Below are 576,716 nucleotides of genomic sequence, written 5' to 3' on the forward strand. Positions count from 1 at the left end.
ACCTTTTACACACTCAGAGTGGTATCTCTTGAATGATATCCAAGACAACTTGGGTAAATTAAGAATCATCCAGTAGTGGGTTGTGGAGAGCGGAGAAGATGAGCAGATAAGGGTATATCGGGACACATCAGCAACTTCGGAAATACCTAGGGTTGACACAGGTTTTAACGACTTACCAAAGAGCAGTCTGGAATTTTAAGTTGGGACAATATCCCCTATTATGTTTTATTCTGTCAGAGGAATGTTCTTCTTTTGTAACCATGAAGGTCTTTGTTATGTTTATAAAAATTGAAAAATTTAATAAAAACATTTGGAAAAAAAAAAAAATGTACTTTATTCGTGGGACAACCCCTTTAAGTGCATAGAAGTAAATGAAGACCATTGTTATTGGGAGCCATTATTAGTTTACTGTCACTACGTATGATTGTGCACTAGATGGCACTGTGTAACTGTACAATTCTGTAACTCCGCAGTATCTTCACATCACACAGAGTAGGAAGCATTGTGATGTGCCGAACAAGAAATTCAGAAGTTGCTGAACTTTTCTTTATGTAATGGCTTTCACTGGTCTCAATTTAGGAGATGGATTTTGAAGCGAATATATCATCTATTTAAAGGGAACCTGCCACCAGATTTGGGGCCTATAAGCTGCGGCCACCACCAGTGAGCTCTTATATACACAATTCTAATATGGTGTATATAAGAGCATAGGCCGCTCTGTATAGCATAAAAAATACTTTTTTGATACTCATGTAGAAAGGCGGTCCTATGGGTGTCATTGCTCTCCAGTCCGGCGCCTCCTCTCTGCTGTGATCTCTCTCCTCCTTCTATATCCTGCCCCGTGTGGATGATGCAATCTACATCTTCTACACCAGCCGGCATTGCGATCCTGCGCAGGCACACTTTGATCTGCCTTGCTCAGGGCATGTGTGTTGATATGAGGATAAAATAATTTTTTTCACTGTTCAGTGAAAATTGACTTGGAATGCATATGCATATTGAATCCTTTTTTCCAAAACGATTTGATATGTTTACAAATGTGGACACTAGGAGCCCCTCGGATGGCCATGGGTTAAATTGGAGGAATTCATCAAGGATCTGCACCTGCTTACTTGAAGGACTTTCATTAATGGATATATAAAGGACTCGCATCACTAAGTAAAGCCACTTGACAAAGGCTACACCACAATAGCCGAAACGTGTCGCTGTACGTCATTATTCCAGAGGGTTATGGCTTGATATGCTCATATGTCTATATGACCATTTTTTAACTGGAACCAATCAATAATAAATTACCTGGAAATTTACTGACAGTGTATCTCTCCTCCTTGCGCTGGGCAGAACCTTTTTCTATTTGCAAGCCACAGGCAGCTGCGCCTGCAGCCCGAGCAGCAGAGGAAAGCATGGGCACACTTAACAGGGTGAGCTGAAGTTTTTTGTTTATAATCATGAGAGAAGTGTCGGTCGTCTATCACAGCCCCCAGAAAGTAATGAAGTACCACCCCTCCCCCAGTTAGGTACAAGGGGGCTATGCAGACAGCATTATTTGTAAGTATTATGTTACTTCCCTGCCTCTTTGAGACCTCCACAGCTGTTATTAAATTACTGGCCCCTCTGAAAACCATGCCCCATTCTACACAGTAAAGCTGGCAAGTCAGCTGCAGATAACAGAATATTTTTTGCCTAATACAGACAAAATAAAAATTGTTAACCCATGCACCCCCTGGCGGTTTTCCATTTTTCTTTTTTCTTATTCCTTTTTTCCTCTGCTTCTTCCAATAGCCATAACTTTTTATTTTTGTGTCCACATAGCCATATGAGGGCTTGTTTCATGAGGGATGACTTGTACTTTTGAAAGAGACCATTAATTTTACCATATAGGGAACTAGAAAACGGGGAAAAAAACAAGTGTGATGAAATTGCAAACAAAGTTCAATTCCACAATTGTTTTGTTTTTTTTAAACCATATTCACTATATAGTACAACTGACGTGGCCGTATGATGCTTCAGGTCAGCAATAGTACTTAGATACCAAAGATGTATAGTATTTCTTTTATTTAATTCAGAAGTAGGTTAAAACATTTTTTTAAAAAATGTAGCTTTTGGCACCATTTTCTGAGATCCGTAACGTTTTCAGTTTTCGGCATCCGGGGCTGTGTGATGCGACTAAGCTGACATTTTTACTAATAGCATTTTTGGGTAGATGCAGAGTTTTTACTTTTTTCCATTACGCTGTTTGGATTAATCTATTTTATATTTTGATAGATTGGACATTTCTGAATACAGCAATACCAAATATATCTACCGTATTTTTCGTTTTATAAGACGCACCCCAAATTTAGAGAAAACAAAAGTAAAAAAAAGACATTGGGTCAGTTTTATAATACAGTGGTGTCTTACCGGGGGGGGGGGGGGGAGGCAGCAGCAGTGGTCACAGGAGGCAGGGGCAGTGCTGGAGTAGGCGATGCTGCAGGTGGTGCAGAGGGTGGCCCAGATACTCACTGGGGCTGTGGCGCTGCTCTGTCCTGGAGCTGTGGGCTCTGCTCTTTGGTGAGGCACAGGGCTCTGCTCCATCCTGGGGCATTGGGCTCTGCGTGGAGGCTTCAAAGAAATGGAGGCCAGAATCGGTGCCTGCGCTAAAGAGAGCTTGAGCTGAGATCTCCATCTGCGCATGCGCAGACTCTGAGTGCCATTATTTGAACTACTCACCGCCAATGGCCACACAGATGCCCGCCGTTGCAGGCCGCACAGATGCCCGAGGCCACAGGTCGCACAGATGCCCTTCACCGGCCGCACAGAGCTCTGCCAGCCCCTGCACAGAGGAGCGCCCGCAGCACAGTGCACAGCATTGTCCCTACCTCCTCTGACCCTTCTCCACCACCCTCCGGTAAGCTACATTCGGATTTTAAGACGTACCCCTCCTTTTCCTCCCAACGTTTTGGGAGGAAAAGTGCGTCTTATAATCTGAAAAATATGGTAATTTGGGGGGTGATTTGAAATGTTTTATGTTTTTTTTTTTTAAAACAAATTTTCACACTTTGTATTAGTAGTCCCCTTGGGGGTCTTGAAGTTGCTTGTGCTGTACAGAGCAGTGCATCAGCATTGCTCTGTACAGAAGAAATTATGATTTCCTTTGACACTGACTCGCATCCGGCCTCCACAGGAAATACGTCTTGACAGTGATAGGGGACATCAGCTGACCCTTGGCTGTCAGGAGAACCCATGGGTGCCCTGCGATCACATTACCGGGCCACCAATGGGAGCTTGAAATGACACGCTCTCTGGCAGCGTGTGTTAAAGCGAATCTGTCACCACATTTGACCTACCTAAACTATTAATATGGACCTACAAGTTATAGACTGCTGAAAAATGTCATACTTGCCTACTTTTTATCAGATGCCTTGTTGTGGATAAATGTATCTTTTATCACTTTATGTAAATGAGCTTTCCTAGGCTATGGGGCAGATGCTGCCTGGAAGATAACTCCGCCTCCAGAGATTATTTTAAATAAAAGGGGTGTTTTTTCATTGGCTGTACAGCACTGCTTAGCCACACGGCGAGACACAGGAGGGTAGGAACACTATTTGACTCTTGCAACACTGAGTTTCCTAGAATAGTTTGTGGACTCCATATACAGAGTGCCTCAGGTGCCAGAACAGCAGAATTCCTCCTCGTGTCCCATTTTCTGGGATTTATCTACAGGTGTAGTGACAATTTTCACTCCATGGGTGTTTTCCAGAAACAATCAGTAATGGATATTGCTGGATGAAAATTGTAAATCTGCCATCGTACTGCCTAGTTCATTGTAGTGCCTGAAGACTGCGCCCAGTTTGTGCTTCTGGAGACACCCCCCACCATAAATTAAATGAGCTATTCTCACTATAGTAAGTGAGCACCTTGAACCTCCATGTGCTTTATGGAATTTTACAACGCTGAATCGTGAAAATGAAAAAAATTGATCTTTCCCACAAAAATGTTGCTTTAGCCCCCGATTTTTTTATTTTCACAAAGGTAGCAGGAGAAAATGTACTGCAAAATTGTTGTGCAATTTATCCTTATTATGCCGATACCCCATAAATGGTAGAAAACTACATTTTGGGCACACTGCCGAGCTCCAAAAGGAAGGAGTAATGTTTTAGAGTGCAGACTTTGATGGAATGGTCTGCGGGTGTCATGTTGATTTTTGAAAGGCCTTGATGTGCCTAATCAGTGGAAACCTGCCACAAGTGACCATATTTTGGAAACTAGATCCCTCAAAGAATTATTCTAGAGGTGAAGTGAGCACATTAAACCCACAGGTGCTTCACATAATTTGCTTTAGCCCCAACCTTTTTCATTTTCACAAGGGTTGCAGGAGAAAATGTACCCCCGCATTTCTTGTGTAATTTCTCCTGAGTATATAGATACCGCAGATGTGGTGGGAAACTACTGTTTGGGCACACTACTGAGCTCCAACAAATAGGAGTGACGTTTGGAACTCAGACTCTGATGGAATGGTCTGTGGGCATCATGTCGTATTTGGAGAGATCTTGATGGGCCTAAACATAAATAGTAGAAACCCCCCACAGATGACCCCAATATTGAAACTAATCTGGTGTTTCCCTGGTATGTAAATTTTACAATGTGTTGGCATATGTGAGTTGTATAGAGTACATCAGTTTGGCATACAGTAAGTAAATTGTTCAGAATATATCAGGCTGGCATATGTGAGTTGTGTAGAGTGTATTAGGTTGGCTTATGTAAGTTGTGTAGAGTGTCTATGTGAGTTGTGTAGAGTACTTCAGGTTGGCATATGTGAGTTGTGTAGAACTAAATTTAGTAGTCCATGGACATGTGATAGACTTTGAAGTATTCTTTTATACACAGGCTAGGTTGGTTGGGGCAAGTGTCACATTGACAAGTGGTGTCCTTTCTTATCCCTTTTCTGTAACACACTTCACACTTTTTTTGCGACCTTCATTTTTTGCTGTTTGAGGGACCTCACCTGAGAAATGTTGCCCTTTTTCAACACAAGCACCTTCAGTTCCAGAGGTACTGGGTCCCGCTCCTTCCTGACTTGCATATACTACAGCCTTGATCATTACCTCCTGCAGCTGAAGGAAGGCACCTGTTTGGCCTGCACATCGTAATAGCATGTAAGAATTATACATTGCCATCTGTACGTTGTGCACGGCCAGCTTCTTGTACCACACTTTTGTTTTACACATGGCACTGTAGAGCTGAAGGCCTTGATCAGAGAGCTCAACTCCCTCCATGTTTTTATTGTACCCCAGGGCACAGTCTGGTTTGCAGACCTATTCAGAGGTACCGCAAACAACAATTGGGGTTCTGTCATCATCATGTATTGTGGTCAAGAAAAGGACCCCCCTCTTGTCCTTATACTTGAACACAAGCATGTTGTCACTACATTGGGCTCTGCTCTTGCCCTTTCTGAGCAGCTGCCCAGTTAGCGACTTAGGGAGACCTTTCTAATTTCTGCTCACTGTACTGCAAGCTGCAGTAGCTTTGGCAGAGAGAGATTTGAAGAGACGGATGTGTGGCGTCCCTGAGGCTTCAGTCGCCACAGAGGTACTGCACCTTAGCCAGAGGTGTGGTATTCCATTCAGGGTAAGGAGGAGGTCATAACCAGTTCACGCAAAGCATATCACCCTCACTTAGTAACACCTCAGCAGACAAGGCAAGGGCGTGATTATACTCGAAGCCAGGCCGGGGAGTGGAGTCTTGCAAGTGGGGACAAATGCATTCAGTCAATGGTGGAGTGTGGAGAAATAAGGAAAGGAGGAGTGGAGGAGTGAAGACCTGATGCCTGGAGCTAGTGACGCTCGGCCCAGGCACTGACAGAAGGGGTCCTAGAGACCACGGGAAATAATATCTTCCGTGGCCTTGTTCCACATAATCTACAGGTGGAAGAACTTGGTCACAACACGGGGACTGGTCTCTAGGCTAGAGGAGAAGAACCTATGTACTCCACAGGCCAAAACAGCGCGTAAGGTGACTTCAAGCACCAAAGCCACATCCACACATGAATTCGCTGGAACGTGACCAAAAAGGACCAAGCGATAGACCATCACACCACCCAAAAGGGTCCACGGGCATTGACACAGGGTTCAGTGAGCGAGGGCGCAAGGCAGGAGGGCGAAGCAAGTGCAGACACGACCAAGGAAGGTACACTTAAGAAAGGTGCACCGGACGCAACCTCCAAACTACCCGACATAGGCTGAGGCACATCACAGTAAAACCCCAGCACTCCAAAGGCGGTCACTGGCATTTCGTGTTACCTTGGAATCTGCTACAGTGAGTAAAAACCTTGAGACTGCATCCCTGTGTCACTCCGTTATTCCCCTGCGCATCCAGCACACCAATCCCTGCCATCATAGACTACTACTCCCATCCGCCCTGGAGCCCAGCTCTACCTGTGGAGAGCTGTACTATCCAAGCTGCATCATCATCTGCCCCGGGGAGCCCCATCCCGCAGCGGCGGCACCTAACTTGCCGCATACCACAGGTGGCGTCACAAATAAACTGTCATCATCCCATTCCTATTTACTAAATGACACTGCTAGGGTCACGGAACCGGGCCTTGCGACTGCGGCCCCCCCAGGAGCAGAAACTGCTGCCCGGTAACGATTCACCCAAGGCCCTGGTGCGGGCGTGTCAGATGCTGGTAAAAAAGGTATCTACGTAGAGGTGATAACCCTTATCTTTCAGTGGGTGCACCAAGTCCTGCACAATTTTCCCACTCACTCCCAGGGAGGGTTATTCAGGGGGTTCAATTCAGGTGTACTTCCTTTCATAAACCTTAAATTTGTGTTTCCTGAGGTAATATCACATAGCTTCTATATTTTAATTCCGTACCTCTTAGGCCTTGTGCGCACTAGGCGTTTTTGCCGCGTTTTTAGCGGCGTTTTTTACCGCGTTTTTGTGCTGAAAACGCAGTGACATTGCTTCCCCAGCAATGTCAATGGGTTTTCATAAGTGCTGTCCGCACACAGCGTTTTTTTTTAGCTGCGTTTTTGTGGTGACCACAAAAACGCAGCATGTCAATTATTTCTGCGTTTTTCACTGCGTTTTTCACCCATTGAATTCAATGAGATGTTAAAAACGCAATGAAAAATGCATATAGCCGCGTTTCTATGACTAAAAACGCAGCTATAAACGCAAGGGGTGGGTACTACAGTGACGTGTACAGGAAGAGGATTCCTTCTGTTGGTAAACACAGAAGCGTGAATCCTCCCGGTACCGTCACCACTGCTTCCACCTCCCGTCCTGTGCATGTCAGCTCCGTGCGGCGCCATGCCTGGGCGGGAGGTGGAGGCAGCGGCGAAAATCAAAGTGAACAGTAGAAAAAAAAAAAAGTCATATACTCACCTGTCCGCAGGGTCCCGGTGCCATGCCCGCTCCCAGCTCCTCCCGGTCCCGCCGCTCTGGCTGTGTGCAGTCTCCCCGGGGCAGGACCTTGCTTGCAGGACCTGGCGGTGGATCACCTGATGCAGTCACCTGACGCATCAGCTGATCGCGGTGACGCGGGCGCCCGGCCGGCTATCAGCTGATCCTGCCGTCAGGGGACTTCATCAGCTGATTACCGGCAGCTCTTGCAGCGATCGGACGGGATCAGACTCCTGTCCAATCGATCGCTCCAGGAGCTGCCGGTAATCAGCACAGCACATAAGTGAGTATTATTTATTTTTTTTTTTTTTCTACTGATGCATCAGCTGATTGTATAATCGGCTTTTATACAATCAGCTGATGTGTGATGTGATTCACATCCTTGAACCTGACAGATCATCTGATCGGTATGCCTTCCAGCAAACCGATCAGATGATATTGGATCCTGATTGGACGGCGCGGGACCCTAACCCAGGATTACTGCGGAGGGGGGTTCTTTATTTCAATAAAGATGGAGTCACTAATTGTGTTGTGTTTTATTTCTAATAAAAATATTTTTCTGTGTGTTGTGGTTTTTTTTTATCTGTACTAGAAATTCATGGTGGCCATGTCTAATATTGGCGTGACACCATGAATTTCGGGCTTAGGGCCAGCTGATAATATACAGCTAGCCCTAACTCCATTATTACCCGGCTAGCCACCCGGCTTCAGGGCAGCTGGAAGAGTTGGATACAGCGCCAGAAGATGGCGCTTCTATGAAAGCGCCATTTTCTGAGGTGGCTGCGGGACTGCAATTCGCAGTGGGGGTGCCCAGAAAGCATGGGCACCCTGCACTGTGGATTCCAATCCCCAGCTGCCTAGTTGTACCCGGCTGGACTCAAAAATTAGGCGAAGCCCACGTCATTTTTTTTTTTTAATTATTTCATGAAATAATTAAAAAAAAGGGCTTCTCTATATTTTTGGTTCCCAGCCGGGTACAAATAGGCAGCTGGGGGTTGGGGGCAGCCCGTACCTGCCTGCTGTACCCGGCTAGCATACAAAAATATGGCGAAGCCCATGTCATTTTTTTTTTCTTTTTGGGCAAAAAACTGCATACAGTCCTGGAAGGAGGATGCTGAGCCTTGTAGTTCTGCAGCTTCTGTCTGCTCTCCTGCATACACTAGTGAATGGAGGATGCTGACACTTGTAGTTCTGCAGCTGCTGTCTGCTCTCCTGCATACACTAGTGAATGGAGGATGCTGAGACTTGAAGTTCTGCAGCTGCTGTCTGCTCTCCTGCATACACTAGTGAATGGAGGATGCTGAGACTTGTAGTTCTGCAGCTGCTGTCTGCTCTCCTGCATACACTAGTGAATGGAGGATGCTGAGACTTGTAGTTCTGCAGCTGCTGTCTGCTCTCCTGCATACACTAGTTCTGCAGCTGTCTGCTCTCCTGCATACAATGAACATTTTGAAGAAGGAAATGACATCAGACCTTTTTTTTTTTTTTTTTTTTTTCATCAACAATCTTTAATGGCATTGTGCACTGATTAAAAACGCAGTGAGCAAAAACGCAGCAAAAAACGCACCAAATCGCGGCAAAAACGCATGCGTTTTTGCCGCGTTTTTTTAGCCGCGGGTGCGTTTTTTAGACAAAAACGCACATAAAAACGCAGCGTGAAAAAAACGCCTAGTGCGCACATACCCTTACTGTGGAGGTATTGCCAGAATTTCAGCCTCTCCTTGAAGTGTATTAGGGACACATCCACACAGAATTCCCTTTGGAGAATGAAAACCTTAAAAAAAAGTTGATTTCCAGGAGGCCAGCAGTATTAAATTAGATTCATTATCGGACCACAAAATCAAGAATCCGTGGCTCATCATTTTTAGACGGTGAAGTCCATAGGGGGTCACTAGTAGTGGGCACGGGCTCATTTGCTGACCTGAGGCGTCTGTGTGGACATTCATTATCACTAGAGGAGGAGGAAAAGCAGTGAGATCACCTCCCTCACTATCAGCATCTGAGCCAAGGACAGCATATACCTCCTATGCTGAATATACAGTCATATGAAAAAGTTTGGGCACCCCTATTAATGTTAACCTTTTTTCTTTATAACAATTTGGGTTTTTGCAACAGCTATTTCAGTTTCATATATCTAATAACTGATGGACTGAGTAATATTTCTGGATTGAAATGAGGTTTATTGTACTAACAGAAAATGTGCAATCTACATTTAATCATCAAACCAAAATGACTAATAAATAGTAAAGAGGATCTACTCTACAGACCAGAAAAAAAACCTCTAAAACATCACATTTATTAATTCCATTAAAATAATTTGTCTCAATCTAAAACACTGGAGTCATATCCACTTGTTAAAGTCACTCAACAAAAAGTCGTGAAGTGTGAAAAAAATGTGAGGTCCTGAAATAGGGCAGTGGGCAAGGGGCGTGCACCACCAAAAGATTTGGTTATTTTATATATATATATATATATAAAGTATCAAAATAGCGGGATAGGGGGACCTAATATTCCCTGGTATTTATCCCTACCTAACAACAGAGGTTAATTTACACCTTAAATTGTTGGGTGCCCCCGTTCCTCGGTGGCTCGCCCTGTTTGTCCCTGTCACTATCTCTGACCTAATAACCACCACCAAGTGCAATGTGCTTGAGTGATTATGCCGTCATGTGTCATAGGTCATCATTTAAGGACCCTAACCTCATGTAAATATTAGGATTATCAATCCCCAATTCACCGGATAGCTATCTGGCTGTAATGATTGGAGAGATACATGAAGTGGGGGCCTTAACAAAAAGATATGATGTGCCTGAATGTCCCAGTACTTATCCTGCCAGGACTGGTCTTGATCCCGACGCGTTTCCCCCCAATGTATTGGGGTTCATCAGGGGATGTATATATTGCAAGATGTCTCTATTTAATTTAGGCCATCAATCTCCTCATCTTTCCATAGGTCCGTCAAATGGATGGATAATGCCTCCCTGTGGGGGTCCAGTTGTCCTGGATCACCCTGTCACATGCTGGATGTATAATCAGACCTCCTCCCTAGGTGGCAATACACCGTATGGGAGCCTCTGTAGAAGTGAGTGCCTGCAATGGCAACCTTTCACTTTGGCACCGGCTGCATAATAGTCTATAATATACTATTATGCAGTTGGTGCCATGTCGGTGATCATGTCCTGTAAGGTGCCACACTGTCCATAAAAGCAGGGCAGATCAAAGTGCATATGTGCAGGACTGCAATGGAGGGCTCTCTGTGAATGACGCAGAAAATGTCATGCACATGGGGCTGGGAAGGAGGATGGCAACTGCACAAGATGGAGAATATGCCGGACCGAGGGCAGCGACGCAGACCAGACTGGACCACCCCAGGTGAATATTATAAAGGTGTTTTTCACGTTATACAGCGCGGCCTGGGCTCTTATATACAGTATTCTAGAAGGCGGTATATAAGGGCTCACTGATGGTGGCCGCAGCTCATAAGGGAAAAACCTGATAACAGGTTCCCTTTAAGGTATGAAACCTTAGTCAAAGTTGGGTAAGCACATAAATCTCCAAGGGTGCACAAACCTTTGAAGCAGCCCATTTTCCTTTTTGTAATTTTTAAAATGTAAAAGATTAAAATATTATTATTTTTTGTCTATAATACAAAGGACAAGTGCCATCTTCAACTTGCTTAACTGTTCATAAAAACAGCAATTTTGACCAGGGGTGCCCAGACTTTTAGATGCCATTGTATATGTATTGTAAAGATTTGGGCTCACTTGGCTTCTTAACAGCTGTTCCCCTGTCTACCTAGTTAACAGTCCATACCACTTTGTCTTCTGCCTGCTCAGGTTAAAGGTTCAGCTCCTTCAGTATGAACACACCTTTGGAGGACTGCTCACCTCCCTACACAGACACATAATGAATCCAGAGACCTTCATTTTACCTTCTGGACCACACCCTAGGGTGGAGATATGTGAAAAGCCATCCCACCCAGCTCTTTAGCGGTTCACAAACCTGATTAACCCTTTCAACAGCTAACATGTTGGTCATGCTTCCAGATTCACATCACTGAGGGTGACAACCTCAATGAAACATCTCCCATCCAGGATTTTACAAGAGACCTATTTACAGTATATGCAGCACAGACCAAAAGTTTGGACACACCTTCTCATTCAAAGAGTTTTCTTTATTTTCAGGACTCTGAAAATTGTAGATTCACATTGATGGCATCAAAACTATGAATTAAAACATGTGGAATGAAATACTTAAAAAAGTGTGAAACAACTGAAAATATGTCTTATATTGTAGGTTCTTCAAAGTAGCCACCTTTTGCTTTGATTACTGCTTTGCACACTCTTGGCATTCTCTTGATGAGCTTCAAGAGGTAGTCACCGGAAATGGTTTTCCAACAGTCTTTAAGGATTTCCCAGAGATGCTTAGCACTTGTTTGCTTGTTTGCCTTCACTCGGTCCAGCTCATCCCAAACCATCTGGCTTGGGTTCAGGTCTGGTGACTGTGGAGGCCAGGTCATCTGGCATAGCACCCCATCACTCCCCTTCTTAGTCAAATAGCCCTTACACAGCCTGGAGGTGTGTTTGGGGTCATTGTCCTGTTGAAAAATAAATGATGGTCCATCTAAATGCAAACCGGATGGAATAGCACGCCGCTGCAAGACGCTGTGGTAGCCATGCTGGTTCTGTATGCCTTCAATTTTGAATAAATCCCCAACAGTGTCACCAGCAAAGCACCCCCACACCATCACACCTCCTCCTCCATGCTTCATGATGGAAACCAGGCATGTAGAGTCCATCCGTTCACCTTTTCTACCAAGACACGGTGATCGGATGCAAAGATCTCAAATTTGGACTCATCAGACTAAAGCACAGATTTCCACTGGCCTAATATCCATTCCTTGTGTTCTTTAGCCCACACAAGTCTTTTCTGCTTGTTGCCTGTCCTTAGCAGTGGTTTCCTAGCAGCTATTTTACCATGAAGGCCTGCTGCACAAAGTCTCCTCTTAACAGTTATTCTAGAGATGAGAAGGTGTGTCCAAACTTTTGGTCTGTACTGTATAATGTGAATCTAAATATCTCTTAAATAGAAATCTCCCCCTTAGTATGTGAATATTTATCAATGCTAAAAATATAATATGTATTCCCTACACAATGGTTCACTAGTTGCAGATGTACATTTGTTCCTGTTCTCCTTGTTCTCAAAAATACTAGTGGTGGTAATGTGACGCCCTGGCAAAACCAGGTAGTCATAAATAGTTCACATCCTCCTTGTTACCATCACAACCCACACTTAGCCATAACACACAGCCATAAAACCCTAGCCACCCCCTCATGACAACCAGGGCACACCAGTGGGCGGGAGCAGACGGATGAGAACGCCCACCTAGGGGTCTTGAGGAGTCAGGGGCGGGAACAAGCCAGTCAAGAAGATCAGCTTGGAGTAGTGAGGTTGTAGCCTCAGGGCAGTGAAGCTGACAGTTGAAGTGGAATCAGGGGTAGGGGCCCCTGGACTACCCGGTTAGGTGGCAGACGGTGAGCAGAGCCTCAGGCAATGGAGATCCGGTCGCGGGAGACCCAAAGTGGACCGGGGCAGGGTTGTAGCCCGCTGGTACCGACAGCGGGAATCCGGTCCGGAGGCCATGCACAGGCGGGTGCCTGGACCCTAGGGCGAGGAAGGTTGCAAGCCCCTCTCCAATTAACCAGCCGGGGACAAGGTTCCAGACATTGTCCCAATTTACTGCCCAGATAGAGCGAAACGGATGCCCAACGCGGGGGATAGGGTGTCCGGCAAGAACCCACTGAAATCCCAAGGGTCAGCTTTCGTGGGCCACAGCTCCCAACACAAATAAAACCAGGAGTGGACTTCTCCGTTCCATGCGAAGTTGTCCAAAAGAGAAGGAGACACAAAGTGCAGGAGGAAGGGATATCTGCTAATCAACCTGGGTGCGGGACCTGAATGCACCCTCCAAAGGCGGCGAGCCACTGGCAACCTGGTTTACTACTGGACTTGTGTGAAATTATTGAACTGTGAGTACAGCACTATCCCCTGGTCCGGTCCGGCGTGCCACCTCCAGCAGCCATCACTCCCGTGTTCGACCCTCGGGCCCCGGGACTACACCTCCCCTACCTGTGGAGGGGATCCCATCTTGCTGCCCCCTGTTCCATTAGCCCCGGGCGCCCCACCAGCAGGCAGCGGCGGTGCCAACATCCTTCACCGCAACCCACGGGTGGCGTCACAGACAACTCCCCTGTAAATATCCCTTTCTGACGGTCGTGAGGACAGGCGGCCGTGTGAGCCCGGGTCCGGTCACCACTCGAGCCGCAGCAGCGACCCCGGATCCGAGTAGGCGCCCGAGAGAAGCGGCAACGGCCCCCACCCACAACAGTAACCCTACAGAAAGGATCTTTTCTTATCAAATTAACAGCCCTTAAACAGTAAAAAAATATTTATACCCACAATGCACAGACAAGATGTCTTGTTTCTATTCTGCTCTGCCCCATGTGACATGAAAACCCCAGTTACGTCACCTACTGTATATATACAGTGTCTTGCGAAAGTATTCGGCCCCCTTGAATTTTTCAACCTTTTCCCACATTTCAGGCTTCAAGCATAAAAATAAAAAAATCTAATGTTATGGTGAAGAATCAACAAGTGGGACACAATTGTGAAGTTGAGCGAAATTTATTGCTTATTTTAAACTTTTGTAAGAAATAATAAACTGAAAATTGGGTCGTGCAATATTATTCGTCCCCTTTACTTTCAGTGCAGCAAACTCACTCCAAAAGTTCATTGAGGATCTCTGAATGATCCAATATTGTCCTATATGACTGATGATGACAAATATAAGCCACCTGTGTGTAATCTAGTCTCCGTATAAATGCACCTGCTCTGTGATAGCCTCAGTGTTCTGTTTAAAGCGCAGATAGCATCATGAAGACCAAGGAACACAACACGCGGGTCTGTGATACTGTTGTGGAGACATTTAAAGCCGGATTTGATAACAAAAAGATTTCCACAACTATAAGCATCCCAGGAAGCACTGTGCAAGTGATCATATTGAAATGGAAGGAGTATCATACCACTGCAAATCTACCAAGACCCGGCCGTCCCTCAAAAATTTAATCTCAAGCAAGAAGAAGACTGATCAGAGATGCAGCCAAGAAGCCCATGATCACTCTGGATGAACTGCAGAGATCTACAGCTGAGGTGGGAGAGTCTGTTCATAGGACAACAATCAGTCGTACACTGCACAAATCTGGCCTTTATGGAAGAGTGGCAAGGGGAAAGCCATTTCTCAAAGATATCCATAAAAAATGTTGTTTAAAGTTTGCCACAAGCCACCTGGGAGACACCCCAAACATGTGGAAGAAGGTGCTCTGGTCAGATTAAACCAAAATCGAACTATTTGGGCACAATGCCAAACGATGTGTTTGGTGTAAAAGCAACACAGCTCATCACCCTGAACACACCATCCCCACTGTCAAACATGGTGGTGACAGCATCATGGTATGGGCCTGCTTTTCTTCAGCTGGGACAGGTAAGATGGTTAAAATTGATGGGAAGATGGATGGAGCCAAATCCAGGACCATTCTTGAAGAAAACCTGTTGGAGTCTGCAAAAGACCTGCGACTGGGGCGGAGATTTGTCGACAATGATTCAAAACATAAAGCAAAATCTACAATTGAATGGGTCACAAATAAACATATCCAGGTGTTAGAATGGCCAAGTCACAGTCCAGACCTGAATCCAATCGAGAATCTGTGGAAAGAGCTGAAAACTGCTGTTCACAAACGCTCTCCATCCAACCTCACTCAGCTCCAGCTGTTTGCAAAGGAAGAATGGGCAAGAATTTCAGTCTCTCGATGTGCAAAACTGATAGAGATATACCCCAAGCGACTTGCAGCTCTAATCGCAGCAAAAGGTGGCGCTACAAAGTATTAACTTAAAGGGGCCGAATAATATTGCATGCCCCAATTTTCAGTTTATTACTTTTTATAAAAGTTTAAAATAAGTAATACATTTTGTTCACCTTCATAAATTGTGTCCCACTTGCTGTTGATTCTTCACCATATTAAAATTTTTATCTTTATGTTTGAAGCCTGCAATGTGGGAAAAGGTTGGAAAATTCAAGCGAGCCAAATACTTTTGCAAGGCAGTGTACTTTACACTGTGTGCAGAATTATTAGACAAGTTGTATTTTAGAGGATTTTTTTATTATTGATCAACAACTATGTTCTCAATCAACCCAAAAGACTCATAAATATCAAAGCTTACTATTTTTGGAAGTTGGAGTGTTTTTTTTTTTTAGATTTGGCTATCTTAGGAGGATATCTGTTTGTGCAGGTAAATATTACTGTGCAGAATTATTAGGCAACTTAATAAAAACCAAATATATTCCCATCTCACTTGTTTATTTTTATAAGTTAAACCAATATAACTGCACAAAATTTAGAAATAAACATTTCTAACATGCAAAAACAAACCCCCCAAAAATTAGTGACCAATATAGCCACCTTTCTTTAGGATGACACTCAGCAGCCTACCATCCATAGATTCTGTCAGTTGCTTGATCTGTTTACAATCAACATTGCGTGCAGCAGCCACCACAGCCTCCCAGACACTGTTCCGAGAGGTGTACTGTTTTCCCTCCCTGTAGAACTTACATTTTATGAGGTACCACAGGTTCTCTATGGAATTCAGATCAGGTGAACAAGGGGGCCATGTCATTATTTTTTCATCTCTTAGACCTTTACTGGCCAGCCACGCTGTGGAGAAGTTGGATGCATGTGATGGAGCATTGTCCTGCATGAAAATCATGTTTTTCTTGAACAATACAGACTTCTTCATGTACCACTGTTTGAAGAAGTTGTCTTCCAGAAACTGGCAGTAGGTCTGGGAGTTGAGCTTCACTCCATCCTCAACCTAAAAAGGTCCCACAAGTTCATCTTTGATGATCCCAGCCCATACCAGTACCCCACCTCCACCTTGCTGGCGTCTGAGTCGGAGTGGAGCTCTCTGCCCTTTACTGATCCAGCTTCTGGCCCATCCATCTGGCCCATCAAGAGTCACTCTCATTAAATCAGTCCATAAAATCTTTGAAAAATAAGTCTTAAGATATTTCTTGGTCCAGTCTTGACGTTTTATCTTATGTTTCTTGTTCAAAGGTGGTCATTTTTCAGCCTTCCTTACCTTGGCCATGTCCCTGAGTATGGCACACCTTGTGCTTTTTGATACTCCAGTAACATTGCAGCTCTGAAATATGGCCAAACTGCAAGATATCTCACAATTTTGGACTTTTCAGAGCCTGTCAAACTTCTCTTCTGACCCATTTTGACAAAGGAAAGGAAGATGCCTAATAATTAAGCACACGTTATATAGGGTGTTGATGTCATTACACCACACCCCTCCTCATTACAGAGATGCACATCACCTTATTTACTTAATTGGTAGTTGGTGCTCAAGCCTATACAGCTTGGAGTAGGACAACATGTATAAAACGTATCATGTGATCAAAATACTAATTTGCCTAATAATTCTGCACCCAGTGTATTAATGAAATTTCTTCATATAGATCCAGAGATATGAGCCTTTTAATTTAGTGACAATTTTTATATTCTATACCAAGGGGTTGTGGCTCATGAATTCTTAGAGGGCGTACTTTTGACTGCTCTGCATCACTATCTTGTGAGCACCGCCCCCATGGCAAAGACCACAAAAATAAATTGTCCCACTATTTAAAAAGCCCCATATCTCTGCAACTGTTTGGCAAATTTAAGAACCGACCATCATACTTAGGGTGTAATTCTGGTGTCCCTACACTGCTCCGCTTCTCCATTCTGGCAGGGATGTTGACGCGCTCCCTACCGCAGCCACACACGTGTTCCTGCTGTTCCAGCTCCCTGTTCCCAGGGCCTGCGCATTTGGCAGGTCTCCTGGCAATATGGTTAGGACATGAGAACATGCTCCCCGCTTCTTAAAGGGACAGAGCCCACACTTTTGAAGTGTCCCCAGATAACTGGCTATTTAAGGCACCTGTCACGGGTGTGTCTCAGTTAAAGGGAACCTGTCACCTAGAATATGCGTTCTGAGCTATCAGCAGACGCATGTGTGCCCTAATTACACCTTCCTACCCATCCTTGTGCCGGAAAATTGTATAATATGAAAGTAATAAAAAACGTTTTATTACCTTCATATTTCCTATGTAAATTAGAGAGCCGCTGGCCACATGGGCAGCGCCTTGTCCTATGGACGTCTGCATACTTTCTGTGATATCACGCCCCTGTGGGCGTGATACCATGAAGTCACATGAGCGACGTCCCCGTCGCTCATTCTATCCTGCGCGCATTGTGGCAGGCTTCTTTTCCGGGTGTTCACTCTCCGGCTTCAGAAGTGCACTGCGCATGCGCAGTGCGCGTCTGAAACTGACAAGGAGAACCCGGAAGAGAAGCCTGCGCAATGGTAAGTATAAACGCGCAGGATAGAATGAGTGACAGGGACGTTGCTCATGTGACATGTGTCCAGCGGCTCTCTAATTTACATAGGAAATATGAAGGTAATAAAATGTTTTTTATTACTTTCATATTATACAATTTTATAACACAGGGATGGGTAGAGAGGTGTAATTAGGGCACACATGCGTCTGCTGATAGGTCAGAATGCATATTCTGGGTGACAGATTCCCTTTAACAGACAACTCTGTGGTATCTGGCTACAGAAGGTCGATGCGTTTGGCTGCACAAACTGCTACTTGATATTCCATTCTATCTTCCTTGGTGTGAAGGGAGTTCTATGTATTTTCCCTATTAGGGATAACTCTTTCCCTTTTGGACCACGCGGATATCACGGTAAGTCATCTGCAAATCTTTTTCCCCACTCCCTCTGTCTCTATATACTTGCATTTCCCCTTGTTTTTTTGCCAGTGATAGAGTTTACGCCTATGCTGTCCAGATTGCAATGCATCAGCTAAGTATCTCTTTTTTTCAAATACAGTGGAACATTGCATTAAGAGTAACTTGGTTTGAGAGCGTTTTGCAAGACAAGCAAAGCTTTTTACAAATTTGTAACTTGTTTTAAGAGCAATACTTTGCAAAAAGAGCAAATCCTCACCGTGCACACTTCCAGTTCTGTCCATTCACCATGTTCTAACCGCTCTAGAGGTAACTGTCTGTCCATATGTACTGTATACAGTATTCCATTGTACAGTATATACTATATAGCATTTCTATCAATTTGCATTTGTGGATACAGTATTGTACCCTCTCCAGGCTAACCAGCACAGCACATTGTTTATACTGTACCTCTCGCACACCAACAATTCTATTGTAAGCTAAAGTGCAGTTTAATTTGCTTTATGTTTTCTTTGTCGCTCCATTGGGAGACCCAGACAATTGGGTGTATAGCTTCTGCCTCCGGAGGCCACACAAAGTACTACACTTTAAAAAGTGTAACCCCTCCCCTCTGCTATACACCCTCCCGTGCATCACGGGCTCATCAGTTTTTATGCTTTGTGTTGAAGGAGGCTGACACTCACACAATGCTCCACATTTTAGTCAGCAGCAGCTGCTGATTATATCGGATGGAAGAAAAGAGGGCCCTAACAGGGCCCCCGGCATGCTCCCTTCTCACCCCACTAAGTCGGCGGTGTTGTTAAGGTTGAGGTACCCATTGCGGGTACACAGGCCGGAGCCACATGCCGTTTTCCTTCCCCATCCCTTAGGGGCTCTGGGGAAGTGGGATCCTATCCGGTCATCCAGGCACTGGGACCGGCCTCCCTCCGCAGCCCCTGTGGGATTCTGCCGGACAGGAGACGGAGTATCATCAGGGACAGGGCCCTGCATCTACAGGTACTCTGTGTCCTCTTGGGGACGGTGCATAGAGCACCTTGACCCCAGACGCTGCAGCGACTGCGGTGATTGGTATGACGCCGGGACTACCGCGCCGACCGCGCCTGCCGGCCGCGGTTTTAACTTTAGTCCCCGGCTTTTGCGGCCTAGTGCCTTACACTCCCGCCCCTGCCAGTCAGGGGGAAGGGCGGGACGGTCGGTCTAACGCCGACAGTGAGAGCTGGAGCCCACTTGGCTGTCCTCCGCCCCCCTCACTAAGCACTCTACGGCACAGATCCCCGCACAGGTACTCAGTGTCCCCTTGGGGACGGTGCATGGAGCACCTTGGCCTCAGATTTGGCAGCGACTGCGGGGTTGGTACGGGACTACCGCGCCGACCGCGCCTGCCTGCCGGCCGCGGTGTTTAACTTTAGCCCCCGGCTTTTGCGGCCTAGTGCCTTAACTCCCGCCCCCGGACCTGCCAGTCAGGGGGAAGGGCGGGACGGTCGGGCTGACGCCGACAGTGAGGGCCGGAGCACACTTGGCTGTCCTCCGCCCCCCTCACTAATCACTCTACGAGATCCCCGCAAGGTACTCAGTGTCCCCTTGGGGACGGTGCATGGAGCACCTTGGCCTCAGACTTGGCAGCGCCTGCGGGGTTAGTACAGACTACCGCGCCGACCGTGCCTGCTGGCCGGCCGCGGTTTTTAACTCTAGCCCCCGGCTTTTGCGGCCTAGCGCCTTAAACTCCCACCCCCGGCTCTGCCAGTCAGGGGGAAGGGCGGGACGGCCAGTCTGAGGCCGACAGTGAGGGCTGGAGCACACTCGGCTGTCCTCCGCCCCCCTCACGTTTCACTCGGGGCACCAGATTCCCGCACTTTTCGGGTTACGCCCACGGCTCCCCCCTCCACTGTAAACGCCGACAGCCATGTTTTTAAGCAGCACACACTGCTTGAGCGGTCGGTACGCCAGGGGGCTTCTTCTCGGTGCTGGGCCCCCTAGAGTGCTGAACTGTATATATAGATATATAATGTTTGTATGCATTTTTCACAATTCGGCTGTACATATGTATCCCTCAGTGATCACTGTGAGCATTGCTCGGGCCATGTGGCACTCGCTCAGCCGGAGCCGGGGGCACTGGTTGAGCTCCGCCGGCGTCCCCTGTCCAGGCGGCAGGGACAGAGTTGCAGCTTTTGCTGAGAAACTCTCTGAGTCATTTTCACTATCCATGGCTCAGGCTATGGACAAATGGTCTGCTAAGATACTAGGAGCTTGCAGTCTAGACCGGCCCCTTACACAGGACCCAGGCACTGCGGGATCGCCCCCAGGCCTCTCTCGGTCTGCGACGAAGCGTGCTCCTGGGGTGGCCTCTAGTTATTATGTGGTGGACTCCGGCACGAACCGCAGTCCCAGACCGGCTAAGCGGCCTTGCTTAGAATCTTCTCCGACTTTATCAAGGGTCTCAGCTTGAGGACTCTATAGAGGATGAGGCGGAGGTCGCAACCCAGGACTCTGTCCGGACGTGGCTCTCAAGGCTTCAGAGATGCTGTCCAGAAGCACAGGGCTTTCCCGGACAAGCGTTTTTTTACTAAACGCCTTATAACACATGTTGTCCCTTCCCCTCTGACGTTGTTAAGGGTTGGACTCAGTGTCCCAAGGTGCCCCTCCAGTCTCTTGACTGGCGGCTAGATCAGTAGTAACAGTGGCTGACGGTTCAACACTCAAGAATGCCACGGACAGGCAGAGCTCCTAATGAGATCCATCTATGAAGCCATAGGCGCGTCTGTTGCCCCAGCCTTTGCAGCAGTGGGGGCACTCCAGGCTATCTCAGCTGCTCTGTCTGAGATTAATGCGGTCATACTCTGCTCCGCAATTAGCGTCCTGACGTCTCAGGCGTCGGTATTTTCATCCTCCGCCGTGCATGCTGTCCTGGACTCGGCTAGCCGTACAGCGGTAGCATCCGCCACTCCGGTGGCAGTCCGCAGGGCCATGTGGCTACGCGAAGGGAAGGCAGATTCTGCTTCCAAGAAGCTCTTGTCCGGTTTGCTTTTTTCTGACGACCGATTGTTTGGCTGAACAATCGGATGAAACGATTGAGCAGTCCAAGGGAAAGGACTCGTGCTTACCCAGCCCAAACCAAAGAGACCTCAGCACCCTCAGCTAGGTCCCAATCCTCATCGTCCAGCGGGCCACAGAAGAGCCAGAGAACCTCTTCTGCATGGCGGTCCAGGTCAGGGGAGCGGTCCCCACATGTCCAAGACCGATGGATGAGACATTCTGTCTTACGGTTACAGGATAGAGCTCAGTTCTCGTCCTCCGACTCGTTTCTTCAGAGCATCTCCGCCCCCCGAGCGAGCCGATGCACGTTTTCAGGTGGTGAACACTCTGACGGCAGGAGGAGTTGCGATCCCCGTTCCCCTTCAAGAACGTAGTCGCGGTTTTTACTCCAGCTTGTTCGTGGTACCAAGATAGGAGGGATCACTCCGCCCCGTTCCGGACTTCACACTGCTCAACAGACAGAGAACCTGACGGTTCCGGATGGAATCTCTCCGCTTTGTCATCGCCTCGATGGCCCAAGGAGACTTCCTAGCATCAATCGACATCAGGGATGCTTATCTCCATGTGCCGATTGCACCAGAGCATCAACGCTTCCTGCGTTTCGCCATCAGGTCGGGTCTTCACCAAAGTCATGGCAACAGTGGTGCCGGTCCTACACTCTCATGCCTCGGGATGGAGTTTCATACTCTCTCAGCGATAGTGAAGCTTCCGCTGCATAAACAGCGCTCACTACAGACAGGGGTGCACTCTCTCCTTCGGACCCAGTCACACCCCTTAAGGCGCCTCATACACTTCCTAAGGAAGATGGGGGCAGCAATGGAGGCAGTTCCCTTGCGCAGATTCGTCTGCGTCCGCTTCTATCGGACACCGCAAATGGGACAGGAGGTCGACGTCCCTAAACAAGAACGCCTCTATTTCCCTCGCAAATCTTTCCGGCCCCAGCCGGGGCTGGGGTCACGACGGACGCGAGTCTGTCAGGGTGGGGAGCGGTCTCCCTCCGCCACAGGACTCAGGGAACCTGGACTCCGACAGGGTCCTCCCTTCAGATCAATGTTCTGGAGATAAGGGCAGTGTCTCTAGCCCTAAAGGCGTTCCAGCGGTGGCTGGAAGGCAGGCAGATCCGAATTCAGTCGGACAACGCCACGGCGGTTGCGTACATCAACCACCAGGGCGGCACACGCAGTCGTCAAGCCTTCCCAGAAGTTCGGCAGACTCTGCTGTGGGCGGAAGCCACAGCCTCCACCATCTCCGCAGTTCACATCCCGGGCGTAGAAAACTGAGAAGCAGATTTTCTCAGTCGCCAGGGCATGGAAGCAGGGGAATGGTCTCTTCACCCGGACGTGTTTCTAGAGTTCTGTTGCCGCTGGGGAACACCGGACGTCGATCTAAAGGCGTCTCGGCACAACAACAAAGTCCCGGCATTCATGGCTCGGTCCAAGGATCACAGAGCTCTGGCGACAGACACGTTAGTTCAGGACTGGTCGCAGTTTCGACTTATGTATTTCCTCCTCTGGCTCTACTGCCCAGAGGGTTACGCAAGATCAGGTCAGACTGCCGCCGCACCATCCTCGTCGCTCCAGACTAGCCGAGGAGATCGTGGTACCCGGATCTGTGGCACCTCACGGTGGGTCAACCGTGGGCACTCCCAGACCGACCAGACTTGCTGTCTCAAGGGCCTTTTTTCCATCTGAATTCTGCGGCCCTCATCCTGATGGTGTGGCCATTGAGCCCTGGCCCCTAGCGTCATCAGGGTTATCTCAAGATGTCATCGCCACCATGAGACAGCCAAGGAAACCAACGTCCGCCGAGATTTAGCCCAGGACTTGGAGGATCTTCTTATCCTGGTGCTCTGATCAGGGTTTACTCCCTGGCCGTTTGCCTTGTCCACTTTTCCTTCTTTCTTTCACTTCAATCCGGAATGGACAAGGGCTTGTCTCGGCTCTCTCAAGGAACAAGTATCGGCGCTTTCCGTGTTTTTTTTTTCAAAACCGTCTAGCCAGGCTTCCGCAGGTCCGCACGTTCCTGCAGGGGGGTTGACCACATAGTCCCGTATTACGAACGTCCGTTCGCACCCTGGGATCTTAACAGTGTGCTGACGACTCTTCAGAAGCCATCTTTCGAGCCGATGCGGGAGGTCTCTCTATCTCGCCCTTCGCAGAAGGTGGCCTTCCTAGTGGCAGTCACATCACTCAGGAGAGTGTCTGAGCTAGCAGCGCTATCATACAGAGCCCACTTCCTGGTGTTTCACCAGGATAAGGGGTTCTGCGTCCGGTCCCGGACTTTCTCCCTAAGGTATCCCCGTTTCATCTCAAGCAGGATATCTTCTTATCCTCTTTGGGCCCTCATCCAGTTCACCAATGGGAAAAGGATTTGCATTTATTAGATCTGGTGAGAGCACTCCGGCTCTACATTTCTCGCACGGCGCCCCGGCGCCGGTCTGATGCGCTCTTTGTCCTTGTCGCGGGCCAGAGTAAGGGATTTCAGGTTTTCAAGTCAACCTTGGCTCGGTGGATCAAGGAACTGATTCTTGAAGCCTACCGTTCTTGTGGGCTTCCAATTCCTGCAGGGCTGTAAGCCCATTCTACCAGAGCCGTAGATGCTTCCTGGGCACTGCGACACCAGGCTACGGCTCAGCAGGTGTGTCAGGCGGCTACCTGGTCGAGTCTGCACACTTTCACGAGAAACTATCAGGTACATGCCTCTGCTTCGGCAGATGCCAGCCTAGGTAGGCGACTCCTTCAGGCGGCAGTTGCCCACCTATAAGAGGGGGCCGTTTTCGGCTCTTTTTATCGAGGTATTCTTTTACCCACCCAGGGATTGCTTTTGGACATCCCAATTGTCTGGGTCTCCCAATGGAGCGACAAAGAAGGGAATTTTGTTTACTTACCGTAAATTCCTTTTCTTCTAGCTCCTATTGGGAGACCCAGCACCCGCCCCTGTTCCCTTCGGGCTGTTGTTCTTTGTGTACACATGTTGTTCATGTTGAATTGTTCTTTTGGTTCATGGTTTCAGTTCTCCGAACATCCTTCGGATGAATTTACCTTAGACCAATTTATAAGTTTCCTCCTTCCTGCTTTGGCACCAAAACTGATGAGCCCGTGATGCACGGGAGGGTGTATAGCAGAGGGGAGGGGTTACACTTTTTAAAGTGTAGTGCTTTGTGTGGCCTCCGGAGGCAGAAGCTATACACCCAATTGTCTGGGTCTCCCAATAGGAGCTAGAAGAAAAGGAATTTACGGTAAGTAAACAAAATTCCCTTCTTTTACTGTACACTATTTTGTATTATTGTGCTTTAATTTTATGAATAGAATACAGTACATTATTTTGTATTACTGTAATAAGTTTGTATAAATGCAGTAAATATTTTTGGGTTGTGGAACGAGTTGTCTGCGTTTCAATTATTTCCTATGGGAAAATTTGCTTTGATATAAGAGTAACTTGGTTTAAGAGCACACTCCCGGAACAAATTGTGCTCGTAATCCAAGGCTCCACTGTATTCCTATAGCATTAATTCAATACCATAGTTGCCTTAATCATTGTTAGCATTTTGGAGTGCAGCTGTATATTTTGTAGTTATAATGCCTTTTCAGCTGGCACCTGTTGGATGTGTGGGGCAGTTTTTTTTATATAATTGTAGTGTGTTTCTGTCTGACTGGGCACTCTGCCTTATAACCTGTTTAATAGCTGGAGCCTTTCTGCCCAGACACGTAGGTTTTTATCCCAGATAGAGGCATTTCATGTTAGGGTCTTGATATATATATGACATTGCTTTGTCGTTGGTGACCGGGCTTACATGCATTGGTCAATACATAAGCTAAGTATCTCTTTTTTTTTCAAATATTCCTTATGCAGTAATGCAATGCCTTAGTTTCCTTTTTCATTATTAGCTTTTGGAGTGCAGATGTATGTTTTTTTTGTTGTTATAAGGTGTTTTCAGCTAGCACCTGTTCATATCTGTTGGATGTGCGGGTCAATCTTCTTGATATAAACACAGTGGCAAGGCTGTACTGGCCATCTGGCAATTGCATTGAAACAGACAGTCAGACAGAGGCAGACAGACAGGGAAAGACACAGGGAAAGAGACAGACAGGGAAAGAGACAGAGAGAGACAGACAGTCAAAGAGACAGAGGCAGACAGACACTGACAGAGAGACACAGACAGACAGAGAAAGAGACAGCCATACAGGGAAAGAGACAGACAGGGAAAGAGACAGACACGGAAAGAGACAGGGAGAGAGACAGACAGGGAGAGAGACAGACAGGAAGAGAGACAGACAGGGAGAGAGACAGACAGACAGGGAGAGAGTCAAAAACAGGGAAGGAGACAAAAACATGAAAAGAGACAGAGACAAGGAAAGAGACAGACCTGGAAAGAGACAGACCTGGAAAGAGACAGACCTGGAAAGAGAGACAGACACACAGAAACAGACAGAGACACACAGAGACAGATACAGATAGACAAACACATCAGACAGAGACAAACAGACAGAGAGACAGACAGACAGAGACAAACAGACAGACTAGGAGAGATGATAAGGCCATAATTTAGGTTGATGCAATCTAATCATGCATCCCTCTTAAACTGTCTGCAGTCCAAATTATGAGTCACTCGTGGTAGCATGCATAACCACTATCTTTCACACACACCAGAGAGACGTACTCGGATATGAATAGAAAGTAAGACTGACTTTAATACGGAAATTGTACGGATATATATAATCTTATTGGCTAGGTGCCAAGAATACGTAACACATCTCCTATTGGATAAAGTAGAACAGCTTATTCTGTGATATACAATTTACTGTAATGTGCTTGGTTCCTCATTTATATTAAGCAATGTCAGCATGATTCACTGGTCACAAGAATAGCCCAGACTGTCTGAGTTTTATGTCCAAATGCAGAACCAGGTGGGGGTACACAGTCTGAGTCTTATGCCAAGAGATATGTGTGGTACAGTTCAAACACTATCTTAAATCTTGTTCTTTATGGATATCTCCATGTAACTCTTATATACAATGATAATTCATAATCTTGTCCATAACAGTCCCCCCTTTGGAGATAGCCAAAAAGTCTTTCCTTACTTTTCCCGAGTCTATTGATCTGTCCTAATGCCGATGGTTACCTCACTCACATACGAGATAACCCATCCCTTGTGGATGAATCTCCCCACCCAACAGACTATGCATAGAAAGCCAGATCCTGACCGTATTCTCTAGACTGTCCTCATGGCTATGTTCCGCTGGCACACGTTATTCAGGAAGGGGGAACTTGGCAGTAGTCCTCTAATGGGCTAATATTTATCAGGGTTGGTTTCACTCAAAGTCTCATGCTCCTCAGTCCTCAGGCGGTAATGGTGAGACATCATCAAAGGTGGGATGCACAGTCGTCTTCTGGTCCACATGCTTAGATATCATCGTCCTGGCACAAAGTATCGGGTAGAAGAGAGAAGACAGCCATCTCCTGGTCTCAGGCAGGTCCGACATCTCTTTGTAGTGGAATGCATGGATCTTCGTCCGAAGAAAAAGAGTGAGAGGAGAGAGAGGAAGAGAGAGAGAGAAAGATTGAGAAAAGCGGAAGAGAGAGAAAGATTTGAGGAAAGAGAGGAAGAGAGAGAAAAAGAGACAGAAAAAAAAGAAAAGAAAAGAGAGAGAAATCTAGATCTGGTTGGATCTGGAGGAGAAAACTCAAAAACGTGTATTAGGCAAATGTTTAAACAAACAACAAGCTTAGTTGAAGTATCTGGGGGTACTTCTAAACAGGATTTCATAGGGTCTCAACCTAGTGGTCCCTGCTGGGGTGTGTCTGACACTGAACAATTCAAGGGGAAGACTCTCATGCCCTTGCCTTCTACACTGCCCCATCTTTCCCAACCTTCCCTCTATTCTGTGGCTGGAATGGGGTGTGTAGAGTCAGTTCTGTGTCTAAGGCCTGCCATATCTCTTTGGCTGGCAGTGAAAGCAGGTCACTAGCCACTTTCTATGGTCTCCGGGAGCCCACAGTTGCACCCTATCTCAGTCCTCTTCTTCTTCTTAGACTTGCTCTTGTAGGGTCAGGACAATGTTTTCTCAAGACTTTCCATCTTTCCTTTCTTCTTCACATCGGGGTCATTCAAAAAACACAGATTGACTGACTGTTTCTCTCGTAAGTGGTCTTGGGACTTCTTTGGATGTTCTGTCAGTGAGGGAACTTCTCACTGCTTCCCTTGACTCCTCCAATGTAGGCCTCAACCCTGCTCACCGCGACTCTGTCTGGCAATAGCAAAGCTTCCATCCGTTCTTCTATGGCCTCATGGCGACATACAGTTCCATTGGCAGTGATCAAGTCTCTTGTCCTCCACAGAGTAGATGCTGGCTGCCATCTTGCAGGCTTTAGCGAGAGCACATACATCTGCTTTTTCACAGACAGGCATGCGGGTAGCGACTGCTCTATCAGCACAGCGTCTTCTGCTACCAGCACCATACCCATGTGGAACCGTCTTCTTGATGCACATCTTGATCCATCCGCAAAGGTGTTAAGTCAGGGTCCAAAGGTGTATCCGTCACTGTATCGAATCCAGAGTTTCAGCTATGCCAGAGTCGACTACCTCTTCCACCAAGGTGTCAGAGGTGGGACACTCCCCCCTTGGAAGAGGGAGAAGTTCAGCAGGATTAAGGACCGCACACCGGGAGTTGGTGACTTTGTCAGGGAGCAGTGATGTCATACGGGCACTGATCTTCAACTGGTGCTTTAGGTAGGTGTTCAATCTGGCTGAGTAGTGTTCAAAGGACTGCTGTCTTACTCCATGGCAAACAGGTAGAATGACTTCTGGGCTGGAGATGATGTGATGATACTCTTCAGGTGACTGTGACTGTAACTCAGGTGACTGTGACTGTTGCACATCTGTATGTGGGGTGATCTTGTAAGCTGCTAGATTCATCTCCATACGTCTTGCCATTTGAAGGAGGGTGTCTTGGTCTTTACCAGCTGTAGTTGTTTGCATATGGGTTTGTAAGAAAGAGCAATGGGTGTAACTTGGGGTCAGGAGAACACTGAAATTCTAAAAAACTAAGATCCCCTAAAACCCCGGGGAAACAGAAAAGAGCACAAGAGGGTTTGGAAACTACCAGCAGCACCCCCTGACTACATCTACACAACTAGGAAAAAGCAGTGGAGCGTATCTACTCTACCTATCCTGTGCTGACCCTGTAACTGGGGGCCCTGCACTCTCCCTCATCCCGACGGTAGACCTGATGGTGGTCAGGGTCGGGCCTCCAGCGTATCCCTCTCTCCTGTCAGACCCTGCAAACTAAGACACAAAGGATTACTGGGTGCTGCCAACGAAAACCCTAATATATGTCAACTCCTGATGATCAATGTCCCCTTGGGACCACATGAACCTCCACCCTCTCTATCAGGGAACTCTTGTGCAAGCTACCAGGCAGGATAACATACAAGTGAAAATATCTCAAACCAGGCTAAGCATCAACTGCCATAGGAAGAAAAATATTCACTGTCCACCAGGACTAATAGTGAGCAGTCTATATGGTCTACACTGTATACTAGATACAGCAAAAACAAACATGCAAAAGTGAAGGGAAAAGGTTTCCACAGGACTATCAGCAATAACCTCTGCTAAGGTTCATTAGTGGGAACACAATGGGGAAAAACTGCATATATAACCAAAAATGGAGTGTGTGTGTTCCAGGTCCCTGTCTCCCCCCTCTGCAGTCCCTGCTATGTCAGCAATAAACAGAGCAGTGACTTTGGCTGCTGAAACAAAAATGGGGAACTGGGTGTCGGCTGGACTAAAATGGAAAAGGAAACTAACCAGGAGGAAAAGAAACTAACCAGGATTCCCTCAGTAACGGCGAGTGAAGAGGGAAGAGCCCAGCGCCGATTCCCCGTCCGCCCGGCGGGCGTCGGGAAATGTGGCGTATGGGAGACCGGACCACCCCGGCGTCACTCGGGGGCCCGAGTCCTTCTAATAGTGGCCCCAGCCCGCGGACGGTGGTAGGCCGGTAGCGGCCCCCGGCGCCGCGGGACCCGGTCTCCTCGGAGTCGGGTTGTTTGTGAATGCAGCCCAAAGCGGGTGGTAAACTCCATCTAAGGCTAAATACCGGCGCGAGACCGATAGCGGACAAGTACCGTGAGGGAAAGTTGAAAAGAACTTTGAAGAGAGAGTTCAAGAGACCTCAGATCAGACGTGGCGACCCGCTGAATTTAAGCATATTACTAAGCGGAGCTGGCGGGGCGCGGACAAAAATGGCGTCTAAAGATCAACTATGTAGTGTCTGAGTTAAAACGTCCACTAAAGATAATTACCGATAAGAAACAGCCGCTAAAAGAGGAAGTAGGTGTTGGCCAAAAATGGCGTCTGAAGAGTCCTGGGAGGGAGTGACATGTATTGTGACATCTACATTCAGGAGGTATTCAATCTGTCACCGGGAATATGGATAATATAGGGACCCCTGGGCTGACCCTGTAACTAGGGACCCTGTACTCGCCCTCATCTCGACGGTAGACCTGATGGTGGTCAGGGCCGAGCCTCCAGCGTATCCCTATCTCCTGTCAGACCCTGATAACTATCCCCATACCATACCCCACCCAGGGCTGAGTGACAGAAAGAAATCTACATTCAGAACAGAAAATAATGGGGTGGGCTTACATGGACACAGTGCTCCATAGACAGCACACAAGTCCACCCTATATATCAGCTTATGTTTCTTATTTTCACAGACAGGTAAAATACACATAGTGCAGTTGCTAGATTCAGAATTACTCATCAATTCTCATCTAATCTATCTAATCTCCCCCCTTTGGGAGAATTCTCCATTTCAACATACGTGTGTCATTTACAATTAAACTTCACAGAATTTCATTCACAGGACTGAAATAGAAACTAACACTTCCCTGTTTTTTGTTTTTTTTTTTCCTTTCAACTCTCCTACGGTGTTTCACACCAAAAACTGCGTACATTATACATAAAACATCTTCCAGTGTCACTTGGGTGATAAGGTACACGCACCCTCACTGTAAACCTGCAAACCTGGCTTCATTACTGGCCAGAAAGAATCCCCAGCTTTAATCTGGGTGAGCCTATACAAATCAGTTCTGGTGGTGGGGTGAATCATTGTTAAATCATTGTCATCTTCCTGACACCCCTCGGTGTCTTCTGCTGCTCCAGCAACAAATAGGCCATTCCTGCCACCTTCAAGAGCGACTTCATCATTTTTAACATACTTCCTTCCTTCTCGTTCGCTTACTAATTCTTCTGCCGTTAACTTGACAGGTGTGGACTGATTAGACCCCATGCTTCAAGGGTACACGACTTAAAACTAACACGTCAACCTGGATGTCTGATGCTCTACCGACTGAGCTAGCCACTTTCTCTCCTAGACCAGCGACTATACACATCCACAGAATACACAGAATTTCTACCTCAGTCCACAAACCACAACACAAACGGGTTGTCCTACCAGGAAGTAGTGTCACGCGGGTGATAGAAACTAAATTCACCCTCACTATCTCTTACTTCATGTACTAGTAACCTCTGTTCACACTATATACACCTTATTTGAACAAATCCGTCCAGAACATCAATACTCAATGATTAAGCCTAAAATCAAGGGTTTTCCCCAGTATATTCAATTCCTAGGTAAGAATACACTGACATCCACTAAAACAAGACCAATGAGTACAACTTCAACTCACTGCTTAGCAGGAACACCGTACCAGGTAACAGTCAGGGTCAGTCCCCCACTTTTGTAACTTCTACAACACTGCACCTGTACATAGAAAACCCTTCCAAATCTTCTATCCCCGAAGATCAGGTCCATCCAAGGCCTTATCAAACATCAACTATCGACCGGACTTGTCACACACCAGTGTATCTCACAGTATACATAACAGTATACATAAACAGCATACTTTTCCAAGTACTGCTTCAGAGTTTTTTGTTTTTTTTTCTTCACTCAAAGACAGCTCTCACTACATTACGTGACACTTCCTCTTTCTGGCAGCCATCAAGTACTCCACCTGCTGCAAATAGACAGACATCTCAACAGGTAGACACAGGTCGACACAATGACATAACAATAAGGACACTATATACACCATCCAGGTGGCTGATCTCACCTGCAGATATAACCATATATATCCATATATGCAGCGTATATAACAACTTCCTCATTTTCCCTTGCAGTTAAGTCAGAGAAAAATAAAACACAGAACTTCTGCTTTTCTCCTAGAGCAGACAAAAAAAACCTCAAACCACATTACATTTCATGTGATTTACAATTACATTACATAAATTACAGACAGCTTAAGGTGAACCTGACCACCTTGGTGTGAGATCTCTTAGGACGGCTTATCTCATGCGAGATGGCGGTCATTAGGTGTCTAGACTGGGACACCCCAACCCCCCCTTCGAAATGCAAGTACACGCAGGAGGTTTGCAAGGTGAGATTATACAAATGTTCTCACCTGCAGCTGGAGTTGCGCAATTCTCCACCTCTCGCGTAGTTGCCTTTCGACTGAAGGTGTCAGCACGGCCGTCCGCCATCCAGAGCTCCGTCCTAAGGTTCGTTGGGCGCCAAATGTCGACTACCTCTTCCACCAAGGTGTCAGAGGTGGGACACTCCCCCCTTGGAAGAGGGAGAAGTTCAGCAGGATTAAGGACCGCACACCGGGAGTTGGTGACTTTGTCAGGGAGCAGTGATGTCATACAGGCACTGATCTTCAACTGGTGCTTTAGGTAGGTGTAAAATCTGGCTGACTAGTGTTCAAAGGACTGCTGTCTTACTCCATGGCAAACAGGTAGAATGACTTCTGGGCTGGAGATGATGTGATGATACTCTTCAGGTGACTGTGACTGTAACTCAGGTGACTGTGACTGTTGCACATCTGTATGTGGGGTGATCTTGTAAGCTGCTAGATTCATCTCCATACGTCTTGCCATTTGAAGGAGGGTGTCTTGGTCTTTACCAGCTGTAGTTGTTTGCATATGGGCTCTCGGAGACCTGATACAAAGGACTATACCCAGGTTTGTAAGAAAGAGCAATGGGTGTAACTTGGGATCAGGAGAACACTGAAATTCTAAAAAACTAAGATCCCCTAAAACCCCGGGGAAACAGAAAAGAGCACAAGAGGGTTTGGAAACTACCAGCAGCACCCCCTGACTACATCTACACAACTAGGAAAAAGCAGTGGAGCGTATCTACTCTACCTCTCCTGTGCTGACCCTGTAACTGGGGGCCCTGCACTCTACCCACGACCCTGAGATTAAGAGTCTCATGCTCTACCGACTGAGCTAGCCGGGTAGAAGGACCATGGAAAAGTATGCTGTTTATGTATACTGTTATGTATACTGTGAGATACACTGGTGTGTGACAAGTCCGGTCGATAGTTGATGTTTGATAAGGCCTTGGATGGACCTGATCTTCTGGGATAGAAGATTTGGAAGGGTTTTCTATGTACAGGTGCAGTGTTGTAGAAGTTACAAAAGTGGGGGACTGACCCTGACTGTTACCTGGTACGGTGTTCCTGCTAAGCAGTGAGTTGAAGTTGTACTCATTGGTCTTGTTTTAGTGGATGTCAGTGTATTCTTACCTAGGAATTGAATATACTGGGGAAAACCCTTGATTTTAGGCTTAATCATTGAGTATTGATGTTCTGGACGGATTTGTTCAAATAAGGTGTATATAGTGTGAACAGAGGTTACTAGTACATGAAGTAAGAGATAGTGAGGGTGAATTTAGTTTCTATCACCCGCGTGACACTACTTCCTGGTAGGACAACCCGTTTGTGTTGTGGTTTGTGGACTGAGGTAGAAATTCTGTGTATTCTGTGGATGTGTATAGTCGCTGGTCTAGGAGAGAAAGTGGCTAGCTCAGTCGGTAGAGCATCAGACATCCAGGTTGACGTGTTAGTTTTAAGTCGTGTACCCTTGAAGCATGGGGTCTAATCAGTCCACACCTGTCAAGTTAACGGCAGAAGAATTAGTAAGCGAACGAGAAGGAAGGAAGTATGTTAAAAATGATGAAGTCGCTCTTGAAGGTGGCAGGAATCACTGCCAAGAAAGGGAGATTAGAGGAGCAGGAATGGAAAGATGTTTTGTTAAATAAGCTAGGGATCTTGAAAGATAAAGATCTCCTTATGGATGCTGAGGCATGGTATAGAACGTCAAAAGATGTTAAAAGATATTTCTATATTGCATATTGCACCAGATCAGAAAATGGCACCTCAGGAAGTGGCCAAGCCCATTAGGAAACAACGCCCCCCTCCTTATAAGTCGTCCCCAGAGGGTTGGACTTGTGTAGTTTGTCCCCCTGCCCACCAAACGCCCTCCCTAGCCTGCCCAGACGTCATTTCAGGTTGGGCCGCACCTAGTTCCCTTTTCCAGCCATCTTCAGTCCCAAGGCCACTGGCCTATTTGTTAAATCATTGTCATCTTCATTTGGCCCCACGTTGGGCGCCAAATGATAAGGCCATAATTTAGGTTGATGCAATCTAATCATGCATCCCTCTTAAACTGTCTGCAGTCCAAATTATGAGTCACTCGTGGTAGCATGCATAACCACTATCTTTCACACACACCAGAGAGACGTACTCGGATATGAATAGAAAGTAAGACTGACTTTAATACGGAAATTGTACGGATATATATAATCTTATTGGCTAGGTGCCAAGAATACGTAACACATCTCCTATTGGATAAAGTAGAACAGCTTATTCTGTGATATACAATTTACTGTAATGTGCTTGGTTCCTCATTTATATTAAGCAATGTCAGCATGATTCACTGGTCACAAGAATAGCCCAGACTGTCTGAGTTTTATGTCCAAATGCAGAACCAGGTGGGGGTACACAGTCTGAGTCTTATGCCAAGAGATATGTGTGGTACAGTTCAAACACTATCTTAAATCTTGTTCTTTATGGATATCTCCATGTAACTCTTATATACAATGATAATTCATAATCTTGTCCATAACAGAGAGACAGAGAGACAGTTACGGTACTATCCCGGTACTACAGCTAGTATTACTATACTAAGAGTATGGATCTATGTAGGGGCACATAATAGCAAAATTGATGAATAAAAAATGAAAATAATGAAGTGATTTATATATATATATATATATATATATATATATATATACAGGAGCGGGCTGGGCCGGGGGGCGAGGGGGCAATTGCCCCCCGTGCTGCTCTCCCAGGTATTGTAGAGGGCCGGCCGCTTGCTGCATAATGTCATTATAACACACATGGCCGCGCACAGTGAATTGCGCGCGGCCGTGTCTCCTGTACTGTGGCCGGGCACACTGACACTTCTACAGGTACATGACCGGTTGTATAGTTCAGGAGACCCGGCCGCTCGCAGTGCACAGTGCGCGGCCACGTGTGCTATAATGACGTCATGCAACACGCGCTGCCTCCATCCAGCCGAGGAGCATCAGACAAGGTTTGCAGCTACATCCCAGTGGCTAGAGCTGCCTCTGTAGTGGGCGTGACCGGCTTTGTCTGTGGGCGTGGCCATGTTTCCTCCCGTCCACTATAATCATGCAGGCTGCGCCCCCCCCCCTACCCTCCCTCCCCCCTGCGCCCCCCTGAACGCCCCATCTGGAGGTCTTACCTCAGACTCCGGCTTCTATTATAAAGAACTCCAGGACACCTGGAGTTTCTTTCTGTTTTCAGCTGTGTTGCTGAGGCCCCGCCCCTTATGATCACATGAGCATGACGTCACCACAGGTCCTTTAGCCTGTGGGATTTGATTTTACCATCAAAGAAGTCTGTGGCTGCACAGGAGAGAAGAAGAGAGAAGTGTCCCCCAATCATCAAAAGTAAAAAGCCCCCCAGTATCTGTCTGTGTATGAATTTTTGTATGTGAATGTTTTCAAATATGTATACACTTCTATGTGACTATATCTGTGTATGTGTCTGTGTTTATGTGTGTGTATAGACAGCTGTACGCAGGTGTGTATATGTATACGGCTGTACGCGGATGTGTGTGTGTGTGTGTATACGGCTGTATGCAGGGGTATGTCTGTGTGTGTGTGTATACGGCAGTACGCAGGTGTGTGTGTCTATGTGTATACGGCTGTATGCAGAGCTGTGTGTATGTGTATACCGCTGTACGCAGGTGTGTGTGTGTGTGTAGGTGTATACCGTGCCGGTGTATATGTCTATATATGTGTACACATCTCTGTACTGTATGTTTACAGTCCGTGTTTCTGGGGTTGGGTATGTGTGTAAGATGCCTGTATGTGAGGCTGCGTGCACACCACCAGCGCAAGACGCTGCCGACACTGATCGTGGGCACGCAGCACTAATGGCTTATTCACATATGTGTTAGGGAATGTCATTTGTATTTCCATGTTTATGAAAAGAAGTGAAATTAACCCCTGCACTGTGAGGTAGCTATGTCACCACCTTATGGCCTCCTTCACGTGTCTGTGTATGTGGTATGTGTTGTGTCCGTTTTTTTCACGGTTACAACGAGTACCCATTATAATCTATGGTGCTGCTCACATGTCCGTGTGTTTACATAGACTTACTTACAGCAAGATGGAATTGCAGCTGTATATTGCTCAGGCCAAAAGACTACTACTACTCCAGCAGGATACAGCTAAACCCCCACTAGGTGGAGGCAACACAGGTGCAGGTGGAGCCATTCACACTCACTTCCAAATATGGAGGAGGTGATGGCTGGATGGTAAAACTGCACACTGGTGGCTTGCATAGAGCACTGTTCACACTAGCAGACGCACAGTCACAAACCCGCAGCCTATTAGGTGACGCCCATACTATTAGATCAGGCGGGCTGCCAAGCCGTACCCCCACTGCGCGCTACGTAGGGACAGAAACTCTGATAGCAAGGCCTAACAAAAAGGGGCCTGGCTGTATCCTGTACAAAAAAGTTTTTGAGGTTTTTTGTTAGCGTTATGGCCATAAGACGTAAGCCTACAACCCTCGTCACGGGAACCTCATGCTTGTAGGTCCCTACACTATATATAATATAAAAAAAAGCAAAAAAGAAAATATCATTACTTACAGCAAGATGGAATTGCAGCTGTATATTGCTCAGGCCAGTGTGCAGTTTTACCATCCAGCCATCACCTCCTCCATATTTGGAAGTGAGTGTGAATGGCTCCACCTGCACCTGTGTTGCCTCCACCTAGTGGGGGTTTAGCTGTATCCTGCTGGAGTAGTAGTAGTCTTTTGGCCTGAGCAATATACAGCTGCAATTCCATCTTGCTGTAAGTAATGATATTTTCTTTTTTGCTTTTTTATAGTGTTTACATAGACCTTGTGTGATCCCTACGGAGACATCTGTTTTTTTCCGGCAGCGCAGATGACAAAGGCCAATAGAAGTCTATGGGGCCGTGAAAAACACACACAGCACACAGGTGGCATAAGTGTATAGTCCGTGTGCCAACCGTGTTCTGTACAAGTTTAACATTGAAAATATAGGATAAGCTTTGTAATTGCTGTATATGTAGTTAGCTGGGTTATGGTACTGTATCTATGTAGTTTTGCTCCTATATCAATATAGTAAGCTCAGTTATGGTACCATATTTAAGCAGTAAGCTTAGTTATTGTACTATGTCTATGCAGTAAATTTGTTGTCCTTGCTTGGTGTCCTGTTGCTATTTCTATGTAGTAGACTAAGTAAGTACAATTTTGTTCCTGTATGGGTACAGTAAGCTTGGTTCTGCTCCCATATCTCTGTAGTAGGCTCGGTTCTGCTCCTGTATCTCTGTAGTAAGCTTGGTTCTGCTCTCATATCTCTGTAGTAAGCTTGGTTCTGCTCCTGTATCTCTGTAGTAAGCTCGGTTCTGCTCTCATATCTCTGTAGTAAGCTTGGTATTGATTTTCTTATCTCTGTAGTAAGCTGGGTTCTGCTCCCTTATCTCTGTAGTAAGCTTGATTCTGCTCCCTTATCTCTGCCGTAAGCACGGTTCTGCTTCCTTATCTCTGTAGTACAGTAAGCTCGGTTCTGCTCCCATATCTCTATAGTAAGCTCAGTTCTGCTTTCATATCTCTGTAGTAAGCTCAGTTCTGCTCCCATATCTCTGTAGTAAGCTTGGTTCTGCTCTCATATCTCTGTAGTAAGGTCGGTTCTGTTCTGATATCTCTGTAGTAAGCTTGGTTCTACTCCCATACCTCTGTAGTAAGCTCAGTTCTGCTCCCATATCTCTGTAGTAAGCTTGGTTCTGCTCCCAAATCTCTGTAGTAAGCTTGGTTCTGCTCTCATATCTCTGTAGTAAGCTTGGTTCTGCACCCATATCTCTGTAGTAAGCTCAGTTCTGCTCCCATATCTCTGTAGTAAGCTCAGTTCTGCTCCCATATTTCTGTAGTAAGCTTGGTTCTGCTCTCATATCTCTGTAGTAAGCTCGGTTCTGCACCCATATCTCTGTAGTAAGCTCAGTTCTGCTCCCATATCTCTGTAGTAAGCTTGGTTCTGTTCTCATATCTCTGTAGTAAGCTCGGTTCTACTCCCATACCTCTGTAGTAAGCTCAGTTCTGCTCCCATATCTCTGTAATAAGCTTGGTTCTGCTCCCAAATTTCTGTAGTAAGCTTGGTTCTACTCTCATATCTCTGTAGTAAGCTCGGTTCTGCACCCATATCTCTGTAGTAAGCTCGGTTCTGCACCCATATCTCTGTAGTAAGCTCAGTTCTGCTCCCATATTTCTGTAGTAAGCTTGGTTCTACTCTCATATCTCTGTAGTAAGCTCGGTTCTGCACCCATATCTCTGTAGTAAGCTCAGTTCTGCTCCCATATCTCTGTAGTAAGCTTGGTTCTGTTCTCATATCTCTGTAGTAAGCTCGGTTCTGCTCCCAAATCTCTGTAGTAAGCTTGGTTCTGCTCTCATATCTCTGTAGTAAGGTCGGTTCTGTTCTGATATCTCTGTAGTAAGTTCGGTTCTGCTCCTATATCTCTGTAGTAAGCTCGGTTCTGCTCCCATATCTCTGTAGTAAGCTCAGTTCTGCTCCTATATCTTTGTAGTAAGGTCAGTTCTGCTGCCATATCTCTATAGTAAGCTCAGTTCTGCTCCTGTATCTCTGTAGTAAGCCCGGTTTTGTTCCCATATCTCTATAGTAAGCTCGGTTCTGTTCCCATATCGCTGTAATAAGCTCCTTGCAGTTCCCATATCTCTGTAGTCATCTTGGTTCTGTTGCAGTATCTATGTAAGCAGCAAGCGTGGTTCTGTTCCCATATATATGTACCAGCCTGTTCATAAAGTCTGTTACTGCTGCTTTAATGCAGTGGCCAGAGATAAACAGACCAAAGGTGGGCCGCCGCAACTTGAGGGCCACTGCCTTATGATTGCCCCCCAGGCTAAAATGTGCCAGCCAGCCCCTGTAATATATATATATATAGTGTGTGTGTGTGTGTGTGTGGTGCTGATATAAAGCAGACATGAGGTAAATGTTATTTATTAACCATTTTGTCTGATGTGGCTATGTGAATTAAAGAGATAATCATTCAAAGTTTGATTCTTTTTTTTTTTAGAAATTTTTGTCAAATTTCTGATTGTTTTATAAATAAGCACAAAACATATCAAGCTAAATTTACCATTATCATAGAATATAATGTGTCCCCCAAAAAAATCTAAAAAACCCCACTGGGATATGTTGAAACATTGTGTATTAATTGCCACAATACTGACAAATGCTAACAGTCAGCAGGTTTGAGCTTTTGGTTGCATGATTGAGAATCGCATTTTATGTGCCCCTTATGCTGGATAACAAGCACTGAGGGGATGGAGTGGTCCTGAGGGGGATGGTGGTGTACAGTCCTTGCATGTTCAGCATCAAGGGAGCTTTGCGCTGAATGCATCTAAACCCCTCTTCTCTGACTGATGGTCCTAGGAGTCTTTTGATTGAAAGCTCAAGCCATGCAGAGAGCCCTGACCATTTGTTATTACAATGCTGGGGCATTAAAAGGTGGATATCTGAACAGTGACCAACCAACCACCAACTGCATGACCAGGATCACAAGTTTATTTACCTCGTGTTCATATGATGCGATTGTGATGTGTGGGTGGGACTGCAACAAGTCCATTTATGGATGAGCTCCAAATGTTATAACATGTCATGAAGGTTTAATTTATGAATACAGGATCAATGAACATATTTCTTACATTGTTCGAAAAAGCCCCAATGAGATTTAATAAACGTACGGTCCTTAAAATTCACACTTTAATAGGGTAAAAGGTTTTTTGGCAATGTTAACCTCTGAATGTGGAAGTGAGTGGTGCCTGCTAAATCCTCTAAGGCCATGTGCGCACTAGAAAGTGACTTTTTCTCAAGGAAAATCCGGACCCTCTGAAAGAATCCCACACCTGCGGTAAAAAAATGCACCAAAACTGCAACGAAATCCGCATGCGATTTTGCCGCGGTTTGGTGCGGATTTCCCGCGGTTTTTCCCTGCAGATTTTTACCATTATCTATGGCAAAAACCGCAGGTACCTGCGGAAAAGAAGTGACATGCACATTAATTCCGCAGCAGAAAATCCGTAAGTAAATCCGCAGGTATAAAAAAACGCAGTGTACGTACAGAATTTTTTTATACCCATAGGTTTTGCTGGTGAATGACTGCAGAAATGTTAGACACATTTTCTGCAGAAAATCTGCGGCAAATCCGCGGTAAAATCGAAAGTAAATCCGCAGCGTGCGCACATAGCCTAAACGAGGTATTTCAAATGCTGTGCTTAAAAAAACAGGTAACTTTGCAATTTACCTTTTACTAAAAATACATTTTTAATTCTATACGTTATTGCTCATTGCCTACGTTACTGGCCGCCTCTGCATTGTATGGGAGTGACCGGTTTCCTGGGCATGTGATTGTGAGCTGGCCCGCTTCAGTAAGGCTACTTTCACACATCAGTTTTCTGCATTCAGGCACAATCCTTTTTTTTCCTGATCCAAAGGATCCGGCAAAAAAATGTAAAACCGTATCCACCGGATCCGGTTTTTAACGGATGTTATGCCGGATGCGTACAAAACCGGATCCGGTGGATACGGTTTGCATCCGTTTTTGCATCCGGTTTGTCCGTTTTTTTGAAAGATCAGCTTTTTTAATTAATTTGGTGCATGCGCAGTTTACAAAAACGGATCCGGTAGCCGCATCCATTTTTTACCGCATTGCGCCCGGCGTCCATAGGCTTTCATTGTAAAACACGCCGTATTGCGCCGGATCCGGCGCGATGCGGTTTTTTTTCCCGACAAAAAAACGTTGCAAGACACGTTGCCTCCGGCCGCTGCTTTGATTAATTTTGCCGCATCCGGAAAAAAACGGATGCAATGTAAAGCCATCAGGTATAATCCGGTAACAATGCAAATCTATGGAGATAAAACGGATGCGGTACCGGATCCGTTTAACCCGTTTTTTTCCGGATTGTACCTGATGGAAAAAAACTGATGTGTGAAAGTAGCCTAAACAGCTGACAAGCACATGCTGCTTCCCGTCTGAAGGTGAAGAGGCAAAGGCACCTCTGCACTCAGCAAGAGAACGAACACCGCTTGGACCAGTGTCTCGACCATGCTCTGAATTGTCACTCAGATAGGAGTCTCCACCTGGCAAGCAGCGAGCCGGGAGGCAGAGGAGCGGAGCACGCTGACTTAAGCTGGGTTTACACACTGCAACATCTCAAACGACATCGCTGTAACGTCACCGGTTTGGTGACGCAATAGCGATGTTGTTTGCGATGTTGCAGTGTGTGAATCCTATCAGCGACCCGGCCCCTGCTGTGAAGTTGTAATCGTTACAAATCGTTCAGGACCATTCCTAGGTCCTTTGTTTCCCGCTGTGCAGCATGAAGTTTCAGTGTGTGAAGCCTTTTCAGCGACTTTGTTAGCAACTTCCCTTTCAAAAGGCTGCTTATCAACGTCCCCAACAACCAGCTAGGTCGCTCTGCAGGTCCGGATCGCTGTTGAGTTGTCGGCCAGGTTTGCCTGTTTGAACGCTCACCAGAGACTTAGTAGAGACTTAGGGAGGTCGCTATTGCGTCACCAAACCGGTGACGTTACAGCGATGTCCTTTGCGATGTTGCAGTGTGTAAACCCAGCTTTACACACAGCAATACTTTACATGTCCCAAGGCTCTTGATAAGAGAACATACAGTTATACTGATTTGCTGAGAACGCAGAGACAATTTAGCATTCCACAAAATGAACACAAAGTAACTTTTTATTTTTAAAGTGATTGCACACATACACAGACAACAAATGCTGATACATACATCTCTACATTTGCAAATGACCGAATTCTAATTTACAAAAAGGTAATTTTAAAATCAACCATTTCTAGCGATTCCTATACAATCACAGGATAATGACACATCTAGTCCATCCCTGGTATCCAGATGAATAAATAAATACAAAATATATATTTTTTCCTTTTTTTTTGGTTCACAATAAGTTGATATGAAATATTGCATACATACAAAACACTGTACAGTACTTTTACATCTATCTCCGAAAAAGGACCAGCTATTTCGGTGTATGGAAAACAGAGACGAGACGAAGTTGTATCATAAAACACTGAGATTGTGTACCAGAAAATACCGTGTTACTGATCCTTGTGCACTGCGGGTTGTCTAGAAAGTCTACTAGCAAAGCCTGTTTGGGCAACTGAAGATGTCCACGTCAACCTTTACTACATCTATTGTGGAGAGTGACTAGGGCAATTTCAAGTGGTTTTAAAACTAGAAAGCAAAATTACCTAATAGTGCAAAGCAAAAACAGAAAATGCCATAGTCCCTTAATTATGAGCAAAATAGTGACTCTACAAAATGCCAAACGAATGGTATAATTCTTCAGGACAACACTGAGTAAACAACGATATACTAACAAAACATGACTATAATTAAACTGTTAGGAATGCTGCAATGCTGTCTGCTGATATGTTACTCATCTGATGGCCCCTCCATGTAAGACCCCTATACACAGAATAAAGCCGACTGAACTGCCTATATCAACAGGACTGGCTGATATGTACGGGGGCCTCCCAACCATCCTCAAACACATTGGGCCCAATTCCTTTACTCTGGGATGCCTGGCTGTGGATGACTCCCCTCTCTCCAAACAAAAGCCATGCTCATCACTTTATTTAGATTATACCTCAATGTAAACTGGTGTTTAAAATATTCCACCCAATAAGTATCATACCATCAAGCTGTCAATCACATAACTGAACCGGTATGGTTTCACCTTTGCACGGAGGTTAATTTAGTAATACTGTATGACTCAATTGTGCAAAAATGTTCTAATGCCACAGCAAGCAATCACCAAGTACAATGCGTATTGCACCGTCAAGCCATACAAGAAAAATACCATAGCCTTATAATATCAGAAATATTAAGGACATAACCTTTATACTGGAGCTTCTATAGGACACCTATCATAAGATCTAGTCATCGATAGAATCCACCGATTCCTTTTGTCAGTACCCTTCACTTGCTGGTATTATCCGATTGTCTATACACTCGCTCTAGGCTATTTCGCTTCTATATCTCTGGCTTATATTACGGTTATTTCCTTTACAAAGCTACATCTCCAAAGGCAAAATGTAAATGTTCAACTTAACAAGAAGCTTCAGAAGACTTGAAGAAGTCCTGTTGTCGATGCACGCTATAGAAATGAAGGATGAAATCCACCTGCGGTATGTTATACTAGAGGAAAGGGTCCACCTGTATCAACAGGACATACGGGGGCAGCTCAGCGTCAATATACTCTTGTGCCTTCTAAGTGAAAAAGCCTGCATTCACTAGACTGTCATTACACCTTGATGTAGAACGTTCTTTTGGCAGACAAGTGATGAAAGTAGAGAATTCAGGTGTTACAATTACAATATGGAGTATTCTGACAAATCTGTTTGATGCAAACAATCAATTTAAACCTGAAAAACTCTATAGACATTAAAAAAAATAATAATCTGTGAATGAATATGGTGCAACTGTGCCAACCGGGCAGCGTGGTGAGAAGACAACTGGGTTATATAGGAGAAAGAGTCACATGTGCTAGCGGCAAGTTCAGCCCAATGCTCGTAATGCACGGAGCACACAGGAGACTGGCATGGTGGCACGGGAAGCCCTGGGCACAAGATTTACAATACCCCGGTGTATAACACAAGCACACTCTGTGCAGGGTCATTGGGAGGAAAGTTGGGCATTGCTGATGTTCCAATGTCTGCAATCCTTCCCTGCCTGGAAATAACAGTGGTAAAACTTCATCCATTCAGCTTCATAATTTCATCTTTCTCTCCACTGGAAAAGGGACAACTTGGTAAATCTTTGCAGCCTCTGAGTTGGTGACCAGCTTGGTCCATATGGGTTGGAAATTTCCTTTATAGCCAACGAAAGCTAGCTTATCTGCAGACAACACAGGGAAAGATGGAAATGTCAGGAAACAAGGTTTAATTGAAACAAAAATATTTTTTTTCATGAACAGAAAGTCTGCGTTCCCATAAGGGGACTAGTAATTTGTCTGTTGCACTACATTGTGGGCCATTTGTGCCGATGTAAAACACCTGCAGTGTCCTGAAAGTATCATGATATATATCATATACTTATAGGAGCTCATTCATCAACATGACAGCATTTATTATTTACATTTTATTTAATTCTAGGGAGGACATTATTTCCAGCTCCCTTGGTAAACCATGACAATCCCTCCTGCTGTAAACAGAGGTAATCCAAGCATGGAGATTATCCACGGGAGACCTATAATCCCAGTGATCCCCTGTTATGTGCATTAGCTGTTGGTGCTATGAGACATTCGTATAAGCTATAGTCTATTGTAGGGCTGCAGGAAAGCCCCAGTGAATGTACATGTTTTCTACAGCAGCGAGTTGACTAATCACAATATATAAAGGACCTCACTAGGCAGAATGTATACACTGGGTTATGCCTAATGCAGGGACCTAGAGGTGGTGCCTGAAATATGGAGTCAAAGAAAACCAAAGAGACTAATCCTCCCCATAACCCCATCTATCAATTTTTCCTGCTTTGCTCCATTGATTCCATCTTTTAATATTTTATCCAGTGCTTCATTGTCACTGAAAAGTACAATGTATCAATAAATCGCTTCCTCGTCACACAGTATACAGCCAGATACTTCACTGGTGGTCACTCTTTGATGAGGACGTTTACCTTGGAGTCCATTTTATTTGGTCTTAAAAAGAACGCGATCGACCTCCGAAAACTGTTTACATAATTATGTTGCTTTCTGAAAAATAATGTCATCCACCCTTGTACTTTATGGTGGTACAAAAAGAAACCTTCACAGCGCTGTCACCTCTTCATAAGGAACGCAGCAGCCAAAGAGTATGCTTAAGGTATATACTTTTATGTACTTAAACGCTTAACAAAGGTAACGTGTCTCAAGGTGTAATGCCTCTTCATCAGACCAAATAAATCTGGTCTCATGACAAGACATTACAACCCAAAATGTTTTACCTTTGTAAATCCTATAAGTAACTAAACATATATAACTGAGGCCTTGGTTCCACTTGTGTTTTGCACAGAGTGCAATTGGATAAAACATTGGATTGCACTCGCACCAGTGCAAAGCTATGTGGCAGTGTCCATCTGTGATTGATTTCTCATGCCATAATAGCATGAGAAATAAATCTCAGCATGCTGCAATTGTCTGCGAGTCTCAGCTCATGCACCCCCATACAAGTCTATGGGAGCGTGCGAAAAAAATGGAATTGCACTTGCATATAATCCGACCGCAGTGCAATATATGCAGAGACAGGCCGGAGAGGAGATGGAAAGAAAGTGTTCCCTCCCTCTTCTCCGCAGCTGTGATCTGATCGCAAGATCAGATCACAGTCGCATGACCCTCGGCTGACGCTTGCAGCAGAGGGTCATTAGCATATCGCTTCCAATGCTCTTGCATCAGAAGCTCTACGCAAGTGGAACCAAGACCTTAAGCATACTCTTTGGCTGATGCATTCCTTATGAAGAGGTGGCAGCACTGTGAAGGTGTCTTCTCATACCACTCTGTTGTCTTCTTCTGGCGATCATCTGGAGGCCTCACCAGTCCGACCCATCTTCTCCCTGATTGGGTTATAGGCGCATGCTACTAAGAAAAGGAGCCTCTCCCTTTTAGGAACCCTCCGTTCTGCTACTTATCATTCTTTGTCTTTCTCATTTGTTGTTATGTGTTTGGACACTTTTACTTATGAAATCTGTTCATCCCTGACTGGAAAATCAGTGCTTTAAAGCAAAGCTTATATGTTCTGGGAAAGTAAAATAATTTCTCAAGCTTCTGCCTCCTGGCTCTATTTCTCACCCAGCTCCATCTTTCTCTGCTATGCAATTAAGCCAGTGAGCTGTCAATCAAGCAGAAGAAAGTGGAGCTGGGTAGGACTACGGCCAGGAAGGCAGAGGCTTGGGAAATGCTTTTACACTCCCAGAGCACATAAGCCTCATTTACTTATGAATCCAAACCACAATTTATTCATTCCGGAAGCAACAGATTTGGTCATTAAAGGTGTGGATGGCATTATCTTTTAGAGAGCAACATGACTATATAAACACTTTTGGGGGTGGATCGTGCTGACAGATTCCCTTTAAAACAGATCTATCACCTTCTTTGAAAATCAATGTCAGAAAGAAAATCCTTTCTGAACATCTACCTTCATCAGTGCTCACCTAACCTGATTGACAGATCCGCAGTGTCCCTCCTCTTACTAATCTCTGAGTATACAGTAAACTGCTACTGGATTGTACAGCCATTCTGACACTGATTTTCAAAGTAACTATATCAGACTCAGTAGGTCTAAGAGATATATTTCATAATTAATGTTTTTGTATTGTGAAATCTGCTGACAGTTTTTCTCTATGATGTATAAATACTTGACTGTGCCTCACCTTTTAGTTTTAGGCCTGCATCAGCTCCAAGTTTTCCCAGGACCTTGATCCATGGTCCTTTGTAGTAAAGTCTTCCTTTTGATACGATGACTACAATAGAGCTGTAATACAAAACTCATTGTTAGCTAACATCTTTCTAAACTGTATACAGGGGAAAACTATAGAGGTGCAGAGGACACAGCTGCTGTAGAGTCTAAGGGTGGGGAATGTTTGCTTGGTAATATACAGGGGTTGGTCAAAATAATGGAAACACCTGGAAACATCAACAAAAGTTAGTTTAATATGGTTTAGGTCCACCTTTTGCGGCGATTACAGCCTCAATTCTACAAGGTATGGATTCATACAAGGTGTGAATTGTTTCCAAAGGAATTTTAGCCCATTCTGCAGTTAAAACACCCTCCAGTTCTTTGAGCGATGATGGTGGCGGAAATCGACGTCTAACTTGAATCTCTAAAATCGACCATAAATGCTCAATAATGTTGGTGTGGGGATTGTGGGGGCCAGATGAGATGCTCAACTTCATTAGAATGTTCCTCGTGCCATGCTTTAACGATTCTAGCTGTATGAATTGGTGCATTATCATCCTGACAGATGGCGTTCCCCTCCAGGAACAATGCTTGAACCATGGGATGCACTTGGTCGCCCAAAATGCCTAAATAATCTCGGCTGTTAATTCTTCCATGAAGGGATATCATTGGCCCGGTGGATCTCCATGAAATAGCACCCCAGATCATCACAGAACCTCCGCCATGTTTTACGGTTGGGAGAAGGCAGTCTGGATGGAATGCTTCTTTCGTCTGTCTCCAAACGTACACTCAGCAAGAGGTCGGAAATAGGGTAAATGATGATTTATCTGAGAATATCACATGTTTTCACTGCTCAAAAGACCAATTCTGGAGGTTTCTACACCACTCTAAACGCTTGGACACATTTGTCATTGAGAGCAGTGGTTTTCTAATTGCAGCTCTTCCGTGGAATCCAAATTTGTGCAGCTCCCGACAAACAGTTTTCATGGAAACTGGGTTCTGTAGGTGTTCATTGAGCTCAGCAGTGATATTCGGAGCCGTGCTCTTGCTCTCTCACAATTCGCTTTAAAGTCTGACGGTCTCTCTCAGCCAACTTCGACTTTCAGCCGGACATGTGCTTTGCTGCGGATGTTTTCCTTTTCTTTCAAAGGCAGTCATTACTTTGGAGACAGTACCTCTTGACACGCCAAGCATTCGGGCACTTTCTGTTACACTAGCGCCTGCCATAAGAGCACCAACAATTTGGCCTCTTTGAAAATCCGAGAGGTCTGCCATTGGTATCAGGTTCTCATCAATGTTCTTAGTTTTCAGCAAAAGAAACAGTTAATTTACATACACATATCACATAACACAAATAATCAACTACAAAACATTAACATATATCACGGTTTGTATGTTTATAATATGATTGAAGATTATGATGCCAAAACATTAGGTGTTTCCATTATTTTGTCCAACTCCTGTAGGTGGATTGGCTCAAAATCAGACGTGTCTCTGTGATTTTCTTTGGGCCCCTCAGTCTGCAAAAAGACAGAGATATGTGAACAGTCCCAAAGACTATAATAAGTACAAGTACATCCGGGAAAACAGCAGATCACACTATGGGGCTTGCTCATAGATCAGTTTTTCTCGTTTTTCTCACACAGATATTGTACAATGAGAATCCTACTCACTTGTCTTTGATGTTGGTCACATAGTTATCAAACTGAGCTGGGATTCCTTGTAGTATGGATGTTTTGAAGCTAGCACTATCAACAATTTTTCCTTGACTTCCATCAATCACAACCACTTGTATCCCATCATCTGGCATGAAGAACTTTTTGTTATCCACCTATAATAAAGATTTTCATGACTTTCATATATAACATCAGTGCACGTTTTCCTGCTGATTGTCCCATTAGCACAATATGTATACATAGACTTCAATAGAGAAGTCTTCCACTCCCAGTCCAAGTCTATTGTGTAATGTACTAGAAAGGCTATCTACTTGTTTGATATGTTGTTGGAGGTTTCGGGTGTGTATGCATTATTATTGGTCTTCTCTGTAGGGACTTTTGTGCTTACTACAAACTGCTGCTTTCATTTCAGCGCTGTCACAACAGTGCAGATAGTAATAGAGCAATCATTCTGCACTTACACCACCCTGATAACGTAAAATAGTGCTCAAATGTAATTTATTACATATTAACAATAGAGAAAGACCAGCGACATATCATTGGTGCAACCTGTGCAGCTGCACAGTGGTCCAAGGCCAATTTCTACCTCCAAAGCAGGTGACATTGTGCATTTTAATGAGCTATTAGACTGAAAAGGGCCCATATACTGTTTTTGCACATGGGCCCTTTTCTGTCTGTGTTCGCCAGTGCTGGAGAAACATGTACAGGAGCTGTGTATTACTAAAGACCCTCATACATAATAGACTACTGTTGGTCAAACTTGCTGAAAACGACTAGTTAGGACAACAATCTAATTTTTATGAAGTCAGCAGCCAACTGATGGTCGGGGAGATGTTGATTGGGGATATCCAATTTTAAATGCCAATTGCATTGTTACCCAGGGATAAGTTGTTGACCAACATGTCAGCTGGTGGCGTTCTAAGAGAACACAGGAGGAATCGTTCGGCCAAAGAGTGGGAGAGTCAGCTGAGACTGCTACCAACAAAAGGATCGACCGAAGCATCTAATGTGTATGGTGGCTTTAAAAGGCTGACGCTAGGGAGATGACTGACTCTGCCAATGGTGGACACAGACAGAAGAGGTTCCCATGTGCAAGAGTAACATATGGAATGGTGGAGAGAGGTTGAACTTGATGAACATGGGTCTTTATTCAACCTTTTTAACTATATAACTCAATATGACCAGTCAGTCCAGTAGCTCATCATAATGCAAAATTCCATCTGCTTTGGAGGTAGAAATGGGCCCAATTACCTCTTGGGCCCCTGTACAGCTGCACAGAATGCACCAATGAGATGTCCGCCCCTTGACTCTGCTACATTTAGACTGTGGACTGTTTTAGGATATCGCTATGATTTATAACTTGACACCTAAGTATCCCAAACTTGAAACCTGAAACCCTTGTCATGGCATGTTGTCCCACACTATGAGCAGAGGGTTTTATCATTTTAATGTTTAACGCAGCGTAATTGGGTAAGATAGATTTTAGAGCAATGGTGCGGAAATTACTTACCTCAATGTATGCAAAGTCATCTTTCAGATGGTAATATCTGGTGTTGTAAGACTCCACTTTGATCTCTAACAAATGATCCTTTGTCTTCTCCTGGAAGATAAGTACATTATGTTAGTACAAAAAACTACCATTTTATAACATACAGAACAAGTGGTCCTCAGCTAAAAAAAAACAACAAAAAAAACCAATGATATTTTCTGACTTGTTTAAGAAATACATAATTAAAATCAGCAGCAAATGCTGTGAGACAAAACAAAGAACGAAAACAGAGCTCACTTCTTCCTGCCAGTTGCAAGGTGCAGAGTGCAGACACCTTGGATGTCCGCATGGTCTTGATTTACAAACCAGAAGCACAGAGGTGGCCTCAGGGGTAACATGCCCTACTATTGGCATCTTGGCTCTGCACCGAGAGGTGATGCCAGGAGAACATGTTCACCACGACCACTGACTACTGCTATCATGTGCTAACAGTTTGTCATCAAAGACCTGAAATCCCAACACAGTCTGTGTTGAATGAGCAGGGCCCAGAAGAGGCAAGTACAGTTTATTTTTTTTGTTTTACAGCATTTGTTACGGTTTTAATTTTTTTTATGGGATAACTTCTTTAATGGTATGGCAGTAGATCTTTTCTAAAAAAGATAAAATCTAGGATCTTTCTACTGTGATGTCACCAGTATGTTCCCAGTACTTTTATTTTTGGCATACGGTGTGTAAAATCTAAAGCAAATTAAGGCAATGTAACCATTTTAGAATTAATGCTCACATATTACACAGACCTGTAATACACCACCCATACAAATCTATGAATCCATATAGTACCTCCATTCTTTGAATTGCATAAAACTGAGGTTTTTTCACAGATGCAAGAATGAGTGAGAAAATAAATGTGACATGTTCTATGATGTGCTGTGATGTGTAGGCATAATAATGTGCTGTTCAACTAACCCATAGGGATCGTGTACTACCATTCAGTCTCCTTACACAGAGCATCTCCTTACGCATGAGCCTTGTATAGGGTTGTGTAAGATCAAATTAATAAGCAGTAAAACCAACTGGTCGATCAGAGTGGCATTAGATGGATTTTGGATAGGGTTTTGTAAGATGAGCACTTTATAACTCATTTCATATATTCTTAATTGCCTGAAGTTCGGCTGATCTACATTATGTTAACTATTTGTTTCAACAGATCTTTGGGATTGGGCTGGTGGAATAAGCAGAGTTAGATCCCATTACTGCTGGTTTGAATACACCAGTAGAACGCTATAATATATAATAATATTTATTCACTTATATAGCGCCATTAATTCCATAGCGCTTTACACACATCAGCATAACTGTCGATATGTTGATCGTTTGCATTCTATTTTCCCTTGAGAAAAAACTTTGACAGTGAGGGCAGTGAGGGAGTGGAACAGGCTACCACGGGAGGTGGTGAGCTCTCCATCAATGGAAATCTTCAAGCGGAAACTGGATAAACATATAGCTGGGATGATTTAGGAAAGCCTGCACTTGCAGGGGGTTGGACCCGATGGCCCTTGAGGTCCCTTCCAACTCTACCATTCTATGATTCTATGAAAAAGGGTGGTGAGTGACGCATTTCTGCAGAACACTTTTCCATAATGGTCTAAAAGGTGTAATACAGTGGACAGTGATTTTCTGAATTATTGTCCTCTTGGGTTTTGAGGACTGGTCCTATTAGATTACTGCAGATTGTTTTATGGCATTGTACGGATTGGAGCAGTACCGCAAAACCATTCTTGTTAACCACACACGATTGTGGTGATGTATCTTGAAAAAAAAAAAATCAGACCCTTTTTTCGAATCTCATAAACTTCTTCAACCCAGTATAAATTTGCTAATGCAATGTTCAAATGAACACATTGGAGGGAGCCATCCTGCTTATTGGCATCTCCTAACACTAAAGAGAACATTTCTGATAATAACATCTCACGGGAAAGATATTTACGCAATTCCCTAATATCCCACAGTTTACATTTCTACCAAACATGAGCATAGTTTATGTCATATATAATATATTACAACATTGGTTAGGAACTTTTTTTTCCCAGTACACAAAGTTTAACTTTTATGATTTTTGAAAATTCCCCTTCAGACAATATTATATCACCACAAAGCACAGAGCACATTAAGTAAAGATTGCACCCCGCCTGTCATAAAACATAACCATAGCGATTTACCACATCGTTCCCGTTCAGTTTCTTTGGCAGAGGCACGTCCACTATGGGTATTTGGGAATATTTTGGGTAGGCTGAAGCCTGGCAGTTACTGACACCGGAACCTTTGGGGATGTCAGCTTTGATTTTTATTCTCTCGCATCCTTTTACTGAACAAAATGCGAATTTGTCTTTTTCATTTTGAGCTTTTAGCATTAAAAACAGCAACCTGGAAGAAAGCAGTATACATGTAAAAATATGTCCATGGCTTTCTGTTGTGATTCGAGGCACAAAATTGTGAAAATGGATCATACATAGAATATTTGGTTAATTACAAATATACAAACAAAAAATTACATTTTACAAAATTTGGTTGTATTACAATATTGATGAAAGTGAACTTTGCTGTGATTATATTAGCAGGTAGGAGGCCCAACACATAATGAATACATCAAACACGTGGTATGTCCATGGTGGGTGACGTCAAAGCTGAAGTAGCCAGAAAACGGAGAAAAAATTTCAACTCATCCAATCCAGGATAGATAAAAAACTATTTTATTACAAAAACATGTTTAAAAAATATTCTATATTACTGTGACTAAACTTACTTATGCTATAAACGCGTTGGGTTCCTGACTTTTTTTTAAACATGTTTTTGTAAAAAAATTTTTTTTTTATCTATCCCGGATTGGTTGTGCCAAAATTTTTCCTCCGCTTTGGGATTATATTAGCATTTTCATCAAACATTTGGTTGGACCTTTCGGCAAAGTGTATACCAATCTAGTAGACTTGTAGGTAACTACAAAAATTAATGTACTGGATATAACTTTAAGAAGGACATTACATGACAATTTTCCTTGTAACTTTTTGTCAGATATAGATAAAAGAACAAAGATCACATACCCTGACTCCTCATCCCAATAATAGTAACCCCTGCCAGGGTATGCCTGGTGCACTTTGTCCATTTGGAACGTGCGCACAAAGGTTCCCGTCTTGAATGTTTGCTTTGCGAGCCGATTGTGAATGTCTGAGAGGATGGAAAATGTTGTCCCTTTAGGATAACAAAATCCTACTTGAATCCAGTCATTCCTAAAATAGGAGAATCATGTGTTACCACGAGTAATAAGAACCTAACATCAAATTTCCTAAAGAATCAAGTGGCCAAAAAAAATATTACGTTTCGAGATGGCTATTTTTTTCCTGGCTTGAAAGCTCGTTGCACGAAATTCAAGAAAAACACTTCAATTAACTCAAGGAAACCATTTTATAGTGTCGGGAATACAAATAATAACACCATAAAGAGCATTTCAGGTTAGATATTTTATCTTTCTAGTTTTGCCTTATGAATTGCATCCGAAATGTTAAACCATTCACCTCAGTAGTGATTAATACCCTGTTGGCAAAGGACTCTTATTTGGAGACTAATGTTCTCAGGAGGACACTAAACTGAGTAATATATTCATAATAATGCATGAGGGAAATGTTCATGCTACTTAAAACATGTCTTGTTATTCATGAACTTTGCGTGCCTTTCTTGTTACTTATGACAACTTTAAACAGATGTGGCAATACATGTTACTTCTCGGCTATTTTAGATGATGAAGTGCGAAAACCACTTCAGTTTAGTGAGAATAATGCACATACAGGCATGACCTACTTTTGGAAGTTAATAAGCCAAAGAGTCAGCTCCTCGGGGGCGGTCTTATCCCAGTGCACGGTGTAACCTTTCTGCAGAGTGATGACAGGCTGATACTGCTGATAATGATGGCCTTTTCCAAGTGCTCCTTCTAAGTGCAGTGGATGTTCGGGATACTCATCCTTAAAGATTATCATACTTGCATCAGCTGGTCGTCGGGCTTGGACATAAATCTACAAGGTTGGCGTCAAAAAGATTATATTTAGACAGCATTTTATGATATAATATCAAGCATACTAATAATGTCAAACATATTGGTACAGATTATATTCTTTAGTGTTAAAATGTCTGTACAGACAGCAAAGTACCTGTGCATAATTTCCACTGCAGATCGCCCCCTTCCAATCTGGAACATCTAAACAATCAGGATGTCTCAATAACCAGTTGTCTTCCTTCACCAAAAATGCTCCTGGATATTCTGACACCGAGCCATCTATATCATGAAAAACTGTGGTCTTATCTCCATCCATTTCCATTTGACTAAACCATGGTCCGGGCTCTCCAAAGAAAACACGGGAGGCAATCTGAAATAACAGTAAGAGTTTTATGTATTAATAGTCAAACAATAAAATGTTAAATGTGTGTATGACTTCGATGACAAGGAAGAAACCGCAACTGAACACATTTATTTCACTTTTAAATTACTCAAAAATCATTACTGGGTAACACAATAGTAATTCTATAGGATGGAGCTGAGGAGCAGGCTTTGACCAATCACATTCACAATTGGTTAGCACGGAACGTGACAGACCAATCAGTTGTCAGTATGTAGATGGTATTTAATTATGTGTTCTTGGAGGGTTGTACAATGGTGGAACCACAGGAAACCATCTAATTAATACAGAAGAACAACATTCAGGAGGATCAAAATATGAAGAAAATACAGTACATGTAGTGCAAATAATATAATCATAATAATAATAAGTTTATTTCTATAGCGCCAACATATTCCGCAGCGCTTTACAATTAAGAGGGGACATGTACAGACAATATGAGACAATACAAAATAACAAAATTAAGATACCAGGAGGAGTGTGGGCCCTGCTCGTAAGCTTACAGTCTATGAGGGAATAGGGGAGGCACAAAAGGTGAATGGGGGCGAGAAAAGCTGTCATATATGGTCCAGCCATCGATTTAATAGGGTATTCAAAAGCAGCTGCATGAACCCGTCGGTGAGAATTTATACAGGTACAGGGGACGAGAACTGAAAGTAAATTTTTTGAAGGGCAGAAAGGGACTAGATTAGGTCAGGGCAGTGAGGTGATAGACTAGTCTAAAGAAATGCGTTTGTAGGGCCCACTTAAAGGCGTGGATGTTGGGAATTAATCTGATTTCTCTTGGTAGTTTGTTCCAGAGCATAGGCGCAGCTCGTGAGAAATCTTGAAGACGGGAGTGGGAGGTTTGAATTGTTGAGGATGTCAGTCTTAAGTCATTAGCAGAACGGAGGGCACAGGTAGGGTGATGGACAGAGATGAGGGAGGAGATGTAGGCTGGTGCGGAACCGTGGAGAGCTTTGTAAGTGAGAGTGATAAGTTTATATTGGATTCTGTAACGGATGGGCAACCAGTGCAATGACTGGCACAGAGCAGAGGCATCAGTGAAGCGGTTGCAGAGGAAAATGATCCTGGCTGCGGCATTCAGAATGGATTGGAGAGGGGAGAGTTTAGTAACAGGGACACCAATTAGTAAAGAGTTACAATAATCCAGGCGAGAATGAATGAGAGCGACAGTAAGAGTTTTTGCAGAGTCAACAGTAAGAAAAGGTCGAATTCTTGAGATGTTTTTGAGGTGGAAGTGACAAGAACGAGCAAGTGAACGAATATGGGGAGTGAAGGAAAGATCGGAGTCGAATATAACCCCAAGACAGTGGGCGTGCTGCTGGGGCGTAATGGTAGAGCCACACAGAAATGGTAATATTGGATTTCAGAAGGTTAGGAGAGGGAGGAAACAGGAGAAGTTCAATTTTTGACAGGTTCAGTTTTAGATAGAGGGAGGACATGATGTTGGAGACAGCGGACAGACAATCGGTAGTATTTTGTAATAGTGCAGGGGTGATGTCAGGAGATGTGTACATCCCTAAATGAGAGGAGCAAAAACATGGACTTAGATCCTTTTGATGATAGATACCTCTAAAAGCACATCTGATTACTGATCTAGTCAGGCAAGTCATCATATTTTCAGGAAAATATTTCAACCTAGTATACTGGAAGTGATATATGTGGGAACCATGAATCATGCTAGCTGATCTACCCGATTGTATGGTGCCTCATAAACATGGATTAATAGAGATAACCAAATGACATCAGTGATTTGTACAGATATCAGAGCTGTATTATGTGCATGAGTCAGGCAGAAATGCTTGCTGGTATTTTATGTTGGGAACAATCCAGTATTATCCTTCATTACATACTGACTTCAGCAAATAACTGTAATGATGGATCTGTACAGGAGGCACACCGACACTGTCAATGCATTGAAAGCTCTTTTACACACAGTCTTGCCCTTACTATAGTTTACTATTTACACTGTATGTCATCTGTTTCTCACTGGTAGTTTAGTCATCTGTATTTTTCTTATTTTTGGCAATATTTATTCAACCAATCAGATAAGACACAACTATAGGGGGAGGGAGAGAGCAGTATTCTGAACCAATGATGATAAAGGGGTGTGTCTTCGACTACTCTAGACTCTCTCTATGCACAGCAAATGAGCTTTAGTCACAAATCACAACTCTAATAGCGCCAACTTAAAAGGCAACACAAAAAGGGAGATATCAAGAAAAATAAATAGCAGATAATCATCCACTATAGGTATATATTTCAGGTCATGGCTGGAAAGTCACTTTAAGGTTTACACGTATCTAGAATGTGGGGACTATTCCTAGTACCCTTTCAGTTTAAGACCTTGATGATGGTTTATTAAAGAGAACTTGTCACCATGAAAATGCAGTCCAATCTGCAGGCACCATGTTATAGAGCGAGGGGGTGGGGAGAGGGAATAGACTGATATATAGTTTTGTGAGAAAAGATACAGCATAACTTGTGTTTTCATCATTTAAATCTGCTTTTTCTGGGATTTTCAGTCCTACCAGTGACTGAAAGCCTTCCTTGTAGAAGTGTGCATATAAACGTTTAAATGATAACGACACAGTTTAATGTTTTCTCAAAAAAATGTATATCAATACGCTCTATAAAATGGTGCCTGCAGATTGGACTGCATTTTCATAGTGACAATTTCCCTTTAATGTGACAATATATGTAGAATTTAGACTGGAGTGCCTGAACTCACAAAAGCCTCCTTCATTGATTTTGCCTGTACAGCAATATTCCCATTAAGTTCCCATTGTGTGGGGAACCACAAGACAACCTTGTTAATTGAAATGTTGCTGTGTTGCAATGATTTATTTAGCAGATGTATTATGGATTGTTGGGATTGAAGGTCAGACACTCACTGATCCCCTTATTATAGCATATCCTATAGTGATATAACATTAAAGGCGTTGTTCACTATTATACTGATGACCTACCCTGCTTGTCTTACAAATGACATCCTCATCGATCAGCAGATATTGCCTCTGTCAGCAGCCGGCTGTAGACATAGTATGGACCAATGATAGCAAAGCTCCATACCTAATTATGGACCACTGCTGGTACTGCAGATCAGCTTCTATTGAAGAGAATAGGAGTTGATCCATAGTACCGAGCAGCAGCCACTAAACCAGGGGTCTCAAAATTGAGGCTCCAATGAGGCTGCTTTATGTAGCCTGCATGCACCATAGACCCCTTGTACAATTGCGGCCTTGACATTGCACGCACATTTATTTGAAATGTATTGCCATAAAATAGACCAGCTATCTGCACCACAATGCCAGCTGCTGGCCAATCAGAGGCCAGCAGCTGAGGTCGCCTTGCCGACGCATGGCAGTGATGTTATACGCTGCCGCACTGGCATGCTGACATCGGCTGCTGGCCTCTAATTGTCAAAGGGTTTATGGTGCTTGCGGGCTGCATGTGCAGAAATGAGGATGCCGAGGCAATGGAGAACAGGAGAGAAGAATCTTTTTTTTATGTGTATGTGAAGAATGGCAAATTAGGGGACATTGCTACATGAAACGAGTCAATACTACAACATGGGGACCAGGATGGCCACATTACTACAAGGGAACCAGGATGAGGCATTACTATACTATGTGGACAAGGATGAGGACATTACTACAAGGATTGGCACACTACTACAAGATGAGGATAAGGATGATAATACTACAGAATATTACTAAAGATATTACTACAAGGGAGCCAGGATGAGGATATTACAACAAGCAGGGGACCAGGATGGGGCTATTACTACAAAAAGAGGAAAAGGATGGAGCATTACTAGAAGATGAGGACCAGGATGGGCACATTACAACAAGGGGACCAGGAAGGGGCATTACTGCACTATGTAGAGAAGAATAAGGCACTAGGCCAAGAGAACCAGGATGGGGTATAACTACACTATGAGGGCAAGGATGGGGATATTACTACAAGAAGGGAACAAGAATGGGAGACATTACTACAAGATGAGGACCAGGATGGGAGATATTACTACAAGGGGACCAGGATGAGGATATTAAAACAAGAAGGGGATGAAAATGGAGCATTACAACAGGGTGGGGACAAGGATGGGAACATTACTACAACATGGGGACGAAGACGGCCACATTCTACAAGGGGATCAGGATGGAGCAATACTACAAGATAGGGGCCTAGATGAGGACACTGCTAAAAGATAGGGATAGACTCCCTTATTGTCTTTCAAAATTTACCCCGTTGTGGGAGGATCCAAATTTTATTCAAGGGTCTCAAAACAAATTATTTCAAGGATGGAAGCAGAGGGGGATACGAAGGTTGGGTGATTTACTGAAAACAGAGGAGGGGAGAGTTCTGAGCTGGGCGGAGGTATCGGAAAAATTTAACATGGAAAATCACCATTACCTACAATATTTACAAATAACAACACATTACACATCAGTGGTAAAAGAGGTCGGGAAGGCTGAGAAGAAGGGGAGTTTTGATGTATTGATTGGTCAGGGAGCGGGACATGAATCCCTTTCGATCATATACTAACGATTGAGAGATCAAGTACAGGGCCCCTGGAAAGAGCAAATATTTAAAACCTGGGAGACGGCTCTGGGCGATCCGGACATCTATGATAAAATTCTAAGGGGGTTGGAATCTGTTAAGAAAGTAATGATAAATGAACAATGGAGGGAGATGCAATTTAAGCTAGTACACAACGCAACATATGCCTTTAATATACCACATAGCAGCTCACCAGTGCATTTCTTGGACCATTGCCCTAAATGTGGACTCCATAAAGCAAAACTGTTTCACTGCATATGGGAATGCCCACGAGTGCGGGGGGTATGGGAGGAAGCGGTGCCGTACATATTGAGGATTTGGAAAGTAGTTATACCCGTCACCCCTCAAGCCTGTTTGTTTCACTGTATAGAAGCCCCTACAGAAACTGACAGAGCAAGTGCTCACATTCCAGGTGTAATACACGTAGTATTGCTTGTAGTCAAGAAATGCCTACTTAGGAATTGGCTGATAAGACAGACACCGAGAAATACAGAAATAGTTGATACCCTAAAAACAATAATGATGTACGACAAACTGGATTCGGAGAAACATAAGGAGAAGTCCACTAAAAGATTCTTCAAAAAGTGGAGAACATTTATTGAGCAAAGCTTCACACAAACGGAAATCACCCAGTTAATTAAAGCATTTGAACACACGTCTTGGTATTGTGTGGAAGACATTGCAGGGACATTGAAGATAGGGAGCATCCAAAGGACCAACTGAAGGGAACAAATAGGTTAGGTTGTTAAGTCAGAGTCAATTATTGTTAAGATAATTCTATGGAGATGAAATTGTTGTGACAATGAAAAAGAAAATGATGTAACAGAAGCATTGTACGATCCGGAGAAATTTTATGGAATGTAACAACATGTTCTCTTGTTGATGATATGTGCTTGCTGACATCAAATAAAATATGTTTAAAAAAAAAAAAGATAGGGATCATCACTAAAAGAAGGGGGCCAGGATGGGCACATTACTACAAGAAGACCAGAATGAGACATTACTACACTATCGAACAAAGATGGTGACATTTCTACAAGATGGGGACATTACTACAAGATGGGGACCTAAATTATGGTATCAGTAAACATGTAATTTTGTCCTGCAAAGAATGCAGCCCCCTAAATTATTTTTTTCTGTTTGTGACCCATATATCCAGTACTCACGTTTGTTGCCAGCAGTTTTGACAGTAATGTTGAGTTATTGAGTTTTTTTAGAGGACTGTTAGTTATGCAAGCTGTACACTGACTATGTTACACTGTATGAAAGTGTCATATCTTCAGTGTTGTCCCATGGAAAGATATAATAAAATATTTATGAAATTGTGATATACTGTACATCCAGCTGCCATTGGAGGTGATATCAGATAGTTGAAGTGATGCTAAATGCCAATGTCTTATCTCAAAGATAGATCAATAAGTTCAATAAATATGTATTGGACAAACCCTTTCATATAACTAATGTTTAGAAGTTGGAGCTTTGTAAATTTTGCATCTGATATCAGAACTATTATACTATATAGCTATAATGTAAGTTACATATTAAGAGTTACATAATAAAATGAATATGCGGGGGTGAAACACATCTGCACATGTTGGCTGATAAGTATCAAACAATCATTACGATAAATAGATTATACAGATACAGTAGAAGATGGAATTCAGTGGCAATGTCTATGACTTCTTGGCATGTCATCAGACAGACAACGCTTGTGTAATATCATTCAGACTTGGCCTGAGGATCTGGCTGCAATACTAGTCTCCCTATCTGATAATTACTTCTCTTCCACTGGAACGATCAGTCACAAATGTGACAGATTGCTTCATAAGTGAAAAATCTGAGCTGTAAGAAAATAACAGTAGGGCATAGGTTACAGTGACGTTTCTGACAACCATCGTCTGAGGCCTGGCGTTGGCAAAGAAAGGTTGACGGAAACATATGCCACCCAAAAATCATTTGTCCGTTCCTAGTCTAAATGCTGACATTCATTATTACATCTATAGGTGAATGGAGTAGGCTATAAAAAGACAATAGGAGTCTTTGAAGCTTTTCGGGAGCTGGGGACCTTGTGAAGAACATCTTCAAGGCCATCAGCTGAATATCGGATATTCATGCATCAGCATTTTTTAGAAGCACTCACCGGCACTTGCTCAAATGTAATTTTAGTCACATTGTTGTTTGGGCAGCTTTGCCAGGAATTATTTAGACGGAAGCCAATGGCACTGGTGTGGCGTCCATCCAAGGAGATATAGTTGCGAAAGGTACAATTTTCTACATTGACTGGTCCATCATAAATCTGTATGCCACGCACTGGAAAGTTCCTAAAATTAGATAAGTTTGCATGGACTGTTACAGTTTTGTACTACAGCTTATAAAATAAAGAAAAAAGTAAATATTTCAGCACATACACTCCTTTCGGTAGTGTCCTCCCATTGTGATCAAGTCCTCCAGGGCCCCACACATTGTTGTCTTCCATTTCTGTTCCCACATTGTTACTTTCTCCAACAAATATGCTGTTTTTCACTTCTTGCTTGGATCCATCATCATCTGGGAAGGTCCCTCCACTACGAAAAGAAATTGGCGTTAGAGAGGTGTTTGTAAGGGCTTCCATCTGTTATACACAGTTCAATCCTTTTAAAATGAAAGGTTCAGCGCCTTTTTAATGACCCTACTTTGTTTGCTCTTCTTGCTGATTTAATTGCCCTATATTGTATACACTTACAAGATCTCTGCTGTCAGTGAATGAAAATGTTCTTGTTTATATTAAGATACTGCACACGAGTCCTTATGTCCAGATAACTAAAGTTGGCCACACTGGAGGCAAGTACTGGCCAAATGTGTCATTGGCAAACATTATCTTTCCCGACTCCCACATACATAAGGGATTGGCTTGGTCAAGAGTCTATGCAGTTTCAACTGGAAGAGGAGAAAGCCACTGCCGTACAAAACTGGCAGTGGCTTACGTCCCCTGAAAGCAAAGGGACCTGACATCGAAATTCCAACTGCCCAATCATTCAATTCCTTGCCATCACCTTGTCCCCAAAACACATCAGATAGTTGCCTAGTACTGCCAAATTGGCCATCTTTAATCTAAAGTATATGGAGGCCTTTTAGTGTAACCCTCATTTTACATTTTTATTTCATACATCTATAGTACACATGAAAATAAGTAACTGTCATATTTCATCAGACAAATCTGCTTCTTTCTCTGCTAGAATTGATTGGTCATTATCAAAATTCTCAATTCTGAGGTGAAATCTATATTCAGTGAAGACTTTCCCATTACTGAGAGCGCAGCTGTTACTGATGAGATTCTATGTCGATAGAAGAGGGAAGAGCTAGAGGCAGAGGGAAGAGCTAGAGGCAGAGAGAGGAGCTAGAGACACAGAGAGTAGCTAGAGGCAGAGAGAGGAGCTAGAGGCAGAGGGAAGAGCTAGAGGCAGAGGGAAGAGCTAGAGGCAGAGGGAAGAGCTAGAGGCAGAGAGAGGAGCTAGAGACACAGAGAGTAGCTAGAGGCAGAGAGAGGAGCTAGAGGCAGAGGGAAGAGCTAGAGGCAGAGGGAAGAGCTAGAGGCAGAGGGAAGAGCTAGAGGCAGAGAGAGGAGCTAGAGACACAGAGAGTAGCTAGAGGCAGAGAGAGGAGCTAGAGGCAGAGGGAAGAGCTAGAGGCAGAGGGAAGAGCTAGAGGCAGAGGGAAGAGCTAGAGGCAGAGAGAGGAGCTAGAGGCAGAGGGAAGAGCTAGAGGCAGAGAGAGGAGCTAGAGACAGAGAGAGGAGCTAGAGGCAGAGAGAGGAGCTAGAAACAGAGAGAGGAGCTAGAGACAGAGAGAGGAGCTAGAGGCAGAGAGAGGAGCTAGAGGCAGAGAGAGGAGCTAGAGACAGAGAGAGGAGCTAGAGAAAGAGAGAGGAGCTAGAGACAGAGAGATGAGCTAGAGACAGAGAGAGGAGCTAGAGGCAGAGAGAGGAGCTAGAGGCAGAGAGAGGAGCTAGAGGCAGAGGGAAGAGCTAGAGGCAGAGGGAAGAGCTAGAGGCAGAGGGAAGAGCTAGAGGCAGAGAGAGGAGCTAGAGGCAGAGAGAGAAGCTAGAGGCAGAGAGAGGAGCTAGAGACAGAGAGAGGAGCTAGAGGCAGAGAGAGGAGCTAGAAGCAGAGAGAGGAGCTAGAGGCAGAGGCAGGAGCTAGAGGCAGAGGGAGGAGCTAGAGGCAGAGGGAGGAGCTAGAGGCAGAGGGAAGAGCTACAGACAGAGAGAGGAGCTAGAGGCAGAGCTCCACCTCTCCACCTATCTACATAGACTATCATCAGTCACAGCCGCCATCTCCTATCTCTGTAATGGGAAAGTCCTCACTGAATACAGATTTCACCTCAGAATTGAGAATTTTGATAAAGACTGATCAATTCTGGAGGGCAAAGTAGTAAGAATATCATAAAGTTGCTTATTTTAAAGTGTACTATTCATTTCTGAAATAAAAATTAAATGATGGTAAGGCAGCTTTCACATTTTGTTTTTACCTACGTTTACTGGTCCTGTAAGAGCTTCTGTCCAAACCCCCCAGAAAAATATGTATTGGACGCAAGCGCCAACGGGGCCATTGACTATAATGGTGCAGATGGAGTCACCGCGTGCTCTGTCTTGCATCATTTTCGGGCGTATACGCTTTCTGCAGGTGGACACCCAGAAGTAGTCTGATAGGTAAAAACGAAATATGTGAAAGCAGCCTTACGCTTTAAAGAGTTATTCCCATCTCCAAGATCCTATTCCAATATGTAGTAGGTGTAATAATAATAATAATATTAGCAAATACCTCCAATTAGAAATGTAGTATAGTTCTCCTGATTATCTATGTCTCTTACTTCATTTGCAGAGCATTGCAACTGAAGTATCAATGGTTAAGACCACTCATATAGTGACAGTTAGTTTGATAGTTGATGGTAATCGTAACCATGGACACCTAAGTTGCAATCCCCTGCACATGAGGTAGGAGACATGGCTATAATTAGGAGAACTATACTGTATCTCTAATTGGAGGTATTTGCTAATATTATTATGACACCTACTACATATTGGGATAGGATCTAGGAGACGGGAATACCCCTTTATGGCTACATTTACACTGTGTTTGTGGCCACTGTGATGTGTTTAAGCTCAGGAGATACGGTATATGCCCAACAGTGGCTACATTCTGGATGGATGAATATCCACCACAGGGACCGATATATTTTTTGCAGTGTCCCTCTCTATGAAAAGGTGCAGTCTGACATTCTTTCCGTACAGTAAAATAAATGTTCTGCAGATGCACATGGTCAGAGCGAGACTATAGGAACATACTTTTGGCCTCCATCTGGTAAGTGGGGACCTATGGGAATGTTCATGTGTGCTCCCTGAAAACCTCCCAGCTTATACTTTTGGCTGACGGCACGCACACAGTATCCACTATGCTTTAGGCCTCATTCACACCTCGGTACTTTGATGCCAAATCCAGGAGTGTCTCCAAAACACATTAGAGGTGTCAGTCTTTCAATGATGGTTTTTCTCTAAGTTCTACCTCTGGTTTTGGCATCCAAACACTGATGTAAAAATACTGAGGTGTGAATGAGGCCCAAGCATGACACAAGAAACAAGAATTGTGCCTCTGTGTCAAGTCTTCAACCAAGTATATAAGCGAGAAGGTTTTGATAACTGACAGCAAGCGGAGTTCTTGAAAATGATGAGAAATGGAAGCACCAAGGACAGTGAAGCATATATTAATAAATTTTATCTATAGAAAGTCTTGTCAAATAATAAAGTATAGCGAGTATACATGCCTGGCAAGAGTTAAACCAATTCCATTGTCAGAAAACCTGAAATAAAAAAGAAAAGAAAAAAGTGAATACATATGTAGAACCACAGCTGTAATCACGTGAATTACTGCCCATCAACTCCGGCATCTGCCTTTGCGTGTTGCTAAAATCCCATATTAGAACGGCAAAATGGATATATGATGTTTTCAGCTTATACTGTGTCATGTAAATCCTGAGATTGGGAGGATTAATGGGCAGGATCCTACCTCCTTCACTAACCGTATGTAATGGATGTTCTCTCTGAATAGTATCATCACAATTCTGAATAATGAAACACAAATCCTTCATCATCTCTATATGTGAATGCCAGAATTCTGGGAAGAAAATGACTGGGTGGGATAAGACGGATGTAGCTGAATTATGTGGATGTGAGATCTGCAAAACCTTCCAGAGGGAAAGGAAGCAGATCTGGTCAAATCACATAAAAAAAGTGCTGTAATCTGAGAAATCATTGATCAAAGACTTCCCTACAGTCTCCCCGTTCCCCGTCTATTAGCCAGAGGGTGCAAAGACTATGAAACGCGACGCTTGCCCTAATGGACGAGACAGAACCGAATATTATTTGCCGAGTGAGTTGTGTTTTGCATTTATTGGACTAATATTCAGTTACATAAACATTAATATGTAAAGAGGTTGTCTGCAACTTTTATAATGATGAGTTAGCCTATGGATAGGTCATTACCGAATACCGAGTACTATTCCAGTATTCATCATGACAAGAAAAATGCTCGGGTTCCCCATTGACTTGCATTAGGTTCGTTATTCTTGAAGAATACTGGAATAGTACTTTGTGATTTGTTACAAATAATCCGAACACGAATACTTACTATTCGCCCATTACTATATGGTACTATATATATATGGTACTATATAGTACAATCGGCTGGCGTCTGACACCCCACAGCCCCGCTGATCATCTGTTCTCGGTGATTGCGGTGGTAGCAGGCAGGCAGAAATGCACAGTTCCGGAGCTGCCAGCTGCCGCAATGGGCACTGAATACAGATGATCAGCGGGGTGTTGGGTGTCAGACGCCGGCGGATCGTATATTGATCCTTAGGATAGGTCATCATTGTAAAAGTAGTGGACGACCTTTAACTTTTATTATTTTATGGTTTATATATATATTTCACACTTTCAGAAGTCATTTATTCCCTTGGGGGACTTTTAGCAATCACTTTAAAACTTATTTTGCCAAAAGATACAACCTAATACAGACTCTGTGGCGCTCATGGGCCTCTTTGTTAAGCATCTGCTTCATAGTAACCCTTCAACAGCCCCATGATCATATTATAGTTCAACAGAGTGAACCCTCCCAGTTTATTATTGTCCCCTATATCGGGTCTAACAGCACAGAAAAACTGCTCAAGCCAAATACAGGAGACCGGAGCACCCTTGGTGCGGCCAATATTTATATGAACTTTCCCACCTTCTTGTCCATTCATCTTCGCCCTTCTCTGACTTTACAAAACTGGAGCTGTCAGTCAAAGAGGTGGATACAGATAGAGGTAAAACAAGTAGGTGGGAAGGTGCACTTATAGATTTGGTCACACCGAGGGCGCACCGAGCGCCTGTACTTGGTTTGATCAGTTATTCCTGATCCCTGTAAGTTTTCAGCAATGTATTACAGCCTGCTCCCACTGAGGATTATGTAGGTTTCTGAAAAAGTGGGTTTTCAGGTTAAAGGGTTTTTCGGGACAATTTGTTTTGCCTATATGCATGTATTTTAGAATGAAAATCATTTTGGAAATTGGGTACTAATAATAATTTTGCACCATTTGCTTTCTATAGAGTTTGTGTTGCACTGTCTATTGCTGGAGTCTGTCAGCCAGCCCACTAGGACTGTGTGATAGGAAATTTGTAACTCTTTCTTATCTGTCTTACTGAGCTCCTGTAGATTGTATGCTCCATAGATTGTAAGCTTGTGAGCAGGGCCCTAATTCCCACTGTATGTCACAGACCTGACTGGTGGTGTGGTGCCCGTATTGCGGTTTTCTGTTTCAACTCCCTATGTACCTGGTGTCTGCCTGTGCGCCATATTGAGCGTCCGGCCAGTGTTTCCAATATCTCTTATGTGATACTGGGAAAGGCGGTTTCCCTACTCCGGGTCGCTCTTTGATTGTTGGGAGGGGTTTGCTCTCCTGTTTTGCATTCTGGGTAATTGCTGGGCTTGCAGTATTGGTTGGGTCATCGTCAGTTGTATTACCTGGTTAGTATTAGTAAGGTCCTCCCTTCAACAAAGCTACTGCGAAACGTGCATCAGGGATGCACGGGGCCAGATCTCTGACACAGTGTTATTATGGGTAACTCATATGTTTTACTATGGTTTTGTTGGGATAGTAATTACCGCAGTTCTCTCGGCAGTGTGCTCTTGGGTGATTATTAATGGAGCCTGATTTACATATTTGTTCCCTTCCTGACTAATTTACATTTCTATGGTGGTGAATTTAATACATTGTCGGGTAGGATCAGTCATCCATTTTCACAGCCTTAAGGGTCTGTTGGTGACCTCTCTGAGCTCCTTGCCAGTGCGGCTTTAATTTCTCAAATTACATTCTACTGATACATTACCGCCCTCATTGCACTTAATCTGTGGTTTCAGAGAAACACCCCCCCATTTTTTTGTCCTCACCTTTCTCTCTATATAATTTTGTTTTGTAACTCTTATAATGTCTTTTATTGTTCTTGAAAGCAATTTTAATATACTATATTATTAAATAAAGAATATTTTTTTATTACATTGGCTTCTGGGAATTTTCCTGCCCTATCTTTTCATATATGTTAGTTGGGTTGGGTAACCCAGTAGTTGGGAATATGATCCCGCATTATTTCCATGCGATGAAAGAAATTTTCAACTTAGTGTCAGTAAGTGCCTGGCTCCTAGCTGTTTGGTGGATTGATCTTGGTACTGGACCCTGGATTGTTTTCTGATTCTGCTCTGCTTCATCCTCTGACCTTGAGTACCATCTGGCTCCTGACCTCTGACCTCTTCCTGACTATGTCTTTGCCTGTCCCCTTTGTGCTCTCCTGGTTAACGGACCTCGGCCTGACTTCTGACCCCGCTTTTGTCTTCTCCCTGTGTTGTTGCGTCCTCTCAGCTCTGACCTCGGCTTGTCTGACTTCCCCTCTGCTATTGAAGCACACTTGCTCACAGCGCCATCTAGTTGCTATTCTGCCCCTCACACATAGTGACTAGTTTCTCACTCTACTCCGTGAGTGACGTTACATTGTAGCTGTTGAACTATGTGTTACTTTGTTTTGTTTTTTTCTGTACATGCCCCTCTTAAGGCTGCTTTACACGCAGCGACATCACTAGCGATGTCGCTGGTGAAAGCACCCGACCCCGTCGGTTGTGTGTCACGGGCAAATCGCTGCCCGTGGCGCACAACATCACTAGGCCACGTCACACGGACTTATCTGCCTAGCGACGTCGCTGTGATCGGCGCACCGCCCCGTCGGTTGTGTGTCACGGGCAAATCGCTGCCCGTGGCGCACAACATCACTAGGCCACGTCACACGGACTTATCTGCCTAGCAACGTCGCTGTGATCGGCGCACCGCCTCCTTTCTAAGGGGGCGGTTCGTGCGGCGTCACAGAGACATCACATGGCAGCCGTCCAATAGAAGCAGAGGGGCGGAGAGCAGCCGAAGGTAAGACACGCCCACCTCGTTGCTGGAGGACGCAGGTATGGTGTTTTTCATCGTTCCTGGGGTGTCACACATAGTGATGTGTGCTGCCTCAGGAACAAAAAACAACCTGCGTCCTGCAACAGCAACGATATTTGGGATTTGAACAACGTGTCAACGATCAACGATAAGGTGAGTATTTTTGATTGTTAACGGTCGTTCGTGCGTTTCACACGCAACGACGTCGCTAACGAGGCCGGATGTGTGTCACGAATTCCGTGACACCAACAACATCTCGTTAGCGATGTCGTTGCATGTAAAGCCCCCTTTAATTGTAAAGTGCTGTGGAATACGTTGGCACTATAGAAATAAACTTTATTATTGTCCAGTCGGCTGATTAATGACCACATCACAGTTAAATATGCAGAGAAACAAAAGCCTGAAAAAACTAAATGGTGCAAAACGTTTCATGAAACCTAATTGCAAAACTGAATTTTAGCCCCAAAACGCATACATTTAATTAAAAAAAAAAGTAAATAACCCCTTTAAGGTTAGCGTGATAGGAGAAAGTTTGGGCAGGAACTGGACCCAGAAAAACAGAACTGCAAAAAAGGCAGCCGGACTCTGCCCATTCTTTACATTCACTTTTTACTTTCAACTATTTGGCACATCCAGAATTTCACGGTTACTGATTAATTGGTAGAGAATATTCTTCTCCTGGTATCCCACTCATTAAAGAACGCACCTACATGGGAAGCGCCAGCTGGTTTATGTATGTTTGATGGTGCAGATGAAAGTCATGTATTATGGATATTGGGTTAATAGGACAGTATAAAGTAATCTAATATTGGTCTCTACTTCTGGGTTATGTTGCATTCTTTATTTTATTAAAAATTCCATCTGCCAATGGTTATTCTAGCAGCTTATCTGAAATAACTCATACAATAAACAAGCGGCTTCACATAGCAGACTGTAAAAACGCTGAACTCACTGGCAGTCGTCCAGCCAAACGTCCCCTCCCCGCAGCCAAGCGCCATGGTCCTGGTTCTTGTAAGCAATAAAGTGCTGGATTATTGCAGGTACTCTTGGCTTGAAGGGATCAGCATCTTGATGCGGCCCATACCTGGATGAGAGTTAACAATACAAAAAACAGACTTCAGGGCCCGGGGATATTAACAACTGTATTTTAATAACGGACTTTACTGTTTTATTGCAAAGCAAGAATCCAGCCTGGGTCTTTGATTATTGGAATGATAGTGCGTAAGTATTGGATTACAGTGGGCTACCTTGTGGCCTTCCTGGTATTTCCTTCATTTCCATCAGGCATATATTTAGATAACAGATAAAAGAAATAAAGTAATAATAAATTGCCACTTTAGTTTATGTCCTATTATAATACAATCTATCACCAGGTTTTTCCTACCCAAATGAAAGCAGCATGACATATAGGCAGAGAACCTGATTCCAGCGGTGTCACTTACTGGGCTGCTTGCTGCTATTTTCATAAAATCACAGTTTTATCTGCAGCAGATCTATCAGTTCTCTGAATACTTAGCTTTGTTAAACCCCGAGCACCCCACTAATTGTCAGCTTCCTGCCTATGTACAGTGTACACAGAAAGCTGTCAATTAGTGGTGGAGTTGGAGTTATTCATGGCTCATTAATATGGAGGACTGCATGGCAGAAGGTTTACTAGTGTTCTCGTCACAGATGACAGACAGTTCTGTGGTGTCCAGCTATAGAAGGTCACAGTGTTTGGCTGGCAAGTTGCTCCCTGACCTATTATTTCTGCTTGGTTTTCATCCCTTTAGGACCCTGCAGATTTCCTCAGCCTGTCAGCTGCTATTCATCTGTACTTCCCTTGTGTCAATACATACTTACACTTCCTATTACTCGGTGCTGGTGATCCTTTATATGCTTTTATCAAGTCTTCAGATCTAGCAGTCAGTTTACATACATTTGGATAATCTTGGTGGTTGTTGCAGATTCTCGCCCTGAGTCAACTGGAGATAAGTTGTTTGTGGTTTTCCCTTGTTTGTTTTCCCTGTATGTTCTTTAGTGCCTAGTGGGGTTGATGAAGAGCTCATCCCATCTGTTCTCTACCAAGGGCCCAGATCAGGGTCAGCCTAGGGCCAGGTATCCACCTAGGTTCAGCGCCTATCTAGTGATAATCTCCTGATTATAAAACACTGATTTACATCAAACCTAGAGCATGCAGCTCAGTATGTAACACATCGCTAAAATCAGGGCATCTGTCTCATCATGCTGCTCTCAGATTAGAGGGCAAAAACCTGATGACAAATTCCTTTTAAAAGTATTTCACATGTTTTAGCTTTATTTAAAAAAAAACAACAAAAAATAAACCAAACAACCTGCAAAGTACCTCCGAACATAAAGCATGTGTGAATAAATGTAAGCTGCTATGACTGCATAATGTACAAACAAAGACATACAGAAGCACGATGTAAGCGCCAAGATGTATGCAATCACTGAACATATGAAATTTGGATTGCATTACTGCCATATAGAATATATTTATAAAAATGAAGGAATTGTAATGTGACATCATGCACAATGCACGCTTTCACGACTCGGCAGACTGAACTCATACAGAACCTGGATAATGCATAAATATTCAATACAGATATAAAGTTCCCTAAGTGTGTAAATTATTTTCTTAATTAACAATAAAAAATAAAAGAAACAAAAGTTAATTTTCCTTAAATCAAACATTAGTTTCCTGGCGTGGAACATGTATTGGAATATATGCACACATGTACTCACCGTGCGCCAACCAGGGTGAGGATCGGTCTCTTATCCTTGTCACTGGCTTCAGTTGTTTTGACACCATTGTCAATTATCATTCCAGCCTGGCCATACAAATGGGAGAGGTTAGAGGCGCTAATGATGTAGAGGGCTATTTACATATCATATAATTGGACTTTTACGATAATATTGCATTGTTATGTTTATTAAGAAGATCAGGGTGAACTATCAAGAGGTATGAGATATCCTCCTTTACAGCACATAAATCCTTTACTTCCCATCAGATGATAGAAGCAGCGGAAGGGTTAACTCCTTGAAATACATCAGACTCATAACTATGTCAGTTGTATATATTTGTGCCTATTGGACAAATGTTATATTTAAGTGTTTTTGCGTAGTGGGTCCTGTCCCTGTAATAAAGTATGTGGCCCTTACATATTCAGGTCATAAGTTCACTTTCAATTTTATTGCCTTGATATACAGAACTGCCAACAGTTATATTGAGTCACATAATACAGCACTCAATATATCACGGTATAAAAAAGTGTAATTGGATATCTAACTTGGCATGGGTCAATGACTTGTACAATGTTACGTTGTACTTAATTCTTTTAAAGGGAATGTGTCAGCCTCTTTTTGCTATCTCATCTGAGAGCAATATGATGTAGGCAATGGTTTTGAATCCAATGATGTATCACTTAGATTACTAGGTGCAACGGTTCTGACACAATCAAGCTTTGAGATTTAGCATACTGCAGACCTGAGAAAGTCCTGTCCTGCCCACACCAGGCTCTCTATAGAGATTGTACATTGACAATGAGGTGCCAATCACAGGTGGGAGGTGTGCCAGACTGCTGTTCACGAGACATTTTAGTCCAGCAATGATAATCACCAGGTGATAAAGTATTTAGTTTAAGTAAACAACACACAACCTGATGCGCAGTTGTTTTTTGTTCTTTTTTTTTACCCCTTTCAACATGCTGTGCTCAGATTACATAGGAAAAACCTGCTGACAGATTCCCTTGAAGTGAAATAAATTTTATCAAGATGGTGCATTGTGAGTCAAGCTAACCTTTGCTCCACCTGCCTTTAGTTTAAGTAAACAACAGCACACAGCTGGATAATAGAGGGAATAATAGAGGGATAGTTGATTTTTGTTTTTTTTTTTTTTCTTTTTTTACCCCTTACAACTTGTGCTCAGATTACATACCTGCTGACAGATTCCCTCAACGTGAAATAACCTTTATCAAGATGGTGCATTATGAGTCAAGATAACCTTTGCTCCATCTGTATATTTCCTCTGCTATATTAGACTCACCCTGTAGTTGGAGTGTGCACGATTGTTATGGAATTTTCCTAAGGGAGTGAGTTCGGATTTTCCCGGTGCATACAGCCCCTCTGAAGGCCCAGTAGGTACATGATGAAATATGAACCAAAATCCAGTTTCCTGGAAACAAATCAATGTTTTAGTGAAGCTGTATGAAATATATCATTATTACCTCTGTTATTTAACTAAATTATATTATTGTATTAAATCTATAATAAAACGTTACGAGTAAAGCAAGAAATCACCAGTTGGTATTTCTAGAGGACACTACTCACATGTATTGATATATTTTTAGCACCAGTGAGGATAAATTACTAAAACTTAGCTTTTATTTAAGCTCTTTAAAATTCAACAAAAACAGACAACTATAAAATACACTTAGGATCACCCTGCAGGTAGCCAAGGTGCATGTTACCATGCTGTAATGCACAACCCTTGGACAAATACCAATAGGGGGAGTACAGTTATGTGTAATACTGATATCAATTACTGTCACCTATGCGCATTATAAAGATATTAGACAGATGTTCCGTTATCTAAATGCCAAATTTGGAGATCTATCTCCTCAAAGACAGTAAGATATAAACAATTCCCTTATGCAGGGGTTAATTACACATACTAGAATATAAAACTTAGAAAGATCTCACCCATTTGGAGGATCTTCAAACGTTTGGTACGGCAGTCCGTCTTTTGGAGGGGTCACAAAGGGGCCTGTGGTCCAGGCTGGGTATAACTTGCCCTAAACCCCCTTGTCTCCCGTCCTTACAAGGACGGTCCACATCTGAACCTATGTCCTTGCAAAAAATAGTCCCACATGCCTCCCGCCTCCCGACGCGTTTCGTCACTTTCTGTGACTCCTCAGGGGTCCAAGCATGAAAGATCATGTAGTGGGTCAAAAGAGTGGTGTGTGACCTGCAGAGTCCAAACACCAAATGCTGCCAACCGCCAGCCCCCTCATTAGTCATCTATAAGTATATAGTTAAGGGCCCGCACAGCCAATCCTAACAACCTCCAATCAGGTGCAACTCATGAATAAACTCAGAACTCACCATTTGAATAATGATTGTCACCATGCCGCCGGCTTCCCACGTGTCCCGGGCATTATCATGTTGTCCAAACTCCATTATGCCCCGGCGTGTGCCGCACTTCCGGGTGGCGGTCACGGGAGGGAGGCCTGATCCGCATCACGTGGTGCATTCGTCACCACGTGGTCGGACATGTGATCTCGCGCGTTACCATGTCCTTCAGTGCGGACCTCCGATATCAGGCCCGCCCACAGACAGAGGCCAGTTCCGCATCACGTGGTGCACTCCGCACCACGTGATCAGACATGTGATAAGACACATCACAATGCCCTTCAGTGTGGTCCTCCGATATCGGGCACGCCCACAGAGCCCACAATCAATAATCACGCACAAAGTACATATCCCTTAGAGTAAGCCATTGGGTTATAGTGTTATTATTATACTCAGTTATGTAAATGTAGTTTTATATCAGGGAATCCCCCACATATGGAAGAGATGTCACGTGATGCAAACCACGTGATCCACCCTGCCATCGTATCAACAACGGAGGGATTACATGCTTCAAGACCACCCACTGTCCCTCCAAAGGGCCAAACATACCATATGGAGCGTAATGTATTGCACTGTGCATATTGAAAACAGTGCCGTGTATCAGCCAACAGTGGAAGGGGATACATATAATCGGCAGTAATACTGCACATGTGACCAAATAACATTATCTCTCAGGGGGGGGGGGGAGGGGGGGTGTTTCTGCAGGAAAAATACATATTCACGTGTTCAAGTAACTCATGGTTACAAAAAGAGTCCTACAGAAACATACAGCCCCATATTCTCCCTGATATATTTCCCATACCACACTAAATAATATGTCTAGACGTAATGATATCGATTAAGAATACTGACACAGCTCTTAAATTACAGCAGCAGATTTATTTCAGGGGATTACTTAAGAATTATTTCTTTACACCCATTCCCCCAGGGGAGTGTAAATAAATCATGAGTATAATAGGAGTTAGTGTATTTTAGCAAAAATAACAGGGTGGCAGAAAAAATTGTTGTCTATCGCCACACAGGGGGGGGGGGGGGGGGTATCAGCACACCCCGAAATTGTCCAGTAATATTTAGGCAGACTAAAAAATGGCACATGTTAGTGGATAGCAGTAAGGATAAATCACAGAGAGTATATGTCATATTGAGGATATGATGGATATGGGGCCAGATTAAATATAACAGCCATATTGTAGTTGTTCATTTAGACCCCTAGGTGAAACCGTATCCAACTTAAAGATCCACCTAGTTTCGCGCTGTAGGATCAAACGATCCCAATTTCCACCCCTGATTGGTGGTTCGATTTTATCGATGCCAATGAAGGAGATCACAGTTTTCCTTCCTCCATGTGTATTATTCACATGGCGCGCCAAGGGGGTCTCTCTCTTATGTTCCATGTCACCCAAATGATCCCCAATTCGTCGTCTAAACTCTCTGATAGTCTTCCCGACATACTCCACTCCGCATTCGCAGGTGGCTTTATAGATAATACCTCGAGAGCGACAGTTGATAAAGTGACGTATGTCAAATTGTTCATGGGTGACATTAGACTCAAATTTCTTTGAGGTTTTGATAAATGGACAAGCTACACATCCTCCACATCTGTAACAACCTTTTACATTCGATTTCAGCCATGTTTCCTGCTGAGGTGTTTGAAAATGGCTATGGACAAGTCTATCCTGGATAGACCGTCCTTTTTTGTACGTGACGTGTGGATATGTACCAATCTTATCCTCAAGATCCTTGTCCATCCGAAGGATGGACCAATGTTTGTCCAGGATATTTCTTACCTGGTTTGATCCATTAGTAAAGGTCGTAAAGGAAGAGCCCGGACTGCTGACCCGAAGGGGCTTAAGGGAGGGCTACATGACTAGGAGGGATGCCAGGCCATAGGGTTAATAAGGGGTTAATGGAGAAAGTCAGTTTGGGCGCGAAATTTGGGGGTGGTGCTAAGGGGCAGTTAGGATCAGGGGTCAGTGTGATTGGTCAGGGGGTGGTGGCTATAGGGGGTCGTATATAGGGCAGGTCAGAGGGGGGTGGGCCATTCCTACCTGGACGTGACTGGAATCGTTGTGGCTGGATCCCGAAGATGGAGGACTTCATGGCACAGATGAAGAGGATGGCGGAGCAGCGTGGACAGCGTTGGATGGACGAGCAGCTCCTGCGATGGTCCGGCGTCGGCGAGGAAGAGGGGACCCCCCTGCCTCCGAAGCGGCAGCGAAGAACTCGGCCCCCGGAGCGCCTCAGCCCGGAGATGACGCCGAGTAGCCGGCAGCGGAGACGGAGCCCGAGTGGATGTGCGGCGGTGGATCTGGGAGCCGGGACGTCGCGAGGCCCCGGCCGGAAGTCGGGCCGCGGGCGCCAAGGCAACGGGGCGGTGAGCGACACGGCCGGCCTCCCCTCCTCTTCCGGGTCGCGGCGCACGGCAGTGACGCGCGCGTCGCGGCCGCGTGACCCGGCGTGGTCACCTGACCCGGCGCGGTCACCTGACCCGGCGCGGTCACGGGGCCCGCTGCGCTCGCGTGACCCGGCGTCCCCCTGTGCTCCGGCGGCCTCACCTGACCGAGCGCGCTCACCTGACCCGCCGCGGTCACGTGGGGCGGCGCGGTCACGTGGGGCGGCGCGGTCACGTGGGGCGGCGCGGTCACGTGGGGCAGCGCGGTCACGTGGGGCGGCGATGTCACCTGACCGGGCGCTGTCACCTGACCGTGCGCGGTCATGTGACCCCGCGTACTCACCCGTCCCGCCGCGTCCTCGCGATCCGGCAGGCTCGCCTGACCCGGTGCGGTCACCTGACCCGCCGCGGTCACGTGGGCCGGCGCGGTCGCGTGGGTCGGCGGGGTCGCGTGGGTCGGCGGGGTCGTATGAGCCAGCGGGGTCATGGGGGCCAGCTGGGTTGCGTGGGCCAGCGGGATCGCGGGGCGCAGATGAGGCCACAGTGGCGGCGGCGGCAAGGCCTAGGAGCAGAGCGGGGCCCATGCAGGAGCATGGGGTCCCAGTGGCGGCGGGGGAGTCCGTACGGAGACGGCCCGGATCAGCGGGGCCCGGCCTGGGATCGCAGCGGAGGGACAACGATGGGACGGCGTCGGGATCAGCTGGAGCACGCGGGGATGCCGGACGGCATGCCCCAGGCGGCGTTTATGTGGCGGAGCCAGCGTCTGGATTGTCGCGGAGGATGGATGGTGCTGCGGGCGGACGGGGCCTAAGGTCGAGTCTGCCGGACGGCGGGCTCCCTGGGCCTGGGTCCAGTGAGGACGAGGAGGCAACCCTGGAGGAGGACGTCGCGGAGGACGGCAACGGGGACCAGATCGTGGAGGTCGGCGAGGCGGCTGGAGTGCGACGCGGAGAACATGTGACGGCTGTTTCGGGATCTTCTCGGAGTCAGCCTGGTAAGACCACGGTTTCTTCTATTTCTCGTGCACCTGGTTTGGCTATGGATGGTGTGTCTGGTGATACGGATGGCGTGCAGGGCGTGAATGTGGTTGGTGGTACGGGTGGTTTACTTGGTGGCCCGAGTGGCGGGCGGGTCGTGAATGTGGTGACGGGTGACGGCAGTGTGGCATCCGAGTTGTTGAGGTTGGTTAGGGGTTTGTTTGCCCCTGTGGGGGGCCCTAGCTTGGTGTGGCAGGGAGCGACGGGGCAGGAGGTTGCGACTCCTGCGGTTGGAGGGGTTGCTAGTGGCAATGCGGTTGGTGAGCCGGTGGTGGCGGCTCCCGCGGCCCCAGCTGCGGCTCCCGCTGCCGCAGCTGCGGCTGCAGTGGACATTGTTCGATTGGATGACAAGGCGAGAGGGGAAGTGTATGTTTGCTTTGATGGCCCGTTGGGGGCGCATCTGAAGCAGGAGACCAGGGAAAAAATATGGAAGGATGAATATGTTGAAATATTCTCATTGCTTCCGTTGGAAAAGTTTAATCTGGATCGGGTTAAACCGGATGAGAGCAAAAAGGACGAGGAGGAACGGCGGCGTTATCGCCTTATTCCCCGCACTTTTCAGAACTGGTTGCAGGCCTTTGTGATACTGGCCGGTGTGGTGGGGGAAAAGGCTCCGGATAACTGTACAGCGCTTTTCTGTTATCTGGATTCTATCTGTGAGGCGTATAGGACCTATGGGGGGACTGCTTGGCTAAGATATGACGAGCAGTTTCGCCAGAGGAAGGCGGTCAGACCCAGTTTACGGTGGGACCACAAAGAAATTAGTCTATGGATGCGGCTGATGGCTGCGCCGAAGTCGGCGTCACAGTCCTTTCCAGGGGGCACCGGCGGGGGATCATTTGGCACCTCGTCGGGGCCCAAAAAGGGCGTTTGCTGGCAGTTTAATGAGAAGGAATGCCGGTTTGGGTCTTCCTGCCGATTCAAGCACGAGTGTTCGGGCTGTGGTGGCGCCCACAGTCACCTTAAGTGCTTCCGGAAGGGAAAAGGAAAGGCCGCGGAGTCTTCGTCAAAAAGGGAGGACCCCGGTGAGGGTAGATCGGATGGCGCCGTTTCTAAGTAGATACCCGGACCGGGGATCGGCGGAATTGTTGAGTGACGGTTTTAGTTTTGGTTTCAAGATACCGTCAGTGGTTAAGACGGGAGAGATTCGTTTAAAAAATTTGCAGTCGACGCGCCTACATGGTGAGGTTGTTGCGGATAAGTTACGGAAGGAGGTGGAGCTAGGACGGATGGCGGGGCCTTTTGATGCCCCTCCATTGCCGGACTTGGTTGTGTCCCCGTTGGGGTTGGTCCCAAAAAAGGAACCTAACAAGTTCCGGCTCATCCACCATTTGTCCTATCCTACTGGCCGGTCGGTGAACGATGGTATTGATCCTGAGCTGGTTTCGGTTTCGTATGTCCGTTTTGATAAGGCTGTGGAATGGTTAAGGAAGTTGGGCTGTGGTTCGCTGTTGGCGAAAACGGATATAGAAGCGGCCTTCCGCCTGTTGCCGGTGCACCCGGACAGTTTTCACCTGTTGGGGGTGTTGGTGGGAGGACAAGTTTTATGTAGATTGTTGTTTGCCTATGGGCTGTTCAATTTCATGTTCTTATTTTGAGAAGTTTAGTTGTTTCTTGGAATGGGTAATTAAGGAGGAGGCGGGTCTAGATTCAGTGTTGCATTACTTGGACGACTTCTTGTGCATGGGGCCTGCGGGATCCTCGCAGTGTTCCCTTTTGCTTCGGACAGTGGAGCAGGTTGCTCGCCGGTTTGGCGTTCCGTTGGCGCCGGAGAAGACGGAGGGTCCGGTTACAGTTTTGAAATTCCTGGGTATCGAGCTGGATACGGTTGCCATGGAGTGCCGCTTGCCGGAGGACAAGCTGGTGGATTTGAGGCGTTGTGTTCAAGGGGCCATTGAGGCCAAGAAGATTCGTTTACGGGACTTGCAGTCCCTGTTGGGGAAGTTGAATTTTGCGTGTAGAATATTGCCGATGGGGAGAGTTTTTTCCCGTCGCTTGGCTCAAGCCACCACCGGTGTGTTGCACCCTTTGCATTTTGTGCGTTTGAAGGTGGAGCATAAGGCGGACCTGAGAGTGTGGTCCCGTTTTTTGCAGCTGTACAATGGACGGTCATTGTGGCTTCGTGAGGTGGTGTCAAATGAGGAGTTGGTGCTGTATACGGACGCGGCGGGATCCAGTGGATTTGGCGCATATTTTGGGGGGAGATGGTGTGTCGGCAGGTGGCCTGATTCGTGGCGGGTTTGCGGTCTGACTAGGAATTTGGCCCTGTTGGAACTTTTCCCTATTGTCGTGGCCTTAGAGGTTTGGGGACAGGATTTGAAAGACAGGAAGGTGCGTTTCATGTGTGACAACCTGGGGGTGGTTCAGTGTGTTAACAAGTTGACAGCTGATTCCCCCCCGGTAGTGGACCTCTTGCGTCACTTGGTGCTGAAATGTCTGGAGTTGAACTTGTGGGTCTGCGCTGTACATGTGCCGGGGGTGCTGAATTCTGTGGCTGATGCTTTATCTCGCTTCCAGTGGGACCGCTTTCGAATGCTGGCGCCGGACGCGGAGCAGCAGGAGACCGTATGGCCCGTCTGGTTGTGGGACCTGGTTTGCAGCCGGCCTGGGAATTGATCCGACATTCGGTGGCACCCAGTACGTGGCGCAGCTATAATTCAGCGTGGGACCGTTGGCTCGAGTTGGTTGATGAGGTGGGAGGTCATGTATCTGAAGGTGACAGAGTTTATTTAGTTTTGTTTATGTTGGGCAGGGCTAAGGAAGAAGGCCTTTCGTGGTCGGCCGTGGCGGGCAGGTTAGCGGGCATTTCCTTCTTTTTCAAGTTATTGGGCTGGAAGGACGTTACGAAGGATTTCTGGGTGCGCCAGGTGATGAAGGGTTACCGGAGGGCGGGGGCGCGCCGAGACCTTCGGCGCCCGGTATCTTTTGAGCTGTTGGGCAAGCTGTTGTCGGTGTTGCCTCGGGTGTGCTGTTCGGAGTATGAATGCCAGTTGTTCGGGACCGCTTTTGTTTTGGCCTTCTTTGGGGCGTTTAGAATTAGTGAACTGGTGAGCAGAAACACGAGGAGTCACGGAGGTTTGTTGCTGGAGGACGTGGAATGCGGTATGGATGTGGTGCGGTGTTGCTTGAGACGGTCAAAGACGGACCAGCTGGGTAGAGGTCGGATGGTGGAACTATGGGGTGTACCTGGTTTAGCGGAGTGCCCTGTCAGATGGCTGTCGGCGTTTTTAGAGGTGAGGGGAGCTCGCCCGGGGTCCCTTTTGTCCCACCAGGACGGGTCAGCCTTGTCGAGTTACCAATTTGTCTGCATCTTTCGGAGGTGCCTGCAGTGTTGCGGTCTCAACGAGGCTGAGTTCGCGTCGCACTCCTTTCGGATTGGGGCTGCGACTCAGGCGGCTCGTTGGGGTCTGGGCGCGCAGGCTCTCCGTAAGATTGGACGATGGGACTCGGCCAGGTTTCGATCTTACGTCCGGCCGAGCTTGTTGTGAGCTACGGGTGGGGAGGGGGGGGGGGGTCGGGGGCTGTATTGGTTTGGTAATCATTACCCATTTTCTTCCTTGTGCCCCCCTCCCCCTCTCCCCTGTTGTGTTGTCACCTTTTGTTTTGTAGGTTTCCCATTGTTGGTGTGGGTGCTCGGCCACTCATACGTGTATTGGGGGGCGTTCCGTGCGGGAATACGACCGGACGGCCGCCAGTTGGGGGTTCCCAGAGAAAAGGCTACTGTGCGATGGATCGGGGTCAGGGGCATGCTGTGGAGTGAGGTGTTGCCTACCTGGCGCCACCATTCGCAGCTGGACAGAGCACCGGACGTGGTAGTACTACACGCGGGTGGGAATGACCTGGGTCTCCGGGCTTCCAGGGACCTGATACAAGACATAAAATGTGACTGCCTGCGGCTCCTGTCTTCCCACCCGGGTCTAGTACTTGTCTGGTCGGATATGGTTGCGCGGCTGACATGGCGGCACGCCAGGTCGGTGGAGGCAGTAAACAGGGCGCGAAGTAAAGTGAATCGGGAGATTGGGCGGTTCATTTCCCGGGTTGGGGGTGTCTCTGTTCGGCACCCGGAGTTGGAAGCGGCGTCCGCCGACTTGTTGCGCCGGGACGGGGTCCATTTAAATTCGGTGGGAAATGATATTTGGGCCTTAGGGCTGATGGAGGGGCTTGAGAAGGCTTTGTTGGTGTGGGAGGACTCGCGCGCATAAGGGGTCATGCGAGCTCGCGGTGGCGGAAAGGAGGGGGGTGTCTGAAGGTGGGGGTTTGCACAGAGGAGAGGACGGAACCCAGTGCCGGAGCGGGTTACCTCTAGCGGTGCAATTGTTTGGTAAACGGGTCCTTGCTGGGTTGAGTCTCAGCGGGACGTAGTGGGGGCAACATCTGGCTTGGGCTCTCGAGTCGGTGTGTTGCGGCTGAGGGTCAGGAGACAGGCTGATGTTGCAAAGAGCATTTTGGTTAACCTTCAGGTACCCCCCCCTTCCTTTTCGGGTTCTTCAATGAAGAGTTGTATTGTTACATGGCTGATGTTTATGTTATGAATAAATGGGGCTGCTGTGGCCTTTATATTCCAACGTCACACAGTGTTTGTGTTTATTTTAGATAAGAACCCTAGGGGGTAGGGTGTTGTTGGGGAAGGTCACAGGCCTTCAGTCAGACATTCCGGAGTCAAGGAAGAGCCCGGACTGCTGACCCGAAGGGGCTTAAGGGAGGGCTACATGACTAGGAGGGATGCCAGGCCATAGGGTTAATAAGGGGTTAATGGAGAAAGTCAGTTTGGGCGCGAAATTTGGGGGTGGTGCTAAGGGGCAGTTAGGATCAGGGGTCAGTGTGATTGGTCAGGGGGTGGTGGCTATAGGGGGTCGTATATAGGGCAGGTCAGAGGGGGGTGGGCCATTCCTACCTGGACGTGACTGGAATCGTTCCCGCCCGCCCGCCCTAATTGTGGATTCGACATCGATGAAGAAAAGAAGGAAGATCGTATTTGTCGCAGCGGCGGAAAGGAGGGGGGTGTCTGAAGGTGGGGGTTTGCACAGAGGAGAGGACGGAACCCAGTGCCGGAGCGGGTTACCTCTAGCGGTGCAATTGTTTGGTAAACGGGTCCTTGCTGGGTTGAGTCTCAGCGGGACGTAGTGGGGGCAACATCTGGCTTGGGCTCTCGAGTCGGTGTGTTGCGGCTGAGGGTCAGGAGACAGGCTGATGTTGCAAAGAGCATTTTGGTTAACCTTCAGGTACCCCCCCCTTCCTTTTCGGGTTCTTCAATGAAGAGTTGTATTGTTACATGGCTGATGTTTATGTTATGAATAAATGGGGCTGCTGTGGCCTTTATATTCCAACGTCACACAGTGTTTGTGTTTATTTTAGATAAGAACCCTAGGGGGTAGGGTGTTGTTGGGGAAGGTCACAGGCCTTCAGTCAGACATTCCGGAGTCATGAATCTGGTTAGACCCTCATCCACCTTTGCAGGGGCTGGGACCAAGAGATCTGCTCTATTCATTTTTTTGGTGTCATTATAGGCCTTCTTTAAGACCCTGTCAGGGTAACCTCTTGCCAGGAACCTCCTTTTGAGGTCGTTAGCCTGATGTTTAAAGGCACCCTCATCCGAGCAATTTCTCCGCATTCTAAGATATTGCCCTTTAGGTATTCCCCTCTTAAGGGGAGCAGGGTGGTTACTTTCCCATCTTAGAATGGAGTTCGTAGATGTCGGTTTTCTATATGTGCTCGTTCTGAGGGTGCCCCCCTCCATTTTAGTGACCAGGACGTCCAAAAAGGGCAGGCTGATGTGATTTGCCTCATAGGTGAAATGTAATAAAACGTTACTGGACTTTCTGCTGTGATTTTTCAGCGGTATGGATTTAAACAAAGAATGGTTAGGATTATGGGAAACTTCAGGATTTTATGTCTTTTAGAGCTATGTAAACCTTTTATATCTGCTCAATGGTCATAAAATAGAGCTGTCCTGGCCAGAACATCAAGGTGGGAATTAGAGAGGCTAATGGAGCCTTTGATTTTTTAGCATGCTTCAGTAAACCACACTCAGCAGGAGCTTGTAGTGGATTCCAAATGTAAGGTAACATATAAACTATTCCAGATGGACCTATATATATTTATTTCGGACTTTGCTTCTGTTGTATGATTAAGCTACTTTAAGAGTCTTAGTGCTATACTTACTTCTGAGCCAGCTGCTGAGCAGTTGATGAGGTTGTTATTGGGATTGGCGATCCAGAAGGTGGAAACAGCGCTGAAAACACAAGACGTGGAAAATAAGTGTCCGGCTCACGACAGAAAACAGTTTTGGATTCTCATCACTGTCTATAGACTCAGGTTACTGTCTATAGACTCAGGTTACTGTTTTACCAAGTAGGACAAACACTAAAGGGTTCATATATTCTACAAGAATCTAGCCATGTAATTTATCATTATTTATAAGAATAAGAAGGCAGCAGGGCACCTCTTACACTAAATTAAGATGGATATAGTCATTGTTCTACCAAAATTAATCGGTCAAGTCCTAACTGCAGTCTACAGCTGGCGGCATGTAGAAAGGGCAACAGCCAAAGTATAAGGGCTAGGGCACACGGCAAGTAAAACGGCCCGGGTGGAATGTGATAAAAAAAAAAAAAATTATATATAGTATATATATATATATATATATATATATATATATATATATAAAATCGCATTCCACTTGGACTAATGTTACCCTATGGGGCCGTTCCCAGCCTTAATTGGACCGAGAAAACAGTCGCAGCATGCTGTGGGCTGTGGGTGGAATCCATCAATATTCACTCACACAAGTCTATGGGTGCGAGTGAAACATCACACTGCACTTGTATGATAATTGCATCAGCTGGCAATGGAACAGATAGGGAGATTAGTCCCTCCCTCTCCTCCGCAGCGCATGCCACCTCCTCCTCAGCAGTGATCCGATTGCAGTGGCAGGACACTCGGCTTACACTCGCAGCACATTGGGAGCCGAGGGTCATTAGCATATTGTATCTGATGCACTCGCATTGGATGCCATACACTCGTGTGGCTCCAGCCTAAAATACTAAAATCTAAATATAGTGTAATATAATCATATATAATGTATATATCAAGAGTAAGCAATCTCACCAGATTCTGCCTACTTACTTGCAGTCCTGCCTCGGTTTTGCTATATATCCAGGATAGGATCCTTCACTTATTGTCTTGCACATTTTATTATCTCTGTCAGAGGGCAGTAAAGTCCCAGCTTTGACCAGAAGACCTAGACAATGGTCAAACGTGTTGCGCTCCTCAGGGCCATCTTCGGTGAAAAAACAATGGCCAAGAGTGTCATAACCCACAATGTCTTTTACCTTAACGGAAAAAAAAGAGAATTATTGTAATACATTCAAGGCCATTGATGGAAATTATTACTAAACAAAGTAAAAGAGCCTAAAACTACAGGCACTTCAAGTCCTCTTTATGTAGCAAGAGTTCCTACCCTATAAGACAATGAGAATGCAACTGAAATTGACTCTAGTGCTTGTGAAGCTGATGGTGAATCAACTATCTGTCCAACATTGGCCTCTGATATATATATTAATAAATTGAACTCTTTCCCTTATTTATACTTTGCTCTGATCGATGCTTCGAAAGTACCTACCAGCAATCCATTGGTGCCGTGGACAGTTACACAACGAGAAAACGCATGATGGATGGAGATATCCTTCACATAAGTGGGAGGATAATAACCTCCCTTCTCATCCACATCACCCGCAGTGTGGAAGTGGATGGGGTAATGTCCCATTGATTGTTGTCCCATGTGTTTCAGTTCTATGCCTTCCAAGTGAACAGCTTTAAAGCCTTGGCTAATCTGAAATTGATAATACAAGTCATAATTTACAAATGTACAAATCTTCCAATATATTGTTAAATATTAAGAGTTTAATAAAGACATACCTTAATATGACCTCCGAAGGTATCAAAGTCAAAGAATTTACACACTATGTGGTTGTAACAGTTTTCTTCCATTTCTCCAAAAATTACAACATTCCTACTAAGAAGACCAACTTCTGCTCTCATATCAACCCCATCCATTTCTTCTCCGATATGGAGATACTTAGCTTGCCCTAAAGAAAAAAAATGGATTTCCATTAGTTAAGGGGAAAAAACAAAACATGAATTTCTTCTACTGAAATCTTCTCACCTCCGATTTGGCAAAAACATACTTGTAATTTAGCTAACAGAATCCCCTTGTAGATCCAACAATAACAGATGGTCTAATATTAACTTCTAGCTCGGCATTGAATTTAACAAATTCCATTATAATGTATCACTGTGCAAACAAGTAAGCTGAGGAGTTTGTTCCCTATAGAAGTAATTTCACCCTATGAATGTAAATGTTAATTTTTTTATTTTATTTTATTGTTTTTTTAGCCGAACACTGACTTTTAAAGAACCCCCCCCCAGAGTTTGGATTCAGAGTTCGGGCGCTTTACGTATGAACTTCACTTGTCCGAGCATCGCTGTCCTCGGGTACGCTCAGTGCTCGGCTCAATGCAAGTCACTTGCAGTGTTTGAATGGCTCACACTGAGAGTAACAAGAGTATTATCAGATGCAGTGTGTAACCCCCCCAATAATGTAAAAACTCGCCCACCTGGCCCTGGAAGTGATCTGCTTATGGCTGGCTGCATGTGTGAGGAGACCCGCACTGCTGATCAGTGACTTCCATTGTGGTTCGGGCCAAGTCCAAACCTGTGGAGGTACGGTTTGCCTGCACGCGCTTAACCAAACTTCCATAGGTTCACTCATCTCTAGTTATAAACCCTTCAAAGTCCAGTTTCACACATTTGACAATCATGGTCTGTGTGAGGACCACAATGTTTAGACCAGCCATGGGTCTCGTGACTAAGATTCTCCAACTTCATAGACTTGAATGCAGGTGGCAAGATCTTATCAGTAGACTGGTGGTAAATCAAAAAATTGGGGTCCATACATGAAGCATGAGCGTCGGATGTGCAATAGTGGCCTTACTGTTTTTTTGCCTGCACCTTGTTGCCCTGGCCTTAATAGGTAAATATTAGGAAGTAAGGATCAGTTAAACCAACACTGCCTCTTCTTTATTCTTTGGATGATTGTGGATCCCATAGGTCAGACCCTCATTGATCAAAAAGTGTTTGCATATTCTAAAAAATTGCCATCACTTTAATGGATGATAAAACGTCTTTAAACTTATCCTAAAAAATATTGAATTCTACTACCTACAACAAAAAAAAAGTTTTCTTTTTCCATAAACAGCGCCCCTCTAGGCATAGACAAATCCTTTAGACAAGAGTGCAGCTGCGAAAAGAAAACAGACCCTTTTTTGTAATCCAGAACAACACCAAAAACTGACTGCACCATATTTTTATCCAAAATGTAACTCTATGTTACATGATAACATTTCCATCTTTTATGGAGGAATCATGCTTTAGTAAGTGTGTTTAATTCTAAATATCACTCTGTAGTACTATAAGTTGATTATAAGAATAATAAATAGGCAATACATTGTATGATGACATTAATGGAAACAGTCACAGAAACCATTTATTTTGTCTGTTTCTAAAAGGAATTTTGGAAAATACGATACGAGATTCGTGAATATTTGAAATTATGAGGAATGTTGAAGGACGCGGCAGTCAAGTACATCAAGACATGTCTAGCCACTTCATTTCTCTACCTGCTTTGAAGCTGCCTATCACATATGGTCCCTGTTTTGCTCTCTCCTACTAAAATTCCATCGTAAAATTCCATTGTCCCCGAGAATTAGAGGATTACTAGACACAACATTCTTAGCCCGGTTGCGTGCAAGGCTTGAACCTTCTTCTTTGTCAAGTCTGGGGAGCACATAAATGCCTAGACTCTGCTTCATATACAGTGCACCTTTTATTACAAATAGTAAAATCTTCAATTGAACAGTGGTAAACCATTCAATGTGTAGGACAAAGAGCAGTACGAGGTAACTGCAGAAAAGCCTCCGTAAATATCCAGAATTCTATTAACTTATCAGCAGAAACATAGTGAATGACTCCTATTAACATCCTATAGATCTACTCTATGCTAGAGCTGCTCAAGGTATTATTTATCTAAACTATAGTTTAGACATGATTCTGGCCTTATTATACATTTCCATACGTATGATATGAAAAGTGTGCTCCTCAGGCATAGTTAGGGAAATTCCTCGAGATGCTGCGCCCAAATTATCTAATCAGCTTCTGATATTCTTGTCAAACGTCAGGAGGTAAAGGCTGCACGTATATAAATCATATAGACCATTTCTAGATTACTGGGTAGTGGCAGAACTATTCAGTGAGCCAAGAATGCTATATTTATTCAGCTCCTAATGCCAAAGTAACTAACATGTCTTTCAATCGGAGGCCTTATTTCAACAATTAGACACATCTGACACAGAAATGTTGAACCTAATTGAAATAAAGCATAATTCTCCTAAATGATATGCAGCACAGGTTACACGAAGCCTGAAATGAAAACTCCAGCGTAATACAATGGCAGTGTCATAGACGTGTTATTTTTATGTATAAGCAATAATGTGCAAATACCATTTATCTAAGTGAACAGTAGCACGAGGTGGTATTAAAGGAAAAGGGACTGACTCCAGACGCCCCAGCATGCTACATGAAACACCTGGTCCCGGCTGGGTATGTGGACTTCAGCCGTGTGGTCTGGGAACCCTTGCCGGGTGCATATTGCATCTGATCTAACTGGGCCAGTGCGTCCCAGTGCAACCCAGCCCAGAAATTACGGTGCACATGTCGCGGGCGGGGAGGAGGGTGTCAGCACACTACGCTCACCCCTTCTGCTCGGGTCCGGCGGCTGCTGCTCAGTGGTGGCTCGAGCGGTGGGCCGGATCCCGGGGGCTTCTCGAGCGGCACTCCTCGCCCGTGAGTGAAAGGGGTTTGTTGGGTGTGGGAAGTGTTTATTGTCCGTGACGCCACCCACGGTTGTGGTGATTTCACCACCGCTGCTCAGTACAGGGGTCCCGGGGATGGTGATGCGGAGCAGCCAGGTGTTGTGTTGCCCCTCCGTGGGTAGGGGTTGGTGATCCCGGGGCCCGGTGATGGTTTGGGAGGTGCAGGGCCTGGTGGGCGCAGGGACGCGGGGGCAGCGCTGTGCCTTGCGGCACTGTGGTACTCACTCAGCCTGAGACGTGGACACAGTTTTACGGTAAACCAAACGGCTGGATAGACGGTCCCTCGGACGGCTGCACTTGCTCTCCCGGTAGGTGACGGTGATGTCCCTCTTCCTTGCACCTTTGTGTACTTTTTGGTTGCGATGGGTCCCCACCGGTAACCCGCTCCCCGGCTTCAAGCTGGACCGGGGGAGCTCTACTCTTTGCCCGCAGGCGCTGGCCCTAAGAAACTGGTGCCTTGGCGGTGTCTCTCTTACACTGGCTGGGCTGTTGCCTTCAATCGGGACTTGGTTGTTGGGGGATCTACGTCCCCTTCACTGACGGATTCGGCAAATTATGGCGACTCCAAGCCTTGCCGGGGTCCGAGAGGCCCCTGCCCTGGTGCTGACTGTCCTTCGGAACACTGCTCCAGACCGCCGGGCACACAGCCTACGGGGTCCTTCCAGGAACTTCCAAACGGTCCCCCTCCAGACAGTCACCGCCGTTGCTGACCTTGCTGACCTGTCCTGCACACAGCTGGACCCTTCAGGCTTTCCTTCTTTCTTGTCACCTCACTTGCTTTCCTCCTTTACCACTTTTCTACTTTCACTACTTTCACTTAGCTGTTTACTTTAGCCCTGTCTGGGCTACTCCTCCACTCCTTCCACTTCCTCCTCCCTGACTAGACTGCCTGGTTTCTCCCGCCTCCAGAGCTGTGAACTCCTCGGTGGGCGGAGCCAACCGCCTGGCCCACCCCCTGGTGTGAATCATCAGCCTCTGGAGGAAGGCAACAAGGATTTTTGGTTAGCTGAGATGTTCCTACCTGGGATGTAGGGTGTGGTGGTGTGTGACCTGTGTCCCCTGGCTTGCCCAGGGCGACACACACATTGTGACAGTTGCCTTCCCAGCCTGCAGTCCCACGTCCAATCTCCTCAGGGCTCCCATAATGACCGGAGAACAGCCTTGCACATCCGGACATCTAATGGAACACCACTAGGTTGGCTGACTACGTCACTCGCCAGTAGAGGTTAAAGGCTGGTTAAACCTTGGCAGTTAATGGGCCTGGCCACTAGAGTCCTGCACTAGTAGGTTATCCAGTACTTCAAAGGTTAAAGGGCCTGGATGTAGGATTTCGTCCTCCAGGTCCTATGACATGAAGCATCTCAGTTCGAGGATCGGCCTCTAGTAACAACACTGTTCACACCCTGTATCTCGCTACTTCTTCTCATGTCTCCTTTGCTTTGTTGCCATAAACCACCCACTCTATGGGTATCTCTCTCACTAATAAATAGGTTATATATGAAAATGAAGTATTTATCCCTGAAAATTATTGCAATTACAAATTTTGTTATACAATTGTTTATATCCCTTGTGTGTATTGGAACACCACAAAAACAAAAATGAAAAAAAAGAAGAAAAAAAAAGCAAATTGGACATAATTTCCCACAAACTCCCAAAAATGGGCTGGACAAAATTGTTGGCACCTTTCCAAAACTGTGGGTAATCAACCTTCTTTCAAACATGTGATGGTCATTCAAACTCACCTATAGCAAGTAACAGGTGTGGGCAATATGAAAATCACACCTTAGAACCAGATAAAAAAGGGGAGAAGTTGACTCAATATTTGCATTGTATGTCTGTGTGTGCCTCTCTCTCTCTCTCTCTATATATATATATATATGTACTGTATTTATAGTGAGGGAGTGAAGAAGTCGTATCCAATTTCACTCCTCCGTTCTTTGCACTGTAGTGGAGAGCGACTCTGGCTGCAGTAACCTGTGGATTTGGCTCTGCTGTTTCACCAACCTGTGACTTACTGCTCTTGCTGAATCCATTGCCCACATTGAGTGCTTAAAACTCTGCCCTAAGTGGATACATTTACTATTACAGTTAATGTCTATTTACCAGTATATACTAAACATAATAAAATATAATAAATCATTATGTTACAAGAAAATGAAGAGAACAAACAGGAAAAATTATAGTTTTCCAGCATGCCTAATGCTACAATGGAGACAATGCCTATCATGCATTAATATATTCCATTACCCTCAGACAACTATGGACAGATGCCAGGGATCGCTGGGTCGGTGAAAGCCTGTATCAATCATAATATGCATACTTATTTACGATAACCATTGGATAGACAAGGAGCCCACTATAAAACATATATACCTGGAGCCAGCTGTGCGTATGTGTGATGTATACAAATGGAGACCAGATACAAAAAAGATCCATAGCATTGACGTCTGTTAATCTATCAATATCACATATGCTGGATAAGCAGAAAAGTGCCCAATGGTTTGGCATTTACTCAGGATAGTAAAAAATTAAAGCGTCTAATTAGTACACAGTAATTCAGAATCAAAGAACCAGCAGAGAATGTGAGAAACATGTTTGTGCGTCCTGGAAATGGACCAGAGATATAACTATCATATTCAATCGCCAAGACATAGCAGGTTAGGAGTCTTACAGTAGGCGTACAATAGTTGCACATGTATCAAATCATTTTTCCACTGTGCAAATGATGCCAGTGTAGACACAGATGTGTCTCCCTATACCTAGACATATGGTTCGACTATCACATTTCATCTAAAACAAACTCCGGTGAGAATTTACCATAGCTTTACATTCCCGTCATAGACAATATTACTCCAGGAGCAGTTTAAGATAAAATTCATTCTTTGTTTCCTTGCATGAAATGTGTTGTCTGTTAGTGAAGCTGAACAGAGCGACTGTCCCACTTGTATGCTTTTAATTTAATCATAATGCAGGTCATGCTAAGCTGTAATCACTCCGAAAAATGCCAAAAATGCACCGTGTGCCGTCTATATATAAACTCGCTTTGTAGACCTGGCTCAGCCCACAACGCTAGAGATATTCTGGAACATTTAATTCTAAAACAAAAAAACCCTCTTTTAAAGGTCTATTTAAAATAAAGGAATGCCTTTAATTTAGAGCCTGAAAAAACAAACGCCTATACTAACAATACCAGGAGCAGAGAGTTTCCATGATTATTTCTGCCAGGGTTAAACTGGTTTAGTAAGGGAAAAATAAGAAGTACAACAATAAAGAGTTTTATAATGAGAAATGGAGAGAATTCTGAAAAGTAATACAAGGTAAGAAAAATAAATGCGTGTATGTATAAAACAGAGGTTACCACAACTACATCACCAAATTATCCTTCAGAACTTAAGGTACCATCACACATAATGAGATCGCTAGCGAGATCGCTGCTGAGTCATGGTTTCTGTGATGCAGTAACGATCCCGTTAGCGATCTTGTTATGTGTGACACCTACCAGCGATCAGGACCCTGCTGTGAGATCTCTAGTCGTTGCCGAATGGTCCAGGACACATCGCTGTGTTTGACACTGTGTGACAGGGTCACAGTGACTGCTGAGATCGTTATACAGGTGGCTACTGCGTCCTGTATCGTTCCTGCATCGCTGGTAAGGTCTCACTGTGTGACATCTCACCTGCGACCTCCCAGCGACTTACCAGCGATCCCTATCAGGTCGCATCGTTTTCGGGATCGCTGGTAAGTCGTTGTGTGTGACTGGGCCTTAAGTAATCTGAAATAGTTTCAAAGAGTAAATAATTAAAATTGGGTTTATCCATTGGGATCTAGAAGGGTGGTCACTTTGTGATATATTGATTATGGCAGTAGAGACTAGAAGCTACTAAGGGGACATAGGAATAACTATTGCTTACACATGCTGATCCATGCAGGTGGGTTTGATCTATATGCATGTAAATATGTAAGCATGTATCCTACTGTACATCCATAGGAAAATACAGGCTATTTAAAAAATCAAACACGGCTGTTCCAGTTTGAGATGTTTAGTTACCGAACAACTGTTCATTCAACTGATGAATGACATTGTTCGCCAGCCCATATTTGTTTCGTCTATGGGGCCCTTCAGTCATGCTTTATACCACTTCAATTCTTAATGGATTCTATTTAATACATATGCCAAAAAAAGCTCCTAATACCCCCAAATGAGGCTTGTGATCTAACCTACTGTTGGAAAAGACGTTTCATTGTTACAAAAAAAAATATTTTCAGAGTCCTTCCTTTCCTCAACCCTGAATCTACTAAAATGCTAGTGCATGCCCTCATCATCTCCCGCCCTGGCTACTGCAACATCCTCCTCTGTGGTTTCCCTGCTAATATTCTTGCACCTCTCCAGCTCATTCTTTTTTTTTTATTTTTTTAAATTCTTTATTTATTAAAAAAAAACAAACAGTACAAAATCAGTTAAACTTGACCACATTATACATATCTATGGGGGCGATCAGATTCCATATACAGATACAGCTCCAAGTAATGTTCTTACCCCCTTAGCATGTAGGTTTGTGCATTTTGAAGTTATTAAAGGGGAAGATGAAATAGAGAGAAAGGAAATAAGAAAATGGAGAGCACACCGGCAGAGTAACTTCCTCCACAGCCCTCAAAGAGAGGCTAGAAGGTGAGAACGAGAAGAGGAATGAGGGTAGAGCAGAGAGGTGAGAAGAGGAAGAAAGAGAGCAAAGGAAAAAGGGAGAAGAAGAAAAGAGAAAGAAAAAAAAAAAGAGGGAAAGGGGGAAGGTGGGGGAGGGTAGCAGCCTGTGGGAGAAGGGAAGGGGGAGGGGAGCCAGTCCCTCCAGGGGTAGACATCCAACAAATGCCAAGATATCACTTCGAGTCATCCATCAACCGGTTGTATTCGCTAGAGAACCTGAAGTCCAACCAGGGGTCTCCAGTTCATTCTTAACACTGCTGCCCGATAAATGTACCTTTCCTCTCACTAATTTTCTCTGCTTCTCCCCTCTACAAATCCCTTCATTGGCTCACAATTCCCCAACATAATCAGTTCAAACTGCTAACACTGACTTACACAGCAGTATATAACCAGTCTCCTCTATATACTGTATATATCTGAACTAATCTCCAATATCTTCCCACAAGTAATCTCCAGTCCTCCCAAGAGCTTCCTCTATCCTCCGCACTCGTATGTTCCTCACCCAATTGCCTGCAAGACTTCTCCCAAGTATCCCCATCCTCTTAAATTCCGTGCCCCAACACATCTGATTATCCACCACATTCCAACCTGTACGGAAAAACCTGAAAATCCATCTCTTCAGGAAATCTTACAGCAAGCCATTACCCTGCTGCCGTTTCACCATTATCGTGTAGACCACAAGGGTCGCATCCTCTTTCCTCTGTATCAGTCTGTCAATGTTAGTTTTTTCATTGTAATTTGTATGTAAACCCCTTTTCCCATGTAAAGCACCAAGGAATCAATGATGCTCTAAAATAAATAACAATAAAAGTATAAAAGCTACTAGTCTGGTCTACAATGCTATGTTATACCTTCCTTTTGTGATAAGCTGGCATGATTGAAGCCAAAATAATCTTTTATACTCTGTTGGGTCAATAGCACTCTTTGGACACACTTAGCGCCCACATTAGGAGCTTGTCTTGATGTATATGCTAATTAATATTATTATTGTGATGTAAACAAGGAATTCCGTTTTGAAAGCATTTGGGGAATTTTGGTTTAAAAGTTGATAAAAATAACACTAAAAGGTTCATTTCACGGATACTTCATAAAAAAATGAAAAGCATATTGTTCTAAGTGGGCTAGGTTTCCAGGTCGGACCGCTCTCAAGCTACAGAATACAAGTTCATTATCTATTTCAAAAACATCCAGTTCTATCGAGCCCTTCCTTATCCACCCTCAATGTTATTCTAAGATAAATACTAAATCTAATCTTACACTGAAGTAACACTATATTATCTTAGGTTACATAAATAAAGCTGGCGGGAGGATTCTTTCAGGAATTTTTGCAAGGAGTCAGCAAGTGTCATGTTTATATAAAACAAAATGTTCTTGCCCCATAAGTGCAACATTGAGACTGTACATGGAGGAGTCATCTGCAATGTACATGTGGAACGTAAAGTATTTTATTTTTATCAAGACCTCTAGATTTGACATAGAATGCGCTGTTCACTTGTAATCCCAAATCCCAATATTTACATGATGTCCCTTTATATTATCAATGTATCAGTACACCATTTGTCATATCTGATGTTGGCTCAGAATTAAAAAAAATATGTATTTCTACCTCAAAGCATCTGTTGTTTATGTGTAAAGAAAATGAAAAGCTGTCCTGGTTCTAGATCCCTTCAAAACTACATACAGCATATCACAAAAGTGAGTACACCCCTCACATTTTTGTACATATGTTATGATATCTTTCACGATATCCCTGACGATGCCGGATGTGCGTCACTAACGACGTGACCCCGACGACATATCGCCAGATATATCATACCGTGTGACGCCCGCATTAGTCTGCTTACTAATTCAAACTGCAGATGCTCACCCAAAATGTCCTCAATGTATTGGAACTAAAGAAAATGTATTGCATAAAAAAGTACTATAGAATTTTTTTCAATGCCTTATTGGTTTATGGAATAATGTATCCAGTGTTTTGTAACATATTTTCATTGTTTATATACTCCTCAAACCCCTTCGCTCCTCACCAGTGAGTAGTCTCTTAATACCACTTCATTCCGGCTCTCATGTTAGAACAACATGTCTGTAGTAGTCGTCTATGTATTCTGTGCTCCTAAGTGTCCCATCATGGTGAAGTACATGGAGAAGAATTGCCAGAGCGGTCAGAGCTGCAATTAGCAGTAGATTAGATTTGTTTTTGGTAATCCAGGTCCTGACTCATGGCCTAAAGATTTTATAACCCACGCAGCCTTTTTAGAACATGATTACAAATATTATTCTTCAAAGTTTCTTATTACTAAGTGACAAGTGATTGAATATTTTATGGCGCGTGAAGATGGGTCAGAAGAGGTGCCAGAGTGTGTGCTCCGTGTGTGTAATACAGAACAGAGCCAGGCCACTCTAAATATAGTTTTTGTTATATTCTAACAGATTTTGTGCTGATGAATGAATAGAGGGGAAATATAGTTTACCAAAATGGTCTAATATTAACCCATTCCTGTAGCGAATTCTCACATTACGATCCATTTGAACTTGGTTAATGAATTTAGTGTCGCATTATCAAATATAAAAGCAATATCTTTATAACTCCCAAAATGCTTGCGCTTTAAAACATATCAGCTGAATCTATTGAATGGTGTGTGATAACTACAGTATAAAGAGCAGCAGTGACAATACAACCTGTGACATTTGTGGGGTCCCACTCCTCCTGACCATTGTTATCAGCAATCGAAGACTGGAAGAGGAAAGGTTACTAAAGATTTAAAACTAGCGCCACCTCGTCTTTATACCTTCATTTTGTTTTTAAAGAACTTGTCTCCAGGATCCCTGCAGACCGTCATACAGTATACAGAGAACATCTGCCAGACTGCATGAAAATGAGCACAAAGTGGTGCAGTTAGCTTCTGGAGACCATGCTTAGCACCAATGTGAGCCAGCGCACACCCCCTGCCCTGAGGAGGAGGATGGCAACCTTCATTATCTAAGAAAAGACTGATGGCACTTCCTAGCTCTCTAATGTGATCAGGAGCATACTGACATGAAACATAGTGACAAAAAAGAGACAGCTGCACTCTGTAGTGCTAAGATATGTGTAACAATGAATATGGGGATATAGACATGCATTACTGCTAGGGGAAATGTAAAAAATGAGATACTTAGCAGATACTAAGTATCTCATTTTTTACATGTTTCCCATAGCAGTATTGCAGCTCTATATCCCCATATTCATGGTTACACATATCGTATAGTACAGAGTGCAGCTGTCTCTTTTTTGTTACTAACCGTCATTATCCACATTGACATGCAAATAGTGCTAGCACGATATATAATAAGAAGACCAGTGCATGTTGTAATATGGTGGAAGGTATGTATCATGGAGGTGGTATAAACCTGGAGTTTGCTCTGGAACCTGTAGTGCTATGAAGCTGACTGGTTTTATGGATAGCTGGAGAGACGGGCAGGTCTGGCTATCCACACACCTGTGCCCATGGGTATGTCTCGTGTCAAAATGGAGACTGATTGTTTGACACATGGTCAGTGTGTGGAGACTGCTATGCCTCCAGGGAGCAACCTCTGAAAAGAGGGTTGCGTGTACTGACTGGGGTCAATGAGGAGAGAGGGACATACCTCCACTGGGATACTTCTGAAGAGAAGGATATCCGAACCGGTGTGTCTGTACCGAGAGTTACACGGACTCTAACTTTGTGTGTGTGCCATTAAGCTGGAAGGGGCCTTGTATTATGTGACCAGGGGTGTGGTTTATGTGGTATTTAATAAACCCACTGGAAAGCATTCCTGTGTACTACGTCAAACAGCCAGCAGAGTGAGTAACCCCATCACATTGTGAAGGAAAGAGTTAATTCCATGGCCCTGAAGAGGATAGAGCAAATTTATTCTATTCTGCAAGGCAAGCAATACAATTGCAAGGTTGTATGGATGCCATAAGGAAAAGGGGTGCACACTGGGTACTGAGCATGGTCCAGAGATGCCCATGGGCCCAAAAGTTGTTAATGAGCCGATTTAAATCGCAAAAACAATGTAGCACTGTTTTTAAATTGCAGACATCATCACTTTAGGGTCTTCACTCTGTCACCTATTCTTTGTTCTTCAGCTGTTCTTTTTTTCAACTATTTACTTTCACTCTCTCACTGTGATAACTTCAGACGATGGTCGTTCTCACCTCTCCTCTGCCATCACGTCTGACTCCTTGATTTCGGCTCAGTGCACATGATCTCAGACTTTCGGTCGTGCGCACTACCAGCATGCATACACCCGGCTTCATAGTGCGCATGACCAAAAGTCCAAAATCATGTGCACTGAGCCAAAATCAAGGAGTCAGACGCGATGGCAGCAGAGAGGTGAGCGCAAGCACCCTCTGATGCTACGCATTCATTAGCATGTTAGTACACCCACAGGGGTGTACTTACATGCTAAGGGGGCCAACTAGCCAGGGGAACTAATGCCCCTGTGACTAGTCCTTCCGCTCATTAGCATATGATATTTGATCTTTAAAAATACTTTTTCTAAAGATCTCTTTATCTATGGTACTGGATATAGGGACAGTTAGACAGGGATTAGCAATATGCACCCAGAACTGCTTGTGCTTCTGGGTGCATATTGCTCCTAACAGGTTCACTTTAATAATAATAATAATAATAATAATAATAATAATAATATATTAATTCTTTCTGTTAAACAGCTTTCTTGATGTCATGTCTTCTTCACGTGTCGGTTCCCTATGACCGCCCCTGAAAAGCACAAATAGCATAAACCAGATGTTTTACTCCGGCTAAATCTCTACACACGTCTCCCATTTCATCCTGGCATTGCATAGCTATTTGTTTGCAGTTCTCCGGCATTTAGAGTAAAGAATAGTACAATATATTCAACATCTGTCTCGCTGTGATTATAGAGCCGTTTCTGTCATTGAAAACATTTTTCAAAAAATCATGGGAGGATTAGTGCTAAAGATAGAACATGCAGCGATCATGATGAAGCCGATGAAGCCCTGACATGAAAAGCTTGTGTGCTGACATCTCTTGTTAGAGCCTGCCCGGACAGCACAGACCGGGGAGCAATAAACTATCTGCAATGGCCGCCACTGACGCCCAATGCTGTTTCTCACTTTTAAAATAAATACATTTGTAGAGTCAAAGCTCATTCACTATCTATAGGAATGGTAGGGTCTATTTGCATCTACACATTAATGAAAAAGAAATTCTACAAATAGTAATTAAAAAAATGTATGAAGCTCTCCTGTAGACTTATTATGAGTATTTCTGCAGTCATCCATTTATTACTCCGGCTACGTCCTCTACTAGTTATCCTATGGACAGAAGAGGGGAATGAAGCACTGTATACAAACACCAACTAAGTGTACGATCACAATGGCATATAATGGATGAGTGCAATATGAGGAAAAAAAAATTGCATTGCACTCGGACCAATGTTAGTCAATGAGGCAGAGCAGATGTGCGAGTTTTTCCTCAGCTCAAATGAGAATAATGAAAAAAAAAAATCGCAGCATGCTGTGATTGCATCTATCGGACACGACTCGTCATGCAAGTCAATGGGTGCGATTAAAAATAATATATATATATATATATATATATATACATATACATACCGTATTTTTCGGACTATAAGACGCACCTGACCATAAGACGCACCCTGATTTTAGAGGAGGAAAATGGGAAAATAAAATTTTAAGCAAAAAATGTGGTCATAACACACTTATGGGGCGAGGATCTGCTGCAGACACTTATGGGGTAATGTCCTGCTCATATACTCCCCATCCTGCTCATATACTCCCCATCCTGCTCACATACTCCCCATGCTGCTCATATACTCCCCATCCTGCTCACATACTCCCCATCCTGCTCACATACTCCCCATCCTGCTCACATACTCCCCATCCTGCTCACATACTCCCCAGGCTGCTCATATACTCCCCAGGCTGCTCATATACTCCCCATTGCTGCTCATATACTCCCCAGCCTGCTCATATACTCCCCAGGCTGCTTATATACTCCCCATTGCTGCATTGCTGCTCATATACTCCCCATTGCTGCTCATATACTCCCCAGGCATCCCCGTTCCCCTGCAGCATCGCAATCTCCTCCTGTCTGTCCCGTGTGGACACATGCGCACAGCGATGATGTCATCGCTGTGCGCGGCGCTAGTCTCCACGCAAGTCAGCTGACCGGAGAAGACAGGAGGAGATCGCGGTGCTGCAGGGGAACGGTGAGTAATGTGTACTGATTCACTGCCCCCCGCGCTGATGATCATGCACGGGGAGCAGTGAATACAGCCGCACATGATCACTCCAGGCTGTAGTTGCCAGGGGTGATCATGCGGGCCGGCTGTTTATCCCCCGCCCATCATCCCGCCCACCGGTCAGTGCCAGCTTCAGCGCTGAGAGATGATGGGCGGGATGATGGGTGTGCATATTAAATGAGCGGGTCCACGTGGTCACAGCAGGCTGCTACAGCCTGCTCGTGCCCCCGATGACCCGCTCCATCGCAGCACCCTCATTCCCCGCAGCCCTGTATTCAGACCATAAGACGCACCCCCCACTTTCCCCCAACATTTGGGGGAAAAAAAGTGCATCTTATAGTCCAAAAAATACGGTATGTATATATATATATATATATATAAATAATAATCAGACTGCACATGGACCATCCTAGTGGCATCCATTTTTTATGGCTACATTACCATTCTGTAGCATAGGACACTGTAAATGACTGTAGAATACAAGTTTATGAGAAAAAAAAACGCATTGCATACGGATGGCATATAGATACTGGGCGAGAAAGGAAACACACAGTCGCATGACAAACGATTCCACTCATCCAACTTTTCAGGAGTGGATTCTGACCAGATTTTTACAGGCCAGTGTGATAAAGCCACTAGAGTTAGATACATGGACGGTACATCCAGTTTAGCTGAGGGGATCCAGACAGATAACAGAAGCTGACTGTTTAGGTAGTGAAGGGTTACTTCTTCTTTCAGTTCCATTATAGTAATGGAAGGGGTATAGGTCTACCAGGAGGGATTAGTATCTACACCACCAGGACTTCGCTGTTGATGGGGTCTCAGGTAAAGATGCCTATATCCTGCCAGGTTCTTAATTCCCAAGTTTAAGCAGTCCACAAAGGAAATCAGGTAAGTGTAGTAATGTGACCGAAGAGCAGGTCCTACTACTGGTTCAGATCCACAGGCCCCTATATGATTTGCCAATTTGACAAGGATGTGACAGACGTATGAAGATTTGCTACATTGAGACCTACTAGGCCGGCCGTAATGCTACGTGGAATGTGTCATTAGAAAGGACCCATTTAATTCAGGTTTTTATGTTAAAAAGTAACTACGGCTTTATCTATTTTTAGAATTAACAGTAGAAGTGAAGATATAAACCTTTGTGATATATTTAAATTAGAGAATCTCGTTTCTTTCCACATTTATGTCACTTCTTGTCTCCTGCGCTGATCATTAACTCTAAAAAGCTATTGAAATCCATCTACAAATCATCAGTGAAGGATGAAATGACATCTGCTGCCTATAAAAGTCTATGGAGAGGGGAGATGCTGGAGGGGAACAAAAGCAGAGAGACACAAGGAGAAAAAGCAGGGGCTTGTAGTGCAGGGGAAGATAGCAGAAGGATTCCAGTCATATAATGACCAGAAATCGTATTATTCTTCATGTACACACATAATCGCTTATTCTGAAAAGATATCTGAAGACACATCATCACTTTGTTCACAACCGGACAACCCATTCTTAAATGCTAAAATGCCCCACATAAAATGAAAAAAACCTTGGCTGGCACTGCTCCTCACCTGACCGCTGCTGCCCATTATAGGCCACTGATCAGCTGCAGCCTTCACTATTCTGTCAGAGTGTGACATCCACATAATGTCATGTGACCGCCAGGAGGCACAGGATGAGCAGTGCCAGTCCAGAAGGGGAGTATGGAAGTTTTTGTTTTTAACTATTTTATATTACGTGCTTTAGCAACTACATTTGGTCTGTCCAGGGTTTTTCATTTTTTATTTTCATATCACCATCTATTTTTTTTTTTATCACAAATCTTGCAATTGTTACACTGCCTGTAAGGGGCACTTTGCATACTACGACATCGCAAGCCGATGCTGCGATGCCGTACACGATAGTCCCCGCCCCCGTCGCAGCTGCGATATCATGGTGATAGCTGCCGTAGCGAACATTATCGCTATGGCAGCTTCACATGCACTCACCTGCCCTGCGACGTCGCTCTGGCCGGCGAACCGCCTCCTTATTAAGGGGGCGGGTCGTGCGGCGTCATAGCGACGTCACACGGCAGGCAGCCAATAGAAGCGGAGGGGCGGAGTTGAGCGGGACGTAAACATCCCGCCCACCTCCTTCCTTCCGCATAGCCGGCGTGAGCCGCAGGACATAGGTAGGAGATGTTCCTCACTCCTGCGGCTTCACACACAGCGATGTGTGCTGCCGCAGGAACGAGGAACAACATCGTAACATCGGTATTTTCCAATTCATGGAAATGCCGGACCCTACACCGATGATACAATAACGACGCTTTTGCGCTCGTTAATCGTATCAAAAAGGATTTACACACTACGATATCGACTGCGATGCCGGATGTGCGTCACTTTCGATTTGACCCCACCGACATCGCAGCTGTGAAGTCGTAGTGTGCAAAGTGCCCCTTAGGCCTAATAGTAGATTCACTATGTGTCACCACAAGGACATCAACAGCAATAGACTAACGCAGACCCTTATGAATTAAATTGAAGGATTTTCTTCGCATGTTGTCAGGGCGGGGAGAACAAGTGATCTGTGTCATCACTGTGAATGGTGAGTTCTGTGTTATCCACTTAAATAGAGGGGTTACTCTTCATTGGAATCCTGTCTATGAAGATAATGAGACTACTAAAAACTAGAGCTGAGAGGACCCGTGGATGTTTGGATTCGCTGGATATGACCAGACTTTAGATAAAAGTTTGTATTGGGACTCAGACTTGATCTGAACTTGTTCTCGGCCCTCAAACCCTATATAAAAGTCAATGGGAACCCAAACCAATGGGCTCGATTCGAATAACGAGTATAATGGCAGTCAATGATTGGGCAGTTCAGCTCTCTGATCACATACAGCCAGCCATATACAGAGCAATTCTGGGGAAGACAGCGGGGTTTTTTTTGCACACTACATCCGTTAACGTTGATTTTACCCCAGTGTGAGCCATTCAGAGACTGCAAGTGTCTCGCACTTGGCCGAGCACTGAGTGTACCAGAGCACAGCGATGCTCAGTGTGCAGTACAAACCCCATCCTTTACAGGTCGGGTTCACTCCTCTCTAGTCATCTTTAGAGGGTAGAAAGCATGAATCTAGTATAAGGCCTAGTGGCCAGCTTAAAGGGGTTGCCTACTACTTTTACATTGATGGCCTATGATAGGTCATCAATGTCTGATTGGCCGGGGTCCAACATCCCGCACTCCCACTGGTTCCAGTGGTGGTAGTAGGCAGTCAGAAATGCTCAGTTCCGGCGCTGTTATGTCTTCTGGAAGTGGCTGCTGCTGGCTACTGCACATCAGTCTCCCAATCTAATCAATAGGAGGAGAATGTGCAGTACCCGGCCTTGGCCGCTATCAGAAGACAGAGCCACGCTGGAAGTAAACATTTCTGGATGCCTCCTGCCAGGACTGGGAACAGCTGATCGGCGGGAGTGTGGGTGTAGTGCCCCTGAAGCCACCAGGAGCTACCAGGTACTGCATCCTGTCAAAGATGCAGGGCCTACCCCCAGGGACCCAGAAGACTAGTGCTGGTAACAGCAAAACATTCATTTTAATCCCTGTTTTTTCCCATTCCCAAAGACTGGTGACAGGCTAGGGTTGGACCCAATGGATGGCCACCTAGGGGTGGAGCCGATCCAGTCCACTAGACGACAACCAGAGGGGAGGGATCAGACAGTCAGTAAGTGGAAGTGAGAGGAGACAGACGTAACCACACTGACAGGAGAGTGTAATGGTGACCTGAGGGCCCAGGTGTGTGGTTGCCAGAGGAGTACGTTGGAGTACTCCAAGAACCATAGCACTAACGGGGTACAGAATCCTAGGTCAGGCAAACGCTCCAGGCAAACCTGATAAAATCTGCACAGTGATGGGACCATCCAGGACCTCATTGACCATAAAGTTCGGGACACAATAGCAACAGGAGAATCGGGGAACAGGACCAGAGAAACCGACCCCACAGGGTTCAAGCTACCTGTTACACAGACTAAGACTGAACGAGAGGGGACCCCCAGACGCTCCAAGCCATGGGGATCCACCAGCCAGAGACAGGTGCAGGGGAAAGAAGCCACCAGATTACCACACCGGCACTGGGACTAAGGGGACCAGTGGTCAGGCCCAGCCTTCCTCGGGTTACCAGCCATAACAACACTGTGAGTAAAGAAACCAGTTACACTCCAATCCCTTGTGTGGCCTACCTTCTTTCCGCGCCCAACAACATCATCTATCCCCTGGGGCCTGTCCCTACTTGCGGAGGGCCCAACATTTAGGCTGCCACTAACACCAGCCCCAGTAGTGAGAACTGTGCAGCGTCGGCTCCACTTAAATAGCCGCAACCCGCAAGTGGCGTCACGACAAAAACTTTTATTTTATCTTCCCTGTAAATATTCCCCCTTTTAAAAGCGACCCCCAGGGTCACAGAACCGGGCAACGGCCACCCAGTGACATCTCCCCAACAATACACCGCCCGGGACCGACTACCCCATAGTCCTGGGGCGGCACACGGGGTGTTGAACCCCGGCCGATCAGACATTGGTGACCTATCCTATGGATAGGCCATCAATGTAAAAGTAGTGAACAACCTCTATAAAAGTTACAAGATTTCTGATCTATTTCTTTAATATAGATAGTGATAAAGAAAATTAAAAATAAATAAAAGATACACTTACTATACAAACTGATTTTAAACAATGTCATTTTTTGAAGAAACCATGCCTTTCATACCCACATGATCGGATTCTATAAAAGTTATGTATTCTACACAGAAATGGACTTTTTTGCATTTTGTCTAACACTTTGTGCTCTGGTTTTGTGGTGTATATGGAATTCTTCTGCAATGATGAGATCTGCCTCAGGAAAGAGGATGTTATGTGTATATGAAGTAATGGAGCACTGAACCATCTTGACATGTCGTCCCCAGCAGCTAGAGATCACACTTATCAGATAAGAGTGGACGGCAGATCACTGTCTGTATATGTGCCATAAATCAGACAAAATGAGCGTCAAATAGGAAAATACAGATGTTTAGAAAGGAGCAGGAAAAGCTTCGGCAATGATTCACAGCATAGTGAAATACAAGCTGCCCCTATACTAAAAAGCTTCTTTGTACCTGTCACAAATGTATACGTTTCCATCCCTTTAATGAAGGTAAAGGAAAACCAGAGGTAATGTATAAACATATTACTCCTTCATTAAGCCTGACCTGCCACTATGAATTAGCACTGCCTGATGTGAGAGTAAACTCCCTATACAGCATGGTGGCGTTTTGCTTACATTTTTTTTAGCTTTAGATAAATCACCCTTGAATCTGTGATTTCCTCTGACACTTTGTGCCCGGTACGTATACTGCCTCCACTGACTGTAAATGCTGCAGAACACGTTAATACAGATCTAAATAAACAGGTCTATTAAACTTCTTGTTCCACGTCCAAGTGTTTGCTAAATATTTAAACATTATCGATTTTGTTGGTTTATACAGATATGTGCGTATATAGAGAATCAGAGGAGCCGGCTCCATGACCTCTCATACACTTACAGTCCATGCCTCTCTGGCTGAACTCTGCCGTTCACTGCACCGCTTGCTTTTTATCCCCTCTCTATTACACTTTCCTGACCGCTTTTATTTTCTTTGAAAAATGGCCAACCTTTCCCTTGGCAAAGCAATCCAAGTCACATCGGTTGGATACAATTATCCCAATACAAGTTTCCACAAAGGCCATTACCCCCCTGCAGCCTAGATACAGAAGATATAGGTGACATATAAACGGGGAGGAATGTTCCACTACTTATCAGGTCTCCCCATCTTTCTACAGGAAACAATCAGAAAACACAATGAGGTTTTTTTAGATAGTGATAAACAACAACTTATCGGAATGAAAAAAAAAACCCACCATGGAGCGGTCAGACTGGGACCACCCGACTGATCTTAGAAATGGAAATAATTCATAGAGAGAGAGTGTTATCAAAATATGTGATAAGTATCAAGCATTATGAAAAGAAGGATTAGCCGAGGTCGATAGGCATTTCCCATTCTATTAACTGAAAGGGATTCAAAGAGTAACTAAATTATAAAAACACATGAACCTTCATAGCCATATTAGCAATACAATATTTGATACATTGGTCCTTGTGTCCAAAGCTGTCATACACATGTCATAAAGATCTGTTTAAAAGCTCATTTGGCAGACATCAATTATTCCAGACTAGCGATTAGCGAGCACTACCATGCTTGGGTGCTCGGTGCTCATCACAAGCAGTTGGATGCTCTAATGGGCACGACAACCCAAGTACCCAAGTATAAAGGAAGTCAATGGGGGAACTCAAGCATTTTCTTGGGAAATCTTCCAGAAAAAAAACTAGAGTTCCCCTTGACTTCCATTATACTCGGTACAAAAGTCAAGCCCATATAAGCATACAACTGCTTGTTACAAGTAACGAGCACCCGAGCATGGTAGTACTCACTCATCACCATTCCTGACTCCTCAATATATGCAAATGATAGTCTTGAATGAACATTCGTGTGTCTTCGGTGAGAAGAGAAGAGAAAGCTGCAGCCAGACAGCTCTTGTGGCAACTTATCTCCCAGAGAATGAAAGAGCTATCCCAAGGAGCATACAGGCCCCGGTAGGGCAGAGTTGTGGTGTACCCCAGTCTGCCCTACATTTGGCGCCACATCTGTAAAAAATATTAACCCAGATAGTCATGCCTCTCTCAAGCTGCTAGGTCCAGGATTACTTGGTGCTGGTGCAAGCGTTAAGTATTTAAAATGATGTAGAAAACATCCCTTTACTGCTATTATACAAATTATCTCTTCAGGGAGGAATTAGACAAACTCTTGTGCCAACTATTGGAAGTAGCAATCCTAAAAGTCAAAAGGGACCCTTTAACGAGCCTTGTCATGTGACTTAGGATTTATGCCAGATCAGAACCTCAATTTGAAGACAAGGTGTTTCGGGATTGCTGTCCCTCATCAGTGCAAACAATAGGTAGCACTAGAGTTTGTCTACTTTCTCACTGAAAAGACAATCTGCCTATTTCCCAGAGGAGCATTGCTAAAGTCTCCTCACTACTGGAATGCTGGATTCATGTGGAATGCTGGATTCATTCAAAGCCAGGGAAGGAGTCTTGCGAGGATAATTTGCATATTCCCAGTGCCTTCTGGGATAAGTGAAGAGTCACCGCGAGCTCAAGGAGAACCGGGTTTTGGCCGTTAGGAAGGAAGGAAGACTTCTGAAAGCCGCGCGCCTAGCGGCGTGCAAATTTTAGCCTGTCTTCTTCATTGTGAGCGTGAGTGAGCAAAGTGTGAGCAAAAGTAAGTGTGAGTAGAATTGTTTGTATTTAGTTGTTTAATTACTTAACATTTGTTTAGTGCTATCCCCATTAGAAAATGTGCTCCACTATTGCTAATGCGATCCAGTGTACATCTTGTCTCATGTATGCAGTCCTTGAAAAGCCGTTCGAGGGTGCATACTGTTGTTCGAGATGTGCGCAAGTTGCACGTTTGGAAGCCCAGATACTGGATCTAAATGAGCAGCTGGCAACTCTGAGATGCATTAGCAATATGGAAAGGAGTGTGCTGCTCACTGAGCAGCAGCTTGCTGGGTCAGATGTGGGGGAGGATTGTAGTAGGGAGCGGCAGGACGGTGAGGTAGGTAGCTGGGTGACAGTTAGAAAGGGGGGTAAAGGGAAAAGTGCTAGGAAGGCTAGTCCTGAACTGACACACCCCAATAGGTTTGCAAACTTGGCAGATGAGGGGGATGTCATTACAGGGGTAGCATTGCTGCAGCAAGGCATGACCTCTGAATGCCAGAGGAGTGTCTGCTCCAGTAAGGGGGGGAATAGGAGTGCAGGGCAGGCAAGACAGGTACTGGTAGTGGGGGACTCAATTATTAGGGGGACAGATAGGGCAATCTGTCACAAAGACAGGGATCGCCGAACAGTGTGTTGTCTTCCTGGCGCTCGAGTTCGGCACATCGCTGATCGGGTTGACAGATTACTGGGAGGGGCTGGGGAGGACCCAGCGGTCATTGTACACATTGGCACAAATGACAAAGTTAGAGGTAGGTGGAAGGTCCTTAAAGATGATTTCAGGGAATTAGGTTGTAAGCTTAAAGCATGGACCTCAAAGGTGGTATTTTCGGAAATACTACCTGTGCCACGAGCCACACCAGAGAGGCAAAGAGAGATCAGGGAGGTTAACAGGTGGCTCAGGAATTGGTGTAGGAAAGAGGGTTTTGGGTTCCTGGAGAATTGGGCCGACTTTTCAGTTGGCTACAGATTCTATGCTAGGGATGGGCTGCATCTTAATGGGGAGGGTGCAGCTCTGCTGGGGCAGAAAATGGCTAGAAGGTTGGAGGAGTGTTTAAACTAGGAATGGGGGGCGAGGGTGTTCACTTTATAGAAGGGGAATGTAGTGCAGATAGTGACCAGGGCACAAGTAATGAAATTGGGGGTGGTACGGGGGGAAGGGTTAGGACAGTCAATACAGTAAGCAGGAATATAGGTACAGAGTCATACGTAACGTGCATGTACACTAATGCCCGAAGCCTCACAAATAAGGTGGAGGAATTAGAATTAATATTGTTGGAAGAAAATTATGATATAGTGGGGATATCAGAGACATGGCTGGATGAGAGCTATGACTGGGCTGTTAATTTACAGGGTTATAGCCTATTCAGGAATGACCGTACAAATAAGCGAGGGGGAGGTGTGTGTCTATATGTAAAATCATCCTTAAAACCCATCCTGCGTGACAACATATGTGAGGGTACTGAGAATGTAGAGTCCCTATGGGTGGAGATAAGGGGGGGGAGAATGAATAATAAAATACTGATAGGGGTGTGTTATAAGACGCCGAATATTATGGAAGAGGTAGAGAATCTCCTCATAAAGCAAATTGATAAAGCAACGAGTCTCGGAGAGGTAATTATTATGGGGGACTTTAACTATCCTGATATAAATTGGGGAACAGAAACTTGCAGTTCCAGCAAAGGAAATAGATTTTTGATAACAATGAAAGATAATTACCTTTCACAAATGGTACAGGACCCCACAAGAGGGGGAGCACTACTAGACCTTGTACTAACCAATAGGCCAGACCGCATATCAAATATACAAGTTGGGGGTTACTTGGGGAATAGTGATCACAAAATAATAAGTTTTCATGTATTCTTTAGTAAGATGTCTAGTAGAGGGGCTACAAGGACACTAAACTTCAGGAAAGCAAATTTTAAAAGGTTGAGAGATGATCTTAGTGCAATAAACTGGGATGATGTACTAAGTAATAAAAGTACACAAAGCAAATGGGAGACTTTTATGAGCATCCTGAATAGGGCTTGTGCAGAAAATATACCCTATGGGAACAAACATGCTAGAAATAGGAGGAAACCCCTATGGCTAAATAGAGCTGTAAGGGAAGCAATAAAAGAAAAACAGAAAGCCTTAAAAGAATTAAAGAGGGTAGGTAGTGATGAGGCATTATATAATTATAGAAAATTAAATAAAATATGTAAAAAGCAAATTAAGTTAGCTAAGTTTGAGACAGAGAGACTCATTGCGAGAGAAAGTAAAAATAATCCTAAAATATTCTTTAACTACATAAACAGTAAAAATCTGAAAAGCGAAAGTGTTGGCCCCCTTAAAAATAGTCTTGGTGAAATGGTGGAAGGGGATGAGGGTAAAGCCAACCTGCTGAATGACTTTTTTTCTACGGTTTTTATACCAGAAAATGCCATGGCAGATGATATGACAAGTGATACCATAAATTCACCCTTGAATATTACCTGCTTAACCCAGCAGGAAGTGCGCCGCTGCCTCGAAATCACTAAGGTTGACAAATCTCCGGGCCCGGATGGCATACACCCCAGAGTACTACAGGAATTGAGTTCTGTGATAGATAGACCATTATTTTTAATCTTCTCAGATTCCTTAATAACAGGGTCAGTACCGCAGGATGTGGTGCCAATATTCAAAAAGGGGACAAAAACTGAGCCGGGAAATTATAGGCCGGTAAGTTTAACCTCTACGGTTGGTAAAATCCTTGAGGGTTTCTTGAGAGATGCTATACTGGAGTATCTCAAGAAAAATAACCTTATGACAGAGTATCAACATGGGTTTATGAGGGATCGATCCTGTCAAACTAATTTGATCAGCTTCTATGAAGAGGTAAGTTCAAGCCTGGACCAGGGAAATGCAGTGGATGTTGTGTATATGGACTTTTCAAAAGCTTTTGATACGGTGCCACACAAAAGGTTGGTACATAAAATGAGAATAATGGGGATAGGGGAAAATATGTGTAACTGGGTTAAAAACTGGCTCAGTGATAGGAAAAAAAGGGTGGTTATTAATGGTACGTACTCGGACTGGGTCTCAGTTCATAGTGGGGTACCACAGGGGTCAGTATTGGGCCCGCTTCTTTTCAACATATTTATAAATGACCTTGTTGGGGGCATGCGGAGTAGAATTTCAATATTTGCAGATGATACTAAACTCTGCAGGGTAATCAATACAGAGGAGGATAATTTTGTATTACAGGGAGATTTATGTAAATTGGAGGATTGGGCTGAGAAGTGGCAATTGAAGTTTAATGTAGATAAATGTAAGGTCATGCACTTGGGTAGAGGAAATAACATTTATGATTATGTACTTAATTGTAGAACACTGGGTAAAACAGACACAGAAAAAGACTTGGGTGTATGGGTGGATGGTAAACTTCACTTTAGTGGACAGTGTCAGGCAGCTGCTGCCAGGGCTAATAAAATAATGGGATGTATTAAAAGAGGTATAAGTGTTCATGAAAAAAATATAGTTCTACCTCTGTACAAGTCACTAGTGCGACCGCACTTAGAATACTGTGTACAATTCTGGTCACCGATATATAAGAAGGACATAGCTGAACTGGAGAGGGTGCAGAGAAGAGCGACCAAGATTATTAGAGGAATGGGTGGGCTGCAATACCAAGACAGGTTATTAAACTTGGGGTTATTTAGTTTGGAAAAACGAAGGCTTAGGGGGGATCTAATCACAATGTATAAATATATGAGGGGACAGTACAGAGACCTTTCCAAAGATCTTTTTACACCTAGGCCTGCGACTGGAACACGGGGGCATCCGCTACGTCTTGAGGAAAGAAGGTTTAATCATAATCACAGACGAGGATTCTTTACTGTACGAGCAGTGAGACTATGGAACTCTCTGCCGCATGATGTTGTAATGAGTGATTCACTACTAACATTTAAGCAGAGCCTGGGCGCCTTTCTTGAAAAATTTAATATTACCAGTTATGTATATTAGATTTTATGACAGGGTATTGATCCAGGGAACTAGTCTGATTGCCGGATGTGGAGTCAGGAAGGAAATTTTTTCCCCATTGGAACTTGTTTGCCACATTGGGGTTTTTTTGCCTTCCTCTGGATCAACATGTTAGGCTACGGGTTGAACTAGATGGACTTAGGCGGGCTTTGCACACTACGACATCGCAGCCCGATGCTGCGATGCAGAGTGCGATAGTGCCCGCCCCCGTCGCAGCAGCGATATGTGGTGATAGCTGGCGTAGCGAAAGTTATCGCTACGCCAGCTTCACACACACACTCACCTGCCGTGCGACGTCCCTGTGGCCGGCAACCCGCCTCCTTGTTAAGGGGGCGGGTCGTGCGGCGTCACTGCGACGTCACACGGCAGGCAGCCAATCAGAGCGGAGGGGCGGAGATGAGCAGGATGTAAACATCCTGCCCACCTCCTTCCTTCTGCATATCCTACGGAAGCCGCAGTGAGGCCGGTAGGAGACGTTCCTCGCTCCTGCAACTTCACACACAGCGATGTGTGATGCCGCAGGAGCGAGGAACAACATCGGACCGTCGCGTCAGCGTAATCATGGATTACGCCGACGCTGCACCGATGATACGATTACGACGCTTTTGCGCTCGTTAATCGTATCATCCAGCCTTTACACACTGCGATGTCGCATGCGATGCCGGAAGTGCGTCATTTTCAATTTGACCCCACCGACATCGCACCTGCGATGTCGCAGTGTGCAAAGTGCCCCTTAGAGTCTCCCTTCAACCTTAAAAACTATGATACTATGATACTATGATGTGTCAGTCTCCTCAAGGAGAATAGCTATCCCCTTAGACCCCTACTATTATTGTGGCATGTAGAGACATTCCTATGTTCTGACAATGAAGAGATACACAGACCTTGCTGGGCTGTAGTACAGTGGTGGTGATGATAAGTTGGTGTTTAAATGTAATTTTTTTAGAATCATGAATTGAAAAGCGAGTTATAGGTACAGGGCTGACAAATACTATTTACTGACTTCTTCACATATATATCTACCGTATGAGCAGGGATAAGAAGTCTTTAGAGTTCTCCATACCTTCCACTTTGACCTGATTGGGTGTGCAGGCTCTGCAGGGGAGTACTTTGAACTCTTCCGCTTGGTACATGCTATAGTCAGTACTGGTCACCACGATGATATCTCCAGCTTTCCAAGAACGGGCATTATCTGCCAGATGCAGAATGGTGCTGTTCACATTGGTGTCAACAGTCATCGTCAGCCTGGGCTTCACTGTAAAACATAGCATAGGATCATTTTTATTTTTTTTTGCTTCTACCAAGAATCATATTCTTTTTACTTCTTGACTTCATACAGAATTGAGCTAGGCATTCATGAGAACAGAGGGTCAAAGAAGTAATTTTTTTCTCCTTTATTGAAACCACATATTTTAATTTAAAGTCTTTTTTATGTTCTAGAGGATATAACTTGTGTATCAACATTATTTACTGCAATTGAAAGCAGCGGTTTCTAAATTTCAATGTCATTAATTAATTCTAAATTCTTCAGAAATTCAGTGGAGCCGACATATTACTTATTTTACTCACTATTGGAACTACATGTTGGAATATTTTTAACACATGGAGCTTACAATCTAATATAAAGCATGACAGAAAAGGTCACTAGATATATGAGAGAACATGAGATAAATCTGGGCACATGCCTTGTTGTTACATAAAAAAAATGGAACAGAATAGTCATCCTGAATATCCCACTGAATTCCATGTGGGATATTCTAACACCCGTAACAAATTAATTTTGAGAAGGAGAAGAACATAACTTTACTTCTAACATGTGGGAAGGATGATGCAGTTGACAATTGTGTATGAATGCCAATTTGAGTGAAAAATATTTTCCAAAATACATTAAGTTAACTCATTCTGTTTTTGGTTAATGTACCACATTTAATAAATATTTTTATTATATTTTTAAAGACGCTCATTCTTAAGGCCCCATTACATGCATCGATCTATCGGGAGATATGTCGTCGGGGTCACGGATTCCGTGATGCACATCCGGCATCATTTGCGACGTCGTTGCGTGTGACACCTACGGGCGACTCTGAACGATCGCAAATAGGATGAAAATCGTGGATCGTTGACACGTCGTTCATTTTTAAAAAATGTGTTCGTTTTAGGGAAGCAGCCGACATACTGATCCGTTTGACACCCTGCCAACATCGAACAACATTCAAACGACCGCCTGGGTCCAACAATATATCGTTGATCGCTGATGCGTCGAATTTGAGATCGTTACATGTGACAGCAAATAAACAACCAATAAACGATACCGGCAAATCGTAAATACGATCTGGGCCTGTCACGTCGCACATGCGATCACCCGATAAATCGACGCGTGTAAAGCGGCCTTAATTACATAAAGTTGGTCAATCCCACAGATTTCAGCAGGACAGGACCACCATCTACAGTAGAGTGTATGGAGGATTCCCAACAAAGATATTGGCGAAGAGAAGGATCTGGTAGATTGAATTTAAACACCCGCTCCTGTTCTCTCAGGAATAAGTCACTGCCAGAAATTTCTGGCAGCAGCTTATTCCACTCTTATTATAGAGAACATATGAGGCAAGCAATCATATAAATGGGGGAGTCAAAAAAGACAGATGTCAAGTCCAATACCACTTGACTGACAGATACCTTAGGGGTAGGAGTGCATTAATGCTTCTTCTGAAAACAATGGAGGCGCATTGTGATTAAGGTGTGCTGTTAAGATGACACATGAATATTCTTGACAAGAAGCATAATGGGATGAGGACGTCTCAGGTGCAGTTTGCAGTTGAGAGTATAAGAAAATGTAATTTCTTTTGTAGGTTTCTCACTTCGTGACAGTTACAAGAGAAAAGGTTTTGGTACCGTGTTAGCCAGTTGAAAAATTATTGATTGTTCTCAGTGAGAGAAATAGAATTATAATCTTGTTTTTTATACACAAACAGAGCAGAGGGATGGTATAATAAAAGGACATTTAAATAAAAAACACTGAGCTTAGAGAGTGAATCCTTAATTAGCTTTGATTAGTGGTGTGAAAGTTTTATTGTACCAATATCCATGTAGGATCAGAGGCCTGGTGCCCTATCTATTGAAGATTATAATTTTGTTTCTCTCACTTGGTGACAGGTGACATTGAAGAAGTGGAGAAATAGTTGTCTGCTAGATAAGTCTGTGACTCTTTAATTTTCCTTTGCTTTATGAACACTAAAAGGGAGGAGAAGATACCTTATTGTTATGCATCAGCCACCTGTCCACTAATGGGGAGTTTTCCCCTATACAGTGGAACCTTGGATTACGAGCATAATTGGTTTCGGGAGTGTGCTCTTAAACCAAGTTATATGAAGTCTTATATCAAAGCGAATTTTCCCATAAGAAATAACTGAAACGCAGATAATTCGTTCCACAACCCCAAAAATATTTACTGTATTTATACAACTTATTACAGTAATACAAAATAATGTACTGTATCCATATAAAATTATTACAGTACACTAATAGAAAATTCTAAAGTAAAAAACATAAAACAAATTAAACTGTACGTTAGCTTACAATGGAATTGTTGGTGTGTGGGAGGTGCATACGCTATAGAGAAAAAATTATGAAAAAATATGATAACCTTTGTTCTAGTACAATACACAAAAAACACACCCCAAATCTATTCTCCCCAAAATAAGAGCAGAACTAGGCCAAATGTGGGGTAGGAATACTGCACAGGCAATTAGATTACAGTACAAGCAATGTGCTGTACTGTTTAGCAGAAAGAAAGTACAATACTGTATCCACAAATGGAAATTGATAGACATGCTATATAGTATATACTGTACTGTACAATGGTATACTGTATACAGTATATGTACAGAAAGTCACCCGCAGAGCGGGTCAGAGCACGGTGAAAGGACAGAACCAGAAGTGTGAACGGTGAGTATTTGCTCTTATTGCAAAGCATTGCTCATAAACCAAGTTACAAATGTTTAAAAAGCTTTGCTTGTCTTGCAAAACACTCTCAAACCAAGTTACTCTTAATCCAAGGTTCCACTGTAAATTATATAATTGCATTGGCCAGTGCTGAAATTAACTATGGGAATGTGTAATGAAAAAATATATTTGTCTTTCTTCCATCAGACATTCCTATTGCTAATTAAAAGCAAATATTGGACCACTGGCATTCCAATATCAGTCAGAGGTCCTGGAAATGGTTCCACATTGTCATGATGTGGGAGGCGGGGGAATTATTTTGCCTATTATTCCTACATTTTATATATATATATATATATATATATATATATATATATATATATATATGACAGCTCTGCTCTTACGAAGAATTGGTTTGGGGGATAGTCCCAGTTGGCTTAAAAAAGGGCTGATGAGAACATACATGGAACATACTTTCTGCTGTGAAATACACAGCCCTGGTCTTTATAGAGGGGAATACTAAAACTAATCATCAAGGTCTGTGGGTTGCATGTACTTGCTGTACATGTGAGAGAGGTATAACTTCTGGAAATTTTTGAAAATTGTGACATATCAGGATGAACTTCGACAGTCATTCTTAAGATGCAAATTTAAGCAAGGAAATTACACTGGTTGCAGCTCAGTCCACCAGATAAAGCAGAATTCATAACCAAAATTAATTATGTTACTAAGTTTGTAATGGGATGAGTTATTATGATACATTAACATGGAGAACAAATTTGTAGGGATTAGATTCCCTGCAATTGACACATTAGGTCTGTCTTCCAGACCACTACAAATAAATTTACTTGGAAGTACTGGCCACTGCCAGGTACAGAACAGCTCCCTACTGCTGGAGCAGCACTACACAAAAGAATAGGCACTGTTCTGCTTTAGTTGGCAGCAGCCACTGCTAGCAAAGAATAACAGGTGATCAGTGGGAGTGCCGAGTGTGGGGTCCCAACCGATGCAATAGTGATGACCTATACAATGAATAGATCATCAGTTTTTTGGACCGGAAAACTCCTTGAGGGCTCATGCGCACGTTGCGTAATTACATGCATTTACGCTGCGTATTGCACTGCAGTGTAAATGTATGCGTCCTGCGTCCCCTGCACAATCTATGTAGATTGTGCATGATACGTGCGCACGTTGCTTTTATGAACGCAGAGATTCGGGTGCTAACATTTTGACCCAAATCCGTGAGTTCATAAAATGAGCATGTCAATTAATTTGTGCGCTTTGGATGCAGCTCCCGCTCTGTCTATGGTGGGGGCAGCAGCCAGAGCGCATGAAATCGGCTTTTTTACACAGAAAAACTGCATCATCCATTATGCAGTGTTTCTGCAGCGATTTGATGTGCACATGTGCTGTCAAATCGCTGCAGAATATTCAGCAGTTACGTGCGCATGAGTCCTAACAGCTGATCGCCGGGTGTGCTGGGTGTCAGATTCCGGCCGATCAGACATTGATGACCTATCCTAAGTATTGGCCATCAATGTAAAAGTAGTGGGCAACCTCTTTAAATGTTGCTATATTTTCTATCCATAGTGGGCATTACAGCATTTTTGTTCCGCTGCTGATCTTACTGTACAAGTTGTAATTAGCTTTCTGTGAATTGTAGCTGTTCCTGTCCCAGGAAGCTGACGTGCATGTTTGTTTCTACTCTATTGAAAATCTAATAAAAATCTGAAATGAAAAAATAAATTTTAAAAATAAGAACGAGTGATTTTTACTATTTGAATACGCACCTGGCTTTCCACAAAGGAAACGGACTTTATAGTCTGGGCACTGTGCATGGACCTGGTTGTTCTGGCGGCATTCAAACCTATAGTCTCGGCCACCCTTATAGAAGACCTGTGTTGGTATATCAGTCCCATCAAGTGTAGTGACCTGTAAGTGAAAGAACAAAGGTCACAGATGGCAACAATATCACATGTCGAGTATACAATTATACCAGAGCATGGGAGCAAAGTGTGAGCACATAAAGTTCTCATAAGAAGTTAACGTGACATACGTTGTGTTAGACAGGACCTAAAAACATTGATTTTATCAATATGACAGTAAACAGCTCAGTAAGTGACACATTGTTGAAATCAGGGTCTCTGTCTCTACATTATGCTGCTCTCAGATGGAGGAGCAAAAACCTGGTGACGGATTCCCTTTAACTGTTGCCAGTGACAAAACTACAGAATACATGGGGGAAAAGGGAGAAATATTGGTGTCTTCAGACTTGTGTCTACAGTATGTGCTGCAATGACAGCTACTAAAGCTGAATTCTAGGTACGAAGCATGACCCTAACACATTTCCACAGCTCCTTCCTTCTCCATGTACTCTGGGCCCCTCTTAAAGGTAGCATTATATGGTCTTCAGTGTTACAATGTGTGTGCAAACTGGTAAACTTTGTAACTCTGGAGCTAGAATGGCTGCACACAACACATTTCGCCCCAAATAAGTTCCCTTCATTTCTTCTCAGTAACCCCATTGAATACAAATATGCCCTTAAGGATATGTTCACACTTATTTTTATTTTTTAGGATGAAAAATACAGCTCATTTTTCAAGGGAAAGCCAGCTTGATGATATTTTCAGATCCAACGGGGCTTTTGACACATTTTGTCTTTCTATATGTTTTTTATGCAGCCTTTTGACTTGACAGCGCCAAGTTTGGAGCTGATTTCACCAGGAATCCGAATCAAAAAAGTAACATCACAATTTTTTAACCCACAAGAAGTTTTTTGTAAAATCTCCTTAGAAAAAAAAAATATACACATTGGTGTAGGAAGAGTATTTATAAAGCATTGAATATGTTTATTATGTGGCTCTTGAAGTGGATCCACTTAGGCGAATACATCTTAAAGGGAACCTGTCACCAGATTTGGCGACTATAAGCTGAGGCCACCACCAGTGGGTTCTTATATACAGCATTCTAGAATACTGTATATAAGAGCCCAGGCCGCTGTGTAGAACGTAAAAATGATTTTATGATACTTACCTAACGGTCGGTGCGGTGCAGATTGGTCGGATGGGTGTTCCCGTTCTCCGGTGTCGGCGCCTCCTCTTTCGGCCATCTTTCTCATGGGCGGATGTTTCACTCGTACCCGTAGACTTGAATGGGTGCGAGTGACATGACTCTCACAGACAATCACAGCATGCTACGATTTTTTCCTCAGTCTGATTAGGGCTAAGGAAAAACTCACAGATCTGAGCTACAGCATTGTCTTACATGGGGCCGAGTGCAATTTGAGATTTTCTCATTGTCTCACTGATAGAGTCATACGTCAGTGTGACTATCCTAAGGCTGGGGCTACAGGGCAATACTAAAATTGCTGCAACACTTGATGTTTGAGTCTCAGATGTTTCTAAATATGTAGGATTTTCTCTCTTTGGTCGCACAGGACACACTTGCCATAGACTTGTGGGCGACTTTGTTTGCAACCTGACTTTTGTTTACTGCAATATCACAGCTCTTAAGTCGTGCAACTTTTTTTTTTAATATTGCTGCTGTGTGACATATATTACCGTGTGGTGGCCATGGCCAGTATTAAGTTTTCTGATATAATTATCTTCATATACCAACAGTATGAGCAGATAAAATGTTAATCCCACCGTTCACCACTAGGTGTGCCCTGGCGCTGTATGTATTATACATGAACCTTGTTGCAGGAGTTCAGACGAGATCTTCTTGAGACCTACACAATGTATAAGCTGAGGTTTTCATTCACTCATAATGTGGCCTTTGTTTGATAATTTATGATATAAGTTGGTATTTTGCTCCCCTGCCAGTAATTGAAACAACATCACAAATCCTCGCCCTGTGAGGCCGTTTGATGACATTCCTCTTCATCCCCTACCTAGTGAGAAGTGAATGTGGCGCTTTCTGCTCCCTCCGCAGGGCTGTCTACATTGCTGGCCTCATTATACCTTTTGTATCAAACCCAGACATTGAAAATGAGCTTAGGATGCCGCCTGTGATCACAGAAAAGGACGTACTGCCGAGCGCAGCGTGTGGTGGTGTTTATGGCCAGAAATGAGACGTTAGTGCCCTTGGGTGTCAAACCTGCTGTATTGTTAACTACAGGACCACAGAGCAAAAGGAAACACATTACCAGGAATATACAAGATCGAAAGTAATGTACAAGTATATTTGTAATACATCTGATGGAGGTAGCTACAATTTGGTGCATGGATGAAAATAATAACTAACCTAAGAGTGTAAACCCATATTGAAATATTCAAGAAAATTGGGAAAATAGTAACTAGAATGCTTATTTTATTGCTGAAATCCATTAACTGGTTTAATGCCATGGTAGATAAAGGATACATTTTATTACTGAATGTATGCTTCACGTAACCATTTATGTAATAACTTAAAGGGGTATGCCCATCTCCAAGATCCTATCCCCATATGTAGTAGGTCTAATAATAAGAATATTAGCAAATACCTCCAATTAGAAATGTAGTATAGTTCTCCTGATATAGCCATGTTTCTTACTTCATGTGCAGGGCATTGTAGCTCAGGTATCCATGGTTATGTCCACTCATATAGTGACAGTTAGTTACCTAAGCTGCAATGCCCTGCACATGAGGGAGGGACATGGCTAGATCAGAAGTATACTACATTTCTAATTGGAGGTATTTGATATTATTACGCCTACTACATATTAGGATAGGATGTTGGAGATGGGAATAACCCTTTAAAACACTTCTTCTACAACCTCAGATATTGGCACTTCTATTGCCTTTACTTTCTGGAGAAGAAGGCTGCTTGCTATGGGCCAAATGGTGTAATTTCTAAGTCACAGCCCAAAATATTCCATGATAATATTACCTGGATATTAATGGGATGGGTGCAGAGTTTGCCTGGATGTGCAGCATGGAATTCGGACAGCTTTTCCCAGTCTCTGGCTCGAGTGCTTTCATATTTGTCAAACCACTGAGTCCACGCCACATCTGGAAAGTGAAAGAGTGAAACACAAATCACATGCGAGTAAGATAACTTGTGTAGGTATTATATCAGATAACGCAAGTGAAGCCATTACAGAATGTCACAGGATTTCCAGCAGGATGACAACACCGAATTATAGCCCAGTTACCAGCGGCATATAGAAAACAGCTGTATGTATCACCGGCATGATGAAACATATGTAAGAAGGTCTTCAAGAATGGACAATAAAATGCACATAACACTAAGCGGGCGAGTGTTCCACAGCAGAACAGTGCTGATTCTGGGATCTGGGATGTACCTTATTGACGTACAGTATATAATACTACTTTAGGGTATTCAGGTATTGCCGATATACTTAGGGAAGAGGTTAGCAACCATCGGTATTCCAATGGTTATGAAATTACAACTTCCACCATGCCATGACAACTACATGATTGCTTGTGGCTGTCAGGGAATGCTGAGAGCTGTAGTTGCACAATATCTGGAGTGCAGAAATTTCCTGATCTCTGACCTAAGACCTGGAAGAAGATTCTTCTCTCACACAGCAGGACATATCAGTGATGAGCGAGCATTAAAATGCTCGGATTTTCGAATCAAGCAGTTCAGACGCTTGGACGTGCTCGACTCGAATAACAAGCATAATAGAAGTCAATGGGAAACTCGAGAGTTTTTCTAAAACCCCCTAACAGGAGGGCTGGGGGCAAGATCTCTCTCTCCCCCGGACCAGCCCTCCAATTAGTGTCTTCCGGAAAAATGGGAGAGAGAATATGCCGGCCGGGAAATCGACTGTCTCGATTACCCTGTTACTTGATCGAGTATCGAGCAGTGCTAAGCATGCCCGCTCGCTCATCTCTGATAACGATCTCACACTAGATAGGATCTATATGTGATAATTGGGTTGTGGCCTCTCAGCTTCAGGCTAGATTGCCATACTTTTAGGCTGAAATCATACTTGCGAGTGTCTCTCGTGTGACTCGCGCTAGTCTCGCATCGCTTCACCCAGCACGGCCTGCTGCTCTAAGGACAGGAGCATCTCAGCTGCATAGAAATACATGGAGCCGACCTGCTTCTGTCCGGAGAATGTGCAGCCGTGGCGGGAGATGCAATGCGAGTCACTCAAGTGTAACTCCAGCCTTATGGCCAGGTTCAAGTCATGTTTGGGCCATACAGTTTTTTGTTTTTGTTTGAAGCTCATAAAGATTGGATTTGCACAGAACTCCTAATGGAGACATTCACTAAAATAAGGCATACTGGGTCACTTTCGATTCCATCTGGCCTCCGTTCTGGCAGTGTCCAACTTTTTAGGCAGGCACAAAAGTGTAGGCTACCACAATTATAGCTGGGCTAAAAGACAGACTGGTGGAACAGAGGTCAGACGGAGGGCCAAGTGACTTGGTCTGACTCATTTTAGTGAGTGGCTGTGTTGGGGGTTTAATCCAAATCTAATTTTTCAGATGGAAGCTCTAACAAAGACACAAACGTGGCAAAAACATAATGTGGGCATAGTCTCAGAGTAATTAACCTGCATATCATGCACAGTCCCAAAAAGGCAGGTAATAGTGAAAATAAAGATTGGGCATGTAGTAAGACTAGGGTCACACGTAGCGATGCAGGGGCGATCACGACTGACAACCTCCCTTATCAGGATCGCTGCTGCGTCGTTACATGGTCGCTGGTGAGCTGTCAAACAGGCAGATCTCACCAGCGACCAGTGACCAGCCCCCAGCCAGCAGCGACACGTGGAAGCGATGCTGCGCTTGGTAACTAAGGTAAATATCGGGTAACCAAGCAAAATGCTTCGCTGGTTACCCGATATTTACCTTGGTTACCAGCGCACACCGCTTAGCGCTGGCTCCCTGCACTCCTAGCCAGAGTACACATCGGGTTAATAAGCAAACCTTTGCTAATTTACCCGATGTGTACTCTGGCTACACGTGCAGGGAGCAGGGAGCAGGCGCTGACAGCCTGAGAGCGGCGGACGCTGGTAACCAAGGTAAATATCGGGTAACCAGCGAAGCACTTCGCTTGGTTACCCTATGTTTACCTTGGTTACATCTTACCGCAGGCTGTCAGAAGCCGTCTCCCTGCTCCCTGCTCGCTTCAGTTCGTCGCTCTTTCGCTGTCACACACAGCGATGTGTGCTTCACAGTGGGAGAGCAACGTCCAAAAAATGAAGCAGGACATTCAGCAACGACCGGTGACCTCACAGCAGGGGCCAGGTCGTTGCTGGATGTCACACACACCGACAGCGACGAGACGTCGCTGCTATGTCACAGAAAATGGTGACTTAGCAGCGACGTCGTTGTTGCCGTCGCTGTGTGTGACACCACCTTAAGCCTGCATCCACTATCTTTTGTTTTACCCAGGAGATTAGTTGATGCCAAAAGGTCTATGGTGTTGGCTTATCCCAATGTGTATAATTGGTCTAAGTCCCTCTTTTTACATAAGCTTTTATTGCCACAGCAATTTTTTTTTTTATATGTATATATTTTTTTAATTTAATATATTAAAAAATAGTAATGTTTATGTGACAAAATATCTTCAGCCTCTTTAATACAGAGGAAATTCCACCGTGAATGTATGAATTTGAGAACAGATTTATAAAGTGATGGTGAATATATATCTGCAAAAGTGTTTCATGTCAGTGGTCACAATCCATGCATCATTGGGTGACACGTAAGGTGTATTCTGTCACAAACTACAAGTTCCAGGATCAGTAACGTAGCATAATGAGATTAGATTATGTAAAGCCTTGTCTTAATCCAGATTAATGTTCAGTCTCTTATTCAGGAATATCAATTAGAAAAGGAATCCTGGCGCCAAAGAAAACACAAATTCTTTCCTCAATCAGAAATAGCAAGTGACATTTTCAGGTTGTGCAATAAATTGCTGCCATAATGAAATTAGGACAGTACGGGTGTTGTTGTCGCCGAGCTAAGGCCAAAATCTCAGTGAGCCAAGATCAGCAAATAGAGCAAGTGAGCTAAAAGGGAGGCCTGTGCCTGCCATCTAGAAGCTCATACATTTTTCATGTGCAGTCCTGTATGTAGGAGCTGCAGGACGGCCGGGCCTTTCTGCACATATCCAAAGGCTCCTAAATAAATGATCCGTGTGTTCCACAGCTCTAACCGCAACAGTAATGAGGCAATGGCGCACGAATAAGGGAAGTTTATGCGAAAATTGTGGTTTCAATGTGCAGCAAATAACTAGCAGCAGAAAAGTGTCAGATGATCATCAATGAGCCATTACATCTCGGCAGGAAAATCCTGTGATGTTTCCAAACAAACTGACACGTTGAAGATATCGTCACTTACCCTGGGCCCACTCGCTGGACAGAGAAACGTTAAAGTGTTCACCGTTTTCAGCCTGGAAAAGTTTATGCACGCGAGTCACGGCCGACCCTCTGCTTCCTGTCACACATATAAATAGCGGAGGAAGAGAGTTAAATAAACAGCAGCAGGTAACAGAGGAAATCATAGAGGTCTGCAGGGGAGGACAGGAAAAGCAAGTCTACAATGGGCACGCTCGCTCTGTCTTGTGTCATTATTTCTATTTATATAGAAACATCTTTGCACAAAAGGGAGAAGACAATAATAACATGAAGACAGTGGATACTGTAACCAGTGTGGTAGAGTCACTCTTTAGCTTGAGGAGATAGATGCAGGAACACCTCATGGGTCAAATTTCACCTGGTTTATTAACTTCAGTCCCAAGCCATTCACAGAAAGATAGAACTACTTCCTCCAACACAGGGAAATACAGAACACACCTGCCATGGTTCGCCACCACGTCCACATGGCTAGGGGGCAGAGCCTTCTCTCGGGCCTCACTTACGGACCCTGGATGCCTTAAAAGCTGAAATTTCCAGTGAACCAGTGCCGGCTATAAGCTTAGCACTACTTTTCCTGTGATTGCTGGTCCTGTGAGTGATTTCCTGATCTGTCTGTTCCTGTGCCCCCGTGCCATTGTCTGTGTTGTCTATGGTGAACAGCCATCCCACCCATCTCTTTAGCTGTCCACAACAAACCCGGCCCAGGTAATACAAATTAACCCTCTCAGCACCTAATATGCTGGAGTACTACATCCGGGTTCACATCACTGATTGCAGTAGTCGCAGCGACACATACCTCCCCTCGTGCACATCACCAGTGATCACATCACACCAGCTATTGGGTCACTATGGAAGTCTCCACCGTGAAGGAGACATTTTAACCCTATTGAAGACAAGTGTGGTCAAACGTAATAAACTAATCTGAGAATCCCACCCATTACTAATTACTGTCATTAGTTTCTGTTACCAACACAATTAGCAATGTTGCCTGATTTCCAGGAACTTTTCAAGTTTATTTATTTCAGTGTATTTTATACTTACCCATTTTAGATTTACTGACTGTACTAATAGATACTTTCTATACTGTGGTGAGTTTTTAACTTCTCACTTGTTTTATATCTGTTTTCTCCAATGAAGGAGGTCAGATTTCTTCTGCTTTATATTTGGTATGAGACGGCCAAGTGTCAATCAATCTCATGGCAGATAAAAGGCAGGAGAGGCTCAGACTTTTTACAACGCTCCTGAGGCCTAGACCACTGATCTCAGACAGAAGGAGCTGCAGCAGATGGAGGCCATTAGGTTTAGTGACTACATTAGAAATTCATGGTCACATAATATTAGGGATGGAAAGTCACTTTAAGAATGTTTTCCAGTCAAGAATTTTTTTTTTGTCTTTTAAACATCTCAGATTGGTCTACAAAATAATAAAGGCATTCTCACCTGACTGTTCCACCACCGCACCTATTTCTGCACTGACTAGTTTTCGATAGTCTGTATTTCCTCCTGCAGCAATGACCTCCATCAATCACTGCAGACAATTTTTCATTGATGGGGATATGTCAATTTAAGGGGTCTGACAACAAAGTTTTCCTCTATACAGCGTTGCTCCCTTCCTGCCTCCAGCTGTGCAGGGGACTGCAGGATGGACCTGATATAGCCGGCAGTGGTCACATGTCCATCTGTCAGGACGTCAATACTAGGGCAGGAGGTAGAGACCAGCAGGGGACCAAGCAGCTCCAAAATGGCAACAGCAGGGATCAGTGATGAGAGCATGCTTTTTTCATTGTTATACATCACTCTGTGCCCTTCAGACATATTTTTTCCTACCTGGACATCCCCTTTAAGCACTGTGTCCCCTTCAAGGTATTCCTATGCACAGTGGCACTGTACCTTATGAAGACGACTAAAGCAGAGTTGTGGCCCCTTCAATCTCATAAGCAGTGAGGATCCCAGCAGTCAATGATTACGCATCCTATTTTCTGTGATGAAAATCTCCATTTCCTTTGGAAAAAGCCCTATAGCAGTTGAATGAAGTATCAGGGTATGTGCTCAACCACTGCCCCATTCTTCAGTGTGGATGTATTGGGATTTTTGGACCCCCTATTCTAGTAAACAGTGGGGGTACCAGTGGTTAATCACCGAGTGATAATACACCTTAAAATAGCTTTCGTGACTCCCATAGAAGTGATTGAAGAGAACTATTCGGATCGAAAGCCACTACTCTATGAATACTGTGGATGTGGCAGCTTCAGGCCACCTAAGGAAAACGGCAAGGCTTCCATTATTAAAGATGCAACCTTCATCTTTCATCCATCTATCTGGTGTATATGACTTAAATGCTTCTGTAAGGAAAAGCTATTCTTTCCTATTTTTAAGAAAAGTGCAAACAATTGAGAAGTCATTGATGTCCACCACCAGGGCTGCCGCCTCACCACCACCCCACCTACTGTCTCCTCCCCATTATCCTATAGAATGTAAGCCTGCAAGGACAGGGCCCTCTCCCCTCTGTACCAGTCTGTCTACTGTAACTCGTATATGTATTTTGTATGTAACCCCTTCTCATGTTCAGCAAAATGGAATCAATGGTGCTCTATAAATACATATGGTAATATTATCCATGATACACGAGTCCAATTCATATTGCACTGCCTTATCTATAAAAGCTATGAGCCATTGTCGTTTATGTGTAAAACTGGGAATCTTTCAGGCCACTTAGTAAGTGTTCTGTACCTTTATATTCCACGTGGTCTTCCACAGAACTGGAGGGATCGCCTTTCACAGTGATAAAACTCCAGGGGTGTCTGAAATGAATAGTACATCCTGTATTTTAGAAGTAGCTACACGTCTCGTCACATACTGAGGCTTTGTACCGAGGACTGAGCAGGCTTCTGTGCCTCTCACATAGAACAGCTGCCTGTACACCATATAAAGTAACGTGCTACTATCTAATAATAATACAATGCAGACTCACAATTGTACAGATAAGGGTCTTACAATTTAAGCTAAAATATAAAAATTGATTGCCAAAATTTTTACCGGAAGCCCAGGTGCAAGAAGTGTCTGCTCCCCAATTTGGTCATCACTTTCTTAGCAGCATCATCCAAATGTCGTGATCCTTCGTCATTCACTGCCACTGATAATATTGTACCTTCTGGGACTGATTTAATGTAGTTGGCCATGCGGGTGCTCTCATCTTTAGATTTGTATGTATCAAACCTAAAAATAGTACAAAAAAGTTACGAAATTTGAAAGAAAAATTCTTTATTTTTAGAATGCCACCATAATACTATTTTTTCAAGTTGTGTAGAATTATTAATTCCCGTGTAACTGGAAAGTCAGGCAGGAATAAATAATTTCTGTTTTATTTTTCATGTACATATCCAAAAAATAAATAAAGGGTGCTTTACACGCTGCGACATCGCTAACGATATATCATCGAGATCACGGTGTTTGTGACGCACATCTGGCGTCGTTAGCGACATCGCAGCATGTTTCAGCTAGGAGCGACGATTAACGATTTTTGACGTTTTTGCAATCGTTGATCGTTGACACGTCGTTCCTTTACATAATATTGTTGGTGGTGCATGCCGCTGGTTGTTCGTCGTTCCTGAGGCACCACACATCGCTATGTGTGACACTGCAGGAACGACAAACATCTCCTTACCTGCGTCCACCGGCAATGAGGAAGGAAGGGGGTGGGAGGGATATTCCGCCCACTCATCTCCGCCCCTCCTCTGCTATTGGACGGCTGCCATGTGACGTCGCTGTGACGCCGCACAAACCGCCCCCTTAGGAAGGAGGTGGTTTGCTGGCCACAGCGACGTCGCAGGGAAGGTAAGTCCGTGTGACGGGTGTAAGTGATGTTGTGCGCCACGGGCAGCGATTTGCCCGTGACGCACAACCGATGGGGGTGGGTACACTCGCTAGCGATAACGATAGCGATATCGCAGCATTTAAAGTGCCCTTAGGATGAACTTTAGCATTACTCTGGCATAGCAGAGTTTTACAACTTCCCCATAAATCCTATTTGTGCCCAATGTTTTCTTTAACTGGAGTCATGAACATTGGCATTAGGCATTGGCATTGGCATTAGGTGAAACCAGAAAAGTCTATAGTATTTGGAATGTTATTCTGGGATGTTTTGTAGCTTATTAGATAAATTATTTTTTTGCTGTTGGAGAAATTTTAGCAATGAAGTCCCTACAGAGAAGATTCACCACCTTTCCAATAGCTTTCCTATGGATCTCACTGGGGTTCCGTGAAGTCCCAAGCTTTACAAATTTCAACAGTTGTACATATCTGCAATAATTAATGAAAATAATTGTCATACTTAAGAATAATCTCCTCCCCTTCCTTCTCAGAGACTGGAGTAAGATTTATAGTAACTAAAAGGAGACAGTTGCACACGGCAGTGCTAAGATATGTGGAACAATTAATATAGGAATATAGACATGCATTACTGCTATGAAAAAACATGTAAAAATTGAGATACTTACCACACAAAATTGGCCAGATTTTATGAGAGCCCAACAGCCAGTGGCAAGGCGATCTCATTTTTGTTGGGTCCCAATCAAACTAATGCCCCTCTTTGGGTTAAAAAAAGCTTACAATTTATGGGTGGACAGGAACCTGCAAATGTAGAATTAACTTAGGGATGATAGGGACCCAACAAAAATGAGGTCACCTTGGCTGTTGGGCTCACATAAAATCTGGCCAATTTTGGTGCTAAGTATCTCAATTTTTACATGTTTTTCATAGCAGTAATGCATGTCTATATTCCCATAAAAAAATTTTGTTTAAAAGAACAGAAAGTCCTCAGTGGTTGATACCTTTTAATGGCTAACTAAAAAGATGGTAATAATTGCAAGCTTTCGAGACTACTCAGGTCTCTTCATCAGGCATGGTATAACATAAAATCTGAAGAGTCACATATTTATACACAACAGGGTCGCTGTCCAGTTGTGCGCGTTTCTTCAGAAGTGTCTTTAGTTCCATAAAGATGCGGTACATTCTGGTATCCTCCATTTTTATACAAGTAAAATATATCTTTGTACCGTGTTAGCCAGTAGAGATAAAAAAAAAAACAAAAAAAAAAACACAACTGGACAGCGACATTTGAAACAAATTTTTTTTAATCTCTACTGGCTAACACGGTACAAAGATATATTTTACTTGTATATTCCCATATTCATTGTCCCACATATCTTAGAACTACAGAGTGCAACTGTCTCCTTTTTGTTACTATGTTTCATATTCAGTTTGCACCTGTTTCTATTAGAAAGATAGGATGTGCCATCAGTCTTTTTCTTAGATTATGGAGTAAGATTTATGGCATGACACACAAAGACATATGCTACTGGTTAGACCTTTCTGATTCATTAAGAGGCGTGTGCCTCTTAATGAATAAGGAGCCTTTGACTCCAACAAGCCCCCTTATGAAGACTGGCAAGAAATTTGTCGGTCTTGATAAATCAGGGCCATTGTCAAGAAATGTTTTTGTGTTTGCATCCAATACGTAGTTCCACAACATGAAATACTAAAGAAAAAAAACAACATAGAAATACCTATCTGCATGTGTCACATCTCCTGTTTTGGGGTCAATAGTGTGAACAATAATCCCGCGATGCCCCCAACTCTTCTGAAAGAAGTACCCTCCTTCACTCATGCCACCCGGGTGTAGAGTTTTGCCCAAGAAAGTCCAGGACATCTTCTTCTCTCCATGGATTTCAAGAGTTCCTCCATTACCCAAACCAATGCATTTATGACCAAAGTAATCATGGGGAATCTCCCCATCATCAGATCTGCAAGTAAGGAAAGAAAAAGACTTATACCTATTGACCATAGCAAACACTGTAATATATATATATATATATATATATATATATATATATATATATATATATATATATATTATACACATATTATACACATACACACATATACATTATATACACACACACATCAGTAGTAGCAAAAGGTACAATATGAACATAAAAAGAAAAAGGTTGAAACGCACTGCCCTTGCTAGTGTTTATTTTTTATATTAGTGCCGGATGTAGGGAAAGTAATGGAAATTGTACAAAACTTGACATGCTGAAATACACAATAAAGTGGTCACTGCCTCCAGTGTTATCAAACATTCATTAATTTCTGGACATTATCATATGAGTAATCTGATAAAGATGACATTGTGTTCCTTTTACAGTACTGACAAGCTATGTAAGTGCTGCAAATAGAACTACATATTTGATAAAAAATACTGTGTGTTCCAAACGCCATAACCGAATGCTCACCCATTTCAAGATGGTAAAGGTTAGGCCTCGATAAATGCATCCTGAAATTCAGCTTATCCCCCATCACAGTGTGTTCTGTGACTCACATTATAATGAGCTTTTCCTATAAATGAGTCTGCTTTTCTAACCTTTTCTTCAGTTGTTTCCCCCTTCTATTTAAATTTCCACATCCAAGCTAAAATCTTAATGCTGACCACAAATTTTAGCTTGCCTAGTTCTATGAAAGAAAATGTAGGTATCCAGAAATGACTTAATCTCCACAACAAAATAATCCACCGCTGCTGCCCAGTTTACCTTCCATAAAGGATGATGGTGAGATGTCCTTGGTAGGGACAATCCTCACTACCTATGTGGAGCTCTGCACCATTTTCAATCAGTATGTATCTTGTCCGGAGTACGATGGGATTATTGCTGGGTTTGATGACAAGCTTTCCTGTAAAAAAAAATAAAAAAATTAAAATACACAAATATACTTACAACAGGCACATATTTATCACAACCACAGTCCTGAATTCTAATATTATCAATTTATCTTGACTACTAGTAACTCATTACTCATCGGTCTTCCTGTCACCAAATTTTCCAATCTACAATCCATTCCAAATGCAGAAACCAAGCCAATTTTTCCATCTTACAGATACACCGATATGCTGTGCCAGCTACTGCACTGGTTTCCTCTCCACTTTAGAAATCAATTTACACATATCAATGTCGGCAAATTGCTGAACCTCCCTACATCTCCTTCAGTGTCTTCACCTATCAGCTTCCTGAGCTTTAAGTATTATTAACTATCTGAGATGAAATGTTTTTTTTGGGTTAAAGTTTTCCCACCCCGAATGGCCTGCTTTGGGTTAAATTAAAAGGGGTGTGTTACACCTCGTGGCTCTCCTGTGGCAAGGAATGAGACAGTCTCCTTGCCTGCCACGAGCGCTCCTGCTCCGCAGCGCCGAAGGTCTGCCAGACTGTGCAGAGTGCAGGAGAAATCTCCTCAGAGAGGCAGCACAAGGGTGACACCTAGTGGTACTCCTGTTGCAAGAAATGAGGCGGTCTCCCATTCCTTGCCTGCCACAGCTCCTCCTGCTCAGCAGCCTCGAAGGTCTGTGAGGTTGCGCAATGTGCAGAGATTTGCTGCTCAGGGAAGCAGTGAGACTCCCGTTATCTCTACACATTGTGAGACCGAGGATCCCGCCTCTATTTCCCAGAGGCAGGAGGGTGAGCATGTGCTATGCTTGGTGGATCCTGATTCGCCCACTGACGTCACACGGCTTGATGACAAGGCTGGTGACGTGGTGAATCCTGACTGGCCAGGCTGGGATGTCGTGGATCCTGATTGGGTCAAGTCCATCATCTCCGCCTCGCGCCCGCCCTTGGCTGGAGCTACACCTCCTTAAAAGCTCCTCCTGCCGTCATGGCGGCGCGCGACCGTCCTTCTATGTTTGGATGTCTGGCAGCGTGCTGCCACGCCACGCCACTGCTCAGGCATTATCTTCTTCTGTGGGCTTGGCCCTTGCTGCTTAGGCAGCACCTGGTTTGCAGGCCGTGTCCCTGCCTTGCTGCTCCGGCAGTAGCTCCTTCTACAGGCCGTGTTCCTGTCCCAGGTGAGCTCCTCGAGTCTCCACTGGACTCACCTGGTTATTGAAAGCACACGTGCGTGGGCACCTCTGTGCTACCCTCGTGCCATATTCTCGTGACTTCCACTGGCACACGTGCGTGGGCACCTCTGTGCTTCCCCGTGCAACAGGTACACCGAGCCGTGTGATCCCTGCCATACAACCCACACGGGTTAGGGCAGACCGGTGTACATAGATCGTCTGTGACATTCCAGACGATCGCTAGCAGCAACCCGCTCACTCTTCACCCACCATAGCAGCGGTCCCTTACACCGCACAGTGGACCTTGACCGGCGGAAGCTGTCCATTCCCCATCTTGGCACGCTTCCCCGGGTCCCCCTCGTAACATTGTGGCTCACCCATATTTTGCTATATATTGCCAATAGTGCATGTGAGAGGCGCTATTGCGGACCGCTGTTCCCCATCCACTGACTTCCAGGCTCCGTGACCTCGGGGATCCGGTGATGTCACGTCAAGTTCCTTAACTATTACCAACATAAGGTATTTGAGAGAAACATTGTTTCTCAACATAATTTCGACCTAGCAATTAATAAATATGGGTGAACCACTACTTTACTTTCTCCTTTTTTATTTGAGGATGTGGTACTGTATTAGTCAGAAAAATATTGTAACTACAGTACTTTTGCCCTAAAAATTAGAAAAGTATTCTAGGAATGATATCTTTACTGGCTAACCAGAAAAAATATATTATATTAAACATAATTTTTCTGCTTAGCCAATAAAGGTATCACTCCTAGAATACTTTTTTCATTTTAGGTGCATAAGAATTTACATGCTTTTTTATTCGAATCACAGATCAAAGTTACCTATACAAGTGAGTGTGTATGAAATCACAAACAGCACACACTGTACAATTCATGCGCTGTTAGAAATTGTAATTGGTAGGAGAAGCTTTGCAATTTTTCTTTTCTTGGAATATGAGAAAATCACTTATGAAATACTGATGGTAAAAACTTACACACAACTAAACACTGATTAAAATCTGCTCCAAAACACTGAGGAAAATTGGCTTTTTTAATCAGAGAAAATCAATGAATTCTGAATGAGACCTTAAAGAATCTGTCACCAAAATTGCACAACTGAAACTATTTATACGAGCACGTAACTCTTTCTCAGACGAGTTCAGTGACAACTTTACATGGCCAGTCCGCTCCTTCATTAGTGAGAAATCAGTGTTTGAACTGATATGCAAATGAGATTGTAGATCTGAATCCTTTGTCACTCCAGCTCTATTCCCCACATAGCGCCGCCTCCTTCTGCTTGACTTACAGCCACTACACTACGTGATTTCAGGCAATGCAATTAGTAAATCAGAATATGGCGGTGCTGGGTGGGGAATAGACAGTCATACATAGACATAGGAGTGACAGAAGGGTCACATGTAAAATAGTTCTTCAGCCTCAATTGCATATCAATTCAATACTAATTTCTCAGTAGCAGAGGATCTGACTGGTTATATAAAGGTATTTTTGGACTAATCTGTGAAAGATACATTGCATATAAGTAGTTTGGGGTGTGAAATTCTGCTGTGAAATTCCCTTTAAGGCCATATGCGCATGCTGCAAATTTGCCAGGGATTTGCTGCAGAAAATGTTTTTAACATTTGTGCAGTCATTCCCCAGCAAAACCTATGGGTATAAAAAAAATGCTGTGCGCAAACTGCAGGTCCCTGTGGTTTTGCCATTAATTATTGGTAAAAACCCGCAGGGACCAACCTGCGGAAAAACCGCAGCAAATCCACTGCAAAACTGCACCAAACCACAGCAAAACTGCATGCGGATTTCGTTGCGGTTTTGGTGCAGTTTTTTACCGCAGGTGCGGGATTCTTTCAGAGGGTCCAGTTTTTCATTGAGAAAAAGTCATTTTCTAGTGCACACATGCCTAGGTGTGCTCTAAAATCACATAAGATTACGGTAAGTAAATCTATTACATTTCCTATTCTGACTCATTTCTATTATTCCACAGAACCTGAGCTGTTTCTCAATACTAATTGGGAATTTTCATTCACATATACTGTAGAACAGTTAGTAGTACGAAAGTGTGACATCGATCAATTGTGCTGCTTTGGATTGTGACAATGGATTAGGTTGTGGCAATGTTTAGCATTTGGGTAAAAAAAAAATCTGGGCTGAATGGCTGGATGTCCTCGGATCATAGTAACATAGTAACATAGTTTGTAAGGTGGAAGGAAGACATTAAGTCTATCTAGTTCAGCCTATTTTTAGTGCAGCTGTTCTGCAGTGTTGAACCAGGGGAAGGTAAAACCCACAGAGTAGGAGCCAATTTTCTAAAAAGGGTCAATTATCTACCTGTAATATTATGTTATTCATAACCTTCTATACTGTTGCTTTTAAGAAAAGCATCCATTCTTCTCTTAAATTCATTCAGTGAGTTGGCCATCACCACTTCCTCAGGAAGAGAGTTCCAGAGCCTCACTGCTCTTACCGTGAAGAACCCTCTTCTATGCTGATGTAGAAATTTTCTTTCCTCCAATTGAAGAGAATGCCCCCTGGTTCTTGTCACAGTCCTTGGTACAAACAGATCATGGGAGAGATCTCTATATTGCCTTCAATATATCCTTCAACCCTAATAAAAGTTACATGTCTGCACACACACTGATCTCACCGTATGGGCTCACTCACATGAGCGTATAAATCGGACGAGTGACCCTAGCCTGTAAGTACAGTCTGACTATCCATTCAGTTTAGGCATGCTCTCACTATATCTGGAGTAATTATGGCCATTCAGAACACATTGCACAAGTGCCTGGACTAGAAGACCTAATGTGACAATACTAATTAGTAGAAAGGTTAAAGTAGAGTTCACACTTGCTGATCGTTGTCTATAACCTAACCCTTGGTGTACAGCTGAATCTGATTTGGTTTAGCTTTTAGGAAACCCAATTATTAATTCACCCACTGCCAAATATTGTGCTCCAGCTAATCAACAAGATGATTTGTTTAAATAAATAAATGAAAAAAGGCAATGTTTTCTGCTGAAATATATGCCTTTTGGGATGTGTTTCTCCATAGATCAGCAGAAATATCTGGCTTACCCCCGCTGGTGATATTTATAGAGTGTACAGTTACAGAAGACGTCAGAAGAAACTTTCTGCCCCCTTCAATGGTTACATGATTTTCTTCACTGTGTTCTGGGCTCCAGAGCTGTAATTCAGGGTCTTCGTGCGGACAAATTCCTTTTATGAAGAAAAAAAATTCAATCACATTTTTTTTTCATGTACTAACACATATACATTAAATCTGACACCGTGCCTCAGTCTATATACACGTGATCGTATGACTTTATAAGTAGGGAAAATAATTTATTTTCTTGTAAAAAGCATGTGAATCATCTCAATCATCAGCCAAAAATGACAACAAGGTTAACAATGTAACATCTGTCACATAACCAATGTAAATTAGAAGGAAGTGTTATCCAAAAGCTAAAAGATATTTATTTTGCAAAACATGTTTTATTTCAGATACAGTGAATTAATAATGTGTAAAATATACAGATATATAATATTAATAATATTAGAAGCCAAAGAAAATACAATTTTGTTTTTCTAGTTACCATTAATTATACCTTTTGGTTCTAAGAGAGAAAATCATGATAAACAGTTATGTAAATTATCACTATTACAAGAGGAATAAAGCTCGCTCTAAGCCACATATTGGAAGCAGTCGCCTTAGAAGTCAATGTTGACCTCATAACGAGTGTTGCCACGTGACTTAGGATTTTTAGCCATAGCAGTCTTTCTCAAATGGAAAAGATCCATATTGAAATGGCAGATATGCCTTCTTTCTCGATAATAAAGAATGTAAGTACTTGATAGGTCAGTAGGATTAACCCTCCTAAGCCGTCTATATAGGCATGGAGAGTTAGGCCGGTTTCAGACATCCGTGTTTCAGGTACTTGTGACATCCGTTTTTAACACGGATGCCACACGTACCCCATGTTATTCTATGCTGTACTCACACGTCCGGGTTTTCACACGGACCGCGTGACCCCTCGTGGCCCCGCACGCACACACGGAAACATGTCCAATTTTTCTCCGGCAGCACGGGTGTCACACAGATCGCACACTGATGTGATCCGTGTGACATCAGTGAGACACATACTGGAGAAAACACGGGTCTTTGAAATAAAAAGATTTTCTATATTCACCTGTATCCACCGCTGTTCTCTTCGGCTCAGCTGCCTCCCGCTCCTGACCCCCGCTCATTATATTCATTGAATATTCACTGCAGTGAGGAGCTGGAAGCCGGAGCATCGCGGAGACAGCGCTGGGTACAGCACCACCGGGGACAGCATCGCGGAGACAGGTGAGTATCCAGCAAGCAGTGTGTGTGTGCAGTGACGTCCAGGAGGTCATTGGAGTTCCCAATGAACTCTGATCAACTCGTGAAGTAACCGTGGTGATACCCGCCGTGGTGCGGATGTCGCGGGGGTGTCATCTGGAGGTCATCAGAGTTCATTGGGAAATCCGATGACCTCTTGGACGTCACTGCACACACAGTGCTTGCTGGATACTCACCTGTCACCGCTGTCCCCGATGCTCCGGCTTCCAGGTCCTCAGTGCAGTGAATAATCAATGAATATAATGAGCGGAAGTCAGAAGCAGGAGACAGCAGAGCTGAAGAAAACAGCGCTGGATACAAGGTGAATGTAGAAAATATTTTTATTTAAAAGCCCTGTGTTTTCTCTGATAAGTGTCACACGTATGCAAACACAGATGTCACACGTGTGACACACGTGTGACACATGTATGACACACATATGACCATAACCATGTGTGTGGCTTGTACCTGATTAAACACAGACTGACGTCTGAAATGTAATTTTTAATAAATGTAGATTTTTTTTGTTCCAGAATAAATGTGGATTGTTGTTCATGGAAAAATAAAATAAGACATCCCCTGAAAATGAAAATAAGCCCTTGCGCATCTATCAGAGCAAAAAAACAATATAAGACCCTGTCTTATTTTTATGAAAACATAGTACTTACCATTTTCTTTGATCTTTAACTCCCCTTATTGTGAGATACCATAGAGCAGGGTTCCACAACTCCAGTCCTCAAGGCCCACCAACAGTGCATGTTTTCAGGATTTCCTTAGCATTGCACTGCTGTTGGAACCAGCACCTGGGCAGGTAATTACATTAACACCTGTGCAATACTAAGGAAATCCCAAAAACCTGCACTGTTGGTGGGCCTTGAGGACTGGAGTTGGGGACCTCTGCCATAGAGTATAGTGGTCCTATATATAAATCATTACTATCATTCCAACATGTATTATTACTGTTGAGCACCAGACCTTTGTCTTAATTCTCACCAATGCATTCAATGATGGGAAATGTGGTCTGTAGATTTCAGAATATTCAGAATGTCCACTAAAGTCCAGACAGTTTGATATGCTCCCAATATTTCCCATATTTTGTGCAACACAGTCTAGTTCTAGTATATCTCACAATGGATTCAGCTACAAAGGAGTCACATTAGGCAATGACTGCAATTAGTTTACTTTGGCCAAAGGTTTACAGTCCATGTGCGCAGACATTACCAGACCCTTAACCTCACTGATGTGAATTTGTATTCGAGCTTATGCTGTAAAGCATTTTTCTGATTTTAGAGAACAGTTGCAAAATGTCTGTATTGTTCAATGGCCTAAAGGGAATGTGACCGAGTCCAACATAAATAGAAAGTGATGATGTTTAAACGCATCCAATAAAGATCTAACACCTAATACAACATGTTGGTCGCAATTCAATTTCCACAGCAGGAAAATCTAGCAATGCAACCATTTCCAAGTGTCACTTATTTTTGGTTATTTCCAAACCTTAATGCTAAGGTACAATTTCCAGTTAAATAAAACATAAAATATATACACATATTTATATAGAGTACTGTGCAAATGATTTAGGCAGGTATGGAAAATATGCTGCAAAGTAAGAATGCTTTCAAAATTGCAAGCATGAATGGTTTATTTTTTTTATCAATTAATAAAACATGCAAATAAATGAACAAAAGAGAAATCTAAATCAATTCAATATTTGGTGTGACCACTCTGTTTTCAAAACATCATCAAAGCATCAGTTCCGTTAGGCACACTTGCACACAGCTCTTGGAGGACGTCAACTTGGAGGTGGTTCCAAACACCTTGGAGAACTAACTACAGATCTTCTGTGGATCTTGGCTTGTGCAAATCCTTCTGTCTCTTCATGTAATCCAAGACAGACACGATGATTTTGAGATAAGGTGTCTATGTGGACCATATCATCACTTCTAGGACTCTTTGCTCTTCTTTACACTGAATATAGTACTTAATGGCATTGGCTCTATGTTTGGGGTCATTGTCTCCATGATGGTTTTGCATCTGCCTGAATTTCTCAGCACGGAAAACACCAAGAAATGGGCAACACTGAGGACCGTAGACACAGTGGTCGACCATGGACTCTTAGTGCAGCAGATGAGAGACTCATCATGCTTACTTCTCTTCAAAATTTAAAGAAGTCAAGCAGTGCCATCAGCTCAGAACTGGCGGCAAGCAGTGGGACCCAGTGGGACCCAATTACACAGTGGCGTAATTTACAGCTCAAGGGCCACAATGCAAAACCTCCAATGTGGCCACCAATTATTGAACGTTTTTAATAGAATTGGTCTTTTAAAATAAGCCAAAGGGACTTTTTGTGCCCCTTATGCACCATGGCCCATGTGAGATTGCAACCCCTGGAACTATTGTTTGAAGAAAACTGGTCAGAAGTGGTCCTCAATGAAGAACTGAGGCCAAAAATCATACTTTCTACATGCAAATGAGGTCAAGTGACATAACTATGCACAAAAACATGGAATTGGAGCACAAAACAAAATGTTAGCAGGTGCTCTATTTGAAATACTTGGCTGTAACAATGATACGATTGAGTCCTACCACTCACATGGAGGTGACCAAATCAGGAGCGATGTAATAACTAATCAGGTCCCTATTCAGAATAGAAGAAGCACTAATCTGACCCCGATTTGTCCTTGCCTGACCTCGCAGGTTGGCACCCTAAGAAAATGCATTGGTGCACCGACTCATTGATGACTCACCCTGAGTGACTTTAACTGCACCTTCAACTATAAACAAAGTGTAACACAAAACAATAAACATAAATGAAGTGAATACAGGCAGAGGGTGAGATACAGGGCTAAGGACGTATTAACACAGGGAAGACAGGGTAAGACGTAACAAACTCAAAAGACAAAAGAAACCACCCAAAACCCCCACGAAGAAAAAAAAAAAAGAATGTTGGGAAGAGGAACTCCAAAACAAACTACAGTTAAAAGCAATAGAGATTTTTCAGCAAAATAATCCTTAGCTGAAGAGCTGGACGTCAAACATCCATACATCTAGGAATATAGCCAGAAAAGTAGCCCTATCCAAGCTGTGATAGGACAGACCAAATAGGAAAGTGAGAAACACCTGACTAGCAGCAAAGCAAAGGAAGGAAAGTAAAAGTAAAAGAACCATCAGCAGTAGGACAAAGACCAACCAGGCTGTTGGTTAGCAGGGACGGAAACTGACCACCCAACAAGAAGTCACCAGATCGAGTCCCGAAACCAAGGCATGACAAACATAAGGCAGTTTGAATGCCAAATAGCTAGAGAGAGGTACAATGAGTGTCTGCAGGCAACACTGAAGCATGGTGGTGGTTTCTTGAAAGTGTGGGGCATTTCAACAAATAATGTTGGGGATTTAATCAGAAATAAAGGTCTTCAATGTTGAGAAATACAGGCAGATACTTGATATCTATCTCCATATCATAGCCATTATGCAATAACATCAGGATGGGAACCAACTGGCTCCAAATTATTCCGCAGCAAGACAATGACCTCAAACATACAGCCAAAGTCATTAAGAACTATCTTCAGTATAAAAAACACTGGAACTGTTGACATGACCCCGACAGAGCCCTGTTCTCAACATCATTGAGTCTCTCTGTGATTACATGGAGAATCAGAAGGAATTGCACAAGCCTACATCCACAGATCATCTGTGGTTAGTTCTAAAAAGCTATTTGGCACAACCACGCTTCCAAGTTCCTTTAAGAACTGTGTATAGTGTATGTAGAACAACTGCTGCTGTTTTGAAGGTAAAGGCAGCAAATATTGATTTTATTTAGATTTCTCTTTTGTTTACTCACTTTGCGGTATCCTTTATACACATTATATATATATATATATATATATATATATAAATATATATACAGTTAGGTCCAGAAATATTTGGACAGTGACACAATTTTCGCGAGTTGGGCTCTGCATGCCACCACATTGGACTTGAAATGAAACCTCTACAACAGAATTCAAGTGCAGATTGTAACGTTTAATTTGAAGGTTTGAACAAAAATATCTGATAGAAATTGTAGGAATTGTACACATTTCTTTACAAACACTCCACATTTTAGGAGGTCAAAAGTAATTGGACAAATAAACCAAACCCAAACAAAATATTTTTAATTTCAATATTTTGTTGCAAATCCTTTGGAGACAATCACTGCCTTAAGTCTGGAACCCATGGACATCAACAAACGCTGGGTTTCCTCCTTCTTAATGCTTTGCCAGGCCTTTACAGCCGCAGCCTTCAGGTCTTGCTTGTTTGTGGGTCTTTCCGTCTTAAGTCTGGATTTGAGCAAGTGAAATGCATGCTCAATTGGGTTATGATCTGGTGATTGACTTGGCCATTGCAGAATGTTCCACTTTTTTGCACTCATGAACTCCTGGGTAGCTTTGGCTGTATGCTTGGGGTCATTGTCAATCTGTACTATGAAGCGCCGTCCGATCAACTTTGCGGCATTTGGCTGAATCTGGGCTGAAAGTATATCCCGGTACACTTCAGAATTAATCCGGCTACTCTTGTCTGCTGTTATGTCATCAATAAACACAAGTGACCCAGTGCCATTGAAAGCCATGCATGCCCATGCCATCACGTTGCCTCCACCATGTTTTACAGAGGATGTGGTGTGCCTTGGATCATGTGCCATTCCCTTTCTTCTCCAAACTTTTTTCTTCCCATCATTCTGGTACAGGTTGATCTTTGTCTCGTCTGTCCATGGAATACTTTTCCAGAACTGAGCTGGCTTCATAAGGTGTTTTTCAGCAAATTTAACTCTGGCCTGTCTATTTTTGGAATTGATGAATGGTTTGCATCTAGATGTGAACCCTTTGTATTTACTTTCATGGAGTCTTCTCTTTACTGTTGACTTAGAGACAGATACACCTACTTCACTGAGAGTGTTCTGGACTTCAGTTGATGTTGTGAACGGGTTCTTCTCCACCAAAGAAAGTATGCGGCGATCATCCACCACTGTTGTCATCCGTGGACGCCCAGGCCTTTTTGAGTTCCCAAGCTCACCAGTCAATTCCTTTTTTCTCAGAATGTACCCGACTGTTGATTTTGCTACTCCAAGCATGTCTGCTATCTCTCTGATGGATTTTTTCTTTTTTTTCAGCCTCAGGATGTTCTGCTTCACCTCAATTGAGAGTTCCTTAGACCGCATGTTGTCTGGTCACAGCAACAGCTTCCAAATGCAAAACCACACACCTGTAATCAACCCCAGACCTTTTAACTACTTCATTGATTACAGGTTAACGAGGGAGACGCCTTCAGAGTTAATTGCAGCCCTTAGAGTCCCTTGTCCAATTACTTTTGGTCCCTTGAAAAAGAGGAGGCTATGCATTACAGAGCTATGATTCCTAAATCCTTTCTCCGATTTGGATGTGAAAACTCTCATATTGCAGCTGGGAGTGTGCACTTTCAGCCCATATTATATATAATTGTATTTCTGAACATGTTTTTGTAAACAGCTAAAATAACAAAACTTGTGTCACTGTCCAAATATTTCTGGACCTAACTGTATATATATATATATATACATACACATATATATATATATATATATATATATATATATATATACTGTATATATACACACACAATCGGACCGAGTGGAATGCGATAAAAAGTCACATTCCACTCGGACCAATATTAACCTATGTCCCAGCATCCATGAGCGATTATTTTCTCGGCCCCAACAGGACAATCGATTGTAATGCAAGGCTCTTTCTCTCGCACCCATTGAAGTCTATGGGGCGAGAGAAAGATTGCACTGCACTCGCGGTACATCGGTGAGGGCGAGAATGGCAATAGCCAGCAACAGAGGTGAGAGGGAGATAAATCCCTCCCTCTCCTCCTCCATGCCGGCCCGCCCCTCCTCAGTGCCGGCCCGCCCCTCCTCAGCGCCAGTGATTCCCCCCCAGCTGAGGTCCGATCGCATGATTGGACCTCAGTCGCAGTGACACTCGCATGATACTCGGCTCCTGCTGTGCTGTCAGCGTGAGCCGGCTGTCATGTGAGGAACGCATTAGTCCCCATGTGGCCCCGGCCTAACACTAATGGCCTATCCTTAGGATAGGGCATCAATGTTTGATCGGCTGGGGTTCAACACCCCACACCTCCACTGATCAGCTGTTCTTGCTGCCAGTTTAATTAATTCTGGAGTTGCTCCGTCAACCGATAGTGGCCATGGCTGGGTACTGCACATCCACCCCCTATTCAGATCAATATAAAGTGAATGTACAGTACCCAGCTGCAATCAGAAGCCTCAGCAGCTTCAGAACTGAGCATTTCCGGCAGCCTGCAGCCGCCGACACCGTCTATGGCTGATCAGCAGGGGTGCTGGGTGTCGGACCCCAGCAGATCAGACATTGATCACCTATCCTAAAGGGGGCTTTACACGGTAGCGATATCGCTAGCAATTTGTAGCGATAGCGAGCGTGTAAGTACCCGCCCCCCGTCGCGCATGCGATTGTTTGTGATTGCTGCCGTAGCGAACATTATCGCTGCGGCAGCGTCACACATACTTACCTGGTCGGCGCCGTCGCTGTGAATGCCGAACAATCCCTCCTTCAAGGGGGAGGGACGTTCGGCATCACAGCGACGTCACCGCAACGTTACTAAGCGGCCGGCCAATCAAAGCGGAGGGGCGGAGATGAGTAGGACGTAACATCCCGCCCACCTCTTCCTTCCGCATTGTGGCCGGCGGCAGGTAAGGAGACGTTCCTCGCTCCTGCGGTGTCACACACAGCGATGTGTGCTGCCGCAGGAGCGACGAACCACCTGGATAAACAACCCTTACCGATTTTTGAGTTTGGGACGACCTCTCCATGGTGAACGATTTTCACCATTTTTGAGGTCGTTTAAGGTCGCTGGTCAGTGTCACACGCTGCGATATCGTTAATGACGCCGGATGTGCGTCACTAACAACGTGACCCCGACAACAAAACATTAACGATATCGTAGCGTGTAAAGCCCCCTTAAGTATAGGCCATCAATGTTACAGTAGAGGCCAACCTCTTTAATGTTATGCAATGTTGTCATATTATTTTCTAATATTGAAAATATCAAGCTCATTCATTAATAAAATGCTAAAATAAACTAGCACAATAATCGTGAGACTATAGTAACTATAACAACTACGGTATATAACAATATTTAGAAATTATTTACTATAATAGCGCATCTTATCTTCAGGCTGTTGGACAGATGTGTTAAAAATGCAACATTTTTTTCATTTTATTCCTGCCTTGACATGTATCTTATTGAAAGTAACATCTTTGTAGGTTAACTTTTTTTTTGAGTATAGATCCTTCTGCCATGTAAAGTAATCTGAATTAGGGCAATGCACTGGTGCAGATTAATGCAGTGCAAACAGTTTCTGTGGGTCTATGTTAATAAAAAGTAGTATACATTATGGCGCTTCCATGAGAAGCAAGGCTTGTACAGGGGATACAGAATATTATATAGCATGCAATGAAGGCTTTTTTTTCATCATGGTTTACAAATCTTGACAAAACAACCCAAGAGTTATAATATGAAGGTATAGAATTCTATAAGTTAATTCTATAGATGCTTAATTATGGATCTGTAATTTAGCTATTTGAATGACTTTACTAACTCCAAAAGGATTTGTCCACTCCCTAAAATAAAAATAATAAAGTTTACTTAAAATCCATTATATTGTTATAAATTATATTATATAAATGTATTTATTTTAATAGTTTGTATTTAATACCAAGTATATTCACCTTACCAACCGGTGTCACCCCTTTTCCACTGCTTCCTGAGTCTATTGCCCGTTTCCATACAAGCTGTTCCAGCTACAGTGACACTGACCGCTGCAGCCAGTCACCGGTTTAAGTGGTGACAGATGCATCACCACTGTGGTCAGTGATTGGGATTAAAGGGAACCTATCAGCAGATTTGGGGCCTATAAGCTGCGGCCACCACCAGTGGGCTCTTATATACAGCATTCTAACATGCTGTATATAAGAGCCCAGGTCGCTGTTTAGAACTTAAAAATCCCTTTAATATACTCACCTAAACAATTGCTGCAGTGGAGTTGGGTTATATGGGGGTCTCTATTTTCCGACGCCTCATGTTTCAGCCATCTTCGTCCTCCTCCTGAAGCCTGTGGGCATGACACATCCTACGTCATACACTCTTGCCGGTCCCGCGCATGTGCACTACAATACTTTGATCTGCCCTGCTCAAGGCAGATCAAAGTACGCCTGCGCAGGACCTCAATGCCGGCGAGTGTGGATGACGTAGGACGCGTCATGCACCTTGGCTTCAGAAGAAGGATGACAAAGATGGCCAAAGAGGAGGCACCGGCACCAAAGAACGAAGACGCCCATATGACCCAACTTCTCCGCAGCAACTGTATAGGTAATTATAAAGTGATTTTTACGCTCTACACAGTGGCCTGGGCTCTTATATACAGTATGTTAGAATGCTGTATATAAGAGCCCACTGGTGGTGGCCGCAGCTTATAGGCCCCAAAACTGGTGACAGGTTCCCTCTAATAGTTTTTTTGGCTAAGTGAGGAATTCCAGAGATCAGTGGGAAGCTTGGGTAACTTTGGATTTAATGCGGTGGAGGATCACTAAAGTGAATATTTTTTTATTACTTTAGTGCATTTTGGATGGTTAAAAATATAACTTTGATGAGGACTTTAGCTAATGTAGACATAACACTCACTTTTTTATATGAATTCTAAAAGTATAAAGTTACCTGAAGCCCCTACAGCAAATACTGCTGCAAATAACAGCATAGGCAAAACTCTTCCAACAGTACCCGCAGTCATGGTGCTTGGAGTTGTCATTTCCTACAAAACAGAAAATAGTTGTTAATTGATGGGAAGACTTGTAAAGATGCTGTCAAGTGAATAGCGACCAGCTTTCAGATTACCTAATGCACTGGCTTGTGATAGTTTATAGCGTCCAAATTTCATAGACAGACAGCCCTGTATGTTGAACAACCAATGCTTATGTTTCATAATGTCCCCTTCATCAGATGACATCCACAGCCCTCTGCCAAGTACACTTAACCTCTAGCTTACACCCATCCTGACATGCTGAGCACAGAAGTCAAGACTCATCCAAAGTAATTAACATAGGATAACCCTAGATGTCTCTGAGCAAGAACTGTGCTCCTCACCTCTGGCTGCAGGTACAGACACACTGTTTCTGGTCACTGCCCAGGACGTATAGATTAGAACTAGAGATGAGCAGACCTCTCGAAGTTCGGGTTCACTGAGTTCAACCGTAATTTAGTTAAAAGTTCAGTTCATGACCCGGACTTCACCTCTGACCTTGAACCCCATATAAGTCAATAGGGACTAGAGTTGAGCAGACTTCTAATAATCCGGGTCCGGCGGATCCGTCGCGGGTTGGAAAAGAAGTCCGGATCCGATCCGGACCCATGTATGTGAATAGGGAGCGGATCCGGGAAGAGAGAGAGAGAAAAAAAATCCCGGATCGTGCAGCCGGATTACCGCGACCGGGTCGGACCCGGATCGGACGCTGAAACAGCGCGGATCCGGATTTTTACAGTTCGGATCCGCTCAACACTAATAGGGATCCAAACTTATGTGCTGTCAAATGGTCTCTCTCTTCTCTCCAGACTTCAAATAAACTTTGTTAGCATACGAACAGCACCGAACTCGGACTTTTTGTTAAAGTCTGTGTTCGAGTCTCGGACCCGGACACCCACTGTTCGGTATGAACCCCAAACTTTACAGCTCGGGTTCGCTCATCTCTAATTAGGATCAACACATATTGATGTGTTGGTCATTTTTATACTTAACCCCTCTAAAGTGTTTGCAAATAATTATTATGCTGCACATTATGTGGCACACATGTAAACTTGGGATTGCCTGGCTAATATGTATATCCCCTGCATGTATTATCTCTTCTGCAAACCAACAAAAGTTTACAAAAAACTGCATGAGCTTGAAAATAAAGCTCTCTATACACATTAGGTGGCAGCCATGTAAAGTTGAAGGGCTGTACAAAACACGGACTTTAAAAAAAAAAACAAAAAAGTGTCCGAGTTTAGAGTTCAGGTGCTGTTTGTATGCTAACCACTTGATCAAGCATTGCTGTGCTTGGGTGCGCTCGGTGCTCGGCCCAATGTGAGCAGCTTGCCGTCTCTGAATGGCTCTCACTGTGGGTACAAACAAAATTTTTGGATTCTGTGTTTCCAAAAAGAAAACACCCTGCCTTCCCTCCTCCGGAAATGCTCTGTTCATGCCTGGCTGTATGTGGGCGGAGACCCAAAATGCCACTCAGTGACTCAAATGAGGTTCAGGTCAAGTTCGGGTTCAGAACTGAACTTTATCTGAAGTCTAGTTGAATCCGCAGAACCCGAACTTCAACGGGTCCGCTCATCTCTAGCCAAAGAAAACAAACACCATGACGCTGATTCATCAAGAACAGCGATTTTCACACAGTTAGGCGTTCCTGATTAAGAAGAACACGTCTCTGAATGAATCAGGAATATCTGACAAGTGGCGCATGTCTTGCCACAAACCTTGCTCCAGTTGGAGATTTGTATTGTAAGGAACGCTGACGCTCGTCATGAATTTGGTGAGTAGGGGCTATCACGCCCGTTGTACCAAAGCTCTGCCCACTCTGACAGCTGTGCAAAAATGGCATCAAAATGCCATAAGTTGTAAAAGCCTCACTTCATATCAAAATTTTTCAATTTTACAAAGCTTTTTAAGACAAAATTATGGCATAAAAGCTTTAAAGAAATCAGGCCGGAAGTGTCATCCAAGTGTCCTTTTTTCACTGAGCAGAAGAAGCTTTGAAAAACTTCTAAAACTTTTTTTCATATGAGAAAAATGAATGATACAGATTGGAAAATCTGACACAGACCAAAAATAGATCTAGTACATGAGAAAAAAAACAGATCTGAAAGGGGGAGGTCTTACATCATATGAAGCACAGCACCTATACACAAGCCATGGTACGCGATACAACACTGAGTGGGCACACTTAGAATAATCATTCTCCATAACGTGTTCATTTATTTACTTGTACACGGTCAGCCCTATAGTATTCATCTAATTTAAAAAAAAAATCTAAAATAAAAAAAATGTATTGTCATAACTAAAATCCGCTACCTGCAGTCACCTCTATAGTACTCACAATCATTTTTTAGGCGGCCTCTTTCTGTGCGTGCTCCTCTAAGCTGGAAATCTGTTTGCTAAATTTACACTTTAAGGAATTTTCACTGTTCTGGTTTCCAATTCTACTTTGCTTTGGTCACATAATCCATTGCAGAAAAATATTTATGTAGACCAGTAATAATTTGCTCCATGGATTAAACCCAGCACTCAATCTTCCAGCGGTCCAATAGTAAGTAATGCCTTGATATCACAACGTGCATATCACCAGGTTAGCAAACAATAATGCCAGCTGGGTCAGGATATAGCTGGACGAGTCCTGCTAAAGCATTTACTAAGTCCATCTGTGTATTCCCTTATGGATAGGATGCTTTATGCAGCCCGCCTTGGAAAGACGCCTGGCAGCAACTCCTGGATATATATTCGGATTCCTGGCAAGACCAAGGCTGTCAAATGACTTCCAGCTGTAGAGTCGCAGCCTCATCAGCGCGGCTGCATACCAGCACAACGGAGCGGAGGATTTGCTCCTTATGAGATTCTGAGAGGGCAGCACAAGTATCAGGGTGTGTGTGAGACAGGTTACTACGGGTGAGTGGCCCAAACCTGAATTCACCATTGAACTTCATGAAAATTAGACAAATTAAAGATATTGTACTCTAAGTATATACTGGGAAGAAAGTCAAGTGGATCATCTCAAAAGGCCTCAGGAGATCTTCTAATGAATGTAAGGGAGTTGCTTAACTGACAGCGTTTTAGAAAGTGAAGCCCGTCATATATAAAAGATAATGCTTTAATTGGAAACACTTGACTATCAGACAGATTAAGTAAGAAAACGTTGCGATTCAGCGGCGCTGTCAATGGGCTCTAATGGATATCTCTCTAGATAGTTCACCTGCCCCTAGACACATCTGAATGTGACCTGTGTCATCATTTCACCTCACACAGTAGTATATGGAATCATTATGTAGATATTTCCACTAGGGTCAATGATAATAACATATGGCGTCTCTCACAGGGTTACTGTAATATCTCCATTAACAGCATTCCTCTACATGTAATTTAGCAAAAGTGCAGAACCTGCTATTCATCACTGAGCTGGGCCTCTGCCTATAGTAGGGGATAGAGTAAAGCAATACGTGTCCTCTAGAAAATGGAAACACGGCTCTAACATAGGTCAAAGCATTATATACATATCCTTATAGATATGCAACTCATTTAGGGCTTATTCTCATCTCATCTAAGGGCTCGTTCACACCTGTGTGTGTGTGTGTGCTATCCGAATAACATAAGACCTCACTGACCAATATAGCTCAATACGGCTTATCAACATGGGCACTAAGCATGTGTTAAAAAAAATATCACTGCATGCACTATATTCCATTCAAATCTATAGGTGCACAAAAAAAAAACAAAAACAGATCCTACACAGAACATCCATGTGGCATTCGATTTTTAAGGATACAGTTCAATTAAAGGGAAGCTGTCACCAGATTTTTGCCACCTAATCTGAAAGCAACATAATGTAGGGCCAGAGATCCTGATTCCAGCGATGTGTCACTTAGGCTGAGGCCACACAGGGATTAGTGCGAGTCCTCGCATGACACTTGGCTCACGCTTGCGTTACAGCAGGAACCGAGTGTCATGTGACTGTGGTCTGATCGTGCGACCAGACCACAGGAGGGGAGGGCCGGCGCTGAGGGGGGGAGGGAGGGATTTATCTCCCTCTCCCCTCCGTTGCCAGCTATTGCCATTCTCGCTGTGCACTCGCATTACACCGGTGTAATGCAAGTGCAATGTGATGTTTCTCTTGCCCCATAGACTTGTATGGGTGCGAAGTGAAACAGGATTGCATTCCACCCGCAACATGCTGCGACTGTTTTCTCAGTCCGATTAGGGCTGAGAAAATAATTGTTCATGGGAGCGACCTCATAGAGTAACATTGGTCCGAGTGAAATGCGATTTTTTTATTGCATTCTACTCATTCCATTTTTCTCAACATGTGTCCTAGGCCTTACTGGGCTGCTTAGTGTAGTTTTGATAAAATCACTAATTAATCAGCAGTAGATTATCATTAGAGGACTACCTGGCATGCTGCTAGGTAGTCCAGCATATTCATGAGCTCTGTATAACTGCTAGATCTGCAGCAGAGAAGACATTGATTTTATCAAAATGACAGCAAACAGCTCAGTAAGTGACACATCACTGGAATCCGGGTCTCTGTCTCTATATTATGCTGCTCTCAGATGGGGTAGCAAAAACCTGGTGACAGATTCCCTTTAACCTAGTAAATGGTGTTTGATCATGAACATTTTTGAATTTAGATCTATGGAAACTGATCACACATGGATAAAAAATGGACACAAAGAGGAAAATCATGGGCATTTTCCGGATGAAACTTGGACTAGTTTTTATGCTTTGTCCCTAAAATGAATGGCTGGGTTAGGAATAACTCCGTGTAGGTTACAGCCACCAGAGATGAGGCTACGAAAACAGCCAAATGCATCTTTATACGTATCTCCCATTGAAATGGATGGGAGTTACAGAAACAGTGAAGCACAGCAGGATGTGGTGTTTTTTCACAACTCAGCAATTATGCCAACATCAATGCTCACTTTACTGTACTGTTTTCTGTAACTCGCATTTATGTCTATAGGCGTTACAGAAATAGTGTAGCTGCGCTCTTCCGTTTTTGTGGCCCCAACTCTGGTTAGGATAAGCTAAGATGGAAATAACCCTTTAAATAGAAGCTTAAATTGATTTTAGGATGTCTTGACTATTATAAGAGGTATGAGACATACATAGCAGAGGGATGTACACAGGATAATAAGTTATATATATATTATATATAATATATTAAGACTAGTGCTGGGTGAATTGTAACTATTTGTGTTCGGATAATGTTAACCGAATACTGAGTACTAATTCAATATTCGTTAAGGCAGGAAAAATCCTCGGGTTCCCCATTGACTTGCATTAGGTTCGTTATTCATGATGAATATTGGAATAGTACTTTGCAAAATCAAACAAGATTTTAGGGTGTATAAAAAGAGAGATTAGATCTCATGATCCCAACGTATTGTTACCCCTCTATAAATCACTTGTAAGGCCACATCTGGAATATGGGATCCAGATTTGGGCTTTAAAAAGGACATTCAGAAGTTAGAGTCAGTTCAAAGGCGGCAACTAGACTATTACAAGGAATGGAAGGCCTCCCATATGATGAGCTGGAAAAGTTAGATATGTTTAGCTTAGAAAAAAGACGTCTCAGAGGAGATCTCATTTATATGTATAAATACATGTGTGGTCAATACCAAGGACTGGCAAAGACAATACTAAGGACCAGGGGGTATCCACTGCGAGTGAAAGAAAAGCGATTCCAACAGCTAAATAGGAAAGGGTTCTTCACAGTTAGAGCAGTCAGACTGTGGAATACACTACCACAAGAGGTAGTAATGGCAGATACTATAACAGGTTTTAAAAAAGGGCTGGATGATTTCCTCAGTGCACACAACATTGTTGGGTATAAATGTAGAATTCGTGGAAGAAGGTTGAACTAGATGGATCTAGGTCTTTTTTCAACCTAAGTAACTATGAATAATCCGAACACGAATAGTTACTATTCGCCCATCACTAATTAAGACATCACACAGCCGCTAAGTAAAGCTGGGTTCACACATAGCGACAGCGACAACGACGTCGCTGTTACGTCACCATTTTCTGTGACGTAACAGCGACTGTGTAAGTCGCTGTTATGATCGCTGCTTAGCTGTCAAACACAGCGACGCAGCAGCGATCATAACGTCGCTACATGTGCAGAGAGCAGGGAGCCGCGCTTAGCGCTGGCTCCTTGCTCTCCTAGGTACAGTACACATCGGGTTAATTAACCCGATGTATACTGCAGCTACATGTCACAGTGCAGAGAGCAGGGAGCCGCGCACACTGCTTAGCGCTGGCTCCTTGCTCTCCTTGCTACAGTATACATCGGGTTAATTACCTGATGTGTAGTGCAGCCACATGTGCACAGAGCAGTAGCCGGCGCTGGCAGCAAGGGCGTAGGCTGGTAACGAAGGTAAATATCGGGTAACCAGGGAAAGGTCTTCCCTTGGTTACCCGATGTTTACGCTGGTTACAGCTTACCGCAGCTGCCAGACGCCGGCTCCTGCTCCCTGCTCGCTTCATTTCGTCGCTCTCTCGCTGTCACACACAGCGATGTGTGTGTCACAGCGGGAGAGTGACGACCAAAAAATGAAGCTGGACATTCAGCAACGACCGGCGACCTCACAGCAGGGGCCAGCTCGTTGCTGGATGTCACACACAGCGACAGTGACGGGACGTCGCTGCAACGTCACAGAAAATGGTGACGTAGCAGCGACGTCGTTGTCGTTGTCGTTGTCGCTGTGTGTGACACCAGCTTAAGACCCAGTTTTCTTAAAAGCACTACATAAATTTACCCTTATGAAAATTAATGTGATTAGCTATCGCTCTACAATCTTCTGGTAACTGATGGAAACCAAGCAGAAATAAATGCATTGATCTATCTGAGATACATTGATCTATTTTATTCAATACATTTGCTAGTTCTAAAAAAACTATGTAAACAGCAACGTAATAGAAAAAAGCAAAAACTCCCTCTTAGTTACCGGCTCACTTTCCTATGTTGATGAATGGCCCACCTTGCACTCAGTGTCAGGCAGCGCGTGTGCTCAGCAATTATCACATTTCATTCTACCCTCACTCACAAAGACAACGATACAGGTGAAGCAACACTTCTGTAAAAGAAAACGCTGATGTATACGGGACGGAGCTGATCCATCCAGCGTGGGATCTTTGGAAAAGAAATGCATTAATCAAATCAGCAGAAAATCTGGAGCTGAAGTGTATTATGGCATCGACAAGGTCCAATAAAGAGCAGGAATTTAATAAAATAAACACGCTGGGTGATGTCTGTATATACTGAAAAGACAAGTGAGAAAACACAGTGCCATACGCTATATACAAATCACATACCTGTGCAGCGTTCTGTATTACATGGGTCTGCAGAAATGCCAGCCTAGGCCAACCGGGCACAGGTCATGCCGCCATCATGGGGAACTTACAGACTGGAAGTATACCGTGCTTTGTGTTCTAAGAAAGCCAAGATAACACCCATCTCTGACTGTCTACCGTTCTTGCCAGAGCCATCAGGTCTAATCACAGGACTGTGGTGGAAAGTATGTTGTTTAGCAGACAGCTCTTCTCTGCCTGTAATTACTGTCATAGCCTATGATTTGAGACAAACTCCTCCTGTGTCCTCCCTTATCCTCAGCGAGGATCCATAGGTGATGCTAGAATGCAAGCTGCCAATCTCAATATACCACATAGCCCATAAACACCTTGCCGTGTTCCAGTCTGTCATGGTGAGTGAATACCTCAAATATGTAGATTAACCACAGGATGAAACATGATATCAAACACATGCCATGCTGACTTGTTATTAGCATTTGGTAAAATCTGCAGAGACATGTACAGAACAGCTAAATAAGAACTAATCCCATAGAAGAATGCAAAAGGTGCTATCCAGCAAATACCTTCCACTAATATAACGCATAAAAACCTGATAACAGACAACATAGTGACCTACAGATTGTTACAGGTAGCTAGGAAGAACCAAATGTCACGTGGGGAGGCAGCCAGCGAGCCTTCTTAGCCGGAAGCAACCCAGCGTCTGCAAGCAAACTAGAAACAAAACATAGTGACTTTCAGCCCAATTGGGTTAAAGGCAAATTCTTAAGATTGGAAGTTATCCTCTAACCATTGGATAAGGGATAATTTCCCGATTGCTGGGGATCTGACCACTGCAACACCCAAGAATCCCCAGAACCAAGGCTCCGAGGAGCCCTGTGCAAAATGGAGCACAAGTCAATCATCAGTACTACGTGGGACACAAGCAATCGGGCAGTTATTCGCTAACCAATGGATAAAGGATAACTTCCCAATTGCTGGGAGTCAGACCACTGGAATACCCACCAGTCCCCACAACCGAGGTTCTGAGGAGCCCTGGAGCACAAGTCAATCATGAGTACTGCTCGGGACACAAGCAATTTGGCAGTTATCCCCTAACCAATGGATAAGGCATAAGTTCCCGATTGCTGGGGTTATGACCACTGGAATACCCACCAATCCCCAAAACTAAAGTTCTGAGGAGCACTGGAGCACAAGTTAATCAAGAGCACTGGACAGGACACCAGTGATCTGGCAGTTATCCCCTAAACATTGGATAAGGGATAACTTCCCAATTGCTGGGGGTCTTACCATTCAACCAGCCACCAACCCCCAGAAATAAGGCTCTGAGGAGCCCTGTGTAAATGAAGCACAAGTCAATCATGAGCACTGGTTGAAACACCAGTGATCTAGTAGTTATCCATTAACCATTGGATAAGGGATAACTGCCCGATTGCTGGGGGTCTGGCCACTGGAACACCCACCAATCTCCAGAACCAAGGCTCTAAAGAGCCCATCATGAACACTGGTCGGTACACCAGTGATCTCCCCTAACCATTGGATAATGGATAACGTTTCAATTTCTGGGGCTCTGACTACTTGGACACCCACCAATGCCCAGAAGCAAGGTTCTAAAGAGCCCTGTGTAAACAGAGCACAGGTCGATCATGAGCACTGGTCGGGACACTGGCGATCTGGAAGTTATCACCTAGATTCAGGGGTATAAATTGATCATTATGAAAATGTTTACACCTGCATAATTTTGTAGCTTATTATTATGTCTCATATTTTGTCCATTTAGGCTACATTAACAGATGCTGTTTTTGATAGTTTTCTATGCCAAAGCTAGGAGTGGATTCAACTAGAATTGAAAATGTAAAGAAAGGACTTATACTTCTCCTTTTCTCTGGATCCACTTCTTGCTTTAGAAAAAAAACTGCAACAAAAACACTGTGGGCCCGATCCATCTAGAAATCTGCACTAGGATTCTGCTGTAAAACTATGTGAAATCTGGGCAAACAGTTTGCTCAACTCAAAGTTGTGCAAAAATGTTGTAATTATTAGGGCTGACTCAGGCATCCAATTTTTGTGTGTGAGTACTGTTCGTGGTTTTCGCAGATAGCACTCATACATGTGATAGTCTGTGGGGCCATTCACATGTCCATGATTTTTTGATGACCGAGTTGTGCACGTAAAATTGCGAAGACAAACTTGATTTTGAACTAAAAGTCCGTGAAAAAAAATCGGACTGCACTTGGTTGATAGCCAAGGAGGTCCAATTTTTCACAGGCGGTCAGAAAGAAGAAGGTGAGGAAACTTTGTTTTTTTGTCTTCACGTACAAGAAAAACTGATGACACTCAAAGTCTTATCAAAGTGTGATAAAAAAAGAAAATTGGTTTGTTTTTCTCATACTTGAAAAAATAGTTTTAACAAAATCTGTCAAGTTGGTAAAGCTGGGGTGCGACAGGGGTGGTCAAGCCTGTGTGACAGATTAATCACAATTTACACAGCAAAAGTGCTGCAAATCACAACAGAAAGGCACAACAGTCCCTGGGATGTGTACAGTTCTGGCGGCGGTAGCACACAGCGGTGGAAAGATGCGCCAAATTTATTAAGAAAGTTCAGCACTTCCTTCATTCAGACTATCATGCAAATGACCAGTCTTAAGGAATTGGGCTCTGAGTATGGAACCTCTGAATGCCAACAAAACTAAGATCAGCCAACCTCTCTGATATCGGTAATATCGGCCGACAACCTAATGTGTATGGGGGGCTCTCAGCTCACCCCTGACAGATGATGTTAGGCGAGATAAGGATCGGCATTAGAATTTTAACAACCAACCCTTTTGTTATAGAGAAGATAAGCCACTTTCAGAGCTGTTTGAGGACCACTTTTTCGACTTTCCCCATTGAAAACACTAGAGCTTTGGTGAACTGAATGATCACTTGTATGGGGAATAGACATGAACGAGCGATCGGCTGTCATATCAGGCCAGCTTTAATGCAAAACAAAAAAAAAAAACATTAGATCTCTGCTGACCTTCCTCTACATTGCATTATAAAAATATGTAAAATGTATGAGCTGACATAGGCAGTATGCAAAGCATTTAGTAACCAAAAACATGTTTCATTACTAATTCCAAAGGTTTAGGTTTTTTCCCCAGTCAGCAAATGGCCTCTGTGGTTAAAGGGGTGGTTCACTACTCTGCATCAGTGGCCACATACCTGTAAAACGGATAGGGAAGGCTTTTTCTAAATAACTTGTTCAGACAATTCTGCCTCTGAGCGGCGCTATTATGGTCCGCTCATCCCTATAAAGTGACTTCCCCCCTGGGCTCCGTGACCTCTGAGATCCCTTGATGGCACATCAACTTCCAGTTGACCTGACATCACAGAGCCCGGCCCCAGTCTTCCTGAGTGACTGGGCTGTGGGTGGAGTTTCACAGCCCAGCGTCACAGCCCAGCATCGCTCCTGCTTGAAGGAGAGTGCGCGACATGCTGCGCTGTGATGAGCGGTGAAACTCCACCCACAGCCCAGTCACTCAGGGAAACTGGGGCTGGGTTTGGTGATGTTGGGTCAACTGGAATTGACATGCCATCACCGGATCTCAGAGGTCACGGAGCCCGGGGTCACTACATGGGGATGAGCGGTCTGCAATAGTGCCGCTCACATGCAGAATTAGCTGAACAAGGTATTTGTAAAAAGCCTTCCCTATCAGATTTACAGGGATGTGGCCACTATTGCAGAGTAGTGAACCACCCCTTTAACCATATAGCTAAGGGCACCAGTAGGTCATACAGAACTTAGACTAGAAAACGTGTATGAGGCTTATTGCCCCATTTCATTATAAGATATAGAAACCATGACCTATGTCTAGTAAAAGACATAAGGAGCAACCAGAACCTGTAGTAATGTAGAATACAGGAATAATGCAATCATTAGTACTTACAATAAGTTTAGTGTCCCAGATCTATCTTACCTGTCTTGACCACAGACACAACTTACCTTGTGCTCCTTCTCAACTTCAGACCTAATACATGATACAGGGTAACAAAAGCAAAGATCTCCTATCAAAACAAGCAGGTGCACAGAACTGTCATATATATATATATATATATATATATATATATATATATATATATATATATATATATATATATATATATATAGTTAGACAGAAGTTATTAAATAACTAGTGGCAGATTGACCCATTTACAAGCGGCAGGTGCAGGCTGTAGACTTGTCTCTAGATAAGACATCGGATCCAGCAATGAAAAATAAAATGAACTAAATAAGAAGAGATAACATTTATTTACTGGACAATATAAACACGTGGCAGTATAAAATGGAATCATGTCTCTTCTATGGATCGTCACATTTAGAATGGAGCTGTTAGAAGAACAGATATTGCTGATGAGGGAAGGGGCAGATGGAAAAATGAGGTCTGTAGAGATCACAGGGGATACGATGTGATGGGACCTCTTTTCATCAAGTTTTTGGAGCTGGGCATTTGTATTCAGTCAACATCAATGGCAAATAAAGTTGTATGGATGCCGCTTTTTTATCAGGACTGTTATTGATGATTTTGATCCAGGATGGGGTGAAAAGCCCCTTATATCCCACCATGGCAAAGCTACCTGAAAAACAGTACAAATACTGATCAGATTCCTGTATGTATGTATGTTTGCATTATATACCGTACATCTCTGCCATTCACCTTCAGTTAAAGGGAATCTGTCACCAGGTATTTACCACCTAATCTGACAGCAGCATAACGCAGGAACAAAGATCCTGATTCCAGCGATGTGTCACTTACAGGGCTGCTTACTATAGTTTTGATGAAATCACTGTTTAATCAGCAGTAGATTATCATTAGAGAACTACTTGGCGTGCTGCAGGTAGTCCAGCATATTCATGAGTTCTGTATAACTGCTAGATCTGCAGCAGAGAAAACATTGATTCTATCAATATGACAGCAAACAGCTCAGTAAGTGACACATCACTGGAATCATGGTCTCTGCCCCTACATTATGCTGCTCTCAGATGGGGGAGCAAAAACCTGGTGACAGATTCCCTTTAACTACATCTATTTCTGCCATCCTTTCTGTAATTTAACAATTTTCTACACTAAGGGGTACTTTGCACACTACATCGCAAGCTGATGGTAGCGATGCCGAGTGCGATAGTCCCGCCCCCGTCGCAGCTGCGATATCTTGTGATAGCTGCCGTAGCGAACATTATCGCTACGGCAACTTCACATGCACTTACCTGCCCTGCGACGTCGCTCTGGCCGGCGACCCACCTCCTTCCTAAGGGGGCGGGTCATGCGGCGTCACAGGGATGTCACACGGCAGGTGGCCAATAGAAGCAGGGGGGCGGAGATGAGCGGGAGGTAAACATCCCACCCACCTCCGTCCTTCCTCATTGCAGCCGGGACACAGGTAAGGAGATGTTCCTCGCTCCTGCGGCTTCACACACAGTGATATGTGCTGCCGCAGGAATGAGGAACAACATCGTAACATCGGTCCTTCCGAAATTATGGAAATGACCAACGCTACACCGATGATACGATTTCGACGCTTTTGTGCTCGTTAATGGTAGTAAAAATGATTCACATACTCCGATGTCGACAGCGACGCCGGATGTGCGTCACTTTCGATTTGACCTCACCGATATCACACCTGTGATGTCGTAGTGTGCAAAGTACCCCTTAATCTCACAAATTGTGCTCATAAAATATAAAATGTACAATAAAAAATTACATTGAGTTAAGGCTACTTTACACGCTGCAATATCGGTCCCGATATCGCTAGCGTGGGTACCCGCCCCCAGCTGTTGCGCGACACGGGCAAATCGCTGCCCGTGCCGCACAACATCGCCCAGACCCGTCAAATATACTTACCTGCCCGGCGACGTCGCTGTGACCGGCGAACCGTCTCTTTTCTAAAGGGCGGTCCGTGCGGCGTCACAGCGACGTCACTGAGCGGCCGCCCAATAGCAGCGGAGGGGCGGAGCTGAGCGGGACGTAACATCCCGTCCACCTCCTTCCTACCGCATAGCGGCCGGGAGGCAGGTAAGGAGAGGTTCCTCGTTCCTGTGGCGTCACACATAGCGATGTGTGCTGCCGCAGGAGCGATGAACTACATCGTTAATGCTGCAGTAACGATAATCGAGAATGGACCCCCATGTCACCGATGAGCGATTTTGCATGTTTTTGCAACGATGCAAAATCACTCATTGGTGTCACACACAGCAACAACGCTAATGCGGCCGGATGTGCGTCACAAAAAAATCCGTGACCCCAACGACTCCGCATTAGCGATGTCGCAGCGTGTAAAGCCCCCTTTACTGTGTTAGACAGAAAATCTATGCACTTTTATACCTCAAAAAGACCAATGTATTCTTGGAGGAAAACCAGAAAATCGATATTTAGAAGTTTTCGAAGCAGAGAGGTTAGAAGCCTGATGAAGGACTTCTGTGATCCAAAAGCTTGGAAATGTAACTTTTCTGGTTAGCCAATAAGGATATCACTCCTAGTATACTTTGGTCTTTTTGGGGGGCATAATAGTATTTAAATTGATAGAGTATGAACACACATTACATTTCATATAGTGGTACATGTGGTACCAGTCTGTTCTGGCCTAAGTTTCACAGAAAACTAGCTTTGGCCATAGTCTACATCCAATCAATCCCCTCATTCTTCCATGTAAGCCTAGCTCTTATGTACCATATTGTTATACTGTATGTACAACTTTTTTTTCTCTTTAAATCATAATATATTATGTTTTTATAAAGCTCTTATACCATATTATCATATATACAACCTTTTTCTCTTTTTCACAGTATATTACCTTTTTCATAAAGCACTATAGGTTTTGCAGATCCGAGTTTGGTAAAAACAAACATTTCAGAACCTGGTGGAGTTTCCACAATATCTTTAGAACAAATAAGAACCACAGATCTAGAACATAAAAATATATGGAAGATATGAGTCAGTGGTTTAGTGTATTCTGTGGGTGCCTAGGCTTCATCTGAGTACATACATACCGTTGCTTCATTGATACTTGTATGTAGCTAGAAATGGCTTTTGTTGTAATTGGGTCACTGATCATTTCAAAGTGTCTCTTGCTTACAACGGCTCCAGAACAGGCGTCCAACACCAAGAAGAAAAGGCCCCTCCTTTTAAACAAGAAAAGTTCCTCATCAACCTGAAAAATTATATACAGAGTGGAGAAATTAACTCTGAAGAATTCTTGAAGACAACTGGCTACTTGCCATAAATATTATTTTTAACTGTTCTCCTGAATAATAATTTATCATTATTTACGTTTTCATTTGTACACTTCTCTGTTACTGGTATATAAATTTATTCTTTTACCCAACTGAGCCCTGAAGAAGACTCCCATAGCGAAGAGTTCATGGCCACGCCCACTTGACTAAAAACTAGATTATGGCTGTGTCCGCACTTTCCGTTTCCACCTGCTTTTTAGGTCCGTTTTGAACTACAGCATTTTCATGCCAAAATGCATGCGTTTTGATTTTCTAGCAAAGTCTATGGAAAATGTGAATTTCTTGTCCGCACTTTGCGTTTCCAAACGCTGCGTTTAATTTGCATAATTTTGGGCAAAAAACATGCGTTCAAAGAAGCAGCATGACAATTGTTTTTGCCATTTTGGCTGCGTTCTACACCCATTGAAATCAATGAGTTGTAGTAAATCGCTGCCAAAATGTTAAGCAGTGCGTTTGCATTGCATTATTGTTGCGATCCACATGTTTTTATTTAACATAACAAAGTCAGGTCTTTCGTCTTTCTCTCTCTGTCGGTCGGCCTGTCGGTCTCTCTCTCTCTATGTCTCTATCTCTCTCTCTGTCCATGTCGGTCTATCCCTCTCACCCCCTCTCTCATACTCACCGATCCACGATCACCGGCGCGGCGCTGCACGGCGTTCACACTGTGGCGGCTTCTCTTTTGAAAATGCCGGCCACTCATTAATCCATTACATATTCCCTGCTTCCCCCGCCCACCGGCGCCTATGATTGGTTGCAGTCAGACATGCCCCAATGCTGAGTGACAGCTGTCTCACTGCAACCAATCACAGCCGCCGGTGGGCGTGGCTATATCAAGCAGTAAAAAAAATACATAAATGAAAAAAAACGACGTGCGCCCCCCCCCCCCATTTGATACCAGCCAGGGTAAAGCCACACGGCTGAAGGCTGGTATTCTCAGGATGGGGAGCTCCACGTTATGGGGAGCTCCCCAGCCTAACAATATCAGCCAGCAGCCGCCCGGAATTGCCGCATCCATTAGATGTGACAGTCCCGGGACTTTACTGGCTCATCCCGAATTTCCCTGGTGCAGTGGCAAACGGGGTAGTAAGGAGTTAATGGCAGCAGCCCATAGCTGTCACTAAGTCCTAGGTTAATCATGGCAGGTGTCTCCCCGAGATACCTTCCATGATGAACCTGTAAGTTAAAGTAAATAAACACACACATCCAAAAAATCCTTTATTTGAAATGAAAGACAAAAAAACACCCTCTTTCACCACTTTATTAATCCCTCAAAAAACACCTCCAGGTCCGACGTAATCCACGCAAGGTCCCACGACGCTTCCAGCTCTGCTACATCGGAAGCTGACAGGAGCGGCACTAGAACACCGCAGCTCCTGTGAGCTCCATACAGCAACTGAAATGAGTCGCGCGATCAGCTGTGCTGTCACTGAGGTTACTCGCTGACACCGCTCTCAGGTGGAGGACTGCAGCTGTGGCCGCAAGTAACCTGAGTGACGGCACAGCTGATCGCGTGGCTCACTACAGTCACTCAGGGGATTTGCGATCACAGGTGAGTCCTTCACGTGTGACCGCAAATCAAGCTGCGGCACACGCACAGAGCCGCGCGATCACAATGAAGTCGCGTGAAGTTCATCCAAGTTCATTCTGATCGCGTGGCACTGTCCCGAAGCCAGCCATGTCAGTGACAGTGCGGTCCCACTCGGCTCCGCTGTAAGTCTATGGGGATGCTGCAGAGCCGAGTAGGTGCGTACTGTGAAAAATGTGCGTTCTGGATGCTTTTCCCACTCTGTCTATTGCAGAGAAAGCATCCAGAATGCATGAATTCTGCAGGAATGTGCGCACGTTGCGTTCTGCCGAATGCGTCTCAGAACGCAGCTTTTTCGTCTGCATTCTGAGATGCACAGGCAGTGACTTACACGCTGCAGAATTGAGCTGCAAAGTGCGCACATAGCCTTACATAAAGATGAGAGGAGGAGTTAAGGAACACAGAAGTGTAGGGAAGAGTCAAGAGAACAGTGGTATTTAGTCTAAGAAAACAAAATATTCTTTATTGCTTATAATATTAAAGTAATGAAGAAAATATCCAAAATTAGGCCTGGCTTGAATTCCAACCACCTGATCCTTAGATCTCCCAAAATCATTGGGTTCTTCTATATGTATGGGGCCTTCAGGTTAAGGTTACAGCTGGAAAAAAAAATTGACAGCATCTTTGATGTGTTTCTTCTTTATATTTGATGTCCAATACAAAATTATATTATTGTACCATGTTAGGCAGAAAATTCGATTGAAATACTTTTATGCCCAAAAAGGACAAAAGTATTAGAATACATTTGGCACTGCATGTTATACTACATAACAACCTGTAGAGTGGATTTGTGTGATTGTGGCCATGGTGAGGGTGGACTTGTGGCATAAGAAAAGACGAAGCCCTTCAGAGAGGCTGGTGAACTTTACTTTTATATTTGTTATGACGTCTGGATGTTCGACTGCTGCATCTGTACTTTGTAAGTCTGGCATCTTTCTGTTTTAATAAGGATACATCTAAAAACTTTAATGCGTAAAAAAAGTTCTTCTCTCTGAAATGCATTATGTTTAACACAAATTTTCTCATAAAAATGGCCCCTATATTGCTGTGCATTGGAAAACAGTAAGTAGTTTGAGACGTCTCTTACAAATTGCTGCAGTCAAGCGATTTGCAAGCACTTCTGTTTTCGGTGCATGCTTGGATTTCTGAGCTACGCACTTGACTGCAGAGACTTGAAGACGTTCTAAAGCTTCTCATTGCATTTCTATGGACAGCGCTATCATAGAGATGTTTTAGTGAGATAGAAAGACTAGATGTAGCCCTAGCCCTGCTCCACTCACTTCTGCATTGAGAGCTGATTGATGCAAGTGACGTCTACTGACATCTGCATGGTCCACAGTTAAGGCCCATTTACACGCAACGACATCGCTAACGAGATGTCGTTGGGGTCACGGAATTTGTGACGCACATCCAGCGTCGACTCGTTAGCGACGACGTTGTGTGTGAAATGTATGAGCGACCACTAACAATCAAAAATACTCACCTAATCGTTGATCGTTGACACGTCGTTCATTTTCAAAATATCGTTACTCGTTCCTGAGGCAGCACGTGTGACACCACAGGAACGACGAACTACATCGTACCTGCGTCCTCCGGCAACAAGGTGGGCGTGTCTTTCATGCGACTGCTCTCCGCCCCTCCGCTTCTATTGGACACCTGCCGTGGGACGTCGCTGTGACACCGCACGAACCTCCCCCTTAGAAAAGAGGCTGTTCACCGGCCACAGCGACGTCGCTGGGAAGGTAAGTCCGTGTGACGGGTAATAGCGATATTGTGCGCCTTGGGCAGCGATTTGCCTGTGACGCAGAAACGACGGGTGCGATCGACAGCGACATCGATAGCGATGTCGCTGCGTGTAAACCAGCCTTTAGGCTATGTGCGCACATCCATGCTGAAAAATCTGCATTGATTTAGCAGTGCATGTGCACTTCAAATTGCTGCAGAAGCACTGCGTAATGGATGCAGTGTGTCTGCAGAATAGATGCCGATTTCATGCGCTTTGGATGCTGCCTCTCCCATAGACAGAGTGGGAGCAGCATCCAAAGCGCACAAAAGAAGTGACATGTTACTTTTTTGAGCGCAGCGATTTGGATCAAAATTTCACCATGCAAATCGCTGTGCTCTCAAATGCAACGTCCGGATGCATTATGCACAATCTTCAAATATTGTGCTGAGGACAAGGATGCATGCGTTTACGTTGCAGTGCTAGACACAGTGTAAACGCATGAAATTACGCAACGTGCGCACATAGCCTTATAGTGAATGGGCCAAGTCAGTCCTGGCAGGTAGCCATAGAGTTGACTTCACCTGCCCTGCTCAGCTTTTCATGCAATACGAAATGGAGCAGGATGAACCCCTTAACATTAGAGGAGTTGTCCACTACTTTTACATTGATGGCCTATTCTTAAAATAGGTCATCAATGTCTAATCGGCCGTGGTCCGACACCCCGCACCCCTGCCAATCAGCTGTTCTCAGTCCCGGTGGCAGCAGCTGGAAATGCTCAGTTCTGGAGCTGCTCCATCTTCTGATAGTGGCCACGGCTGGGTAATGCACATCCACTTTCCATTTAAATCAATATGAGGCGGATGTGTAGTACCCGGCCGCGACCACTATCAGAAGATGGAGCAGCTCCAGAACTGAGCATTTTCGTCTGTATGCTGCTGAAACTGGGACCGAGAACAGCTGATCGGCGGGTGTGCGAGGTCTCGGACCATGGCCGATCAGACATTAATGACCTATTCTAAAGGCTGCTTTATACGCAGCGACATCGTTAGCGATGTCGCTCGTGAAAACACCCGCCCCCGTCGTTTGTGCGTCATGGGCAAATTGCTGCCCGTGGCGCACAATATCACTAACACCTGTCCCACATACTTACCTTCCTAGCGACGTCGCTGTGGGCAGCGAACAACCTTTTTGTTAAGGAGGAGGTTCGTGCGCCGTCACAGCAACGTCACACAGCGTCCCGCCAATAGAAGCGGAGGGGCAGAGACCAGCCGCATTAACGACATGCCCACCTCGTTGCCAGAGGACGCAGGCAAGCTGTTGTTAGTCGTTCCCGGGGTGTCACTCGTAGCAATGTGTGCTGCCTCAGGAACAAAGAACAACCTATGTCCACAACGACCAACGAGATTTTGAAAATGAACGACGTGTCAACGATTAGGTGAGTATTTTTGATCGTTAACACTCGCTCGTAGCTGTTACACGCAACGACGTCGCTAACGACGCCGGATGTGTGTCACGAATTCCGTGACCCCAACGAAATCTCATTAGCAATGTCGTTGCTTGTAAACCGGCCTTAAGGATAGGCCAACAATGTAAAAATAGTGGACAACCCTTTTATTAGGGCTAAGTCTACTCATATCTGTACATGCATTTTATACATAATCTATTCCCATGAGACTGTAGCATAAACACAAATACCCCATGCAGCATTATCCTTATTACCTTGATGAAGGCAGTTTGCACTCTATTTAATACATCCTCCCGGCGGATGGACTGCACTTGTATCTTTGTGTATTTTATTGACAGACTGCTGGTGATGGCAACCTGTAAGAAGATTTATTAGACGGCGTTATAAACACTTAATCGAGAATTAGTAACAAAAATATAGTGAAAAACTGTAAAATATTTCAGGTCAGGGCTCACTGGGCAGTGGTTTTATTCTGCGTCTTGTGACTATTGTGACCTTCCTTCTATAATGTAATAGTTTCATATGAGAACTTCACCTGTTTACTGCGTATTCCAGCATTTTTTTTGCTCTGCCCAAGTATTTATATAATAAGGAATAGATACGAGCTGTAACTATCCTTTCATACTAACGTTCTGAATATTTGTGCTTGCCGCCAACTTGTCCTTAAAAAGCCTTGGATGACATATAGGCCATCAGCTGCCAATCCACGTCTTCTTCAAAGTCACATTCACCTAAAAACCGTACTTAACTAAAATAAATGCTACCCAAAGCCCAGTCATTACTGTAGTAGGATTACCAGGGAAGCGAGCCAAAGTAATGACCCTTTCATTCCTCCTTCTATTAAATATACATATTTAAGGCCCAATTCAACATCTGCAATTTTTTTAAATCACTTTTTTCCCCATCTCATTCTATTCGCTGATGATTATTGTGCCAAATACATCAGAATGGCGCATGCGGTTCATATATTTTGTGCAAAATAAAAAAAAAATCTTTATTTGTCTTTAACCTATTTTGAGACTTTTTAGTACAAAAAGTTGAATTTTCCACTAAATTCTCAGAAAAGTTGAGCCAACATTTTAAAGCTCCACTCCAGCGTTTTTGACTTGTTAATCCCATTGGTAGTGCTCATGTATGTGAGTATAATGAATGTAGTCACTTACTCACCGGTAGCCGTCTTAACCCGTGGAAATTCGGGCTCAGCAGATTCAACTGGACTCTAGATAAAAGTTCAGTTCTGGAGCCGGACTTGACCTGAACCAGATTGAAAGTCACTAATTGGGCAGTTCGGGTCTACACCGACATACAGCCCGCCATAAACAGATCACTTCTAGGGGAGGGCAGGGCTTTTTCATTTTTTAAATTTGGTTTGTACACACTAAATCTGATAATCTTGATGTTACCCCCAGTACGAGTCAATCAAACACTGCAAGTGGATCGCACTGGGCCGAGCACCAGGCGTTCCTGAGCACAGCAATGCTCGATCACGTGGTTTGTTTACGTAAAGCACCAGGACTCTGAACACTGATTTTTTTGTTAAGTCTATGTTCAGAATGAACCCCAAACTTTAAAGTTCAGATCCACTCTTCTCTTGTCTTCACTTGTTTTTCACCCCTGTTCCGGCAGCACGTGACTGCAGTTGTGATTGGCCAAATAACACAGTGGTTGCTGTGTGAAAGCGGAGGTCACGCTTTTAAATCTTCTCAATGCAAGTCTATGAGAATTCAGAAAGATGATTGTAGCCTCAGTCTATATCCCAAAGACCTTTATTGAGAAATATGAGTTCTGGAACATACAGCGATCCAGCAGCTTACAAAAGCCATTACATGGTACTGAAGCCGGGGGGCTGAGGACAGATGAAGATGCCGACCGGTGAGTAGTAAACTACATGCAATACACTTACATACGTGATTTCTAACAAAGATTGAAAAAAAGGCTGGTGTGGAATGGTCTTTGAAAAGTCATAAATGATGGATCAAGAAAAAACATTTCGGAACCCTAAATTTTGCGCACAATGGCAAACTAAAAAGAAAAATCAGACAAACACGTAAAAGGAGACTGTCCATTTGCACCTTTTTTTTTAAAGATGAATATGGCGCAAACAAAAAAACAACACGAAACACTAGAAACTTGACAAAAAAAGGAAGAAAATGCAATAATGAATAGGGCCATGATTTTTTTTCATTTTAACTTGATATTTTACACTTGACAGTTTTTTCTACCTGTGGGGCTCCACATTGCCTACAAGGCAAGGCTAGTCGTTGAGACACGTATAACTTGGTAAACTGGTCATTGCTGCCTCTGTCCGGGAATGGCTTGTTTGTGCACTCCGTGTAATCATCTGGATGGAAATGGGCAGTGATCTTAATTCTCTCACAGCCATGCTGAGAACAGTAACTATGCCCAATCCGAGCTTCATAGGCTTGAAGGTGAAGGAAGAGATATCTGAGGACAAAAAAAAGTTTGGACTTTAATAGATATAAAGTGCTGTATTATACACAAGTGGTGCGATTTTTCCACTGCGGAGTTCACATTGCATATTTGCCACACACCAGTAGTTTAGTCGGGTTTCTGTCTGAAGCCCTGAAAAGTGGAATTCAGATGTATCTGCAGTGGGGGCTATTGACTTTAATGAAGCAGGCAGAGTTACTTTGTGCTCTGTCTGACTTCTGGCTTTTTAAGGTGGGTACCAAAACTTAGGTGACTGCTTTCTTCCACAAACGGTGCCACTGTTAAATATGGACTATGTGAGTCTATTGCATGTCTTGGACATGCACAACACTTGGACGTTGGACAACAATGGCACTCTTTCCAGAAGACAACTGCAACAACGGAAAAAGACCAGGTGTTGGAGCAATCAGGGTATCACAATATGAGCAATATCTTGTTTGAAACGCATAGACCCTTGTCTACATATGTTTTTATCTGTCTGATCTTATGGAACAACCATAAAGTCAAGTTTTAATCTATCCATCGATTGTGGATGCTGGATTTTTCCTCGCTCCTCAAGCACTTTTTCTGAAAGAAAGCACTCGAGTTTCTTTTAAACTTTTTATAACCCCTGCAAATATTACAATTTTTTACAAAGTATCTAAACTATTTCTAGGTGTCATATTCATCTAAAGCCATTGAATCTCTGACTTACAGTATGATAGATTTATAGTATTAGATGACACAATGTAATCCATGAGGTTGGACCAACACCCATTTCCAGGAGTTTGTGGTGCCCTGTACAGCTTTTACACCTATTTGGGACCTGAAACCTAGTTCAGTAACTAGACAGCTCTGAAAGAAGAATTTAAGGACTGACATATGCCAGTCAATGGCCCCAACCTCACAGCCAGTCACCTAGGGACTCAACTGCTTTCAGATTTTGGAAACACTTCTGTTGGGTACCTCAGCTGGAAACTGGAAATCGTCAGCAACAATTGAAAGTTACAAACACCATCTACTGATCTGTCTCTATAGTGTTAGGTTATGGATCCTTCACCATGCTACATACAAACTCTCCATGTCTACTCATCCGGATGGGTGCCATGAAAGAAGGTATGATGCAGCAAAATAGATACAAAAATAGAAAAACGTCCAGCATTGCCAATCAAGAGGTAGGTATAAAATAAGCTTTAATAGAAAACTATATAAAAACAAAAATCGCGGAGGGTTTGGGTGCATTTACATGTTTCTGGTGTACAAAAGACACCCTTAGTCATAGGGAGTATGGAACTGATACAGTATAGAACTATAATGTGGCTCAAATCTTCCAGCATAAAGAAACTTGGTTCCAAGGTAATAGGCAGTAAATAAAGAACAGTTGTCACAATGTGCTTGGATCAGTAGACCTTTACCTCCTGCTCACACTGCACGGATGGGGACTAGAATCTAATCCTGAATCTAGTTACAAGGCATTTTATCACATCAGTACATGAAGACGTGCTGGACAAGCCTGGCAGGAGTTAAATATTTACCGCATGCATGTCTCTCTAAAGCGCGAAACATGAGCATTGTTAGTGAGACAAGTGCGCAGGCGGACACCCATTGTATTGACAGAATGGTGCAGGTGGACACTTAAACTGTACGGTGACCTTCATGTCCGGGAGAGTGTAGGGATACATGATAACATCTGCCTCCAGGGAGCTCATTTTGTGGATAACATGTTCTAGCACAGGATAGCATGCAGATAGGCAACTGGAAGCATTAAATAAAGGGTTGTACGGCTGTTTCAACTTACCCTCGACTTATAACGGGCAAACTGAGCAATGTAATAATGGTGATCATATGGATGTCAGTACCAAATACACCTAATGAACACCCCATGTACACAGAGACAGGATCAGAGCGCTCACCCAGACTCCTTACTGAAGTGATACAGTCGATTTGCTGACTTATTCAGGCCTTGATGGATAGAGGACGCCATGGAGTAATGGCGAACACTGTGCACTCGTCCTGTGTTACGCTCATAGATATCCGCTGTGACCTGGAATACTGCACTTTTAGGGTAGCACAGAGCAACCTGCAGCCAATCTCCTCTGCAAGAAACAAAGATGGAGGTCGGTTATTTAATGTCTTCCATGCACAGTGGTATAATCCATATCATAAAAGTATTTCACAAAGCTCAATCCCCTTGAGCCTGGGTTCTCACATGGCGGCTGTGCTGCAATTTTTGCCGTCATCCGAAATTGGAATTAAAACACTACTGCAGTGCTGCCTTGATTTTGGAAAAGTGCAGCAAAAAAAAATGCAATGCAATGTATGTTTATAGGTGAACCAAACCTAAACTTTCAGTTTCCAAATAATACATTATATAAAAGCAATGGTTAATTCTATTTTCATATTTGAAACCTGTTTTAATATTCATTTTTATTCTGAATAAGGGTCAACACAGGTAAATATCAAAATGTTGCATGTATTTTTATGATATTTGAAGAATAGCATTGTATGACAATATTGCTCCTTGCTTGAATCATCGTGTAATATATATTTCACAGAAGTGAAAATGCTCAGATATGTCATATATGCAGGATGTGCAATGCTAAGCCTTGTGTGCGCTATCAAGTGGGGGATATACTGTACTCCGCTAATGTGGAAAAGTTCTATCTGCAAGGCATCAAAATGATGACGAACACATATCTAGGTGACAGCTAAGTGGACCTGAGCACTCAACATTTAGGACATTTCCCAGAGAGAGCTTCTTGGGGCTATATTACTGCAGTAGTCTGAGCTCGGGAGCAATCCAGGATAACGATCAGCTCCATGCACAGCCAAGAAAATTCCAAAATCTGGAAGACATTCCATCGCTGAAAAAGATCCAGAGCTCGAGCGTTCGCCATTCTCTTGCTGGGTTTTAATTACAATTATGCAATTCTGTTGTTAAGAAAAGAATTAATAGATCAAAACTGAAAAGGATTATGTGCTAAACCCCATCCCTGGGGGGACGTCAGGACCGTAAACCTCCTCTCTGTCAGCCTGTCTGTAATCAACGATCCCCTTTTATTCTGTGACTAGCTCGTATCTTCAGTGTATACCTCCTGGATTTCCCACCTGGCTTTATCCGAAAAAAAATTCACAGGGGTTATTAATTAATTTTGTATCAGAAACTTCAGGTTTTAGTTGCTTTTTTTTCTTAGGAAATGAATTCTATCACTTTCTGGGAATGAAATAATTCTTCCAATACTAATTATGCTTGATTGGAAGCAGGACTGCAAGATAAACTCCGCTGACCGCCTCTGACATTCTTTTCTCAAGGCTCAAAGATTTATTATTTTGGGCAATCTGCTCCTTTTTAGGACATGATTTCTATCCCCCATAATACTGCACAGGACTCTCACTCCGGGTTCATGGGAGCAATGCATTCTGCCAAGACGTTGCCTATTTATAACTTTTGGTTATGTAAGATGGACAATTTCTAAAGTGAGGTATTTCCTTCTTAAGAGATCTCTTGATTAGTATTTCGATTCTGATTATCACATAAGGCCGGAGTTCCACTTGCGTATGACTCGTGAGAGTCTCGTATCAGTATCGCCTGGCACGGGACACGAGCACCTGTGCTGCGTGGAAATAAATGCAACCGTGCTGGGTGATACCTTGCACGAGTCATACGCAAGTGGAACCATACCCTAATGGAGGACATTTACCTGGAGAGACTGTGGAAAAGGCCAGGAGGTAAAGATTAAGATGCTCTTACTTTATCCTCCAAGGAGTTGGGCAGGTCTCGGAGGCAACCATCCGAACATAGATATACCTTTAAGACCTCATTTGTAAGTTCATGATTTTTCTTGTATGTAAAAACATGGACCATTGTACATCAATGTTCTGGATCTGAATTTCATCAGTGTTTGATCAGTGTAATTTGTTTACGATCACCATTTCATCAGTGAAATTCACATATGAAAAAATATGGCAAAACGTCTCCTATATTCTGCAATATTAATCACAGAGTGTACACGGATTGTGAACTGATGCTGTCCGTGATTTTCACAAGCTATTGACTTGTATGGGCAATTTAATTGGTGATTTGAATAAAAAACGGACATGTTGCCATGATTTTTATGCGGACCATTCAGTCCACAAAAAACACAGACATGTGTAGAGCCCCGTAAACTATAATAGGTACATGTTCTATTTGTCAAAAATACAGGTAAGACACATACATTACTCATGGACGTCTGAATAAGGTCTATCAGTGTACGCTTACAGATGTAGCAGCAGTCCACATGATGGTTGTGGCACATTATAGTGGGAGTGCAATGTGAATTTGTGGGTTAGGCTAAGCACACACGGGCATTATTGCGAGTGCATCGCATGACACTCGGCTCCCGCTCTGCTGTGGGTGTAAGCAGAGTGTCATTATACTGTGATGCAGTCCTGAAATCGGAGTACAGCTGCAGAGGAGAAGGAGGGACTAATCTCCCTATCTCCTCTATTATCAGCGGAAGCAATTATCGCACTGCATTCTGGTGTAATGTGAGTGCAGTGCGATGTTTCTCTTGCACCCATAGACTTGTATTGGTGTGAGTGAAAATTAATCGGATTCCACTCGCAGCATACTGTGATTGTTTTTTCGGTCCGATTAGGGGTGAGAAAAAAAATCGCTCATGGGAGTGGTATGCAATTTTTTTATCGCTCCGTTTTACTCGCCGTGTGTGCTCAGCCTTAGGCCACTCATTCAAAAAGAATGAGGACAGGCACACTACACAAAATGGATAGAATGCCATGGCACACCTTGCTAATAACACTGAAGCTGCTCCTACGTCTGTATGTAATGTGCGAGCTTCACTACTGGATTGGTCACCAGCCTTCCTTGTAGTTTGGATTCTGTCCTCAACATAACTGCACTTTCATGAAGGCCTTCAAGCGTAGGCCTCTTCTTTAAAGGGGTTGTCAACATTTGGCGTGAAAGTCTGCAGTCACGATATGTGACTTTAGACTTGTCAATCCTCACAGCGTGCAAGCCCCATGCTGTCAGAATTCTATGATGCCAGTAGCAACACCAGGCAGTCATGTGACCGCAAGTATTTGATATTCAGACTTCCAGCCTACCTATGGGGCTCAGAATCTAAAAGCCAATCAGTATGTTTTTGGAGAAACCAGAGTAACTGCAAGAAGCACACACAAACACCGTGAGAACATACAAACTCTTTGGAGATGTTGTCCTTGGTGGGATTTGAAACCAAGACAAAAGTTCTACCAGTGATAACCACTGAGCCACCATGCTGCTCACATGACTGCTTGCTCGTGGTGCCAACACTGGTGAATCCTAACTGTGTACACTGTGTGTACTGTGAAGATTCACAAGTCTGCAGTCGCATAGAGTCACTGCAGACTTTCATCCAAACCTGTACAACACTTTCAATGGCATGCATCCTTCCATGTTTTATTTTTAGTACATATTTATTCATCGCTGCCTAACTTGAATATATTTTTTTACTTTAAGTTCTCAGTCTTATGCAATTTGTGATCAGAAGTAACAATGGATGAGGAGCGTAAAAGGAATTCTTTGGGAACAAAATCATAGCTAGACGGGCTGATTTTTTGCCGTGCAGTTAGCACAGAACGTCTGCCAAACTCCGAGGTTCCAAAGCACAAATAAACAGCAATACTGATATTAACATAGCACTTGCCGACAGAAAATAAATCCCTTCCCTGACCACTGCCAGGGTGCTTACATACGTCCTGAGGTCCGCGTTCCTCAGCAGATCTGGGAAAACTAACGGGGGTACTTTCTATAAGTTCGGCCCCACGTATCTAGTCCCACATGAGCCTCTCTGATCGAGCTGCTGCTGCTGCTACCATGCGCTCCTGTTTAGGAACGAGTTTGTTTGGTGAAATGTGTTGGCAGCCGTAATGTTCATTTATAGGCCGAGCTCCAGTAGGGAGTTCTGGCAGTTATCAGCATTGACAGAGAACAAAGAGTCATCGCCTGGAAGCCAGTCAGACACACGGCCTCTCTGACAGGCTTGATTGAAATCCGCAGAAGGCATGTAATTATTTGTGAAGGCAAAACAGGGACATCTTATGTCTAAATCACCCTTGTCACGTGTCACTGGAGACAGGCGCATGCCGCCAGACACACATATGCTGTTCGGGAATCCAGCGAGACAGACACATCACACTGTGCATGTGGCACCAATAATTACTTACATACAAATTGAAAGATAACCCTATAATTTTAATGAACTCTTTTATACAGACAGTTCTCCAGGAATTAAGCACACAACTTCATATTAGCAAACCTTAATGGCATATACACTTCCTGCGTTTAGTATATTATTATGGGGTGTAAAGTACGATCTGGTAGGTGTCCCTGTGATTAGGTTAGGAATGCTCCACTCATATTCAGTCCTATCACCTAGGGCCAAGTGACGTCTCTCTAAACCTTTTCAATAATTAATATATCTTCTTGGTCAATAATAACATTAAATAACTATATACTTAAGGACAATTATATACCTGTTGAACCTTTGTGCAAATGCTCCCTCTGAAACCTCAAATCTTGAAATATGATGTACCAGAAACACATATGCAACATGAGAGATGAATACTTTCCATAGTCTCATAATGCTGAGACTGTGAGAACAAGACCAAGAGAGGGATAAAAGCTGTCTTTGAGCATGCAACAGCTGCAGGCTTATGCTGGGGGGAATTTCTGGAGCAGCCAGCAGATGGCACTATGTTAATTCTGAGAGTTTGATAATACTGCATTGTTGGTGTGATTGTTCTTCCCTATGTGCTCCAACTTAAGATGATGGTTACTGTATGTTATGTTGTTATTGTGATGAGTATGTTTTGCTGTTATTCTAATGTTATAGGGACCTTTAGATGTCATATATAAACTAAGTAAAATTATTAAAGAATTACAAATGTAAAACGAGAAGTTAAGCAGAACAGATATGAAACATTTTTGTACCTGTTGAAGTTGATCGGATACAATATGAGTTCTCTGGGTGACTGTCCTTCCCACCGGATGGTATAGGCTTGCTGCAGCATCACCACTGGTTGGTATTGCTGATATGGCGCGCCCTTATTAACACCCACTAGTCTTAATGGATGCGAAGGATAAGTAGCTCTGGCCACCAATATAGTCAGGTTTTCAGGTCGTCTGGCTTGGATATACAGCTGTAATGAAGAAGAGCAGAAAGGAATATATAACTTATAATAATTCAACTAAAGTAATCTGTCAGCAGGATTTCACCTGCCCCAAACTATTTTTATGTGTATTTAGTTCTTTCAAAGAAAAGTGAAGCAAGATCGCCTCTTTCGCCCATCTTTGTCATCCTTCTTCTGTAGCCGGGGTACATGACGTGTCCTACGTCATCCACACTCGCCAGCATTGAGGTCCGGCGCAGGCGCTCTTTGAGCAGGGCAGATCAAAGCATTGTAGTGCGCCTGCGTGGGACCGGCAAGTGTGTATGACGTAGGATACATGATGCACACAGGCTTCAGAAGGAGGACGAAGATGGCCGAAAGAGTAGGCGCCGACACCGGAGAATGAAGACACCCATCTGACTCAAATCCACCGCAACACGACCGTTAGGTAAGTATTATAAAGTGTTTGTTTACATTCTACACAGTGGCCTGGGCTCTTATATACAGCATGTTAGAATGCTGTATATAAGAACCCATTGGTGGTGGCCGCAGGTTATAAGCCGAAAAACTGGTGACAGGTTCCCTTTAAATAATAGCCTCTGTGTGACATCAGACATAGGAGCTATCAGTAAAACATGAGGAAGTGGCGCTGAGTGGGGAATAGAGCTGGAGTGACAGAGGCTTCAAATCTACTATTGTCCATGAGCATCATGTGCATATCAATGTAAATGCTGATTTTTGAGTAACAAAGAAATTGCCTGGCCATGTAAAGATATTGCTGAGTGTGTCTTTGAAAGAGCTACATGCACATATAAAAAGTCTGGGGTGTGAACACATTACAAGGTATTTGGACACATAGAGAAAAAGTGTAAAGTTCTTTCATTTTCAAGTTTGTGAAAACAGTGCAGGTTGTATTGGATATGAGCAATATTCATATAAATGAATAGAACTGAGTGAATCTGATGCAAACACTAATTCAGTTCCATGGACCACCCAACAAGAGGGATCCTGATATAGAGCACTGCAATAAACAGTACCATGCAAAGAATTCAGATCAAATACATTGAAAGCATCGTTCACAAATAGCAACTAGAAGTTAGCACATGATAAAAGGACAATGAGGGCTGTGGTGTCAGGAGATAGTAAAAGCATCAACTCCAACTCTGGCTTCCAAAAAAAATGAAATACTATTTTTTTATTATTATTATTATTATTATTATTATTATTATTATATAATGTACTATACCTTTTTGCATATTTACTTAACTAGAATTGAAAAAAAAGAAATGATCAAAATATATTTCAAGTTCTATTTGAAGCACCACTCCATTTTTTTTTATTATTGTACCACTGGAGTGGCGCTTTAAATCTAAGACCCCTGCCCCCTGTATTATACTCACCTTCCAATGGCTTCACCTTCAGTCTCCTGTGATTTGTGACTGGCAGCTATAGTGTTTCATGGAACAAACAGGATGTCCCAACTCAATACAACCTCTATGAGAGCCTTGTTCTGGCTCTCATAGACTTGTATTGGGAGCTTGTGATGTAACTTCTGACTTCTAGCCAGTCAGAGATTATGGGCAAGAGGTGGCGCCGCAGGACCGGAGTGGCGTAGGTAAAAGGTGAAGCCACTGAAAGGTGAGTATATGACAGCGCGATGACAGTTAAAGCATCACTCCACTGCTGGAAAAAAGAAAATTCTGTAATGGTTGTTTAAGTAACCAGAATGTTTTTATGGCCAGGATAAAAAGCATCTATAGTGGGGACATTAGCATTGTAATTGGATGAATCACGTTGTGTGTGAGCGTCACTTACTTAAGGTGGCTTTACACGCTACTATATCGCTAAAGCGATCTCGTTGGGGTCACGGAATTTGTGACGCACATCCGGCCGCTTTAGTGATCTCGTTGTGTGTGACACCTATGAGCGATTTTGAATCATCGCAAAAACGTTCAAAATCGCTCATCGGTGACATCACCCCCTATTCCCAATTATCGTTGCTGCTGCTTGGACGATGTAGTTCGTCGTTCTTTCGGCAGCACACATCGCTACGTGTGACACCGCAGGAACGAGGAACCTCTCCTTACCTGCGGCCGCCAGCAATGAGGAAGGAAGGAGGTGGGCGGCATGTTACGTCCCGCTCATCTCCGCCCCTCCTCTTCTATTGGGCGGCCGCTTAGTGACGTCTCTGTGACGCCGAATGAACCGCCCCCTTAGAAAGGAGGCAGTTTGCCGGTCACAGCGACGTCGCTAGGCAGGTAAGTAGTGTGACGGGTCCGCGCGATTTTGTGCACCACGGGCAACGATTTGCCTGTGTCGCACAAACGATGGGGGCGGGTACGCACGCTAGCGATATCGGTAACGATATCGCAGCGTGTAAAGCGGCCCTTAGGGAAGACTCGGTATCATGATGATTCATGGGAAGAAGGCATGGCAGCGGAGGTAGTATGATACTCTGGAACATGTATAGTTGGGAACCCTCGAGTCCTGACATTCATATGGATATTACTTTGACCTGTATTGATTTTTACATACCAAGTACCTCCTCCCCTCCATCCCTTGGAAGAGGCAATGGCGAAACGCATTGGGTGACTTAGCTAATCTGGCGATTCTTATGATATATATTTTATTGCTGGTATATTTGCCTCCTTTAAAAGCACTATGTACTTTTAAAGTTCGGTATGGGACCCGGATTTGACCTGAACCCCGATGGAAGTCAATAACTGGGTAGTTCAGATCTCCCCTACATGCAGCCAGCCATAAACAGATCACTTCCGGGGAAGGGATGGACGGGGGTTTTCCATTTTTTGTTTGTACACACTACATCTGATCACGCTGTTGTTACCCCCAATGCGAGGCGCTCAAACACTGCAAGCAGCTTGCGCTGGGCCAAGCACCGAGCGTACACAAGAACAACGATGCTCGTGCAAGTGGTTTGCATATGTAAAGCACCAAACTCCGAACCCGAACTATGTTTTTTTTTTTAAAAAAAAGTGTGTGTTCGGTATGAACGCCGAACTTCGGGTTCCCTCATCTCTAGTTCTAACATCTTGTTCCAGACACCACTGGACACAGAAGTCTTGTGGACTCCATGTCTTAAAGGTTCAGATGTGCTCCAGAATCATCAGGCGCCTAGACCATGCTAGGAAGATAGCTGTAATGTTATGGCTGGTGTATATTTAAAATATTCTTCCCTCCAAAAAAATAATCTGCGGCAAGTGTAACTATTATACTGCATATCACCTGTAATCATAGGACTTCACAACAGATATTGCTAAAGAAAATTTCAGGAAAGTAGAGAAACAACCACAGTGTGAGTTGTAGCTCGGCACCAGTGATTGTCAACCTATTATATAGAACTTCTCAGACTCCATACTTTACCTTTCATGTACCAGGTTCATATGGTTTTGTATCTGTATTCTATTGTGTTGGTAGCTATAAGTGTGAGTGCAGTCATTTTAGGCTGTGTGCACACGGTGAGTTTTTGATGTGATTCTTGGTGAAGTTTGGTACAGTTTGTGGCCCAAATCTGCTATCTCTATGCCAGCAAAGTCAATGAGATTTTTTTTACTTGCAGATTTGGTGCAGAAAATAATCTGCAGCATGTCAATTGTTAATATGTTTTTTCCTGTGTTTTTTTTAGCCTTTCCACCTATTGACGTCATTAAAAAAAAGCACCAAAATGCTTGCGGTTTTTGGTGCGTTTTTCTGCCAGAAGGTGCAGATTTCATGCAGAAAATTTCTGCATCATAGCCTTATGTCATGATATTTCTTACTACTGTGTTTGTGTTCACAGATATAATACAATGATAATTTATAGTTTTGTTCTTTCTTTCAGATAACACAGTTGTGCTAAGGAGGTGGATGAATGTAAGGAATTGGCCTACAAGCCAAATCACACATCAGTAATTTATTAAATGTAAAAAGATTTTTATCTATTTCACATTTTTAAAAAGTTTGACTTACTATGAAGATTTATGAAGAAACTAGACGTGATTTATCAATTAGCTTGATTTTTAGAAGAAAAGTACTGGCGTAAAATTGCAATACTGGTCTATTAATGTGACCAACAAATTGATTTTAGGTGAACATCACTACTGCATATCACCGAAATGTTCAGCCCCAAAATGATCCTAAATATCTATTCTGTAGGTTTAAATGCATGATACCATGGAGTATATGAGTGAAATGCTGTGATCTGTAAAGGGTTAATAAAGTGAAAAATTTAAAATAAATATGAACTTTGATAGATATATTTATATCCCATCTACAAAGTCATGGAAAGACCTGTCTAGAACATGGTAATTGCTCTGGGTGTGTGGGGCACGCTAGAGAAATGTCTAAGATCAAAACTGATGAAACAAAGGTACAAAACAAATGTGAGACGCTCAGGTATGGGAAAAATACATATTCTACACCCCGAAGAGGAATGCAACCTGTTGTTGTTGTCAAAGAAACTGAACAAAACTGATTTACAATGTACAGCAGAGAAAGACACGTATGTGTTTAATGTTCCATGACTCGGCTGCCCGGATTCCTCCCTCGCTGGCACCTGTACAGGCAACACTGCTAACACTTTCTTGGTAGGCTGAGGATTTTACTGTTACATGGCTGATAATCTGGATCTACAATCCTACTGTTCTTTAATTACCCCTATGACTCTTCAAACAGCAAACAATATACACATGTTAGCAAAATTTCCATTGCTGGGACTATCTTGTTTTGTTATCACCTATTTGCTATTTTTGACTGCAGTAGATATTTTACATAAGATCTATTGTGTTCACTATACCACATATATGCAGCAATTTCTAATTCTCCAAATAAGTTTGTACAAATATACAGTATATACTGTGTGTGTATATATATATATATATATATATATATATATATATATATATATATATATATATATACTGTATATATATATATTATTAATAATATAATAATTATTCATTTATATAACGCTATTAATTCCACAGCGCTTAACATACATTGGCAACACAATTCACAATACATTGGGGCTCACAATCTAAGGTCCCTATCAGTATGTTTTTGGAGTGTGGGAGGAAACCGGAGTACCCGGAGGAAACCCACGCAAACACGGGGACAACATACAAACTCCTTGCAGATGGTGTCCTTGGTGTGATTTGAACCCAGGACCCCAGCGCTGCAAGACTGCAGTGCTAACCACTGAGCCACGGTGCAGCCCATGGAATATCTCACATATTTCCTGTATCTGCCTAGCTACCATAGTTATTTAACTATTTATCTATCTAGTGAAAATCTTTCAAAAGCAAATGGTTTTGTATGGTTAATGTTGCCATTTTTAACTATCATTTTATTTCCAATAATCCCTTGTGTATTCCTGTTTTTTAATCCACCATACAGGCCCAAAAATATGTTTTTTTATTTGTTGCTGATTCTTAAAGTCTTTACCAAAGGGGCTTACAGGGTAACAATGCAGTAGAGGCAAAAGACACGCCCCTGAGGATCCAGTGAGCCACACCTCCTTAGTAGAGACCATGAAAATTAGCAAAAAATGGCCAGTTTTCACCTGTTGACATATTGTCTTTAATAGATGGGTTGCACTCCACGCCTCTGATATCTTTTACACTATTTTTAGTCTTGATTCTGTCAATTGCACAAATTAGGGTTTGGTCCTAACATTCCATTTTTCAATTACATAAATAAATATCTGTGTACATAATTAGGGTAAAGTAGCTCTTGGGAGAGGATCTGTATCATCCTCTGATAACTATTTTTGCATAATGTCTTATTGGCTATCCAGAGATATAACTGGTGTAACTCGGCTAGATTTCAATAAGATGCTTTTGTCCCTAATGTATGTAGTTAGCTTGTAGGAAATTACTATAGGTTAATGAGTGCTCTATTGAGATATATAAGAGGTGAGAAAAGATGACATGGACCTCTGATAAACAAAACAAGCTCCAGAGTTGGGAAGTCTTAAAAAAAATGTGTTTAAAGTGCATTTCCATGGTCTTTTGTGACTACACTGAATTCTGAAGCCTTCTAATTACTAAGTTTGGGCATTAATTTCCTATGGGACCCTCACACTCTGTAGTCAGATTGAATTGTGGTGTGGTTTTTAGAATCAAATCAAAAAGCGATATGATATGATTTAGGATATGCGAAAAGAAAGTGATATCACCAATAATAATGATAATTGACTAATTTTGTACTTATTATAATGTTATGTTGGGTTTCGGAGGCAAAAAAGAGAAGACAGTGATATTATTACAATATAATTTGACTACAGATGAGGATATTCAGGCATTATTTTGGTCTGTGAGGCCACAGTAGGAAAATTTGGAGAAGCCCTGACCTAACAAACGTTTGACAGGTTAACATCTGGAAATAATTTTAGCACTGAGATTTTACTATTTCCCTTAAAGTACACCTATAGTTTTTTGGTATAGATGAAATGTATGAATTCAGTAAGAACTAGTGGACACATGGGGCATATAGTCAACAATTTCTAGAGAACCAGTAGACCAAGTAATAATTTGGATCCCAACGACAGGGTCCATTCTACCATGTCTACTTCTCAAGGCATTAGTCTATTCTCCAATATAGATATTTCAGCAAGCCAACTCCTAGCATGAGAGAAAATGTTAATAATGGTAAAAGCAGTGACTTGCTGGCACTTAACTTGGCAGAGAAATGGTTTGGAAGTTTAATAAGACACGTGAGCCAGGCTTAACATAATTGCGGGAATGTGCAGAAGACATCTCAATAAGGCAATGTTTGATGGAATAGTTTTGGTTACATAAATAGCAATGATGAAAAAGTGCTGCACTAAGATGTGTTATTGGAACTATCTATACTGGGTGTTGTGGTGATGACAAACATGGATTCCCAGTAAATGAATTAAAGGGATATTCGGAACTTAGACATTTATGATGCACATTGACAGAATATGCCATAAATGTTTCATGGATGTGGATTCTACCTCTGGGACCCACAACTATTTGGAGAATGAAGACCCCCTGATATGTTTGGTTAAGTGCGTGCTGCCCTCTAGCAAAAATTTACATTGTACCAGTGCGGGTTGAATATATAACAGGGATTTATGTCCAAATTATAGAAGGAAGAGGGTCTCATTTCTCAATGAAGTGCAGTTCTGGAAAAAAGCCAAAGCAACCATTGAGACATTTTATATTCTGGAAAATCACAGATGTATCATAGGACTCAAGCCGTGAAGATACTGGAAAACATATTTCAAGATGATGGCTATAATTATCTAGTCTACACACAATCATAAATCTACTCTATTATTTATTATACTATGAATGTCCTCCACTATACACAATATTCCATTTCATGAAGGGTGGTATAGAGTTTAGAAATTACCCTTTATCATTTGGATAGATGATAACTTTCCGATTGCGGAGGGTAAGACGGCTGGGACACCCACTAATATTGAGAACTATGTGATGGTTGAATTATGTGCATTCTGCTTCATTTAGGCTATGTACGCATGTTGCGTACAGTCACTGCAGAAATTTCTGCAGCGATCTGAACAGCACACGTGCGCTTCAAATCGCTGCAGAAAATGTCCGTAGTGAAAAAAAAAAAAGCCGATTCCATGCGCTCTGCCTGCAGCTCCTGCCATAGACAGTGCAGGGGCTGCCGGCAAAGCGCACGGAAGAAGTGACATGTCACTTCTTAGAACGCGCGCTTCGGGCAGCAGCCGAAGCGCTGTGCTCTAAGACGCCACGTGCGCACGGCTCCTGCATAATCTTCATAGATTATGTAGGGGACGCAGGATGCATGCAGTTACGCTGCACTACAAAGCGCAGCGTAACAGCATGTAATTACGCAACGTGCGCACATAGCCTTACTCTTAATGAGACGGACGGAGATAGCCGAATGCTGCGCTCAGCTGGACTTCCTATAAGAATGAATGAAGCTGTAGTGCACATGATAGATCACTGCACCATTCACATGAGTTTTTTTCAGAGCCCACGTTTTCGAGACTGGTGTTATTACCCATGACTAGGTAATAACATCCAAACTTGCAAATATCCCTTTTAACCATTCTGGTATTAGTACAACACAGAATTGAAGTAATTTGCTCCCATCACCTGAAATTTCATCTGTATAGCAAATGAGGAAAATAAAAAGTACACAAAACTTATATAGTAAAAAGAAAAACTGACCAGTACCTTCTAAGAAAATAAAGCAAGCGTGAACAGGTGCAAGCTTCTAAGACTATAAAATACACAAACAAAAGAATACAGCAGCATCTGTATATGCTAAAATGTAAACACAAGTTACCTATTATGAATGAATACCTAATTTTGCATGGCATGAATTGGTCAATTTGTGCGCTAAAAGACTTTATTTTATAAGTATAATCTATATAACAGTAATGTAATCCAAATGTCATATATTCAGTGTTTGCATATATCTAAGGGTAAGTTCACATGTCCAGTAATCATCCAATAGAATGGATCCAGCAGCGATCCGTTGGCAAAAAAAGTTCTGCAAACACAAGTTTCTTGTCCGTTTTGAACAAAAAATTAATTTTGCCGGATACGTTTTTTTTTATCAAGGGAGTCTATGGAAAACAGATCTGTTACCAGATAGCTACTTAGGCTGCTTTCACACATCCGGCTTTTGCAATGCGGCACAATCCGGCACTTTGCAGGAAAACCGCAACCGTTTTTTTTTGCTGCCGGTTGCGTTTTTCCTGCATAGACTTTAATTAGTGCCGCATTGTGCCGCATGGGCTTGCGTTCCGTCCGGTTTTTGCCGCATGCGGCAGATTTAGCCGATGCGGCGGCCGGATGGAACGTTCCCTGGCACGTTTTTTGCTCCGGCAAAAAAAAACGCATTGCACCGCATCCGGCCGATACGGCGCTTTTCCCAATGCATCCCTATGGATGCCGGATGCGGCGCGATGCGGCAAAAAACGCATCCGGCCGCCGCATGCAGTTTTTGCCACTGCGCATGCTCAGTAGCATGCCGCAAGCGGCAAAAACCGGACGGGCCGCATTTAAAAAACGTATGCAAAGGATGCGGTGTTTTCACCGCATCCGTTGCATAGGTTGCACAGCCGTATTGAGCCGCACCGCTCAAACCGGATGTGTGAAAGCAGCCTTAGCCATCCATTTTTCTTGCATTGGTGAAGGATCGATTTTTTTGGTTCATGGATCTGTTTCAAATGGAAGATTGATAGCAATCAGTTAGCAGATCAGTTTTCCACTGACTCCCATCCCATGTTTAAAAAACGGATCCTGTAAAAAATCTATTCTTTTAAAATGGACAAGAAAGTTGTGTTTACCCAACTTTTTTACCACCAGATTGCTGCTGGATCCCTTCTAACGGATGATTACTAGACATGTGATCATAGTCATAGTGTATACAGAGTGCTGCTGCACTCTCTTGTTTGTGTATTGTACATTCACAGTAGCTTTCACATACCGTACTTGTTTTATGCTGTTAGGAAGTGTTGATCAGTTGTTTGTAGTATGCAGTTGGGAGGTGGTGGCTGCCCCCATATTTGGCTCACCCCTCCTCCCATCAGCCTCATCTATACAAGTCCATTTTTTGCGTACAAGTGCTATCCGAGGTTTAGTATCTGTGATAGTCTATAGGGCCATTCATACTGTATGTTCGTTCGAGATTTTCTGAGGACCTTAAGGTCTGCAGAAAATCGTGAAGACATGCCCAATTTTGATCCAAGTGTCAAATAAAACTTGGCAGTGAAAATCTATGGGTCAGTCAAAAATTTGGGCTGCACTAGGATGAGATCCGAGTGTGGCTTGATTTTAACAGACTGTCATAATAGGGAAGGCGGAAAAAAACTTTTTTATTTTTATTTCTCCATGTACGAGAAAAATGGATGACTCTTGGACCACACTTTGGTCAAACGTTTAGTCGTGATCAGAATAATTTTTCTTGTAAGTGTAAAAATCAGAAGTGTTAATGAGCCTCAATGCTGTATTTAATTAGTGCTGGATCCTACATGCCCGTTTTTGTTTGATAAAGGTTTTGGTTAGCATCTATCCAAGGAAAGGTCACGTTGTCGTAACTCGTGGGCACACATGAATTGGCCAATTTGTGCGCTAAGCACCTTCACTTTATAAGTATAGTCTATATAGTAGTAATACAGTCTACATGGCATACTGTATATTCAATGTTTGCAAGCATCTGAGATAGTGACTTCGCCATAAACAAAAGTTTTGGACCAACCTGTGCATATTTGCCGGTGCATATGACTCCATTCCATTGTGGCACTGTAAGGCATCCTGGATGACGCAGAAGATAATTATTGGCTCTCCCGATAAAAGTATCTGGATACCCGGTGACTGAGCCATCCAAATCATGAAAAATGGACACCTTGTCACCATCATAGTCATTAGATCCAAACCACTGCCCTGCGTGACCGAAAAACACTTTGCGTCCAACCTGAAAATAAAAGGGAATATGTTAAACAATAGCAGCGCCAGAACAGATCCTCCTATTATAGTGATTGATAATCTAGAGCAGGTTCCACTCCAACATCCAATAAAGCATTTACATCATGTGCCGTGGTTAATATGTGGATTAGGGGAAATATTTATCATCTGCTAAGATCATAGCGGTACATCTGCAGCAAATAAGTAGGGCAATTGCTCACATAGCATCCGTTGTGCAGATGTGGCATGATATGTATTCTGGAAGCTGGGGAAATACAATATCTAATTTGGATTGATGTACAAAGTAGCTGATATAGAAGACATTCTGTACATCAGATCCTTCTATCAGCATTATAGGCTCGGTACATGTCTTCAGTAGTTCTAGAAACCACCATACGCAGTCTTCCATCCATGACTAAATAAGGGCCATTCTATTTTTTCATTGTACATAGCATTGACACTTGTAAACACAGCTGCTGCCAGGAAAGTGAGAATCTATTACTGCATCTGGATTTACTTCTGAGCTGTCTGGTACAATCCAGCATATTCCAGTACATAAAGCAGAAAGAAAAACATGTGAACGGCTCTGGTACTTAGGTAACATCAGAAAGCTCAATGAAAGTTTGTGTACTTTGTCAAGCCAAACATGGAGGACATCCGAGATAGAAAATGGATAGGAAATCTCAACGGCTCTGCCGCATATCTGTCCGGATATCCTGCCGGTCTGATCCGTTTTAGGAACCGACAAGTGGAATAAATGACCTGTTCCTTCAGTTATGCAAACAGAAGCGGAGGAACCCTAAAGGGTTCTTTACACGCTGCGACATAGCTAGCGATCTCGTTAGCGATGTGACACGCCAGATCGCAGATAAGATTTGCCGAGATCGCACATAGGTAATTTTTTTTAGCGCCGGTCACACGTGCGATCTCGGCAAATCGTATGTGCGATCTGGCGTGTTACATCGCTAACTAGATCGCTAGCGATGTCGCAGCATGTAAAGCACCCTTAATTATTATGGGGTCTGCTTATGTCCCGCTTTTTAGAACAGAAGAGAAAGTTCTCCATGGAGACATTTTTCTGTATTCTAAAAAATTGAAGAAATGGGCCCTCTGCTTCTACTTACATAACTGAATTCACATTACTTGTTCCAGTTGTCCGGTAATGTAAAACGATGCATTTTTTCAGCGGGGCAAAACAAATGGAAAACTGCAGCAAAAACACAATGTGTGAACAAGCCCTTAGGCTGCATGTGTTTTCCTTTGTTACCGTTAGTGTAGCGTTCTAATACACAAACTTTCAGCATGCTGGTATATCAAGAGCGCAAACAGAGCTCCTGATTAGAGATGAGGGGACCCGTTTGAAGTTCGGGTTTCGTGGGTTCAGCCGGACTTTAGATAAAGTTACGTTCTGGACCTGGACTTGACCTGAACCCTAATGGAAGTCACTGATTCAGCAGTTCGGGTCTCCACCCACATGCAGCCAGCCATAAACAGAACACAGGGTTTTTTGGGGGCATACACACTACATCCAATAACGTTTTTACCCCCAGTGAGAGCCATCCAAGCGGCTAACACTGGACTGATCACTGTCCGTACCCGAGCACAGCGATGCTCAATCAAGTGGTCAGCATACGTAAAGCATCCGAACTCCCAACTTGAACACTGATTTTTTTGTAAATTCAGGATTCGGTACGAGCACTGAACTTTAGTGTTTGGGTGCACTCATCTTGATTCCTCATATCAGAAGAAATCACCCTTGGGAGCAGATGACAGACAGGACTCTCCTTCTAATGTTTCAGGCAGTCACCCAAAACTGCCGTCTGAGGAGAGATGCTTATCTCACCCCATGGCAGAAGCGGCCCCGGTGCCACCAAGATGTCTTTATAATCTAATTGCCTGAAACAGATAGTTTGCAGCCACCCTAAATCTGGGTCAGTGAGTCGTATAGTACTTGCTTGTTTAGAGGGGTTTTCCAGTGATCTAAAAAAATTGCCAAAGAGTAGGGAATGTTCTAACTCAATGAAACAACCAATACTTACCTGCTGAATCTGCTAACTTCAACGCCACTGCTCATTTGCTCCCCACTCGTCCTGCAGTGATGATGTCCCTTCAATCATTCATATAACCACTGCACCAATTATTGACTTTAGCGGTGATAATTTATGTATGGCACAGGACTGTGGGGCCAGAGATTGGCTGCAGCAGTCGAATAAATGATGGACATGATGCCATCACTGCAAGACCAGCAGGGCCTTCCATAGTAGCATTGGTGCTCAAGCAGCAGAGAATCTCTAACCTGTTTTGTAAATTTTTCCCATAACAAATATTTTGGATAATAGTGCAAAAATGTGCGCCAAAATATCAGGAATACATAAAGTCACTACAGGGGAGCGGGACTTGAGTATATTTGTCACAAGTTTTGTGACTCTTTGACAAGTTGCAAATGATGAAAACATCTAGAACCCCTAATTCCCTCCTACAATGGCAAACTAAAAAACAAACAAACACATATAAAGTAGATGTTAAAAAAATGCACAAATGGAAAGATGAATATGGCACAAAAAAGGCATCAAACATAAACTTAACAAAAAAGAGGCGTAAATGTAATGATGAATTGGGACCTGTATTTTTAATTTTCTGCTAAAAAAAGTGTAAATTGCCATGAAGGGATTTTTCCTTCCAATAGGACATTAATATTATATTGGTGAAGGTTCAACTCCCGACTCTGCCAACAAGTGCTGCGTGCCTAAAATGCCCATTTTGTTGTGGCATTATCTGATTCTGCAGGTTATGAATGGAACTGAGCGGTAGTGACCTGAAAAACCATATAAAGCCACTACAAAATGAACCGGCCTATGCCTGATGATCAATAAAGAGAATGGGGCACTTGCTGAAGCGGTGAAACCACCTAAATCAGCTGATCGTGGGGGTGCAGGAAGTTGGATTCCTATAGATATATTATTCTTGGTCTATCCTAAGCAGAGGCCATCAAGATCACAAAAAACAGTTGAAGACCGAAAAAAAAAGCAATTTTGGGCTTTGCGAAAAATTCATGAATTGCATTTGTCATTTTTAAGTATTTAAAAACATCAGTGAAAGATACACATAATATAAAGTGACTTAAAAAAGCGCAAATAATGAATCGCACCCAGTGATTTCTGATGACTATGTTTAAAGAGTTATTCTCCATTCCTAGATCCTATCCCCATATGTAGTAGGCGTAATAATAATAATAATAATACTAGAATACCTCCAATTAGAAATGTAGTATAGTTCTCCTGATATAACCATGTCTCTTACCTCATGTGCAGGGCATTGCAGCTTAGGTATCCATGGTTACGACCACTGACAGTTAGTTGCTTGTGGTCGTAACCATGGATACCTTTAAGCTGCAATGCCCTGCACATGATGTAAGAGACATGGCTATATCAGGACAACTATACAACATTTGGAATTGGAGGTATTCTAATATTATTATTATTACGCCTACTACATATTGGGATAGGATCTTGGAGATGAACATTTAATATCAATGAGGTGAATTTGGCTGCAATTTAAGATCAATATTAGATTTGATTTCATCTTGTAATAAGTTTCCTATCCACAGTACATATCACAGGCAAGGTGCAATCAATTGCAGGACTCTAGTGACACTGGCAAAGCTATTATGTTGTAAATGAGAATCAACTTAACTGCCTGTATCAGGATACCGCTCCGTTAATGCTCACAGAGGAAGCACGGAAACACTCAGGGATCACATTACACAATCCTTTCCTCAGGACTAAGCTTCCAAAATAAATCATCTTGTTTATGACACGTCCAAAATGGGAGAATGATTAGAAATAACAAGAAACAAGACAGATAAATCTCTCTATTTTAGGAATTGTACATTCTGTTCATTCTGATGAGCAAATGACACAGTCTGCAGGATTGGTACTGGCCCAAAGGCAGAAGATGGATCAATACATGTGTGCCACTAGAAATCATATGGAACGCATGGTAAGGTATGAGAAGTGAGGACATCACTAATCTGATACTCCAAAAATGACTCTCAAAGCTGTTTGCGGACCCTGTAACATATTTCCACACTGTAAAAGATTTTAAAGTGAAAAATATATTTTCAATGAAAATCTGCATGTTCTGATACTGTCAGATTATTTTTGCATTTTCTCTATAGTTTGACGAACACTGGAAATGATTAACTCAATTTTTAACATGAAGTGTATATACTATAGGGCAGAGTTGGATACATATTTACACTGATCCTTATCACCTAATTAGTAGGTAGCTTTAAAGGAAAATTCTTACCAAAATTGCTGTTAACTTCATTCAGGTTTGAAAGGAGTTAGGCTATGTGCACACGCTGCGTTTTTTTGACGCTGCGTTTTTGTGCGTTTTTGGCCGCTAAAAACGCACAAAAACGCACCTGCGTCGAAAAAACGCGGCAAAAAACGCACGCGTTTTGCCGCGATTTGGTGCGTTTTTTTGCTGCGTTTTGCTGCGTTTTTGCTCACTGCGTCCTTATGCGTTTTTTATCAGTGAACAAAAAAAAAAAAGGTCTGATGTCATTTCCTTCTTCAATGTGTTCTTCATTCTCCACTAGTGTATGCAGAAGAGCAGACAGCTGCAGAACTACAAGGCTCAGCATCCTCGATCCAATAGTGTATGCAGGACAGCAGACAGCAGCTGTCGAACTACAAGGCTCAGCATCCTCCATCCAATAGTGTATGCAGGAGAGCAGACAGCAGCTGTCGAACTACAAGGCTCAGCATCCTCCATCCAATAGTGTATGCAGGAGAGCAGACAGCAGCTGTCGAACTACAAGGCTCAGCATCCTCCTTCCAGGACTGTATGCAGGATTTCTTTGCCCCCCCCAAAAAAAAAAATGACGTGGGCTTCGCCATATTTTTGTATGCTAGCCGGGTACAGCAGGCAGGTACGGGCTGCCCCCAACCCCCAGCTGCCTATTTGTACCCGGCTGGGAACCAAAAATATAGGGAAGCCCTTTTTTTTAAAATTATTTCATGAATTTCATGACATAATTTTAAAAAAAAAATGACGTGAGCTTCGCCCCATTTTTGAGTCCAGCCGGGTACAACTAGGCAGCTGGGGATTGGAATCCACAGTGCAGGGTGCCCAAGCTTTCTGGGCACCCCCGCTGTGAATTGCAGTCCCGCAGCCACCCCAGAAAATGGCGCTTTCATAGAAGCGCCATCTTCTGGCGCTGTATCCAACTCTTCCGGCTGCCCTGATGCCGGGTGGCTAGCCAGGTAATAATGGAGTTAGGGCTAACTGTATATTATCAGCTAGCCCTAAGCCCGAAATTCATGGTGTCACGCCAATATTAGACATGGCCACCATGAATTTCTAGTAAAGATAAAAAAAAAACACAACACAGAAAAATATTTTTATTAGAAATAAAACACAACACAATTAGTGACTCCATCTTTATTGAAATAAAGAACCCCCCCTCCGCAGTAATCCTGGGTCAGGGTCCCGCGCTGTCCAATCCAGATCCAATATCATCTGATCGGTTTGCTGGAAGGCAAAGCGATCAGATGATCTGTCAGGATCAAGTGCCTGAATCCCATCACACATCAGCTGATTGCATAAACGCCGATTATACAATCAGCAGATGCATCAGTAGAAAAAAAAAAAAAATAATACTCACTTATGTGCTGAATTACCGGCAGCTCCCGGAGCGATGGGGCGGGAGTCTGATCCTGTCCGATCGCTGCAGCAGCTGCCGGTAATCAGGGATGAAGTCTCCTGACGCATCCGCTGATACCGGCCGGGCGCCCGCGTCAGCCCGAGACTCGATCAGCTGATGCGTCAGGTGACTGCATCAGGTGATCCATCGCCAGGTCCTGCAAGCAAGGTCCTGCCCCGGGGAGACTGCACACAGCCAGAGCGGGAGCGGCGATACCGTGACAGGAGCTGGGAGCGGGCATGGCACCGCGAGGCTGCACACAGGTGAGTATAACTTTTTTTTTTTTTATTCTACTGTTAACTTTTGTTTTCGCAGCCGCTTCCACCTCCTGCCTGTACATGGCGCCGCACGGCAGCATACATGCACAGGACGGGAGATGGACGCGGCGGTGACGGTACCGGGAGGATTCATGCTTCTGTCTATACTGACAGAAGGAATCCTCTTCCTGTACACGTCACTTTACTACCCACCTCCTGCGCTTATAGCTGCGTTTTTGGTCTTAGAAACGCACCAAAACGCAGCTATTTGCGTTTCTCATTGCGTCTTTCAACATCCCATTGAACTCAATGGATGAAAAGCGCAGTGAAAAACGCGGGAATAATTGACATGCTGCGTTTTTGTGGTCACCACAAAAACGCAGCTGAAAAAAAACGCTGTGTGGGGACAGCAAAAATGAAAACTCATAGACTTTGCTGGGGAAGCAAAGTCATGCAGTTTTGAGGCCAAAAACGCACCCGAAAAACGCGCAAAAACGCCGAGAAAAACGCACCGTGTGCACATAGCCTTAATGGGGTGGTTCACTACTTATTTTTCCAAGCCACATCGAAATAATGTTGGGAAACAAGGCTTCTCTCAAATACCCTGCGCTACAAACAGTGCCTGTGAGCGGCGCTATTGTGGTCCGCTCATCCACTTCTCATGACCCCCCCGGGCTACCTGACCTCTGATGTCCAGTGATGTCACATCAACTTCCAGTTGACCTGACATCACCGCGGCCGGCCCAAATCTTATCGCTTGCGGCGCTCTGCAGTGAAGGAGAGAGTAGGGAGATGATGCGCTGTGACGCTGGGCTGTGACGAGCGGTGAAACACCGCCCACAGACTAATCACTCAGGAAAACTGGGGCAGGCCACGGTGATGTCAGGTCAACTGGAAGTTGACTTGGCATCACTGAACTTCAGAAGTCACAGAGCCAGGGGGGGTCACGAGAATGGGATAAGTGGACAGACACTATTGGCAACACAAGGTATTTGAGAGAAGCCTTGCTCCTCAACATTATATCGATGTGGCCTGGAAAAGTAAGTAGTGAACAAGCTCTTTAAGTGCAATCTCCAACCCCCTATATGCTAAGATCTGGCAGCTCATCACTTGAGTCTTCTAATAGAAAAGTTGCTTATAGAGCTTCTCATACACTAAATAAAACCGTTATGCAGGATATGGAACAACTAGCATGATGACAATGTCCCAGATTTCCTGAGACTCTTAGGACAAATGGAGGTGAGGTTTATTTAAACCCTCAGTAGGATGGAGGCAATCCTCAGAGAGGCGGAGGTTCCTGGGAGGATTGTGTTAGGGGCAGCCCTTAAATGTCCTCAGAAATATTGGAAATTTTGAACAAGATGGTTTATGGCCACTGGGACCACCACAGTCCCTAAAACAAATGGGACACAGACCCACTGACTTCAACATCACAAATCAGCACTGGTGGACAACTGATCTACAGTGAATGAAAGCACACCCCATTCAAATGAAAGAGATCAGACAATCAATTCTGTGCAGAATTGATTGTAAAGTGAAGCTATGGCCTTTCTATTCCTAGGATTGGTGGATCCAACAGGCCAACTATTGCTAAGGATATAAGTATGGCATATAGGATATACGTCTGGTGGGAAAACAACTTACAAATGTCATAGACCACAGCTGTATGTATAGGGAAAACTCTCTCAGCTGGTTAGTGCATATGGTATTTCCTATCAGGAGTGATAACTGGTACATTATAACACTGCTTTGCAGTCCTATAAGATAGTGAGACCAAGAATGAAGAATGATAGTGAGCAGACAAGTAAATGTTTGGGGTAATGAGGAACTAGAAAGTTCCAGGTAAAGGCTAATCATTCACATGTAGACCCTATATGTATAATATATACTGACTGTTGGCAATGTATAAAAATGCAACATGTAGCTAAGTCTAAAGGGTACTTTACAAGCGATCGTACCCGTCACCGTCGGTTGTGCGACACGGGCAAATCGCTGCCAGTGGCACACAACCTCGTTAGTCCCCGTCACACGGACTTACTTGCCCCGCGACATCACTCTGGCCGGCGAACCGCCTCCTTTCAAAGGGGGCGGTTTGTGCGGCGTCACAGCGACATCACACGGCAGGCATCCAATAGTAGAGGAGGGGCGGAGATGAGCGGGACGTAACATTCAACCCACCTCCTTCCTTCCTCATTGCCAGTGGACGCAGGTAAGGAGATGTTCGTCGCTCCTGCGGTGTCACACACAGCGATGTGTGGTTCCGCAGGAACGGCAAACAACATCGCTAATAAGCAGACAACGATTTTTGGTTTCAGGATGACCTCTCCGCGGCAAAACGTTTTTGACCTCTTTTACGATCGTTTAAGGTCGCTCGTAGGTATCACACACTGCAATCTCGTTAATGAAGCCGGATGTGCGTCACAAACACCGTGACCCCGACGATAATTCACTAACGATATCGCAGCGTGTCAAGCCTCCTTAACACTGCTTATCAGATGTAATGCGCTGGTTATGGTACACAGGGCACCCCTGGCACACAACACAGGGCAGACTGAGTTAATTGACATTAAGTCTCCAACAGCTGCAAGCACATTACAATTCAAAGACAAGTGAAATCGCTAACATGCCTTCTCTTGAACATTTTGGCATGTGGCCCTGGAATACTAGGCATTTTGTGATTTCCATTTCCATATTAATTGCCACTTAATCCCTCTAATGAGAGATGTGTGTGGTGTCTACGTGGAGAACCTAATCCCAGTCAGCATCTTGCAACAGTACTCAGGTCATTTGGCTAAGGTGTAGAAATGTGGACATAGCTTCTTCCCCACATAGACATTAACTCTGTTTGAATAGGTTTCTTAAGATTAATGTTTGCATACAGTTTTATGGATCTTAACTCTATGATAGCCAGCTGAAGCATGTTTAACAAGACTCACTCCATGATGGCTGGCTCTCCAGATACATCTTCTCTGGCACCATTTGGTTAATCATCATTCACTTAATGTCTGTCTCCTACAAGACTCAGCGGGTTTGGCATTTTAGGGTGTAGTCCTGAACTGGTTCAAACAATACCTCTGTTTTATAATGGATAATGAAAAGCATATCAGCTCCACTGAGTACAGGCTTAGGAGAAAGGTCAGGGCAACCTGCAAGACACACAGCTACCAAATACATTTCTCCAAGAGTCGAGCTGCCAACACAAATAACCCTCAGACGGGATTCCAGCACAATCCTCAGATTCCTCCGCACTTATCTCTCTGCTTTCAGCCAGGTTCGGGCATAAACCGAGAGGCTTTACTGAAAACACTCAGCCCGCTTTATGGAGTGATGGCCGCATGTGTAACTCCTATAACAATGACATTTATATTCCAGACAGATCTTCCCTCAATGTTAGGCATACTTTACTCACACTTCTCTCCATCTTAACCTGAGAAATGTTATTCTGAGGTGTAATTTGCCAGGAATTCTTTAGAGAAAATCCGATTGCACTGGAAGGTCGTTCTGCAGTTGGGACAAACTTCTTGAATGTACATCTGAGAAGCCGGACTGGCCCGTCATATATCTGAAAGCCACGAATCGGAAATGTCCTAGGTGAATAATAACAGAAATGTGTATCATACATTGTTATCACATGTGCAATCCATCCTATCAAAAAGCAATATCTGTCTGATCCCTGTGCTAGGTATTCCTACTTACTGTATCATCTCAGCCTATAATGAGTCAGGATATAAATTGTGGTTTACGAATATAGAAAAGTAGTAGAAATATTCAAAAAACATTGTTAGAAGAAAAAGATGTTCCTGGCACAGCTTGCAACAATATCTTTCATGGAAGCTTGAAATTAGTTAAAGGGAACCTGTCAGGTCTCTTTTGCCCTCCAACCCAGCAGCAGTCACATGTGTATGCCAGTATTCCCTGCCTAACCAGCCCTGTATAATGCTATTTACTAAAATCAATGATTAAAAAGGCATTTATAAAGTGCGCTGTTCCTATGCTAATTAGGCCTTTGACTAGTTGAAGGGGAGCTGTTTCCCCAGACTAGTCGGCCTTCTTTCCGTGCTATCACACCCCTATGGGCGTGATATCATGATGTTCACCATGAGCCAGCGTCATCGTAGTACCTGGAAATCTTGCGCATACACGCGGCTGATTTCGGCAGCGTCAGTGCGCCTCAGACGCCAGCTGCACGCGTCCTGGCTTTAGAGAGGCGTACTGCACATGATTGGAAGAACAGCTTCTGCACTTCCAATCATGCACAGTGCGCTTCTCTGAAGCCAGGACATGTACAGCCACCGGTCGAGGCACACTGACACTGCCGTAATCAGCGTGCATGGGCAAGATTTCCAGGAGCTGTGATGACACCGGCTAGTGGAAATCATGTTATCACATCCACAGGGGCATGATAGCATGAAAAGAGGGCCGACTAGTCTGAGGAAACAACGCCCCTTCAACTAGTCAAGGCTCTAATTAGCATAGGAACAGCACACTTCATAAATGCTTTATTTAAACATTGATTTGAGCAAATATCATTATATAGGGATGGTTAGGCAGGGAATATTGGCATACACATGTGACTGCAGCTGGGTTGGAGGACTTAGGGGACCTGATAGGTTCACTTTAAACGGAATGTCAGAGAGTTTCAAAAAATAAGTACAGAAAATGTTATAAAATAAAGAGACAACTTTACCCATCTGACAAATCCCCTGCAGCTACAGTGTTTTGCTTTGGTGGTCCCTGATGGTCTCTGTGCATTTTCCTGGAGCAATGATGCACTGCACCTCATCACTGGGCTCAGCTGTGGTGCTGGCATGAATGGCATGTGGTGGCTGACACTGTCACATGGATGTACATAGTATCAAGCTCCAGGGAAAAAAAAGGTAAGTAGGGACTGAATGGAGCACTGGCTCTGGTCCTGCAGGTGATTTTAAAGCAATTGTCTCAAGTTGACAAATGGGTAAAATTGCAAAGTACCTGTAAAAACAAGCAGCTTTGCAACTTAAGGCTACTTTACACACTGCGATATCGGTCCCGATATCGCTAGTGTGGGTACCCGCCCCCATCTGTTGCGTGACACGGGCAAATCGCTGCCCGTGCCGCACAACATCGCCCAGACCCGTCACACATACTTACCCGCCCGGCGACGTCGCTGAGACTGGCGAAACGCCTCCTTTCTAAGGGGGCGGTCCGTGCGGCGTCACAGCGACGTCACTGAGCGGCCGCCCAATAGCAGCGGAGGGGCGGAGCTGAGCGGGACGTAACATCCCGCCCACCTCCTTCCTTCCGCATAGCGGCCGGGAGGCAGGTAAGGAGAGCTTCCTCGTTCCTGCGGCGTCACACTTAGCGATGTGTGCTGCCGCAGGAGCGACGAACTACATCGTTACTGCAGCAGTAACGATAATCGAGAATGAACCCCCATGTTACCGATGAGCGATTTTGCACGTTTTTGCAACGATGCAAAATCGCTCATCGGTGTCACACGCAACGGCATCGCTAATGCGGCCGGATGTGCGTCACCAATTCCGTGTCCTCAACGAGTTCGCATTAGCGATGTCGTAGCGTGTAAAGCCCCCTTTACTCTTTGTAAAAAAAAATCCTCCTTATTCTCAAAAACAGCTCATTGCCTAGGTTATCGGCCACCCTACAGTCCTAACCTGGCCGGTTATCTAGGTAAGGAGCATGCTATGTTTTACAAGTTACTGGCACCACTCTGAACCATCCGGATCACCCAATCCAGCCAACGTCAGCCCCCTGCAATTCTCCAATGCTGCAGACCTCACAGAGAGACCACAACGATCTTGAAAAATAAACTTTTTGATAACCCCTTTAAGATGCATAACCATAAATTATGACTTTAAATAGCATTAATACAGTACTTTATAGGCTTGATCAAATAGGGCTGAAGCTGGCAATGATTTCACAAAAGAATCATACTTGTTCCGTGGCAGTGACCTCTGTTCCCCCGATCCTCCGCGGCCCCAGTAGCTGTTCTGTCCACCTGATGAGCCCACATTGTCACTTTCCCCTACAAAAATGGAATCTCTTATCTCCAGACTTGACCCTTCATCGGTTGGGAATGTTCCATCACTGGAAATAAAAAATATATCCTCATGTTAATAAACTAAAAGTGCAACTAATGTATCCACTGATCTTATTCTCACCAAAAAATGTGTAACTTCTCCAAGAGATTACCCAGAACATGATGGCGCTATTTAAATAAAATTATTATTATTTATTAGTATAACCCTCTATAAAATAATTATAGATATTGAAATATCACTAATGTAATGCCGCGTCTTCTTCCCAAGTATTACATTTCTAGGAATGTAATTATGAGGTGTGAAAATGACTGGTTTATTGCCAGGTATTACCGAGAGGGAGAAGGCTTAGCTGCAGGAAAGCGCAGCCTAGTACAAGATGTGCATACATTTACTGTGATTCATGGCCCGGAGCGGCGCTCGCCAGCTGTATGGACAGGTCTTGGTAGCTGGAGCAGGAGAGGAGCTGCATCTCGCAGATGTATGAAGTGACAGAATGAGAGAGGAGTGGCGAACATGGAAGGAGCAAAGTGCTCATTTCCTTCTGAAAACACTTTAGTGTTTTCCAAGTTCTAGGTGGCAGAATTAGAGTAGAGAAATGAAAATAGGGCGTAAAAGTGATAATATAATAGGCCTCATACAAGTATGGGAGAAACCCTGAGCCACTTTCCCATGTCTGTTACATGCCCTACAATACACAGTATCTCATGGTAAATGGGTTATTACCTGGCTAGTGTAAGCCCAATTCCATTGTCTGAAAACCTAGAAGAGCAGAACGGTCATAACATTAGAGAAAGGAACTGTAATCACAGACATCACTATGTGTGGGCTGATCATCACAATAAGGGCTCATTCAGATGTCAGTGATTATTCTTGATCTTATCAGAGTTTAATCAGAGCTTGGTCAATGTCTTGCTTTCACCATCAGCGTTTGCTCACTTTTTCTCAGATAAAAAAAACAGCGATGCAGGTTTCTCACCCTTCTTGTATCGAAAAAGTGATATCCGATTTTCTCCGAGATTTTGAGTGGACCAATTGGTAGCAAAAATACACAGACATGTCAGCAGCCACATAGACAATAAGGCTAAGCACACACGGCGAGTAAAACGAAGTGAGTGGAATGCAATAAAAAATCGCAATCCACTTGGACCCATGTTACTCTATGGGGTCACTCCTAATAGGAACAAGAAAACAATCGCAGCGTGCTGCGGGTGGAATCCGATTCGTTTTCACTCGCATCCATACAAGTCTAAGGCTATGTGCCCACGGGACTCTGTATCTACGGATTTTTCTGCATCAAAATCCACAGCTTTCCCCCGGAATCCGCACCTTTTCATAGGTGCGGATTTTGTGCGGATTTGACGCGGATTTTGTTGCGGATTTTGCGATTTTTTTTTTTATTCAATTGAATAGGCAAAATCCGCACGAAAATCCGCAACAATAATTGACATGCTGCAGATTTTTCCGCACGAAAATCCGCACGATTTCCGCTGCGGAAAAATCCACAGCGTAGGCACAGCATTTCCCAAATGCCATAGAAATGGCTGGGGAGTAGCTGTGCTGAAGATTTCTGGAAAATCCGCGGCTTTTCCGCGAGAAATCCGCGGCAAAATCCGCGCATTTTCCGCAGCGTGGGCACATAGCCTAAGGGTGCAGGAGAAACATCGCACTGCACTCGGATGACACCAGAGTGTACTGCAATATATGCATCAGCTGATAATGGAGGAGATAGGGAGATTAGTCCCTCCCTCTCCTCCGCAGCTGTGCGGCAATCGCAGGATCGCATCACAGTATAGTGACACTCAGCTTACACTCGCAGCACAGTGGAAGACGACACATTCTATGCTCTCTCATCGGATGCTAAATGCCCGTGTGTCCTTAGCCTAATCACAAATGAGGTAAGTCAGGTGCTACCACTCAATGCGTAGGTGCTATTGAGGTACACAAATATAACGCAATATAATTGTAACCTCAGCACTCAGATATATTGACAAGAGATAATTTTGAAAATTTTGAAAATTTTTATTTTTGTTTTGATAAACTGCAAAAAGTGCAGATAAGGTATAGCAAACTCGACGTTTCGGCTATGTAAGCCTTTCTCGAGGTTTTGCCTAAAATGTGAAACACAAGTATCAGTATATACAAAATGTACAATATATACAAACAATGTACAATAATGTATACATTATGTGTGCACGTATGTGGAGAGGAAGGAGAAGAGACATGAATCACAGGCGACCCACCAAGCAGAGTAATTTCAGAGGTGCCACATTAGTGCAGTACAAAAGGTTCTGCATAAACATTGAAACATAATATATGTTAGTATAATCCAAAATCAAACCATAAAGGGATCACAGTGAAAAATGACAACATGAGTATGATTTAGGCTGTCAAGTCACAGAAGTATCAGGAGGGATCAGAGTAACATTGATTTGATGCCTGTCATTGAGAAGATTCTAAGGGGTACTTTGCACATTGCGACATCGCTACTGCGATATTGTCGGGGTCAAATCGAAAGTGACGCACATCCGGCGCCGGTAACAACATCGCAACATGTAAAGCCTAGGAGAGAAGATGAACGAGCGTGAAACAGTGAAAAATCGCTGATCTGTGTCACGTCGTTCATTTTCATAATGTCGATGCGTCCGCAGGTACGATGTTGTTTGTCGTTCCTGCAGCTCCACACATCGCTGTGTGTGAAGCCGCAGGACCGAGAAACATCTCCTTACCTGCGCCCGCCGTCCACCGGCAATGTGGAAGGAAGGAGGTGGGTGGGATGTTTACATCCCGCTCATCTCCACCCCTCCGCTTCTATTGGCCGCCTGCCGTGTGACGTCGCTGTGATGCCATACGACCCGCCCCCTTAGGAAGGAGGCGGGTCACCGGCCAGAGCAACATCGCAGGGCAGGTAAGTGCGTGTGAAGCCGCCGTAGCGATAATGTTCGCTACAGCAGCTATCACAAGATATCGCATCTGCGATGGGGGCGGGTACTATCGCGCTCGGCATCGCTATCATCGGCTAGCGATGTCGCAGCGTGCAAAGTACCCCTAACAGTATATTGGTCACAATGGATGTGACAAGCCTTCTGTTTATGCAGAACCTTTTGTACTGAACTAATGTGGCACCTCTGAAATTACTCTGCTTGGCGGTTCGCAGTTTATCAAAACAAAAATAAAAATTTTCAAAATTTTCAAAATGATCTCTTGTCCATATATCTGAGTGCTGAGGTTATTATTATGTTCCTGAGCCTAATAGTTATGAGTTCTATCTGTGAAAAACAAAGATATGAATGTAATACGTATGTGAAAAAATGACGTCTGAATGAGCCCTGAGAATTATACTTTGGCCATACGTCTCTAGTTCTGCCCCTAAACACTATTCCAGCTATGTATAGAGATAAAACTGCAGATGCATAGTAAGATGACAAAAGCTAATACAGAAGATGGAAAGAGGCTTCGGGGCAGACTGACTATCATCCCATATTACTTCAAAATAAAGTAAAATTAGTGACACAGCTTTACGCAAGTATATCTAATGCAACTGAACAATAATGCACCATGCGTGTGAAATATACATTATATAACTATTTTATTTCAGTTTTTGCAAGTGGTGTAATGTAACGCTCAGACCAAATGTGGTCTACATATTGTAGGGTAATAATGACCTAAGATCCTACATGCCTATGAGCACCTGGGAGATGTATAATGCTACTGTAGTAACAGGTGTTATATGCAGCAGTAACTGATTAAATGCGGAATTTGGAAATCCAGTGATCCGATTGACTGCTATACCTAAAGCTCCCATGTTCCCTTAAAATGTTAAGGTTTTCCTCATCATGGTAATATCTGATCACAAAAATACTAATAAATATCTTACCCAGAGTTCCGGAAAATGATGTCACCTCCCCTGGCCCATGCACCATGATCATTATTCTTGAAGGCTATGAGTCTGTCAATGAGAGCGGGCACCCGAGGCTTGGCTGGGTCTGAATCCTGGTGAGGACGGAAACTAAGAAATAAATGAAACCATGTAACTTGATATACGAGAGATGAGACAATTGATATGAAAAGATCAGTAGTATCTGAGAATGATATATAAAGAAATTTATCTAAGGCACCAGAGTTAGAAATATGATGTTTCGGCCATGATAAGGCCTTTATCATGCCCAGATATAAGAATAAGAATGTTGTATTCCTTATACCTTGGCATGACATATGCTGTATTGTGGCTAAAACACACTTGTCTTAGCCTTTGTATTTTGACCGATAAAGAATTGATCACGGGATTGCTCTGATGCCTTGGATATATGTCTTTATAGATTCATCAGCAACTAGGTGGGGAGTTGTCCCAAAGAAGCATTGAGCTAGTGGAGTTGTGTGTAGAGCGTCCATAAGAGTATCAGATTAAAGGGTAGTCACACAGCCGTATGACTTGTCCGAGGATTGCAGTTTTGGTGGCTCTCCAGACGCAAAAAGTGTGTTAGCGTGTATTTCTATGCAGCTATTGCGCTCAGGTCTGGAGAGCCATTAGTCAGTCCGAGAACTGCGATGCGATCTTTGGATGAGTCTTACTTCCCCTGATACATAGTTATGGTACATTAACACATAATTTTACTCTACTTATGCCAAACATAATGCAATACCCCTAACTAATTAACCAATATCCTTTAGGGAACAACATTGTCAAACACAATCTATCATGATTCTGAGTAGCACAGAGGCCAATGAGAATCAATACTCACCGAGCATTATCTACTGTTAGATATTCTCTAGGGTTTTCTGCACTGGCCACTGTTGTCTTCACACCTTTCCCAATAAATAAACCAGCCTAAAGAAAGAAAAAAATTCAGAACGTAAGTTAAATAACATTTATAAAGTAGCTACATGTCAGAGTATTCTACTGTAACTGTAGACTTACCTTAAAGTTGGAATGTACTCTGTTGTTGAGGAATATTCCCAAAGGAGTAAATTCTGAATGCCCTTCTGGATACAAGCCCTCCGAGAGACCAGACGGTACTCGATGAAATATAAACCATATACCGACATCCTATATAGAGGCCAAGAAATAATGATTCAGAATGGATATCAACATGAAGGACCATTGTTGGATAACTCTGAACCCTTCAAATGCTACAATAAAGTATCAGACTTCTACATGGAGTTGCCCCTACTCACCTGAGCTCCACCTGCGGCGTTCCCAATTAGATTGTTATTAGGGTTTGAAATCCAAAATGTACTGACAGCCCTAGAAATAGTAAGAAATATTACCAAATACGCCACACCGGTTGACCTTCATGCCGTGTAAAACTATTCTTTTCTTTAGATTATTAATACATGATAATTTGCATGTTTATAGAATATGTTACATGTAAATATTTAATTACTTTTATGCACACTAGTTAATTAATTACCTTAAATAAACTAATATGTAAGAGTATTGCATTTTCCAAAGCTTACATGCATTCTGCACTGGGCACGGGGATATAATCTCCATAGACATGATCACGCATTGCCAAACACATAGTCTCATTGCGATCTGTAGGCAGGATAGTGCCGGCCTTTGTGACCAATCCTAAATTATGGTAGAAGGTGTTCTTTTGCTCCACACCGTCTTCTAAGAAAAAGCAGTGGCCAAGTGTGTCATAGCCTATTGTATCTCTTATCTGGAAGGAGAGAAAAAATATAAAGTCTCATATTCTAAAACTAAAGAGAATGGTCAGAAACACAAATAGTATGGTCATACCAAGAGGCCATGGGTTCCATGAATGGCGACACATCTGGAGAAGCAGTGATGGATGGCCAGATTATCAACGTACGATGGAGGGTTGTATCCACCTTCTTCATCCACAGCTCCTGTCATATGAAAATGGACCGGGTAACTTCCTAATATCTGCTGCCCCATGTTGGTGATCTCCACTCCTGATAGGTGAACCGAAGCAAAGTGTCTTTGAATCTACAGAGAAGAAGAGACATAAATTAATATTTAATTAAAAAAAAAGTAAACATTGATGTCCCAGGTTGTCCTAATGTTTCCGGAGCTTTTATTATTTGGGATAAAATCTACATAGGAGTAGGTGGAAGACAGCAACTCTATCACTAAGAGAAGTAGTGGACCGGCTACAGCTCATCATGCTCTATGAGAAAATTGAGGCATTGAGACATGATGAGCTTGAACGATTTTGGGCAATCTGGGACCCGTGGTTACAGACCCATAACTCTGATGGTTTATCTTCTGTGGTTGCTCGCTCTGTTTAATATCATGTACCATGCGAGCAAGCAAACGTCCCTGTTAGAATCTAGACCCCAATGACTGCCGTATGTTGACTGAGTTATTGCACTTATTGGAACATTATGTTTGATCTCACTTTCCATAAGCTCTATACATCTTGGAGATGTACCTCCCGATTCCATCATCCCCTGATAACCCTTTTATGTTACCCCTATTTTTTTCCTAGTTTATCTGTATGCTGGGAGAATTAATTGCTAGCAACTCATGTGTTGGAATGGAGACTCCTGCGTGAGGACAAAATATGGACTTTCCCTGCGTGCTCTCTCCCTATCCTCTTTTACAACCTGTTTTTCTCAATAAAATCTGTTGAAACTAAAAAAAGTAACATCTAACAAATTATTTGCAAATTGCTTTTTGTAGAATGCATACCGATAATGGAAATGACAGGATTACAGTATTGAGACCATAAGAAAACAGTAATCCTGGTTCATAACAAGTTAACACATTTCATTTATGTTTAAGTGAAAATTTTGGAGCTTAAGGTAATAGAACCCATTGAAGTTTATGACTAGAGATGAGCGAACCAAACACAGACTTTACAAAAAAAAAAAACAGAGTTCGGGTACTTTACGTATGCAAAACACTTGCGCAAGTGTGCGCTCGGTGCTCGGGTACACTCGGTGCTCATCTCAGTGCGAGCCGCTTGCAGTGATTGATCAGCTCATACTGGGGGTCACAACAGCATAGTCGGTTGTAGTGTGTATTCCCCCCAAAAAATAGAAAAACTTTGCCCACCCTTCCCTGGAAGTGATCTGTTTATGGCTGGCTTTAATGTGGGCAGATACCCCAACTGCTCAATTAGTGACTTCCGTTGGGGTTCAGGTTAAGTCAGTGTCCCAAACCGAACTTTATCTAAAGTTGGGCTGCACACTCCGAACCGAACTTCCACAGATCTCATCAGACAGCTTCATATAATAACAGGTGATCTCTGGGCCTAACTATCTGTAATTAAAGTCTATATTAAAATTAAAAATAACTCGAAATTATTATTTTTTTATGCTCTGGACCCAGGATAACATTGAATAAGTGCAAAATTAGTCTTTTTATGCTGCTACAATAGAGATTGCTGCAGATGTAGAAAGAAATGTGGAGGATATGATCATTTCTATAAAAACGGTCTTTCTATTTGTTTCTGATCATCAACAATGGGGAGCATCACAGTTCAAAAAGCACCACAGTCTAACGAAGTGAGCAATATATTTTACCTTAATTTGGCCCCCAAAGGTGTCATAATTGAAAAACTGGCAATGGTTGTCACCATAACAAGAGGCTTCCATTTCCCCCTCGATACGAATATTCCTTGTGAGAAGTCCGACCTCTGCTCTCATATCAACGCCATCAACTACTTCTCCAATGTGTAGGTATAGGGGGACGCCTGGAGAATAGAATTTACAACTGTTTTAAAAATAAGCAGTCACTCCATATTACAGTGGTACCTCGGATTTCGTTGACGTTGGTTATGGTTGGTTTCGGTTTTCTTTGATTGTCTTCAGACGGATTATCAATGAAAACTGAGTTATCACTGTATTTTACTTTGATCCATATAACATAAAAGTGTTCTCCCAAAGAAAGGTAAAATAGCTTATTTAACAGAGCACACTAAATACACATATTTTGTTATATTTTATCAGTTATAGGGTTACAGGGATGATGACTGTATGGTTAGACCGATTGGGCAGCATTTCTTTACAGTGCAAAAAAAAATTAAATATGAAATGTGCTTTGCACGTAAGCACTTTGCCTTTTTAAGACAGCGGGAAATTATATATTGGATCTCAAAAACAATATTCCATTTTATATGCTCATTAGGAATCTCTTTGCTATAAATTATAATTTATATTTATATATATTAAATCCCTTATACTATTGATAGAATAGTAAATAAAAAATGTGTGCGATATTATTTATATGTGTTAAGCTAATAATACATCTTCACAGCAGGAGGAAAAGAGAGCTGGTCACAGTCTAACGTAAATGTCTCATGATTCCATCTAGTGGCCAATATAAGAACTGCAATATTTCCTAAATGATTATATAGGTATACTAATAATAAAATGTGTAAAATAAATACCAATATCTAAAACTGGGTATTAAAATATACAATTATTTATAATTTATATATGTACAATTATTTTATATATAGTATAATGAATATATGAATAAATATGGACAGAGGAAGAGAGGTAAAGGCTGCAATCATTTCTAATAACTGGGCACTACATGTAAACATATGAAAGGTAGATGTAATAAGATATGGAGCACACAGCAAACCATGAATCAATTGCCTTGATGAGAATAAATGGTGTTAGTTTGATTATAAGTGAATATTCCATCTCATAGTAATTCATTATATGATATGATTGTAAGGGAAAATTGCAGATGATTTTCTGATAAACATCAGGAAGTTACTGTCCTGTGAAATTTAGGATGATTAATGATTTTAAGCTGAGACTTTGCAAAGTATTTTCTTACCATCAATTTTAACCTGATTGCTTTTACATTCGGGGCAGTGAAGCAGATTGAATTCTTCAGCTTGATGCATTGAGTAATCAGTGCTGGCAATGACTATCCTGTTACCAGGCAACCAACTTGTGCTATCATCCGCCAATGTCAGGATGACGCCCCTGGACACCGCCACTCGGAACCCATTCCGCGGAACTCCTGATAGGTGAGAGCAGAAGTGTGAGAACATGGGACAACCAGATCACACCTCCCGAATATCACTCTACAAACTGGAAATGAGTGTTTAGTCTGACGTAGCCTACCGGATCGGCGTCTTTTCACTTTAGATTGTGCTGATAATAATATTTATCACTAGTATAAAGACAATTACACAGAATATATTTGTTTGAGAAAGTGCAACTATTGGAAATTTGGCAAACTTATGCTCCTATGTAATGTCAACATATTCTGCATTACGTTATTATGATATTTCTATTCTACCGGTACAAGCAAACCTTAAAAATGGTATAAATATTACAAGTTATATATGTGACACTATGTTGTTACCTTTTATCCATCCGCTGTAGGCCGTAACGGTAAAATGTACTCCCCCGTAAGTCTGAAACTCTCTTGTGGCAATCGCTAGTCCAGTGGTCCCATTGGTTTCATAGTGTTTTCTGTCCTCATTTACTTTTAATGGTCCTTCTCCTAATATACCAACCAGTGCCCATGGCTGTCTACAAAAACATACATAAAAATTTATCACATCACTATAAAACCCGAAAGAACGTTACATAATATTATAAAATAAGTTCATATTGTCTATAATGATAGCATAGTAGATGTCTCCCTTCGCTTCCATCAGCACCATATATTGTAAGAAGCCTTCATCTCTATGCCAAGCAGATGTTTTGATCATACAGCACCATGTATGCACTCCATATTGTATAAAATGGATAATTACATACTTGAACCTCCATAGGATTAGACTGTCAGAGTTGCAAATTATTATAAGCAAACAAGAACTGAAAACCAAGGAATTCCTTGCGTGTTTCAGATCTGCTCAACCTGTAACTCATCCAATGCTAAGTAAATATTTGGAGCAAAATACATTAGTGCGTAATTGTGTGATAAGGGAACGTGTGATGCAAGTGATGGCAGCGAGAATAGACCCTGTGCAGGTATTATTGTAGACGCGTCTCTACCCTGACTCCCTTCTCACATTCTTCACATTGCTGTCATTTTTGAGACGCAGAAATGAGGTCCAGGTAACTTGGTGTTAAGGAGTCTATCCCTGATATCTTATCAGCAGCCCAGGAGCTGTCCATGGTAGACGCCCGAGCTCCTGCATGCTCCACTGGAGAACCTCTACACCAGCTAGAAGGGTTTCCAGCAGACATATGGAAAATGCATCAGCTCTGGAAAACGCTTCATTACCAGAATCAATAAACATCTGTTCAGACATTATAATAAAGATTAAAAACAACAATTCAACCTAACGAATCATCCTGAAGTATCCCAACAATATAGCATCCTAGGAGACAGCACCCTGACTACTTATCTAGAGCTCGATAATATACTTATATACTTAGGCTGAATCTCTGTTCAGCCAAGGAATCCTTTCTTATATAGCTTTAGACTAGCGGTCAAAACAGCCTAACAAACCCAGCGGTATTCATAATGACATATTGTATTGATGCCACTTCTCCAGTGGCAATACTGGGGAAGTGATATACCAGCGATGTCATCTCAAATACACAGAGGGCCAAAGTTAAAAACTTGGATAAAAGTCGTGGGCTAACCTACTCGGGGGACCCATCTTGTGCTCCATACAGAATAATGGGCCCCATATAGTCCTCCATACAGAATAATGGGCTCCATATAGTCCTACATACAGATTAATGGGCCCAAAATACTCCTGCTTACAGAATAATATGCCCCACATAGCGCTGCATACAGAATAATGGGCCCACATAGTTCACCATACAGAATAATGGGCCCCATATAGTTCTCCATACAGAATAATGGGCCCCACATAGCTCTCCATACAGAATAATGTGCCCCACACAGCCCTCCATAAAGAATAATGGGCCTCATATGGCCCTTCATACAGAATAATGGGTCCTACATAACTTTCCATACAGAAGAATGTACTCCACAAAGCCCTCCATACAGAATAATATACTCCACATAGTCCTCCATAGAGAATAATGTACCTCCAATAGCCCCCCTTATAGAATAATGGGCCCCACATAGCCCCCTTATATAATAATGGGCCCCACATAGCTCACCATACAGAATAATGGGCCCCACATAGCCCTCCATACCAAGGAATGGGCGCTTGGCATGTAGGGCTAAATAAAATCAGCCTGTGGCCAGAGTTTGCCCTATGTGTGGTCTACTGAGACTGTGCTGATGCCTGGAATTACAGAGGTAAGTGAGGACACCCCTGATGTCACTCACCAGCAATCGTTCTGAATAATTATTTAACACATTGATCAATGATAATGGATTGAAGCAGAATAGCTGTCCAGTCAGGGGCTTAGGCAGTCACTATGAGGCAGACATTATATGTACATTTCTCATTCATTTCTAACAAAACAGACTAAAATGTATATATATGGTCTTAATGATGACCAACAATAGAAAATGCTTTTCCCCATATAGATGTCTTCTAGTAAAATGTTGCTCCAATGGCTCCACAGTTCATGTTCATTTTTATCTGAATTTCTCTGTTCTGTCACATCCACAAAATAGAAAGAATTTACATAATCAACCTATTGATTTCAATGGGATCCCGTCCAATCGGTGGGCTTTAAATTTCCAATTTTTATGGAGGGTAGAATGACCTAGACTTCTATACAATCATGAAATCTGACAGATTCAGTTGAAATCAAACTTATTAGGATCCATTATTCTTATTTTTTAACACTAGAACTACTGAGGTAGTCATTTTGACTACTTTGCGCCATGTATTTCTATATAGGTGTCACGAGTCCAGTAGTTCTAGTGTTAATCCATTCAGAACAAATCCACGATAAAGATAAAGTGTGATCCATGGGTGATCCGAGCCTAAAACGCCCAACTACAACCATTCTGGTATGTGTTTGGTCTGAAATCTATGAGAAAACAGGGCCCCGGTCAAACAAGCCCTATCCAAACTCATCATACTTCATTAACTGGAGTAATTGTACTGAAACTACAAATCCTAGCGTGCTGGAACTTGTAGTCCCACACATTTATATGTATAACCCATGCTGACAATTTACTACATAGTTGATAGACACATGAGGTGGCATGCATTTATTATAATGAGGTAACATAAGGTCATAGACGGTACCTGTAGCCCAGATGATAGATGTATCTGCTGCTCAGAACTTCTCTCAGATATCTTCTCACATCAGGACTCAAGCTCTTTGCTGCCGAGTCTCCGACTGCTGCGGCCACCACCTTACCAGGACTCTGCTTGGATAAGAAATCTTCCAGCCTCCTTCCTTCTTCCAGAAACATGTGGGTATCAAATCTCTCAGCAGCTTGAACATGACCAGTCTCTGGATCAATAATCCTTATATTGATACCCCGGCTTCCCCAGTGTTTTTCCCATTTGTATGATCCATAGGGGAGGCCACCAGGGTGCAGAGTTGCATCTAGCTGTGTCCATGATAAAGGTCTTCTTCCATGTAGTTCCAATATTCCGCCTTCATCTACACCAATAAACTTCTTCCCAAAGTCACCTATGTCATCCCCCTCGGTGGACTTTCCATACAGAGATATAGTTGCGCCAGAGCTATAGGGACACTGAGCTGACCCAATGTGTAGAGACCCACCATTTCTAATTAGGATATACTGGGTTCTAAGAGTTATTGGTATATGGTCATCAGCAAAGACTAAAGACCCTGAAACACAAAAATCAGTGCTATAAAACCTGAATACGCACAGATCTCAGAATATTGAGTCACATCATCTGGTATATGTTTAGTCCACTCTAATGCTGGATGTAACACCGCATTGTTCATTCTAATTAGATGTAAAACTTAAATTGACAGGAGATTAAAGATAGTGAAAAGGTATTTGGCAAAGTTCATCTCAAGCCTTGCCAACAATAGACAGTGAAGGAAAGTGTAATCCAGCAGAAATCAACTAGAAATGCCCCAGGTGCAAACAGTATTTCACACTGATGAATCCCTAAAGCTGAAGGTCATACTTTATGGTAAATTACCATGCCCAACAGGTTACAACCACATATTCTGGCAAACTGCCTATCTTCAATAGAGATTATTTACCTCCATCCTGAATTATCAGTGAGTGAAAGGTGGCTGAGGATTCAAGTCTCAGGGCCAGACCACGTCCTATCACAGCTGACCTTCGTCCATCATGGCCAGGGTGCCACGGGAGGAGATACGGCTTCTTACCAGGACACCTGTCTGCAACACATTTATCTATCATACTCAGAACACTAAAAAAAAACCCGCCACATTGCTGCTGACATGTAGGACAACATATGACAAAGGGGTTTAGGTGGAAGATTTGGAACACACACAGACAGTTTAGCTGTGAGATACAAGAGCTGAAAGCAGAGAAAGCAGCCAAGAAAGCAGCTCAGTCCACCCACCTGTTGCCTTCTGTTTTGGTCCCTTTTTATAGGGCTACTGGCCATCTCCAGGAAGATGAGACTTGGAATAAACGGAACAGTTAAGTGATGGGTGCAAATAACCAAAAAAGTGCTGAGGGGAAACCAAGTGACCAAGGAGAACAAGTCCTGCACCTGCCATGGAACATCTGCCACACTGTGCACTTGCTTGTTACTGGAGCCTTGAGCTCAGGAATGGAAATATCACAGATACAGCCCACCATGTCTGCAGTGCCAGGTGGATGCAGCCCACCATACCTGGAGACCAAGGTGGATACATCCCACCATACCTGGAGAACAAGGTGGATACATCCCACCATACCTGCAGAGCAAGGTGGATACAGCCCACCTTACCAACAGTGTCAGGTGGATACAGCCCACCTTACCAACAGTGTCAGGTGGATACAGCCCACCATACCTGGAGAACAAGGTGGATACATCCCACCATACCTGCAGAGCAAGGTGGATACAGCCCACCTTACCAACAGTGTCAGGTGGATACAGCCCACCATACATGCAGAACACAGTGGATACTGCCCACCATGCCCCCCACCTGCAGTGCCAGTAGTGTGCAGTCTCACCTGTCTGACCTCCCTTGTCTCTTAGAAGTTCCCAGGGATGATGAGAGTTGTAGTTGGAGCTCGGTGGTAGTTCTGGTCCTCGGCGCTGCTGTGTGCTGCTGTGGAGGGTAAACTCTTCTTATATATAGTGTGTGGTGCTGAGGGCTGTCCTCCCTCTGTCTCTTATGTTCCCACCTTTCCTCTATCTCCATCCCTCCTCTTATGTTTCTATCCCTCCGTTTCATGTCCCCCTTTCTCCCGCCCTCTGCCTCCTGAAGTCTGCTGTCTCCGGTAACCCTCCAGCAGTGAGGTCTGAGTGCGCACTCCTCCTCCTCCTCCTCCTCCCTGTCGGTGATGCCGGCACAGGCTGCACATACGGGGGGAGGTGAGGCTGCCGGCACTTGTTGCTGCACACAGCAGGCAGGCACCTGATGGATGCAGGATGATGGGCACCGCACTCCTGACCTGACATAGCGGCACTTTCCACCTTTCACAGCCAAACTCTTTCTGCAGATTACCACCTGGCCACAGAACTGCCACTTTCTGGCCATGACCAGCGCATTAACACTATAGAGAGTCCATAAAATGCCTGACTATGATTAGTGCACAGAAATACAGCTCCAGAGGCAAAACTGAAAGCAGAATTGACCAGATGTAGCAGAGCTGAGTACTGTGACCCTGCCTGCTGTAATAGAAGAATAAAGCTTATAGTCAGCACTGTAATATCCCAGCATGAATCAGCCCCGGATTCAGCAACATTGTATACCATAATGGCAGGAACAGCTATATGCTTATATGATAATTGTACAGGGTTCATGTACGTCTCCATAACTTTCTTCAATTGTATAGGATAGTGCAGAATAATATACATTTCAATGCAAAGGACCACCACAAAAATGTATAGTGTGCGGTATACGTTTTCTTTTATAATAGGACTCTATGGCGTTAGTTAATACCGTATATATGTTTGGAGATCTTTATCATATATACTGATATCAGCTCAGACACAATTGGCACAGAGTCCTAATGGGGTTCTGAGTCCTAATGCGGTCCTGAGTCCTAATGGGATCATGAGTCCTAATAGGGTCCTGAGTCCTAATAGGGTCCTGAGTCCTAATGCGGTCCTGAGTCCTAATGGGGTCCTGAGTCCTAATGGGGTCCTGAGTCCTAATGGGATCATGAGTCCTAATAAGGTCCTGAGTCCTAATGCGGTCCTGAGTCCTAATGGGGTCCTGAGTCCTAATGGGATCATGAGTCCTAATGGGGACCTGAGTCCTAATAGGGTCCTGAGTTCTAATGGGGTCCTGAGTCCTAATGTGGTCCTGAGTCCTAATGGGGTCCTGAGTCCTAATAGGGTCCTGAGTCCAAATAGGGTCCTGAGTCATAATGGGATCATGAGTCCTAATAGGGTCCTGAGTCCTAATAGGGTCCTGAGTCCTAATGGGGTCCTGGGTCCTAATGGGGTCCTGAGTCCTAATAGGGTCCTGAGTTCTAATTGGGTCTTGAGTCTTAATAGGGTCCTGAGCCCTAATAGGGTCCTGAGTCCTAATGGGGTCCTGAGTCTTAATGGGGTCCTGAGTCCTAATGGGGTCTGGGGTCCTAATAGGGTACTGAGTCCTAATAGGGTTCTGAGTTCTAATGGGGTCCTAATAGGGTCCTGAGTCCTAATGAGGTCCTGGGTCCAAATAGGGTCCTGAGTCCTAATAGGGTCCTTAGTCCTCATAGGGTCCTGAGTCCAGTAGGGTCCTTAGTCCTAATAGGGTCCTGAGTCCTAATGGGGTTGTCAGAGGGGCTCAGCTGTTGCAGAAGCTCCAGGGGCAGAGTGAGTCACACTCAGGCGACCCCACCTCTGCATTCTCTCCTGAATCCTACCACTTGGGATATTGTCTGTCATATAGATGCAAGTCCTAGAAATGGGACCAGCAGATCCAGGACATATCCAGGGCATGGGCTATGAATGGCCACAACTGTTGATTTGCAGAATTGGGATCCTGGGTTTTACTCCCACCACAGACATGTGTATGTTCTCCTGGGTACCTGGGTCACTGCCACGTGGTAACGGTATAGTGCTAGGGAATATAGATAGTGGGACAGTGATGACAATGTGTGTATTGTGCTGCGGAATATGATGACGATATTTAAGCATGATAAATAATAAATATGAATTGATCAGTCCTGGAGCCCTATAGAGGTCAGACCAGCTTCATGTGCACATATGTGAATAATTGAGACTCTCATTATAAATTGTGGCTTTTACACTCAGCGATCTTAGGGAGGATGTTACGATGCCAGTCATATTTATTACTATAGGAGATGCCAGTATGAGGCAATGCCACAGCTTCTTACATTCCTAACCCCTTAATAATCATTATTGTGTCATGGAGCTGTTTACTACACGCATGCTTTATTGTGAAAGCGTTACATAAACCTTAACGCAGGATGCTCTGCTGCCCACAGGCACAATTTCGGCAGAGGGGCTTTCAAAATAAACTAATGCAACATTGTAATAGAAGAATAAAGATTTATTGACAACACTGTAAATATTCCAGCATGAATCAGCACCGGATTTATCAACAGGCATTGGGACGGATGTATCTCAGAGACTACTGCAACTAATAAAACAACGTTTCCTAACAAATAAGGATTATCCCATGTACAAAAATAGTTCTCAAAACAGGAAATATGTCAGATCCAGCACCGATTGTGGGGGCGTCGTTGTCCTGATAGATTGCATTTAAAGGGGTATCCAATATGGCGAATCCCTATATGTATGCGTTGTTAGGAGTAGGGATATCTAATAGGGGGTCTTTTCCACGATCCTGAATAGACAAATGACTCAGACATACTCCAGCTGCCCGTGGATTACATGGATGGCCATTTATCCAATACTATCAATGCCCAATGCCTAGGTGGCCATAGTCTTCGGTTCAGATCAGTAAGTGCATTATAAAAGAGGTTGTCTCGAAAAAAATGGGGGGGGGGATTAGACCTAATATGGAACAAGTATACAATCTTGGCCCATTTTCTTTTGTCAGGTTGTTAAAATTTTCATTTTTCTATTTTTATAGCTGGGTGATGTAACCAATCTGGCCGTCATTAGAACTTCCATCCAGCTTTCTAAAGGGGGCTTTACATGCTGCGACATCGCTATTGATGTCGCTAGCGTTCGCACCCGCCCCCCGTCGTTTGTGCGGCACAGGCAAATCGCTGCCCATGGCGGACAAAATCGTTAGTACCCGTCACACGTACTTACCTTCCTAACTACGTTGCTGTGGCCGGCGAACAACCAATTTTCTAAGAGGGCGGTTCGTGCGGCATCACAGCGATGTCACATGGCAAGCGCGGAATAGAAGCGGAGGGGGAAAGAGCAGCCGCATAAAAGTCACACCCACCTTGTTGTCGGAGGACGCAGGTATGGTGTTGGTCGTCGTTCCTGGGGTGTCACACGTAGCGATGTGTGCTGCATCAGGAACCACAAACAACCTGCGTTCAGCACCAGCAACAATATTTGGGAAATGGACGACGTGTCAACGATCAACGATTTGGTGAGTATTTTGCATCGTTAGCGGTCGCTCGTATGTGTCACACGCAACGATGTCACTAACGAGGCCGGATGTGCGTCACAAATTCTGTGACCCCCCACAACATCTCGTTTGCAATGTCGTTGCATGTAAAGCGGCCTTTAGAGTCCTGAACATGAAATCTGCCTGTATATGGCTCTAGGTGGGAGCAGGAAAATGATCAACACAATTAAGAAAGCAGACTATGTTCTCACTTAGCCACGAGTAGAGATGAATGGACCAGTGGAAATTCGGTTCGGCGGGTGCAGCCGGACTATGGAAGAAGTTCAGTTCTGGACCTGCACTTGATCTCAACCCCAATGGGAGTCACTGATTGGGCAGTTTGTGTCCCCCCCACAAGCAGCCAGTCATAAACAGATCACTTCCAGGGGAGGGTGGACAGGGTTTTTCCATTTTTTTAGTGCACACTACATCCGATCACGCTGTTGTTACCCCCGGTGTGAGCAGTGCAAACACAGTAAGTGGTTCTCCCTGTGCTGAGCACTGAGTGTACCCGAGCACAGCGATGCCCGCGTGAGAGTCAGCATACGTAAAGCATTGAACTCTAAACTCTGCTTTTTTGTAAAGTCTGTGTTTGGTGCAAACACCAAACTTCGGGATCATTCATCTCTAGCCACAAGTTACTTGTAAAAGCCGCAGGTACATGCATCAGGAGGAATTTTCTTTTAAATAAAGTGTTAGTAGGTGACACAGGTTTGATGCTCATATCACAGTTTTACCTGCTAAACCCATGAACGTTCATAAAATTGGCCAATTGCTTTCGGTGGCAAAATTACAAGATAATTATTAAAAAATCAAGCAGGCAAATTAATATCTGAAAATCCTTCCCAATGTCTGTGGCCATAGTTTTGTCTGCATCAAGGCTGGAAACAGAGGAGCATCCAGTAGTGTCCACGTGCTAGTCCATTATGCCCGTCATTGGGGCAGCCTCTAAACAAAGGCAGGGGAGGCACCTGCACTGGACTCAGGATTGAGGGGGGTATTGGTTTTTTGTTATTGCTCCTCCATTTTCTTTTTAAACTCTCGGAAATCGCTTTTGAGTTGTATTAGATTTGGTGCCAAGTAGCCATCGGCTGCCCATCTTCCTTGTAAGCAACTACGGAAGAAACATATTATTACCTCCGTCCATGCGGATACCCGGCTGTTTATGTAATAGGCAGAGAACTATTGAAGCTCAAAATGCAGTTGCCGAAAATCTCTACTGGCAATTTCAGTAATTTGATGTTAATAATGTTCTCCTGAGAGGGAAAACTGCATCCTGCATTGCTGTAATGATAGGTATGTTTGTTATTATTACCTATCTTAGTAAGATGTAAAAATAATAAAATAGTAGCTAAATATATAGTGTATGAAGAGGGGGTCTTATCTCAAATAATAAGGTCCATATGTCGCATATAGGTATCAAAAAGGATGGTTCACTGACTGCATATTAGCCAGAGGAGAGGGCCGCTGCCAGAGGCAGACATACTGGTGATACAACCTGTGCACAGAGGGCCAAGGGGTAAGGGGGTCACTTCTACCTCTAAAACAGGTGAAATTGTGCATTATGATGAGATATTGGGCTACAAAAGGCCATATACTGTTTTTGCCCAGGGGCCCTCTTCTGTCTGTGTCCACCAGTGTTTGCTGCATGTGAACTAGGAGCCTTTACTCAACTTTCCCTCCGAAATAAGCTAAACACAAGGACCAGTTGCTTTATTGTGGATTCATATACACGTTTTCTGGTTTGAGTAGGGCCTGGGATTCACCGACCACTCGTGGGTCTCCTGAGTCCTGACCCAAATTTGACAGCCTTACAGGCCATGCTATAAACAAATAGCAATGGTCAATTCACAATGGACGGTATAATATATATATATATATATATATATATATATATATATATATATATATATATATATATATATATATATTTATATACACAAATATTTATATATGTAGTTAGGATTTGTAAAATGCAGTGGTGTGGATAAGTAGCTGTGACGCCATGTGATATACATTAAAGTGCAGTGTATATACAGCACACTCTTATCTTATATTACACTCATATAATCCAACATCGACCCTGATACATTTATTCCTCGGTCATAAGCACCAGTAACCATGGGACGTTCCTCAGATTAAGTGACACAACACATTTGACACAACCACATTGTTTTAAGTTCAGTCATAGTCTCTCGTTCTCTCTCCTATTGGGAAAGCAGCCGTGAAGCATTAGCCTCTGGCATATTGTGAACTTCATTTATTTGTCCTTGGATGCCCTCCTCTCTCTCTGTACATGGAGCTCTCAGTGAGTGGACAATGAACATAAGAGAATAAGTTCCATGATTTTGTGGATTTTCTCATGACTGCACATTCCCTGCATATCCTAAATGATAATACACTTGCAGGGGACAATGAGAAGACATACCAGAGGTATAAGGGCATGATCACATGTAGCAAATGCATTGTATGTCCTCAGCCGCAGAGGCGTAACTATGGTGGGTACAGGGGCTGCAATTGCATTTGCGTCCTGAAGTTTAGGGGGGGCACAAAAATTCCCTTTGGCTCATATGAAAAAAAACCACTACTATTAAAGATGTGATAGTTGGGGGCCCTGTTGGATATTTTACATTGAGGCTGAAGTTATACCACTCGACACAAGATAGGTGATAAATGCATCCTTGACGGGTGATGGGTGACCAACCGCTGGATCCCATAACAAGCACAAGAAACATGGGGTTCATACTTCCCTACAATGCCCCTAAAACACACACACACACACACACACACATATATATATATATATATATATATAGATATATATATATATATCTATATATATATATATATATATATATATCTATATATATAGATATATATGTACTGTATATATACTGTATATATTAAGGATGTTCTGCTGAACACATATTACACAATGTTACCAAAGGGGCTTTATTTTAAAGAAAGAATAGAATACAACATTTATTAGCACCACTGCAGGAATTTCTGCATTAATCAATAGACATTGTGACAAAATTACCACAGAAGTCTCTGGAACTGATAAACCAAAGTTTCTTAACTTACACAAAGGTATAATTTATCTATAGAAATGGAGAGGTGATAAATGTATGTTCACTGGGGGTCCTCCTGCTGGGACTCCCCACAAGAACAGGGTATCCACGTTTCCTTTTGTGAGTGGAGCAGTAGTAAGTTTGTGGGTGTGTTTGGGGTCATTGTCCTGCTGGAAGACCCATGACCTAGGATGCAAGTCCAGCTTATTGACACTGGGCACTACACTGTGACCCAAAATCCTTTGGTATCTTCACATTTCATGACGCCTCACATACAGTCAAGGAATCCAGTGCCAGAGGCAGAGAAACAACCCTAAAAACATCTTTGAGCCTCCACCATACTTGACTGTAGGTAATGTGTTCTTTTCTTTGTAGGCCTCATACCGGTTACGGGTAACAGTAGAATGATGTGCTTTATCAAAAAAACTCTACCTTGGTCTGATCTGTCCACAAAATCCTTTCCCAGAAGCATTTTGGCTTACTCAGTTACATTTTGACAAACTGCAGTCTAGCTTTTTTATATCTCAGTGTCAGCAGTGAGGTCCTCCTGGGTCTCCTGCTTTAACGTTTCACTTAATACAAATGTCAACTGATAGTTTATGTTGACACTGATGCACCCTAATCATGCAGAACAGCTTGAATGTCTTTGGAACTTGACTGGGGCTGTTAATCCACCATCAGGACTTTCCTGCATTGCAACCTTTCATCAACTTTTCTCTGTCATCCACGTCTAGGCAGATTAACTTCTTGATTATGTTGGGCATTGTGGACAAAGGAACATCAAACTCTTTGGAGATGGACTTGGAATCTTGAGATTGTTGATGTTTTTCAACAATTTATGTTCTCAAGTCCTCAGACAGTTCTCTTTTCCTCTTTTCTGTTCTCCATGTTTAGTGTGGCACACATAGATATATAATGCAAAGATTGAGTAAACCTCTCCCCTTTTTATCTGGTTTCAGGTATGATTTTCATATTACCTACACTTGTTATTTGCCAGAGTGAGTTTGAACGAGGATCACATGCTTGAAACAAAATTGTTAAAGGCTGCTTTACACACTGCGATATCGGTACCAATATCGCCAGCGTGCGTACCCTCCCCCATCGGTTGTGCGACACGGGCCAATCGCTGCCCGTGTCGCACAACATCGCCCGGACCCGTCACACGGACTTACCTTCCCTGCGACGTCGCTGTGACCGGCGAACCAGCTCCTTTCTAAGGGGGCGGTTTGTTCAGCGTCACAGCGACGTCACAGCAGCGTCACTGAACCGCTGCCCAATAGAAGCAGAGGGGCGGAGATGAGCGGGACGTAACATCCCGCCCACCTCCTTCCTTCCGCATTGTGGCCGGGACGCAGGTAAGGAGAGGTTCCTCGCTCCTGCGGTGGCACATGGAGCGATGTGTGCTGCTGCAGGAACGAGGAACAACTTCATTACTGCTGAAGTAACGATATTTGAGAATGGACCCCTATGTCACCGATGAGCGATTTTGCACGTTTTTGCGACGATGCAAAATCGCTCATAGGTGTCACACGCAACGGCATCGCTAAAGCGACCGGATGTGCGTCACCAATTCCGTGACCCCAACGAGATCACTTGAGCGATGTCGTAGCGCGTAAAGCCCGCTTAACTAACAATTTTTGAAAGGTGCCCACAATTTTGTCGTTCCCATTCTTGGGGTTTTATGTGAAATGATGTCCAATTTGACATTTTTTTCCCTCTGTTTTGTGTTGTTCCAATACACGCAAAGGAAACCAACATGTGTATAACAAAACATGTGTAATTGCAATAATTTTCTGGGAGAAATACATTCTGGAACAATTTCAAGGGTGCTAACAGATTTGGCCCTAACTGTAAATACTAATTAATGTTCGCTGTGTGGATTTTGGACCCCCTATTTTCAGAATCCGTAGCTATCATACATTTATCATCTATCCTGTGAATAGTGATAAAGGTTGTTTAAGGGGCAAATGTTTAAGACTCAGATTGCTAAGTTACCAACTGGAACTGAAAATCACTAAGCGACTCTCCCAGTAGGATTTGCTTTTGTCTAAAACCACAGATAACACTGTGGGAAGTAACACAGCTCATGGAAACATCAAACTCTTTGGCCAAGGTATAACATCCTGTCAAACTGTACCCAGTCATAACAAGCACGAGCAACTTCAAATGTCTGATCCCACAAGCAATGTAAAATACACAGTAGGCAAATTAGGCTATGCGGACCTCCAACATATTGAGTTTATGTCTGACCTAGCGGAAATAGGACATGGTAGTGAGAAATCATTTCTGTGGGATTGTAGGTTTGGATAATATGATTGGTGTGACGTTAACAGATTTCATCTGGCTGAATAATATTCACTTCAGTATCCACTTTAAGGAAACCTCATTGAAAAACCTTTTCCTTTCCAATATTCTTTATGCCTTTTTTGCATACGCAGGTTTTTTTCAGCATTTTTTTTATAACTGAAATTATATTACATTTTCAAGGCAGACAAAAAAAAAATAACATGGATATGCCCCACAAGCATGTGAGCGATAGCAAAAAACCATGTATCAGGATGCATATCCTATTATCCACCAACAGAAAGGAGACAAGGAATATAACAAGACAAACATTACAATACTAGACAAGGGGAAGAGGGGTAGGGAGTGGGAAGGTGAGGATATAAGGCATCCATAGAGACCATGCGAGACCACTATTGTTTATTGGCCCAGTAAGTATCCCAAAGCGACCAAACACTCTCAAAGTGATCTACCAAGTTGTTTGACAGAGCTTTTTCAGCATTTTTAAATGCTTGTGAAAAGCAGAGTGAGTGTCAAGCATTTTTTTATTTTTAGGGGACATTTTTTTTCCAAAAATGCCAGGAAAAAACTCAAATTTTGGAGACCAAATTTTAGAGTCCAAAACACCAAAATATAGTAAAAAAAAACCCTGTGGATTCTGGCTTATTGTTAGCTTTCTATTGACTTTGAAGTGATATTGGCCATAGCATTTTTAGCCAAAGAAATCAGTTAAAAACAATAAAAAAAAACGCGTCGTGGTGTGCCGCCCCCGTGCCAGCAGCCGGTGCTGCTCGGAACCGGAACTACGGTGCGGCTCGAGGGGTTCTCCGGACCCGGGGGTCGCACGGACACTAAGAATAAAAGGGGACATATTTATACGGAATTGGTTGTAAAATGTCTGTGACGCCACCCACGGTGTGTGGTAAGATGTAGCACCACTGCTGCCGTTGTGGGGCTCCTGGGGACGTTGGGCTGGCAGCTGGATGTTAACCTCTCCGTGGGTAGGGATGGATGTCCCGGCACCCAGTGTCTCTATGCTGAGGATAGTGAGTGCAGGGGCCGGCGCACCCAGCCAGGCCGGGGATGCTACTCACGGTTGAAAAAAGCACACAAGTCCTGTGGTAAACCAAGGTGATGGTGGTGGCTGCCGCAGACGGGTGTATCTGATCCCACACCCGGGTTGGTAGTCAAAGTCTCTCTCCTCTGCACTCAGAGTGTTGTAGGCAGGACTTCCCAATGTGAAACGCGGGAGTCTGCTCCCGGTCCCTTGGTTGGGAGCTGTGCCCGTCTGACGCTGACCCTTGGGATCTACAAGCCCCTGGCGGTTGCCCTATCCCTCTATGTGGGTGGTTGTCTACTTTTCGGGACTTAGGTTGGAACAGGACCTAAAATCCTGCCATCAATTGGTTAATTAGCTAGGCCGTCGGTGCCGGTCCTGGCTTCAGGATCCAAGTACCCCCTCTGTGCACACGGTTTCCGGGTCGGTTCTCTGGTGTCGGTACCGGTGGGCTCCAACCCTGTCCGGGTCCACCTCGGATCTCCGCAGCCGTCTTCCCGTCTCCTGCAGACTCTGGCTACCATCTGCCACCTAGCCAAGGTGTCAGGGCTCCGACCTTGGCACCTGTCAGCTTGCACCTCCACTCCAAACTTCAACTTAAACTGATCTGACTGTTTTCCCACCCCGGGCTCTCCAGACCCCTAGGTGGGCGTTCCCTATCCACCTGGTCCCGCCCACTGGTGTGTCTGTCCTTCCCTGAGGGGGGGTAACTAGGGTTTCAGGTCGGCTGATTTAACCCTTCATGGGATATTTGTTATGCGGGGGCCTACATGTACATCTACCTGGTTTTCCAGGGCACTACAGTTAGGTCCAGAAATATTTGGACAGTGACACAATTTTCGCGAGTTGGGCTCTGCATGCCACCACATTGGATTTGAAATGAAACCTCTACAACAGAATTCAAGTGCAGATTGTAACGTTTAATTTGAAGGTTTGATCAAAAATATCTGATAGAAATTGTAGGAATTGTACACATTTCTTTACAAACACTCCACATTTTAGGAGGTCAAAAGTAATTGGACAAATAAACCAAACCCAAACAAAATATTTTTATTTTCAATATTTTGTTGCGAATCCTTTGGAGGCAATCACTACCTTAAGTCTGGAACCCATGGACATCACCAAACGCTGGGTTTCCTCCTTCTTAATGCTTTGCCAGGCCTTTACAGCCGCAGCCTTCAGGTCTTGCTTGTTTGTGGGTCTTTCCGTCTTAAGTCTGGATTTGAGCAAGTGAAATGCATGCTCAATTGGGTTTAGATCTTGACTTGGCCATTGCAGAATGTTCCACTTTTTTGCACTCATGAACTCCTGGGTAGCTTTGGCTGTATGCTTGGGGTCATTGTCCATCTGTACTATGAAGCGCCGTCCGATCAACTTTGGGCAGTTGGCTGAATCTGGCCTGAAAGTATATCCCGGTACACTTCCGAATTCATCCGGCTACTCTTGTCTGCTGTTATGTCATCAATAAACACAAGTGACCCAGTGCCATTGAAAGCCATGCATGCCCATGCCATCACGTTGCCTCCACCATGTTTTACAGAGGATGTGGTGTGCCTTGGATCATGTGCCGTTCCCTTTCTTCTCCAAACTTTTTTCTTCCCATCATTCTGGTACAGGTTGATCTTTGTCTCATCTGTCCATAGAATACTTTTCCAGAACTGAGCTGGCTTCATGAGGTGTTTTTCAGAAAATTTAACTCTGGCCTGTCTATTTTTGGAATTGATGAATGGTTTGCATCTAGATGTGAACCCTTTGTATTTACTTTCATGGAGTCTTCTCTTTACTGTTGACTTAGAGACAGATACACCTACTTCACTGAGAGTGTTCTGGACTTCAGTTGATGTTGTGAATGGGTTCTTCTTCACCAAAGAAAGTATGCGGCGATCATCCACCACTGTTGTCATCCGTGGACGCCCAGGCCTTTTAGAGTTCCCAAGCTCACCAGTCAATTCCTTTTTTCTCAGAATGTACCCGACTGTTGATTTTGCTACTCCAAGCATGTCTGCTATCTCTCTGATGGATTTTTTCTTTTTTTTCCGCCTCAGGATGTTCTGCTTCACCTCAATTGAGAGTTCCTTAGACCGCATGTTGTCTGGTCACAGCAACAGCTTCCAAATGCAAATCCACACACCTGTAATCAACCCCAGACCTTTTAACTACTTCATTGATTACAGGTTAACGAGGGAGACGTCTTCAGAGTTAATTGCAGCCCTTAGAGTCCCTTGTCCAATTACTTTTGGTCCCTTTGAAAAGAGGAGGCTATGCATTACAGAGCTATGATTCCTAAACCCTTTCTCCGATTTGGATGTGAAAACTCTCATATTGCAGCTGGGAGTGTGCACTTTCAGCCCATATTATATATATAATTGTATTTCTGAACATGTTTTTGTAAACAGCTGAAATAACAAAACTTGTGTCACTGTCCAAATATTTCTGGACCTAACTGTATATTGGCATCTAATGTGGCATCATGAATTCAATGGCTGGTGTATGGTACAGTGTGTACACGGGGCGATAAGCTGCCAGCTGCTCCTCTTTCTTATCTCTATATCACAAATATGCAGCTTTCCTATTGTTCTATTCTTCTATCAAGCCCAGCTTGACTTATATTCACATATGATCATATTTACCAGCCTGCCTTAATAACTTTTCCCTGGAGATGATATAGGAAGCCTATTGCAGTGCTAAATCAAGTAATCTACTCCCAAGTACGTCTACATTTGCTTACATGTTGCATATCCATGGAGAACCCTCTATGTACATTCTGCATATGTGGACCTGTTCCCTGTCAATAAAGTCATGTCTACTAGACCCCAGTCGCTAAATCTGCTCTGAGACCTATAAACCCGATTTGTTTGCGTCAGGTAACCCATTAGGATATGCACAATTTTCCATAAAACCTTCTACAGAATCACTATGATCAATATTACAGCACTGATTGTTGCTGAATGGAGTACAATGTGGTTCTTTTGCACTGCCATGAATAACCAGACGTGATGAGTTCCAATAAATCTTCAGAATACTATACAGTTTATTTATCTACGCGTTTCAAGGCTTACTTACCTCTTCTTCAGGATAAACAATGGTTTTATCCTGATGAAGAGGCAAGTGAGTCCTGAAACGCATAGCTAAATAAACCATTTATTGATTTATTGGACTCATCACGTCTGGTTATTCACGACAGCGCAGAAGAACCACATAACACTCCATTCAGCATCTTTTCAGTGATTTTACCAGTGGGTCTGCACCAGTAGTGCCTCATACAACCACTTCAGGTGATGATCTTCACTTTTGTCACATCTATTAACCAGTTAAGACCCTATTGGGCTATCTTTCTGCCCAAGTCATCTCCAGCACTTATTGATGTGATATATTGTCAAAGTTATCTCATCTTTTCTCCAATTTGACAAAGTGTTTGGACAGTCAAACTATATTCCCAGTTAACGGCAATGAATATGTCTCACAAGTCTTCAGGGGATATGCAGTGTAGAGGTGACCATGCTATGATGAGAGACACATATTTGGCAGAATATAGCAGCTGGGCCTCTCTGGAGGGTTAGGATATTTCCTGTATGGTACCTCCCATAGCTGCATCTGTATCCGTGTGGATGCACAAGCAATGGGCAGTTATCAGTCTCTCAGCACCACTGCCCAATCAGTGGGTGTGATCCCAGAAACTTTCCGCTAGGTACAATGAGTTTGTCATATCTCCATTTCTGTAATATAAACCAGATACTGGCTTAACCTGTTCTTTGCCACATTCCACTTCTATCTGCCGTTTCCTGCACTTCTTTGAGCTGATGATAAGTGTACGGTCGAGATAACATACTCTTCAGTGAGAATGTATTATTTCACTGCAGGGACTTGCACAGTAATAGAAACAGTGTGCAGTGATTTATGAGTGATCCCTGACTCCACCACAGGGGGCAGCAAAGTATCTCCTTTACAATGACCAGAGCTAACCTCAGTGGTCATACATTGTGCATTGTGTAAGGCAGACCTGAGCATATGAAAATATCTGCAGAAGACAAACCCTCTGTGTGCATAATCCTGCTATCCAAACATCTCTTCTAAAGAAACCGAGAAAATAAATATCTACACAGTTGTAAAAGCTCAAGGTTATTTCTGGATCCTCTACTTTTTATGTGTGTAATATTTATTTACTTCATTGTTTGGTATTTATTTTCACACTACAGCACTGTAGGGATAAGGGACACATTGGGTTCTGATAACGATAAGGATAAAATACTGTGCTACTTATATGTACATGTGTCTTCAGAAGTGTGCCAATGCTTCATTCATTGTCTAATTGCTGGTACTGCTCTTTTACAGCTCTGCATCGTGGACCCCCATCGTCAGGATCAGTGGAGTTCCCAGCAGTCAAATCTCATCAATCAAAAAGTTATTAATGCAGTGAATATCCCTGGTTAAAATAAAGATTCCCCGGTGGCTTGGTATGTAAAAAACCAACAACAAGAAAGCTATATTCACCTCCCGGCACTCACCAGGATCCAGCACAGGTCGTCATGTGATGCCCCTGGACTATTCAGGTCGTCACAGGGTACTGCACAAACTGCCCTCCCCGTGCAGTATTAAAACCCCCATGGTTCTGGGAACCTAACCTGCAGTACGGCCTCCACCAGCATTCACAAATCCTAGATACACTTTGCACCACACCTGTCAGGCACACCAGTGGGCTGCTGAAGCAGGAATAGGGCCGCCCACCTAGGGATCAGACAGGGAGGTGGGAGTTGTCAAGTCAGTTCAGTGGTAGCCCTAGAGCTGTGAGGAGCTCTGAGGAAGCTGGGAGTTGGAGCTCCCAGGGGAGAAGGAAACTAGGTCACAGACGGTGGTGTGGACCTAGAGGAGTCGGACCCCTGGCCGCAGGGGATTGAGGCTAGGTGCAAGGGACCAAGGACATCAAGGAGGATGGTCAGCAGCCTGGTCCTATCACCGGTCCGGGACCTAAGGCACGATGGGTTACACGGACCCTAGGTCAGGCAGAAGCTTCAGGCAACCCGACAATTAACCTGCGGAGAACGGGGCCTTTATGGACTGTTCCCACCAGCTCAGAGATCGGGGGCAATAGCGCAACAAGGAGGATAGGGCTTTCCTAGCAAGGAGCCCACTGAAATCCCAAGCGTGAGCTCTTGAGAGCAGGCTCCTCCACTTAGCCACAGTGGGGAGCGAGGCCCGGACAGCTCCAAGCTACCGGGCCACAACGGACAATCTAAAACTTAGTGCCAGTAGGCAGGTTACGGAACACCGGCAGTACTATAGGAGACAGGACCCAGACGAGCTCCCCTTGAGAGGCAACGGCGTTCAGAGACTCGGTTTACCCTGTTGTCAGCGTCTGCTTCATTGCTGAGTAAGTACCCGACTGACCCCTGCACTGCGTCCCCGCATCAACCACCAGAGTCCCTGGGGCCTACCCCTACCCGTGGCGGGCAACGTCACCTAGCTGCCCCACTCCATCACCCCGGGTACTCCCAACGGCAGCGGCGGTCTTCCCAATTACTGCACACCACGGGTGGCGTCACGAACTATACCAAATCCCCTGTAAATACTCCCTTTCCATTTAAGTGTGGCCCCTAAGCCTCCGGGTCTGGAGACCCTTGAACCACGAACGATCACCACCCCCAGAGCCAAGCGATTCGATCCGCTGCAGGGGCGGCACAGTTACATGGTCTCAGTTTACACCAGCAGGAAGTTGTCCCCGTTCAAACCATCACTGAGACCAGTGATTGGCCACCGTGTTCAAGTAACGTTCGAGGAGCGTCATTGGTGACATCACTAATGATGTGCTGCGGAAGTCCACTGATTGCAGCAGTCAATCACAGGTCGCAGCGGTCCAGTGACAACTTCCTGCCAGAGAAAACTCAGACTATGTAACGGCCTGTACAGGATCCTGGTAATGAAGGGTAGGAAAACATTCCCCTCTGAAAAACTCCAGTAATTGGTCTTCTTACCCAAACAGTCACAGGCTATAAAAAGAAGATGCGTGCTACACACGGGTAGACATAAATGGTCCTGTCACTTTTCTGAGAAGTGTTGCTGACTTCAATTTTCAGACGAGTTAATTTTTACAAATGAAATGTAAAAATGTCCCAGGGTATGTTGCCATGATCAGTATTTGGTAAGTTTTTGACGGTGCCTGTTTTTGGTATGTCAAAAACGCAGCGTCTTAGGCTATGTGCACACAAAGGTAATATAATGCGTAGGCTCTGGCCTTCTTTGACCTTTACCTGTGCCTTAGCAGGTTAGAGCAAGGTGCGAGTGCGCAGAAGTGCAACAGAGGACACTGTGTGGATGACATACTATGCATCATCCACACGTCATCCAGACATGTGCGGGTATTACCGCAGTCTCACCACTGAAGCCCTCGCTAACCGGAGAGACATGAACTTGGACATATTTATATGTCCAAGGTCGTGAAGGGCTTATAGTTACTCACTACACTCCTAGCTGAATTCCTTAAGAGGTGTAGTTCAGTGTTCACCAACTCAAGTCCTCAAGGCCCACCAACAGTGCATATTTTCAGGATTGCTTTGGATTGCACAGGTGATAATTTAATTACCTGCGCAGATGATGATTCCAACAGCAGTGCAATGCTAAGGAAATCCTGAAAACATGCACTGTTGGTGGGCCTCAAGGACTGTAGTTGGGGAACCCTGGTGTAGTTTCCAGAATGGATTCACTTGTAGGGGGTTTCTGCTGCTTTTGGGGGATCTTCAAATGCAACATGACGTCTGGAAGAGCCCTGCCCTGTGCCCCCCAAACAGTATTTTCCATCACATATGGGGTATCCCTGTACTTAGGTGAAATTGCACAATAAATTCTATGGTGCACTTTCAATAAATTGTATGGACCACAGTTATGATCCAGTAACCGTGGAAGATTACAAAAACTCCCATTAGTGGAAAAACAGCAAGAACAACAAGAGTAGTTGTAACCTGGGCTGATCGCTATCCCCTATCTATCAGACCATACTGGAAGTAGCCATGGAGCGTTCCTAAATACCTAGATGCCTCATCACAGCCTAAGAAACTAGTTACGCCTCACAGATAGAAATGAGGAAATCTACCTTCCCTCAGGAAAGTCCCCAAAGAAGTAGACAGCCCCCAACATATAAAGATTACGGTGATGTAAGAAACCACGATACACAGATAGGAAAAATAGATTTAGCAAAAGCAAGGCCCAACTAACTAGATACAAAGGAAAGGAAAGGAAACTGATTGTGGTCAGTACAAAATCCCTGCATAAAGATACCAATCTCCTGATAATAAAAATGGCCCTGGAGGTCGAACGACCTCAGCCCCACTATATCACGTACTCTTGTAAATAATGGGAGAACAAAATACTAAAAAGAACACAAACATACAAAAGTGCAATAATCAAGTTAGACAGGGAGAAATTCCGTTTTCTTGCAGCATAGCTAGCAAAGGGGGAACCCCCATGCTCACCACACAAGAGAAACAAAACTTCACCTGCAAGAAAACAGATACAAAACAAAACCAAGAAAAAGAAACACCCTAAGGTGTAAACCAGGAAGCAAGGAAAAAACTAACAAAATTATCTGCAGAAGTCTTGCTCAGGGAAACAGGGATGGACAGAACTCCAAGCCAGGTTCAGAGACTGAGGAAAATACAATTATAACCGACACCAGCAAGGCAAAAAGTGCTCTCCTATATACACCAGGCTTGTCTGCAATAGGACTTCCTTAATTCCCAATTAACGCTGACACCTGTCTGAGTCACAGGCTCAGACTCAGCTCCACTACCATTTCTGGCCACCAGAGGGAGCTCCAAAACAGCACCCACAAAGACGACATTCACAACAGTCCACTTTCTCCTGTTACCCTTTTGAAAATGAAAATATTTGGATTAAAGCAACATTTTTGTGGTAAATATGTATTTTATTTTTATTTTTTTTTCACTTTTACAGCTCAAACAGCAGTTTTCCAACACATATGGAGTATCAGCATACTCAGGAGAAATTTCACAACAAATTATATGGTGCAATTTCTCCTGTTACCCTTGTGAAAATAAATTTAGAGCCAAAACAACATTTTTGTGGGGAAACATGTAAGTTTTTTATTTTCACATGTCAACATTATCAGATTCTGTGAAGCACCTGTGGGTTCAAGGTGCTCACAACAAATCTAGATAAATTCATTGAGGGGATTTGTTTCCAAAATGGGGTTACTAGTAAAGGGGTTTCCACTGTTTCAGCAAATCAGGGCTCTGCAAACACGACATGGCGTTCGCTAACTATTCCAGACAATTTTGCACTCCAAAATTCAAATAGCGCTTCTTCAATTCCGAGCCATGCCATGAACCCAAACAATAGTTTTCCACCACACATAGAGTATCCCTGTACTCAGGAGAAATTTGACAACAACTGGTATGATCTATTTTCCATTGCTACCATTGTAAAAAGTAAAAAAAAATTGGGGTTAAAACAACATTTTTGTGGTAAAAATGTATTTTTTTCATTTTCCCAAATTTGTAAAATTTTGTGAAGCACCAGGGGGTTCAATGTGCTCACCACACATCTAGATAAATTACTTGAGGGGTGTAGTTTCCTAAATGGCGTCACTTATGGGAGGTTTCCACTGTTAAGGCACACCAGGGGCTCTCCAAACGTGACAAGTTGTCCGCTAACGATTCCAATTTTAATTTCAAAGTCAAATGGCGCTCCTTCCCTTCCAAGCCCTGCTGTATGCCCAAACAGTAGTTTTCCACCACATATGGGGTATCCATGTACTCAGGAGAAATTGCACAATAAATTGTATGGTGCGTTTTCTCCTGTTACCCCTGTGAAAATGTAAAATTTGTGGCTAAATCAAGATTTTTGTGCGAAAAAGTAAAATTTTCATTTTTTTCTTTCACACTGCTTTAGTTTCTATAAAGCTCCTGAAGGGTTAATAAACTTCTTGTATGTGGTTTTGAGTACTTTGAGGGGTGCAGTTTTTAAAAGGGTCTCACTTTTGGGTATTTTCTGTCATATAGGCTCCTCACAGTCATTTCAAATGTGATGTGGACCCTTTAAAAATTGTTTTGTACATTTTGTTGGAAAAATGAGAAATTGCTGATAAACTTTGAACCCTACTAACTTACTAACAAAAAAAAGTTTAAAACATTTCACTGATGTAAAGATAACATGTGGTAAATGATATTAATTAAATATGTTGTGTGACATAACTCTCTAGTTTAAGGGTATAACAATAAAAAATGTGAAAATGGCAATAACAGACTCATAATATTTTTATTGTTCTGTTGTTAGAGCTGAGTGAGGCCTACTTTTGTGTGGTGAGTTGATATTTTTATTAATTGCACTTGTGTGTACATATTATGCTTTGATTGCTTATCATTTTTTTTAGGGAGGTGAAGTACGCAAAAAATTTAAGTTTTAACATTTAGATTTTTTTCTCTTTCTAGTGTTTACTATATGAGTTAATCAATTCCATATTTTCACAGCTCAGACTTTTAAGAACATGGGTTTAATACATTTTTCTTTATTTTTAAGGAAGAAAAATGAAAGTTATTTTATTTTTTTTTAATTTTTCACTTTATTTAATAGTCTCTTTAGGAGGCTTGAACATACAGTTGCTTGTACTACAGGCTATAAAACCATAGTTTTACAGTATACAGTGAAAATCTTGGTGTCCTTTGGAGCTCAGTCTATGGCCTCCTTCACACGTCCGTGAAAATGACGCATGTTTTTCACGGACGTGTCAAAGGTGCGTATTGTCCTCCGTGTGCCATTTTTATGGCACAGCGTGTGTTATCCGTGATAACACACGGAGAACCAAAACTTTTTGCTCACCTGTCCCTGGCGTTGCTGTCCGTGGTGCTGATCTTCGGTCTCAGGTCCTGGCGACTCCCCGCTGCTGCTTCCGGCCCGCAGTGGAGTGAATATGCGATGAGCATAATGAGCGGGGGTCGGAAGCAAGTGACAGCAGTGGCAGAGACAGCAGGGCTGGAGAGGGTGAGTATAGAATTTTTTTTTTTTTTTTTACAAACACGTGTGTTTTCTCCGGTGCGAGTCACACGGATCATATCCGTGCAGGCCGTGTGACACCCGTGATGCTGGAGAAAAGCGGCTATGTCTACGTGTGGAGCACACGGGCACATGTATGCTCCACACGTACGCACATGTGCGCAGACCCATTGATTTTAATGGGTCTACGTGTGCCCGTGTCTCCGGCACGTGAGGAAATGGACCAAACACATACTGGAGACACGGACGTGTGAAGGGGGCCTATGACTGAGCTTCACAGGGTCACCAGATGAAAGTAATGGTGGCTTTCAGCAGGCCCTTAGCTTTCATAGAAAATCATTTGTCCCCCATAATCACAGGGGGCCAATGACAGCTGATGCATGGGAGCATTTGTGCACATTCCCCTTAAATATCACTAACAGAGAATGATAGCAGCGTTTAAAAGGTTAAGAACTGCGGCCTGAACTCAGATCCGGCTGGGACTGTTAGAGACAGATGCCGGCTATGTAATATAGCCAGCATAACCTGCAGGGTTAGGAAGCTCAGCTCTTGGGACTATTCCACACGTGTAGATCCATTCCCAGTATGGTAATTCAGGTTCTGTTGCGGGAAGGGGCTAAAGCAGGGGTCAGGAACCTTTTTGGCTAAGAGAGCCGTAAACGCCACATATTTTGAAATATAATTCCGCGAGAGCCGTACAATATGTTTAAAGGGCCATTGACAGATCAATCGCTCCAATGTTCACTTAGTACAGCAAGGAATGCTCCTCCCTGCTGTATAAAGCCACAACTGGACTGAAACAATGGTAAATAGCAGTAAAAAAATCAAATAAATAACTTACATTGTGAACTTGCGATGCATGACATCAGTCCAGGCAAGGAGAGTGGGGGGGGTGGGTAGTGGTCGTGGCACGGGGGGGGGACAGGGGTTGTGTTTGGTGAAGGTAGCAGCAGCGGCGGGGGGAAGGGCGCTGGTACTCACACAGGCCGAACGGGTGACAGGGGGAAAGTGCAGCGCACAGCATAAGCTTTGAGCTGCACAAATATGGCACCGATCTCCTCTCTCTGTTGTGATCTGGATAGCCCAGGCGGCGCGTTCAGGTCACAGCAGGGAGCTTTCCTGTATTAAGTACAGGTCGCAGTCCGGGTACAGGGCGCTGCCATAAAGGAGTTGAGGTGAGTAACTATTGTTACAAACACCAAATCCAGCATGGCAGCCCCCAGTGTTTCAGTAACACTAGAATTAAATATAAACTAAATAAACAGTGAGTTTAATTTTGTATTAAAAATACTTGATTTCATAATCACTATTATTAATACAAAAATAAAAAATGCGACACCTTACCTTTAATCCTAATGCTCACCAGGGGGAGAGGCGCTGGTGGTGGTGGTGGAGCGGCTCAGGAAGGTCACAGGAGGAAGAGTGATGCTGCGAGCTCGGAGGAGGGGGTGCTGCTGCTCAGGAGGGTCAGCAATGCTGTGGCTCGGGGGTGTAGCCATGGGTGCATTTGAATCCCCCGGGTATGGCTTACCAGGGCGGTAGTGGTGGAGCAGAGTCACAGGATGCACTCGGGGGTGTTGCAGAGGCCGCCATTGATCTGTGGGCAGGGGGTCTGCGGAGGTGTCACAACACAGGGTGTCTCTGTGGCAAGTGCATTGAGCTGACTGCCGGCTCCATTGAATCACCCAGGTTTGACAAGATGGACGTCAAGAAAATGATCGCGGAGGTGGCGCGTGCGCAGATATGATTCCACGGCTATTTTCTTGAAGCTCATTGCATGAACCGTGGGTGATGCAATTGAGTCGGCAGTCAGCTCAATGCACCCACCGCCGAGACACCCTCGCAGCCCGCCTGCCCGCAGATTAATGCTGCCCACTGCGACACCGCCAAGCGCGTCCTGTGAGCCTGTCTCCTATGAGCCCGCTCGACCATCGCCACCTTCATAAGCCATATCTGTTTTGTAAGATACACCCCCATTTTACCGCCAGTTTTGAGGGAAAAAAGTGCATCTTAGAAAACGAAAAATATGGTAAATGAGAATCCTGAAGTATTGTAAACATGTTCAGGATCTTTTCCTTGCACTTTGTATTGTAGAAAAAAAACTGCAGCATGTCAATTCTTTCTGTGTTTTTGCTACGTTTTCCCCATTAAAAGTAATGAAAATAAAATGCAAGCAAAAATACATATAATGCATCAAATTGTGGCAAAAAGCCTTGGTTTTGCTGCAGCATTTCTCCTGGCAGTAGATGCAGACTTGGTGCAGAAATTTCTGCAAATCTCCATCTTGTGCACAGATTCCAGATTTGGAATCCAGATTTCAAACTGTTCCTGGCAGTTTGGCGAATCTTTACAAAGATATAATGCAAAAAGGGCCAGATGCAGTTTTCTGTATAGCTTACTGTTAACCCTGTCCAGCACATGGCTGCCTGCACATTACTAAATAAGCTAAGGGTCGACATCGGGGCACTGACCAGAGCTAGTGGGAGGGGGAGGCAGCAGAGGATGTTCTCACAGCAAGTCACAAACTTTGTGACTGTGTCGGCCACTGTCTGCCACTCAGACTGCACTGTCTGCAGCCTCCAGTCCTGACATATTCATCTCTGACCTGAGTCTGCATATCCTGCAACTGCCGACATGACATGCATCCACAATCACAGCAGTCACTGGCTCCACACACTGCAGAAGAGTAGATGACGAGCCAGGCAGTCAGCCCGAGGTCACAGGTAGGAAGTGGCTGGAGGGGGCGGAGCCCAGCGCTGCCGGCCACTTGTATAAGAGCTAGTACAGTATAGTTACAGCGCAGCGACTCTGTCACAGAGCGGAGCCGGCTGTTTATCTTCAGGGTGAGTGCACCGCGGCCTGATGGAGCGCGGTGCATGCATCCTTCCCATAGACAGGTAGGAGCCCTGTCTGCGAGCCAGATACGGCCATCAAAAGAGCCATATCTGGCTCGCGAGCCATAGGTTCCCGACCCCTGGGCTAAAGTCTCAATCTTTATATTAACCCCTTAAGGACGAAGACAGTTTTGTACTTAATGCCCAGGCCATTTTTTGTAATTTTGACCAGTGTCACTTTATAAGGTTATAACTCTGGAACGCTTCAATGGATCCCGGTGCTTCTGAGACTGTTTTTTCATGACATATTGGACTTCATGTTAGAGGTAAATTTAGGATGATATTTTTTTATTTTATTTGTGAAAAAATCTGAAATTTGAGAAAAAAATTTAAAATTTTGCAATTTTCAAACTTTTAATTTTTATGCCCATAAACCAGAGAGTTATGTCACACAAAATAGTTAATAAATAACATTTCCCACATGTCTACTTTAGATCAGCGCAATTTTTGAAACAAAATTTTTTGGGGTTAAGAAGTTAGAAGGGTTCAAAGTTCATCAGCAATTTCCCATTTTTTCAACAAAATTTACAAAACCATTTTTTTAGGGACCACATCACATTTGATGTGACTTTGAGAGGCCTGGGTGAAAGAAAATACCCAAAGTGACACCATTCTAAAAACTGCACCCCTCAAGGTACTCAATACCACATCCAAGAAGTTTATTAACCCTTCAGATGCTTCACAGGAACTAAAGTAATGTGGAATGAAAAAAAATAAAAATTAATATTTTACCTAAAAATGTTGCTTTAGCACTAATTTTCTTACTTTTTCAAGAGGTAACATCAAAAATTGGACCTCACACTTTGTTACCCACTTTCGTATGAGCGCGCCAATACCCGACATGTGGTCAGAAACCTTTGTTTGGGTAAATGGGAGGGCTTGGAACGAAAGGAGCAATATTTGAATTTTGGAAAGCAAAGTTGGCTGAAACAGATTGCGGGCACCATGTTGCATTTACAGATCCCCTAAGGTACGTAAACAGCAGGAACCCCCCTCAAGTGACCCCATTTTGGAAACTAGATCCCTTAGGCTTCTATCGAGGGGTATAGTGAACATTTTGGACCCACAGGTACTTCACAGATTTTGATAACGTTGCGTTGTCATATTGAAAATTGTCATTTTTTTCTCAAAAATGTTGCTTTAGCATCAATTTTCTCACTTTTTCAAGAGGTAATTCCAAAAATTTTACCCACATGTTTGTTACCCACTTTTGTATGAGCGCGGTGATACCTCACATGTGGTCTGAAGCCTTCGTTTGGACAAATGGGAGGGCTTGGAACGAAAGGAGCAATATTTGAATTTTGGAAAGGAAATTTGGCTGAAAAAGATTGCGGACACCATGTCGCATTTGGAGGACCCCTAAGATACGTAAACAGCAAAAAAACACCACAAGTGACCCCATATTGGAAACTAGGCCTCTCAAGGAATTTATCTAGATGTTTTGTGAGTACCCTGAACCCCCAGGTGCTTCACAGAAGTTTATAACGTTGAGCCATGAAAATAAAAAAATAAAATTTTACCACAAAATTGTTACTTCAGCCAGGTAGCTTTTTTCACAAGGGTAACAGGAAAAACATCACCATGAAATGTATTGTGCAATTTCTCCTGAGTTTGGTGATATCTTATATGTGGTGGAAATCAACTGTTTGGGCACACGGCAGGGCTCGGAAGGGAAGGAGTGCAATTTGACTGCAAAATTGGCTACAATCAATAGCGGACACCATGTTGCATTAGGAGAGCCCCAGAGGTGCCTAAGCAGTGGAGGTCCCCCACAAGTGACCCCATTCTGGAAAATAGACCCCTCAAGGAAATTATCTAGATGTTTGGTGAGTACCCTGAACCCCCAGGTGCTTCACAGAAGTTTATAATGTTGAGCTGTGAAAATAAAAAAATACATTTTTACCACAAAATTGTTACTTCAACCAGATAGCTTTTTTTTTTAACAAGAGTAAAAGGAAAAAAAGCAGCATAAAATGTATTGTGCAATTTCTCCTGAGTATGCTGATACCTTATGTGTGGTGGAAATCAACTGTTTGGGTGCACAGCAGGGCTCGGAAGGGAAAAAGTGCCATTTGACTGAACATTTGGCTGGAATAATTAGTGGACGCTATGTCGCATTTGGAAAGCCCATAAGGTGCCTAAACAGTAGAGGTCCCCCACAAGTGACCCCATTCTGGAAACAAGACACCTCAAGGCTTTTATCTAGGTGTATATTGAGCATTTTGAATCCACAAATACTTCACAGAATTTGATAAGCTTAGGTTGCCATATTGAAAATGTCATTTTTTTCACAAACATGTTTCTTTAGCATCACATTTCTCACTTTTTCAAGAGGCAACAACAAAACGTGGACCCCACAGGTTGTTATCCAATTTCTTGAGAGCAGAGGGATACCCCATATGTGGCCAAAAACCTCTGTTTGGATAAATGGGAAGGCTTGGAATGGAAGGAGCACCATTTGAATTTTGGAAAAGTTGAAATAAATTGCGCGCACCATGTCACATTAGCAGGGCCTCTTGGGTACCTATACATCAGAAACCCCCCACAAGTGACCCCATTTTGGAAACCGAACCCCACAAGGATTTTATTCATGAGTATAGTAAGCATTTTGAATCCACAGGTACTTCACAAAAATGTTGCTGTAGCAACAATATTCTCACTGTTAGGCTATGTGGACGTGATCCAGCGACACGGTGTCTAGTACACAGTTTCAGCCTCCTGCAGAGATATGAGTGTTGTCCATTGGAGAACGCAGCTGCCCATGCCCACGTTTGGGTTCAGGCTGCTGTGGACTTTAGCTCTATTCTACCTGCAGAGAACACTCTCGTCTCCGCAGCATAAGTTGACATGCTGAGGCTCGGGAAGCTGTGCCACAGGTCGGTTTATGCTGCGGAGAAAAGAAGCACAGTGGGCATGAGATTTCTAAAAATCCTTCCACTGTGCTTCTACTGCACAATGCAGCGCTATGGATCCAGGGAAAACACTCTGCGCCCAAAACGCTGCAAACCCTGATTGTGGGCACACAGCCTAAAATGCTACAGTGGATGAATGGATAAATGTCAAACATATATAACGTCCCACCCCCTGCATATTCTAAGCTAGTGCCCTTTAGTGCCTTTCATGTGGCACTAAAGGATGCCTAGCCTTGTATTTAGCCCAAAAAGAAAAAAAATAATTAAAATAAATGACGTGGGGTCCCCCTTATTTTTGATAGCCAGCTAGGGTAAAGCAGACAGCTATAGCCTTCAAACTACAGCTGACAGCTTCATCTTGTCTGGTGATCAATTTGGAGGGCTCCCCAAGCTGTTTTGTTTTTTTTTTAATTATTTATAAATAATTAAAAAAAAACAAACAAACATGGGGTCCCCCCAGATTAGATCACCAGCCAAGGTGAAGCTGACAGCTGGGGTCTGGTATTCTCAGGGTGGGAAGAACCATGGTTATTGGACTCTTCCCAGCCTAAAAATAGCAGGTCGCAGCCGCCCCAGAAGTGGCGCATCCATTAGATGTGCCAATCCTGGCGCTTCGTCCCAACTCATCCCGTTGCCCTGGTGCGGTGGCAAACGGGGTAATAAATGGGGTTGATACCAGTTGTGTAATGTCACCTGGCATCAAGCCCAGCAATTAGTGATGTCATGGCGTCTGTTTGATACCAGACATAACTAAGTGACAGTAATAAAAAAAATTTGACAACAAAAAAAAAAATTATTTGAAAAAACACTCCCCAAAATATTCCCTCTTTCACCAATTTATTGAAAAGAAAAAAAAAATCGAGTCCCTGTAATCCACTGTGAAAGTCCCGCGGTGATTCTGGACCTTCTAGAATATTGGGGGCACGTTCAGGGAACGTATCCCCCATTTTCTAGGAGTGCAGACCCTCCATTTGAGGAGAGTGGGTGCAAAGAATCTGCACCCACTCTCCCCGGGTCACAGCTGCAGAGTGCGAGCAGTGAGCCAGCGTCTCTGAAAGCAAAGCAGGAAGCGAAGCTGACAACCGCGCTCTGCACGTGTGACCGGCGTTCACTGTGAAGGAGGAGGGGGTCGCGGGGGATCAGAGCTGAGACAGGTACGGGGGACACCGGGGAACACTGGGGTGGGAATAGGGGGTGACCTGGCAGGGTCTGGGGAGTAGTTTTCTGTCGTATGTGTCATAGCACATGCAACAGAAACCAGAGGAAAAGGGTAAATGCGGCCGGCGCACTGCTGTGTGCGCCGGTGTGCGTGCGGCCATCTTGGATTTTCGGGAGGGGGGGGATCGGGGGGACACTTTGGCGACACTGGGGGACCGGAGGGGACGGGAGAGGAGATTTATCTCCCTTCTGACATGTTTGTTTATGCCAGATGGGAGATAAATCATTTTTTACCGGCGCTGCCATTTACTGTAACCTGATTATCGGTATACGGTGTATACCGGTCATCAGGTGAGCGGGGACCAGAAAAAACGGCCTGAATCATGATCTCCAGGGTCTCAGCTACCCCCGGCAGCTGAGACCCCGGAAATTTTCTAACTCTGGGGGGCGCTAGTCCCTTTTTCCGACCGCCGTTAAAAAGCGGCGGATCGGAAGGAGTAGCCTAATTTGTCGCCGTTAAAAGGGGTATCGGCGGTCGTTAAGGGGTTAAAGAAAACCGAGAAGAAGATTCTACCCAAACCACAAGCAGCATGAATCAGTGGAAAGGTTCATTATTACAAACAGATATGTTATGTGCAATCATGAAGTGATCTCTACTGGCGGCTCCCAATCCTGCCTTACTTGTTAACAAATTTCTCTCTATACACAAAGGCGGAAACCTGTCTGTCAAGCAAAGGTGGGGTGGGAGTAACCTGTGGGACCTACCCCCTTGATTAGTAGTTTAGGGAACATGAATCCTCTGATAGGTCCCCTTTAATGGATTGTTGCTATAAAGAGAATGATTCCTGACATGGGAATCTAAAAGAAAGCATGGCCCTCCACAGCATACAATCTATACAAAGAGGCCATTGTGCATGTAAACGGTGAGTGATCAGATTGTGCAATGGAAGCACTATACTGATGAAAGGTTTTTAATATAAAATATTCTACCTCTTCTCTGCCTGGTAACCAGAGCAATGAAGGCCTTGTCCTTAGCCAAGGGATACACAGAGAATAATAAAATAGCAGGCTCCTGTACAGATAGTTCACAGAAGCAGGACTGGTTCCATCATAGATGTTGCCATGAACACTTTGCCAAAAATCCACACAAAACAGCACAAGTATTAGGAAAACACTCCAAAGAGCACAACGTAATTGTGTGTGGGGATAATATGGTAAAACCCCCCACAATTGGTACAAACTCAATAGCATGGTACATATGCAAGAGGACCGAGAGTTTTTAAGTGCAAAAATAGACAAGTTTTATTGGGTACAGCAGGTGAGTAATCATAAAATCCAAATATTTACAGGACCCAGAGCTGGGGTACATGCCATATCAGGGCTAAATTTCAGACAAAAGTTATGTAACAATGCACCCATTCCGGTGCATATATTAAATGCATTTAAGCAAAGTCAGACTGTTCCGGAACACCTCTATCCTGATGAAGATTGTGCATCCCTTACAGCATATTGGAATTCTCAGTCCTGTAAGCTGATAGGGCAGGGGGAAATAGAATTGATACCTAAACACTATGTAAAGTGTCCCTAACTCCACCCATTTCAGTTTTTCTGTTCTTCCACTGATCTGACATGTGAGCAAATTGACTAACATAAGGGAACTTGATAAAGTTACACTGATGAACAAAAGGGTAACAATGTTTTGAATTTTTTGAGTTTCAGGCTCCATATCTCACCATCCACTACAGCTTTATGCTAGAGACAACCTTCATTTTATAGAGAATCATCTTGGCTATCTCATACATAAATTTGACTTTCAATTATTTAGCATATGATTAGTTATGCAGATTCTTATGTCACTGCATTGTTACTGTTTTACTCCTGATGGTGGGAAAATGTTTTTTTCCTGTATACTACAAATTAATTGTTATACTACATTTAAATGTTACTGTCAATCTATGATATACTCCGACCGCAGGGCACCGATAGATTACCATGGCAGGCAGGGGCCTGCTTAAAGTCCAAGTCACTGCAATTCTAGTAGCTGAGCTTCATAGGAGACCGTTATTTTATCTAAATACTGAAATACTAAGGTACGATTGCAGGTTGAATAGGGGGCACTTAAAAATACAGTAGACAATTTAAAAAAGTCTAAAAACCTGAAGCAACCTTTTTTTCCCTATTGAAAATAAAGACTTAACATATGTGGTGTCACCATATATCACCGTGTGCATAAAAGTCCTATCTATCAAAATATAAAACAAATTAATCCATAAGGTAGACAATAAAAAGAGAAAAAAATCAAAACGCCAAATGTGTGTTTTTTCAGTCACATCAGCTCCCTATAAAAATTTAATAAAAAACGATCAAAACATCACACACACACATTGTATGCGATCATGGGGTGCCAATGTGTTGTCTTGGTAGCGCGAGGTCAGCTGATAACCCCTGACTCACTTCCTGTGAGAGCCAACACACCACCAGCGCTCATAGGAGATGAGCATTTCTGCTGATCAGCGCAATGCTGCTCTGATCAGCAGAAATGCACAGGTGATCAGACTGTGCAGCCAAAAAGACTAGTAAAATAAATAAAAAATGTAAAAAAAGTTTTCAAAAATATGAAAAAATAAAAAAACTAAAAGTTGCCCCAATGAAAATAAAACAGTTAAAAAAAATACACATTTTGTATCACCGCACAAATACCCGACCTATCAAAATATAAAATCAATTCATCTGTTCGGTACATGTACCGATGTACATCAGTTCACTATATGATAAAACTAATGGTTTCATTCAAAAGTACAACTCGTCCCACAAACAAATAAGCCCTCATATAGCTATTTTAACAGAAAAATAAAAAAGTTATGGCTCTCGGAAGAAGTGGAAGAAAAAAGGAAAACAGTATACATCCCTTGTATGTGATATTATTGATATATTGGTCTTGTTATAGTAGGTTTTATTTAGTAGCAAAATGATGGTAATATTCAGAAACTATGTTGTGATAATATATGTTTTGGTGTTAACGGTATTATTTTGCAGTTGTATAGTGGTGTTATTTTGTCACCACTATTATTGTGGTAATTTGTGATCATGGTGTGGAAGGGTTGACATAGTGGCGTTATTGGTAATACTGGTATTAATGTACTGGGTGTTATTCAGTAACAGTATGGCGATAATATTTGGTAACTGTGTATCTGTATTATTTAGAAGTATTAAAAAATATCTTAGTGCCTAGTTTTCTGTGTGAATGTTTCTGAGCACAATCTAGTGTTGGTTAGGGACCAACATCCGAATTTTGCACTGTGGCCCGGAGGACTCTAGTTACAGAGATTTATCTACATATTTTGCAATTTAAGTGAAATATGGGACTTAGTAGAATAAAACAAAAACAATAATTGTTAAGGCATGTTATTTTTATTTAAAAGGAGCCTATGAGGTTCCCAAAGGCCACCAAACTGTCACAGGTATAACACAGAGCCTTATCCCTGCATTTTAATGAAGGGTCTGGTGTGAGAAAACTCTGGAGCTATAAGGGGCAAACTTTTGTTTTGCCATTCATTAGCCATGACTCACTGCAAGAGTGTCTATTCTACTGTATAATTTCTGGTCGGGAGACCTGAGGTTAATCCAGTATGTATATCGACTGTGAAATATGTTCACCTAATCCCGGCATTATGCTGACCTGTCTCTCTGTGAGATCATCAACTGCTTCTTAAAAATGTATTCCCCCCTTGTGATGTCTAATCTTTACAAACTAAGCAAATGATTTTTAAACTCTGGAATACACGGCCATAGATTGTATCTGGAATAGGTCACACTGAGATTTCCACCACTTAATAGCCCACATGAGTCTTTGCTGTGGCAGTATTAATCAACTGATCTCCTTACCAGTTCTCCAGCCTGAAAATTCCTCCACAGATAATTCTCAGATGAGTAATCTGAACTGACCATTCTAGGACCAACAGCTAAGAAAAATATGCGTTAATTAATCTAAAAAAGTTTGAGAAAATTTTCTAATTTACCCATTAACATAGAAAATAATCCACAGAAATCATGAGGCGCTATATCCAAAAAGTCCTAATTGCACCCCTCCACCCCCCCCCCACAGGGAGGAGCAAATATACTTCCCAAATTTTAAAGATGGAGAGGAATATGAATTGCAACACTAGCACTGTAATTTTACTCCATACTCAAGTTCTTTAGTGTTCTCACCAATTACGATACACCTTTCATAGCCACCATAGAGTATGATACCCCCAAACTGTGACCCACACACACAGTATGATATCGCCACATTGAATATCCTCACATAAATTGCTCCCAGAGTAACACCCATATGCACAGTATGAAGACCTCACAGTTGCCCCAGGAAAGTATGATTCCTCCAGTTTCCCAACAAAATATATTGCTGCTACAGTGACCCCAACATGGCATAAAGTCCCCAAAGTGAGCTCCAACAGAGTATAATCTCCTCACAGCCTCCAACACAGTATGCTGTTCCCAAAGTGCCCCCCACACAAATGTCACCCACAGTCATCCCACCCAATGTAAGATGACTCCAAACAGTATACTGCTCCAACAGTTCAACCCACATAGTATGATAGTCCCCACAGTCCCCTGCAGTGCCTCCAACACAGTATGATAGTCTCCACAGACCCCTACAGTACCTCCCACACAGCATCATACCCAAACACATTAATAATTCCCCACAGTTTCCTCTCTACAAGTACTGACATAAAACACTATTCACCTTGCCCCATTCCCCGATGTGCTGCTCTCTGCTGTGTATGAATAAAGGTTCACACAGCGAGGACGATCTACTGACATCATGTCACAGTTGAAACTCAGGGATGCTGATAGTGTGACAGAGTGAGCCATTTCCCTCTAACGCCTTAAATGTCGCTGTTACTATTGATACCAGCATTTAAGGGGTTACACTGCAAAGTTAGAAGCTGGCTTTGCTCGGCATTTGTGTCAAGAGCAGGGTTATGTGTTATGGTCCTGCTCCTGGTGCTGATCTGTTAGGTGCACTGAGAGATCAGTATGTTGAAAATGTACATCAGTGCATGAGTGCAATTTTGTCATAGGTCATTAAGGGGTTAAAACAATTTGTAGGGCTTACAATTCAACAAATCAGTAAAGGTGTTATTAGACAGTAGAATTTTTTTAACGATAGCGATTGACGTGCGAATAGTTATCGCGTCGCTATCGTGTGTATAAGCTCATTATTACAAAAGCAAATGTTTGCTCGAAAGAAGCACTGTTGCGGTTGATGGAAAGTCGCTAATCATTCATAAAAGCATGTATTAGAGCTTAGGATCAGGCCAAGATTTTAGCACCTGGGGGTGGTGTTTATGTGAATTGTGGTTATGTATTGGTGTGTAGCGTGAAGAACAGGAGGAATCTTTACACTCACAGTATATTATGAACCGCCCTCAGTAAAGTAGTCACACCGTTACCACCAAATCCACGACTCCAATTTAATGTGTTGATGATGAGGTGTTAGCTAATTATTACATGGTGAAATCTTATGCCGACCAGCGATCATTTTTAAGTAAGTTGAAAAATCTGGTCTCATGAGAATTGAACGATATTACGATTGCTAACAGCTGTGACGCTATGCAATTGTGACGCCCTGGGCAAGCCAGGGGTCACAGGTCATGACACCACCACACCCTACACCCCGGATAGGTACACCAAAGCTACACAAAAATCCTTGTTGCCTTCCTCCAGGGGCTGATGTCCACACCAGGGGGTGGGCCAGGCGGTTGGCTCCGCCCACCGAGGAGTTCACAGCCCTGGAGGCGGGAAAACCAGGGAGATCAGATCAGTTTAGGGAGAGTGAGAGTTAAGAGTGAAGTGGTAGAGGAGCAAGAGAGAGGAGTAAAGGTGGAAGAGAAAGTGACAGTTGAGGAAGCCTGAAGTTGGTCCGGGTGTGTGCCCCGGACTGAGACAGCAAGGTCGGCAGACGGCGGTGACCGTCTGCAGGAGAGGCTGCTTGGAGGTTGCCGAAAGGACCGTGGACGGGTGGTGGCCCAGCGGTACTGGAGCGGTATACGAAGAGAAGCCAGCACCATTGGCAGGGGCCTTTCAGATCCCGGCAAGGCTAGGAGTCGCCGTGAATTTGCCAAATCCGTCAGTGAAGGGGACCTCTGGGTCTCCCAACAACCAAGTCCCGATTGAAGGCAACAGTCCAACCGTTAGAGAGAGACACCGCCACCGCCAAGGCACCAGTTTCTCAGGGCCAGCGCCTGCGGGCAAAGAGGGGCTCCTCCGGCCCATATCCAAGCCGGGGAGCGGGTTACCGGTGGGAACCCATCGCTACCAACTTAGGAGCAGGAAAAGGGACCGTCACCGTCAACTACTGGGGAAAAGCAACAGCAGCCGTCCGTGGGAACCGTCTTTCCAGCCGTGTGTTTTACCGAGAACTGTGTCCCCGTCTCAGGCTGAGTGAGTACCACAGTGCCGTGAGGCACAGCGCTGCCCCCGCGTCCCTGCACCCCACCAAGCCCTGCACCGGCCCCGCCATCCCTCATCCCCCAACTCATCACCGGGCCCCGGGACGACCACCCCCTACCCACGGAGGGGAGAACCAACAACTTTGCTGCTCCCTGTCACCGCTCCCGGGATCCCCATACAGAGCAGCGGTGGTGTCCATACAATCACCACAACCGTGGGTGGCGTCACGGACAATAAACTATCCCAAAAACCAAACCCCTTTCACTCACGGGCGAGGAGCGCCGCTCGAGTCCCCGGGATCCGGCCCATCGCTTGAGCCACCGAGCAGCAGCAGGCCGCAGCAGCAGCGGCAGCCGGACCCGAGCAGTGGGAGAGGGCAGCGTCCCCTCCTCTGCCCGCGACACAATTATACTGGCAATTTTTGCCCCGTCTAATAAGGGTTTAAGGGCTCAAAATTTATCTACAAGAGTCTACCACTGATGGCCAATTTTGAGAGGATCTATCTCTAAGGGGTACTTTGCACGCTGCGACATTGCTAGCCGATGCTGCGATGTCGAGTGCGATAGTCCCCGCCCCCGTCGTACGTGCGATATCTTGTGATAGCTGACGTAGCGAATATTATCGCTACGGCAGCTTCACATGCACTCACCTGTCTTGCGACGTCGTTCTGGCCGGCGATCCGCCTCCTTCCTAAGGGGGTCGTGCGGTGTCACAGCGACGTCACACGGCAGGCGGACAATAGCAGCGGAGGGGCGGAGATGAGCAGGATGTAAACTTTCCCCCACCTCCTTCCTTCTCATAGCAGCCGGGATGCAGGAAAGTTGATGTTCCTCACTCCTGCGGCTTTACACACAGCGATGTGTGCTGCCACAGGAACGAGGAACAACATCGTACCTGTCGCTGCACCGGCATTATGGAAATGTCAGAGACTACACCGATGATACGATAATGACGCTTTTGCGCTCGTTCATCGTATCAAAAAGGTTTTACACACTACGACATCGCAAGTGACGCCGGATATGCGTCACTTTCGATTTGACCCCACCGACATCGCACCTGCGATGTCGTAGTGTGCAAAGCCAGCCTAAGACCACGTGCACACACTGAGTTTTGTGTCTTAGCATTTGTAGCCAAAAGCAGACGTGGGTATAAAACACAGAAGTGGTGATGTGATTCTTATACTTTTCCTCTGATTGTTCTACTCCTGGTTTTGGGTTACAGATACTGAGCTAAAAAACTCACCAAGTACTCGTGTGACCGTGGCGGACTTGATATACTAATGACACTTGGCTCAAACTCTGTTGCGATCGTGATCCGAGTGTCACTCACTGTGCACCGATTCTCTCCCATATCAGACTCTGATCACAGGTGAGGAGAAGATGGAGACAATAATCTCTCTATCGTCTCCATTGCCCGTTTCTGTGTATATCGGATGTCATCAGTGCAGTCCAATGTTTCACACTCACCCAGAGACTTGTATGGGTGCTTGTGATCCGAGATACGCTGCCAATCGCAACATGCTGCAATTTTTCCGCAGTCCAATTAGACCTGAGGAAAAACTCACAGATTTGCTCTGCTTCATTGAATAACATTGGTCCGAGTGAAATGAGAGATTTTCTTGTGTGACCCCGGCTTTAATCTGTCTTCTGCGTATGACTGTTGTGTTCTTGAGGCCTGTCACACATATACATTAGCTGTTTACATAACGTTAACATTTTTCTTATGTGGGTAGTATGTAATATTTTATTTTGAGCTAGCATGTGAATAAAGGAGAATTACACACCTCAGGAAAGGAAACTGTGTCATACAGCAGCTGTTGGCAGGTGCCCTGCTTAGGAATTACAGTATATCTGTTATACTATGACATGGACACATGGGCTTTTTATTTACTACATGGAGCATGGTCTTGTGTATAAGGAACGCTCATCCTGAGGCTGGATTTAGCACTTGCTTACAGGGTATATATATATCTCTAGTGTCTTTATGTCACTGTTTATACAATATCAAACCTCATGTTGAGTATAATGAGTCCACTGTTAGAATGTGCCCTGGATGCTCTTAAAGGGAATGTATCAACATAACAACAACCATGAGGCCTCGGTTCCACTTGCATTTTACACGGACGAGTGCAGTCCAATAAAACATCGGATTTCACTTGCACTAGTATAAAACTATGAAGCAGTGTTCATCTGTTAATTTATTTCTCATTCCAAATCGGCATGTGAAAAGAATCACATCATGCTACGTTTAGCAGCGAGTCTCACATCACACGCACCCATACAAGTCTATGGGTGCGTGTGTGAAACATCGGACTGCACTCAGTTGAAATCAGTACAGTGAGATATACGCATCAGACAGGCAGCAGAGGAGATGGGAGAGATCACTCTCTCCATTTCCGTATGATCTGACTGCAAAATTGGATCACAGACACATGACCCTCTGCTCACACTCGCAGCAGAGCCTGAGCCGAGGGTCATTAGCATATCATATCTGATCCTCTCATATCGGAAGCAATACACAAGTGGGACCGAAGCCTAGGGGGTACTTTGCACGCTGCGACATCGCAGGCTGATGCTGTGCTGCCGAGCGCGATAGTACCCGCCCTCGTCGCAGCAGCGATTTCCTTGTGATAGCTGCCGTAGCGAACATTATCGCTACGGCAGCTTCACATGGGCTCACCTGTCCTGCGACCGTCGCTCTGGCCGGCGACCCGCCTCCTTGTTAAGGGGGCGGGTCGTGCGGCGTCATAGCGACGTCACACGCCAGTCGGCCAATCGGAGCGGAGGGGCGGAGATGAGTGGGATGTAAACATCCCGCCCATCTCCTTCCTTCCGCATATCCTACGGAAGCCGCAGTGACGCCGGTAGGAGATGTTCCTCGTTCCTGCGGCTTCACACACAGCGATGTGTGCTGCTGCAGGAGCGAGGAACAACATCGGACTGTCGCGTCAGCGTAATCATGGATTACGCCAACGCTGCACCGATGATACGATTACGACGCTTTTGCGCTCGTTAATCGTATCATCTAGGCTTTACACACTATGATGTCGCATGCGATGCCGGAAGTGCGTCATTTTCAATTTGACTCCACCGTCATCGCACCTGCGATGTCGTAGTGTGCAAAGCCCGCCTAAGGGTACCGTCACACTAAACGACGTACCAGCGATTCCGACCACGATACGACCTGGTCAGGATTGCTGGTACGTCGCTACAGGGTCGCTAGTGAGCTGTCAAACAGTCAGATCTTCCCAACGATGCAGCAACGATATGGCGGTTGCTGGGACCCTGTCACATAGCACAATTCAAATCTTGATTAGTAACAAAGGCGTGCATCTACATTGCCTTTCCGCACCCCCTCTGCTCCGATTGGTGGTCATAACTGTGTTGTAACTAGGCGGCCTTGCCTTTAGAGAAGGCAGCATAATAGCGCTTCCATCGTTCTCCATCCTTGTCCATCCTACAGTCCCGATGCAGAATGGACTGTATTACGATCTGATGCTACACGCGGTCCGGGACAAGTGAATTCAGCCCTCTGAAATGTACTGCAATCTACAAGCCAGAACAGAGGATGGAAGCAGCCAATCGGAACGCAATAGCGATCAGCAATCGGAACAGAGAGGGGGCGGAAAACAACGAAGATGCACACCTACGTGAATCGCGAACAAGGTCGTTGGGTAAGGTGTCAAACACACCGATGCGTGCTGCCCTGTGGGAGCCCGACGACCAAAAAATTAACCAGAACAGTGTGTAACGATCAGCGATTTCGCAGCAGGAGCCAGGTCGCTGCTTAGTGTCACACACAGCGAGATCGCTGATGAGGTCACTGGTGCGTCACAAAGAACCCCTTAGTAATGAACTTTCCTCACCAAAGGAAACTCGATATGTGGGGAGTTGTGGGGCAGGGGAGTCAATGGCAGAGCCTTTTATCCTTTGAGAACAAAGATCTGTGCATTTTAAAATTGCTGTCTGAGGAAAGTCAGGACACCCGTATATACAGAAATTATCAGAGCTGACTCATATTTATGTATTTTGTATGACCACCTTTACATACGCAAGTTTAAACTTGGTCACTGTTTGACCACGATGTCATTTAATTAAACATTTAGAATTGCTTCAATATTTAGGTGGCATTAAAATATACTTTTTTGCCTTTCAATGTCTTACTTTTTAAAAAAATAAATAAATATATATATATTTTAAGTGACAGGCCCAAAGACTGAGGCTGCATTATTCCAGATGATCAGCTATCAGTAGTATAGAGATAACATCCTGATTGATAGGGGTCCGACTGCTCACCAACTTAATCACCCACCCGGCACTGGGACTAAGGGAACCAGAGGTGAATACCAGCCTTCCTCCGGGTACCAATTACCATCTACTGTGAGTAAAGAGAACTAGTTACACAGCAATCCCACGTTGGGCCTCCCTTTCTTCTGCACGCAACTCCTTCACCTACCTCCCTGGGGCCCCAGCCCTACTTGCAGAGGGCACAACATCCAGGCCGCCGTCAACACCAGGCCCAGCAGAGAGACTGCGCAGCGGCGGTTCTATCTCCATAACCGCAACCCGCAAGTGGTGTCATGACATAAACTTTATTGAACATTCCCCTGTATATAACCCTTTTTAAAGCGACCCCCAGGGTCACAGAACCGGGCAACAGCCACCCAGTGACACATCCCAGTAGTACACTCCCCAGGACCGAGTACCCCATAGCCCTGAGCGGCACACGCACAAGGCCTTACAGTGACAATTACTGGAGCAAAAGCCAAGCATATGCACCTCCGCTTTATTCAATGCTGCTAATTATTCTCCTTTTTCCTGTACTTTATGTTAAGTTTTGTTTTACAGATTCACATTACAAAATATAACAATACTTACATCCTATCCGATTTACTGCCAAAGGCCCTTTTTACACGTCCGTGAGAATCACGCACGTGTTTCACGGACGTGTCAAAGGTGCGTATTGCCCTCGGTGTGCTGTGTGCATGGCCTACGTGTTTTCTCCGTGTGTTATCCGTGATAACACACGGAGAATGGGAACTTTCTACTCACCTGGACCTGGCGTCGCTGTCCGTGGTGCTGATCTTCGGTCTCCGGTCCTGCCGCCTCCCCGCTGCTGCTGCAGCTTCCGGTCGCAGTGAAGTGAATATTCAATTAGCATAATGAGCGGCGATCGGCAGCAAGTGACAGCAGCGGCAGAGACAGCAGGGCTGGAGAAGGTGAGTAATTTTTTGTTTTTTCTCTCACAGACACGTCTTTTCTCCGGTGGATGTCACACGGAACACATCCGTGTGGTCCGTGTGTGTTACGTGTGACCCGATTGCGTTCCGTGTGACACCCGTGATGCCAGAGATAAAACGGACTTGTCGTCGTGAGAAATAAACGGACACACGTATGTACGGAACGGACACACGTTCCGTGCGAAAATACATACGTGTGTCCGACACCATAGGAAGACATAGGTCTACATGTGTACGTGTCTCCGGTAGGTGAGGCAACGGACCATACACGTACCGGAGGCACGTACGTGTGAAAGAGGCCAAATATACAGTATGTGTGAACAAAAGATGTGGATGGTCTTTGAGATGTTGATGATCTGTGATTATGATTATGTATTTGATAGGCTACCTTAACATATACAATTTTATTTTTTGCCATTTTTTTTCTTTTTTTAAAAATAAATTGTTGGGTTTTTTTGTGCATTTTTAAAAACCTTTATTCAATGTTTTTATTTTTGTTGCTACTTTTTTCCCCACAAAAAAAAATAATGCTATTTAGTACTTTAGTTTTTGGCTCCTTTGTTCTCATTACAAGTCGTGTGATTCACTGATTGAAGATTACGTGTAGAAACACAAGTTAAATTTGAACCCCCCCCCCAAAAATGCCACAAAAACAAATAAAACAACTCACACCAGCACATTTAGCCAAGTAAAAAAAAAAACATTGATGGAGGAAAACTGCATCAAATAACAGAAAAAGAAAAAACTACATAAATGCTATATGTCATGACTATGCATCAGTAAAACTAAGGTTTGGTAAACCCAAAGTAACATAATACAGCATCAAACTCTTCAATAAAAAGACACTTTGATGAAAAAATAGTATAAAAAATAGTAACTCCAGTCCTGACTATGAATACCAAACGCATATCTACTGCTGTCTTTAATCATCACATACTATTTTATGCTATTTTTTTTTCATTAAAGAGTGTTTTATTGAAGATTTTGATGCCGGATTTCCTTCCTTCCATTTGGCTTCCCTGCGGCACAGCAAGTTTCTTTTAGATCTGGGTGAGCTGACCTTTTCTTTCCTTCATATAATACATAATATAGTACAGCCTGGTAACTGGACACTTGGAGGATATACAGAGCTGTATAACGGAGGTTCACGAGCGAGCCAAATGTACATAGCTGCACCCACCCCTGGAAAAGGTGATACACTGATTTAGGCTGAAAATTATTGCAAAAGACTGTAAACAATTTTTATAAACTGTGCAACCTCCTGATTGCTACAAACAAACACATTTATATACATCTGTGCATTATATCTACCAGGGAAATGTAGGTACGGTAAATTATAGTTGTGGAGAGGACACCATATGTGATCTCGAGTCACACATCACAGGCTGGAAGAGGCAGCCTAAAATATTGCTCAAAAATGGCACGTTTTCCTGTGCATCATTAAGTATAAAGACATGGATGTTAATAAATAAGGAACTCCTTGGGTTCACAGAGAGCTATGTACCGCTGACTCGCACAAGGGTCTGGTATGCAATGCAGCAGGTAATTCATGTAGAGAAAGCAGCATGCATCAAAGCGAAAAACAGGAGGAAAAGAGGAAGATAGCAGACTTCATGCATTATCCATCCCCATCACATACCAATGGACTGCACGCTGGGATCCTTCAATTGTTTTCCTGATTTGTACATGGTCTTCTTTAGTAAAGAAAGCGCTTTATTTTGTTGTGTCTCTACTAGAAATCCCAAGTCTCCTAAGAATTTCAGCACTCTGTGGAGCAGCATTGGTTTCACGTTGACTTGTAAGAGCTTCAAAGGGCTAATAAGAGTGTCTGTGGGCTTCAAATCCTGGTCACAGTTGTTATAAGGAAAAACATTCCAAGCTAGGTCGGGTCCCAAAGCGGATACTAAAACATGGCGAGACAATTTGAGTAGTACATCACAGGGCCAGGTCTTCCCTTTCCACTGCATGTCCAAGTGGTGGCCACCATTTGTCAGGACATCGTCTCTTGCTACCGGGACGTCACCTGGGATCTCACGTGTGGATCGTTTCATGGCACTGAAATCCAGCGGTCTGAATGTGATATCATCAAAAGTGCTGTTTGGCAATACTAAACACAGAATAACACCACGGTTGGTCATTGTAAAATATTGTAAAATAGCCAAATAAGTATAATAATACGGCACTGGGTCCTGGATCTTAAACGTGTACAACAGAAAAACTGGTATTGCTGATAGCAGTGGATTTGTTTTTCTATTAGAGTAGGACCACTAATTGCAACCACTGATCCAAATATAAGCGCTAATTCATAAAAAAGCCACATTTTGTGACATTTTGAACAGTTTTCCGCTAGATTTCTGTTAACTACTACTGCAGTCAGTAGGCCTTCTTCAGTACCTGCTCCATTCACTATGGTGGTCCTGTCCATATCCAGACCATTGAGAGGCCTCCATGTGATATATAACACTAAAGGGGGCTTTACACGCTACGATATCGTTAATGTTTTATCGTCGGGGTCACGTTGTTAGTGACGCACATCCGGCGTCATTAACGATATCGCAGCATGTGACACTTACCAGCGACCTTAAGCGACCTCAAAAATGGTGAAAATCGTTCACCATGGAGAGGTCACCCCAAAACCAAAAATCGGTAATGGTTGATTATCGATGTGGTTCGTCGCTCCTGCGGCAGCATACATCGCTCTGTGTGACACCGCAGGAGCAAGGAACATCTCCTACCTGCTGCCGGCCACAATGAGGAAGGAAGGAGGTGGGCGGGATGTTACGTCCCGCTCATCTCCGCCCCTCCGCTTTGATTGGCCGGACGCTTAGTGACGTCGCTTTGACGTCGCTGTGATGCCGAACGTCCCACCCCCTTGAAGGAGGGATTGTTCGGCAGTCACAGCGACGCCGCCGACCAGGTAAGTGCGTGTGACGCTGCCATAGCGATAATGTTCGCTGCGGCAACGATCACACGATATCGCACACATGACGGGGGGCGGGTACTTACACACTCGATATCGCTAGCAATTGCTAGCGATGTCGTAGTGTGTAAAGCCCGCTTAAGTTACTGAATATCAGATATTACAAAGTTATTTTGTACTATTGGCACATTGGATTGACTATAAAAAGACAGTTAAGACTTTTTTATCCAAATGCAAAAACAGTGGTTGATATTGGCTTTTACCATTCAGATCTGCCTCAATTCTAGTTATTGCTCATTAGAAACATTCTCCACCTAAATAACCATTTACAAATGTCTGATAAAAACCCAATCCACTCAGAAAATAAGCTTTCCATCTTTCCATAATCTTATCAATAACTGTAGGTGACCACTTTGTGCCTACAGTGGAGGACAATCAGTGTGGCATGAATGAGGAATAGATTGAGTAAAAAGCAAAAGTGATTAGCAAGAAAAGACTTTAAGTGGCCTAGGAAGTTCTTAAAGCTGACGGTAGAGTAACTGGGGATATATGGAGACACAGCTGTCACTACTGACACATAAGTCATATGTATGTAACACTTGGGTCTCCATCTGTTACTGAATTGGAAGACAAAGTATAGTAAACAGATGGCGGCTAGCAGAGAATTCAGTGACAACATATTGTCTACTTTTACTGAAAATATAGTTCATCTTCAGTGATCCAATGCAAGAATACTAATTCCCCAATATGCTCCTATTGTCTGAACTGCTTCACGTTCATGTAAGGACAGCCACAAGGTACCAAGGATTTGACATTCTGCACAGGGACATTGAGGCCTGGATCCCTCTCAGATATGGTTGATATAGGCAACACATGTTATGTGTCCTAAATGGTCACCAAATACACAGTCGGCCCAGTTATATGGCCGGAGTATGTCTATGTACAAAAGAGAAGCTGTAGTGGCTCACCTGAGGAATGAAATAAAACAAATAAAAATAAATAAAATATAATAAAATCCTTAAACTTTCAGGATTATCCCAGCTCATATAATTTAGCCAAACCAGAAGGCCTCTATGAAGAGTTTCAAGGCTACCAAGCATTGGCTTGGCTGCCTACCGAAATAAATGGGTAGCAGAGGGTACCCTAGGGCAGGATGCCAGCTAGTGCAGGGGTGTCAAACTCATTTTCACCAAGGGCCACATCAGCATTATGGTTGCCTTCCAAGGGCCACTTGTAATTGTAAGGGCTCATGCAGATCTCCATGCAACACGGTACAAGCATGTACTGCTATGCATAAACTGGCCAGAGGCTATACAAGAGATGCCCCTGGGTAGAAGGGCTGAATGAAAGCTGTTCCTGGGTTGTAGGGCTATAGGAGAGCTGTTCCTGGGTACTAGGGCTATAGGAGAGCTGTTCCTGGGTACTAGAGCTACAAAAGAGCTATCCCTGTAGGATAGTAGTACAATTATACAAGAGCTGTCTCTGTTGGGTAGTAGTACTATTAGAGAGCTGTTCTAAATAGTAGTTCTGTGCAACAGCTGTCCCTGGTTAGAAGGGCTATATGACAGCTGTCCCTGGGTAGTAGGACTAAATGAGAGCTTTCCCTGGGTAGTAGAGCTATACAAGAGCTGTTCCTGGGTATTAAGGTTATATGACAGCTGTTCTTGTTGAATAGTAGTACTGTTAGAGAGCTGTTCATGTTGGATAGTAGTACTATAAGAGAACTGGCCCTGGGTAGAAGGGCTATATGACAGCTGTCCCTCGGTAGTAGGGCTATATGACAGCTGTTTCTGAGTAGTAGGGCTATAAGAGAGCTGATCCTGGGTAGAAGGGCTATACAAGAGCTGTCCCTGTGTAGTAGGCCTATACAACAGGAGTCTCTGCGTAGTAAGGCTATATGACAGCTGTCCCTGTTGGATAATAGTACTATTAGAGAGCTGTAACTGGGTAGTAGGGCTATCCTACAGCTGACCCTGGGTACTAGGGCTATATGACAGCTGTTTCTTAGTAGTAGGGCTATAAGAGAGCTGTTCCTGGGTAGAAGGGCTATACAAGGGCTGTCCCTGTGTAGTAGGCCTATACAACAGGAGTCTTTGCGTAGTAGGGCTATACAACAGGTGTCTCTGGGTAGTAGGGCTATATGACAGCTGTCCCTGTTGGATAATAGTACTATTAGAGAGCTGTTACTGGGTAGTAGGGCTATCCTACAGCTGACCCTGGGTAGTAGGGTTATATGACAGCTGTCCCTGGGTAGTAGGAATATGCAACAACTAACCTTGGGTAGTAAAACTATAAGAGAGCTGTAGTAGGGCTATAAAAGAGTTGTCTCTGGGTAGTAGGGCTATACAAGAGCTGTCCATGGGTAGTAGGGCTATATGACAGCTGTCCCTTGGTAGTAGGACTAAATGAGAGCTGTCCCTTGGTTGAAGGGCTATATGACAGATGTCCCTGGGTAGAAGGGCTATATGACAGATGTCCCTAGGTAGTAGGGCTATACAACAGATGTTCCTAGGTAGTAGAGCTATAGAAGAGCTGTTACTGGATAGTAAAGCTATACAAGAGCTGTCTCTGTTGGGTGGTAGTACTATTAGAGAGCTGTTCTAAATAGTAGTTCTGTGCAACAGCTGTCCCTGGGTAGAAGGGCTATATGACAGCTGTCCCTGGGTAGTAGGACTAAATGAGAGCTTTCCCTGGGTGGTAGAGCTATACAAGAGCTGTTCCTTGATATTAAGGTTATATGACAGCTGTTCTTGTTGAATAGTAGTACTGTTAGAGAGCTGTTCATGTTGGATAGTAGTACTATAAGAGAACTGTCCCTGGGTAGAAGGGCTATATGACAGCTGTCCCTCGGTAGTAGGGCTATATGACAGCTGTTTCTGAGTAGTAGGGCTATAAGAGAGCTGATCCTGGGTAGAAGGGCTATACAAGAGCTGTCCCTGTGTAGTAGGCCTATACAACAGGAGTCTCTGCGTAGTAAGGCTATATGACAGCTGTCCCTGTTGGATAATAGTACTATTAGAAAGCTGTTACTGGGTAGTAGGGCTATCCTACAGCTGACCCTGGGTAGTAGGGTTATATGACAGCTGTCCCTGGGTAGTAGGAATATGCAACAACTGACCTTGGGTAGTAAAACTATAAGAGAGCTGTAGTAGGGCTATAAAAGAGCTGTCTCTGGGTAGCAGGGCTATACAAGAGCTGTCCATGGGTAGTAGGGCTATATAAGAGCTGTCCTTGAATAATAGGACTATACTAGAGCTGTCCTGGGGTAGTAGGGTTATACAACAGCTGTTCCTGGGTACTAGGGCTATATGACAGATGTCCCTAAGTAGTAGGGCTATACAAGAGCTGTCCCTGAGTAGTAGGGCTATACGACAGCTGTCCCTGTGTCACGCTCCCCGGCTCCTCGGCCATGCTTCCCGGCTCCCCTGCCACGCATCCCCTGCTCCACAGCCTCCATGCCCCATCACCTGCGGTCCCCCGGCAGCCCGGTCCCCGCTCCCGGCGCCCGTCGGCAACTCTGATCCAGCCCGGCACTCATGCCTCCTGTGCACCGCTCCCTACTCTGGCTTCTGGCACCCGGGCCTCGCGCATGCGCATTAGGGCGCGCGCGTGGTCATTGACCCTCTCTTAAAGGGCCAGTGTCCTCCAACAGGATATTGAAGTATCAGGTACAGGGTATATGGGGGGATCCTTTCCAAGTGGGCGGGGCCTGTTCTTCGTGTTTGCTAAGCTAGGAGTCAGGTCTCTTTGTGTCTTGTGCCATACTTACCTATCTCTCTCGTAGAGTCGCTCCTGCCACGCCAACCGGTCCTGACGATACCCGAACCACGAACGGTGACTGTCTGCCATCCCGTCAGTTCCTACCATCTCCGATCCCTGTGGTGACCCACCATCTCGCTCCGTTGGTTCCGGATTCTGCCTGACGTCATCTCGGCCTCCGAACCTGAGCTCCGTCACCGGGACTACCTTCAAAGACCCCGTGGTCCCAGGGACTTCTTCACTCCACTCCTCTGCACGGACTGTCCTGCTACCTGTAGTGCTCCGGCTACCGGGCACCTTGCCCTCGGTGAGGTGTTCAGCCCAGTGGATCCACCTCCTGGGTCTGCCCGTCCACCTGGTCCTAACACCCTGTTGGATAGAGAACTGTTCCTGGGTAGTAGTTCGTTTATGACATCCCTTTTAAATGACTGCTGACTGTCCCCCCTTGATTTCAAAATCTTTGCTCCTTGTATTAGCGCTGCCCCTTCTACTAAGTACTAGCTGTGTTCGCTCAGATTCCAAGATGGTTCCACCTCTCTATTAAGCGCTGGCTGTGTCAAAGTAAAATGCAGCCATGCAATAGCAGAGGGAATGGTGCCAGCACAGGGGGTGGGTGCCATCTTAGATTTTGAGTTTAAGCGCACACCTTTACACTCCTCTTTGAAGAGAACCTGACAGCAGTATTTTACTAAGTACAGACAGGACCTTATTGGTGCTGTCATACTGATTAAAATGATACCTGAGTTGAAGAAATCCGTTTTGTATATTTTCTTTAATCTGTGTGTGAAGTTTTGTTCTATTCATGTCTTCGTGCATTGGGGCAGAACTGGTGGAAGGGTCTTCAGCTGGGTTGTGTGTCTTTTCTTCATCCTTATTTAAATTTTGCACTGGCGCCGTCCTAGAAGCAGGCGACACTGCGCATGCGCAGGCTACTCAGTGCCATCAGTGCTATTTTACTAAAGTCCACCCTCAGATCAATCTGGTTAAGAGCCACGTGTGGCTAAGACGACGCTAGCACGAAATTTAAATGCTTCTGTGTCTTGACCTGACGGGCCTCATAAAATGATGTGGTGGGTCGGATTTAGCCCATAAGCCTTGAGTTTGACACCCCTGAGCTCAACCTTCTTAATTACATCCTGTCTAGCACCACTTCCATGTGCCCGATTGAACAACAAAATTGGGTGGCAAAGCAGAAGAAATATCAATTAAGCAAGTAGAAGTAGTGCAAGGCAGGGAGTAATTTGAAGGGTCAATGCACGAGCTGGCCATGCCACTGCGTTTGATGCGTCATTTACATAAAGAGTTAATATTGATTTTCTCTTAACTGGAAAATCTGTGTCCAGGAAGGTATGTTTGAGTCAAAGCCAGAAATGAATCCTATAGAAGAGAGAAGAATTAGGATTAGTCCTTTCTTTATATTTACCATTTAAATCCACTTCTGGCTTTGACTTAAAAAACTGCATCAAAAACGTAATGTATAATTCCAGCTTAGGGTACGCTCCCACAGGCCATATCCACAGCACATTTTCCATTGCGGACTTGCAAGGAAAATCCGATGCTTGTTACAAATATGACAGTGGAAGCATTTTAAAAGAAATTCCACTATATCATCCATGCGCTGCCGAGAATATCCGAAGAGTAAACTGACTGGTGTTTTGGATCTGAAATCTACAGCATGCCAATGCAAGGGATAAAATGTGCAGGAGACAGCGGGTATCCCCTACAAAATCTGCAGCTTTTTTTTCCAGCAGGTGGAGGTCTGAGTGGAAAGGTCCTGTGGGAGTATGCCCAAAAATTGCAAACCAAAAACACAATCTGCAAGGAGTTTGTATGTTCTCCCCGTGTTTGTGTGGGTTTCTTCCAGGTACTCCGGTTTCCTCCCACACTCCAAAAACATACAATTAGGGACCTTAGATTGTGAGCCCCAATGGGGACAGTGTTGCCAATGTATGTAAAGTGCTGTGGAATTAATAGCGCTATATAAATGAATAAAATTATTATTCTTATTATTCTTATTATATATAAACTTTCAAGAAAAATCCATATCAAAATCCTTTCACTATTTATTTCCAGTTCTGACGCTGTTTTTGAAGCATTTTTTCCAACCATTGTTACAGCCTTTTTACTACAGTTTCAAGATTGGTGCTGATTCTACAAGGAAATTGCATCAAAGAAGTGACAGATTACTTGTATATTTCTGTAGGGTGTTTTAAACATCTCATTAGAAAAAACTTGGTGTGGTTTTCCCATTAAACTCCATACATAGATTTTTTTATAGGGTACTTAATGGGTTTGTCCACTACTTCTTAAATATTATATTCCCCAGTGTAAAATAAAAATAACACTCATCTCCCAAACTGGCACCGTTCCACCAGTGGGATCTTATATACAGAATTCTAACATGCTGTATATAAGAGCCCAGGCCTCTATGTAGAACATAAAAATGACTTTATAATACACACCTAACAGGCGGTGCAGTACAGACGGGTTAGATGGGTGTCTCCGTTCTCCGTCTGCGGCGCCTCCTCTTTTGGCCATCTTTGTCCTCCTTCTTCTGAAGCCGGGTTGTATGATGCGTCCTACGTCATGCACACGCGCCGGCATTGAGGTCCTGCGCATTTGCACTTTGATCTGCCCTGAAAACAGTGCGCCTGCGCAGGACCTCAATGCCGGCATGCACCCAGGCTTCAGAAAAAGGAGGACAAAGATGGCCGAAAGAGGATGTGCCGCACCCGGAGAATGGAGACACCCATCTGACATTCTGCACCGCACTAACCCTTAGGTGTGTATTATAAAGTCATTTTTATGTTCCACACAGCAGCCTGGGCTCTTATATACAGCATGTTAGAATGCTGTATATAAGAGCCCAGTGGTGGTGGCTGCAACTTATAGTCGCCAAATCTGGTGACAGGTTCCAATTAAGCCACATGAGCCCTGCAGCCAATCAATAGCAGGTAATGGTCTGCTTTACTCCCACTTCCAATGAATCTTGGACATCCAAAGGAAGTGTAAGAGTGGCCACTGACTGGCTGCAGTGCTCACATGGCATAGCGATGTCACAAGAACGTCATGAGACCGGAAGGTGCATATCTGTTAATTTATGTTACACTGGGGAATATAGAATTTAAGAAGGGGTTGTCCAAGTAGTGGTGAACCCCTTTAAAGTGTTTTTTTTATTATGTTTTGGAATCAGTCCACTCTAAAGTGCATGTAAAAATAATCTGTATAAACATAATTTTAAAGGGAATCGATCACCATGTTTTTGTTAATGTAAGGCCAGAGACCCCGATTCCAGTGATGTGTTACTAACTGGGCTGCTTGCTGCAGTTTTCATACTATCACTGTTTTATCTGCTGCAGATCTAGCAGATCTCTGAGTGCTAAGTATAACCCTGCAAACACTACTGATTGGCTGCTTTTTGCGTAAACTGTGCATAGGCAGAAATTTGCTAACCAGTGGTAGAGGCGGGGTTATACAGAATTCATGAACAAGGAGGACTAACTGGCAGCAGGCTATCAGTCCTCTAGTGATAATTCTAGGGAATTGACAGCTGTACATACATAAAAACAAAAACATGTAAAAACATTTTTATGCAGTTTTTTTGTATTCAGCACAAATAGGGTGTGGCCCCCTTCTCAGTGAGCTGGACATTTCATTCTGTGCATCCCTTGAGTGCATTAGGCTATGTGCCCACGGGTGCTCGTACCTGCGGATGTATCCGCAGGTATGAGCGCATGTTTCCCGCAGCTGCCCGCCGGTGTCCGCAGCTATTTTTAGCTGCTAGATTACAGCGGAATAGCTGCGGGAAACATGCGGAGATTCACGCGGATTACCTGTGGACGTCCCAGCCTCTATCTCCATAGGGGAGGTCGGGACATCCACAGGTAATTCCGCATGAATAATTGACATGCAATTATACATGCGGATGCCTACATCCGCAGCATGTTTGTCAGCCGCACTTTCCGCAGCGTGGACACAGCACTCCCCATGTCCCATTGGATAACATGGGGAGTGCCTGTACATGCTAAAACCTGCAGATTTATCTGGAAAATCCAGAAAAATCCGCAGGTTTTCCGCGGCAAAATCCACACAAACAGACTCTCGTGGGCACATAGCCTTACTGTGTGTCCTGTTGGGACCCAGTCATTCTCAGCCCTTAGCCACATTGAGGCCTATTTTAGACCCATGTTAAGGTTTTAATATTAGAGAGTGTAGGTACTATCCCAACTGGGTACACCTTGACGTTTGGTGGGATAGCTTTATGCTTTTTTTTTATCAAAAACAATGTTTACTAAGTACGCTATGTTTATATGCACTATGCTTTTATTTAGTTACAGCAGGGTATGTTTTCACAATTTTTCCCTTGGTTTCTAGCTGTACATACATATCTGCAACTGGGTACTACGGTAGTATTTTCCCAATGACACAAATGTTTACAGTACTGGTATGCTAAATATCACAATATCTAAGGTAATGGAAATGATAACACAGCATTATGTACCAACCAGTGCCCGGCGTCTGTCTCCCTGCCTTTGAACATTTGAGAAAGCTGTGAACGCTGTGCACACAGCCTACTCAAATGTCTGATGGCGAGGAGGAGGAAGCCGGCACTGATTCCCAGGGCCCACAATGTCACGTGGGCCCCGGTAACGCAGATTTAGATGTCGCACCGGAGGTGAGTATAGGCTTATTTATTTTTACAGGGCGAGCAAGAGGATGAGTAGGTGTTGTCTATGAATTGGACAACCCCTTTAAGTTGAATAGTTTTGGTTTCAAAATCTGCTTCAAAATATCAGGTATGAGACACCCTCAAGGTGTGAACAAAACATTATGTACTTATGTATACTACTAGAAGGTGGCCCGATTCTAACGCATCGGGTTGTCTAGAATGTGTATGTTTGTTAGCAGATTGAATAATCTATATATATAATTGCCCTCCACCAGCCTCCGCCTCTCTCCTTCCAGCCTCCCCCAGCATCAGCCTCCGCCAGCATCAGCCTCTCTCCTTCCAGCCTCCCTCAGCATCAGCCTCCCTCTCCCAGCCTTCCCCAGGATCAGCCTCTCTCCTCCCAGCCTCCGTCCTCCCAGCCTTCCCCAGCATCAGCTTTCCCCTCCCAGCCTCCCTCAGCATCAGCCTTCCCCAGCATCAGCCTCTCTCGTCCCAGCCTCAGCCTCTCTCCTTCCAGCCTCCCCCAGCATCAGCCTCTCTCCTTCCAGCCTCCCTCAGCATCAGCCTCCCCTTCCCAGCCTTCCCGAGGATCAGCCTCTCTCCTCCCAGCCTCCTTCCTCCCAGCCTCCCCCTCCCAGCCTCCCTCAGCATCAGCCTTCCCCTCCCAGTCTCCCCCAGCATCAGCCTCCCCAAGCATCAGCCTCCACCAGCATCAGCCTCTTTCCTTCCAGCCTCCCCCAGCATCAGCCTCCCCAAGCATCAGCCTCCACCAGCATCAGCCTCCCTCGTCCCAGCCTCTCCCAGCATCAGCCTCCCCCTCCCAGCCTCCCCCAGCATCAGCCTCTCTCCTCCCAGCATCAGCCTCTCTCATCCCAGCATCAGCCTCTCTCCTCCCAGCATCAGCCTCTCCTCTCTGTCCCCAGCATCAGCCTCTCTCCTCCCAGCCTTCCCCAGCATCAGCCTCTGTCCTCCCAGCCTCCCCCAGCATCAGCCTCTCTTCTTCCAGCCTCCCCCAGCATCAGCCACTCTCCTTGCAGCCTCCCCCAGCATCAGGCTCCCTCTCCAAGCCTTCCCCAGGATCAGCCTCTCTCCTCCCAGCCTCAGCCTCCGCCAGCATCAGCCTCTCTCCTTCCAACCTTCCCCCAGCATCAGCCTCCTTCTCCCAGCCTTCCCCAGGATCAGCCTCTCTCCTCCCAGCCTCCGTCCTCCCAGCCTTCCCCAGCATCAGCTTTCCCCTCCCAGCCTCCCTCAGCATCAGCCTTCCCCAGCATCAGCCTCTCTCCTCCCAGCCTCAGCCTCTCTCCTTCCAGCCTCTCCCAGCATCAGCCTCTCTCCTTCCAGCCTCCCTCAGCATCAGCCTCCGTTTCCCAGCCTTCCCCAGGATCAGCCTCTCTCCTCCCAGCCTCCTTCCTCCCAGCCTCCTTTAGCATCAGCCTTCCCCTCCCAGTCTCCCCCAGCATCAGCCTCCCCCTCCCAGCCTTCCCCAAGATCAGCCTCTCTGCTCCCAGCCTCCTCCAGCACGCCGTGCTCCTCTGCCGACACTCACACACCCGATCGCATCCACTCACACACACCCGATCGCATCCACTCACACACACCCGATCGCATCCACTCACACACACCCGATCGCATCCACTCACACACACAGACACTGACGATATCGCACATACGCGCTCATACTCACAACATCCGGAGATACCACATGCTTCTGGCCATGTGATCCTCCGGCAGGTCCTGAAAGCTCACAGCACAGTATCGCGGCCGAGAAGCAAGCGATATCCCAGGATGTTGTGAGTGTGATGAGTGAGTGTGATGTGTGTGCGTGTGTGTGTGTGTGTGTGTGTGTGAGTGTGTACTCACCTGTGGCTCCGTGTCAGTTGGGGGAATGCGTGCGGGGTGCGGGGCCAGAGCGAGCGTGCATTGCATGAGGGGGGCGGGGCCTGCAGAGAGCCGGGGCGAGAGGCCAATCCGTGTGGGGGGCGGGGCCATGGCGAACCCAGCGGCCAATCAGCTTTGTGTCACCGTAAGGACATGTCACCGTGACACAATGTCACCGTGACACAATTTTGGAGCATGACAGACAGACAGACAGAATAAGGCAATTATATATATAGATCATTTACCCGTACCTTAAATATTGTGATATTTAGCATACCAGTACTGTAAAGGTTTGTGTCACTGGGAGAACATAGCTAGCACCCAGTCGCAGACATGTATGTACAGCTGCCAATTCCCTGAGGGCCTATGCACATCTGGATTTCTCTGACAGTATAAGTGGCCTTAGATGAGCGCTGTTCTTAAGACATTCCCCTTTTCTGCAATGATTCGTACAGTAGACCCAGTGCTTTACTCCTGGGAAGAGTCATGTTACACAAACTCTGACTACTACTCTTTACAGTGTAAACTAAAACCAGGCACTGAGCTCAGTATCTTGCCCCCCCTAGATCACCCAGATCCTGCTTACTAACAGTGTGGGTCTCCTGCTTCACAGATCATCCGGGGCAGCAGCAGCAAAATGAGGAGGATGGCGGCCAATGAAGAGACTGGCGGTGGCTGCAGGGGCACAGTCATTCTTCTTGTCAGGACCTGCACATGGGTCCAGGACTCCTTTGGATGACATGATGTGTCCTTGCACATATCTTGATGCCACGCTGTGCCAGGCTGCGGCTGAAGACATCTGTGGATTGTGTAGGGTAGTCTGTTGTCTTGAAAGGTGCAGCATCTCATAGTGAATCTCCAGTCTATCCCTGCAGCACATGGACTGGCGGAGGCTGAGCGCCCAGCGGGTCTGTAAATGAGATCCATAAGTAAATGATTCATGGTGTACAATACAAGACAGATGAATGTACAGCCGGGTGTACATGATGCATATATGAACCTATGTAGACTAGATAATCAACCTCCATCCCTTGTGCTGACAGCAACTACAAAGCCATCTGGAAGACGGATCAAATAGCACAGCCCTGTAGCCAGCCATAGCGCGGATCATACAAGACACATTAAAGGGTGATATCACACAAAACAGTAATGCAGCTGCCTAACCCCGAGCCCTACTCATCAGGGGGAGGAGAGAAAACTATCTGCATGAAAATTGTCAATGCATTTGTGAAGCCCCGCCCATATATTTACTTATGCAAATCCCTAATTTGGCGGGAAAAGGGGGTGTGGTCTTCAACCCGTAATTTGCGTTACTCCACATTCACACCATTTATCTGGGAAGAAAGATGGTGATGTGAAATTTCGGCTGAAACCTTGATTTCTTCAATTTGTTCCATATTCTCCAATACCCATACTTAAAGGGATTGTCAAATAATATTGATCGACCTGTTAGAGAGGGATAAAGCAGTACTGGATAACCCCAGCGGAATTCATTTAGGACCACAGCAGCGCAGTCAGCGACGTCGGTGCAGCTGTTCCTGGAAAGTGATGGCGTCTACTTGTCGGAGAGGGGGGGCACTTCTGCTCTGATGAATTAGTAAAGGATGCATCTGATGAGCGGTCGTTCAATGGCTGCCGCCGGCATGAGACACAAGCAATCATGTCACTCTCCGTGAACTGCACCTCTGCAGGAGGAGAATGTACACGTTTGTGTTTTATGTGGGGCCCTGAAATTATTAAACTGGGGCTGTCCGGTAGTTGACATCCTCTGAGAGGCCCATTTCACCCATCAGTCTTTTGCCATCAGCCACAATCCGTCGGCTCGACGGATCCATTTTTTTGACGGATCCGTCGCATCAGTCTGTCATCTGTTTCTTCCGTTTTTTGACAGATCCGTTTTTTAAAGGGGGTGGCTCCAAAGCGTTATTGGTTACTGAAGACCAATCACAGCACTGAGAATGACACGTGGGGTGTATTCTACGTTCTATACTGATATTGGTGCATGCTCAGTAAAAAAAACGGAATCCTGCGCCCAAAGGATTCCATTCTACCAAACGACGATGGCGACGGATTCATCGCCGTACATTTTTTCGACGTACACAAAAAACGTTGCTGTGATGTTGTTTCCGTCCAATGGACATACATTTTTCAACGGATTTTTTTAGGCCATCGCAATCCATCGCTAATACAAGTCAATGAGAAAAAAAACAGATCCAGCGGCATCAGTCGCTGGACCAGTTTTTCGGAGTTTGACGGATTGTGACTGATGGCCAAAAAACTGATGTGTGAAAGGTGCCTAAGGGACAGGTCATCAATATCAGGTCAGTGATCAGTTGCTATGTAAACCAAGAATGGTGCTGCTCTGTTCGATGATTAGCAGCCGCTGGAGCAGCTAATCACTGCTGATCGGAGGAGGTGCTGGGTGTCGATCCGCCACTGATATAATATGTTGACCGTCATTAATATCATAACAAAATTGTTTATTAAAATCCAATTGGAATATAGCAAAAGTGCAGTATATGCCAATTGGATTTTAATAAGCAAGTTTTGTAATAAAGGCTTCAAGCTTTTATCCGAGAGTTTGGAGCTGGATTTTTCTTCTATTTATACTGTACAGGCCGCCAGACAGGGTGTTTTTGCGTATGGAGAGGAAGCCCAGGCACAGGTGAGCCGGCTATCTGCCTAGTTGTAACGTATTAGGGCTCATGCACACGTTGCGTACTTACATGCATTTACGCTGTGTATTGCACTGCAGCGTAAATGCATGCGTCCTGCGTCCCCTGCACAATCTATGAACATTGTGCATGACACGTGTGCACGTTGCTTTTATGAACGCAGCGATTTGGGTGCTAAAATTTTGACCCAAATCCGTGCGTTCATAAAAGCAGCATGTCGATTATTTCTGCGTTTTGGATGCAGCTCCCGCTCTGTCTATGATGGGGGCAGCATCCTGAGCGCATTAAATCGACTTTTTTTTATACAAAAAAACTGCATTCTTTTTTCAGTGTTTCTGCAGCGATTTGACGCGCACATGTGCTGTCAAATTGCTGCAGAATATTCAGCAGTTACATGCGCATGAGTCCTTATTGAACCACCCCTTTAACATTTACCACACAAAATAAGGAGCATTTATGCCCCAGGAAAGGAACATCAAAGAGTGCAACTAACTTTTTGTTGCAGAACTTTGGGCAAAATCTCAGCTTTGCAGTGCAAAACCCAAATGGCAAAAACAATTCACATGTCAATTGTTTTTGCCATTTGCGTTTTGAACTGCAAAGCTGAGTTTTTGCCCAAGTTTCTGCCACAAAAAGGCTGCAGTTTGAACTGCATAGTGCGGACAAGAAAACCAAAATCCCATAGACTTTGCTTGAAAAGCAGAACACATCCATTTTGGCATTAAACGCTGCAGTTGAAAAAGCAGCAAAAAAGCAGGTAAAAAGCAACGTGGACACATAGCCTAAAGAGGCTACATCTGACAGTGGTTTTGCTAAGTTCTGTCCCTTTAACACTAGAACTACTGAGGTAGTCATTTTGACTACTTTGCACCATGTATTTCTATATAGGTGTCACGAGTCCAGTAGTTCTAGTGTTAAGGGTCCAATGTATGTGACTGTCCCACAAAATCAGAACTGTTGGTGAACAGATTTATCAAAACTGATGCAAAAGAAAAGGACAGAGACTGACCAATGCAACCAATCAGAATCCATCTCTCATTCTCAAGACACTCTTTGGAAAATGAAAGCTTAAAGGGGTATTCCCATCTTCAAGATTTTATCCCAATATGTAGTAGGTGCAATAATAAGAATATTATCAAATACCTCCAATTAGAAATGTAGTATAGTTCTCCTGATATAGCCATGTCTCTTACCTCATGTGCAGGGCATTGCAGTAGCTTAGGTATCCATGGTTACATCTCATATAGTGACAGTCAGCTGCTTGTGGTCGTAACCATGGATACCTAAGCTGCAATGCCCTGCACATGAGGTAAGAGACATGGTTATATCAGGAGAACTATACTACATTTCTAATTGGAGGTATTTGTTAATATTCTTATTATTACACCTACTACATATTGGAATAGGATCTTGGAGATGGAAATACCCCTTTAAATCTGATTTGTTGCTAGGGGCAACTACTTCACTTTGCTCCAGTTCTGAGACTTGTGATCATTTTTATATTCCACCTTTTAAAGAAGACGGGAACTTTCCATAAGACAGAATTGGAGGAGACGCAGAGCACTCTTCTTTAATATAAATGATACTGGTGTTAGGTTTTCTCATTTGAGTCATGTATTAAGTTTTTGGGACATTTGGAAAAAAAAACCTTTGCTCTACGTCCATTGTGCGGCTTTCAGTAGTTATAGTAGGTGTGGACAGGCTCCTATCTGGAGACGTTAGCTGCCCGGACATTTCTGAAATAAACTTTTAATAAACGTCAAAGACAATAATTCAGATATAAGATTTCTCCTGTGAGACATTTCCCTCAGTTTTGTTTAGATGTCGCAGGGCTCAGACTAATTGGTGGCAATTTTCCCAGAAAAGTCCCCATTCTGCCCGAGCCGTGTCCTTGCATGTATGAGAGAAGCCGGCGGGGCGGGGCTGAGGAGGCCGGCATAACCCTGCGTCCCCGGGCACCCCCCGGACCTCTGCCCCCGGCCTCTGCCCCGGGCCTCTCACCTCCCTCCTCAGGAGCGCCGGGTCCGGCTGGGACTGTCCGCCATCCCTCCTTCTGGGGTCTCCGGCCAGTGTGGAGCCCCTTCCCTCGCCCCTCACTCTGCCGGGAGCTCACACAGGGACGGACGGCTCAGTATGGAGGGCTGGGAGCTCACTGCCTCTCTGCAAGCAGGGAGCAGAGGAAAAGCAAACAGAGATGCTACCTAGACGGACAGCAGAGGTGTGGAGGAGGGGCTGGGACAGCAGGGACCATGGAGAAGTGGCTCCTACAGAGCCAGGGCTGAGTGTGAGGAAGAGACCGTCTTCCTGCCGGTATATGGCGCCCAGGAGGCAAAGAAAAGCAAAAGTGACACTGAGCTTCTGCCTCAGGTATCAGCCCTCAGAGACACCATATATCCTGCCTCATGTATCCTGCCTCATGTATCATCCCACAGAGACACCATGTATAAGCCCATGTATCCTGCCTCATGTATCATCCCACAGAGACACCATGTATCAGCCCATGTATGCTGCCTCATGTATCATACCAGAGAGACACCATGTATCAGCCCATGTATGCTGCCTCATGTATCATCCCACAGAGACACCATGTATCAGCCCATGTATCCTGCCTCATGTATCATCCCACAGAGACACCATGTATCAGCCCATGTATCCTGCCTCATGTATCATACCACAGAGACACCATGTATCAGCCCATGTATGCTGCCTCATGTATCATCCCACAGAGACACCATGTATCAGCCCATGTATGCTGCCTCATGTATCATACCACAGAGACACCATGTATCAGCCCATGTATCCTGCCTCATGTATCATACCACAGAGACACCATGTATCAGCCCATGTATGCTGCCTCATGTATCATCCCACAGAGACACCATGTATCAGCCCATGTATCCTGCCTCATGTATCATCCCACAGAGACACCATGTATCAGCCCATGTATCCTGCCTCATGTATCATACCACAGAGACACCATGTATCCTGCCTCATGTATCCTGCCTCATGTATCATCCCACAGAGACACCATGTATCAGCCCATGTATGCTGCCTCATGTATCATACCACAGAGACACCATATATCCTGCCTCATGTATCCTGCCTCATGTATCATCCCACAGAGACACCATGTATCAGCCCATGTATGCTGCCTCATGTATCATCCCACAGAGACACCATGTATCAGCCCATGTATCCTGCCTCATGTATCATACCACAGAGACACCATGTATCAGCCCATGTATCCTGCCTCATGTATCATACCACAGAGACACCATATATCCTGCCTCATGTATCCTGCCTCATGTATCATCCCACAGAGACACCATGTATCAGCCCATGTATGCTGCCTCATGTATCATCCCACAGAGACACCATGTATCAGCCCATGTATGCTGCCTCATGTATCATACCAGAGAGACACCATGTATCAGCCCATGTATGCTGCCTCATGTATCATCCCACAGAGACACCATGTATCAGCCCATGTATCCTGCCTCATGTATCATCCCACAGAGACACCATGTATCAGCCCATGTATCCTGCCTCATGTATCATACCACAGAGACACCATGTATCAGCCCATGTATGCTGCCTCATGTATCATACCACAGAGACACCATATATCCTGCCTCATGTATCCTGCCTCATGTATCATCCCACAGAGACACCATGTATCAGCCCATGTATGCTGCCTCATGTATCATACCACAGAGACACCATATATCCTGCCTCATGTATCCTGCCTCATGTATCATCCCACAGAGACACCATGTATCAGCCCATGTATGCTGCCTCATGTATCATCCCACAGAGACACCATGTATCAGCCCATGTATCCTGCCTCATGTATCATACCACAGAGACACCATGTATCAGCCCATGTATGCTGCCTCATGTATCATACCACAGAGACACCATGTATCAGCCCATGTATCCTGCCTCATGTATCATACCACAGAGACACCATATATCCTGCCTCATGTATCCTGCCTCATGTATCATCCCACAGAGACACCATGTATCAGCCCATGTATGCTGCCTCATGTATCATCCCACAGAGACACCATGTATCAGCCCATGTATCCTGCCTCAGGTATCAGCCCTCAGAGACACCATGTATCAGCCCATGTATCCTGCCTCAGGTATCAGCTCTCAGAGACACCATGTATCAGCCCATGTATGCTGCCTCATGTATCACACCACAGAGACACCATGTATCAGCCCATGTATCCTGCCTCATGTATCATACCACAGAGACACCATGTATCAGCCCATGTATCCTGCCTCATGTATCATACCACAGAGACACCATGTATCAGCCCATGTATGCTGCCTCATGTATCATACCACAGAGACACCATGTATCAGCCCATGTATCCTGCCTCATGTATCATACCACAGAGACACCATATATCCTGCCTCATGTATCCTGCCTCATGTATCATCCCACAGAGACACCATGTATCAGCCCATGTATGCTGCCTCATGTATCATCCCACAGAGACACCATGTATCAGCCCATGTATGCTGCCTCATGTATCATACCACAGAGACACCATGTATCAGCCCATGTATCCTGCCTCATGTATCATACCACAGAGACACCATATATCCTGCCTCATGTATCCTGCCTCATGTATCATCCCACAGAGACACCATGTATCAGCCCATGTATGCTGCCTCATGTATCATCCCACAGAGACACCATGTATCAGCCCATGTATCCTGCCTCAGGTATCAGCCCTCAGAGACACCATGTATCAGCCCATGTATCCTGCCTCAGGTATCAGCTCTCAGAGACACCATGTATCAGCCCATGTATGCTGCCTCATGTATCACACCACAGAGACACCATGTATCAGCCCATGTATCCTGCCTCATGTATCATACCACAGAGACACCATGTATCAGCCCATGTATCCTGCCTCATGTATCATACCACAGAGACACCATATATCCTGCCTCATGTATCCTGCCTCATGTATCATCCCACAGAGACACCATGTATCAGCCCATGTATGCTGCCTCATGTATCATACCACAGAGACACCATGTAGCAGCCCATGTATCCTGCCTGCCTCATGTATCATCCCACAGAGACACCATGTATCAGCCCATGTATCCTGCCTCAGGTATCAGCCCTCAGAGACACCATGTATCAGCCCATGTATGCTGCCTCATGTATCATACCACAGAGACACCATGTATCAGCCCATGTATCCTGCCTCAGGTATCAGCCCTCAGAGACACCATGTATCAGCCCATGTATCCTGCCTCAGGTATCAGCTCTCAGAGACACCATGTATCAGCCCATGTATGCTGCCTCATGTATCACACCACAGAGACACCATGTATCAGCCCATGTATCCTGCCTCATGTATCATACCACAGAGACACCATGTATCAGCCCATGTATCCTGCCTCATGTATCATACCACAGAGACACCATATATCCTGCCTCATGTATCCTGCCTCATGTATCATCCCACAGAGACACCATGTATCAGCCCATGTATGCTGCCTCATGTATCATACCACAGAGACACCATGTAGCAGCCCATGTATCCTGCCTGCCTCATGTATCATCCCACAGAGACACCATGTATCAGCCCATGTATCCTGCCTCAGGTATCAGCCCTCAGAGACACCATGTATCAGCCCATGTATGCTGCCTCATGTATCATACCACAGAGACACCATGTATCAGCCCATGTATCCTGCCTCAGGTATCTGCCCTCAGAGACACCATGTATCAGCCCATGTATCATCCCACAGAGACACCATGTATCAGCCCATGTATCCTGCCTCATGTATCACACAGAGACACCATATATCAGCCCATGTATGCTGCCTCATGTATCATCCCACAGAGACACCATGTATCAGCCCATGTATCATACCGCAGAGACACCATGTATCAACCCATGTATCATACCGCAGAGACACCATGTATCAACCCATGTATCCTGCCTCATGTATCATCCCACAGAGACACCATGTATCAGCCTAAGTATCATCCCACAGAGACACCATGTATCCGGCTTCTGGTATCAACCCTCAGAGACACCATGTATCAACCCAAGTATCATCCCACAGAGACACCATGTATCTTCCCATGTATCCTGCCTCATGTATCAACCCGCAGAGCCACCATCTAACAGCCCATGTCTCATCCCACAGAGACACGGTCACCGTGTATAAGCCCATGTATCCGCTCATTTATCATCTCACAGAGACACCAAGTATCCTGCCTCAGGTATCAGCCCACAGACACATCATGTATCCTGCCTCAAGTATCAGCCCATGTATCATTCCAAAGGTATCAGCCCACATACACCATGTATCAACCCATGTATGCTGCCTCAAAAATTAGCCATAGCGACATCCTGTATCCGCCCATGTATCATCCCACAGAGACACTATGTATCAGCCCATGTATCCTGCCTCAGATATCAGCCCACAGAGATACCATGTCAGGTCCTGTGTATTCAGCAGTGAGTACAGGGCCTACAGTATATGGCAGCACTTAGAGTACATAAGTACATATGGCGCTACGATACAGACTTAGGTACGACCATGTTCAGACAACGTATGGAAAATCGTCCAATTTTCATTGATAAAAAAAAGATGTCCATATAGCATCCTTTTTTTTAACTAATGCACCTATTAAGTTTAATGGATCAGTGTGACGTGAAAACGGATTCCACATACACTACGATGGTGCCTGTGTTGTCTGTAAACTAACACACAGATCCCACATACAATGGGGGGGTCCCTGTGCTGTCTGTAAGCTAACACATAGATCCCACATACACTGGGGGGGTCCCTGTGCTGTCTGTAAGCTAACACATAGATCCGACATACACTGCGGGGGTCCCTGTGCTGTCTGTAAGCCAACTAATGTACTGGAGAAAACAGGACTCTGTGAAATAAAATAATTTCTTTACTCACCTGTCTCCAGCGCTGCTGTCTTCGGCACTGCTATCACTTGCTTCCAGGCCCGCTCATTATGCTCATGAATATTCACTGCACTGCGGACTGGAAGCAGCAGCATCAGAGACATCAGCATCGGGGACAGCAGTGCTCGGGACAGATGAGTAAAAAGTTCCTATCACAGATAGCAAATGCCATCGAGAGCACAGCTCCACTATATCACTATATCACTTAGGAAAATCTACATACAGTCATATGAAAAAGTTTGTATAGAAAATATACTCCGGCACACTATAGAAAAATGCGAAGAAGAGTCCAATATGATGCTCAAAAAATGTCTTTATTACAAATGTAAATGTTTCCAACGTTTCTACCCGTCAAGGGTTTTCTTCAAGGACTAATATGTAATAACAGGAAAAGAAAAAAATACAATGTCACAACAATACATAATTGTTACACAATAACAGCATGTATTACACACAAATGAAAAAAAGAAAAAGAAACAAGAGAGAATTCATTTTGAAAACGATATACAGGTTATGAGCATTCCATAAAGAATGTACACAAGAATCACCCATGAACTAAATTAAGTAAATTCAAATGAAATAATCCTCCCTACAGGGATCAATTATAATATGTACATACAAAATCCGAGGACCAGAAGTCAAGACATACCTATGATAGATGAGACTAGAGTTCTTAAACGAGCACCAAAAACACGTCAGGTGAATCAACTATTGGTATCCAAAAAGGTACTAGAAGGTGAAACATGAAATGTTAATGTTGTGAATGATCATGAGAAAAAGGGGGGATAATAGGGGTTATGTCAAGGGTATACCTAAAGAGACCAGTGTTGAGATCAAGACATCGGATCATATGAACAAAGAAATGAAAGAAAGACCTCCGCCGTTCTGGGAAGTTAGATAAGAGAGAAAAATTCATCTGTTTACTGTGAGTGTTTCATGTAGAGACCCAAAACATATAAGTTCCCTTGAGGGGCATACCTTACCAATGTGATCGGTGTGTTAGTTCCTTAAGGGTCATGGACAAGATAATTCTAGATGTAAAAGATCATATTCATATTAACGGTAAAAGACATGTAAGAAGCTCAAATGGCACGCATTCCATCAGAGAGAGCATACCTCATGGGTAAGGCCAATGTGTAAAAAAGGGTCCAGGACCACGTTCAAGTCAGATTGACCTATGCAGGTGAGTAGTTAGTACTGTGATATACAAAAAAACGTTATCTATGTTATGTATAAAGGTATCACTGGAAATTGGAACCACTAAGGGTAGAGTAAAGTTATAATACCTATAAACTTGGGAGTGGGTCTCAAATGGTTCTCCAGAAGTTTGAAGAATCAAGATGAACATACAACTAACCTCACCACAGCAAGTGGACCACATAAAAGTTATGCTGTATCAGCCCCAGGTCCAAGGAGGTAAGTATGCTTTATGGTCTAGGAAAACATATGTATAACATGTAAAATGATAGTATAGGTTATAATGTTATTTCCTTCAACAGACCAATGTAAGAGACTCCATCATACCTTATAGAATGATGGTTCATGTAATGCAGGTGAGGCTACCTCAGTTGTGTGGCAAATCTGTAGGATTCATATGTATTCACCATATATGGGAAAGAGACTATAATGTTCACAAAGAGCAAACATGTGAGATCACTAATGTCTAAAGATCAGGAGGTATAAGCAGTGGTAGAAAAAAAATACCTGACCTAATGTTGTCTGTATATAAGTTCTAGGTAAGAGCGGGCCAAAGGCTCTATAAGGAGTAGAGGAAAAGGTTAGGTGAAGAAAAAAAGGCAAAAGTAGTCATAGTGGAGACTAGAAGTTCCGTTACATACCTTAATGCAAAACAACCACGTGTGAGGCGCCAGACGCCATGTGTATGGAGTGCGGGGTATTTATATTAAACCAGGAAGTCAGCGCTTCCAATGAAAGAAGGACCGCACACGTCACACGTCACGCTGGCGTCCGCAGGCGTGATGACGTCATGTGCCGCGCATGCGCAGTGTAGCCGAACGCCGCTGCTGTAGCGTCAGCCCCGCGCATGCGCGGAAGACAAAGCCCACACGCCTGCGTGTGGGGGAAGTGAGCGTGAGCGTGTCTAATGTCTAGACACGCTCACGCTCACTTCCCCCACACGCAGGCGTGTGGGCTTTGTCTTCTGCGCATGCGCGGGGCTGACGCTACAGCAGCGGCGTTCGGCTACACCGCGCATGCGCGGCACATGACGTCATCACGCCTGCGGACGCCAGCGTGACGTGTGACGTGTGCGGTCCTTCTTTCATTGGAAGCGCTGACTTCCTGGTTTAATATAAATACCCCGCACTCCATACACATGGCGTCTGGCGCCTCACACGTGGTTGTTTTGCATTAAGGTATGTAACGGAACTTCTAGTCTCCACTATGACTACTTTTGCCTTTTTTTCTTCACCTAACCTTTTCCTCTACTCCTTATAGAGCCTTTGGCCCGCTCTTACCTAGAACTTATATACAGACAACATTAGGTCAGGTATGTTTTTTCTACCACTGCTTATACCTCCTGATCTTTAGACATTAGTGATCTCACATGTTTGCTCTTTTTGTGAACATTATAGTCTCTTTCCCATATATGGTGAATACATATGAATCCTACAGATTTGCCACACAACTGAGGTAGCCTCACCTGCATTACATGAACCATCATTCTATAAGGTATGATGGAGTCTCTTACATTGGTCTGTTGAAGGAAATAACATTATAACCTATACTATCATTTTACATGTTTTACATATGTTTTCCTAGACCATAAAGCATACTTACCTCCTTGGACCTGGGGCTGATACAGCATAACTTTTATGTGGTCCACTTGCTGTGGTGAGGTTAGTTGTATGTTCATCTTGATTCTTCAAACTTCTGGAGAACCATTTGAGACCCACTCCCAAGTTTATAGGTATTATAACTTTACTCTACCCTTAGTGGTTCCAATTTCCAGTGATACCTTTATACATAACATAGATAACGTTTTTTTTGTATATCACAGTACTAACTACTCACCTGCATAGGTCAATCTGACTTGAACGTGGTCCTGGACCCTTTTTTACACATTGGCCTTACCCATGAGGTATGCTCTCTCTGATGGAATGCGTGCCATTTGAGCTTCTTACATGTCTTTTACCGTTAATATGAATATGATCTTTTACATCTAGAATTATCTTGTCCATGACCCTTAAGGAACTAACACACCGATCACATTGGTAAGGTATGCCCCTCAAGGGAACTTATATGTTTTGGGTCTCTACATGAAACACTCACAGTAAACAGATGAATTTTTCTCTCTTATCTAACTTCCCAGAACGGCGGAGGTCTTTCTTTCATTTCTTTGTTCATATGATCCGATGTCTTGATCTCAACACTGGTCTCTTTAGGTATACCCTTGACATAACCCCTATTATCTCCCCTTTTTCTCATGATCATTCACAACATTAACATTTCATGTTTCACCTTCTAGTACCTTTTTGGATACCAATAGTTGATTCACCTGACGTGTTTTTGGTGCTCGTTTAAGAACTCTAGTCTCATCTATCATAGGTATGTCTTGACTTCTGGTCCTCGGATTTTGTATGTACATATTATAATTGATCCCTGTAGGGAGGATTATTTCATTTGAATTTACTTAATTTAGTTCATGGGTGATTCTTGTGTACATTCTTTATGGAATGCTCATAACCTGTATATCGTTTTCAAAATGAATTCTCTCTTGTTTCTTTTTCTTTTTTTCATTTGTGTGTAATACATGCTGTTATTGTGTAACAATTATGTATTGTTGTGACATTGTATTTTTTTCTTTTCCTGTTATTACATATTAGTCCTTGAAGAAAACCCTTGACGGGTAGAAACGTTGGACACATTTACGTTTGTAATAAAGACATTTTTTGAGCATCATATTGGACTCTTCTTCGCATTTTTCTATAGTGTGCTGGAGTATATTTTCTATATTGACTGCCTTTTCTCCAGAGCACCTACATCTAAGATTGGTTGAGCCAGGTTTTATCCTCTATATGAAAAAGTTTGGGCACCCCTATTAATGTTAACCTTGTTTCTTTATAACAATTTGGGTTTTTGCAACAGCTATTTCAGTTTCATATATCTAATAACTGATGGACTCGGTAATATTTCTGGATTGAAATGAAGTTTATTGTACTAACAGAAAATGTGCAATCCGCATTTAAACAAAATTTGACCGGTGCAAAAGTATGGGCACCTCAACATAAAATTGACATTAATATTTTGTAGATCATCCTTTTGCAAAATTAACAGCGTCTAGTCGCTTCCTGTAGCTTTTAATGAGTTCCTTGATGAAGGTATATTTGACCATTCCTGTTTACAAAACAATTCCAGTTCAGTTAAGTTTGATGGTCGCCAAGCATGGACAGCACGCTTCAAATCATCCCACAGATGTTCAATGATATTCAGGTCTGGGGACTGGGATGGCCATTCCAGAACATTGTAATTGTTCCTCTGCATGAATGCAGTAGATTTGGAGCGGTGTTTTGGATCATTGTGTTGCTGAAATATCCATCCCCTGCGTAACTTCAACTTCGTCACTGATTCTTGCACATTATTGTCAAGAATCTGCTGATACGGAGTTGAAGCCATGCGACCCTCAACTTTAACAAGATTCCCGGTGCCGGCATTGGCCCTACAGCTCCAAAGCATGATGGAACCTCCACCAAATTCTACTGTGGGTAGCAAGTGCTTTTCTTGGAATGCCGTGTTTTTTTGCCTCCATGCATAACGTCTTTTTGTATGACCAAACAACTCAATCTTTGTTTCATCAGTCCACAGGACCTTCTTCCAAAATGTAACTGGCTTGTCCAAATGTGCTTTTGCATACTTCAGGCGACTCTATTTGTGGCGTGCTTACAGAAACGTCTTCTTTCGCATCACTCTCCCATACAGCTTCTCCTTGTGCAACGTGCGCTGTATTGTTGACCGATGCACATTGACACCATCTGCAGCAAGATGATGCTGCAGATCTTTGGAGGTGGTCTGTGGATTGTCCTTGACTGTTCTCACCATTCTTCTTCTCTGCCTTTCTGATATTTTTCTTGGCCTGCCACTTCTGGGCTTAACAAGAACTGTACCTGTGTTCTTCCATTTTATTATTATTATTATTTATTATTATTATAGCACCATTTATTCCATGGCGCTTTACAAGTCAAAGAGGGTATACGTACAACAATGATTAACAGTAGAAAACAGACTGGTATAGGAGGAGAGAGGACCCTGCCCGCGAGGGCTCACAGTCTACAGGGAATGGGTGACGGTACAATAGGTGAGGACAGAGCTGGTTGCGCAGTGGTCTACTTGACTGAGGGCTATTGTAGGTTGTAGGCTTGTTGGAAGAGGTGGGTCTTGAGGTTCTTCTTGAAGTTTTCCACGGTAGGGGAGGGTCTGATGTTCTGAGGTAGAACGTTCCAGAGTATGGGGGATGCACCGGAGAAATCTTGTACGCGATTGTGGGAAGAGGAGATAAGAGAGGAGCAGAGAAGGAGATCTTGTGAGGATCTGAGGTTGCGTGCAGGTAGGTACTGGGAGACTAGGTCACAGATGTAGGGAGGAGACAGGTTGTGCATGGCTTTGTAAGTCATGGTTAGTGTTTTGAACTGGAGTCGTTGGGTGATGGGAAGCCAGTGAAGGGATTGGCAGAGTGGCGAGGCTGGGGAGTAGCGAGGGAAGAGGTGGATTAAGCGGGCCGCAGAGTTTAGGATAGATTGGAGGGGTGCAAGAGTGTTGGAAGGGAGGCCAGAGAGCAGGAGGTTGCAGTAGTCAAGGCGGGGGATGATGAGGGCATGCACTAATGTTTTTGCATTTCCTTGCTATGTTCCTCACAGTGGAAACTGACAGTTTAAATCTCTGACAACTTTTTGTATCCTTCCCCTGAACAACTATGTTGAATAATCTTTGTTTTCAGATCATTTGAGAGTTGTTTTGAGGAGCCCATGATGCTACTCTTCATAGGAGATTCAAATAGGAGAACAACTTGCAAGTGGCCACCTTAAATACCTTTTCTCATGATTGGATACACCTGCCTATGAAGTTCAAAGCTCAATGAGGTTACAAAACCAATTTAGTGCTTTAGTAAGTCAGTAAAAAGTAGTTAGTGAGTGTTCAAATCAAGAAATTGATAAGGGTGGCCATACTTTTGCACCGGTCAAATTTTGTTTAAATGCGGATTGCACATTTTCTGTTAGTACAATAAACGTAATTTCAATCCAGAAATATTACTCAGTCCATCAGTTATTAGATATATGAAACTGAAATAGCTGTTGCCAAAACCCAAATTGATATAAAGAAAAAAGGTTAACATTAATAAGGGAGCCCAAACTTTTTCATATGACTGTAATTGTGCATGGAGCAGGCTCCGGACCACTAAGCAGTACCAGTGGGGACGGCTACCCGGACGAGCCCCCTAGAGTGGCAGCGGCACCCAGAGATTTGGTTTACTTCTGTGTCAGAGTCTGCTTAATGATTGCACCAATGTCTACACAACATGAGTGAGTACACTGCACACCCTGCGTCCTGCCTGCCCGCATAGCCTGCATAACGCTATGAGCCACTGTTCTCCAGAGTCCCGGGGTCTCCCCTACCCGTGGAGGGATCACGATCTGGCTGCCCCACTCCATCTACCCCGGGTACTCCCATCGGCAGCAGCAGTACTCCCCTTCTCGCGAACCACGGGTGGCATCACGAACTATCCCTTGTAAGTAACCCCCCTTTACATTTGAAGTGGCCGCAAGCCCCCGGGTCTGGACACCCTCGAGCCACAGCAACTCTGGATCCGAGCAGTTCGACTGCTGCAGGGGCGGCACATGAAGATGCTGGCAGTGCAGGGGCTGTCAATCACGTCTAGGGGGCGTGACTGCAGCTTCTCAGCACCAAAAGTCCCATTTTAAAATGATAAAATTTTAATGCAGTAACCAGTGATGAGTGAGCACTACTATGCTCGGGTGCTCAGTACTCATTAATTACTATTGATGAGTTGGACGCTCAGATGAGTGTGACGCGAGTGCCCAAGTATAATGAAAGGAGCACAAAGCAAAGACATCGGCAGTCAATCACTATCAGGGGCTTGAGTACAACTACAGAACTCAGACTAGTGTCAGTGAGTAAATGCTCGTCTGACTAGTCCTGGCTCATAACATATAGCAAGGGGCTATGCAAGCTAATTTTGCTCAACATGTGCAGTTCCATAAAACAATGAACATAGTACTGCAATACCTGTATAAGGGTATGTGCACACGCTGCATATTTCGTGCAGAAAGTTTCTGCACCAAATCTGCACCTTGTGGTAGGAAAACAGCTTTTTTGGGGGGCGGGGGTGTTTTTTTGTATGCGACAAGGAAAAGACTGTCAATAAAGCTAGGTTAATAACAAAGAAAAAAAAAAGCTTTCTTGAGATAATTTCCTGGTTCAACCATTCTTCTGTGTAATTTTACAGTGTCCTGCTCCTAATGACATCACATTCTGTTTTAGCCATGCTTTTTTGTGTTTAAAAACGCTGTAAAACTGTACCAAAAATTCACTGTGTGAACACACCTGTGGATTTGCAGTGTTTTGTCATCACAACATTGAAGTCAATGGGTGAAAAACTGCTGCAAATCCGGACCAATAATTGACATGCAGATTTTTTTTCTGCCTCATAATCTGCTATAAATCTGAAAAGAAAAAAACGCAGCGTTCGCACAGCATTTCAGAAATCTCATAGACTTTGCTGGCTTCAGGAGAGGCATGCAGATTTTGAAAAAAAACGCATCAAAAACGCCTCAAAAACCACAGCTTGTGCACTAGACCTTAACATATAAAAAGTCATTAGGCTCATACATATTCACTGCCTCCCCGTCTGTGATTGGTTGCCGTCAGACATGCCCCCACGCTGAGTGACAGCTGTCTGACTGCAACCAATCACAGCCGCTGGTGGGCGGCTCTAGGAAAATAAATAAATAATTTAAAAAAAACGGCGTGCAGCCCCCCCGATTTTTGATACCTAGCCAAGATAAAGCCTCACTGCTGAGGGCTGGTATTCACCGGCTGGGGAGACCCACGTTATTAGGAGCCCCCCAGCCTAAAAATATCAGCCAACAGCCACCCGGAATTGCCGCATCCATTAGATACGACAGTCCCGGGACTTTACCAGGCTCTTCCTGGTATATGGCCAACAATGACATTTTCTGCGGCCACCGGGCTGATTCCCGGGGACCGCAGTGCTGGGGCGGCAGCCGCATCTTGCTGGCTGCTGGCCCTTTAAGACCCCGCAGGTCGCATTCAATACTGAACGCTGCGATTACGCTGGCACTGGCTACGTGAGGACGTACGGGCGGGAGGTGCACTACAGTCCAACAGAAGAGGAGCGACTGCCCCATCACCCCACAGGTCCTACTGTGCCAGGCAGCGCTCTCTCTGTCCCCGGCGGCAGCGCTCTGTCTGTGCCCGGCGGCAGAGCTCTGTCTGTGCCCGGCGGCAGCGCACTGTCTGTGCCCGGCGGCAGCGCTCTGTCTGTGACCGCAGCCTCCCCCAGCGCTCTCTGTGATCCCAGCCTCCCCCAGTTCTCTTAACTGACTCCAACCTCCCCCAGGTCTGTCCGTGCTCCCAGCCTCCCCCAGGTCTGTCAGTGCCCCCAGCCTCCCCCAGGTCTGTCAGTGCCCCCAGCCTCCCCCAGGTCTGTCAGTGTCCCCAGCCTCCCCCAGGTCTGTCAGTGTCCCCAGCCTCCCCCAGGTCTGTCAGTGTCCCCAGCCTCCCCCAGGTCTGTCAGTGTCCCCAGCCTCCCCCAGGTCTGTCAGTCTCCCCAGCCTCCCCCAGGTCTGTCAGTACCCCCAGTGCCCTCTGTGCCCACAGCTTCCCTCAGGTCTTTTTGATTCCCCCAGCCTCCCCCAGGTCTGTCTGTGCCCCCAGCGCCCTCTGTGCCCCCAGCCTCCCTCAGGTCTGTCTGTTCCTCCAGCCTCCCCCAATTTTCTCTGTACCCCCAGCACCCTCTGTGCCCCCAGTGTCCCCAAGTCTGTCTGTGCCTCTAGCCTCTCCCATCGCTCTCTGTGCCCCGTGCGTCTGGTGAGGTGCACACACGCGGTTCACCTTCTCCAGTTTGCCTACATATAGGTAATGGCTTACCCAGCAACTGCTATACCTATAAGCACATCACGTAACTCTCATCCCTGGACATTTTAGAGCCCCCGGACCTTATTAAACTAGTGGATTCAATCCATTTATATGACACCACTTAGCTACATGCATTTATATTAAGGAGTGCTCATGTGGCGCCCCTGAGGCTTCCGTCGCCACAGGAACATTGCACCCCATCCAGCGGTGTGATGTCCCATTCTGGGTAAGGAAAGGAGTGAACACCGGTCCCCAGGCAAATTTACACTACACCCATTGTTAGGTACACACTGGGACCAGGGACAGTGGCAGTAACTCTCCCATGCTGCATGCTGGGAGGGGCCGTAAGACCCATCCCTGCTCCTATAGGGTACAGCTTAGCAACTGGGGAGGTGGGAGGAGCCACCAGAGAGTAGACAGAGAAAAGAAGGTCAAGTGTAGTGAGTTAAGAGTTGAGATAGAGAGAGAGGGAGGAAGGAGGAGGAGGTCTGCGGGAGGCAGACAAGAAGGAGAAGCAGAAAGAAAGCTCTAGTCAGACAGGAGCTAAGAGAAGAAAGTGACGCTTCCTGGTGAAGAACCTGGGACTCAGAGGGTCCAGGTGACACCAAGCAGAGGAAGAGAAGGGATTCCAGGGCCACAGAGAGCTTTTGAGCTGGTGGCCTGTTCCACAGGAACATCGGTGGAGGGATCAAGCTGCAACAGGGGACAGTCCCTAGAAACCGGAGGAGTGAAAAATCATCTCCAACAGTAAAAACCGAGGCCCAGGGAAACGTGCAAACTCCCAGGGCCACAGCCCATAGCAGAACCTCTGGAAAAGGGGCAAATAACCGTCAGGCGAGCTCCCAGCCCGGAGGCTGTTGTGGAGGCCGAGCCAGGTTCATCCTACAAAGGCAAGGTTTAAGGAGACAGCTGCAGACAGAGACACTTGAGAGAAGGGTACCGGCTTTCATTCCAGGAATTACCCAGGATCGGCGGAGGTCCCTGACAGTGGGTCTCAGCAATCCAGAGGCACCAGTGTGCTTAAGCCCAGGAAGTGTGAGTAAAGACCTTGAAATTGCACCCTCTGGTGTTGTCTCAGTTATTGTCACCTGCATAGACTTCCATCACACCATAGACTCTCACGAGCACCAACTGTGCCCCGGGGTACCGCTCCACCTGTGGGGAGCAGTACCATCATTGCTGCCGTTCCATCACCCCGGAGGCCTCATACAGCAGCGGCGGCTTAATAGCCGTAAACCACAGGTGGCGTCACAAACACAAACTTTATTCACCCCAAGTCACCAGCCATATTTAATTGACACCCACCAGGGCCATGGAGTCGGGCCCCGCCACTACTGACGACCCCCGGACTAGTCCGGCCCGGCACCGGGTATCCCATAGCCCTGGGGTGGGCGAGTCAAATTTTGGCGTCACGAACAGGAAAACGTGCCCAGCGCCCACCGGGTGCTGTGCGCCTTTGAAAAGACTGTGTGTTTTGCTGTGAGAAACTGCCGCCATTGAAGCCGCTGGGCGCAGGAAGAAGGGGGGCGTGCCTGCAGAAAGAGCGCGAAAAGAAGCCCCGCCCCCTTGTAAAAAAAAAAAAAAGAGCGCAAAGCGGTGCTCGCTATGAAGAGCGGAAGAAGAAGAGATGGCGCCTAGAAAAGCTGGCTGGCTGGCAGAACGAGTCTAAATGCCAGACCAGACAAGAGCAAGAATGTACCTGATTGTAAACGGAGCGGTGCCGGCCGTGATGGGCTGGGCGCCAGTCTGGCGCCAGATGCTGGTGCAGCCTCCGGCCCCGCCTCCAAGAAGGGAAAGGGTGCAGCCGAGTGGCGTGGTCGAGCACCCGAGCAGAGTGGTAGAAGACGGTCCCCAGGCAAGCAGCATGGCGGAGAAGCTGCACCCAGACACCCCGGCGACCCAGAGGCTGGAACCTGGACTAGAGTTCCTGAGAGACGAAGTCGAGCTCCTCACCCGGAGGCTGAGTGCCCTGCAGGCTGAAGTGGGACGGCGGGTGGAGAGCGCAAAGCAGAGAGCGAGTGCCGAGCAGAACCAGGCGTAGGCAGAAGTCGTGGGCCAACGAAAACAGGCCGCGGTACTGGACCTGGGTAAGCTGCATGTTGCCCCTACCTACCCGAGCCCCTGGTACGGCGAAGTGTCCCTGCCCAGCCCTCCTGCAGGCTTGCAGGAGGCGTCCGCCGACCGCACCCCGGCCACAGCACGCTCAGCAGCCCCCAGCAGCGCTGAAGGCTCCCAGGCCCCAGCGGGCCCCGATGAGTTGGTGGGCCCCTTGCCGAGCCCTCCTACCGCCCTGATGGATGCGTGCTCACCCGGGGTGAATTGGGATGCCACTCCGGTCCATGATCTGGGACTGGCCCGGCCCCTGCGCCCTGCCGAAACCCCGCTGGCAAAAGGGATAGCCTGCGCCCGCCAAGTGGAGCTGTTCCAGCAAGAGCGGGAGCTCCGGGAGGAGAAGCGGAGGGCTTTGGAGGCGTCCAACCTGGCCTCCAAAGCACAGATCCGGAAGGCCCGAAAAGGATCCCAGGGTCCGGTGAGAAGGGGCCAGGTCATCGACTTCAGGCAGGAAGGCGGCTGGGGCTTTATCAGAGAGCCCGGTCTGGGCAAAGACGTGTTTGTTGCCCGCCGCGACATAGAGGAGCATCTGTCCAGAGGCCACCCAGGGCGCGATGCTAAGCCTGGCGGCATGGTGGAATACACCAGGCTGATGGGGAGCAGTGGCTGGTACGCCCTGAGTGTTCACCTCTTGCGGGAGGAGGCAGCCCCAGAAGAACCGGAGTGGCGCCGCACTATGCCAGCGTGCAGTACCGCCCCCGCCAGCAGCACTACCTCAGAGCAGGCCCAGGCCGCAGAACTATGCAGCAGGCCTACTACAGCCACTCAGGAGACGCAGACCAGGATCTCCATGGCCTACATGCTGCCTAGGGCCCTGCCAAAGCGGGACCCCAAGGACCCCAGCACTGAAGAATAAAGGAATGAAGATGTAGCAGAACTGTATATAGCCCCTGTCTGCCCCTCATCCCTTTGTGAAGACGTCCCCTTTGTGTGGCCCTTATGTTCTTTTCGAAGATGACACCCTTTTCCTGCCTTACTGCCCCTTGTGCTTTTTGAAGAAGTCACCCCCCTTGTTTATGTGTTACCAGGCCACTGGACTGGAATGTGGTCCCCGGTGAATGTGAATGTGAATGTAATGTGTCCTATGTTACCAGGCCACTGGACTTAGTGGCTGGTTCGTTTTCTTTGCAACCCCCCTAAATTAAGAAAGTTAAAAGACGTTTTGGGCCACTGGACTGTGTGGTCAGAAGATCCCCATGTAAATAGTTGCACCTGTTGTGCCCCCTACCAGAATTATGGTGGAAGTGCCAAACCGTGCAATGGACTGGAAGTGCACACTTAGAGTTTCTTTATAAGAAAGTTTGAAACGTTAAAAGTATTTGTGCCTCCCATAAAGGGAAGAAAAGTTTTATTGTTTTATGTTATGCATAACAAAAATTTTGCAATTCCTTCCACATTTTTCTGTTGTTTTTCAGCCCGAGGACGTTCTGGGATTCGCTGTGGGGGAGTGTGGCGCCCCTGAGGCTTCCGTCGCCACAGGAACATTGCACCCCATCCTGCGGTGTGATGTCCCATTCTGGGTAAGGAAAGGAGTGAACGCCGGTCCCCAGGCAAATTTACACTACACCCATTGTTAGGTACACACTGCGACCAGGGACAGTGGCAGTAACCCTCCCATGCTGCATGCTGGGAGGGGCCGTAAGACCCATCCCTGCTCCTATACGGTACAGCTTAGCAACTGGGGAGGTGGGAGGAGCCACCAGAGAGTAGACAGAGAAAGGAAGGTCAAGTATAGTGAGTTAAGAGTTGAGATAGAGAGAGAGGGAGGAAGGAGGAGGAGGTCTGCGGGAGGCAGACGAGAAGGAGAAGCAGAAAGAAAGCTCTAGTCAGACAGGAGCTAAGAGAAGAAAGTGACGCTTCCTGGTGAAGAACCTGGGACTCAGAGGGTCAAGGTGACACCAAGCAGAGGAAGAGAAGGGATTCCAGGGCCACAGAGAGCTTTTGAGCTGGTGGCCTGTTCCACAGGCACATCGGTGGAGGGATCAAGCTGCAACAGGGGACGGTCCCTAGAAACCGGAGGAGTGAAAAATCATCTCCAACAGTAAAAACCAAGGCCCAGGGAAAGTTGAAAACTCCCAGGGCCACAGCCCATAGCAGAACTTCTGGAAAAGGGGCAAATAACCGTCAGGCGAGCTCCCAGCCCGGAGGCTGTTGTGGAGGCCGAGCCAGGTTCATCCTACAAAGGCAAGGTTTAAGGAGACAGCTGCAGACAGAGACACTTGAGAGAAGGGTTCCGGCTTTCATTCCAGGAATTACCCAGGATCGGCGGAGGTCCCTGACAGTGGGTTTCAGCAGTCCAGAGGCACCAATGTGCTTAAGCCCAGGAAGTGTGAGTAAAGACCTTGAAATTGCACCCTCTGGTGTTGTCTCAGTTATTGTCGCCTGCATAGACTTCCATCACACCATAGACTCTCACGAGCACCAACTGTGCCCCGGGGTACCGCTCCACCATTGGGGAGCAGTACCATCATTGCTGCCGTTCCATCACCCCGGAGGCCTCATACAGCAGCGGCGGCTTAATAGCCGTAAACCACAGGTGGCGTCACGAACACAAACTTTATTCACCCCAAGTCACCAGCCATATTTAATTGACACCCACCAAGGCCACGGAGTCGGGCCCCGCCACCACTGACGACCCCCGGACTAGTCCGACCCGGCACCGGGTGTCCCATAGCCCTGGGGTGGGCGAGTCACTCAGATGTGTGATAACCGCACCAACTTCATTCACCTGTCAACTAGCTTTCCAGCACCCTAGCCTGATGATTATTTGTCATCTTTCCATCTACATACGGACTGGCATCCCAGCTCTAATTGAGCCGTGCACAACGTGCACATAAGCAGAGAATCCCTACAGACAGAACCACAAACCTAGATGGGATTTCATTATTGATCCATGATTGGAATATTCCATTTCTATCATTAGTCAGTATGTCCGACCAGATGAAGGCCGAGACCAAGGCCGAAATGTTATAGGCAGACTTTCTGCAATTGTATCACATTCCTTTTTTTCAATAAAAAGATCAAGAAAAGATTCAGACGTTTCACACTCACTCTTTGACTTACAATTGGGAAATATAACAGTGTGCCGGAGTTACTCTTTTTTTATTGTAGCACTTTTTCCTCCTGAGCACCTGTGACAGGTGACGATAGGTCCACTTCCGTTCTTGGCCCAGCAGGTAAAGCTGACCGCTCCCAGGTTCCAAGCCTCGGCCGAGGAGTCGTGGGGTTGCCGCTGCAAGGCAGCTGAGCAGGCCACGACACAGCGGGGTTCCCCAATGCAGAAGGTGCTGGTCGTAGCCGACACAGGGGAGCTCTGGCTGGGCCCGATTCCCGCGCAGATCGAACCGGAGCAGAAGGACGCTCCGTATTGGGAGCGGCAGCAGCGCCAGATGGGCCGGGAGATTGCGGCCTGGGAGAAGAGGAAGGCGGAGAAACTGTCCCGTACCATCAAAGAGAAAGACAACCTCCGCAATGCCGCCTTCCGGGTTCGGGGCCCGACCTATGAAGGCCAGGATGTGGAGATCTTTGTGTCCCAGCGGGACGTCAATCCCCACTTCCCGATGGGTCACCCGGACCGGGATCTGGAGCCCGGCATTGTGGGGAGAGGGGATGGTTCATCCTCGATGTGAAGAGGAGGGTGAGCCGTAGTGCCCGGAGGCACACCCAGTCCCCTCCCCTGCCATACAGTCCCGAAGAAGATGAAAGTATTGAAAAAAGGTAGCAGTTCCAGCTACCATCCTGCCTTTCCCCGTTGGGACTCTGTTAAACTTCCCCGTTTCAGTTTTACCCCATTTTAAATAAAGACACGGCTGAGAACTAGCAGGCCACCCAAAAACTTTTGGGCCTTGTAAATAGTCCCTGACCACCCTTTTCATGTCTACAGTCTCCGAAGAGGCTGGTTGGAGGAAGGGCCTGCGGCAGAGGAGGCCGGGGTCCCGTCACCAAGGAAACCAGTGACTACCCTCCGGGTCAGGGGTCCCCTGGACGTGGGGCCTCTGACAGACTGCCGGGTAAGGAACTTATTACCCGGCCCGTGTGGGCAACACCCGGACCCGAACCCATTTCCTGGACTGGGGAAAAGGGATGCTGACCTGCTTTTAGAGGCAGCATCAAGGTTTAGGTTTGCTTGGGTGGGCAATATGGAAAGGACCTGGTCCCGTCCCGTTCCCGGTTAATAAAAATGTTTCCAATGTTTAAGTAACATGCCTCCCGCAAGGGAAGAGAACAAAAATATGCTTGAAAATGTAAATACTGTTATTATATTTGTAAATATGTTCTTTTATCTTTTTCCAGTTACAAAAGAAAATAAACGGTGGTAGTCGGACAGCCCGCGGACGGTCTGTGGTTAACCAAGGGGGAGTGTGACGGGAGTGTGACGCCCTGACCAGCCAGGTTGTCACAGATAGGGCCCCACACAACACCAGTCCCCTAACAAGGTGACAGCTGCCAAACACTAAAACCCTAGTCACCCCCCTCAGTGCTTGATGGACACACCAGGGGGCGGAGCCAGGAGGTTGGCCACGCCCACCGAGGAGTTCAGAGAGCCTGAGGCAGGAAAAGTAGTCAGTTTTCTAGTTAGAGTCTGTTAGTGGAGGAGGTCAGGCCTGTGTGACAGGCCTGTAGCAGACTGACAGGTGCCAGGGTGGGAGCCCGGGTGCCTTTGGCTGGGAGGCATATGGAGGCTTCTGCCTGCAGGAGTCGGGAGGACGGCTCGGTAGAGCCGTGGTGGACCGGGACAGGGTAGTGGCCCGCCGGTGCCGACCCGGGGAGCCAACTCGGAAACCGGAGAACAAAGGGGAGTACTCAGACCCTAAAGCTAGGTCCAGAAGCTACTGGGAGCTAGCTAATTAACTGATTGCGGCCAGGACTATAGGTCCTGTCCCACCCAAAGTCCCGACTGAAGACAATAGCCCAACGAGGGGGATAGAAAGCCACCGCCACGGCAGAGAGATCCCACGGGCCAGCATCTGCGGGCAAAGGGCTCTCCCGACATCCACAAGCCGGGGAGCGGACTCCTGACGTTGCAGGCGCAGGTAGTCCACCATCACACAAACAGGTGTAGGAGAAAGGCAGAGACCACCAACCGGGTGGGGGACCAGACTGCAGCCGGCTGCGGGCACCGACCACCATCACCCTGGTTTACCAGAGACTTGTGTGTGTTACTAATCATGAGTACACCAGTGCCCTCCGGCCACCCATCTCACTTCACTGCCCAACTACTCCCCCAACGGGTCCCAGGGCCAGCATCCCTACCCACGGAGGAGTTAACAACTTGATGCGCAACATCTCCCCCGGGTGCCCCGTAACTGCAGCGGTGGTGTCCACCTTCACCACAACCTGTGGGTGGCGTCACAAACTCAAACACGGCTCCGGCCGTACACTTACGTCCCGAAACCGCCAATCCCTTTTAGATCGGAGTGACCGTGGACCCCCGGGTCCGGAGACCCTCGAGCCACCCACTGAAGGTCCGGACCCAAGCGGCTCGGCTGCCGCCGAGCACGGGGCGGCACACAAGCATCACACACCCGCATTCATGGGTCACTTACTGACTGCCTATGAGGCATCATCTGCAAATCGCATATACATACAGATCATGAAATGTATACATTTGGCTTTAGGAACAGTGAAAGTGGATCCGAAGAGTCAAAAGATATAAATTGTAAAGTTCCTAATTAGTTAACCAATTACTGGGGCTGCAATCATCTATAATTACAATCAGAATTCAGTCATATTGCTACAAAGAGATGTATACTTAAAAGGGGATAATTGCACAAAATAGGCTACTGTCGAGATATAATGTGTACTGGTATGGATGGAGCAACAGATCAGATAAATCAAGACTTCAAAGTCATTGAAGCATCCTCCTGTGTGTAGGTAAATTAATTAGCAAGTAGCTGACAATTTCTGGAAGAGCAAATTTTTTACTGTGTATTCGATCATTAAAGGTGCTAAATCAAAGGGGAAGATAATTGCCCCTAAGCAGATCTCTTGTAACGCAATTGTTCTTAGGGCATGGATTCTAGAGGTACTGTGGTTAATGGCCTAGTGTTTGCAAAAAATGCCAGAGATGGGTAGTGCAACCCTGAAAACAACTGATAAGCAGGGTTATAATTTCATAGGGAGTAGATTCCCTGGGACCCACAGAAGAAACAGCCAATAGCTGTCATCCACCTTGGGCACTGGACCAGAGACTGTGCTCATATGTCTGCAATAGTTTTTCTGTTCTGCTGTTTCAAGAGTATTAGTCCAATGATTTTTGACAGTATTGGTGAAGCATTGTATCTTTTAGGCCTGTTTCACATGTCAGTGATTCTGGTACATATATGCTAGTTTTTATACGTACCAGAATCACTGACATACGCAGACCCATTATAATAAATGGGTCTGTGCACACATCAGTGATTTTTCACTGACTGTGTCTCCATGCAGCATACACGCGTGTCCGTATGCTCCGCACAGAGACATGTCCATTTTTTTTCTGGTATCACTGATGTCCCACGGACCGCACTATGGTGTGATCCGAGAAACGCGTACCAGAAAAACACGGACATTGAAAATAAAAAAACATTTTCAACTCACTCGTCTCCAGTGACTCTCTGTGCAGCCTCTTCTCTCAGCTTCTTTCTGGCCTGCTCATTATGGCATGTATATTCATGTATGCAGGCACAGCCGACCCGGAAGTAGCTGCGGAGGGAAGAGATATCGGCGACCGGATGCAGCTGAGCCTGAGAGTTCAGCACCACGGACAGCAGGAGCTTGGGCAGACAAGTTATCTCTAAGTGCTATCACGGAGTAGGGATCACGTATCACGGATTGCACATGGACAACCCACGTGTGCCGTGAATCACGGCACATGGAGGGACATAGGCGTTTTTAACATGTCAGTGAAAAACGTCTGTGTTTTTCACTGACGTGTGAAACAGGCCTTAGAGACTGTAACCATTATGCCTGTGAACCACAAAGGTCTTGTACACCTGCTATGGATTTACAATAGATTTTCCTTTTGGTTTTTAAAGGTGGAAAATCAACAGGGAAGAACAATAGATGCAAAATGAATGAATGACATTTAAAAAATCTTGTCTACTTTCTGCAGATAATTTCTGTGTGGAAATTGCCTTATTCTGTGGATTTTATAATCCACAGAATGTGAAATATTTGTGCGGATGCACTCGTGCACCCATGCCAATGAATAGGGTGAAATCTACAAGAGACTGTGCAAGTAATGGTGGCTCAGTCATTAGCACTGCACTCTTGCAGCGCTGGGGTCCTGGGTATAAATCCCACCAAGGCCAACATCTGCAAGGAGTTTGTATGTTCTCCCTGTGTTTGCGTGGGTTTCCTTTGGGTTCTCTGGTTCCCCCCATACTCCAAAGACCATATTGATAGCGAATTTAGATTGTGAGCCCCAATGGGGACAGTGTTTCTGATGTATGTAAAGTGTTGTGGAATTAATGGTGCTATATAAGTGAATAAATATTATTATTATTATTATGTAATACTGTGACGCCCTGGACCCCAGGGTTCACAGGTAATAACATCCACCACTTACACACACACACCCATCCCCTGTGAGGTCACACACATGTCACCCGAACGGGAGACCTGATGCCTCCCTTAGGGCTAGTAGAGCACACCAGGTGGGCGGAGTCAGGCGGAAAGGCACGCCCACCGAGGAGACAACTGTCCTGGGGCAGGAAGTTCAAACAGATAAGTTTTGAGTTGACAGTGAGTGGTAGTGGCGCAGCTGTTAGGAACCCGGGTAGGAGCCTGGGCCCCTTGTTAAACGTCAGGCAGGCAGACGGTGGTGGCCGTCTGCACGAGTACCGGTACAGCAACCGGCGGAACCATTCGGACCCGGCCTGGGTTGGAGCCCGCCGGTCCCGAACCGGGGAGTCAACCGTGTACCGGAGCACCAACAGAAGGGTACTCAGACCCCGTCCTAGCTTAGAAGCCACTGAGTATAGGCAAATTGACAGATTGCTGGCCGGACCTCACGGGTTCATCCACACCCAAAGTCCCGAAAGAAGACAAAAGCCCACCGAGACCGGGTGAGCGCCACCGCCAAGGGCCAAACACCTGACGGGCCAGTGCCTGCGGGCAACCGAGGGCTCCTCTGGCAGCTCAACGCCGGGGAGCGGGTACCGCTGCTTAGGCAGGGGGGCCGAAACACAAACATCCAGAGGTGCACGGGAAAAGGGGCCACCATCAACCCCACAGGGGACATCAGCAGCCAGCCGCGGGGACCGACCACTTCCGAACTTTGGTTTATGAGTGACTCCGAGTGTGAATCAATCGTGAGTACACCAGTGCCATCCGGGCACGGCACTACACCGTGGCACGGCGCCCTGCACCCCGACGACAACATCAGCCCTTACAGTCAGTCCTCCCCCCCACCGGGCCCTGGGACACACCGCCCCGACCCGTGGGTGGCGTCACGACCCGTTACACAACCACCACCCCCCACCGCCTCCCCTTAACAAGAGCGACGTGGCCCCCGGTCCGGAGGCGGTCGTGCCACTGAGAACCCGAGCCTGGACCTCGAGTGGCTCGGCCCGAGCAAGCGGAGGAAGTGGCCGCTCCCGTCTCAGGGCGGTACAATACCAGGATACAAAATCCGCACTGATTATTTCTATGACTTGTGACCATCCCCTTATAATTACAGTGAATTTCAATAATCAGTAAAAAAGAATGTTCTTTTGTTTTTACTGCTAGTGTTTATGGTACCAGCGAGGGTATTCAACAGCCCAGTTATATTCATGTGATAATAATACTTTTATACATGTCAGAATTTTTGCAGAAAGTTATTCCATACAATATGATGTATGAAAACATACCTCGAAAGTAAAGTAAGTATAACAAGTCAAACTTTTTGCCTACTCTATCAGTGGTGTGTGCCACATCAAATAATACGGTGTTAAAATTAATTTCACCTAGTGTAATCCCAGTCCCAACGATGTTAATGATAAATCTGCCTCAATATGTTTTCCACATAGGGTCTGAAGTTATAATATAAACTTGGCAGACATGTTTCAGTGCTAAATTTCAAGCTTAGAAGCCCTCATAATACAAATAAGTTTAATCTTTTCATTTTGCTGTGATCAGTATGCTGAAACTGAGAAAGTAACACTTACCTTTGCAATGGTTTTCAGCAAGCTCAGAGAGCCTTCGACTCCGGGAATAGTGTGCAGCGTCCGAGTGTGGCTAAGAGTAAGAATACTGACACTTTCCCCGAAATAATCCATTGTACCCCCCTCAGACTAGCTTTGTGAACACTCCAAGACCACATGTAAAAAGAAACAGCTGTTACAAATAAGGCAATGATGTGCTCTCCCAAAACCCTGAGACATGATGGTAAATCCATTAATATTTACTGTCCTATGCTCATAACTGCTTTCAGAAATACAAAAGCACATGACAGTAAGATGTTTTCTATTGTATAATGAGCTAATTAAATGAAAAGAGAAAGGATATTGGAAAATAATGCCCCCCAAAAAGATTTTGTGAACCTTTCCTTTCTCACCTCTACTGTTGTCCCTTTCCTTTCTTGGTGAATTCTGACAAGTGGTAAAAACAGATCTTCTGATGTCATTGTGAATTTTGTGGTAAATTGTGGGTTTTATAGTAAATTGGAAGCTTTAGTTCTGTTTTAAATAGGACTTTTCACCACTTTTTACCTGCATCATTATAAAGGGGCTAAAGATCTGAATAAAACAAAAGGCGATAACTCATCAAAGTATTTTCAAAAATCAGAATTTCAGAAATCTAGGGTAAAACACTTTGAGAAGTCAAAAATATTTTGCGCAATTCGAGGTTGCGCAAACATTTTGACACTTTTGCTGTTTTCTTATGTCAGTTTCATCTAGCTCTGTCAAATTTGACATGTCAATTGTTTTTGCCTTTTGCGTTTTGAACTGCAAAGCAGAGTTTTTGCCCAAACTTCTGCCAGAAAAAGGCTGCAGTTTGAACTGCATAGTGGGCACAGGAAACCCAAATTCCCATAGACTTTGCTTGAAAAGCAGAACACATCCATTTCGGCATTAATATTGAAGTTGAAAAAGCAGCAAAAAAGCAGGTAAAAAGCAGGTAAAAATCAACGTGGCCACGTGGCCACATAGCCTGAATCTATCCCTGGTCCTGTGGCTATATTCCTAGATGCCTGAGATAGATGCAGGGTGTTGTATTAAAACAGGGGTGGGGAACCTCCGGCCCGCGGGCCGTATACGGCCCGTGATGACTTTTTATGCGGCCCCCGGGCACATTCCCGGGGACCATTGTGCTTTGGTGGCAGCCGCGCTTTTCCCGGCTGCCGGCCCTTTAAATCCCACTGCCTGATGCCCTGTGGGTAGATGCTAGAATGTACGGGCTCTCTCCAGATCCTGACTTCCAGGACCTGACTGCAGCCCATACATTCTAGGCTTATCCCCGGCCTGTGTGCTCTGGTGGGCGGGTAAGCAGCACGCTGCGATAAAGTCACACAGAAGAGCTGCAGCAGGTTTACCAGCCTCCCGAAACTGTGCTGTGTGTGTGTGTGACTCTCCCTCCCCCTCACTGTGAGTACTGAACCCATCGCTGCCCCCCCCCCCCGCTCAGTGCTGTGTACCCCCCAATGCTGTATGTACCCCCCAATGCTGTATGTACCCCCCAATGCTGTGTGTACCCCCTCGTGCTGTGAACCCCCAGTGCTGTGTGTACCCCCCAATGCTGTGTGTACCCCCTCGTGCTGTGTACCCCCTCGTGCTGTATGTACCCCCCAATGCTGTGTGTACCCCCTCGTGCTGTGAACCCCCAGTGCTGTGTGTACCCCCCAATGCTGTGTGTACCCCCTCGTGCTGTGTACCCCCTCGTGCTGTATGTACCCCCCAATGCTGTGTGTACCCCCTGGTGCAGTGTGTACCCCCTAGTGCAGTGAGTACCCCCTAGTACAGTGAGTACCCCCTAATGCTGTGTGTACCCCCTAATGCTGTGTGTACCCCTTAATGCTGTGTGTACCCCCTAGTGCTGTATACCCCCTCGTGCTGTGTGTACCCCCTCGTGCTGTGTTTACCCCCTCGTGCTGTGTGTACCCCCTCGTGCTGTGTGTACCCCCTCGTGCTGTGTGTACCCCTTCATGCTGTGTACCTCCTAGTACAGTGTGTACCTCCCAGTGCTGTGTACCCCAAGGTGCTGTGTGTACCCCCTAGTGCTGTGTGTATCACCTAATGCTGTGTACACCCCAGTGCTGTGTACCCCCTCGTGCTGTATGTACCCCCTAGTGCAGTGTGTACCCCCTAGTACAGTGAGTACCCCCTAATGCTGTGTGTACCCCCTAATGCTGTGTGTACCCCCTAATGCTGTGTGTACCCCTTAATGCTGTGTGTACCCCCTCGTGCTGTGTATACCCCCTCATGCTGTGTGTACCCCCTCGTGCTGTGTGTACCCCCTCATGCTGTGTACCTCCTAGTACAGTGTGTACCCCTCAGTGCTGTGTACCCCCAGGTGCTGTGTGTACCCCCTAGTGCTGTGTGTACCACCTAATGCTGTGTACACCCCAGTGCTGTGTACCCCCTCAGCGCGGTGTAACCCCTCACTGCTGTCCGTGCCCCCCCTAGTGCAGTGAGTACCCCCTGGGTGATGTCTATGCCCCCCCACCAGTGCTGTCCGCACCACCTAATGCTGTCCATGCTGCCACCAGTGCTGTCCATGCCACGGTGAGTGCTGCCTGTGCCCCCCATATGCTGTCCATGCTCCCCAGTGCTGTGTGCCACCCCTCAGTGCTCTTAACTCGCTACTGCTGTCTGTACCCTCCCACTGCTTTCTATGCTCCTCAGTCCATGCTCTCCTGTTGATGTCTATGTTCCCCCAGACCTGTCTGTCTCCCTAGTGCTGCCACCCAGTGCAGTCCGTGCTGCCACCCAGTGCAGTCCGTGCTGCCACCCAGTGCAGTCCGTGCTGCCACCCAGTGCTGTGCGTGTCCCCAGTCATGTCTGTGCCACCGCCAGGGCTGTCCATGCCCCCTACTGATGTATATGCCCCAGCCCCTCCTGTGATGTATATGCCCCAGCCCCTCCTGTGATGTATATGCCCCAGCCCCTCCTGTGATGTATATGCCCCAGCCCCTCCTGTGATGTATATGCCCCAGCCCCTCATGTATATGCCCCAGCCCCTCCTGTGATGTATATGCCCCAGCCCCTCCTGTGATGTATATGCCCCAGCCCCTCCTGTGATGTGTACTCCCAGTGTCTCCTGTAATTTATGCGCCCTGTCCCCTCCTGTGATGTGTATGCCCCCAGCATCTCCAGACAGAGATAAACCTGGAAAAGCAGCTGTGAGAAACAAGATGATCAATATCACCGAACATCACAATCGCACCAAAGAGAAGCAGCTCCGGCCACCACAATAGGGGTGAGTTAATTAATCGTTTGACCAAATATAGCAGGGTTATTTTTCAGGTTGATAATGTTGTGCGGCCCCCAAAGGTTAGTAGGAAATTCCAAATGGCCCCCGGCAGTAAAAAGGTTCCCCACCCCTGTATTAAAAGAACACATAGCTCCACTCTCCTTCCCGTGCATTTGTAATCACAATAGATGACGGCAGTGAAATCTCTGTGTGACCTAGTCAGACATATCAGTCTACCAGATTGCACAGAGAAAGTCGGTGCTAAGCTTCTTTGAGGGGCGCACCCTTACATTTTCCCTGTATACTTATTTAAGTTGCCTGATTATGATAAAGCAACATCACACTGGGGAAAAAATAAATACGCCTATAGAAGAATCTCTGCTAACACCCCTAAGTTTGAAGGAGAATTTAGAATATAAATTTCTCAAAGCTAATATCTCTGCAACGGAGATGAGAAGTAAAAAAAAACAAAACTAAATTATATTCAAATTTTTAGCTTGTTTATCGTGATGTAGCCAGTTTAGAATGTAAAAAGTTGTGAAAGGTCTTTTTTAAAGCTCATTTACTACAATTTTGAGTAATCACTATGATAATTACCCAGTGTAAATGATAAAATGATGATATTCATATGAAGATGATAAACATTATTGTTGATAGAAATTGGCAGCTCTGAAATCATTAATATTTTTCAAGTTGTAACATATAACTTCTTAGTTAGTAATATGTTGATTTTGTTTTCTTAAAGCAGATCTGTAAGCAGATTTTACAGTGTAAACTGCATACATCGCTAAATAGATATCTTAGATTTCAATGGCTGTGTAATCCTATTGGAATGTTGACACTCATTCTCTCACACATGATTGACAGCTCATCGGTGTCCCTCCTCCCTGCTGCTGATTATATCTCACACTGCTCAGTACATCCTGCAGTTGTCAGACTGGATGGTTGAAGATTCAATACACTGGACTCCTGAGCGCTATCACTTTATAGTTGGAGTCAAAAATACTAATTTTAAAGGAAAACTGTCAGGTCCCCTATGCCCTCCAACTCAGCAGAGCAGCATTCATATCTGTATGTCCAAATTCCCTCCCTAACCAGCCCTGTATAATCCTAATCACTAATATGGATGTTTAAAAAAATGAATTATAAACCTCACTTTCCCTATGCTGATTAGGGTCTTGACTAGTCTAAGAGGGGTTAGTTCCACAGGCTAGTCGGCCCACACCCACAGGAGCATGATAACATGACTACTATGAGCCGGCACCACCGCTAGATCCTGGAAATCTCGTGCATGCCCACGGCTCATTTCGACTGCGTCAGTGCGCCCTTTTTTGATTAATTATTATTATTTATTTATAGATCACCATTGATTCCATGGTGCTGTATTTGAGAAGGGGTTACATATAAAATACATATACAAGTTACAATAGACAGACTTGTACAGAGGGAAGAGGGCCCTGCCCTTGTGGGCTTATGTAACGGGGGCAGGGGGCGCCTCAGGGGGTGTAGTCGAGTCCCCTCGCTTTGTGGGCCGCAGGCTGAACCCCGGCCGTCACTTGCAAAGCAGGTGTGTTGTTGGGGCAGTGTGGATGCAGGGGCCCATTCATGACAGCATTCTTTCTGTGCTCTCCAGCTCCTTCTTCACTTTCAGGAAAGAGACAATTGCAGGCAGTGGGTAAACCAAACACCGTTTTATTAAACAAAGCTTCCATCTTTCTGTTTGCAGCAGGCTTACATTAGTACGTTACAAGTTACAAGTCCTTTTCTACGAAAACGGTTTCCTTTTTCTCTACGGGCACTTTCCTTTGCCTGCAGGGGCCAATTGTTATCCCCCTAGCAGTGGTACTCCTATCCCGATTTTAGTCCAGCCCTTTCCCAGGGATTTGTATTGAACTAGGGGACGGCTCCAGTACTCACTACCGGCTCCGGATTAGCTCCAACTTCTTCGCTCCACTGCCACAGCACCCACTCCTGCACTCTGTCCCGGCACTTCTCCTCAGCTCTCTCCCATGTTACATCTCACAGCACACTGCCCTGCATTCAGAGCCCAACCCCTGTTCTCTTCCCTCCTAGGCTGCCCTGCCCCTTCCTTCCCTGTCACTGTTACCAGGGGAACCACTCACTACACTGGCACCTAGGGGGGAAGAACCGTACATAACACATAACATGGTACAATGTGCCACCATACTCCTGTGGCGTCTTCAGGGGGGGAAAAACGTCTTCTCCACACTAGGGGTCCGTCCACCCCTTACATTCCTCCCCTCTTTAACCTTAGCCTCCTGGCGAGGTTCCGCGCCTGCAAGACAACGCATATAGAAAACACACACGTTTCTTCAGCAGTATTCTTTTTCTTTCTTATCAATAAAAAAAAACATTTTAAAACTAACGTATCAAAGCACACCAGATTGGCACACAAGTCCAGTGCCCGGAGTCCCTCCAGGGGAGCTCCCGGTCTTGGCTGATCTTCTGCCCGGAGGCTCTCCTCAAGCGCTCCTGGTCTTAGATGAGCCGCGACCAACAGAAACAAAAGGGTTCTTTACTTAACAGTCGCGGGAGAAGTCCATGCATAGTCCCTGCATTCTTCTATTCCCGGGTTCAGTTCTTTTAACGTAGCTTTAACCATAAACACTCACCGGCTTTCAACAGTACCGGCTTTCGACAACAAACAGATCTTTTTCTTCCGGATGATTAACCCTCACGCTGGGTGGTATGCACGCAGCCATTCAGCCCGCTGTGCCCTCACAGATTCGGAGAGGGATTGTCCAGGTAAGCAGGGTAGCCTGTGGAACGGCTCGTAACATGGCTGTGGCTCCGGTACTTCTTTCTCCGATTCGGCCCAAACTCCGCCCCGGCTTCACTCACCGGGTCCATGCTGTGCTGGCGATGCCTTCTGTTTCTTGCAGCGCCACCCACATCTCCGGACCTCTGCAGCTTCTTGGGGCCGGTACCTCCCCTCTTTGGGCGGTGCACTCCGCTCACTCTGGGCTTCTTCCTCCGCCCAGGCCAGCCCAGCACTTTTCGTTTGGCGCCAAATTTTCGCGCCTTAAGTAAACCCATGAAGACGGCCGCCATCTTGCCGCCATTTTGTGGCCCGTACAGCACATCAGGCACCACTTGGTCATCTTCACAGTTTCTGGTCGGGGTCTCTCGCATGCGAGCCCGATCCTGCCGACTACGCCAAAATGTAACGGGGGCAGGGGGCGCCTCAGGGGGTGTAGTCGAGTCCCCTCGCCTTGTGGGCCGCAGGCTGAACCCCGGCCGTCACTTGCAAAGCAGGTGTGTTGTTGGGGCAGAGTGTGGATGCATGGGGCCCATTCATGACAGCATTCTTTCTGTGCTCTCCAGCTCCTTCTTCACTTTCAGGAAAGAGACAATTGCAGGCAGCGGGTAAACCAAACACCGTTTTATTAAACAAAGCTTCCATCTTTCTGTTTGCAGCAGGCTTACTTTAGTACGTTACAAGTTACAAGTCCTTTTCTACGAAAACGGTTTCCTTTTTCTCTACGGGCACTTTCCTTTGCCTGCAGGGGCCAATTGTTATCCCCCTAGCAGTGGTACTCCTATCCCGATTTTAGTCCAGCCCTTTCCCAGGGATTTGTATTGAACTAGGGGATGGCTCCAGTACTCACTACCGGCTCCGGATTAGCTCCAACTTCTTCGCTCCACTGCCACAGCACCCACTCCTGCACTCTGCCCCGGCACTTCTCCTCAGCTCTCTCCCATGTTACATCTCACAGCACACTGCCCTGCATTCAGAGCCCAACCCCTGTTCTCTTCCCTCCTAGGCTGCCCTGCCCCTTCCTTCCCTGTCACTGTTACCAGGGGAACCACTCACTACACTGGCACCTAGGGGGGGAAGAACCGTACATAACACATAACATGGTACAATGTGCCACCATACTCCTGTGGCGTCTTCAGGGGGGAAAAAACGTCTTCTCCACACTAGGGGTCCGTCCACCCCTTACATTTACATTCTATAGGAAAATGGGAGGAGAGAGTGGGGGGGAGGATGAGGAGGCTGCTCAGGCGGTGGGGAGACAGCAGCTCAGGCGGTGGTGAGGCGGCAGCTCCGGAGATGGTGAAGCGGCAGCTCCGGCAGTGGACAGGTGGTAGGTTCATTGGAGACTGTAGGCATGCTTGAACAGATAGGTTTTCAAGTTCCGTTTGAAACTTGCAAATGTAACACATAATCTGACATGTTGAGGCAACGAATTCCAGAGGACAGGGGATACTCGGGAGAAGTCTTGGAGGCTGTTAGATGAGTGTGGAATAGAGAAGGAGGTCTTGGGGGGACCAGAATTTACATGTTGGAGTATATCAGGAGATATATGGAGGAGAGATTATGGACAGCTTTGTAGGTCAGTGTTAGTAGTTTGAATTGGATACGGTGAGGAATTGGAAGCCAGTAAAAGGATTTGCATAGGGTAGAAGCAGTGGAATAATGATGTGCAAGGTGGATTAGTCGAGCAGCAGAGGTAAGGATGGACTGGAGGGTTGCGAGAGAATTAACAGGGAGGCCACAGAGAAGGATGTTGCAGTAATCAAGTTGGGAGATTATAAGGGCATGTACTAGGATTTTCGTAGATTGGAAGTTGAGGAAAGGATCAATACTAGAAATATTTTTGAGTTGGAGATAGAAGGAGTTGGTGAGACATTGGATGCCGGTATGAAGGACAAGGCAGAGTCAAGTGTTACTCCGAAGGGGATTACTGGGGAGACCGTGATGTTATTCATTGTAATACATAGATCAGGTAGGGAAGAGAGGTGAGATAGGGAAAGATGATTAGTTCACTTTTGGCCACATTGAGTTTTAGGAAGCGAGAGGAGAAGAAGGATGATATGGCTGATAAACACTTTGGCATTCTGGACAGCAAATAGGTGACATCTGGGCCCGAGAGGTAGATATGAGTGTCATCAGAAGCCAGGTGTACGCTTAATGGTTTCATGAGGCACAGCGCATGACCGGAGGTTCAGAAGACATGTACATGAGCCATCTTCTAAACTTCCGGTCAAGCGTAATGCGCCTTATGCCCTGCTTCTGAGGCTTACTGATGCTGCTGAAATAAGCATGCGTGAAATTTCCATTAGCTGGCGGTGATGGCGGCTCATGAAAATTATGTTAGCATGCCCACAGGGGCATGTTAACATGGAAAGAGGCCCGGCTATTCTGGGGAACTAACGCCCCGAAAAGAGTTGTAGTCAAAGCATTTTTGCTGATTTGTAAGGGGACCACGTTAGGGTCAGTAGGTTAATAAAGTATTTAGGGGGGACTGTTGATGAGAACCATTAGATCAAATATTTAATTAACATGTATGCAGAGGATTGTGAGAAGTGTGTTCAATAAAATCGATTCTCTATACATAAGCCAGGTTTTCAGATATAACTAAGATTGCCACTGATGACATCACAGACTCTACCATCAGCATGGATCCACCAGATGACGACAGACCCTCCCATCAGCATCACCATGGTTCCATCCAATGACTTCATAGACCCGCCTACGATGATGCCCACCAATCAGCTCATGGACTAACACATTGTTCAACCCACTGACCAATGAACACATCCGGACATGCCCCTTTCCAAGGTTATATCAGGGCATGCTTCAGCTGAAATAAAGCAGAGTCTGGGCCGACTTTTGTCGAGGAAAGATGAATATCCGACTGTGTGTCTGATCTCATTTTTCAAGCCTGCACTCGATCCACACTAATTAGAATCAGGCAGTAGGCAACTTGTGGAACTTTGTAAGAGTTCACCTTAACAAAGGTCCTAATCAGCATAGGGAAAGTGAGGTTTATAAGTCGTTAGTTTAACCCCTTAACGACCGCCGATACGCCTTTTAACGGCGAGAAATTAGGGTACTTCTTCCGATCCGCCGCTTTTTAACGGCGGTCGGAAAAAAGGGTCTAGCGCCCCCCAGAGTCAGAAAATTTCCGGGGTCTCAGCTGCCGGGGTTAGCTGAGACCCTGGAGATCATGATTCTGGCCGGTTTTTCCGGTCCCTGCTCACCTGATGACCGGTATACACCGTATACCGATGATCAGGTTACAGTAAATGACCGCGCCGGTAAAAAATGATTTATCTCTCATCCGGCATGATCAAACATGCCAGATGGGAGATAAATCTTTTTCCCGGTTCCCTCCGGTCCCCTCGGTATCCCCAAAGTGCCCCCCCCGACCCCCAACACCCTCCCGAAAATCCAAGATGGCCGCACGCACCGGCGAGCACAGCAGCGCGCCGGCCGCATTTACACTTTTCTTATGGTTTCTGTCGTATGTGCCATAACACATGCGACAGAAACCTGCTCCCTAGGCCATGCCGGGTCCCCCCCTATCCCCCCCGGTGTTCCCCGGTGTCATACATACCTGTCGGAGCGCTGATCCCCCACGGCCCCCTCCTCCGGCTCCTTCACAGCAGACGCCGGTCACATGTGCAGAGCAGCTGACAGCTTCCTGTGTTCAGGACGCTGGCTGCTGCTGCTGCTCGGCACACTGCAGCTGTGACCCAGGGAGAGTGGGTGCAGATTCTTTGCACCCACTCTCCTCAAATGGAGGGTCTGCAATACTAGAAAATGGGGGATACGTTCCCTGAACGTGTCCCCCATATTCTAGAAGGTCCAGAGTCGACGTGGGACGTCCAAATGGATTACAGCGGATTTTTTTTTTCTTTTCTTTTCAATAAATTGGTCAATCAGGGAATGTTTTGGGGAGTGTTTTTTCAAATAAATTTTTTTTTGTTGTCAATTTTTTTTTTTATTACTGTCAATTAGTTATGTCGGGTATCTGATAGACGCCGTGACATAACTAATTGCTGGGCTTGATGCCAGGTGACATTACACACCTGGTATCAACCCCATTTATTACCCCGTTTGCCAACGCACCAGGGCGCGGGATGAGCTGGGGCGAAGCGCCAGAATTGGCGCATCTAATGGATGCGCCACTTCTGGGGCGGCTGCGGCCTGCTATTTTTAGGCTGGGAAGAGTCCAATAACCATGGCTCTTCCCATCCTGAGAATACCAGACCCCAGCTGTCAGCTTCACCTTGGCTGGTGATCTAATTTGGGGGGACCCCACGTTTGTTTTGTTTTTTTTAATTATTTATTTATAAATAATTTAAAAAAAAAACAGCTTGGGGAGCCCTCCAAATTGATCACCAGCCAAAGTGAAGCTGTCAGCTGTGGTTTGCAGGCTACAGCTGTCTGCTTTACCCTAGCTGGCTATCAAAAATAGGGAGGACCCCACGTCATTTATTTTAATTATTTATTTTTTATTTTTGGGCTAAATACAAGGCTAGGCACCCTTTAGTGCCACATGAAAGGCACTAAAGGGCGCCAGCTTAGAATATGCAGGGGGGTGGGACGTTATATATGTTTGACATCTATCCATTCATCCATTTAGCATTTTGCAGCGTTTTGGACGCAGAGTGTTTTCCCTGCGTCCATAACGCTGCGTTGTGCAGTAGAAGCACAGTTGAAGGATTTTTAGAAATCCCGTGCCCACTGTGCTTCTTTTCTCCGCAGCATAAACCGACCTGTGGCGCAGCTTCCCGAGCCTCAGCATGTCAATTTATGCTGCGGAGATGAGTGTGCTCTGCAGGTAGCATAGAGCTCCACAGCAGCCTGAACCCAAATCGTGGGCATGGGCAGCTGCGTTCTCCCGTGGACAACACTCACATCTCTGCAGGAAGGCTGACACTGTGTACTGGACGCCGTGTCGCTGGATCATGGCCACATAGCCTAAAAGAGAGAAATTTGTTGCTACAGCAACATTTTTGTGAAGTACCTGTGGATTCAAAATGCTTACTATACTTCTGAATAAAATCCTTGAGGGGTCCAGTTTCCAAAATGGAGTCACTTGTGGGGGGTTTCTAATGTATAGGTACCCAAGAGGCCCTGCTAATGTGACATGGTGCGCGCAATTTATTTCAACTTTTCCAAAATTCAAATGGTGCTCCTTCCATTCCAAGCCCTCCCATATATCCAAACAGAGGTTTTTGGCCACATATGGGGTATCCCTGCGCTCACAAGAAATTGGATAACAACCTGTGGGGTCCACGTTTTGTGGTTGCCTCTTGAAAAAGTGAGAAATGTGATGCTAAAGAAACATTTTTGTGAAAAAAATGAAAATTTTCAATATGGCAACCTAAGCTTATCAAATTCTGTGAAGTATTCGTGGATTCAAAATGCTCAATATACACCTAGATAAAAGCCTTGAGGTTTCTTGATTCCAGAATGTGGTCACTTGTGGGGGGCCTCCACTGTTTAGGCACTTTAGGGGCTTTCCAAATGCGACATAGCGTCCACTAATTATTCCAGCCAAATGTTCAGTCAAATTGCACTCCTTCCCTTCCAAGACCTGCCGTGTGCCCAAACAGTTGATTTCCACCACATATAAGATATCACCAAACTCAGGAGAAATTGCAGAATACATTTCATGGTGATTTTTTTCCTGTTACCCTTGTGAAAAAAAAGCTACCTGGTTGAAGTAACAATTTTGTGGTAAAATTTTATTTTTTTATTTTCATGGCTCAACGTTATAAACGTCTGTGAAGCACCTGGGGGTTCAGGGTACTCACCAAACATCTAGATAAATTCCTTGAGAGGCCTAGTTTCCAATATGGGGTCACTTGTGGTGGTTTTTTGCTGTTTACGTACCTTAGGGGTCCTCCAAATGCAACATGGTGACCGCAATCTTTTTCAGCCAAATTTCCTTTCCAAAATTCAAATATTGCTCCTTTCGTTCCAAGCCCTCCCATTTGTCCAAACAAAGGTTTCCGACCACATGTGAGGTATCACCGCGCTCATAAAAAAGTGGGTAACAAACATTTGGGTCAAATTTTTGGAATTACCTCTTGAAAAAGTGAGAGAATTGATGCTAAAGCAACATTTTTGAGAAAAAAATTACAATTTTCAATATGACAAAGTAACGTTATCAAAATCTGTGAAGTACCTGTGGGTCCAAAATGCTCAGTATACCCCTCGATAGAAGCCTTAAGGGGTCTAGTTTCCAAAATGGGGTCACTTGAGGGGGGTTCCTGCTGTTTAGGTACCTTAGGGGATCTGTAAAAGCAACATGGTGCCCGGAATCTGTTTCAGCCAACTTTGCTTTCCAAAATTCAAATATTGCTCCTTTCATTCCAAGCTCTCCCATTTACCCAAACAAAGGTTTCTGACCACATGTGGGGTATCGGCGCGCTCATAAGAAAGTGGGTAACAAAGTGTGAGGTCCAATTTTTGGTGTTACCTCTTGAAAAAGTAAGAAAATTAGTGCTAAAGTAACATTTTTAGGTAAAATGTTAATTTTTATTTTTTTTCATTCCATATTACTTTAGTTCCTGTGAAGCACCTGAAGTGTTAATAAACTTCTTGAATGTGGTTTTGAGTACCTTGAGGGGTGCAGGTTTTAGAATGGTGTCACTTTTGGGTATTTTCTGTCACCTCGGCCTCTCAAAGTCACATCAAATGGGATGTGGTCCCTAAAAAAATGGTTTTGTAAATTTTGTTGAAAAATGGGAAATTGCTGATTAACTTTGAACCCTTCTAACTTCCTAACCCCAAAAAATTTTGTTTCAAAAATTGCGCTGATCTAAAGTAGACAAGTGGGAAATGTTATTTATTAACTATTTTGTGTGACATAACTCTCCGGTTTATGGGCATAAAAATTAAAAGTTTGAAACTTGCAAAATTTTTAATTTTTTTGTCAAATTTCAGATTTTTTCACAAATAAAATAAAAAAATATCATCCTAAATTTACCTCTAACATGAAGCCCAATATGTCACGAAAAAACAATCTTAGAATCACCGGGATCAATTGAAGCGTTCCAGAGTTATAACCTTATAAAGTGACACTGGTCAAAATTGCAAAAAATGGCCTGGGCATTAAGTACAAATCTGGCTTCGTCCTTAAGGGGTTAAACATTCATATTAGTGAGTAGCATTATACAGGGCTGGTCAGGGAGGGAATTTGGCCATACAAGTTTGAATGCTGCTGGAGGTCATAAGGGACCTGACAGGTTCCTTTTAACACTAGAAGTCCAAGAAATTTCAAGCTCCCCCCTGAAGTCCCGAAAGAGGGTCAAATGACCATTAGTCCAAACTAACAACAAATACAATAAACTGAATAGAGCTAACTAGAAACTAAAGGTACCGTCACACTAAGCAACATCGCTAGCAACATCGCTGCTGAGGCACGACTTTTGTGACGTAGCAGCGATGTTGCTAGCAATGTTGCTGTGTGTGACATCCAGCAACAACCTGGCCCCTGCTGTGAGGTCGCTGGTTGTTGCTGAATGTCCTGGGCCATTTTTTAAATGTTGCTCTCCCGCTGTGAAGCGCACATCGCTGTGTGTGACAGCGAGAGAGCAACAACTGAATGTGCAGTGAGCAGGGAGCCGGCTTCTGCGGACGCTGGTAACCAATGTAAATATCGGATAACCAAGAAGCCCTTTCTTTGGTTACCCGATATTTACCTTCGTTACCAGCGTCCGCCGCTCTCACTCTGTCAGTGCCGGCTCCCTGCTCCCTGCACACATAGCCAGACTACGCATCGGGTAATTAACCCGATGTGTACTCTGGCTAGGAGTGCAGGGAGCCAGCGCTAAGTGGTGTGCGCTGGTAAGCAAGGTAAATATCGAGTTGGTTACCCGATATTTACCTTAGTTACCAAGCGCAGCATCGTTTCCACGCGTCGCTGCTGGCTGGGGGCTGATCACTGATTCCTGGTGAGATCTGCCTGTGTGACAGCTCACCAGCAATCCGTGTAGCGATGCTCCAGAGATCCCTGCCAGGTCAGGTTGCTGGTGGGATCGCTGGAGCGTCGCTTAGTGTGACGGTACCTTAAATGGCTAAAGTCCATGGAAAACAACAACTTCCTGTGGTGCGACAGTAATGGCCTTAATTACAGAACAAAAGACGGTGATTATAGGATGTAAGCTAAAATCCTTCAGGTCATTAGACCCGTCTCTGGGTTCCAAAGGTAGAAATGTTAAATGCATCCCCCCCTCTGGGACTTCTAGTGTTAATACACAGATTATTCAGTCATTATGTCAAGGATTAACAAAGTGAGTACACCATCCTTAGATCCTCAGATCTAAGAAATTAATTTAAAACTGTAGACCATTAGTTTTCTTGTCTTTTAGGATGTCACCTCCTTTTATCCTTATATTGCTGCAATCTGTTCATTTTTGTTGAGAATATTGACGTTTAGTTTATAATACAAGATGTGGTGAAATAGTATGGTCTATACTGCTGATTGCTGTTCCCAGGAATTTCTTAAATAGCTTATATCTTATCCCTGCTACTGCTTCTTTTGCTGTCATGTTTTCTTAGAAAGATATAAGGGTTTTCTTAACTGCTCTTTGTTTCCTGAAACATTTATCTCCCCCCAAGGACAACATCTTGAAGTTCTTATGCAAGAACCTCATGAGAAGTACGGATTATGATGACCATTCAACCTTTTTTCAGGAAAACCATGCAAGAAGAGTTCTGAAAGGAATTATCAGGTATGAGGTAAGATATACTGACCAGGAAATCTAGATATAATTTGATTGTTTGGTCATCAAGATTGTTAGTCCTTTAGCGTTACCCAGGGTGCACCACGTGGAGGCGGACTAACATTGCACCCCAATGTACATACTCTAAATCGTATCAGAACAAACTTTGGCGTCTGTGCAGATTTTATGTATAAGTGGGGAAAATATGACTCTCCGACCTGTGACTGTGGAGCAGATCATCAAACTATCCAGCACATTGTTGAGGAGCTCCCCCTGAGATCCTACCATGGTGACAAGAAGGATTTCTAGATTGTAAATGATAACGCTATTGCATATATAGAAAATCTTGATATTCAAATTTGATTTTTATCCTGTTGATATTTTTCAATCACTGTCTATTGTCTGGTGTTTATTTTTATATGATGGTAAGATATACGTTCATACGATTAAATTAAATCTGAAAGGAATTTTCTACTACGTTCATGACCTATCCATGGAATAGGTAATCAATATCAGACCTGTTTGGGTCCCACATTTGGCACCTTCACCAATCAGCTATTATCAGCTTTGGCATCGGACAGATACATATACTGACCAAAAATATAAACGCAGCACTTTTGTTTTTGCTCCCAGTTTTCACAAACTGAATTCAAAGATCTAAAGAGGGCTTTACACGCTGCGATATCGTTAATGAATTATCGTTGGGGTCACATCGTTAGTGACGCACATCCGGCGTCATTAACGATATCGCAATGTGTGACACGTTCGAGCGATCTTAAGCGATCGCAAAAGCGGGCAAAATCGTTTGCCGCGGAGAGGTCGTCCTGAAACAAAAAATCGTTCTCTGCATGTTAGCGATGTTGTTCGTCGTTCTTGTGGCACCACACATCGCTGTGTATGACACTGCAGGAGCGACGAACATTTCCTTAACTTTCTCCACCGCCAATGCGGAAGGAGGTGGGCGGGATGTTTACGTCCCGCTCATCTCCGCCCCTCCGCTTCTATTGGCTGCCTGCCGTGTGACGTCGTTATGACGCCGCATGACCCGCCCCCTTAGAAAGGAGGCGGTTTGCCGGCCAGAGCAACGTCGCAGAGCAGGTAAGTCCATGTGACGGGGGTAAGCGAGGTTGTGCGCGACGGGCAGCGATTTGCCCGTGTCGCTCAACCGACGGCGGGTACGATCGCTTGCGATCTCGCTAGCGAGATCGCAGATTGTAAAGCCCGCTTAAGACTTTATCTACACAAAAGACATTTTTCTCTCAAAAATTGTTCATAAATTTGTCTAAATCAGTGTTAGGTCTGCTTCTCATTTGCAGAGATAATCCATGTACCTCACAGGTGTGGCATATCAAGACACTGACTAGACAACATGATTATTGCACATGTGTTCTGTGCCGCCCCGGCCCAGACCGGGGTGCTCAGATCCGGGGTGGTCGTGGCTCGAGGGATCCACACCCGGGCTCAGCTAACACTCCGATCCTTGGAAAGAGAATATTTACACTGGAGAAGTTCATGACGCCACCTGCGGGTTGCGGTAATGGGAGTACCGCCGCTGCTGGAAGGAGTACCGGGGCAGATGGTGTGGGGCAGCAAGGTGTCAGTCCCTCCGCAGGTAGGGAAGGCCCCGGTCTCTGGGGTGTTTGGTGGGATGTTTGGGAGCGCAGGGTGCGAGGGGACCAGGTTACTCACTGTGGGAAGTCGTGGTGCAGGATGAGGATTATAAAGCAGACGCTCAAACTGAAGATAAACCAAAGTCTCTATGCATCCAGTCATTACAGGGGAGCCCGTCCAGGTGTCCGCTCCCACCGGTGTGACTTGATAGTCTGGACCTTGCTTCCGTGCACAATTTTAGTTGTCTGTTGTGGCCCCTTGACATGAAGCTGTTGGGGCCCCGCTACCTGTGTGTAGAGCAGCTGTGTTCTTGATGGCTGGCACTTGGGATTTCAGTTGGGCTGTTTTATATGGAAAACCCTATCCCCCGCGTTGTGCTGATGCCTTCAATCTCTGAGCTCTTAGGGAAGTTCGTGAACATACTCTCCCTCCCAGGTTAATTATCAGGACAGATAAACCTGCTCCCGACCTAGGGTCCTGAACCCCGTCGTGGTTGGTCCCGGTCAGTTCTTTTGGGGTTCTGATGCTGACAGTCCTCCTAGACTATGTCCGTCGCACCTTTTCCAATGTCACTGCCACCAGTCCCCTACTCCTGTGGTCCTGGACCACCGTCTGCGACCCAACCTTGGTATCGCTCCCTGGGAGGAACAGGATGCAGTTCCCTGTAGAACCCTGATATAGTCAGGGGCGCTACATGTTCCTTAAGCTAAAATGTGCAGTTTTACAGTATTGGGGGATTCTGAGCAGGGGGGGTCACAAAATCATTATCTGGTGTGACCACTATTGACCCCTCGCAGTGCAATACATCTCCTTTGCATAGAGTTGATCAGGTTGTTGATTGTGGCCTGTGGGATGTTAGTCCACTCCTCGTCAATTGCTGTGCGAAATGCTGGATATTGGCAGGAACTGGAATATGATGTCGTATATGCCAATATAGAGCATCCCAAACTTGCTCAATAAGTGACATGTCCTGAGAGTATGCTGGCCATGCAAGTGGGATGTTTTCAGCTTCCAGGAATTGTGTACAGATCCTTTCAGTATTCTGCAACATGAGGTGATGGTGGATGAACGGCACAACAATGGGCCGCAGGATCGCATCACAGTACCTCTGTTCGTTCAAAATGGCATCAATAAAATGCACCTGTGTTCGTTGTCCTTAACATACACCTGCCTATATGATAAACCTACTGCTACCATGGGCCACTCGATTCACAACATTGACGTTAGCAAAATGCTGACCCACACAATGCCATACACGCAGTCTGCCATCTGTCCTATACAGTGAAAACCGGGATTCATCCGATAGAACACATTTACAATATTCCAGACGCCACTGAATGTGAGCATTTACCTACTCAGGTTGGTTACGATGACAAACTACAGTCAGGTGGAGAAACCGATGAGGACGACGATCATGCAGATGAGCTTCCCTTACGGTTTCTGACAGTTTGTGCAGAAATTCTTTGGTTATGCAAACTGATTGTTGCAGCAGGTGGTGATCACAGACGATCTTGGAGGTGAAGAAGATGCTGGATGTAGAGGTCCTCGTCTGCAGTAGTTATATGTGATCTGAGCTTGTGAAGCCAGTTGGATCTACTGCCAAATTGTCTGAAATGTCCTTGGAAACGACTTAAGGTGGGTTTACACACTGCAACATCGCAAACAACATCGCTGTAACGTCACCGTTTTTGTGACGTTACAGCAACCTCCCCAGCGACATTGCAGTGTGTGAAACCTATCAGCGACCTGGCCCCTGCTGTGAAGTTGTGATCGCTACAAATCCTTCAGGACCATTCCTAGGTCCTTTGTTTCCCGCTGTGCAGCATGCATCGCTAGCAAGTTTCAGTGTGTAAAGGGGACTTTACAGCGACTCTGCGGCTCTGTCTGTGTAGCGTCCTGATTAGCGGGATTCACCGGTGACCGCTAATCCCCCGAGTGACTGAAGTGTCCCCCCCTCTCTCATACTCACCGATCCCCGATCACCGGCTCTGCACGGCGTTCACTCTGCTCCAGCGGCTTTTCCTTTTTTGAAAAAGCCGGCCGCTCATTAAACAATCTCGTATTCCCTGCTTTTCCTCGCCCACCGGCAAATATGATTGGTTGCAGTGAGACACGCCCACACGCTGAGTGACAGCTGTGTCACTGCACCCAATCACAGCAGCCGGTGGGCGTGTCTATACTGTGCAGTAAAATAAATAAATAAATAATTAAAAAATCCGGCGTGAGGTCCCCCCCAATTTTAATACCAGCCAGATAAAGCCATACGGCTAAAGGCTGGTATTCTCAGGATGGGGAGCTCCACGTTATGGGGAGCCCCCCAGCCTAACAATATCAGCCAGCAGCCGCCCAGAATTGCCGCATACATTAGATGCGACAGTTCTGGGACTGTACCCGGCTCTTCCCGATTTGCCCTGGTGCGTTGGCAAATCGGGGTAATAAGGAGTTATTGGCAGCCAATAGCTGCCAATAAGTCCTAGATTAATCATGTCAGGCGTCTCCCCGAGATTCCTTCCATGATTAATCTGTAAGTGACAGTAAATAAACACACACACACCCTATGTGTCCTATGGGCTGCCAATAACTCCTTATTACCCCGATTTGCCAACGCACCAGGGCAAATCGGGAAGAGCCGGGTACAGTCCCAGAACTGTCGCATCTAATGTATGCGGCAATTCTGGGCGGCTGCTGACTGATATTGTTAGGCTGGGGGGCTCCCCATAACGTGGAGCTCCCCATCCTGAGAATACCAGCCTTTAGCCGTATGGCTTTATCTGGCTGGTATTAAAATTGGGGGGGACCTCACGCCGGATTTTTTAATTATTTATTTATTTACACGGCACACAGAGCCGCGCGGCATTAAATGAAGTCGGGTGAAGTTCACCTGCTTTTTTGACACGTCCCCAACGACCAGCTAGTCGCTCTGCAGGTCCGGATCGCTGTTAGGTCGTTGGCCAGGTCTGCCTGTTTGACAGCTCACCAGAGACTTTGTAGCGATCCCGGCTAGGTTGAGATCGCAGGTTGGATTGCTAGAAAGTCTCAGTGTGTAAACCCAGCTTTATGGTTGAGAAATGAATATTCAATTCATGGACAACAGCTCTGGTGGACATTCCTGCAGTCAGCATGCCAATTGCACGCTCCCTTAAAACTAACTGGACATTTTAGAATGACTTTTTATTGTGGCCAGCCTAAAGCTGGGTTCACACATAGCGACAGCGACAACGACGTCGCTGTTACGTCACAATTTTCTGTGATGCAACAGCGACCTTGTAAGTCGCTGTTATGATCGCTGCTTAGCTGTCAAACACAGCGACGCAGCAGCGATCATAACGACACGGGTCGCTGTGCTACATGTGCAGAGAGCAGGGAGCCGCGCACACTGCTTAGCGCTGGCTCCCTGCACTCCTAGCTACAGTACACATCGGGTTAATTACACGATGTGTACTGCAGCTACATGTGCAGAGAGCAGGGAGGCGGCACTGGCAACGAGAGCGGCAGACGCTGGTAACGAAGGTAAATATCGGGTAACCAGGGAAAGGTCTTCCCTTGGTTACCCGATGTTTACCCTGGTTATAGCTTACCGCAACGGCCAGATGCCGGCTCCTGCTCCCTGCTCGCTTCATTTCGTCGCTCTCTCGCTGTCACACACAGCGATGTGTGCGTCACAGCGGGAGAGCGACGACCAAAAAATGAAGCTGGACATTCAGCAACGACCGGCGACCTCACAGCAGGGGCCAGGTCGTTGCTGGATGTCACACACAGCGACAGCGACGGGACGTCGCTGCAACGTCACAGAAAATGGTGATGTAGCAGCGACGTCGTTGTCGTCGTCGCTGTGTGTGACACCACCCTAAGGCACACCTGTGCAATAATCGTGCTGTCTAATCAGCGTCTTGATATGTAACACTTGTGAGGTGGATGCATTATCTCAGCAAAGGAGAATCGCTCACTAACACAGATTTAGACAAATTTATGAACAATATTTGAGAGAAAAAGACCTTTTGTTTATATAGAAAAAGTCTCAGATCTTTGAGTTCAGCTCATGAAAAATGAGCAAAAACAAGTGTTGCATATACTGTATAGTTTTTATTCAGTGTAATTTATGGAGCGGAGCAGCAGAGCTCCACATACTGTTTTATGGCCATTGCTGAGATCAGTATCTTAATTCCTGTTCAATTGAATAGGGCTAAGCTAAAGTTCTCTACAGCAGCCCCTAAACAATGTGCAGAGCTGCCTGCCCCCATCACTGATGCCGGAGATGTAAACCCCCATCAATCTAATATTGATGACTTATCCATAGGGTCGAAAATATTAGAACTTGGCACTGCACAATTGATCTAATAGGAACACAAAATTTATTGCATTTCACTAATTAATCCACTGCTTAAATTGACGTTTCAGGCAATCGTTGAGCCTTCATCAGAACTACAAATGTAAGAACAAAAATTCACAGTTCAGATTTTATATGAGCCGCCCCTGCAGCAGTCGAACCGCTTGGATCCGGGGGTGATAACTCGTGGCTCAAGGGACTCCGGACCAGGGGGCTAGGGGCCAAACTCAAATGAAGAAGGGGCTATTTACAGGGGAGATATAGTTCGTCACGCCACCCGTGGTGTGCGGTAACGGAGAGTACCGCCGCTGCCGATGGGAATGTCGCGGGCGGGGAGGACGCCACTGCGCTGCGCTCGCTAATGCTCGGGTCCGGCGCTGCTGCGATGGCTGCTCGGTGGCTTGAGCGGTGGGCCGGATCCGGGGGCTCACGGGCGCTCCTCGCCCGTGAGTGAAAGGGGTGGTTGGTTTGGGGGATTTAGTCCGTGACGCCACCCACGGGTCGTTGTGAGGTTGGTCACCACCGCTGCTGGTGACGGGGATCCCGGGAGCGATGGTAGGGAACAGCTGGGATGTTGTTTTCCCCCTTCGTGGGTAGGGGTCGGTGGTCCCGGGGCCCGATGAGGTGACGGGGAGGCAGGGTTGGCAAGGTGCAGGGTCGCCCGGACTGCGCAGCGCGGTGCTGGATGGCACGGTTGTACTCACTCAGCCACAAATGCACGCAGAGTCTCTGGTAAACCAAACGGCTGGATAGACGGGTCCCGCAGCCGGCTGCTGTGGCTTCTCCCGGACGGTTGGTGATGGCTGCCTTTTCCTGCACCTTAGTGTTTGTTCGGCTCCGGTGGCTTCCCACTGGTAACCTGCTCCCCAGCGTGTGTATGTGCTGGAGGAGCCCTTTTGCCCGCAGGCTCTGGCCCTTGGAACTCTAGCTGTGGCGGTAGCTGTATTTCCTTCTACTGGTCGGACGGTTGCCTTCTACACCGGTGTGTACATCAGCCCCTGGAGGGAGGCAACAAGCATTTTGTATCTGGCTGATGTGCCTATCTCGGGGTGGGGGTGTGTGTTGTAGTACCTGTGACGACCTGGCTAGTCCAGGGCGCCACAGGAGTACTGGGGTTGATGGAATGGGGGCAGCTAGATGACGTTTTTCCTCCACGGGTAAGGAAGGCCCTGGGACTCTGGATTATGGGGTGCAGGGGAACGCAGGCTCGCTGGAAGCAGGGGAGGACCATGTACTCACTCAGGCCGGTTATGGTGGTGCTGGATGATGTTTTGTAAAGTCATTACATACACATGCTGCAGGTGAACCAAAAGTCCCAGTGCACCACTGCTGTTTGGGAAGGAGAGCACATCCAGGTATCCGCTACCAATAGTACTGCTTTTGCCATGTCCCAATTTAGTCCGACTTCTACGGAGCTTCGACTCCTCAGCCCCTCACACTATGAGGGGCACTACTTCACTTTTCCTTGGGGCTCCAACCCCCGGTTCCCTCTCCCTTTGAGAGTTTCTACTACACTTCCTCTCCCTTTGCTCCCCTGGAGCTCACTGACTTGTCACTTCCCACCAGTCTGCCTTACCCTCAAGGTGGGTGGCACTCTCCTGCTAGACCTACCCACTGGCTTATCTGTGCTGTACTGGTGTGAGTGTGGATTGGGGGTTTGAATGCAGTTGGTAGCAATACCACTGGGTGGAACCTGGAACCAAGGAGGGTGGGTTCTGCACTATACGGACAAGAGTACAGTTCCCTGTGACACCCTGACTAGTGCAGGGGCGTCACATATACACAATAAAAATTATGCATGAATGTATTATATCGGTACCGCAAGTGTATAATACATGAAGAGATGGTGCTTTCCATTAGTTAACAATACAGAGGATAGAAGGCTATGTTTGTAGACTATATTATAGAAAATACAAACAGATACCATGTTAAAGCCTGAGACTAATTAATTTCTACTAAAATGTAGATAGTACATGCTAAATCCTATTATTGGCAAAAAATTGAGTCCATTCTCTATTCTTTATTTGTACTGTCTCTGTTGTATCTTTATATTTTTTCTTGCTAATGCAGTATTTATCCTATACATTCTAAATGTAAATTCATATTACCACATTGCTATACATGGCCATTCTTATCAGCCTCTTACCAGGACTTTTTCCATGCAGCAATGATATTCTTATCATGGCAGCCGCTACCTTAATCATGCATTAGCGATACGTCACTTCCGGTGACGTGATAACCACAGATTCAAGCACATACAAGCAACGCATTTTGCCCATGCTACGTTTTTTCCTGGCCGGGGCTGGAAGTTCTTCACACATTGGCTTTTCATTCACTCTTACTTCATTCCGCAACCATATTTAAAAGTGAATCTGTCAGCAGGTTTTTTGCTCCCCCATCTGAGAGCAGCATAATGTAGAGACAGAGACCCTGATTCCAGCGATGTGTCACTTAATAAGAGCTGTTTGCTGTCATTTGATAAAATCAAGGTTTTCTCTGCTGCAGATCTAGCAGTTATACAGAGCTCATGAATATGCTGGACTACCTGGCAGCTTGCCAAGTAGTCCTCTAATGATAATCTACTGCTGATTAAACAGTGATTTTATCAAATTACACAGAGAAGCCCAGTAAGTAACACACACCGCTGGAATCAGGATCTCTGCTCCTACGTTATGCTGCTCTCATATTAGGTGCCAAAAACCTGGTGACAGATTCCCTTTAAGGCTAACACAATGTCTACAGTACGGATGTGCTTTTCCCCCTAAGCTCTGCTTTTCCTACTTCTTTTGCAATCCAGTGAGTCATTTGGCTTCAATGTTAATAACATGTGTTTGTATATAAAATCTATATATTTTTATATATATTTATATAAATATATCTATTTTTAATATAAAATATATCTATTTTTAGCAATGTTCCCTTTAGCAGTTATGTTTCTTCAATATACCAATACAATTCTGCTAATGGACTAGACTGTGGGACCAACTTGAGAAGCTACCTCCACCTATGATTCCCTCCCAAAAAACTGATGTTATGATCATTCTGTATAACCTGTAGCTCTAAATTGTCACGTGATGTATTTTTTACCAATAATAGTGCATACTAGATCCTATCTAGAATGTAATTGAAATTCATTAGACTCAGGCTCTGTTACAATAGCCATTTGCATTGTCTATAATATACTCTACAAACAGCCATATATTTTCCATTCATTAAAGGGAATGTATCACCAGGTTTTTCCGTTATAAGCTGCTGCCACCAGTGAGCCATTATATACAGCATTCTAGAATACTGTATATAAGAGCCCAGGCTGCTCTGTATAACATAAAAAAGAGCTTTTATTATACTCATGTGTGGGTGGTCCAGTCCAATGGGGGTCACTGGTCTCAAGTCTGGTGCCTCCTCTCTTCCTTCCATCGCTGTTCTCCTTCCCAGACTCGTGTGGATGACGCATCCTATGTCATCCACACAGACGCCACCATTGCGTTCTTGCACATGTGCACTTTGACCTGCCCTGCTGAGGGCAGATCAAAGTTTTGTAGTGCGCATGTGCGGGCGTTTTTTTACCTTTCCTGGCACCTGTGCATTACAGTTCTTTGATCTGCCCTCAGCAGGGCAGATCAAAGTGCGCGTGTGCAGGAGCGCAATGGCAGCCTCTGTGTGGATGACATAGAATGCATCATCTACATGGGGCTGGAAAGGAGGGATGCTACTGCACAAGATAGAGGCGGTGCCGGACTTAGAACAGCGACGCCCATTGGACTTGACTGCCCCCCCAGGTAAGAATAATAAATGTCTTTTTTACATTATACACAGCGCGGCCTGGGCTCTAATATACATCATTCTATAACGATGTATATAAAGGCTCACTGGTGCGAGCCGCAGCTTATAGGAGAAAATTTTGGTGACAGGTTCCCTTTAAAGCTACATTCATTCACCCATTACTGTTGAGTTGTATTTTTAACCACTGTTGCAATACTACCTCAACTTTTTTGCATCAATTTTGGAATATCACTGCAAAAACATTGCCGTACGTTCCACCGTAATCAAAGTAAAAACCTTAACAATGCTGCAATGTGTGGACGCAGCCTAAATATCACACAAATAAATATTGCCAATTATTATCATCAGTTTAGTATATTCTGATGGAAATTGGAGGAGTTCTTGATGACCAACAAGATGTTAGGGTGCAGCCTAGTGCAGGTCTTGGAGAAGCTTGTTCTATGGATTACTAGTGAGACACTAAAGTGTTCTTGAAACATCTTTCAGTCGTCTGATTCCTGGAGATCTCACATCTTTGAGCAATTTTGAGTTACGACCATCCTTCATAATAAATATGTCACATAGTGATACACACTGGATATTTTTTACTTTTTGCACAACTAAAGATTTATGTTATTTATGGCAACTAACATCTAAAAATGGGGAAAGTAATCAAATCAATTTTAAAAGTTCACGTTACAATCTTTATTCCTGGAAATGTCTTACTAGGAATGTTGATGATAGCACAGTGGGGACATTTGCTTTGGCATTTTATTAATGGTCTCAGCTCTTTTTACCTTCTTCCTGGATTTGCACAGAATATTATATTTATTTTGGTGGAATATCATTTATAGTTATAAGCCATTCTAAGTTCATAACTTTATTTGTGTTGTTCCCAAAGTAAAATTAACTAGGGCCTTATGCAGAGAGCTAAGGGAGCTGAGAGAGCTCAGTACATTCCGCAGGCCACCTTTGTTTTTGGTGGCTTCGAACTAGATCTGACAGTGAAATCCTTCTTATGAAATTGAGACACCGTAAGATTAAACTGGGAGATCTATTAAGCCTTCAATCAATTAAGCCTTATTGAGCATAAGGCCTAAATTTATATTTTTGGGTGGAGAACCTATCATCCTTTATATAAAAAATACTTGGAGAGAAGCTTTAACCCTGATAACACCGCTATGCCTTTTTACAGTGGTCATTAAGGGGGCTTTTCTCCAGTGCCACCTTTATAGAGCACAGGGAAATTAGTGAATAGCCCCCCTCCACAAAAGGCAAAAATGCAGCCGGTGTCAGCTGTATACTATAGCTGACACTTTGCTGCATCGGCCATGAGCAGTGTTAGCACAAATGTATGGTCGTTTAATCCCTGTGATGCCTCAGACATCTAGATGGTTAACAGAGGGAGATGGCTAATTTTTTATTCCCATTGACACCCATGATATGGGGTTCTTTATAGGTGCCATTGCACCCTGAGGCCAACTAATGAAATTGGGTTATGAATACCTGTTTACCTTGCTATAGCTGAGGTCTAGCAGGTTAAAGGGAATCTGTCAGCAGGTTTTTACTACCTGATCTGAGAGCAGTATGATGTAGGCGAAGACATCCAGAATCTAACGATGTATCACTTAGTTTACTCGATCAAACCCTTCTGATATAATCAAAGATTTATCTTTTTGCCTGTAGCAGAGCTTAACAAGCTGCTCCGGCCCACACCAGGCTTGCAGTGTACATTTCCATAGACAGAAGCTGCTAATCACAAAAGGACAAAATCAGACTACAGCTCATAGACTAATGATCAAGCCAGAACACTTAAGGTGGTGTCACACACAGCGACAACGACGTCGCTGCTACGTCACCATTTTCTGTGATGTAGCAGCGACGTCCCGTCGCTGTCGCTGTGTGTGATATCCAGCAACAAGCTGGCCTCTGCTGTGAGGTCGCCGCTCGTTGCTGAATGTCCTGCTTCATTTTTTGCTCGTCGCTCTCCCACTGTGAAGCACACATCAATGTATGTAACAGCGAGAGAGCGACGAACTGAAGCGAGCAGGGAGCAGGAGCCGGCTTCTGGCAGCCTGCGGTAAGCTGTAACCACGGTAAACATTGGGTAACCAAGAAGCCCTTTCCTTGGTTACCCGATATTTACATTAGTTACTAGCACCACTGCTCTCACGCTGCCAGTGCCGGCTCCCTGTTCCCTGCACTCCTAGCCAGAGTACACCTTGGGTTAATTACCCGATGTGTACTCCAGCTACGTGAGCAGGAAGCCGGCACTGGCAGCATGAGAGCACACCGCTTAGTGCTGGCTCCCTGCACACGTAGCCGGAGCCGGAGTACACATCGGGTAATTAACCCGATGTGTACCCTGGCTAGGAGAGCAGGGAGCCAGCGCTAAGCGTGTGCGCTGGTAACCAAGGTAAATATCGGGTAATGGTTACCCGATATTTACCTTAGTTTCCAAGTGCAGCATAGCTTCCACAGTGATGCGTGTCGTTATGATCGCTGCTGCGTCTGCTGTGTTTGACAGCTAAGCAGCGATCATAACAGCGACTTACTAGGTCGCTGTTGCGTCACAGAAAATGGTGACGTAACAGCGACGTCGCTGTTGCTATGTGTGAACCCAGCTTTAAAGTAACATTGCAGATAAACAAAAACACACCTTGAGATAAGAGATGCAGGGCTGTAATCTGAATGTTAACCCTTGCAGATTGCTGCCTTCAGATTACATAGCAAAAATCTGCTGACAGATTCCCTTCAAGTGTCATTATAAAATAGAAAGGTCTCATGCACTACAATACAGAAGTTATGCATTGTATTAGACCATCAATTGAAATGTAAAATATTCGAGTCCCATAGTGTGACTGTTCAATAAAATGTGTAAAACTAAAACCACAAAAAAAAAGCCAGAAAAAAATCATGGAAAACTGATCCTTTTAGAAAAGCAGCTTTTACGTAAAAATAAATCTAAACAAAACATAAACAATTGCTACAGCCAAAATAATACAAACTATGCTCAGTTAGTTTATATATTATATTAAATGTTTGATGCTATTTACAGATGGGAGATTTAATCTATTCATATTTGGATTTTGTTATGATATTTATCGCGATTTTATTCTTTTCAGTGGGTTTATATTGGGTGGATGGGTTGATATTCCTGGGGGCGTTGCTGTAAACCCTGATTGGTGTTTCTCTTATTAGCCTTGTTATTTAAACCTAATGCGTTTGTCCATTTTGTATACTTGAAAAAGACCAATGACAGGTTGAAATGTTGCATCCTATATATGGCAGAATAAAGATGTTTTGAACCCTTATTACTAATTTTTGGACCCTGTTTAGCACATTCCTTTGCGTAAAAATGTTCAGATACTGCACTTTCTTAGCAAAAATCCATGTAAAAAAAAATAGAAGCTGCCAGTGACTTTAAATAAATTGACATTTTGGCTCTTCATGAGCCTTGTTCACACAGTTAGAGTGATAGACTATGACATAGTAAACAGGAAACACCAAAACTGCTGGCAAAAGGAAGTAGCAAATGCTCCAGAATATGCACCTGCCACATTCCTTGAGCGTTTGCTTCTGCCTTTTGACAGCCGTTTTGGTGTTTCCTGGATACTGTGTTAATTGTGTTAAGGGGATTGTGTTAGAGTTTTTGACGCCACTTGTGGTATGTGGTAATTAGGAGTACCACCGCTGCAGTTGGGAGTACCCGGGAGTGATGGAGTGGGACAGCAAGGTGTTGGAAACCTCCATGGGTAGGGGGGAATGCCCCGGGACTCGGTGATGGTTTTCTGGGAGTGCCGTGGGGAGTGAAGGGGTCACTTATGTACTCACTCAGTCCATAAAGCTGACACCGACAACTGGATAAACCAAAGTTCTGGATACCGCTGCCGCTGAGGGGAGCTAGTTTGGGTCCCGTCCCCAATGGTGCTGCCTGGTGATCCATGACCTGCCTCCTGGCACTAAGTTTCCTTCTCTGTTGGTCCCGGTAATATGGAACTGGCCGGGTCCTGCTCCCCACTATGGCTAAGTGTGGGAGCTTGCTCTCAGGGTTCACACTTGGGATTTTCTGGACCGTTTAGTGGAAAATCCTATCCCCCTCATTGCGCTAGTACCCCGTTGTGCCTTGGTCCCAGCCCGGTGATGGTACAAGGCCGTTTGCTGTCCTCCTCGACAGTTCCGTGCCCCATGTCACAATCCTCTGCGACCGGCGGTCCAGCTCCTCTAGGCCCAGACCACCGTCTGCTACCTAGATGTCTTCCTAGGAGACCTGCTCCTGACCTCCTCTCTACTTCACTTCCAAACTACTTCTCCCTCCTCCTGACACTCCTGACCTCCCCTAACCAACCCTCCAAGTGGGCGACCGTATTCCACTCAGGCCGTCCACTGGTGTGTCTGGTGGGTGTGGTGCAGGGTGTACCTAGGATTTTAATCAGCTGATGTAGGCAACACCATGTAGTTGGGGACCCATAACCAAGAAGGAGGTCGATACTGCACGGGAGGGAAGATTGCACAATACCCTGCGACGACTTGCTAGTCCAGGGGCGTCAGACTTAGATAGCGTTTTTTGATCAAAGAGAAAGCCATCCAACCACATCAAGATGTGCCTAAATATGGATGGTCCTATTACTTATGTCCTACATCTCCATGTGCCAAAATAGGCCTTATCTGAATGAGGAGTCAAAGAAAATCAGACATAACTCGCAATTAAAACCATTTCTGGGAAGGATGTGTAGTAGAGAAAAATTTATGAATCGGGTGCTGTGGCCCCTCCAGAGCTCAGAACATTTATCTATGTATGGGATCCATATGTATATATGGAAACCATATGGGATCTGAATTTTTTTTGTGCACCCATAGAGTTGAATACATAAGTCTCCTTTGAAATATGAAGTCTGGTGCATGTTGAGATTTCTTTTAAGATTACATTTGGTCCATGAAAAAAAACTCTGAAAAGATCTATTGAATTACATTGGTCCTATTCATTTATTTCATGGATAGCGCTTTCACCGAAAACACGGCTTTGTGAATGAATGGCTAACGTCACAAGAGCAGATAAAAAAATGTCCAATTTTCAACTAAAGCAAAAATGGCCAATTTTTCATCTGTATTTTTTTGCACACCTATAGACTTGAATAGGTAATCGTGTCCAAAATATGCTAGAGAATAGTGCAACCAATGACCAATGACGTACATAGCACATCATGAGCAGGTGTCTGTTCTTGCACCACGACATGCTATGTCCGTCATGGCTTTGAACTGTCACTGCGTGTAAACAGCTGACCGGCACAGGAGGAAGTGCGGGGACCCATGTCAGCGGTCTCAGCACTCAGATCACTGTGATCGGTCAGTCAATCTGATAGTGCACAGAATTGCTGAATATCACTGCTTCTCTCACGATCACTGTAAGAGCTCGGTACAGCTGAAAGCCGAGCTTCTGCAGTAACAGCCAGGGACGGCGTGCACACTGCCCCTGGCTGATTAACCCTCTAGCTGCCGCAATTGATAATGATCGCAGCACTTAGAAGGTTGCAGGAGGAGTGCGCTCCCTCGCTCACCTCCATTGCCACCCCATTACAAAATCAAAGGTAGCCAATGGTTGTCATGGCACCAGAAGGTCAAGCAATGACCTCCTTGTGTGCCATGGTTGGTGGCTTGTTGGCCAGATTACACTGACAAGCATTCTGTCAGTGTAATCTGACAACTCCCATGTATTGCAATGTAGGTCTATTGCAATGCATGAGACCAGTGATCAGAAAAATAAATGTTAAGGCTGCTTTACACCAGACAATCTATCGTGCGATAGATCGTCGGGGTCACGGTTTTTGTGACGCACATCTGGCATTGCTGGAGATGCCAGCCTGTGTGACACCTCCTAGCGATGCAGTATCGCTCACAAATCGTGAGTCGTGAACTGGTCGCTAGGTTCCATAATATCGGTTCTGAAATTGGGCGCCGGTTGTTCATCTTTCCCGTGGCATCACACGTCGCTCCGTGTGCCTCCCGCGTCAGCCGCCGGCTCTATGTGGAAAGAAGGAGGTGGGCGGGATGTTTACATCCTGCTCATCTTTGCCCCTCCGCTTCTATTGGCCAGCGGCCGTGTGACGTCGCTGTGACGCCGAACGTCCCTCCCACTCCAGGAAGTGGACGTTCGCCGTCTACAGCGTGGTCGCACGAGAGGTAAGTATGTATGACGGGGGGTTACCGACTTTGTGCGCCACGGGCAGCGATTTGCCCGTGACGCAAAAAGGACGGGGGCGGGTACGATCGATTGTGAAATCGCACAATCGGTCGTACCATGTAAAGCAGCCTTTACACATGTTTTTTATCGCCACATCTGGAACAATCTAATCTATAAGTGTCCCACAAATAAACCCCTACATTGAACACTGTATATAAAAAAAAAAAAAAGCAAGCAAGAATGCTTTTTCATCATACTTCCAAAATGAAAATAAAACACAATCAAAAAGACGGATTTAAAACAACAAGCCATCACACAGCTTCATCAGTGGAAAAATAAAAAAAGCTATAACTCAGAATATAGCGATACAAAAACAATACTCTTTCTATAAAATAGTTTTCATTGTGTAAAAGTGGAAAAACATTAAAAAAAATATATGTGGTATCACTGTAACTGTACTGACTCGAAGAATAAAGATGTCTTAACACTTTTACAACACGATGAACGGAATAAGAAAAACTCCAAAAAATCAATTTCATAATTGATGTTTTTGTTAAGTTTGCATCCCAAAAATTGGAATAAAAAGCGATCACAAAACATTATGTGCCCAAAAATGGTACCAATAAAAACGTCAACTCATCCCACAAAAAACAAGCCCTCACATGACTCTGTCCGCAGAAATATAGAGAAATTATAGCTCTGAAAATAAGGTAATGTAAAAACTTTATTTTTTAAGAAAAAAGCGATTTTGTGTGATAGCAGCCAAGCATAAAAAAAATAAATAAATCTGGTATTGCACCAACCGAAAGAATAAAGCTACCCTATCACTTTTATTCCAGGGGGAATAGCATAACAAAATAATTAAAAGAAACGACCTGCTGTTGATTTGTTCATTCTGTCTTCCAAAGATTGCAGTATGGTGCGGTTCATATTTATAATGCACTCTTTGTATCTCTGAAATACGTGATTCAGAAGGAATCCCTGAGAGATAATTCCCTATATTGAGGCAGAGGAAGACACTTTGGGTGGCCTTACATGCTACGATTTCGCTACAGCGATCTCGTTGGGGTCACGGATTTTGTGACGCACATCCGGCCGCTGTAGCGATTTCGTTGTGTGTGACTCCTACCGTGTTTCCCCGAAAGTAAGGCCCTGTCTTACATTAATTTTACCCCCAAAAGTCCCACCCTGCCTTACTTTCGGGGGAGGCCTTACATTGGAAAAAAAATGACAATCCTCCCCCCTGCAGCCTCCCCATTGTTTGAGAGTCTGGCATCCACCCCATCCTCCCCCCTGCAGCCTCCCCATTGTTTGAGAGTCTGGCATCCACCCCATCCTCCCCCCTGCAGCCTCCCCATTGTTTGAGAGTCTGGCATCCACCCCATCCTCCCCCCTGCAGCCTCCCCATTGTTTGAGAGTCTGGCATCCACCCCATCCTCCCCCCTGCAGCCTCCCCATTGTTTGAGAGTCTGGCATCCACCCCATCCTCCCCCCTGCAGCCTCCCCATTGTTTGAGAGTCTGGCATCCACCCCATCCTCCCCCCTGCAGCCTCCCCATACAGTGGTTCTGCCCCCCACTCTGCCACCACACACACTGACACATACGGTACCGGTACAGCCCCACACGGCACCCACACACATATCGTACCGGTACCGTACACACACACACACACACCTGACACATACAGCCCCATACGGCACCCATACACATACCATACACATACCGTACACATACCGTACACACACACACACACACAAGTTTCGGAACTTACCGTTACTTTCCTTCTGTTTCGATCTCCTCTGCGGTGCCGGGCTGACGATTCAGATGCAAGGGACGCTGGACCAATCGGAGCGAGCCTGCAGGCGGTGACGTCGCGGCTGATTTTGGCCAATCAGCTGCGAGCCGGCTGACTGGCCAATCGCAGCTCGAGCTGAGGGCCAATCAGCTGCGAGCTGGCTGACTGGCCAATCGCAGCTCGAGCTGAGGGCCAATCAGCTGCGAGCCGGCTGACTGGCCAATCGCAGCTCGAGCTGAGGGCCAATCAGCTGCGAGCCGGCTGACTGGCCAATCACAGCTCGAGCTGATGGCCAGCAGGGAGCCTTGCGGGGGCCATTCACCGGAGGCGGACCACGGGTGGCACGAGACTGGAGAAGACCTGGATGGAGCGAGGGAACAGCGGCAAGTTCCTGTACTGTCCCCAGTGACCCCACCCATATGCGGCCTTACATTACGCCGCGACCACCACCCATAGGCGGCCTTACATTCCCCGGGCCCCCCGCTACCCTGCCGGGGGGTGCCCTACATTGGCGGACCCCCCCGAAACCCCCACCCTGCCTTACTTTCGGGGGGGTCCTACTTTCGGGGAAACACGGTAGGAGCAATTTTGGATCGTTACAAAAACGTACAAAATCGCTCCTCGTTGACATGGGGGTCCTCTCCCAATTATCGCTGCTGTCGCTGGGGCGAAGTTGATCCTTGTCCCTGCGGCAGCACACATCGCTACGTGTGACGCCGCAGGAAGGAGGAACCTCTCCTTACCTGCCACACGCCAGCAATGAGGAAGGAAGGAGGTGGGCGGGATGTTCGTCCCGCTCATCTCTGCCCCTCCGCTTTGATTGGGCGGCCGCTTAGTGACGTCGCTGTGACGCCGAGCGAACCGCCCCCTTAGAAAGGAGGCGGTTCGCCGGTCACAGCGACGTCGCCGAGCAGGTAAGTACGTGTGACACTGCCGTAGCGCTAATGTTCGCTACGGCAGCGATCTTCACATATCGGCATAACGGTAGGGGCGGGTGCTATCACGCTCACCATCGCTAGCATCGGCTAGCAATGTCGCAGCGTGTAAAGCCCGATTTAGGCTGCGACCGCACTTTGCGTTGTGCTACTTGCAGTTCTAAACGCACATTTTGTGCTTAATTGATTTTACCAAAGTTGCCTTTTTTTTAGAAATTTAGCGCTGAAAACGCATGCGTATTTACAGTGTTTTTGATGCGTTTTCAGCCTTAGGCTGCGATCGCACTTTGCGTTTCCACCTGCGTTTTAGGTGCTTTTTAGGTGCGTTTTGAGAAGCACCTTTTTCATGCCAAAAGGCATGCATTTTGATTTCACAGCAAAATCTATGGAATATTGGGAATTCTAGACCGCACTTTGCGTTTCTAAACACTGCGTTTAATTTGCATATTTTGGGGCAAAAACCATGCGTTCAAAGAAGCAGCATGTCAGTTGTTTTTGCCATTTTGGGTGCGTTTTGCTAACATTGGAGTCAATAAGAAATGGCAAAAAACAAGTTTCCAACAAATTCCTGCGGTTTACCTGCTTTTTCTGTGCAGAAAACATGCGTTTTGAACTTACAAAACGCATGCTTTTTGCACATTAAATTAATGATTTCATATGTCCCTTTACACACACACATAATCCGACAATTAAATTAAAGAAAATGTTAAATTTAGTGCTATTTTTCTAATAAATACTATATTACCGCTATAATTCCATTATATATTTCTATTTTCTTTTTAATTTCTGCACTTATGTATTTAATCTTTTTTTTTTATTATTTTTTTTTTTTTATCTTTTTTCAATATATTTGAATGTTTAACCTTTATTTAGCAGTGTCTTGATTTACAAAACGTATTTGTCAAAACGCAGGTGGAAAAGCAGGTAAAAAGCACTGAAAACGCATCAAAAACGGGGTAAATACGCATGCGTTTTCAGCGCTAAATTTCTGAAAAAGGCAACTGTGGTCAAATCAATTAAGCACAAAACGTGCGTTTAGAACTGAAAGTAGGTGAACACAAAGTGCGGTCGCAGCCTTAGGATTCTCTCTGTCCCATGATCTGGCTGTGTCAGTCTTTTTAGGTGTGCATAAAAGTGCTGTTAACCACCTTTTTTGTGCACATCTTAACCCCTTCACCTTCAGACGTTTTTCCGTTTTTTTTCCCCTCTCTTTCTTCTGAGAGCTGTGACTTTTTTATTTTTACGTCAATCTTCCCATATGAGTGCTTGTTTTTTGCGGGACGAATTGTTCTTTTAAATGAAACCATACGTTTTACCATATGGTGTACTAGAAAACAGCAAAAAAATTGTGGAAAAACTGCAAAAAAAAAAGTGTGCTCACACAATAGCTTTTGAGATATTTTATTCACCATGTTCACTCTATGGTGTGATTTGGTGTAAACTGATGTGTCACTGTGATGCCTGAGGTTCGTGCGAGTTTGTAGACACCAAACATGTATAGGTTTACTTGTATCTAAGGGGTTAAAAAAAATTCACAAGTTTGTCCAAAAAAAATGGTGCATTTTTTGCGCAATTTTCTGAAACCCGTAGCGTTCTCATTTTTCTGGATCTATGGCTCATTGATGGTTTATTTTTTGCATCTTGAGCTGACATTTTTAATGGTACCATTTTTGTGCAGATGCTATGTTTTGATCGCCTGTTATTGCATTTTGTGCAAAATTTGCAGCGACCAAAAAACTTAATTTTGGCATTTGGAATTGTTTTGCCGCTACGCCGTTTACCGATCAGATTAATTGATTTTATATTTTGATAGATCGGGCATTTCTGAACGTGGCAATACCAAATATGTGTATAATTTTTATTTTTATATTTTACTTTTTTCTTTAACTTTTCTTTTTATTTTACTAAGTCCCTTAGGGGGCTATAACGATCAGCAATCTGATCGCTCTTCCATTTCTCCAGATCACAGCTACACAACTGAGATCTGCAGATATCGTGCTTTACTCTCACTGCCGGCGTTCTGCCGGCATTGAGAGAAAGTGACTCATGATAGCTACAGGCATCATCACATGACCCTGTGCTACCATGGCAACCCCCGGAAGTCACATGATCACGTCACGTGACTTCCGATGGGGAAGGGTAAGTTATCGTTATGGCTGCGCGCATATACATCTCACTGCCAGATTTTCACAGCGAGATGTAAGGGGATAATAGTCACGGGTGGAACGTGATTCCACTCGCGTCTGGCAGGCAAACATGTCAGCTGTTGAAATCAGATGACATGTCCGCAGATCGTCGCGGGCTGCCGTGATTAACCTCACACGATCCATGACGTACCCAGTACGTCATGTGTCATAAAGGGGTTAAAAACCGGACACTACAGAACAGAAGCCACTTCCTCATTAGTGAATGGATCCCCCAAGAGTTTCATCTGTATCATGTATTTTGTAGATTTAGATTGAAACCCAGATATAAGTTCTCAGCATAGAGTACAGCATAAATGTGAACTGATCCAAACATTTAGTGGACTTTCCAAGAAAAGAGAAAATAGCATCGTCCAGCTTTCCAAACTGCATCATGTGAGTGCCATGACAGTTGGAAGAATCCGAAATTAAGTCCATCTATTTAAAAGCCATGGGGTGGATGTCCAGGCAAAATCAAAGTTAACAAGTTGGCTCATCACAAGGTCTATCAGTTCTGGTGTGACAAACACAGCAGTAAACGTGGCTGCTGGTATACTTCGTAATAGTTACATAGTTACTTAGGTTGAAAAAAGACCTAGGTCCACCTAGTTCAACCTTTCTCCACCAATTCTACATTTGGTATGGGTAATATCACAAATGTCCATGCAAGCACATTACCCAAGTTTGTAATGGTGGCCCAAGAAAAGGGGAAAAAGTCTCGACTGCAATATCACCAATAGAAGCGTTTGGCTTGAGTTTGCAAGGAGATAAGGAAAGTGGACAGTAGAAGATTGGAAAAGGGGTATTTAGTGATGAGACAAAATTCAATAGACAAGGATTTGATGGGTGAAAATGTGTCTAGAAGAAACCAGGTGAAAAAGGGCTAACGGAAAGAGAAGGAAGTATGAAGATATGGTGGTGTTTCACAACCAAAGGCATTGGATACTTGATCAGGGTCAATGGTGGTCTCAATGCTGCGCTATATGTGAGTATCCTACAAGACGAGTTACTTTGTACACTTAAGTACTGTGGGTATGACCCAAAGTTCCAGCAAGACAATGACCCAGAGCATACATTGAGATTGGCGAATAAATGGTTCAAGGATAATGAAGTAGAGGTGCTGGATTTTCCCCCACAGTCCCCAGACCTCAACCCAATTGAACACTTGTGGGTATAGTTGAAAAAAACCCTGTATTCAAACTCAAGTCGACCAGTATGCACCAACATTGGGACCATGTAGAAAAGACCTGGGATCTGATTTTGGTTAAGACTTTCTTGAATCGAGAACATGCCCAGAAGGGTTCAGACAGTTTTTAAAGCCAAAGGAGATTTACAAAATACTAATATAATAATAAAAAATGTGATTTTTAGGAGTAAAACAGTAACAATACAGTGACATGACAGGAATCTTCATAACTAACATTATGTTAAATAGTTGCAAGTTAAATTTATGTATGAGATAGCCAAGATGATTGTCTATAACATGAAGGTATTCTCACGCACAAACTTGTAGTGGATGGTGAGATATTGAGCCTGAAAGTCAAAAGTTAAAAACATTGTTATCCTTTTAATCGTCACTGTATATCATTTTCATGGCCCAATATTATAAAATTCTGTGAAACAATAATGGGTTCAAGATGCTCACCACACCCCTAGATAAACATCTTGAGGGGTATAGTTTCCAAAATGGTGTCACTTTTTAGGGGTTTCTGCTGTTTTGGAACCTTGGTAGCTCTGCAAACACGACATGGCGTCCACAATCTATTGGAGATAATTTTGCACTCCAAAAATCAAATAGTGCTCCTTCCTTTCTGACCTCTACCGTGCGCCCAAACAATAGTTTCCACCACATATGGGATATTGACATAGTCAAGAGAAATTACAAAACAAATTGTATGTGTAATTTCTCCTGTTAACCTTGTGAAAATTGAAAATTTGGAGCTAAAACAACATTTTTTGTGGGAAAAAAAGTGATTTTTTTATTTTTAGGGCTCAATGGTATAAAGTTGTGTGAAGCAACTGGGGGTTCAAGGTTTCTCACCACATATCTAGATAAAATCCTTGAGGGGTCTACTTGCCAAAATGGGGTCACTTGTGGGGAGTTTCCACTGTTTAGATACATTAACGGCTCTCCAAACCCGACATGGTGTCCGCTAATGATATAAGTCAATTTTGCATTCCAAAAGTCGAATGGTGCTCCATGTCTTCTGAACCATACCGTGTTCCCAAATAGTAGATTTCCACAACAAATGGAGTATCAACGAACTCAGGAGAAATTGCTTAATAAACCGTTTAGTGCATTGTCTCCTGTTACCCTTGTCGAATTGCTAAATTTAGAGCTAAAACAAAATTTTTGTGGGAAAAGGTTTTTTATTTTTTTATTTTTACTGCTCAACATTATAAAATTCCATGAAGCACCTGCTGGCTCAAGGTGCTCACCACAAATCTAAATACATTCCTTGAGTAGTTAAGCTTCCAAAATGGAGTGATATGGGGGGTATATCATGAGCTCTCCAAACTCAGCATGGCGTCAGCTATCGATTCCAGGCAATTTTACATTGCAAAAATGAAATGGTGCTTCTTCCCTTCCGAATCCTGCTGTGCGCCCACAAAGTAGTTTTCCACCACATATGGGGTGTCCCTGTACTCGAGAGAAATTTCACAACAAATTGTATGGTGCATATTTTCCTGTTGCTTCTGTGAAAATGCCAAATTTGGGGCTAAAGTAAGATTTTGTGGGAAAAAGTAAAATTTTCATTTTTTCCTTCCACATTGCTTTATTTGCTGTGAAGCACCTAAAGGGTTAACAAACTTCCTGAACGTGGTTTTCAGCAGTGTGAGGAGTGCAGTTTTTAGGATGGTGTCACTTTGAAGTATTTTCTGTCACAAATGCCACTCAAAGTAACATGAAATGTAATGTGGTGCCTAAAAAATGGTTTTGTAAATTTCATTGGAAAATGATAAATTGCTGATAAACTTTTAACCCTTCTAACTTCCTAACAAAAAAAAAATAGTTTTCAAAAATTGTACTGACATAAAGTAAACATGTGAGAAATGTTATTTATTAACTATTTTGTGTGGTATAATTATGTGGTTTAAAGGGAACCTGTCACCAGTTTTTTGCCCTATAAGCTGCGGCCACCACCAGTGAGCTCTTATATACAGCATTCTAACATGCTGTATATAAGAGCCCAGGCTGCTGTGTAGAGCTTAAAAATGAATTTATAATACTCACCTAAACCGGTTGCTGCGGTGGATGTGGGTCAAATGGGCGTCTCCGAACATCCGGTGCCGGCACCTCCTGTTTCGGCCATCTTTGTTCTCTATCTTCTGAAGCCACGGTGCATGAAGCGTCCGACGTCACATACACTCGCCAGCATTCAGGTCCTTAGCAGGCGCACTTTGATCTGCCCTGAGCAAGGCAGATCAAAGCATTGTAGTGCGCATGAGCGGGTCCGGCGAGTGTGTATGACGTAGGATGCGTCATGCACACAGGCTTCAGAAGGAGGACGAAGATGGCCGAAAGAGGAGGCGCCGGCACCAGAGGACGAAGACGCCTATTTGAGCCACATCCAGCGCAGCGACCGTTTAGGTGGATATTATAAAGTGATTTTTATGTTCTACATAACGGCCTGGGCTCTTATATACAGCATGTTAGAATGCTGTATATAAGAGCCCGGTGGTGGTGGCCGCAGTTTATAGGGCAAAAAAGTGGTGACAGGTTCCTTTTAAGGGCATTAAAATTAAAAGTTTGAAAATTGTGAAAATATTCTAATTTTTTGGCAAATTTTTAATATTTTCTTAAATAAATGCAAGTAATAGCAATTAAAATTTACCACTATCATGAAGTACATGTTACGAAAAAACTGTTTCAGAATCACCGGGATATGTTGAATCATTCGAGAGTTATTACATCATAAAGTGACACTGGTCAGATTTCTAAAAAAATTAGGCTTGGTTATTAACATAGTGGCTCGGTCCTTAAGGGTTTAAGCTGAAAATACAGTTGTGTGAAAATAGCCTAAAGGTGGTGTCACACACAGCGACAACGACAACGACGTTGCTGCTACGTCACCATTTTCTGTGACGTAGCAGCGACGTCCCGTCGCTGTCGCTGTGTGTGACATCCAGCAAGAAGCTGGCCCCTGCTGTGAGGTCGCCGCTCGTTGCTGAATGTCCAGCTTCATTTTTTGGTCGTCGCTCTCCCGCTGTGACGCACACATCGCTGTGTGTGACAGCGAGGGAGCGACGAAATGAAGCGAGCAGGGACCAGGAGCCGGCGTCTGGCAGCTGCGGAAAGCTGTAACCAGGGTAAACATCGGGTAACCAAGGGAAGACCTTCCCTGGTTACCCGATATTTACCTTCGTTACCAGCGTCCGCCGCTCTCGCTGTCAGTGCCGGCTCCTGCTCTCTGCACATGTAGCTGCAGTACGCATCGGGTAATTAACCCGATGTGTACTGTAGCTAGGAGTGCAGGGAGCCAACGCTAAGCAGTGTGCGCGGCTCCCTGCTCTCTGTACATGTAGCACAGCGACGCGTGTCGGTATGATCGCTGCTGCGTCTGCTGTGTTTGACAGCTAAGCAGCGATCATAACAGCGACTTACAAGGTCGCTGTTGAGTCACAGAAAATGGTGACGTAACAGCGACGTCGTTGTCGCTATGTGTGAACCCAGCCTAACACTGTCAGGCGTTTGAAGGTCACATCTTGCCAGATCACCCATCTCATAGTGAATCTTCCCCTTGTCTGGGGTGCACAGTTCCATGAGCATAGAATATGTATAGGAAGGGATGATGTCCAGCACTCCTATTCCAGTCTGTAAAACTTAGTGTTTATTCGGGAACATAAATAAAACAGCACTCTCAAGCGTTAAAATCCAACACATTTCAACCTTATGGTCTTAATCATGGCAATATATATTATGTTACAAAACAGATGTTCATACAAACCACGTACCACCCACCGGGCTGAAACCCTAATTGAGAAATGCACACAGTTTAAATTCATTAGCACACTCAACATCAATACAAATAATAAAAAAAAAATTAAAAAAAAATACCCTAGGGATAAATAAATATTTAGAAATAATTGTTTTCACTTAATAATGATATACCAGATCATGCTTATGAGTTAAACATACTATGAACATGTATTTATAGAAAAGATCCAGAAGGCTTCACAGGTCATTAAAGTGATTGTCAGTAGGTTTTTGCCTCTTACTGTAGGCCCAGTGCCCACGCTGTGTAGTTTTGACCCATATTTTCAGAAATCTGCAGCAAAATCTGCATGTCCATTGTGAAGCCAGCAAAGTCTATGAGAATTGAGAAGTGCAGTGCCCACGTTGAGTATTTTTCCCTTGCGTCTTTAGTGCAGATTTCTTTTTTTCTGCACCAAATCTGCAAGGTAAAAATAAGCAACGTGGGTACAGCACTTCTGAATTCTCATAGACTTTGCTGGCTTCACAATGGATATGCAGATTTTGCTGAAGATTTCTGAAAATATGTGTCATAACCACACAGCGTAGGCACTGGGCCTTAATCAGAGAGCATCATAATATAGGGTACAAGAGCCTGATTTCAAAGATGTGTGACTTATTAGGCTGTGTTCTGTAGTTTCAATACAACCAGTATTTTAGAAGGACTACTTCTCAGGTACAGAGCAATCAGGTTAATATATGTATCCTCCTGCCCCTAACACTGATTAGCAGCTTACTGACAATGTACAGAGTACACAAGTTGCCAGTCAGCGGTGTGGGCAGGGTATACACCATCAAGAAGACTTAATTTGCTACATATACATCAGACAAACAAAAATTCTTTCTTAAAGGGAACCTGTCAGGTGCAATATGCACCCAGAACAATGAGCAGTTCTGGTTGCATATTGCTAATCCCTGTCTAGCAGTCCCAGCCTAAGGTAGCATACATAAAGGGATCTTTAGAAAAAGTATTTCTAAAGATCCCATACGATATGCTAATGAGGCCAGCGACTAGTCACAAGGGCGTGATTTCCCCTGGCTAGTGGGCCTCTTAGCATGTTAGTACGCCCATGTGGATGTGCTAACGTGCCAATGAATGCGAAGCATCAGAGGATGGTGGCGCTCACTTCTCTGCTGCCATCGCTTCCGAGTCCTGGATTTTGGCTCAGTGCGCATGACCGCCGGGTGTACGAGTCCTGGCGTCAAACCCATGTAGTGCTCATGACCGAAAGTCCAGGATTATAGGCACTGAGCCGAAATCCAGGACTCGGACGCAATGGCAGCAGAGAGGTCAGCGCGACCATCCTCTCATGCTACACATTCATTAGCATGTTAGAACGCCAACTAGCCATGGGAAATAACGCCCTTGAGACTAGTCCCTGGCCTCATTAGCATACGATAAAAGATCTTTAGAAATATTTTTTCTAAAGATCCCTTTATCTATGCTAGTGTATACAGGGACGGTTAGGAAGGGATTAGCTATATGCACCCAGAACTCCTTGTGGTTCTGGGTGCATATTGCATCTGACAGATTCACTTTAACCCCTTCACGACCATGGACGGAAAGATCTGTCCTTGTGCCCTGGGCCTTAACGACCAAGGACGGATCTTTCCGTCATGGCGGAATCGCGGCACCGGAGCCTCCGGTGACTGCAATATGTTAACAAAAACCGCAGATTCGGGGAGGAGGGGACCTGTTCCTGACCTTAGGAGGGGTGGTGCCTCCTCCCCGGACCTACGGAGACTGTGATTGGCTGATGAACGCCGCTCAACCAATCACAGCCACTGTAATGTTCCAGCCATTTAAAATGACTGAAACATTGAAATCCAGCCCTGGCCAGTGCAGCTGTAGCACTGGCCATTGGCTGGAGCTGGGTGACCTCACTGGATCACCCTCCCCCAGCTCCAATGCTCTGATTGGAGAGATCGGCCTTGTGACCGATTTCTCCAATCACAGTGGACCTATTGCCGGTGACCGCCCCCGTCATCGTCCCTGCAGCACGCCAGCACAGTGAGTGTACACAGTGCAATGGCAGGGCGACAAGCTCCGGTCCCATGCTGTTATGAGACCGGAGCATGGGACCCGGAAGTTGCCGCACTGCCATTGCACTGTACGAAAAGCGTCCCGATCCGCCGCCGCTGCCCTCCGCGATCTGCCACCTGTCTCCCCGATCTCCTGCCCGCACCCTCACCCCCACACCTCCCGATCCGCTGCCGCCCTCCATCTGCCACAGTGCCACGGCTCCCCCCAATCTGCTGCCCGGCCCCTCACCTCCGTGCGGCAGATCGGAGGGAGCGGTGGCACTATGACAGATGGAGGAGGACTGGGATCGTGCACCCTGTCCTCCTCCATCTGTCATAGTGCCACCGCTCCCTCCGATCTGCTGCCCGGCCCCTCCCCCTCGTGATCGGTGCTCGCCCCCTCCCCTCCGTGATGTGCTGCTCGCCCCCTCCCCTCCGTGATGTGCTGCTCGCCCCCTCCCCTCCCCTCCGTGATGTGCTGCTCGCCCCCTCCCCTCCGTGATGTGCTGCTCGCCCCCTCCCCTCCGTGATGTGCTGCTCGCCCCCTCCCCTCCGTGATGTGCTGCTCGCCCCCTCCCCTCCGTGATGTGCTGCACGCTCCCCCCACCTCTCACCCCCATGGTCAGCTACCCTCCCCCTCCCCTGTCACCGCCGTGATGTGCGCTCCCTCCCCTGTCACCGCCGTGATGTGCGCTCCCTCCCCTGTCACCGCCGTGATGTGCGCTCCCTCCCCTGTCACCGCCGTGATGTGCGCTCCCTCCCCTGTCACCGCCGTGATGTGCGCTCCCTCCCCTGTCACCGCCGTGATGTGCGCTCCCTCCCCTGTCACCACCGTGATGTGCGCTCCCTCCCCTGTCACCGCCGTGATGTGCGCTCCCTCCCCTGTCACCGCCGTGATGTGCTCTCCCTCCCCTGTCACCGCCGTGATGTGCGCTCCCTCCCCTGTCACCGCCGTGATGTGCGCTCCCTCCCCTGTCACCGCCGTGATGTGCGCTCCCTCCCCTGTCACCGCCGTGATGTGCGCTCCCTCCCCTGTCACCGCCGTGATGTGCGCTCCCTCCCCTCTCACCGCCGTGATGTGCGCTCCCTCCCCTGTCACCGCCGTGATGTGCGCTCCCTCCCCTGTCACCGCCGTGATCTGCGCTCCCTCCCCTGTCACCCCCGTGATCTGCTGTCCACTCTCCCTCCACCTCTCACCCCCGTGATCTGCGCTCTGCTCACCTGTCTCCCCCGTGATCTGCGCTCTCTCACCTCTCAGCCCCGTGATCTGTGCTCCCTCACCTGTCACCCCGTGATCTGTGCTCTCTCACCTGTCACCCCCGTGATCTGTGCTCCCTCACCTGTCACCCCGTGATCTGTGCTCTCTCACCTGTCTCCCCCGTGATCTGCGCTCTCTCACCTGTCACCCCGTGATCTGCGCTCTCTCACCTGTCACCCCGTGATCTGTGCTCCCTCACCTGTCACCCCGTGATCTGTGCTCTCTCACCTCTCAGCCCCGTGATCTGTGCTCCCTCACCTGTCACCCCGTGATCTGTGCTCCCTCACCTGTCACCCCCGTGATCTGCTGTCCGCTCTCCCTCACCTCTCACCCCCGTGATCTGTGCTCTGCTCACCTGTCTCCTCCGTGATCTGTGCTCTGCTCACCTGTCTCCTCCGTGATCTGCGCTGCGCTCCCTCCCCCACCTCTCACCCTCCCCGATCTGCTGCCTCCTTCATCTCCTGTGATCCAGCTGCCTAGATCCATCCTGTAGGGTAACTATCCCCAATCTCACCTCCCACTCCCCTTCCCACCCATCCCCCCCACCCGCCCCCTCCCCCATCCTCTGCCGCACCTGCATCCACTGCGCCCTCTCCCATCCGCCCCACCCTATCCCAGCCGCCGTCTCACAATCACAGATGCTCCCTTTATATGCCGCTGCCCCCCCATCTGCTGCCGCCCCATCTGCCACCCCTTCCCATCTTCCGCTGTTTTTTTTTCTATGCCATGGGGGTCTAGTTTCCAAAATGGGGTCACATGTGGGGGAGCTCCACTGTTTTGGCACCTCAGGGGGTCTCCAAACAGCATGGAATACGCTAATTGTCCCAGACAATTTTGCGTTTGAAACGTCAAATGACACTCCTTGCCTTCCGAGCCCTGCTGTGCGCCCAATCATTTGAGTTCCACCACATATGAGGTATCTGCGTACTCAGGAGAAATTGCACAATACATTTTATGGTGCAATTTTTCCTGATACCCTTGTGAAAAAAAAGCTACCTGGTTGAAGTAACAATTTTGTGGTAAAAAAGTTTTTTTTTATTTTCACGGCTCAACTCTATTAACTTTTGTGAAGCCCCCAGAGGCTCAAAGTGCTCAATAAACATCTAGATAAATTCCATGAGGGGTCTAGTTTCCAAAATGGGGTCACATGTGGGGGAGCTCCACTGTTTCGGCACCTCAGGGGCTCTCCAAACGCAACATGGTGAGGCTAACGATTCCAGCTAATTTTCTGTTCAAAAAAGTCAAATGGCGCTCCTTCCCTTCCGAGTCCTGCCGTGCGCCCAAACAGTGGTTTTTCGCCACATATGAGGTATCTGCGTGTTCAGTAGAAATTGCCCAACAAATTTTGGGGGTTCATTTAATCCTGCTACCCTTGTGCATATGCAATATTTGAGGCTAAATTAACATTTTTGTTGCAAAAAGTAAAATGTTCATTTTTTCCTTCCACATTGCTTTAGTTACTGTGAAGCACCTGAAGGGTTAATAACCTTCTTGAATGTGGTTTTGAGTAGCCTGAGGGGTGCCGTTTTTGGAATGGTGTCACTTTTGGGTGTTCTGTGTCATGTAGACCTTTCAAAATTGCTTCAAATGTGATGTGGTCCCTAAAAAAAGTGGCTTTCTAAATTTTGTTGTAAAAATGAGAAATTGCTCATAAACTTTGAACCCCTATAACTTCCTTAATTTTTTTTTTTTCTCCCAAAATTGTTCTGATGTAAAATAGACATGTGGGAAATGTTATTTATTAATTATTTTGTGTCATATGTCTCGTTGGTTTTAGAGCATAAAAATTCAAAGTTTGAAAATTACAAAATTTTCAAAATTTTCGCGAAATTTCCGTTTTTTTCACAAAGAAATGCAAAAAATATCGGCCTAAATTTACCACTAACATGAAGCCCAATATGTCACGAATAAACAATCTCAGAATCACCGGGATCCGCTGAAGCGTTCCAGAGTTATAACCTCATAAAGTGACACTGGTCAGAATTGCAAAAAATGGCCTGGTTTTTAGGGTCAAAATAGGCTTGGGGCTGAAGGGGTTAAAGATGCACGCTCATCACATTTTTTATCCTCTTAATATAATGCAATCATCATATTATATAGCATTGTGTACTTATACTTGTATAATTGTTCATTTTGCTTTTCTACCCATTTAATTCTTCTTTTGTCTCTGTTCTATGTGACCTTATGACCTTCTGGCAGTTCCAGTGTTTCATGGAGCGAGCCGGAGGTCACAAATCAATACAACTCTATCATAGCCCCGTTCTGGCTCTTATAGAGTTTAAGGGAAAAGTGATATTCAGCTTCAAAATGAGACCAAATTTGCTTCTGTAGTAACACCACAATCTGAGATATAAATTGACAGCTGAAGGGGTCTGCAGCTATCACTCCCAAAATAAGTCTTGGATTGTCTCTATAGTTATGATCCAGGCTGAGATACCACCCTGTTAAATAGCTGGAGGGCTATATGGGGTCTATGGAGGAGATGAAAGACTGCAGCAGGGACTGGAAACACTTGATGTGTCATCTTCTCCCGTCCCTGTTAGAATAGGTGTGAAATACAACACTAAAGTAAAAAATGTTTAGAAAACAAATAATGTAAAAATGGAAATAGCCCTTTTTTATTTTTGGTTCTCTGTTATTGAAAAAAAAACCTAAAACAATCAAATCATATTTGGCATCACCGTGTCTGTAACAACCCAAACTATGAAAGTAACTCTTTACTTAGCCAGAACCCATAACGACTCAAACTATAAAACAAGCACACTATTTATCACACCCAGTAAACGCCATAAAAAATCCAAAATTGCTGTTTTATGATCATTTAATTTAGAAAATGGAATAAAAAAGCAATCAAAGAGTCTCATGAACCCCAAAATGGTATCAATAAATACTACAGTTTGCTAGACAAAAATAGGCTCTTACACAACTCCATTGACAAAAAGTTAAAAAGTTACAGCTTTTACAATATTGCAACACATAAAAACAATTGGATTTTATTGAAAAAAAAAAAGTGTTCAAATGTATGTAAAATATACACATCTCATATTATCATAACCCAACCTATAAAATGAGCATGTTATTTATCTTGCCAATTGACCACTGTTAAAAACAAAATCAATACAAAAAAACAATGTCAGTATCACAATTGTGTCACACTGTCTCTCTCAAGATTGAATAAAAAGTGATTAAAAAGTCACATCATTTACTTGAATTTGCTTTTTTTCCAATTTACATTAGTTTATGGGAAGCACCTAAAGGGTTAACAAATAGTGATGAACGAGCACGACCATGCTTGGGTGCTAGGTACTTGTAACGAGCAGTTGAACACACAGATAGGGATCAAAAATCTTCTGGAAAATACTGGGGTCCCTCATTGACTTCCATTATACTCGGGTACTTGAGTTGCGCCTATCCAAGTGTAGGGGGTTTAACCCCTACTAAAGACTTTGTTTCACTGTGACTTTAAGAGGTGGGTTCCCCTGTTTTACCTAATGGATCAACCCGCGCCTCCCCTCTTGTTTTGTTTGTTCTGTTTTGGTCCAGAAGAAAAAGTGCAGGAAGCACCAGTAAAGAGAGCGTGAGTTCCAGGATACTGTGCAAAGAACCTGCGAAAGGGGGAGTCAGTATCTGACCAAAGCAAAGACATCGCCTGGATGAGCCCCGCTGTGTTATAGCCCGAGGGAAGAAAAGACTTTTTGACTTCAAGAGAAGTGTGATCTATTTTCCGATTGTGATAACAGAGGACCGATCCTTCAGACGCTACTGTGAGTCTGCACCCAGGTGCTCCGGAAAGGGGAGAGTTAAGGCCTCTGTAGCCTCCGTAGCTAGAGTGCGGTGTCTGCACGGTCCCATTACAGGAGACCAGCTAGGGAAGTGTTTACAGTAATTTTTGTTTGTTAACTGAACAAAATGTTGTTGCTGTATTGTAAAAATTTGTGATAGTTGAGGCAACCTCATAGCTTGCTTCAACTAGAGAGAACGTTCATTTGTTAGATTCTGTGTTTTCCTGCTTTACCATTATCCCTCCTTACCGGCTGCTTAACATTCTGTGTTTGTAACTCCTTCCAAATAAATCCCGTCCTTGTTTTACCCTCCAGCCCGTCTGGAACGGTACCTTAACTTGCACCACGGTGCTCCTCGGTCATCGCTTCACAAGCATCCAACTGCTCATTACGAGTACTGAGCACCCGAGCATGGTAGTGCTCGCTCATCACTAGTTGTTAACCCTAACTCATCGCTAGAAACAACCCTCCTAAATACAATTTTGAATGCTATAACAGGAACTTTTTGTAAAATGGGGTGATTTGTATAGGGCTTCTAATATATATTATTTTTTCCTAAACTTGTTTATTGTTCAAGTTGAACTGTATACAAAGAAAAAAGATCTCTAATAGTAATAACATCACATCAGTATAATGTTGTAATTCAGAAACTCATAATGTTTCATGATACTCTCTGTAAAGTACTCTTCAAAAGGAAAAAGGAAGGATAGAAAAGACTAGATAAAAGAAAGAGAAGGACAGATAAGGAGTGTGGATGAGTGTTAAATACTAAGAAATTGAGAAGTAGTCTCAGTTATCAAATAAGTCGGTTCAGGAGCATTGATGAATATTCAGTTGATTCTCTAATCATGACCCAGCTCTTCCAGGTTCGGTAGAAGTCGTGATAATTAGTTTTGTTAAGTGCTGAGAGTCTCTCCATTCTACAGTACATAACAAGTCCATTTCTGAGTCTGAGGCCCATTGCTGTATAGAAGGCGCTGTCTTAGTGCACCATGTTTTTGAGATGAGGGAACAGAGAACTGTTAAGCAATGTTTCTTTATTACATTCTTTATAACCATTCGATTTTCTGATTTTACGCTTTTGCTTTTTCCTCCCCTTTTACATGACCCATCAGAATTTTATTTTTCCATTTCCATAGCCCTATCAGGGCTTGTTTTTTGTGAGCTGAATTGTACTTTTGAATTACATCATTATTTTTTTATGTGATACCCTGGAAATGAGAAAAAAAATTCCAAGTCTGTTGAAATTGCAAAAAAATGTGCAATTCCACAATTGATTTTATTTACCATGTTCACTATATGGTAAAACTGACTGAGCAATATGATTCATCAAGTCAGTACGACTATTGTACATTTTTATTTAAGTGGTGAAAAATAAATTGAGAGAATTATTTTTTTTTGCTTTTGTCACCATTTTCTATGTCCCATAAAGTTTTTATTTTTCAGGATCTGGGGCTGTGTGAGGGCATATTGCTTGTGCACTGGGCAGTCATTTAAGTGATACCATTTTGGGATAGATACAATATTTTGATTTCCTCTTATTGCATTTTATTGCACTGAGACAGCCCCAAAAAATTAATGTAGTCATTTTTGCTCTCGTTACACTGTTTACTGATTGAATTTATTTATTTTCTGTTTTCATAGATCTAACTTTAAAGGGAACCTGTCACCAGATTTGGTGACTATAAACTGCGGTCACCACCAGTGGGCTCTTATAAACAGCATTCGACATGCTGTATAAAAGAGTCCAGTCTGCTGTGTAGAACGCAAAAACTACTTTATAATACTCACCTAACAGTCGGTGCTGAGTATGTCTCTGTTCTCTGGGTCTGGTGCCTACTCTTTCGGCCATCTTTGTCCTCCTTCTTCTCATGCTAGTGTGGATGACGCATTTTACGTCATCTACACTAGTCAGCATTGAAGTCCTGCGCAGACGCACTTTGATCTGTCCTGAGCAGGGCAGATCAAAGCATTGTAGTGCGCCTGCGCAGGACCTCAATGACTTTTGGGTAAATACACAGCGGGGAAAAAAAAAGTATTTATTCGGCCACTGATTGTGCAAGTTCTCCTACTTAAAAAGATGAGAGAGGCCTGTAATTGACATCCTTGGTAGACCACAACTATGAGAGACAAAATAAGAAAACAAATCCAGAAAATCACCTTGTCCGATTTGGCAATATTTTTTTATTTTTTATTTATTTATTTTTATTTTTTTTTTTAAATTATGGTGGAAAATATGTATTTAGTCACCTAAAAACATTCAAGATTTCTGGCTCTCATAGACCTGTAACTTCTTCTTTAAGAGGCTCTGTCCTCCATTCATTACCTGTAGTAATGGCACCTGTTTGAACTTATCAGTATAAAAGACACCTGTCCACAACCTCAAACAGTCACACTCCAAACTCCACTATAGTGAAGACCAAAGAGCTGTTGAATGACACCAGAAACAAAATTGTAGCCCTGTACCAGGCTAGGAAGACTGAATCTGCAATAGGCAAGCAGCTTGGTGTGATGAAAACAACTGTGGGAGCAATAATAAGAAAATGGAAAACATACAAGACCACTGATAATCTCCCACGCAAGATCTCACCCCGTGGGGTCAAAATGATCACAAAAACGGTGAGTAAAAATCCCAGAATCACACAGGGGGATCTAGTGAATGACCTGCATAGAGCTGGGACCACCGTAACAAAGGCTAACATCAGTAACACACTACGCAATCAGGGATTCAGATCCTGCAGTGCCAGGCATGTTCCCCTGCTTAAGCCAGTACATGTCCAGGCCCGTCTGAAGAGCATTTGGATTATCCAGAAAAGTATTGGGAAAATGTTATATGGTCTTATGAAACCAAAGTAGAACTGTTTGGTAGAAACACAATTTATTGTGTTTGGAGGAAACAGAATGCTGAGTTGCATCCAAAAAACACCATACCTACTGTGAAGCAGAGGGGTGGCAACATCATGCTTTAGGGCTGTTTCTCTGCATAGGGACCAGGACGACTGATCCGTGTACATGAAAAACTGAATGGGGCCATGTATCGTGAGATTTTAATTGTAAACCTCCTTCCATCAGCAAGGGCATTGAAGATGAAACTATGGCTGGGTCTTTCAGCATGATAATGATCCCAAGCACACCACCAGGGCAACGAAGGAGTGGCTTTGCAAAAAGCATATGAAGGTCCTTGAGTGGCCTAGCCAATCTCCAGATCTCAACCCCATAAAAAACATTTGGAGGGAGTTGAAAATCCGTGTTGCCTAGCAATAGGCCCAAAACATTACTATCACTGCTCACCACAAAAACAAGAGGGCTAGGAAGGCGAGTCGGCAGCCACCCCCTAAGTCAGCCTGAAGGAGCCTGGTTCCCCTCTTGGGACATCACAGCATCGCCCGGGTTACTCACCCTTGCAATCTGAAGTGAATAAAAACTCTGAAAGACATTCCTGCTGTGCGTGTGAGTTCTTCTGCGACCTGTGGTACTACACACCTACACTGGGCCCTGGTGCCAGCCTCACTCTCGGGAGGCCACCTAACTGCACTCAACATCAGCCCCAGGTGTCTCCTAATCTGCAGTGGCGGTCACCCTGACCGCAATACCGAGAGTGGTGTCACGAATCCTATAGAAGTCAACCTACCTGTGACCAGAAGAAGGACCCAGGACGCGCCGTCCCTGAAGACCCTGAGACGACCTGAAGGTAATGGGGCAACAGGGCGGCACACTAACAGAAATCGTTTGACCTCTGTCATTGCCAACAAAGGATATATAACAAAATATTGAGATGAACTTTTGTTATTGACCAAATACTTATTTTCCATCATAATTGTCAAATAAAATCTTGCTAAATCAGACACGGTGATTTTCTGGATTTGTTTTCTAATTTTGTCTCCCGTAGTTGTGGTTTACCTATGATGTCAATTACAGGCAAATCTCATCTTTTTAAGTGGGAGAACTTGCACAATTGCTGGCTGACTAAATACCGGTACTTTTTTTCCCCACTGTGTATTTACCCAAAAGTCATACGGTGACCGTGATTGTTGTATGCATCTAGGATACTTTTACACTTGCGTATAGATTTTCTTATAATAGGGGCATAGCAAACCATATGAATTTTGGGTATCTAAACATGCTATTGGCATGATTTGCACATTTACTAATCGATACCCTTATCTATGCATGTCAGGCCAAACAGTTTGTTTTATATTTCCTTAATTGACCCCTAAAGTAAAATGTATTTCTGAAAGATAAAAAAAAAGGCCTCTCCAGTTCTGATGATTTTATAAACACATAAAATGCAGAAATAGGCCTGGGTGGTATGTATGTACTCTGCACATGTCAAACTTTTGTAGTAACCCCTTCTACCCCCGGCGATTTCTGTCTTTCGTTTTTTCCTCCCCTTCTTCCAAGAGCCATAATTTTTTTATTTTTCCGTCAATATTGCCATAGAAAGGCCTGTTTTTTGCGAGATAAGTTCTACTTTTCAATGGCACCATTCATTTTGCCCCCATATTGTACTGGAAGATGGGAGATAGATTCCAAATGCTGTGAAATTGCAAAAAAACAATGTAATTGCATAATATTTTTTTTGTTTTTTGTATGCCATTTTTACTATATGGTAAAAATGACCTGACATTATCATTCCCCAGATATAAAACATGTATAGATTTATATAGAAAAAAAAATTCAGAAGTTTGTCCAAATAAAATTGCACTTTTGTCGGAATTTTCCGAGACCCGTAGCATTTTGATTTTTCAGGATCTGGAGCTGTTTGATGGCGTATTTTTTGTGTCTTGAGCTGACTTTTTTAATTATACCGTTTTTGGGTAGATGCGAGGTTTTGATTTCCTGTTATTGCATTTTAATGCAATGTTGTGGCGACCAAAAAAACGTAATTCTGGCGTTTTATTTTTTTTCGCTACACCCTTTACTGATCAGATTAATTGATTTTATATTTTGATAGATTGGGCATTTCTGAATGTGGCGATAAAAAAAATGTGTACTTTTTATTATTATTATTATTATTATTATTATTGTTTTATTTTCAATGGGGCAAAAAGGAGGATGATTTGAACTTTTAGTTTTTTTTAAATTTTTCATATGTTCAAAAACTTTTTTACTTTTTTTTTAATTTATTTTGCTAGTCCCTTTAAGAGACTTTATGACTGCACAGTCCAATCGCTTCTGCTGATCACAGCGATGCTTCAGCATCCCCCTGAACAGCAGAAATGCTGATCTCCTGTGAGCGCCGCCACCCTGTCAGCATTCACAAGAAATGAGAGTCATCAGCTGACCCCGCGCTGTCATGACAACCGATTGGTGCCCCGTGATCGCATCATGGTCGCAACCGCAGGGAACAGCGTGAACACCACCAGAGAATGTTAGATCACACTGTTAGAGTTTGACAGCATGATCTAAGGGGTTAACAGGCATGGGTGGATCTCTGCTCCACCTGTGCTTGTTAGCTGCACATGTTGGCTGATTGGATCAGGGAAACATGTGAGCTAACTGTGTGAGCCCACATCAAAGGGTGAGAGGGAGACCTAAGGTAGGACGTTAAGGAGGTTAAGGACGTGTGGTATATCTAATTTTCTCTTTGGCCGACATTTTAAGCCACTAATATAAATTTCTATGAATTTTTCTAAAATTCTTTTTACTTTCATGCAAGTTTGCATGAAGCTGTCTGCATGTACAAAGTGCAGAGTGGCACTTTGACAATCTGTCAAGTGTCTACATTCCAAAAATATATAGGTATGATGGTGCATTATCAATTTTTTTTATTTTCCAATTTATACTTTTTTGTACTTATCAAAAATACAAAAATTACCCTGTCTCCCACAAGGGCAAAATGTTGTGAACCTCTGTCAGTGTAAAGGTTAATGCACTTTAAATTAATAGCTGCATACGGCGATGCATTAGAAACTCACATTATGTATTGACATTGTCTCTAAATAGCTTATTATAAAAAGAGTAAAATTAGCTCATAACAGCTCTGGTACTAATTATTATCCACAGAAAGTCGACTGAAAGCATGTGATTACAGTGACAAGCGGAGAGGACCTCTGGCATGGAACATTTTGATCCAGTTCTAATTGAATTTCAGGTGATCTGCGTGTGAGAGTCAGGTCACAGAACATTTACTACTGGTCTGGCAGCAAGTGACCTGCACCAACCTAACCCCAAATCAGCAGCACTTAGAATGACACTAAATTATCTGTGTGTGAATAGTTCTTTAGAAATGTTATTAAGCTGTTCTGCGTAAGAATTCTTCTTGTGGATGAATTCAGTGGTTTCTAATTAATTAGTGGGGAAGTATTGCTCCATAATTCTTGAAATAGCTGGCCACATCCCCAGAACCAAGTAATTGAATATTTTGCAACAGTTTCTAAGCTTGAGAGTTGGGAAGAAGTATTCTTAAAGGGAGTAACGTATTCTTAAAGGAGAGCAGTACAATGTACTTGTTAGAGTGTGTGCCGTAATTTCAACGCAATCAGTGTTTCATCAGCAGGAGATTATCACTAGAGAACCTGGTCTCATATGCAGGCCCATTAAAGGGATCCAACCAGCAGGATTTTCATATATAAAGTAAAGGCCAGTGCTATGCTGGCGCTGGGATGAAGAATGTAAGCATAGCTTTTGTTCTGAGATTTTTTTTTTTTTCAGAAATATGTGCAAGTAAAGTTCCAGCAATGCCCAGCTATTTGATTGACAGGTGCAACAGGAAGGGAATATGTAGGTCAGTTTAGCTATTTATTCCTGCCCCTGTCTGTCTGCCTGCATCGGAATTAACGTCTATGACGGCGACAGGTGGAGGAAGGCCAGGCAGGCAGACAGAAACGGGAATAGATAGCAAAACTCGACCTAAATATTCCTTTCCTGTTGCACCTGTCAATCAAATAGCAGGGCTTTGCTGTAACTTTACTTGACATATCTTTGAAATGAAACATCCAATCTCAGAACAAAAGCTATGCTAAAGCCCACTTTACACGTTGCAATTAGTTGTACAATCGCATTTGCGATGTGACACGCCCAGGTTGCATACGGGATCTATGAGATTTCACGTTGGTCGTTCATTTGCTGTCACACGAGCGTTAGTAGTCTATGTTAAATTGGTCAATTTTGTGTGCGATCCTTTAGATCATGTGTTCTGTGACGTATGCATTGAGCACCTTTTTTTTTTTTTTTATTTATTGACTTGCCAAGCGTGTGTAATGTGTAGGGATGCGTTTTTACTATGTCATCTGCCATTCAGCTCTGCTACATGGCCGCTAACAGCAGACACAGACAGCCATGTAGCAGAGCTGAATGGCAGACGACAGCAGACACAGACAGAGCCGCACTGTCAGAATGAATTCGGGTGAACTTCACCCGACTTCATTGTCATGCTGCGGCTCTGTCTGTGACGCGCCCTGATTAGCGGTCACCAGTGAAGACTCACCGGTGACCGCTAAACTCCTGAGTAACTGAAGTTAGCAGCCCTCTCTCATACTCACCAATCCCCGATCCCCGGCGCTGCACGGCTTTCTCACTGCTCCGGCGGCTTTTACTGTTTTGAAAAAGCCGGCCGCCCATTAAACAATTTCGTATTCCCTGCTTTCCCCGCCCACCAGCGCCTATGATTGGTTACAGTGAGACACGCCCCCACTCTGAGTGACAGGTGTCACACTGCACCCAATCACAGCAGCCGGTGGGCGTGTCTATACTGTGTAGAGAAATAAATAATTAAATAATTAAAAAAAACGGCGTGCGGTTCCCCCCAATTTTAAAACCAGCCAGATAAAGCCATACGGCTGAAGGCTGGTATTCTCAGGATGGGGAGCTCCACGTTATGGGGAGCCCCCCACCCTAACAATATCAGCCAACAGCCGCCCAGAATTGCCACATACATTATATGCGACAGTTCTGGGACTGTACCCGGCTCTTCCCGATTTGCCCTGGTGCGTTGGCAAATCGGGGTAATAAGGAGTTATTGGCAGCCCATAGCTGCCAATAAGTCCTAGATTAATCATGTCAGGCGTCTATGAGACACCCTCCATGATTAATCTGTAAGTTACAGTAAATAAACACACACACCAGAAAAAATCCTTTATTAGAAATAAAAACACACACATATACCCTGGTTCACCACTTTAATCAGCCCCAAAAAGCCCTCCTTGTCCGGCGTAATCCAGGATGATCCAGCGTCGCATCCAGCGCTGCTGCATGGAGGTGACCGGAGCCGCAGCAGACACAGCCGCTCCTGTCACCTCCACACAGCAAATGAACACAGCCGCGCGATCAGCTGCTGTCACTGAGGTTACCCGCGGCCACCGCTGCATCCACCGGTGGCCGCGGGTAACCTCAGTGACAGCAGCTGATCGCGCGGCTGTCTTCATTTGCTGTGTGGAGGTGACCGGAGCGGCTGTGTCTGCTGCGGCTCCGGTCACCTCCATGCAGCAGCGCTGGATGCGACGCTGGATCATCCTGGATTACGCCGGACAAGGAGGGCTTTTTGGGGCTGATTAAAGTGGTGAACCAGGGTATATGTGTGTGTTTTTATTTCTAATAAAGGATTTTTTCTGGTGTGTGTGTTTATTTACTGTAACTTACAGATTAATCATGGAGGGTGTCTCATAGACGCCTGACATGATTAATCTAGGACTTATTGGCAGCTATGGGCTGCCAATAACTCCTTATTACCCCGATTTGCCAATGCACCAGGGCAAATCGGGAAGAGCCGGGTACAGTCCCAGAACTGTCGCATATAATGTATGCGGCAATTCTGGGCGGCTGTTGGCTGATATTGTTAGGCTGGGGGGCTCCCCATAACGTGGAGCTCCCCATCCTGAGAATACCAGCCTTCAGCCGTATGGCTTTATCTGGCTGGTTTTAAAAATGGGGGGAACCGCACGCCGTTTTTTTTAATTATTTAATTATTTATTTCTCTACACAGTATAGACACGCCCACCGGCTGCTGTGATTGGGTGCAGTGTGACACCTGTCACTCAGAGTGGGGGCGTGTCTCACTGTAACCATTCATAGGCGCTGGTGGGCGGGGAAAGCAGGGAATACGAAATTGTTTAATGGGCGGCCGGCTTTTTCAAAACAGTAAAAGCCGCCGGAGCAGTGTGAATGCCGTGCAGCGCCGGGGATCGGGGATTGGTGAGTATATGAGAGAGGGGGATAGACTGACATGGACAGAGAGTGAGGGACAGAGATAGTGACGGACTGACAGAGATTAGTGCATGACAGACATTGTGAGGCGCTTCAGAACGCAGCTTTTCAGCTGCGCTCTGAAGCAGACCTTTTTTAAGCTGCGGTGCAGAGCGCACACCTGCGCACATAGCATCAGACAACAATATCGTATGAGGGATGTCACACGTTATAATTGACTAGGTTCGTGCAACAAAACGCTCAATTCTAGAGAATGATACGATGTGTTTGCGATCAACGGTTTTGCGTTCAATCCTGATTGCATGTAGCTGTCACACGCAGATACCTCACAAACGATGCCGGATGTGCGTCACTTACAACTTGACCCCAACGACGGATTGTGAGATATATTGAAGCGTGTGTAGCGGGCTTTACATTCAGCATCCCAGCATCAGTATAGCACTGGCTTTACTTTATGTATGAAAATCCTGCCAGTTGGTTCCCTTTAAGCTAATATATAACCACACCCCCACAACTGATTGGCAGCTTGCTGAAAATTTACAGTGTACACAGGAAGCTGCAAATCAGGTGTGGGTGGGGTTATACACAGTCTAGACGTATTAGCTTTGCTACATCTCCATCAGAGAAAACAGATATTCTATCAAAACTGCACTAAGCAGTACTCATGGGCAGTCCGGCTCTTTTTGGTGATCTGGTTCCCATGGCTCCGCTCACCAAAAAGAGCCGGATTAAATATGTGTTCAGCCCAGGTGAACACATATTTAAGATTATAGTAACGCCGCCAAAACCCCGCCCATCCACGGATAAACCCTGCCCACTTACAAGTGACCAATTAGATTGTTGAGTAGGCGGAGCCCAGTCGCGGGTAGGCGGGGCTCCAGCAGCGAAAAGAGCCGTTTAGTGATTTCAGTGGCTCACACTGGTGATCCGGCTCCTGTCAGTCACTGCAGGGAGCCGGATCTTTGTGTCGGATCGTACGCGACTGACACATCCCTACTAAGCAGTAAGAGATACATCTTTCTCTATATTATGCTGCTATCAGATTCCATAGCAAAAATCTGATGAAAGATTCTATTTAGGCCTCTTTCACACGTCCGTGTCTCCGGTACGTGTTTGGTCCATTTCATCACGTACCGGAGACACGAGCACATGTAGACCCATTAAAATCAATGGGTCTGCGCTCACGTGCGTATTCTGCCATGGACTGTGTGTACATGTGGAGCATACGTGTGCCCGTGTGCTCCACACGTAAACATGTCCGTTTTTCTCTGGCATCACGGGTGTCACATGGAACGCAAACGGGTCACATGGAACGCAAACGGACCACACGGATGTGTTTCATGTGACACGCACCGGAGAAAACATATGTGTCTGCGAGAAAAAAAAATAAAACTTTACTCACCTTCTCCAGCGCTGCTGTCTCTGCTGCTGCTGGCTCTTGCTTCCGACCCCTGCTCATTATGCTCATTGCATATTCACTTCACTGCGGGCCGGAAGCAGCAGCAGTGGGGAGTCGGCAGGACCGGAGACCGAAGATCAGCACCACGGACAGCGACGCCAGGGACAGGTGAGTAGAAAGTTCCCGTTCTCCGTGTGTTATCACGGATAACACACGGAGAACACATGTGTGCCATAAACACGGCTCACGGAGGGCAAAACGCACCTTTGACACGTCCATGAAAAACGTGCGTGATTTTCACAGACATGTGAAAGAGGCCATAAAGGGAGTCTGTCAGCACAAAACAAAACATATGTGTCTGCGAGAAAAAAAAATAAAACTTTACTCACCCTCTCCAGCGCTGTTGTCTCTGCTGCTGCTGGCTCTTGCTTCCGACCCCTGCTCATTATGCTCATTGCATATTCACTTCACTGCGGGCCGGAAGCAGCAGCAGTGGGGAGTCGGCAGGACCGGAGACCGAAGATCAGCACCACGGACAGCGACGCCAGGGACAGGTGAGTAGAAAGTTCCCGTTCTCCGTGTGTTATCACGGATAACACACGAAGAACACATGTGTGCCATAAACACGGCTCACGGAGGGCAAAACGCACCTTTGACACGTCCATGAAAAACGTGCGTGATTTTCACAGACATGTGAAAGAGGCCATAAAGGGAGTCTGTCAGCACAAAACAACTGTTTTCCGTGCACCGTTGGGAGTAGCTGAGCAGTTCAGTGCACTTTCTCACTATCGATGCCATTCTTTGTCCCCTATAAAGGCTATCAAAAAGGAAAAGGAAGGCAGAGATACTGTATATGGAAAACAAGTAGGTGTGAAGGTGCACTGAACTGCTTGGCACAAGGATGTACCGAACACCTTATTAGCATACTTTAATAACTGGTGGACATATCATTGGTGCAACCTGCGCAAACACACAGGGGCCCAAGAGGTAAGGGGCCCATTTCTACCACCAAAGCAGGAAGAATTGTGCATTATGATGAGATGTTGGACTGTAAAGGGCCCATATATTCTTCTTGCACAGGGCCCCTTTTCTGTCTGTGCCAGTGTTTAATAAGGACTCAATTCTGGCACATGCAGCAATGGATTTAGAGGCTAAAGGTACCATTTTTATTAGAGCTTTATCTCCTTCAAGCTGCTGTGATTGGCATGAACAGTCATTTGGTGCTGACAGCTTTTATATTTATACCTATACAACTATGTATCACTGCTCAAGGAGATTCAAGATGTCCTTATTGCATGTAGGAACTATTATAAGGCAAAGATTTCAAACAATATCATCATGGTAGTGGGAATTCGGCAATATAGGTCGCCCAAGGGGAAGGAAACATTTTGTTTCTTTTTTGTCTGACTTGGGGATTAGTAATATGTATTTTCTAATCTTCCTGCCTTCTTAGTAAAGCTCTCTTTGCATGGGAGTACTTTTTTTCATGATTTTTCACTGAAGAATTCAACTTAGTTTCTTAGGCTACATTGTGGGTTTTCCTTTGAAGTATCCAAAGCAATTCCTGTTGGCAAGTTGAGACTGTTGTAAGCCCCGAAGGGTCATAAGCAGCAGAACAAGAACAACCACCACAAAGTCCACCAAGAGTCAAGTTTCAGAGCTTATTACAAAATCTGTGGAGTTTGCAGATTCAGTTTACTATAACTTGTCACATGAGCCATACAAAATTTCCCCCTTTAATAGTTCCTGCTTCTGCCTTTTTGACTTTACCACAACCCTTACTCACATCTTGGCTATGCTCACCTGCTCTGGTGAGCCTCTGTGGTGACGTCTACTGCCCAGTGAAGCTCATACATCCTCCATACACCTAAGACAGCACGCACCGTGTGGAACAGTGTATTAAAATTCCATACTGACATACTACTCAACCACAGACCAAGATTAGCAAATTCTCTCCAATAGGTTCTAAATTCAAGGAACGTTTCATATGGCAACATATACATATTGTATGTTACATTTTCCCAACTCATTTTTGCAAGATTTCCAGATCTCTGAATCCAGTTGTTCTCCATTAGTGATACATAGCTAAGTCTTCAAAGGATCCCTTTATGTGCATTATAGTAGAATATCACCACATACTGCCATACAAGAAACAGCAAAACATGTTGTTTACATATAGCAGAGCACTTAAAGGGATTCTCTCAGCACAGAATGACTCTTTAAACCAAGTACAGGCGCTCAGAGCACCCTTGGCATGGGTTCGGCAAACTAAGTACAAACTCTTCATAAATCCGGAATTCATTAAAATCTATTGTTTTATTGAAACAAAGTAAAACAGATAAATGTTCATATCACGCGTTTTGAGCATTACTGCTCATAATCATGGTCTTGAAACGCATGAGTAAACATTTACTTGTTTTAATATGTTTCAATGAAAAAAATATTTTAAGGAGTGGCAGATTTATAAAGATTTTGTTGAATATATCTTGGAGCCACCAAGAAATCCACTGCACCCTATCTTACAAGGTATTTTCACTTAGCTTCTTGGGTGTAGGATACAGTGGAACATTTTTTTGGTGCATAAACATTTAAGCGCACCTTCCCACCCAACTTGTTCTCCATCTATTTCGGCCCTTATCTGTCTCTATAAGGCCAAAGAGCTGCAAATCAATAAAGGGGGGGAGGAGATAGAGGGAAAACAATCATGTGGGAATTAAATGACTGGCCATGTCATGATGCACTGAGCTCCTGTACTTGGTAAGAACAGTTATTTTGTGCTGACAGAGTTCCTTGAACCCATGATCACTGAAGACGTTACCTGCCAACCTGATATTTTTTCCTACATATTGGCACTTCATATTGAATACTAAGAAAACTTTACCATAGATGTCTTAGATGTCTAAACTAGGAAATGTTTCGTACACCTCATAATATAGAGGAAACTAGTTAAAGGGAACCTGTCATGTTGACAATGTTATCTGGTCTGTAGGCCGGATGTTGTAGAGCAGGTGGAGAAGATCAGAGGTATATACATCTTTGTAGGAAACGTTTTAGTAAATCTTGTAATTTAGTCACTGAAATATCTCGTATTTGTACGCATATGAGTCCATTGGGTGGTTCTATTCCATGATTGACAATATGTCCTGTATAATTGTGCATGTAGAGATAGCTGTCAATCAGCACAAGAACCGGCGACCAGACTGATATTCATATAGTAATGCCGGTGTACCCTGTACTAACTGGCAGGGACGCTGATGTGCTCACTGTCCTTTTGTTCCTCCAGTGATTGTGCCAGCCGTGGCTCCCAGCTTCCAGGACACACGCACGCAAAGTTGGTTTCCTGACCGCGCATTTAGGTTGCACACCTGCACTCTTAAGCTTCTTAAAGGGTCAGTGCTCGCACACCTGACATGTTCTCAGTTTATCGCTGGGGAAAAAAGGGTATTTAATTGACCCTCCCCTATTGGAAGGTGCCTGTGCAATGCTGTTTCCTATAGCCTGAATTCCTGATCCTGTGCCTGGTTCCAAGTTCCAGCCTGAGTTACTGATTCGTTCCAATGTTCTGGTACCAGCCTGTGTTCCTGTGTCCATTCCTGTGTCTCAGTACCAGCCTGTGTTCCTGTATCCATTCCAGTGTACCAATATCTGCCTGTGTTCCTGAATCCATGTTCCTGCTTGAACCTGAACCAGTACCTGATCCAGTCCAATCTATATCCGTAGCAGCTTCCATCCTGCTGGTCCTGCAGCACAAATCTAACCTCACCACTAGAGGCTCTAGAGAAGACCATGTAGCCGCTTAGTTACACCCCTCCAGGGTAAGCCTGTGATCTGTGGTTGTTTTTTGCTATCCCGCACATAACTCATATAAACACCAGATATTTTCATGACTAATTTACACAAAATCTTTTCCCACAAATCTATATAGTAATTATGCTCAGCTTCTCCTTCTCTATACCATGCTATCAACAGATCAGATTGCATATGTAATGTGACAGGGTCACTTTAAGCAAACATGCTAAATTAGCAAAAACTTTTTTTTTAAGGGGAACCTGTCACACGTATATACAGTGCGTCCACCCATATCCTGTCCACCGCCATTAACATGAGAACGGCGGCAGCTATAGGCATAGAAGTGGTGTCTAGGTATAGTAAAGTAGCCATGCGCTACGTAATGAAACCACCTATAGCACCACCTGGTGTAAAACAACAGAGTTAGCATTTTTTTCTCGAAAACGGAACGACATAGAGAAAAAAAGTGAATTACAAAGTTGTAAGGCATCATCAATTCAATACGAATCGACACCTTGCATACAGAAATGCTATGATTAGAACGTGTAAAACTCACAAAGCTGCGGACGTGAAGCGATAGCTCATGGAAACCTTCCTACAAGTCATTGGGTATGGTGGCTGCGTGGAGTGGCCTCCACGCACACCTGACCTGGCCCCATTGGACTTCTTTCTGTGAGGTCACATCAAACAGCAGGTGTATGTGATGCTCAACAATTTTTTAATTTACTTTTTTTCTCTATCTCGTTCCGTTTTCGAGATAAAAATACTAACTCCGTTGTTTTCCACCAGGTGGTGCTATAGGTGGTTTCATTGTGTAGAGCATGGCTACTTTACTATACCTACACACCACTTCTATTCCTATAGCTGCCGCTGTTCTCAAATTAATGGCGGTGGACAGAATATGGGTGGACACACTGTATAGCCTAATCTGTCAGCAGCATGTTATTGAGCAGAAGCTGGACAGCTTGATATAGTTTTTTGGGGAAAGGTTCAGTAATATAACAGTTACTGACAGCTTTCCCTGTGTAAATTTGCATACAGGGATACAGTGTCATGCAAACATTTGGGCACCTCTGGTAAAAATTACTGTTATTCTGAACAGTTAAGCAAGTTGAAGATTAAATGATTTCTAAAAGGCATAAACTTAAAGATGACACATTTCCTTTGTATTTTAGGCAAAAAAAAAAATATTCATCTTTCATATGTTTAAAGTAACAAAAAAAGAAATATGGGCCAATGCAAAAGTTTCGGCACGCTGCATGGTTAGTACCTAGTAGCCCCGCTATGGCAATTATCACAGCTGGTAAACGCTTTTTGTTGCCAGACAAGAGCCTTTCAATTCTTGTTTGAGGGATTTTCATCCATTCTTCCTTGGAAAAGCCTTCCAATTCTATGAGATGCCTGGGTCGTCTTGCATGCACTGCTCTTTTGAGATCTAGCCACAGATTTTCTATGATGTTCAGATCAGAGGACTGTAAGGGCAATTGTAAAACCCTCAGCATGCACCTTTTTAGGTCGTCTATTGGGAATTTGCACGTGTTTAGGGTCATTATCCATTTGTAGAAGCCATCCTCTTTTCAATTTTTTTTACAGGTGGTGTTATGTTTGCATCAAGATTTTTTTTAAATTTCATTGAATCCATCCTTCCCTCTACCCATGAAATGCTCCTTGTGCCATTGGCTGCAACACAATCCCAAAACAAGATTGATTCACCCCCATGCTTAATGGTTGGTGAGATATTCTTTTCCTGAAATTCTGTGACCTTTTTTCTTCACACATACCTTTGATCATTGTAGCCAAAGAGTTCTATTTTAAACTCATCGGTCCACAGGACTGGTTTCAGAAATGCATCAGGCTTTTCTAGATGTTCTTTTGCATACTTCTGACACTGAAGTTTATGGTGATGACACAAGAGAAGTTTTCTTATGATGACTCTTCCATGAAGGCCATATTTGTGTAGGTGTCTCTGAACAAACAATGTACCACAACTCCAGAGTCTGCTAAATCTTCCTGAAGGTCTTTTGTAGTTAAGTAGGAGTTAACAAATCTAACTTTTTAACATATTATATGGGAGGCTTCTTATTTCTTGTAGTAGTCTAGTTGCCCTCCTTTGAACTGACTCTAACTTCTGAATGTGCTTTTTAAAATGTGAAGCCCAAAACTGAATCCCATATTCCAGATGTGGTCTTACAAATGATTTATAGAGGGGTAACAATACGTTGGGATCACGGAATCTAATCTCTCTTTTTATACACCCTAAAATCTTGTTTGCTTTTGCAGCTGCTGCTTGACATTGAGTGCTGCCGCTCAGCTTATTTGTAACCAGAATAGCCAAGTCCCCTGTTCTGTAGTCCTGAGTTTTCTTCCATTTAATGTATACGCAGCTATAGGATTACTCCGTCCTAGGTGCATTACTTTACATTTATCAAAATTAAATCTCAATATAAAATTTGTTTTGTCACAAATCTATACTATATATCAATATGCTCAGTACTGGCACGTGGCTAAAAATGTCCTTTATTACATAACATAGAGAAGATATAGAAGGAAAAAAAAAGCGCCAAGAGTTTCATGCTGCCAAGTGCTTAGGATAAACAGTCCTATTGAACATGGTGCTTTATGCATAGGCAGTGTGTTATTTAGAGCAATATAATAAAACTAAGGTGGCTTGGCACTACTGGTTAAAGCAATTGAAGATAAGGAGTAGTATATAGAGGTATCTTCCCCTTTGTAAATTCCGTGTCAATTATATCACAGCCACATGTGGTGCTCGACAAGGAAAAAGCAATTCCAGGAAATAAATTGAAAACTGTGGCCCGCGAGATCTGACCCTTGGGATTTTTGCAGACACTTGCAGATGCCCTATTTCCCACGTTGGGCTTCCGTCTCGCTCTATCTGGGCTGCTAGTGGGACAAGACTTGGAATCTTGTCCCCTGCTGGTTAATTGGAAAGGTGCTTGCAGCTGTCCTCGCCCTAGAGTCCAGGTACCCCGACTGTGCACAGCCTCCGGACTGGATTCCCGCTGTCAGCACCGGCGAGCTACAACCCTGCCCCGGTCCACTTAAGGTCTCCCGCGACTGGATCTCCGTCACCTGTGGCCCTGCTCTGCCGTCTGCCACCTAGGCAGCTTCAGGTAGTCCGGGAGCTACAACCCCCGACTACCACTTCACTCCTCTCACTTCCACTGTCTCCTCTCAACTGCAACTCCAACTGACGTGTTCCCTCCCCTTGACACCTCAGAACCCCTAGGTGGGCGTCACCATCTGCCTGGCCTCGCCCACTGGTGTGTCCCTATTGTCCTGGGGGGGTGACTTGGTTTTTGTGGCTTGTGTATGTACCTGTGTGTGGGGTTGTGTTGGTGGGCCAAGGAGGAGGGAATCCTGCACCTGGAGAGGGGTGCAGTCATCTGTGACACCCTGATTTTGTCAGAGCGTCACACACTTAGCCTCCTGCATTAGAACCCGGCACCCCCAATCCCTTCCTCGCTTATCAACCCTTTCGATGCCTATGCTCCAAAAGTGGGTAAGATCGCCAGAGTGAACCTCCAGAAAATGTCGTGAGGCTCCGGAAAAGGACTTCTTATGCACATTATTGTTGTGTTTAGTACTATATAAGTGTTCAGAGATTATTTTTTTTTTAATTTCCTATTTGTTTTCCCAATATATTGTTTCTTGAACACAGTGCAACGAATATTATACACAACGTGGGTGGTGTCACAGTTGGTAAATGATTTACTATCAAAGATCTTATGAGTCATGGATGAAATCAACTGCTTTGTTTTGGGTATATTCACATATGCCCCATCTAGATAAGCGCATGGATAAAAACCCACAGAAGCTAACCATCTGATGTTAGATTAGATGTTTTACTCTCAAATAAACTAGATAAAGTTGTATTATACAGTGTGTCCACCCATATCCTGTCCACCGCCAATTAACTTGGGAATGGAGGCAGCTATAGGCATAGAAGTGTCTAGGTAGAGTAAAGTAGCCATGCGCTACGCAATGAAACCACCTATAGCGCCACCTGGTGGAAAACAACGGAGTTAGCATTTTTATCTTGAAAACGTAACGAGATAGAGAAAAAAAGTGACTTAAAAAATGTTAGGGCATTTCAATACTAATCGATTCGACACCTTGCATACAGAAATGCTATGATATGAAACCCATGACCCCCCCCCAAAAAAAACATTGAATGCTGGTCACGCATATGGCGCTCATTTAACTTTGATGCTCGAAGTGGCCACCATCAGCTGCAATGCACATCTGGACTCTGGACAGCATACTGTATCTTGCTGCATGTTGTGCAATATGGTAGGTGACACTTTTGCACAAGCATCTGTAATACGTCGTCGTAGGTCATGCAATCTTGGTGGAGGGGTCACATACACCTGCTGTTTGATGTGCCCACACAGAAAGAAGTCCAATGGGGTAAGGTCAGGTGAGCGTGGAGACCACTCCACACAGCCACCATACCCAATGACTTGTAGGAAGGTCTCCATGAGGCATTGCTTCACGTCCGCAGCCTTGTGAGTTTTACACGTTCTAATCATAGCATTTCTGTATGCAAGGTGTCGATTCGTATTGAGTTGATGATGCCCTACAACTTTGTAATTTACTTTTTTCCTCTATCTAGTTCCGTTTTTAAAATGCTAACTCCGTTGTTTTCCACCAGGTGGCGCTATAGGTGGTTTCATTGCGTAACGCATGGATACTTTACTATACCTAGACACCACTTCTATGCCTATAGCTGCCGCCATTCTTAAGTTAATGGCGGTGGACAGGATATGGGTGAACACACTGTATATAGTGGTGCACCGTCTCATGACGCATTGTATATCATCCTTCAAAATTTCTGCCAAGTTTTTCTTGATATAAAATAGGGAGATGGCATACAACAAACTGATTGATGTTTTCAAAATCAACACTATAGGGAGTAGAGAAACCTAATTTTTTTTTTACAAGGGGCATTAAATAATTAAATAAGAGATCGCCTATAGTTATATTTTGGTTCTTATAATGGGCTCCTAACAAATGTTTGTTCTGATATGCCCTTTGTCTTTGCCTATTATTAATATTCTGCATTTCACACAAATAATCCCTTGTCTTAGCCCTAATAAGTTCACTTCTTGGAAGGTTTTTAATGATGTGTCGAGGGTGGCTGCTTGGTGAATGTACGATAGTATTTCCACTAATGGGTTTTCTATATAATAATGTAGACATACAAAAACAGAACATCATTGTTGTGTTCCTGCATGACAAAATACAGGTTAAGGAAATTAGAATTAACAAATTCCAAAAAATTAGTGAGGGTAGTGGGAGAATGCTAAATGGCCAAGATGTCGTCTTATATAATGCCCGTACCACCAGGGAAGATATGTAGAGGTGGTTGGCCCTATATAGATATATCTCCTCCTATCATGACATGAAAGGATTCACCAGTGAGGGAGAAAATTTGGCCACCATCAGACAACCTTCAATCTGTAAATAAAAAAATCTTATTAGCCATGAAAAAAATGATATGCAAAAGAAAACTGGCAACATTCAGGATATATGATGTCAAGTCCCCTGAATAGGCAGAATATTTCGAAGATGGTATTGTGACGACATAGACACCCAATGCCTCTCATGGGTTAAAGTTTCTTAACATTCAGCCGAACGTATTGTTCTATTGTGTATTACCTCATGTTTGCTTAGCTATTGTTTCTCCAGACCCTTCCAGTAACCATTGTAATGTAGTTGTGTATTGCTAATGTGATTACCTTAGTAGCCATTGTCGAGTCTGTGACTTGCAGCCTTCATGTAGATATCCCCCGTCTTTCTATGCACACCATTTAAATGAACATTATCCATGCAGCTTGAAATTCATCCAATGGGAGAAGCAATCTTGTCCAACCAATCCGATGAGGACGCAGTGGAAGTGGAAGGCTGTGGCTATAAAAAGGACTTCTTTAAGCCACCAGGTTGTTGATGGATGCTGATGGATCCAGTCTAAGCTCTTAGGAGCTGACTAGAGGATCAGGATATCTTATGGCTTCAATCTAGGGACTCCGGTTCCAGTTGGAGACCATATCCACAGCCTAGGGATTTCGACTCTGGCTGCCAGGATTGTAACATCATACCAGGACTACCTAAGGAGGACAAACAGGTTGGGACAGTTCAGTCACCTGTTACAGACTTTGCAGACCTCAGACAGCTTCCTCAAACTGGCATTATTCCTTTCTCGGTGGGTGCCCGCCAAAAGCGTGGTGCTGCTAGATTGGAGTAAATAGCCCTGGAACCTCTGAGGCATGGACATTCTAAATCCCTGGTGAGCCAGCGGAAGGGTGAGACTCTGTTGCCTGTTACATTTGTGTGTTTTGCTGGTTATGTGCCGTTAATTGTTTGGGGATCCAATAAAGTCTAATTATTGTGGTTCCCTCACCCTGTGTTGTCTGAATAGTATTACGCCCATGGTTAAGGAGGTTGGCGTTCAGTTGGGATGAGCCCTGAGCCACGCTGTCTTTCTAAAGGCGGCGGGTTTTAGTGGACGAGAGCACCCACTGAGCCCCGTGTCTCCACAGGTATGTCAATGCCTAAATGGATAAATGATGCAGTAAAGAAGAGTATAATGATACCACGTCTAAAGTTAGTCACTTGTCTCCTTCCTTCTACTGGATTTACTTTACAGTTTGTAAAAGGTCCTTAGTGTCTTTAATGTTCCACAGCCTCATATTAACCATAGGCTAGAGCAGATTATCCAGCCAGTCTAATAGGCGCTTGTAGCGCCCCTGACTACATCAGGGTGCTAGAGGGAACTGCATCCTGTCCCCCAGAGTGCAAGGCCTACCCCCCATGGTTCCAGGTTCCCAACAACAGTGTTACTAACACCCGCACTACAAATCCCAACCACACCTCACACCAGACCTGTACAGACACACCAGTGGGTTGGTCAGGTTGGAGCAGGGCCGCCCACCTAGGGGTCAGGCAGACTGGTGGGACGGGAGACATGGAGTTGAGAGTTAGCCCTCAAAGAGTGAGGTGCTAGGGAGTTGGAGCTCCCAGTGAAGCGACAGGTTGGTTCGCAGACGGTGGTCCGGGACCACAGGAGTCGGGAGCCAGTAGTAGTGACATTGGAAAGGGGTGCGATGGACATCGTCGTGTAGGACTGTCGGCACCAGTAAGCCCAAAACAACTTACCGGAAGCGAGTACGGCGGAGTACAGGACCCTTGATCAGGGGTGGGCTTCAAGTGCCTAGATAATTAACCTGTGGAGGATAGTCTCTTTATGAATTTTCCCCAAGAGCTCAGACATTGAAGGCATCAGCACAACGCGGAGGATAGGGTTCTCCAAACTACACAATCCACTAAAATCCCAAGTGCCAGCCATCAAGAGCATGGCTGTTATACACACGGTTAGCGAGGCCCCGAAAGCTTCAAGCCGAGGGGCCACAACGGTCAATCAATTTGTGCACAGAGGCAGGGCTCCGGACTTACCAAGTGACACTGGTGGGAGCAGGACCTGAACGGGCTCACCCGTAGAGACTGCGGTGCCTAGAGACTTTGGTTTACCATCTGTGTGAGTGTCTGCTTATTCCACCTAATCCAACACCACGACTACCGCAGTGAGTAATCTGACCCCTGCACCCTGCTTTTCAAGGTCAAGCCACCCATTTACCAAATCCCCACTATCCGGGGCCTTCCCTACCTGCGGAGGGACTGACACCTGGCTGCCCCCACACCATCTTCCCCGGTACTCCCTTCGGCAGCGGTGGTACTCCCCCTTACCGCAACCTGCAGGTGGTGTCACGAACATTCATCCCCTGTAAATACTCCCTTTACATTTGAGTGGCTGCAAGCCCCCAGGTCCGGAGACCCTCGAGCCACAGCAACCCCGGATCCGAGCAGTTCGACTGATGCAGAGGCGGCACACGCTCAGTGAGCCTATGTTGGCCACAATGGGACCCATTGGGGGAGGGAAGGACCCTTTCAGTCTTGGGAAGGGCAGTCGTAGGACAGTCAAAGAGTAAGTATTCCTTATGGTTTTTTTTCAATATTGCCAAGGAAACACCTTCCTCTAACAATTGTTTGGGTCTCTCCTTAATTTTCAGTGTCCGATCAGCAATTAATTTGAGATAGGTCTTATTGTCATTAAGCATGATAGCCACCTCTCTTTCATATAAAGCACAATCAATTACCACCAAGGAACCAGCTTTATCTGAGCATTTGATCACAATATGGGGATTATCCTGAAGAACTTTGATTGACAAAATCCGTGCCTTATGTATATTTTTAGTAAAATGATTTTCACTTTGTAATATAAAGTCTTCAGTTCTCTTTGCACAGTATTCTGAAAGTCATCCATAGCTTTTACCGGAGTCTGAATAGGGTAAAAGAATGGATTGGGGGTAGACTTATTGTTTTTATAGTCCAAGACAACAGGTGAATTTATTTCTCCTGAAAACTGATGAAGGGTTAAGGTGGCAATCTGTTCCTGTAAGGATTGAAAATTGATGAAGGGTTAAGGTGGCAATCTGTTCCTGTAAGGATAAATGTGTCGGACTACAAGCATTTGAATTTTCAATTTCCTCGAGGTCATTCTCCTACTCTAAGGGAACTCAAACCAAGAAAATGTTTTGAATCTTTTTACAGTTAGCGAACGTACAAATATTAACATCTTTGATTGTCTGATGAATATTTCCTCGTGCAGATGGCACAAAATTTAGACCCATGTCTAACACCTAAATGTTTGGAATTTGTTTAGGTACAGACAGACTTATGACGCTGTATTGATTACATGAAGGAAAAACAATCACTCTTCTTGCGATCCCTCGTGAAATATCTTTTTCTTTTTGTGATGTTTTTGTTCCGCCTGATATTTTTTCCGTTATTTTAGAAAAGAAAAAAAAAAGAAAATGATGATCCAGAAGAGTTGAAACTTCTGCTATTTTGGAAAGACCCCCAAAGCAAGGAGACAGATCTAGATGAAGATGTATTGCTGTCACTATCAATCTCGGACAAATGTGTTTGAAAATCCCTTTCTGAGGAACTAAAAGAAATGTGATGAATGATTTTGATAGTTCCTATTGTAATGTTTAAGAATAGATTTTAAAGACTTCTTTTGTTGTTGTGAGCAGGTGTATACAACGTCATCTTTATACTCCTTTATATCTTTAAGGAATTCATTTATTTTATTGGTCATAATAAAATAAATAGAATTCTCTCCATCTTATTAAGGTTGTTTTGTAATTTAGTATTAGCGGTCACAAATTCCTTCACAGTGTTATAGGAACTCATGTCCTTTTTCAAACTGTCAGTCGTGACTTCAATAGAGGAAAGTTTATCATACTCGAATTTAATTATGAGTTCCATGAGTTTCCATGAGTTTGGTAGAACAATTCGGCAAAATGTTAAACCAATGATTTGTAAATTCCTCATTAAAGTTAGTGGTGGGAACTTTTTAATTCTGAGCCCCAGGGTATCCACGGTATCCACATACTGCTGTAATGTGGTAGCGTCCCACCAAACTTTAAGTCTCTGTGACATATACTGTATATATTTGCAAGTCCCGCATGTAATCAATTAGAGTAGATGGCATATTATCTGCTACATTGGTGTCAGAAGAAGAGTTTGGTCATCCTTGCTCATCCGTTCGTCATTAGAAATGGGTAAATTAAAAAAATTGTAGGGTCCATAATTAGAAAAAGAAAATGTTCATCTATGAGTAAGGATCCTCTTTGATCCAAAACGTGTCATCTGCTCCATGGTTTTAATCACTATTTTTTTTTGTCTATCATGGTTTTTAACATGAAAATAAAGTGTTTGCTTTTTTGTAATGAATCAAGATTGCTGGATATCTCTTCATGTATATGAAATAGTGCAGTGTTTCAGAGTAGATCATACCTGGCTACTATTGCACAGCCAGGCTCTTGTGACGGTTTACTTTAAAGACACTATACATATCACTGCAAGAAAAGGACTCACTGGAGAACAGGAGAATCCTCCAGTGAGCCTTGGCCTCTCCTTCAAGGGAGTCCATAAAGGCAGACTTTGCGGCTACTATGGGGCACCTAAGCAGGGAGAACCTGGTGCCAAGCGGCAACCCATCAAGCCAGTAGTGTCACCACCGCCGCCATATGGATTTCAATTAAATCTTTATCCTGAGGATGCATACACCATTGAAAACAATGGCAGAGTAGAGCGCCTAAGGGTGAGTGCACATGATCACTGTCCGCAGCGTTCTGTGTTTATGCTGAGTCCAAAACCTTGCGTTGTACAGTATAAGCACAGTGGATGGGATTTATAGAAATCTCCTGTCCCCTGTGCTTCTTTTCTAAGCAGCGTAAACTTATTTGCGGAGCAGCTTTCTGAGCCGCAGCATGTCAATTTATGCTCACGGAGACGCGAGTGCTCTGAGCGGGGAGAACACAATGAAAGTTCAGAGCTGCCAGAATCCTGATCGTGGACACAGAGAGCTGTGTTCTCATGAAGACAACATTTGTGCCTCTGCAGGAGCGCTGACAGTGTCTAGAACGCAGTGTCTACGGGTCATGTGCACATATTCAGACTGGACGAGACAAGCACGATGACATCAATAGAACAATGCTAGTAGCAAATCACACACTGCAGAGACCAGAGTTGTGTGCCAGGGAACGTGGGGAGGTATTTTGTTTATTATTATTTTATCAGTCACTACTTGTGGGGCACCATAATGTACATAGGGGAGCTGTGGGTGCTCCATTCTGCATATAGTGGTGCTGTGAAGGCCATCATACAGTATTTAAGGGGCTGTGGGGCCCCATAATGTACATAGGGGAGCTGTGGGTGCTCCATTCTGCATATAGTGGTGCTGTGAAGGCCATCATACAGTATTTAAGGGGCTGTGGGGCCCAGTGTTAGATATGTATAAAACCTAAACCACAAAAAGAGGAATTGCATTTTCCCCCAAAAATGAAAAAAAACAATTCACAGCAACAAAAAGACAACAGTGTTCTCCTGCCTAGACCACAGAATCAAATGCACTCACAGGAGGCAGCAATACCCCTTAATAAAGATGGAGGCAACAGGGGCAAAACACTGATGGATCAACTACTCACACACTGCCACTGCACATAGGGGGTGATGGTTGGTATTAAAATTGCACACAAATAAACTTGTATAGGGCGCCGTTTATTATTATTTTTTTAATATTTAGTTCCTCTTTGTGTGGTTTAGCTTTTATATCAGTATAGGGACTCTCAAGATATGAGGATCCTTGACGTTTGGGTTGCTAGCTTGTGTAGTTTGGCCAAAATATTAACTTATACTGCATATATTTTATATATTTTTTTTGCACGTATCATATTTTTTTACAGGATTCAGCTAAGCCCATTAATGTAGGCCTTGTAAACTGGGGTCTCTGTTCCTGTGTGGTGCACTTATATAGTGCTGGGCAGCTGCCTAGTCTAATAGTATGGGCATCATCAACAGGATGTAAACCAGACACTGTGCACCTACATGTAAATAAATAAAATAAATCCGTAGGTTTTCCGCGGCAAAATCCGCAGGTACAGAGTCCTGTGGGCACATAGCCTTAGAGTCTGTGGCCTGGGCAGATAAACACTGTTGCCCTTTTGTTGCTATACATGTATGTAGTATATCACAAAAGTGAGTGCACATTTTTGTAAATATTTATTAGATCTATTTATGGGACAGTAGTAGTAGTACCGTGTTTCCCCGAGAAAGATGTCTTACATTAATTTTTGTTCCCAAAGATGCGCTAGGTCTTATTTTCAGGGGATGTCTTATTTTTCCATGAAGAAGAATTCATATTTATTGTTGAACAAAAAAAATGAAAATTTTTTATATACTGTACAGTAGTGGTCATCACAAACCAGCATCAACAGACAAACTGTGAATCCTATCAAGAATTTCTTGTTACTGCCATTCTTTCCATGTACAACATGACCTGGTGTTCTGTTTGGTGGGCATGTTTCCAAACAAAAACTTTGCTAGGTCTTACTTTCAGGGGAAGCCTTATATTTAGAAATCCAGCAAAACCTCTACTAGGTCTTATTTTTAGGGGATGTCTTATTTTAGGGGAAACAGGGTGGTTGTATTAGTCAGTGTACAACTTGTATAACAGTGTAAATTTGGTGTGCCTTTTAAATAACAACACATAGCCATTAATGTCAAAACTGCTGGCAACAAAAGTGAGTACACCCCTAAGTAAAAATGGCCAAATTGTGCCCAATTAGCCATTATCCCTCCTTGGTGTCATGTGACTCATTAGTGTTACAAGGTCTCAGGTGTGAATGGGGAGCAGGTGTGTTAAATTTGGTGTTACCTCTCACACAATCTCTCATACTTGTCACTGGAAGTAACATGGCACCTCATGGCAAAGGATTCTCTGAGGATCTGAAAAAAAGAATTGTCGCTCTACATAAAGATGGCCTGGACTATAAAAATATTGCTTACACCCTGAAACTGAGCTGAAGCACAGTGGACAAGACAATACAGCAGTTTTACAAGAACGGTTCCATTGAGAACAGACCTTGCCATGGTTGACTAAAGAAATTGAGTGCATGTACTCATTGCCATATGAGGTTGTCTTTTCAAAGTAGACATATGGGTGCTGCCAGCATTGCTGCATAGGTTAAAGGGGTGGAAAGTCAGCCTGTAGGTGCTCAGACCATGCGATGGGCACTGCAATCAAATTGGTTTGCATGGCTGTCATCCCAGAAGGAAGCCTCTTCTAAAGATGATGCCCAAGAAAGCCCGCAAACAGTTTGATGAAGACAATCTGACTACGGACATAGATTACTGGAACCATGTTCTGTGGTCTCATGGGACAAAGATACGCTTATTCGGTTCTGATAGTATCAAGTGTGTGTGGCGGCAACCTGGTGAGGAGTACCAAGACAAGTGTGTCTTTCCTACAGTCAAGCAGGGTGGTGGGTCTGTCATGGTTTGGGGCTACTTGAGTGCTTCCGCCTGTAGGGAGCTACAGTTTATTGAGGGAACCATGAATGCCAACATGTAGTGTGACATACTGAAGCAGAGCATGATCCCTTCTCTTTGGAAACTGGGCCGCACGGCAGAATTCCAACGTGATAACCTCAGACACCCCTCCAAGACAACCACTGCATTACTAAAGTAAAGGTAGGGATGGACATATCATCGGTGTAGCCTGTGGAGCTGCACAGGGGCCCAAGAGGTTAGGCGACACATTTCTACCTTTAAATCAATTGTGGAATTGTGCATTATGAGGAGCTATTGGACTGCAAAGGGTCCATATATTATTCTTACACAGGGGCCCTTTTCTGTCTGTGCACTGGGTAAAGGTTCTGGACTGGCCAAGTATGTCTCCAAACCTAAACCCTATTGCCCATCTGGGGCATCCTCAAATGTATGGTGGAAGAGTGCACTGTCTCTAACATCCACCAGCGCTGTGATGTCATCATGGAGGATGGAAGAGAATTTCAGTGGCTCCTGTGAAGCTCTAGTGAACTCAATGCCCAAGAGAGTTAAGGCAGTGCTTGAAAATAATATGAGAGAGAGAGAGAGGCAAAGACAAAGACACACACATAGAAGTTATGGTGTACACTATACTGTGACTATGTTAGCTATGAGTAACCCATACTGCATATAAGGAGGTGTGGTTACATTATATTGTATACAAGGTGTATTATACAGATAATGCATATAGGTTCTGTGGATGCCATCATACTATATATAGGCAACTATGGGGCCATCATACTGTATATAGGGGAGATGTGGGTACCACTAAACTGTATATAGAGAGCTGTGGGGACATCATAATGTATATAGGTAAGGACAACTTTTCCAAGGTGTTTGCATGTTCTCCCCGTGTTTCTGTGGGTTTCCTCTGGGTTCTCCTGTTTTCTCCCACAACCCAAAGACATACAGATAGTAAATTTACATTGTGGGCCCCTATGGGTACAGTGATGACCATGGCAGTTAAGTGCTGTGAAATTAATAGCGCTATATAAGTGAGTAAAATAAATAAAATATAGGTAGCTGTGGGGCCATCATGCAGTGTATAGGAGAGCTGTGGGGTATTTATACTATATTGCTGGGGCACCCAACTTATAAAGGGTCACTCTAGGATCATCATAGTGTACTTGTGTGGCAGAATTCACTATGAATTTTCACTATAATTTGTGTGTGGGTGGTTGGAGGAAGCATTTTTGAGTGCATCACTCTTAAACGGAGCGATAATAGGGGTCTCATATTAGGTGAAAACACAAAGGTGCTCGTCTGGGCAAAAGACATTGAGGACTTATCCCTCAGATAGGTCACCTATATCAGATAGGTGTCGCTAAGACACCCAGCACCTCTGCCAATCAGCTTCAAGTACTGTATCCTGCCAAATCCTAACAGGTGTAATATTCCCACTGTTAGCATTTAGCTCTGCTTTTCAGTTTAATCAGTCATCATGTGATTTGCATACTTGTGGCCATATGCTGACAAACCTCTCCTTGCATCTCTCAATACATTAACATTCAGAGACGCTGGAAGATTAGCTAGTTGGTACATGCCTACAAGAATGCAAATCTTGATCATGATCACCTGATGAATGATCGAATCAGCAAGGAGAGCCAAATACCCCCCCCCCCCCAAAAAAAAAACCAAACCACTTCCTAGCTTCCTCTGCCCATTATACAGTAAATAAAAAAAAAAAGTAAAAAAAATGGACTGCACCGAGATAGAACCTGGGATGCAATCTGTCAACTATGTCTTTTTTTTCCATCAGATCTCTTTTGCGTCACTTCTGAGTTCAATCATTTTTGGGACAGACCTTTTCACTTTAATGGGTGAATTTGATCGACAAAAAGGAAACCCCTTTACAGAATAAGCAAAGATTAAACCCTAAAACATTACACGACCGTTACTTTGCTATTTGTGCTTTCTACCTGCAGCATTTAACGAACAGTAAATTATATATAGACTAGAAGGTGGCCCGATTCTACGCATCGGGTATTCTAGAATTTACGTATTGTGTAGTTCATGTATGATTTTTGTTATATATATACATATATATATAGATGTTGTTGTGTGTAGTTACCAAGTGTTTGTGTAGGGCGCTGTACATGTTCTGGATGTTGTCTGGGTGTGATGGGGGGTGAGAGCAGTGTTGTTTGTGTGTTGCATTGTTTGTGGAGCGCTGTGTCTGTAGCGTTGTGTGTGTGTTGCGCAGTTTGTGTGTGTGTGGTGTGTTTTGGGGGGAGGTATGTTTTGTGCAATGTGCGTGTTGTGCGGTATGTGCGTATATTTGTGTGTGCAGCGTTGTCTGTGTGTGTGGGTGTCTGTGTAGGGCAGTTGTTTGTGGTTCCCAGTGTGTGTGTGTGGTGTGGTGTGTTGTGCAGTGCGCGCGCGCGCGTATGTGTGTGTGTTGGGGGGAGGTGTGCACTTCCCATCATGCTCCATCCCCCATGCAGCGCACTCCCCATCGTGCTCCATCCCGTATGCTGCGCACCCCCCATCGTGCTCCATCTCCCATCCTGCGCACTCCCAAACGTGCTCCATCCGCCATGCTGCGCACTCCCAAACGTGCTCCATCCGCCATGCAGCGCACTCCCCATCGTGCTCCATCCCCCATGCTGCGCACTCCCAAACGTGCTCCATCCGCCATGCTGCGCACTCCCCATCGTGCTCCATCTCCCATGCTGCGCACTCCCAAACGTGCTCCATCCGCCATGCTGCGCACTCCCAAACGTGCTCCATCCCCCATGCTGCACACTCCCAAACGTGCTCCATCCGCCATGCTGCGCACTCCCAAACGTGCTCCATCTCCTAAGCTGCGCACCCCCCATCGTGCTCCATCTCCCATCCTGCGCACTCCCAAACGTGCTCCATTCGCCATGCTGCGCACTCCCAAACGTGCTCCATCCGCCATGCTGCGCACTCCCAAACGTGCTGCATCCGCCATGCTGCGCACTCCCCATCGTGCTCCATCCCCCATGCTGCGCACTCCCAAACGTGCTCCATCCGCCATGCTGCGCACTCCCCATCGTGCTCCATCTCCCATGCTGCGCACTCCCAAACGTGCTCCATCCGCCATGCTGCGCACTCCCAAACGTGCTCCATCCGCCATGCTGCGCACTCCCAAAGGTGCTCCATCCGCCATGCTGCGCCAGCATCAGCCTCTCCGTCTCCATCATCAGCCTCCCGATCCCAGCCTTCCCCAGGTTCAGCCTCTCTCCTCTCAGCCTCCTCCAGCACGCCGTGCTCCTCTGCCGACACTCACAGATCCGATCGCATACACTCACACACACCCACACACACCCACCCGATCGCATACACTCACACACACCCGATCGCATACACTCACACACACCCGATCGCATACACTCACACACACCCACACACCCCCACCCGATCGCATACACTCACACCCACCCGATCGCATACACTCACACACACCCAATCGCATACACTCACACACAAAGACACACACACTGACGATATTGCACATACGCGCTGATACTCACAACATCCGGGGATATCACATGCTTCTGGCCATGTGATCCCCCGGCAGGTCCTGGAAGCTCACAACAGCACAGTATCGCCGCCGAGAAGCAAGCGATATCCCAGGATGTTGTGAGTATTTGGATGCGATGTGATGTGTGAGGTGTGTGTGAGTGTGATCTGATTTGTGTGTGTATGTGTGTGTGTGTGTGCTGTTATGTGTGTGTATGTTCCGCAGCTGCAGGACCTTGATGTGTGGATGCGATGTGATGTGTGTGTGAGGTGTGTGTGAGAGTGAGTGTGAGCCGGTGTACACTGGTAACTATGATACACATCGGGTAACTAAGGGACCTTAGTTACCCGATGTGTATAATGGTTACCAGCTTTCACGGCCTCCGTCAAGATCCCAGCATCGCAAGGTTATGTCTGGCGCTGCCGGGATCCTGACGGAGCCGGTGTAGAAGCAAGCGATATCCCAGCATGTTGTGATGTGTGAGGTGTGTGTGAGAGTGAGTGTGAGAGTGAGTGTGATCTGATGTGTGTGTGTACTCACCTGGGAATCGGAGCTCCGTGTCAGTTGGGCCAGAGCGAGCGTGCATTGCGTGAGGGGGGCGGGGCCTGCAGAGAGCCGGGGCGAGAGGCCAATCCGTGTGGGGGGGCGGGGCCATGGCGAGCCCAGCGGCCAATCAGCTTTGTGTCACCGTAAGGACACAATTTCGGAGCATGACAGACAGACAGACAGACAGACAGACAGAATAAGGCAATTATATATATAGATATGTGATTACTCATCTAGCCAGCCCTAAATATAGGGACCTTATTGATTCCATAATGGACACAGGGGAACAGCAGTAATATCCATCAGCAGAACTGGTTCCTATTGACAATAAACTTCCACAGGAGATACAGAATACATTACATACCAGGCTTTACGCCAGCTTTAGGCTCGAGTTAAACGCTGACTCTGGTTCGTTCACAGCAATTTTTAGACAAGTTGTGTGACTTGATGTTAGAGAGCTATTTTACAGTGGTAATTTGACTGTACAAACACAGCCAGGTCTCAGAGAGGTCTCATGCAAGCTGAAATGCTTGCCAACATTCATTGATGTCAAGTGCATCTCGCGCCCTGTAACTAAGTATACTAAATGGTGTCTTTTTCTGTGTAGCGCTATTGGCAATATTTAGGTGCAGTGTGAAAATGCAGCACCCAAGTGCAGCTTTGCCTTTCAGAAGACAATTTCTTGGAACCAGTGGCGTAACGATTGCGGTCGCAGAGGTCGCCATCGCGACCGGGCCCAGCAGGGTTGGGGGCCTGGCTTCTGCCCTGTAGAGAAGTAGCCGACTCCTCTCTGTGAGAGAGAAGCTGTGCTGTTCAGTGGCAGACCATGCGACCGCTAAGGGGCCCATGAGTCAGGGGGGCCTGGTGTCATTGGCAGCACTGGACCCCCCTCGCCCGTCATTGCACACAGCACTGATGAAATGATGGAAGGGCACGACCTGCTCTATTCTTCCACATTCTCCCCCTGTGCATGCGCTCGACGTCTCAGTGCAGCAAAGCGTGGTGACGTCATCACTACGCACTGTTGAGCTGAGACAACAGAGCGTGGGACGGGAGAACGAGGAAAGGCGAGTACATTTATTTTCTTTCATTGAGGAGAACACGGTGGCCAGAAGACTATGGGGGCTGCATTATACTATATTGAGAATTATGGGGTGTGCATTATATTATATGGAAGACTATGTGCTCTACACTATACTATATGGAGGACTATAATATCGGTGGCTGAGTGGTTAGCACTACAGTCTTGCAGCGCTGGGGTCCTGGGTTGTAATCCACACAGGACAACATCTGCAAGGAGTTTGTATGTTCTCCCTGTGCTTGCGTGGGTTTCCTCCGGGTACTCCGGTTTCCTCCCCCATTCAAAAAAAGACATACTGATATGTTGTTGTGTACTTAAGTTGTTGTGAGCCGTTCCGAGTCTTCGGAGATGGGGCGGCATATAAGTTCGACCAATAAACTAAATAAAATAAATACATGAAGGACTAATATATGAAGGGTTATGTGGGACCCATTATGTGGTTATGTGGGAGCCATTATTATGGAAGTCTATGTGGGGGCCATTATCGTATATGGAGAGCTACATACGAGGGGGGACAAAGATAAAGCATAGGATGGGAAAGTTTTGTGCTGAGAGAAAGAGGCTCTTTCTCTCAGAATCCAGCTTCCCATGTTCTGATATCATGGTAAAGCTGCATGCTGAGGGAAAGATGTATATCAGAGCTTGGGAAAGCTGTGTGCTGAGGGAAAGATGTATATCAGAGCATGGGAAAGCTGCATGCTGAGGGAAAGATGTATATCAGAGCATGGGAAAGCTGCATGCTGAGGGAAAGATGTATATCAGAGCATGGGAAAGCTGCATGCTGAGGGAAAGATGTATATCAGAGCATGGGAAAGCTGCATGCTGAGGGAAAGATGTATATCAGAGCATGGGAAAGCTGCATGCTGAGGGAAAGATGTATATCAGAGCATGGGAAAGCTGGGTGCTGAGGGAAAGATGTATATCAGAGCATGGGAAAGCTGCATGCTGAGGGAAAGATGTATATCAGAGCATGGGAAAGCTGCATGCTGAGGGAAAGATGTATAGCAGAGTATGGGGAATGTGCGTGCTGGGGACAAGATGGATATCAGAACACAGGAAAGCTGGGTGCTGATAGAGGGATTTCAGATCATGGGAAACATGGGTGCTGAGGGAAAGACATGTGTCAGGGACACTTTCCCGTACCCCGAGTGTCGGTGTACAGTTGGAGGGGGCCCAGATCCAAACTTTGCACCAGAGACTATCAAACTCTAGTTACGCCACTGCTTGGGACTGTTGTTAAGGACAGACCTGCCGTTGAGTGGATGCACCACATTGTAGATTAGGGTGCCAACCACCTCGGAAAGGTCGGGATTAGATTATTTTGAGGGGTATATTAGGCTGAAATTATTGATTTATCCTTTCCCCACTACATGTTGCCCTTATTCGTCTCCCTGCCAGTTTCAATATTATCTTTCTTTAGGGAAATATCCAGTATTTTGGGATTTTATGGTCAAGTACGTATCGGTAGTACTTATTCCCCTTATCGTATTTTTGGTTTATATATGTCATTATCTGTGTAAGCATGTAATCACATTTTTAATTATTGTTAATAAAGATTTAATTTTTTTGTTGTTTTTTTCTCAGTAAAGACATTTCATACTTTCACCAATTCTATCTCACTAATTGTGAGCAAACTGCTGCACCACAATCTTAATGTCTCAGCCAAAGTGCTCACTCACAAGATCGTATTTTCAGTCCGAGTGCGATCATCCAAAACACTGGATCGCACTCGGACCAATGTTATTCTATGGGACCATGAAAACAAAAAATAAAAAAAATTAAAATCGCACCATACCCATGTTACTCTAAAACTAATCGCACTCTGCCATGCAAGTTAAGGCCACGTCACACTAAGCAACATCGCTAGCAACATCGCTGCTAAGGAACGACTTTTGTGACGTAGCAGCGATGTTGCTAGCAATGTTGCAGTGTGTGACATCCAGCAACAACCTGGCCCCTGCTGTGAGGTCGCTGGTTGTTGCTGAATGTCCTGGACTATTTTTTAGTTGTTGCTCTCCCGCTGTGAAGCACACATTGCTGTGTGTGACAGCGACAGAGCAACAACTGAATGTGCAGTGAGCAGGGAGCCAGCCTCTGTGGACGCTGGTAACCACGGTAAACATCGGGTAACCAAGAAGCCCTTACCTTGGTTACCCGATATTTACCTTCGTTACCAGCGTCCGCCGCTCTCACGTTGTCAGTGCCGGGTCCCTGCTCTCTGCACACAAAGCCGAAGTACACATCGGGTAATTAACCCGGTGTGTACTGTGGCTAGGAGGGCAGGGAACAGGGAGCCGGCACTGGCAGTGTGAGAGCGGTGGACGCTGGTAACGAAGGTAAATATCGGGTAACCAAGGTAAGGGCTTCTTGGTTACCCGATGTTTACCGTGGTTACCAGCATCCGCAGAAGCCGGCTCCCTGCTCACTGCACACGTAGCAGAGTTCACATCGGGTAATTAACCCGATGTGTACTGTGGCTAGGTGTGCAGGGAGCCAGCGCTAAGCGGTGTGCGCTGGTAACAATGGTAAATATCGGTTTGGTTACCCGATATTTACCTTAGTTACCAAGCGCAGCATGCTTCCACGCGTCGCTGCTGGCTGGTCACTGGTTGCTGGTGAGATCTGCCTGTGTGACAGCTCACCAGCAACCCATGTAGCGACGCTCCAGCGATCCCTGCCAGGTCAGGTTGCTAGTGGGATCGCTGGAGCGTCGCTTAGTGTGACATCTTACCAGCGACCTCCTAGCAACTTACCAGCGATCTCTATCAGGTTGTATCGTTGTTGGGATCGTTGGTAAGTTGTTTAGTGTGACTGGGCCTTTAGTGGGTCTGTGTGGACTGTTTTATTTCTCATCTGATAAAATTGAGTCAAGTATGCTAATCACAATATGATCAGAGTGTGAGCCAATCTTCTCAGATGTGAGAAGATAGAGAAATATTTTTGTTTTTTTTTTCTATCTTTTCCATTCTGTCAGTCCTCAATGTTATCGAGTGCGGTCTGATTTTCAAGGATTAACGGAATGGAAAAGATAGAGAAATGTTTTTTTTTTTGCTCTCTTCTCACATCTGAGAAAATTGGATCAGACTGATTAGCATACTTGACCCAATTTTATCAGATGAGAAATAAAACGGTTTTCTGACCGCAGCGTAAGTGAAAGCTTCTGTGATCTCACCAATGCTAAAAACCTACACATACAGCTCAGACATGGGGCCATAAGTCTGCTGTATTTTCAGAGCCCAGACTGGTGTAATAGGATAAAGGTATAAAGGCAACGGAGACCCAGAACTACACCCCATTCATTACTTTGGGGGAGAGTTATCATTAGATGCTCTAGTTTAGGAGCCAATAAAAATGGTGAAAGCAGCATACAGCTCTAGTTCTTATGCTATTTATTGGCTGAAGTATACAGTCATATATGAAAAAGCTTGGGCACCCCTATTAATATTAACCTTTTTTCTTCATAACATTTTGGGGTTTTGCAACAGCTATTTCAGTTTCATATATCTAATAACTGATGGACTGAGTAATATTTCTGGATTGAAATGAGGTTTATTGTACTAACAGAAAATGTGCAATCCGCATTTAAACAAAATTTGACCGGTGCAAAAGTATGGGCACCTCAACGTAAAAGTGACATTAATATTTTGTAGATCCTCCTTTTGCAAAAATAACAGCCTCTAGTCGCTTCCTGTAGCTTTTAATGAGTTCCTCGATCCTGGATGAAGGTATATTTGACCATTCCTGTTTACAAAACAATTCCAGTTCAGTTAAGTTTGATGGTCGCCGAGCATGGACAGCTGCTTCAAATCATCCCACAGATGTTCAATGATATTCAGGTCTGGGGACTGGGACGGCCATTCCAGAACATTGTAATTGTTCCTCTGCATGAATGCCTGAGTAGATTTGGAGCGGTGTTTTGGATCATTGTCTTGCTGAAATATCCATCCCCTGCGTAACTTCAACTTCGTCACTGATTCTTGCACATTATTGCCAAGAATCTGCTGATACTGAGTTGAATCCATGCGACCCTCAACTTTAACAAGATTCCCAGTGCCGGCATTGGCCACACAGCCCCAAAGCATGATGGAACCTCCACCAAATTTTACTGTGGGTAGCAAGTGCTTTTCTTGGAATGCCGTGTTTTTTTGCCTCCAAGCATAACACCTTTTTGTATCACCAAACAACTCAATCTTTGTTTCATCAGTCCACAGGACCTTCTTTCAAAATGTAACTGGCTTGTCCAAATGTGATTTTGCATACCTCAGGCGACTCTGTTTGTGGCGTGCTTGCAGAAATGGCTTCTTTCACATCACTCTCCCATACAGCTTCTCCTTGTGCAAAGTGCGCTGTATTGTTGACTCATGCACATTGACACCATCTGCAGCAACATGATGCTGCAGGTCTTTGGAGGTGGTCTGTGGATTGTCCTTGACTGTTCTCACCATTCTTCTTCTCTGCCTTTCTGATATTTTTCTTGGCCTGCCACTTCTGGGCTTAACAAGAACTGTACCTGTGTTCTTCCATTTCCTTACTATGTTCCTCACAGTGGAAACTGACAGTTTAAATCTCTGAGACAACTTTTTGTATCCTTCCCCTGAACAAATATGTTGAATAATCTTTGTTTTCAGATCATTTGAGAGTTGTTTTGAGGAGCCCATGATGCCACTCTTCATAGGAGATTCAAATAGGAGAACAACGTGCAAGTGGCCACCTTAAATACCTTTTCTCATGATTGGATACACCTGCCTATGAAGTTCAAAGCTCAATGAGGTTACAAAAACAATTTAGTGCTTTATTAAGTCAGTAAAAAGTAGTTAGGAGTGTTCAAATCAAGAAATTGATAAGGGTGCCCATACTTTTGCACCGGTCAAATTTTGTTTAAATGCAGATTGCACATTTTCTGTTAGTACAATAAACCTCATTTCAATCCAGAAATATTACTGAGTCCATCAGTTATTAGATATATGAAACTGAAATAGCTGTTGCAAAAACCCAAATTGTTATAAAGAAAAAAGGTTAATATTAATAGGGGTGCCCAAACTTTTTCATATGACTGTATGTTAGATGGCACTCACCAGGCATGTTAGTTACAGCTCTAGTCCTTATGCTATTTCTTGGCTGGAGTGTATGTTAAGTCATCATCCTGAGTAGTGACCTATGTCCATTTTTGTGAAGGGAAAAATTAGTTTTAAGAACATAAAGCTTTAAATTGGAATAGTGACAGACTTTGTATAAATCAATACTACAAGACAATATAAGAAATGCTGTAATAAAACTTCTCTCTGCCTCTAAAATATTTACTGAGAAATACAGCTAAAATCCATTTTGCTCGAGAAAGTGAATGGCCAGCTCAGTGAGGGATGAGATTACAGCTGCCTATTGAAGTCAATAGACGGGAGGAGCAGAAAGTCATAGATCATGCTGCAGCTTTCTAATGTTTTAGCTTACGTCACAACTCAATTCATAGCTACACTGTTCAGTACATATAGCAACTTTTATGGTACTGCTCTGATCACATCCTAGAGCCCTAGGTATAGTAATCTCTCATGTGTGTGTACAGTGTCAGGTATTCTCCACGACTAGCCTAAGGACAACTAAAAATTAGAAATAGCCTGAAAACTGGGGAAAAATGTAGGACACAAGCTTTATAATGCCAGAAAGTGTTATTCCTTATGGAAACATACAACAGCTTATCCAGTATACTTTATACTTGCATCGGCTGGGGAAAAAAAATAAAAGACCTAGGTCCATCTAGTTCAACCTTTCTCCACCAGTTATACATTTTTTGTCATTAAATTATTTATAACCAACAATGTTGTGTGTACTGAGGAAATCATCCAGCCCTTTTTAAAAAGCTGTTATAGTATCTGCCATTACTACCTCTTGTGGTCGGCATTCCACAGTCTGACTGCTCTAACTGTAAAGAACCCTTTCCTATTTAGCTGCCGGAATCTCTTTTCTTCTATTCGCAGTGAATGTCCCCTAGTCCTTAGTATTGTCTTTGGAAGAAATAAGTCATGTGCCAGTCCTTTGTATTGACCACACATGTATTTATATATAGATATAAATGAGATTTTCTCGGAGATCTTTTTTTGTAAGCTGAACAAGCCAAACTTTTTCAACCTCTCCTCATATGAGAGGCCTTCCATTCCTTTCAGTAATCTAGTTGTCCGCCTTTGATCTGACTCTAACGTCTGAATACGCTTTTTAAAATGTGGAGCCCAAAACTGGATCCCATATTCTAGATGGGGCATTACAGGTGATTTAGAGGGGTAACAATACACTATCACAGGGTTTTCTCTCTCTTTTTATACACCCTAAAATAATGTTCGCTTTTGTAGCTGCTGCACAGCTTACTTGAAAAGCCAACCTATTGTATCCAAACAATAATCATATCTCTAGCAGAGAAAACTGTTTAACCCCTTAACGACCTTTGACGTGCTGGGTACGTCATGGTGCTAAACGACCCATGACGTACCCAGTACGTCATGGCGAAACCGGGGTCCCAGAGCCCCGGGGAGTGAAATTTGTTTAATTAAACAGTAGATTCGGGAAGGAGGGGACCTCTACCTGACCTCAGGAGGGGTGGTGCCTCCTCCCCAAACCTACAGAGGCTGTGATTGGCTGACGAACGCCGCCCAGCCAATTACAGTCAAAGTAATGTTCCAGCCATTGAAAATGGCTGGAACATTGAAATCCAGCCCTCATCAGTGCTGCTGTAGCACTGGCCATTGGCTGGAGCTGGGTGATCGGTGCTTCACCCGCCCCCAACTCTGATTGGAGAGACCGGTCTTGTGACCGATCTCTCCAATCACTGTGGATCTGGTGCCGGTGACCTTTGTCCGTCCCTGAAAGCCGAGGAGAGCGGTCTCTGTGGGTGCCCATCGGTAAGTTGCTGCCCCCGCCGCCCGCCCCAGTCCCCGATCATCCCTGCCAGCCCCGCCGCTGTCTCCTATCGCCCCGCCTGCCACCGCCAGCCCCGCCGCTGTCTCCGATCGCCCCGCCCGCCACCGCCAGCCCCGTCGCTGTGTCTCCAATCGCCCCGCCCGCCCCGCCGCGGCTCCGATTGCCACCGCCAGCCCCGCCGCTGTCTCCGATCGCCCCGCCCGCCACCGCCAGCCCTGCCGCTGTCTCTGATCGCCCCGCCCGCCAGCACCAGCTCCGCCCGCCACCGCCAGCCCCGCCGCTGTCTCCGATCGCCACCGCCAGCCCCGCCGCTGTCTCCGATCGCCCCGCCGCTGCTCCCGATCCACCGCTGTCCCCGATCGCCCCGCCCACCACTGTCCCCGCCGCCACGCTCGCCACTGTCCCCGCCGCCGTCGCACCCACCTTTTTCAGCTGCTGCTGCCCCCGAATCGGCCCCCACTGTTCCCGATCGGCCGCCGCCTCCTTCATCGTCTGCCCCTTCTCCATCGCCACTACACCTCCTCCCCCTCCATGTGCTGCAAGCCACCCTCCCCCTCCATGTGCTGCAAGCCACCCTCCCCCCACATGTGCTGCAAGCCACCCTCCCCCTCCATGTGCTGCAAGCCACCCTCCCCCCACATGTGCTGCAAGCCACCCTGCCCCCACATGTGCTGCAAGCCACCCTCCCCCCTCCATGTTCTGGGGGCCCCCCTCCCCCCTCCATGTTCTGGGGCCCCCCTCCTCCATGTGCCATCTCTCTCATCAGACTCTGCCCCCCTCCCCGATCTGCTGCCTGCTCTCTCCCAACCTCTTCATCTACTGCCCCCTCTCACACTCCTCAATCTGTTGCCTCCTTCATCTGATGCCTCTTCTGTCTGCTGTGATCCTGCTGCCTAGATCCATCCTGTAAGGTAGGTATCCCCATCTCACCTCCCCCCCCCATCCTCCGCCGCTCCTCCATCCGCTGCGCCCTTTCCCATCCTCTGCCGCTCCTCCATCCGCTGCGCCATTTCCCATCATCCATCCGCTGCACCCTTTCCCATCCTCTGCCGCTCCTCCATCTGCTGCGCCCTTTCTCATCTGCCGCCCCGCCCTCTCGCATCGCATTATCCAGCGCAGTTGCTCGCTTCCAGACTGGAGTGGATGATGCGATGCGAGACTCATGCATTGCTCTCACGTTTGGCACTGGTCTTAGTGGCAGGCGCTCATAATTTTTTTTTTATTCTTTTTTTTTTTTTTACTGATGTCTGTATTTTTTATTTCGCCAAACTAATTTTTTTGTATGGGGGGTGTCTAGTTTCCAAAATGGGATCACATGTGGGGGAGCTCCATTGTTTAGGCACCTCAGGGGGTCTCCAAATGCAACATGGCGTCTGCTAATAATTCCAATCAATTTTACTGTGAAACGGCGCTCCTTCTCCTCTGAGCCCCGCCGTACGCCCAAACTATTGATTTCCACCACATATGAGGTACCTGTGTACTCAGAAGAAATTGCACAATACATTTTATGGTGCATTTTTTCCTGATACCCTTGTGAAAAAAAAGCTACCTCTTTGAAAAAACAATTTTGTGGTAAAAAAAAGAATAAAATATTTTCACGGCTGAACATTACAAACGTTTGTGAAGGCTCCAGGGGTTCAAAGTGCTCACTAAACAGCTAGATAAATTCCATGAGGGGTCTAGTTTCCAAAATTGGGTCAATTGTGGGGGAGCTCCATTGTTTAGGCACCTCAGGGGGGTCTCCAAACGCAACATGGCGTCCGCTAATAATTCCAACCAATTTTGCTGTGAAATGGCGCTCCTTGCCTTCAGAGTCCTGCCGTGTGCCCAAACATTTGATTTCCACCACATATAGGGTATCTGCGTACTCAGGAGAAAATGCACAATACATTTTCTGGTGCATTTTTTCCTGATACCCTTGTGATAAAAAAAGCTACCTGGTTGAAGCAAGTTTTGTGGTAAAAAAAAAATGTTTTTCCTTTCACGGCTCAACGTTATAAACTTCTGTGAAGCCCCCAGGGGTTCAAAGTGCACATCAAACATCTAGAAAAAATATTTGAGGGCTCTAGTTTCCAAAATGGGGTCACTTATGGGGGAGCTCCATTGTTTAGGCAGCTCAGGGAGTCTTCAAACCCGACATGGCGTCCGCTAATGAGTGCAGCTAATTTTGCACTCAAAAATTTAAATGGCGCTCCTTGCCTTCCGAGTCCTGCCGTGTGCCCAAACATTTGATTTCCACCACATAGGGGGTATCTGCGTACTCAGGAGAAAATGCACGATACATTTTATGATGCATTTTTCCTGATACCCTTGTGAAAATACAAATTTTTATGGCTAAAGTAACATTTTTGTGTTAAAAAAGTAAAATTTTCATTTTTTCTTCTACATTGCTTTGGTTGCTGTGAAGCTCCTAAAGGGTTAATAAACTTCTTGGATGTGGTTTTGAGCAGAGTGAGGGGTGCAGATTTTAGAATGGGGTCACTTTTGGGTATTTTCTTTCGCCTAGGTTTCTCAAATCACTCCAAATGTGATGCGGTACCTAAAAATTTTTTTTTGTAAATTTTGTTGGAAAAATGAGAAATTGCTGATGAACTTTGAACCCTTCTAACTTCCTAACGGAATTTTTTTTTTTTTTTCAAAAATTGCGCTGGTGTAAAGCAGACAAGTGGGAAATGTTATTTAGTAACTATTTTGTGTGACATATCTCTCAGATTTATGGGCATAAAATTTCACATTTTGAAAATTGCGAAATTTTCAAAATTTTCGCCAAATTTCCGAAATTTTCACAAATAAACGCAAAACACATCAGCCTAAATTTACCACTGATATGAAGTACAATATGTCACGAAAAAACTGTCAGAATCGCCAGGATCCGTTGAAGTGTTCCAGAGTTATAACCTGTCAAAGTGACACTGGTCAAAATTGCAAAAAATGGCCGGGTCTTTAAGGTGAAAACAGGCTGGGGGCTGAAGGGGTTAAAATACCTTCTCATACAGAAAATCCTTGTATAAAGTGCTCAAAGTGTACCACTGCTCAAATATAAAAACAATTGGTCCAGTCTCACCATGGGTTCTTGATGAAGAAGCTGTTCACAAATGAGGGAGGAGATCCTTAGTCGGGGAAGAGGACCCTATTAACCCTGTTGTGCCCCATGCTTTGTCTCCTGTCCTCACAAGGACAGTGCCTAGTGTGGTCTGTTCCACTAATTGACTTCCGTATCATAACCTCCCGATGAGTTTCGTCCACCATTTAGTTTATGGGTACTTAAATTCAAACAGTTAATAAGAAGGGGGTCTTTTTGTGAAAACCACATGGTTTGCTGCACAGCACTCGGTCTGGTTTTTTTGGGTGGTTTTGACAAAAAGATTAACCCCCTTATTAACTGTATACATTTAAGTATAGTATTATGGCCATTGGCCACCAGTGTACTCACTAACTTAAAATACTCACCTATCCTCTTTCCCCGGCTACTCTGGTCTCCTTGGCGAGGTCTGAAGCACTGTAAATCTGAGCACAGCGGGCGTGCAGGAGTGACAGTATTGCGCCAATATCCGAGAAACTGCAGGAGAATGACAGAGGAGGGAGGGAAGTGCTCAATTAAAGGGGTTATCTAGCTTATTTTGATTTTTTTCATTATTACCCTATTGGGCTACATTGGGGCAGGTAAGTAGATAGAGACCACTTACTTGCCCTGCTGTCAGCCCCTCTCCCCCAGCTCAGAGTGGTCATGTGACCGCTCCTGCCGCGATTTTGCTGCTTCTGGTCATTTCATGTCAACATGGGCAGGGCCATGTTGACATGCAAATCTGGAAACAGCATGTCGCCTCCCTGCTGGGCGGGTACAGTGCAATGAGCCCCGCCCCCTTCCCTGAACCCTCCCACACATTCTCCCGCACCCTGTACTCTGCCCACAACCTCCTCCTGCACTGCTGTGGGGTCCGTGACCTGGGGTCGGGGCCTGGCGGCGGCTGCCGTGGTGTCAGCGCCAGCACCAGGCCCCCTGCTCAGGATCACACATTCAAATATACTGGCATCACAGATGCCGATATATTTGAAAACGCTGATGAGAAGGAGCGCAGCGCTGCTTCTCATCACTGCCCGGCTGTCTGTGCTCTCTTCAGCACAGCGGTGACGTCACTACTGTGCTGATATGTCCAGAGAACAGACAGCGCGCGAACGTGCAGGAGCGGCGGGGACCAAGGACGGGTGAGTATGTACTCCCTATGGGGGGGAAGGGTCGGTGCACAGCCCGATGTGTGTGTGTGTGTGTGTGTATGTGTGTGTGTATGCGGTGCACAGCCCGATGTGTGTGTGTGTGTGTGTATGTGTATGCATGCGGTGCACAGCCTGATGTGTGTGTATGCGGTGCACAGCCTGATGTGTGTGTATATGGTGCACAGCCTGATCTGTGTGTGTGTATGCGGTGCACAGCCTGATCTGTGTGTGTATGCGGTGCACAGCCTGGTGTGTGTGTGTATGCGGTGCACAGCCTGATGTGTGTGTATGCGGTGCACAGCCTGATATTTGTGTACGCGGTGCACAGCCTGATGTGTGTGTGTATGCGGTGCACAGCCTGGTGTGTGTGTGTGTGTGTGTGTGGTGCACAGCCTGATGCGTGTGTATGCGGTGCACAGCCTGATGTGTGTGTATGCGGTGCACAGCCTGATATTTGTGTACGCGGTGCACAGCCTGATGTGTGTGTGTATGCGGTGCACAGCCTGGTGTGTGTGTGTGTGTGGTGCACAGCCTGATGCGTGTGTATGCGGTGCACAGCCTGATGTGTGTGTATGCGGTGCACAGCCTGATGTGTGTGTGTGTGTGTGTGTGTGTGTGTATGCGGTGCACAGCCCGGTGTGTGTGTGTGTGTGTGTGTGTGTATGCGGTGCACAGCCTGATGTGTGTGTTTGCGGTGCACAGCCTGATGTGTGTGTATGCGGTGCACAGCCTGGTGTGTGTGTGTGCGGTGCACAGCCCGATGTGGGGCTGTGATTTGCAATGCTGTAGTGATGAGAGGTCAGTGCTGGGGCAGAATATACTGACGGGGAATGTGTGTGCAGGGGGCTGGACACTGAGGCCAGGCGGTGCCAGCTGTGACTGGGAGGTTTAGCACAGAAAGTGGTGAGTTTGCTGGAGCTGAATGTAAACAAGCAGCTGCAGAGAATAAAGGGATAATTCAAGAGGAACAAAAGTTAAAAAACAAAAAACAACAATGTAGGGGTGTTTTATATGACAATACAGCACAGATTAGCTTAAACTCAAAAATGTTTGTTATGTCGGACAACCCCTTTAATCATTGCTCTTAAATGCATTGGCATCTGCAATGCCGATGCAGTTTAAAGTGTGATGCTGGGCCCCATAGCAGCTGCATAGTCTGTCGCCATTGTGGTACTTCACTGACTGCTGCCACTACAGAGGAGTCATAGTGTTGGGAGCTAGCTCTGGCGCCAGCACACGCAGCAGAAGCTTCCCGGTGTATTACAGCTGGCTCCGGTTGCGGATGGCACTGGTATACCTTTCTGCAGCCGAACCATTCCTGGGACGCAATTGTGTGCCCGATTGTTTTAACCTCTTTGCAATCTGACCATACGGTTACATTCAGTTGTGGGAAGGCGGGGTGGGGTTAGTATCCATTTATATCATTATAGACCAAACTATTCAGACGCCTACAGATTTTATGACATTCCATATGGATTAATATGGAGATGGTACTCACCACCTCCTGTTGTATAAAGCTTCCTCAAGCTTTTGAAGTCCTTCTGTGAGAACTTATACCCATTGATCCGTAACATTTGTGAGGAGACTGATGCTGTAGAGTGCTTGGCTCACAGTCTCTGTTCTGATTCATTCCAGAGGTGTTTAATGGGGTAAAGGTCAGGGCTTTGTGTGGGTCAGTCAAGTTCTTCATCACCAGTTGCCCTACCACACCTTTAGGAACCTTACTTTGTGCACAGTTGGCAGTCATGCTAGAACAGAAAGTGAGATTTGCCAAACTGATCCCACAATTGTCCACAATACCTTGGTATGGTAAGATTTCCTTTCACTTGAACTAAGAGACGTAGGTCAACCCCCCGGTGAAAACCTACTGCATTATCCACAGACCTTTACAGAGGGCACAAAGCAGTGAGATTCAGGTAACATTCATCTGGCGGCCACCAAACCCAAATTCATCAGATTGAAATAAATTATAACTGCACCAGGGTCCGATGGTGACATGATTTATATTATACCACGCCATGCAATGGTTGGCAGTGTAGGGCCGGTGTATTCACAAGCTGCTCAGCTATTGAAGTCAATGACAGAGCGCTCCGTTTTTATGCGGATAATGGCGGAGGAGGTTTGGACTCTGCAGTTATTGTGTCACCGGAGTGTCGGCATCTTTTCTACACTATACATCTCAGCAGTAGAGGACTCCGCTCTGTACCTTTACCCGATCTTCTACTTTGTGGCCAATTTCCTGTTATTCACAAAGGTTTACACCTTTCAGCACGACTTAGGCTAGGTTCCCATTTCCGTTGTTTTAAATCCTTCGGGTTTGTCAGCAACGGATCCGTTGTTTTTTTAGATGTCAACTGACGCAACGGATGTGTTTCACAGGATTCCTTTCACAGGAAGCCTGTGAAAAAACTGATCCGTCGCGTCCGTTACATCCGCTGTGCGTCCATTTTTTGACGGATCAGTCATGATCCGTTTGTGTTTGGGACAGCCCAGTGGGTGTGCCAAACATGCTGGGCATGCTCAGTAGAGCATGATGGAATCCAGCGCTGGATTCCGTCATAAGACTGATTACGACGGAATCCAGCACCATAGACAAACATTGCAAGCGTGACTGATTGCAACGGATTACTGCGCGGTGCGTTAATTTTGACGGCCCGAAAAACGTTACATTCTGCGTTGTTTCCGCCCGACGGTCAGTCCAAAAACTGACCACCGCACAGCGGATGCAACGCAAGGTCATCAGTCTCAATCCACCACTAATACAAGTCTATGGGACACAACGGAATCCGCTAAACTGATTCCGTTGTTTACCAGAGCCGCGAATTGGGACCGATACAATTTAACGGAAATGTGAACCTAGCCTTACAGTTGATTATAGAATATTTGGAAGGAAGAAACTTCACAAATTGAATATCAAGCTTCCTATTTCAGGACACACTTGAATTCAACGAGCTCTATAGAACAACCCATTCTTACATGAAAAAGCAGAGATGGATACAAGCTTCATTCTGCTGAGGCAATGGGACAGGAGACAAAAAGCTAAATTCAATGATTAAAAGGAGTTTCCCAAAATTGCAAGTTGCACCCAAATAAATAGAGGGTTCACAAACTAAAACATCCTCTCCAGTTGTGGGAGTCCGACCACATGACCCTGAGCGATCCAGAGAGCAGGACTAGTAAAGCCCCATCTTGAATGGAGTAGAGGTGCGCCTGCCCAACCACTGCTCACTTCATTGTCTAGGGCACTGTGAAAGGAAGGCAAAGAGTGCACTGATATTTCTGGTAGTCCCAATGATCAGGAATGAGGCTGAAGGTCTGTACCTCCACTCCATTCAAAACAGGGCTCTCCAGAGCTGTTCTCAGGTGCACTGGGGGTCCCCAGGAATCAGCGCGTTATCCCTAAAGCCCACTGCAGAGTGACACTGAGAAGGGGAAAACACAGGTCTGCAGAAACATTGTATTAAAAGTAAATCTTGTAGGTATACATGAGAATCCGTCCTAGATTGATAAAAATATGATGTCTAAGTAAGGGCATTAAAGAGACTAAAGCTGGTGTCACACATAACGACGACGACGACAACGACGTCGCTGCTACGTCACCATTTTCTGTGACGTTGCAGCGACGTCCCGTCGCTGTGTGTGACATCCAGCAACGACCTGGCCCCTGCTGTGAGGTCGCCGGTCGTTGCTGAATGTCCAGCTTCATTTTTTGGTCGTCACTCTCCCGCTGTGACACACACATCGCTGTGTGTGACAGCGAGAGAGCGACGAAATGAAGCGATCAGGAGCCGGCACTGGCAGCTGCGGTAAGCTGTAACCAGCGTAAACATCGGGTAACCAAGGGAAGACCTTTCCCTGGTTACCCGATGTTTACGCTGGTTACCAGCCTCCGCTCTTGCTGCCAGTGCCGGCTCCTGCACTGTGACATGTGGCTGCAGTATGCATCGGGTAATTAACCCGATGTGTGCTGCAGGAGAGCAAGGAGCCAGCGCTAAGCGCGGCTCCCTGCTCTCTGAACATGTAGCACAGCGACCTTATGATCGCTGCTTCTGCTGTGTTTGACAGCTAAGCAGCGATCATAACAGCGACTTACAAGGTCGCTGTTACGTCACCGAAAATGGTGACGTAACAGCGACGTCGTTGTCGCTGTCGTTTAGTGCGACACCAGCTTAACACCAGGTTTTGCTATATGAGAGCAGCATGATATAGCGGTTGACCTCGATTCCAGTGCTGTTACTCACTGGTCTGCTGTCATTTTGATAAAATCCCAGTTTTATCTGATACAGATCTACATGTTCTCTGAATATTTCACTCTGTATAACCCAACCCACACCACTGATTGACAGCTGTCTGCCAATTTACAGCATATACAGAAAGCTGCTAATCAGTGGTGGGGTTTACAGCGCTCATGGATATTGAAGATTACCTAGCTGCAGGTTTACTAGTCCTCTAGTGATAAAGTGATTTTATCAGGAGATTATAAAAACTACACTAAACAGCGCAGTAAGTGACAACACTGGAATCAGGGTCTCTGTTCCAACATTTTGCTTTTAGATTGTTGCAAAAATTCTAGGGGAAAAAAAAGGAACATTGTGAGTTTTAGTATACAAACTTCAATTATTCTGGTTCCATAAGAAATGTAGAGAGTTCCTCACAAATTCCTAAGAGGCAATCCTGCATAAACCCTACTGCAAACTTCAGCACCCGCCATAATCATCTTAAACCATTAGACATTTATGGTAAGAAATAGATACAAAGATAAAACACCTCAGTAATAACATTGAGCCAATGACAGGACATTGATTACGAGTCACAATGGCACCAGTAAGGCTGCTTTCACACCTCCGGTTTTTGCTATGCGGCACAATCCGGCACTTTGCAGGAAAATCGCAACCGTTTTTTTTTGCTGCCGGTTGCGATTTTCCTGCATAGACTTTAATTAGTGCCGCATTGTGCCGCATGGCCTTGCGTTCCGTCCGTTTTTTGCCGCATGCGGCAGATTTAGCCGATGCGGCGGCCGGATGGAACGTTGCCTGGCACGTTTTTTCGTGCGGCAAAAAAAACCGCATCGCGCTGCATTCGGCCGATGCGGCGCATTTTTCAATGCATGCCTATGGCGGCCGGATGCGGCAATAACCGCATCCGGCCGCTGCATGCGGTTTTTGCCACTGCGCATGCTCAGTAGCATGCCGCAAGCGGCAAAAACCGGACTGGCCGCAAAGGAAAAACTTATGCAAAGGATGCGGTGTTTTCACCGCATCCGTTGCATAGCTTGCACAGCCGGATTGTGCCGCAGAGCTCAAGCCGGATGTGTGAAAGAAGGGGGGATTGTATAAGGCAGCAGCTTGGCTAGAAACAGGAAAAAAAAAGTGCAAGCCCAAGCAGAAGGATCTGAGCAACTCTGACAAGGACCAGCGTGCGATGGATGGATGGATGATTGACAAAAGGAGAATGGAAGAAAATGACATCGGATTCTTAAGACTGCTTTCTTTTGAATGAAGTGAATGGCTGGGTGCGAGTATGTGGTGTATATGAGAAAAAATGGCACCAGGATGCTCTGTTTGGAAACCCCATTCTAGTAAATGTTACTTTGACATGTACGGTCTAACTAAATATTATTGCAAGCCAAGTAACTGCTTCACGTCAACAGTATGTCTTAGAGGCAGCAGCCTCATTCAGGATGATAATGCCCCGCTTGCAAAAATGTGTTCAGGAGCGGTTTAACCCTTTACCAAGCCATCTCAGCTCCCTGTCTTTAGCCTGTTGTACACCATACGATCCAGCATACGATAGCGTATGCGATCGTACCCGCCCCCATCGTATGTGCGGCACGTTCAATTTGTTGAACGTGTCGCACAAACGAGTAACCCCCATCACACGTACTTACCAGTCCATACGGCCTCGATGTGGGCAGCGAACGTCCACTTCCTGGAGTGGGAGGGACGTTCGGCGTCACATCGACGTCATGCAGCAGCCGGCCAATAGAAACGGAGGGGCGGAGATGAGCGGGACGTAAACATCCCGCCCACCTCCTTCCTTCCGCATTGCCGGCGGGAGCCGCAGGAGGCAGGTAAGATCTGTTCATCGTTCCCGGGGTGTCACACACTGCGATGTGCGCTACCCCGGGTACGATGAACAACCCGACGTTCAATTTTTAGGAATTGAACGACGTGTGTGCGATGAACATTTTACCGTTCAATCGCAATCGCACGTAGCTGTTACATGCTGCAATGTACCTTACGATGCCAGATGTGCGTCACTTACGACGTGACCCCGCCGACACATTGTAAGATATATTGTAGTGTGTAAAGCACCCTTAAGATGCAGGCTCAGGAGAGAAGCCTGCATTATTCCTGGCAGATGATGTCTGTTTTTCAGCATCATCTGCCTCTAATAACCCGGTGTGGCGCTGAGCTCCACCCATGACCGTTAATCTATTAAATACAGCGGTCACACAGCATTTGCTAAGCATGGTCTGAGGGTGTGCCATTCTTTCCATCCAATGCCCCTTCACAATATGATCAGTTGCCATGTTGTGCACCATTTTCAGGCATATACGCCTACTGGAGGCGTATACGTCTGTGTGTCCGCCTTTTAGGTGTATACACCCGAAAATGGTGTATGACAGAGCACACGGTGCCTCCATATGCACCATTATAGTCAATTACGTTGACGCATACATCTAAACCATGTTTTGAGGGGGGTTCGGACATGAGCTCCAATAAGATCACTGAACAGGGACAAAATACAGTGTGAAAGCGGCCTAAAGGTGGTGTCACACACAGCGACAACGACGTCGCTGCTACGTCACCATTTTCTGTGACGTTGCAGCGACGTCCCGTCGCTGTGTGTGACATCCAGCAACGAGCTGGCCCCTGCTGTGAGGTCGCCGCTCGTTGCTGAATGTCCAGCTTCATTTTTTGGTCGTCGCTCTCCCGCTGTGACGCACAGATCGCTGTGTGAGACAGCGAGAGAGCGACGAAATTAAGCGAGCAGGGAGCAGGAGCCGGCATCTGGCAACTGCGGTAAGCTGTAACCAAGGTAAACATCGGGTAACCAAGGTGGTTACCCGATATTTACCTTCGTTACCAGCCTCCGCCGCTCTCACGCTGCCAGCGCCGGCTCCTGCTCTCTGCACATGTAGCTGCAGTACACATCGTGTAATTAACCCGATGTGTACTGTAGCTAGGAGAGCAGGGAGCCAGCGCTAAGCAGTGTGCGTGGCTCCCTGCTCTCTGCACATGTTGCAGCACAGCGACGCGTGTCGTTATGATCGCTGCTTCGGCTGCTGTGTTTGACAGCTAAGCAGCGATCATAGCAGCGACCTTGTAAGTCGCTGTTAAGTCACAGAAAATGGTGACGTAACAGCGACGTCGTTGTCGCTGTCATTTAGTGTGACCCCAGCTTAAGATTAACCCAATCAGTAAACACCGCAAAAAGAATGAAAAATTTCAGAATTGCCGTTGGTTCTTCGGTCACTTTAAAGAAATGCAGTAAGAGGTCAAAAACACTATCTACCCCAAAATGGAATCAATAAAAACCAACTCTGCAAAAAAAACCAAACATTGGATTTCAAACCTAAACATCCGAGCTGACCACTACACGTATGTATAGAATCAGCCTGATAGTGCCAGTATAGCATTGGTTTAGGTTATATATGAAAATCCTGGTGATTGGTTCCCTTTAAAAGATCTGCTGATAATGTATTTCGGTCCGTCTACACCAGTGATTCCCAAACTCCAGTCCTCACGGCCCCCAACAAGTCATGTTTTCAGGATTTCCTTACCATTGCACAGGTGATGGAAGCATTATCATGGCATCACCTGTGCAAAGCTAAGGAAATCCTGAAACCATGAACTGTTGGGGTCCGTGAGGACTGGAGTTTGGGAATCACTGGTCTACATGGACCATTCTACTGATCATTGGTCGTTTGAATGCCTGTTTACATAGGTAGACCAAAGTAAACAATGCGGATTGAGCGATCCATACTACATTGCTCAGTGCACATAGGCTGCCATGGTTCTTGGTCAGAGTTCTGTTTAACCAGGATGATGGACCACAAAGAACGAAATTTTTATGTTGCACAAAAGATAATTTCACCCAATGAACAAGTGTTTTGCTTGTTCATCTGATCATCGGCAGAGTAAAAGCACCTTAAAGGGTACTTTACACGCTGCGATATCGGTATCGATATCGCTAGCGAGCGTACCCGTCCCCGTCGGTTGTGAGTCATGGGCAAAATCGCTGCCCGTGGTGTACAACATCGCTAACACCCGTCACACGGACTTACCTTCCCTGCGATGTCGCTGTGGCCGGCGATCCGCCTCCTTTCTAAGGGGGTGGTGCGTGCGGCGCCATAGCGACGTCATACGGCAGCCGTCCAATAGCAGAGGAGGGGCGGAGATGAGCGGCCGGAACATGCCGCCCACCTCCTTCCTTCCTCATTGCCGGTGGATGCAGGTAAGGAGATGTTCGTCGTTCCTGCGGTGTCACACATAGCGATGTGTGCTGCCGCAGGAACGACGAACAACATCGTACCTGCAGCAGCAATGATATTAAGGAAATTAATGACGTGTAAATGAGCAACGATTTTTCACGTTTTTGCGCTCGTTGATCATTGCTCATTGGTGTCACACGCTGCGATGTCACTAACGGCGCCGAATGTGCGTCACTAACGACGTGACCCCGACGATCTATCGTTAGCGATGTTGCAGCGTGTAAAGCACCCTTTAGTTCCAGATACCATAGGACACCACCACAGATCTTGTGGTGTCCATGCTCGATAGGTCAGAGCTGGTTTGTTGGAACAAGGGGGACGTAAAAATTACTTTTTGTCAATAAATCCCATTTACCTATAGTAAATAAAGTAACGGCACACAGGAGATCTCCTTTCCATGCATTCTTTATTCCAACACAATTGTAGTACTGTCCTCAAGCAACAAGAAACAAATCAGAGCATATTCTGTCAACAAAACAATTTCTTAGACTCACAGTATATTTCAGGCCCACAATCCCTTAAATGCCAGAGATCAGGAAAAAGGGATGTTCACCTGTTAACCCACAGGGATAAAGAACCGAGCCGAGTCTGCATCTCTCCAGCGCGGGGACATATTCAGACTCAAACATGTAGTGTTTAGATTTGTGCCTTTCCAGTGTCAAAAAAAGGAACATATACTACAAACTGAAGTTAAATTTTTGTATTCTTACAGATTTTTCTCCCACAAAGCCTTATAAAAATCACATAATAGAAAAAGAAAACGAATCTGGGGATAAAAAGTTAACAAAACCCTTAAAAGTTGTTTAAAAAACGGGCCAGTCATTTCTCAAGGACAGGAAAATCAACCGAACGGCAAGACTTAAGTGTCGAAACGGACAAACGGAACCTATGTGGAATGCAGGAACGGAAGGTAAAGGCGTTGCAGTCTACTCAAATGTTCACATTAAAAATTTTTACATCACATTTTGCTTATGCGAAAGTCCCATGAGCCAAGATTAAGAATTTGTCAAAAGATTATTAAATAATGATCTATGAACTCTATCCGTTTACTCGTCGTACGTGAGATTTAATGGAAATAATTTACCATGGATAAATACTTGAATTATTCAACATCCTACCGAGAATTACAAATCTGCCAGGAAATGCCCCATCACAATACCACATTATTATATGATTTACCAAACAAGCAAAACTCCTCTTGATTCAGTTAAAAAAAGATAATCCGTTGAAGTAGAATATATGTATTATCAGGTAAAATTCTGCATCAGATCCAAAAAGAAATCCAGCGGCCCCAGAGCTTGTGTTTTGATGGGATTTGTCCTCCAAAATGTTATCGTGTAAACATGTTCTATAAACTGTGCTCTAGAAAATGAGGCTCCAGATTCTTTTTTGTGGTCTCCTCTAAAAGGCTGAGATTTTAATTACAGCAGCTAACAGCACATGAACAAGAGAAATTAAAACAAGAAAAGAAAGACTGGTGCCACGGGATGCTTGATCTGAGTAATCCAGCCCCAGTGCGGGCATGTTTGGGCATTGGTAGAGTTTGCCCAGCACCATAGTGGACACGTCTTTACAGACTCGTCGCATCTGCCGTTCACAGTAACTGAGGTAAGACAGGAGGAAGCTCTCAAGAGTTGGGTAGCTCATGAGATATGAACTGCTTTAGTCTTTCTAGATATTGCGCGTACAGCTCTATGTCATTGTGCCCGGCTCCTTCCACCCAAAGAGGCTCAACGGCTCGGGGGCAGCGCTCATACATTGCCAGGCCATGGGAGAAATCAATCACTTCATCTTCTGTTCCATGGATTATTAGTACAGGAGATGACACCTTGGAGATTTTGTCAATGCTGCAAGGAACAAAAAGGAAAGAATTATTAGTAGAAATCATATATACTTACATTCAACACGTCTAAGGTGAAAGGAGCGGACTTTATACAGACATTGGTGGTGTGGAGCTAGCGGGGTCCCAGCACAGCTTGCCCTCCCCCAATTGCTGGAATAACGTTGCAGAGGCACTAGCAGGGTTATGTCCTACTTCATCTACACTTGGCTTTCTCCAGGGTCATTGACAAAGCAGCAGGACATTGACCCCTAGATAAACCCAGCAAAGCAGATATGAGATGAGGTGGCACACCAGGTTTGTACTGCAGCTCCTTGTCTGATCTTGTGGGAGTCACAACCCACCAATCGGACATTGATGGCATCCCCTATCCGATACCTAGGCTTGGGAGAGGCATCTTCAGACCATTTTCTCCAGTAAAAACCCCAACTACCCAAGATTTCGGCAAGCTTCGAGTTTTCTAGAATAGTATCCAGAGTAAGGAAACAGAATAAGCTATGAAATGTGCACTCAAGAATGATACGCTTTACTGAAGACTGATGCAGCACTGCCTCGGCAACTTTCCATTGGGGAAACGGTCACCATGAAAATGCAGTCTGATCTGCAGGCATGTCATAGATCAGGAAGAGCATAGTACATTGATATTTAAGGCCAGATCACTCATACCTTTCATGACATAATTCTGATGTTAACGCATTGAAATGTGCCAAAATGTTGGCGTTTTCTTCCAGCTCTGAAAAAAAAAAAAAAAAAAAAGGGTGCAGCTGGGCAGGACGGGGCGCAGCACCACAGCTCATCTAACTCATGATGAGGTGTGGTGTTCACTACACTAGGAATCTCATTCCAGTCCCTGACTGGATTAAGATTTGTGGAGAGGCGCACAATATTCGGCAACACTGGTCCCATAGTGATGTGAGAAAGGATTCATTATAACCTGTGATTTCATTGTTTAAACCTCTGCTCTTTCTGGGATTTCTGGTTCACTTGTTGGTCCCATCAGTGACTTACAGCTGTCTATGTATGACGGTACGTGCACACGATTAGGACCCGCCGAGTCCTGCACGCGGCGAGTCCTAACCTTCAGAGCCACGAGTCTCCTACGCAGCAGACCGCAGCTGCTTGTGCCCACGATCAGGGTTTGGGGCGCTGCAGTCTCTCTCCTGTTTTCCCTACGGAGGACGTTTGCGACTCCGCAGCAAAGAGTTGACATGCTTTCTGCTTGGAAAACCACACTGCAAGTCAGTCTTCGCTGCAAGCCGCACACGCACAGTGGGCATGGGATTTCTAGACATCCTATCCACTGTGCTTGTAGTGTACATCACAGTATTTTGGACGCAGCTGAAGCATGATGCTGAGCCCAAAACGCTGCAAACACTGATCGTGGGCACGTACCCCAAGACAGATATGCTATGTGCCCACGGGGGAAAGTGTCCTGCGTTTATATCCGCAGGAGCTCCCAGAAAACCGCACCACAACTTTGTCTGTGTCCATGCTGCGGTTTATTTGCGCAATGTCCTGCGGATATGGTGCGGGCATTCTGCATTGAGGATACAGTACCATGGCTTCAGCACTGCATCCTCAATGCAGAACAAGTGCTGAGTGATCGGGGCGTTCATACCTCCATCACGCAGCACTTCTCTCCCATCTCCGGCCGTGTTTACACTGTGAAGGAGAAGGTGGGCGGGCCTGAACTAGCTCTGGCTGTCACATGACCGGAGCTTGTGCAGGCCCCGCCCACCTCCTCCTTCCTGCTCCTGTGCACCGAGGGAACATGACCGGGTGTTTGCTATCAAGGCAGGTAAGTATGGGACCAAGGCAGGGGATTTTCGCAGGTAATGCCGTAGGAATAATTGACATGCAGTTATGTGCGGCTGCGGGATATCTGCAGTATATTCCTCAACCGCACATTCCGCAACGTGGACACAGCATTCCCCATGTCCCATAGGATAACATGGGGAATGTCTGTACATGCTGAAACCTGCAGATTTATCTGGAAAATCCAGATAAATCTGCAAGTTTTCCGCGGCAAAATCCGCAGAAGCAAGCTCCCGTGGGCACTGGGCCATAGCTGTCAATCCCTGATCAGAGCACCCTCCTGACCGAAAATCAAAGAAAGAGCGGAGATTTAAAATGATGAAAAAACAAACATTAAACTGACTACATCAGTCCACTCTGCCCCCGATCTATAACATGATGCCTGCAGATTGGACTGCATTTGCATGGCGACAGGCTCCATTTAAGTGTAGACTGGCTTTTAGCTTTTGGAAAATGACAAGAATGTTTCCATTCACTGACATCAAACATTGTGAAAATAATAACTATTTCAAACACAAAATCCTATTGAAGACAGCAGTTCATGAAACTTGTATGGTTAAAACGTCTGAATTTCATAACAGTGGTCACATTTCCCTGTGCTCTGATTACTTTAGTAATATATTTCAGCCACTGATTTTTCATTTACTTCCTTATTAAATAATATTTGCATTTTGAAGAAGAAAAAAATAACCCCATAAACAAACTGGAATCGTTCCCTTGGCCAACTACCCTTCCGACGTGAGAGGGTGCCAATATTTAAACAGCACAGTCTGTGGACAGTTCCTCCACAGCTGAAACATTTTTCCCTGAAATGTCAGGGTAATCGAATGCTGCAAATAAGCTGTAATTTTAGAGAAGAAAAGTATAGTTATGAAGCCAAGATGATGGGACCAATTCAGAACGCTTAGTATTCTAATAGTGAACAGACTCCGCACCATTAAGGCAGTTCTGGTAAGGAAACACCGGATAAATACGCGGAGAAGAAGTCTCCAAAAGATGTCTCGAAGATAAACTTGTGCTTACACAACACAGTGGTCATTACTGTGTGGATATTTTCCTGAGTGAATCATTGAGAGATTATATATACTCATTCTAGTGAATTCAGTCACAATGTGTGCTTGAAATCCGTGTGAACATGGCCCTATGCCTCCATGCTTTCTGGGACCGGATATATTACTGAACACTTCCAGGTAAACTATATTCTGCTGAAAGGTGAAGAAAATGCAAGGCCTCTAAACATATTCTGAAGTAGGGCTCCCCAACCGAAGGCTCAGGAGTCACATGTGGCTCGCGGGCCCTTGATGTGTGGCTTACGGCTGTCTACCAGCTTGGTGCAATAGCACCTGATCTAGCAAACAGCTATGAAGAACAGGTCTGCAGATGGTGATTTATGTGACTAGCCTCCACAGAAAACTAGATGTGGATGCCCATATACTGGCCTTGGAGGTTGCGAGAAAATAAGTATGATTAACTGAAGATAGGATGATGATACCAGTCAGAAGAGGTGGTTGAAGCTGGATGTAGCAGTGTAGTGGGAGTGTTTGATGGAAGTATACTGAATGGGGTGAAAAAAAAAAATTGAATTCAACCAACCCCTTAGTTTGTCCACAGCTCCACTAATGCACGGCCTAAAAACGGAGATCACATCCAGACAATGGCAAGAAAAAAGGAAAAACAGCCAGCACCAAAAAGGCTCGCGACCCTCTCTCACGGCTGAATGTGGGCTCGCGACCCTCTCTCAGAGCTGAATGTGGGCTCGCGACCCTCTCTCAGAGCTGAATGTGGGCTCGCGACCCTCTCTCACGGCTGAATGTGGGCTCGCGACCCTCTCAGAGCTGAATGTGGGCTCGCGACCCTCTCAGAGCTGAATGTGGGCTCGCGACCCTCTCTCAGAGCTGAATGTGGGCTTGCGACCCTCTCTCACGGCTGAATGTGGGCTCGCGACCCTCTCTCAGAGCTGAATGTGGGCTCGCGACCCTCTCTCAGAGCTGAATGTGGGCTCGCGACCCTCTCTCACGGCTGAATGTGGGCTCGCGACCCTCTCTCACGGCTGAATGTGGGCTCGCGACCCTCTCTCACGGCTGAATGTGGGCTCGCGACCCTCTCAGAGCTGAATGTGGGCTCGCGACCCTCTCAGAGCTGAATGTGGGCTCGCGACCCTCTCAGAGCTGAATGTGGGCTCGCGACCCTCTCTCACGGCTGAATGTGGGCTCGCGACCCTCTCTCACGGCTGAATGTGGGCTCGCGACCCTCTCAGAGCTGAATGTGGGCTCGCGACCCTCTCAGAGCTGAATGTGGGCTCGCGACCCTCTCAGAGCTGAATGTGGGCTCGCGACCCTCTCAGAGCTGAATGTGGGCTCGCGACCCTCTCAGAGCTGAATGTGGGCTCGCGACCCTCTCAGAGCTGAATGTGGGCTCGCGACCCTCTCAGAGCTGAATGTGGGCTCGCGACCCTCTCAGAGCTGAATGTGGGCTCGCGACCCTCTCTCACGGCTGAATGTGGGCTCGCGACCCTCTCTCACGGCTGAATGTGGGCTCGCGACCCTCTCAGAGCTGAATGTGGGCTCGCGACCCTCTCAGAGCTGAATGTGGGCTCGCGACCCTCTCAGAGCTGAATGTGGGCTTGCGACCCTCTCTCACGGCTGAATGTGGGCTCGCGACCCTCTCTCAGAGCTGAATGTGGGCTCGCGACCCTCTCAGAGCTGAATGTGGGCTCGCGACCCTCTCAGAGCTGAATGTGGGCTCGCGACCCTCTCAGAGCTGAATGTGGGCTCGCGACCCTCTCTCACGGCTGAATGTGGGCTCGCGACCCTCTCAGAGCTGAATGTGGGCTCGCGACCCTCTCTCAGAGCTGAATGTGGGCTCGCGACCCTCTCTCAGAGCTGAATGTGGGCTCGCGACCCTCTCTCAGAGCTGAATGTGGGCTCGCGACCCTCTCTCAGAGCTGAATGTGGGCTCGCGACCCTCTCTCACGGCTGAATGTGGGCTCGCGACCCTCTCTCACGGCTGAATGTGGGCTCGCGACCCTCTCAGAGCTGAATGTGGGCTCGCGACCCTCTCAGAGCTGAATGTGGGCTCGCGACCCTCTCAGAGCTGAATGTGGGCTCGCGACCCTCTCAGAGCTGAATGTGGGCTCGCGACCCTCTCAGAGCTGAATGTGGGCTCGCGACCCTCTCAGAGCTGAATGTGGGCTCGCGACCCTCTCAGAGCTGAATGTGGGCTCGCGACCCTCTCTCACGGCTGAATGTGGGCTCGCGACCCTCTCAGAGCTGAATGTGGGCTCGCGACCCTCTCTCACGGCTGAATGTGGGCTCGCGACCCTCTCAGAGCTGAATGTGGGCTCGCGACCCTCTCAGAGCTGAATGTGGGCTCGCGACCCTCTCAGAGCTGAATGTGGGCTCGCGACCCTCTCAGAGCTGAATGTGGGCTCGCGACCCTCTCTCACGGCTGAATGTGGGCTCGCGACCCTCTCAGAGCTGAATGTGGGCTCGCGACCCTCTCAGAGCTGAATGTGGGCTCGCGACCCTCTCAGAGCTGAATGTGGGCTCGCGACCCTCTCAGAGCTGAATGTGGGCTCGCGACCCTCTCTCACGGCTGAATGTGGGCTCGCGACCCTCTCAGAGCTGAATGTGGGCTCGCGAACCTCTCTCAGAGCTGAATGTGGGCTTGCGGGACCTTATGAGCAGGATGGGGGTATATTATGAGCAGGATGGAGGTATATAGCAGGATGGGGCCATATGCCATGATGGGTTATATAGCAGGATGGGGCCCATATGCCATGATGGGTTATATAGCAGGATGCAGCCACATGCCAGTATATAGCAGGATGCGGCCATATGGCAGGATGAAGGTATATAGCAGGATGAGGGACATATACTGTATATACAAGGCAGGAGGATCATTACCAGGATGCGGCACCTTAGTAGAGAATTAGTAGAGAATTAGAGCAGCAGATTCTTGCCCCATAACAGTGTGTCATGACCACATTTTTTGCTTAAAATTTTATTTTCCTATTTTCCTCCTCTAAAACCAGGGTGCGTCTTATGGTCCGATGCGTCTTATAGTCCGAAAAATACGGTAGATGTGGGCTTGCGACCTGCTCTCGGAGCTGGATGTGGTCTCATGGTCAGAAAGGTTGGGAACTACTGTTCTGAAGTATAATGGCACTTTGCTTTAAGCCACGATCAGATCCCTGTTTTTTACGTATACGTTTCATCCGTGATTTTCTTGGATAGAACAGGTACCCATTTTTGTCTGTAAAGCAGTTAATATTTGCATTTTTTTTCTTTAATAGATCGTGTTCAAAGACATCTTTTAGACTGGCATCACGGATGAAACTTACCAATATATGAGTCTATGGGTCAGCAAACATGACTGCCAGCACAGGGATGGCATACATTTATTTATCCATACATGAAAATCATTGAAGAAACACTAATGGTAAGAACTTAAATACTGGCCAAACACAGGTGAAACCAAGATCCAAAGCATTGAAAGCATTTGTACCATTTTAGTGCACATGTGAATGAGATCTGAAAAGCACTTTACATACGAGCAATGTACAGTCTCACCTGGGAAAAGCGTCAAAACAGTAGGTCTTCCTGGTGTCAGGAAAAGCAACCCGCAGCCCCGACATAAGGGGGGAATGTAGGATGACGGCTGCACATTCGTAACGTGAAGCTAGGTCCACCGTGGGGACAGTGCCAATGCTCTGGCCATAGAGGATAATGTTCTCAGGGCTGACACCATACCTGTAGAAAGAAAAAAAGAGAACATTTAGGCGATTGAATTCATGATCGTGTTCTTATATGTTCTATTTCTTCCATAAAAAGCTGTTGGAACAGTCACGTGCCGAGATCAGCAAATTTACAGACTGAAAACCTCGCCAAACAAAAAGTAAAAATGAGGCCGAACAAAACATGAACATACATGATGAACTATAGTATGGGGATGAGTAATACCACAGAAATGTAACATGCGGACAACGCCGACCTTAATCCGAAGTAATTGTCTAGTCAGCAAACATAATTGGGAAGAAGGAATTTCACAGTCAGGCATTAAATGGAGGTGCCTTAGAGAGCGTCTCACAGTGGGTGTTTGTGAACTCTACTAATGAGCAAGATCTCACTGGTCAGGCAGCGTGGCGGGAGGAGGAAGCCGAGATGGCGGGTGTCAACCACATGATGGTCTGGAAAAGGAAAATTCCGTAGGAAGATTTGGCACCTTTTATTAAGGCCAACACTTTGTACTGTCTGTGGAGAAGACATGTGATCAGCTCTGGTTTCCTAGATGGATTAACCTGTTTTGCTCCAATGGCTACCTAATTTGTCTACATCAAAGAATGTGGCTACCTCAATATACCATAAGGGTACTTTCACACTTGTGTTCAGCGGAGACCGTCACTATGGAGAATAGCGCAGTCCGTTAACGCACTGCGCTATTCTCCATAGACTTGTATGGACAATGCACTAACGCAAGTGTCAGCGTTGCATCCGCTGGACGACGCAGCGTTGTTATTTTGACGCTGCGCCGGGCGGAAGGAACGCTGCATGTAACTTTTTTTGAGCGACGGAAACCTTCATTTTTCACTGCGCATTTTTTTTTTTTTAAATCACAGAAACTTTATTTTGTTTCTCGGTGGCCGAACGTTCAGCTGAGCGCCCGGCCTCCGGCATGCGAGAGCGCTCAGCTGAGCGCCCGGCCGCCGACCATTGAGAGAGCTCAGCTGAGCGCCCGGCCGCCGACCATTGAGAGAGCTCAGCTGAGCGCCCGGCCGCCGACCATTGAGAGAGATCAGCTGAGCGTCCGGCCGCCGACCATTGAGAGAGATCAGCTGAGCGCCCGGCCGCCGACCATTGAGAGCGATCAGCTGAGCGCCCGGCCGCCGACCATTGAGAGCGATCAGCTGAGCGCCCGGCCGCCGACCATTGAGAGAGATCAGCTGAGCGCCCGGCCGCCGACCATTGAGAGAGATCAGCTGAGCGCCCGGCCGCCGACCATTGAGAGAGATCAGCTGAGCGCCCGGCCGCCGACCATTGAGAGAGATCAGCTGAGCGCCCGGCCGCCGACCATTGAGAGCGATCAGCTGATCGTTCACAATAGTCTGCTGCCAGTAAAACTGTAAAGAAGAAAGGAAAAAAAAAAAAAAAGCTTTCCGTATTGTTCGATGCGTAGCATCCGTTGTGCCATTATATGCAACGCATCCGTCACAGAACGCAATGCTACGGAAGCCGTCCAACGCAAGTGTGAAAGTAGCCTAAGTAGAGCTGTACTACTAAAGGTCATGTGTCCACATTGCAGATTTGCTGCACACACACTCCGCAAAAAAGTATCCTCTGATTGGCTGCAGCATGAACGCCACCACTGGAGGCAGCGTGGCGCCATGGAAGCCCGGGTAGAAGGCGCAATCCCCACACTGTCCACTGGTAGAGCACAGCGCTGCCGGTCAGCTCCACTAAAGTAAAGGCATTTTTACATGGACCGATAATCTATGAGAGAACATTACCAAGAGTGTTCCTTCCCGATCACATGGAAATATGATGGTTATCAGCCAAGGAATGAGAAAACTGATGGCTTTCTGGCTAATTTAATCATCGTCTGCAGCACATTGCCCTGTGTATGGGGATGGACTAATATTAATGGTTCTGCCTTGTACACATGTGCAGGTCAATGCTCATCAGTCACTTCTAATCAGGCTGAGCGTACATCACGCAACTAGTGGAAAAGGGAAAAAAAAAAAAAGCAGCATTGTTTCAGGAAAATGTGGCCATGTCTTTCCAGTCCTGCAGTGTCCCTATAAGCTGGGCACATTCCAGATAGTAAATTACATCAGGACTCTACTGTAAAGTTGTGAGTGTTACATAAAAAAGCCTCCATGAAATAAAGGTCACGCAGCTTCTGCTCTCAAGATGCTCTTAACTTCAACTTCTTGGAAGTATGTTACATATTACGATGGTCATGCATCACAACTCTAGACTGAGGAAGCGTGCCGTATTAGTTACAGGCTATCCAACAACACTGGTGTTCACTATAAACATAACTCCGTGTAAGCCAACCTACCGCAGATACTACTGCATACCATTAGGACAGTAAATGCCTGCCATCAGCAGCGTCACGCCCGGGAACCACATATGGCTCCCAAGCTACTACTGGTTGGAAAACACTTTTTAAGCCGCAGACCGTGTGCTCCACTCATGTGCATTAATGAATAAAAAAAAAAATGATTTGTGCCACTCACAAAAGAAAAGAATCAGGGTACCAAAATGTGGTCTAGCACAGCCCACTCCCAAAAGACAAAGGTCCCCAATAAACCTTTATCCAACCCTCTGGGGCCAGAAGGCCACATCCCAAATCAAGAAGCGGTATCCTCCTCTCACCAAAAGAAACAATCTGTGACCTGGTTTTTGTCACTGAATTTGAGAGCGGAATAGTGAAGAAAAAGAGACCCGGACTCCAGTGATGTGTCATTTACTGGGTTGTTTAGGGTCGTTTTCATAAAATCACTAATATCAGCAGATCACTACAGGACTACTAAACCCGTTCCCATGTAATCCTACATATTCATGGGCTCCGTATAACCCCACCCTCACCATTTATTAGCAGCTCTGTGTATATTGTACAACAATGATTTCATCAAAATAATAACAAGTGGCCCCGTAAGTGACCCATATGGGAATCGTTGTGCTCCCAGCATGCCCCTGGACTGCCACCCCAGAAACACTAGAAGCTCAGAGCGGCTCTCCTACCAGAGGAGGGCGACCAGGGGTTTACAGAGGTAGGGAGAAGAACCTGACTGCCACACAATTCACCCCTTACCCTAAACTTATTAGAAGGGAACCACACCTCAAACTAGCCAAAAACCTGGTGTTTGACAAAAAAAAGTGTGAAAAAACAAGTGTATGTTGTGAAACTCAATGGGGTCCCACAGCCAGTGCATTAAGGCGCCCCAAAGTATTCGCTCGCGGGGTACTTTGCACCTGGGGCTTTTAAACTTACCCGACCTAATGGCTTTAACCCTGGCATCACCTGACAAGATGGCTATATAAGCCACACACTGCCACCCATACACTGCCAAAGCTTCCACTCAGTGTACAGTATTATGGTAGACCCTCTTCAAACTGTTGCTTCGATTTTAGCCAAAAGGATGAGAAACCAATCACTTCTGTAATCACACTGAACACTGAGGACCAAAAACCCAGGGGTGGTGACAATAAACATATAAAGATCACTTCCCTGAAATGAGGCTGCCTATGATTGACCATGAGTAGCAATCATCTGCCCAGCTTTTGGCTGTTCACTTGGTGCCGAGATGCTGGAGTGACCTAGAGGTGGATGGTTCTTGCCATAATTAATAATATGGAGTTGACAATATGACTTCATTCTCTTGAAGCGAGACATATAAACACTTCATAGTTGCGGTAATTCCCGACCATGCATTATAGGGGAGCAGAAAACAAAGTAGCAGTGTCACAACGTGCAAAACACAAAGCTCCTGCTTCAAATTAGCAGCAGGAACGAGAGGAAAAACACAAGTTGCCCTAAAAACCAAAATTAAACCCTTGACTGTTCCGATGAAGCTGTGGTTAATTTGCACTGGGTTTGTGTGTTTTGTAGCTTGGAGGAGACGTCATGCTTGGACTCGCATTTCTGACTCTACAAGTGTGATGTTCCACATCCGTACAGAAGGTGGAGAGGAGCTGAACATTTAATAGAGACAGGCTGGAGCCACAGGTCCTTGGAAACAGCATTCAGAGCTGCCACAAAGTGATCATTTCATTTTCCTCTGCCTCAATTCTGTATCTCATTAGAGAAGCAGTAAAGAGCGATGTGTGCGTGTGTATACCCCAGAGACGGACCGAGAAGCAGAGCAGCATCGCCAGGCACAATGCATGGGGAGAACAGGCACAGGAATGACAAATAACGTTTACATGGCTCATCTGTCACTATAGACTTAAGTCCAATCTATATAGCCTCCTACAGTCGGGCTTAAAGAGGTTTAGGACCAGGCATTCATTATATTAACTGTATCTTGCTTAATCCTAACAGTGAGGTCATCACATGCTGCCTAAGATACTTTTCCTGTTTCTCCCAATGTTCTTTTGAGAGCAGGAAGAGAAGCTGGTCGGCACATGACGGGAAGCAAGCAAATCGCAGGCTTGGGGAAAGTGACGACAACTGCAAACAGTAATCCTAACAGTGTGTATATTGCACGCAGTCAGGAATCAGCATGATGCAGTCAGAGAGACTGCACAAAATTGGGCATGTCCCAGAAAGCCATGTTTACAAGGTAATGAATTTCAAAACCCCATTCACATTGTAAAAATTTGTGAAAATCTCAGAAAGGAAGAAAATGGATTTATAGCGATGATCCATTTATTAGTACTAAACCAGAATTCTATTTAAAGGGAACCTTTCACAAAGAGCACAGGGTCATACAGGGGAAGTGAAACAAAAAGATATGGTACAACTTGTACTTTCTACAATGAAATTCCTGCTGACTCTGAGCCTAGTAGTCATGTGGGCGGTGCTCAGGGAATGACTCCTCTGTATGCACACTTCTACAAGGATAATTGTGGTATACTCCACGCTGCTGTACAAAGAATCACTCCAAATAATCCACCGGGTGATTTTTCCTGAGGAAGAAGAGGGGATATCTCTTCAAAACGCGTAGAATAAACCATCACCATTGCTTTTATTATTTGGAGTGTTTCTTTGTACAGAAGTGTGGAGTATACCACAATTATCCTGGTTTTTGTTTTGCTTCTGCCTTTGGCACGTGGGATGGGCTGTAGCTGTTATATGTCTCGATACTGGTTGTGAGTCTCACAACCTTTCCAGGTGAGCGGTTTTCCTATTAAAAAGTCACCATATTTTACACTGGTAAGACCCTATTGCGCTCCTTATATCCACAGCTTTTTCACTTCTACAAGGAAGACTGGCACACACTGATTGGGACCACCCACTTGGCTTATAAATCTAGGATTTAAAAAAAAAAAAATAAAACCCAGTCTATACTTCAATCTTCCAGCCCCTGTTCCATAAAATGATGCCCACAGATCAGACATCTAAATATATAATTGCCTTATTCTGTCTGTCTGTCTTGCTCCAAAATTGTGTCCTTACGGTGACACAAAGCTGACTGGCCGCTGGGCTCGCCATGGCCCCGCCCCCCGTACGGATTGGCAGCTCGCCTCGCCTCCGCCCCCCCACGGATTGGTCGCTCGCCTCGGCCTGGCCCCGCCCTCGGCATGGATTGCCTGCTCGCCTCGGCCCTCCGCACGCATCGCCAGACATAACCTTGCGCTGCTGGGATCGTGACGGAGCAGGTGTACGCTGGTAACCATTATACACATCGGGTAACTAAGGTCCCTTGGTTACCCGATGTGTATCATAGTTACCAGTGTACACCGGCTCCTTCACGATCCCAGCAGCGCCAGACATAACTTGCGATGCTGGGATCGTGACAGAGCCGGTGAACGCTGGTAACCATTATACACATCGGGCAACTAAGGTCCCTTAGTTACCCGATGTGTATCAGTTACCAGCGTACACCGGCTCCCGGTACACATGTGCAGGGAGCCGGCATTATACTCCTCTCCCCCCAGGACTACTCCTCCTATTATAGTCCTCCTAATATACGCCTCTCTGAGTATAATAGGAGAACTATTATAGCATGGGGGATGGAGCACGATGGGGGGTGCGCAGCATGGAGGATGGAGCACAATGGGGAGTGCACAGCATGGGGGATGGAGCACGATGGGGAGTGCACAGCATGGGGGATGGAGCACGATGGGGGGGTGCGCAGCATGGGGGATGGAGCACGATGGGGAGTGCGCAGCATGGGGGATGGAGCACGATGGGGAGTGCGCAGCATGGGGGATGGAGCACGATGGGGGGTGCGCAGCATGGGGGATGGAGCACGATAAGGGGTGCGCAGCATGGGGGATGGAGCACGATAAGGGGTGCGCAGCATGGGGGATGGAGCACGATAAGGGGTGCGCAGCATGGGGGATGGAGCATGATGGGGGGTGCGCAGCATGGGGGATGGAGCACGATGGGGAATGCGCAGCATGGGGGATGGAGCACGATGGGGGGTGCGCAGCATGGGAGATGGAGCACGATGGGGAGTGCACAGCATGGGGGATGGGGCACGATGGGGAGTGCGCAGCATGGGGGATGGAGCACGATGGGAGGTGCACACCTCCCCCCAACACACACACACACACACACACACACACACACACACACACACACAAACACACCACACACACACTGGGAACCTCAAACACCGCCCTACACAGACACCCACACACACAGACAACGCCGCACACACCCAACACCCAAACACCGCGGCATACATAAATATACGCACATACCGCACAACACACACATTGCACAAAACATACCTCCCCCGAAAACACACCACACCCACACAAACCGCGCAACACACACACAGCGCTCCACAAACAACGCAACACACGCCACACCCAGAACATGTACAGCGCCCTACACAAACACTTGGTAACTACACACAACAACATCTATATATATATCTATCTATCTATATATAAAACAAAAATCATACATGAACTACACAATACGTAAATTCTAGAATACCCGATGCGTAGAATCGGGCCAACTTCTAGTATATAATAAAAAAGCACTAGGTAAAATACATACACTACCTGACGCCTATTACAGAAACAGAGTATGTTCACATGGGGCAAAAATGCTTCCAGATTTTTTGGACAAAAAAAAAAATAAATAAATCCACAGTATATTATAGTAATAGCAAGTAGATAACAATTTACCACATCTCAATAACATGCTGGGTAATATTCAGAGAAATTAACCCCCAGTGTGACTTGTCACTGCAGATTTCACCCATTGCCATTCATAGTGAAATCACAGACGAATCTACATGAGACACTCCGGCAGATCTTGTTGGCGTCTATTACCTGCCTAATTTACATCCTGGGCAGACATACCACCTCTGGGACAGATGCACGACAGGAATTTAAAGCGGATCTGAAAACTTGGCAGAATAAGCTGGAGGATAACTATAATATGACTTGTATGTAGCACTATTTCCTTTACTAGTTTTCCCCCTCCGCAGGCTACATCTGATTCCCAGTTGTCTCTGAGCTATTGTGTGGAGAGTAGGTGCCATGATCTCTCCCTTACACCGCACACACAAAGAGGACTTCCTGTTTCTCTGTAGCACACAGAGGCAGCAGCATGGAGGACGTTAAAAAGCAGAAGTGAACAGTGTGGCTGTGAATCCAGCAGGGAAGGGAAAAAACTGCTGCTGGAGGCTTCTACACAAGCTGTGGGTCTCTGTCTTCCTGCTCTTCCTCCATTTCTTATCTACTGACTTTAATGGAAGCTGCAATCCATTACCCCCAGACATCTCAATAGGTCTAGATTTGACCAAGATACATTTTAGGAGTTTGTCAAGGTGAAGAATGCGTTCAGGAGGCAGAAAGAAGGAAGAAGTGGCTACTAAGTGGGGAAAGAAGCAGTTTTCTCAGTTTTTTACATTCACTTGTGGTGAATTTATTTATGCAAAGCTTGTTGAAACGATAGGGACAATTTACAGAAAACTGCACCCTAATGTCCCGCACTAGTTATTGTATCTACCAAGAGTGTCTCCCTCTAAAAATAGGGACAGATTTGAAGTCCATATCTAAATATTGTAGTCAAATTCTTATTCTAAGATCATGCTTTTAAAACAAGATACAGTAAGGCCGGGGCCACACGGGGATTACTGCGATCCCCTCGCATGACACTCTGCTCACACTGGCAGTACAGCAGAGCCAGGTGTCACACTAGTGTCCCTGCGACTGAGATCCGACTGCGATCGGACCTCAGCTGGGGGGGGGCGGGCCGGCACTGAGGAGGGGAGGGAGGGATTTCTCTCCCTCTCTTCTCCATAGCCGGCTATTGCCATTCTCACTCTGCACTCGCGGTACACCAATGTACTGCGAGTGCAGTGCGATTTTGCTCTCACCTCATACACTTCAATGGGTGCGAGAGAAGAGAGTCTTGCATTACACCCGCAGCATGCTGTGATTATTTTTTCGGTCCGATTAGGGCTGAGAAAATAATCGCTCATGTGCGCTGACACACAGGCTAGAATTGGTCCGAGGGGAATGTGATGTTTTATCGCACTCCACTCGCACCGTTTTTCTCGCCGTGTGGCTTAGGCTTTACCATTACAATCTGTTGGGTTAGGCCCCTTTCACACATTTTGCCATCAGTCACAATCTGTCAAATTTTCAAAAAAAAAAACACCCAAAAAACGGATCTGGTGAAAGACGCCGCTGGATCCGTTTTTTTCTCATTGACTTGTATAAGCGACGGATGACCTTACATTTCATCCGCCGAAAAAGGTTTGTCCGGACGGAGACTACTTCCACAGTAACGTTTTTGTGTACATCGAAAAAACGGACAGCGATGGATCCGTCACTGACCATCATTTGGTATAATAGAAGCCTATGGGCGCAGGATCTGTCGTAATTCGTCAAATGATGGAATCCGGCAACTGAGTTTTTGGTTTTTTTTTAAGTGAGAATGCTCCAATTTATTGTTTAGCCCTCAGCTAGTCGGATGTGTCGAAAAACTGATCCGTCGCATAAGTTTAGCCACAATCTGCGACGGATCTATTGAGAAAAATGGGTTGTGACTGATGGCAAAAAACTGATGTGTGAAAGGGGCCTAATACTGAAGAAAAGGTTAATTACCTTGGATATAAAAATGAGGTGAGCCATCTATACCTGAAAAAGCACGGCCAATGTAAAGGTCTAGCTCAGCCATACTAAGTGGATGGGACACATTTAGAGAAATGGGGAATCATTAAGTCTGTTTTCTATTATTCATAACAGGTACAAAAACAAACTAAAATAAACTCCACCCGGATAAACAGCTGCCATGTAGTAATAGACATGTGACTGTGACCAGTGCTGGCTGTGCGCAGCAATATACCCCTGCTGATAGGGAATGGAAACTAGAAAGAAATGGCCTCACTGCAGACATTCCTGCAGCAACCACCAAACTAAACACTGCTAACCTAGGGGAGAACATGGATTACACACAAACACAAAATTAATCAGGCATTAATCTCATTTGTATTGGTCATCAGCTTTCATATGCAATATGTGGAGAAACTGGTTTCAGCCATTTGTGTACACTGAACATAGTTTTCTTTGCAGGAGAACTTGGGGTCACACTTTGGGAAGATATTTTTTTATTCCACCCAAAACACGTTTTGCCTAACTGGTGCCCGGACCCGGGGGGTTATTTCTCAGCCGAGTCGCTTAAGCTTGAATGTTCTAATCCAATGAGGGCCAGTGCTGACCAGCGCCGCTGTGCCCATTCCTCTAATAGGACCAGACATCTCCTGCCCACGTCAGTGACTGATACACTGCAGAGGCACTAACATTGCTGGTAGCTATATTTCTGTGGGATGAAAATTAGAAAGTTTGAGATTTGCCAGAATATCAGAAAACTCTTAGTAAAAAGTGGAACAGTCAATTTTGCTATAGAAAAACATTTTTAAAGCATAACAGGAGCCCAGTATAGAAAATGACAGATCTAGCACATCATCTATGCCCGGTGACTGGTTCCACCTTCACATACATATTGTACAGCAGCGATGTTCAAGACGTCCCGGCCCAACAAGCCTGTTCAGCGCACCAGCCATAAAGTGACAAGCTACATGTCTAATATACGAGATATAAAAATAGCAACAAAAAGAGGAATAATATCCTTCAACCACTAAGCATTACAGCAAAGATGGGCTGCAGTGTGTACATCACCCGGGCCAAAAATTAATACTCTACCAGGATGCAGCTAAACCCCCACTAAGTGGAGGCATCACAGGTGCAGGAGGAGCAAAACACACACACGCACACACACACCTCGAAAACATGGAGGGGGCGATTGCTGGATGATTTTGGAAGTGTGTGTTTGTGTGTGTGATTTGCTTCTCCAGCACCTGTGATGCCTCCACTTAGTGGGGGTTTAGCTGTATCCTGGTAGAGTACTAGTTTTTGTCCTGGGCGATGTACAACTGCCGCCCATCTTTGCTGTAAGGAAATGTGTGCACTATGACGTTTTTGCACTTCTCAAAAATGCTGCGTTATTGGCCGCAAAAAACGCACAAAAAAGCGTTTTTACCGCGTTTCGGTGCGTTTTTAGGCTGCGCTTTGCTGTGGTTTTTATCACTGCATTTTTCCAATGCATTGCATGGGTGAAAAACGCAGTAAAACGCAGGAAAGAATTGACATGTCCATTTTTTTTTTAACTCAAGAACGCAGCTAAAAAAAAAAAAAAAAGTTGTGTGCGGACAGCAAAAATGAAAAGTCAGCCTTTGCTGGGGAAGTAAAGTCATGCAGTTCTGAGCCCAAAAACGCACCCGAAAAACGTGACGAAAGACGCTCAGTGCGTACATAGCCTAAGTCATGTCTAATATACGAGCTGCATAAAAAGCATTCACTCCTGGCTGTCCAAACCACATTCCTGACAAGCCATGAGCAGGAAGCGGAGCATCGGCTGAGTCAATCTACTCCTTCCAAATAGACATGTAGCACTGAAAACAATCAGTACCACAAAATTACCCCGCTAAGAGACAAAAAAAAAAACCCTCAATAAGTGCAGGAAAAAAACCAAAAGATATCTAGAGCAGGGTGTATACCATGGAGCTACTCTGGGTTATTCGCTGGCTGGTTGGAGTTCTTTAGGAGTCAGTCAGGTCCAGATATACTCTATTCGCAGTGACTGAATCTTCGGGATTTGTTCTCTGCATGACATTTTTTAATTAAAATGAAAAAACTGAGATGCAATTGAATAGTAATACTTTCAGGTTTAATTGTTAGGGTTGAACTAAAATATCCTGTGAAACGTTCTGGTAGACTAGATACTGAAACACCTAGTCCTGGAGAGTGTTCTGTATGTCAGGGGTTGTTCTTCACCATGGAAAGGATTCTGCCATCCACCACTTGTCTTTTGTGGACGTCCATTTTCGAGTTCCCAAGCTCACCTCTTTTTTTGCAGAATGTACCAAACTGTTGATTTGGCCACTCCTAACATTTCTGCTTTCCATACAACCAACAGAGCATGCAAATTTAAGGTTCTATAGCATTAGGATCCAAAACATATGCTTTTGAAAGGCTGCTAAAAAGTATTATCAGATGAGAGAAACTTATCACTAGCTGCTGAAAAGGGATTCGGTCAGCAGGTTTCTGCTATGTAACTGACAATAGCATGATTGTAAGAACAGAGACCCTGATTCCAGTGATGTGTTACATGGCTTACTGGGTGCAGCAGTTGTTACAGAATCAGCTTCCTCTGCTGCAGATCCAACAGAGCTTGGAATGCTGAGCTGTGATTGGACTAGGAGGCATGTAGCCACTGCCCTCTAGGGATAATAACCTGATGAGAAAACACGGATGGTATTGAAATGTCAGAACACAGCCTAGTAAGTGACAGATCGCTGGAATCAAAGTCTCTGCCACTACATCACGCTATTCTCAGATTACATAATTAAACCGGCTGAAGGATTCCCTTTAAAAGGTAGCCTGCCAGCCTAATTTGGCAGGGTAAATTAAAGGGAACCTGTCACCACATTTTGGCCTATAAGCTGCGGCCACCACCACCACCGGGCTCTTATATACAGTATTCTAACATGCTGTATATAAGAGCCCGGGCCGGGGGTATAACATAAAAAACACTTTATAATACTTACCCAACGGTCGCGCGGTGGGCCTAATGGGTGTCTCCGTTGTCCGGGGCCTCCTGTTTCGGCCATCTTCGTCCTCTTTCTGAAGCCTGGGTGCATGACGCGGCTACATTATCCACACTCGCCGGTCCTGCGCAGACTAACTAGAATACTTTGATCTGCCCTACTCAGGGCAGATCAAAGTGTGCCTGCTCAGGACCTGAATGCCGGCGAGTGTGGAGGACGTCGGACCCGTCATGCACCGCGGCTAGAGAAGAACAAAGATGGCCAAAAAAGACGGCGCCGGACAATGGAGACGCCCATTAGGCCCATCGCGCGACCGTTGGGTAAGTATTATAAAGTGTTTTTTATGTTATACCCCCGGCCTGGGCTCTTACATAAAGCATGTTAGAATACTGTATATGAGAGTCCACTAGTGGTGGCCGCAGCTTATAGGCTGAAAAAGTGGTGACAGGTTCCCTTTAAGCACATAGCCTTGTAGGGGATATAACCCCTTTGAAAATCACCTCTCACCACTGCCTGGGTGCACCCTTTGCCTGGCCAAGAGGCTCTGTGCATCATTCCACCCACTGGTTTTGCACGCCCACGAATCTTACACTGTAATTGACAGCTTGCCTGCAAGCAAGCCCTAGTTACAGGTATAGCTCAGGCTAGCCATTGATAACCACCAGTAGGGAAAACAGGGCTTGTAAAAAGCGGACAGAACAGTGCACTTCGCCTCTCCACCACACCCGGGTACACAAAGCACCCCAATTAACGTATTTACTGAAACTTCAGCTTCTGCAAAATGGAGGCAGAAATTAAAGCGCATCATGTTTTTATAACGGCTATATCCCCTATAAGGCGCTGTGCTTAGTTCAGAGTCAATCAGGGCTGACAGACTCCCTTTAAATCTTGCTGCGGACTAAGCCAAAATTTTTCATTGACGTGCGGTCCAGGAACACATCAGCCTATATAAACCTATTCAACTCTGATGAATTCCTCTATTATTTCAACCATCTGTCAATTTCTGCATATCAAAAGCCCGACACCTGCCATGTGTTGGAGGAATACAGCCTTGCTCTTTAGGTTGGACATTCTGCCTTTTTTTGGAGAGCGGGCACAATACACCTTATATTGAAGAGACAAGGGAACGTAAATTACTTCTAATGTGTGAAAGATCGTATATAACGAAACCCATCGCTTGCCTTTATCCTCCAAGAACAAGCTCTTTACAGTGGGTATGCAGGGCTTGATGGCCGCTCCTAGAAGTCTAAAATATTACATAGGACACTATGCTGAATTCCAAATGTGCTAAATCAATAGCATGAGCACTCGTATCAGAGGGGCGCCTCAATAATAAACCACATCAGAAGCACAATGGATGCATCAGAAGACCCTGCCCGCAGCTCCCCCTACAAGACACCCACACTCAATCAACACGTTTTTAAAAGAAAAGTTCAATTTTAACTTTTAATTTTCTTTTCCCCCTATATATTATATCTTCTGTATGTTGCTGCATTTCCCAGTGATTATTGTGCTCATTCTTTTAATGCCTTATTTGCAGTAGTGTGACAAATCACTGGGCAGGCAGAGATCGGCGTCAGGCTAAACAGGCAGGGAGTTCGGAACCACCTGTTAGGTCTTAGGTTCATAGTAAAATAGTACCAAAAAATGCTTTTAACACTAGAAGTCCCAGAGAGGGGTCATTTAACATTTCTACCTTTGGAACCCAGAGACGGGCCGAATGACCTGAAGGATTTTAGCTAACTTCCTACAATCACCGTCTTTTGTTCTGTAATTAAGGCCATTACTGTCGCACCACAGGAGGTTGTTGTTTTCCATTGAGCTTAGCCATTTAGTTTCTAGTTAGTTCTATTCAGTTTATTGTATGTCATTTGACCCTCTTTCGGGACTTCAGGGGGAGCTCGAAATTTCTGGGACTTCTAGTGTTAAGAAGCCACTGTCTCCCAGGTTCGATCCCCACCTAGCACAAGCCTATTCACTTTGATTGCTAACCATCTGATTTCCCAGCCTGGTGTCACACTATCATAGCCTAAAGATGCTGATGCTGGGCAGGGAAACAATCTCCAGGAGTGGTTCACCCATATATATTATTTGCTAGATCGATATTACGTTGAGAAACAATGTTTATCTCAAATACCTTATATGTTGGCAATAGTGCCTGTGAAAGGCGCTATTGCGGACCACTGTTCCCCATGCCTGACCCCCGGGCTCCGTGACCTCGTGGATCCGGTGATGACACGTCAACTTCCTAATCACGTGACATCACTGGGCCGGCTGCAGTCTCCGTGAGTGATGTTTCAAACCGCCCACAGCCCAGTGACTCTGGAAGGCTGGAGCCGGCCACGGTGATGTCATATGATCAGGAACTTGACGTGACATCCTCAGATTCCCAAGGTCACGGAGCCCGGGGGTCAAGTGATGGGAAGAGCGGACTGCAATAGTGGCGCTCACAGGCACTATTGCCAACATAAGGTATTTGAGAGAAACATTGTTTCTCAACATATCGATCTAGCAAATAATAAATATGGGTGAACCACTTCTTTAAGTGATCTGTGTATGATTATGTACTTAACACCTATTTTGCATACGACTGAAAACTAACTGCTCGGGAAGGCAGCAACAGATACAAGATATAAAAGGTGGTTGTGGATTTACTTTTCAAATACCTGCATGCCCATATATGTTGTTGAGGAGGGGGAAGGAGGAGGAGGTTGATTTTACGGATACCCTTTAAGGCTGAGCAAATTCACATCACCTCTGTAAAGGCCATAAACAGTGGGATATAAATAGAGCATATGCAAATATGCAAGCTTGACAAATGTGTAGATTAAATATATCTAATATATAAAGGTGTGTGTGTGTGTGTGTGTGTGTGTGTGTGTGTGTGTGTGTGCGTGTGCGTGTGTGCGCCCGGGATTGGCATCTGCACCGTCGCAGCTACAGCCACAAAATTTTGCACACTCACACGTCTGGACCCCGAGAGCATCATAGGCTATGTCTTGAGGGGAAATTTTAACCCCCTCGCTTTACAGTTATTCGCCAAAAAACCTGCCTCCATTAAAGCGAATGGAGCTGGGAGCCACAGTGCAGCCAGAACTTCAGAAGAATGCACAGCCACGCCCTTATATGGAATGTTGGCGTGTCACAATGCAGGGAGGGGAGAGAGACAGGGAGGGGAGAGAGACAGGGAGGGGAGAGAGACAGGGAGGGGAGAGAGACAGGGAGGGGAGAGAGACAGGGAGGGGAGAGAGACAGGGAGGGGAGAGAGACAGGGAGGGGAGAGAGACAGGGAGGGGAGAGAGACAGGGAGGGGAGAGAGACAGGGAGGGGAGAGAGACAGGGAGGGGAGAGAGACAGGGAGGGGAGAGAGACAGGGAGGGGAGAGAGACAGGGAGGGGAGAGAGACAGGGAGGGGAGAGAGACAGGGAGGGGAGAGAGACAGGGAGGGGAGAGAGACAGGGAGGGGAGAGAGACAGGGAGGGGAAAGAGACAGGGAGGGGAAAGAGACAGGGAGGGGAGAGAGACAGGGAGGGGAGAGAGACAGGGAGGGGAAAGAGACAGGGAGGGGAAAGAGACAGGGAGGGGAAAGAGACAGGGAGGGGAAAGAGACAGGGAGGGGAAAGAGACGGAGGGGAAAGAGACAGGGAGGGGAAAGAGACAGGGAGGGGAAAGAGACAGACAGGGAAAGAGACAGACAGGGAAAGAGACAGAGAGAGAGACAGATATATACAGAGGGGGAGACAGACATTATAATTACATTTATATCTATTTGTTTTGTGTTTTTTGTGTGCAGAATACATTTTTGTTAATACATTCTATTTTGTTAACAGCAGTTATTAACCCGGGCGAACCCGTGTAGTACAGCTAGTATGAATAGAAATCTGGGGGTGGGGGCTGTTTTATGAAATAAACTCCCAAAGCAGAAAGATAGGGGAAAAAAAAATTAAAATATACAGGTGGGCACAATACAGGGTGTAACAATATGGCAGCCCTGCTCAGTGCTCTCTCATTTATCACTTAAGCGCCATAGGCTTCCAGTCAGATGAATATACTATGCCTTGCATCTTCGCATCCGCAAAAGTGCCAATCCGCATATTATATCATAGAGGCAGTCCAAATGTGAAAAGAAGAAAAACAATCCAGACAATATGACTTATCTGAGTAATCTGACATTCCCCCTTGGAAATTTGGAGGTTCTTCAGGGATTTGGCTGTGGGCCAATAACAAGGGCACCTTAGATGAGCGCCTAGAATCCACCTCGGTTGCAGAGCGCCTCCACTTTGCAATGCAAATAAAATATACTAATATGGATTACATTGTGTAAATATAAAAAATACCAAGGGTGGGGAGAAAAATCTCCAGAAGCTCTTGCTTTGTTTTGTGCCCTAGGACAATCTGCCACGTTATATTTCCTGCTAATGTAGAGGACACGGCTAACTACAACCATATGATTACCCTAAATCGCTGAATGCATCATCAGATGCTCTAATTACCCAGAGGGACCATAGTTGGCCCCACAGAAAAACAAGATGTTTGAAGAGAACAGAGAAAAGCTTAGGAAAAGCTCGGAGACATCATCACCCCCGGATTACTACTCAGCACACCGCCAAAGTGGTCACATTACATCGCACATGCAGGGCTTCCTATCAATATGTTTAAGACATTTGCATTGAAAGAATGTAGGACTAAGGAATTTCTATATTGCTGATTGTGATCCTACTTGATGACATGTGCATTAGTAAAGCGCACAATCTGTAGGGAGTAAAACATACCGGGCCAACACGTCACATACGGAGGAAAGCTGAGGGACAACCTAGATAGGAGCTGCAATGGATTTGTTTTTAAAGGAAACCTGTCAGGTGCAATATACACCCAATGCCACGAGTTCTGGGTGTATATTACTAATCCCTTTTTAACTTCCCTGTATACACTAGCATAGATAAAGAATACTTTTCTTAAGATCTCTTTATTTGCTAATGAACACAGGGACTAGTCACAAGGAGGTTAGTTCCTGCACTCATTCCGCCCTCCGCCTGTGTCCATTGTCACCACATCTCAGAACGCCAGGCTTGGGCTTAGTGCGCATGATCAGAAGTCACCGCACTTCCAGTCATGTGCACTATGAAGCCGGGTGTACGCATCCTGGCTTCAGAGAGGTTCACTGCATATGACTGGAATTGCCGGGACTTCTGATCATGCGCACTGACCCTAAGCCTGGCGTTCTGAGATGTGGTGACAACGGACACAGATACGCACGTCACCACCAATGATTCTGGGTAATGGGTATTGAATAGCATGTTAGCATGCCTCTGAGGGTGGACTAGTGGGGGTATATAACGCCCTTGAGACTAGTCCCTGCGCTCATTAGCATATCATAAAGTATCTTTACAAATACGTTTTGTAAAGATCTCTTTATCTATGCTAGTGTATACAGGGACGGTTAGGCAGGGATTAGCAATATGCACCCAGAACTGCTCGTGGTTCGGGGTGCATATTGCACCTGACAGGTTCCCTTTAACATCTTGACAGACTGTACAATGCTAGAAGGGAAATGTATCTAATTTACATATCTATTTATGTTTTGTATGTGTCTGCTGTGGTCAAATAATCTAGCAGCGCTCCCATAGAATAGCATGTTCATGATATGAGCCGTGCATCTTCCTCTGCTCATCTTTCAGACTTGTGCTAGGTGTGCACAGGCACCGCTGTGAGCGGGTAGTGTCAGTATCAAATGTCAGACTTCACTGACAACCAGTCTCAAGATCTAGAAAGGGAGCAGTATAGTCCTCAAACGCGTTGTCCAAGTGTCCTATATCTGATCCGGTGGAGCTACCTACTCATTTGTATTTCACTGACAATTACTTGTAAACAAGATTGGGGACCTGCTGTGATTTTATGCTGGACTGGCAGAAGAATTGGTCCAAAGTGGGTTAAAAAAAAAAAAAAAAAAGTTGCAGAGCACGCTAAACAAATTTGTCAAAATTTACGCCACTTTAACTACGTAATTTAGCCAGACATGTACTCCAGACTCCTGAATGGAGTAAAAAAAGAAATCTGGCAGAGGTGCACATCAGTTCATTAAAGGGAACCTGTCACCAGATGTGGCGACTGTAAGCTGCGGGCACAACCACTGGGCTCAATCACTGCCGTAAAACAGCTTTACAACACATTTATATCCCGCGTTACTAAATACTTACTCAACAGGTGGCAGAAAACCCATCACTAGAGCCGATAGTAAAGGTACCGTCACACTAAGCAACATCGCTAGCAACATCGCTGCTGAGGCACAACTTGCTAGCGATGTTGCTGTGTGTGACATCCAGCAACAACCTGGCCCCTGCTGTGAGGTCGTTGGTTGTTGCTGAATGTCCTGGACCATTTTTTAGTTGTTGCTCTCCCGCTGTGAAGCGCACATCGCTGTGTGTGACAGCGACAGAGCAACAACTGAATGTGCAGTGAGCAGGGAGCCGGCTTCTGCGGACGCTGGTAACCATGGTAAACATCGGGTAACCAAGAAGCCCTTCCCTTGGTTACCAGATATTTACCTTCGTTACCAGTGTCCGCCGCTCTCAGCTGTCAGTGCCGGCTCCTGCTCCCTGCACACATAGCCAGACTACACATCGGGTAATTAACCCAATGTGTACTGTGGCTAGGAGTGCAGGGAGTCGGCACTGACAGTGTGAGAGCGGCGGACACTGGTAACGAAGGTAAATATCTGGTAACTAAGGGAAGGGCTTCTTGGTTACCCAATGTTTACCGTGGTTACCAGCGTAAACAGAAGCCGGCTCCCTGCTGCCTGCACACGTAGCAGAGTACACATCGGGTAATTAACCCGATGTGTACTGTGGCTAGGTGTACAGGGAGCCAGCGCTAAGCGGTGTGCACTGGTAACCAAGGTAAATATCGGGTTGGTTACCCGATATTTAGCTTAGTTACCAAGCGCAGCATGCTTCCACATGTAGCGACGCTCCAGCGATCCCTGCCAGGTCAGGTTGCTGGTAGGATCGCTGGAGCGTCGCTTAGTGTGACATCTCACCAGCGACCTCCTAGCAACTTACCAGCGATCCCTATCAGGTTGTATCGTTGTTGGGATCGCTGGCAAGTTGTTTAGTGTGACTGGGCCTTAACTGGGCCAGTCCATTACCTTATCTCCTGAGGCTGCTTTCACACCTCCGGTTTCTGCAATGCGGTACAATCCGGCACTTTGCAGGAAAATCGCAACCTTTTTTTTGCTGCCGGTTGCGATTTTCCTGCATAGACTTTAATTAGTGCCGCATTGTGCCGCATGGCCTTGCGTTCCGTCCAATTTTTGCCGCATGCGGCAGATTTAGTCGATGTGGCGGCCGGATGGAACGTTGCCTGGCACGGTTTTTTGTGCGGCAAAAAAAACCGCATCGCGCCGCATTCGGCCGATGCGGCGCATTTTTCAATCCATGCCTATGGCGGCCGGATGCGGCGCGATGCGGCAATAACCGCATCCGGCTGCCGCATGCGGTTTTTGCCACTACGCATGCTCAGTAGCATGCCGCAAGCGGCAAAAACCGGACTGGCCGCAAAGGAAAAACTTATGCAAAGGATACGGTGTGTTCACCACATCCGTTGCATAGCTTGCACAGCCGGATTGAGCCGCAGAGCTCAAGCCGGATGTGTGAAAGCAGCCTGAGTGTCTGAATGGCCCCCATACTAACAATGCATACGACAGCCGCATTAAGATACAGGATAGTGGCAGGTAGCGTTCACTGACCATTTCTGCACCAAATATTGTAAATGCCAGGACGGGGAGAGGGGAGGTGGGTCTGGGGGTCACCGAACATGAATTTTTTAACTGTCCTACTAGGCACAGTAAAGGGTGCTTTACACACTGCGACATAGCTAGCGATCTCGTTAGTGATGTGACATGCCAGATCGCAGATGTGACTGGCGCTATAAATGACCTATGTGCGATCTCGGAAGATCGCATCTGAGATCTGGCGTCACATCGCTAATGAGATCGCTAGCAATGTCGCAGTGTGTAAAGCAGCCTTAAGACGTGCTACTGTTGGACACCCCAGGCAGCAGCAAAACCCCAAGGGGGAAGTCAAGCATGTTGTTCCTTGTTTCCTCCCAGCATTCACCATCAGGGGGCAGTCTGGAGGCCTCTATACATATTTTGCTACATTTGTGCGCAACTAGTGTGCAGTTTATCTTATACCTTTCTAAGGCTGCTTTCACACATCCGGTTTGAGCTGTGCGGCTCAATCCGGCTGTGAAGCCTATGCAACGGATGCGGTGAAAACACCGCATCCTTTGCATAAGTTTTTTACATGCGGCCGGTCCGGTTTTTGCCGCTTGCGGCATGCTACTGAGCATGCGCAGTGGCAAAAACCGCATGCGGCGGCCGGATGCGGTTTTTGCCGCATCGCGCCGCATCCGGCATCCATAGGGATGCATTGGGAAAAGCGCCGCATCGGCCGGATGCGGCGCGATGCGGTTTTTTTTTGCCGGAGCAAAAAACGTGCCAGGGAACGTTCCATCCGGCCGCCGCATCGGCTAAATCTGCCGCATGCGGCAAAAACCGGACCGAACGCAAGCCCATGCGACACAATGCGGCACTAATTAAAGTCTATGCAGGAAAAACGCAACCGGCAGCAAAAAAAAAAAACGGTTGCGGTTTTCCTGCAAAGTGCCGGATTGTGCCGCATTGCAAAAGCCGGATGTGTGAAAGCAGCCTAATAGATACATCCATCTCATGAAGTGGCGTGTACATGTCAACACAAGGGCATATTTACAATTGGGAGTGCAAGAAAAATGAGCCAAGTTTTGACATGAACCGTTGCATGCAGTTTTAGTGCTATTTTGTATTTACAATATTTGTGTCCTGTGGGGAGGGCGGCTTAATTAAGAAAGCATGAGTTAAAGTATCTGTCAAAAGGTTTTTTCTATATAATCTTAGCGCAGCATGAAATAGGGGCTGAGGACCCTGATTCCAGCAATGTGCCACTTTCTAGGCTGTATGTTGTGTCAATAACATGAGTGTTATTAGCAGGAGACTATCACTAGAGGACTAGTTGCGATGTTCCAGGTAGTCCTCTGTGGAACCACACCCTAACCACAGATTACTAACTTTGGGCCTATGCACAGTGTACACAGCAGCCAATGTGGGGTTGGTGGGGTTATACAGAGCTCAGCATGCAGAGAACTGAGATCTGCAGTAAACGGATTTTATCAAAACTGCAGCAAGCAGCCCAATAAGCGATACATTGCTGGAATCTAGGACTCAGCCTTTACATCATTCTGCTCACAAACCTGCTGACAGATTCCATTGCTAAATTTAGTCACAAAAATTGAACTAAAATAAGCAATATGTGATGTAAAGTAATACAAAAAGGTCTAAATAGCCTCAAAATCTACCATTCAGCATGAGCCTCTGCTAGACCTGGCACCTTTTCAGACTGTCTAGTCAGTTGTATAGAACAGATGGGATTAGCAATTCTGCTCCACTGTGCTCAGACTGCAAAGAAATGGTGCAATTGGAGAATTAGGACAGAAGACGTCTGCATGTATCCCCAGACACGGCGACACTGATCCCATTCTATCAATAAGAAGCTACACGCGCAGGGTGCTGCCCATAGGCGTTGTAGGGAGTTGCACAACTCATTCGCTCGCAGCACTTTGTACACCGGTGTAACCAGTTCTGTAACGTCACACTGAAATGTCAACTGCTGCGCACAATCCCTGCAAATCCGATATTCAGAAAGGCAAAATCAGAAGTCAGATTGTACATTAATGGGATCTGTAAAAATGAACTGCGGCTGTAACAGGCCTCAAATCAAAAGTTATTTGGGGACGTTCACATGAAGACGAAATTGGCACTTATTTTTCTGGATAGTCAATGTAAAAACTGCCTCACTGTGGGGACAATGTGAAGAATCCGCTCTAATCAAACAACCACTTCCATCCAGAGCTGCCGGCCATCTGTATAGATCTGCAAAAGGGAAGCTCGGATTGGAAAGGTATGCATACAAATTATTTCATTTATTCTATAGATTATTCTATGGAATTAATATTTTATGCATACCTTTCCAACCCGATCTTCCTTAGGCTACTAACACACATCCGGCTTTTCTGCCGTTTGTCGGATCTGGCGCGCTCCCGTACAGTCTATACAGTACAGTGGCTGCACTGCAACTTCCTGGTCACATGCTCCGGTCACATGACAGCACATGACCGGAGCTTGTCGTGCAGCCACTGTACTGTACAGTTTACGGGTGCGCGCCGGATCCGACTAACGGCAGAAAAGCCGGATGTGTGTTCGTAGCCTTATTCCTGCATATGTTTCTGGATGGGAGTTGCAGGAATTCATGTACAGGCAGGAGAACATGAATATGATCATATGAATCTATAGACTGCAAGGAGTTTGTATGTTCTCCCCGTGTTTGCGTGGGCTTCCTCCGGGTACTCCGGTTTCCTCCCACACTCCAAAGACATACAGATAGGGACTCTAGATTGTGAGCCCCAATGGGGACAGTGTTCCTGATGTATGTAAAGCGCTGCGGAATATGTTAGCGCTATATAAAAATAAAGATTATTTATTTTATTATAGATCGGATTTTCAATGATCACATACAGATTTTAATCACACTTGATGACCCAACATCAGAAAGGAGGTGGAGGATTTACCTTCCGCCACTACCACCACTGATTAGCCGCCTGCCCATCCCATAGTTGTCAGTGTATAAAGCCAGGAGCAGCAGCTTTCCATGTCATGTAGTGGTCGTACTCCTCTAATGCAGTTCAGTTCCTATCCACATCAATAGGAGCTAAGAAGAGGTCATCAATATCCTGAACAATGTCTTAAATATGTTGTATCTACAAAATCAGTCCTATTCATGGTACAAATGTAAAGGATACAGACAATATCCTAAACACTCACAGAGCACAGCTCTCGGGCGCACTACGCTCCCTATGGTCACTAGTTTATATCACACAATGATCTGTTTTTTAAATTATTTAAATAAAAATAAAAAAATAAAAAGTGCCGCATGCAGTTCCTCTTTTGATACACAACCAAGATAGTGGCAGCCTGTAGCCGTGGCTTTGTGCTGGTATCAGTATACAGGGGACCCTACATCATTTTTTAAATTTATTTTTTTTATTTTACACTGCAGTATAAGGCTGCAAACAGCGCCTGTGACTGCAGCCAATCACATGCGCTGTTAGAGGGTGGGGGTGTGGTCTACTGGCAGCCAGAGCTGCCAGTGGTCGGGGAAAGCAGTGAATATGTATGAGCACTGATTAGCAGGAAGTAGAGTTCTCGCCGTGGGGAGGCTCTGTAAATATATTGCTCTGTTTTGTTTGTTTTTTTAAATTATTATTATCCAGGTGGCCGAATGTGAACTGTGACACGGACTTCCCAGAAAAGCCTGGGTCCATGTCCCAAACACCCGCTGTTCGGTACAGACACCGCACGTTACAGATTGGGCTCGCTCATCACTAACCCAGAGTCCACTCAGGGGGTCATATGAAGTGCCCAAATGGCTCAAATAGGAGTCTAAGCAGCTGTATGGAGCATTCACAAACCCTCTACAAACTCTCGGCTGTCTAAGGACAGATGCTTTTTACCAAAGCCGAGAAACCTACATGGCTTTTGTGTGTCCCAAGGCCATATAATCTAACAGGAACATATCTATTAAGAGACCTTGTCAGCGGTCAATTAATAGTGCTAATGCTTTAGCTAAGAAGAAAAAAAATTGTGTACGTGCCCAATCAATAACCTCAGCTATTCATTACAACATGTAGAAGGCAAAACATGTATTTCATTGTAACAGGGTGATATCAAGCAGGATTATTTACAATTGTCAAAAGCTTCAAGCCCCTGACAACAGTATGATGTATAAAGGTGGCCATACACATAAGGCTGCTTTCACACTACGTTTTTTTAACATGCGTCCTGAACGCAAAAAACGGATCCAGTGCAAATGCGTTTTCATGTCAATGCATTTGCAATGGACTCGCGTCAACATGCGTTCACCTGCGTTTGCCTGCGTTATAGTCAGGATCCAGCGAGTTGCAGTTTTTTTTTTTTTTTTTAACATTTTTCAAAAGCGCTACTTGTAGCGTTATTGAGCTGCGTCCAAATACTGCAAATTGCTGGATCCTGACTATACTGCATGCAAACGCATGTGAACGCTGGCATGCTGATAGAGGATCCTGCTTGCTCTACTGAGCATGCCCAGAAACCAGCCTCGGGTGATCAGTCCCTCTCTCCCCTTCCCCCTCTGTCTCCCCCACCTGAGAGCTGCGGACACTTGTAACCAAGGTAAATATCGGGTAACCAAACAAAGTGCTTCTCTTAGTTACCCGATGTTTACGTTGGTTACGTGTGCAGGGAGCAGGCAGCCCGACTCCTAGCAGCTGCTCGTAACCAAGGTAAATATCGGGTATCCAAGCAAGTTACCCGATGTTTACCTTGGTTACGAGCCTCCGCAGCTGTCAGAAGCCGGCTCCAAGTCTATCACGTTCAGTTCCACTGACTCCCGATCACATGACTCCAATGCCCGCCCATAAACTTAGTGACAGGATCCTGCAAAATAACATGCGTTTGCATGCGTTTTTTTGCTGTAAAAGCAGGATCCGCTTTTACAGCAAAAAAACGTTCATGACGCCTGCTAAAAAAACGTAGTGTGAAAGCATGGCCTAGATTGTGTAACTAAATTTACACCACTGCATACAAATCTTTGCATTGGGGAGAATGTCATACACCACTACTGATATCTCCTGCAAGAAACTATAGAGTCTGGGGGGTATGACGTTTCTCCTTGTTTAGAGCGTGGCTAACATGCACAGGAGACTTAAGCTATGAGCCCACGGGACAATGTACCCGTGAATTTGTCACGGAAAACCTGCGGATTTATCTGGATTTTCCAGATAAATCCGCAGGTTTAAGCAAGTACAGACACCCTCCCCATGTTATCCTATGGGATTTGGAGAGTGCTATAGCAATGCTACGGAATATGCTGTGGATTTCCCGCAGCCGCACGTAACTGCATGTCAATTATTCATGCGGAAATATTTGAGAAATTCCCGCTCCTCCACTATGAAGATACAGGTCGGCAATTCCGCAGGTATTTCTGCACTTGTTCCGCAGGTTTACCGCAACAAAAATGCTCGATTCCCGCAGCAATGGATAGCTGCGGATTCCAGGGAGCAGCTGCGGGAAACCTGCAGACGTACCTGCGGAAAAATCCGCAGGTACGTTGTCCCGTGGGCACATAGCCTTACTGGCCATGCAATACTCCTCTGGGAGATCATTCAAATAGTTTCTTCAAAAGGAAGAGGACTTGATCCTTGGCACCATCTATTGGATGTAGCAATCCTAAAAGTTAATGTCAACCCTTTAACAAGTCTTGCCACATAAGAAGCCAAACCAGAAGCTCCATTTACAGACGTGTTTTGGGACGTTGCCCCTTGGTGGAAAGCAGGAGAACAAAAGAATCAGGAACTGAGATGTAACATCACTAATTTACCATGACTGATCCTTCTCTTGACGACTTCATCTGTCAGGTAAGAGTTTGGAGTCTCCCCCCACCATATGCACTAGGTGTGTGGCCGATCCCAACAAAATGTATCAATAGTTCTCCGCTGATTTCTCAAACATGGATATTGAGCCACCCTCCTTGCAATTGATGCTAACCAAATGAGCATAGCCAGTAGTAGGGTCACTGTGGATTGCTCACTTATCCCCACACCACAACTCAGCAGTGATTGACAGGCTGCATGAAAATCATTTTAAATCCATACATTAATCACGAGAGGTTATGAAGAGACCCACGCAAAGATGTTGGCAAAAGAAAAAATCCTATTTCCAGTATATCGTAATCACTTGGGACTAAACAGATTTTCAGAACCCCAGCAGGGACTGCGCTACAGATGTCCACCATGATGGGGAACCAACGTTATATCCTAACAGATCGCCAGCACAAGACTGAAGACAAAAGCAAAATCCCAGCTGGGGTTGGACATAAATTGTTTGAAGTTCCTCCATCCTTCCCAAGATTTATTACCGAAGACACCAACAGGGAAGAAGGAAAACATCAGGACACACGGCCCTAAAATAAGAGGGGGGGGGGAACAACTAAATTAAAAGCAGGACACAAAGGAAACTCTGGGGCAGCAAATCCCCTGTAACTGTATATGACAGAGCGAGCCTGAGCAGCGGGATCATTAGTATCTCCACACAAAGCACTAGGACATGACAAATACTGCAGAAAGTCAGACTCTGCAGCCTCTTGGCTTCCTAGGATTTCACAGGGCCTCAGGCTACCCGAGAGACTAACAAGCAATGAAAGGTTATTAGCACATACCCCAACGGGCAGCTACCGGGGACACAATAGGAGGGTGAACTGAGCCCACAGCCTCGGCTGCTCTTCTCACCTTACCTGCCCTGCAGCTACCAGATCGCGCGGTGCCAGGCTGCCGTGGACAGTTCCACCGCTGCAGGAAGAGTGCTAAATACAAGATTATTGACTATTCAAAGGAATAAACATGTCAAAAAAGGGGAGAAAAAAAACAAAACACTTTGTGGAATGTTCAAATGTATTTGTGATAAACAGAACAATTTAACAGCAGGAGGATCAGGTTCCATGGTATGTAGCCTGTATATCACAGTCAGGTGTAGCTATAGAGAAGTAGCTACAGGCTAAATACCTGCCCGGCCATGAGAAGGAGAGCTCACCTGTGGAGCCTGCACCCGCCTCACCCCAATATGGAAAATACACACAAATCCTCCTATTACATGAGAAGTACTGGCACTGCCATGTAATGACAACAGCTCTACCGTAGTAAGTACCTCTGCGGCCCCAGTCATATATAGAGAGCGCTAGGGCCTGTACATCTATGGGCACCTCAAGCCCGTGCCTGCACAGGGATGGCATAGTGGGCTCCTGCTACGTGAGGCCACCTGCCAGGTCGGCTTGTAATTATGGACATCACAGTGTGAGGCTTCTTGGCATTTTCCCTCAGTTCTTTGCCAATAGCAATGTGCAGAGATGGATGGCAGAGGCTCAGTTGTAGGGCTTTGTAATAGGAGGGTCACAAATTTTACCTACAATGACTCTTACTTTTTGACAAGTGGAGAAAACACAAGCAACTACTGGCAGACACTGGCAACTACTGCGGAATGTAATGCAAGCAAGAAGCATGTCTAGAATCTGCCCCATACTCCGCATGGAAACAACAAAACCCCTCACCGTGGCCCTGACCCACTCCCGCCTTGATTACTGTAAGTCTCTATTAATTGGTCTCCCCCTAACTAGACTTTCTTCTTTCCAGTCCATCCTTAATGCTGTAACTAAGGGCACCTATCTGGCTAATTGTTACTCGGACGCTTCCACACTGTGCCAGTCATTGCACCGGCTGCCCATACATTACAGGATCCAATTTAAAATTACTTGCTCTCACCCACAAAGCCCATCACAGCATGGCACCCCCCTACATCTCCACCCTTATCTCCGTCTATCACCCAACCCATTCTCTATGCTTCGCAAACGACCTTCAACTAACATCTACACTAATCTGAACCTCCCACTCCCAGCTGCAAGACCTCCTGAGCTGCACCAATCCTCTGGAATGCTCTACCCCAAGAAATTAGGATGATCCACAACTTACACTGCTTCAGACACTCCCTAAAAACACATCTTTTTAGGGCAACCTATCACCCTCCCTAATTGATGTAATTTCATACATATCCCCTCCACTATTTATCATAACATAAAAGTCTCCCTTAAACACCAACGCACCCAAAAGCGGCACATAAATTGTCCGGTGACTGGCTCATGCAGCCTTATCTATCCCCAGGTCTTTGAGATGGCTGGACTGTTGTCGTAAATAAGCACTTGATCCTTGTGTAACCCGCACGCTACCCCACTGTAGAGTGTAAGCTCTTACGGGCAGAGTTGTCATTTTTGCTTTAATTATTGTATCTTCTCTAACTATTACTTATGATTGTTTGTATATGAATCTCTGAATTGTAAAGTGCTGCGGAATATGTTGGTGCTATAGAAACAAAGATTATTATTATTTGAATCCATAAAACTGTATTGTGCTACATCTATTGTATAAAAGCAATTTTAAAGGGAAGCTATCAGGAGAAAATTACCTATTGTCTAAATTAAGAGGTTGTCCGAGTAGTCGACATCCCCTTTAAATACAAAAAGACGGGGTTGGATCTCACCAATGTGGCTCAGTACATGTGTTTTGTTATCTTTTCCCGCCATCGTCCGCCTGCCTGGCCTTCCTCCCCATGTCGCCAGCATAGACGTTAATTCCAACGCAGCCAAACAGACAGGGGCGGGAATACATAGTAAGACCTGACCCACACATTCCCTTCCTGTTGCACCTGTCAAATAGGAGTGCATTGCTGGAACTTTACTTGCACATATTTCTGAAATAAAACATCTAATCTCAGAACACAAGCTATGCTTACATTCAGCATCGTAGCACCAGTATAGCACTGGCCTTACTTTATATATGAAAATCCTGATGGCTGTTCCCTTTAGACAGCTGTTACTGTAATGTTCAGTTTATCTGCCCCATTTATTCACAATGCAAACGAGATGGGAATTAGATTCATCAACAAATACATTGCCGTGTCACTTTAATGTTACGACTTTCAATATAACATTATGGGGAGATAAGGTATGCACACCAGTGACTATGTAAGGCTAAGTTCACATTTCCGTTGATTTGTATCAGTCACATGCGTCGCTTGACGCATGTGACTGATGCGCTGTTCAACGCTGTACAACGGATGACAAAGAACAGAATTCTTTGTCGGATTCCGTTGTGTGCGGGGGGCGGAGTTCGGGGGCAGAGCCGAGCGGGGGGCGGGGCCAAGTGCTGAGGATGTCAGTGGAAGTGCTGCGGTCTGCATGGCTGGGGACAGGTGAGTGTATCTGTGAGTGAGTGTGTATGTGCATGTATGTATGTATGTATGTATGTATGTATGTATGTGTGTGCACATGCAAAGTGCGGGAGGGGGCGGAGCCGAGCGGGGGGCGGGGCCAGGCGCTGAGGATGTCAGTAGAAGTGCTGCGGTCTGCATGGCTGGGGACAGGTGAGTGTATGTATGAGTGAGTGTGTGTATGTGCATGTATGTATGTATGTATGTATGTATGTATGTATGCATGTGTGTGTGCACATGCAAAGTGCGGGAGGGGGCGGAGCCGAGCAGGGGGCGGGGCCAGACGAAGGTGTCAGTGCTTGTCTGCATGGCTGGGGACAGGTGTGTGTGTGTGTACATACATGTGCGGAGTGTGGGAGGGGGCGGGGCCGAGCGGGGAAGTGTCGGCCTCCCTGCACACGTAACCAGCCTAAATATCGGGTAACAGCAAAGCACCCGATGTTTACCTTGGTTACCCGATATTTACCTTGGTTACGGGCCTACACCGCTTAGCGCTGGCTCCTTGCACCGTAACCAGGGTAAATATCGGGTAACCAACCAAAGCTGGTGACGTGTGCAGGGAGCCAGAGAGCATGCGCAGCGAAATCCGACGGATCTCGCTGCTCAAAAAACGTTACATGCTGCGTTCCTCCCGCCCGGCGGTCAGTCGTTCCACGACTGATCAGTCGGGCGGAGGGTGCAACGCAGCATCATCAGTCACAATCCGCTGCTCATACAAGTCTATGGGAGCAGTGGAATCCGCTAAACGGATTCCGCTGTTTACAAGAGCAGCGGATTGTGACTGATAGATTTTAGCGGAAATGTGAACTTAGCCTAAGGGGAATATATGGAATAGCAGAAACTGCTGTGTGAATACTGACTTGAAAAATCCAATAGCTATATGTAAGAGTGAAAATGTGAAAAATGGAATTTGCATTACTGCCATGAACATATGAATCAAGAGAAATTTAGCTACTGAATTGATCAATGCAATAGAGCCCCAACACTACGCCAAAGTATTTCTCTACGTTGGGGTCCCTAGCTTGTGTGTGTCCTCTCATGCAGTTAAAAAACTTACCGTGTATGGGAAGCTGAGACCCAGGCTATTTATGCGTATGATATGGATTGGCAATAGGTGTGGTTGGGGAGGGTTCCCAAACGAAAAACTACTAACAATAAGGAATAACGTTTGGAACACCATTCTAAGTCTGAACTGGGTGCAAAAACCTAAAAAACATCCCCCCATAGTGATGTTTTTTAGGTTTTTGCACCCAGTTCGGACTTAGAATGGTGTTCCAAACGTTATTCGTTATTGTTAGTAGTTTTTCGTTTGGGAACCCTCCCCAACCACACCTATTGCCAATCCATATCATACGCATAAATAGCCTGGGTCTCAGCTTCCCATACACGGTAAGTTTTTTTAACTGCATGAGAGGACACACACAAGCTAGGGACCCCAACGTAGAGAAATACTTTGGCGTAGTGTTGGGGCTCTATTGCATTGATCAATTCAGTAGCTAAATTTCTCTTGATTCATATGTTCATGGCAGTAATGCAGGTTCCATTTTTCACATTTTCACTCTTACATATAGCTATTGGATTTTTCAAGTCAGTATTCACACAGCAGTTTCTGCTATTTCATGTATTCCCCTTACATAGTCACTGGTGTGCATACCTTATCTCCCCATAGTGATGTTTTTTAGGTTTTTGCACCCAGTTCAGACTTAGAATGGTGTTCCAAACGTTATTCCTTATTTTCAATATAACATGGCAGTCCTTTTATACCTAAACTCCAGAGAGAATACTAGAAATAGCTAATCCCTACGCAGGTCGGGATCGGACACAAGCCGTCACACTGATGGAAGTGTGGTCAGCGGGAAATGAGAAGTACAAACCATTCACACACCGGGAAAGAGGGACGCGAGAAGAAACGAGCTTCCTTCCATGAAAAGCCGAGCACATCCTATTAACGTCATTAAAACAATTACTCATACCTATGGGGGATAAACAAAGCCATGGGAATGCTGCACAAGCCGGGCTATTATACGAGCCCCAATAATGACTTACCGGGGTCTCCATAACCCTAATTACCAATAATCATTCAAAGCAGCGCTGGGCAGATAATGTCCAACAGTGAAAATTAAATTCAGGAACGAAAAGAAATGCAGCAGTTTCTGTTGAAGGTAGACTCCAGATCATCGAGTTCAACCTATAGCCCAACAAGTCAATGCAGAGGAGGGCAAAAACCCCAGGGGCCGACACTAATAGCTCTATAGTAGGGGAAAGGCCTTCCCGACTCCACATACAGCAATCAACTAGTGCCCCAGATCAACACCAAATCATAGAATCTACTACACAAACCGCAAAATTATATTTTCCAAAAAAGGCATCCAGGCCGCTCAAGTTTTAATAGTGAGCTCTATAGCCTCACTGCTCTTACAGTAAAGAATATGCATCAGTCATTATCATTAAAACTCCTTTCCTCTAACTGTAGTGGATGCCCCCTTGTCCCTATTGCAGGCTTAGGTGTATAAAAAAAAAAAAAAAAAAAAAAAAAAAAAAAAATCAGAGAGCTCTGTACTGTCCCCTCATATTTGTACATTGTTGTAATAATAATAATAATAATAATAAATAATAATAATCTTGTCTGGCTTCGCTTCAGACCCAAATTGACAGCTCCATAAGGATCTTTGATGTCCATGTCGGTCAGTACATTGTTTTTGTAATGAAAAAAAAATATATAAATATATACATTATATATTTATACATACATATATATATTTTTCATGAGCTGACCTCAAAGATCTTAGACTATCTAGAAAAAGGCCTTTTTCTCTCAACTTTTATTCACTAATTTGTCTAAATTCTGTTAGTGAGCTCTTCTCCTTTGCTGAGATAATCCATCCACCTCACAGGTGTGGCATTTCAAGATGGTGATTAGATTATTGCACAGGTGTGCCTTAAGGTACCGTCAGACATAACGAGATCGCTAGCGAGATCGCTGCTGAGTCATGGTTTCTGTGATGCAGTAGCGATCCCGTTAGCGATCTCGTTATGTGTGACACCTACCAGCGATCAGGCCCCTGCTGTGAGATCTCTAGTCGTTGCAGAATGGCCCAGGCCATTTTCTTCAAAGGCGATGTCCTGCTGGGCAGGATGCATCGCTGTGTTTCACACTGTGTGACAGGGTCACAGTGACTGCTGAGATCATTATACAGGCTGTATTGTTCCTGCATCGCTGGTAAGATCTGACTGACATCTCACCAGCGACTTACCTGTGATCCCTATCAGGTCGTATCGTTTTTGGGATTGCTGGTAAGTCGTTGTGTGACTGGGCCTTTAGGCTGGCCACATTAAAAGAGCACTCCAAAATGTGCAGTTATACAGTTACGGAGGAGCCTGGGGGAGGGTTAGAAAACCAGTCAGTATCTGATGTGACCACCATTTGCCAGGGTGCCATCTGCCCTGTACAGTAAAAGCCTTGGATTTATCCATGAAAAGAACACCTCTCCAATGTGCCAGATGCCATAGAATGGGAGTATTTGCCCCCTCAAGTCAATTACAAGTCGATGAGGACAATGAGCAGCGGATGAGCTTCCCTGAGATGGATTTTGACAGTTCGTGCACCGATGCTGCGGCAGCTGTCCGGGTGACTGGTCATAGACGATCTTGGAGGTGGAGGTCCTGGGCTGCGTGATCTGCGGTGGTGAGGCTGGTTGGATATACTGCCAAATTCTCTGAAATTACTTTGGAGATGGTTTATAGTCGAGAAGTCAAAATTTAATTAATGGGCAACAGCTCTGGACATTCTTGTAGTCACAATGCCAACCATGCCATATGCACGCTCCCTCAAAACGTGCAACATTATGGCATTGTGCTGTGATAAAACTGCAGATTATAGAGTGGCCTTTTATTATGGCCAGCCTAAGGCACACCTGTGCAATAAGCATGCTGCCTAATCTGCATCTTAATATGCCACACCTGGGAGGTGGATGGATATCTGCAAAGGAGAAGTGCTCACTAACGCAGATTTAAACACATTTGTGAACAATATTTGACAGAAAAAGAACTTTGTGCAAATAGAAAAGTGGGAAATGGAAGCAAAAACAAGGGTTGTGGTTATATTCCCGTTCAGTGTATATGTGTATGAATAAATAGTCACAATTGTCAAGGACAGAATGGTCTCTGGTGAATTCACACCCATTTAAGCAGCCCTATTCTAACCCTCAAAGAAAAAACCCCTCTCAGTATGGCTCCTGTAGACAGATGTTCACCTGTCAGCCGCGGTTATCTAATGTCCACATTTACCTTAGGGAGGGGAAATCCGCACAGATGACAACTAACGTACAGGAGGTAGGCAGGACGGCCTCTGCCCGCCATCTGTCCCTCATTATTTAGTAACCGTGTGTTTGCCCCCGCAGTCAGCTGATCAGCCCAAATGCAATGTGAGGAAAGGTTCCCTTTAAGAGAATTCACCAAAAATAGCCACATGACAAAATTCTGTACTTTGGGGCTTCTGTAAAATGGCAGCCAAAACGTTTAATGTTTTATTTGCAAGTAGCACATCCCACGTCAGTAGGGCAGAAGATATGATGGGGATTTCCAATAGTGTGACCCTTGATGATGGCTAGTTATGGTCACAGTGGCTTTTATATTACTGAATCTTAGAAACAGATTACTGGCCAAGTTCATGGGTGGACTTTGGATGAGATGCAATCTGACAGCACACAATCCTCGGACCACCATGAGGAGGTTGGGTGGGGATCAGCAGGCCGCAGGGATCATGATGAGGCTTTTTCCTAGCCCTGTTGCCCCCTGTTCTAGTAACTATCGGGGGTCACATTGCTTGGCCCTCCTGATCTGACCTTGACATCCCCTGCCATCAGTTTCTTCTGAGATAAGCCCTTTTATATTACAAAGTCTTTCATTACACTGAAGCATAGAATCACACAATCTGAGCTTGTCCTCCAAGGAAAAAGCTCATAACACAAGAAAAGAATATATTTCAGAAACAATTACTGGGGAGCCTAACACGAGAGGACAGACGAGGGATAATACGGGAACGTAAGAGTAGAGTGACTGCCCCATGGCACGTGTCTGGACGGGAGAGCGGTGATCTGTGCCAGGTGAGGGGCAGACTGGGGATGTGATAAGACGCCAAAATAATCAGATCACTCGTGTGGCAAGGTTTTATGGAAGCGGCGACCCTCTCTCCCAATATATCCAGTAAGTACTTTACCTCCTGGATGTGAATTCATTCATTAAATTAGTCATTTGCATAACTGCAGCTATCCTCAATGTCACTAATTACTCCCTTGATGATGCAGGAATGATGGGATAACACACGCGGGACATTCCCCGACTTCTCAGATCCGCAGCATGTAAATACCGCAGCATGGTAATGGTTTGTGACCGGCGATATCCCTTTAAGGTGCACTGGTAGAGGCGAGCGTCATGTCAAGCTCCAGTCACCCAAATCTTTCTGAAGAGCTCACGTAACTCTGCTCAGGGTAGTGACATGAGATCGCTAAAGCCCTGGCTAGTCTCATCTGAACGCGGCCCTACAGAAAGTATGAGCGGAGGACGAAAAACAAGATGACAACCGGTGAGAATGGAAGTGACATACGGCCGGAATAAACCCTAATATAATCATAGAGGCAGCAGTGTCACCCGTGTCTACATCCCAGAAATACACAAAATATACACACCCCGGGGCAGTCTATATATCCCTGTGGTGACATCACAATAATGGCTGAGAGCTAAGGAGACATGACAAGTACAGGCGCGGAGTCACCCCGATAACCCTGGCTGTGACCAGCAGTGATAGGACTGATAAAGGGGCTGGAAAAAGCAAATCCAGGATCCCCAAAATAGCAACGACCATCACCTATAATGTCATAGCAACTAGTGAGGGAGGGGAGTGGACTATGGAGCCATGACAAGCCCAGGGGCGGGGGTCTCTACAGTGCTCCTGGTGTGGCCTGTGCAGAGTAGTGCAGGGTACCAAGAGGCTGCAGACATCCCTGCAACCACCATGTCCTATAGTCACAAGTAATGGAGGACCAGTGCGGCCTGTGATGGAATGACTACCGGAAGCTGACCCCGACCACCATCCCCCCATTACCAGAGGCAGACCCCCCTTCATCCCCAGTTGGGTGGGGGTGACTTCCCCCTCATCCACCACATCCCCAGATTGGGGGGGGGGGGGGGGGGATGTTGTGTGACCCTCCACTACCAGGGGTGGGTGGGGTGACATACCATTCAACTACCCCATCCCAGGAGTGATGTTCTCCCACCTAATCCACCCCCATTCCCGGCCACTGACCCCCTTTGTTCCCCCCCCATATCCGGCCACTGACCCCCTTGTCCCCCCCCCATATCCGGCCACTGACCCCCTTGTCCCCCCCCCATATCCGGCCACTGACCCCCTTGTCCCCCCCATATCCGGCCACTGACCCCCCTTGTCCCCCCCCCATATCCGGCCACTGACCCCCTTGCCCCCCCCCCATATCCGGCCACTGACCCCCTTGTCCCCCCCCCATATCCAGCCACTGACCCCCTTGTCCCCCCCCATATCCAGCCACTGACCCCCTTGCCCCCCCCCATATCCAGCCACTGACCCCCTTGTCCCCCCCCCCATATCCGGCCACTGACCCCCTTGTCCCCCCCCATATCCGGCCACTGACCCCCTTGTCCCCCCCCATATCCGGCCACTGACCCCCTTGTCCCCCCCCATCCCCGGCCACTGACCTCCTGTCCCCCCCATCCCCGGCCACTGACCTCCTGTCCCCCCCATCCCCGGGGTTGCCCCTCACCCCATCCCCCCGTACCGTGTCCGCAGCGCATGCCAGGCCGCCTCGATGTCCGCGTACAGGTTCTTCTCGCTGGGCTTGCCGCTGCTCACGCCGTAGCCGGAGTAGTCGTAGGAGAAGACGTTGCAGTTGATCCGGGAGCCCAGGCCGATGTAGAAGCTGCACATCTGGCCCAGGTCCACCGCGTTCCCGTGAGAGAAGAGCAGCGTGTACCGGCTCCCGGGGGCGCAGCGCACGAACATGCAGCCCAGGCAGCTGCCCCGCTCCGTCCTCCAGCGGAACACCTCCACCGCGTCCAGCTCCCGCTGCGAGTACTGCCAGTCCGCCCGCTCCGTCAGGTGCAGGCTGCAGGGCGGCGGGGGACAGGCCGCAGGCTCGCTCTGCTCGTCCCCCTGCGCACAGGCCTGGCCCGGGGTCACCTCTGCCTCCCGCACCGTGTACGTGGGCTCCGGGGGCAGGAAGGCCAGCTTGGCAGCGATCCGGCTCGGGCATGGCGGGCAGCAGAAGAGCCAGCAGAGCTCCCCCAGAGAGAAGCCGTTCATCCTCGGTCCCTGCTCTGGCATTGGGGCGACCCGGGCCTGCGGGTGGAGCGCTACTACCGGAGGACGGAGCAGCAGAAACTGGGCCCCTGCCCTGATCTTCCGGGCCTGCAGCGCCTAGTCACCGGCGGCTAGCGGCTCATCTGCTTGCTACTCGCGCCCGGCCTAGCAGCTGCTTCCGGGAGAGCACAGGGAAAACCGCGGCCGAGGAGCGGAGGAGGAGTGCTGCCCCCTAGCACGGCGGAGAGAGAAGTGCAGGCAGGGGAGAATCATGCTGAGGAGGGGCAGGACGTGTGCGCCAGTATACGCCGGTACACGCCAGTATATGCCGGTACACGCCAGCTTACGCCAGTATACGCCGGTACACGCCAGCTTACGCCAGTATACGCCGGTACACGCCAGCTTACGCCAGTATACGCCGGTACACGCCAGCTTACGCCAGTTTACGCCGGTACACGCCAGCTTACGCCAGCTTACACCGGTACACGCCAGCTTACGCCGGTATACACCGGTATACGCCAGCTTACACCGGTACAGTACACGCCAGCTTACGCCAGTATACACCGGTACACGCCAGCTTACGCCGGTACACGCCAGCTTACGCCGGTACAACGCCAGTTTACGCCAGTATACACCGGTACACGCCATCTTACACCGGTACACGCCAGCTTACGCCAGTATACACCGGTACACGCCAGCTTACGCCAGTATACACCGGTACACGCCAGCTTACGCCAGTATACGCCGGTACTTGCCAGTATACGCCGGTACACGCCAGTATACGCCAGTACACGCCAGCTTACATCAGTATACACTGGTATACGCCAGTACACGCCAGCTTACGCCAGTATACGCCGGTACACGCCAGCTTACGCCAGTATAGACCAGTATACACCGGTACACGCCAGTATACACCAGTATAGACCAATATACACCAGTATACACCGGTACACGCCAGCTTACACCAGTATAGACCAATATACACCAGCTTACACCAGTATAGACCAATATACACCAGTATACGCCGGTACACGCCAGCTTACACCAGTATAGACCAATATATACCAGTATACGCCGGTACACACCAGCTTACACCAGTATACACCGGTACACGCCAGCTTACACCAGTATAGACCAATATACACCAGTATACACCGGTACACGCCAGCTTACACCAGTATAGGCCAATATACACCAGTACACACCGGTACACGCCAGCTTACACCAGTATAGGCCAATATACACCAGTATACACCGGTACACGCCAGCTTACACCAGTATAGGCCAATATACACCAGTACACACCGGTACACGCCAGCTTACACCAGTATAGGCCAATATACACCAGTATACACCGGTACACGCCAGCTTACACCAGTATAGGCCAATATACACCAGTATACACCGGTACACGCCAGCTTACACCAGTATAGACCAATATACACCAGTACACACCAGCTTACACCAGTATAGGCCAATATACACCGGTACACGCCAGCTTACACCAGTATAGGCCAATATACACCAGTACACACCGGTACACGCCAGCTTACACCAGTATAGGCCAATATACACCAGTATACACCGGTACACGCCAGCTTACACCAGTATAGGCCAATATACACCAGTATACACCGGTACACGCCAGCTTACACCAGTATAGGCCAATATACACCAGTATACACCGGTACACGCCAGCTTACACCAGTATAGGCCAATATACACCAGTATACACCGGTACACGCCAGCTTACACCAGTATAGGCCAATATACACCAGTATACACCGGTACACGCCAGCTTACACCAGTATAGACCAATATACACCAGTACACACCGGTACACGCCAGCTTACACCAGTATAGGCCAATATACACCAGTATACACCGGTACACGCCAGCTTACACCAGTATAGGCCAATATACACCAGTATACACCGGTACACGCCAGCTTACACCAGTATAGACCAATATACACCAGTACACACCAGCTTACACCAGTATAGGCCAATATACACCGGTACACGCCAGCTTACACCAGTATAGGCCAATATACACCAGTACACACCGGTACACGCCAGCTTACACCAGTATAGGCCAATATACACCAGTATACACCGGTACACGCCAGCTTACACCAGTATAGGCCAATATACACCAGTATACACCGGTACACGCCAGCTTACACCAGTATAGGCCAATATACACCAGTATACACCGGTACACGCCAGCTTACACCAGTATAGACCAATATACACCAGTACACACCGGTACACACCAGCTTACACCAGTATAGGCCAATATACACCGGTACACGCCAGCTTACACCAGTATAGACCAATATACACCAGTACACACCGGTACACGCCAGCTTACACCAGTATAGACCAATAAACACCGGTACAACGCCAGCTTACACCAGTAGAGACCACTATACACCAGTATACGCCGGTACACGCCAGCTTACACCAGTATAGACCAATATATACCAATATACGCCGGTACACGCCAGCTTACACCAGTATAGACCAATATACGCCGGTACACGCCAGCTTACACCAGTATAGACCAATAAACACCAGTATACACCGGTACACTCCAGCTTACACCAGTATAGAGCAATAAACACCAGTATACACCGGTACACTCCAGCTTACACCAGTATAGACCAATAAACACCAGTATACACCAGTACTCTCCAGCTTAGACACCAATATAGACCGGTACATGCCAGCTTAAACCAGTATAAACCAATATACACTAGTATGCAACAATATACGCCGGTATACTCTAGCTTACACCAATATACACAGGTTTGCACCAATATACACCGGTATACAGTACTTCAGTATGCAACAATATATAGCGATATACTACATTATGCACCAATATACACCAGTATACTACAGTATGCACCAGAATACACCAGTATACAGTACTCCAGTATGCAAAATATATACAGTATACTCCAGCATATACCAGATTACTCCAATATACACCAGTATACTCAAGTATTCATCAATATACTCCAGTAAACTCCAGCTAACACTAGTATACTTCAGCATACACCAGTATACTCCAAAAAAGGAGGGGAGCCAGCACTGCTTATGAGTGGCATGCAACAATGAAGAAATAAAAAGTGTAATATTCACAAATTCATTCCTACTGTAACAATGAGATGTTTTGCAAATGATTGATCAATGATTTGAGCCCCACCATGGTTGATCGCCACCATGCCGTGCACGCCCAGTGTGGTTTGCAAATTCCTTCTGTCGCCATCAAAATTCAGTTTGGTGCTTATTCACACACAGCCACCGCCCCCTGCTCCAAGGCATCATTATTTAAACAGCACCTGCCTGAACCTTGTTCCGCCCTCATCCATGTTTGCTGGTCTGGCACTGTGAGGGCCAGTCCTGACATTGTGCTGGTGTGTGTGGTTCTGCCGCACACACTGGCACCTGGGCTGCCTTTATTCGCGGTTGTCAGTCCTGGCAGCATGGGAGCGGTTCAGACATGTCTCAGGTAAGTGGTGTTTTCATATGGTCCTGCTCATTATATGGGACCTTATGGTACAATATTAATTTATAATATAGCGTTAGGGACCCCCCTATAGAGATTTGCCGTGACGGGGCAGGGGGGCTCAAATCATTGATCAATCATTTGCAAAAAATCTCATTGAATTGTTACAGTAGGAATGAATTTGTGAATATTACACTTTTTATTTCTTCATTGTTGCATGCCATTCATAGGCAGTGCTGGCTCCCCTCCTTTTTACCAGTATACTCCAGTATGCACCAATATAAACCAGTATACGCCAGCATATACCAGATTATACCAATATACTCCAGTATGCACCAATATACTCCAGTATGCACCAATATACTCCAGAATATACTAGTATACTCCAGTATGTATCAATAAAATACCAGTATACTCCAGCATACACCATTATACTCCAGCACTGGAATATACTGGTGCATGCAGGAGTATACTGGTATATGCTGGAGTTGGTACATACTGGAGTGTACTGGTGTATGCTGAAGTATATGAGTGTATATTGGTGCATATTGGTATACTGGTGCATATCTAATATATAAAGCTGCGTGTATGTATGTCAGCTAAAGGAATCTGCACCTTCGTATTTACAATCATGAATTTTTGCACAGACACCCCATGTGACTCAGAGAACGTCATAGACTATGTTTTGACCGGAAAATTTAACTCGACGCTTTACAGTTACTCTCCAAAAAACCTGCCTCCATTAAACTGAATGGAGGTGGGAGCTAGAGACTATTAATAGCAGTGGTTGCTATAGGAACAAAATAAATTGTTATTATAAGAAGCTTATTTTTGAGGTAATAAGATGTCGGTGGGAAGACTGATAGAGAGAGACCGACAGAGACAGACAGAGAGACAGGGAAAGAGAGAGAGAGCGAGACAGACAGTCAAAGAGACAGAGGCAGACAGGGAAAGAGACAGAAAGAGAGACAGACAGACAGAGAAGGAAAGAGACAAGGAAAGAGACAAAAAACAGGGAAAGAGACAGACGGGGAAGAGAGAGACAGATGGGGAAAAAGACAGTGAAAGAGACAGAGATAAGGAAAAGATAGGGAAAGAGACTGCAACAGACGGAGAAAGAGATAGAAGGGGAAAGAGACAGACAGACAGACAGAGAAAGGGACAGGCACAGACACACAGAGACAGACAGAGAGACAGACGCACAGACAGAAAGAGAAACAGAGACACACAGAGACAGATAGACAGAGAGACAGACAAACAGAGACAGACACACAGAGACAGATAGACACAGACACACAGAGAAAGACAGAGAGACAGATGGACAGACAGAGAGACAGATGGACAGACAGAGAGACAGATGGACAGACAGAGAGACAGATGGACAGACAGAGAGACAGATGGACAGACAGAGAGACAGATGGACAGACACAGACAGACGGACAGAGACAGGCGGGCAGACAGACAGACGGAGCCTGGGAGACAGACAGCGAGACAGTTACTATCCCGGGCAAAGCCTGGGTACTACAGCTAGTTCACTATATAACGCGTCCTTCTGTCCAAAGCCAGGATCAAACAGTTTGATTGGCCAAAGGGCTATTTGTTTTTATTTTTTTTGGTTTTTTTTTAAAGGTTAGCTACTGAAGAAGTAACTGGGGCCTTATTTATGAGAATTGCTTCCCAGTAAGATTGTTCTGGTTGTCGATAACAACCAGAGTGCTTCTTTCAGCATTGAAGCTGCTAAGATAAAGTGCAAGCTGAGCTCTGATTGGTTGCTATGGACAGCTAGACCCTTAGCCACTCCAACATGCCCATTGGTATTTCGGTAAGCCTCTACACATAAGAACGAATGAGATGTCCTACATCTGTGCGGTTCTCCAAAACTTTGAGGAATCAACCAAGATGGTGAATGGCAATGACTTCTAAACAGCATTACCATCCTGCTTCTATGTCTACTGAAACACTCTGTTTACAATGCTTACATGTGGAACAGATGGAGATAGAATAGGAAAATACACATGGTGATACTACCCAGACCAGCCTCATCTCATCTTCACAGTGTGGACTGGGTGAAAATGAGGACGAGGCTGAGGAGGAGAAACAGGAGATGGTTTCATGCTCTACAACAGCATTATCCCATCTGTTCAGCGTGAATCTCCTGAATAGGAGGAAAGGATGTAGTAGAATTAGATGTATTGTTGTCCCTCTTGTGGAGACAGAGAAGTCTTGCCAGTTGGGAGTCTGGCATACAAGGCAGACTTTGTCCCGCTGTCTTTCCAGGTACCTTCATGATATACACGTTAGGCAACAATGATAACTAGTTTTGCACCCTTCTCGACCCACGCTACAATAAAGAACTTTACATCTCTCATTTTGGCAGTCGAGAGGGCTACTAAAATGGTACAATACCAGAAGGCCATCGTTGAAGAATTTGTCAAAAAATTACCACCTCACAATGCTGCAGCAGTTCATCGACAACCAAGTAGTAGAGAGAAGGAAGACACATCAGGACCAACAAAAGTAAGGGAACACTATCAAAGGTCTGGGACAGTTTCATTAGACCCTCCCAGCACTTATGCCCTGATGTGCATGGTACTCTGACGAGAGAAAAGTTCTGGAAGATGGTGAAGGATTACATAGCCGATCACAGATCCATCCTCCATGATTTTTCTGTTCCATACAACTATTGGGTATCCACGCAAGGAATGTGGAATGAACTGTCCCTCTATGCCTTGGAAGTGCTGGCCTGCCTTGCCGTAGCTTTTTGTCTGAGTGAGTTTTTAGGACACTGGGTGCATAATAACTAATAGGCACATCCACTTGACAATTGACAATGCTCAAAGGCTGACTCATCAAAATGATCAAAGCGTGGATTAGCCCATACTTTTCAACACCACCGGATGACAGCAGCCAGACCTAAAGTCAATTCAAATGCTCCTTTTATTGCGGTGTAATTCCCTGCACAGCTTTCCACTCAAGTTGATATAGTCCTTGTTTTCAACTTTTTTTTGTCCTCCTCATTTACCATATCAACATGGTCATGATGCCACTATCGCTATTAATTTTCCATGATTGTGTATGAAGGTGTAATACATAATTTTTAAAGGCCTACCTCAAATAATCTCTTACATACATATATACTGTATGTATAGTGAATGCATACCTTTCCCAGTTTTGGAGTCAGAATTTAAGAGAGTGTTTTCCAAATTGAACTAAAACAGAAATCAGTGTCTCCTGTATGTGTTTTGCTGGCTTTATTGCCATTCCTCCTGGTCATTTTTGATAGCCCTCACATTGCCTTGAGAGTCATGAATTAAGAATGTTTTCAACATTGATCCAAAACTGGAATCAGACTGTCTTCTGTAAGTCTGTTGGTGGCTGCATTGCCATGCCTCCTGCCCATTTTGGCTAGACTTTGCACTGACTGCAGATCCTTTACTAGGTTGAGAGTCAAGAATTAAGAGTGTTTAAAATTGAAAAAAAAAAAAAAAAAAATTATATATATATATATATATATCAGAGATACTCCTGTACGTCAGTTGCTGGCTATATTGCCATTCTTCCCAGTCAACTAGTTGAGGTGAACGCCTGTTTCCACAATCATTCTCTGCAGGTGACCTCACTTCTTCTTCCCCTGTGCTACATGGTCAATCTCCTGTCAGGGATAGAGCCATGGATGCCTCCTGCCCTGAACCTGTCTTTGTACATTCTCAAAGACCATCACGATCCACGTCCACTTTCTGGTCTCAGCTGTCTCTACCTCAGACCATAGAAAGCAAGCAGAAATAGACGGCCACCCACCCACAGTCTCAAACACAAAACAGCCAAATTTCCAGACTGCTTGTCCTGCAAATGTTGGTGTTTAGGCCTCATAGTCATTTTGACTAGTCCTTGCATTGACTGCAGATCCTCTGCCACTTTGAGAGTCATGAATTGAGTGCTTTCTAAATTGATCCAAAAGTGGAATCAGAGTGTCTTCTGTACGTCTGTTGCTGACTATATTGCTATGCCTCCTTCCCATTTTGTCTAGGCCTCGCATTACCTTTAGGTCCTTTCCCATTTTGAGAGCCATGAATTAAGAGTGTTTTTAAAACTGAGCCAAAATTGGAATCAGAGTGTCTCCTGTACATCTATTGTTGGCTTTATTGCCATGTCTCCTGTCCATTTTGGCTAGACTTTGCACTGATCCTTTGCCAGTTTGAGAGTCAAGAATTAAAGGCCATTTTACACGCAACGACATCGCTAACGAGATGTCGTTGGGGTCATGGAATTCGTGAAGCACATCTGGCCTCGTTAGCGACGTCGTTGCGTGTGAAACGCACGAACGACCGTTAACGATCAAAATTCCTTACCTTATCATTGATCGTTGACACGTCGTTCTATTCCCAATTATCGTTGCTTTTGCAGGACGCAGGTTGTTCGTCGTTCCTGCAGCAGCACACATCGCTATGTGTGACACCGCAGGAACGAGGAACATCACCGTACCTGTGGCCACCGGCAATGAGGAACGAAGGAGGTGGGTGGGATGTTCCGCCCGCTCATCTCTGCCCCTCCGCTTCCATTGGGCGGCCTCTTAGTGGCATCGCTGTGACGCCGCATGAACCGCCGCCTTAGAAAGAAGGCGGTTCGCCGGCCACAGCGACATCGCTAGGCAGGTAAGTACCTGTGACCGTTCTTAGCGATGTTGTGCGCCACGGGCAGCTATTTGCCCGTGACGCACAACCGACGGGGGAGGGTGCTTTCACCAGTGACAACGCTAGCGATGTTGCTGTGTGTAAAGTGCCCTTAAGAGTGTGTTCAGAATTGAAGAAAAAAAAAATAAAAAAAATGTAATCAGAGTTTCTCCTGTACGTCTGTTGCTGGCTATACTGCCATGTCTCTGGATCCACAATCATTCTCTGTGGTTGACCCCACTGTCTCTTCCACTGTGTTACGTGCTGGTCAATACCCTGTCAAAGTCGTCCTGAACCTGTCTTTCCACAGTTGCAAACATCATCAGGAACCACGTCCACTTTCTGGTTCCATCACAGTGTCCAGCAGACCTTGGAATGCAAGCGGAAATAGGCACCACCCACAGCACAAAACACAAACACAAAATGGCCACATTTCCAGACTGCTTGTCCTGCAAATGTTGGTGTTTAGGCTTCTGGCCACTGAAGATTTTTGCTTCCTCGTGTCCCATAACATCACCAATGCCTCATTGTCATTTTGACTAGGCCTCACACTGACTGCAGACCCTTTACCACTTTGAAAGTCATGAATAAATAGTGTTTTCAAAATTAAGCCAAAACTGGAATTGGAGAGGCTTCTGGCTGTGCTGGCTGTATTGTCATTCCTCCTGCCCATTTTTGGCTAGGCCTCGCACTGCCTTCACATGCTTTTCCACCTTGAGAGTCATGAATTAAGAGTGTTTTAAACATTGTTCCAAAACTGAATTGGAGTGTCTCCTGTACCTCTGTTGCTGGCTGTATTGTCATTCCTTCTTCTCATTGTGGCTAGGCTTCGAACTGGCTTCAGATCCTATCCTACTTTGAGAGTCATGAATTAAGAGTGTTTTCAAAGTTGAGTCAAAACTGAAATCGGTCTCCTGTAACCCTGTTACTGCCTGTATTGACATTCCTTCTTCCCATTTCTGCTAGGCCTTATTCTGCCTGCAGATCATTTATCACTTTGTGAGTCATGAATTAAGAGTGTTTTTTCAAAATTGATCCAAAACTGGAATAAGACTGTCTTCTACACGTCTGTTGCTGACTGTATTGCCATGCCTCCTGCCCATTTTGGCTAGGCCTCGCACTGACTGCAGATCCTTTCCAACTTTGAGAGTCATGAAGTAAGGGGTACTTTGCACGCTGCAACATCGCTAGCCGATTGTAGCAATGCCGAGCGCGATAGTCCCCGCCCCCGTCGCAGATGCGATATCTTGTAATAGCTGCCGTAGCGAACATTATCGCTATGGCAGCTTCACACGCACTTACCTTCCCTGCGACGTCGCTCTGGCCGGCGACCCGCCTCCTTCCTAAGGGGTCGGGTCGTGCGGCGTCACAATGACGTCACGCGGCAGGAGGCCAATAGAAGCGGAGGGGCGAAGATGAGCGGGACGTAAACATCCCGCCCACCTCCTTCCTTCCTCATTGCAGGTGGGACGCAGGTAAGGAGATGTTCCTCGCTCCTGCGGCTTCATACACAGCAATGTGTGCTGCTGCAGGAACAAAGAACAACATCGTACCTGTCACTGCAGCCAAATTATGAAAATGACTGAAACTACACAGATCACCGATTTACAACGCTTTTGCGATTGTTTATCGGTGCTTCTAGGCTTTACACGTTGCGACGCCGTTACCGGTGCCGGATGTGCATCGCTTTCGATTTGACCCCGACGAGATCGCAGTAGCGATGTCGCAACGTGCAAAGTACTCCTAAGATTGTGTTCAAAATTTAACAAATATGGCATCAGAGTCTATCCTCTATGTATGTTGCTAGCTGTATTTCCATGCCTCCTTGTCATTTTGACTTTTTCACTGGTCCTCTCACTGACTGCATATCCTTTGCTAGTTTCAGAGTCAGAAATTAAGAATGTTTTCAAAATTAAAGGAAAATGTACTCAGAAACCTTGCTCTCCATCCCCTCCAAGGTTTATCCGAGTGCCTCCTTCTAATTTTTGTCTGCCCTTGCACTTAGTGCATAGCCTTAATTAGTGTTGGGCTAGCTGCTGAAAAAAAAGGATAGTTTACCATTATCGATCTATAGCTAAGGTTACTTTCCTTAAAGTCCTTGCTGCTGCAACCTAAAACCAAAAGATGTTTTCCGCCCTACATGCAACAGATTCTTTTACTTATTAATACTGTTGTTAGGTGCCTCTGTATTTTAATCTGCGCCAGTTGTATGGCAAGGGATGGGGAAGTGGACGTGCTGCTGATGGCGAGGTCGTGGGGCAAGTGAAACGATGCCTGCAGCATGAGCACAACAAAAACTCTCATCAATCCCTCTTTTGAATTCCAGATAGTCCTTGCAATGAGTGCATAGGCTGTACCAGAGTAGGAGTCTGAATCTTTTTACACTTGACACTAGATGTAGTCACAGGCCCTATTCTTCATCTCTTGCTGCGTGTATTACAATTTGTCCTTAGAATTCTAGCTGGGCCTGGCACTGAGTGCATAGCCTTTGTCAGTTTTAGAGTCAGATTCTTTGTAATATTGTACCGTAATTGAATCTGAGTCTCTCCTCAACATCTCTTGCTGTCTATATTACAATTCCTCCTTCTGCTTTTTTGGTAGCCCTTGGAATTAGTGCATAGGCTTTACCAGTCTAGGAGTCCCACTCCTTAAATATTTTGCCTGCGACTCTCATCTACGTGTCCTCCAGGGGGTATTGCCCTTCCTCCTTCTGATTTATTATTGCCATGCCCTTAGTGCATAGCCTTTATGAATGTAGCAGTCCTACACTTGTGGGTGTACTGGAGTCCTTCTTCCTTGTAATTTTTGGCAGTTCTTGCATTGTCCGCATAAGCTTTGTGAGTTTCAGAGTCCCTCCGTCATAAATTAACCCCTTCACCCCCGGCCACTAAAACACCCTAATGACCGGGCCATTTTTTGCAATTCTGACCAGTGTCACTTTGACAGGTTATAACTCTGGAACGCGTCAACGGATCCTGGCGATTCTGACATTGTTTTTTCGTGACATATTGTACTTCATGTCAGTGGTAAATTTAGGCCGATACTTTTTGCGTTTATTTGTGAAAATTTAGGAAATTGTGCGAAAATTTGGAAAATTTCGCAATTTTCAAACTTTGAAAATGTATGCCCATAAATCTGAGAGATATGTCACACAAAATAGTTACTAAATAACATTTCCCACTTGTCAACTTTACATCAGCGCAATTTTCGAAAGAATTTTTTTTTCGTTAGGAAGTTAGAAGGGGTCAAAGTTCATCAGCAATTTCTAATTTTTCCAACAAAATTTACAAAATATTTTTTTTAGGGACCACATCACATTTGAAGTGACTTTGAGAGGCCGAGGTGACAAAATACCCAAAAGTGACCCCATTCTAAAAACTGCACCCCTCACACTGCTCAAAACCACATCCAAGAAGTTTATTAACCCTTTAGGTGCGTCACAGGAACCAAAGCAATGTGGAAGGAAAAAATGAAAATTTTACTTTTTAAACACAAAAATGTTACTTTAGCCATAAAATTTTCATTTTTACAAGGGAGAAAAGAGAAAGTGCACCCTACAATTTATTGTGCATTTTCTCCTGAGTACGCCGATACCCCATATGGGGTAAAAATCAATTGTTTGGGTGCACGGCAGAGGTCGAAAGGCAAGGAGCGCTATTTGAATTTTTGAACACAAAATTAGCTGCACTCATTAGCGGACGCCATGTCGGGTTTGAAGACACCCTGAGGTGCCTAAACAATGGAGCTCCCCCACAAGTGACCCCATTTTGGAAACTAGAGCCCTCAAATAATTTTTCTAGATGTTTGGTGAGCACTTTGAACACCTGGGGGCTTCACAGAAGTTTATAACGTTGAGCCGTGAAAAGAAAAAAATTTTTTACCACAAAACTGTTGCTTCAACTAGGTAGCTTTTTTTTCACAAGGGTATCAGGAAAAAATGCACCATAAAACGTATTGTCCATTTTCTCCTGAGTACGCAGATACCTCACATGTGGTGGAAAGTAATTGTTGGGCGCATGGCGGGGCTCAGAAGAGAAGGGCACCATTTGACAGCAAAATTGATTGGAATCATTAGCGGACGCCATGTCACGTTTTTAGACCCCCCCCATGGTGCCTAAACAGTGGAGCTCCCCCACAAATTACCCCATTTTGGAACTAGACTATTTATACAACCAAAAATCCCCAATATTGTGAAAAATCTTATTTTTTATTCAAATAGAAAAGTTAAACATCACACCATTTGTGCATCATTACATAGATCAATTGCCTTACGCCAAACATATGGCAGCCCCTGATCTTAAATATCAAGACCAGGGTTTACAATGAAAAAATAAAGACAAATTGATACAATTTAAAAACATATATCCAGTAAATGGTTCACACATGGACACAATTTGTAAGATCCAGACTTAACTTGGTGACTCCCCAAATGACTATGTTGGCACTTTAGTGCTGACACTGCGGTCACAATCATAGATGTTCATCCAGGGGTATCCACACGGGGTATTGGAAATAGGTCCATTAATCAAAATCGTGAACCACCAGACATTTCCTATCATTAAGACGTCTCCACCTCGACGCGTTTCCCCACACGGACATGTGGTTCATCAGGAGGCTGGAAGGTAAGTATAGTCTTATCAGCTTCTCATAGAGCATATAAGGCCAACAGACATAACAATACAACAGGTGCACAAAAATCCATCAAAACGGTAACAGAATACACAGATGACTCACTTGTCAGATAGTAAGATAGGGGATATGCAGGTCCATGGCGCCACACGAACAGATCAGCAGCACTTCAGTCAATACTGTTTAGATATCATGCTCCCGTCCTCCAGGCGTCATGGAGCTGCATATTCCCTGCCGCCCTAAATAGCCCATGTTTAATGAGACAGCTGGGAGAAATCCCGTCCTCCCCCATTCGGCGTCATCATGATAACTACTGCGCATGCGCCGTCAAAAAACGATCAATGCGCATGCCCCATCTACGTAATGTGAAGGGAAACCCTTCACAGTGCTAAGCAACGCCCACCTTGTCGTGAGCTCACATAGTCACATGAGCAAGGGTGGGCGTGTATACAGAGATAGGAAATGTAACCGCACTGTGAGATCCGGGATGTCCGCAGCTTGTAGACTAAGACAGAGCATCTATAATGCAATGCGGCCGTGCTCAGAAACACAGGTAATCCACAGCCTTTAAAACAATATAGGGACTTTCATGAGGCATATATAAACACCAATATTAGAGATAGGAGATCCCGGCTGAATAGATACTTGTGCGATCATGCCAAAATCCAAAAGTTGTTTCCATGTTCATAATAAACATAGGGGCTATATATAAACCCAGCAGCATTAAAGGATCCCATACACCCAGAGGTAAATGAGAACCTATTAAATACAGCATAAATACAGAGCTGCTATAGATGCCCATATGCCGAGGTGGTCATCCCAGATACTTCACAAATACACCACCCCCATATATAGCATGAATACAAAGCGAATATGCATACAGGGATCACATGTATACACATACAAATATACAATTTTTATACATATATATACAAAGGATCCCCTGTATACTATAAGCACCCGCACCATAAATCAATGGTCACTAGACCTGATACGGATCCTTCACATACAGTTAGCAGGTACAGCACTAGCAAAATCATCATATTTCAAAACCAGGCATCATTTTAGGATCTCTCCATCAATTCATTGACCCAGAAAAATCATCTCCATAATTTTCTCCAACAAGTGAGTTTGATATTTCAAATAAATCCCTATAATAAGAGTAATCCCCCAATCAAGGGGATCTATTCTCCCTAAACACAAAAAACTTTCTAACGCTAGGTGGACCTATCTAGTACTAAGTGGGAAGAAAACAATTAAAAAAGAGCTGCTCATTGAGCCCCCCCGGGGCTAGTGATCCCATCCTAAATATCCAAGATGATTCTCTCTGTAACAGAACCCTGTCAAAGTCACCACCTCTCGGACTGCGTCTGACAAGTTCCAATGCTGAAAAACGTATGAGATTAGGGTCACCTTGGTGTGCCCCATTCATATGTCGGGCTATGGGGGTGTCGCGCTTATTTCGAATATCCGACAGGTGCTCCCCCACGCGTCTCCGCAACTCACGTATGGTTTTACCCACGTAGTCACGGGGACACGTGCATGTAGCCCTGTATATCACCCCCATTGACTTACAGTTAAAAAAGTCCCGCAAGAAAAATTTGTTCCCATTCGCTGAACTTCTCACCATTTTACACTGATCCATTGAATCGCAAAAATTGCAGCTACCGCACCGAAACATACCCACCAATTGTCTGTCTAGCCATGTACCATCTGGACGTGGTCCCTGGTACATGCTGTGCAAAAGTTTATCCCCTATAGACCGACCCCTCCTGTATGTAATACAGGGGGCCTTCGAGATAAACTTGGCCAGACCCGGATCCGCCCTTAGGATATTCCAGTGTTTTTTAATTATACCAAAGACACGTTCAGACTGAAGATCGAAGGTGCCAATAATCCGCAGGATATTTTCATCCTCTTTCCTCTTTTTTGACGTCATCAGAGAGTGTCTATTGGTATCCCTCGCAAAGGCATAGGATTGCTGTAAGACATGCTTGGGATAGCCTCTATCCAGAAACCTCCCAAACATATCTGACGCCTGCACCCTAAAATCTGATTCCCTTGAGCAGTTCCTACGTATTCGTAAAAACTGCCCTTTAGGGATCCCTTTCCTAAGGGGAAGGGGATGATGACTCTCCCATTTTAACAGGGAGTTTGTTGCCGTAGGTTTTCTGTACGTAGCTGTCTGTATTTTGCCGTTTTCATCCTTTGATATAGTCAGATCAAGGAAGGTAATACATTTCTGATCACAAGCATAGGTGAATCTCAATCCCAAAGCATTGTTATTGAGAGACCCCACAAATAATTCAAAATCATAAACAGAACCGTTCCAAAGGATGAGGATGTCATCAATGTATCGGACCCATAGTCCGATACGTTGATGAGATTCCCCATCCTCCCCTCCAAAAACCACCGTTTCCTCCCACCAGCCCAGGAATAAATTTGCATAACTGGGGGCACATGGGCTCCCCATTGCAGTACCCCTGAGCTGGTGGAAGTACTTGGTGTTAAACAAAAAATAATTATGATGGAGGGTAAAGGACAAAAGCTCTATAATAAGAGCATTATGCCTCATACACTCGATGGCTCTTGTTTTCAAGAAAAAATTAACTGCCTGAATCCCTAGATCATGGGGGATCGAACTGTACAACGCCTCGACATCAATGGAGGCCAGGATTGTATCTGGGCCTACATTGATGTCTTCCAGGATCTGAAGGAGATGTGGAGTGTCCCGTACATACGAAGGTAAAGATGTTACAAATGGCCTAAGTACCCTATCTAAATAAATACCGACATTCTGGGACAATGAATCGATCCCTGCCACGATTGGCCTGCCCTTTAAAGGGTCTAGGCCCTTATGAACCTTTGGCAAGGCATAGAATACATGTATGATAGGGAAACGGGGAGTCAAGAATTCATATTCATTGGATGATATTAGATTATTTTGCTTGGCACACTCCAAGATAGACAATAAAATCTCGGTAAATATCTTGGTTGGATCAGAGGGTATCCTTTCATAGGTGTTACGATCACCCAGAAGAGACTGACACATAATCAAGTAGCGGGAATGATTCATGACCACAATGTTCCCCCCCTTATCGGATTTCTTGATCACCAAATTATCATTTTTTGACAGGGAGTCGAGAGCTTTCAATTCTCCCCTGGTTAGATTATGATTATGCTCATTATAACCTCTATACCCCCGTGGAATCTTTATAAGATCTTCCTGTACTAATTTCAAAAAGATATCCACACTCGTACAATTCTGTACTGGGGGTGATCTTTTACTCGGTCTCTTTAGAGTGGTAAAAGGTCCCTCCCCTCTCTTTTTGGTACCATCCTTCAACAAATCCGTAAGGGTCTGGAAACACTCGTAGTCCTCCTCTGCAATACCCAAGGCCTTACGTTGTTCCTGGTTATTATGCTCGAAGAACAGCTTCCATCTTAGCCTTCTACCAAACATTTCTAAGTCTCTGATCCAACCAAAACAATCAAAATGATTCAAGGGTATGAAATTAAGTCCCTTAGACAGAACCGCATAGTCAAGATTAGTAAGTGAATAATCAGATTTAGTATCCGCCCCTGGCCTGATGTGCTCTTGTATGTGGATAAAATCCCCCTGTCTGTCTCTGCTCCAAAAAAGACCCAGAGGGACCCGAAGATGAAAAATGTGGGGATCCATGATAACCAAAATGCCCCCCTCTCCTCTTTCGCTGTTTTTTTGGGGGGATCCATATAGGTGGTCCACGCCCGGACACCTCAGTAGGGGTACTCCCGGACGTTACGGGTCTTTCCGAATCAGAGGTATCAATATCTGAGGACGACACCGCAGGTCGTTGTCAACCTGCGGGTTGAGGTGGAAATACCTTGTCCTCTTTAAATTCTGCAAGGTCTCGTACAAATTGTGAGTGCTTTCTTTCCTTCAAATTACTTTGAAAGCGCTCAATAGAAGTTTGAAGCAGATTTTCACGTCTAGAAAAATCTGGATCACCTTTCAAACGCAGAATCTTGTCTATACCTGAATTCAGGACCACTGTAGACTCTGAAAAAAGTTTTTTCTCCTCCTCTAATAATAAGTTCATCAGCCTCAGGGAGGAGGCAATAGATTCCTTCCGCCAAAGGCTGAGGAACTGTTCCGAGGATGTTCTTGGGGATGGGAGTAAATTTATTCTCAAACCCCTAGGCACTATCTGGTGCTTGATATAATTTTCCAGCCCTTTTATTTCCCACCAGGAACGGATATTATTTTTATAATTAGACAGCAATTCCTTAAAAGAATCCTTAAGATTTGTCCCACTAGTTCCTATAGACAAATCATTGGTAGAGAACACCTGACTCGCCTCTTCTGCCCACTCTGATGTATTAACAGGTCCCGTTAGAAAACCCGCCATGCCAGGGAATTTTTTATATCAAATTTTAACTAGCTCTAGGCCCTGGAGATTGCAATAGTCTATTTATACAACCAAAAATCCCCAATATTGTGAAAAATCTTATTTTTTATTCAAATAGAAAAGTTAATTAAACATCACACCATTTGTGCATCATTACATAGATCAATTGCCTTACGCCAAACATATGGCAGCCCCTGATCTTGAATATCAAGACCAGGGTTTACAATGAAAAAATAAAGACAAATTGATACAATTTAAAAACATATATCCAGTAAATGGTTCACACATGGACACAATTTGTAAGATCCAGACTTAACTTGGTGACTCCCCAAATGACTATGTTGGCACTTTAGTGCTGACACTGCGGTCACAATCATAGATGTTCATCCAGGGGTATCCACACGGGGTATTGGAAATAGGTCCTTTAATCAAAATCGTGAACCACCAGACATTTCCTATCATTAAGACGTCTCCACCTCGACGCGTTTCCCCACACGGACATGTGGTTCATCAGGAGGCTGGAAGGTAAGTATAGTCTTATCAGCTTCTCATAGAGCATATAAGGCCAACAGACATAATACAACAGGTGCACAAAAATCCATCAAAACGGTAACAGAATACACAGATGACTCACTTGTCAGATAGTAAGATAGGGGATATGCAGGTCCATGGCGCCACACGAACAGATCAGCAGCACTTCAGTCAATACTGTTTAGATATGCTCCCGTCCTCCAGGCGTCATGGAGCTGCATATTCCCTGCCGCCCTAAATAGCCCATGTTTAATGAGACAGCTGGGAGAAATCCCGTCCTCCCCCATTCGGCGTCATCATGATAACTACTGCGCATGCGCCGTCAAAAAACGATCAATGCGCATGCCCCATCTACGTAATGTGAAGGGAAACCCTTCACAGTGCTAAGCAACGCCCACCTTGTCGTGAGCTCACATAGTCACATGAGCAAGGGTGGGCGTGTATACAGAGATAGGAAATGTAACCGCACTGTGAGATCCGGGATGTCCGCAGCTTGTAGACTAAGACAGAGCATCTATAATGCAATGCGGCCGTGCTCAGAAACACAGGTAATCCACAGCCTTTAAAACAATATAGGGACTTTCATGAGGCATATATAAACACCAATATTAGAGATAGGAGATCCCGGCTGAATAGATACTTGTGCGATCATGCCAAAATCCAAAAGTTGTTTCCATGTTCATAATAAACATAGGGGCTATATATAAACCCAGCAGCATTAAAGGATCCCATACACCCAGAGGTAAATGAGAACCTATTAAATACAGCATAAATACAGAGCTGCTATAGATGCCCATATGCCGAGGTGGTCATCCCAGATACTTCACAAATACACCACCCCCATATATAGCATGAATACAAAGCGAATATGCATACAGGGATCACATGTATACACATACAAATATACAATTTTTATACATATATATACAAAGGATCCCCTGTATACTATAAGCACCCGCACCATAAATCAATGGTCACTAGACCTGATACGGATCCTTCACATACAGTTAGCAGGTACAGCACTAGCAAAATCATCATATTTCAAAACCAGGCATCATTTTAGGATCTCTCCATCAATTCATTGACCCAGAAAAATCATCTCCATAATTTTCTCCAACAAGTGAGTTTGATATTTCAAATAAATCCCTATAATAAGAGTAATCCCCCAATCAAGGGGATCTATTCTCCCTAAACACGAAAAACCTTCTAACGCTAGGTGGACCTATCTAGTACTAAGTGGGAAGAAAACAATTAAAAGAGAGCTGCTCATTGAGCCCCCCCGGGGCTAGTGATCCCATCCTAAATATCCAAGATGATTCTCTCTGTAACAGAACCCTGTCAAAGTCACCACCTCTCGGACTGCGTCTGACAAGTTCCAATGCTGAAAAACGTATGAGATTAGGGTCACCTTGGTGTGCCCCATTCATATGTCGGGCTATGGGGGTGTCGCGCTTATTTCGAAAATCCGACAGGTGCTCCCCCACGCGTCTCCGCAACTCACGTATGGTTTTACCCACGTAGTCACGGGGACACGTGCATGTAGCCCTGTATATCACCCCCATTGACTTACAGTTAAAAAAGTGACCCCATTTTGGAAACTAGAGCCCTCAAATATTTTTTTCTAGATGTTTGATGAGCACTTTGAACACCTGGGGGCTTCACAGAAGTTTATAACGTTGAGCCGTGAAAAGAAAAAAAATTTTTTTTACCACAAAACTGTTGCTTCAACTAGGTAGCTTTTTTTCACAAGGGTATCGGGAAAAAAATGCAACATAAAATGTATTGTCCATTTTCTCCTGAGTATGCAGATACCTCATATGTGGTGGAAATCAAATGTTTGGACACACGGCAGTGCTCGGAAGGCAAGGAGCGCCATTTGAATGCAAAATTAGCTGCACTCATTAGCGGACGCCATGTCAGGTTTGAAGACCCCCTGAGGTGCCTAAACAATGGAGCTCCCCCACAAGTGACCCCATTTTGGAAACTAGATCCCTCAAATAATTTTTCTAGATGTTTGGTGAGCACTTTGAACACCTGGGGGCTTCACAGAAGTTTATAACGTTGAGCCGTGAAAAGAAAAAAAATTTTTTTTACCACAAAACTGTTGCTTCAACTAGGTAGCTTTTTTTTCACAAGGGTATCAGGAAAAAATGCACCATAAAACGTATTGTCCATTTTCTCCTGAGTACGCAGATACCTCACATGTGGTGGAAAGTAATTGTTGGGCGCATGGCGGGGCTCAGAAGAGAAGGGCACCATTTGACAGCAAAATTGATTGGAATCATTAGCGGACGCCATGTCACGTTTTTAGACCCCCCCCATGGTGCCTAAACAGTGGAGCTCCCCCACAAATTACCCCATTTTGGAACTAGACCCCTCAAGGAATTTATCTAGATGTTTAGTGAGCCCCTTGTACCCCCAGGGGCTCCACTGAAAGTTGATAACGTTGAACCGTGAAAATTATTTATTTTTTTTAAATTTTTTTTTTTAAATTTTTGCAGCAACAAGGTAGCTTTTTTTTTTTTTCTTTTTACAACGGTATCAGGAAAAAATGCACCATAAAACGTATTGTGCAATTTTTCCCGAGTACGCAGATACCTCACATGTGGTGGAAATCAATTGTTTGGGCGCATGGCGGGGCTCAGAAGACAAGGAACGCCATTTGACTTTTCAAACGCACAGACGCGGTGCACTGATCGGCCGCTGCAGGAGGCACGGTCGGATGAGATACAAAAAGCGCTGGGGATACGGAAAAAAAAAAAAAAGTCACGCCAAAAATTGAGCAGGGATGTTGATCCGTGCTCAGCGGGACGCACGGACAGATGCGATACTTTTTTTTCCGTATCCCCGACGCTTTTTGTATTGCATCAGTCCGTGCGTCCCACCGAGCGCTGATCAGGGATGCACATAACGGATCGGCATCCCTGCTCAATTTTTGGCGTGACTTTTTTTTCCGTATCCCCAATGCTTTTTGTCACGCCAAAAATTGAGCAGGGATGCCGATCCGTTATGTGCATCCCTGATCAGCGCTCGGCGGGACGCACGGACAGATGCGATACAAAAAGCGTCGGGAATACGGGAAAAAAAGTCCCGCCGAAAACTGACCACGGATGCAGATACGTTATCTGCATCCCTGATCAGCGCTCGGCGGGACGCACGGACGCATGAGGTGTAAAAATAGAAAGGGGATAGAGGAAAAAAAAGAAAAAAAAGTTATACTCACAGCACCCAGAGGATTAGCAGGAGGAACAGAAGGCAAGGAACAGCTTTACAGCAGCAGCCAGCAGGCAGGAAGTTGGACAGCTCAGCAGAAGACCCAGGAAGAAGGACCCAGCGATGGAGGCAGATGTGATCGGCCGGTGAAGACAGGTAAGAGGACGTCGGGGGGACAGCAGAGGGGGACAGCAGAGGGGGAGGGGGAGAGCAGAGGAGGGAGATACCGGAGGAGCTGCAGAATAGAGATCACGGGGGAGGCCGGCAGATTGGGATGTCGGGGGGGGGGCAGATCGGGATGTCGGGGGGGGCAGATCGGGATGTCGGGGGGGGCAGATCGGGATGTCGGGGGGGGCAGATCGGGATGTCGGGGGGGGGGCAGATCGGGATGTCGGGGGGGGGGGCAGATCGCAGGGGTGGCACGAGCAGGGGCCATTACGGAAGGGCGCAGGGGCTGCAAGGTGAGCACAATACTCACCTCTCATCAGTGCTGCAGGGGGGGGCCACGGTGTCTGCTTGCTTCGAGTCAATGATTGGAGCTGCTGCAGCCCCGGTCCTAGCTGGATTTTACAAGATCACACCATTTTTGGCATTTTTTTTTTGCCGAAAACAGCGTGATCAATGTGATTGGCGGTTCCGATTTGAACAGCCAATCACATCGATCGCCTATGGGGGGTGGCGATGCCACCCCCCCTGGGGTCAAGCAAAGGTCCCCTGCTGTAAGAAACAGCAGGGGACATCATTTGAAAGCCGTTGCTATGGCCACGGCAATCAAATGAAGTTTAGGCAGTAAAATTACGTCCCTGGTCGTTAAGTCACGTTAAAATAGGACGTAATTTTACTGCCCGCGGTCGTGAAGGAGTTAAAGGGAATCTGTCAACAGGTTTTTGCTACTTCATCTGAGAGCAGCATAATGTAGGCAAAGAGATTCTGAAACTAACCATGTTTAACTTAGTTTGCTGGGTGCAGCCGTTCTGACATTATCAAAGAGTTGAGTTTAGCAGAGCTGGGAGGCTGTCCCGCCCACACCAGGCTCTCAAAAGAGATTGTGCATTGACTGTGAGGTGTCAATCATAACAGGGGACGTGCCGGACAACATGACATGAGACTTCCTAGTCATCTAATTCTAATAACAGGGTAATAAACCATTTAGTTTAGGTAAACAATAGCTCACACATAGATAAGAGAAGCACAGTTGTTTTTTTTTTTCTTTTTTAACCTTTGCATCAAGCTGTCCTTGACTTACATTGGCAAATTCTGTTGACAGATTCCCTTTAACTAGGTGCTATTTTTTTCTTTTGTTGCATCAGAAGCCTATGAACCCCTACAGGTAAATCCGAGGTTACAACTAGTACAAAATTTTTAGATACTAGAAATAGGCCCGATGCTATCGCATCGGGAGTGTGGTGAAAAAAACATCTGTCTATGCTTAGTGGTGCTGACAGGAGCAGTGGTGAGTGGGGCTGGGGGCATGCAGATCTGGTGAGGGGGGCTGGAGGCATTCAGATCTGGTGAGGGGGGCATACAGATCTGGTGGGGGGCATACAGATCTGGTGGGGGGGCATACAGATCTGGTGGGGGGGCTGGGGGCATACAAATCTGGTGGGGGGGCTGGGGGCATACAAATTTGGTGAGGTGGGCTGGGGGCATACAAATCTGGTGAGGTTGGCTGGGGGCATACAGATCTGGTGGGAGGTGGGCTGGGGGCATACAGATCTGGTGGGGGGGCATACCAATCTGGTGAGGGGGTGGGGGGCCTACAGATCTGGTGGGGGGGCTGGGGCCTACAGATCTGGTGGGGGGGGGGTGGGGGGCATACAGATCTAGTGGGGGGGCTGAGGGCATACAGATCTAGTGGGGGGGCTGAGGGCATACAGATCTAGTGGGGGGGCTGGGGGCATACAGATCTAGTGGTGGGGCTGGGGGCATACAGATCTGGTGGAGGGGCTGGGGGCATACAGATCTGGTGAGGAGGCTGGGGGAGTACAGATCTTGTGGAGGGAGGCTGATGTCCCCTGCAGCAATGAGCACATTGTTTAGTAATGTGCTTCTCCTGGTTCCCTTCTGTCCCCTATTATGCCGAATCACCTGTCCTACGTGCCCGTGGAGCCTCCAGCTGCAGCAGACAGACTCCTCCGTGATAGCGTGTGGTGTACGGAGCGGCCGCTGCAGGTTGATGTCATGGCTTTACTGCAGTTGAATGCTTTACGGCGCCACAAAGCATTCAACTGCAGTAAAGGGCTGACAGCAGAATCAGCGGCTGCCCCGGACAGGTGAGAATACAGCAGTGTGTGTGGCTGGGTTGTGTGCATGTGCGCTATGTGTGTGTGTATGTGCTTGGTGTATCTGTGTGTCTGCTGTGTGTGTATATGTGTGTATGCGTGCGTGCAGTGAGGACCCGGAAGGCGGAGCATCGTTCGAACTGCGGCTGCACAACGGACAATGCCGCAGGGCATCACGGAATAGGGGAACAGACAGAACTGGTGATTATGTAAAGCCAGCTTTACACGTTGAAATTTCGCATACGATATCATCTGCGATTTGCAACGCCCCCATCGTATGTGTGGCACGTTCAATTTGTTGAACGTGCCGCACAAACGATTTACCCCCGTCACACATACTTACCAGTCCATACGACCTTGATGTGGGCGGCGAACGTCCACTTCCTGGAGTGGGAGGGACGTTCGGCGTCACAGCAACGTCACGCGGCAGCCGGCCAATAGAAGCGGAGGGGCGGAGCTGAGCGGGACGTAAACATCCCACCCAACTCTTTCCTTCCACATTGCTGGCTGGAGCCGTGGGACGCAGGTATGATCTGTTCAATGTTCCCGGAGTGTCACACACTGCGATGTGTGCTGCCTTGGGAACATTGAACAACTTCACGTTCAATTCATGAGGAATGAACAACGTGCATGCGATGAACGGATTTTCGTTCAATCGCAATCGCACGTACCTGTCACACACTGCAATGTACTTACAATGCCGGATGTGCCTCACTTACGACGTGACCCCGCCGACACATCGTAAGATACATTGCAGCGTGTAAAGCAGGCTTAAGTAGATCGTCTGGCAGGGCTTCTTTTTTCATTGCAGACTTTGCTCACACACTGTATGCATCGTGATATTAACAAACAAAAACATGCAACATCCTTTTTCCAAACCCCCCAATTCCCTATATAATTATAATTATATATATATATATATATATATATATATATATATATATATATATATATATATATATATATATATATATATATATATATATATATATATATATATATATATATATATATATATATATATATATATATATATATATATATATATATATATATATATATATATATATATATATATATATATATATATATACACTCAATAATAAACCGGCAAATAGTAATCTCTCAAACGTTCCCTATTAGTGGCTGCAGCTTGCCATTGTTTCACCATAAACCAGTCATGACCAGGTGCTCCACGCAAGATTTCAGTGAAAAGAATTATCAGAAAAGTTATCCAAGAGGCAAGAACCACCTGTGTAGAGCTACAGAAAGACCTGAAATCAGCAGGTACAATTGTTTCAAAGAAAAAAATAAGTAATGCACTGAACCTCCATGGCCTGTATGCATACCTCCCAACCGTCCCGGATACAGCGGGACTGTACCGGATTTCAGCAGGTGTCCTGGTGTCACGATCGTGGGGCTTTTGTCCCGTGGCTCCGCCCACCCGCTCTCTCCCCGTCTGACTTTCTCCCCCTCCTAATGCACAAGAGCAGAGCAGAGCCGAGCGCTGCTTCACTGCTCTGGCTCTGTGCTGCCGCTGTTATGGGTGGGCGGCAGCAGCACTCTGGCTGCCGGCACTTTAAATCGTGCACTCACTGCTCACTGCTGGTCTGTTTGTGTGCGGAAGTGCATATGTGGGCGGAGCTACCGAGCAACATGCTGAGCTCTGTCCACAGAAAAAGAGACTGCAGGAAGAGGAGCTGAACACCAAGGAACGCTGTATGTGACCCCCCACCTACCCAAAGCTGTATGCCCCAACCCCCTCCTCACCAGAGCTATATGCCTCCAGTCACCCCCCTCACCACATCTGTATGGCCCCCTCACCAAATTTGTATGCCCCCCCACCAGATCTATATACCCCCAGCACCCCCCAGCTCTGTATGCCTCCAGCCTCCAGCCCCCTCCCACCAGATATGTATTGTATCCCCCAGCCCCCCCTCACCAGATCTGTATGCCCCAGCAGCCCTCTCCTCACCAGAGCTATATGCCTCCAGCCACCTCCTCACCAGATTTGTATGCCCCCCAGCCCCCACACCAGATCTATATGCCTCCCAGCTCTGTATGCCTCCAGCCCCCTCCCACCAGATCTTATCCCCCAGCCCCCTCTCACCAGATCTGTATGCCCCAGCACTCTCCTCACCAGAGCTATATGCCTCCAGCCACCCCCTCTCACCAGATCTGTATGCCCCCCAACCCCCACACCAGATTTGTATACCCCTCCCCCACACCAGATTTGTATGCCCCTTAGCCCCCACACCAGATTTGTATGCCCCCCAGCCCCCCACCAGATCTATATGCCCCCCCAGCACTCCCCAGCTCTGTATTCCTCCAGCCCCCTCCCACCAGATGTATCCCAGCCCCCCCCTCACCAGATCTGTAGGCCCCAGCCCTCTCCTCACCAGAGCTATATGCCTCAAGCCACCCCCCCTCACCAGATCTGTGTGCCCCCAGCCCCCCCATCAGACCTGTATGTGCCCCCAGAGCTGTATAAGCCCCAACACCAGAGCTATATGCCCCTTAGTAATATCTATGCTACCAGTTATTTATATGCCCCACAGTAAAGTGTATTTCCCCCAGTAATGTGTGTACCCCTTAGTAACATGTATACCCCTCAGTGAAAAACACAGACGTTCTTCACTGACGTGTTAAACACGCATATGTCCCTTCATACTCCGTGATTCACGGCTCACAGTGGTTGTCCATGTGCAATCCATGATACGTGATCCGTACTGTTATGATCCGGAACCATGGAAGATCACCACAAATCATTGGCAAAAAGGTGACAAGAGCCTTGGCAACTAATCTGGCCGCCATCCCCTTACTAACCAACACAACTAGAAGTAGCCGAGGGGTGAAATAACATCCTGTGCACCGCGAACCCAGCCGGAGAAATAACTATCCTAAAGGTAGGAAAGATGAATAACTCTCTGCCTCAGAAAATAGACAAGAATAGCAAGCCCCCCACATTCAAAGACTGCGGTGATATAGGAAAAACACAATACACAGGTAGATGACAGGATTAGCAAAAGGTGAGGCCCCCGCTGACTAAAATAGGAAAGGACAGGAAAGGGACTGATAGTAGCCAGAGAAAAACCCTGCAAAATACCAACTTCCTGATAGTACAAAAAGGCCCTCAGATCGCTCGATCTGAACTCCGTCCTATACCAGGTGCCCTTGTCATACCAATGAACAGAAAACAAGAATTAAACAAATTCAACAAGCCACAAACACATGGACCCAGAGGAGCAATACTCCACACAGAACTGCAGGGAGTTCCTCAACAATCTACTGAGGGGGAAAATCCCTGGAAGGAAATAAACTGAAACCAACCACAACAAATGACAAACCCAGATAAGCAAAAGAACCAGGCAAAAAATAAAGAGCAAGAACTTATCTGGAGTGGATGTGATGTAGAGCAGGATTAAGCAGGTTGGAGATACAAAGAACAACTGACATCCGGCAACAGCCTGCAATCAGACCAGGACTTAAATAAGCAGAGAGTTAGGAAAGGAAACACCCACTGCACAACTCGCCTGGTCTCTGTCCAAACCCTTCCTGGCCACCAGAGGGAGCCTCCCAGCAGCCAAGACATAACTAACATTCACAACAGTACCCCCCCTTGATGAGGGGTCACTGAACCCTCACCCACGCCAACCGGGTCGCTCGGGATGAGCATGATGGAAGGCGTGAACCAACCTGTCCGCATGAATGTCAGAAGCCACAACCCAAGAGTTATCCTCTTGCCCATAACCCTTCCATTTCACAAGGTACTGAAGCTGACGCCTACTGCGACGGGAATCCAGAATTTTTTCAACCTCATACTCCAGATCCCCTTGTACCAAAACAGGGTCAGGAGGCGCTGCTGCAGGAACTGCTGGCTCCACATGTTTCTTCAACAAGGACTTATGGAAGACATTGTGAATCTTAAATGACGCAGGCAGAGTCAAACGGAAAGATACAGGATTAATAATCTCCGAAATCTTATAAAGGTCCAATAAATCTGGGCTTAAATTTAGGAGACGGAACTCTCATAGGAATATTTTTAGAGGACAACCACACCATGTCCCCTACTTTAAACCGAGGACCAACAGTCCGACTCCGGTTGGCAAACTTTTGGGCAGTTTCTTGGGACTGAAACAATTTATCTACTACCTGCCCCCAAATAGATCTACTATCTGTCGACCACCGAATCCACCCCCGGACAGTCAGACGCCTCAAGCTGCCCTGAGAGGAACCTAGGGTGATACCCAAAATTGCAGAAAAAGGGAGACACCAATGTGGTAGAGCTAGCTCTATTGTTAAGGGCAAATTCAGCCAAAGGCAAAAACGAAACCCAGTTATCCTGATCCGCAGAAACAAAACACCGTAAATAGGTCTCCAGGGTCTGGTTAGCCCTTTCAGTCTGACCGTTGGTCTGAGGATGAAACGCCGAGGAGAAAGACAGCTGAACACCCAATTTGGAGCAAAAAATCCTCCAAAACCTGGATACAAACTGCACCCCTCTGTCAGAAACAATGTTTTCGGGAATACCATGCAAACGGACAACATGTTGCAAAAACAAAGGCACCAACTCTGATGAAGACGGCAACTTAGATAGGGGAACCAAGTGGACCATCTTGGAGAATCTGTCACAGATCACCCAAATCACAGTCATTTTCTGAGAGACGGGAAGCTCTGAAATAAAATCCATAGAGATGTGCGTCCAAGGTTTCTTAGGTACAGGCAAAGGCAATAATAGCCCACTAGAACGTGAACAGCAGGGCTTGGACCTAGAACAAACTCCACACGACTGCACAAAACGACGGACATCTCGGACAGGGAAGGCCACCAAAAAGAGTGTCTCACAAGATCCCGAGTACCAAAAATACCAGGATGACCCGCCAAAACAGAGCAATGAACCTCAGAGACAACTCGGTCTCTCCATTGGTCTGGGACAAACAGTTTCCCTGTAGGACATCTCTCAGGTTTATCCCCCTGAAATTCCGCCAGTGCCAACCGCAGATCAGGCGAAATAGCCGAGAAAACTACACCATCATTCAGGATAGTAGACGGTTCGACAACCTCCAAAGAGTCAGCGCAGAAACTCCTGGAAAGGGCATCGGCCTTAACATTCTTGGTGCCCGGCAAAAAAAGAGACCACAAAATTAAACCGGGTAAAAAACAAAGCCCACCTGGCCTGCCGAGGATTCAACCTCTTGGCCGATTCAAGATAGATGAGATTCTTGTAGTCCGTAAGCACCACAACTTGATGCCTAGCCCCCTCCAACCAATGCCTCCACTCTTCAAATGCCCACTTCATAGCCAATAATTCCCGGTTCCCCACATCATAATTCCGTTCAGAAGGAGCAAACTTCCGAGAAAAAAAGGCACAGGGCTTAAGTTTACCTGAAGTAGCGTCTCGTTGAGACAGAACAGCACCTGCTCCGATCTCTGAGGCATCGATCTCAACTTGAAATGGGCGAGACACATCAGGTTGTTGCAGAACTGGGGCAGAAGTGAATCGCCTTTTAAGCTCCTGGAAGGCCACAATAGCCTCAGGGGTCCAATGCTCAGCATCAGCTCCTTTCTTTGTCAAATCTGTCAGCGGTTTGACAATGGCAGAAAAATTGGCTATACATTTACGGTAAAAATTAGCAAACCCCAAAAACCGCTGCAGGGATTTTAGAGAAGTCGGTTGCACCCAGTCGTAAATAGCCTGAACCTTAACCGGGTCCATTTCAATAGCGGAGGGAGACAGGATGAAGCCCAAAAAGGAAATCCTTTGCACCCCAAAGAGGCACTTTGACCCCTTAACGTACAGTGCATTATCCTTAAGTATCTGAAAAACCTCCCGTACTTGCCCCACATGAGAGTCCCAATCATCAGAAAAAATCAAGATGTCATCCAAATACACAATCAAAAATTTACCAATAAGGTCCCGAAAAATATCATTCATGAAGGCCTGGAAGACGGAGGGTGCATTAGTGAGCCCAAAAGGCATCACTAGGTACTCAAAATGCCCCACAGGAGTATTAAAAGCCGTCTTCCATTCATCACCCTCCTTAATACGGATGAGATTATACGCACCCTTGAGATCCAGTTTCGTAAACCATTTGGCACTCTGCACTCTAGAGAACAGATCAGACATCAGAGGCAAAGGGTACTGATATTTGACAGTAATTTTATTAAGAAGACGGTAATCAATACAAGGCCTCAACGAACCATCTTTCTTAGCAACAAAGAAGAAGCCAGCACCCAAAGGAGAAGATGAGGGCCGAATGTGCCCCTTCTCCAATGATTCTCTGATGTATGACCGCATGGCATCATGTTCGGGCACAGACAAGTTGAAAATCCGCCCCTTGGGAAATTTACAACCGGGCACCAACTCAATGGCACAGTCACAGTCCCGGTGTGGGGGCAGAGAATCAGATTCCTGGTCATTAAATACATCACGGAAATCAGACAAGAAAGCCGGAACATCAGCTGCCTGAGCAGACATGGACGACACGGAAAGGTCCTGATGCAAACCTTGACAACCCCAACTAACTAAAGGATCTCCAAGTCAAGAACCGGATTATGGCTCTGCAACCACGGAAATCCCAGTACCAAGGTATCCTGTAGATTATGCAATACTAAAAATGTACAAGTTTCCTGATGCGCTGGTGCAACTCTCATAGGCACCTGGGTGCAAAATTGGGGTTTATGTTCTGCCAAAGGGGTAGCATCAATGCCCCTTAAAGGAATAGGAGTTTGCAAAGGAACCATGGGAAAACCACAATCCCTAGCAAACCCAAAATCCATCAAATTGAGCGCTACCCCTGAGTCCACAAAGGCAAATGCAGAAAAGGAAGACAATGAGCAAATCAATGTGACAGACAATAGAAACTTTGGTTGCAAAGAACCCACAGTAACAGAAGTAGCCAATCTCCTTTCACGTTTAGGGCAGACAGATGTTATGAGAAGTGTCTCCACAATAGAAGCACAGTCTATTCTTCTGTCTGAACCCCTGCCGACTAGCATTAGAAAGGACCCCATCACACTCCATAGGCTCCAAAGGCTGTTCCACAGGCACAAAACCAGCAGGTATCTTCCTGCGCTCACGTAAACGCCTATCAATCTGAATGGCCAAGGTCATAGAGGCATCAAGACCAGGAGGGACGGGAAATCCTACCATTACATCCTTCACAGCATCCGCAATACCCTTGCGAAAAAGAGCCGCAAGCGCATCATCATTCCATTTGGTAAGGACCGCCCACTTACGAAATTTCTGACAAAACGTTTCTGCAGAATCCAAACCCTGAGTTAAGGACAAGACCTTTTCTGCTTGGTCCACAATATTGGGTTCGTCATATAATAATCCCAAGGCCTGAAAAAAGGAGTCCACATTGAGAATCGGATCATCAGACGCTAAAGAGAAGGCCCAGTCCTGAGGGTCACCACGCAGCAAGGAGATGACAATCTTAACCTGCTGTACAGGATTCCCTGAGGACTTAGGGCGCAGGTTAAAAAATAATTTACAATTATTTTTGAAGCTCAAAAATCTCGACCTATCTCCCGAAAAAAAATTCAGGAACGGGAATTTTAGGCTCTGCAAGGGGAGTCTGTGCAAGATAAGACTCCATACGACGAACCTTAGCATCAAGATGAGCAACACGCTCACCCAATTCATCCATGCTAGAAAAAGAAATCTTCCACAGAACCCAAAGAAGAAGAGGAAAAACACCAAAAAAAAAAAAAAATTCTCTCAGCAGCTTTTTTTTTTTTTTTTCTTTAAGAGTACCCTTTAAATTTGTTTGGCCGGATGTACTGTTATGATCCGGAACCATGGAAGATCACCACAAATCATTGGCAAAAAGGTGACAAGAGCCTTGGCAACTAATCTGGCCGCCATCCCCTTACTAACCAACACAACTAGAAGTAGCCAAGCGGTGAACTAACATCCTGTGCACTGCGAACCCAGCCGGAGAACTAACTATCCTAAAGGAAGGAAAGATGAATAACTCTCTGCCTCAGAAAATAGACAAGAATAGCAAGCCCCCCACATTCAAAGACTGCGGTGATATAGGAAAAACACAATACACAGGTAGATGACAGGATTAGCAAAAGGTGAGGCCCCCGCTGACTAAAATAGGAAAGGACAGGAAAGGGACTGATAGTAGCCAGAGAAAAACCCTGCAAAATACCAACTTCCTGATAGTACAAAAAGGCCCTCAGATCACTCGATCTGAACTCCGTCCTATACCAGGTGCCCTTGTCATACCAATGAACAGAAAACAAGAATTAAACAAATTCAACAAGCCACAAACACATGGACCCAAAGGAGCAATACTCCACACAGAACTGCAGGGAGTTCCTCAACAATCTACTGAGGGGGAAAATCCCTGGAAGGAAATAAACTGAAACCAACCACAACAAATGACAAACCCAGATAAGCAAAAGAACCAGAAAATAAATAAAGAGCAAGAACTTATCTGGAGTGGATGTGATGTAGAGCAGGATTAAGCAGGTTGGAGATACAAAGAACAACTGACATCCAGCAACAGCCTGCAATCAGACCAGGACTTAAATAAGCAGAGAGTTAGGAAAGGAAACACCCACTGCACAACCCACCTGGTCTCTGTCCAAACCCTTCCTGGCCACCAGAGGGAGCCTCCCAGCAGCCAAGACATAACTAACATTCACAACACCGTACTCTGTGATTGCACATGGACATATACTCACCTGCCCCTGCTCCTGCTCTCCGTGGTGCTGAAGAGTCCCGCGATTCAGCATCCAGCCACCGCTCTCTCACCTCTGCAGCTACTTCCTGGTCGGCTCTAGCTGCATAAATGAATATGCATGCCATAATGAGCCGGGCAGGAAGAAGCAGAGAGCAGCTGCCGAACTCAGCATGGAGAAGGTAAGTTGAAAAAGCTTTTTATTTTCAATGTCCGTGTTTTTCTGGTACGTGTTTCACGGATCACACCATAGTGTGGTCCGTGGGACATCAGTGATGCCAGAAAAAAACAGACATGTTTCTGTGCGGCAATCACAGATATGCATGTACGCCGCGCGGAGACACGGTCAGTGAAAAATCACTGATGTGTGTGCAGACCCATTGACTATGATGGATCTGCATAGGTCAGTGATTCTGGTACGTATAAAAACTAGCACATACATAAAAGAATCACTGACATCTGAAACAGGCCTAATATGTATGCCCCTCAAGTACTGTCTATGCCCCCAGCCCCTCCTGTGCTGAATATACTGTAGCCCCCAGCCCCTCATGTGCTGTGTATACTGTAGCCCCCAGCCCCTCCTGTGCTGTGTATACTGTAGCCCCCAGCCCCTCCTGTGCTGTGTATACTGTAGCCCCCAGCCCCTTCTGTGCTGTATATACTGTAGCCCCCAGCCCCTCCAGTGCTGTATATATATATATATATATATATATATATTATATTTATATATACAGTCAGGGCCAGAAATATTTGGTCAGTGACACAAGTTTTGTTATTTTAGCTGTTTACAAAAACATGTTCAGAAATACAATTATATATAATATGGGCTGAAAGTGCACACTCCCAGCTGCAATATGAGAGTTTTCACATCCAAATTGGAGAAAGGGTTTAGGAATCCTAGCTCTGTAATGCATAGCCTCCTCTTTTTCAAGGGACCAAAAGTAATTGGACAAGGGACTCTAAGGGCTGCAATTAACTCTGAAGGCGTCTCCCTCGTTAACCTGTAATCAATAAAGTAGTTAAAAGGTCTGGGGTTGATTACAGGTGTGTGGTTTTGCATTTGGAAGCTGTTGCTGTGACCAGACAACATGCGGTCTAAGGAACGCTCAATTGAGGTGAAGCAGAACATCCTGAGGCTGAAAAAAAAGAAAAAATCCATCAGAGAGATAGCAGACATGCTTGGAGTAGCAAAATCAACAGTCGGGTACATTCTGAGAAAAAAGGAATTGACTGGTGAGCTTGGGAACTCAAAAAGGCCTGGGCGTCCACGGATGACAACAGTGGTGGATGATCGCCGCATACTTTCTTTGGTGAAGAAGAACCCGTTCACAACATCAATTGAAGTCCAGAACACTCTCAGTGAAGTAGGTGTATCTGTCTCTAAGTCAACAGTAAAGAGAAGACTCCATGAAAGTAAATACAAAGGGTTCACATCTAGATGCAAACCATTCATCAATTCCAAAAATAGACAGGCCAGAGTTAAATTTGCTGAAAAACACCTCATGAAGCCAGCTCAGTTCTGGAAAAGTATTCTATGGACAGATGAGACAAAGATCAACCTGTACCAGAATGATGGGAAGAAAAAAGTTTGGAGAAGAAAGGGAACGGCACATGATCCAAGGCACACCACATCCTCTGTAAAACATGGTGGAGGCAACGTGATGGCATGGGCATGCATGGCTTTCAATGGCACTGGGTCACTTGTGTTTATTGATGACATAACAGCAGACAAGAGTAGCCGGATGAATTCTGAAGTGTACCGGGATATACTTTCAGCCCAGATTCAGCCAAATGCCGCAAAGTTGATCGGACGGCGCTTCATAGTACAGATGGACAATGACCCCAAGCATGCAGCCAAAGCTACCCAGGAGTTCATGAGTGCAAAAAAGTGGAACATTCTGCAATGGCCAAGTCAATCACCAGATCTTAACCCAATTGAGCATGCATTTCACTTGCTCAAATCCAGACTTAAGACAGAAAGACCCACAAACAAGCAAGACCTGAAGGCTGCGGCTGTAAAGGCCTGGCAAAGCATTAAGAAGGAGGAAACACAGCGTTTGGTCATGTCCATGGGTTTCAGACTTAAGGCAGTGATTGCCTCCAAAGGATTCGCAACAAAATATTGAAAATAAAAATATTTTGTTTGGGTTTGGTTTATTTGTCCAATGACTTTTGACCTCCTAAAATGTGGAGTGTTTGTAAAGAAATGTGTACAATTCCTACAATTTCTATCAGATATTTTTGTTCAAACCTTCAAATTAAACGTTACAATCTGCACTTGAATTCTGTTGTAGAGGTTTCATTTCAAATCCAATGTGGTGGCATGCAGAGCCCAACTCGCGAAAATTGTGCCACTGTCCAAATATTTCTGGACCTAACTGTGTATATATATATTTATATATATATATATATATATATATATATAACATATGAGTATATAAGGCCCCCATCCTCCCTTGTGATACATACACGGTGTCAGTGTGCACTGTGCGTGGCTAGATCTGTTAAAGTGTTGCCAAGTGATCACATGCCGAGCAGGAGCTGGATAGAGACAAGCGGGGTAGGTGAGTGCGGCTGCTGCCGACTTCCCCATGTTATTACCTCCAATGTGTGTATATGTATGATGTATATATCTATGTATGTCAGTGCAGATGACTGTGTATAGACTTGTCTGTTTATATGTATTTTAGGGAATTTGTCTTCAAATATGTACCGTATATGTGCGTATGCCTGTGCCCACGATCAGGACTCACTGTATCCTGGAGGCAGCGGGTCCTGACCTGCGGGGCTGCACGTGTCCTCCGCAGGAGAGCGCAGGAGATCGCAGCTGCCTGTGCCCATGATCAGGACTCGCTGTGTCCTGGAGGCAGCGGGTCCTGACCTGTGTTCTGCACGTCTCCTCCGTAGGAGAACGCAGCTGCCTGTGCCCACGATCAAGGTTCAGTGTGCTGCGGTCTCCTGCTGTGTTCTCCCTACGGAGAACGCATGCAACTGCAGCAAACAATTGATATGCTGCGGTCTGGAAAGACGCTCCACAGGTCAGTGTTTGCTGCAGAAAAAACAATCACAATGGGCAGGAGATTTCTAGAAATCCCTCCACTGTGCTTGTACTGTACAATGCAGCGTTTTAGACACAGCAAAAACATGCTACATCCAAAATGCTGCAAACTGATCGTGGGCACGCAGCCTTAAACAATGTGATCAGCAGTGCTGAAAAGGATTGGATGTGGGCGTGATAGATTACAAAATGAGTGTGGTTAGGGGTGTGGCTTAAAATTGCCTTCCCTCTTTCGCATCTTTAAATATTGGGAGGTATGTGTATGCACACTCATTGCGCAATACTCCATTGTTGAACAATAAGCATGTTCAAGCACATTTAAAGTTTGCTCAACAACATTTAAGGGTGCTTTACACACTGCGACATCGCTAGCGATGTCGAGCGCGATAGCACCCGCCCCAGTCGCTCATGCGACATTTGGTGCTCGCTGCCGTAGCGAACATTATCGCTACGGCAGCGTCACACGCACATACCTTGTCAGCGACGTCGCTGTGACCGCTGAACAATCCCTCCTTCAAGGGGGAGGTGCGTTCGGCGTCATAGCGACGTCACTGCGGCGTCACTAAGCGGCCGGCCAATTGAAGCGGAGGGGCAGAGATGAGCGGGAAATAACATCCCGCCCACCTCCTTCCTTCCTCATTGCCGGTGGACGCAGGTAAGGAGATGTTCGTCGTTACTGCGGTGTCACACATAGCGATGTGTGCTGCGGCAGGAACGAGGAACAACATCGTACCTGCAGCAGCAGCGATATTAAGGAAATGAGCGACGTGTCAACGATCACCGTTTTTGAACGATTTTGCGATCGTTGATCGTCGCTCCTTACTGTCACATGCTGCGATGTCGCTACCGGCGCCGGATGTGCGTCACTAACGACGTTACTCCGACGATATATCGGTATCGATGTTGCAGCGTGTAAAGCACCCTTTAGACAAGCCTGTGAAATACTGGGGGAAGATGGTCTGGTATTTTTAGATGCCATGTATGCATACAGGCCATAGAGGTTGAGTGCATTACTTATTGTTTTCTTTTAAATAATTGTACCTGCTGATTCCAGGTCTTTCTTAGCTCTCCAAAGGTGGTCCTTGGCTCTTGGGCAACACTTATAACAATGCTTTTCACTCCTCTCTCTGGAATCTTACGCAGAGCGCCTGGTTGTGACTGATTTATGGTGAAATTATGTCCTTCCCACTTACAGTGGCCCCAACAGTGTGCACTGGAACTTTCAGTGGTTTATAAATTCTTCTGTAACCAATGCCATCAGTATGATTTGCAACAATAAGGTTGTGAAGGTCAGGTCACTGGTTTTACACATTAGGAGATGTTTCTTGTGTGACACCCTTGTAAAGAGACACTTTTTTACAGGCTATCAGTTGAACCAGCTGATATGATTTTTCACTAAGTGGCAGAATTGCTTTCTAATTACTGATAGATTTCAACTGGTGTGATGACTTTCTATGGCTTTTTCCACCTCTCTTTCTGCATGTGTTCAATAGTTTTCCCTGTGTCACTTCTTCTTATTACACATACTGTAACTTAATTTATGGACATCTATGGTTTGATTTCTTCGCCTACGTGGAGTGGATGGGTTGTTACCAACATCTAGTGAGAACTTCATATGAATAGCACATTCAGTATACGTACTCAGAGAATTGGTGACATCTTCAATACCTATTTTACACACTAAAAATATGTATGTGCGTGTGTGAGCGTGTATATATATATATATATATATATATATACTATATATATAGTATAATAAGTTCCACATTGCCGCTCCCCCTCATGGTGGCTCCACCATGTAATTTTTGAAACATTTCTATATGCAGTGGATTTGGAGCATTGTAGCAGAAAAACTGAACTATAGTAAAGATTTATATAATAATATATTATAAATTAATTGGCGCGGAAAATAGAACCTAATTAGATAAAAAAAAAACAAAAAAACATAACAGTGATCATGAATTTTCATTGGCTTAAAAGGGTTTTACACTGCATGATAATCTAAATAAGCATTAAAATGCTCATTTCACGATTATCTTGCCATGTAGAGACTGACGATCACCCTATGAGCAAGCAAAATGCTTGACAGGGGTATAAAAGATCATCATTTTCAGCAGTGCATAATCCTGTGTAAACAGTACTTACACTGTTAGAGTATTTATGAATGTTCAAGTATTGTAGTTACCTGATATGTATACAAATGGTCAGTGATGGATTAACAATTACGCATTCTAGGCACTGTCTTTGGAAAGCCCACGCGCATCAGATGAAAAATATTATTAATTTGATATTCAAAGAAATTTACAATTAGCAGATCTGCCCAACCGGCTGACATTAAGGGCCAGATGGATGGATTCACAGAGCTCTGATATTGATATCACAACAAGGTGCAGTGATAAGATTGTTGTTCGCTATGCTCAAGAACTCAACAATAGTAGAGGAGGGGCATTTATGCAATCGAGGGTAATAAGTGTGTGATTGTCCACAATGGGTAATGGCACTTTAGGATTGCAAAGTGTCCACGAGTTTTAACATCTCTAGATCATAATGAAACATTCATGAGTAGAGACATCAGGAACACAGACAAGTATACGTATATAGGGAGAAACTTAAATTCCATAGGAAAAACACAAAAACAGCCAGTATGGGAGCACCCACACTGGCCAGCAGCAGCTCAACAATAGCATGAAAAAGAAGAGGACTTGAGCAAATAACTGAACTATATTTAATTTTTATTTGAACAAATTCAAAAGTACATAGTGCAAAATTTATAAACACAGTTATGACATTTGATGATATTGAAAGAAGGAAGGAGGGCAGAAAAACTAAAATTATATCGGGTACAGACCAAGGTAATGTCAAAAGAAATTGATAATAGTATTAATTGGGGACACTCATATGTGAAGCCTTAATGGAGAATTGTGTGTTTACGTTCCCCCATGATGAAGCGGCTAGCGATGTTCTAAACGCCGCGAAACGTACATCGGGCTTCCTTTCACCACCGGACCTTGGTAATGTCTTTTGCACCATGTGGGTCATTTAATACTTATTTCTTAGTTACATTGTTACTAAGGTTGACTATTCTTTCTTTCCCTGATGAAGCTGGTGGTTACCTCACTCTTGTGAAACGCACGTAGGTGTTTTCCCTTGGTCCCAGGATCTATGGTTTGCTGATATACTCTGATGTTTGCCTGTGTCTTTTGAGACCTTTATTATTACTGAATTGTGCACCTTTATTTGGAGGCGCCGGTTATACTATTAGCACTTTAGCTCTGGCATGCACATACAGTCCTTGTTTACATCCCTTTAATACACAGGCACTTTATATATGTTATTTATCTAACTTGTGTCCGTCCTTTTAACTTTTTACCTGGGCTTTGTGCAATTTATTGTATTTACTGTCCCTGTATTGGCCGGACATATTTATACTCCTGATTGGCTTACAACCATTTTTCCTGGTCCCTTTCTTCACTTTCTTTCTTCACTTCTCCTTAACCCCTTGGGGGTTTTTTAATTGCCATTGTTATCAATAAAATCATTTTTGCAAGCAATATACTCGTGTTTCTCCGGTTTTTATTGACTTTGAGTATGCTTTATGCCCCTTTTATTAAAGGGGCACACTATATGTAATCCCTATGGAAATTGTTATTTTTAAGGTTGAAAAAAGACCAAGGTCCATCTAGTTCAACCTTCCTCCACCAGTTCTACATTTGGTCACTAAGTCATTTATTACCAACAATGTTTTTTGTACTGAGGAAATCATCCAGCCCTTTTTTAAAAGCTGTTATAGTATCTGCCATTACTACCTCTTGTGGTAGGGCATTCCACAGTCTGACTGCTCTAACTGTAAAGAACCCATTCCTATTTAGCTGTCGGAATCGCTTTTCTTCCACTCGCAGTGAGTGTTCCCTGGTCCTTAGTATTGTCTTTGGAAGAAATAAGTCATGTGCCAGTCCTTTATATTGACCACACATGTATTTATACATATAAATGAGATCTCCTCTGAGACGTCTTTTTTCTAAGCTAAACATATCTAACTTTTTCAACCTGTCATCATATGGGCGGCCTTCCATTCCTTGTAGTAGTCTAGTTGCCTGCCTTTGAACTGACTCTAACTTCTGAATGTCCTTTTTAAAATGTGGAGCCCAAAACTGGATCCCATATTCCAGATGTGGCCTTACAAGTGATTTATAGAGGGGTAATAATACTTTGGGATCATAGGATCTAATCTCTCTTTTTATACACCCTAGAATCTTGTTTGCTTTTACAGCTGCTGCTTGACATTGAGTGCTGCTGCTCAGCTTATTTGTAATGAGAATACCCAAGTCCTTCTCCTGTTCTGTAGTCCCGAGTTTACTTCCATTTAATGTATACGCAGTTATAGGATTACTCCGTCCTAGGTGCATTACTTTACATTTATCAACATTGAATCTCATTTGCCAAGTATCTGCCCATTCTGACATCTTATCCAGATCTTTTTGTAATATTGTACTATCAAGGTCAGTTTTTAATACCCTACATAGTTTGGTGTCATCAGCAAAGACTGACACTTTACTATCAATCCCATCCACAAGGTCATTAATAAAGAGATTAAAAAGAATTGGTCCTAGCACAGATCCCTGCGGCACCCCACTGCTGACTATAGCCCATTTAGAGAATGTACCATTTATGACTACTCTTTGTTTACTCTTTCACATTTCTAATGTGTTTGTTTCCCGGGCACGTCTTTACCGATCCCTTATAATAGTAATATGTATGTCATATGGCTTTTTTTCTGATACTGAGCACTGTCTCCTTTGCCAAATAACACTATTTTGGGATCTCTGATGTTGTTTGCCAGGCACAAACCACACAATTCTCCATTAAGGCTTAACATATGAGTGCCCCCAATTAATACTATTATCATTTCTTTTGACATTACCTTGGTCTGTACCCGATATAATTTTAGTTTTTCTGCCTTCCTTCCTTCCTTTAATATCATCTAATGTCATAACTGTGTTTATACATTTTGCACTATGCACTTTAGAATGTGTTCAAATAAAAATTAAATATTGCTCAAGTCCCCTTCTTTTTCAAGTATTTATAGGGAGTGGCATAACTAGAGTCCGATGGGCCTCAGTCCATAGTTTGAGCCCGCACCCCCCACACATGTTGGTTAGATGTATGGGTCGTTGTAGCATTCGAAATCCTATAAAGACTTAAGAGTTGAACCCCTTTCATTGTGTAGTACTGACCCCCATCCTGCACTAATGTCCCTCATCTTGGGCCACTTCCTGGTAAATATGTCCCCATCCTGATATATGACCTCATCATGACTATATACTGGAATATATGGCCCCATAATGGTAAATATGGCCCCATCATAGCCCCAGCCTGGTATATATGGCCTCATCCTGGTATATATGTCTCTGTCATGACCTCATTCTGGTATATGTTCCCATCATGGCCAAATCCTGGTGTATGACCCATCATGGCTATATCTTGGTATATATGTCCCCATCATGTCCCAACCTGGTATATGTTCACATCCTGGTATAGATGTCCCCATAATGATCCCATCCTGGTATTTATGTCCCGATCCTGGTATATATGTTCCCATCATGGCTCCATCATGGTATAGCATGGTAAGATGTCCCCATAATGGCCCCATCCTGGTACACATGATACACTCAAGCGCCGCACAGAGTAATAAAAATAAACAATTATATTCACCTTCCTCCACTCCCCCGATGATGGCATGCTGTAACTGACCAGCATGTAAGTAGCACAGTGCATGACGTCACTATAATGCGCAGCGTGCCCACCTACAGTGCGGTCAGCTTCCGGGTGCCGGCATAGTCTCTGCTCCCCATGTCCTGGAATATGGGTGTGGTGAGCAGTGAATATTCTTAGCCTTAATCGGCAGCCAGAACATAGCAGTGCAGAGACATTCGCTGCAACCACAATTGTGGCACCCCTGTATATAGGGCTACATCTGAGGTCAATGTTAATTACCTTTCCTGGGTTGTAATAAAGTTCCATTAGTGTATTAAAATTGTTAATAAATTTAAAAACTTAAGCGGGCTTTACACGCTACGATATATCTAGCGAGATGTCGGCGGGGTCACGTCGTAAGTGACGCACATCCGGCATCGTTAGTGATATCGTAGCGTGTGACAGCTACGTGTGACGGTGAACGAGCAGAAATACTCACCTTCTCGTTCATCGTTGACACGTCGCTGATTTTAAAAAAATCGAATGTCCGGTTGTTCATTGTTCCCGAGGCAGCACACATCGCTCCGTGTGACAGCCCGGGAACGATGAATTGCAGCTTACCTGCGTCCCGCCGGCAATGCGGAAGGAAGGAGGTGGGCGGAATGTTTACGTCCCGCTCATCTCCACCCCTCCGCTTCTATTGGCCGGCTGCCGTGTGACATCGCTGTGACGCCGAACGTCCCTCCCCCTTCAGTAAGTGGATGTTCGCTGCCCACAGCGAGGTCGTTTGGAAGGTAAGTACGTGTGACGGGGGGTTACAGCATTGTGCGACACGGGCAAGAAATTGCCCGTGCCGCACAAACGATGGGGGCGGGTGCGATCAGAAATGCGATCGCATGAGAAATCGACACATGTAAAGCAGGCTTTAGGAGATAATTTGCTGGAGAAGTCACAAGATTTTGACTACCTATGGGCCGCACAGGGTTTAGTCCAGCATTGTGAGTGACATAGGTATACAATTTTACCCTGAACTATTTCTAATAAAAAAAAAGATTTTTAGAAGCAAGAATACAATATTACAGGAATAGATTCATGATGGTTAATTATTTGTAAGAATGTTAACGACACAGGAATGCATCCGGTAACTGATGTCTGCCGAGTCTGAAGCACTGTACAACCGGCACATTTGATATTTGCATTCCAATTTGGCACACTAAGCATACCTTCCTAAGTGAGGAGTATTAGAATAGACACAACATATAGGAAACTTCAATGGAAATCATCAAGCCAAAATCCATAATATGTGGCTATGCTTTGCAAATTATACAGCTCATATGAAGACCATGTGTCTGTGACTATTTCCAGTGTCTGGCATCTGGCTTTTAAAGCATTACCTATAGAATTTTACAGCAAACAAGTGACGACAGTGCATAGAAGATCGTAATAATGCTTGCCAAGTACTATCTTATTCTATCTCCTTCATTCCTAATAAGTTACAGCTGAATCAAAACAATTACATTATGTCCCTGCAATGTGCTGACTATAGCACAATGAAAGCATCGGCCACATTCAGGAACAAGGTAGTCATCCTCTCATATAATAATGTACACATGGGCGATTAATTAAGAAGCACAGTTCTTCTGGCACACAACTCAATAGAGTTCCACATTCGCTACTAAATAAATTGAGTAATAATAATGTATTATTATAGTCAGTAACGCAACACTGCATGTGGATCATGGACGGAAGGGCACAAGATACATTTATTTTTTGCTTTATAATAGTTGTGCCAAATCAGGACATCACACAGTTAAAAAACAAAAAATATGGAAAGATAATAGATTTTGGAGATTTTAAGCTCTCGTAATCATAAACTCCTGTGATGACACAAAGCCCAGATCATTCAATGGTGCCAAGTCATGTTTAAGCTAAAAGTCCACTTCACAGGAGCCGTGGAAATGGTATTCTGACACATTTTTCTCTTCTCGAAATGCAACTAGACATGATTTTTCTGTCACACATTCAATGTTTGAATTTGCAGATTTGCTGCAGATTTTTCCACTACATGTCCACTGACTATTAGTTTTCTTTTATGATATCCATTGCTATAAGAAATATTTGGATCCAACATGAAAGCATTGTCCTAAAGGCGGCGTTACACGCTACGATTTATCTGATGATATGTCGTCGGGGTCACGGTTTCCATAACGAACATCCGGCATCGTTAGCAACGTCGTTGCATGTGACACCTACGTGCGACTCCGAACAATCGCAAATAGGTTGAAAATCGTTGATCGTTGACACGTCATTCAGTTTCAAAATATTGTTCGTCGTTTGGATCGCAGGAGACATAGTGATATGTTTGACACCCTGCCAACGACAAACAACATCCAAACGACCACCTTGGTCAAACAATATATCGCTGATCGCTGTTGCGTCGTTTGTGAGATCGTTACGTGTGACCGCAAATAAATGACCTATGTGCGATCTCGGCAAATCGTAACAACGATCTGGGCGTGTCACATCATTTAAGAGATCGTCAGATAAATCGTAGCGTGTAAAGCGGCCTTTAGCCTGGCAATACGCATGAGATGGCTGTCATCCAAACAATGTTTTGGCAAATCATTTGGCCAACAGCCACTCCCATAAACAGGAGCGCTTGCTCAGGTTTACACAATGGCCAGCAGCTTATCTCAGAGAGAAAAATGTTATTGGTAGTCCAAAATATCTCCTATAACCAGTTTGCCATCACCCTCATACACATGAGACCGTTGTCCGAAGCCGTCGATATAAGTGGGTTCACCTGACATTTGTCAAATATGTATGGGCAGGGTCGGACTGGCCCATCGCGGCACTGGGAAATTCCCCGGTAAGACCTCAGAGGGCCCCTGTGCCTTCTATAGTGCGGCGACACTGTAGAGGGCAGCGGGGCCGCCTTTTTGTCAGGGCCGGAGTTTATTGGTGGGCAGACTGGGCAGCTCATCAAAGACCCCCACGCTCTGAGAGGCCTTCAGCCTTTCAATCATAAACATCAGTGATCATACAAGTTATGTACGATCACTGAAGTTTCTGCAGTTGCAGAATGACCTTTAGTGACATCACAGTCATGTGACTTACCAAAGGTCCTAACGCTGCACTGTGGGGGTCGCCAGGACTGCACAGATGAGGTGCACACAGGACCTGGAGACCACACCGCTATTCAAATGTATGCGCATCTTTCAGCCGTGCATATATTTGAACACTGCAGCGACAGGACTGAGGAAGAGGAGCGCTGTTCAGCACCGCAACATGACATACCGTCATCTCCGGGGTTGCAGAGAAGAGGAGGAGGACACGCAGGCACAGGTAAGCGCTCCAGAGGAGCCGAAGATGACATGTACAATAATTTTACATGAGGAGCTGTGGTGGAGGAGGAGTGGTATTACTTTAAAAGGGACATTATAGAGCAGTGAGGGACTTTTATGGGGCATATTATGGGGCAATGAGGGACATTATTGGTTAGTGGGAAACATTATAAGGCAGTGGGAAACATACTGAGTCACTGGGGGACATTATAGGGCAGTGGGAGACATACTGGGTCAGTGAGGGGGGCATTATGAAGCAAATTGGGACATTATAAGGCAGTGGGAGGCATTATGGGTCAGTGGGGGACATTATAGGGCAGTGGGAGAAATTCCGGGTCTGTTGGAAATATTATGGGTCAGTGGGGGGCATTATGAAGCAAATTGGGACATTATAGGGCAGTAAGAAACATTATGGGTCAGTGGGGGGACATTATGAAGCAAATTGGGACATTATAGGGCAGTGGGAGACATTATGGGTCAGTGGGGGACATTATGGGTCAGTGGAGGACATTATGAAGCAAATTGGGACATTATGAGGCAATGAGGGACATTATAGAGTAAATTGGGACATTATAGGGCAGTGGGGGGCATTATGATGAAATGGGTGACATTATAGAATAAATTGGGGCAATGAGAGACATTATAGGGCAATGGGAACATTATGGCGTAATGGAGGAAATTAGGAAGTGTGATGGTGGAATATGGGGGTTGTGTATAATTTTGTTTAGGTTCGTACTTTAGGCGTAGTGCTCTATCCATTCTGTGTCCATTTTCCTTTTTAAGTTAGGTTAACTACCCCCTGCCGGGCTTTTGTCCCTAAGTCTGGGGGAGGGGGGCCTGGGATCCACCAAACTGTCTGATTACCTGGGGGATTAGTCAGTCTGTCTGAGAACTTCAAGAGAGAAGCAGGAAGATTCATGCTCTGTGGGAGCAGCTGCGGCTCGTCAGAGAGACCTGGACATTTATCGCTTACTGAACTATATCCTTGTTTCTGGACTATTTTACCCTCTGTATGGTGGATTATTTGATGGACCTTATGACTTGCTTGGAATAAATGTTCTTTGGATTGTTCCATAATCTCTCACGCTGTTGATTGTGTGATATGGGAGAGGGACCCCGTGACAGGAAGAAAATTGGGACATTATGGAGCAATGGGGGACATTATGGGGCAATGACGGTCACTGTTACACCTCGTGGCTCTCCTGTGGCAAGGAATGAGACAGTCTCCTTGCCTGCCACAAGCGCTCCTGCTCAGCAGCGCCGAAGGTCTGCCAGACTGCGCAGAGTGCAGGAGAAACCTCCTCAGAGAGGCAGCACAAGGGTGACACCTAGTGGTACTCCTGTTGCAAGAAATGAGGCGGTCTCCCATTCCTTGCCTGCCGCAGCTCCTCCTGCTCAGCAGCCTTGAAGGTCTGTGAGGTTGCGCAATGTGCAGAGGTTTGCTGCTCAGGGAAGCAGTGAGACTCCCGTTATCTCTACACATTGTGAGACCGAGGATCCCGCCTCTATTTCCCAGAGGCAGTAGGGTGAGCATGTGCTATGCTTGGTAGATCCTGATTCGCCCACTGACGTCACGCGGCTTGATGACAAGGCTGGTGACGTGGTGAATCCTGACTGGCCAGGCTGGGATGTCGTGGATCCTGATTGGGTCAAGTCCGTCATCTCCGCCTCGCGCCCGCCCTTGGCTGGAGCTACACCTCCTTAAAAGCTCCTCCTGCCATCATGGCGGTGCGCGACCGTCCTTCTATGTTTGGATGTCTGGCAGCGTGCTGCCACGCCACTGCTCAGGCATTATCTTCTTCTGTGGGCTTGGCCCTTGCTGCTTAGGCAGCACCTGGTTTGCAGGCTGTGTCCCTGCCTTGCTGCTCCGGCAGTAGCTCCTTCTACAGGCCGTGTTCCTGTCCCAGGTGAGCTCCTAGAGTCTCCACCGGACTCACCTGGTTATTGAAAGCACACGTGCGTGGGCACCTCTGTGCTACCCTCATGCCATATTCTCGTGACTTCCACTGGCACACGTGCGTGGGCACCTCTGTGCTTCCCCGTGCAACAGGTACACCGAGCCGTGTGATCCCTGCCATACAACCCACACGGGTTAGGGCAGACCGGTGTACATAGATCGTCTGTGACATTCCAGACGATCGCTAGCAGCAACCCGCTCACTCTTCATCCGCCATAGCAGCGGTCCCTTACACCGCACAGTGGACCTTGACCGGCGGAAGCTGTCCATTCCCCATCTTGGCACGCTTCCCTGGGTCCCCCTCGTAACAGGTCACTATGAGGCAATTAGGAAGGGGATTGTGTAAGGCAACACAGTATAATGAGGAGCTGGGGGGGATTTTTTTTTTTAAATCAGATCTGTCTCTTATTAAACAGTTAGAAATCAATACAGAGAGAATATATCACTTCTCATATGGCTAATAACAGTATACATCAAATAAGCACATGTATGTAAATGAAGTTCTTCCTCTGTGTATATATATATATATATATATATATATATATATATACAGTTAGGTCCAGAAATATTTGGACAGTGACACAAGTTTTGTTATTTTAGCTGTTTACAAAAACATGTTCAGAAATACAATTATATATATAATATGGGCTGAAAGTGCACACTCCCAGCTGCAATATGAGAGTTTTCACATCCAAATCGGAGAAAGGGTTTAGGAATCATAGCTCTGTAATGCATAGCCTCCTCTTTTTAAAGGGACCAAAAGTAATTGGACAAGGGACTCTAAGGGCTGCAATTAACTCTGAAGGCGTCTCCCTCGTTAACCTGTAATCAATGAAGTAGTTAAAAGGTCTGGGGTTGATTACAGGTGTGTGGTTTTGCATTTGGAAGCTGTTGCTGTGACCAGACAACATGCGGTCTAAGGAACTCTCAATTGAGGTGAAGCAGAACATCCTGAGGCTGAAAAAAAAGAATAAATCCATCAGAGAGATAGCAGACATGCTTGGAGTAGCAAAATCAACAGTCGGGTACATTCTGAGAAAAAAGGAATTGACTGGTGAGCTTGGGAACTCAAAAAGGCCTGGGCGTCCACGGATGACAACAGTGGTGGATGATCGCCGCATACTTTCTTTGGTGAAGAAGAACCCGTTCACAACATCAACTGAAGTCCAGAACACTCTCAGTGAAGTAGGTGTATCTGTCTCTAAGTCAACAGTAAAGAGAAGACTCCATGAAAGTAAATACAAAGGGTTCACATCTAGATGCAAACCATTCATCAATTCCAAAAATAGACAGGCCAGAGTTAAATTTGCTGAAAAACACCTCATGAAGCCAGCTCAGTTCTGGAAAAGTATTCTATGGACAGATGAGACAAAGATCAACCTGTACCAGAATGATGGGAAGAAAAAAGTTTGGAGAAGAAAGGGAACGGCACATGATCCAAGGCACACCACATCCTCTGTAAAACATGGTGGTGGCAACGTGATGGCATGGGCATGCATGGCTTTCAATGGCACTGGGTCACTTGTGTTTATTGATGACATAACAGCAGACAAGAGTAGCCGGATGAATTCTGAAGTGTACCGGGATATACTTTCAGCCCAGATTCAGCCAAATGCCGCAAAGTTGATCGGACGGCGCTTCATAGTACAGATGGACAATGACTGCAAGCATACAGCCAAAGCTACCCAGGAGTTCATGAGTGCAAAAAGTGGAACATTCTGCAATGGCCAAGTCAATCACCAGATCTTAACCCAATTGAGCATGCATTTCACTTGCTCAAATCCAGACTTAAGACGGAAAGACCCACAAACAAGCAAGACCTGAAGGCTGCGGCTGTAAAGGCCTGGCAAAGCATTAAGAAGGAGGAAACCCAGCGTTTGGTGATGTCCATGGGTTCCAGACTTAAGGCAGTGATTGCCTCCAAAGGATTCGCAACAAAATATTGAAAATAAAAATATTTTGTTTGGGTTTGGTTTATTTATCCAATTACTTTTGACCTCCTAAAATGTGGAGTGTTTGTAAAGAAATGTGTACAATTCCTACAATTTCTATCAGATATTTTTGTTCAAACCTTCAAATTAAACGTTACAATCTGCACTTGAATTCTGTTGTAGAGGTTTCATTACAAATCCAATGTGGTGGCATGCAGAGCCCAACTTGCGAAAATTGTGTCACTGTCCAAATATTTCTGGACCTAACTGTACATATAAAACTAGTAATAAGGTTTTCAAATCGCAGTCATATTGTAGAAAATGAGCCTACAAACCGCGTGGCTCCTCAGATAAACAAAACTTAAATTATGCAATAATGCCTCAGTCTAACAGAAAAGTCTACTCCATCAGCCGTGTCGCTCCACATCATAGTTCTATACCCTCCTACATCTCTCTCTCCGTGCAGTCATCAATCAAACCCTTCCGGCCCCTCCCACAACGTTACTTAAGGTCCACTTCGCCACGGAAAACGCTAGTTTTAGTTTTATTCCCCACACATTTCATTCATTGCAACACAACAGTAACTGGTCCAGCATTGCATCCTGAACCAGGGCACTGGAGGGTAGGCCCGGCCACTCCATCAATGGCTGCCAAATTTTGTAAAACTTTCTCAATGTTTTTCTTTTTAAATAAACTCCCTTTTCTAATCTTAAAACATTATTTAATTTGTTTTTAAGCTCCAGTAATGTTGGTGGTAGAGGATCTAACCAGTGATATGCTAGTAGCTTTCTTGCTTGGTACAGGATACGGGCTATTCCCAGGGCTGTTGGGGAGTCCTCCTCCTCCCTCCCACAGACTCAACAAACATAGACGAGGCGACGGTTGTATTGTGATATGATATATTTGGTCTATGAGTCCCAGGGTTTGTTTCCAGAAATCACTAATATGTCCACATTCCCACATAATATGTATCAAATGGGCATCATCCTGTCCACACCTAACACATTGTGCATAAGTCCCATCCTAAATAGTAGACTGGGAGTTTTATATACCCTGTGGATAAGATGTGAGACAGCCTTTGGCATTCAGAGACCGCCAGCCTAGGGACCTGTTCTAGAATGTCGGACCACTGGTCTTCTGTCAAGGGGCCAACGTCCCGTTCCCATTTGCTTTTAACATTCAATGGATGTACTTCCAAATGGGCAGGTAGTAATTTTTTGTATAATTCCGAGATAAGACCTTTAGAGGTTTCAGATGTAAGTAACATATGTAATGTTTGATTATATGTCACTGTCACCGGATTTGTCCTCCTCTGTCTGTTCTGTGCGTGTCTCAGCTGTAAGTATTGATAAAAGCAGATATGCGGAAGGTGAAATTCCGTTCTCAATTGTTCAAAGCTCTTAAGAGTACTATTTTGTAGTATTTGTGACACTAAATGGATTCCCTTGTCTTCCCATCCTGTGAACCCCACTAATTTTTTAATTTCTGGCAAGTCGTGATTCCGCCACAGTGGCCAGAACTCCATAGGCCCATTTATCCCAAAAAGAGACTTACCTCTGTCCCATACCCTGAATATCATGGCTAATGTGGGATATCGTGCCCCATTTATCTGTCTTTGTCCCATATCCAACCGGCAGCTTGGATATTTCCATACCGACCCCTCTCTTACTATATCACCACTGGTATCATATGCTCCTCCTTTGCCCCAACCCCTAAGATGTTGCATCTGGGAGGCTATATAATATATATATATGGGTTTGGTACCGCCAATCCTCCTTCCTCCTTTCCCCGCTGTAGCACTTCCAATCGAATCCTAGCCAGTTTTTTCTTCCAGATGAGTTCCCGGAATAGTGTATTAATTTTGGCAAAAAATTCCCTACATATCCACACTGGAGAGTTATGTATAAGGTATAATAGTTGTGGCATCATTACCATTTGTATTAAGTTAGATCTACCAATATTTGATAATGGCAAGTGGCACCAGGTATGTACCTTTGCTCTAAACCGCTGCAACAGGGGTTCCAGATTCAGAGCCCGGAAATCCTTCGGAATTAGGCTAACAGTTACTCCCAAATATTTAAATTCTCAGACCACAGGAACTGGGATCTGCAAGTCCGAGAAATCCATCTGGAGGGGGTCTAACGGCATTAAAACCGACTTGGACCAGTTAATTCGAAGGCCATACCTCCGCCCAAATTCTCGAATGATATCCATTGCCGGCAAAATCGAGGAATGCACCCTGTCTAGATATAAGAGTAGGTCATCTGCGTATAATGATATCTTCTGCTCCAATGCTCCACACCTAAATCCCACTACCTCCCTGGACTTTCGTATTGCCACTGCCAACGGCTCCACTGCAGTAGCAAATAGCAGGGGCGAAAGCGGGCACCCCTGTCTAGTACCTCTTCCAAGAGGAAAAGACTCGGAGACCCTGCCATTAACCCTAACCTTCGCAACCGGTGAGTCGTATAGTAGCTTCACCCAAGTTATAAATCTATGTCCAAAACCCATTTTCCGAAGTACAGCCCACAAATACCCCCATTCTAGGCTATCGAACGCCTTAGCGGCGTCCAAGGACAAAATTGCCCCTGGCTTCTCAGAACTATGTTGAATCCCCAAATATAATTTTCTGAGGTTCATAGATGTGGCTCAGGAGCGGGGGGGAATTTATGCAGAGATGTAGTATGGGGGAGATATTATAGAAAGGGCAAGTTTTGGGGGGACATTATGGAAAGGGGCACTTTGTGGTGCTATTTTGGAGAGGAGCAGTGTATGGGGGAATATTTTGTGCAGGAAGCAATTAACGACCCTTTCTAATTCCACTTATTTCCCCACACATTATTAAATAAAGGGGGCCAGGATGGGAGACCTTATTAAATAAATGGGGCCAGGATGAGGGTCATAATTACTATATGGGGCCAGAATGAGGGACATACATTATTGGTTTCTAGTGGCAAGTGGGGCATAATTACTGTAGGGGCAATTTAGGGGACATTACTACTGATGAAATATAAGTTAATTTTGAGGATACTGTCTCCCATGAGAGAAAAAAAAGTCTGATGTAGTGTAGAAATTGGTGGAAATGTGTGGAATGTGCTCTGGAAGTGATCAGCTATAGGTGACTGTTATTTTCTGCAATCGAGTCATGGCAGGAAGAAGTGATGGCAGTCAATGCCAGATGATGAGGAAAAGCGAAGATGAATAACTTCGGCTAGAGACGTCACTGGTAAGACAGTGTATTATATGCACACACACACATACACACACACACACTATACACTATATCACTGCATTACATGTATACTGACACTATATAGAGAGCTCTTGTGTATAATGTCACGGATGATCACTGTATTACCTGTACACTGACACTATATACAGAGCTCCTGTGAATCACTGTATTCCTTGTACACTATATACAGAGCTCCTGTCTAAAATGGCACTGATGACAATATTAGTGTTATTAGTATTGTGGTTTTTATTCATGATCTTTATTGTAGTATTATACGTCCCTGTGTGGAAGTAATGTGTGCTGGTATTTGTCTCTTGTGTGGCATTATTTGGTCATTATATGGTAGGGTCATAGTGTTGCGGTATTACTTTCTTGTATGGAGTTATATACGGTCATTATGTGCTCTGGTCATAGTGGCGTGGTATTTCTCCCTTGTATGTGGTTATATTCTGTCACTACGTGATGGTAATATGTTGTCTGGTCATGGTGTGGTGGTATTTCTCCCTTGTATGTGGTTGTATTCGGTCACTATGGGGTGGTAATATGTTGTCTGGTCACGGTGGGGCAGTATTTCTCCCTTGTATGTGGTATTATTAGTTTTGGTATAGTGGATTGTGTTGTGTATGGAGGTCACTTTTTCTCTCTATAAAAGGGAGATTATATCCAATAGAGAGTAAATACTTGGACATTTAACCCCTCCCTGTCCTGGGACTATTACACGGCAGCAAATATGTACTTACAGAGGTTTTCCACTGAAAACAAGTAATCACCTTTTCTAGGGCCCTATGCACACGTTGAGTATTTGGTCAGTATTTTACAGCAGAATTTGTAGCCAAAACTAGTGGTGGAACAATCAGAGGAAAAGTATAATAGAAACTCTGGCACCATGTCTGCATTTTTCACCCACTCCTGGTTTTCGCTACAAATACTGAGGTAACATACCGAGCAAATACTTAAAGGGAACCTGTCAGCAGAATTTTCGCAATTAAACTAAAAGATTCCCCTTCTGCAGCTCCTGGGCTGCATTCTAGAAAGGTTCCTGTTGCTATTGTGCCCCCTTTGAGACCTAAATAAACACTTTATCAATTCTTACCTTTTTGTATGCTAATGTGGTTTTATGGTCACGGGGGCGGGCTGTATTTCGTCCGTTATTCGCCCTCCTGCCGCTGTTCGCCGTCCCCCATTGCTCATTTACATACATGAGGACGCCGCCCTCATGTAACTTTGTGCTCCCGAGGTCTCGCGCATGCCCAGTGGCACTATCGCGGGACTGAGCACTGTGCAAAGTGTGAACGCTGGTGAAGTGATTGCGCAGGCGCGAGATTATTGGCGGCGCTGTGATTGTCATGCGCAAGCTCTGGCCATATCAACCATGTTACCTATTACCCATCTGTCCCTGGAGCAGGAAATAGATGGGAGGAGCAGCACACCACCGATAGGTAATAGGTAACGAGGTTGATATGGCCAGCGCTTGCACATAACTGTGGAAGCAGAGGGAAAAGCGCGGGCATGAGATTATGGGCGGGTACTTGGATGACGCTGCTGATGACATTCACAGCGCCGCCCATAATCTCTCGCCTGCGCAATAACCTCACCAGCACTCATGCTTTGCACAGTGCTCAGTTTCGCGATAGTGCCATTGGGCATGCGCGATACCTCGGGAGAACTGCGTTACATGAGGGCGGCGGCATCATGTATGTAAATGAGCAATGGGGGACGGCTAACAGCGGCAGGAGGGCGAATAACGGACGAAATACAGCCCGCCCCCGTGACCATAAAACCCCATAGCATGCAAAAAGGTAAGAATTTATAAAGTGTTTATTTACAGTAGGTCTCAAATGGTGCACAGTAGCAAGAGGAACCTTTCTAGAATGCAGCCCAGGAGCTGCAGAAGGGGAATCTTTTAGTTTAATTGTGAAAATTCTGCTGACAGGTTCCCTTGAATGTATGAACGTGGCCTAAGGATAAGTGATAACTTATTCATTAGTGGGGGTCTGATTGCTGGGACCCGCACTGATCGGCCAAATGTGCAACTTTTATCTCCATTACACTGGAGCTCATATCCGACTCGACCCCTGATCCATTCATTCCCTCAGTGGCTGCCGTGTGCTGTCCTTGGCTTTTTCTGTCAGCCTCAAACAGGATGAATGGAGCTGTGGTCACACATCCCACCTGCCGCCACTACATGTTATAATGGGTATACAACTGCCCTGTCAGGGATAAAAGTTCCCCATTCTTCCGATCGGTGCGGTTTCCACTGGTCTGGTTCCACCGATCAATAATATCACCTACCAAACCTGTGAATTGGTGATAATTTGTCACCAAAGAACCCATTTACTGCAAACTACTGTAACAGTACATTAGTTATGGTGCACAGGAGATGTGCAGGTGACTCGCCCACCCCAGGGCTATGGGACACCCGGTGCCGGGCCGGACTAGTCCGGTGGTAGTCAGTGGTGGCTGGGCCCGGCTCCGTGGCCCTGGTGGATGTCAGTTGAATATGTGGCTTGAATTAAAGTTTGTGTTCGTGACGCCACCTGTGGTATGCGGCTAATAAGCCGCCGCTGCTGTATGAGGCCTCCGGGGGATGATATGGCAGCAATGGTGGTACTGCTCCCCACAGGTGGAGCGGTGTCCCGGGGCACTGTTGGTGCTTGTGAGTGTCTATGCAGATGAAATAACAGAGGCAACTTCAAGGGTGCAGTTCAAGTTCTTTACTCACAATTCTTGTCGGGGCCCAGGGCCCTTGGACTGCTGGGACCACTGTCAAGGACCTCCACCGTTTCTGGGTGATTTAGTGAAAAATTATATATATATATATATATATACATATATATGAGAATCGGGTTTTAGCCGCGCTAAGAAACCACTGTTGCCAGGATGTAGTTTATATTAAAATCTCTTTCTTTATTACAGCATCCAACGCGTTTCAGAGACATAAACCGTCTCCTTCTTCAGGGAAAAAGAGACCTAAATAAACACTTTATCAATTCTTACCTTTTTGTATGCTTTTTCCCTGAAGAAGGAGACGGTTTATGTCTCTGAAACGCGTTGGATGCTGTAATAAAGAAAGAGATTTTAATATAAACTACATCCTGGCAACAGTGGTTTCTTAGCGCGGCTAAACCCAGATTCTCATATATATGTATATATATATATATATATATATATATATATATATATATATATATAATTTTTCACTAAGTCTTCACGGGGCTGCTGCTGGAACCACACGGACACTCATATGCTTTACAAGGGGTTGTGACTGGCACAACCGCTCCAGGTGAGTGTATCTTTCTACATTCTTACACGGTTAATACCGGGTAAAACCCTATTTGCGCCTTTGTTTCCCCCCTTTTCAGCAGTTTCTGGGTGATTCTGAGAGTAAAAGCCGGTGCCCTTCTCTTTAGTGTCTCTATCTTCTGCTGTCTTCCTTAGCCTTGCCTTTGATAGGATAAACCTGGCTTGGCCTCCACTACAGCCTCCAGGCTGGGGGGTCACCTGTCGGCTGATTACCCCTTTTCTGAAAGGTCTGCTATGGGTTCTGGCCCGGGGAGTTTACAACATTCCCTGGGCCTCGGTTTTTACTGTTTGGAGATGATCTTTGCACTCCTCCAGTCTCTAGGGACCGTCCCCTGTTGCAGCTTGATCCCTCCACCGATGTTCTTATGGAACAGGCCACCGCAGCTCTAAACTGCCCTGGACAGCTCTACAGACTACCCGTGGCCCTGCGACTCTTTCTGTTTTCTGCGTGGTGTCACCTGGACCCTCCGAGTCCCAGGATCTTCACCAGGAAGCGTCTCTTTCTGTTTCTCAGCTCCTGACTGACTTGGAGCTCTCTTTCTACTTCTCCTCCTTGCCTGCCTCCTGCAGACCTCTTCCTCCTTCCGCACTCTCTCTCCTTCTTCTGTTGCTTTCTCTGTGCGGACACTCTGAGCTCACAGAGCTCCTTTCCCTTTCACAGCTACATGCTGGCTCCTCACTCTCTCACTCTCTGAGGTAAACTGAAACTCTGACCTTCCTCTCTGCTTCTACACTCGGCTGGCTCTCCCCATCCCCCGGTTGCTAAGCTACCACCCTATGGGAGCAGGGATGGGTCTTACCACCCCTCCCAGCATGCAGCATGGGAGGGTTACTGCCACTATCCCTTGTCCCAGTGTGTTCCTAGCAATGGGTGTAGTGTGGATTTACCAGGGGACCGGTGTTCACTCCCTTCCTCACCCAGAATGGGGCATCACACCGCTGATGGGGTGCAATGACCTGTGGCGACGGAAGCCTCAGGGGCGCCACACAGGAGCAGCCTGTGTTTTACAGTCAACACTCTACTATAACGGGGATAACGGCTAAATAGGTATGTATATTTAGCTGTAGGGTGGGCCCCTGAAGTCAGTTGCCCTGGTGGGTCCCAGACACCTCAATCCGATCCTCTGTATGGGGTCTTTTAGAAATGTTTGGGAAAGAGCTTGTGTTGCGGGCGGAGGAGGGGACGCTGCGCTCACCCACTGCTCGGGTCCGGCTACTGCTGCTGCTGCTCGGTGGTGGCTCAAGCGGTGGGCCGGATCCCGGGGACTCGAGCGGCGTTCCTCGCCTGTGAGTGAAAGGGGGTGGTGTGGTTTAGGGAGATATTGCCCTTGACTTTCTGTTGTTCCTGCTGTTACTATTCATTGAACTAGGTAGCTTTCCTGGTGGATTTTCACCTCTCTATCTCTTTAGGACCCAGCAGGAGCTCGCCTTCCAACCAGCTGCTGAATATCACTATTCTCTTGGTGCTTAAATACACCCATCTTCCCTGGACTGATGCTGGTGGTATTATTCAGTTCATTCAAGATCTGGTTGCAAGCAGGTGGCTTGCTTTCATCTGTAGTATCGTTGCTGAAGCTTTGCTGAACTTCTGCCTGAGTCATCTGTAGATAAGTAGTTCATGCATTTTTCCCTGTGTGTCCTCCTTGTGTCTTCCTTTAGCGTTTAGTGGGGTTGACAAAAAGCTCATTCCACCCTTTCCCTATTTAAGGTCCAGCACTATAGACACCCAGGGTCATTGTATCCGGTGCATAGGTGCGAAATCTATCTAGGGTGATTGTCGCGGGCGGAGGAGGGGACGCTGCGCTCACCCACTGCTCGGGTCCGGCTGCTGCTGCTCGGTGGTGGCTCGAGCGGTGGGCCGGATCCCGGGGACTCGAGCGGCGTTCCTCGCCCGTGAGTGAAAGGGGGTGGTTTGGGGTTAGGGATATTGTCCGTGATGCCACGGTTGTGGTGAGATTGGTGACACCACCGCTGCTCTGGACGGGGATCCCGGGAGCGATGACAGGGATCAGCTTGGATGTGGGTTCTCCCCTCCGTGGGTAGTGGGGTTGGTTGTCCCGGGGCCCGGTGAGGGGTAGGGATGGATGGCAGGCGGGTTACAGGGCCTGATAAGGTGCAGGGTCGTGGGGGCAGCGCTGTGCCGCACGGCACGGTGGTACTCACTCAGCCAATGATGAATGCAAAGTCTCCGGTAAAACAAACGGCTGGATGGACGGGTCCCACAGACGGCTGCGGTGTTTCTCCTCCCGGCAGGTTGATGGTGACTGCCTTTCCCTGCACCTGTGTAGTGTGTACGGTTCCAATGGGTTCCCACCGGTAACCCGCTCCCCAGCTTGGATGGGTGCTGAAGGAGCCCCTTTTGCCCGCAGGCTCTGGCCCTGGGAACTGTAGCCTTGGCGGTGACTGTGTTTCCTTCTACGGTTTGAGCTGTTGCCTTCAATCGGGTCTTGGCTGCTGGGAAACCCCGGAGGTTCCCTTCGTTAATGGATTTGACACTTTCAACGGCGACTCCTAGCCTTGTCGGGGTCCGTAAGCCCTGCCGGATGGTGCTAGCTTCTCTTCGCTCACCGGTCCGGTACCGCCGGGCCACCGCCCGTCCACGGTCCTTATGGTTTGCTCCAATAGGCCTCTCCTGCAGACGATCACCACCGTCTGCCAACCTTGCTGCTCCGTCCGGGCCACACACCCGGATGCAGTCAGTCTGCTCCTTTACCACTTCACTTCAAAACTCAACTCCAAATTACACTAAACTGACTCCTTTTTCTGCCTCCAGGACTGTGTACTCCTCGGTGGGCGGGACCAACCGCCTGGCCCACCCCCTGGTGTGGACATCAGCCCCTGGAGGAAGGCAACAAGGATTTTGTTTGTATTTGGCTTCGGTGTGCCTAACCGGGGTGTGGGGTGTGTTGGTGTAGTACCTGTGACGACCTGGCTTGTCCAGGGCGCCACACTTGCAGTACCATTTCAGACCACTACACAATGCGGAGATTTGTGTCACTTTCTGTGTGTTGCGGCCCCTTCAGTCAGCTGTTCTGAAATTAAAGGCCCAAACAGAGGTCATCAAAATTAAAACTCTGGAAAAACGTTTTAAGCAATCATCAGAGAAATTTGATTTTGGAAACCATGAAAGGTTCAAGGTCACAAGTTTTACCAGTGTAATTTTTTTTTTTATCTATGGCATGTCATAAAATCATTTTGACTGAATAATAATTGCTTCAAACAAATTACAAAATAAGGTAAGACTTAAATATTTTCTTACTGTGAGAGAAAGGGGGGACCACTGTGTAATTAGCTGTCAGAAATAAACAGCCTTATGTGGGGTTATATGCCTGACCATATGTCATGATGGTACTGCAGGTGTCAAGCCAGGTATGAGAGGACTCCCGGCGAGCAGCGCAACACGGAAGGAACACCAGGGTAGCAATACAATGGAATACCTTGCTGCTAAAGAGAGGGGAGCAGGGTCACTGCCTAACACTCACCTGAGGCTGATCCCTGCGCTCCTTAATGTCCCTAGACAGGTCCTTCCCTCTATGCGCTGTTGTAGGCAAGGGGTTAAGCTTACTCATCGCCGGGCGGGTGATGCAGGTCTTTGTGATGTCACGGGTGGCCTGGCCCGGTTCCATGGCCCCGAGGCATACAGTAAAGAAGGAAAGGTTGGAAAAGGGATATGATGTTGGAGGAATTATGTCGTGACGCCACCTGCAATACGTGGCCACGGAATAGCCGCCGCTGCAGTCGCTGTCCTCCGGGGAAGATGGTTATAGCAGCTAAGATGTTTCTGCTCTCCACAGGTGGAGCGGGCCCCAGGGAGGATGATGAGGGTTGTAGTATTGTCACGCTCCCCGGGTCCCCTGTCCAGCTCCCCGGCTCCCCTGCCACGCTCCCCGGCTTCCCTGGCTCGCTCCCCGGCTCCTCTGTCCGGCGTCCCCCGCTCCACAGCCTCCAGGCCCCCTCACCTATGATCCCCAGGCGTCCCGGTCCCCGCTCCCAGCGTCCGCCGGCAGCTTCGCTCCAGCCCGGCTCCCCTGCCTCCTGTTCGCCGCTCCCTGCCCTGGCTTCTGGCACCTGGGCCTCGCGCATGCGTATTAGGGCGCGCGCGCGGTCATTGACCCTTTCTTAAAGGGCCAGCGTCCACGGACAGGATATTGAACACACAGGTACAGGGTATAAAGGGGTTTAATGTCCAAGTGGGCGGGGCCTGTTCTTCGTGTTTCCTAAGCTAGGAGTCAGGTCTCCTTGTGTCTGCTGGTATACTTACCTATCTCTCTTCTAGAGCCGCTCCTGCCTCGCCATCCGGTCCTGCTGATTCCCGAACCCCGAACGCTGACTATCTGCCATCCCGTCAGTCCGTACCATCTCTGATCCCTGTGGTGATCCGTCCTCTCGCTCCATCAGTTTCGGACTCCGCCTGACAACATCTCGGCCTCCGAACTTGAGCTCCGTCACCCGGACTACCATCAGTGACTCCGTGGTCCCAGGGACTTCTACATTCCACTCTTTTAACGGACTGTCCTGCTACCTGTTGTGCTCCGGCTACCGGACCCCTTGCCTTCAGTAAGGTGTTCGGCCCAGTGGATCCACCTCCTGGGTCTGCCCGTCCACCTGGCCCTAACAAGTATGCAGTGTAGTACGTTGGGGTGCAGGACTGAGGACGCTGGAATAACTAGACAAGCACAGGACTAGTTTATTTTACCTTTACTGGTAGTAACTGTAGTCCAGTAATGCAGTGATCCGGTCAGCCTGGAAGCAGTGAGGGTCTCTCTTTGCCCGGTGATGGAAGCCTTTCTTCTTTGCGCTTTAGATGTGGGTCGCCGTGGCCTGAAGCAGCACAGCGTCCCTCTTGCTAGCTTTTCTTTACTTATTCCTTGTGGCGGGTAGCGCAAGTCGGTTGTGGGGCCCCACTCGAGTATCAGCGGCCCCGGGCTCTATTTTACTACTGCGCCTAGGAGTTTCTGGTGGGCCAGGGATCGTGGAATCTCCAGCCCTCCGGGTTTTGCTGCTAGGCCGTTAGTACCTGACAGCCAAGGTCTCCGGTGTCCTGAATTTGCGCTCGGTCCTGGAAAGCTGTATTGCTCAGCTCTCAGACAGCGACCATACTCTCTCCTCACCTCTACTGTTCTGAGTTTCCCTACTTCCTGAGTCTAACTCTACCTCTGGACCAGAATCCTCAGGGAAGCTTGCCCCAACCAGGACTTGAGCTCCCCCTTCTGGCTCAGGTTAGGATGTTTTGTGTGTGATATGGTTACCTGACACAGAGATCTCCCCACTGCCTCAAGCATAGCATCGCTCCTGGTGAAAATAACACCACCACTGTGGCTCCCAGAACCACTGGGGTGCCACACTGTCACATGCCTAGGCCCTTGCTGGCCCTGAACTAACTCTGACTAGTGAAGGCCAGTGAGATGCTAGTCTTGACACTTTCCATAAAATACCATGAAGAAGGTAAGACAAAGGGGTGGGAAAAGACACATCAAAAAGCACTCCTTGGTTTCTTCAGCAGAAAACTTTGCAGCTGCAATAGAAACAACACCGTAGCTGTACAGAGACGAGCTCCTTCAACACAGACAGCATAGGTATGAGCTATAGCCAGCATAGGGAGAAGTGAGGAGCAGATATTTATAGCAGAAGGAAGTGGCTGCAGCTGAGGTTACAACTACCTGTTAGATGACTGCAGGATAGAATGAATCTTAACCCCCTCAGTTCCAAAAGGAATTAAATATGCTCCAACTCAGGGTAAATGACAAGCAGGCACTAAAGTGGATGCAATCAATACACTGTGACTTTCTGATCCCAGATCCCCCTGAGATCACATCAGGTGGTGACACACTCGTGACACCATGGTGACTCAGATGCCTATTCCCTAACAGCTGAGCTTATTAAATATTGGAATTTATGAGTACAGTCGGATTTAAGTATTTGGTTAGGACTTTGCTTTAAAGGGAATCTGTCAACAGGTTTTTCCTAAAGCATCTGAGAGCAGAATAATGTAGGAAAAGAGACACTGATTCCAATGATGTATCACATAGTCTACTGGGTGCAGAAGTTGGGACACAATCACCTACAGCTTTCTTTTTATAGTGTATATTGACACTAAGCTACTAATCCGTGCTAGGGGTTGGACCAGAATGCACATAGGCAGTTAGTTGGCAGTGTTAATCTTCTGCTGATAAAACACTCGTTGTATTGAAGTCCAAGAAGTAGAAATCTGTGGCAGACACCATCCAGTATTCCAAAGTGCTTTATTCCATCATAAAGTGTAGTTAAAAGTAGCGGGGAGAGAGCCGGATGCAGGCCCCCTTATGGACTCATTGTTTTGAAACAACAGCACACAGCTCAATGAGTGACACATCCCTGAATTCAGTGTCTCAGCCTCTACCTCTTGCTGCCCTCAGATTCCGTAGCAAAAACCTGCTGACAGATTCACTTTAACATTGTGTCAATATCAATAGATATTTTTCCAATTTTTACACCTCTATAGATAATGTGTTTGAGATAGGGGTAAATGTGGCTTAATACTTGTTGGATACATTATTATTATTATTATTTATTATTGTAGCGCCATTTATTCCATGGCGCTTTCTAAGTGAAAGAGGGATTATCTCCTACACTCTCAAGCTTCAAATGGAACCTGAAAACTCATCTGTTCAGAAATGCCTATAACCTTCAATGACACCACCGCCGTGCGGAGCTGCCGCCCAACCAAACCCCACCTACTGTCTCCTCCCCAAAATCCTTTAGAATGTAAGCCTGCAAGGGCAGGGTCTTCTTCCCTCTGTACCAGTCTGTCTATTGTAACTTGTATATGTATTCTGTATGTAACCCCCTTCTCATGTACAGCACCATGGAATCAATGGTGCTCTAATAATAGTAATAATAATAATAATAATAATAATAATAAATATACGTACAACAATCATTAACAGTACAAAATAGACTGGTATAGGAGGAGAGAGGACCCTGCCCGCGAGGGCTCACAGTCTACAGGGAATGGGTGATGGTACAATAGGTGAGGACAGAGCTGGTTGCGCAGTGGTCTACTGGACTGAGGGCTATTGTAGGTTGTAGGCTTGTTGGAAGAGGTGGGTCTTGAGGTTGCCACAGGTAATCTTATCCTATATAGCAGGTTCCTACTTGCCCATACACAGGACGTTTTTAACCTAGAGAGAGGCTTCAGCATAGCGTCAGGGACCCAGTTACGAGATATGCCGTGAAGGGGCAACTGGGCAGATATACAAATGGCCATTTATATATGCTAAATATCTCATTTTTCTCAGATTTTCCATAGCAGTAATGCAGGTCCATGTTCACATATTGATGGTTTCCATACTTGACTCCGGAATGTCTGACTAAAGGCCTTGACCTACACCCAACACCCCCCTACCCCCCCAGGGTTCTTATCTAAAATAAACACAAACACTGCGTGACATTGAATATAAAGGCCACAGCAGCCCCATTTATTAGTAACAAAAACACAAGCCATATAACAATACAATTCTTCATTGAAGAACCCCCGAAAAAGGAGGGGGGGAGGTACCTGAAGGTTAACCAAACTGTTCCTTGCAACATCAGCCCACCTCCTGACCCTCAGCCGCAACACACCGACTCGAGAGCCCAGGCCAGATGTTGCCCACACCATGTCCCGCTGAGACTCAACCCAGCAAGGACCCGTTTACCAAACAATTGCACCGCTAGAGGTAACCCGCTCCGGCACTGGGTTCCGTCCTCTCCTCTGTGCAAACCCTCACCTTCAGACACCCCCCTCCTTTCCGCCACCGCGAGTGCGCATGACCCCTTGTGCGCGCGAGTCCTCCCACAACACTAAAGCCTTCTCGACCCCTTCCATAAGCCCTAAGGCCCAAATATCATTCCCCACCGAATTTAAATGGACCCCGTCCCGCCGCAACAAGTTGGCGGACGCTGCTTCCAACTCCGGGTGCCGAACAGAGACACCCCCGACCCGGGAAATAAAACGCCCAATCTCCCGATTCACTTTGCTTCGTGCTCTGTTAACAGCCTCCACTGACCTGGCGTGCCACCATGCCCGCCGCGCAACAATATCGGACCAGACGATTACTAGACCCGGGTGGGAGGACAGGAGCCGCAGGCAGTCACACTTTATATCTTGGATCAGGTCCCTGGAAGCCTGGAGACTCAGGTCATTCCCACCCACGTGTAGCACTACCACATCCGGTGTTCTATCCAACTGTGCATGGTGGCGCCAGGTAGGCAACACTTCACTCCACAGCATACCCCTGACGCCGATCCATCGCACTGTCGCCTTTTCCCTGGGGACCCCCAACTGACGGCCGTCCGGTCGTATTCCCGCACGAAACGCACCCCAATACACGTATGAGTGACCGAGCACCCACACCAACAATGGTAAACCTACAAAACAAAAGGAGACAACATGGGGGGGACGACATGTGGAAGAAAAGGGGTAATGAGGACCAAGCAAATACCGCCCCCGACCTGAACCCCCCCCCTCCAATATCTTACAACAAGGTTGGCCGAACGTAAGATCTAAACCTAGCCGAGTCCCAGCGTCCAATCTTACAGAGAGCCTGCGCGCCCAGGCCCCAACGAGCCGCCTGAGTTGCAGCCCCAATCCTAAAGGAATGCGACGCGAACTCAGCCTCGTTAAGACCGCAACACTGCAGGCACCTCCGAAAGATACAGACAAATTGGTAACTGGACAAGGCTGACCCGTCCTGGTGGGACAAAAGGGACCCCGGGCGGGTTCCCCTCACTTCTAAAAACGCCGACAGCCGTTTAACGGGGCACTCCGCTAAACCGGGTACCCCCCACAGTTCCACCACACGACCTCTACCCAGCTGGTCCGTCTTTGACCGTCTCAAGCAACACCGCACCGCATCCATACCACATGCCACGTCCTCCAACAACAAACCTCCGTGACTCCTCGTGTTCCTGCTAACCAATTCACTAATTCTGAACCCCCCAAAGAAGGCCAAAACAAAAGCGGTCCCAAACAAATGGCATTCATACTCCGAGAAACACACACGGGGCAAAACCGACAACAGCTTGCCCAGCAGTTCAAAAGACACCGGGCGCCGAAGGTCTCGGCGCGCCCCCGCCCTACGGTAACCCTTCAACGCCTGGCGCACCCAGAAATCCTTAGTGACATCCTTCCAGCCCAATAACCTGAAAAAGAAAGCGATGCCGGCCAGCCTACCCGCAACCGCTGACCACGAAAGGCCTTCTTCCTTTGCCCTGCCCATCATGAACAAAACTAAATAAACCCTGTCACCTTCAGGTACATCACCTCCAACCTCATCAACCAACTTGAGCCAACGATCCCACGCTGCATTATAGCTGCGCCACGTACTGGGTGCCACCGATTGTTTGATCAATTCCCAGGCCGGCTGCAAACCAGGTCCCACAACCAGACGGGCCACACGGTCTCCTGCTGCTCCGCGTCCGGCGCCAGCATTCGAAAACGGTCCCACTGGAAGCGAGATAAAGCATCAGCCACGGAATTCAGAACCCCCGGCACATGTACAGCGCAGATCCACAAGTTCAACTCCAAACATTTCAACACCAAATGACGCAAGAGATCCACCACCGGGGGGGAATCAGCTGTCAACTTGTTAACACACTGAACAACCCCCAGGTTGTCACACATAAAACGCACCTTTCTGTCTTTCAAATCCTGTCCCCAAACCTCTATGGCCACGACAATAGGAAAAAGTTCCAACAGGGCCAAATTCCTGGTCAGACCAGAAACCCGCCACGAATCAGGCCACCTGCCGACGCACCATCTCCCCCCAAAATATGCCCCAAAACCACTGGACCCCGCCGCGTCCGTATAAAGGACCAACTTATCATTGGACACCACCTCACGAAGCCACAATGACCGTCCATTATACAATTGCAAAAAACGGGACCACACTCTCAGGTCCGCCTTGTGCTCCACCTTCAAATGTACAAAATGCAAAGGGTGCGACACACCAGTAGTGGCTTGAGCCAAGCGACGGGGAAAAAACTCTTCCCATCGGCAAAATCCTACACGCAAAATTCAACTTTCCCAACAGGGACCGCAAATCCCGTAAACGAATCTTCTTGGCCTCCATGGCCCTTTGAACGCAACGCCTCAAATCCCCCAGCTTGTCCTCCGACAAGCGGCACTCCATGGCAACTGTATCTAGCTCAATACCCAGAAATTTCAAAACCGTAACCGGACCCTCCGTTTTTTCAGGCGCCAACGGAACGCCAAAGCGGCGAGCAACCTGTTCCACCGTCCGAAGCAAAAGGGAACACTGCGAGGATCCAGCAGGTCCCATACACAAAAAGTCATCCAAGTAATGCAACACTGAATCTAGGCCCGCATCCTCCTTAATTACCCACTCCAAAAAACAGCTAAACTTCTCAAAATAGGAACATGAAATTGAACAGCCCATAGGCAAACAACAAACTACATAAAACTTGTCCTCCCACCAACACCCCAACAGGTGAAAACTGTCCGGGTGCACCGGTAACAGACGGAAGGCAGCTTCTACATCCGTTTTCGCCAAAAGCGAACCACGACCCAACTTCCTTAACCATTCCACCGCCTTATCAAAACGAACATACGATAAAGAAACCAGCTCAGGATCAATACCGTCATTCACCGACCTGCCAGTAGGATAGGACAAATGGTGAATGAGCTGAAACTTGTTAGGTTCCTTCTTTGGGACCAAACCCAACGGGGACACAACCAAGTCGGGCAATGGAGGACCAGCAAAGGGGCCCGCCATCCGTCCCAATGCCACTTCCTTCCGTAACTTCTCCGCCACTATATCACCTTGGAAGCGAGTAGACTGTAAATTTTTCAAGCGAATCTCGCCGGGCTTAACAACTGACGGTATCTTAAAACCAAAACGAAAACCTTCACTCAACAATTCCGCCGACACCCGATCCGGGTATCTACTTAGAAACGGCGCCATCCGATCTACCCTCACCGGGGTCCTCCCTTTTTGACGAAGACTCTGCGGCCTTCCCTTTTCCCTTCCGGAAGCACTTAAGATAACTGTGGGCGCCACCACAGCCCGAACACTCGTGCTTGAATCGGCAGGAGGAACCAAATCGGCAGTCCTTTTCATTGAACTGCCAGCAAACGCCCTTTTTGGGCCCCGGCGGGGTGCCAAATGATGCCCCGCCGGAACCCCCTGGAAAGGACTGCGATGCCGACTTCGGTGCAGCCATCAGTCGCATCCATAGACTGATTTCTTTGTGGTCCCACCGTAAACTGGGTCTGACCGCTTTCCTCTGGCGAAACTGCTCGTCATACCGTAGCCAAGCAGTCCCCCCATAGGTCCTATACGCTTCACAGATAGAATCCAAATAACAAAAAAGCGCCGAACAGTTATCCGGAGCCCTTTCGCCTACCACACTGGCCAGTATCACAAATGCCTGCAGCCAATTCTGAAAAGTGCGAGGAATAAGGCGATAACACCGCCGTTCTTCCTCGTCCTTTTTGCTCTCGTCCGGTTTAACCCGATCCAGGTTAAACTTTTCCAACGGAAGCAACGAGAATATTTCAACATATTCGTCCTTCCATATTTTTTCCCTGGTCTCCTGCTTCAGGTGCGCCCCCAACGGCCCATCAAAGCAGACATACACTTCCCCTCTCGCCTTGTCATCTAAGCGAACAACATCCACTGCAGCCGCAGCTGCGGCAGCGGGAGCCGCCACCACCGGCTCACCAACCACATTGCCACTGGCAACCGCGCCGGCCGCGGGAGCCACAACATCCTGCCCCGTCGCTCCCTGCCACACCATGCTAGGGCCCCCCACGGGGGCAAACAAACCCCTAACCAACCTCAGCAACTCGGATGCCACACTGCCGTCACCCGGCACCGCATTCATGACCTGCCCACCACTCGGGCCACCAAGCAAACCACCCGTACCACCAACCACATTCAAACCCTGCATGCCACCCATATCACCAGACTCACCATCCATAGCCAAACCAGTCGTACGAGAAATAGGAAAAACTGTGGTCTTACCAGGCTGACTCCGAGAAGATCCCGAAACAGCCGTCACATGTCCTCCGCGTCGCACTCCAGCCGATTCGCCGTCATCAACGATATGGTCCCTGGTGTCGTCCTCCGCGACGTCCTCCTCCAAGATGGCATCATCCTCCTCACTGGACCCAGGTCCAGGGAGCCCGCCGTACGGCAGACTCGACCTTAGACCCCGTCCGCCCGCAGAACCACTTGTCCTCAGCGCCGTCCGCGACGATCCAGAAGCTGGCGCCTCCGTGTAATCTCTGCCTGGGGCATGCCGGCCGGCATCCCCGCGCGCTCCAGCGGTCCCCGACGTCGTCCTGTCGCCGTCTGTCCTCCGTTCCGGAAGGCCGGGCCCCGCTGATCCGGGCCGTCTCCATGCTGAATCCCCCGCCGGCACTGGAGCCCTATGCGCCTGCATAGGCCCCGCTCGTTTCCCTGCGCGTGCTGCAGGTGCCACTGCAGCCTCATCCATGACCTGTGACCCCGCTGGCCCACACGACCCCGCTGGCCCACGCGACCCTGCCGGCCCACGCAACCCCGCCGGCCCACGCGACCGCGCCGGCCCACGCGACCGCGGCAGGTCAGGTGACCGCGCCGGGTCAGGCAAGCCTGCCGGATCACGAGAGCGCGCCGGACCAGGTGAGCACGATGGGTCACGTGACCGCGCCGGGTCAGGTGACCGCGCCGGCCCATGTGACCGCGCCGGCCCACGTGACCGCGCCAACCCACGCAACCGCGCCGACCCACGCGACCGCGGCGGCCCACGCGGCCGCGGCGGGTCAGGTGAGCGCACCGGGTCAGGTGAGCGCGCCGGGTCGGGTGAGCCCGCCGGATCACGTGACCGCGCCAGGTCAGGTGACCGCGCCGGGTCACGCGGCCGCGACGCGCGCGTCACCACAGTGCGCCGCGAACCGGAAGAGGAGGGGAGGCCGGCCATGTCGCTCACCGCCCCGCTGCCTTGATGCCCGCGGCCTGACTTCCGGCCTGGGCCTCGCGACGTCCCGACTCCTGGATCCACCGCCGCACTTCCTCCACTGGGGCTCCGTCTCCGCTGCTGGCTCCTCGGCGTCATCTCTGGGCTGAGGCGCTCCGGAGGCCGTGTTCTTCGCTGCCGCTTCCGAGGCAGGGGCGTCCCATCTTCAGCGCCGTCGCCGGTCCATCGCTGCAGCTGCTCCTCCATCCACCGCTGTCCACGCTGCTCCGCCATCCTCTTCATCTGTGCCATGAAGTCTTCCATCTTCCGGATCCAGACGCAACGATTCCAGTCACTGTCCAGTTAGGAATGGCCCACCCCCCTCTGACCTGCCCTATATACGACCCCCCAACAGCACCACCCCCTGACCAATCACACTGACCCCTGATCCTAACTGACCCTTAGCACCACCCCCAGATTTCCCGCTCAAACTGGCTTTCTCCATTAACCCCTTATTAACCCTATGGCCTGGCATCCCTCCTAGTCATGTTGCCCTCCCTTTAGCCCCTTTGGGGCAGCAGTCCGGGCTCTTCCTTTAGCATTATCAGAGTGAAAACTGTTTTTTTGTATTTTATGGTTAATGTTTTGAACTGGAGTCGTTGGGCGATGGGAAGCCAGTGAAGGGATTGGCAGAGTGGCGAGGCCAGGGAATAGCGAGGGGGAGGTCGATTAAGCGTGCCGCAGAGTTTAGGATAGATTGGAGGGGTTGGAGTACATGATTGTACTCAGATGTCTTCATCATCGCTACTGATCTATTCTTTCATGAAGAAAGCGCATTTGACTCCTGAAGGTAGAAAAAGTGAAAAGAGGATTTTGCTTTCTACAAATAATATGATTTATTACTGACTGCAAGTCATCCATTAATACTGAAAACACACTCCTCACAATGCTCACCTATCAGCCCATTCCCATTTATCTTACAAAAAAAAACAAACGATTATTACAATGTGTTTCCACTTGATAGAGGCATACGCTGGGCTCCAGAAGTCGGAAAGAGCTGGAGGACCTTTGATGTCTTTATTGTGACTTGGAATCTATTCAAAAAGTTGCTTAGTTTATATCAGTAAGTCGGAATCAAAACAATTACGTCTGATTGAAAACTTCATGAGGGACTGGACGCAATAATTATAATTGATAGAAAATGCACAAGGGATGCGTGATTGTGGAGAATATTGCTACACTGGTCCCTATCACTTTCTATAGACGACTGTCTTGGCACAAACCAGTATAGTTGAGATTTGCTTGCCAAAATATGATTAATAGCATCCTTCAATCAGCCGCACTTTTATTGTAAGCACAAGACTGCTGTCATGTATTCTAATAGTGGGGCACAACCTCCGTATAAGGACCACAAATCTAATATTCAAAGCATCCAATATCACAATTATTTTGTGTTCCTGCCCAAACAAATTACTGATGGTTCTGCAGATGTACTTTCAGTGTATGATGTACGACACAATGTGTTCTGCCCCCTAGACCACTAACAAGCCCTTTATATGTGTGCGAATATGCACCGGCTGATCATAAAGGGAAGGTGTCACGTTTTTTTATTTTTGTATTAATAATAGTGATTATGAAATCAAGTGTTTTTTATTCAAAATTAAATTCACTGTTTATTTAGTTTTTTTTAATTGTAGTTTTACTGAAACACAGGGGGCTGCCATCTTGGATTTGCTGTAAGTAACTACAGTTAAGGCTACTTTACACACTGCGATATCGGTCCCGATATCGCTAGTGTGGGTACCCACCCCCATCTGTTGCGCGACACGGGCAAATCGCTGCCCATGCCGCACAACATCGCCCAGACCCGTCACACATACTTACCTGTCCGGCGACGTCGCTGTGACCGGCGAACCGCCTCCTTTCTAAGGGGGCGGTCCGTGCGGCGTCACAGCGACGTCATGAAGCGTCACTGAACCGCCGCCCAATAGCAGCGGAGGGGCGGAGATGAGCGGGACGTAACATCCCGCCCACCTCCTTCCTTCTGCATAGCAGCCGGGAGGCAGGTAAGGGGAGCTTCCTCGTTCCTGCGGTGTCACACGCAGCGATGTGTGCTGCCGCAGGAACGAGGAACAACTTCGTTACTGCTGCAGTAACGATTTTTAAGAATGGACCCCCATGTCGCCGATTAGCGATTTTGCACGTTTTTGCAACGATGCAAAATCGCTTATCGGTGTCACACACAACGGCATCGCTAATGCGGCCGGATGTGCGTCACAAATTCCGTGACCCCAACGACTCCGCATTAGCGATGTTGCAGCGTGTAAAGCCCTCTTTACTCACCTCAAATACGGCAGCGCCCTGTGAATAACAGACAGTTGTCGGGCTGTGACCCTATTCTCTAACACTGACCACTTCTGCTGTGATCTGACATGCCCCCCTGGGCTGTCCAGATCAGAGCAGAGGGGGGAGATCACCGCCATCTTTGTGGAGTTCACAGCGTATGCTGTGTGGTGCACTTTCCCCCTGTCACCCGTTCAGGATGTGTGAGTACCGGTGCCGGACCGCCGCCGCTATCCTCCCCCCGCTGCTTCCCCCCGCTGCTGCCACTCCCCCTGCCGCTCTCCCCCACCGCATCTACCCTAGGTATATGTTGTTAATTACCCTGGTCTGCTGCCTTGTTTAGCCCTGCTTCTTGTATCTTCTGGTAATTTTGTTCCTGAACTTGGTTTATATTTCTGACTAATCGATTGTCTCATGATTATGTCCCTGACCATGGCATTCTGGTACTCACCAGGCATCATGACAATTCTCTACCAGCTCGCTCCACCAGCCAGCAACCACTCTTTGGACATAACCCTGAGGGCTAAGCGTAAAGGGGGCTTTACACGCTACGATATCGTTAATGTTTTATTGTCGGGGTCACGTTGTTAGTGACGCACATCCGGCGTCATTAACGATATTGCAGCGTGTGACACTTACCAGCGACCTTAAGCGACCTCAAAAATGGTGAAAATCGTTCACCATGGAGAGGTCGTTCCAAAACCAAAAATCAGTTATGGTTGTTTTTCGATGTTGTTCCTCGTTCCTGCGGCAGCACACATTGCTGTGTGTGACACCGCAGGAGCGAGGAACATCTCCTTACTTGTCGCCGGCCGCAATGCGGAAGGAAGGAGGTGGGCGGGATGTTATGTCCCGCTCATCTCTGCCCCTCCGCTTTGATTGGCCGGCCGCTTAGTGACGTCGCGGTGACGTCGCTGTGATGCTGAACGTCCCTCCCCCTTGAGGGAGGGATTGTTCGGCAGTCACAGAGACACCGCTGACCAGGTAAGTGCGTGTGATGCTGCCGTAGCGATAATGTTCACTGCGGTAGCGATCACACGATATCGCACACACGACGGGGGCGGGTGCTTACACACTCGATATCGCTAGCAATTGCTAGCAATATCATAGCATGTAAAGCCCGCTTTAGTTCAGATCCTTGTATAGGTGTAAACGAAATGAAGAGGCTTTTGTAAACCCAGTCTGTGGTAACCTTATAAAGATCTACGAACGTTCCACACACAGTGTACCTTTGTTATCTCTAGTTCTCTGTACAACAAAATTGAAAGGGGTTATCCAAGACTTTGAGATTGATGTCCTATGAATAGCATAGATCATATGTATTATATTTGTGGTTATTGGCACTCCCATGTAGAGTTATTAGCAGATCACACAGTGGACAGCAATTTTGCTGAATTAGTGCAGTGTGAATTATAAAAAATCCGTGTTCTCTAGAATGTAGATTTTTGTAAAATTAAAGTACAATTTAATTTCACTCAAATAGATTTGCCTATCTATATTGTTAATAGTTTACGTTCATTAATTAACAAAATGGAAAGTGAATCAACAATAGAGAAATCTAATTGAACAAAAAGGATATGCAAACACATATGAATATGAACCTTTATTATAATAACATCACATTACCATTACTAAAAAAAACCACATATAAAACAGTATCACAAATGGAGCACCCCAAGGGGTGGATGGTGGAAATTGGGAACACCTAATAGACATCCTATGAAAGTAAGACAAAAAATTATATATAATAATGGACTGAAAATAATAATAAATCCAATCAATCAAATTGTGCAGAAAAAAATATATAACAACTCTTTATGTGAATGACCAGGGCATATACAAATGAAATAACAACAAATAATGCCAAAGGCCAAAGTAAGGGGGGCCAAAGTAATATGATGAAAATACAAAGGGGATGGAAACAATCCATGATTACCAATAACAGAAGTCCATAAAGAGGGGGTGAGCTGCGGCGTACCCGTGCACCCGACGTGCGTTTCGCATCTATAATGCTTCGTCCTCTTGTGTCCTTTTGTGAACTGTAATAACAAAGGTTCATATTCATATGCGTTTGCATATCTTTTTTGTTCAATATTTTTCTGCTGTTTTGAGCCCTCCACTTTTTGATTGTGATATTGCTGTTGTAATAGAGAAATCTAAATTAAATCAATCATCTCAAAACATTAATTCAATCATCTCAATATCAACGAGTCTGTGTACAACTACATGAAAAGACAGAAGGATTTGCTTAAGCCTTCATCCACAGAAGATCAGTGGTTTGTTCGCCAAGATGTTTGGAACAACCTCCTACTGAGTCCCCTCAAAAATGTTGTGCATGTGTGCCTAGAAGAATTGATTTTTCGACACTTTGCCTTTTAAAGCCAAAATGTAATTTGATTTAGATTTCTCTTTGTATTTTGCAAATTGCTAAAAATAAACTATTAATACTTCCATTTTTATTTTTAAAGCATTCTTACTTTGTAGCATTTTTATTTTCACATCTGCCGAAAACTTTTGCAAATACTGTACATGCTTTATATTGAGCAGGGTATGGAAGTTGTAATACTAGGCATTTATAATGACGGCTGTCAGTTTAAACCTGGTGAAAGGAAAGAATATTGGGAAGACTGAGAAGGAGCTGACAGATGTTTAACACAGCAAAACACCACAAGGGACACCAATAGCAGCACAACTGGTGTACAGAGTGCCGTGTATATAATTCCATTCAAAGGGTATGTCCAACTGGGGATTACAATAGATTATCCAGTTTATCAAACATACTCTAATCCCGAGATGCCCGAGGACAAATATCCATGACCACATTAGAAAGTGTCCAATTTGCTGCTGATTGAGTTCAAATCTGTACAAATCCCCTTGACTTAAAAGCAAAACAAAGGCATGAAATGTACAATTAAGGCCAGCATATTATTGTATTTTCATATCTAGTTGAAAGGCTCCGACTTGTTTAAAGCGCTGTGCCTTTTTGGTTTGCGTGTCAGATGGCAGCTATAAATGCGGTATTATATAAAGTAGAATGGTATGTTACTTGATTAGATTTGATTGCGTATGGCTCTAGCATGCACACATTTTTCATTGTATGGACATATGTTGCTACGTTACATGACTTGGGTTTCGATCTAGGCTATTTTGGGGCTGATGGAGATGGTTTAATTTACAGAATTGACAACACAGCACCTGTCTAAAGAAAAGAAAAATGTACATGAAATATTAATTGTTTTTCTCTTGAGCATGATCTTGGCAACGGCATTATTTAAAGTAACAAGCAGTATTACTTTGTTGCTGTATTTAGACCTCCGAAGACAGTCCATTATATCTCTGTAATCAAGCTTCACATTATTCTTGTCAGATTAGGTTTGTAGTGGGATTACGTACTATACACAGGCTTTATATACACTGTATATACATCATGAAAACACATTTTCCAAAGTGGATGAATCAAAGTTAGCTAATGAAGCCTCATTTTAGTGGAAGTGACTACTAGTAATCTGAGTAAAATGTTATCAGCATTATCAAATTATAAAAAAAAGGAATACATGCCATGACTAAGGACAATTGTACATCTGGGGTGAACTAAGACAGGGGATCCGGGGTGCATGTGCCTTCAGTGTTGAGTGACAATGGGGAAGAGGGATTGCTTGAGAACTGTCACGGGTGTGTCATGGGTGACAGACAGTTATGTGGTTTCTGGCAATAGAAGATCACAGTGTTTGGCTGTGTAAAATGCTCCCTGACTGTCTGTTCTTCCTGCTGTTAGTGTTCATTGAACTAGGTAGCTTTCGTGGTGGATTTTCATCTCTCTCTTTAGGACCCAGCAGGAGCTTGCCTTCCACGCAGCTGCTGATTATCAGTATTCTCTTGGTGCTTAAATACTCCCATCTTCCCTGGACTGGTGCTGTTGATATTATTCAGTTCATTCAAGCTCTGGTTGCAAGCAGGTGGTTTGCTTTCATCTGTAGTATTGTTGCTGACGCTTTGCTGAACTTCTGCCTGAGTCATCTGTAGATAAGTAGCTCATGCATTTTACCCTGTGTGTCCCCTTGTGTCTTCCTTTAATGTTTAGTGGGGTTGACAAAGAGCTCATTCCACCCTTTCCCTATTTAGGGCCCAGCACTATAGACACCTAGGGTCATGTATCCGGCTCGGCGCATAGGTGCAAAATCTATCTAGGGTGATGAGGGACCCCAGGAATCGGCACTAGGTTTGGTCAGGGTCACCATCTCACCATCTCCATCATCCAAACAGTGTCCTGCACTTCTCTCTGCCCTGCTGAGAGCAGATCAAAGTATTGTAGTGCGCATGTGTGGGCATTTTTTTTTATCTTTTTCCGCGCCTACACATTACAGTACTTTGCTCTGCCCTCAGCAGAACAGAGAGAAGTGCATGTATGCAGGAGCGCGATGGAGGAACCTGTGTGGATGACGTAGGAAGCGTCATCCACACAAAGCAGGGAAAGAACACGGCAATCACAAGCAGAGAGGAGGCGCCCGACTAAGACCAGCAACTCCTATTGCACCGGACTGCCACCCAGGGGAGTATAATATATAGTATGCAGATCGGCTTGGGGGACGTACAGTATTCTAGAATGCTGCATATAAGGGCTTATTGATGGTGACCTCACGTTATATGGTAAAAAAACAGGTGACAGGTTATATTTAAATCTATGGAAATAAAGTATGTAATCTTTGTTATAAAACTAATAAAACAAAATTATTCTAAACAGATTACGTCAGTGATTCAGTTATATAAGGGTCTATGCAATATCGTTCTAATTCCGCTACTTCCACAATGACTATCAAAAGGAAAACTGTTTTTGTTGTACAGAAAAATCATAATTTGTGTATCCCTGCTATGTGAAATAAATAATGAAATGAATATTTCAGCAGGAATTATCTTTGCATTTATTGTATTATTTTTCAAATGGTTTTACAACAAATTCGGAATTAATGGGGTTTTCCAGACTAAGGCTCTGTGCGCACTAGTGCGTTTTACCCGCGGATTTACCCACGGATTTGCCGCGGAAATTTCTTGAGAAATGTCTGAAATCTTTGTGCAGACATTTCCCAGCAAATTCTATGAGAAAAAAAATAGCTGTGCGCACGCTGCGGATTTTTCTCAAGAAATTTCCTTGAGAAGAATTTCTCGAGAAAATTTCTTGAGAAAATGAGCATGTCAATTCTTTTCCGCAGGTACCCTGCGGATTTCGGCAGTACAGCCTGCAAAATCCGCAGGGAACCACCCGCGGGAAAATCGCGGCAAATTCGCGGCTATTCCACGGCTAATCCGCGGCAAATCTGCGGCAAATCCGCATGCGGATTTGGTGCGCATTTTTTCCGGAGGTCCGGAAATCTTTCACTCCCAGAAGTTTCTCAAGAAATTTTCTTGAGAAACTTCACATTTCTAGTGCGCACATAGCCTTAGGCTAGGAACGCACTTTGCGTTCTCCTACTTGCAGTTTAGAACGCACGTTTTGAGCTTAATTGATTTGACCAAAGTTGCATTTTTCTGAAATTTAGCGCTGAAAACGCATGCGTTTTTGCCGCGTATTTGATGCGTTTTCAGCGCTTTTTATCTGCGTTTCTACATGCGTTCTGATAGTTGCGTTTTGAACATAAAGACACTGCTTAATAAAGTTTAAATAGTCAAAATCTTTGAAAAAATGTTAAAAAATTAATCCAATCTATAATCATAGAAAAAATCATGAAATTAAATTATGTTCATTAAATTATTGCGGTAATATGATATTTTATGGAAAAATTGCAATAAAGTATTAATTTCCTTAATTTAAATTGTCGGATTATGTGTGTGTGTAAAGGGTCATATGAAATCATTATTTTAATGATCAAAAAGCATGCGTTTTGGTTGTCCAAAACGCATGCTTTCTGCAATGAAAAAGCAGGTAAAACGCAGAAATTTGAAGGAATCTTGTTTTTTGCCATTTCTCATTGACTCCAATGTTAGCAAAACGGACCGCAAATGGCAAAAACAACTGACATGTTACTTCTTTGAACGCATGGTTTTTGCCACAAAATATGCAAATTAAACGCAGTGTTTAGAAACGCAAAGTGGGGTCGGAAAATCCAATTTTTCCATAGACTTTGCTGGTAAATCAAAACGCATGCCTTATGGCAAGAAAAAGGTGCTTCCCAAAACGGACCTAAAAAGCACCTAAAACACAGGTAAAAACGCAAAGTGCGTTCCTAGCCTTAAGCTAATTTCTAATCACTCTATGTGACTGCAGATTGGCAAATACTAAGTGTGCAACGGCTTACCCTCCATTGCCAGATCAAGCAGATAGCCAAGCGACTGCCAGCTGGGTTGCTAAATGTATTGAAGGTGTCCATGATTTTTTTGAAGCTGAAAAAACTTATACAGATTATTTTGCCTGTAATTATCATTTTACAATTTACAGTGAATTCAGCTGATGTGTTGCTATCAGAATTATGGGCTGTAGTAAGTATTTACTATGGTTTTACAATGTGTCCATGAAAAATATTATCTCCCCATAATGTTTTGATAAATTGGCTGTAAAAACTAAAAGGTCCAGTTGGCAACCCTGACTGCCAGTATGCGACTTGAATACTTGTTGTCACCTGGTGACGATATATAGTCATTTGCTTCTCTCGTTTGAGAGAACTGGATGGGAATCAAGTCGGCTAGTGACTGGAAGTATGAAAATCGCATACTGGAGCTCACTTCGCCACCCTGTTGATCTGGTAATAAAGGGTAATCCTGACAATGTGCACATTGCTCACTATCAAGATCTGATACAATGACTACAGAAATTTCGTTGTAGCCCAAAAAATTTGCTTTAAATATTGTTTAGTATTTAATTAGATAAAATAAAGTGTATTTGTGACTTAAAAAATAATTGTATATAGTTACACTTTTAAAATAGAAAATTAACTTTCCAAATAATTGAAATATCTTATGGTTTCCATTCTACACCTCATTTACAGATCACAATTTCTGTTTGTAGAATTTGATCCAGCGGTCATGTGTTACTCTTCTCCTGTGCTCTTTTTATTAACCTACAGATAGTAAGAGAGGAGGAGGGTGTAAGGGAGTAAAAGCAGATAAATGTTAAATTAAAGCCTGCTTTACAAGCTTCAATTTCTCGTGCGATCGCACCCGCCCCCATCGTTTGTGCAGCACGGGCAATTTCTTGCAAGTGTCACACAAAGTCGTAAACCCCCATCACACGTACTTACCTTCCGCACGACCTCGCTGTGGGCGGCGAACATCCACTTCCTGAAGTGGGAGGGACGTTTGTCGTCACTGCGACATCACACAGCGGCCGGCCAATAGAAGCGGAGGGGTGGAGATGAGCGGGACGTAAACATCCCGCCCACCTCCTTCCTTCCGCATTGCCGGCGGCCGCAGGTAAGCTGTGTTCATCGTTCCTGGGGTGTCACACGGAGCGATTTGTGCTGCCTTGGGAACAATGAACAACCGGACATTTGATTTTTAGAAAATGAGCGACGTGTCAACGAGCAACGATAAGGTAAGTATTTTTGCTCATTCACAGTCGCTCGTAGCTGTCACACGCTACGATATGTCATACGATGCCGGACGTGCGTCACTTACGATGTGACCCCGACGACATAGCGTAAGATATATCGTAGCGTGTAAAGCCCGCTTAAAGTGGATGGAAATAATATACACTTACACTGTGAGCCCCAACATAGCCCCATATATATTGTGAGCCGTCACATAGTCCCCTATATACAGCATGTGGGGGGGGGGCTACACATACTTACCTCACTCCCGTTTCTTGGAACTTTGCTCCGGTCTCCCGTGCACTGACTCTCTGCACAGCAAATGAGATGTAGTGACGTCATTGTGTCTGCTGTCTCAGTCGCGCGCACTGACTGGTGGAAGAAGGGAAGGAGCCAGTGACTCATGCTCCACCAATGTATTCACTGTTATCTGCATCCTCAGGACACAAATCGCTGTGATATTGGGATACAAGCTATGGGCAGGGGAGAACATGGTGTGGTCCATGGGTCGCTGTTTAGAGAGCTTAGAGAGGGAATCCTTAATTAGCTTTGATTAATTGTCTGAAATAAAACTTTCACACCACTAATCAAAGCTAATTAAAGATTATCTCTCTAAGGTTAGTGTTTGTTTATTTAAATGTCCTTTTATTATACCATGCATCTGCCCTGTTTGTGTATATATTTGTGCTTCTTCAGATATTTTGTCATACTATGCCTGATGAAGGGACCTGAGAAGTCTCGTAAGTTTGCTTTGTAACATCTTTTTGTTTTATTTTAGTTAGCCATTAAAAGGTATCACAACTACAAAATTATAATTTTGTTTCTCTCACTGAGAGCAATCAATCACAGAAAAACTACGCACATTTTTGAAATCAGGACAAAAAGATGATTCAGAAAAGTACAAAGTCACCTGCGATGATTACAAAAAATATTTTTGTAGACCTGTGTTATCGCTCTCTACCCTTCTTTGGTCAGACCCAGTTGTGGACACCACATTTTTAGAAAAAGACATCAACAAACTGGAGCAAGTTCAGAGAAGAGCAACCAGAATGGTGACCGGTCTACAAACCATGTCCTATGCGGAACAGTTACAGGATTTGGGAATGTTTAGTTTGCAAAAAGGAAGAATGAAAGGAGACTTAATAGATTTCTACAAATATTTCAAGCGCTGTCACACTGTAGAAGGATGAGCCCTTTTCTCATTTGCACAAGAAAATACAAGAAGCAATGGGATGAAACTGATTAAGAGGAGTCACAGGTTAGATATTAGAAAAAAACATTTTGACAGTGAGTGCGATCAGTGAGTGGAACAGGCTCAAACAAGAGTTGGCAAGTTCCCCTTTAATGGAAGTTTTGAAATTGAGACTTAACAGACATCTGTATGGGATAATTTAGTGAATCCTGCTTTGAGCATTGTGTGGACCAGATGACCCAGGAGGTACCATTCTAAGATTCTATGACCTGTTTCTGTGTCACTCTCTGTGGTTCCAAGGGCCGAACAGCAACATTGACACTGGGATCCACTCTACATTTACATACAAATATTACATTACTCTCATTCACAAATTTAACTATGCTTCTATATAATAATAAACTAGGTAGTTTGTTGACTGAATGATGAGATACTGGTTGATGTCTACATGGCAAATCAAGTGTATTGTGCCAACTAGTGCTCATGTAGAGGGATGTGGGACCCAATCCTGCATATAGGCCCACTGTGAAATTCCCCTATTCTCCTGTAGGCCATTCTGAGCCTACATAGCACTTTGTCTCTCAGTGTTTGGTTCAATCCCTTCTATTGGTTACCTCTCTGAGGCCCATTTTGAAAAGCTAAAAATAAGCAATTGATCTGTAAACATGTCGGCCAATTGTGAAAAGTGCTTAGTCACTGAATGATCATATTGTTTATGCCAGCATTAAAACCACTGGTATCAGCAGCACATCACGTGTTTTTTGGCCTATATGAACAAGCTGTCAGAAGAAAACTGACATTATAAATAGGCCAACGTCTTCTGGACTGCCCATAGACTTTATATGTCGGCTATGTTCACACGTGGCATCTTTTTGCCAGTGCATCTCGAGTGCATAAAAAATGCACTAAAAATGCACCAAAAACGCACTACGGCAAAACTGCGGCAAAACGCACCGCGTTTTTACCGTGTTTTTGCCCAATGCTTTTTAAGGCAAATCTATTGACTGGAAGGGCTCAAAAACGCTGCAAAAATGCAGAAATAATTGACATGCTGCATCTTCAAAAACACAGCCAAAAAAAGATGCCCAGTGTAGACAGCAAAATAGAAATTTCATAGACTTTGCTGGAGGAAGGAAATGCATGCATTTAGGTGTATCTTTGTGATGTCAAAAATGCACCAAAGATGCATCAAAAGATGCCCTGTGTGAACTTAAGGTACCGTCACACTAAACAACTTACCAGCGATCCCAACAACGATACAACCTGATAGGGATCGCTGGTAAGTTGCTAGGAGGTTGCTGGTGAGAGGTCACACAGTCAGACGCTCCAGCGATCCCACCAGCAACCTGACCTGGCAGGGATCGCTGGAGCATCGCTACACGGGTTGCTGGTGAGCTGTCACCAGCAACCAGTGACCAGCCCCCAGCGACGCACTGAAGCGATGCTGCGCTTGGTAACTAAGGTAAATATCGGGTAACCAACCCGATATTTACCTTGGTTACCAGCACACGCAGCTACACGTGCAGAGAGCAGGGAGCAGCGCACACCGCTTAGCGCTGGCTCCCTGCTCTCCTAGTTACAGCACACATCGGGTTAATTACCCGATGTGTGCTGCAGCTACATGTGCACAGAGCAGGGAGCAGCGCACACTGCTTAGCGCTGGCTCCCTGCTCTCCTAGTTATAGCACACATTGCATTAATTACCCGATGTGTGCTGCAGCTACATGTGCACAGAGCAGGGAGCAGCGCACACTGCTTAGCGCTGGCTCCCTGCTCTCCTAGTTATAGCACACATTGCATTAATTACCCGATGTGTGCTGCAGCTACATGTGCACAGAGCAGGAGCCGGCACTGACAGTGAGAGCGGCGGAGGCTGCTAACGAGGGTAAATATCGCGTAACCAAGGACAGGGCTTCTTGGTTACCCGCTGTTTACCGTGGTTACCAGTGTCCGCAGAAGCCGGCTCCTGCTGCCTGCACATTTAGTTGTTGCTGTCTCGCTGTCACACACAGCGATCTGTGCTTCACAGCGGGACAGCAACAACTAAAAAATGGCCCAGGACATTCAGCAACAACCAACGACCTCACAGCAGGGGCCAGGTTGTTGCTGGATGTCACACACAGCGACATCACTAGCAACATCGCTGCTACGTCACAAAAGTTGTTCGTTAGCAGCGATGTTGCTAGCGATGTTGTTTAGTGTGACGGGGCCTTTAGCCTCTGCATTTGTGTTCTAAAATGTCAATACATTGAAAGCAGCTGTCAAATACAGCTTGACTCCCTCCCCACAGAAAAGATAAACATAGTTTATTACCATGTTTACCTTCCATGTCTCTGTATACAAAGCACTAACCCAGCACTTGTGCATGCAGATTAGAAAGCACTCACCCTGCTTCCTCCTCCAGACCCAGTGATCATGTGATCACTGGGTATAAGGAGAGAGCAGGATCTACTAGGTCCTAGGAGACCCTGTCAGCTCAAGTATGCAGGCAGGAGGATGAAGCTCCCCAGTTACTGGTGCTAAGATAATACGCCAGTTACAGGGGAAATAATTAAAAAAAAATAAAAAAATAATGTAGTGATATGTTAAAATTTAAATTAAATGTTTTTAAGAGCTTATGATGGCACAGTGTATAAAATAAGTATTAAAAAAAGCATAAATAAAAAAAACAAACTTAAAAAAGAGACAGTCCTAATTGCTGCTTTTAGCCCCACACCCATTGAGCAGCAGAAGACACCGCCGCTCCTGTCAGCTCCACGCAGCTAATGAAGGGAATAGCGCGACCAGCTGTATTAAGCGTTGGCCGCGAGTAACCTCAGTGACAGCTCAGCTGATCGCGCTATTCCCTTTATTTGCTGTGTGGAGCTGACAGGAGCGGCGGTGTCTTCTGCAGCTCCGGTCACCTTCATGCAGCAGAGTTGGAAGCGACGCTGGACCATCCTGGATTACGCCGGACGTGGAGGACTTTTTCGGGCTTATAAAATTGGTGAACAAGGCAATTTGTTAGTGGGTTTTTTTCTAATAAAGGATTGTTCAGGTGTGTGTGTTTATTTACTGTAATTTACAGATTAATCATGGAAGGAATCTCGGGGAGACGCCTGACATGATTAATCTAGGACTTATTGGCAGCTATGGGCTGCCAAAAACTCCTTATTACCCCGAATGCCAATGCACCAGGGCAAATCGGGAAGAGCCGGGTACAGTCCCAGAACTGTCGCATATAACGTATGCGGCAATTCTGGGCGGCTGCTGACTGATATTGTTAGGCTGGGGGGCTCCCCATAACGTGGGGCCCCCCATCCTGAGAATACCAGCCTTCAGCCGTATGGCTTTATCTGGCTGGTATTAAAATTGGGGGGGACCGCATGCCTTTTTTTTAATTATTTATTTATTTATTTTACTGCACAGTATAGACACACCCACCGGCTGCTGTGATTGGGTGCAATGAGACACCTGTCACTCAGCGTGGGGGGCGTGTCTGACTGACACCAATCACAGGCGTCTGTGGGTGGGGAAAGCAGGGAATACGAGATTGATTAGTGAGCGGCCGGCATATTCAAAGTAATTGTTGCCGCGTATTCTCTGCACAGCTGTTCCTCGCCGCGCTGGTGATCGGGGAGCGGTAAGTATGAGAGAGGGCTGCTCACTTCAGTCACTCGGGGGATTAGCGGTCACTGGTTAATCCTTCACAGGTGACCGCTAATCAATACGCGGCACACAGACAGAGTCACGGCATGACAATGAAGTCGGGTGAAGTTCACCCAAGTTCATTCTCATCGCGCAACTCGGTCTGCTGTCAGCCGACATGTATCAACGACATTGTGCAACACACAAACGGACATTCCACACGGACATTCCACGTACACATACACGGGCATTTTACACACAAACACGGACATTTTACACGTACACACGGCTCGCATACGCCATCACACGGATGCCATACATACCGGAGAAACGCCCCAAAAAAACGGAACACGGACCCGAAAAACGGACCGTGTCACACGGACGTTTTTTATGCAGAAGTGTGTTTTAGGCCTAAGACTTTTAGACTTGCGCGTACTGACCTTTTAATAAACAGGAAGAGTGCGCTTGCACAGCTTAAGAGCCATAACAGGTGCTGACCAATATAGGCAGAGCAGCAGGGGGATCACGGCAGTGAGTCAGTAGGGACGCTGGCGTTGCACACATTTTTCACAATTTTCTTACCATTTTCTCCTGGTATTTGGAAAAAAAGAAGGAATATAAAAGTGGCATACAAATGAAGCCCATATATTGTGAAAAAAGAATAAAAAATTATTTGAGAATCCAAATATTTGTTTGTGGCAAAAGTATGTGACGATTTAGGATTAACAGATAATTTGAAATTGAATTAGAGCCTGGTATTTTAAATCAATAGGATATCAATTAGGTGTGAGTGAGCAGCCTGTTTTATTTAAAGAGAACCAACCACATGGATTTTTCTATATGAAGTACTTACCATATGAGTAATGGCTAAAATGCTTAATCCAGGCATACCTGTTGTAGAAAGATTTGATGCTTCGTTGATGAAATATCTTTAATCTTACTTGCAGAAATGTACTGCACTTTGATTGACGTGTGCAACGGGGATGGGGGCGGGCATTTGTGGGTCGGGGCCTCGGCGTTTATTCCTCCTCTGGCATCCTCCTGGCTTGCCCCCTTTACTTTATTTGAGTATCGCGCTGCACCACCATTGCTGTTGTTGGCGGCGCGTGTGTATTGCCACAGGAATTATGTCATCTTCATTAAAATGGAGCCGGAGTTCGTGCATGCACGTACCGCGATCTCTGGTGCCATTTTATTGAAGACACTGCGGTGAAGACTATGAGAGGTATCGGTGTATGCGCAGATGGAAAAAAAATCTAGGCATGCACCATTGTCTCTCTTAGGGCGGCTTTGCACGTTGCGACATTGCACGTGCGATGTCGATGGGGTCAAATCGAAAGTGACGCACATCCGCAGTCGATATCGCAACGTGCAAATCCTTTTTGATACGATGAACGAGCGCAAAAGCGTCGTTATCGTATCATCGCTGCAGCCTCCGACATTTCCATAATGCCGGTGCAGCGACAGGTGCGATGTTGTTCCTCGCTCCTGCGGCAGCACACATCGCCGTGTGTAAAGCCGCAGGAGCGAGGAACTTCACCTTACCTGCCGCCGGCTGCAATGAGAAGGACGGAGGTGGGTGGGATGTTTACATCCTGCTCATCTCCGCCCCTCCACTTCAATTGGCCGCCTGCCGTGTGACGTCGCTGTGACGCCGCACGACCCGCCCCCCTTAGGAAGGAGGCGGGTCGCCGGCCAGAGGGACGTTGCACGGCAGGTATGTGCGTGTGAAACTGCCGTAGCGATAATAATCGCTACGGCAGCTTTCACTAGATATTGCACGTGCGACGGGGGCGGGACTATCGCTGCAGCATCGGTAACACATTGTTACCGATGTCGCAGCGTGCAAAGCCCGCCTTAGTCTTCACTGCAGTGTATTCAATAAAATGGCGCAAGAGATTGTGGTACATTTTTTGATGTTCTTTTATGGCCACAGGGAGTATTTTTGTGGTTATCTATTATCTAATTAGTTTTAGGTCAAATATCTGCAGAAATATGGATATTTTTGAAGGGTTTTCAAACTTTCAAGCACCGCTGTAAAGCACCCTCACTTCTAACTAGCTAAAAATCCTATTAAACACAGCATCACCAAAACAGGTTCAGCGATTACCCAGTTCAACTGCAAAAGTTAGAACACCTCTCGCGAGTCCAGAACATAAAGATGCAGCTCTTATCTTTAGATTTTGTAACAGAGTAATGGGCCCATTTCCAATCCTTTTATAAGTAAACTTTAGTAACATAATTTTTTAGATTTTTAAGCAATGAATGGGTTAATGGAAAATGTTGAAATTGCATTCCTGATTACCTTAAAGAACATGCTCATCCTGTCCTCACATCCAACAAGTGCTGTTCACAAATAGATGACAGTGATTGCAACACTCTTTTCTTGATATATTCAGTGGATTTCCAAAATGCAGAATCAGGGCTGGCTGTTACTTGATTGTTATCTGGATACTTTGTTGATTTCTTTTACGCTTTGGCAAGTTGCATCTTCTTGTAGGAGACCTTACTTTGCAGCAATGTGTACTTGGAATCCATTCGTCTTTAGCACAGAAATAATTATACCAGCAGGTTTATTTTTGTAACTTTTTTTTGCATTTTGCTGTATTTGTCGCCTACCTCAGTTGGCCGCAGATATAGAGCGGTATAGCCCACAATTATGAGCAATATAAGCTAGTTTATGAACCCTCTAATAGCAAGCAACGAATGTTCCAGCTCATCAGCAATATCATAGAAGAAGGAAGCAGGCTTGAAAGAATTTTTTTTTCAATTCCTTGAAGCTATATCTTGTACAAAAGTAATACATATGTGTGTGAAGCTTGTCAAACACTTGGTCAAATGCTTGGGTGTAATAGTCAACTGCATTGTTTCCTCCACTTTGTAACACCAGCGGTCCCTGCGCTAATCATCAGGGACGCTGATGTTCTCACCACACCGCTCTCCGTCACTGTGTCGCCAGTTGCTTTGCCAGCCACAGCTCTTGGCATCCAGGAGCCCACCATATAGGTTTCCTGGCCGCAAGCTCCCCACTTCTTAAAGGGTCACCACGCACACACTTGATGTGTACCCAGCTTCATGCTGGGAAGTACCAGGTAAGTCTCTGATTGTATTCCCATCCTATTGCTGAGGAGTACCAGGTGACACCTGATGTGTTCCCAGACTATTGCTGGGGAGTACCAGGTATATAAGGCACCCTCTCCTATTGAGAGGTGCTGTGCTACGTTGTTTCCTCAGTTGCCTGTGTGCCTTGTGGCTACTAGCCCGTAGTCTGGTTCTTGGATCCTGCTTCAGATTCGGTACTCGAACGTATGCCGGATTCCTTACCCGAGACCGTTCCAAGTGCCTGAAACTGCTCCAGTTTTCCGGTTTCTTCCTGAGTTGCAAATCCTGTTCCTTGTTCCTGGTTCCAGTCTCAGTTCCTGATCCCGTTCTTGTGTTCCTGTATTCTGATTTCTGCTGGTGTCAAGGTGCCAGCTTGTGTTTCTGTATCCTAAATCCGTGCCTGTATCCTTGTACCAGCCTGTGTTCCTGTATCCATGCCCAGGTCCTGGTATAAGCCTGTATTCTTACATATATGCCCATGTTCTGGTGTCAACCTGTGTTCCTGTATCCTGAATCCATGCCCGTCTCCTGGTGCCAGCCTGTGTTCCTGTATCCTGAATCCGTGCCCGTCTCCTGGTACCAGCCAATGTACCTGTATTTGTTACTGTCTGTACCTGTACCAGAATTACCCCTGCTGTTTGTCTTGATCCCAGCAGAGGTTCTACTCCATTGTACCTGTTGTCCCTGCCAGTGTTAGCTTCCAGGTATCCGGGGTTGCCTTGGAGTGGTACCTTGTGTCTACCTGTAGCACAAACCTAACCTCACCACCAGGAGCTCTAAAGAAGACCGGGTAGACATTTAGTCACGCCCACAATCTGTGGTCCAGTGGGTACATATACCATTCCAGCCAGATTGGTCATTGTCATTCCACCGTAACACACGATCTCCTTCCTACCAATAAGCACCAGGGTTGGTATTTAGTCACTGCATACCTGTAAATCATTAATGCTATACCTTTTATGTAGACACCATGGCCCCAATACAGCAAACATTTTACACTAGAAAACTGGGGCATAAAGCTTTAAAAAGTCGCCAAATATTTGCAAAACTTGGAGCTATGAAAAAATGCACAACTTTTGATGTTTTCGTGCTAGCTTTTCCCAGCTCCAGCAAATTGGGATGAAATGGAGAAGTGATGCCACAACTCATCTAATTCATGTTGAGCTGTGGCATTCTTTATGTCAGAAATAATACTTCATGTCTTAAGTCAAATTAATTGCGAGGTGCACAGAGGCGATTGCTATTTGTCAGATGTTCCTGACTCACTAAGAGGTATGTACCTCTTAATTAAAAAGAAGCGTTTGACTCTACCACGCCTCCATTAACAAGACAAACGTGAAAATCACCAGTTGTGTTGAATCGGGGCCATTAACGTACTAGTATTCTGTGATCACTATACGGTGCACAAATAGTTGTAGGCAATAGTTGCAGTAGTCTGACCTTCAATAGCCAGGTTTAGACAACTATTACACAAAGTAGCCATCAGTTCTTCATTTCCTAAGGACATAGAATTTGGAAGAGCCTTCTGGCAAAAGATCCATGAGTGATAATCTGAGATAGCCTGCACTCATGATTATGAGAAATGAGGGTGTAATGAGGAAGCATTTTGCCAAAAAAATCTATTCATTATTAAAGACCTCCATCATGGAGAATTGAAGTTCAGGTGCTTGCAAAACATACAAAACATACATCCTATATGAAATATGATTTATTCCTTAATTGCAAAATATCCATAACTCTCTGAAAATCATCATGTATAGTCCAATGAAGTTTTTGACACGTTCTTTGACCTTCTTATCTGGCAGACTGAAGTTCAACAGCTGTTTTCTAGTATTGCTTGGATGAGTCTTGCCCTCGTGAAGATGACACAAATCTAGCAGAGAATTTATGGAATGTGCTGGGAGCGAGGAAAATGGGATAATTGTGCTGAGGAATGGACTGTAATGTTTTGGTTTAGAACAAGCTAGAAAAAACTGGAAAAAGCAAGAATCATTTCAGTATTTGAGTATGCAGATAAAAATCATGAGAAAATAGAAAAAGCAGAAGAAACAGTCAATCACCAGCATTTCCAATCCAACTTTCACCATCAATTAAAGAACGGCATTTGGAAGAGCAATTTGATGGTTTGGTGAACGGCGCACGGTGGCACAGAATTATTATTAAATCTACCAGGTGGGTTCACTCAAGTAAGCCATTGCATAAGGGCTCATGTATAAGACTGTACTGTACAGACCTGTAATAAGCCACTCATGCATTGATCGATAGCTCTTTATATCCAATTTAATTTTTTTGTTATACTTTTAACCCCTTCCCACCAAAGCCTGTTTTCCCCTTCCTGATCAGGCCAAATTTTACAATTCTAACTAGTGTCACTTTATTTGGTAATAACTATGGAACATTTCAATATACAGTATTCCAGTGATTCTGACCATGTTTTTTTTCGTGACACATTGTACTTCATGTTAACGGTAAATTTTGGTTAATATGATTTGCGTTTATGAAAATAACTAAAAAGTTGACAAAAAAGTGAACATTTTGCAATTTTCGAACAAAGAATTTTTATGCCCCTAAAAGTAGTTGTATCCCACAAAAACATTAATAAATAACATTTGCCACATGTTTACTTTACATAAGCATGTATAACCAAAAAGAACAAACGCCATATAAAATATAACCTTTAATATTAATATAAGGTAAGAACAACACCAAAAGCAAAAGCAATATCATCTTATAGTGTAGGGTAAATAATCAAAGGGGTACTTTACACACTGCGACATCGCTAGCGATTGCTAGAGATGTCGAGCGCGATAGCACCCGCCCCCGTCGTACATGCGAGATTTGGTGATCGCTGCTGTAGCGAACATTATCGCTACGGCAGCGTCACACGCACATACCCGTACAGCGACGTCACCGCAACGGCACTAAGCGGCCGTCCAATAGAAATTGAGGGGCGGAGATTAGCGGGACGTAACATCCCGCCCACCTCCTTCCTTCCCCATTGCCGGTGGAGGCAGGTAAGGAGATGTTTGTCATTCCTGCAGTGTCACACACAGCGATGTGTGCTGCCGCAAGAACGACAAACAGCATTGTATCTGCAGCAGCAACGATATTAAGGAAAGGAGCGACGTGTCAACGATCACCATTTTTGGACGATTTTGCGATCGTTGATCGACGCTCCTTGGTGTCACACGCTGCGATGTTGCTAACGGCGCCGGATGTGCGTCACTAACGACGTGACCCTGACGATATATTGGTAGCGATGTCACAGCGTGTAAAGCACCCTAAAGGGACATGTACCGTAATCCATGCTAGGTAATATACCAAAAAAGGGGACACAGAGCAGGGAAAAAGCTAACCCTAATGGGCCCTAAAGCCTGTCCTTAACTAGCAATGGAGGGTATTATGCCCTAGGGTTTTGGCACCCCCATTCACCGACAGGAAACCCTAATAGTCCCTAGTACACCCTACACTATACTAACAGTGCACCACAAAACAAAAGTGAGAAAATATTAAAACCTGATAAATTACACCATAGATAATCAATTGTGACTCATCTGGTTAGAAGATCCATCAGTCAGGATCCTCAGTGGGAAAACGGTTGTCCTGATGCGTTTCCCCCTGTGAGGTACACAGGGTCCATCAGTGGACAATCAGACCAATAGGCTGGGATGACGAATGTCACATCCCAGAAGCAGCCAGAGTCAGGGTGCTTGAGGAAAATACCTACTTTACATAAGCACGATTATCAGCAATTTCTCATTTTTCAACAGAATTTATGAAACCATTTTTTTTTAGTAACCATATCACATTTGAAGTGACTTTGAGGGTCCTATGAGAAAATCCCCAAAAGTAACACCATTCTCAAAGTGCTCAGAACCACATCCAAGAAGTTTATGAACCCTTTAGGTGCTTCAAAGGAACTAAAGCAATGTGGGAGGAAAAAATGGAAACTTTACTTTTTCCCACACAAATATTGCTTTAGCCCCAAATTTTTTATATTTACAAGGGTAACTGGAGAAAATGGATGATATGATTTGTTGTGCAGTTTCTTGTGAGTACTCTGCTACTCCATATGTGGTGAAAAACTAAAGTTTGGGTGCATGGCAGGGCCCATAAGGGAAGGAGCGTTATTTGAATTTTTGAGCACAAAATTGGCAGGAACAGGAATAGAGAGCTGACAGTATGGTGCGTTTGCAGAGCCCCTGATGTGCCTAAACAGTGGAAAACCTCCACAATCCTCCGCCCCACCACCGTGCGGAGCTGCCGCTCCACCACCGTGCGGAGCTGCCGCCCCACCACCGTGCGGAGCTGCCGCCCAACCTACACCCCACCTACTGTCTCCTCCACAAAATCCTTTAGGATGTAAGCCCGCAAGGGCAGGGCCCTCTTCCCTCTGTGATAGTCTGTCTATTGTAACGTGTATATGTATTCTGTATGTAACCCCCTCATGTACAGCACCATGGAATCAATGGTGCTCTATAAATAAACAATAATAATAATAATAATAATAATAATAATAACAAGTCACCCCATTTTGGAAGCTGGGCCCCTGAAGGATTTTATCTACAGGTGTGGTGAGCACATTGCACCCACAGGTGCTTTACAGAAATTTATAATGCTGAGCCATGAAAATGAAAAAAATATATTTTACCACAAAAATGTTGCCTTATCCACAAATTTTTTTCATTTTCAGAAAAGTAGCAGGAGAAAATGGACTGTAAAATTTGTTGTGCAATTTCTCCTGACTACACTGATATCCCATATGTGGTGGAAAACTACTTTTTAGGCGCACGGCATGGCTCGGAAGGAACGCTATTTGAATTTTGGCTGGAAAATAGTTGCAAATGCCATGTCACATTTAAACATCCCCTGAGATGCCAAAACAGAAGATAACCCCCTTTTCCCCCACAAGTGAACCCATTCTGGAAACTGCACCTCTCAAGGAATTTATTCTGGGGTGTAATGAGCAATTTTAATCCTCAGGTAAATCACAGAAGTGTATAACATTGGTCATTGAAAAAATAAAATATAAAATTTTTCCATTAAAACGTTACTTTGGCCTCAAAGTTATAATTTCCAAAAAGGTAATAGGAGAAAATGGACAGTACAAATTGTTATACAATTTTTCCTGAGTTTGCTAATACTCCATATGTGGCAGAAGACTACTTTTGTGGCACAATGCAAAGCTCAGAAGGGAAGGAGCGCCATATTGGAGCTCAGATTTAGTTGGAATGGTTGGAGGGTGCCATGTCACCTGCATCTGACATGCCTGAAAAGCAAACCCCACCATAAGTGATCGCATTTTCCAAACTACACCTCTCAATAAATTTATCTAGGGGTGCAGTATACATATTGATACTACAGTTATGTCACTGAATTTCATACCATTGCGCGGTTAAGAAAGAATAATTACATTTTTACCAGTAAAATATTGTTTTAGCCTCAAGTTTTAAAATTTTAAAAGGGTTAATAAGAAAATAATGGACTACGCAGTTTGTTGTATATATAATTTTTCCTGAGTGCGCCAATACCCTCCATGTAATAGGGAACAACTCTTTAGATACAATTCAAAACTGAGAAGGGAAGGAGCACCATATTGGACTTCAGAATATGCTGGAATGGTTTGCAAGTGCCATGTCACACTGGCAAAGCTCCTGAGGTGCCAAAACAGTAGAAATCCCCCACAAGTGACCCTATTGTACAAACTGCACCGCACAATGAATTCATGTTAGGGTGCAGTGAGCATATTGATACCACAGTTGTGTAACAATTTTATACTATATACAGTACCTACAAGTAGTATTCAACCCCCTGCAGATTTAGCAGATTTACACATTCGGAATTAACTTGGCATTGTGACATTTGGACTGTAGATCAGCCTGGAAGTGTGAAATGCACTGCAGCAAAAAAGAATGTTATTTCTTTTTTTATTTTTTTTTTTAAAATTGTGAAAAGTTTATTCAGAGGGTCATTTATTATTCAACCCCTCAAACCACAAGAATTCTGTTTGGTTCCGCTAAAGTATTAAGAAGTATTTCAGGCACAAAGAACAATGAGCTTCACATGTTTGGATTAATTATCTCTTTTTCCAGCCTTTTCTGACTAATTAAGACCCTCCCCAAAGTTGTTAACAGCACTCATACTTGGTTAACATGGGAAAGACAAAGGAGCATTCCAAGGCCATCAGAGACAAGATCGTGGAGGGTCACAAGGCTGGCAAGGGGTACAAAACCCTTTCCAAGGAGTTGGCCCTACCTGTCTCCACTGTTGGGAGCATCATCCGGAAGTGGAAGGCTTATGGAACTACTGTTAGCCTTCCACGGCCTGGACAGCCTTTGAAAGTTTCCACCCGTGCCGAGGCCAGGCTTGTCCGAAGAGTCAAGGCTAACCCAAGGACAACAAGGAAGGAGCTCCGGGAAGATCTCATGGCAGTGGGGACATTGGTTTCAGTCAATACCATAAGTAACGTACTCCACCGCAATGGTCTCCGTTCCAGACGAGTCCATAAGGTACCTTTACTTTCAAAGCGTCATGTCAAGGCTCATCTACAGTTTGCTCATGATCACTTGGAGGACTCTGAGACAGACTGGTTCAAGGTTCTCTGGTCTGATGAGACCAAGATCGAGATCTTTGGTGCCAACCACACACGTGGCGTTTGGAGACTGGATGGCACTGCATACGACCCCAAGAATACCATCCCTACAGTCAAGCATGGTGGTGGCAGCATCATGCTGTGGGGCTGTTTCTCAGCCAAGGGGCCTGGCCATCTGGTCCGCATCCATGGGAAGATGGATAGCACGGCCTACCTGGAGATTTTGGCCAAGAACCTCCGCTCCTCCATCAAGGATCTTAAGATGGGTCGTCATTTCATCTTCCAACAAGACAACGACCCAAAGCACACAGCCAAGAAAACCAAGGCCTGGTTCAAGAGGGAAAAAATCAAGGTGTTGCAGTGGCCTAGTCAGTCTCCTGACCTTAACCCAATTGAAAACTTGTGGAAGGAGCTCAAGATTAAAGTCCACATGAGACACCCAAAGAGCCTAGATAACTTGGAGAAGATCTGCATGGAGGAGTGGGCCAAGATAACTCCAGAGACCTGTGCCGGCCTGATCAGGTCTTATAAAAGACGATTATTAGCTGTAATTGCAAACAAGGGTTATTCCACAAAATATTAAACCTAGGGGTTGAATAAAAATTGACCCACACTTTTATGTTGAAAATTTATTAAAATTTAACTGAGCAACATAACTTGTTGGTTTGTAAGATTTATGCATCTGTTAATAAATCCTGCTCTTGTTTGAAGTTTGCAGGCTCTAACTTATTTGCATCTTATCAAACCTGCTAAATCTGCAGGGGGTTGAATACTACTTGTAGGCACTGTATATATATATATATATATATATATATATATATATATATATATATATATTGAGCGATGAAGACAAAATAATTACATTTTCATCACTAAAATGCTATTTTAACCCCATATTTCCACTTTCACAAGGGGAATATATTAAACTGGCCCCATAATTTATTACACAATTTCTCCTGAACGTGGCAATACCCCACATGGTACTGTAGAGTATTGTTTGGCCATATGGCAGGGCTCAAGAGGAATGGAGCTCTATTTGACTTTTGGAGTACAGATTTTACTAGAATAGCTTGTAAACACCATTTTCAGAGTTTCTAAGTGCCAGAAAAGCAGAAACCCCCTCAAGTGATAACATTTTGGAAATTACACCCCTCTCTAAGTTCATCTATGGGTGTAGTGACGATTTAGTATCTGGAAACACCAATCGAGTCAAACGCAGTGAATGTTGCAAAATTAAAAATAAGCCTCTGTCATGCCCAGTACATTGTAGTGCCCATACATTGTGCCCAGCTTGTGCTTCTGGAGACACATGCCTTGTAAATTAAGTGGGCTTTCCTCACTACAACAATACCAAACACGTGGATGTTAACTGTGGTTTAGGTACACTGTGGGGTTCAGAAGGGAGGGGGGCATTTGAATTTTCAAGCACAGATTGTGCTGGATTTTTTTTTGGGGGGTGGGGGAGCACAGTGCTTTTCCAGTGCCTTTTTGCTACCAGTAATGTGGAAGCCCCCTATATTTCCGTTAACAGATGATGGACCTGAGTGGGGACTTTTTTCGTGGGTTGAGTTGAATGCTATTGGTAGGAACTTGTGGTAAAGAACATTTTGAATCAGTTCACATTTATCCTGTGATCTACGCTGAGCACTTACATCAGGGTTTCCATTTACATCTACAAAATACGTGATTCAGGTGAAACCGCTGATGGATCCATTCACTAATGAGTCAGCAGAGTTAGGGTATGTGCACACGTTGCTTTTTTTCGCGCGGAAAAAAACGCACCCTCTGGCAGAGGGGAGAATTGTAAACAATGCTTTTTGAGAAACAACGCATTGAAAACGCATGCGTTTTTCATGCGTTTTTCATGCGTTTTTTTAGGTGCGTTTTTTAAGACTTGTCAGTGTTAATAAAGTTGGTTGAACACAGACCTTTGGAAAAAAAAACCTGTGATGTCATTTCCTTCTCCACATTCTGTTTGGATAAATGGGAGGGCTTGGAATGGAAGGAGCACCATTTGAATTTTGGAAAAGTTGAAATAAACTTCGCGCACCAAGCCCCTTAGGTACCTATACGTCAGAAAACCCCCACAAGTGACCCCATTTTGGAATCTGCACCCATCAAGGATTTTATTCAGGAGTATATTAAGCATTTTGAATCCACAGCTACTTCACCCAAAATGTTGCTGTAGCAACAATATTCTCACTTTTAGGCCCGTTTCACACGTCAGTGAAAAACACTGACGTTTTTCACTGGCGTGTAAAACACGCACATGTCCCTCCATGTGCCGTGAATCACGGCACACATGGGTTGTCTAAGTGCAATCCGGGCTCCGTTCTCCGTGGCCCGTGATTGCACTCAGTAATCATCTCACATGCGCCCGCTCCCGCTCTCCATGGTGCTGATCGCTCCCGCGGTGCAGCATCCGGCTGGTGTTGACCCCCGCAGCAGCTGCTTCCGGGTCGGCTGTGTCGCGCATCATGAATATGCGCGACAATAATGAGCCGGCTCAGAAGCAGCAAGCTGCACGGGCTGCAGAGGACATCGCTGGACGCCGGGTGAGTTAAAATGATTTTTATTTTAAAAGCACGTTTTTTTCTGGCACGTGTTTCACGGATCACACCACTGCGTGGTCCGTGGAACATCAGTGATGCCAGAAAAAAATGGACATGTCTCCGTGCGGCAATCACGCACACGCGGGTACGCCGCATGGAGACACGTGCAGTTAAAAATCACTGATGTGTGAGCAGACCCATTCATTATAATGGGTCTGCGTATGTCAGTGATCCTGGTACGTTTAAAAAAAAGCACAAACGTACCAGAATCACTGACGTGTGAAAGGGGCCTAAGGCTATGTGGCCATGATCCAGCGACACGGCGTCTAGTACACAGTGTCAGCCTTCCTGCAGCTGCCCATGCCCACGATTTGGGTTCAGGCTGCTGTGGAGCTCTATGCTACCTGCAGAGAACACTCTCGTCTCTGCAGCATAAATTGACATGCTGAGGCTCGGGAAGCCACGCTACCGGTCAGTTTATGCTGTGGAGAAAAGAAGCACAGTGGGCATGGGATCTCCAAAAATCCTTCCACTGTGCTTCTACTGCACAACGCAGCGTTATGGACGCAGGGAAAACACTCAGCGCCCATAACGCTGCAAACCCTGATTGTGGACACACAGCCTAAAAAGCGTCAATGGATGAAGGGATGTCAAATATATAGAACGTCCCACCCCCGCCTGCATATTCTAAGCTGGCACCTTTAGTACCTTTCATGTGGCACTAAAGGGTGCCTAGCTTAGTATTTATCCAATAAAAAAATAAAAAAATAAAAAAAATGGCGTGGGGTCCCCCCTATTTTTGATAGCCAGTCAGGGTAAAGCAGACAGCTGTAGCCTGCAAACCACAGCTGGCAGCTTCATCTTGGCTGGTGATCAATTTGGAGGGCTCCCCAGGCTTTTTTTTTTTATTTATAAATAAAGAATAAAAAAAAAAAATAACGTGGGGTCCCCCCAAATTAGATCACCAGCCAAGGTGAAGCTGACAGATGGGGTCTGGTATTCTCAGGGTGGGAAGAGCCATGGTTATTGGACTCTTCCCAGCCTAAAAATAGCAGGCCGCAGCTGCCCCAGAAGTGGCGCATCCATTAGATGCGCCAATCCTGGCGCTTCGCCCCAACTCATCCCGCGCCCTGGTGCGTTGGCTAACGGGGTAATAAATGGGGTTGATACCAGATGTGTAATGTCACCTAGCATCAAGCCCAGCAATTAGTGATGTCACGGCGTCTATCAGACACCCGACATAACTAATTGACAGTAAACAAAAGCAAAAAAAGACAACAAAAAAATTTTTATTAGAAAAAACACTCCCCAAATCATTCCCTTGTTCTCCAATTTAATAAAAAAAATGGGTCCGCAGAAATCCATTTGGATGTCCCACATCGGCTCTGGACCTTCTAGAATATGGGGGCACGCTCAGGGAACGTATCCCCCATTTTCTAGGAGGGCAGACCCTCCATTTGAGGAGAGTGGGTACAAAAATCTGCACCCACTCTCCCCGGGTCACAGCTGCAGAGTGCGAGCAGCCAGCACAGCTCTCTGAACACAGTGCTGGCTGTCAGCTGCTCTGCTCATGTGACCGGCCGGCGTCTGCTGTGAAGGAGGAGGAGGGGGCCGCGGGGGATCAGCGCTGCGACCGGACAGGTATGTATGACACCGGGGGAAATAGGGGGTGAACGGGCAGGGCCTGGGTGCATTTTTCTGTCGCATGTCTCAAGGCACATGCGACAGATAACATAGGAGCAGGGCGGCCGGTGCGCTACTGTGCGCGCGGCCATGTTGGATTTTCGGGAGGGGGGGGGTGTTGGGGGTCGGGGCGGGCACTTTGGCGACACCGGGGGCTTTGCCAGGAAGTGAGGTCAACAGGAAACCTCTTGACCTCACTTCCAGGTAAATGCCTGCGTTCTGGCGTGCCGACAAAGGCCGCGGACCGCAACAAAAAAGCAGGTCCATGCGGTGTAGCTGCGTTCTGACCCCACATCATTGATTTCAATGGGGGAGAGAACGCAGCCACACCGCACAAAAGAAATGACATGCTGCTTTTCTTTCCGCACCGATTTTTGGCATCCAAAACGCTGCGGAAAGAAACGCAGCATGTGCACTGATTTTTCAGCTTTCCCATACACTTTGCTGGGAAAGCTGAACGCATGCAATTTGCCACTGAAACGCTGCGGTTCAAAACGCAGCGTTTCCGCGGTAAAAAACGCAACGTGTGCACACAGCCTTACTTTGGACTCCATTTGGCCTCTCTCTGTTCATAGGTGTCCTTCTTTTAAAAAAGTGCACAAAACTGTTGTTGACCGCAGCTTTGTTCATGCCTAAAAAGGTGTGTTAAAAGATGGACAACACTGGCCACAGGTCTAATGGGAGTTCAAAGTGATTTCCCCTGCCTCATTACGGTGAGCTGCTAGCAGCTTACTGCAATCTTTGGGTGGCAAAATTAACAAATAAACGGCAGTTGAAGAATTGATTTCATTTATTTATTTTTTACAATGCTCACCTTGCAGTATAAGTGTTAAGGCAGCTTTATTCATCAGATCAGTACGATTACAGCGATACCAGGTTTATATTGTTTTTCTCCTATGGGATGTGTAAACAGTAGTCTTGGTGTCTCCTATGTGATGTATACATCAGACCTCTCGCTATTAGACTTTTATAAATGTTATGTGAGCAGCAATGAATTTCCCATTTTGAAGAGGTATGTATTGAAATATACATGTGTTTGTAAAAACGTACTGTTGGGAGCAGCTCTTTTAACTCACCATCACAAAGATTCAACTGTGCTCCAGACCAACGCAAACCTACTGTGTTTTTCCAAAAATAAGACACTGTCTTATACTTTTTTTGCCCCCAAAAGAGTAGGTCTTATTCTTGGAGAAACATGGTTGGGGGTAAGTTTACCCCCTAAAAAAAGCAGACCCCCCCCCCTTTCCAGGAGAGTCATACTTACCAGACCCCAGACATCTGTGTGACTCCCAGGTCCTCCTGTGATCTCTGGTGACCCCTCTCAGCAGGTGTGATCTACGCGGTCCTCCTCTGCTTCTGGCCGACACACTCACATACATCAGATAGTGCATACACATACACACACACACACAATCAAAGATCAGATCACATACACAATCACAGATCAGATTGCACACATACACTCACTAGTCACTCACCACATCTAGCAGTACAGAATGCCTCCAGCTGCAAGGAAAGATGGGAGGAAGTTACACATCGCAGGTCCTGTAAGCATTCCATACGTAGCCGCAGGTCCTTGCGTTCCACCATGCTGCGTCTCAGGATTCTGCCAGCCAGAAGAAATCAGTATCGATGGATATGGTGAGTGTGTGTGTGTGTGTGTGCGCGGGTGTATGATATGACGTGTGCTGGTGTGAGATCTGATGTGTGTGGGTGTGCGATCCACTGCAGGTCCTCCCGCTCAGCGTCTGGGGAGAATGATTACGAGGTATGCTGTCTCTAATCAAGTGTTCTCCAGTATTCTTTAACTTTTTTATCTGCATGGACACTTCATTATTGATCCGCGACTAGGGCTTATTTCGCAGTAGGGCTTATATTTAAGCCTTACTCTGAAAATGCTGAACATCCCTGCTAGGGCTTATTTTTAGGGGAGGTCTTATTTTTGGAAAAACACAGTAGAAAAGCAGTTTCTAATAGTAACATCATACATACCACCTAACATTACATGACTCCTCAAAGACAAGCAGTTCCAGACATCACATATAGGGATGATTAATTAAATGTTTGACCAAATATAGCAGGGTCATTTTCATGTTTACAATTTTGTACTGTGAACAAATGATGGTATAATTCTCCAAATGGCCCTTGGCAGAAAAAGGTTCCCCAACCCAGATATAGAAGGGCAATCCATTTGAACTTGACAATGTCAACTGACTTTAATACTGTAGTTATAGCCTGATTAAGGCTAGGGCCTGCTTTTTACCTGCGTTTTACCTGCTTTTTACCTGCTTTTTCAACTGCAGTGTTTAATGCCAAAATGGTTGTGTTCTGCTTTTCAAGCAAAGTCTATGGGAATTTGGGTTTCTTGTCCGCACTATGCAGTTCAAGCTGCAGCCTTTTTGTGGCAGAACTTTGGTCAAAAACTCAGCTTTGCAGTGCAAAACCCAAATGGCAAAAACAATTGACATGTTGCTTCTTTGAAAAGCTGAGTTTTTGACCAAAGTTCTGCCTCAAAAAGGCAGCATTTTGAACAACATAGTGTGAACAAGAAACCCAAATTCCCATAGACTTTGCTTGAATACAAGAACACATCCATTTTGGCATTAAACAGCGCAGAAGAAAAAGCAGCAAAAAAGCAGGTAAAAAGCAGGTAAAAAGCAACGTGCGCACATACCCTTAGGGTACAGTTATTATCTATTTTTCTTCTTTGTGCTGAAGCCTGCCTGCATAACACACATCATCTCTCTCTCTTTATTATCTCAAGTACATTCAGCCGTTTCCCCTATATCTCTCTTAGTTTTCATGTTACATTCACAAATTAAAATGTATTTTATTGGGATTTAAGTGATATTTCAACACAACTAGGAAGTATATGTGAAGCGTAAAGGAATTTATACATGGTTTTATAAATGTTATATAAATATAAATTTTAAAATTGTGACGTACATATGTATTCAGCCCCCCTGAGCTCCTCCAAGTCTTGTCACAGATTCTCAGTGGGATTTAGGTCTGGACTGTGACTGGGTCAACCAAACGCATGAATATGCTTTAGAATCATAGAATCATAGAATGGTAGAGTTGGAATGGACCTCCTGGGTCATCTAGTCCAACCCCCTGCTCAAAGCAGGATTCACTAAATCATCCCAGACAGATGTCAGTACAACCTCTTTTCAAAGACTTCCAATGACGGAGAACTAACAACCTCTCGTGGCAGCCTGTTCCACTCGTTGATCACCCTCACTGTCAAAAAGTTTTTTCTAATATCTAATCTGTGTCTCCTCCCCATCAGTTTCATCCCATTGCTTCTAGTAGCTTTGATTTAAACCATTCTATTGTAGCACTGGTTGTATGTTTAGAGTCGTTGTTCTGCTGGAAGTTGAACCTACGCCCCACTATCAAGTCTTTTGCAGCTTTTAACAGGTTTTCAGATTGCCCTGTATTTATCTCCACCCATCTTTCAATCAGCTCTGACCAACTTCCCTGCCCCTGCTGACTAAAGCATTCTCACAGCATGATGCTGCCACCACCATGTTTGACAGTGGGGATGGTGTTTTTGGCTTGATCTGTAGTGATTGTTTTCCCCACATATAGTGTTTTGTATTTACCCCAAAAAGTTTTGCTGTGGTCTCATCTGACCAAAGCAATGGTATGTAAGGGATACAGGTATCATGTGAACAAAATTGCTCTGATCGAAGGGGATAGGAACATGGACGAATCGGTAAAAGATACAAAAGACTTGAAATTGGTGCATAGATTCACTTTCCAGTTGGACAATGACCCTACACACACTGCCAAAGCTACAATAGATGGTTTAGATCAAACATATTCATGTGGTTGAAGGGCCCAGTCAAACTCCAAACCTAAAGTCTATTGAGAATCTGTGGTAAGACTTGAAAACTTTATCAGTGTTTGGTCCAAGTATTGTCAGCTGCTGTAAAAGAGGCCTTAATGGGTGGGGCCTTACTTTATATGGTGAAAAACTGGTGACAGGTTACCTTTAACACTAGAACTACTGAGGTAGTCATTTTGACTACTTTGCACTATGTATTTCTATATAGGTGTCACGAGTCCATTAGTTCTAGTGTTAAATAGATTTCTTAGGCCTGATGAGGATGGTATACTTACTTTGAAAATTCATGTACGAATGGAAGTATAACCTTTTTTCAGGTTTCAACTAAATTTTCTACCCACCTAGTCTGGACTGGCAACTTGTTAGTGTCCCTCCACCCTTGTAATGTTGTAATGCTAATGCTGAATCCTCTCTCGTCTAGCATGACTGACAGCTCCTCGGTGTTGCTCTACTCTACTGCTGTCAGTCAGGTTGGGTGGGCTGAGACTACACTAATTCATGAGGTGTCTCACTATTTAGCTGGACTCATAAAAATCTCCTTTTATTATCAGGATTATACAACCATTCTGTCATGCATTTTTACTGATCTCATCTCACTTTACAAAGTTGAAAAATTAGTTACAGAAGCCAAATGTGTCTGCTCCCATGTACAAACTATGAATATTAGAGGATTTTATTCTGCAGTATATGTATAGTTACAAAAAAAATAAACCATCCTGTCAAAATATGTAAAATATTTTTTTGATGATAACTTCCCTTTAAAAATAATGATCACAAGTTAAGTGTTTTTGTTAAGAAATCTACTCAATAGAGATATTTGCACATTTTGTTCAGGGAGACTGATGAAAATAAATAAAAGCAGAACATTTGTGCTTCTACTTCATGTTTATTGAGAACATGCCATGATATAATTTATATTTATTATTTTTCTCTTGTTGACTTTATTATATGCCAGTTTGATCTTATTTGTCACATTATCCCCTTTGAGAACAGCCCTAACAGTTTCATTGATAGGGTGTTTCGGTACATAATGCATTTGAAAATCTCACTATGTATATGTAGGAGGTGGCCAGATGCCCCACTCCTACTAAATGCGTACTGTGTTTTATGTGTATATACAGTCATATGAAAAAGTTTGGGCACCCCTATTAATGTTAACCTTTTTTCTTTATAACAATTTGGGTTTTTGCAACAGCTATTTCGGTTTCATATATCTAATAACTGATGGACTGAGTAATATTTCTGGATTGCAATGAGGTTTATTGTACTAACAGAAAATGTGCAATCCGCATTTAAACAACATTTGACCGGTGCAAAAGTATGGGCACCTCAACATAAAAGTGACATTAATATTTTGTAGATCCTCCTTTTGCAAAAATAACAGCATCTAGTCGCTTCCTGTAGCTTTTAATGAGTTCCTGGATCCTGGATGAAGGTATATTTGACCATTCCTGTTTACAAAACAATTCCAGTTCAGTTAAGTTTGATGGTCGCCGAGCATGGACAGCACGCTTCAAATCATCCAACAGATTTTCAATGATATTCAGGTCTGGGGACTGGGATGGCCATTCCAGAACATTGTAATTGTTCCTCTGCATGAATGCCTGAGTAGATTTGGAGTGGTGTTTTCGTTCACTGTCTTGCTGAAATATTCATCCCCTGCGTAACTTCAATTTCGTCACTGATTCTTGCACATTATTGTCAAGAATCTGCTGATACTGAGTTGAATCCATGCGACCCTCAGCTTTAACAAGATTCCCGATGACGGCATTGGCCACACAGCCCCAAAGCATGATGGAACCTCCACCAAATTTTACTGTGGGTAGCAAGTGCTTTTCTTGGAATGCCTTGTTTTTTTGCCTCCATGCATAACGCCTTTTTGTATGACTAAACAACACAATCTTTGTTTCATCAGTCCACAGGACCTTCTTCTAAAATGTAACTGGCTTGTCCAAATGTGCTTTTGCATACCTCAGGCGACTCTGTTTTTGGCGTGCTTGCAGAAACGGCTTCTTTCGCATCACTCTCACATACAGCTTCTCCTTGTGCAACCTGCGCTGTATTGTTGACCGATGAACATTGACACATCTGCAGCAAGATGATGCTGCAGGTCTTTGGAGGTGGTCTGTGGATTGTCCTTGACTGTTCTCACCATTCTTCTTCTCTGCCTTTCTGATATTTTTCTTGGCCTGCCACTTCTGAGCTTAACAAGAACTGTACCTGTGTTCTTCCATTTCCTTACTATGTTCCTCACAGTGGAAACTGACAGTTTAAATCTCTGAGACAACTTTTTGTATCCTTTTCCTGAACAACTATGTTGAATAATCTTTGTTTTCAGATCATTTGAGAGTTGTTTTGAGGAGCCCATGATGCCACTCTTCATAGGAGATTCAAATAGGAGAACAACTTGCAAGTGGCCACCTTAAATACCTTTTCTCATGATTGGATACACCTGCCTATGAAGTTCAAAGCTCAATGAGGTTACAAAAACAATTTAGTGGTTTAGTAAGTCAGTAAAAAGTAGTTAGGAGTGTTCAAATCAAGAAATTGATAAGGGTGCCCATACTTTTGCACCGGTAAAATTTTGTTTAAATGTGGATTGCACATTTTCTGTTAGTACAATAAACCTCATTTCAATCCAGAAATATTACTCAGTCCATCAGTTATTAGATATGTGAAACTGAAATAGCTGTTGCAAAAACCCAAATTGTTATAACGTAAAAGGTTAACCTTAATAGGGGTGCCCAAACTTTTTCATATGACTGTATATATGTATATATATGTGTGTGTGTAAAAAAAACACAAAAACCTGAGCTGAAACAATGTTCAGTAAACATGCAACATTAAGCATGTGAATTGCAGCCTTAAGACTAGAAAAAACCAAGGAGAAAAATTGTATGAAAAATACCCTGAATATAAATAAATAAATTGCAAGTGCTTAATAACAGGGTACTTAGTGTATACATTTTTGCAAAAAGGTAAAAAGCTGTCTCACCTCGTCACGGTGTACCCATCTGAGACAGTCCCTAACCTACTGAAGTTAAAAACATTATCAATACCTGACTTGTGTCATGTCAAAACTCCAATGTGGATGGTGGCAAGTGGTCAGCTGTGTCCCAGATAAAATACACAGCAAAGTGAGACGCAATCAGCTGTTCAGTCTCAGTACTAGGAGGGCTGCACCCCCAACTTGCAACCAAGCAAGATAACATACAAAAAACACAAAAACCTGAGCTGAAACAATGTTCAGTAAACATGCAACATTAAGCATGTGAATTGCAGCCTTAAGACTAGAAAAAACCAAGGAGAAAAATTGTATGAAAAATACCCTGAATATAAATAAATAAATTGCAAGTGCTTAATAACAGGGTACTTAGTGTATACATTTTTGCAAAAAGGTAAAAAGCTGTCTCACCTCGTCACGGTGTACCCATCTGAGACAGTCCCTAACCTACTGAAGTTAAAAACATTATCAATACCTGACTTGTGTCATGTCAAAACTCCAATGTGGATGGTGGCAAGTGGTCAGCTGTGTCCCAGATAAAATACAATGCAAAAATGTATACACTAAGTACCCTGTTATTAAGCACTTGCAATTTATTTATTTATATTCAGGGTATTTTTCATACAATTTTTCTCCTTGGTTTTTTCTAGTCTTAAGGCTGCAATTCACATGCTTAATGTTGCATGTTTACTGAACATTGTTTCAGCTCAGGTTTTTGTGTTTTTTGTATGTTATCTTGCTTGGTTGCAAGTTGGGGGTGCAGCCCTCCTAGTACTGAGACTGAACAGCTGATTGCGTCTCACTTTGCTGTGTATTTTATCTGGGACACAGCTGACCACTTGCCACCATCCACATTGGAGTTTTGACATGACACAAGTCAGGTATTGATAATGTTTTTAACTTCAGTAGGTTAGGGACTGTCTCAGATGGGTACACCGTGACGAGGTGAGACAGCTTTTTACCTTTTTGCAAAAATGTATACACCCTGTTATTAAGCACTTGCAATTTATTTATTTATATTCAGGGTATTTTTCATACAATTTTTCTCCTTGGTTTTTTATATGTGTGTGTGTGTATGTGTGTATATATATATATATATATGTAAATATATCCTTTATGTGTATTACCGTATGTTGTACCCTGCTGTGGCTTTAAGGGAACAGGGCGCCACCAACAGAGCGCAAGGCCTGCGCCTCCTCTTTCTCTGTGTGTGTTTTGGGCCTGCCCAGTAAGAAAAGGGCAGGGAAAGCAAAGTGAAAGAGAGGCTAAGGAGTGCCGAAATGTTCCCTGAGAAGAGACCCAGAGAGTCGGTATCTGACCCGGTAGGAGATGGCGCTGAGCGAGACCAGCTGTCCCGTCACATGTGGGAAGAAGAGCCTCCTTCATTAGTCTCAGAAAAAGTGCACACCACCAGGCTGTTTATGTCAGTAAAAGAACTGGTCCTCAGAACAGTATCGTGAGTTTGCTTCCTGTTGCACTGAGTAGGATTTAGTTTAGGCCGCCGTAGTTAAAGTGTGGTGTCCACACGGTCTCTTTAGTGGGGACCAGTTAGGGTAGAGACCAGAGTAGGAAAATCTGCTGTATGTACATTCTTGGCTCTTGTGATAGGTGATTCAACAGAGCTATTCACCCCAGCTAAAGCGTTCAATTGTATATTGTGTTTGCCTCATACTTTGAATATCTCCTTCCTCTCCTGCTTGGCAGCCTGTGTATGTAACCTTACTGTAAATTGACCTTGATTTTACCTGTCAAATTGTCTGGTGCCGTAAACTTACTCTGCACCGGTGGTCCCACGGTCATCTCTCCAAGTGGTGCTGCGAGCAGGGTTAGCAAGATGGAGGCTGCGAGTAAACGCTGTTGCTAATGTTGTCAAAGTCACTGCAGTCTATGGTGGAACCCCTGCAAGGACTCTCCCGATCCATGAACGATATCGACAGATTCCTCCCAAACTGTACCAGGAGGTGAAGACCTTGCTGGGGAGATGCCAGAGTCAAGGGTAGTGCAATCGAGTCAGAGCCCCTGGGCTGCACCGGTGGTCATCATCAAGAAAAAAGATGGGTCAGTGAGGTTCTGGGTGGACTATAGGAAACAATTCTTGTACAGTAAGTGATTCTTACAGCCTACCCTGAATTGAAGAATCCCTGACCGCTTTGGGAAAAGCCAAATACTTTTTGACGCTCAACTTGGCGAGTGGGTACTGGCAGGTACCGGTCGCGGCCAGGGACAAAGAGAAGACCACCTTTTTCCTCCTGATTGGACTGTATGAGTTTAATCGAATGCCGTTCGGCCTGTCTAATGCCCCGGGGATCATTCAGTGATTGATAGAGAAGTGAACCTGACCTTTGAAGCCACCATCATCTATCTGGACGACATTATCGTCTACTACAACTTGTTTCAAGAACATCTCGAAGATCTAGGACAGGTGCTCAGCTGCTTGCAGGCTCACGGCCTAAAGGAGAAAAGGAAAAAATACTCATATCATCTCAAGATGGAGATCGAATATCTAGGCCATACCATGTCACGAGATGGACTTTTACCGTCCCAAGAGAATGTGGTTTCTATCCAGCAGTGGCCAATCTCTCAGACCTTGAGAGAATTAAAAGCCTTCCTAGGGCTAGCGGAGTACATTCGCCCCTTCGTGAGGGACTTCACTAAATTGACAGGGTCTCTGAATGAACTACAGAGGGGGGCAACTGGAGCACTAAATAATTGGGCCATCCCCTGGTCCCAGAAACAAGACGAGGCCTTCCAGGCTCTGAAAAATACTTTGACAACGGCACCAATATTAGCTTATGCAGATGTTGAAAACCCTTTCTACCATATACTAATGGTACTCTCCACGCATATGCAAACCGATCCCTCTGGGGCGCAGATAGAAATTCACATAATTTCAGCTCCTTCCACCTGGAGCTGCTGGCCCTGGTGTGGGCCATGACCTAAAATTTGCAGTCTTCCTGACAAGGACCAAAATTCAGGTCTGAGCGGGTAACAACCGGCAGGCCTACTTAGAGAACACCAAGTTGTGAGCCCTGGAGCAGTGGTGGGTATCCTGCTTAACAAAGTCCAACTTCTGTATCCGGTATCGTGCGGCCGCTGAAAAAATTCTAATGCTAATGGATTGTCGAGGGTAACTGTTGAGGTTCCCTTTGGAGACCATGATGAAGATTTGGAAGAAGAGAGTCCCAACTTCCAAAAGTTCACATCTCCGGTGTTGGCGGCCTTGTCAGAGGGAAAAGTGTGTGTTCTAACTAAGTCCCTGGGGCAAACTAAAGAAGAGTGGGGACTTGCTCAAGATAAAGATGTAGCGTTGAGACAAATGAAGCAATGGGTGGCCCTTCAACAGATCACAGATGAGGAGGAGAGAGATAGCCTTGGCGCTGATATGAAGAGCATACTTCACCAGTGTTAGCGGTTGGAACTCCAGGATGTACTCTACTACAGGAAACAACATCCCAAAGAGACTGAGGTAAGGTGGTAGGTGGCCCTTCTGAAGGACTTGGTGAAAGAAGTTGTGAAGTTTAGAGCCCACTTCGGTACGGTGCCAACTTACTAGTAGTTATAGCGATTCGTGTACTACCCCAGGCTGGAGTCTGCCATAGATGAATATTGTCGGCAATGCCAATTGTGTGATCTTGTCAAGAGTACTGAGCAGAGAGTACCTATCCAGTCTATTCAGACAAATGAATCGTTGGAAGTCTTGGAAGATGATCTACTACCTCCTTGTAGGACTAGTACTGTTTGGTCATAACGGACCATTTCTTCAAGTTTGCTGTTGTCACAACTTCTAGAGAACAGACCACAGAATCAGCCACACAAGCCATTTGCCAAGACTTCATTCGCATGTATGGGTGCCCGATTCATTCTGATCAGTGCGCATATTTCCAGGGCAAGGTGAAGGAGGAGCTGCACCGTCTGTATGGCATCGAGCAGTCTTGGACCACTCCCAGCCATCCCCAGGGCAATGGAGCATGTGAGCGCTTCAATTGAATGCTACTCCAGATGTTGAGTCCCTTGAAGGAAGAAAAGCTGAACTGGCCGGATTACTTGTCAGAATTGGTGTGGGCCTATAACAACCAGGTCCATTCTGTTACAGGGTATAGCGCCTATCTGCTGTTGTTTGGGAGAATTGGACGGGAATTCTGACCTGAACCTAGATCAGCCAGAAGACCTGACCGAATGGTCAATCACCTCGTGGGTGAAAGAAAACTGCCAAAGTTTACAGACTATACGACGACTAGCAGGGAAACAACTGCAAAAGAAGGTGTACAGTGGTCGCAGTCCAGTGCAGGAGGTCCCACTCCAGCCCGGGGATCAGGTGCTAGTACGAGAAAAATGCCCCAAGGGCAAGCTGAGTGAGAGATGGGAAATCCAACCTTAGGCCCTGTGCGCACTGGGAAATAACTTTTTCTTAAGAAAAATCTGCACCCTCTGGCAAAATACCGCACCCACGGTAATAACACACCCGAAGTTTGCCGCGGTTTTTCTGCGGGTTGGTACCTGCGGTTTTTTACCATTTTCTATGGCTAAAACCGCAGGTACCTGCGGAAAAGAAGTGACATGCTCATTCTTTTTGCTGCAGAAATTCTGCAGCAAAACCTAGAGGTAGAAAAACGCAGTGTGTGTGTACCGCCCCGCGGCCTCGGCTGCGACCGCCGAGCCGCTCGGGTCCGGGCTCGCATGTGTCGGTGGCTCGAGCGCCTCCGGACCCGGGGCTCACGTCACTCTGGAAGGGTGTAGTGGCGATGCACGCAGTGGTTGTGGGGTGATTGAGTTGTAAACTTCGTGACGCCACCCACGGGTTGTGGGGATGGTGGGCACCACCGCTGCGGTAAAGGTGCTGGGAATCCCGAGATCGGTGTAGGGGCGCAGCTAGATGTTGACCCCTCCATGGGTAGGGGATGTTGGTCCTGGGGTCCGGTAGTGAGGGCTGGGGTGCAAGGGCAGTATTACGGTGCAGCGCGGTGCGGTGCCTGATGGCACTGGTGTACTCACGATTAAACCACACAGAGTCACTGGTAAACCAAATGGGGTGACGAACGGGGCCCGCAGCCAGCTGCAGTTTCTCCAGATAGGTTGGTAATGTCCGCCTTTCTCCTGCACCTGTATGTGATCTTGGCTACCATGCCTGGGCATTGGTAGCCCGCTCCCCGGCGTGTATGTGTCGTAGGAGCCCGTTTGCCCGCAGACGCTGGCCCTTGGATCTCTGTCCTCTGGCGGTGGCTACTATCCGGATGGATTGGGCTGTTGCCTTCAATCGGGACTTAGGTGGGAATGAACCCCTGAGGTCCAGACCGCAATCAGTTTATTTGACTATGGTGGTGGCTTATAGCCTAGTCGTATTCCCAGTCTCCTGCAGGCGGCCACTACCATCTGCCTGCCTGACTGATCTGAGGTCATAGGCTCCAACCCAGGCCCCACACAGAACTGAGCTCCTCTCTCTCCTCACTTCACTCTCCTAACTTCACTCTCCGTGTTTTTCCTGCCTCAGGCCAGCAGACTCCTCGGAGGGTGTGTCTTTCCGCCTGACTCCGCCCACCTGGTGTGCCTGTTTGACTCTGAGGGAGGCAATCAGGTCTTTTTGTTGACTGTTGGTACCTTACTGGGGTGGGGGTGTATGTGGTGAGTGTAATGACCTGTGACCCGTGGGGTGTCCAGGGCGTCACATTCCCCCTTGGTTTAATGCAGACCATCCGCGGGCTGCCCGTCCATCACCGGTTTTTATTTTCTGTAAAGATATAAACAGATTAAAACGTTCAAAAGCATTTTTAATTTCTTCCCTTACGGGAGGCACATTACTTGAACTGTTGCAAACGGGAACATTTTTATTAAACATACGGGAACGGGTCCATGTCCTTCCGCTTTCCCACCCAAGCAACCTAGACCTTGATGCTGCCCCTAAGAAATGGGCAGCACCCCTTTTCCTCAGTCCGGAAACAGGAACCTGGCCAGGCTACCCAAGCGGGAACGGGTACGGTGCTTCGCACCCGGCAGTCATTCAGAGGACCCACGTCCAAGGGGACCCCTTACCCGGAGGATGGTCACCGGTTCTGATGGTGACTGGACCTCAGCCTGCTCTGCTGCGGGTCCCTCCTCCAACCAGCCTCTCCGGAGACTGGCAGTTGCGGAAAGGGCAGTTGGGCAATATTTACAAGCCCAATAGTTATTGGGTGGCTTGCTAGTTCTCAGCCTTGTCTTTAGGGAAAAGGGGACAACATCAGTCCCAACCGGGACGGGCACTTCAGCAGCCAACGGGCTACCACAAAACAAACTGTTGGGTAAAACTTTGCTGCCAGCGCAGCCTCTTCCAGTCACTTTCCCCTGTCCACCACAGGGCAGCACGGGTCCCCAATGCCACACTCACTCACGGTGGCACTGTCCATAAAGACCCCGTCTTCCACTGCCTGCGGTGCGGGTACGGTGGACTGGGCTCCACTTACAGAACTGTCCTCGCTCCTCTAACTCCCTGCCGTCCTCCACCAGGGGCTCCGACCCCTGATGGCGCCCACTGGGGTTCCGGCCCCATCGACGTTCAACAAGTTAGGCAGGGTCCGGCTCCTTCCACCCGGCGCACCGGATGGCGCCCCATGGGAACATGGGGGCGTTCAACAAAGGAAGACGGTGATGCAGGAACGGGACCTTTAAAACTTCAACTTTAAAACATCAAACTTGAAACTTCAGGGGTTAATTCTTGTACGGAGTGCGGCTACCACAGCAGGGGACCGGCCGATGGTCTGACGATCGATTGGACTTCCCATCCAGGTGTAGCGGGTTCCGGGGCTGTAGGCCGTTAATGGGAACGGCGGCGGGGGTAGCGTACACGGGACCCCCTCCTCCATAAGCTGCACCACCTCGGGCTCACTGGTCGTGGTACTGGCGGGCTCCAGCTCCCAACTGATCAGGCATGACATGGGGGTTTGCGTGGCTTGATCTCGGCACTATACGGCTCCTGCGGCCCCTTGCTCACGGGCCCATACTACAGCAACCAGTCTTCGGACCTCTGCCCTCCAATCGAGTAACTGCTGCAGACTCTGCGCCCTCGTTTTCATGCAGAACCGACCCAGCTCCTGCTCCAACCAGGCAGCGGTTTCAGCGGGAAACTCACCCAGGCCGCAGTCCCCGAAGGCTACTCCTCCTCTGCCTCTTCTGGGCCCCGCTGCTCCGGCGGCATGTGCCTCGCCGCTCCAATCCGAGAACGCCGACATTCTCCTTTTCCTTCTCCCGCGAGCATCAGCAGCCGCTGGCTCGCCCGTTCCCCCCCTGGTTTTTCTACAGAACTTCTCTCTTTGGGGGCGGGGCTTCACTTTCACGCCTTCACTGCTCGGGGAAGATGACTCGAGCGGGAAACTTTCGCACCCAAGATGCCGGATCTTCAGATTTTTCGGTGGGACGCCGCTGATGGGAACCACAAGGCGCACGTCTACCGGTAAGTAGACTGGTTCTATCCTGTTTGTGACGCCAGAAGAGTCGATGTGTACCGCCCCGCGGCCTCGGCTGCGACCGCCGAGCCGCTCGGGTCCAGGCTCGCATGTGTCGGTGGCTCGAGCGCCTTCAGACCCGAGGGTCATGTCGCTCAGGAAGGGTGTAGTAGCGGTGCACGCAGGGGTTGTGGGGTGGTTGTGTTGTAAAGTTCGTGACGCCACCCACGGGTTGTGGTAATGGTGGGCACCACCACTGCGGTAAAGGTGCGGGGAATCCTGGGAGCGGTGTAGGGGCGCAGCTAGATGTTGACCCTCCTTGGGTAGGGGATGTTGGTCCCGGGGCCCGGTAGTGAGGGCCGGGGTGCAAGGGTAGTATTGCGGTGCAGTGCCTGATGGCACTGGTGTACTCACGATTAAACCACACAGTCACTGGTAAACCAAACAGGGTGACGAACGGGGCCCGCAGCCGGCTGCAGTTTCTCCAGATAGGTTGGTAATGTCCGCCTTTCTCCTGCACCTGTATGCGATCTTGGCTACCGTGCCTGGGCACTGGTAGCCCGCTCCCCGGCGTGTATGTGTCGTAGGAGCCCGTTTGCCCGCAGACGCTGGCCCTTGGATCTCTGGCCTCTGGCGGTGGCTACTATCCGGACGGATTAGGCTGTTGTCTTCAATCGGGACTTAGGTGGGAATGAACCCCTGAGGTCCAGACCGCAATCAGTTGATTTGACTATGGTGCTGGCTTATAGCCTAGTTCGGAGTCTGAGTACCCTGCCTGGTGCTCCGGTATCCAGTTAGCTCCCCGGTTCGGTTCCGGCAGGCTACTACCCTGTCCTGGTCCCTTACGGTTCCGCTGGTTGTATTCCCGGTCTTCTGCAGGCGGCCACTACCGTCTGCCTGCCTGACTGATCTGGGGTCCTAGGCTCCGACCCAGGCCCCACACAGAACTGAGCTCCTCTCTTTCCTCACTTCACTCTCCTAACTTCAATCTCCGTGTTTTACCTGCCTCAGGTCAGCAGACTCCTCGGAGGGCGTGTCTTTCCGCCTTACTCCGCCCACCTGGTGTGCCTGTCTGACTCTGAGGGAGGCAATCAGGTCTTTTTGTTGACTGTTGGTACCTTACTGGGGTGGGGGTATATGTGGTGAGTGTAACGACATGTGACCCCTGGGGTGTCCAGGGCATCACATTTGCACAGCATTTTTTTTCCCAGGTTTTGCTGGGGAAGGACTGCAGTAAGGTTAGGAACAAAAACCGCACCTTTTCTGCCGTGAAAACCTCTGCACATTTGCGGCAAAAAAACGTGCACAGTGCTCTAGAGACTGTATGCCAATGGTCCCGTCTACAAAATTCAGGAGAAAAAACTGTGGAAAAAGAAGCGCAATAGGGTCTTACCCCAATATATATAGGGTGAGGCAATGAGCAATACTACTCACCAAAAGGGGTTGTGAAAGTCACAACTCCTATAACAGCATGTAACTTCAAGTCCCAGCGATCCCCATAGGGCAGATAACAGAGAGTAATAGAGATGGGTTTCAAAGCCGCGCCAAAGACCACTGGATCATGTCAGCTTAAGATTAATGTTGCTGTTGTAAGAGGGGTCCTGAAAGAGAAGTCCCCGCAGTGTCCCGGAGGCGACCGCTGCAGCACAGTGGTGGGTGACTCACCTCAGGAGAGTAGAGCACCAGGACAGGCAACCTCAACATATGTTTCCAAAAGGGTCTTTGTCTTAAGCTGACATGATCCAGTGGTCTTTGGTGCGGCTTTGAAACCCATCTCTATTACTCTCTGTTGTCTACAAAATTCAAGCTGAGGATGGGGTGTCTCTGGAGAAGTGTGCATCAACAGGCTGTTTATGTCAGCAAGAGGACCAGTCCTCCGGACAGTATCGTGAGTTTCCATCCCAATGCATAGAATAGGATTTAGTTTAGGACTCCAAAGATAGAGTGCAGTGTCTGCATAGTCTCTTTAGTGGGGATAAGTTAGGGTAGAGGTCAGAGTAGGAAAATCTGCTGTATGTACATTCTTGGCTCTTGTGATGGTTGAGGCAACAGAGCTATTCACCCCAGCTAAAGCGTTCAATTGTATATTGTGTTTTCCCCATACTTTGAATAACTAATTTCCCTGCTGCTTGGCAGCCTATGTATGTAACCTTACTGTAATAAATTCACCTTGGTCTGATATGTCAAGTCGTCTGATATCGTAAACTTAAGCCCGCTTTACACGCTGCAATGTATCTTACAATGTGTCGGCGGGGTCACGTCGTAAGTGACGCACATCCGGCATCGTAAGGTACATTGCAGTGTGTAACAGCTACGTGCGATTGCGATTGAATGGTAAAACGTTCATCGCACGCACGTCGTTCATTCATCATGAATTGAACGTCAGATTGTTCATCGTACCCGGGGTAGCACACATCGCAGTGTGTGACACCTCGGGAACGATGAACAGATTTTACCTGCGTCCTGCGGCTCCCGGCCGGTAATGCGGAAGGAAGGAGGTGGGCGGGATGTTTACGTCCCACTCAGCTCCGCCCCTCCGCTTCTATTGGCCGGCTGCCGCGTAACGTTGCTGTGACGCCAAACGTCCCTCCCACTCCAGGAAGTGGACGTTCACCGCCCACATCGAGGTCGTATGGATGGGTAAGTACGTGTGATGGGGGGGTTACTCGTATGTGCGGCACATTCAACAAATTGAACGTGCCACACATACGATGTGGACGGTTACGATCATCGCATACGATATCGTATGCTGGATCATAAGGTGTAAAGCAGGCTTTACTCTGCACCAGTGGTCCCTCTGTCATCTCTGCATATATTGTATATGTATTTTTTCATCACATATGAATTATTTAATACCAAATAAAAGCCAATATCGCCAAATGCATGTAATGAATATTAAAAACTTTGGGGTCACTCTCACATTGGACGCATCATGCACACCATTAATGCTGGAAACATGCTGCACCCCACTGGACACATGCCACACATGCACCTCTAAACTTCAAGGCACAGGCCACTCATAAATCACTGCTGCTAGACACTGAACACAAACCACTCAGAAGCTGGACACATGCCACACACACAACAATAATTCAGGAAACACTACGAAAACATGCCACAAAAATCCTGGACAAATAGGTCCACTTTCATTAAAAATAATGTTTCCGGTTTTGGTATACGATAATCTCCACCAAAAATTGCACCAAACGAACTCTCTTAAGAAAATTGGTTAGCAATTTTATTTTTTATGCTTTATTCAGTAAAATTGTATGCATTTTACTAGACAGTTTTCAAAAGTGTATAGAAAATGGGGTGGCATAAAGCAGTCCTCAAATTGTGGTATAAAATATACAATATATATATATATATATATATATATATATATATATATATATAAAATATACGAGGAGATGTAATAAATGGGGCATGACTTTACACTTGAAAAGCAATTGGAGAGTAGTTGAAATAATCTAATCATGGACATAATGTGGAGCCGAGAGGTTGCTTTCAGAATGCAGGGGGTCACGAACGAGAAACGAGACCAGACTAGGGCTGAATGCAAACTCTTTGTCTTTAGAAACCGATTAGGAAAGTGGGTAATGCAACTCGGGGTGACAATTAAGAATTACCACAAACAAATGTACATACACCCAGCTAATAAACCAGGATCAGTGTGCTGGTCTAGGAACCACTTCCAATATCTCAGGAACTACTAGAACACAAATTACCTGACAGGGAAACTCAAAAAACAATACTAGAATAGCATGTATGAAATACTAAGGAGTGTAAATTACTGAGTGTAATTAGGACCTGTCTCTGGACCAGCAACACCGATTAACAATCTTACTTTTAGCCCTATCCCCCTCCCTCTCCCCTCATACATGATGATGTACACAATAATAAATTACCTTGGGTTAAAAACTTGCTAGCAGCAGTACAACAGTAGTTCAAGTTCAGTTCTGCATAAGTGACTGCAGCGTACCTTAACCGTTTTGGCACCAAAACCACTACCACACAAGTGTGCACACCTCCCTGCACAAACAGGAAAATATGTGCGAGGCCCAAGCTCAGGACTTACAGTACCAATGGAGGGATCCAGGGAAGTCTCAGGTACAAAGGGGAAATAAGGGCAGCTTTCAGCTCCGCAGTAAGACTCTAAGGCATCGGAAATCACAGGGACAGATCACCTGAGGGCAGAACCAGCAGACCGGTGGAAATCGCCTCAGGAACGGATTACCTCAGGGCAGATTCAGCAGGCCGGTGGAAATCACCTCAGGAACGGATAACGAAATTGACTATATATAATAATGACTATATAATATATGCGTTTCCCTTTTTGTATTGAATTATTGAAATAAATTAACTTTTTGATGATAATCTAATTTATTGATATGCACTTGTATATCGATTACTTACGACCACAAGACTGCAGTTCCCAGCTCTGACACGGAGAATCCCCACAGTGCACATTGTACGCGATATGAGGATTCACAAATCTGCAGTCACATAGAGTGACACATAGAATGACTGCAGACTTAACATTTTAGACCGGACAATCCGTTTAAGGAAGGTGGTAAGTAAGGCATTGGTTGCATTTTTATAACGCTTTACATATAAAGATTCCATTTAATAAATGTGTATTAAAGGTTTTATAGTGATCTTACAGATTATTTCTTGATCACTGTGCCGTTTCCAAACCGTCCATGGCTGGAGCATTCTTGCTTGTTGCTTTTAACCTCCTCTCTCTTGTTTTATTTTCTAAGCTATTACTTACTGTGAAATTACGTCTTCTCTGGTTTGTCCTTATAATTTATACATGAAGACATTAACACTGACATAATTAATGTAATTAATACAATTACATTCCACTTATCACGGTTTCCTCAGTCCTATTAGCAAATCACAATGCAGATGTGTCAGTAACAATTGCGATACAGACGGGCCTCACACCAAACGAGTGGAGACACCGGACGCCTTTACCACATATAGTTGTAATACATGGCCGCTGGGAGTATTTCTGTATCCCTATGTCACACAGTGATATGTGAAGATTTGTGACAGAAATGTAATCGTTACTCGGTGTCTTGCCATAGCTAATTAGTGCGGTCGTACAGAAATGCCTCTGTCTTTATTGCTCCCAATAGATACCTTAAGAAATATACAACATTAGTGCAACGTCAGTTATGAGAGGATGCAGGAACCTAACGGCTGCCAGCAAAGATTAGTACAGTATCCATAAAACAAGACTAATTACTGTAACAGTGCAGAAATCATGTACTAGGACTAATCTCACACTGACATGAGTTGCAGGAACTTGCCCTGAATGCCTTGTGTGATTTTCTTGTTGAAAAATATGAAGCCATATATTCTCATGTAATTTAATACAGAACACATGTCTAAACCTGCTAAATGTGCATTATAGCAGCATGATACCTATAATGTCCTAAGAGGTTAAAAAAAAAAAAAGAATGGATTATACATAATATAAACATGTGGCTGCTTCTTCCTAAAACAGTTCCACACCTACTGTAGAATCCCATTAATGGTTTTGTATTATTTACCTATAGCGCCATGTTTCCCAAAACCCAAGAACCATTCTCATGAATTTATTGGACCCCAGAACTTAGGTGATGGGAGAATCCAAACTGTAACGTTCGGGGTCCGTACCAGATACCTAGTGTCCGTGCATTGACCCTGAACATGGACTTCTCAGGAAAGGTCTCAGAGACCCGCAACATGTGATCAAAAAGGTAACCAGCAGACAAGCAGAAATTAACTCCTGCTAGACTGATCACTAATCAGCACACAACTGGTAGATGCCTGAGCCTGCCTGTGCAACTCAGAAACACCAGAGAAAGTATAGTGAGGAGTGTCAGAATCTGTGGTCTGAACAAAGTCTGATGTCGCCATGACACTCAATGAGTCTAGAGCAAAACGCCGTGTGACAGTACCCCTCCCTCTATAAGGGGCCTCTGGACCCTCAGGACCAGGTCTCTCCAGATGACAGCGATGAAATGCCCTAGCCAGACACTCTGCATGGATATCAAAGGCTGGTACTCAAGTCCTCTCCTCAGGACCATAACCTGCGAGTGAACCAGTTATTGTTAAGAATAATGAACAACCTGAGAATCTATAATTGTCAATACCTGGAACTCCAGCGATTAATCAACTAAGACCAAAGGTGGGGGTACGGGAAGAGGAGCTCCCGAACCCTCAAACCTCTTTAATGAACATTTGTGGAACATGTTATGGATCTTGTAGGAACCTGCTAAGAGAATAAAGTTAGGGAGTACCATCAGTCATAAGATGTGGAACATGTTATGGATCTTGTATAAAGTTGGAACCTGCTAGGAGAATAAAGTTAGAGAGTGCCGTTTTTTTGTCTATTTGTATAGATTATGGGTTCATGCCTTCTGACTGCACCCCTCCCCAATTAGACACAGGTCACTTTATTCTCTTAGCAGGTACCTAGTCGCCCATCCATACACATGGAGTTTTTTTTTATATATATATATATACAGTACAGACCAAAAGTTTGGACACATCTTCTCATTCAAAGAGTTTTCTTTATTTTCAGGACTCTGAAAATTGTAGATTCACATTGAAGGCATCAAAACTATGAATTAAAACATGTGGAATGAAATACTTAAAAAAGTGTGAAACAACTGAAAATATGTCTTATATTCTAGGTTCTTCAAAGTAGCCACCTTTTGCTTTGATTACTGCTTTGCACACTCTTGGCATTCTCTTGATGAGCTTGAAGAGGTAGTCACCGTAAATGGTTTTCCAACAGTCTTGAAGGAGTTCCCAGAGATGCTTAGCACCTGTTGGCTCTTTTGCCTTCACTCTGTGGTCCAGCTCACCCCAAACCATCTCGATTGGGTTCAGGTCTGGTGACTGTGGAGACCAGGTCATCTGGCTTAGCACCCCATCACTCTCCTTCTTAGTCAAATAGCCCTTACACAGCCTGGAGGTGTGTTTGGGGTCATTGTCCTGTTGAAAAATAAATGATGGTCCAACTAAACGCAAACCGGATGGAATAGCACACCGCTGCAAGATGCTGTGGTAGCCATGCTGGTTCAGTATGCCTTCAATTTTGAATAAATCCCCAACAGTGTAACCAGCAAAGCACCCCCACACCATCACACCTCCTCCTCCATGCTTCACGGTGGGAACCAGCCATGTAGAGTCCATCCGTTCACCTTTTCTTCAAAGACACGGTGGTTGGATCCAAAGATCTCAAATTTGGACTCATTAGACCAAAGCACAGATTTCCACTGGTCTAATGTCCATTCCTTGTGTTCTTTAGCCCAAACAAGTCTCTTCGGCTTGTTGCCTGTCCTTAGCAGTGGTTTCCTAGCAGCTAATTTACCATGAAGGCCTGCTCTTAATAGTTGTTCTAGAGATGAGAAGGTGTGTCCAAACATTTGGTCTGTACTATATATATATATATATATATATATATATATATATATATATATATATAAAATCTAATATATAAAGCTGAATGTGTGTATGTGTGTGTGTGTGTGTGTGTGTGTGTGTGTGTATGTCCGGGATTGGCATCTGCACCGTCGCAGCTACAGCCACAAAATTTTGCACACTCACACTTCTGGACCCCGAGAGTGTCATAGGCTATGATTTGAGGGGATATTTTAACCCTGTGCTTTACAGTTATTCACCAAAAAACCTGCCTCCATTAAAGCGAATGGAGCTGGGAGCCACAGTGCAGCCAGAACTTCAGAAGAATGCGCAGCCACGCCCTTAAATGGAATTTTGGCATGTCACAATGCAGCCAGGGAAAGAGACAGACAGGGAAAGGGGCAGACACAGACAGGATAAGAGACAGACATAGACAGGGTAAGAGCAAACACAAAGAGACAGACAAAGAGACAGACTGACAGGAAAAGAGAGGGAAAGAGAGAGACAGGTTAAGAGATAGAGACAGACACAGGGAAACAGACAGACAGGGAAAGAGAGGGAAAGAGACAGACAGGGTAAGAGACAGACAAAGACAGGTAAAGAGATAGACAAAGAGACAGACACAGGGAAAGTGACAGAGGGAAAGAGGGAAACAGACAGACAGGGAAAGAGAGGAAAAGAGACAGACAGGGAAAGAGACAGATAGGGAAAGTGACAGAGAGACAGAGACAGACAGGGAAAGAGATAGACAGAGAGGGAAAGAAATTGAGACAGACGGAGAAAGAGACAGAGACAGTCAGAGACAGACTGGGAAAGAGACAGACAGATAAAGAGATAGAGAGAGAGACAGAGATATACAGAGGGGGAGACAGACAGAGAATGGGAGAGAAACAGAGAGACAGCTACTATCCCAGGCAGCGCCGAGTGCTGGACCCCGAGAGCGTCATAGGCTATGTTGTGAGGCGAAATTTTAACCCTGCGCGTTCCAATTTACCAATCAATTTTGCCCCTATCTACATAATGGGGAAAAAGTGAAAAGAAAAGTGTATCCGCACTGTCGCATTTACAATCACAAAATTTTGCACAGACACCTCATGTGACCCAGGGAACGTCGTAGACTATGTTTTGACAGGAAAATTTAACCCCGCGCTTTACAGTTACTCTCCAAAAAACATGCCTCCATTAAAGTAAATGGAGCCTGGAACTACAGGTTATTAGTAGGAGCTGTGATTGGTTGCTATAGGAACAAAAGACATTCATAGAAAAAGAAGCTTATATGTGAAGTAATAAGATGTCGGTGGGGAGACAGATAGAGACAGACAGACAGAGACAGACCTGGAAAGAGGCAGACTGGGAAAGAGGCAGACTGGGAAAGAGGCAGACGGGGAAAGAAGCAGACGGGGAAAGAGGCAGACGGGGAAAGAGGCAGACGGGGCACATTACTTGGCCAATTTAGTTAAATCTGTGTGGAATATCTGTGGTGTTGAAATATATGTTGTGAAATGCTTCTATTAGCTTAGTTTTTGCCTTTTAATAATTACATTTCTATCTATTTGTTTTGTGGTTTTTATGTGCAGAATAATTTTTTGTTAATACATTCTATTTTGTTAACAGCAGTTATTAACCCGGGCGAAGCCGAGTAGTACAGCTAGTATATAATATATATATATATATATATATATATATATATACACAGTATATATTAATTATTGAGAATGCTTCTTTATAATACAGAAATAAAATATCAAAAAGCCAACAAACATAAACTTTTGTTTTACATAGGGAAAAATAAGAAGGGGTGGAAGAAAAAGAGGAATATATAAAGGGGTGAAATTGTGACGCCCTGGGCAAGCCAGGGGTCACAGGTCACAACATCACAAGCACCCCACATTCCCGGCAGGTACATCGAGCTAACCTAAAATCCTTGTTGCCTTCCTCCAGGGGCTGATGTCCACACCAGGGGGTGGGCCAGGCGGTTGGCTCCGCCTACCGAGGAGTTCACAGCCCTGGAGGCGGGAGAATCAGGCAGATGAGTTTAGGAAGTGAAAGTAGAAGGAAGTGAAGTAGTAGAGGAGCAAAGGAGAGGAGCTTGAGTGAAGAAGTGGAAAACTAAGTGACAGTTAAGAAAGCCTGAAGTTGGTCCGGGTGCGTGCCCCGGACTGAGACAGCAAGGTCAGCAGACGGCGGTGACAGTCTGCAGGGGGACTGCTTGGAGGTTGCTGGAAGGACCACGGACGGGTGGTGACCCGGCGGTACCGGAGCAGTTTACGAAGAACAGTCAGCACCAGGGCAGGGGCCTTTCGGATCCTGGCAAGGCTAGGAGTCGCCATAATTTGCCAAATCCGTCAGTGAAGGGGACCTGTGTCTCCTAACAACCAAGTCCCGATTGAAGGCAACAGTCCGACCATTAAGGGGAGACACCGCCACCGCCAAGGCACCAGTTTCCCAGGGCCAGCGCCTGCGGGCAAAGAGGGGCTCCTCCGGCTCATATCCAAGCCGGGGAGCGGGTAACCGGTGGGGACCCATCGCTACCAAGAGACTTTACATAGATGCAGGGAAGAGACCGTCACCGCTAACTGCAGGGAACCGCAGCACCGTAACCGTCCGAGGGACCTGTCCAACCAGCCGTTTGTTTACCGAGAACTGTGTCGTGTTGCAGCGGTGGTGTCCACTCAATCACCACAGCCGTGGGTGGCGTCACGGACAATAAACTATCCCAAAACCCAATCCCCTTTCACTCACGGGCGAGGAGCGCCGCTCGAGTCCCCGGGATCCGGCCCATCGCTCGAGCCACCGAGCAGCGGCAGCAGCAGGCCGCAGCAGCCGCAGCGGCAGCCAGACCCGAGCAGTGGGAGAGCGCGGCGTCCCCTCCTCCGCCCGCGACAAAATCATGGGAGGTGAGGGGGTAGATGGGATTAGGAGTTGGGGTAAAGAGAAAGTTCCTGCCCATTTATTGAAGTGTGTGCCTTTTTACAAGGCTTTACATTTTAGAGAGTGTTTTAAACCCAGAGAGAGGCTTCAGTTCAGTGTAGGTTCATGGTTTGCATGCTTTAACATTTGAGTGCAACTGTTTTTTGTCATTATATGTTACATTCAATTATGCACCTGTTCACACTGCATGTTAGGGAGTGCCTTCAGTCTTTTTGTTTAAATTATGGGGTCATGCCTTCTGACTGTGCACCTCTCCCCCATTAGCCACAGGTGACTTTATTCTCTTAGTATGTTCCTACTTGTCCATAGACATGAAGGTTTTAAACCCAGAGAGAAGCTTCAGTTCAGTGTAGATTCTCAGTAATATGAGATGAGATTGCCTTGACATGACTACTGGGCAAATAAAAAAATGGCCATTTTTGTGTATTATGTCACGCCCCGGGGCAGCCGAGCTGCTCGGATCCGGACGGTCCGTGGCTTGAGGGGTTCCGGATCTGGGGGCACCGCCGACCAGTTTTAAATGAAAAGAAAAATAAAATAATAAAAAGTCCGACTACGCCACTCGTGGTTTGCGGCCAGGGATGATAGGGCCGCCACTGCGGGTTCCCGCTGGGGATGATGGATGGGGGCAGCGTGGATGGTGGAGCCCACTACGAGCAGGGCTTTTCCCCAGGGGTAGGTGAAGAGTTAATGTGGAGGCATGCACCAATAAGTTAGTCCAGACAGGGAGTGCAGTTTGGTTGTTTTTACATACTGGATTCGTGCCCTGGGGACGTGCTGGATCCCAGGTGCGCCCGTGTCCTTTAAAGCTGTGCCAGCTAACCTGGTGGCACTCTCCCACCGATGCACTCTGGTGTATTTGTCAGTCCTCCCTGGCGTGGAGCACTTGGAGGTCCTCCTGGTGTCTGGGTCCTGGCGCAGGCAGCTTGGACTATTTAAGAGAATTTCTCCCGGTCCCCTATTTGCTGCTGATGCCTCAGACGTTAGTGGTGGCAGATGAGTCCTGGAAACTCACCCGCCTTGCAGAGTTAACAGATGGCTTGAAGTCCTGGTTTGTTCTGCACCCTGTATGTGCAAAGTACTGTGAGCCCTGGATGTCCACCCACAGGATCCCTCTGTCCTTGGAGCTTGCTCTCTTGCTCTCCAGCTACTTTTCTCCTCTGAGTGGCTGATCTTTCTACCCAGGTCTTTGCGGATTCTTTGCTACTTTCAATGTGTCTCAAGAGTCTGTTGTCTGTCTTGACACCTGTCTCTTTTACTACCGCACACTTTTCTCCTCAACTTTTTCCTCTTTCACTTTACCAACTAACTAATTTACTCCTCCCGCTGTCTACCCACACTTCCCAGAGCACTCTCTCCTCCCCCAGGTCTGGTCCCTCCCTTCCCAGTTGACTGTCTGTTAGCTCACAGTGCCCAGCCCTGTCACCTGGCTCTAAGAGGGGTCTCCCACCCCTGGTTGTGGGGGGGTCTCCCACCCCTGGTTATGAGTGTAAATTTCCTGGTGTGCTAGTGTATGTGTACTGACTGGCACAGTCATGGGGGAAGAAAAAGAGAAATATATAAAGGGGTATATTATTACTCCTTTGCTCACTTGTGCTCATGTTATATGTTTTCTCACTTTTGTGGTTTAAAGTTTATTTTCCCTTTTACCTGTGTGTGAGTGTATACAGGCATAACAAGCATCTGGTATCAAGTTTGTATTTCCCACAGACCAATGGTAGTCTTAAGTAGATGCTTAAGATGCTGGTTGAGTCCCATGGGGCAACTGGGAGCTGTACCTACCACACCTGCTCTTTGATTACAGAGAGATACCTCAGGCCTCAATGGGGTCTCGCCCTTTGACATCCTGTATAGCCCAGGGCCCCTTGGTCTAGTAAAGGAGTGTTGGGAAAAGGAATTGAACACCCCTGAAGTGTCTGTAATCAAGTATTTCCTGGTGCTCTCTGACAAAATGCAGTCAATGACACTGCTGGTGCATGAGAATATGGTACAGGCCGAGGCAGCCAGAAGCTGTTGTACAACCAAAACGCCCAAGAATGGGTGTACAAAGTGGGTCATAAGGTGTGGATGCTTGTTCTGGGTCCTAGTCCCAATAACCCAGAGCAAGCATCAGGCAGACTGGGAAGGTACATAACTCATGCATCAGCGCCTCAAAGATGTTACCATTGACTACGTCAGGAGGAGGCAAAAGATCTTTCATGTCAACATGATTAAAGTTCATCATGACAGGGAAACATGTGGCCCTCCTATATGTAGCCTTCCTGACAAAGGTGAGAGTAAAGTTCTGGTGGATTTGCTAGCAGCAGTCTATTGAGGAAGTGGAATTCAACCCCCAGCTATCCATGGACAACAGGTCCCCACTGAGAAAGGTGCACCTCCCTCCTCTAAACCATTTCAGTGACATCAGGTTTAATAATTTTCTTTTATTTATTCCTTTTATTTTATGTAAATTTATATGCTGTATTGTTTTGTTCCTCTTTGTAACATATTTTGTATATTTTTTTTAAACACTGCCTACTTTCAGATTAAATATATAAAATGTAATAGGTTCATTCCTCTTGCTCTATAACCTGCATCCCCAAAGCCCTAAGTTATCTGTTAAATATGTCCAATCGGCCTGTAAAGCGATTGGTGGTGGCAGCTAATAGTTTTCTTGGGTTATCATGAAGCTTGGCAATAACTGTACTAAGGTATATATATATATTCCATGCATTGGAATTGGTTGTATATATACAGTGTGCTCACTGTGAGTTCCTCAGTAATCGGCCTAGTAGTGGAAACAGCCTTGTCCATTAATCATCCGTGAATTGCGAAATTGTCTTGACGATTGGGACAGCAGACTGCTCTTCGCGACAGTGCCCTTCAAATATGAGAGACTTGGAGCAGATGCAAAAGAAGAGTGGTCCCAAATTCCAATTGAGAAGTGTTAGAAGCTTGTTGATGGTTTTAGGAAGCAATTAATTGCAGTAATTTATTCCAAAGGGTGTGCAACCAAATATTAAGTTTAAAGTGACAACAATTTTGTCCGACCCATTTTTGGAGTTTTGAGTGAAATTATATCCAATGTGCCCTTTTTGCCTCTGTTTTGTGTTGTTCCCATACACACAAAGGAAATAAATATGTATATAACAAAATATTTGTAATTGCAATCATTTTTTGGGAGAAATGCTTCACTTTCTGGAAGAATTTCAAGGGTCCCATCACTTTCGGCCATGACTGTATAACATTTAAAATTATGGTCTGACGTAAACGCAAACTTTAGAGGTCATCAACTATTCTGTGTGAAACATAGATGAAGAAGCTGAAATCATTTTTGGCATTAGGTTATATGCAACACTTGATTTATGATTAGGACAAAAAAAAACAAAACACCAGACTGTTTCCAGAAGGGTTAAACACTTTTTCTTGTTAGTTGCTATTTCTCATGTACATTGTAATGGGCCGTAAAACATCTCTGCTTGGAAATGAGCCTCTTTTACATGATTGTGAAACTCACAACAAAATGAATAACAAGTAGGAAAAAAATCACTTATTTCAGTTACTTAGGACAAAAGATGATTCTTTCAATTCTCTGCGTCAGCGCCGCTCTGCAAGACTAATATACACGGAATATGCGGTAATAGTAAAAGCTAAATTTCTAAATTATATATGAACCACAATTTCCTAGCGTACTTAGAATAGCTCTCTCTACAATATCTATTGATTTCTGCAATATGTTTATTGGGTGATATTTAATTTTGTAATAGGACATACTGTATCTATTATAACTCATTTACTGACAACATATGGCTTTACATTACAGGAACCGGGGAATCTGTCAGGAGCCATTAATGTGTTTAGGATTTCTAGGTCACTGAGATGACAGTTTTTGGATTTATTGTGCTCTACGGCCATTTTCGTAGACTGTTAACTGGTGGTCCAGTAAATGTTTGTGACCTTAATCTCCACCTACAGACCAGATGAGCTTTGAGGGGTCTGCGTCAGCATTAATGAGGACTAATGAAGCATCCCGTTTGTTTTATGGGTTGAACTTTCTTGGATTGTCCAAACCATTCTCTCTCATTAAATGTCAGCTGACTTCTCCATGGAAACTTTCGCACAATTTTGTTTAACAATTGGTCCAAAATGTCATTTCTCCTTTACAGTTACCAAAGAAACGGATTTTATACCGCGGCCAAATCCCCCAACGGACAAAAAGAAAGGCGCAAAATAGGACCCTTCCTGCAGGACTCATCACTTCATGACGTTATCGCTCAGTGTCTAATTAAATAAGGAAATGACTTATGTCTCCCATGAGCTCTGAGTTACTTTACAACTGGCACCGCTGGCAATAAAAGCTTATTTACTCCACATCCAGCCAGAAGTAAATGGGAATTGTTCGTCATTAAAACCGGCATTATATTTTTAAGAAAAGAAATGTTACCTTTCCAGTAAGTGTGTTGACACATTTAGTAACACTGTTAAAAATGTCTTGTTGCCACATAATAATCGGAGTTGGGTTTTCTAAAAGAATTTTAACCCTCTGGTAAATCTACCCACCTCATTGACCCCAACCAGTACTATAGTCATCAGTCTCAGGCTGCCCTATCCGGAGAAGCAAAACACAGCAAAAAAACCCAAACCTCATAGCAGTAAAAAATCCAGACGTATTTAACAGTTCGCAATATTAATGCACTACAGGATGCAGCAATCCTTCATGATGAAGACGGGGGCAGCACAGTGCCACTGCCAATACTGGTGAGACAATCACTGACAGCCTACCAATTAATGGAGGGGGTGGCTGCCTAATATATTAAAAGGTGCTCATGGATAAAGCTTGTATAAGGCTTAAAGGGGTGGTTCACCCCTTTTCATTTCTGGCCACATCGATATTATGTTGAGGAACAAGGTTTCTCTCAAATACCTTGTGCTGCCAATAGGGCCTGTGAGCGGCGCTATTGTGGTCCGCTCACCCCCTTCACGTGACCCCTGGGCTCCGTGACCTTTGATGTCCGGTGACGTCACGTCAACTGAGGTTGGCCGCAGTCTTCCTGAGTGACTTGGCTGTGGGCGGCGTTTCACCTTTCCTTACAGCCCAGCATCTCTTGTGCGTTCTGCAGTGAAGGAGGATGGAACAGGGAGATGCTGGGCTGTGATGCTGGGCTGTGATGAGCGGTGAAACGCTACTCACAGCCCAGTCACTCAGGAAGACTGAGGCCAGCCTTAGTTGACGTGACATCTGAGGACATCAGAGGTCACGGAGGCCAAGGGTCACGCAAAGGGGATGAGAGGACCACAATAACACCGCTCACAGGCTCTATTAGCAGCACAAGGTATTTGAGAGAAACCTTGTTTCGAAACCTAATATCGATGTGGCCAGTAATGAAAAAGTGTGAACTAGCTCTTTAAGTAACTTCAATATTTTGGTTAAAATATCCATCAATATCTCTTACATATTATACATCACTTTTATCTTATTGCACATTGTTTTATTTGTATGCAGGATGCAGTCAGGGCCTTTAGTGGTGGCTGGGGGGGTCTGTCCTGTGTGGTGCACTTATATAGTGCTGAGCACCACATCTGATCTAACACTATGAGCGTCACTAATAGGTGGTAAGACAGACCTTGTGCACTACACTTATCTGTGTGACTGGTGCCCTATACAAGCCTCATCCATGTGCATTTATAACACTAGGCAGCCATCCCCTCCATGAATGATAGGCGTGCTAGTGGTTGCTCACTAGTATTTTGTACCTGTGCTGCCTCCGCCTATTTCATGGGGGCATCCTATGGTGCAGTAGTTTTGTGACCTCTGTGTCTGTCATAACAATCCTCACAGTTTAAATCACTCCCCTTTTGCTCCGTTAATGATAAAATAATTTAAAAATACGAATACACATATTTGGTATTATTCAGAAATGTACAATCCATCAAAATCTAGAATAAATCAATGTAATCGGTACACAGCGTAATGAGGAAAAAAAATAATTAAGCGAGAGTTACGTTTTTTGAGTTGCCGCAACAACGCAATGCAATAAAAAAAATTGTATCTACCCCAAAATAGTATCAGTAAAAATGTCAGCTCGGGGAACAAAAAATAAGTGCTCAAACAGCCCCATATCCCCAAAAAATTATAATGTTACAGGTCTTGGAAAATGTCAACAATTTTTTCACCAATGAAATAAAAAAAATTTTATACATTTTTGGTATCTATCTACTTGAACTAACTTGGGGAATCATACTTCCAGAATAGTTTTACCATATATTGAACATGGTAAATAAAAGCTCCATAAAACATTGTGGAATTGCACTTTATTTGCAATTACACTGCACTTGTTTTTTTTATTTTCTGTGTTCCAGTATAATGTGGGGCAGAATGAATGGTGTCATTCAAAAGTCCAACTCATCTCACATAAAGCAAGCACTTATATGGCTATCTTGATGGAAAAATAAAAAGTTAGGCTAAGACCGAACTTTGCGTTTTTACCTGCGTTTCTGCAGCGTTTTGAGCTGCAGCGTTTTCATACCAAAATGCATGTGTTTTGCTTTTCCATAATAGTCTATGGAAAAGGTTGATTTCTAGACCGCACTTTGCGTTTTAAAACGCTGCGTTTCATTTGCATTTTGTGGCAAAAACCATGCCTTCAAGGAAGCAACATGTCAATTGTTTTTGCCATTTCTGCAGCGTTTTGCTAACATTGAAGTCAATGAGAAATGGCAAAAACCAAGAAACTTCAAATTTCCTGCGTTTTACCTGCTTTTTAGTTGGTGAAAACATGTGTTTTGGATTTCAAAAACGCATGCTTTTCTGACATTAAAATAATGGAATAATATGTCCCTTTACACACACACACATAGTCCGACAATTAAATTAAAGCAAATTATGATGTTATTGCTATTTTAGCATTAAATATCATAAAACTGCTATAAGTTCATGAAATATAAATATTTTCTTTATTAATTCCAAAATTATATCTGTTTTCATTTTTTTTCTCTTTTTTCATTCTTTTGACTATTTAATCTTTATTTAGCAGTGTCTTCATGTTCAAAACGCACGTGTCAAACCGCAGATGAAAAAGCATGCAAAAGCGCTAAAAACGCATCTAAAACGCAGTAAATACGCATGCGTTTTTAGAGCTAAATTTCTGGAAAAGGCAACTTTGGCTAAATCAATTAAGGCAAAAACGTGCGTTCTAAACTGCAAGTAGGGCAACGCGAAGTACGATCTTAGCCTTATGGTTCTTGAAAGAAGGTATCAGGATCACTGGGTGGTGAAGAGGTTAACGCTATCCTGCGTCAGTTATAATCATACATTGAGATCAGGAGAACAGAGAGTAGCTATTACATATTGCATGAATAATTCCTACTTTTTACATATTAAAGGGGTTTTCCACTACTCCTCTATGATTCCCCCCTTAAAATAAAAAAAAACCTATACTCACCTCTGTCAGTACTCACTCTACTGGCCGCTCACTATCTGTTGATTACTTATACGTCTGAAGGCGTGACAGTGAAGCTGGTGCTGATTGGGATCGCGTGATGTACCCGCTGTGTATGTCCTAATCTAATGTATAATGTTCTTCTGTCAACTCTACTGTCTTGTCAATTAAGTAATTCATGTTATGATTTAAGTTGTGCTGCTGTGATACCATAATTTCCCACGGGATCAATAAAGTGTATCGTATCGTATCGTATGTAAGAACCTCATGTGAGCCTTTGGGCAATATGCGCACTAGAAAATGGACTTTTCTTGAGAAAAATCTGCACCCTCTGGCAGAATACCGCACCGGCGGCAAAAACCACAGTAAAACCGCCCCCGCGTTTTGCGTTTTTGCCGCGATTTGATGCGTTTTTGCCGTGGTTTTTCTGCGGGTTGGTCCCTGCGGATTTTTACCATTATCTACGGCAAAAAACGCAGGTACCTGCAGAAAAGAAGTGACATGCTCATTAATCCGCAGCGGAAATTCCGCGGGTAAATCCGCAGGTAGAAAAAAATGCAGTGTGCGTACAGCATTTTTTTATACCCATAAGTTTTGCTGGGGAATGACTGCAGCAATGTTAGACACATTTTCTGCAGCAAATCCGCGATAAATCCGCTGCGTGCGCACATAGCCTTAGAAAGCGAATGCCGACACTGCTGGAACCGCGCCAGCACCGGAGGTGAGAGTAAGCTTTTTTATATTAACAGAGGCAAACATGGGGAAATAGAAGGGATAGTAGTGGACAACTTTTTAGGAAAATAGTGGATTTCTCTGGAATAAGACATCGGATTACAGATATCAAGGTATCATTTTATTCGGACACCTGTAACCTACATGCCCATAAAGAGGGCTCAGGGAGGGCTGATCCTACTGACTGATTCCCTTTAAAATGTTGCATGTAAAATGTTGAATGTAAGTTTTCAATTGTACAAAACCTACAATTGTGGAAAGATATTGCAAGATTTAATAATGTCTCAAATGATGAATTAGCCAAAAACATTTGCATAATGAAAAGCACGGCCACGTTGTTGAGAGAATCTGAAAGAAAAAGGCTAGAGATGAGTGAATCGTTTCACAGTACCATGGTTCAGTTGCATCAATATTGGCTCCTAGACGAGCGCTCAATGAACCATTGAAGCATGCTAATAATAATAATAATAATTTTATTTCTATAGCGCCAACATATACCACAGCAATTTACAATTAAGTGGGGACATGTACCACCAATAAAGACATTACAGAGTAACACATAGTTCAACAGTCACAGAAGTGAGGGCCCTGCTCGCCAGATTACAATCTATGGGTACGGTTCCACTTGCGTATAGCCTCCGATGTGAGAGCACCGGAAGCGATATGCTAATGACCCTCTGCTGCGAGCGTCAGCCGAGGGTCATGCGACTGTGATGCGATCTTGCAATTGGGTCACAGCTGAGGAGAAGATGGAGGGGAACACTTTCTCCATCTCCTCCGCTCCCTGTCTCTGCATATATCGCACTGCAGTCGGATGACATGTGAGTGCAGTACGATGTTTCACACGCTCCCCTAGACTTGTATGGGGGTGCGTGAGCCGAGACTCGCTGTCAAACGCAGCATGCTGCAATGTATTCTGCATGCCGATATGACATGAGAACTCAATCGAAGATGGACACTGCGCCATAGTTTTGCACTAGAGTGAGAGCAATCTGATGGTTTATCGGACTGTACTCGTCAGTGCAAAACGCAGGTGGAACCGAACCCTATAAGTGTGGACGTGGATGCACAATTCTCCAGATCTAACAGTACTACTCATCACCATGTAAAGATACCCCAGTGCAAATTAATGCAATTTAATTTTGCTCACAAAGTGTTAAAATGTATAGTAACAACAGTTGAGAGTCTGCGCTTTGTAATCATAGCTGCACTTAGTTATTGTATTGTGATCCTCGTTATCCAAATAAACATCTGCACTTTATGTGCTCAGCAGGCTTTAGTGTAAAATGTTAAATAATCAGCCCATTTCAGACCTCTAAACTTCGCGCTCCCACACAAGTGCAGCTACATTTATCCACATGTGATCATTTACAATTACAAGCTTAATTTGTAAACAATTAAATATAGAACATGGACACCTCCTGGACCTAACACGTTGAGCATTTGGATTCAGAAACTTCTCCACCATTTCTGCATGTCTTGGTAGGAAAAACGAAGCAGCAAAACCACGCGTTTTTGCATGTATTTCACCTGCATTTTCCAGCGTTTTTTGGACACCGAGTGCTGTAGAGATAGATAGATAGATAGATAGATAGATAGATAGATATGCAGAAAATATTGAAACACCACCATGATTATGGCTAAAAATAGTTGCAAGGCTCCTTACAGCAACTATCTCAAGCATGTCAATAGACAAAAATCAAAAAACAAAGGCAGTGCTTCCAAATATAGTACTTGCAAATAGGTACAGACTTTAATAGTCCAGTGGCAACGTTTTGGTTCTGCTGAACCTTTTTCAAGCCTGAAAAAGGGTTGAACATGTAATGTGATTCCTGCTGCCCAAACCTCGGGCAGCATGAATCAGAGCCTGGCTACATGATTGCATCCAGATACAGTATAGTTAGACTATCTGGCCACAGACCATAGCCAGAGACAAGACTAGTCAGATGTCGCCTCAAACGTATTCCACTGCAGGCAGTTGACAGGTCTTTCACTTGGTACTTACATACAGTGCTGGCCAAAAGTATTGGCACCCCTGCAATTCTGTCAGATAATACTCAGTTTCTTCTTGAAAATGATTGCAATCACAAATTCTTTGGTATTATTATCTTCATTTCATTTGTCTTCAATGGAAAAAAAAAATAAAATTGTCATAAAGCCAAATTGGATATAATTCCACACCAAACAAAAAAAGGGGTGGACAAAAGTATTGACACTGTTTGAAAAATCATGTGATGCTTCTCTAATTTGTGTAATTAACAGCACCTGTAACTTAACGGTGGCACCTAAAGGTACCGTCACACTAAGCAACATCGCTAGCAACATCGCTACTGAGGCGCAACTTGCTAGCGATGTTGCTGTGTGTGACATCCAGCAACAACCTAGCCCCAGCTGTGAGGTCGCTGGTTGTTGCTGAATGTCCTGGGCCATTTTTTAGTTGTTGCACTCCCGCTGTGAAGCACACATCGCTGTGTGTGACAGCGAGAGAGCACCAACTGGATGTGCAGGCAGCAGGAGCCGGCTTCTGCGGATGCTGGTAACCACGGTAAACAGCGGGTAACCAAGAAGCCCTTACCTTGGTTACCCGATATTTACCTTCGTTACCAGCGTCCGCCGCTCTCAGCTGTCAGTGCCGGCTCCTTGCTCTCTGCACACGTAGCTGGAGTACACATCGGGTAATTAACCCGATGTGTACTGTGGCTATGTGTGCAGGGAACAGGGAGCCGGCACTGGCAGTGTGAGAGCGGCAGACGCTGGTAACGAAGGTAAATATCGGGTAACCAAGGGAAGGGCTTCTTGGTTACCCGATGTTTACCGTGGTGACCAGCGTTCGCAGAAGCCGGCTCCCTGCTGCCTGCACACGTAGCAGAGTACACATCGGGTAATTAACCCGATGTGTACTGTGGCTAGGTGTGCAGGGAGCCAGCGCTAAGCGGTGTGCGCTGGTAACCAAGATAAATATCGGGTTGGTTACCCGATATTTACCTTAGTTACCAAGCGCAGCATGCTTCCACGTGTAGCGAAACTCCAGCGATCCCTGTCAGGTCAGGTTTCTGGTGGGATCGCTGGAGCGTCGCTTAGTGTGACATCTCACCAGCAACCTCCTAGCAAATTACCAGCGATCCCTATCAGGTTGTATAGGTTGTATCGTTGTTGGGATCGCTGGTAAGTTGTTTAGTGTGACTGGGCCTTAACAGGTGTTGGCAATAACTAAATCACACTTGCAGCCAGTTGACATGGATTAAAGTTGACTCAACCTCTGTCCTGTGTCCTTGTGTGCACCACATTGAGCATGGAGAAAAGAAAGAAGACCAAAGAACTGTCTGAGGACTTGAGAATCCAAATTGTGAGGAAGCATGAGCAATCTCAAGGCTACAAGTCCATCGCCAAAAATCTGAAAGTTCCTGTGTCTACGGTGCGCAGTGTCATCAAGAAGTTTAAAGCCCATGGCACTATGGCTAACCTCCCTAGATGTGGAAGGAAAAGCAAAAATTGACGAGAGATTTCAACACAAGATTGTGCGGATGGTGGATAAAGAACCTCGACTAACATCCAAACAAGTTCAAGCTGCCCTGCAGTCCGAGGGTACAACAGTATCAACCCATACTATCCGTCGGCAACTGAATGAAAAGGGACTGTATGGAAGGATACCCAGGAAGACCCCACTTCTTACCCCGAGACATAAAAAAGCCAGGCTAGAGTTTGCCAAAACTTACCTGAGAAAGCCTTAAACGTTTTGGAAGAATGTTCTCTGGTCAGATGAGACAAAAGTAGAGCTTTTTGGGTAAAGGGCATTCAAAGAAAAGAACACGGTCCTTCCAGTCAAACATGGCGGAGGTTCCCTGATGTTTTGGGGTTGCTTTGCTGCCTCTGGCACTGGACTGCTTGACCGTGTGCATGGCATTATGAAGTCTGAAAGACTACCAACAAATTTTGCAGCATAATGTAGGGCCCAGTGTGAGAAAGCTAGGTCTTCCTCAGAGGTCAAGGGTCTTCCAGCAGGACAACGACCCAAAACACACTTCAAAAATCACTAGAAAATGGTTTGATAGAAAGCACTGGCGACTACTAAAGTGGCCAGCAATGAGTCCAGACCTGAATCCCATAGAACACCTGTGGAGAGATCTCAAAATAGCAGTTTGGAGAATGCACCCTTCAAATCTCAGGGACCTGTAGCAGTTTGCCAAAGAAGAATGGTCTAAAATTCCAGCAGAGCATTGTAAGAAACTCATTGATGGTTACCGGAAGCAGTTGTTCGCAGTTATTTTGGCTAAAGGTTGTGCAACCAAGTATTAGGCTAAGGGTGCCAATACTTTTGTCTGGCCCATTTTTGGAGTTTTGTGTGAAATGATCAATGATTTGAATTTTGTTTCATTCTCTTTTGTGTTTTTTCATTGGAAGCAAAATAAATGAAGATAATAATACCAAAGAATTTGTGATTGCAATCATTTTCAAGAAGAAACTGAGTATTATCTGACAGAATTGCAGGGGTGCCAATACTATTGGCGAGCACTGTAAGTGATATCTGTCAATAAACTACAGAATGTTCACTTATATTCTTTACGAAACAACGAAGTGTTTCAGAGAAACCTATACCTACATTCCCTGCTGCAGGGAATCTGACACCACCAAAAAAGCTTTTTACCTGCAGATATTGGGCTAATCTCCAGGTTAATTGTGTCATGCAGAGTTTTGGACAAAGTTTGCCCACTGTCACGGCGGCATTGGCCTCTGTTCAGATTGCAGATTCTGACACTCCTTACCTAGTGTACCAAAGAAGACACAGCTAGCTATCCACCAGGTGGACACAGGGAGTCACCCCCCCAGTCCGCTATCCTGCATACCATGCCTCCCTAGAGGTGCAAAAGAACATAATAAGGGAGATAGATGAAATATTACGCCTGGGGGTGATGCAAAGGTCTAAAAGTGCTTTGGCCTTGCCTGTAGTCCTGGTCTCCAAAAAGGACTGGACAACCCAGTTCTGCGTAAAAGCCAGTAAAGTGCCAAATAGGAGATGAGGAACAGTGAGTAGGAATTGTGAACTCACTGTTTCAAGGGGATCCACAATCCTTGGCATTCTCCTTGCCCCACTGCTCCAGTTGCTTTTGGTTGGTGGTTGAATTTTTTTAGGCCTTTGGTCTCATCTATGATGATCCTGATCGAGTCTCCTTGGCTGCGTCACTTCCAGCAGGGGAGTCGGTTGGTAAAGACTTATTGTTCAGAATTTCATAGATGGGCAACCGACACTAAGTGGAATCTTAGAAGCCAATTATGCCAGGGACTTTCAGAGAGGTTGAAAGATGCCTTAATGATTTATCAAACTTTTGAGTCCTTTGAGGCTGCCATGTTATATGTATGGACAGATGACTCCGAAATAGGCTGGTTAGACCACTTTACCCTGAGACCATTTCCCAGGGAAGTGCCTCATTGATGAAGGGGGGGATGTGGAGGAGTCCATGCGGCTAGGGGGAGCCACTACTTTTCATGTTACCACCGAAATATGCAAGGAGAGGGGGGTTTGTTTTTTTGTGGTAAAGGTGGTTATTTTATTTGAGTCTGTCCCTCAGTTCCTAAGCAAAGAGGATCATCTGGAACTCGTCTTACTCTTGGCGGTGTGGAGATGGACAATCAGGGTGTGTTTCACTTCCACATGTAATTCTTGCTTTGTCCTGACAGCAGAGGTGGCGCTAGAGAAAGCAGGACTAAGAAAATTTCTGTGCTTCTGGACAGTGGAGCAGAAGTCAGCATGGTGGATGCTCTGTTTGTAAGAACTCATAACAGGAACAAGCTGTGGCTATTACGAGCGTAATAGGGTCTTACCGATGTATAATATGGTAACTTTTTAAAGGACCACCGCTCACCTGGATTGGTTGTGTGTCTCACAACCAGTATAGAGACATATAACAGCTGCAGCCGATCCCACGTGCCAATTGATTGGTGGATTTTCCTGAGAAGGAAGAGACGATATCTCTTCGAAACGCGTAGAATAAACCACCCATATTGCTTTATTACTTGGAGTGATTCTTTGTACAGCAGCGCGGAGTACATCACAATTATCCTGTTTTTGTTTTGTAAGAACTCATGGGCATACCTGCAGTATATTAACTAAAACAATCTCCATCTATGCCATTGACTGAGCACCAATTGCTCAGAGATGGGACATGATTTAAAACTGAGGGTTGGCCCCGTGCATTATGAAGTAATTTCCTGCTATCTCCTGGAAGGCCTTCTCAGTCCTATTGCACTGGGTCTACGTTGGTTGGGAAACATAATCCTCTAGTGGATTGTCAATCCAGGGAAATTGTGAAGTTAGGAAACTACTGTTTTGATAATTGTCTGAACCTTTTTCTTTCTTGCGTCTCTATGGAGACCTTACCTGCATTTTTATCTGGGTTTGAGGATGTATTTTCATAGAGGGGTGGTCAGGATTTGCCTCCCCATCATTCATATGACTGTTCCATTAATTTGCTTCCTGGAGCAAAATTACCCAAGTCCAGACTGTATAATCTTTCTGACCCAGAGAGACAGGCCATGAAAGATTACATTGCTGAGAGTCTGGAGAAGGGACATATCAGACTTTCCTCTTCGCCATTTGTGGCAGAATTCTTCGTTATAAAGAAATCACATACATATTAAACAGGTATTACAGATCTTGAGAGGTACCAAACTGTATGCCAAACTGCAGAAGTGTGTTTTCGTTGTCCAAGTGGTGCAATTTTTGGAATACCTGTTGTCTGCTTCGGGTTTTCAGATGGATGCAGAGAAGGTCCGTGCGGTGCTTGACTGGGATCGTCCAGAAAACCTGAACGCGTTACAGTGCTTTCTTGAGTTTACCAATTTTTACCTGAAATTTATTCAGAACTATTCGGTAATTGTGAAGCTTCTCACTGACATGACAAAAAAAGGGTTGGATTTCTCTAAATGGTTGGACTCTGCCCAGCAGGCTTTTTACTCTTTAAAAAGATGTTTTTCCACTGCACCTATGCTCGTCAGCCTGATGTTTTGCAGCCTTGTATCGTGGAGGTAAATGCATCTTAGGTGGGGGTTGAGACTGTGTTGTCTCCTGGTAAATGGCGTCCATGTGCTTTCTTTTCCAAGCAATTGTCCTCGGCCAAGAGACCGTCCCTCTTTGTGAGAGCTCGGCCGTCATGTAAGCCAAGCTCCCGGGGCCAATCGAATGGGAACAGCTCCTGTGCCCGCATGATCGCCAGGACATATCGGTACATCCAAGGTCGTGAAATCCCTACCAAATAGCGCATGTTGTTATGTCCAGGGTTGTGAAAGGGTTAAAGGGGTACTCCAGGGAGATAAAAGATATCTTCTACTGTCTCTGACATCATAAACTATAATGATGAGATGCACAATGCTGTTCCTGTACCTGTATTTTAGTATGATGCTGGAGCTGCTCTATTCTGCTCCCCCTCTACTTTGGGACTGCTCCCTGTTCTTGGTGAAATGGAGGTAAAGGTACCTCCATTAAGCAGAGTTCAAGTATGGTACGGGAGAGAAGGGTGATTAAATAAGGGAAACCCCTTTTTAATGGACAGGAAATATAGGAATAAGTAGACAGTGAAATATGATTTGGGAATAGTATAATTAACAAGCACTTCTGACTGGGCCACACCAACACAGTGTTCCTCCAGATATCACAAATATTAATACAACCGAAAACTTTACAAGAAGAGTTTACTTACGGCTATGCAACACTAACAACCTAACTGGCCTGTCCTAATCAGACTGTGCTGCTACTGCGCTCTCACTGCTGAGACCTACGCTGAACCCTATCGGGTGTGCAGAATGGTAAAGGATTCACAACATTGTTGAGGGGGGACAAGTCCACTGCCAGGAGCTTGATGCTGTGATAAACAAATGGCTCATCGGTGTGCACTCTCTTTCCAAGGCAGTCGGGAACTTCTCCTCTTCCACAGAACTGGGGTACCTTGACTCTTCTGGATGGCGTCTCTTCTCATCTCCAGGATTGCTGACCTCAGGAGCTTTCCAGATCGGTATGAGCTGGATGGCTACCAGGGCTCTGCCATGATCCGGCTCACACTCTTTCTCTTGCTGCTCGGGACTGTGCTTCTTTCCCAACAGCCGTTCTCGGACACTTCTCAGGCAGCATCTTCTCTCTCTCTCTTTGGCGACCCGACTTTTCCTGTTCCCTCCCAAAACTCTTCTCCCGCTCTTTCTCCTCTTCCTGCACTTTTTGAGCAGGGTTTGTCCAACTGCACAATTTAGAAGTCCACAAAACACAGAACACAGGGTACCACCAGCTCTTAAAATCAAAGCGTGTTTATCAGTTTGTAGGGTCAACACCTCTACATAGGTATCAACTAGCACCCTAATAATATCTGCTTCTGTTCTGTCTGAGAGCAATGGGCACGGTGGAGTGTGATGGGCTAATTTTTTTGAATGATGGAAATAAATGCATTATGGACACAACATACAAACCCGGCTTTAAACAATAGTTCCGAGTTGACTCTGGTACTACAACAGTAGACTCAGGAAAGTTATGGACCAAAAGCACTTGTAAAACTTGTGTGACAATTTTAGAGCTGCAACTTGACTTAAAAAGCAGGCAAAGTGCTGACAGGTCACATACAAGTAGCAAGTTGCATGCATCTCCCATTGAAGCTTATAGAGGTATAGTCAAACGTGACCAAAACTGTGTTTTGACTTTTTAATAATGGTTCCATTACAGCAGTTTGTGAATCACACCATAAGTCAAATGACAGTCAAATATAGTGTCACAATACAACACTCCTTTGCCAAGGAGGCTCTATGTACAGGTGTGACTTTGGGTAGGGTGTATGACACTTACTGGTTTCTTCAGGCTGGTGTCCATCACCCCGCTGACTGTCCTTGTCATAGACAAAATAGTAACAAACGCAACACCAGAGTTCACTTGGCAACTAAATTTCTTCAGCTTATTCTTCACACCGTCATGACAAACATGGCCTCACTCCTCACGGTTCTGATTCTACTGTTTCTGGAATACTCTTTCTTTACCTGTCCCCCTGCTATCTTAGAACTCATCCTCAAGTTGACGGGTCTGTGCCCGCGTTCCCCCTCTTCCTCACACCTTCGTCCGCTTCTGGGCCCCTACGGCTCTCTAGTTGCAAGACTCTCTAAGCGTGCCAGGGTGAGCTGCAGGCTATGGACCTCTCGAGTTTACCTCATGGTTCACTGACTGTCCCTGACATCGTGGCCATGTCTTCTCTTACTCGAACCCTATCCAGAACTGGCACCTCATGAGGTCTGCACTACTACCCAACCATCTTGCCACCTGTCACTCCTCCTCTACTTCGACTTGACTCTGTCCTAGCTGATATATAATCTATGGCTGCTCCAGCCCACCCACTAGGTGGTGCCCGCTGGTAAATAACCCCGGATATGCAACATCGGGAACGTACACTCCACTGGCAGAATTGACATGTTTTAGCATAAAACACCTTTCATAGTACAGTACAGGTAGACAACATATCGCTTAAAACAGTGTAGAGACACGACAACCTCTACAATCTACAATGCAACCATTTGCAATGAAGCCATCGCCTAAAGGGTTACAAGATACAGAAAAAGGTGTTCTGCAATTATAATTGCAGTCTTTTATGGGTAGCACATTATATGACTGTGATTTGACCCTATAACATATTTCTTTTGACATTTTGGATAATGACTTACTAAGTAGCTGGTTGTGCAGACAATAGGGGTTGAGGTAATCCAACCTCAGAACCACCTCCAGCAGCGCTGTACATATAGAGAAAGGCCATCAAGGTCATCTTTGAATTGGATGTGAGATGAGATTAGAATCATGTTTTCTATCTCAGATCATTAGCAGTGCCCTCATTAATCATCTTACATTTCTGTTTCAGCCATTTGCCATAAAATGAAAACAAGAATTGCTAAATGTTCCTTAAATAACCAGTGTTATGCAAGCAAGAATACATCTTCACACAGATCAACAGCTTGCTGAGCACATTGTGTGCTAACATGACTGAGCCACGTATCCTCAAAACCGGTATTGAGTGGAGCCCATCTGAGCACAATTCATGTGCCATAAGTGGCTGCAGGCTAATACTGGAATGAAATGAATCTTCTTTCTTTCTGTATCCGGTCCAATATTGTCATATGCAAAACAAAAACATAATAAACAGGACAAACATACTGCTATTTGCAACGTTAGACTGCAGCAGCCTATTTATAAAATTATAGAAAGTACAAGGGGTACTAATAACAATACTAATAGGGAACATTTCTAATGACCCATCCACATGAAAAACAGAATATTTATTGCATTTATATTAATCTCTTAAGGAAAGGGCAATTTTTCATTCGTAACTTTTGATTTTTCCTCCCCTACTTCTAAGAGCGTTAACTTTTTTATTTTTGTTGTTATAGTTTTGAATGACACCATACAATGTACCCAAAAAAACAAGAAAAAAAATATGGTGTGATGGTGAAAAAATACACAATTTCACCGTTGTTTTGGGGGATTTGTTTCTTGCTGTATATATGGTGTAGTAAAAAAAGATCTGACAATATGATTCTCCAGATCAGTACGATTACAGCGATACCAAATTTAAAGGGGTTTTTCATGAAAAAAGTACATTAGCTCTTGGAAATAATAATAATTTTCACAATTGGATGTGTTAAAAAAATGTTCCTGTGCTGAGAAAATCTTATATATGTGTCCCTGCTATGTACTGTGTAATGGAAGCGCAGGAACATGGTTTGATCATGCCACTAGAGATGAGCGAACCCTAACTGTAAAGTTCAAAGTTCGTACTGAACACAGACTTTAAAAAAAAATAAAAATAAAATTAGTGTCCAAGTTCGGAGTTTGGGTGCTGTACGCATCGGGGTGCTGGGGTACGCTCAGTGCTCGGCCCAATGCAAGCCGTATGCAGTCTCTGAAGGGCTCTCAATGGGGGCAAAAACAATGTTTTTGGATATAGTGTGGTCAAAAAACACACAGACACACACACACTCCCTCCCTCAGACCGGAAATGCTGTTTATGGCTGGAGTATGTGGGCAAAACCCGAACTACCCAATCATCGACTTTGAATGAGGTTCGGGCTCCGGGATCAAGTTCAGGTCAAGTCCGGGTCCCGAACTGAACTTAATCTAAAGTCCGGCTGAAACTGGTGAACCACAACTTCAACGAGTCCGATCATCTCTACAAACCACATCACCTAGGGAGGGGAGGAATAAATAAAGGACATTGTTCCCCATCTCCAGTCCTCAAGAGAAATCAACATATCATGTTTTCAGGATTTCCTTAGTATTGCATGGATGGTATAATTATCACCTTGTCAATACTAAGCAAATCCTGAAAATATGATTTGTTGGTGGCTCTTGAGGACTGGAGTTGGAGAACACTGATCTAGGATTCTGAAAGTATGTTTGGAAATATTACTCCACTAGAAGGTTTCTGTGGGAAATGTAATATAAATTAGAATTATATCCTGCACCCAGTTTCCTTGTATATAATTGCTGTCCTCCTCTCACCTGACCTGGAGAAAGAATGGGGGGTTGGGGACGATTAAAATCTCTCATCCGAGAAAAAGTCTTTGTCAGACCCGGAGAAACAACGAGTATCATAGATCTGTTCAAATTTCTGTGGTGTCCCCTCTGCCAGAAGACCTCACAGATTCAATGCTTAGGATGTTTCTGTACCTATACCTTTTGTTTTTATATGTTTTACTTTTTATGTATGTCTTTTTATTATTTCATCTTTTTGTCATTTTTGTAAGCACTTGACTTTTTCATACATTATATCTAAACTTTAATGTTTGTTACTTGCTGCTCTAAATGTCCACAATGATTTGACGAAGGAAAGTATAGCCTGGTTGTGTTATCTTGTGTATACCGGAGTACGAGTAGTGTACCTGTCTTGTGCTTGGGTAATTTGAGTATCTCGTGTACTAGTGTATCACGCAAGGTAGGCGTCTCACTGGCCTAACAAAACAGCGAGTGGTGGCAGCAAGAAGTGTGGTGTGGATGCAGGAACTGGCTGTGGGGTGCACTTAGCTCAATGTCAGCCTATTGAGATAGGTGAGTGGACGACTGAGAGTGAGAAGTGGAGTACCCTTTATAATCTCATGTGCAGCGTGTGGCCAGTGTTCGAGTTACTGACCATTAATCAAATAATTGGGCCTATTACAGTATAAAATATAAACTCTTTGTTGCCCATAGCAACCAATCACAGTGTAGTTTTCATTTCACTGGAGCTAGTTATAAAATGAAAGCTGAGCTCTGATTGGTTGTTATAGGCAACAGTTTTACACAGTTTTGATACAAAAAGGCCCAAAGTCTTCTCACTAGTCTGTATTTTAAGTTGACAATTAATACATTTGGATTAAGAAAATATATATTTTTTTATGACAACCAGCTAAAATACAATGATTTAGAAACATGAAACGTCTTACTGGTTGCACGGGTGACACGTCTACTTTTGGACATACAGACTATTCATTCCTTCAGGCAGTCAGAAAGAATTTAATATTAATGTAGATCTCTAAATTTAGATCCAAAAATGTATTCATCCACAGTAGAACACATTAAAATGCTGCTAAAAGAGCCATGTCCTACATTTTTCACACACATAGCAAAGGTTTTGCTGTAATATTTTTCCTAAATTGTCACCATAGAGGCATGTCCTTAAGATGCGACTCCACAGTTTCTCAGCACGTTTAGGGTAAATTTACTATAAAAGTAGATAGTAAGGAAGTATATGACACGATCGCATCGGGGCCTGGGGTGACTCGTTACAGGGCCGTGGTTCTGTTTCTGGGACGCCATGGTGGTGAGGCCCGATTCCGTGACTCCAGCAATGTAGTTTAAATATGAAGGGGATGATGACAGTTATTAGTGACGCCACCTGTGGTATGTGGCAAGTTAGGTACCGCCGCTGCAGGATGGGGACCTCTGGAGCAGATGGTGATGCAGCTTAGATGGTGCAGCTCTCCACAGGCAGAGCTGGGCCCCAGGGTGGATGGGGGTAGTAGTATGTGATGGCGGAGGTGCAGGCCGAAGGCGCAGGTGAATAACGGAGCGACACAGGGATGCAGTCTCAAGGTTTTTACTCACTGTAGCAGGTTCCAAGGTAACACGACGTCAGTGACTGCCTTTGCAGTGCTGGGGTTTCACTGTGATGGGCTCCAGCCGATCCCGGATAGTTCGGAGGTCATGACCGGTGCACCCTTCTAGTGTTCTTTACCTGGTCGTCTTCCTGCACTGACTTCTCTCCCGCCTGTCCCGCACCTACGCACATAGTGCCCTGAGCTGGTGTCCGCGGGTCCTGTCGGGGTGGATTGAACCCTTGGCCTTATGTGGTCACCTTCCAGCGGATTCGTGTGCGGAGTTGACTTTGGTACTAAATGGTCCTCAGCCTCTGGTTTTACTAGCGGAGCACATTGGTTCTTCTCCTATAGCCTAGGGACCAGTCTCCGATCTGCGGCCAAGTCCTTCCACTCCATTGCCATATGTGGAACGAGGCCACAGGAGTATGGCGCACTGCCCGGGCCGAGCT

At 45.1% G+C, this 576,716-nt stretch overlaps 3 protein-coding genes across 7 annotated transcripts; all 3 read right to left on the bottom strand.

Annotated features, from left to right (window-relative positions):
* Window positions 1-41,422: 41,422 nt before the first annotated feature.
* CEMIP (cell migration inducing hyaluronidase 1) lies at window positions 41,423-208,397 on the bottom strand. Of its 3 annotated transcripts, none has more exons than XM_075345919.1 (29): window positions 208,309-208,397; window positions 142,911-143,004; window positions 132,857-132,997; window positions 128,465-128,603; window positions 127,442-127,678; window positions 124,914-125,093; window positions 124,608-124,678; window positions 121,861-121,956; window positions 118,430-118,551; window positions 115,350-115,491; window positions 110,681-110,872; window positions 84,307-84,476; window positions 84,011-84,220; window positions 83,515-83,720; window positions 82,552-82,621; window positions 71,876-72,004; window positions 70,576-70,661; window positions 68,783-68,914; window positions 64,132-64,167; window positions 60,741-60,896; window positions 60,473-60,653; window positions 53,521-53,736; window positions 53,174-53,385; window positions 52,420-52,605; window positions 51,541-51,745; window positions 49,343-49,432; window positions 47,830-47,987; window positions 46,131-46,231; window positions 41,423-43,622 (listed from the first exon to the last, which is right to left on the bottom strand). In XM_075345919.1, exons 2-29 carry the CDS (start codon window positions 142,999-143,001, stop codon window positions 43,495-43,497), a joined length of 4,083 nt encoding a protein of 1,360 aa, XP_075202034.1. In that variant the 5' UTR covers window positions 143,002-143,004; window positions 208,309-208,397; the 3' UTR covers window positions 41,423-43,494. The 3 variants fall into 3 exon arrangements, with proteins under 3 accessions (XP_075202034.1, XP_075202035.1, XP_075202036.1); XM_075345920.1 differs by lacking the exon at window positions 208,309-208,397 and adding an exon at window positions 150,316-150,675; XM_075345921.1 differs by lacking the exon at window positions 121,861-121,956.
* LOC142303986 (cell surface hyaluronidase CEMIP2-like) lies at window positions 154,610-290,248 on the bottom strand. 3 transcript variants are annotated; one of them, XM_075345917.1, is made up of 25 exons: window positions 290,161-290,248; window positions 260,739-261,058; window positions 248,562-249,029; window positions 207,381-207,521; window positions 206,438-206,993; window positions 203,665-203,834; window positions 203,128-203,316; window positions 201,861-202,030; window positions 200,110-200,319; window positions 199,824-200,029; window positions 199,542-199,611; window positions 199,285-199,413; window positions 199,109-199,194; window positions 198,244-198,375; window positions 195,093-195,128; window positions 194,263-194,415; window positions 191,741-191,918; window positions 182,159-182,374; window positions 171,759-171,967; window positions 166,699-166,881; window positions 164,578-164,800; window positions 162,610-162,711; window positions 157,337-157,497; window positions 157,141-157,250; window positions 154,610-154,926 (listed from the first exon to the last, which is right to left on the bottom strand). In XM_075345917.1, the coding sequence occupies exons 2-25, from the start codon at window positions 260,995-260,997 to the stop codon at window positions 154,778-154,780; spliced, it is 4,506 nt and encodes a 1,501-aa protein (XP_075202032.1). In that variant the 5' UTR covers window positions 260,998-261,058; window positions 290,161-290,248; the 3' UTR covers window positions 154,610-154,777. The 3 variants fall into 3 exon arrangements, with proteins under 3 accessions (XP_075202032.1, XP_075202031.1, XP_075202033.1); XM_075345916.1 differs by lacking the exon at window positions 290,161-290,248 and adding an exon at window positions 264,825-265,011; XM_075345918.1 differs by lacking the exons at window positions 248,562-249,029; window positions 260,739-261,058; window positions 290,161-290,248 and adding an exon at window positions 208,309-208,391 and having other exon boundaries at window positions 207,381-207,770.
* Window positions 290,249-390,152: 99,904 nt separating this feature from the next.
* Window positions 390,153-434,643, bottom strand: ABHD17C (abhydrolase domain containing 17C, depalmitoylase). The gene is made up of 3 exons (XM_075342805.1): window positions 433,913-434,643; window positions 397,992-398,171; window positions 390,153-391,612 (listed from the first exon to the last, which is right to left on the bottom strand). Exons 1-3 carry the CDS (start codon window positions 434,455-434,457, stop codon window positions 391,393-391,395), a joined length of 945 nt encoding a protein of 314 aa, XP_075198920.1. The 5' UTR covers window positions 434,458-434,643; the 3' UTR covers window positions 390,153-391,392.
* Window positions 434,644-576,716: the final 142,073 nt, after the last annotated feature.

The sequence above is a fragment of the Anomaloglossus baeobatrachus genome, chromosome 4 (genome assembly GCF_048569485.1).
Source record: "Anomaloglossus baeobatrachus isolate aAnoBae1 chromosome 4, aAnoBae1.hap1, whole genome shotgun sequence".
In the NCBI taxonomy this organism is placed as follows: domain Eukaryota; kingdom Metazoa; phylum Chordata; class Amphibia; order Anura; family Aromobatidae; genus Anomaloglossus; species Anomaloglossus baeobatrachus.

Excerpts from the sequence above, each read along its gene's own strand:
- ABHD17C (XM_075342805.1), bottom strand. The coding sequence starts at position 434,457 with ATGCCAGAGCAGGGACCGAGGATGAACGGCTTCTCTCTGGGGGAGCTC. Across the intron at positions 398,172-433,912 it reads TGGCATGCGCTGCGGACACG|GTATGGTGTCAGCCCTGAGA; the intron begins GTACGGGGGGAT and ends TTCTTTCTACAG. Across the intron at positions 391,613-397,991 it reads TGTTTTGACGCTTTTCCCAG|CATTGACAAAATCTCCAAGG; the intron begins GTGAGACTGTAC and ends TGTTCCTTGCAG.
- CEMIP (XM_075345919.1), bottom strand. The coding sequence starts at position 143,001 with ATGACAACTCCAAGCACCATGACTGCGGGTACTGTTGGAAGAGTTTTG. Across the intron at positions 82,622-83,514 it reads AAACCGAGGCAGGACTGCAA|CGCTGTTTCCACCTTCTGGA; the intron begins GTAAGTAGGCAG and ends TTGTGTTTTCAG. Across the intron at positions 46,232-47,829 it reads GTGACCAACATCAAAGACAA|CTCTATTGTAGTCATCGTAT; the intron begins GTGAGTAGGATT and ends TTTGTATTACAG.
- LOC142303986 (XM_075345917.1), bottom strand. The coding sequence starts at position 260,997 with ATGAGATGCTGCACCTTTCAAGACAACAGACTACCCTACACAATCCAC. Across the intron at positions 249,030-260,738 it reads TGAAGCAGGAGACCCACACT|TATTGCCAAACAGCACTTTT; the intron begins GTTAGTAAGCAG and ends TTCTGTGTTTAG. Across the intron at positions 203,835-206,437 it reads ATCTATCATCTGGGCTACAG|ACAGCCATGGGCACTGGTTG; the intron begins GTACCGTCTATG and ends ATGTTTTTGTAG.